Source organism: Mesoplodon bidens (genome assembly GCF_964165515.1).
Source record: "Mesoplodon bidens genome assembly, chromosome: 1".
Classification (NCBI taxonomy): domain Eukaryota; kingdom Metazoa; phylum Chordata; class Mammalia; order Artiodactyla; family Ziphiidae; genus Mesoplodon; species Mesoplodon bidens.
Genome location: NC_138176.1, coordinates 203,696,122 through 204,272,837, shown reverse-complemented (window position 1 = coordinate 204,272,837; position 576,716 = coordinate 203,696,122). Strand labels below are relative to the sequence as shown.

The 576,716-nt window shown below is 39.4% G+C and overlaps 3 protein-coding genes and 2 pseudogenes across 7 annotated transcripts; 3 read left to right on the top strand and 2 right to left on the bottom strand.

Moving 5' to 3' along the window:
- Positions 1–26,550: 26,550 nt before the first annotated feature.
- GPRIN3 (GPRIN family member 3) lies at positions 26,551–101,102 on the top strand. Its single transcript, XM_081224547.1, has 2 exons — positions 26,551–26,843; positions 90,079–101,102. Exon 2 carries the CDS (start codon positions 90,193–90,195, stop codon positions 92,539–92,541), a length of 2,349 nt encoding a protein of 782 aa, XP_081080673.1. The 5' UTR covers positions 26,551–26,843; positions 90,079–90,192; the 3' UTR covers positions 92,542–101,102.
- A 109,075-nt stretch (positions 101,103–210,177) lies between these two features.
- TIGD2 (tigger transposable element derived 2) lies at positions 210,178–213,507 on the bottom strand. Of its 2 annotated transcripts, none has more exons than XM_081244647.1 (2): positions 213,435–213,507; positions 210,178–213,017 (listed from the first exon to the last, which is right to left on the bottom strand). In XM_081244647.1, the coding sequence occupies exon 2, from the start codon at positions 212,096–212,098 to the stop codon at positions 210,521–210,523; it is 1,578 nt and encodes a 525-aa protein (XP_081100773.1). In that variant the 5' UTR covers positions 212,099–213,017; positions 213,435–213,507; the 3' UTR covers positions 210,178–210,520. The 2 variants fall into 2 exon arrangements, with proteins under 2 accessions (XP_081100773.1, XP_081100772.1); XM_081244646.1 differs by having other exon boundaries at positions 213,197–213,501.
- Positions 213,508–235,073: 21,566 nt separating this feature from the next.
- Positions 235,074–564,613, top strand: FAM13A (family with sequence similarity 13 member A). Of its 2 annotated transcripts, XM_081232918.1 has the most exons (24): positions 235,074–235,301; positions 263,008–263,197; positions 270,758–270,967; positions 293,164–293,341; positions 351,700–351,853; positions 380,256–380,330; positions 430,236–430,399; positions 480,684–480,725; positions 498,720–498,761; positions 501,528–501,707; positions 507,616–507,805; positions 518,028–518,104; positions 518,482–518,524; positions 527,713–527,860; positions 537,132–537,345; positions 537,875–538,013; positions 538,792–538,873; positions 539,712–539,932; positions 540,784–540,867; positions 548,424–548,519; positions 550,000–550,083; positions 555,884–556,080; positions 556,678–556,779; positions 559,734–564,613. In XM_081232918.1, exons 1-24 carry the CDS (start codon positions 235,275–235,277, stop codon positions 559,858–559,860), a joined length of 3,066 nt encoding a protein of 1,021 aa, XP_081089044.1. In that variant the 5' UTR covers positions 235,074–235,274; the 3' UTR covers positions 559,861–564,613. The 2 variants fall into 2 exon arrangements, with proteins under 2 accessions (XP_081089044.1, XP_081089045.1); XM_081232919.1 differs by lacking the exons at positions 235,074–235,301; positions 263,008–263,197; positions 270,758–270,967; ... (2 more) ...; positions 380,256–380,330; positions 430,236–430,399 and adding an exon at positions 463,950–464,241.
- LOC308620256 (glycine cleavage system H protein, mitochondrial-like) lies at positions 321,808–324,920 on the bottom strand (annotated as a pseudogene). Its single transcript has 3 exons — positions 324,894–324,920; positions 322,962–323,197; positions 321,808–322,350 (listed from the first exon to the last, which is right to left on the bottom strand). The product of its transcript is annotated as a glycine cleavage system H protein, mitochondrial-like (transcript).
- On the top strand, positions 493,500–495,591 carry LOC308620249 (protein BTG1-like; annotated as a pseudogene). Its single transcript has 3 exons — positions 493,500–493,535; positions 493,848–494,010; positions 494,236–495,591. The product of its transcript is annotated as a protein BTG1-like (transcript).
- Positions 564,614–576,716: the final 12,103 nt, after the last annotated feature.

Sequence of the window (576,716 nt, the reverse complement as noted above, 5' to 3'; positions counted from 1 at the left end):
ATACATCTGTATTTGTACATAAAGCATTTTCTCTCTCTTCATATATATATATATATATATATATAAATATTTAGCATGGTTAATAACCATGCCTCTCAGGGTAGGGAATCATGACTTTTAGAAATCCTGTTCCACCATGTTATTTGCACTTCATGGACCGATTAGATGTTTGGTTCTGCCTTCACCCATGCCAAAAGTGCAGGGTTAAGACACAGCAGCCAAACTGGATGTGAGTTTACAAAATGCATTTGTCCCATTTCTATTTTGATACTCACCTAAAAATCAATCATGTCCCGGCTACCACCTCGTGGTGAAGACCAGCCATAGGAAACTGAGCCAATTGGATGTCATAATATTAATACAGTTATCAATGCATATGAGTCTATAGGACCATAAAAACCAAATATAGCTTACATTTCTCTGGGATCTTGAGTAGGCATCAACCCCATTGACTCATCAGTAATGTGTGCTGTAGTGATTTCAGTTTTCAGAAAGTAAAGTGAGACACCTGGTACAATTCTACCCTTGGGTGAAGGAAGGGGAAAGATAGGATATAAAGAACCACTTTTTCTTTGAGGTTCCAGGTTTTCCTACCATTCTAACAAATAAATCAGATTTTCCATTTTGTTCAAATTTGGAAAACACCATTTACACAGAATACAAGTTAAGTTGTATTCCTTGAGTTGTGCAATTTCATGATAACTAGATAAACTTAACCAGTCTGGGGCAAACAAGATACCTTCATCAATCTACAAACAATATTCTTATGACATGAGTTTATTCATTCATTAATTCAGTTCTGATGACTGATGTAGTGGTGATGTTGAAGGCCAAATCACTGTTTAGTCTTGCCATGGTTTCACATCCATTACAGAAGACAAAATCAAGAACTATATCTTATTTTTCATTTATTTTTGGTTTCTTTTTCTTTTGTGATATGATACTGCACATTCCCAGCAGGAATCTTTATAGTTCTGCACTGAAAAATAATATTCCATCTAATTTATTGTAGCTGAGACCTGTCAAAAAGAAAGAGCAAGAGGCCAGCTGGCTGACTGGCTAATTATTTTAGGGAGGGTCTCTTGGTGATTCAGTACCTGTGTGAGGCTAACACAGGCCAGGGGTTTAGCTTTGTGGTTTGCTAAAATTAATTCTATCAGTTCATCCCAAGTGTGATCAAACTCTGGGGAAATTATTTAGACTGGAAAAACTCACAAGAGATGGGTATGCAAACCAGAGTATCAGTTTATGTGCATGGTTGACATATTTGGCAGGGTAAGTATCATTGATTAGGATAAAGCACTAAGGAAACTGAATTAGAGGTGAAGTGGTTGTTTGTGTGCTCAGCCTTAGAATAATAGGAGTTAAGAATTCTCAAAAAGTATTCCATCAGTCTAAACTAGTTGTTAAAGTAATATTTTTAAACAGCTTTATTGACATATAATTTACATGCCATACAATTCACACCCTTTTAAAGTGTACAATTGAATGTTTTTAGTGTATTCACCCCTATCTAACTTTAGAACATTTCCATCACCTCAAAAAGAAATCCCATACCCATTGCCAGTCATTCCCCATTCTCTCCTCCCCTCAGCCGTACATCCCAAGGCAACAACTAATCTACTTTCTGTCTCTATTGATTTGCATATCCTGGACATTTTATATCAGTGGCATCCTACAATATATGGTGTATTGTAGCTGGCTTCTTCACTTAGCTTGTTTTCTAGGTTTATCCATGCTGTAACGTGTATCAATACTTTGTTACTTTTTATTTCTGAATAAAATAATATTTTATGGATATACTGTAAATATAGAGTATATGTAAATATACATTTTATTTATCCCTTCATCAGTTGATGGATATTCGGGTTAATACTATTTTTTGGCTACTATGAATAATGCTGCTATGAACACTTACATACAAGTTTTTGTGTGAATAGATGTTTTAATTTCTCTTGGGTATATACTTAGGATGGAATTGCTGGGTCATAGGATAACTCTGTGTTTAACTTTTGGGGGACCTGACGAATTCTTTTCCAAAGGAGCTGCACCATATTTAATTCCCATCAGCAATTATAAGCATTCCAATTTCTCCACATCCTCACCAGCACTTGTTATTTTCTATTGTTTGTTAGTAGACATCCTAATGAGTGTGAGGTAGTTAGGATCTCATTGAGGTTTTGATTCACATTTCCCCAGTGACTAATGATAGTGAACATGTTTTCATGTGCTTATTGACCATTTTATATCTCCTTTGGAGAAACATCTGTTCAGATCCTTTGCCCACTTTTTAATTGGAGCATGTATGACTACTTCATTCATTTTATTGATGAGTAATATTATATTGTATGGATATACCACATTTTATGTATCCACTTATCAGTTGATGGACATTGTGGAATAATGTTTGTATTTTTATGGAGAATGTTGGTGATGTCAGCAGGACAGAGAACCAGAGAAATGTGTACTATGGAAATTAATTTGGTTTATAGGCCTAACTCAGAAAAAAGTAATAGTGCCTGGAAAGAACACAGCAAATTTATAACATATAGCCAACATCTTTAAGGTAGGGGGAAGGTGGAGTAGTCTTAGAAGTCTCTGCTCCCCTAAGAAGGTGGAATAGTCTTAGGCAAGGCAGCCAGTTTCTAGAGAGTGGTTATACCTGAAGCCACGTGCTAGTTGCATTCTCTTTCCAGGAGGTCTATCCAATGTAGAGCTGAACTTTACCCAATTACTGGAGAAAGTTGCACCAAGTACCATTAGCCCACTGCCCTTGGAGAAGAAGGACTGGCAAGGGATAAGCAGGGTCGGGGCCTTAAACAAGCAGGCTGAAATGCCAGCAGATGAAGTATTACTGACAAGTCAGGCAGAAGTGGGACCATATCCATATGAACCAGGAGAACATGGTGGAGAACAGAGATGAAGGTTGATCATCATTGTAGACATGGTGGCTCAGGGCCCACCTCAGTCATTTCACGTTCCATGTGGAAATTTAGTGAACTTATTTCCATACTCCACCAGCTGGAGGGTGAGAGTCTACTGCCTGTCTTTGTTAGACTGGGCTTTGGATCTGAAAACTTGAGTATATATGGCGAAAAGCCTGAGGTCTGTAGCAACATCGTACAAGAGAAAGGTAGGGACTTCCAAGCCTCTGCAATCAAAAGATATATTCAACACTAGCTCACCTACCTGTCTGTCAGTCTGTCTATCTATCAATCAGCTATCAATTTTTCTCAGAAGAAAGTAGTATCTCCTCTTTTGAACCCTTTCTTCCAGCATTGGAACAGATTTCTGAACCTTTGGTCTAATACCAAAGCAAGTCATTGATTGTGTTCAGGTGCCATAATTTATGGGAATAAAAGGACCTTTAAACACCAGAATACTCCCCAGTCTGTCAAGAGAACTCTGCTATGAGAGCCTTACTGAGGGAACAGCAGGTTTTTGTCTCTTATCTCATGCTAACCCTGGGTCAAATGCTAAATTGTGGAATGTCATGCCCTAATGCCTGTATCATATGAATTGTTATTGCTGTATTTCTCTCACCATCCCTCCCCAATACTATGTATTTATATTTACATAAGTTAAATCGTCATATGAACTTTCAACTCATGCTACACTTTTCTTTACATTAGTTGTATTCCAGTCCTTTTCCCGATGTTACACCTTGAACATGTTGAGTGAACTAATTCTGGAGATCCCTTGCTATTTTGGTCAATGGTATTTCTGATAGAGACTGGGGATACACCCTAATCTAACTGTCAATTATTTTATTCAATAGTTAACAAATATTGTTTTTTTGTATTGACTATGTGCTATGTACTACGCCAGATGCCACTCATAAACTAAGAAGAAAGTCCTGTCCTCGAAGAAATTACAGTCTAGGAGTTGAGGTAAAGAGGCAGACAAATCAATAGGCAATATAATACCAAGTGATGAACAGGTAGGTGCTTTAGGAACACAGAGGAGAAGTACTTAACCCAACCCCAGAGACTCAGATAGCCTTTTTAGAGGAAATGGCTTTACCTAAGACTTGAAAGATATATAGACATTGGCCAAAAAAGGGGGGAGAGGGGCAGATCTGGGGCAGGAAATCATGCCAGAGGGAACGACCTACAAGAAAGCACTTCAGAAAAAATCCAGGGACTTCTGGGGAAGATGGCGGAAGAGTAAGACGCGGAGATCACCTTCCTCCCCACAGATACACCAGAAATACAGCTACACGTGGAACAACTCCTACAGAACACCTACTGAACGCTGGCAGAAGACCTCAGACCTCCCAAAAGGCAAGAAACGCCCCACGTACCTGGGTAGGGCAAAGCGGAGAGATTCCCGCACAGAGGATCGGTGCCAACCGGCACTCACCAGCCTGAGAGGCTTGTCTGCTCGCCCGCCGTGGCGGGCGGCGCTGGGAGCTGAGGCTCGGGCTTCAGTCGGAGCACAGGGAGAGGACTGGGGCTGGCGGCGTGAACACAGCCTGAAGGGGCTAATGCGCCACAGCTAGCTGGGAGGGAGTCCGGGGAAAAGTCTGGACCTGCCGAAGAGGCAAGAGACTTTTTCTTCCCCCTTTGTTTCCTGTTGCGCGAGGAGAGGGGATTAAGAGCGCTGCTTAAAGGAGCTCAAGAGACGGGCACGATCCGCAGCTGAAAGCGCGGACCCCAGAGACGGGCGTGGGACGCTGGGGCTGCTACCGCCGCCGCGAGGCCTGTGTGCGAGCGCAGGTCACTGTCCACGACCCCCTTCCGGGGAGCCTGTGCAGGCCGTCACTGCTGGGGTCCCGGAATCCAGGGACGGCTTCCCCGGGAGAACGCACGGCGCGCCTCGGACTGGTGCAACGTCACGCCGGGCTCTGACGCCGCAGGCTCGCCCCGCCTACGTGCCCCTCCCCCCCCCCGCCTGAGTGAGCCAGAGTCCCCGAAGTGGCTGCTCCTTTAACCCTGTCCTGTCTGAGTGAAGAACAGACGCACTCCGGCGACCTGCACGCAGAGGCGGGGCCAATTCCAAAGCTGAGCCCTGGGAGCTGTGAGAACAAAGGAGAGAAAGGGAAATCTCTCCCAGGAGCCTCAGAAGCAGTGGATGAAAGCTCCACAATCAACTTGATGTACCCTGCATCTGTGGAATACATGAATAGATAACGAATCATCCCAAATTGAGGAGCCAGGAGTCAGTGCTGTGCCTCTGAGGTGGGAGAGCCAACTTCAGGACACTGGTCCACAAGAGACCTCCCAGCTCCACATAATATCAAACGGCGAAAATCTTCCAGAGATCTCCATCTCAACACCAGCACCCAGCTTCACTCAACGACCAGCAAGCTACAGTGCTGGACACCCTATGCCAAACAACTAGCAAGATAGGAACACGACGCCACCCATTAGCAGAGAGGCTGCCTAAAATCATAATAAGTCCACAGACACCCCAAAACACACCACCAAACGTGGACCTGCCCACCAGAAAGACAAGATCCAGCCTCATCCACCAGAACACAGGCACTAGTCCCCTCCACCAGGAAGCCTACACAACCCACTGAAACAACCTTAGCCACTGGGGACAGACACCAAAAACAACGGGAACTACGAACCTGCAGCCTGCAAAAAGGAGACCCCAAACACAGTAAGATAAGCAAAATGAGACGACAGAAAAACACACAGCAGGAGAAGGAGCAAGATAAAAACCCACCAGACCTAACAAATGAAGAGGAAATAGGCAGTATACCTGAAAAAGAATTCAGAATAATGATAGGAAAGATGATCCAAAATCTTGGAAATAGAATAGACAAAATGCAAGAAACAGTTAACAAAGACCTAGAAGAACTAAAGATGAATCAAGCAATGATTCAAAACACAATAAATGAAATGAAAAATACTCTAGATGGGATCAATAGCAGAATAACTGAGGCAGAAGAACGGATAAGTGATGTGGAAGATAAAATAGTGGAAATAACTACTGCAGAGCAGAAGAAAGAAAAAAGAGTGAAAAGAACTGAGGACAGTCTCAGAGACCTCTGGGACAACATTAAACACACCCACATTCGAATTATAGGGGTTCCAGAAGAAGAAGAGAAAAAGAAAGGGACTGAGAAAATATTTGAAGAGATTATAGTTGAAAACTTCCCTAATATGGGAAAGGAAATAGTCAGTCAAGTCCAGGAGGCACAGAGAGTCCCATACAGGATAAATCCAAGGAGAAATATGCCAAGACACATATTAATCAAACTGTCAAAAATTAAATACAAAGAAAACATTAAAAGCAGCAAGGGAAAAACAACAAATAACACACAAGGGAATCCCCATAAGGTTAACAGCTGATCTTTCAGCAGAAACTCTGCAAGCCAGAAGGGAGTGGCAGGACATATTTAAAGTGATGAAGGAGAAAAACCTGCAACCAAGATTACTCTACCAGCGAGGATCTCATTCAGATTTGATGGAGAAATTAAAATGTTTACAGACAAGCAAAAGCTGAGAGAGTTCAGCACCACCAAACCAGCTTTACAACAAATGCTAAAGGAACTCCTCCAGGCAAGAAACAAAACAGAAGGAAAAGACCTACAATAACGAACCCAAAACAGTTAAGAAAATGGGAATAGGAACATACATATTGATAATTACCTTAAATGTAAATGGACTAAATGCTCCCACCAAAAGACACAGATTGGCTGAATGGATACAAAAACAAGACCCATATATATGCTGTCTACAAGAGACCCACTTCAGACCTAGAGACACATACAGACTGAAAGTAAGGGGATGGAAAAAGATATTCCATGCAAATAGAAATCAAAAGAAAGCTGGAGTAGCAATTCTCATATCAGACAAAATAGACTTTAAAATAAAGACTACTGAGTCTTTTGCAAGGAGCCCGCGAGGGGGGTTGGCGCGCGCTAAACGGGAGAAGCACTGGTTTGAGAAAAGCATGGGTCGCAAGTACACATTGGGACCCTGCCATTAATGGAGGGGAAAAGCGGGGAGACGCCAGCAGATTCCATCCTGTAAGCTGGTAGGAAGCCTGAAGGCTTGATGGGATTCCAGTGTGATAGGAGGCAAGGACATGCTTCAGGACCCCGGAGGAAGATGGCGGAAGAGTAAGACGCGGAGATCACCTTCCTCCCCACAGATACATCAGAAATTCATCTACACGTGGAACAACTCCTACAGAACACCTACTGAACGCTGACAGAAGACCTCAGACCCCCCAAAAGGCAAGAAGCTCCCCACATACCTGGGTAGGGCAAAAGAAAAAAAGAATAAACAGAGACAATAGGATAGGGACGGGACCTGCACCAGTGGGAGGGAGCCGTGAAGGGGGGAAGGTTTCTACACACTACAAGCCCCTTCGCGGGCGGAGACTGCAGGTGGCGGAGGGGGAAAGCTTCGGAGTAGCGGAGGAGAGCACAGCAACAGGGGTGCGGAGGGCAAAGCGGAGAGATTCTGGCACAGAGGACCGGTGCCCTCAGGCACACACCAGCCCGAGAGGCTTGTCTGCTCGGCCGCCGTGGCGGGCGGGGCTGGGAGCTGAGGCTCGGGTATCGGCTTTCAGTCGGAGCGCAGGGAGAGGACTGGGGCTGGCGGCAGGAAGAGAGCCTGAAGGAGTTAGTGCACCACGGCTAGCCCGGAGGGAGTCCGGGGAAAGGGTCTGGAGCTGCTGAAGAGGCAAGAGACTTTTTTCCCTTTTGTTTCCTGGTGCGCGAGGAGAGGGCATTAAGAGGGCTGCTTGGGGAAGCGCCGGTGACAGGCACGAGCCGCGGGTAAGGCACGGACCTCGGAGACGGGCGTGGGCCGCCGCCGCCGCCGCCGCCCGCCCGCCGCGGCCCGCCGCCGCCGCCGCCGCCGCCGCCGCCGCGGGGCCTGTGTGCGAGCGCGGGTCACTGTCCGCCCCGCCTTCCGGGGGGCCTGTGCACCCCGCCACTGCTGGGGTCCCCGAGACCCGGGGACGGCTTTCCCGGGAAAGCGCACGGAGCGCCACGGGCTGCTGCAACGTCACGCCGGCCTCTGCCGCCGCAGGCCCGCCCCACACTGCGCGCCCCTCCCTCCCCTCTGCCTGAGTGAGCCAGAGCCCCCGAATCAGCGGCTCCTTTAAACCCGTCCTGTCTGAGCGAAGAACGGACGCCCTCCGGCGACCTACGCGCAGAGGCGGGGCAAGGTCCAAGGCTGAGACCCGGGAGCTGCGAGAGCAGAGGCAGGGAAATCTCTCTGTGCAGCCTCGGAGGCAGCGGATTAAAGCTCCACGGTCCATTTGATGTGCCCTGCGTCTGTGGAGTGCATGAATGGACAGCGAATCATCCCAAATTGAGGAAGTGGACTTTGAGGACAAGATTTAAGACTTTCCCCCCTTTTCCTCTTTTTACAACGAATTATTCCAAATTAAGGAGGTGGACTTAGAGAGCAAGATTTCAGACTTCTCGCCCTTTTCCTCTTTTTACAACGAATTATCCCAAATTGAGGAGGTGGACTTGGAGAGCAAGATTTTTGATTTTTCCCCCTGCTCTCTTTTTGTGAATGTGTATGTGTAATCTTCTGTGTAAGATTCTCTCTATATAGCTTTGCTTCCACCATATGTCTCAGGGTTCTATCGGTCCGTTTTTTTTTTTTTTTTTCAATAATTACTTTCTAATTTTAATAACGCTACTATATTTCATACTTTATTCTATTTTACTTTACCTGCTCTTTCTTTTTTTCCTACTCTCCCTTCCTCCCTCCCTCCCTCCGCTCCTCCTTTCCTTCTTTCTTTTTCTTTCCTCCCTCCCACCCTTCTTCTTTCCACTTTCTTTTTCTTTCCTTCCTCCCTCCCTCCTGTCTTTCTTCCTTTCCTTTCTCCCTCCCTCCCTCCTTTCTTTCCTTCTTTCTTTCCATCCTTCCTCCCTCCCTCCCTCCCTCCTTTCTTTCTTCCTTCCTTCCTTCCTTCCTTTCTTCCCTTCTTCCTTTCTTTCCCTCTCTCTTTCTTTCTTCTACTAATTCTTTCTTTCTACTTTTTCTCCCTGTTACTCTGAGCCGGGTGGATGAAAGGCTCTTGGTGCTGCAGCCAGGAGCCAGTGCTGTGCCTCTGAAGTGGGAGAGCCAACTTCAGGACACGGGTCCACAACAGACCTCCCAGCTCCACATAATATCAAGCAGCAAAAATCTCCCAGAGATCTCCATCCCAACACCAGCACCCAGCTTCAGTCAACGACCAGCAAGCTACAGTGCAGGTCACCCTATGCCAAGCAACTAGCAAGGCAGGAACACAACCCCACCCATTAGCAGAGAGGCTACCTAAAAACATAATAAGGCCATAGGCACCCCAAAACACACCACCAGACGTGGACCTGTCCACCAGAAAGACAAGATCGAGCCTCAACCACCAGAGCACAGGAATTAGTCCCCCCCACCAGGAAGCCTACACAACCTACTGAAACAACCTTAGCCACTGGGGTCAGACACCAAAAACAACGGGAACTACGAATCTGCAGCCGGCAAAAAGGAGACCCCAAACACAGTAACATAAGCAAAATGAGAAGGCAGAAAAACACACAGCAGGTGAAGGAGCAAGATAAACACCTACCAGACCTAACAAATGAAGAGGTAATAGGCAGTCTACCTGAAAAAGAATTCAGAATAATGATAGTAAAGCTGATCCAAGATTCTATTTCCATGATCCATAATCTTGGAAATAGAATAGACAACATGCAAGAAACAGTTAACAAGGACCTAGAAGAACTAAAGATGAATCAAGCATCGATTAAAAACACAATAAATGAAATGAAAAATACTCTAGATGGGATCAATAGCAGAATAACTGAGGCAGAAGAACGGATAAGTGAGGTGGAAGATAAAATAGTGGAAATAACTGATGCAGAGCAAAATAAAGAAAAAAGAATGAAAAGAACAGAGGAGAGTCTCAGAGATCTCTGGGACAACATTAAACGCACCAACATTCGAATTATAGGGGTTCCAGAAGAAGAAGAGAAAAAGAAAGGGACTGAGAAAATATTTGAAGAGATTATAGTTGAAAACTTCCCTAATTTGGGAAAGGAAATAGTTAATCAAGTCCAGGAGGCACAGAGAGTCCCATACAGAATAAATCCAAGGAGAAATACACCAAGACACATATTAATCAAACTGTCAAAAATTAAACACAAAGAAATCATATTAAAAGCAGCAAGGCAAAAACAACAAATAACACACAAGGGAATCCCCATAAGGTTAACAGCTGATCTCTCAGCAGAAACCCTACAAGCCAGAAGGGAGTGGCAGGACATAATTAAAGTGATGAAGGAGAGAAACCTGCAACCTAGATTACTCTACCCAGCAAGGATCTCATTCAGATTTGATGGAGAAATTAAAACCTTTACAGACAAGCAAAAGCTGAGAGAGTTCAGCACCACCAAACCAGCTTTACAACAAATGCTAAAGGAACTTCTCTAGGCAAGAAACACAACAGAAGGAATATACCTACAATAACGAACCCAAAGCAATTAAGGAAATGGGAATAGGAACATACATATCAATAATTACCTTAAATGTAAATGGACTAAATGCTCCCACCAAAAGACACAGAGTGGCTGAATGGATACAAAAACAAGACCCATATATATGCTGTCTACAAGAGACCCACTTCAGACCTAGAGACACATACAGATTGAAAGTAAAGGGATGGAAAAAGATATTCCATGCAAATGGAAATCAAAAGAAAGCTGGAGTAGCAATTCTTATATCAGACAAAATAGACTTTAAAATAAAGACTATTAGAAGAGACAAGGAAGGACACTACATAACGATAAAGGGATCGATCCAAGAAGAAGATATAACAATTGTAAATATTTATGCACCCAACATAGGAGCACCTCAATACATAAGGCAAATACTAACAGCCATAAAAGGGGAAATCGACAGTAACACACTCATAGTAGGGGACTTTAACACCCCACTTTCACCAATGGACAGATCATCCAAAATGAAAATAAATAAGGAAACACAAGCTTTAAATGATACATTAAACGAGATGGACTTAGTTGATATTTATAGGACATTCCATCCAAAAACAACAGAATACACATTTTTCTCAAGTGCTCATGGAACATTCTCCAGGATAGATCATATCTTGGGTCACAAATCAAGCCTCGGTAATTTTAAGAAAATTGAAATTGTATCAAGTATCTTCTCCGACCACAATGCTATGAGACTAGACATCAATTACAGGAAAAGATGTGTAAAAAATACAAACACATGGAGGCTAAACAATACACTACTCAATAACGAAGTGATCACTGAAGAAATCAAAGAGGAAATTAAAAAATACCTAGAAACAAATGACAATGGAGACACGACGACCCAAAACCTATGGGACGCAGCAAAAGCAGTTCTAAGGGGGAAGTTTATAGCAATACAATCCCACCTTAAGAAACAGGAAGCATTTCGAGTAAACAACCTGACCCTGCACCTAAAGCAATTAGAGAAAGAAGAACAAAAATACCCCAAAGCTAGCAGAAGGAAAGAAATCATAAAGATCAGATCAGAAATAAATGAAAAAGAAATGAAGGAAACGATAGCAAAGATCAACCAAACTAAAAGCTGGTTCTTTGAGAAGATAAACAAAATTGACAAACCATTAGCCAGACTCATCAAGAAAAAAAGGGAGAAGACTCAAATCAATAGAATTAGAAATGAAAAAGGAGAAGTAACAACTGACACTGCAGAAATACAAAAGATTATGAGAGATTACTATAAGCAACTCTATTCCAATAAAATGGACAACCTGGAAGAAATGGACACATTCTTAGAAATGCACAACCTGCCAAGACTGACTCAGGAAGAAATAGAAAATATGAATAGACCAATCACAAGCACTGAAATTGAAACTGTGATTAAAAATCTTCCATCAAACAAAAGCCCAGGACCAGATGGCTTCACAGGCGAATTCTATCAAACATTTAGAGAAGAGCTAACACCTATCCTTCTCAAACTCTTCCAAAATATAGCAGAGGGAGGAACACTCCCAAACTCATTCTACGAGGCCGACATCACCTTGATACCAAAACCAGGCAAGGATGTCACAAAGAAAGAAAACTACAGGCCAATATCACTGATGAACATAGATGCAAAAATCCTCAACAAAATACTAGCAAACAGAATCCAACAGCACATTAAAAGGATCATACACCATGATCAAGTGGGGTTTATCCCAGGAATGCAAGGATTCTTCAATATACGCAAATCAATCAATGTAATACACCATATTAACAAGTTGAAGGAGAAAAACCATATGATCATCTCAATAGATGCAGAGAAAGCTTTCGACAAAATTCAACACCCATTTATGATAAAAACCCTGCAGAAAGTAGGTATAGAGGGATCTTTCCTCAACATAATAAAGGCCATATATGACAAACCCACAGCCAACATTGTCCTCAATGGTGAAAAACTGAAACCATTTCCACTAAGATCAGGAACAAGACAAGGCTGCCCACTCTCACCACTCTTATTCAACATAGTTTTGGAAGTTTTAGCCACAGCAATCAGAGAAGAAAAGGAAATAAAAGGAATCCAAATTGGAAAAGAAGAAGTAAAGCTGTCACTGTTTGCAGATGACATGATACTATACATAGAGAATCCTAAAGATGCTACCGAAAAACTACTAGAGCTAATCAATGAATTTGGTAAAGTAGCAGGATATAAAATTAATGTACAGAAATCTCTGGCATTCCTATACACTAATGATGAAAAATCTGAAAATGAAATCAAGAAAACACTCCCATTTACCATCGCAACAAAAAGAATAAAATATCTAGGAATAAACCTACCTAAGGAGACAAAAGACCTGTATGCAGAAAACTATAAGACACTGATGAAAGAAATTAAAGATGATACAAATAGATGGAGAGATATACCATGCTCCTGGATTGGAAGAATCAATATTGTGAAAATGACTCTACTACCGAAAGCAATCTACAGATTCAATGCAATCCCTATCAAACTACCAATGGCATTTTTCACAGAACTAGAACAAAAAATTTCAAAATTTGTTTGGAAAAACAAAAGGCCCCGAATAGCTAAAGCAATCTTGAGAACGAAAAACGGAGCTGGAGGAATCAGGCTCCCTGACTTCAGACTATACTACAAAGCTACAGTAATTAAGACAGTCTGGTACTGGCATAAAAACAGAAAGATAGATCAGTGGATCAGGATAGAAAGCCCAGAGATAAACCCACGCACATATGGCCAACTTATCTTTGATAAAGGAGGCAGGAATGTACAGTGGAGAAAGGACAGCCTCTTCAATAAGTGGTGCTGGGAAAACTGGACAGGGACATGTAAAAGTTTGAGATTAGATCATTCCCTAGCACCATACACAAAAATAAGCTCAAAATGGATTAAAGACTTAAATGTAAGGCCAGAAACTATCAAACTCTTAGAGGAAAACATAGGTAGAACACTCTATGACATAAATCACAGCAAGATCCTTTTGGACCCACCTCCTAGAGAAATGGAAATAAAAACAAAGATAAACAAATGGGACCTAATGAAACTTCAAAGCTTTTGCACAGCAAAGGAAACCATAAAGAAGACCAAAAGACAACCCTCAGAATGGGAGAAAATATTTGCAAATGAAGCAACTGACAAAGGATTAATCTCCAAAATTTATAAACAGCTCATGCAGCTCAATAGCAAAAAAACAGACAACCCAATCCAAAAATGGGCAGAAGACTTAAATAGGCATTTCTCCAAAGAAGATATACAGACTGCCAACAAACACATGAAAGAATGCTCAACATCATTAATCATTAGAGAAATGCAAATCAAAACTACAATGAGATATCATCTCACACCAGTCAGAATGGCCATCATCAAGGAATCTAGAAACAATAAATGCTGGAGAGGGTGTGGAGAAAAGGGAACACTCTTGCACTGCTGGTGGGAATGTGAATTGGTACAGCCACTATGGAGAACGGTATGGAGGTTCCTTAAAAAACTACAAATAGAACTACCATATGACCCAGCAATCCCACTACTGGGCATATACCCTGAGAAAACCATAATTCAAAAAGAGACATGTACCAAAATGTTCATTGCAGCTCTATTCACAATAGCCCGGAGCTGGAAACAACCTAAGTGTCCATCATCGGATGAATGGATAAAGAAGATGTGGCACATATATACAATGGAATATTACTCAGCCATAAAAAGAAACGAAACTGAGCTATTTGTAATGAGGTGGATAGACCTAGAGTCTGTCATACAGAGTGAAGTTAGTCAGAAAGAGAAAGACAAATACCGTATGCTAACACATATATACGGAATTTAAAAAAAAATGTCATGAAGAACCTAGGGGCAAAACGAGAATAAAGACACAGACCTACTTGAGAATGGACTTGAGGATATGGGGAGGGGGAAGGGTAAGCTGTGACAAAGGGAAAGAGAGGCATGGACATATATACACTACCAAACGTAAGGTAGATAGATAGTGGGAAGCAGCCGCAGAGCACAGGGAGATCAGCTCGGTGCTTTGTGACCGCCTGGAGGGGTGGGATGGGGAGGGTGGGAGGGAGGGAGATGCATGAGGGAAGGGATGTGGGAACAGATGTATATGTATGACTGATTCACTTTGTTATAAAGCAGAAACTAATTAAAAAAAAAAAAAGAAATCTAGAAACAATAAATGCTGGAGAGGGTGTGGAGAAAAGGGAACACTCTTGCACTGCTGGTGGGAATGTGAATTGGTACAGCCACTATGGAGAACGGTATGGAGGTTCCTTAAAAAACTACAAATAGAACTACCATATGACCCAGCAATCCCACTACTGGGCATATACCCTGAGAAAACCATAATTCAAAAAGAGACATGTACCAAAATGTTCATTGCAGCTCTATTCACAATAGCCCGGAGCTGGAAACAACCTAAGTGTCCATCATCGGATGAATGGATAAAGAAGATGTGGCACATATATACAATGGAATATTACTCAGCCATAAAAAGAAACGAAACTGAGCTATTTGTAATGAGGTGGATAGACCTAGAGTCTGTCATACAGAGTGAAGTTAGTCAGAAAGAGAAAGACAAATACCGTATGCTAACACATATATACGGAATTTAAAAAAAAAATGTCATGAAGAACCTAGGGGCAAAACGGGAATGAAGACGCAGACCTACTTGAGAATGGACTTGAGGATATGGGGAGGGGGAAGGGTGGGCTGTGACAAGGCGAAAGAGAGGCATGGACGTGTATACACTACCAAACGTAAGGTAGATAGATAGTGGGAAGCAGCCGCAGAGCACAGGGAGATCAGCTCGGTGCTTTGTGACCGCCTGGAGGGGTGGGATGGGGAGGGTGGGAGGGAGGGAGATGCATGAGGGAAGGGATGTGGGAACAGATGTATATGTATGACTGATTCACTTTGTTATAAAGCAGAAACTAATTAAAAAAATAAATAAATAAACTTAAAAAAAATAAAATAAAATAAAATAAAATAAAGACTACTAGAAGAGACAAAGAAGGACACTACATAATGATCAAGGGATCAATCCAAGAAGAAGATATAACAATTGTAAATATTTATGCACCCAACATAGGATCACCTCAATACATAAGGCAAATACTAACAGCCACAAAAGGGGAAATCGACAGTAACACATTAATAGTAGGGGACTTTAACACCCCACTTTCACCAATGGACAGATCATCCAAAATGAAACTAAATAAGGAAACACAAGCTTTAAATGATACATTAAACAAGATGGACTTAATTGATATTTATAGGACATTCCATCCAAAAACAACAGAATACACATTTTTCTCAAGTGCTCATTGAACATTCTCCAGGATAGATCATATCTTGGGTCACAAATCAAGCCTTGGTAAATTTAAGAAAATTGAAATTGTATCAAGTATCTTTTCTGACCACAATGCTATGAGACTAGATATCAATTACAGGAAAAGATCTGTAAAAAAATACAAACACATGGAGGCTAAACAATACACTACTTAATAACGAAGTGATCACTGAAGAAATCAAAGAGGAAATTAAAAAATACCTAGAAACAAGTGACAATGGAGACACGACGACCCAAAACCTATGGGATGCAGCAAAAGCAGTTCTAAGAGGGAAGTCTGTAGCAATACAATCCCACCTTAAGAAACAGGAAACATCTCGAATAAACAACCTAACCTTGCACCTAAAGCAGTTAGAGAAAGAAGAACAAAAACACCCCAAAGTTAGCAGAAGGAAAGAAATCATAAAAATCAGATCAGAAATAAATGAAAAAGAAATGAAGGAAATGATAGCAAAGATCAATAAAACTAAAAGCTGGTTCTTTGAGAAGATAAACAAAATTGATAAACCATTTGCCAGCCTCATAAAGAAAAAAAGGGAGAAGACTCACTCAAATCAATAGAATTAGAAATGAAAAAGGAGAAGTAACAACTGACGCTGAAGAAATACAAAAGATCATGAGAGATTACTACAAGCAACTTGATGCCAATAAAATGGACAACCTGGAAGAAATGGACAAATTCTTAGAAATGCACAACCTGCCAAGACTGAATCAGGAAGAAATAGAAAATATGAACAGACCAATCACAAGCACTGAAATTGAAACTGTGATTAAAAATCTTCCAACAAACAAAAGTCCAGGACCAGATGGCTTCACAGGCGAATTCTATCAAACATTTAGAGAAGAGCTAACACCTATCCTTCTCAAACTCTTCCAAAATATAGCAGAGGGAGGAACACTCCCAAACTCATTCTACGAGGCCACCATCACTTTGATACCAAAACCAGACAAGGATGTCACAAAGAAAGAAAACTACAGGCCAATATCACTGATGAACATAGATGCAAAAATCCTCAACAAAATACTAGCAAACAGAATCCAACAGCACATTAAAAGGATCATATACCATGATCAAGTGGGGTTTATTCAAGGAATGCAAGGATTCTTCAATATACGCAAATCAATCAACGTGATTCACCATATTAACAAATTGAAGGAGAAAAACCATATGATAATCTCAATAGATGCAGAGAAAGCTTTTGACAAAATTCAACACCCATTTATGATAAAAACCCTGCAAAAAGTAGGCATAGAGGGAACTTTCCTCAACATAATCAAGGCCATATATAACAAACCCACAGCCAATATCGTCCTCAATGGTGAAAAACTGAAACCATTTCCACTAAGATCAGGAACAAGACAAGGTTGCCCTCTCTCACCACTCTTATTCAACATAGTTTTGGAAGTTTTAGCCACAGCAATCAGAGAAGAAAAGGAAATAAAAGGAATCTAAATCGGAAAAGAAGACGTAAAGCTGTCACTGTTTGCAGATGACATGATACTATACATAGAGAATCCTAAAGATGCTACCAGAAAACTACTAGAGCTAATCAGTGAATTTGGTAAAGTTGCAGGATACAAAATTAATGCACAGAAATCACTGGCATTCCTATATACTAATGATGAAAAATCTGAAAGCGAAATCAAGGAAACACTCCCATTTACCATTGCAACAAAAAGAATAAAATATCTAGGAATAAACCTACCTAAGGAGACAAAAGACCTGTATGCAGAAAATTATAAGACACTGATGAAAGAAATTAAAGATGATACAAATAAATGGAGAGATATACCATGTTCTTGGATTGGAAGAATCAACATTGTGAAAATGACTCTACTACCCAAAGCAATCTACAGATTCAATGCAATCCCTATCAAACTACCACTGTCATTTTTCACAGAACTAGAACAAAAAATTTCACAATTTGTATGGAAACACAAAAGACCCCGAATAGCCAAAGCAACCTTGAAAACAAAAAATGGAGCTGGAGGAATCAGGCTCCCTGACTTCAGACTATACTACAAAGCTACAGTAATCAAGACAGTATGGTACTGGCACAAAAACAGAAAGATAGATCAGTGGAACAGGATAGAAAGCCCAGAGATAAACCCACACACATATGGTCACCTTATCTTTGATAAAGGAGGCAGGAATGTACAGTGGAGAAAGGAGAGTCTCTTCAATAAGTGGTGCTGGGAAAACTGGACAGGGACATGTAAAAGTATGAGATTAGATCACTCCCTAACACCATACACAAAAATAAGCTCAAAATGGATTAAAGACCTAAGTGTAAGGCCAGACACCATAAAACTGTTAGAGGAAAACATAGGCAGAACACTCTATGACATAAATCACAGCAAAATCCTTTTTGACCCACCTCCTAGAGAAATGGAAATAAAGACAAAATAAAGACAAAAATAAACACATGGGGCCTAATGAAACTTAAAAGCTTTTGCACAGCAAAGGAAACCATAAACAAGACCAAAAGACATCCCTTAGAATGGGAGAAAATATTTGCAAATGAAGCAACTGACAAAGGATTAATCTCCAAAATTTATAAGCAGCTCATGCAGCTCAATAACAAAAAAACAAACAACCCAATCCAAAAATGGGCAGAAGACCTAAACAGACGTTTCTCCACAGAAGATATACAGACTGCCAACAAACACATGAAAGGATGCTCAACATCTTTGCTCATTAGAGAAATGCAAATCAAAACTACAATGAGATATCATCTCACACCAGTCAGAATGGCCATCATCAAAAAATCTAGAAACAATAAATGCTGGAGAGGGTGTGGAAAAAAAGGGAACACTCTTGCACTCCTGGTGGGAATGTGAATTGGTACAGCCACTATGGAGAACACTATGGAGGTTCCTTAAAAAACTACAAATAGAACTACCATATGACCCAGCAATCCCACTACTGGGCATATACCCTGAGAAAACCATGATTCAAAAAGAGTCATGTACCAAAATGTTCATAGCAGCCCTATTTACAATAGCCGGGAGATGGAAACAACCTAAGTGTCCATCATCGGATGAATGGATAAAGAAGATGTGGCACATATATACAATGGAATATTACTCAGCCATAAAAAGAAATGAACTTTAACTATCTGTAATGAGGTGGATGGACCTAGAGTCTGTCATACAGAGTGAAGTAAGTCAGAAAGAGAAAGACAAATACTGTATGCTGACACATATATATGGAATTTAAGAAAAAAATGTAATGAAGAACATAGGGGTAAGACAGGAATAAAGACACAGACCTACTAGAGAGTGGACTTGAGGATATGGGGAGGGGGAAGGGTAAGCTGTGACAAAGTGAAAGAGAGGCATGGACATATATACACTACCAAACGTAAGGTAGATAGCTAGTGGGGAGCAGCCGCATAGCACAGGGAGATTAGCTCGGTGGTTTGTGACCGCCTGGAGGGGTGGGATAGGGAGGGTGGGAGGGAGACGCAAGAGGGAGGGGATATGGGAACATATGTATATGTATAACTGATTAATTTTGTTGTAAAGCAGAAACTAACACACCATTGTTAAGCAATTATACTCCAATAAAGATGTACCAAAAAATAATAAAAATCCAGTATTTTACATTAAGAAACATTTAACTAGTTTGAGATACTTAAAAAAAAAAAAGAAAGCACTTCATACATTTAAGGGAAAGTATCAAGTAGTCAATCAGATTCTCTCTTGGGAAGCTTGAACGCAAGTTGTGCAGAGAAAAAGAAGAATTCAGGGAATAGTGGTGTAAACAGAGAAACAGAAAGAAAGACAGTTACAAGGTCCTTTGCAGGCTTCAGAAAAAGAAGCAACAGCAAATGGCTTCTTCTTAAGGAATAGTGTGACTAAGTCACCAGAGCTTCTTGTTGGACCATAAGCACCATTGCCCATCACTGCGTCTGCTGCTCCATTCTGAGGGACATATGATGTCTTTCTGTGCCACTGTTATAAGAGCCTATAAGAACTCTTCCCTTGCAGGAGACAAACCCACCTTGAAAATGACTGAGCAGTATAAAATTCAACAGTAGAACTTGAATTCAAGGATGGCTGAAGGTAGAGGTTTAAATGATATCACCAGAAATAGAACTCTATCTCTTTCTCTCCATCTCCCAGCCCTGCTTTCCTTTCTTTTGTCTTCATGTCTCCCTCATGCAAGCTTCTTCCAAGTGGTCCCCACTAGCAGCCTCTGTTTTCCATTTGACTAAGCAGGAGACCCCATCCTTCCCAAGAGTTCCAGCCATAGTTTGGCTCTTGCACATATCCGTGAACCGATCACTATGTCCAGGGACAGGTGGTCCTCCTATTGCTCTGTCCTAGGTCCTATATGCACCCTGGATCAAGGTCAGCTCCACCTAATCACATGGACTGAGGTGTGGTTCCTCAGTGGATACTCCTCAGTGGAAGTTTAGAAGACAGAAACAGCAGCTCTCTTCCATAAATGGGTCCCTGTGTGTCCTTTCCTCTCTGCATCTTTCAAACAAGTTCACAGTAGCTGATGTCAACTCAGCATATTTGTGTGTGTGTGTGTTTGTGTGTGTGTGTGTGTGTGTGTGTTCTCCTCATAGCCTGAAAGTTCCTGGGAAAAATAATCACTTGAAAAAATGGTCCAGTGTGAAATAGATTTTGTACGTGTGTGACATGTAAGTTTTAAATGGAAGGTGACGGTTATCCTTAAGAGCATGTGGCAAAACTGGCCAAGTACAAACCAAACACTGCCCCACTGTGGAGCCATGAAGATGGCGTCAGCACAGCCACCGTTTTCAGAGCCTAAAGTAATTCAGGACTCCTCCTTTGTCTTAAAGTTAGCTGGATGTCTTTTGTTGTAAAAGGATCATTCCATCTTCTCTGACTTTAATTGAATAGAGTAATAAACTTTAAAATGCCTAGCACAACGACTGAAGCAGTCAGTCCTTTTAAAAATTGAGCCGGCCTGAAATTCCACAAATGTTAACAATCAATAGGCAATGTGCCAAGTTTGACAGCAGAAAATAATATAATACAAAGACTTGTCCTCATGGGACTCAGAGTTTATTAAAGGAGAAGAACAAATAAAAACACAAATTCTGGTACAGTGCTTTAACCAGAGCAAAGATTGATACCGGGTGCAGACGTATCACAGAGGAAGAAGTAATTAAATATGGGGCTGGGTGGTCTGGGCAAGGGTTCCTGGAGGAGGTGATAGCTAAACTAGATTTTGCCAGAAGAGCAGGAATTTGATAAGTGGCTCTGAGGAAAGGGCGTTTCGGGAGGTGGTGAGGGGCGGGTGCAAATCAAAACAAAGTCATGGGCTGTGGGAAAATATACTCCTGTGCTTTACAAACTACTGGGGCAGGAATGGAAAATGTGAGCTCGGAGAGCAGCAAGAGAGACACTGGTGTGACAAGCAGTGATCTGCATGTCTTTTATCCAATCAGCTGAACAAGCCTATCTTAAGACTATTGCAGATGGTGAGAATCTAAACCTTTGACAATAGGGCACTGATTAAATATACAGTGGAATACTAACTATGACTAAAATGGTGCTGCAGAGGCTAGTTAGTATTAGAGGAGGGGAGGGAAGGAGGGGGAGGGGAGAAGGAAGGAAGGAAAGAAAGAAAAATGAAAGAAAGAAAGAAAGAAAAAGAAAGGAAGAAAGAAAGGGGAAAGAAAGGAAGAAAGGAAGAAAGGAAAAGAAGAACAAGAAAGGTGGGGGAGGGAGTAGGGGTGGGACCGAGAGAGAGAGAGAGAGAGAGAGAGAGAGAGAGAGAGAGAGAGAGAGAGAGAGAGACGGGAGGAAAATAGGTAAGAGCCTGACTTATATGACTGGCCCTAGTTTTCCAGAAATCCAAAGGCAGTCAGTTAACATCAAAATGGACCTTACCGTGAGTCTTCAGTATTTCTATACTGATTCTCTGTGAAAGACACTGCTAAGGGCTGATCCTAGAGCCTATGTTCCTTCTCTCTTAATAACAGAACCTTGGTTATAATTGGAGCACCAGGACAACTAGCCTAGAAAAATCAAAGCAAGCCTGTTCCTCCTGGCTAGGTGCTCACTTTCACAGCCTCCTTGGGTGATTTGGTGACTGAATTCTGGACAATGACTTGGGAATAAGAGAGCGGGTTCTGGAAAATATTTTTCTCTTCCATAAAAAGAAGAGGTTCCCTTTTCCACTGGAATTCTTTTCTTCCTATTATATAGGAGGGGAAAAAACCTTTTTCCTCTATCCCCCTAGGGTCTCTAATTGGGGCCCTGAAAATTAGACAGTCAAAATACAGATTAACAGGAGAAAAAGAAACAAAGTTTATTAATACGTATGTGCATCAGGCGTAGATGCAGAAGAAGCACAGTGATGAGTAACTCAAAGGGGTGGTTAGAACTTGGGCTTATATAGCCTCTTCACAAAAACAGTAAATTTGTATAGAGATAAAAAGACAAAGGAAAAAGGGGTTTAGGCTCTTAGGGGCAGCAAACTGTGGGAAGGCAAATATATAGGGGGAAACCTAATTAAAGATGAGTTATTTTAATAAGATTTGTTTGCAGACTTATCTCGGGGCCAGCTTTCTGTTTTCTTCATGGCCTTAAAACTGCCCGGGAGAGGGGATTTAGGGTCATCCTCCCTTCTCAGAAGTTGCTGGTTTTAGTCAGATAAAGGAAACTCCAAGAAGGCTTCTGTCTGCATCTGTTGGTTCTCATTTTCCTCCAGCTCAACATAATCCTTACGCCAAAGTGGCATAGTTTGCGGTGGCATATTTGAATCCCCTACACGGTCTTGAATGTGGTTTGTAAGGATATGATTTTTAAAGCAATGGCAGCCATTTTGTAACCATGCGGTGATAAAATCTATTTAGAGTCCAGTACTGGGCAGAATGCATGGATATTAAAAAAAAAAAATAGAAGTTATAGTCCCTGAGCCCAAAAAGTGTAATACACAGCATCAAGACACACATATGAATTAACCAGAGAACAATTACAAAACAACTTACAATATTACTCAGTGCCAACTAATGCAGGAGGGATGGCAGCCCTCCAGAATCTACCGCTGCTAACTCATCCTGCCAATGCCTCTTGCCAATCCAGCTAAAATGATGAAGCTTTTAGGAAAGATGTGACATTTAGAGAAGAGTCTCATTTTTTAAAATACAGTGCTGCCCCTGTCTAAACAGCCCTAAGAGCTTTCACTCAGAAAGGAAGTAGACTATCAAAAAAGCATTTGGCTGGACACGGGGCTTTGGTCTTGGTAAAGGAACTGAACAGCTGTGGAACGTAACAAAGTTTATTTAAACATCTGGGATTTGATTCCTGATTTATAAATTGGGGATAATGATTCATTCAACTTACCAGAGCCCTTACTAAATGGTGCGCACTGTTTTAGGTGATAGGGATTTAGCAGAGAACAAAAGACACAAAGTCCCTGCCCTCATAGACAGTAGACATACAATAAACAAATAAACACAGAATGCAGTAGGAAGTCTGATGGAAAAACATAAAGCAGGGTAAGGAGGATAGGAAGAATGATGGGTAAGTGGGGAGGGAGCTGCTATTTTATAGAGAGTGGTTGAGAACACCTCCTTGATAAGAAGCTTGCATTTCGTTCCCCATGCGATGTGAGGGGTGTATGTGTTCGTGTATTTGTGAGCATGTTGGCCTGCTTCTCTGGGGGCAGAGGGAAGGAACTCAAATAACTGAAAATATGTAAAAAGCACTTGGTGGGCTTCCCTGGTGGCGCAGTGGTTGAGAGTCCGCCTGCAGATGCAGGGGACGCGGGTTCGTGCCCCGGTCCGGGAGGATCCCACATGCCGCGGAGCGGCTGGGCCCGTGAGCCATGGCCGCTGAGCCTGCGCATCCGGAGCCTGTGCTCCACAACGGGAGAGACCACAACACTGAGAGACCCGCGTACCGCAAAAAAAAAAAAAAAAAAAAAGCACTTGGTAAATTACTCGGCACTATGTGAACATAAGGTATTATTATTGTTGTTATTATTTCAGGTTAAGTCTAAACTCTGTAACTTGACATTTAAGATCCTTCACAACACAACTTTCTAACCTACCTTTCCAGTTTTATTTCCACTCCCCTATATAAACCTAACTTCCAAATAAAGTTTTCACTTTACCTAATTCACTTGGCAATTAACCATGTACCATCTCACGTTGCTTCTCCTATTTCTTCTGTTTAAATCCTTTATTATTTTCATTTTCCATAAATTCTGTGCTCCTAATGAAATGTTAAACTTGTGCATGTCAGAGTCTTTCTATAAATTCCTTGAGGCATTCAATCATATGATTTGGCTTTGTTTCACATACTGGTTTAATGTTTATCATCACTCCGATAATTATTACTCTTTGGAATTTGGTGTTTTACTCAATTTTGTATGAGTTTTGAATTGCCTTATTCATCATAGAACAATGTACCCTTGAGAAGCAGAATTTTTAAAAAATATTCTGTATTGCTAAAGTGAGCCTATAACTGTGGTTAGGACTTCCCCTAAGGATTACCTCAGTGCCATTCAGACCAATAAGTGTCTCCTAATCTTATGTGTCCACTTCACAATCCTAGGCATCCTCATGGCTTTTTCAGGGCCTCGGGGTATTTCTTGCCAGTATACATTTGTTATTGTCTCTTGAATGACTTTCAAGTGAATATTTCCATTGAAAGAACTTCCCAGCAGTCTGAGAAATCAAGCAGAAGAGAAGGATGAGTAAAATACAGTAGAAACTATAGGATAAGCACTAAGTGAAGTTTTGGTAGATATAATGACCCTCACAAAGTGTCTACATCCTAATCCCTGGGACCTATGAATATGTTACCTTGCATTGCAAAAGAGCCTTGGCAGATGTGAATAAATTAAGGATTTTGAGCTGGGGATGCTATTCTGGGTTATCTGGGTTGAATGAACATAATCACAAGAGTCTTTATAAGAGGGATGCAGGAAGGTCAGAGTCAGAGTAGAGGACAGAAACAGAAATCTGAGTGATGTGGTCACAAGCCAAGGAATGCAGGCTGCCTCTAGAGGCTGGGAAAGAAGATGAAGGAACACATTCTCCCCTCAAAGCCTTCAGAAGGAATGCATAGCCCTAATGACCCTTTGATTTTAGCCCTGTAAAACCTATTTTCAGGCTTTGGATCTCAAAAACTATAACATAATAAATTTGTGTTGTATTAAGCCACTAAATTTGTGGTAATTTGTTACAGCAGCAGTAGGAAACTAATACAGTGGTATAATAAAAAAAAAAAGTCCTGAGCTAGGGATCTGTCACAATCTAGTCCCCATCACATGTTTATTAATTGTGTAATATCAGAAAAATCACTCTACCTCAGTTTCCTTTCCTGTAAAGTAAAATTATACCTGCCTTACAGCGTCGTTGTGAAGACAGATAAAATTATTCATGTGAGCACTGTGCAAAGTGTTTTGTGTTATACAAATGTTAGGTGTAAAACTTTGACTTAATGTTTTCTAAACAAGGGTGAGGACTGGAATGAAGACGTCCATCCTTGAATGTTACATCATAACCACCCTCAGTAACTGACGTGTCATTTTAGCAGTGGTAGAAGTGGCCACCTGGCACCCTGGTCACAAATGTCCCTGCGTTAACCAAGTTGAACATGGCTAATGGACTGCAACATTCTTTGCCCAAAAGCCAAGACACAGCCTTAGAATCCTTCTTAACCCACCTTTAGGAAGTTGCTGTCAATCACCCAGAGCTGCTGTGAAAGAAGAAACGTATTAAAATCCCTGACCTAGTGGTTTAGAAAGTTTTGTCCCTTGGCCAGCATCACAGGCACCCCCTGTGCGCTTGTTAGTAATGCAGATCCTCAGGCCCACTCTGGGCATACTGAATCGGAATCTACAATTTAATAAGATCCCCAGATGATTCCCATGGGAGAGAGGATATATTTTGCAGCGTTTTGAATCCTAACTGTGCAGGTCACTACCGTGTGACCTCAAGCAAAGTGTCTGAATCATCAAAGCCTCAATTTTCTCATCAATAAGGTGGAGAATAATACTCACCTCACTAGGTCGTTATGAGAATTACAGAGGCTGCATATAAGGCATTTCACACAGTGCCTGCCAACAAATACTGAATGAATATGGTTTCTTTTCATTGAATCATTTGCACCATCTACAGCTGCTAACCATACTACACATCCATTCAGTGTTGCTGGAGCCGCTTTGAGTGGACACTTTCCAAAGCCATCCACGCCCAGGAGAGCGCAGTGGGGCGGGGGGGACAGGAACACTAGTAACAATGCCATCTCCAAATACGCAGGTAGCGTACATGTTGCAACACACAGGAAACGTTGGGTGGTCTCCCTGCTTTCAGATCTCCGCGGCGCGTGGCTTTATGAGAAACCATCTGCTGGAGTCTAGACACAGCATGGAGTCTGGTGACCTGTGGGAGGGAGCAACAGCCAGAATCCCTGCTGCGTCGCTCTCGGCCCCAGCCCTCTACCTTAATCCTCTTCTTAACTTTCCATCTGCTGCCGGTCCGCCCGCAGGGGCTCCGCAGCCCGCCAGCCCGTGCCCGACTGCCCCCCGCCCGCCCCGTAGCAGCCGCCGCAAGCCCCTCCCCAGGGACGAGCGGGCTGGGCGGGGGCGCGGCGGGGGCGGAGCTCGGCGGCCTGCCGCCGCCGCCGCCGCTGCTGCAGCCGCCGACCCCCCCCCGCCCCTTCCTCGGAGGCTCGGGCGGCGCAGCACTGCCGGCGAGGACAGATGGCCGCATCCCGGGCCTGACGGATGAGCTGTCTGGCACGTGAACTCCCACCTCCAGTTTGGCTCAGTGCCCGGCGGCGGCGGCGGCGGCGGTGGCAGTCCCGCCGTGCCCCCCGCCGTCTCCGCCCGGCTCCTGCGCTCCGCCTCTGCTCTGCGTAGTAATTTCAGTTCCTGCTAGCACCCAGCTCGCTCCGGGAACGCGTCTGAGGAGGACCGCCGCCGCCGAGCCCGCCCGAGCCATCAGTGTGGCGCCGGGAGCCGCTGCTCGGGATATGCGACGGGAGGCCGCCGGCACAGCGCAGGCAGTGGCCCCGCCGCGCCGGGGAGAGCCGGCCGACAGCAGGTAGGCGACCGGCGGCCGCGGGGAGGAGCCGCCCCCCCCCCCCCGCCCCCGAGCCACCTCTGCCCGGCGTCCAGCCCTAGAGGACCGGAGCTCTGCGGTGTGCTCAGTACTGATGGGGAGTGGATTCGGTCCCACGTTTTTGCCAGGTGGTCCTTTTTGCCTGTTGCTCTCGTCCCCATCCCAGCCTGAGCTCCAGGAGGGGCCGTCTTGCTCGCAGGTGATGAATTTCTCGGCAAGGTCATTGCTCCCTTAGGCTCTGGCTTTGAAGGTGAAAGAGAGAAGACGCCTACTGTTCTTGTTCTTGGGAGAAGTATTTATAATCAATCAGGTCTGCACACTGTGAATATCCAGATAGGAGTGTGTGTGTGTGTGTGTGTGTGTGTGTGTGTGTGCGCGCGCGCGCGCCTGTCTGGCAATACTACACGGGCATTTTTCTCATTTTCCTACGCTTATTCCCTTTAAGGGAAACATACTATCGTTATATATAATATACATGCGTTTGTGTGCATGTGTATCCCCGCATTTACACATATACAGTTGTTCTTGAGATAGGCGGAGAGAGAAGGGCCGGCAGAGGTTGATAAAGGGAAATCATTGCAGAGACCTGTTTAGTATCTAGAGGTGAACTTTGGAACCACACTGAATAAGGGTAGAGACTAGAGGCTATAAACAGCCCTTCGGAGATGGATTTTAGAAAAGAAATCACTGAAGAACACTGTCAGCCAATACGCAGACAGATCCTGATGCCAACCAGGCAGATCTGCAAGATTCAGGCAAAATTTCAGACGCAACAATGGACAGTGAAGTGGCGGGGGGGAAGGAATTTAAACACTGGAAAGTGAATTTTGGGTGGTGGAAGGCAGCAAAGCCCCAAAAGGTTTCAAGGGCTTTTCAGGGGGGCATTGGGAGAAATCTTGGCTTGGGGTGTAGGTAGTTCAAGGTTAAGATGATGGGAAGGTCCAGAAAGCAGCACAGGTGGTGGGAAAAAGGCAATGAATGACTTGGAGGAGGAGGGGAGAAACGAAGCTCTGAAAGTCACCAAGAAGCAACCACCTTTTTTTTAAGGTATCCTCTTCTTCCTGTTCAGGCAATACCTTGGATATACTCCATGTAAATATTTTTCATAGCACATTTGTTAAAGATCCATTGGACCATGTTTTCATTTTGTTTTTGCAAAGAATCTGGGTCATGGTGGGACTGGAAGAAACTGAAGCGTTTACAGCACCAGCAAGATTTGGAGAGAGAGTTGATTAAGGCTTTAGCTTCATGAAATATTTACACATCTCTTGCGTGGGCTTTTGTTTGCTCTTCTGGTACTGCTACATATTTTACTTTGATAATGCTTTGAGTGTACTTCTCCGGAATGGGCCTATTTTCCAGTTATAAACTATTCTTTCTCTTCCATTGTGTTCACCATTGGCCTGCCCTGAGTAACAACTGTGGGAATAAAGATACATGAGTCACAGCTTAAAGAAGAAAATCTTCTCTGTTGTTATCTGGGAATGGCAGGAATTTATATTAGAGAATATTCTTTTGAAATAGGATCACGAAGATCATTTTTCAAGCTTTTTGGTGCGTTTAGTGGAGGGGATAGGTTGTTGACTCATAAACAGAAAAAAAAAGTAGTAATTGCCATGGCAAGCCTAGATGTTGTATCATCGGAATTTATTTTGGAAACAGTGCAGAGGAACTCATAGAGATCCTTGTAAAGTGTGTTTTGGTGTGGTGAGGCTTCACCTAATCACTAATTAGACTTTTATGAAAATGATGAGGGCAAAATTGCAAGTGTATATAGCTTCATATTGGAAACAGAGGACTGAGGCATGATATGAATCAGAAATGCCTCAATTGGAGGGCAGGGTGGGTTCCAACAAGCAGTTTTAAAATCTGGGTGTTTTTTTTTTTTTAAATTGCCTTAAAACACATACACTTGCCCAATACACTTAATTATTTGTCCTTTCAACATTTCCTTGGTTGTGCCCTAAATGAACTTGAAAGAATGTATTAGACACAGCTATCCTTCACTGTATGAATTTCCAGTGACAAAAGCTGCAGCCTTCAGGGAAGCACTAAAATATTGATCGTAGAATCACAAAATCATGAAAGGTTGGCCTCGGAGGGTCAGGACACACAATTCCAGTCCCAGATCACGCTCGAACATTTTCAGTGGCAGGTCTTTATGCACTCTCTTATTGATTCATTTATGCCTTCTACATATTTTTATGTCCTGAACTCGACGTGGTCCTAGATTGTGGCATAGAAGAGTCTCGGCCTGCAAGACTTGGGAGGGAGGGAGGAACAGCTAGTTAAGTGCTCTGACAGGGAGGGTACAGGGTGCTGTGGAAGCCAGGGTGTGGACCAGGAGAGGAACAAGCACAGTTCCCAGGGGCCTGAAGGATGAGGAGGTAGCCTGGTAAAGACGAGAGCGAAGGGTACTCCTGGTATAGGGACCAAAATATACCGAGGCCCAGGAAGAACAAGCAGCTCTAGGTAGTTGAAAACCTGTGAGGATCTAAAGATGGAAAGATGGCGATGGAGAAGGAAGTGGATCCATCCTCAAACCGAAGTCCAGAAGAGCTGCTAATTCATCTTGTCAGGAGACCATTTGATCCACACAAGTTAGGTAAATACATTCATATTGAGTCTCTAAGTTGTTCATATTACCCAAGTTGATCTCTTTCAACTATCTAGAAACCATATTTACCTTAATTTACAATAGCCTGATCAAAAGGGAGATATGCCCTTGAGAAAGTCAGAATTCTCTGTGCCTCAATTTCTTTATCCACAAAATGTCTACCAGCTACTGTGCATACTGCGAAAATAAAAGAGAATGAGGGAATGGAGATTGGAGCTTTATAGAAATGCAGGGAATCTTTATGACAGCATTGCTCAGGGCAAAAGAATAGAAAATAATTGTAAATTCCAAGCATTTAATTGTCCCAGATGACTCCAAAAGGCAAAAAAAGGAAAAGCCCAAAGGCCACAGATAATTATAAACTTATTTAAAGTGAAGGAAATTATATACAGCAATCCCAGAGTAATCAATAAGTGCCCTTCTAGAACTGGTCACCACCCATTGTGAAGTCAGTTTACTGGGTCTGATAGCACTTTTATTGTTGAAAGACAAAATAGAGTAAAACAGAATAGGCGAGTAAATAACTATTGTTCTTGGAACTTTTAAATAGATATCTGTGTGTATATACACATCAGACTATGATAAAACGTATATCTTATTATGCATCATTTCAGAAAGTCCAAAAGCTACTGCTTTAAGTGATACAAAGAAGAGATGCTTCCAGTTTGCAAAAACCCGAGAGTCAACTAGAGATCTACTACACAAGCATTTATGCCATATTCTGAATAGCACACTGGTCTTGAGAAAGGCAAGGCATCATAATTTACCAGTAAATTCATGGCAGTAAAGTCAGAAGAGAGGGAGATCCTTGGGGACTGAATTAGTCTAGAAAAAGTTCAAAGTGGAGGTGGAACTTGAGGTAGTTTATGAAAGATGGATGGATCTGGGTGGGCAGTGAGCAAGGGGTGGTGATACAGGAGGAGGAAGTAAAGAAGGAGGTGGCGTAATGTGAGGTTTATTTAACAGTCACTTAGAAAAGAAAGAAATGAATATTGAGTTGGGAGGGAGAGAATTACAGCAGAATTTCTGTTTAGACTAAAATATGACTCAAAAATCACTTATTTCTATAATTTATTGATTTATTTTCTATCTAAGATTTATTTCCCTAATCCTGGTACTTTAGGAAAATCTAGACAGAAGGGCCATAATATCAGTCATTAATCTCTTATTTCCTGCCATCTTTTTATTTCTTTTGCAATAATTTAATGGCTAAGGCTTGTTTCAAATGAATTTAATGGTTGAATTATTGAAGTTATGTGATACACCACATTATAGCATGATTATTTCATTTCTCAGAACACAAGTATAGTCATTGGCACAGAAGGTCAAGGGTGATCAAGTGATTGCCATAAATAGAGCAAACCCTTCTATCGTTTTCACCAAGTCTTCTTTCTTGAGTACCTTGTAGGTGTAACACCCTGTGCTAGGCACTGGCAGCTCTGTGAAGATGAATCAGACCACTTGGTACTCAGAATCCCAAAAGGAACGGCAGAAACTGCCAGATTTTCTCTTTCAGTTGCTCTATGACTTGTCCATCATTTTTGCTAAATATGTAAATATGTTTACATGCATTTTGAGAAATTAACATCGGAATGTTTTGCTATAGCTAAATAGTTATAAAATTAGAGAAAAAAGTCATTACTTGTGTTTCTGAAAATTTTTGGTGGGCTTTCCTAAGCAATAAGACAATCTTATGATATTGATATCCTCTTGAATAAAGCTGTACCTTTAAGCAGGAGAACCACTGCCAGTTAAAATAGAGACTCATGTGCGTCAATTAATTGATTTGAAAGGCAGTCAAATATGGAAATTCACTTTTTTTTTTTTTTTTTTTTTTGGTGGTACGCGGGCCTCTCACTGCTGTGGCATCTCCCGTTGCGGAGCACAGGCTCCGGATGCGCAGGCTCAGCGGCCATGGCTCACGGGCCCAGCCGCTCCGCGGCATGTGGGATCCTCCTGGACCGGGGCACGAACCCGTGTCCCCCGCATCGGCAGGGGAACTGTCAACCACTGCGCCACCAGGGAAGCCCGGGAATTCACTTTTTTATAAAGATGTCCTGGACTCCTCTTTCATCTTTCTCCACATCAGAATGTTTAGACTAGTGATAATCTAACTTTTTTGCATGAGTCAAGTCTGGAATAATAAAAACATTTAGAGGCTGCATTTGAATTGAAAAGGCATTTGTTGAATTTCATGGGGGAAGATGTATATACATATATATACATACTCTTACAATTCAGATTACTGTCTTGAATGCCGGTGAGAAAAATTTTCACAACCTCTTATCTGGGCATGTTAGAGTTGGCAATACAGTAGCAGCTTTCTAATTTTTCATGTCTGTAATTAGACTGTCAGGTTTACTTTGAAGCTAGCAGCGTAATTGAGGGCCCGAATTATTATTTTCAGTCAGTAATAACTGACCCTTAGCTGGAGGGTTAAATGCTATGACCTATGGAATCTGACTCCAAATCTGTAGGTAGGGCTTGAAATCTGTATTCAATAATGGTCCCCAAAGGATATCAATAGCCAGCCTTGGACACCCCTGTTTAGTCCTGCCTTTATATACAAGGAAGTAGACAGATTACAGGTGAGTCCCAGCCAAGTTAATAAATTGTCCTAAATCACTCTTAGAACTGGGGCAAAACAATCTAGACCTCCTCTTCCTAATTCTCCACTGATTCTCCACTAAGGGGAGGAGGAACAGGACCTGAAGTGAGGGTCTGAGGGCTCCTCAGTGGTAGGGGGAGGGAAATCAAATTACTCCTCCCAAATTGCGAGTCAGTGCAGTGATCTCTGTCTCAAGGGTCTGAAGTGGCAGAAAAATTGTGGCGATCAGCTGTGTGATCTGAGGCCAGGTGCTTTCTTGGCCTTATACACCAGATTCAATTTTAAAATGTTAATTCTTGGGTCCTAAACCCAGTGGGTACCCAAGCCATCCCTAGGAAGACTGCTTTAGTCAGTAGTCACAGCCTGTGACACTGGCAGAAGCAAGCAATCCCTGAAAAGAACTCAAGGCCAGAGAGTAAAAATCCACAAAGTCACAAGCGCCTCTAGGGACCTCAGGACTGTTGCTAATTCAGTAACAGACAACTGGACAGAGAGCTCCAGAGCTCCTTAAAAAATCTAATTGCACCTACTAATTTTCTGGAGGCATAGGAGTTGCAGAGAATCCTTTTTTTTAAAGCCTGAATTGCAAATGGTCCAACAAAGTGAGAGACCTAGTTTAGGGGGAATACTCAAGATGTTTTATGTGGACAGATTCTTGATTGTTTTTTCAGGATATTGACTTCTAAATAGACTCAAATTAAACTAACCATATTGTGTCTATGGGAGGCTCTTTCTTTATAATGTAAAACTTGGGGTAAATGAAATGCTTGAGGGAGTTAAATGTTTGTGTTCAGTATATTTTCTGAGGAATCAGAGAATCTTTTTGTTTCAATTCTTGTTGACAATTTTCTAAAATCTAATACCCTGTGCCTGTATGTCTGCCTTGATAAGGACAGTATGGCAAATATCAGGATTCAGAATTTTGCATCGCATCTGGGTATTTGTTCTGAATTACACCTGTGTAGGACAGGGCTGCTGAATATAATATAGAATTTTGAAACTGCTTTTCTTTTTTTTTCACTCTGATGTGAATGTGCCTTCTCATGATACAGTTTTTAAAAATTTGTTATTGTTCAAAAATGCAAAAGATATTTGATTCCTTGTGGGTTCCACTTTGTTGGACTTTGGTCTTTGCCTTTGCCATTACATCATTTTGGAATGCGTATTTCTTCATCTGAAATTAGTTTCTCAATCCCCTCAAAACATGGTTTAAAGCTCAATTATTTCAGCAAACTCTCCATGCTTCTTTAGACCTGTTTCTAACTACTGTTTTATACATAGCATGAATTTTTTTTTAAATTTATTTATTTGGTTGCACCAGGTCTAAGTTGAGGCAGGCAGGCTCCTCAGCCGAGGCTCCGAGGCTCCCCAGTTGCGGCATGTGAACTCCTAGCTGTGGCATGCGTGTGGGATTTAGTTCCCTGACCAGGGATCAAACCCAGGCTCCCTTCATTGGGAACACAGAGTCTTATCCGCTGCGCCACCAGGAAAGTCCCCATGGCATGAATTTTAACTTTATCCTTACTTGTGTTGTTTTCTAAGCATGCCTTTCCTTGAAACCTATAAATTATTTCTCCTTGAAATATGCAGGCAAAAATGAAGTGACTAGAATTTTAATGCTAATGAGAATTTTAACCAGAACTAAGGTTAATAAATAGATGTACATTTCCCCCTGCATCCTTGAATATGTAAAAATTGCTTATGACAAATGGGTGTGGAGGATTGGTTTTGTTTTTCATGTTGAACAAGTTCTGAAAGCAGTCAGAGAGCAGAAATCTGTCAATGTCAGGGTCAGGGGCTAAGCTCTGACTGAGTGAAAATGGCTATGCCTTCTCCTTTCACATGGGGGATGATTTCTTGTCTACATATGTAGATTCTCAGAGCAGAAGAATCCACTGCCATCAGCATCTGAGGGATCTGCTGCACTTCACTTAAACTGCCCAGACAGGTTTGAGGACGTATGCTACAGATCAGAAACTGAAAACTGGCAGTCTGTGGGCCCAGCAGGACGATCATGTTCTACTTGGCCTGAAGGTATTTCTTTTTAATTAAGCCAATATTTAAAAATCAGAAGATCTGGGCTTCCCTGGTGGCGCAGTGGTTGAGAGTCCGCCTGCCGATGCAGGAGACACGGGTTGGTGCCCCGGTCTGGGAAGATCCCACATGCCGTGGAGCGGCTGGGCCCGTGAGCCATGGCCGCTGAGCCTGCGCGTCCGTAGCCTGTGCTCCTCAACGGGAGAGGCCACAACGGTGAGAGGCCCACGTACCACAAAAAAAAAAAAAAAAAGAGACTAGTGGAAATTTTTGTTTGCTTGCTTTTTACTCTACCACGTGTTGCAAAAAGCAAAACAAACAAACAAAAAGTTTGATCAATTATTTATTCTTTAACTTGACCAATGATTACAGTTTTACATTGGATTGCTTTTTTTTTTTGCTTTTTTTTAAATTGAGGTATAGTTGATTTACAATATAGTGTTAGTTTCAGGTGTACAGTAAAGTGATTCAGTTATATATATATGTGTGTGTGTATATATATGTGTACATATATGTATATATATATTCCTTTTCAGATTCTTTTCACTTATAGGTTATTGCAAAATATTCAGTATAGTTCCCTGTGCTCTACAGTAGGTCTGTGTTGTTCAGCTTTATATATTTTTAAATGCACCATATCTTTGTTTTACGTACACATGCATAGCCTCCTGAAAGCCCAAAGCATATCTCAAGGTTTCGGTAGATGGTACATTCTGTTTGGTAGGCAGGGCAGTTGAGAATAAACTGTCAGGGATGGTATCGACTTGGATCCCAGTTTGTAGCTGTGGTCTGCATACCTGAGGAAGGGTCATCTAACGATGGTAGTTGGCTGTGCTTCCAACCCGTGGCTGCAGCTGCCCAGATCCCTGTGCAGTCTAGCTACTTGATTGTGTGGAACTGCTCTGTTCATGTGGCTGAAAATGAGGTGACTCTGTCAGGGTTGATTTATTCGTGTTGTAAATAAAAACAAATGCCCTTTGGAGACAACAAGATGGAAAACGCAGGCAGATCACTAAAGTAGGGAAAGCACTTCCCAGCTCTGACATCTCTCCTACTTTCTCAACTCCAACTGCCACTCTCCTTCCTCATGCACACTTCATGCCTGCCACCTCCACATCGTGCCTCCCACTTTGCTTCTAAAAACGTTGTCGCACCTAATTATTAAGCCCAAAGTATCAGTGCTTCAGCAGCTTCACTCCAAGAAGACAGTGCTGAGAATAGTATCAGTGGAAGCCAGCGGAGGACACGGTGCTACATCGACTCCGTGCTTTCTTGGGACAGAGTGTATTTCCTTCTAGAATAATGTCCAAATCTTTAAGTAGTAGGCATCACCTGAAGTGTATTGATAATACGTACAAAACCAGAGGTGTTCAAATTCTTTAGGGATAAAGTTATTTTTTTCTTAATGATTTTAAGTACCTTAAATTTAGTTACACTGAAACTTTTATGCTCTCTCATGAAACTATTCTCCTATTCCCCTGGTGGTTATTTTGATGTTTAAAATTGCAGTGATGGGCTTTTAAAGATCATCCCTCTGGGGTTTGTGGCTTTTGAGTGGTGAGTCCAAGTCTCAGGAAGGGATGATCAAAGTTAATCATCTGAACTGGACTGCGTTGAGGGTACATCAGTACTTCTGCTTGGTAAATCAAATAAAAGCATTCCTCAAACCGGAAGTAGGCATTTATTTAGGAGTTGAAGGATAGAATGTGAGAGAAGGCTGGCAGAAAGCCCTGATTTAAGGAGGATGGATGCTTGGATCACTTCATAAGTTGGTGTTGAGTACTTTATATCTTAGACCCTGTGCTATGTGCTAGGGATTCAAAGTTGAATAAAACATAATCTGAACTTTCAAAATAATTCCCAGACTACTGGATTAGATGAACTTATTGATAAATGTGGCTCAGCCAAGTTACAGTGGACTCTTCTCCTGGTCAGGATCTCCGGGATTTCCCCAGCAGCCTAACAACCAGGCTCCTTTCTCAGTCCCGACCAAGCAACCCCTGTACCTCCCTCTTCCTTCCTCAGGCCCTAGCAATTCAGCTCCATTTCCGTCCGTCTTCACAGCTTCACCACCTTCTCGCCACACCTGGGTTTCTTTTTTCCTAACCAGGCCGACATGAAAACTAGAAGAAGTCTTTCCCACACTGTACTTCCTTCAGGCCATCAAAAATACATAGACACATGTATTTTCAACTTCATCCTGCTAAAAACAACTAAGAAACAGAGGGTCCCAAGAGTGACTAAGATGGGGCAGATATAAGATTAAGAAATCTTCTAAGTTTCTGCTGGCGGCTAGTCTGAATACTATAGGACGTTTCCTCCCCATGAGTATACCAGAAACTCTGTGTAACTTCATCCCCTCTCTTTTCTATTCAAGAAAACATCTACAAATGCAAGCGAGATGAATGAAAGTAACATTATTATAGAAATGACTATTATCAAGATTGGCATAGCTGACATTAGAGAAAACTGCTCTAAATTATTCTTTTAATACATCATTTGTTGTCATTGGTACTTTATCATTGCTCATAAACAGTTTGTGATACACTAGTGTATTATTAGATGGTTTAAAGGTCATGGTTCTACACCATTACTTAGACTCTCAGGGATTACCTCCACCCTGGGGGGGATGATCTTGAGTCAGATCATTATTAGGTAATGTACCCATTTCAGGGTACTGAAGATACCTGGCTGTTTTCATAGTTGCTCAGTGAAATGCCCCGTGCCCTCATACTATCTTTTTTTTTCTAAGGTGGTGCTCATCACTTTACCCTGGTTTTCCTCTCCAGGGTTAGGACTCTGAAAGTTCAAATGGTAATTCATGTCTCTGCAAAGCCCTGGGGAATGGCTGCATCTCTGTGTGTTTACCCCTACTTAGCGGAGAACTTAGCCTTGCTGCCCAGATGGTAGTGGCAGAGGGAAAAGGGGGGAGGGTACCTGGATTACAGAACTAATGATGATGAGTGGGAAAGAACAGAAGACCAGCCGGACACATGAGGGAAGAGGAAGTAAAGCGGGATAAATGGGCGCAAGAGACCAAAGGACCCACTCGGGCCACTTTGCCGTCTTGGTTCTGGGGCGCGAGAGAACGGAATACATTTCCCTTGATCCATCTGCTTTCCACTGTAAGGAAACCAGACATGGGTAGATTATAGATGTGTATAATTAATGACCTCTGACTCTTTCAAAACTTCATTCTTTAGGCTCCTCTGCCAGTAGCATCTGCTAAACTCATGTCTCATTTAAACAAATCTGTGAGGTTTGTACTATTATTTTCCCCATTTTAGAGAGGAGGAAACAGATTCAGTAACTGCCCAGAGTCCCTCAGATACTAATTCATAGAGCTGTGTGAGAATCCAGAGTTGTCTACAACTTCAAGGCACTGGGCTACATACACTGCAATATATGAACATTATTAACATTAATTCTATGAGTCAAAATATGAGGAATGGGCAGGATTTTACAGACTGCTCTTTCCTATCTCAGATTTCATTTCATGTTGTTTAAAGAGCAAATGTGAAAGCTTCTAGATCAGTGATAAGTCATTCTTCCAGCAAACAGGGGGAGCTCAAGGACAAACATTTTAGGTTGAAACTTTATAAATCTTTGTATAGGTGGTAAACTTGCAAAACAAAACATTTTATCAGAATATCCAGGTGGCACATATGTCCTACAAACAACATGTCTGTTTCTTGAAAGAAAAACCAGTGTCACACAGTCACGTGCATGCACATGTGCACATACACACATATAACAAGAAAGAAAACCAGGCATGAGTCTGTGTTTAGCTTTCCCAATGGACTTTGGACCTAGAAACTATTTATAGAACTAGTGTTTCCGTGATTGATGTTTTAATCACAGACATTCATTTACTTATGAAAGTGAGTGATTCCTTATTATAGCTTGCAGCTAAGTGTTCTGGTGGCAAATTGAAGGCTGAACAAAAGGTAATCTATGTACAGGAGGCCCATTTGAGACAAATTCCTTCTTAAAACTCTATTTCTGACAAACTAATGGTGCTTGACAGGAGGATGGATATACATATATTTGTCCATTTCAAACATGAAAATCCACTAACTGTTTTCAAGTCGTGACTTCTGCCTTAGTTTTTTAAAGTAATGAGTGACTGATTTTTTTTCTAGTGAAAAAGAAAGAAAACAGAAGTCCCCTACAGGCACTAGGCTTGTCACTGGACTCTTGTCATCAATATGGAATGTCTTTACCACTTTGTGTTGTTTCAAAATACAAACTCTGTTCCAGAGGGTAACACAGTAGAATGCACTGCTTTTCAAAGTGCGGGAGATTTCCATCAGTGACCTGTGAGATGATCGTAGGTAGTATGTGGATTTACTTTGTATTGAATAGTTATGAACTTCTTTTAATATAAAAATACTTAGAATAAATTTTAAAGTATATATTTTAAAATATGCTATATGAAAAATATATCACTGTCACAACAAACCTGTGATCTTACAGGTATCATTTCTTAAGGCTAGGCTAATATTTTTAACTAGTGCACCAGTTACAGTCAATTGAATGAAAAATATTAAGTCAAAAATCATTTAGATAAGAAGTACATAAGACAGAAATCATGAGAGAGGTACACAGGTGTCACAATCTGTGAAAGTGGTACATGAAATCATGTCATTGCCCAAGACACCTCAGGTTCTCTCTAGAAATGAGAAGGTTACTCCAGGAACCCCTAAGATCAATTCTAGCTCTAATGTCCAATTATTTATTTATTATTTATTTATTTATTTATTTTTTGTGATACGCGGGCCTCTCACTGCTGTGGCCTCTCCCGTTGCGGAGCACAGGCTCCAGATGCGCAGGCTCAGCGGCCATGGCTCACAGGCCCAGCCGCTCCACGGCATGTGAGATCCTCCCGGTCCGGGGCACAAACCCGTGTCCCCTGCATCGGCAGGCGGACTCTCAACCACTGCGCCACCAGGGAAGCCCCTGTCCAATTATTTTTAACAGTCTTTATTCTTGGGCCTGTCTTCTAAATTTTGGTTCTCTTCAGCCTTTTCTGGACCTTAAAGATACCCTTCTTACCTTCCCCCTCCGTCAGCAGCAAGCATTCATGCATTCATTCATTTACGCCACATACTCCTGAAACAAACATTCTATGGAGAACTTACATACTAGGTAATGTGGGCAAACAAGAAAGCTACAGAATTCTGTATCTCTGACTTCAGTTTTGAATGAGTATACATGTCTGTTATTCCCATTGAAGTTAAAGCCCTCGAAAGCCCTGGACTTCCGCCATAATCTTTTTTTTTGTACTTCCTGAACAACTAAAAGATCTTCAGTGGAAAGTCCCTTCATTGATAAAAACACATTATCAAGGTTCACATTACAAATTTAAAACATGTGTTGTGCAAATCCTGAATGGGATTACACATGAGAATGGACCAAAAGGGCTTTCTGTATTTCATAGCTAGAGTGGTCTAATGCTTGGGATCTTTTGAACACAAAGGGAAAAAAAATAGTACTTTCTTGATTTTTGAGTACAGGGCAGTGCAGTTGGTCAGCTAGAAATTTTTACAGGTCTGAGTGAAATGAGGAATTCATCAGGTGTTTTTTTTGAATTCAGTTACGTTGAGGGAGGAATTGGGTTTCAGTGGTGTTTATTGTTTTTCTATATAATTCACCCCCAAACACATGGTTAAGGTATAACTATTATTATGACTATATTTCTTTGGGAATTTGTCCTTGAGAAACATTGCAAAAATGTTGTAAAGCCCCTGAGTGTCGTAAGTAGAAATTGTCACAAACATCTGTGTAATGTCAGTAGAGCTCTTTTATGCTTGCCAGCAATTCATAAGATTCTCCTATACTGGCAGAAAGGATATAGCTGTGGTTTCCTGCTGGAGTTTCTGTATAATAGTGAGAAAAGCATCAGAGGATGCAGTTGCTTGTGGTTGTTGGTTCATGCACTGCTGTGCTTTTCTTTCTTGTAAAAAACAGGAAGCTGAAGTTTGTTTTTTACTCAGTTCAATAGATGTTTAATAAGGAGGTATCCGTGTACCTCTCTGGGAGGATGTAAAGGTGAAAAATGCATCCCTGCCTTCAAAGACCATAAAATCTTAACATTAAGAATAAGAGGTTGAAACATTCACGGCAGTATTTATCTACTTTCAGTGCACATACATTGTGATAAAAATTAATGGCGATTGTTTTCAAAATTTTAATGTTTACGTTTTGTCATGGCAGGTATAACATTCCAAGTGTCACATTAAAACATATTTTGAAGAAACAGCTAGTTAGTGTGGGTGGTTTTTCATGCTAGTAATTGCACCAAAGTTCACATTAGTTTGTTAGTTTTTCTGTATTCTCTGGTGATGCATCAAACTTCTAATTCCCCAGCCCAGTAGTTCTGAGGGGAATTGGGCAAAAGAGTATATTCCAAGTCCCTTTCTCAAAGAGAAGGTAAAATAAAATGATATACTTAGGCTTAATAAATCAGTATGATTGCACTTGACACTATCATACATTTCAAAGAAAGAAAGAAAGCCATGCACAAAAAGAATATTTGTAACCAAGTATGTATTCTGAATAGAAAGGATTTAATGGAAGCCATATCAGTTAGGAAAGCCGAACCACGATGGTGATATGGAGTAACGGATTTATTGTACGTTTTAGACCTTGCACAGTTGTGGGAGCTTATAGAAAAGTTAATGAGCAGTGGTTGCTTTTGCATCTGGTATTGGGTCTGAGTCATCATAGGTTAGCAGAGCTGGCAGTGGAAAGAAAAGCTGGATGTGAAGTGGAGACAAGCAAGGACAGACCAGAACCTGTGTGGGACTCCTGTCTCCTCCAGCCTCAGTGACCTGGGAGAACTGTGGAAGGAGCTGGCACTCTGCACTGCAAAGCTGTTTGTGCACCTGGGCCACAAGGTGAAGATGGGGATCTGGTGGGAGGCACAGGACCAAAGCCTGGCTGCTGCCCGACTCCACCAGGGTGAACCGGAAGATCAGCGCCCAGCACCTGTTGCACCACACTGTCCTTCTGAAAGTAGAAACACTGCCGCTTCACTTCGGCCTTCCAGACCTCACCTAGGTTTCCCTTGTAACCAACTGTAACGAAGAACCATTTAGAGAAGGGAATTCTGGGAATGGATTTCCATCTGAGCTAAATTGACAGCTGGTACAAAATCATCACAGAAACTAGCCAATAGGAAGAGAAATGTCTAAGGTCAGACAGTCCCTTGTTTTTGAATTCTGCAAGAATCCTTCCTGCTAAAGGACTCAGAATCCAATCTGCTCGTGGATTAAGTTGCAGACGTTTTATTCTATTTTATACAAATTTTCTTCTATACGCAACTATAAGTTGTTGGTTTACTTACACTCAAAAACTAAAGCTTCAGAAGGAGTATTTATAAAAAAAAAGTTCCAAGATTTATGTCATTTAAGCCACTGAGCTCATCTCTTCAAAATATATATCATCTTGCAATATAAAAGTTAATGAGGGCTTCCCTGGTGGCGCAGTGGTTGAGAGTCCGCCTGCCGATGCAGGGGACACGGGTTCGTGCCCCGGTCTGGGAGGATCCCACATGCCGCGGAGCGGTTGGGCCCGTGAGCCATGGCCGTTGGGCCTGCGCGTCCGGAGCCTGTGCTCCGCAACGGGAGAGGCCACAACAGTGAGAGGCCCGCATACAGCAAAAAAAAAAAAAAAAAAAAAAAAAGTTAATGAGATTAACTCGGCACATGTCTGGGTGATATAACGATAAACGTATTTTCTGCCACAGTAGATTCCAAACTCCATTTTTAGATTTCTGTAGGTGCTACAGAAGGTTCGTATAATATCATGTTACAGAAAAGCAAAAGCTTGTTTAGAGAGAGAAGCTGCCTTCCTGATGTTTCGTTTATTTATTTTTTGCTTTTCTTTGAGACTTTTTTTTTTAACATCTTTATTGGAGTATAATTGCTTTACAATGGTGTGTTAGTTTCTGCTTTATAACAAAGTGAATCAGTTATACATATACATATGTCCCCATATCTCTTCCCTCTTGTGTCTCCCTCCCTCCCACCCTCCCTATCTTTGAGACTCTTTTGCTTGTAAGGATGTATACAGTGGTGCTATATGAAGTGGTGAGCTTATTAATGGTAGAAGGATTCAACCAGCTGCTACAGCCAGAATTCCTGCAATGACTGGGAGGTTGGCCTTCAGAGCTTCTGAGACTCATTCCACTTAGGAGATTCTTTGAGTCATTATCAGTGACTCTCAACCCCCTTTTTTTTTTTTTTTTTTGCGGTACGCGGGCCTCTCACTGTTGTGGCCTCTCCCGCTGCGGAGCACAGGCTCCGGACGCGCAGGCTCAGCGGCCATGGCTCACGGGCCCAGCCGCTCCACTGCATGTCTCAACCCCTTTATTTTTTTGGCCCCCAACTCACTTGATAAATGATGTCTACAGTTGGGTACCCCTTGTAATTCCAACTTTTTCTCTCTCACTTAAAAAACACATTAAAATGCAAGAAGCGATCTAACTCAAAAAACAAAATTATAAATAAATATCCATTATCCCTTACTTAAGTACTAGGAAGAAAAATCTTGTCTTTCATATACGCACAAGAAATCCGTCAAAAAACAGATCACAACCATATTTTGCCATGCTAACCATATTTTCTAATTTACTTCTTAGTAAAGCAAGAAAACAAAAATCTATAGTTTACACAAATAAAAATGGAAATATCCATAACAAGGAAGGAAAATGCATAGTTTTATAAAAATTCCTGTGGTATACAACAACTGATGAAATTGGGCAATACTGTCTTAATGTTTTGGATGCATTAGTTGTATTATTGTGTGTGTTGATCTAATCTGATCATAGAGATGCATTTATTGAAGAAGCATGTGGTATTGGCCTATTGTTGCACATCTCTGCACTTGGGCTAGGGTAACAGTGCAGCATGTGTACACAGGTGGCTAGGATTTACTCCTTATCCACTAATGAATCTGCAATCTAGTAGGAGAGAGAACACAGAGATTCAAGCAAAGGGAGAGGAGGAAGTGCTAAGTGTGTGCTTAATATGGAAATGGAAATATTTTGGTTCTAAAAAGATGAAGTTTTAAAATTCTGTTCCACACTATACATCTAGAATGACAAAGACAAAACAAAAAAACTTGACAATACCAAGGGTTGGCAAGAATATGAAGCAACTGGGGCTCTCGTATGCTGCTAGTAGGAATAGAAAATGGTACAGCTACTGTGGAAAATTTGGCAATTACTTATAAAGTTAAACATTCACTTACCATTTGACCTGGCAATTCCACTCCTATTTAGTTAAGTGAAATAAAAACCTATGGTAACACAAAGACCTATTTCTAGGTCATAATCAACCAAAACAGGAAATACTGAAAATATCCCTCAACTAGAGAATGAATAAACAGACAGTGGCACACCTGTACAATGGAGTACTATCCAGCAGTGGAAAGGAAAAAAACTGTTGATATACACAACACAGATGAACCTCACATGTAGTATGCCAAATGAAGAATGCAGCCCGAAACAGTTCCGTACTTTTATCGTCACACGACAATCGGGAAAAAGCAAAACCAGGAGGAGAGCACAGATAAGTGGGGGACAGTGTAACTACAGTGGAATAGTCAGTTCCCAAAGGAATTTCTTTTCAGGATGATAGGATAGTTTTATATCTTGATTGTGGTGGTGGTTATACAACTATGTATTTGTCAAAACTCATAGAACTGTATATCAGAAAAAGAAAATCTTACTGTACATAATTTTTTTTTAATTCTTAAAAAATAAATTTAGCCTTGAATCATGGTCCAAATTTTAGCATCCTCCTGCTTCTGAAATCAGAAAAGCTGGCCATATGGAGAAGATGCTAATCCTATTCTCTGTTTATTGACACAGAAAAATGTGCAGACTGAACAGATTTGTGCTCTGATGTCCAGAAATCTTGGGTTAGCTGAGATCTCAAAACTCTCTTTAAATGGATAGAGGCCCTGGATATCAGCTGACAGTTCTGTTGCTTAAAATTATGTTATGTTAACCATCCGGTGGATGTGTGTGAGAGTAGTGTGAGCTTTCTGTGTCATCTACTGTCTGTGTGTAAATGGGCTGCCCCCCCCCTTTCCCCAATCTCATATTCACAGACCCTGAAAGTAATTATTTACAATCTGATTTATTAAGGTCTTATAATATGAGAAGTGCTGCTCTACATGCTGTGAGCACTAATACCAAGCTACTTAGAATCTCTGTCAAAGGTGGTGCTTACAACCTAGGGTGAGAGATAAGACGTGACTCAATAACTATAATTTAATCAGATTATGATAAATCCTATAATAGAGGTTTTCTCACTGTATTATGGCTGTTGAGAGGAGGAAGTCATCACTTCCCGCCAGGAAGCATCAGGAAAGGTTATTTTGCGGAGAGGGTGGCGTTTGTCCTGAACTTTAAGATTCTTAGTTCCTAAGCTCTTTGAGAAATGGGTCTCTTCTATCTTGTTTACTAGTTTTCCCCCATATCTAGTCCAGTCCCTGACACACTATTGATACATCAATATTTCTGAATTAATTAATAAGAGAAAGAAAAAACAGAGACAGAGAACACTCTCCAGGGGTACATGGCCTGAGCACAGGAATGCAGGCAAATGCTTGAGAAATGCATGTTTGAGAAACTGAGACTTGTTCAGTTTGGCTGGAGTATAGGGTGCTTTGGGGAAGCAATGTTCCAAAACGGTGTTGAAATCAAACTGGAAGTGTTCTTCTGAACATTTTTCGGTACAGGAAGCCACTGAAGGATTTTGAGCTGAGAATGATATGATCAGTCTGTTTTAAAACAATGTCATTTGACAGTGATTATGAGACAGTGACTTTTAGTGATTATATAAGCTGTACTGGAGCAAAGCAGAAAGACCACACCTGAGGCACCTACACCAGCCCAAGCATGACTTGGAGAAGGCAGGGGTTGGAAGATTGCAGAAGGCAGAAGCCCTGGGATCAAGTCCTAACTCTGCTACTAAGCTATGGGACAAATCACATAAGTTTCTGAAGCCTCAATCTTTGTATTTAGGAGGTTAATGTGGAAATTATAAGAAAGAATATCTGTGGGAGCTTTGTATATTCTAAAGAGCTATATAGGGCTTCCCTGGTGACACAGTGGTTGAGAGTCTGCCTGCCGATGCAGGGGATACGGGTTCGTGGCCCGGTCCGGGAAGATCCCACATACCGCGGAGCGGCTGGGCCCATGAGCCATGGCCGCTGAGCCTGCGCGTCCAGAGCCTGTACTCCGCAACGGGAGAGGCCACAACAGTGAGAGGCCCGCATACCGCAAAAAATTTTAAAAAATAATAAATAAATAAAGAGCTATATAAATGTGAGTCTCGGCTATGGGAAAGAAAGTTGCAAATATTTCTGGCAGAGATGTGACACGAATTGGTAACTGCATGATTATGGGGGATAAGGGAGCTGAAACTGTCAAAATCACTACAGGATTTTAAGCCAGACCTGGCTGGGAGACCATTGGTGCCATTAACAGAAACAGAGCTGTCAAGAGGGAAAGTTCATTTTGGCATTGATTGACTGATGTCCAATCCTAGGTTGGATGTTAAGTTTGGGATACTGGCATGACATGCAGGTCCACAGCTATAAAATGGAGGACGGCAATGTTGGTGGAAAAAGTGGTGCCTGAAATTACAGCCATTAGGTCAGCACCATTAGATACCCTAAGTGTGAAAGAGATTTCCAAGGACAGGAAAGAAGAGGACTGAAGAGAAGAATTCCTAGTAAAACCCAGATATAGGGGTCAGAAAAGGAAAAAGTCTGATCTAAGGCTACAAAGGGACCATCCAAAAGTGGAAATGAAAGTCAACAAGGAAGAGTGTCAAGAAGAGGCGGGCATCAGCAGGGAAAACCATCTTCTAGACAGATGAATAAAATTCAGTTTTCTCATTTTGAACTTAAGAAAATAGGGCTTCCCTGGTGGCGCAGTGGTTGAGAGTCCGCCTGCAGATGCAGGGGACACGGGTTTGTGCCCCGGTCTGGGAAGATCTCGCATGCCGCGGAGCGGCTGGGCCTGTGAGCCATGGCCGCTGAGCCTGCACGTCTGGAGCCTGTGCTCCGCAACGGGAGAGGCCACAACAGTGAGAGGCCCATGTACCGCAAAAAAATAAAAATAAAAAATAATAATAATAATAATAATACTTTCTCTGCTGGCTTGTTGTGGAGAATAAATAAGAAACAGTATGTAGTGCAATATACATAATAGGCTTAAAATAGGAGCTATTATTAGCATTGCTACTGGAAATTCATTCCCGTTTTCAATATCCTTTAGGAATTTTAAAAAATGTAAACCAGGCCTTGTGAGTTTTACATATGTGTGATGTTGCTTTCTTAAAAGTAAATCATAGGCTAAATTTGCTGCATAATAACATCTCCCAACCTTTAAAGTGTAAAACCTAGTTCCACCCCGGTTTCAGAAGAGCTCCATACTGTCCTGACAAGAGCATATTGTTTTTCAGTAACTCATGAAGGTGCCCTGCATGAAAAACATTTCTCCCATCCCTGCCAAAGTTAAATCATAGCACAGGTACCCAGGGTAAGAAGAGCTTTCCCATCTGCTTCCCACTGCCCTAATGTAGAATGTATCATTTATATGGCATTAATGCAACATTTCAATCCTGAAGGTGGCAATGTAAAATAAACTTAGTTGACCCAGAAAGTCAATAGTGAAGGTAAAAAAATTAAAAGAATATTGGTTTGATGTATACACTTTTACTTTGTCTTAATGAATAAGTGATCAGGACAGCAAATAACAGTCATAAAATCTATCTGTGCCATGCCAATTATTTTTTAAATTTTTATCTAAGAGGCTGAGCATCTCTGCTTTGATTCAGGTAAAAACCAGTTTGCTTTTAAAACAGGAAAACAAAAACAAAGAAACCCCTCTCTTCCAGGATCACATCTTGCATCTCATCTCAAACCAGCCACCTTGAAAACGTACAAATGTACACAATTAAGGAAACGTAGTGAGAAAGCAGAAAAGGCTCAGGGACATCTGCAGTAACTCTGGGGAAAACTATCCAAGGCAAGGCGCAGGATGCTGTGGTCTTTCAAGATCCTTGTGGCTCTGAAATTCAATGGCACATTATTGCATGTGTTCAAATGATTAATCAAAAACTGTAGAGGGAAGGTGGCCAAGATAGCAGAGTAGGAAGACCCTGAACTCCCCTCCTCCCACAGACACACCAAACTTACAGCTACTTACAGAGCAACTATGTATGAGAACTACCTGAAGACTAACAGAAAAAAAAATTTCACAACTAAAGACACAAAGAAGAAACCACAGCAAAATGGGTAGGACAGGCAGACACACAGTGTAGTCAGAACTCACATCCCTGGACTAATGACCCACAAATGGAAGGAATATAACAATCATAGGGGTCCTTCCCAAGGAGCAAAGGGTCCAAGCCCTACAATGCGCTGAGCTTGAGGGTCCTGCACCAGGAAGACAAGCCCCCAGAACATCTGGCTTTGAAAACCAGGGGGCTTATGTTCAGGAGAGCCCAAGGGCCATAGGAAACAAGAGACTTTGCTCTTAAAGGGTGTGCCCAAAATCTCATACTCTTGAGTCCCGACACAGAAGCAGTAGTTTGAAAGGAGCCCGGGTCAGACCCACTTGCTGATCTTGGAGAGCCTCCTGGAGAAACGGGAGGCAACTGGGACTCCCCCTGGGTATGAAGATGTTGGCAGCAGCCATTTTGGGGATCTCATTCTACCGAGATAACACCAGTGCTGGCAAGCACTATTTTGGGATTCTCCCTATAACCTATTAATACTAGGGACACAGCCCTGCCTATCAGCAGGACAGTGTCAGCCCTGAGCACCATGGGGTCATGCAGACAGCTGCATAGGGACCCAACTCCACCCTCCAGCAGGCCAGCACCAACCCCATGGCCCCCTGTGCCGTGTAGCCAACTGCACAGGAAGCCTACCCCACCTACCAGTGTGCCCACAGTAGTCAGTTCTGCCATAACAGAAAGGTGCACACAGTCCACATAGGGAGCACCCCTAGAGCATATGGCTCTGGTGGCCAGAGTGGAGCAGGCTGCTGGATCCCATAGGACATCTCCTACATAAGGCCGCTTCTCCAAGATCAGTAAATATAGCCCACCTACCTAACGTAGAAATAATCACAGAGAATTGGGCGAAATGAGGAGACAGAGGAATATGTTCCAAATGAAGGAACAAGACATAACTTCAGAAAAAGAACTAAACAAGTAGAGGTAAGAAATCTACCTGATAAGTAATTCAAGGTAATGATCATAAAGATGCTAACCAATCATGGGAGAAGAATGGATGAACACAATGAAATTTCAAGGAAGAGTTACAGGGCTTCCCTGGTGGCACAGTGGTTGAGAGTCCACCTGCCGATGCAGGGGATACGGGTTCGTGCCCCAGTCCGGGAAGATCCCACATGCTGCGGAGCGGCTGGCCCCGTGAGCCATGGCCACTGAGCCTGCGTGTCCGGAGCCTGTGCTCCGCAACGGGAGAGGCCACAACAGTGAGAGGCCTGCGTACCACAAAAAAAAAAAAAAAAAAAGAAAAAAGTTACAAAATGTAAAGAACCAAACAGAGCTGAAGAATATAACAACTGAAATAAAAAATACACCAGAAGGAATCAACAGTAAATTAGATGATACAGAGGAACATATTAGCAAACCAGAAGACAGAGTAGTGGAAATCACGGAAATCAAACAGAAAAAAACAAGAAACTAGGACAGTTCAAGAGAACTGTAGTGGAAAACACGGAAACCAAACAGAAAGAAACAAAAACAAGAAGCTAGGACAGTTCAAGAGACCTCTGGGACAACATCAAGTGTACTAACATTCACATTATGGGTGCTGGTAGGAGAAGAGAGAGAGAAATGGGTGGAGAACATATTTGAAGATATAATAGCTGAAAACTTCCCCAACCTGAAAAAGGAAACAGACATCCAGGTCCAGGAAGTACAGAGTGCTAAACAGGGTCAAGCCAAAGAGGACCACAACAAGACAGTCATTAAAACAGTATGTTACTGGCATAAAAACAGACACATAGATCAGTAGAACAGAATAGAGAGCCCAGAAATGAACCCACACTTATATGGGCAATAAATCCACAACAAAGGAGGCAAGAATACACAGTGGGGAAAAGACAGCCTCTTGAATAAATTGTGTTGGGAAAACTGAATAACTACATGCAAAAGAATCAAACCAGACTACTCTCTCACACCATGCATGAAAATTCAAATTAGATTAAAGACTTAAATGTAAAACCCCAAACCATAAAATTCCTAGAAGAAAACATAGGCTAAACACTCTGACATAAATCATAGCAATATTTTTTGGATCTGTTCTCAGGGGAAACAAAAGCAAAAATAAACAAATGAGACTACATCAAACTTAAAAGCTTTTGCACAGTGAAGGAAACTATCAACAACATGAAAAGGCAGCCTACCAACTGAGAGAAATTATTTGCAAACGATATGTCTGATAAGAGGTTATTATCCAAAATATACAAAGAACTCATACAACTCAGCATCAACAAACAAACAAACACAAGTGAAAAATGGGCAGATGACTTTAATAGACATTCTCCCAAAGACAACAGTTGGCCAACAGACACGAATCATTAGGGAAATGCAAATCGAAACCACAGTGTGATCACACCTGTAAGAATGGCTATCATCAAAAAGACAACAAGTAACAAGTGTTGAGGAGGATGTGGAGAAAAGGGAGCTCTTGTGCACTGTTGGTGGGAGTGTGAATTGGTGCAGCCACTATGGAGAACAGTACGGAGGTTCCTCAAAAAATTAAAAATAGAATTTCCGTATGATCCAGCAATTTCACTTCTGGGTATTTACGCAAAGAAAATGAAACACTGATTTCAAAAGGTAAATGAACCTCAATGTTTTTTGCAGCATAGCTTACAGTATCTAAGGTAGCAACCTAAGTGTTCATCAGTACATGAATGGATAAAGAAGATGTTATATATACAGTTGACCCTTGAACAAAACGAGAGTTAGAAGGCTGACCTCCCCACCCCCGTGCTGTTGAAAATCTGCAGATAACTTTATGGTCAGCCCCTCCTTATCTTCAAGTTGTACATCTGTGAATTCAACCAAGCAGATTGTGTAGCACTTTATTTAATGAAAAAAATCTGCATGTAAGTGGACCTGAGCAGTTCAAACCAATGTTGTTCAAGAGTCAACTGAATATATAATGGAATATTAATATTAGTCAGCCATAAAAAATGAAATCTTGGCATTTTCGACAACATCGACAGATCTAGAGGGTATTTTGCTAAGTGAAAAAAGTCAGAGAAAGACAAATACCATATGATCTCACTTATATGTGGGAATCTAAAAAGCAAAACAAAACGAAATGAAAACATTCATAGATACAGAGAACAAATGGGTGGTTGCTAGAGGGGAAAGATTGGGGGGGGGAAACAGGTTAAGGAGATTAAGAGGTACAAACCTCCAGTTATAAAATAAATAAGCCACTGGATGTAATATACAGCATAAGAATATGGTCGATAATATTGTAATAACTTCGGTGACAGATGGTCATTAGACTGGTGGTGATCATTTTATAATGTATGCAAATGTCGAATCGCTGTGTAGTATACCTGAAACTAACATAATATTGTAGGTCAACTGTATGTCACTTTAAAAAATTGTGGGACCTCCCAAGGAAATTGATAACACCTTTTTGTCATCATTTGATATAAGTTGCTGTCCCAACACTGAAACCAAGGCAAATTTTCTTCTATCTTTACAGTAATCAGTAAAAATCAGTATTATCATGGAATCGGCCCATCAATCTTTCTTAACTTTAGGATTTATTATGATTTTCAAACATTTCTAAACATACACATTTCTTTCTCTACTTTCGTTCCACATTTTAGTTATTAGAGTCATGTATTTTTCACTTACTTCAAAGTATGGAACTTTGAAATAATTTCTAGAATACAGTTTCTTAACTGGCACTGAAGTCTATTCATAATAGACTTGGGCCTAGAGCCATGTTCCCCCATGAGTATCCCAACCCATACCCTGTTTATACACTACTCCCAGCTCTCCTCTTTCATATACTCTTAAGTTCCAGGCATAATGGACCACAGTAAGTCTATAATTTCCCATCTTTGAATCTTTGCTTAGGCTTTCCCTTTTTGGCCCCAAAACTCAACTTTAAAAGCCCAGCTCAGATCTTTACCATGTGCTAGGAAATAGCACACAGTCCAATTTAGTCAGTTTAAATATATAAGCCAGAGTAGACTAACTTCTAATAACATATAACCCCAAAATGTCCAGGCTTAAGGAAATAACTTTATATGTATGTACTTTAAAAAATCTTACCCAGCACTTCCAAAAAGCCTTTGAATTTCACTCTAGTGTCAATTGAACATTTGCCCTCCTGTACTCCCATAGCACTTTCCTTTACATGCCTAGTATTATAGTTGTCTTTAGGGGTATATCTTCCCTAAAATGGTCAATTGTAGAGCATATCAGCCAGCTTTTCTATATCTTTCTATATCTTTGCATAGCCCCCCAACTTAACATAATGTCCTATACATAGGAATCCCCAGTAAATGTTTATTGAATTCAGTTCAGTTTTCCATTGAGTTCAGTACTGAATTCTTCAGGAATTTGAGACGAGAGTAGTAGATTAAAAAAATAATAATTTGCTTTATAAGTATTTTTGTGGTATTACCGTTCAAAACCTTGTAAAATAAACAGTTGAGTTTTTTTTTTTAAGTGGCTTTATTGTATCTAAGGTTTTTACCGTATTTAAGGTATCTTTAATGTAATGAGATAAAGCATATATTTCCCTGTCAGTACTTGGTGATTTTTCTTCCTTGAGATTTTTGTTTTCTACTCATTATGAAAGTAAGAAAGCTCCTGGAACCAATAATAAGGGATAAAATAAAAACAGGAAATTAATGTATAAGAGGAGATGTACATAGGAAATGGAAATACATTTAAATCGGAGTCACACTTTTAAAACATGAAACAAAAAGACAAAAGAACATTAGTATTTTTTAAAGTAAGCTTTCCAAATATGAGGTAGATTCTCAGATGAAAAGAAAGTATATCCCATGTGTTAAAGACAGAATATAGGAAAGGCGAATTTGGCTGAAAAAGGAACATCAAAGCTGTTCTGAAGCCAGCCCCAGCCAGAGCATGAGGAATCAAAAAGTTGAGGGCAAGATTTTTGGGATCATCATTATACAGTGGTTATAATGAGCATCACCCACCCGATACTGTCATCTGTATAACTTTAACAAGATGATCAGCAAAAACCATACTTTTGTTGAAGCAAGTTCAGCTTTTGAAATGAACATCTTCATATTTTGCAAACTGGTGTCCTTCCTGACTTCTACTTCTTTTCATTGCTCTTGTTAAAACATTCAGAGAATATGACAACTACCCAAGCATCATGTCCTCTTTATTTTTATGTATATTTACATAAGGAAAACATATTCCTTCTAGTCAAAAAACTGAGTGTAATTGAGCAACCTCAACCAAAAGTAAAATGTCTAAAAGTTAAGGAAAAAGATATATTTTGCAAAAGGAAAAGGGAGAGAGCTGAAAAGATAAGCAACTGATGAAGTCAAACTAGAAAATGATGAATCTAAATGGAGAACTAGTATATGACTTCCTTTTCCACTGAGGATAAATTAAGCAGTTGGAGCATCAGAGTTAGGGATTTAGGCAAAGAGTGGATGTTCTAACAGGCTACTTGTTCATAGTGTTTCCCTCTCAAACACCAGTTCCTCCGCCAATTCTTGGATGCTGACTTACTTTCATTTTATGTACAGGGAATCTTTAGTAATTTCTTTCAGGAATAATTATGGAGAAAGGACATAGTAAGATTTGAGAAAAGTAAAAAGAAGTGCATTGGATGACGGAGTAGAGAACTGAGGTCTTTGCAACGCAGGCTGAGGTTGCCAATGCATTTTCTTAATTGAAATGTCAAGTTATGGACCATGATCTTTTTGTTATTCTGTGATTATGGAGTGGATGGAGTGAGAGAAGGGAGGTGGGGAACGGGCAGTGGACATGGAAGGTCGCCTGGCAGTGAGTTTACATTAGTCAGAAAGTACAGGCAATTGTACTATGACCATCACTAGTACTACTTATGCTGCTCCTAGCCAATACTGTGTGCCAAGCTCTCTTCTAAGAGCTCACAACAACCTCTATTTCCATCCCTGTGTTATAAGCCTCAGGCACGGAGGAGTTAAGTCATTTACCCAAGGCCATGCAGCTCATAAGTGGCAAGCTGGGTGTGAATCCAATCATCTGATTCTAGAAGCGCACTCTAGACAACTGTGCTAACGTAGGCTCTCACACAGAGAAATGTTTCCTGAAGGTAAGGGACACAGTAACTCCAAACTGCTAGTAGTTCTCTTCTGTGTTGCGTTCAGTCTCCTGCCTCTGCTTATGCTGTTTCCTTCCCTTGAGTGACCTCCTTCCATCCATCCTTTCCTTCACACGGCTAACTCTTCACCCTTCAGGTCTCAGCTCAGGGGCCATCCTGCTCAGCACAGCTTTCCAGAACCCTCCTCAAGGTGGGTGGGGTTCCTTTCCTCACAGACGTGTGTGGTACCCTATGAGTACATCCATAATAGCATTTACCATAGCATCCTGATAGCACCCTCCTGCCTCATCTTGACACCTTGGACCCTCCTGCTCATTTGTCCTTCACATCTAGTCAATCATGGTGCACAGGAGATTTCACCTCTTCTAGTATTTCTAGACCAATCCCTTCCCCTCTGTTCCTGTGACCACTACCCTGGTTCTCTCAGTACCTCCTGCAGTCGCCTTCTAAGAGGTCCTTCTGCCTCCAGTGTCCACACACCTGCCCCGTCGAGCCCTCTGTGACCTGGGGAAAGGCCATATGAGGCCCAGAGCAGTCTTGTTTTGTTACTCCCTTTAGCCTCCTCTCTTGACAGATGGCTGCTTTGTGCTATCGGCCTTGGATCTGGAGCTCCAGCAATGCTCAAATACAAGTTGTTCCAACCCTGTCCCAACCTCAGTCACTCCTCGCAGCAGACTGTCTCTCGCTTCTGTACATCTGTCTACATGTTGTTGTTCATGTGCACATGAAATGCCCTCTCCCCGTCACTGACAACTCCTGTTCAACTTTCTTTTTTTTTTTTAATTGAGATATAGTTGAGTTACAATATTACATTAATTTCAGGTATACAGCATAGTGATTCAGTACTTTTTACAGATTATACTCCATTACAAGTTACTACAAGGCAATGGCTATAATTCCCTGTGCCTATATAATCTATCTTTGCTGCTTATCTATTTTATACATAGTAGTTTGTATCTGTTAATCCCATACCCCTAATTTCCCCCCCTTCCCTCTCCCCAATAGTAACCACTAATTTCTTTTCTATATCTGTGAGTCTATTTCTGTTTTGCTACTTATATTCATTTGTTTTATTTTTTGGATTCCACATATAAGTGATATAATATCATACTGTATTTGTCTTTCTCTGTCTGACTTATTTCACTAAGCATAATATTCTCTAGGTCCATCCATGTTGCTGCAAATGGCAGAATTTCATTCTTTTCTACGGCTGAGCAATATTCCATTATATATTTCATATGTATATGTATATATATATATATATATATATATATATATATATATATATATATACCACATCTTCTTTATCTATTCCTCTGTTGATGGACCCTTGGGTTGCTTCCATATCTTGACTATTGTAAACAGTGCTGCTATGAACATTGTGGTGCATATATCTTTTCGAATTAGTGTTTTTGGTTTTTTTTGGATATATACCCAGAGTGGAATTACAGGATCATATGGTAGCTCTATTTTTAGTTTTTTGAGGAACTTCCATACTGTTTTCCTTAGTGACTGCACCAATTTATATCCCCACCAACAATGTACACGGGTTCCCTTTTCTCCATATCCTCACCAATATTTGTTATTTGTAGACACTTTGATGATAGCCATTCTGACAGGTGTGAGGTGATATCTCATTGTAGTTTTGATTTGCATTTCTCTAATAATTATGTATTTTGATCATCTTTTCATGTGCCTGTTAGCCATCTGCTTGTCTTATTTGGAAAAATGTCTAATTGAGGTCTTCTGCCCATTTTTTGATTGGGTTGTTTGGTTTTCTTTTTGATATTGAATTGTATGAGCTATTTATATATTTTGGATATTAACACCTTGTCAGTCATATCATTTGCAAATTTTCTCCCAGTTCTTAGGTTGTCTTTTTGTTTTGCTGATGGTTTCCTTTGCTTTGCAAAAGTTTTTAAGTCTAATTAGGTTCCATTTGTTTATTTTTGCTTTTATTTCTTTTGCCTTAGGAGACAGATCAAAAAAACTATTGCTACGATTAATGTCAAAGAGTGTTCTGCCTAATGTCACTTCTAGGAGTTTGATGGCTTATGGTCTTACATTTAGGTCTTTAACCCATTTTGAGTTTATTTTTGTATATGGTGTGAGGAAATGTTCTAATCTCATTGTTTTACTTGTAACTGTCTAGTTTTCCCAGCACCACTTGCTGAAGAGACTGCCTTTTCTCCATTGTATATTCTTGCCTCTTTTGCCCTAGATTAATTGACCATAGGTGCATGGGTTTATTTCTGGGCTCTCTATTCTGTTCCATTGGTCTATTTGTCTGTTTTTGTACCAGTACAAAAACACTGTTTTGATTACTGTACCACACTGTTTTGGTTACTGTAGCTTTGTAGTATAGTCTGAAGCCTGGGCGGGTGATACCTTCAGCTTTGTTCTTCTTTTCCAAGAGTGTTTTGGCAATTCAGGGTCTTTTGTGATTCCATATGAATTTTAGGATTATTTGTTCTAGTTCTATGAGAAATGTCATGGGTATTTTGATAGGGATTGCATTAAATCTGTATATTATTTTGAGTAATTTTAACAATATTCTTCTAGTTCAAGAGCATGCAATATCTTTCCATTTCTTTGTACCATCTTCGATTTCCTTCATCAGTGTACAGTTTTCAGAATATAGGTCTTTCACCTCCTTGGTTAAGTTTATTCCTAGGTATTTTATTCTTTTTGATGCAATTTTAAACAGGATTTTTTTTTACTTTTTCCTTCTGATAATTCATTAATGGTTTATAGAAAAGCCACAGATTTCTGTATGTTAATCTCGTATCCTGCAAGTTTTCTAAATTCATTTATAAGTTCTAATAGTTTTTGGGTGGAGACTTTAGGGTGTTCTATATAAAGTATGATGTCATCTGCAAATAGTGACAGTTTTACTTCTTCCCTTCCAATTTATCCAAATTTTATTATTATTATTATTACTTTTATTTCTTTTTATTGTCTAATTGACATGGCTAGGACTTCCAATACTATGTTAAATAGAAGTGGAGAAAGTGGACATCCTGGTCTTATTCCTCAATTTAGAGGAAAGGCTTTCACTTTTTCACCACTGAGTATGATGTTAGCTATGGTTTGTCATAAATGGCCTTAATTATGCTGAGATATGTTCCCTCTCTATCTACCATGATGAGAGTCTTTATCACGAATGGATGTTAAATTTTGTCAGATGCCTTTTCTGTTTCTATTGAGATGCACATGTGATTTTTACCCCTCCATTTGTTAATGTGGTGTATCACATTGATTGATTTGCAAATATTGAACCATCCTTGTGTCCCTGGAATAAGTCCAACTTGATCATGGTGTATGATCTCTTTTATATATTGTTGGATTCAGTTTGCTAATATTTTTTGAGGATTCCTGCTTGACTTTCAAGGCAACTTTGCTGTCACTTACACTCAGGTAAGTGACCACTACCCTGGTTCTCTCAGTACCTCCTGCAGTCGCCTTCTAAGAGGTCCTTCTGCCTCCAGTGTCCACACACCTGCCCCGTCGAGCCCTCTGTGACCTGGGGAAAGGCCATACGAGGCCCAGAGCAGTCTTGTTTTGTTACTCCCTTTAGCCTCCTCTCTTGACAGATGGCTGCTTTGTGCTATCGGCCTAGGTAGGCCCTCACTCAGTTGCACCAACAGTGTGCTCTCTTCATGCCCTGTACCTTATTCTTTCATGGAGCTCATTACTTTATATTCCAATCATCCCTTTGTGTTTCTGCGTCCCCCACTAGAGAGGAACTTCTTGAAAGTGAGGACTGGTATATACTTATCATGATATTGTCAGTGCCTGGGACATAGCAAAAGCTTGATAAATGTTTGATGAATTAATTTAATATACATGTTTAAATGTCACGTATATAAATAATATTATTTCCACCTTTTATGCCTCATGCTTTACTATTTCTCCTTCCCCCTCACTGCTCATTAAACTTGGAGCTGTCCTTGTGTGTACCATGATCTGTGTGGTTATTTACACTGTTCCCGATGCTCCTCTTGGGCTCCTGTTGAAACCTCTGGCACTGAAATTGCCTCTCTCCCCAGCAGATGCCAACCCCTATAGGCAGGGATGAAGTTTTGCTTATTTTTGTGTCTCTCTAGTACCTACCAGAGGCTCAGCACTAGTATATGTTAAACAGTGTGGAATAGCTAAAAAAGTAATATGTTTCATGTTTAGTACTTCAGACCCTGTATTTAGCTGTGTTGAGTTGGGTGAATACAAAAAATAATTACTGTGAAGGCCCTGCTTTAATATCATCTCATAGCCTTCAATTAAGCAAGAGGTTTCACAAGCAACACACTAAGGCCCTTGGCAAGCTTTGTTAATCTTAATAACAGGTGGTCTTATTAGGCCTGAACAGACATAGATGATGTTCTTATCACTTTTAGAAAAAAAATGGCCTCCATTACCATCTGAGAGTAATATAATTGCATATATGACAAATAATCAGATTAATGAATTCTTAAAGTAAACAAGTCCAGCTTGTTATATCTTTTATTAGGCGAATTTCCACAGATTTGTGAGGTCTTTGATGTAAATTCATAGTTCCCATGATAACCAAGTGGGAATAACCCACTAAGCCACTTCAGGCCATGTAGAGGTCATTTTTAATTAAAAGTGCCAACACATCTGACAAGTAAGTTCTCAGGCTAGCATCCTACACACTTTGGATTGATCCTTTCTTAATGAACTCTTATAAACCTGTGGGTTTATCCCAATGAAGGATGCACACTGCTGAAGCAAGAGAGAGACTGCAACCGCTCATGGTCAGGCTGACAAGGCACGATGTAAACTTTCCTGGCTTCCATTTATTTTATTGTTTAAAAAGGATATTTCTATTACCTAGATAATCATATAATATTTATTTTTGTTATAAACTGCTAGTCAAAGCAGTAAAAAAAAATGCAAAGCAAACAATTCATGATTTGAGATCGCATGGACATAATTCTCGTCATTGTTAGTGAATAAAATTAACTTCAATAATAGAAACAGCTCTTCCTTTATGCTGAAGTAATTTTGTTGGCAATACATTGCACATTATTGGTCTTATGTGAGATCTTATTTTTCCCATTAATTTATATCCACTCTACTTGATGATTTGTAACTTTCTATTTGAAGGAAATAAAATCACACTCCTTTTGAGGCATGTTAACTTTTACCAATATTAACTGCATGTATTTTTTCTCTTGTTAGTGCCATGCAGGATACTGGAGCTGCTATGTAGGCACCCTCTCTATACTCTCTCAGAGCTTACTGCCTAACAAAGAAAAACAAAGGAAAAAAACCCAAAAACAATGATGGACAGCATAGCAATGCATTATAATGGAGATACGCACAGATGCAATGAGAGAACAGAGGGGAGTTATCTAAAGCAGGGACTGGGAAAGGCTTAGGGTGGGAAAGTTCCAAGAAGGCTTCCCAGAGGAGGAGATGCTGAGCTGAACTGAGGTTCACAAAGGGGTAAAGAGTTAGGAACAATGTGTTAGCTTCCTAGAGCTGTTGTAACAAAATACCACAAATTGGGTGGCTTGAAACGACAGGAATTTGTTCTCTCACTGTTCTGTAAGCTAGAGTCCAAGATCAAGGTGTCAGCAGGGTTGGTTCCTTCCAGTAGCTCTGAGGGAGAATCTGTTCCATGTCCCTCTCCTAGCTTCTGGTGGTTGCCAGCAGTCCTTGGTTTGTAAATACATCACTCCAATCTCTGCTTCTATCTCCTCACGGGACATTCTCCCCTGTATTTGTGTCTTTGTCCGTATTTCCCTCTTCTTATGACACATCCTAACTTGATTCTATCTACTAAGACCCTAGTTGAGGATTAAGGTCACATTCACAGGTTCTGGGTGGACCTGAATTTTAGGGGACAGTATTCAGCTAGTACAGCAGGCATTCAAGAAATAGGAAGCAGCATGGATAAAGCCACGTGGAGACCTTGACATGTTTGAGCAACCATGGATGCTTGTCAATGGTTGGATTGAAAGGCTCCGGGAATCCTAACAAGTTATGAGGCTTAAGAGGTAACAGGAGCTTCATCACAAAGAGTTTTGTGTGCCAAGTTCAGGAATTTGAATTTCCTCATGAAATGTTTGGGTGTCACAGAAGGATTTTAATTCTAGAAGGTACATGATCATATTTTCATTTTAGAAAATCTCTCTGGCAGCAGTGTGGAGAATAGAAGAAGGTACAGATTGCAGGCAGAGAGATCATATAGGAAGTCCTTGAAATAATTCTGGTGAGAAATGATAAGCGCCTACATTACATCAGCAGCAGGGAGAATAGAGAAGAGGTGGTCCATAGAGGAGATATGTAGAAACAAGGGTCTCTGAGACATGGTGGCTAGTTAGATGTGAAGGAGGAGAAGAGAAAGACAAGAATGGCTTTGAAGTTTCTGGCTTGCATGAGGAGATGGAGGTGACATTCGCTGAGATAATTAAGGATGAGGAACATGCTTAGAGGTAAAGGTGGATGAGTTTTTGGACCTATTTGAGGCACCAATAACACTTCTAAGTGGACAGCTGCTATTTTGGCTATCAATAGGCAGTTCTGGCTTGAGATTTGAGATTCATGAACATATAAGTAATTGTGTCCCTCAAGTTGAGTGTAAAAAGTGAGAGGAGGGCTTCCCTGGTGGCGCAGTGGTTGAGAATCCGCCTGCCGATGCAGGGGACACGGGTTCGTGCCCCGGTCCAGGAAGATCCCACATGCCACGGAGTGGCTGGGCCTGTGAGCCATGGCCGCTGAGCCTGCATGTCCAGAGCCTGTGCTCCGCAACGGGAGAGGCCACACCAGTGAGAGGTCCGCGTACCACAAAAAAAAAAAAAAAAAAGTGAGAGGAGCAGAAGGTCTGGGAAGTGACAACATCTAGGAAATTAACTGAGGAAAAAAGAACCAAAGAATGCATTAAAGAGGAGATTCCTGTAGAAAAAAAGAGGAAAACCCAGGGAGAGCATACCACAGATAAGAGAGCTTCCAGAAGGACACAGTGCTCAGACTGTCAAATGCTACTGAGAAGTCAGCAAAGATAAGGAGAGGAAAGTGTTTGTTTTGGCAGAATCCAGTCATTGATGGCTTTAGCAAGGCCAGTTTCAGTGGGTGGCAGGAATGACAGAGGAAGAAACAAGACCAGAGTAGATTTGGGAAAAGGGAGGTGTGTAGAGATTGTGGACTGTCTTTTCAAGAAGTTAGACCATGAGAGAATCGAAGATCTGTTGGAGTCAATAGCTCTGTGGGGTTAGGGAAGAGGTTTCCCCTAATGATGGGAATTTAAGCATGCTGTGATCCAACTCAAGTGGGAAAATATGGGTTCTACAGGGTGGCCTTGGGGAAGAGGTGGAAGGTGGAAAAGTGTAGGGATATCTCTTACACATAAAGGAGTCTATGAGGACATGTTCTTAAGGCAGTTGAGGGGTTTCTCATACAGTTGCTACGTGGACATCTTGTTAATAGGAGTAAAAATGTCTCCTTCATTCTCCATGCAATGGGCATTGTTTGCTGGCTACCTTTCCCAAATCCATGCCCTGTCCTTTGGGAACAACGCTCCCATCTCCTCTTGGGGAATTGATTGTTCTGCTATGTTTGCAGCCTTAGAACTCTTAGACAAGATGCCCTGTCCTCCCCAGGCAAGGGTCAATTGTGCTTCTCTCCTAGGGCTTTGAATCTGGTGCCTTAACTGGTACAGGGGTTTGGGGGATGGGGGAGGGGGTGATTCGAGTTAACTTATCCCAGTGACAATTCTTTACCATACCCTGGCTTCTACCCTCTTCTACCTTGCTTCTGTAGCCTCTCCTTCAATTCTGTGGCTACCCCATATCCTTTGATAAGCTATAGTGCCAAAGACTCTGGAGCCACATGGCTTGGGTTCAAATCCAGTTTGGCCACATCCTACCTGCGTGACCTGGAGCAAGTTATCACTTAGCTTCTCTGTGCCTTGGTTTCCCTATCTGTGGGACTAGTAATGGTGCCTATATACAGGGCTCTCTGGGAATTAATGAGGGGTTTTTTTGTTGTTTTTTTTTTTTGCGGTACGTGGGCCTCTCACTGCTGTGACCTCTCCCGTTGAGGAGCACAGGCTCCGGACGCACATGCTCAGTGGCCATGGCTCACGGGCCCAGCCGCTCCGCGGCATGAGGGATCTTCCCAGACCGGGGCAGAAACCCGTGTCCCCTGCATCGGCAGGTGGACTCTCAACCACTGCGCCACCAGGGAAGCCTGGAATTAATGCGTTTAATGCTTAGAATGGTGCCTACTCAAAGTAAGCTAGGTGTTTGTTATTCTTATCCCAATAAATCCCCCTTCTCTGTAAGCTAACCAGGATCATCTGTTGCTATGTGGCACAAAAGAATATTAATGGATACCTCTTTCATTCCAAAGGCATAACATTATATTATACTGAACTTGAAAGTCACATGTAATTAATACTTTCATAGGGGTTGACCATTCACAATGGTTTAGAAAGAAAGAGAATTTGAATATGATAGTATAGTTGTGCAAATGGATGAAAGCTCTCATTTAAGTATCAAATAAAGGAGGTTAACAAGAGACATTAATGGCATGTTTGTACAGAGTTTTGGAGAACAAATATGGGTGAGTTTTAAAAAATTATTTTGAAATGTGGTAACTCCACACTGGCTATTGATAGAAATGAGATGGATATGATTGTTCCTTTCTTTCTAAATTCATAATACAGTAGAAAATGCAGTGATCCAAGAATCAGATTTGAAGGCTTATGTCACTTATGTCCCCTAAAGGTAACATTTCTCAATGAGTCTCAATTTCCTCATGAAGAAAATGCTCACTGCTGTCCGACATTGAGCTCTGGCGTAGTTTGTTACACAGCAATACTGCAGCTAAAAGTAACTGATAAGATGGGTTATAAAGCTGGGATTAGGTAAGATCCCCTTTAAGGAAAAGGGGGAAAAGGCCGAGGAATAAATCTAACAAACTCTGGCAGTTAGAGCTAAGGAGGAAAAGCTACCCAAGGTGGACTGCAGAGAAATACAGAAGAAAATGAATAAACTGCGGGTCATGGAGGCCAAGAGAGGCACACATTTCAAAGAAGAAATAGTCACGTGTTGAATGTGGCTAAGAGGTCAACTAAGATGAAGGCAGAAAGTCTTTTGGATTCATCCACATCGAGGTCACCAGTGATGGCAGTGTAAGGCTGGGTGGAATGTAGTGATGAAGGTTGGGCTTTATGAGTCAACTAATGAGCAACTAGTGACAAGAAATTATACCCAGGAGCCTCAGACACCCAAGGACAGAGGACGGAAAAAAGGAGTTTGGAATGACTAAGGCCCAGCAAGTGGCCCAGCATTGAAACATGACAATTTCCTCTCTGCAGACAAGTAATCTAAGGTCACCGTTGTGGACTGACTCTCCAAGGTCCCATGACACAAGGGGAAAAGCCAAGTTGTAGATCTGATAGGTGGAGTGATAATGGGCAGGCAGCCACGTTGAGCAACATCTGGGTCAGCACAAGAAAGCACAGTGGTTTGAAAGTAGAATGTAGTTCAGCCTGTGTTCCCTGGGGTTCCTGGTCCCTCCCTGGCATGCACAATGTGTGGACTACAGACTGCCCCTTGCAGACAGATGTTCTGCTCTTGCAGGGCTCTTGTGTCTTCCCCTGGGATCCTCTTGCCTCCCACCTAGACATAGGCCCCACAAGGGCGGGATCTGCCATTTCTCCTGAGAAGTTAGCCCACAAATAGAGGGAACACTGGCTACTCTTTTCACCGTTTGGGCTGGAATCTACAATTCCTAAGCCATTTTAAGAATTCAGCTGTAACTTCAAAAGCCACTGTGATGGAGAATGGACACTTCTGAGGTCATAACACTCCCCAACTTTAATGGTTCTAGGAGAAAAATTCTTTGTTTCAGCTGAAGGCCCTTCCCAAAATGTGTGAGAAGCTAATGAATCAGAATGAACCAGAATCAGAATGAAAAGGAAAAAAAAGACATTAAAAAAGCATTATATTTAGGTCTGCCCAAACAAGCATACTTGACCCATATCCTTTTTTTTTCTTTTTTTAAGTGATTCAGTTATACATATATACATACATATATATTCTTTTTCAGATTCCTTTCCATTTAGGCTGTTACATGATACTGAATATAGTTCCCTGTGTGATACAGTAGGAACTTGTTGTTTATCTGTCGTATATACAGTAGTATATATCTGTTAATCCCAAACTCCTAATTTATCCCTCCCTCCCCATCCCCCTTTGGTAACCATAAGTTTGTTTTCTATGTCTGTGAGTCTATTTCTGTTCTGTAAATAAGTTCATTTGTATCATCTTTTTAGATTCCACATATAAATGATATCATAGGATATTTGTCTTTGTCTGATTTATTTCACTTAGTATGATAATCTCTAGGTCCATCCATATTGTTGCAAATGGTATTATTTCATTCTTTTTTATGGCTGAGTAATATTCCATTGTGTGTGTGTGTGAGTGTGTGTGTGTGTGTATGCCACATCTTTATCCTTTCATCTCTTGATGAACACTTAGGTTGCTTCCATGTCTTGGCTGTGTACACCATGAACACTGGGGTGCACATATCTTTTCTAATATTAGAGTTTCATCTTTTCCAGGTATATGCCCAGGAGTGGGATTGCTGGATCATATGATAACTCTTTTTTTAGTTTTTTAACGAAGCTCCAGACTCTTCTCCATAGTGGCTGCACCAATTTACATTCCCAGCAACAGTGTAGGAGGGTTCCATTTTCTCTACACCCTCACCAGCATTTATTATTTGTAGACTTTTTGATGATGGCCATTCTGACTGGTATGAGGTGATACCTTAACAGTAGTCACAAAACCATGTATTTTTGACATGCATTTCTCTAATAATTAGCAATGTTAAGCACCTTTTCATGTGTCTGTTGGCCATCTGTATGTCTTCTTTGGAGAAATGTCTATTGAGGTCGTCTGCCTATTTTTTGATTGGGTTGTTTGGGTTTTTTTGTTATTGAGCTGCATGAGCTGTTTGTGTGTTTTGGAAATTAATCCCTTGTCAGTTGCATCAATTGCAAATATTTTCTTCCATTCCATAGGTTGTCTTTTTGTTTTGTTTATGGTTTCCTTTGCTGTGCAAAACCTTTTAAGTTTGATTAAGTCCCATTTGTTTACTTTTGCTTTTATTTCCATTACTCTAGGAGGCAATCCAAAAAAATATTGCTGCGATTTATGTCAAAGAATGTTCTGCCTATGTTTTTCTCTAGGAGCTTTGTAGTGTCTGGTCTTACATTATAGTATCCAGTCTTACATTTGACATGTATTATTATAACCTATCATTTTATGAATGTATCCCTCTTCTCCCCATTACGGGAATATTAAGTATATGTTCAGACTAACGCTGCAGGAGCCAAACTCTTCCTGCTGGATTCTTGGCAGGCAACCAACATACCCAGCCAACATACCCACTCTACAAATGAGAGTAGGAGAAATGATGATACCACCACCTTTGAATTCCCGTCATGTGGGTAATAGAGAAAAGGCTGGGAAACACTGCCAATATGCCTGACAATAATAATAATCTGAAACTGTTCTTTCCCTGTTTCTTTACAGATTGCAATGCACTTACATTATTTTCTAATACATTTATGTTTCTTTTCTTTTAGTTTTAGAGGCTTTGGGATGAGTGAGGGGAGGATATACTTCTCATGTGTAACAGATTACCTGTTATTTCTGTAGAGAAACATAAGAGTGATGTCTAGTTTTTCAAAAGAAACTAACCACCATTTATGTTAGCATGCCCCAAATGAAATATTTAGGTATAAATCTAACAAAATATGTACAAAATCTATGAGGAAACCTACAAGACTCTGGTGAATGAAATCAAAGAAGTAAATAAATGAAGAGATATTCCATGTTCATGGATAGGAAGAGGCAGTAATGGCAAAATGTCAGTTCTTCCCAACTTGATCTATAAGTTTAATGAAAAACCAATTGAAATCTCAGCAAGTTATTTTGTGATCTTGACAAACTGATTCTACAGTTTATGTGGAGAGGCAAAAGACCTAGAATAGCCAACACAATATTAAAAAAGAACAAAGTGGAATGACTGATGCTACCAAACTTCAAGGCTTACTATAAAGCTACAGTAATCAAGGCAGTCTGGTATTGGTGAAAGAACAAATAAACCAATGGAACACTGAAATGTCATTAGAGTCCAGATATAGGCCCACATAAATATAGTCAACTGATCATGAAGAAAAGAGCAAAGGCACTACAATGAAGCAAAGATAGTCTTTTCAGCAAATGGTACTGGAACAACTGGACATCCACATGCAAAAAAGTTAGTCTAGCTACAGATAGTTAGTCTAGGTACACTCTTCACAAAAATTAATTCAAAATGGATCATAGACCTAAATGTAAAATGCAAAACTATAAAACTCCTAGAAGTTCACATAGGAGAAAACCAAGATGACCTTGGATATAGTGGTGACCTTTTAGATACAACACTAAAGGCACAATCCATGAAGGAAAAATTGATAAACTGAACTTCATTAAAATTAAAAACTTATGCTCTATGAAAGATGATGTCAAGAGAATGAGAAGACAAACTACAGATTGGAAGAAAATATTTTCATAAGACAAACCTGAAAAAGGACTCTTAATTCAAATATGCAAAGAACTCAAAACTCAACAAGAAAACAAACAACCTGATTTTAAAATGGGCCAAAAATCTTTAACAGATACTTCACCAAAGAAGATACACAGATAGCAGATAAGCATGTGAGAAGATGCTCCACATCATATGTCATCAGAGAAATGCAAGTTAAAGCAACAACAAGATATCACTACACACCAGTTGGAATGACTAAAATCCAAAAAAATAATAACACCAAATGCTGATGAGAATGTGGAGCAACAGGAACTCTCATTCATTGCTGGTGGGAATGCAAAATGGTACAGCCCCTTTGGACAACAGTTTGGCAGTTTCTTACAAAGCTAAACATACTCTTAACATACAATCCAGCAGTTGCACTCTTTGGTATTTACCCAGATAAGCTGAAAACTGATAGTCATATAAAAACCTGGACATGGGTGCTTATAGCAGCTTTATTCATAATTACCAAATCTTGGAAACAACCAAGATGTCTTTCAGTAGATGAATGAACAAGTAAGCAATGGTTTATCTGGACAATGGAATATTATTCAATGCTAAGAAGAAAAGAAAAAGCATGGAAGAACCTTAAGTGCATATTACTAAATGAAAGAAGCCAATCTGAAACGGCTACATACTGTATAATTGCAACTATATGACATTCTGGAAAAGGCAAAACTATGGAGACAGTAAAAAGATCACTGTTTTCCAAACTATAAGACACTGATGAAAGAAATCAAGGATGACACAAACAGATGGAGAGATATACCATGTTCTTGGACTGGAAGAATCAATATTATGAAAATGACTATACTACCCAAAGCAATCTACAGATTCAGTGCAATCCCTATCAAATTACCAGTGACATTTTTTACAGAATTAGAACAAAAAAATCTTAAAATGTGTATGGAGACACAAAAGACCCTGAATAGCCAAAGCAGTCTTGAGGGGAAAAAAAACAGAGCTGGAAGAATCAGACTTCCTGACTTCAGACTATATTACAAAGCTACAGTAATCAAGATAATATGGTACTGGCACAAAAACAGAAATATAGATCAATGGAACACAATAGAAAGCCCAGAGATAAACCCACACACCTATGGTCAATTAATCTATGACAAAGGAGGCAAGGATGTACAATGGAGAAAAGACAGTCTCTTCAATAAGTGGTGCTGGGAAAACTGGGCAGCTACATGTAAAAGAATGAAATTAGAACACTCCCTAACACCTTACACAAAAATAAGCTCAAAATGGATTAGAGACCTAAATGTAAGACAGGACACTATAAAACTCTTAGAGGAAAACATAGGCAGAACACTCTATGATATAAATCACAGCAAGATCTTTTTTGATCCACCTCCTACAGTAATGGAAATAAAAACAAAAATAAACAAATGGGACCTAATGAAACTTCAAAGCTTTTGCAAAGCAAAGGAAACTACAAACAAGATGAAAAGACAGCCCTCAGAATGGGAGAAAATATTTTCAAACGAATCAACAGACAAAGGATTAATCTCCAAAATATATAAACAGCTCAAGCAGCTCAATATTAAAAAAATAAACAACCCAATCCAAAAGTGGGCAGAAGACCTAAATAGACTTTTCTCCAAAGAAGACATACAGATGGCCAAGAGGCATATGAAAGGATGCTCAACATCACAAATTATTAGAGAAATGCAAATCAAAACTACAATGAGGTATCACCTCACACCAGTTAGAATGGGCATCTTCAGAAAATCTCCAAACAACAAATGCTGGAGAGGGTGTGGTGAAAAGGGAACCCTCTTACTGTTCCTGGGAATGTAAATCGATACAGCCATTGTGCAGAACAGTATGGAGGTTCCTTAAAAAACTAAAAATAGAATTACCATATGACCCAGCAATCCCACTACTAGGCATATACCCAGAGAAAACCATAATTCAAAACATATGCACCCCAATGTTCATTCCAGCAGTATTTACAATAGCCAGGTCACGGAAGCAACCTAAATGCCCATCGACAGACAAATGGATAAAGAAGATGTGATACATATATACAATGGAATATTACTCAGCCATAAAAAGGAATAAAATTGGGTCATTTGTAGAGACGTGGATGGATCTAGAAATGGTCATACAGAGTGAAGCAAGTCAGAAAGAGAAAAACAAATATCATATATTAATGCATATATGTGGAACCTAGAAAAACGGTACAGATGAATTGGTTTGCAGGGCAGAAATAGAGACACAGATGTAGAGAACAAATGTATGGACACCAAGGGGGAAAAGTGGTGGGGGGGTGGTGGTGGTGGTGTGATGAATTGGGAGATTGGGATTGACATGTATACACTAATATGTATAAAATAGATAACTAATAAGAACCTGCTGTATAAAAAATAAATAAAATTCAAAAAAAAAAAAGAAAACACAGACATAAAAAAAATTTTTAAAAAGATCAGTGTTTTCCAGGGATTAAAAGGGCAGGGAGGGTGCTCACTCAGGCAGCACATGTACTAAAAAAGAAGGGCAAGGAGGGGAGGGATGAATAGGTGGAGCACAGAGTGAAACAGAACACTGAAACTGCTCTGTATGTTACCATAATGGTGGGAACACGTCATTATACATGTGTCCAAACTCACAGAATGTACAACACCAAGAATGAACCCTAATGTAAACTATGGACGTTGGGTGATAATGCTGTGTCCATGTCGGTTCATCAGTTGTAACAGATACACCACTCTGCTGGGGGATGTTAATAGCGGGGGCTGTGCATGTGCGGGGTTAGGGGTATATAAAAAATGTCTCTATCTTCCTATCAGTTTTGCTATAAACCTTAAACTGCTTTTTAAAAATAAAGTCTTAATTTAAAAAAAAAATTAATGGTATTTCCAGAATGACATTAGGAATTTTTAAGTTTCTTCTTTAGATTTTTTATATTCTAAAATTTACTTATAGTTATTGTTGGTGGTTGCATTAATCATATTTCTCAACTCAGTTTATGAGCACTGGTCTGTAAAGGATGCTATCTTGTTTAATTATTTAAATAATTAATTTCTCTTTATCATTTTCCCCATGGGTCACTGTGGCCTGTCATGCCATTTTTATATGTTCTTATAAAAAGGATATTGTATCAATATGTCTATTTCTATTGTATAAAAATTTTTAAAAAGAAACTAACTACTGAGGGTATCTTTTTCAGCTTGTCTTTCTACATGTATAAATAAGGAAAAGGAAAATCTAAATTCTAGGCAATAACAGAAGTGTCTAGTGCAATAGTAAGTAATGAAAGGGATCTATAATTAAGAAAGATTACATTAAAATGTGAATTAGAATATCATTAGCAAAACTGTAATAATTAAATTAAAATAAATATTCTGAAAGGGACCTAAAGATCAGTGTATATTTTAACTTATATGTGGAATCTAAAAGACAAATAAATGTAACAAAACAGAAACAAGAATAGAACAAAGTGGTGGTTGCCCTCTGAGGGGAGGGGGGTCAGGGGATGTGCAGAATAGGTGAAGGGAATTAAGAGGTACAAACTACTAGTTCTAAAATAAAAAAGTCATGGGGATGTAATGTACAGCACAGGGAATATAGTCAGTAACATTCCATAACTTTGTATGGTGTGTAAGCTATAAAAATAATTGAATCACTATGTTGTATACCTGAAACTAATGTAATATTGTAAGTCAACTATACTTGGATAAAAATTTTTTAATTAATTTTAAAGGATCAGTGTATATACAGTTGATAGAATAAATAAGAGGAGTAAAAACTGTATAAAATACAATTATACATGTTTATACCTGGTGCACAGTAGGTGATCAATAAATATTTATGAAAGAATGGCTGGTAATTCATTGTTAGTATCAAAAAATACTCTATATTATTTGCTATATGGCAGAGGGACAAGATAGCTCTGAGCTCCAAAACAGGTAATTCTGTTTTTAAGCAATAATTTCCTGGAATTCAAGTCTCTTGAGACAGTTAAGGCTCAGAGGAACTTCCCTTGAAATTAAGTCTGCCTGGCCTAGGTAAATTGTAGACATTATTTATTATGGAACTGAGGGAACTGCATGAAACTGACCCACTGTTAAGATCACTTAGGCAGATTAGGATTTTGTTTTCCTTTTTTTCTTTATGAAATGTGTTGGCAAATATTAACCAGTCTGATTAGGATCCCAGATTGCATTATGGTGACGGCATTACAGTTCGTCATTACTGGTGACGTTGACAGGGAGGCAGACAAAGGTCTATTTCATTAAGGAAGAAATAAATAACAGCGAAGGAGGGGGTTGCACAATCACTTTCCTAGGGCTCTTTGCAGGGCTGGCAGGAAATGAGTGAGGACGAGGAAGGGCTGCATTCGGCCCCTGGTCCAAGGATGGACGCAATTCTCAGCATGTCAGCAGGCGCACAGAGCTGCCAGAGCAAATCTAGTCCAACTGTTGGGGAATCCGAATCTGTTCTGAAGAAGGATCAAGAAAGCTATCCTGTTGTCTTTTATCTCTGTTTGGATTCCTTTTTTTCCGACTGATTCCAAAATACTCAAATACAACCTGAGGTCAAAGAATGTGCTAACTCCGTCTAGCATAGAGTGGCTGCTGACTGTAGGCAGGATGCTATTATTTTATTATTGATGAGAATATCTTGAAATGGGACTTCCCTGGCGGTCCAGTGGTTAAGACTTCGCCTTCCAATGCAGGGGATGTGTGTTCCATCCCTGGTCTGGGAGCTAAGATCCCACATGCCTTGGGGCCAAAAAACCAAAACATAAAACAGAAGTAATATGGTAACAAATTCAATAAAGACTTTAAAAATGGTCCACATCAAAAACACTTTAAAAAAAAAGAAGAATATCTTCAATAATACAATGTAAACATCATTGGTAAAACTTTAAAATTAGATATCTAGTATTTGTTCTATTACTCAAATCATAGGGCCAAACCTGTCTTCTGTTTGAGTTCTCTCCTCAGACAAAGGCACTGCTTTACTCTTAGGTTAGTTGCTTTCCTCCCCCTATACCCATGTGTGAGTGTACCCACTGCACGCACACACACAGACACACACAGTTTGCCTGGCCCCTTCCTGGAAAATGCAGAAGTCACCAGGACTCAGTGCTTGCCAAAGAGGCTGAAGCTCCTCTTGGCACATCTATAGCTCCTATGCCTGTCCATGACCTTCAGAAGATTTAAGCTCCAATTTGTTGTAGCTGTTAGATTAATGCTATAGTTGGGATTATCTGGGACTTGGGAACACATTTACTAAATTTGCAGATGGCATAAACTGAGATGGTGATGCAATGAATTTACCAGATATTTCTTAAGAAAAATAAATGATCTACCAAAAAGATGGGATTCCTTCCCTTTTTCTTGTCGGCAACATTTCTAAAGCTCTGCGTGTTAGATTCTGTGCTGGGCACCAGAGGCCCAAGCTGAACACATGGTTACTTCTTATTTGGCGCTCTGAGTTAAACTGTTTTTCAATCTTTGGGTCACTATAGATATCAATTTGATGGGTTTTAGTCAGCTATTTTTTTAAAATTTACTTTATTGGAGTATAGCTGATTTACAACATTGTGTTAGTTTCTGGTGTACAGCAAAGTGATTCAGTTATATGTGTATGTATATTCTTTTTCATATTCTTTTTCATTATGGTTTATTACAGGATATTGACTATAGTTCCTGTGCTATACAGTATGACCTTGTTGTTTATCCATTCTATATATAATAGTTTGCATCTAGTCAGCATTTTTAAACGGGATGGAATTGAATAGAAATATCAGAACTGTTGTTTCTAGTACCATTTTATTTTAGTGGACTAAACAATTGGATACAAATGTGTGTACTGGATTGTGAGGTATTTTTTTAAAGCTGGATTGTGTCAAAACTTGAAATAGGGCTTCCCTGGTGGCGCAGTGGTTGAGAGTCCGCCTGCTGATGCAGGGGACACGGGTTCGTGCCCCGGTCTGGGAAGATCCCACATGCTGCGGAGCGGCTGGGCCCGTGAGCCATGGCCGCCGGGCCTGCGCTTCCGGAGCCTGTGCACCGCAACGGGAGAGGCCGCAGCAGTGAGAGGCCCACGTACCGCACACACAAAAAAAGCTTGAAATCCACTGGTATAGCTAATATATTGACAGAGAAAATTTGTCGTAGCCCGAGTATTCCACTGAAGCAAAAATCCCATTAACCACAGTTCTTTTCAAACAATTAGAAACATGCCATCAGAAGAGTACCAAACAAAATCAGGGGCAATGGAAGTTTGAGTTTAATGCCCAAAGAGTGATTGAGAATGTGAGAAGAAAATGTTATTTTTATAAATCTTAAAATAGTAAGTGCTAATATAATCATGACTGCCATAATGGTATGATTGAACATAAAACTCTGAAAGGAAACTCCTTATGGGATTAGCAGAGTTCTGTGTGCTGTGGTCAGGTGTAACTCGTCCAATACCCAACACCAGCAATTGCCATTCTGTGACTGTACTGCCTTCCCCTTTCCATCCACTCCCTGCAGGCTTAAATTAAAGACCTAATTTTTACAGCCTTCCCACCAACACGTAGGCCCAGTCTCCAGGTTCTTGTTTCTTCCATCATCCCCTCTGACCAGTTAGAGTTTCAAGTCCTGGTAATTCTTCCATCAAAAGATGTATTGCATCCATGTCTTTCTCTTTCCACTTTCCTTCTCACTGCTTGTCCAGACTATTGTTTTAACCACCTGTCCACTGCCTTTACTCCACTCCCCCCAGCGTTCCCATATGCCCACGTACTGCCCACTGCCCTTTGATGCTGCCGTCCCTGTCCTGTGTGCTTCACTCCCAGTCCCAGCACTTCAATGAGCTGAAAGAATCTGAACTCTGAACCCAGAGGTATCGCTTATTAGCTATTGACTTTGGATAAGTTAATTAAATGTTATGAGCTTCAGTTTCATCAACTATAAAATGTGAATTAAATGAGTACTACCTCATAGGATTATTGTGGGTTTTAAATGAGATCATGCTTATGAAGTCTTTAGGACATAAGAACACCTAGAGCATAGTATGTGCTCAACAAAATATGTTTCCACATCATGACATATTGCTAACCTATATGATGGAGTGTACACTCTTCAAAAGAATACTCAATTTTCCTTAGTCTGACATATTGTATTCATAGTGTCAAATCCTTCTGATTCACAGACTCACCACTGTAGCTGTCCTTGAGCACTGTAGCCTCTGAAATGTTCGCCTTTTCCCTCAACTGCCACTTGCCCAATGCACTCTTATCCTTCTCTGCTGTGCCACATTCCAGCGTCTGCGTCATGCTGCATCTTGTGTTCTGTCATTCACTTGGCCCTGAGCAATATATGTGATGAGTTACTGTTTCTCCTATGTGTATCTCCATGCATGAGATTTATAGGAAGGATCCCATAGCAAACGAAAAAGTAAAAATGCCAAATATGTTATAATACGTATAAGAACAAAATGTGTTTGAAAGAGTAAGAAAGAGATGAACCATTTGTATTTCAGTGTCTACTCAGTGAGGCCTACCTTTGTCTGGCAACTTTGATAAGTTAATTTGATTCTAGTTAACTGACCTTTGTTTTCTTAGCCTCAAAGCAAATTGCGAGGAGACTGACTTAGTCACAGAGATTTGATATAGACCCCAGAGGCTATCAATGTTAAGCTGCCTTCTTCATCCCTGAGAAGCTGTACTAAGACCACCAGATAAAGGGAAGCCCTTTATCTTTTTTTCTCCCACTCCTTTTGTCCTTTTTATGGTAAATCAATTTATCATATCCCTCTCCTCACCTCCTTTATGTTTTTTCATGTCACTATGTACTCTGCTTTGGTAACTTTAAAATGGTAATTAATCAATAGGTCTCGGGTAATATTTTTCTCCCTGAATGAGAATTGAAGATACTCAGGTTGACTAAGAATAAATAAATGCTCAAGAGTTACATGCTATTGGTTGGCTAAATTAAGCTGACAGTTCTAAAAGTGTTTTAAGTGAAAGGGACATGTATTACCTTAGGTCCTCAAATATTTGATTTAAAGCTTAGTGCAATGAGAATCCTATCGCTACAGAAAAATATTCCTGTCTCTCCACAACTATTTTTGATCACCAATTATGCATCAAACCACATAGCAAAAGGTTGGATTCTTTGATAGTGCCTAATCATTGCCTTGAAAACGGGAATCCCTGTTGCTTAATCTATAGTTTTTTCAACACCTGAGTAGGCTTGAAGAACTGTGTTTTGTCCTGTATGGGAGAATATGGTTCTAAATAATGGGTATCTTAACCTTAATCCAACCAAAAGGTCATTTAGGCATAATCACTTCTTGTATTGTGCCTGCTCTGGTTAACAATTTCTGTAATAAATTTCACAGTTGAGGGATTAAGCCTTAGAAATGATTCATTATGAAAAGAGTGAGTACCAACGACACTAGCCTTTTGGAGGAGGGAGGAGAAAGACCAAGCAGATGTGTTTGTAGAGAGATGCGGTGGACATTTTAACACAGACCTACTTCCAGAAAGGTGCCCTCAAAGAAAAGTTTAGTGATATACTATTGAGGTGAACTGTTACCTTTTTAAAAACTGCTACACATTAAGCATGCTAGCCCACTGAAAAAAAGTCATTATTGCTCAGTTGAATAATTAACCAAATTTGCAGAGGAAATCCAGCAGCACCACTGCCACAGGATGGATGAGAAGCAGGTGCCACCTACAATGGCCATCTTTGAAAAACATAATTTGAACTGGAGTATGAAATATTGTCTTAAAAATCAGAAGAAATTTTTCTCTGGAGGAACTAATAACTAACGTAGAAATGTTTAGGGTTTCCTTCCAGGTGGGAATACTTTCTGTCACCCCACCTTCCTTCAACCTTAATAACGTGTATATCCAGCACCCCTCAAAGTGATATGCTTGTCCCTTTCGCCTTCCAACTGATTTGCCTTAGAATCATTCAAGAGCTTCACTGTTTTCCTTACTTCCATAGCCAGCTTCTCGAGAAAGGTGTAAATATTTAACAACTGGCTCTCTGGGAGAACAATCCCCCTCAGATTTGGAGTTTGCTGGTGATGTCACTGATTACAGACTTACTGATTACAGAGATCTGGCACACTACTGCTTGTAGGCCTAGCTAGTCCCATCTTTCACCACTTAGGTACCTTAGTAGTGGCTCCAGAATTTCTATATAAAAGGGAATTGCAGGGCCATTGTAATTGCAGGGCCATTGTAACTGCAAAGGGAGGCTGCATATTAAGTGCACTATTTTTATTGGATTATATGGGTTTGGAGTGAATTCAGGGGCATAGAGAGAGCAGTGGGCTAAAGCCCCCAACCCCCAGTTCCTGCCGTGCACCCACCTTTGGCAACAGTCACCCATTAAACGTCTTCCGGTCCAGCCTTGGTCCCTGTTCTTTAATCGTCTTGTCAACCTTCCCAACATCCTCCCAGTCACTCTGATTTGAAATCTTGGGATCATCCTTCATTCCTTCCCTCACCTTGCTTCCCGCATGCCACCTCTGCCATAGTTTTCACATCTCTTTTCTCTTACTACCAACGACATTGAGGGACCACTCCCTACCTTTTACGTGCCAGTAGCCTTGTCATTGATCTCCCTAACTGTGGATTCTTTTAGACTAGTCAGTGCAACTCGAAACCTGCTTCCTTTGTAAACTTTCTAATTGTCTCGCTGGCCTGTTGGAAAAGCTCTGGTAGCTTCCTACTGCCCACCAAAAAAAACCCAAATATGTCAACAAAGCCATGAAAGGTTTTCCAGTCTCACCTGATCTACCATTATCTGCTTTTAGCTCCCAATAGCCACTTTTATGGAACTGCATACCAGTATTGGTTGTTTTACAGATAGCATCCCATCTGACAAGTCAGGTGCATGCAGGCGTATACTAGCTGGTAAACATTTTTAGTGACACTCCTGCATATGAGTACACTATGTTTAAATTTTCAGGACAACCCATTCTTCCTTGAAAAACTAGTATATTTTCCCCATGTCTGCATCTTTCTTTTTGTGTCTGTGTCTTTCCCCTGTGTACGGTTGAAATCTTCCCTGTCATTCAAGGTCTGACTCAAATTCATGTAGCACGTTCAGACATTAACAAACAGAAAGAGGAGGTAATACGTCTTAAAACAAGAAGAGAGAAATGACTGTGGCATGTAAATGGCTTAAAGCAGAAGCCAGAGACTGGCTGGAGCCCAGGCAGGAAAGAAGGTTCAGGACTGAGCAGGAGCAGTGATAAGCAACTCCCAGGAAAGGCATGTAAATGCGGTTGAACCAGAGGTGTCAGGGCGATTGTAACCCTTCTAAGGCAGCAACATAGAAGACTACCTCAGTGGGGCAGGTTTAACCCCAGATTTCTTCCCAGGTATCTAGTGGAGTCTAATTGTATAGTAGGGACTCGCGTACAGAACTGGTTTAGACAAAGTAAAGAGCTGGTGTAATATCTGAAAACCCAGAGAGTGCATCAAGATAAAACAAGGTCTTAGAGTGCAACGTACGAGAAAAACATCCTTCCCATGTTTACACCATGAGTACTCTTAGCAATGGGAAACCCAAGATTTTAACATGCGTTATAAAATAGGAAACCTCAGGGCTATGGAGTTTGATTCGGCAGTAATCGTGTTTCTCCATTCTTACTCTTCTTTACATGTTTTGCTAAGTTTTACACAGCTCAACTAAGACTACGTTTACAGGGTTTTAAAAGTACAAAAGAATAAAGTTTTAAAAATCACCCATAAAACTACTATATATTGACTCAGCATTTTACACATTTCCTTCGAATATTTTTTTCTACATATGTATTTTCTCTACCTATTATATTAGATATAAATTTCTCGCAGCCTGGAGCATCACAACTTACTGATACAATTGATCAAAATTAGAGAAAATGAGGAATTATGAAAATGATACGTATATTCCTAAGATTTTTTTCCTTCCAACGAAAACATTTGAATTTGCATCATTCACTAGCCTTTTGATACAGGGCAGATGTTTTCTTTGAGAATAGAACCACTAGTTGGAATTTTGTAACCTCTTTCTTATGTAAACTCATAATGGACTCTCCATATTTTTCTACTTCAGTTTCGTTCAAGTGAAGCAAAGCATTTCTAATTAAGAATGTTAAGTGTTTACCATTATGATCCCCTTTTATAGCTGTCTCACCCATTCCTAGTTCAATCGCTCCTTTTTTGTAGTCACCCACCTTTGTCAAGCCTTACCAAAGCATTCAACTTAGTTTCCAGGAAACAAAAACACCTTTTCCCTCAAGTTATCCTTTTAATGCAATACAGTTGTCGTCAAATGATGGGGTGACCAGAACAAGGGTAACTGGCACAGGCAGGTTCAGGAAGAGCCACCGACTCTCGGTCTTTACAATGTAAGTGATAGAAGCAGAACCTGGCAGGACCACCAGAGAGAGGGCTACCAGCTAGAAGGTTCCATGAGTCATGAGGCTCACCAGTAAAGCCTACATTGAGAGTGGAAAGCTCTTTAGCTGGGTGGGGTTATGTAGAGAGCTTCTGCTGTATAACCCTCCAGTGAGCTTCATGGTTCACAAACACTCACCAGTCGTTTTGTTTACATCCTTAGGCTCAGGTCCCAGAAGTAGAATTATAAGTCAGCTTAGTAGGACTTCAGAAGGGACAGAGAGTGGACGTCAGAGGATCGGCCGTTTGACAATAGGCTGGTCTGGAGGGGCCTCACTGGGAAGGCGACACATGAGCAAAGACCCACAGAAGCCCTGTGCGATCCCCCCACCTGACTTCACTCCCCTGCCCTCCTACTCAGCTCCCGCTGCCACGCTGAGCTCTTCACTCTTCCCCACAAGCTCCTGCCTCTGCACTAGTTGTGCCCTCTGCACCTGGAGAGCAAAGGATGAGGCACAATGTACAAGGTGCCGTTGGTACAACAGTGAACAATCTACCACCAGAGACGAGAGACGGGACAGTCGCTTTGGGTTGATGGGATCAGAAAAGGTCTTAGGGAGATATTATCTTTCCAAAATGCTTTGCAGATTCCCTCCCCCCCTTGCTGTCTTTAATGTGCATACATCGTGAATTCATTTTTACCTCCCACTTTTTGCTCTTGGACGCAGTAGAGTGTGGGTTCAGACTCACCTGGATTTGAATTCCAACTATGCCACTTACTGAATGTGCGAGTTTGGTGAGCTGGATTTCTCTGAGCCCCAGTTTTCTCATCTGTGAAATAAAGATAATAACCCTCTTTGAAGCTTGCTGGAAGAAAAATAAGTAACATACAAGGTCTGACAGATGATGAGAGAGGATATCCCTGTTACAAGAGAAATGGATCAGATAGTGAAGGACATTTTTTAAACTGTGCCGAGGAGCATGTATCTTATTTTATAGGTAATGGGGAACCATTAAAATTGTTTTGCACAGAGAAGTGACATAGTATATGTTTGTTTTAGAAAGACAACATGAGCAGCAAGTGGAGGGTACGTTTTTCAGAACTGGCGAAATGAGACCAAGTAGTATGATATGGCACTGTTGTAAGATGTGATAAATTCAGTTAAGCCTGGTAGAGATAGAAGAGGTGGATTTGATAACTGGCAATTAAAATATGTTTTCTAAACTTTATGTCTTAACATGTAGTTGATTCTCAAAATATCGGCAAAATAAATAAATTTTTCTTAATCATTTTCATCGATGGTTTGACCCGGTTTCCCAGAGTTTGGCTTTAGGTCATCCTTGGATTTATTGTTTGAGGTATATATGATTTGAGGACCAACTGCTCAAGCTACCAAGAATAGGAAAGGAGGGAAAAAAAAGAAATCAACTGATAAAAAGGAGTCAGAGAGTCTGGGAAAAGAAACTTAAGTAAACTTTATTTTGTGGCCCAACAGACATCGCTTTAAAAAGCACTTGTCAGCTGTTGACTTTGAAAAATAATTACATCATCTAGCTTGAAGCTTGTAGATAACAAAAATGGATAAAGAAATTATGGTTTCTTTTTAACTGGTTGCATTCTGGGCTGATCTCCTTGCAGAGCAAAGAGAAGATGGAAAGAGTGTGGAAGGACAGATGGGCACAAATCCATCACCAGTGATAGAAAAGCTTCAGGGTGCAGGCATGTTCAGTTTTGCCTGGCAGGGGGGCACCAGCTTTTAAATTTTTAATTATTTTTGAATAGGTAATACATTCATATACTTTAAAATTCAAAAAGTACCAAAGGATATAGAATGAAAAGTCTTCCACCCATCCTACCCCCCAGGCAGCCAGTTACCCCCCTCTGATAGCAATTTCTTACTTATCTTTGCAGAGATATTTTATGTATATACAAGCAAAAGATATTCATTTTTCCCTTTTTAATACAGTTGGTAGCACAGGAAACATACTGCTCTGTATCTTAGGGTTTTTTCTAACTATCATTGTGTTTTTGTTTTGTTTTGTTGTTTTACTTAACAATATATTTTGGAGGCTATTCCCTATCAATACATAAAGAGTTTCGTTGTTATTAAATCAGGCTGCTTGTATATCGTTATATGGAAGTGCCATAATTTTTGTAACTAACCACTCCCTATTAATGGACATTTAGATTGCTTCTAATCTTTTGTTATTTCATGCAGTGAATAACCTTGTACATATATCAATTAGTACAGTTATTTATTTTACTCATAAGTTTACCTAAGTAGTACCTAAGGTGGAATTGTTGAGTCAAAGTGTATTTGACCTTGTATTTTTGACCAATAGTGCCAAAATGTTCTTTATAAGAGTTGTAATAATTTACATTCTCAAAAAAACATTTGCATTCTCACAGGTAGAGTATGAAGAACACTATCTTTAACTTGAGAGCAGAAAACTGTATCGTTAATTCATGTGTACCTGGAGTAAATTCAAAGGGTCTCACATCAACTTCAGGTGTTCATTCTGAAGAGGTTGCTTTCTATCCAAGGTGATAAGTTTGTCTCCTAGATCAGTGGCTCTCAACTGGGGACAGTTTGGCCTCCCAGGAGACATTTGGCAACGTCTGGAGACATTTTAGCTTGTCACCACTAGGAGGTGGAGGTGCTGCTGGGATCTAGTGGGTAGAGGCCAGGGATGCTGGGAAACATCCTACAGGCACAGGACAGTCACCTGTCTTTCCTCCTCCACAAAGAGTTATCTGGTCCAAAATGGCGGTAGTGCAGAGTAAGGACATCTGCTCTAGATCAATGTCTACATCCTGCTGGTGGTATTAAATACATCTTTTACAAAGCTGAGGATCCCTGACTCTGAGACCTAAGGTCTGTGCCAAATAAAATAACGAGTCCTCTGTGCTTCTATAGTACATTTGGCTTTTGTTTCTTCTCCAACATTTATATTGGATTGAAATTAATGATTTATAGGAACTGTGAGCTCCTCAGAAACACGAATGTATCTTATTTATATCTGTATCCTGAATATCCGGCACAAAGAAAGCACTCAGCTTATTAAATGAATGAATGGATGTAACAGTACTTTCTAGTTGTCTCAGTGTGACTTAAGGGATTATTTTATTTTTCTCTCGTTTCTTTTAATTAATTTATTATTTATTTATTTATTTTTGGCTGTGTTGGGTCTTTGTTGCTGCACACGGGCTTTCTCTAGTTGCAGTGAGCAGGGGCTACTCTTCGTTGCAGTACGCGGGCCTCTCATTGCAGTGGCTTCTCTTGTTGCAGAGCACGGGCTCTAGGCGCATGGGCTTTTGTGACACGCGGGCTCAGTAGTTGTGGCTCACGGGCTCTAGAGCGCAGGCTCAGTAGTGTGGCTCGTGGGCTCTAGAGCGCAGGCTCAGTAGTTGTGGTACACAGGCTTAGTTGCTCCGCGGCATGTGGGATCTTCCTGGACCAGGGCTCGAACCGTGTCCCCTGCATTGGCAGGCGGACTCTCAACCACTGCGCCACCAGGGAAGCCCGGCAGGAGGATTCTTAACCTCTGCGCCACCAGGGAAGCCCTATTTTATTTTTAATCAAAGGCCATTTTTTTACTCTTATTTGTTCAATTTCTCCTAATTTCAAATGTCCAGTTTTCTTTAGACTTACGCAAGTAATTTTTTCTAGCCGACAGAGGAATTGTACCAGGAAGTGTCAGCTGAATAAGAAACATGGGCCTCTCCCCTGACTTAAACTTCTGTAAACTGTGGTTTATTACCACAGCATTAGCCACTTAATTATATACTAGCTTGCTCATTTATAGCTTCTGATTGAATTTGTCCCGTCTCCTCAAATGGATTGAAATCTCCTGAAGGGCAAAAATCATAAATTGTAAGGACCTCAGTGAGGCCTTAGTACTTTACAGTCTATAAAGCAGGAGAGTGACAGGTTGTTGAATTCTCTCTCTTTTTTGTTAATCACAACTCAGACCAAGCCCAAAGAAGATCCTGACCTCGCAAAGAAACTCTTCCTTCTCAAGAGCAGAGGACCCCAGATTCTCCCAGACACTCGGGTCCTCCTTCCTTACCAACAGCAGAAGAGCCAGGTGCAGCGCCCTGAGGGATCCGTCTGCCTCCTGACTTAGCTTTCTCCCCCCGCCCCACCTTGTTCTCTAGGAGAGAAGAGCCCCGACTGACCGGTTCGTGCACAGCTCTCTTTCCACAACTGTGTCCATCACTGCAAATGCTGCCACCAGACGCTTTCCCAACTCAGCAGGACTAAAGGCCCCAGTGTGACTTGAGCTACAGACAGAAATCACTCATAAGCTTTCCTCCCACTGCCCGCTAGCAGGGGTCTCCGCGTAGCAGCCCCCTCCAGGCCCACCACACCTGGGCAGGCACGGAGCCTGAAGGACAGTGGGTGGAGCCGAGGCCTTGTTTTAATGAGAAGCCCCTGGTGTGGGTGGGGAAAGGGCGTCAGCGGACCAGCGAGGTCGGAGAGAACTAAGCAAGGGCAAGAATCCTTGTTTGTAAGGCTCAGTGGCGCTAATTAGATCCTGCAGAAAATTGGGATGCGGGGTAGCTTTGATCCTCTCTGAGTTTAAAATGCATATACAAAAAAAGTGCAAAAGTCGAACCGCTGGGTTTATTTCCAATAGCTTGTCGTTTAACTACCATTTAGCCCTGAGATCCTGTTGCTTTCTCTTTCCAATTAAAATAAGCTTGCAGTTGAAGACCTTCAAAGCTGAATTGTGAGAGAAAAGGAAAACATTCAGATTGGAATATCTGTCAGGCATACCGAGTAAATGATAAGAGACAGCTTGATGAGGGAAGGTAAAGAAATAGCAAAACTTAAATATTTTAATCATCTCTTCCCTAGAAGAGTTCAAGTTTTAAAAATACCGATTTCAAGGCCTTTTTAAAATAGCAACTTTGATATCTAGTTATGAATTACCTCCACAGGTAGGAAAGTGGAGCTGTTGAGGGGTTAATTTTTGAAGGTTACTAAAACCTGAGTCGACTTTGCTGAGAAAGAACCCAAAAGGTCACATTTCCCACGTGATCTAAAAAGAATAGAGCTCATTATTGTGTTTATTTTCAAGTTAGCTAAAACTTTCCTCTTCAAATGATAGTCTTTGGGCAGGGGTTTGGGAGAACATATAGTAAACTTATTTAAGTGTTAGAACGTGTAATTTGGACTCTCTAGAAGGAGACTGCATAGTTTCTACCTTCTTAGGTAAATGATGCCGAAATAATAATTTTTAAGTAATAATAATTCCCCATTGTGTATCTGTTATTTTCCAAGAACCATGCAGAGTATTTAACTTATTTAAGCTCTATAACAACCCTTTGAGGCAGGTAAATTCCATTTTGTGACATTTTCCAATGCCTTAGACAAAAGGATACTAACGTGCAGTCTTGGAAAGGTTTCCAGACATGGACCTCCTAAAATTATCTGCAAACATGTATGTGTGTGTGCACATGTGCGTTTCTATTGAGAGTCCATGGTTTTCATCAGCTTCTCAGAAAACTCTGTGGCCCTTAAAGCATCCAAATTGGATTAATCATTATGAAGAGCAGGAACTTCTGTGTTGCGTAGTCTACCTCTATTAGCGTGAATAGGTAAATGGTTTCAAGGCTATGTTTTCTGAGTTTTCTCTTGTTTCCCTCATTGTTTGATGATGCTTCTTGCCCAGGTCCCTGAGTTTGCCTCCAGAAAAAATGCCCGTCTCTGCCCTGTGTAAAATTGGTCAACAACTTGGACTCTGGAACCAGATGGTCTGGATTTAAATCTGGTCTCTCCCACCTACTACTTGCATGACTTTGCCTCGGTTTCCAGCTCTGCAAGGTGGAGCGCAGAGTAGGACCATGCCCCTAAAGTTGTTCTGAGGGTTAAAGAAGTTCATATAAAGAACAGCGTTTGGAATATAGAAAGCAGTAAGTGCTTGCGGTACTGTGTGCTTCTCATGTGTTGTGAATTTAGAAGCCGTCTGTTCAAATCATATTTGATGAAAAGGGAGGATATATTTGGGGTCTTCATGCTTCTTAAGGCCCTTTTTACTTCTTGGTTTTTGTCCAGCCCTGCTTACCATGGAATTCAGTGAGATAACAAGCCATGTATTTGTTTTTCTAAAACACTGTGGAACAAAAGAAGAACTGAATAGGGAAGGGATGCAGTGTGTTTCTCATAAGCCTTTATTAAAGTAGTCATTATAACTGAAAGTCCACGACACTGTTGTTAGCACCAAGCAAAGCAGCCCGCCTGGCTCTTCAGCCCTTCTGATTTGCTTTAGATGCAATTCGAAGGGAAGAGCCAATTTTTCAGCTGGTATCTTTGAAGAGTGCATTTGAGGCAGCTATTAGCGTGAGGGTATGCTTTTTTTTTAAAGAAAGAAGCAGCAACTGCTTTTCCCAGCCTGTGGGTGTTTCCTGGGATTGAATCACCTCCCCTTAATACTGAACTGGCAAGATCTGCTGGGTTCAGAATGCAAATGATCCAGGCAAACGTTCCCGATTAAAGGAGGCAAATAAAGCTGGATTAAATAGGATACCAGATGACATTTTTTTCTTTATCCTTTTCTTGAGGATTAATAGTCCCTTATGTTTCACCTCACTCTTCTCTAAGGGTCTTGGTACCATCCATCTGAAGGCTGCTGTCCGATGATGGGTGGAGACGGGGATACCAAGGTCCCTAGAACACTTTCCTAACATCACTAAAGAGATTTGATGACATCCTGGAGCGCTTGTTCTAGCAGTGCAGCCGTTGTGAAGTGGGCGAAGGTATCTGCTGCCCTCTGGATTATCACCATGACCTGCAGGGTATCAGCATCTTGCTGGTCTGGAACTGCCAAGCCTCTCTCCATTCTTTCTGTCTAATGCCCTTCCCACCGGGGCGGCTTTGGAGCAAGTCACAAAGGGCTGAGATTCCCCGCTACCTGTCTTATTAAGCAAGGGTGTCTGTTATGAAAATAGGTAGCGTGGCAGCATAGTGGAACCTACTATTTTCAGAATGAGCAGAGGTGATGTCAGCTTTCAACAAGCTGGGCTTTTCATAAAGTGACCAGTTAATGAATGCCATTGTAGTCGGTGTTAGTACCATCCAGGCTGCTGCTAAGTTGCAAACGACTTACAAAAAGAAGTTTCCCTCTCCTTTGAAGATAGATGGATGATAGGTGATAGATAGATAGATAGATAGATAGATAGATAGATAGATAGATAGATATAGATAGATGATAGATAGATAGATATACTTTTTTTCCTTTCCATTTTCTTTCAAGAGTTACAGATAACAAGGAAGCACATAGAAGGGGCCCAGGCATTACCATTCATTAGAATTCAGTTCAACTGGAATTAGATGTATTCAGCCTTCAGTAAGTTACTTAATCTCTGAAACTCAGTTTCCTTCCCTGTAAAAAGTCGTTAACGTGTACCCTGCAGGCTTGCTGCATTGCTGGAACAAGGCTTTAAATCTTTGCTTACAATTTTAAAGGCAAAAACGTCAAAGGGACCTGCTATCAAGAATCCAGTTCCCATCAGATTTAAAGACAAACTCACTTAGAGATACCATTAGCTTCTATGGGATCCATGCCCAATTCAGAAAGAACTCATAATGCTCCAGGGACTCATAAGAAATTCCATATTTGCTGATGCTGATGAGAAGACAAGGACTCCTTCCTTTACCAAACTTTAGTTAGTCTCCTCTGAGCCCACTTCTTAAATTAGGCTTCAGTCTTGGGCTTCCCTGTCTGTCCTTGCAGAGTCCAGTGTGAGCAAGAATCCTGCTAAGCCAGTTTAGAGAGAATACTCCCACCCATGGTATCTGATCATTCTCAATATCCAATCAAATTCCTCCTCCTTCACCATCCCCCAGGTGATATCTGATCACCTGACCTGCCTTCAGCAATAATCCCCCTATCCTTGATGTCTGTTCTTAATCATTTTCCATCCACTGACAAACCTCCCCAACACAAACCTACCCCTTGGTTATAAATCCCCACACGTTCTTGTGTATGTATGTGGAGTTGAGCTCAATCTTTCGGAATCTTCCTTATCATTTTAACAAGTATAAGAATAATTTTTTCTTTTAACAGAGATCAAAGCTTAAATATGAGGTTTTTTTGTTTGTTTTTTTTGCAGTACGCGGGCCTCTCACTGTCGTGACCTCCCCCGTTGCAGAGCACAGGCTCCGGACGCACAGGCCCAGCGGCCATGGCTCACGGGCCCAGCCGCTCTGCGGCTTGTGGGATCCTCCCGGACGGGGGCATGAACCCGCGTCCCCTGTATCGGCAGGCAGACTCTCAACCACTGCGCCACCAGGGAAGCCCAAATATGAGGTTTTTTTAAAGAGGCTAACAGTGCCAAACTGTCCTCAGAGGGCTGAAAATTAGGTTGGGAAGTCTACTGTGTCAGTGCACTTACAACAAAGCTCTCAACCTGAGCTGCCCACTGGAGCCGGGGTGAGTTATGTAAAGGAGTGAAGCAGGCTAGGTGAGGAATGGGCAGTCTGGAGTCAGGAGCATCCCTGCCCTCTAGAGGGACTGCCCTTATCTGCGCCACCTAGTGTTGCTACCTGGAAATGACCTTCTGAGTGTTTTTTTTTTTAAGAGAAGCAAGAGAGAAATCTGGATTTTTATGAAAGATCAATTCAATGGACAAAGAAAGAAAAGAAAGGGAAGGAAAGAGAAAAAGGGCAAGGAAAGAGAGGGGAAGAGGAAGGGGAGGGAAGGGAAGGGAAAATCACACAGGACACACACACAGACCTGCAGAAGGAATTCATTCAGTGTGTGGATCACCTGTTTGCAACCTCATTTTTAGGTGTTATTAAATCTTATCACAATGGACTCCCATTGCTTTTAAAGACTTTTACTCCTGACTCTAACCCACCAAGTAATTACATTTTTAAATGACCTATTTGTCCAACCTATTAGAGACTATAGATTTCTGCTGTTTGGCTGGAGAGGAGAGGGGCAGATGAGGGAGGGCTGCTTCTTGAGCTTTAGCAGCCTTTCCAGGGCTCCTGGAGTTGCCGTGACAATTACAATAGCAGATATGTCTTGAGAAGTGTTGATTTCCTATCTACCCTTGAATCAAGAGCTTTCGAATTACAGGTGATAGCCAAGCAATCTGGGCTTTTCTTCTTGATTCTTTTTTTTTTAATTAATTAATTTATTTATTTATTTATTTATTATTTATTTTTGGCTGCTTTGGGTCTTTGTTGCTGCACACGGGCTTTCTCTAGTTGCGGCGAGCGGGGGCTACTCTTCGTTGCGGTGCATGCGTTTCTCATTGTGGTGGCTTCTCTTGTTGCAGAGCACACAGGCTCAGGAGTTGTGGCTCACGGGCTCTAGAGCGCAGGCTCAGTAGTTGTGGCGCACGGGCTTAGTTGCTCTGCAGCATGTGGGATCTTCCCGGACCAGGGCTTGAACCCGTGTCCCCTGCATTGGCAGGCGGGTTCTTAACCACTGTACCACCAGGGAAGTCCCTCTTCTTGATTCTTGAATTGATGGGTAATTTAGCCACTATTAACAAAGCAAACAAAAGAAAACATCCTTTCAAAAATCAACCAGTACAATCAGCTCTCTGTAGGAAATGGGGGTAAACTCAGTGACTTCTGAGAGTTTAATGAAGTCCCTCATCTTTTCTAAGTCTTTCAACTTTCAGTTGCTGAACTCTGAGGTGCTCGTATCTTACAGTCCTCTTTGGCAAGCCAGGCTTCTTGGCTCCAGCCGAATAACACAGGAGAGGTTCTGTCCTCCTGGGTTTATTAGACCTTCCAGCTTTTTGTAGCAGGTGGCCAATGTATTTGTTTTTAATTGTCTACACCTGGATTACAGATACATTAAAACCTCAAAAATAAGATACAACCATGTTCTTATTTCTAAAAATAACACTCTTTTAAATTGTGTTTTCATTAATATTTCATGCCATGGGTTAAATTTTTTTATTATTTTGAAGTTTGGCAGGGCTTAATAATGGCCATTTTGGAGGGAAATGGAATCAATTAACACCTTTTTTGTGTGCAAGACCCTGCACTGTGTCCTGTGGAGTGAACAGAAAAGAATCAATAAGCTAGTTCCCTTACCTCCTGAGACTTGAAGGACTTTGGGAGAAATGAGGCATTTATACAAGTAACAGCGGTACAAAAACAGTACATAAAAAGCACAATACAAAGGACGCAGATGACCATAGCTGTAGGATTTTGAAAAGAGAGAGGGACTTTATGACCTGAAAGGCCTTAGAAGGCTTTCAGAAAGGATATGGGATTTAAGTGGGGCTTTGAAGAATGGGTAGGCTGTTTGAGGATGAGGGGCTCAGAGAGAGGACTAAAGGTATAATAAAGACAGGTGAGAAAGAGGGAGAGGAAAGATGGGCTGGCGCCACAAGAAGTGATTGAGATAGAAAACTCCAGAAAGGAAGAAATGGAGTATAAACCTGGGGACATGGTTTGAATGAGCAGAAAGCTGTCAAGACCAAGAATATTTAACCCATTAATATGAATAATGAAATTAGAAGGAAGAGCTGGTTTGGGGAAGAAGATAAGTTGGATTTATTGTTAGATGTCATATGATAGGTCAGCCAAATAACATTGAACCAAAATATAAAATTATTTATTTTCAAAATCTGGGCTCAACCAGATTTGCCTTTGCCTTACTTTGACCCTAAAGCTAAAGTTAAGATTGTGCTGTTTGATTTATTATCCAACACATGCAAAACAGTAGGATCTTTGATTTTTGGATCTGGAAGAGTCCTTAGAAATCACATAATTCATTTCACCAATGAGTTCATTTGGGGTGCAGAAAGATTAAGTGATTCCCATGAGGTCACAGAACCTATGAGTGATAGAGGTAATATTAAAACAGTCATCTACTAATTTCTGAACCATTGCTGGAGTCTGGTTTTCCTTTCTTAAAAAATGTTTATGCATAAAGACACATGAATAAATTTTCATAAATACTTTAAAAAATTCAGATATACTTTTTAAAATATACTTTTAAAATCCAAAATACTTTTGGATACCTCCATCTCCTTTTCCCTGTTTCCAAAGTCATCACACTCCCTCTATTTACCACCTAATATGTCTCATTCTGTATATTTTTAGAATTTATATAATCATACACAAACATATCTGTACACACCCACATAACCCATACATATGTAGTGTTTTAGGTCATTGTTTTACAGAAATGAAGACATATATGTTCTTCTCTGTACCTTGCTTTTCTCATTCAACCATACCTTGGGGAAATCTCTCCCAAGTGAAAAGTTATAGTCTAATTAACTGTTTATTTAAATGGTTGTATAATGCTCTACCATAGAGCTTTGTCATGATTTATTGTGCCTTTCCACCTAATCAAGGAGATCAGTTTATTTTGAATTTTTTGTCTCTACAAATAGTACTTCAATAAACATACTTGTACGTATATCTACATATGCTGGTATTTTATTTCTATGGATAGGATCACCGGGTCAAGGACATGTGTATTTTTAGTTTTAAAAGCTAAACTGCTTCCCTAAGAAAGCTGCACAATACACATTTGCACATACAATTAATGAAAATACTTCCCTTCACTAGATCTCCCCAGGCCATGGTGTTATAACATTTTTTTTAAGTTTTTGCAAGTGCAATTTGTGTAGAGTAAAATCTTATTGTTACGTTATTTGCATTTATTTGAGTACAAATGAATTTGATCATCTTTTCATAAGATTGTTGGCTATTGGATTTCCTATCTTGCAAACTGTTCCTTCATATTCTTTATCCATTTTTCCAGTGGATTATTTTGTCTCCTTGTACGTTTTTAAGAGCTTCTGCTGTATTACAGATATTTTTGCCTGTCCTCTAGGGTTGCAGACATTTTTAAACCTATCGTATCTGTTCGTCATCTTTTGCCATGCAAAAGTTTTGTCATTTTTAAGTCACCTATGCTGATGTTTTCTCTCATGGTTTTTGTATTTTCTGCCTCGCCAAAAGAAGCCTACCTACCCTGCCCCTAGATTATATTTATGATCCTACGTTTTCTTAACAGGATTATTTATTTATTTATTTATTTATTTTCTATTTTAACCTTTAATCTCTCTAAGTCCATCTAAGATTTATTTCTGGAATTGGTGTAAGATAAAGATCTAGTTTTCTTTTCTTCCCGTTGAATAGTTTGCCAGCCCCTTATATTAAATAACCCATCCTTTTGTCACCAAATTGAAATGCCTTTTTTGTCATATATTGAATCCTCATTTATATCTGGATCTATTTCTAGATATTCTATTCCACATATCTGTTTAGGCCTATTTCAATACTTATTCATTTGATTACAGTAGCTTTATAGGATTTTCTGATATCTGGTAAATCGGATTACTCAAATGAGGTAGTTATCAAGTGCATAGGTAAATACGTTAAAAATCTGTTTGCTAGACAGCAATGGGATGCAAGCAGAAACTAATATACCAAAATAATACCTGTATAATTAAAATAATTTTTCCAGAATCTTTCTTCCCAAGATCTATTTTTATATCAACAGATATGGGAAGAGAAGTTTTCATGGGCTTATGAGATCTTATACAAGTGACAATTTGGTATAGTTTCAATCCACAAATACTGTACTGTATTAATGGTACTATTTCCTTGATTCACAGATTGGTCCTTCAGAGGAATCATCTCTGAGTGCATCTTCACTGTGAGCTACGACTGCTTCCCAGTGGGAGTGCTGCTCAGGGGAGAGCTCTGAGATTTTCCTGAAGAGAAATTCCATGGGGACTGTACCTGACCCTCTGAGATCGGCTAAAACTTCCCTGATTGCAGCTTCTGGAAAAGAAGAGGACCTGGGAGAGGTTCAGGCTGCTTCACCTCAGCTTCAACCAGCCGTCCTGGGTAGGAACACCAATGGCCTTTCTGGCACTCCTGCAGAGCCAGACCTCAGTCCCAGGACAGCTGCTGAGGCCCTGATGCAGGCCAGTGGGCATGAGGCCGCACAGCCAGCCATGTCGTCTGCTGGCATTGTCAGTGAGGTGGGGAAAGCATCTCCCACGTTCAACTCTCCTGGCAATACCCAGCTGCCAGGGAGCAGGGAGCCCGCAGCGCCAGCCCCATGTTCTGCAGCAGGAAAGGATCTGATACATGTAACACTCACCATGCCAGCCAATCAGCACACCCAGCCGGCCATCCCAGGGGACCAGCCCAACTCCAGCCTCCCATCAGGACCTGAAGACACCCTGGTGAAATCACAGAGAACTGCAGATGGAGAGCAAGCTGAGAAGTCAAGTTGTCCGGTGGGAGGGATCCGTGGCAAAGATCAGGTGCCCCCTTATTTTCCTTCTCAAGAAACAATCCAGGCAGTGGTGCAACCTGCAGATACAGCAGCCAAGGCGTTCAGTCCCGCCTCCGCTCCTGTAGGCGGACCTGAAGGGGAAAGGCAGCAAGCTGTTTGTGATTCCCAGACGAGGTCCTGTAAATCTCCAGCCAGAGAAGTTAGATGTTCGGAGAACAGACCACCCTCTCCCACGACCTCAGACCCCCAGGCCGTGACTTCGGTGGCACCTCAATCATCCCACCTCCCTAGCAAAGGGTCCATGTTTCCTCCGGGTCCAGAGAAGATGCTGCCGCCAGCACAGCCTCAGGGGTCAAGGCTCAGAGAAGTGAGTACGATGACCAACCAAGCTGAAAATGAGATGAAGGAAGTTCCCCCCAGGGCTCAGCAAGATGCTGAGGTGCAGGCAGTGGCCAGTGTCGAGAGCAGATCGGTGTCCACCAGCCCCAGCATTCTCACTGCGTTCTTAAAGGAAACCCCCGCTCCAGAGCAGTTCGAACAAGAGCAGCTGCGTGTCGTCTGCCACGGCAGTGGCCACATGAGCCACACGTTGGAGCTGTCTGCAAGCACCCCAGCCCCCCGGGAGGCGGGTCAGTGCCTTGGCATCACGCCAGAGGTGCACATCCAGTCAGCTGCAGCTGTTTCTGCAGCTTTCTGGGGGGAAGGTAAATCAGTGAGCCTACCGGCTGAGGTCCTTAAAACCTCATCAATCAACGTGGCATCCAGTAATGCTCAGGCTACATGTAAAGAAGATGGCAGGTCAGTGGGAATGACCCAGGTGGGCCAAGAGCCCGCCTCTAGACAGCTTTTGGGTACTAATTCTACCTCCCTGAAAGCTAGCCTCAGTGACCAGATTTCTATCGGTGCAGGATGTCAAGCTGAAACAAGTCACGGATTAGGGAAATTTGAAACGAAGCCATCTGAGTTTGCAGCAGAAACCACCAGTGGCCACCAACCAGACCCAGACTGGAAACTCTCCAACTCTTGTGGCCCTGCCAGCAGAGCTGCCCAGTCCGGGAGCTTGGATCTCACTCATCAAGGGGACGCAAGACAGAAGAAGCTTGCATCTCCTCAGATAGTAAGAGAACAAGAATCTTCTGGCATCGATATCCTGGACCCGAGGGCAAGGGCAGAGGCCAAAACTGTATTGCTCAACCCTAAATCTCAAGAAAGTAGAGGCACCGCAGCAGCTGCCAGTCCTACACCCTCCCCAGTTAGAAGGAGCCAGGAGGGCAGCGTGGAAGAAAATAGACAGCCCAAGACAGCCACCAGCCTAAGCCTGCCGTCTGATTCCATGGGGGACTCCAGCCCCAGTTCTGGCAAGAGAACCCCTTCTCGCTCCGTCAAAGCCAGTCCCCGCCGGGCCAGCCGGGTCAGCGAGTTCCTCAAGGAGCAGAAGTTAAATGTGACGGCAGCTGCCGCCCAGGTGGGACTCACTCCAGGAGAGAAGAAGAAGCACCTGGGTGCTGACTCCAGGCTGCAGTTGAAACAGTCCAAGCGTGTCCGGGACGTGGTGTGGGACGAGCAGGGCATGACCTGGGAGGTGTACGGCGCCTCCCTGGACCCAGAGTCCCTGGGCGTTGCCATCCAGAACCATTTACAACGACAAATCAGGGAACACGAGAAGTTAATCAAAGCTCAAAGCAGCCAGAGCCGGAGATCCATCTCCTCGGATACTTCTTCAAATAAAAAGCTCAAAGGCAGGCAGCCCAGTGTTTTCCAGTCCATGTTGCAGAACTTCCGACGGCCCAACTGCTGCATTCGTCCTGCTCCTTCTTCTGTGTTAGACTGAAAAGGAACATGTACGGGAGCCCTTGGATACTTTGACGGTCTTCATAGATAGCCCCCTGTCTATGTCAAAGCTTAGTGTTTTCTGAGAGGCCAGGAAGAGAAAGCATTAACTTGAGGAAACTGCTATTAAGGATTGCAGTGTCCTTGGATTGGGGGTCCATAAATAATACATCATTTCAGTCTGAAAGAAAGAAAAGAAGCAAGCTTCACCGAAGGTTTATGACCTTAATTAAGAGGAAATAACATTCAGTGGGTTTTTTAATATGATGTTGCTTATAGAATAACATGATCATTACACATTTCATTTTGTATTGCTAACTCAATTTATCACACTGTGGTATTTCCATGAAAATCCCTGCTTTATATTAAAAATAGCAGAAACACGGTTATACTTCCTAGTCCATTGCAATGAGAATGCTGATACCACACAAAATTCAAGTAGGTGATGAGAAATGTCATGTAAAAAATGGAAACAAATTTGACTCATTCCTCGGCCAGAAGATATTAAATAAAAGCATTTAAATGCATAAAACGCCAACTATGAAGTAATATTTGTCAACATCTGCAGATAACCCTTTTTATGAACCTTGTTATACCCGTTAATAAACGTAAGAAAGTCACATTAGGAAAAAAAATCAGCACAGCCTTTGACTACGAATACTGTGCACATAAAACATGAATTTATATATACACATTTTCCTGCGCTGAAGGAGAGGGTCATCTCTGTGATCGTAACTAGATTAAATTCATATTTCCTTACCCTAGAGGAAGTACGTGCGACTGAATGCTTGAAGAGAGTCCTCAAATTATTGATAATACTAAATTTTATGTTGTTCGGGTGTTCTCCGACATTCGACTGAGAAAGTTATGGTTCTGGTAAGGAATTATAAATAGCCAATTACCAAACACTTTTTTCTGTGTTGAAAAAAAGAAAGCCTCCTGAGTAACAAAAACAACAGGTTTAACTGAGACTCCTATAAACAGGATGCAATTTTTTGTTTTGTTTTGATTTGGTTCAGTAGTTTCTCATAGAAAATGTAGTCAAATAGAAATGAACTCGCTCACTGTTTTTGTATGTAGACTAATATCGTCTAATTACTTACGTCTAATCTGTGGTAAAAAGGTAACCTCTGCAAGCCTCTTGATTTTAAGAGAAATACCATCATATCTCATCCTTCGAACCCAATAAAAGAAGCCGCCTTTACAAAAACATGTTTTGAGCTTTGGGTGGGCTTCGTCCTTGAGAACACAGGCATGTGTTTGAGCTGAGCCCTCACCTGTCTCCATAAGGGGAGCATGTCCCTGGGGCCCATGAGTGCTGTGCAGGGCACTGGGCTGGGGTGACCAACAGTGGCTTGAGTCAGGGTAGTGAGGAAGAGGGGAGTGAGCAAGGGTCCTTGAAAGGCTTCCCCTCCTGGACTTGCAGGGAGGTTGCTGGTTTCCACCTTGCTTTTAGAAAATCACTGTTAGAGGTTGGAGGGGCATTGGCTGCCTTCTCTAAACGCACTGCCCTTGATGAGCCAGAAAAGATTGTCTGGCCGTGTATTCTCTCTCCAGAGGTTCATAAATGCCATTTGTGCAGTAAATGCACAGTTTCTGTTTTGGCTTTCTTTTTTTTTTTTTAATTCTCTTTTGAAGATTCTGAATATATGGGGGTGCGTGGATCTCATACGTAAACTTTAACACCACAAGCTACACTGGACATAACCTAAATTAGTAAATAGCCATTTATTCCTTTCAAAGCCATTGGACTGTCGATGAAGGCTGTGTAAGTAGACCAGTCACAGCATTCTCAGAGCCGGAGAATGGCAATTAGAGTTGTTAGACTTGAAACTTACAATGAATTTTTTAATAAAGCACATGTTTCAGTTTCTTACCAATTGGCCTCTAGTAAGAAGGTTATCTAAAGTAGAAATTACCATCAAATTAGCAGTCAAATTATTATTAATGAATTGAGTCTAAAACTCTCTCTTTTGGCCTTAAATACCCATGTGTCGTAGTGTTCATGTCACTTCTGTAGAAGATGCCTTGGCCAGTATGTAACCTCCCTCCTGTCTCGCTCACTGGCTGTCTCCCTCACACGTGCTGTGTACACGCGGAGAACACCTTCTGTATACAGTGGCAGCTGTCAGCAGTACCCATTCCAGATGGGCGGGCCCCAGGTCACCCTCTGCTCTGAACTGGCTGGAACAGGCTGTTCCCTGCATTAAAATAGGAGGAGAAAAGGAAGAATTCAGCATCTGGTAGTAATATTTGTTTTCATGAGTTTGGAGTAACCCCATGATTTATAAATAGTAAAAGGAAACAGAGGCTGAAGAGAGTTGCAGGCATTTGTCACACATTAAAAATAAATTAATAAAATTCAATAAATTAAAACTGAATTTGGTGTTGTAGTTATGCCCCTCAAATTAAAGCTCAATGTGTGATGGAGTCACTTTAGCTGATTTTCTTTGGGACTGAAACTAACCTTTACTTCTTAATCTTTAATTTTTTACTTTCGATCTTTACCATACTCTAAAGACTGTCACAAAATGTTATAAAAGCTTTCTTCTCGCTTGCTGAATCTTATAGAAGGAACAGCTTTGAAAAACAAGTCACAGAAGTGAACAGGAGCCTATTTAAGACAGCAGTGTTTCTGCATTATGATCCCCTAAGGACCCTCAGGACAAAACCTTGATTTGAAAATGTTCTTTCACTTCGATCTGTGACACAGCGTACACATTCAGGACATCATTTGTGGTTCCTTAGTTTCATTCAACAAATGAAGTTTCAAAATAATTTTCATGGCAGACTCTTTGAACTTGCTCTTCTTTTCCTTACCTGCATGGCACACACTGGGTTGAAAGCTGGTTTTCTCCTTCATTTATTTTACTTACGTTTTGGTCCTTTTGAATGCATTTTAGTTGTTGAAATAAATGGAGGAGATATTTTATTAAGTAAATAAGATAAGATATCTTTTAAACCAGTAGCAAAAGAGAGATGAGTTTGAACATCTAAATGTTTAAAATGTGAAGATGCTTACCCCGTGAATATTAGAATTTCTAATTTAAATATTGATGTTTCTATCTTTATACGAAAAATGTGATCACTTCAACTGTCATATCTATGTATCTTCAGTACTTTTCTAATGATGTCTTTCTGGATTATTACCCGTGGTGCCACAGACCAACTACTTTACATACAGTAAAATCCTAATGAAGCTTTGTGTTTTGGATCAGTGGTATAAGTTAAACATTTTGTTAGGTCAAAGTTAACCAGAAACCTTTTTGTTTGCATCCAAAATTTATAAAAATATGTATAAAGAATATTACTGTTTTCCTACCTTGACAAGTCAGCTATATTGACTACAATTTGATGTTTGATGACGTTTAATCTATAGAATTGTCTAATATTTATTCTTTTGGATACCATTGTTCTCCATGTTATAGGTTAAATATCATAATTGAAGTAAATTGGACTGAACATGCATGTGTAACATATACCTAGAGGTTGAATTTCGGAACCAATTTCTTAATAAGAGCTTATCTTAAAGTAGACAGCAGAAGAGGAAAACAGCTTTGGGTTGCATTTCAGAGTATTAAGGTTTTATAGTTCCTAGCTTATTCTAATGTTCTTCCTGTCATCTCTTGGAGTTCCTATCATTCGGGGAATACCTGTATATATACCACATGAAGACTAGAATACGATGTGACTTTAAAATTTGTTTACAGAGGACATATATGAGTATGCTGTTAATGTAAACTGTTTGACTCTGTTGTATCCACTTCGTTACTGTTTTGCTGCCAAAATGTGAGTTGTCTTCTCTTCCTCCTACATACTGTGCAAGTGTTAAAAAATTTGTCCATTTCTAGTACCACATAATTTACCACATCCCTTGTCTACTTTTTAAGAATCAGTATAAAGAAAAACAATACATTAGGGTAAGGTTTGCATATAGGTATATGTGTTTTTACTGACAGTTGGGCACTTGTAGCCTTGTGTAGGCCTCTACCTGTCTGACTTACTAATCGTCTGCAATGCTGCCACGGAGATGGCGCCGTTTACTCTCTCCAGCTTTGTCCTAAGTGGTATTTGAGAAATGAAGCCTGTGAACTTCCCTTTGTGATAGTAATACAATGAACTCAGCAGTATCTTGGATAAATGAGCTGACCGTCTTGTCTCCACCCCTGTTTTGTCCACACCGTGAATCAGAAGTCTGCCTCAGTGTTTGCTATTTTATATTCGTATCTGAGCATTTTGTTTTCTGTTAGCAATGTTCTTTGATTCCACGTGTGGCCCCTTTGGTTGACTCTCTCCACAGGTGGGTCTGCTGCTACCACCTAGCAAATAACAGGTGATATGATGAACCTCCTGTCCATCTTTGTAACTATATCCTTCTTAAGGAAATTCTGCAACCGGCTGAGTAATTATAAATGTCATCTGTGCAGACCCATGGGCTTAACGATGTCTACAAAATTTTAGACATTTTTGCAAAAGGGAAAAAAATAGTCTAGTAAAGACTGAAACAGATTTCCTTGAACTTTATCCTACGCTTGGAAAAAACAAATTCTCCTTGGCTACAGAAATAAGCTTGATTTGCAATAGCCAAGGACATAAACGAAGATGGATGGAGGTGGAAAAATTGTCTCACAATCAGTGACATCTGCCAGAGTTCATTACAGCTGCTCTTAACTGTGAACATTCACCAGCTAAACTACTCACTAGCCACAACCAAATAACCTCTCTCAAAGCAAATCCAGTACATCTGTATATATGTATAGATTAAAAACAGCAACAACAACAACAAAAAAACCCTGAAAAATTACTGTTGGCTATTAGGTAAATCAAGGTGATAATTACAAAGGACATTGAAATAACAGCAGGCCTTGGTGAAATGACTGTGGAGGCCAGAATGGTGCAACAAAATGTTATTCCCAAGTTTGGTGTGTTTCTTTTTGTAAGACCCAGATATCTCAGTTACTCATCATGAGAATAAAGACTGTTGATAATGAAATTAAAGCCAAGCAATAATGTGCCAAAAAGAGGCAGTTATACCAGCAAGTGCATCTATCATGGGCGCACCATTATATAATTATGGTTTGCTCCATTAAGACTGACCGTAACCCACAGGGTAAAATAAGCAAAGGCATAATTTCTGCTTTCTTGCCGGAAAAACTTGTCTAGGAGCTCCATAAAAAGGTACAGCACTCGTGAGCATTAGATTTTATGGTTAACAGCTCTGTTTTAACACTAGCCAAGACCAAAGGAATCACCAAGAATCTTGCTAGCTTAAAACTCAAGACAGCTCCAACCCGAAACTTGGTTGAAATGGAGGGGTTAAATGTCTGGTAATTACTCTTCCTGGACACTAGCCTGTAGGAAAGCAATTCAGTTAACTCTGCCTAGAGGATTACCAGCCTTAGCTATGAAAAAAAAAAAAAAAAAAGGGTTCTCAAATGCAAAATAACTAAAATGAGAGTACTCATATCAAAAGGGGCCTGAAATAATGCCTTACAGAAAATGATGTTCCAGATGGGCGTTTCTAAATACTAATTCTTCATCAAGTATCCTTTTGGGTTCAAGCTCAAAATCAATTGGCTGGAATAAAGATCACATATTTTACACTTCAGAAAAAGATACTGATGATCAACCGGCATGGTGTTAAGTATGACGAGAGATACCCTAGTGACTTAAGTGTGTTAAGGAGAATTAAATGTGGGAGAAATGCCAACTTCTTTCTCAATCTCTTAAGATGTGGGTAGGTCATCGTCTTATTTCAGGGTGAAAATGATAGCTTGATTTTTAACATTGCTGCTAGCATTACTCTTTGTTCCTTTGAAAATTAAATTATTCTTCAGCAAAACTTCTGAGCGGTTAAACATTTTTTTTTCTGGTTCATATTGCTTTTGTGTTATGTAACAGAGCAAACTATGAAATGAGCAAAGGGGGCTTACCCATGTTTATCAGTATCTCTTAATGATTTCAGTTTAGACTTCTTGGCATTTATTTTAACCACATCTTTGAGTAAATTATTTTCCATAATGCTTTCTGTCATGTCTTAAGATGATGTTCGTAGATCAGGAGATTGCAGTATTACAGTCATGCTCCTCAGTCCCTACAGGGGAGGAGAGACTAATTCTTGTTTTTGAGGGCATCTGGAAATACCTTTGCCTGAGGTCGAGAAAGGTCAACAGGGCCTGAAAACTCAAGAAGGAAATATACTAACAATTACTACTACATTTCTAAACGTATTTATCTCTGCTGTACTAACGTGTGAACACTATGCTGTGCACTATTACACTGTAGCTGGTTGTGGTACGTCAGTACATTCTGTAAGTGTGTACAGTCTGTAAGTCGTTGGTTTTCTATTTTTATGTGTAGAAAAAAATAACATACTGTATCCCATTTTAAGGCCAAGCTCTGTCATGAGGGAGGCACGTGGCTGAAAGTGAATAAAACCAACAAAAGTGTGTGTGGGGGGTGTGTGTGTGTGTGTTAAGTAACAGAATTTGTCCTTTCATTTTTGAAGGTCAGAAATGGCTGTTGTTTTTTTTCTTTTAATCCTCTCCGAGAGTAGATAACATAATTATCACAAAGGTTGAAGTAGTCATCAGTTCATTGGCATGTTACTAAATATGCCAGGGCTAATTCCCCACCATTAGTCACAGGTAAGGTCAGTTCTTTGACCACTGGGTTGATTTACATTCCTCACACATCTTCTCTGTGTTAAGTGTGTGATTAGGATGTACATACTATGGGTGTGATTGTGTACATACCTTGTATGAATTATCTAAATCTTCAAAGCAGTGCAGGAAAGCAGGAAGAAGAAAGAGTTGTTCAAAAGCCTCAAAAGGGCTAATCAATGTGTATTTTCATTTTCTACACATAAAAATGTATACGTAACATAACTGTAAATAGCTTACCCACATATATATGCACACATAAATGCATTTTATTCATACTGGTATATTTAAATCAATCACGAATTAAAGCAACTAATTGAAAACTGCATCTTTTCATAATTGTTCTCTTTTACATATGTTAATATCAGATCAGATGCTCCCCATTAAATGGTGTTACTCCCTGGTAGCAGATTTGGCACCTAGGAAAGCCCAGACCCACTGAGTCGTGAAAATCTAGTTGGTATCTTACTGAGGCACAGACAGGTACTTAAGCAGCTTCAAAGATTTAATGCTCTTCTTTAAGCACCTAATTTTATATGTGGAAATGACAAACACCAGGGAAAACCAATTATGTTTCATAGACTTCATTTGTGCATTTATTAGTATTTTTATTTGCACAGGCTGATAAAAGCCCTACATTTTAGAGATGTATCCCTAGATTTCAAAAGTGTATAATCACTCGAAGTGAAGCATGATTGCAGGCATTATTCTCTTGAGATGAGCAAAACAACGTTTGACAACACCAGAGAAGTCATAGCGTAAAAACTTTATTTTTTAAAATTATAGATGATGCTGGTAGAATAACAGGATATTAGCAATTAGGATTTCCTTAAGATGGACTCAAATAAATTACTATTATTGACAACAAGTGATACTGTATGGACTGGATAACAAGATTAGAGTCATTAGCCAGAAAATGCCAACACTGGATGACGTTTGTCAATTTATCATAATTCCAATCAGTGAATCGATGTTGTTTTAGTTTCTCTCATTTATTTGAAAAGGAAGTACTCTATTAGACATCAAAAAGTCTGATCTGGTTCCTAAAACCTAATATGATTTGACCCTGATTCCTTGACACTAAAAATTATGTTGGCTGGATATTAGGTTGAAGTTATGAACAGAAATACCAGAATTGCCCATTAATAGAAAATTTTGTGTGGCAAAGTGCAAATATAACCACTTCTCAGTAGAAAGTTAATAATACCATTTAGTACATTTTCATATTTTAAAGACTGAATGTGCCATCTTCATATCTTAGATTTAAAAAAAAAAGGTTAACAACCATAAGAACACTACAATTACAACTATAGCTAGCTGTGTTTTTTAACTACTAAAAACATACTTCTTTATAAGAGCAGCATACATGAAATCTTGATGTCAATATCTACTGTTGCTTAAAAGATAAATGTATGTAATTATTGTGGAAGATATGTATTAAGTGCCAACCAGAAAAATTATAGCTGTCAATATAAGAATCATATATGTGTGTAAATACTCAAAAGAGAAAGACCAAAACTGTAGTGTGATGTTAAATCACTGAAGAAACGGTAATATTTAAAATGAAATTCCATTTATGAATGTATCAATATTAGAATCTAAAGTTATGTCTTTTCATGATATTGATATACAAAGGTCATTAAATTGTTTATTTAAGAAAGCCCCCATCCTCTGGAAGGAAATCGACCTACCAATAAAATTTCATTTGCTAGAAAACTTGGAATGTTATGATAGATCAAGATTTTGAAATTACCTACACATCCACCCTCATTTTGGATTTGATTCTTGAATAGATGAATGAATGAAATTCAAGTGATGGCTTAGTTCTACCCTCGAAAAAAATGTCAAATATGATTTTTTTGCATTTTACTTTCCATAATAAATGTAATATAGATAAAAAGTTACAGTCCTTGTTTTTTGTTATTGTTTCTGCCACTGCTGTCAAAACTGTTCTCTTAGCCCTAGATGTTTACAATCAGTTGATTTTCAGTGTGACACACTTCTGCTAGGTATCTGCAGTGGAGCTGAAAGTATTTACAATGAAAGGGTTTATTCCTTTGGTTAAAATAGAATTCCTATGGAATCAACAGTGCCTGCAGGTCGTCAGAGGCAGTGGTTTTCCCTGCTCTCAATGGCACGGTGGGGTGTGTGTGTGTGTGCACACATGTATGAACTTTTTGCTCCGTGAGAGGTGATGAGAGGTTGACATCCATGGAAATATGGGGGTGGGGGTGGGGGGGATGTTACAGCGTACATCTACTCCTGTGGAGGCATGGAAACGTATATTCAGGCTTATATTGTCTCATACCTCTGCCCATGGTCACCCAGGTGTGTTGCTGTGTGAGTTCAGCTTTTCTGCCCACTCCTGGGTAAATAAATCCGGATCCTGCAGTTTAGGTTCCTAGAAGGAGATAGAAAACCTAGCCATGGCCTCCAATCCAGTTTAATCATTAATAAAACTAATACTATATTTAGATCCCCTTTTGCCTCCTTGAATCTGTGTTCAATTCACTGAAGAACTGGACAGCTGTATAGATATAAAATTTATTAACCCCAAATCTCAGAAAATGATTTAGTGAATTTTCCATGAACTTTAAACAGTGACTGTTTCCAAACTTCCAGGGGCCATGCTCTCCCTCCAACAACTCTATATGGATAAATACACACCATTTCAGCCTAAAACAATGTCCTGAAGCTGCCATTACCTAACTCTTGCCTACTTAGACATTCATTTTGGCAAATTAAACTTCGTGCATTTCCAAAGATATAAATGCTATTCGCGGAGATGTCAGATGACGCAAGGGTCCTCAGGGGAGCTGAGATGGTTTGTCTTATGCCTCTAGCTGTTTATGTCCCAGCAGCAGGCATTCCTATCATTAGGTGCCATTTCCAGCCAACTGTTCTCACTCACCCACATCTTTAATGTTAAGTAGTAAACACAAGAACAGCCTTAGCATAATCCAGTTTCACTGGACTGATTGTGAACTCAAAATACCTCTTATTTCTTGTGAAGCGTATGCCTTTCGTAAACCATATAGGATCGCTTTCAGTCTAGCATATATTCTTAATGAACTCATGAATACCGACATTGTTTGATTTTCCTCAACACCATTCTAGACCATCAGTGAGCTAAGTTACAGAGTTCTAAATTCTTTAGACCCTTTGAATTATCTTAATGTCCTACAGCCGGTTTTTCTAAATATATCATACAGGACTAACACAGTAGAAATTCATATTATCAGGATGAAAGCTGCAAGTGCTCAAAGAGATTTCTGGTGGGAGTATTAGCTTCCAAGAGAGCATATTTTCCTACGCCTTTTTTTTTCATTCCCACTTGACACCTCTCAATCAAACTGCACAGGAACCTTGGCCTGTCATTCAAAAAGAAAAAGAAAAAAAAACTAAGCAGAACGTCATTGTCAAAGATATTCTAGGTGTTTAGAAGCAAGATAAGACTTCTTAAAATGTTGGAAAGTATTTGCTTATTATCTGTGTTCTTTTTGCCTAAAGTCAATACAAAGAGTAATGACCAAGGGCTAAATATTCTGCTGGGCACTTCCGCATATATCTCAACCCTGGGAGGTACTGTATATAAATGCACATTTTTTTCAGGCAATTTTTTTTCAGTGTTGACTTGAGGTGGAGCCTCAAAAAGATATAGTGGTAATTACCCAGGCTTAGAACTAAAGAATCCTGGGTTCAAATTTCAGCTTTAAAGCTAAATTTCTTGGCCCAGGTCCTTAATAGTTTTGAGGCTCAGTGCGTTTCACCTGTGAATTGAGGCTAACCATACATACTTTGCAAATCTGTGAGGATTAAATGCCACAGGTAAAACAAATTTTAGTTCCTTCCCCTACTCCTTTGAGCTTTGTGTTCTTTGCTTGAACGCTACCATTCTATTATAAAAAGGCTGGCATTCTGCTATTCTATTTAGTAAGCTTTTTATAAATCTAGAAAAGTACTAAGAATGGTTTTAAACATGACTATGACATACCTAAATTGTCACTTTAAGCATATTTCCCTTTTTTGTTTAAAACATAAGGATAACACTATTCAAACGTTTAGCGTTATCAGATCCTTAAGAATTAGTAAAAGATTTTAACTTTGTCACATCAAGTATGATTTTTAAAATATAAAGTTAAATGCTAATTAAAATATTACCAATTCAAAAAAGGAGGAAAGAAAGGGAAACAACTGGTAACTTTACTCGAATATTTAAAACTTAGAGATGATAAAAGATTCCATATGCAAATCAAAAGAGAAGTGATATAACTGACAAAATATTGGAATCTAGAAAAATAGGAAGAACACCTACAAATCAGTTACAAAAAGATGAATACAACAGAGAGATTTGTCAAACTGCACAAGCGAGCATCAGAAACGTATGAAAACATGCTCGACTCCACTAACAAATCTCTGTCCGCCACAGCTGCATGCTGTTGGAGGAGACAACGGGTTCAGATTCACAGGGTTTGAGTTAGGAGCTTTACATCCAAGAGTTGGAAGAGAGTACTTCACCTGCCTAAAAAAATGTGCAAGTTGGAGATCCCTGGTGAGGTGTGCGTGGGCAGAAGGGAGCCAGGGTGTGTGCGCATGCGCCCAGGAGCAGCACGTGTTTGCACGCAGGGGAGGCGGAGGTGGGTTCTCTAAAGAATCCACAGAACGCACGTGAGGGCGGGTTCGATGTAACCCTCGCGAGAGAGTGCAACGCTCGGGAAAGTATGAACTCTCCAGATCCCGTCCATTCCTGTCTCTCCCTGGTCTTCGTCCAGATTATCTGGCAGAAACAGAATCTTTAAGGGGTGGAAAGAAACAAGAATCCAAATCACAGCCCCCTTCTTCATGGGGGTCTGTGAGTCTGGCTGATAAGGAGAGAACTTTCCATTGTAAACAGAATAGTGATTATTCCATGAGACCGGGCATTTGAAATTTGCGTTGAGACTGCATTTGCAATTTGAATGACCTGTGCCTGCTGAATCAAGGAGGGCTTCCCAAACTGAAATAGACGATGTCACCAATGATGACCTTGCCACCTGACATAAAGCTTTGTCTGCACAGAAAATACTGGAAGTTCATGTGACTGAGCCCTGCTACCTGCTTGGACCATGAGAGCATCTGCATTTGCAGCTGCCGCTAGTCCAGAGGCCCCAAAGCTACCCCAGGTTTTAGAGGTCAGCAACCATATCAGACCTTCCACAGGTTTTGGAGACGGAGTCCCAGGTGATTCCTCTTCCATTTATTCAGACCCCCTGAGGCAGGCAGAATTCTCAGAAGGCCTTGGAGATTGCCGGCCTCTGATACTCACGCACCTTCCCCCAGTTATTCAATCAAGCACTGCTGTGGGGGTGATTTTGTAGATGTAATTCAGGTGCCAAGTCAACTGACCTTAAAATAGATTATCTGCGTGGGCCAGACCTAATCACGTGAGCCCTTTAAAAGATACCTTCCCCCCGCCCCCACGCTCGTCCCAGAAGTCAGAGAGACGCGTTCCATCTGGCCTGGGAGAAAGCAAGCATCCCATTTGGGTGGCGAGGAGGAGGCCACGTGGCAAGGAACTGGGATACCCTCGAGGGGCTGAGAGGAGCCGCCGTCGGATGACTGGAAGAAAACAGCGACTCAGCCTTATGACGGCAAGGAAATGGATTCTGCCAACAGCCAGTGAGCTTGGAAGGGGACTCCCAAACTCAGGTGAGAACTGCGGCACCTTGATTTCAGTCAGACAAGACTTGGAGGAGAATCCAGACACGCTGGACCTATACTTCTGACCTACAGAAATTGTTAAGATAACAAATGTGTACTGTTTTAAGTGGTTGAGACTCTGGTAACTTGTTACATAGCAATGGAAAACTAATACGGCTCTCAATTAGGGATTCGAAATTGCCAAAGATCAGTTGCTCAGTCAAGGGTTTGTTTCTTCCTTTGCTCTCCAAACCAGGAAACAGGAAGCCTTCCATGCTGAAGTATCAATTTTCCTGAAACATCTGATGGTAGCTTTAATGGGTGAGTACGTGAGTCACTTTAACACTGAAGCGAACATAGATGTTTGTGGTTACGCTGGGCATCTCCCTTCTGCTCTTACCCATCCACTCTTCACCCTTACTCATCCCGCTCTGTGCACTTGGAGGCTGACTTGGAGGGGTGGGTACCACAAGCCCCCTTGCCGTGCTTCTACCCACTGCTTTCAGCCTGTCCACTTGCTGGCTGGAGTTGGGTGGCAGGGGGAAGAGACAGTAAGGCTGGGACATTTATTTCCCGGATTGGCCCCATTTGTAGGCCTTGTGTTGGCTGTGTCACGCTCAACCAAGCCGAAACCCCTGCCAGGCAGACCTCTCCATTAGGCGGGCTCCTGGTTACTGCTCCTCCCCTTGACTTCTCAGGCCTAAGAGGGGTGTCCTGGATCCTACCCTGTCTCGAGACCCCTGGTACTGCACGACTGTTTTGTGATTGCCCTAAAACCTACCTACATCCGTGTAAATCTCTTTATGGAATTCTCCTCAATTACCCAATTTGAAAATGCCAACTCTTTCCTACCAGAATTTGACTGTTCGAGGAATCAAAGGACAGAGTGCCCATTTTTAAATGTTAAAACATGGGACTAAAGATAAATTTCTTTCTCTTTTGGCTGGCTACATCCAGCTGTGCTCCTTCACCTTCCAGTATTATTAGTTTATTATTCTCACCTCCCTTTAGGGAGAATACTCCATAAAACTGGAAAACCATTTGTTAGTGTAAATAATGTAGCTCATATGCAGGTAAGATGTTCTATACTGTATGATAAAGCGTCATTTTAGTAAAGAAGCTTCCTGGTATGAAATAGGCACTAGGTTGTTACAAGATGTCTTCAGCTCTGTGCTTCCCAGGGCTCTTAGGATAAAGGTTTAATGAAATTATGTGCCTCATCTTCCCCATTCACAAAATGGGACAATTAGTATTATTTGTCCCTTGCTCACAACTAAATTTATATATACATGATTATACTTTAGTGGTTTTTTTTCCAGACTGTTGCTGTTAATAATAATAGCTCACGTATATTGAGTGTTTACTACATACTGGTCATTATTCTAAGTTTCTTATATACATTTCTTATTACTCTTCACAATAAGTCTGTGATGTAAGTGGTAGTATTATCTTGCACATTTTACCTATGAAAGCTGAAATGCAATTTACAGATGAAATGAAATGCAGGGAGATTAAGTGCATATAGCTAGTTGGTGTTGGCACCAAGATTCAAACCCACTCAAGCTCAGTGTTATCATCTACTTACATAACTAGTTCACTAAGGCTGCCTTACTGTACACAAAATGCTGATGACGAAAAAAATGGGGATTATCAGGATGTTAGATACTACTTCAATAAAACCTACTGGTTTTCTCAGTATGACCTAACTCATTCTTCTATTAGCCCTTACAAAGTTTTATTAACTCAGGCTTCTGAAGTGTTAAGTGATGCATCCCTCATAAAGGTAACAAATCTTCTCAAACCAAGGGTGGAGTATTAAAAAAAAAAGGGGGGGGACACAATTATTTCTAGAAGAAAATGAGGGTCACTTAAATATATTTCCTCCAAGTAGTGTGGAAAATGGGAGGAAGAAAAAAACAGGTTAAGTTACCAAAATATCCATTCATACTCTATGCAAATCTCATATTCACAATCACAATGTGTAATTTTATGCCAAGACTGCAAAAAAAAATAGGAGAATTCTTACTGAAACTGTACAGAATTACTTGCCCTTTTCTGGGAAAAGGGGGAAAAAAAGATCTGGGTGTATGAAGGCATTATTCTATGTGCAATCTGAATTACAGTTACACAAATTGACTAAAAGTTATTTCTTGTCTCCTAGCAGATGAGATTGCTGTCTACCCTCACAAGTGTTTGTAATAATTAATTAAGTTAACTTTTTATGAGCTTTAGAAACGTAACTTGTGAAATATATAAAAAATCCTTGAGCACATTTTAAAATAATTAATAAAATTATTGGAAGGTATAAATTTTAAATTACATCCTCCTTTATGACAGAACCAAGGCCTGGTACAACTTCTTTTTTCCCTTGAAGGTGAAATGTTCATTTAAAGATACCAATCCTAATAGCATTGGCCAAATGTGGACTGAGACATTTAAAGTAATTACGAATTCGTAAGTGATATAATCATTTCATTTTGGGAAGATTTTTGATTTATCTTCCAAGGCTGTATATTGCAACAGAACAGAAACCATTGGCATTTTTGATGTGCCTAAAGAAAGAAAGGAAGGCAGACACAGTGTATTAATACTTCCTCTCTGGGAAAAACATTAGAAATACTAAAGAGATAAGCACAGAGACACAGATGACTTGGCAGGTAAATTCTCAATTTTAAAAAAGCAGGAACAGATCATATCTCCTTCTGAGGACTTTCCAGGGCATAATAACCAACTCTGCCCATAATTGGGGGACTTTTTCTCCACTAAGTCAAATGTCAACCAAAATCTTAACCTAAGAAACCATAATAGATTTTTTTCAAATGACATCAGAAGAGCCATTCTTTCAGTAGACATAAATTAGGCACCTGAACCAAGCACATATGTGACACGCAGGTGTTGAAAATGTGAATGACCCACACTCTAACCTTTAATAGGTTCTCAGATATATAAACCACAAAACACAACAGTATCAAAAAGGCCACAGTGGAGCTATTATCAGTTACTATGGGAGCCCAGAAGATGAAGCTCTGACCCTGTTTCTAGAGTTCAAGCTAGAAGTTAGAGGATGAAAACAGGAAAACACAGTGCCTAGAATGTCACAGTGTATATTTGCACTCCTACGTATTTATAGTATCTTGTATTATGTCACAAATTGTCATTAGACTATCACAATATTGGTAAACTTGAATGTACATTTTCACACATTCATTGATGAGATGTGGAAGTTTTAAGTGGGTAGTACCATGAAAAATAATTGAGTGAATGAACACTGAAAAGAAAAATAGTAAAATATATAGTATATAAAATCTGTATATACAACATGAGGAGATGATATATGGTGAGATACGATATATAGAAATGAACCTCCTCCTTTATCCAAAACCCCTAAATCGTGTTTGGAACCAATAGTTGAGAGAAATACACCTGACCTAAAATAGTGTTTAAGAAAATACTTTTTTTCCTATGAAACATGTCAGGCTGTTGTTTCCTTTCACTTTGACCTATTGCGTTTGTGATCTCTGAAACATGAGCATGACAAAGAATACCAGATGTCAGTGCAGGATTAAAAAAAAAGGTCTACCAGTGTTCAATGTTTATTAATACAAAACAATAAGTCACATGATATTCTTGGCTGGAGAAGTTATGTGGGTCCAAATGGGCCTGAAACAGGAGTGTCAACTGCTCATTGTGCTCAGCTTGGGGTTCTCTGATGTCATTCATCCTGAGGTGCTCAGGCTGCCCCCTAGGAGTTACAGTATGGGGGAGAGGGTGTCCTTACACAACCATCAGGAATTCAGTATGTGAGGATTTGAGGTGGAAGCAACTTAATGGCTGTGCTCCTGTGATAGAAAACACTGGTGCCTTTCAGCAGTCGGTTCAGACCACAAGGCTTCTCACTGTCCGCATCTTGCCTGGTGCTGATGACCCTCAAAATGAGATGCCGAGAAGCAACAGGAGTAAATCAGAAATTATGCCATTAATCAAAAACTCTCACACATATCCTTTCACGTTGAAAGGCAGTTATTTTCCAACCTGGAACTAAAGGGTCAGAGGTTGCCTAGTTCTATCTCATGATGCTTATCTCGCCTGTAAAGCATGTCTTAGTCACAGAGAAAGGTAAGGTTACTGTGGTCTGGGTTTTCTTTCTGTCTCTACTTCCACTCTGGGGATATTGGAGAGTCTTCAAAATGAAAACTCTCTCCGTTTAGTTTAAAAAGGTCAGGGAGACGCAAACCTCCTCTTTTCACTGTTGACTATTCAGTCTACAGATCTCAGAGCTTCTGCTCCCATTACATGAATAGGATTAAAATCTAAGTCCTCTGAGCCCACATGCTGCCTGTAGGATAAGGCGGCACCTCAAAAATGTTGGAGTTTGTAGCTGTCAACACCACTTCACCCTCGGCGCCCCCCTCCATCTGAAAACTCAACCCTGTATTCCTTCACGATAAGAGTGAGAGGCAGAAACTGCATCCTTTTTATGATTTAGCATTGGCAATCACATAGCATCACTTCTGAGATATCCATTAGTCAAGGCCCAGATTCTAGGGAGAGAACATCAACCCCATTGAGAGGAGTGTCAATCATCTGGTAAGAAAAGCATACAAGATTGAATAAACATATTGATGCGGCCATCGTTAGAGCATGTAATCTTCAATCTGTCACACCCTCCCTCCAAGGTAAGGAGGGCCCGGGCCTTAGAAATCTAATGGCCTTTCTCTCCTGCTCAAGGATAGGGAAAATAGTCTTATTCATTCTCTTACAAGAATGGACAAAATATTTCGTCTAAAAAAAATGAAAATTATATATTCATATCCAGTTGGGTGTATATTAATGTGTTTCTGCCAAATAAATCCATCAGTAGGAATCTGTAAACCAAGGTTCATGTCACGAATTGTCAAGAGGGAGATTGTGGGCTCAAGGTTCTGACTGGGTTACTGTGATCTGTACTAAGAAGTATATGTTTGGTCTTTATCCTGTTTCTAGCATAGAGCTAATATTGTTGGCGTTTCCTACGTGATGAGAGCTATAAATGTGTCTTTTGTTTATGTTACTGAGTGAGTTTTGGACCAAAACCTAAGAATGGGGGCTGGTTGCCAGGGGAGCTAATTGTGTAATTAGAAGTTTTCCTCAGGGAAGGAAGACGGGCTGGGAGTTGGATCAATCGCCAATAGCCAATGATTTAATCAATCATGCCTTTGTAATGAAACCTCCATAAAAGCCCCAGAGGATGGGAGTCAGAGAGCTTCCAGGTTGGTGAACACATGGAGTTTCAAGGAGATTGGTGCATTTGGAGAGGGCATGGGAGCTTTGTGCCCTTTCCCCATACCCTGCCCTATGCATCTGTTCCATTTGGCTATTCCCAAATTATATCCTTTTATGATAAACCAGTGATCTAGTTAAGTAAAATGTTCCTCAGAGATCTGTGAGCTGCTCTAGCAAATTAATCAAACCCAAGGAGGGGGTAATTGGAACCTCTGACCTGTAGCCAGTTGGTCAGAAACACAGGTGGCAACCTGGACTTGGTGCCTGAAGGAGGGGTGAGGTGGGGCAGTCTTGTAGGACTGAGCCCTTAAGCCCCTAACGTGTGAGAATCTGACACTATCTCCAGGTAGAGAGTGTCAGAACTGAGTTGAATTGTAGGTCACCAGCTGGAGTCCCAGAATTGTTTGGTGTTGTGGGGAAATGTGCCCCCTGACGCCCGCCTGCACACACACACACACACACACGAACTGGATGTCGAACGTTTGAATTAAAATATATTACAATTTGGAACCAAAGAGTTACTTTACTAAGTTGTAACATCAGTAACTAGTAACTTTATATCTATCGTGAAAATATGGCAAAAAAGTACACAGTTAAGAATGCAATAGGTAACGCAACATTGTGAATCAACTATACTTCAATTTACAAAAATGAATGCAGTAGGTAAAACTTTATTATAAACTACTTGGCAGTTTATTGGAAGGTGAGTCTCTTGAATTAACTTCCCTGTAGGAACAGAAAAATAGTTTGGATGATTTGGCTAAAATATACTTTGAATCCCAAATTCAAATGAAAGAAGAGAAAGAAACAACGATTAATTTAACACATTTATAGCACATATTATCTAAGACTTGGTTGTTACTAAGAACAGCATAGCATTCCATTTTCCTATTTTTAAATACAGAGTTAATTAACAGAGTTGTGGACTATGGACTTGAATAAATTATTGTAGAGGAGGAAAAATAATTTTTCCTCTGCCTTTCTGAGTTCTTAGCTTAGACCCCTTTAGTAAAAATATAGATTAACAAGAAAAAACAAGCAGAAGGTTATTAACATGTATACCTCATGGGCACATGGGAGAAACCCAGGAAAAAATTGCGCAACTCTCTGAGGTGGCTTAGAATTCAGGCTTAAATATCATCTTAATAGGGAAAGGGGAGAGGGAATGTAGGCCTTTTAGGGGAGAGTAAATGATTTTTAGGAAAGGTGAATTGTCCCGTAGAAGAATAGATTTGAGGTATGATAGTTTGTGATAGAGTTTGTCTGGGTGTCAAACAGTCTCCTCTCCTGTAATGAGACTCCTGGGGAGAGGATTTATGACAGTTGAGTTTCTTTTGGAGGATCTGTCTTTAGGTAGATAAGGAGAGTTCAGAGAAAGCCTTTCTCTGCATTTGCTGTTTTTCAAGTGCCTACAGTTCAAAATAATCAATATACTAAAGAGCATATTTTGAGGTGGTGTATTCTGCTACCTTTCATTATCAAGGATCACTAGTAAAATAATTATTTGAATATAAGTACCTGCCTTCAAGATGTTTGAAGTCCCTTAAATAAGCGGGTTTCTTTTTTCCTCATACATTTCTGAAGTCTGTTAAATACTTTAGATTTTCCACCTTCAATCTTCTATATTTTTTTCTCTTTTGCAAGAAACTTTTAGTTGAGCAACAATAGCTTCAGTCAAGCCTTTTTTTTTTTTTAAATTTATTTTTTGGCTGCACTGGGTCTTCGTTGCTGTGCGCAGGCTTTCTCTAGTTACCAGGAGCAAGGCTACTCTTTGTTGCGGTGCGCGGGCTTCTCACTGCGGTGGCTTCTCTTGTTGCGGAGCACGGGCTCTAGGCGCGCGGGCTTCAGAAGTTGTGGCACGTGGGCTCAGTAGTTGTGGCTTGCGGGCTCCAGAGCACAGGCTTAGTTTCTCCATGGCATGTGGGATCTTCCCGGACCAGGGCTCGAACCCATGTCCCCTGCATGGGCAGGTGGATTCTTAACCATTGCGCCACCAGGGAAGTCCCCTTCAGTCAAGCCTCTGTCTAAATCATATTCTGAACAGACATATGCTAAAGAGAGAACTGATCAAACTTGAGAGCAGGGAAACAAAAAGAAAATCTATGTGGATGGACCCTCAGTTCTGTGCCCTGAAGGAGAAAATGTAGCTGGATTTCCAAGGTCCTCTCTGGAATTTGAGACCTCAATAAATTTTCCCTTTCTACAGATTGGGGAAAACTTCCCCTGCAGAAGAGAGGGAGCTGTCCTACCCCATGCTTGGGACCCCAGAGTTAGCTCAGACCTGGCAGGGAAACCCAAGGAGTGAAAGCATGGATTGCCTGAGAAAAGCCAAGCTGTGACTGCCCTCTGCTGGAAACGCCTAGATGACCAGCCTCTCTGAGACTCCTCCGTAGGACCCAGACACCAGTTCCCCTTTATACTCTCCTTCCCTCCTGACAACTAAGCTCATAAATACTCTCTCTAGGCTAGTTGCTACAGCCTCTACTGTCCCTGCTCCAACTCGCCGCCATGCTGGTTCTTTCTCCTCCTGAGCTCTGTACTGTGGCTTCTTAAGTAGTGCTAAGTAAGTAGGCCTTGTATTTTTGCTTTCCCCAATTATTAACCAAGGTGACATTCTGCCACAAGCCTGAGACATTTTCCCCTTCCCGGTTCCACACAAAACACCAAAGTGTTAACCGACCAGGGTTCTTGGCCTTCCGCAATCAACAGAAATTGACTAGAGGCCAGACAAGAAATTCAGGCAAGGCTTTATTGGGGCCCCTGTAGCAGCACGGGGGAGCGAGAACAAACAGTAGGTTCCCTTGCTTGCCCACTGCCTGAGGAGGGGAAAGCTTGTTCCTTATGTGGGGTGAGGGTATGGGTGTGTCCATAGGGGTGGCTTAGGTGTTTTGCAAACCCCTTAGGTGGTGGTGTGTGCCAGGAGCATGCTCAGTACCCTGCTTTTGCTCCCGGCACCCTGTTTTGGCTCCAGGCTCTTCAAAAGTGGCAGTTGGTTGTTTTTTTTTTTTTTTTTTTTTTGGTCTCTTTGTATCTTTTGCGTCCAGAATTTACCCCAACTGCTGCATGCACACAGTTATTTTTAGTCCCATAGAGTTTCTTTGTATTTTGTTGCTTGAGGAGAGGTGTGTCTAGGTGCAAGCATTGCAGCACGGCAGCAAAGGGTCCCGGGACCCAGGTCCCAGCCTGTCTCAAAAGTACTTTATCTCTAGAGTGAAATGGACTACTAGCATATGTGACCACTTTATAATTCTCTAATTGCTCTGTATGTTTGCTGAGTTCCCTTCTTGTATGTAACACACGATTATGGGCTAGCGATATTTAAAATAACTAGGATGGACAGAGGATAAGAATAGAAAAACACTGAGTTAGAAAAAGAGAGCTGAGTTCTAATACTGACTTTATCACTCCAGGCCTCAGTTATCCCTATATGGATGGAAAAAGATGAACTATATCACTGTTCCCAATTTAAGGTCCTTAGACCCCTAGAGATTCTGGAATGTAATCAAAAGGATCTGCAAACTACAAGGGGCCTATGCATGAAGGACAACACATATGTTAGCTAAAACATCACATTTCTAAAGACTTATATAATTATTAGTAAAAATATATAATTATAATAATTATTACTTTGGTCCTAGTTTAATACGTTTGGTTGGTTAGTTTTGCTTTAATTTGTAAATCATTATCTACATAATTCAAAAATCTTGGGACCTCTCTGTGGATTTAAATGACTCAATGTTATCATTTAAGCCAAAATTTATCTGATTCATCACCCTCATCTGTATAACTATCAGGTAGCCTCCTTAATCATTTCTCCCATAGTTAGTTCTGAGAATACCTGGGAAGTTATAGATGCCCACAGATCAGTGAAATCCTATTTTTGCCCTCCTGTCAGCTAGACGGTAACTGTCCTCTGCAAATCCGAGATTGTAAACACCATCACCTTGGTTGCAGACACTGTCTACGGAGGTCTCCCAGGCCCATGAGGTTGTCTCCTTGACTTTCCAGTGCTGTGGGACCCTTGAGTTACTGACAAGCTCATGTACCCTATAGTTTCTGCTACACTTAGGCTAAGCCAGATTCAGCGCAGAATGAGGGAGAATAGCTTCTCTATATAAAGCCCAGATAGAGCCATGGACCCTAGCCAAGTTGAGAGCTAGGGAAGAGTCCACGTGCTGTCAGCCACTATCTTACAGTCTCTGAAGCCCCACCCCATCCCCTCTTCATTATCCCAGAGAGGAAAAAGGGGGAAGAATCATTCTCTTCTCCAGACTCTGTTCTCCCACACAATAGTTCATTCACTGGGACATCAGATCTTTTGGTGAACAGATTAAGTCAATGGAGGAAAAAGTAACAAAAGAAAATCTTAGTGGTGATAAAATTTAAGAACTCTGAGCTACATAATGCTTAAGCCCCCTTTCAGGACTCTCTCGATGGTACATCCCTTCTGGCATCAACTTGTCTCACCAGGAATGTGGGAGTTTTCCTTGTAGGCTTTCCTGGAATACTTCCTCCCTGTCACCATCTTCACCACTACCACCTCCCACCCATCCAATACTGGTTCTTGATTCTTTCCTCTCTTGTCCTAACAAGCCTTACATATCTTATGTAAGAAGTACAATCTTTCTTGTCGGTACTGTTTTTATTTTTACTACTCTCAGATGTCACCAAAGAACAGTTGGCGAGCTTGATATTGATACGCCATGTTGTGAAAAAGACAATATCCACACATCTGAATGCTTCGAGATAGATGCTTTAGACGTATCATCTTATTTTGTGATATCATTATATATGTGATAAATGCATTCCTCCCCATTTAGAGAATAAAGAATATGGAGTATTGTGTTCATAACCAATAAAATGGCAAAGCAAAGATGCAAAACCAAATCTGTCCTTAAAACCATACTCTTAAATCTCTGCTCAGAAAAAAGCTAAGAAAAAAAAAGGAAGCAAAAAAAGGCCTCTGCACCCAAAATAAATTTCACATAATCCACACTCTAAAGCCTATTAACTCATCTCCAAGGGAATCCCTCAGGCTCTTAATCAGAACCTAAATCAGTCACTCTAATCCTAATCACAATTCTAGATTATCTGTTTTCTACATCTGTGTCAGGTAGAAAACAACCTGTTGAAAGCAGTGAGAGTAATAAAAGATGTAATTACCAGATTCAGAGAAAAAAAAGAGACAGGAAAGTTATAAAAATTAGTCTCACAAACTGAAAAATTCCCAGGAGGATAGGACTACTTGGAGGCACATAGCTCTGCGTTCTAATATCAGATTCGTGCAATAGTGGATGTTCATAAATTCTGGGGCCTTTTTGTCACCCTTATACCCTATTTATAGTAACTCCATTAAATTTTCCAAAAGACAAGAATCAGCAGCTGCATGTTCTCATTTACACACTTCTTTAAAAAAAAACTTAAAGATAACTTTCTGCATTAAGTATTCTAGCACCACTGTTGGAAAACAATTGATTTTATCCAACATGAAAATTGGATTTTTGAGAACATTCAAGATTCTATTGATGGAGACTGCATACAATATAAATCCATTTTTGTAAAGATCAAGAAAAAGCAAAACAATGTTTTGTTTAGGGACATGTGAGAAAATTAATTTTTAAAGCCATACATTATTAAAACAATTTTTTACACAAAGGAATAATGGTCCTAAAATTTGAGATAGTGCTTTCCTTCAGGAGGAGACAAGAAAATGGAATAAACAAGTAACCCAACTCAAAAATGGACAAAAGATTTGCATACACATTTATCCAAAGAAACTATACCAATAAACAGTACCAATAAGCCAATAAGAATATGAAATATACTCAACATCATTACTCATTAGGGAAATGCATATCAAAACCACTATAAGAGGGCTTCCCTGGTGGCGCAGTGGTTAAGAATCCACCTGCCAATGCAGGGGACATGGGTTTGATCCCTGGCCCGGGAAGACCCCACATGCCACGGAGCAACTAAGCCTGTGTGCCACAACTACTGAGCTTGCACTCTAGAGCCCGCGTGCCACAACTACTGAGCCTGTGAGCCATACCTACTGAGGCCCGCGCGCCTAGAGCTCGTGCTCCGCAACAAGAGAAACCACTGCAATGAGAAGCCCGCGCACCGCAATGAAGAGTAGCACCCTCTCGCCACAACTAGAGAAAGCCCACGCACAGCAACGAAGACCCAACACAGCCAAAAATAAAAACAAACAAATAAATAAATTTATATTTAAAAAAAACATGATAAGATACCATTTCTTACCCACTAAGGTGGATATATAAAAAAGACAATAACAAATGTTGCCAAAGATGTGCAGAAACTGGCACTCACACATTGCTGGTGAGAATGTAAAATAACACAGTCATATTAGAAAACAGATTAGCAGTTTCTTTAAAAGAGTTAAACAGACTTACCACATGACCTAGCAATGCCACTCTTGCGTATCTACCCAAGAAAAATAAAAATATATGTCCACACAAAAGTGTGAATGCAAATGTTCAGAGCAGCATTGTGCACAGTAGCCAAAAACGTGGACATAGCTCAAATGTCCATCAACCGGCGAAAAGATAAAATGTAGTATATCCATAGAATGGATAACTTCAGCAACGAAAAGGAATGAAGCCCTGATACAGGCTACACCATGGATGAACCTCAAAAATGTGCTCAGTGAAAGAAGCTAGACACAAAAGGACACCTATTGTATGACTCTATTTATATGAAAAAGAATCCTAGGGCTTCCCTGGTGGCGCAGTGGTTGAGAGTCTGCCTGCCGGTGCAGGGGACATGGGTTCGTGCCCCGGTCCGGGAAGATCCCACATGCCGCGGAGCGGCTGGGCTTGTGAGCCATGGCCACTGGGCCTGCGTGTCCGGAGCCTGTGCTCCGCAATGGGAGAGGCCACAGCAAAAAAAAAAAAAAAAAAAAGAATCCTAAAAGGCAAATATATAAGGAAAGAAAGAAAATCAGTAGTTGTCTAGGGCTGGAGGTTAAAATAGGGAGTGACTAAATGGGCACAGATTTCTTTTTAGAGTGATGGAGATGTTGTAAAATTAGATTCCAGTAGATGATTGTATAACTTTGTAAATATACTAAAATTCATTGACTTGTACACTTAAAATGGGTAAATTCTATGATATATAAAAATCTCAATAAAACTTTTTTAAAAAGCATAACAGATTTCAACTTTTTCCCCTAACATTTTAATAGACTACCCACATTATTCAAAGTCCCCATGAAATTGTTCTTAATTGAAGCAACACATGACTGCTGTTCATCTTCTAGTTTGCATAACTGACAGGTGGAAAGGAGAGGCTTAATTACCCCCAAATTACTCTCATTATCATTCCTTCCAATTTAAACAACCAAAGCGTGGTTATGAGTAATGTCACTAAAAATGTGCCCGTTTGCAGTCCCGACAACAACAGGAAATATTGACGACTGGTGACCTTTGAGTCACTGTCCGTGATAACGTGGGCACAGCCAGCTTGCAGCCCTGCCTCTGCCTTGGATCAGCCAGAATATGTCCCATGTTTTACCTCAAAGTCAAAGAAAGGGAGTTGATAGTAACTTTTATTTTTTTAAAAAATGATTAACTTTTCTTGACTCACCTTTAAAATTATATAGGCAGGTGATTATCTGGAGGGCAAAATAGAAAAGTAGATGAACATGAACATGGCTGAAATGCATCAAATCCAATAAGAAAAAAAGAAAATTAACTTGGAGACATGTTTGCTGTTCCTCTGAGAAAGTATTCTTTTGGTTCTTCACATAGAACTGGGCAAGGTTCAACGTTTCCTATCATTCATGTTTCCCCAGAGACTCAGGTAAATGTTTCTGTGATGGTTGTTTTTAATGGAGACATAGTCTTTAAATTTATGTCTAGTGTATTATTGCTCTATGGGGTTTATGGTGGTTGTTTTTTTAATATGGCTGTTCTAAAAGCCTTTTAGAAGAAGACGTAGGATGAACTTAATGGCTTTGTTTATGCTTTTTTGGAGAGCAGGTTCTTTCTACCCTGCAAAATGAAAAAGTTATTTCAGGAAATACAGAATAGACTGGCATATTTTTCTCAGACCTGTGGTATGTTACAATGAGGCCAGAACCGTCAGACCAAGACAGCAAAGCCATTGAGAGTGCATTAGCACTGAAATGCACACAGCCTAATGTTCTATTACTGGTGATGCAAAAGGAAAATACGTCAGAGCAAGAAGGGAATAACAGGAATTATTTCCCTTTTTATTTATCACTATATGTTCAACCAGACAGAGCTGACTGACAGGAAGGTAAACAGCAATGGAAAATTCTCCATTTGCTAATAAAGCAATTTAGACTCCTTAAACATCATTGGTCATCTCAGAAGAAGTATCCTGGGCTTAGAATTTGTTTTCACTGTTCAGGGACTTCCCTTTTTCTGGAATATCTTCCTCTTCGATCTTCTCCTGATAAGATTCATTACATGAGCCTGGAACAAGGACATTAGTGGGAAAAATGGGGAAAATCTGAGTAAAACCTGTCATTTAGTGAATAGTATTGTATCAGTGTTAATTTACTAGTTTTGTGCATTGTGCCATGAGCATGTAAGATGTTAACCTGAAGGGAAGCTGGGTGAAGGGGACAAGGGGACACCCTGTACTATTTTTGCAACTCTTCTGTAAACCCAAATATATTTCATAATAAAACCACTAGAGAAAACAAGGACAGTTGCTAAACTTAAGCAGAGTTACGAGAGCTGGATCAGATGTCTCCCCCATTATGGCTGCTTTTATCCGTCCCCTGTGAGAAGTAAAACTTCATATTACATACTCTCATGGCCTTTTGTCTGCTTGCAGCATATATCACATTCTGACTTTTGTAACTGATGTACATATTTAATCTCCCCTGTTAAGAAAGCAGAATGGTTTAGAACCAAAAAAATATGAGTTTAAATCCTAGTTGTATCAACCTTGGGGAAATGACTTAATCTCCCTAAGTCTCAGTTTCTTTTTCTTTTTTTTTTTTTTTTACATCTTTATTGGAGTATAATTGCTTTACAATGGTGTGTTAGTTTGTTTCTGCTGTATAACAAAGTGAATCAGTTATACATATACATATGTTCTCATATCTCTTCCCTCTTGCATCTCCCTCCCTCCCACCCTTCCGATCCCACCCCTCCAGGTGGTCACAAAGCACCGAGCTGATCTCCCTGTGCTATGTGGCTGCTTCCCACTAGCTATCTACCTTACATTTGGTAGTGTATATATGTCCATGCCACTCTCTCGCTTTGTCACAGCTTACCCTTCCCCCTCCCCATATCATCAAGTCCATTCTCTAGTAGGTCTGTGTCTTTATTCCTGTCTTACCCCTAGGTTCTTCATGACATTTTTTTTCTCTTAAATTCCATATATATGTGTTAGCATACGGTATTTGTCTTTCTCTTTCTGACTTACTTCACTCTGTAGGACAGACTCTAGGTCTACCCACCTCTAAAAAAGTGAGAATAACAAGTTAACCATAGATTAGCTGACCTTATATGCGTAAAGATCTTTGGACAAAGCCTGGCACCTAGTAGATGCTCAAAATATGTATTTACGTTATTGATCCCATTACCCTTATTATTAGACTAAGTTTCTTGGTATCAGAGACTTTCTTGCTCCAGTTCACAGAGACATGAAATGTGGATGCTCAGAAATGGGTTAGTGAATTGCAGTGGTTCCAGAATATGTTTTTTCAGGTGGGCATGTATGTCAAACATTCTCATTTAATTCAGTATTCTAATAATTTAATTCTCTAAATTATTATTTCCCTCTTTACGGTGTTCTAAATTCTCAAAAGTACACATTTATATTCTATTATATCTAGCCCCACCCAATGAAGTTTCTCATGAAACTACAATAGGCGAAAAGGGTTTTTTTCCCTGTAAAGTTATTGAGTAAACCCTAAATGTTTCACTTCTCTGTTTCTCTCTCTGAAGCAAGAATTTACCTCTCACTACAGCTCAGTAGCCCGTCTCACATTCTTGGGCTTGTAAGTGCCTCTTTGAGGGGACCCTGCTCAAAATCTGCAGTGCTTGCTCTGGTTTGCTAATATCTTCGTTTCCCACATAAAGCAAACTATGTATTCTAACCCTACTCATACCTATGTGCTTTGGGACTTACCAGAAATGAATAGTGCTGGAGTAAAATAGGATGACATTTTCATTTACTTTTTATATGAATATTCCGAAGATGTTTATTAGCATAAGTTTACTTGTTTTCTCATTCAGTCTCTTTCATGAAGGGTGATTGATTATTTAGTACCTACCAGCGACCAAGCAAAATACTGAAAATACGAATTTGAAAAAACAGTTCTTACCCTAAATAAGTTCATATCCTCTAGAGAGACAAACTCATAAAAGCTCATTATAATGCATTGTGGACTGTACAATAAAACAGATGTTACAGAACATTATGGGATTATAAAAGAGCATTTCAATCTGGAGAGAAAAGGAGCATCCTGACTCCAAAGCATCATTCTCAGCCTGAGCTGCCATGGAAATCACCTGAGCAGCTTTAAAAAATACTGAATCCTGAGAGCCACTTGCCTAAATTCTGTTGTAATTGGCCTGGGGTGTTTCTTAGGGAACAAGATCTTTTCAAGCTCTACTGTTCTAAAGAATGAGAAGAAACTAGTCAGGCTGAGGACTGGGAAGGTGGGGAAGGGCATGGAGAGATGGTATGTCAAGCAGAGAGCAGCATGAGCAAAGGCACTGAGGTAGGAAAGAGCTCGGTGTTTGACAAGTGTTTCAGTTTTGTGAGAGGACAGTGTTCTTAAGAAGGTTTTCAGTGTTCTGAGTGGTGGGAAATGAGACAAGAGAGGTGATCAAGGAAGCCATGTGCTGCTTTCAGGATAACAGATTTGGGGCAAAGAAATGGCACGGTCAGATTTACATTGTAGATAGCTTCCTTTGCTAGCTGAGTAGAGGGGGGAGTTTTTAGATAGACAAGACTGGAAGCAGGGAGATGAATCAGGATGTCGAAATGAGACATGATGAAGGCCAGAATCTTGAAACAGCATTAGGAAGAGATTCCTAAAAACTGTTTAGGGAGTCATATTAACTGGCCTCAGGTATTTTTGGGGTGTGGTGAAAGAGGTGGAAGGAGAAATCTGGTGAACGGGTGGATGGAGATTAATACCTACTGAGACAGAGAAGGTGGTAATGGCAGTAGGTTTAGGAGGAAATAGGATCTGCTCAGCTTGGAACACGATACATTTGAGATGCCTGTGGAGCCTTGGGGTGGAGATATTGTACAAGGCCACCTGTGCCAGGTTTCAGGATGGATGAGAATATGGACTTGGACTCATTCAAGCTTGCTTTTGCTTTGGCTGGTTCCTGAAGCAGCAAATAAGCAATGCGAAGACAGGGATGTGAAGGGCTGACAGAGTTCCTCATTGCCTCCCTTTTGTCTTAAGGAGACACATTGCAAATGCGGTGTCTAGGCGACGTATATGAACAATTTGTCCACAGGGACAAAAGAATTACAGATCTCTGGGCTTTCCTGACTTTTATACTCTGAGTCATGTCAGCACCCAGTAACTTATGGTACCATTTGAAGCTATAGTTCTGTTATTCGACAAGCCACATTACACAGGCCTGCTATCTGGGTTCTGAGCCTTGAAACTCTTGCTCTGTTGGTACCGGGGGAAATGCCTTATCTCCCCAAGTCAGTTTGGTCACATATAACTCATAGGTTCTTTTTGTTATATCTCAATAGGCAACAATATTTGGAGGTGGGTTGATAAGGGATAAGCCTCCCTCCAACTTCAATACCAGGTTATAAGGAAAACAAGTTGCAGAGCAAATTCTGCCATAAGCACAGGCATTTATTAGTGTTCTGCTATCTAGCCTCATAACAAACCACCCTAAAACTTAGTAGACTGTGTCGATGAAAAATTAATCAGTCAGTCTAAGAAAGAAATGGAAAATTTTCTTCGAGCCATATTTGAGGATGATAACCCAGGAAGAGCATTTCAGAAAGCTCTGAGAACTGCTCTGCCCTTTAGAAATCAAGGCGCAGTTATACAAGTTTTTTGAGACAGAGGCCTGTACCTTAGATGACACATTATTGACAGTTCACATCACCCAAATCTAAGTGTCACGTGAACCCTTACGAGATCAAGAAGGAATGCCGTCTTTAAGGAGCTGTCTTGTTGATGCTAGGAGAATGCTTCTCTTTACGGTTGAGCAGGTATTTCTGCCGATGGGGAAGGATAGACAGTGTGCAGTGAGGGGAGAGAGGAGGCCGAAGTGCAGAGAAAAGTTTTGTTTAAAATTTTTCTTGTCTTGCCCTAAAATACGAATTTTATTTCACAGCTGAACTAACAATCTTGTTGTTAATCTCGCACAGTTCTGAGGTATAACTGATCTCAGCTGGGTGGTTTTTCTCCCTTGGGATCTCTCAGTTGTCATGTCTGCTGGGGCTCTGTAGGACAGGTGGATTGAACATCCATGGCGGCTACTCACGTGGCCGGTTTGGATGCTGCTTTGGTCGGGAGCTCAGCTGGGGCCAGAACACCTGTGCGTATCCTCTTTATGTGGCCTGGGTTTCCCACAGCATGGTGGCTGGAAGCAGGACCGTTAAGGGCTATAACCAGAACTGGCAGAGTCATTTTGGCTATACTCTATCACCAGTGCAGCCACAGGGCCTATCCATATTCAATGGAGTGAAGAAACTAGCTCCTATAGCTTGATGGGAGGGTGACAAGGTCACCTTGCAGAAAATCATTTAGTCTGTGAAAATACAATCTGCCACAGTTAGAAAACTGGCACAACAGTCATGCAACCTGTTCTTTAAAAATGATGAAGTCTCAGCTTTTCGTCCTTTTTGTTGCTCCAAAAATACTTTTCATAAAAAGCGTCACCCTGTGGCAAGTGTAATACTATGCCACAGATAGGGTTTGACTGCCCATTTTTAAAAAATACATGGCATCAAAGAATCTGGACGACTTGAGGCCCATGGGACACTTCAGGGATTAAGCTCAGGGCACTATCCCAAAGGTTACAGTTTACAGGGCTCATTAAATTCATGTTCTCTATGTATTTGAGGTTGGTGGAATGTCTAAAATATTTAGCACATGTATACTTCCACACTATTAATGAGATTGTGAGATCAATGCATATTTTTAAGTAATATGTGAATGTCATCACAAGGCCCTGGGGATCTGCCACATGTGTCTACATAGAGGTTTCTGAGAGTAAGTTTGTTCCTCACCCAGCATAAATGCCCAGCAGACCATTAGGTACGAAAGTCTGAGCCTTTGAAGAGACCTCAGGGTTGGAGATTTTAATTTAGGAGACATCAGATACAAATTTTTAAGCCTTTTTTTTTTTTTTTAACCTATTAAAAAAATATGAGGGTGGATGAAATCACCCAGGAAGGGTGAGTACAATGAGAAAAGTAATGATTCTTGGTCAGTTGCTGGGAATCAGCAACATGTTAGGGTCCCCAGAGGAAGACGAGCCCTCATAAGGCTCAGAGGAAGATTGTGGGTATAAGGAAAAACAGTTTAGGCAATTTCCAGAAAGAATGCAAATCAGCAATTTTAAATGCAGTGAGGAGGTCTGACAAAATCAGAATTAAAATCTCTTCACTGGCGTTGGCAACTGGAAGTCACAAATGACCTTAGCAACTGTAGTTTCAGTGAATTGTGGTCAGAAGACAGATAGCTGGGGCTTGAGGAGTGAATGCAAGACGAGGAAGCGAAGACTGACTCCTTTGAGGGTGTTTGGCTCTGAAAGAGAAGAGAGATGGACAGTATTCAAGAGTGACACAGGGTTGGGCTTCCCTGGTGGCGCAGTGGTTAAGAATCTGCCTGCCAGTGCAGGGGACACGGGTTCAAGCCCTGGTCCAGGAAGATCCCACATGCTGCGGAGCAACTAAGCCCATGCTCCATAACCACTGAGCCTGTGCTCTAGAGCCTGCGAGCCACAGCTACTGAGCCCATGCACCACAACTACTGAAGCCTGCGTGCCTAGAGCTTGTGCTCCACGACAAGAGAAGCCACCGTGATGTGAAGCCCGCACACCGCAACTAGAGAAAGCCTGCATGCACAGCAACGAAGACCCAACACAGCCAAAAATTAATTAATTAATTAACTAAGAAAATAGAGTGACACAGGGTTGAAGGACAATTTGCAGATAGGGAGAGACTGAAGCATGTTTCTATGGTGAGTAACACTGAAGATGCTGTAAAAAGAAAAGTCACTCCTGATCAAGGTTTCAGAGAAGAAACAGAATAGATGAAAGTCAGGGTTAAGGAATTACCTTAAACCTAAAAAATGGAAGGATGGATATAGATGCAATTAAGAGTGACAAAGTAAGCAACTAAGTTATAAATTTGTGTTTTGTTCATATTAAAATTTCTCCTTTCCAAGGCATTTGTGTCCCATTCCTCAGGGCATTTGCTTAGTGGAAGCAGAGAGCAGAAGTATTTTATATATATATATATATATATATATATATATATATATCACACACACACACATATATTTATTTTTTTGCTTTTGAATATAATCAATTTATTTTGTTTTTGAAAGTCTCATAATTTTAAAATTTGAAATAATCTTGTTAAGAAAACCATACAATGTGGTGAATAATAGTGGAATATAAATGTGTGGCCTCACAATGAATTTGCAACCAAGAATAGAGAACAACATATTTTTCTAATACTCATAAGTTAAACTTTCACACTTATTAAAAAATGATTCATATACATGGATGACATGAATTAGTTAGGGTTTGGTCTAAGCTGTGATAAAAAAAAGGCCCTAAAGTCGAGTGGCTTAAACCAACTGGCACACTAATCTTTCTTCTTTTTAATTGAGATATAATTGACATAGAGCATTACATTAGTTTCAGGTGTCCAACATAACGATTCAACATTTGTATATGTGAAATGATCACCACATTAAGTCTAGTTAACATCCATCATCACACATAGTCACAAATGTTTTTTCTCATGATGAGGACTTTTAAGATCTACTCTCTTAGCAACTTTTAAATATACAGTACAGTATTACTAACTGTAGTCACCATGCTGTACATTACAACCCCAGGACTTACTTATTTTATAACTGGAGGTTTGTACCTTTTGCCCCCTTCACCCATTTTGCCCACTCCCCACCCCCTGCCTCTGGCAACACCAATTTGTTCTTTGTATTTATGAGTTCCAGTTTTGTTTTGGGGCGGGGCTCTTCCACATAAGTGTGATCATATGGTATTTGTCTTTTTCTGTTTGACTTATTTCACTCCGAGTAATGCCCTCAAGGTCCACCCATGTTGTTGCAAACAGAAAGATTTCCTTCTTTTTGATGGTTAAATAACATTCCATTGTATGTATATGTGTGTGCGTATAAATATATATATCATATCTTTATCCATTCATCCATCAGTTGATGAATGAAACACTTAAGTTTTCTTCTATGTCTTGGCTACTGTAATAATGCTACAGTGAACATGAAGGTACATATATCTTTTCAAGTTAATGTTTCTGTTTTCCTCAGGTAGTTACCCAGAAATGAAATTGCTGGATCATGTAGGAGTTCTATTTTTAATTTCTGGGGGAACCTCTATACTGTTTTCCATAATGGCTGCACCAATTTATATTCCCACCAACAGCATGAGGGGTTCCCTTTTCACCACATCCTCACCAGCAAGTTATTTCTTGTCTTTTTGATAATAACCATTCTAACAGGTGCGAGGTGATCTCATTGTATTCCTGATCTGCTTGAGCTGCATTTCCCTGATGATTAGTAATGTTGAGCATCTTTTCATGTGCCTGTTTGCCATCTGTATGTCTTCTCTGGATAAATGTCTATTCAGATCTGCTACCCATTTTTTAATTGGATTTTTTAGCTATTGAGTTGTATGAGTCCTTTATATATTTTGATTATTAACCCCTTATTAGATATTTGATTTATAAATATTTTCTCCCATGTTGTAGGTTGTCTTTTCTTTTTGTTGATGGCTTCCTTTGCTGTACAAAAGCTTTTTAATTTTATGTAATCCCACTTGTTCATTTTTGCTTTTGTTGCCTTTGCTATTGGTTTCAGATTCAAAAAATTATTGTCAAGACCAGTGTCAAGGAGTGTACTGCCTATTTTCTTCTAGGAGTTTTATGGTTTCAGGTCTTATATTCAAGCCTTTATTCCATTTCAAGTTATTTTCTGTGTATGGTGTAAGATAGTGGTCCAGGTTCATTCTTTTCCATGTGGCTGTCCAGTTCTCCCAACACCATTTATTGAAGAGACTGTCCTTTCCTCATTGTATATTCTTGCCCCCTTTGTCTTAAATTAATTAACACGTGTGAGTTGGTTTTTTTTTTAGTCAAAGTGTGTATACACTTTTTATTTTAAAATTGTTATTGAAGTATAGCATACATTCAGAAAAGTACACAAATCCTAGGTTTATAACTTGATGAATTTTCCTAAAGTAAACACAACCGTGTAACCAGCACCCACATCAAGATACAGGACATTACAAGCCCCTCAAAGCCCTTCTTGTGTTTCCTTTCAGTGAGCTCCATCAAGGGTAACACTACCCTGACCTCTAACACCATAGATTAATTTTGTCTGGTTTTGAACTTAGGTGTCTGGCTCTTCCACTCAACACTACGCTTGTGAGAATCATCTATACGGTGTATGACCTGTTATTTATTCTTTTTTTTTGCTGCGTCACGTGGCATGTGGGATTTTAGTTCCCCGACCAGGGATCAAACCCGCACCCCCTGCACTGGAAGCACAGGATCTTAACCACTGGACAGCCAGGGAAGTCCTATAATTCATTCATTCTTTCTCTCTATAATATTCCATTGTGTAATACATCACAATTTATCCATATCACTCTTGAGGTACATGCATTCTTAATTTTAATGGATATCGTCTGCTCTCCGTAGTTTAGAATCCTACCATTACTAAATGGAAGTAGCTATTTCTCTACATCTTAGCTACATTAATCAAACTTTTTTCTCTTTGCCAATCATATATATTAAAAATGCTTTCATCAATTTGCTTTTCTCTTATTATGATTGAAACTGGGGATCATTTCCTGTTTAAAACTATTTGTTTTTACTTTCAGCTGTCTTTGAATGTCCTGTCCCGCTTGTCTATTGAGTTGTTTGTCCTTTCTGAATTGATTTAAAAGGACTCTCAGGTTTTTTTTTTTCTTTTTAAAGAAAATTAGCTCCTTAAATATGACGCATGGCAAATTTTTTTTCCCAGTTTATCTTTGGAGTTCCAACTTTGTTTTATGCTACTCATTGCCACGCATAGGTTTTATCTGTCTTTATGTGAATTCATCAACTTTTTTTTCTTTATGGTTTCTGGGGTTCTGCAACACTTAGGGCAACTGGAACTGTCATATGTTGCTGATGGGTATAAGCTGGTACAGTCACTCTGGAAAACTGTTTGGCAATATATACTAAAATTAAACATACACATATCCTATGACCCAGCATTTCCACTCAATTCCAACAGAAAATGAGCACTTGTGCTCCCCCCACAAACATGTACAAGAATGTTCTCAGCAGTTTTATTCATTTTACCCCCAAAAATATAAACAACAAAAATTTCTATCAACAGTAGAATAGATAAAGTGTGGCATATGTGTGAGTTTATTTCTGGGCTCTCTGTCTGTTCCATTGATCTATTTGTCTGTTTTTATGCCAGTGCAATACTGTTTTGATTATGATAACTTTGTAATATCGTTTGAAATCAGGAAGTGTGATGCCTACAGCTTTGTTTCACTTTCTCAAGATTGCTTGTCTTTTGTGGTTCCATATAAATTTTAGGATTGTTTTTTCTATTTTTTGAGAAAAATGCCATTGGAATTTTGATAGATATTGCATTGAATCTATAGATATCTTAGGGTAGTATGGACATTTTAACAATACTAATTCTTCCAATCCATGAACATCAAATGTCTTTCCATTTATTTGTGTCTTCTTCAGTTTCTTTCATCAATGTCCTATAGTTTTCAGTGTGCAGGTCTTTCACCTCCTTGGTTAAATTTATTACTAGCTGTTTTATTATTTTTGATGCAGTTGTAAATGGGATTGTTTTCTTAATTTCCCTTTCTGATAGTTCATTATTAGTGTATAAAGTCACAACAGATTTTTGTGTATTAATTTTGTATTCTTCTACTTTACTGAATTTGTTTACTTTAACATTTTGATGGAGTTTTTAAGGTTTTTCTATATATACTATCATGTCATCTGTAAATAGTAACCGTTTTACTTCTTCCTCTCCAATTTGAATGAATTTTATTTCTTTTTTTTTTTCTAATTGTTCTGACTAGGATTTCCAATACTATGTTGAATAAAAGTGGCAAGAGTAGGCATCCTTGTCTTGTACCTGATTTTAGAGGAAAAGCTTTCAGCTTTTCACAGTTGAGTCTGAAGTTGGCTGGGGGCTTCTCGTATATGGTCTTTTATTATGTTGAGATATGTTCCCTATTTACCTACTGTGTTGAGAGTTTTTATCTTAATTGGATGTTGAATTTTCTCAAATGATTTTTATGCATCTATTGAGATGATTGTATAATTTTTACTCTTCATTTTGTTAATATGGTGTATCACAGTTATCGATTTGTAAATGTTAAGTCATCCTTGCATCCCTGAAATAAATTCCACTTGAACATGGTATATGCGTTTTTTAATGTATTATTGAATTTGGTTTACTAATATTTTGATGAAGATTTTTGCATCTATGTTCATCAGGGATATTGGCCTTGTAAATGAGTTTCTTTTCTTGTGGTGTCCTTGTCTGGTCTTGGTATCAGGGTAATATTGGCCTTGTAAATGAGTTTGGAGGTGTTCCCTACTCCTTTGCTTTTTGGAAGAGTTTGAGAAGGATTGGTATTAATTCCTTCTTAAATGTTCGGTAAAATTCACCAGTGAAGTCATCTGGTCCTAGACTTTTGTTTGTTGGGAAGTTTTTGAGTACTGATTCAATCTCCTTATAAGTAATCTGTCTGTTCATATTTTCTATTTCTTCATGACTCAGTTTTGCTTGGTTGTATGTTCCTAGGAATTTATCCATTTCTTATAGATTGTCAAGCAGAAGTTTCTTGAAGACAGACTGCCCCCAAGTTTTTGTGTTTAAAAGCTGAAAGTCACTGAGAGGGTTATGCTAGTTCATCCCTTTGGGGAGTGGAGTGAGAGTTGAATAACTTTAAGAGGAGAAGCTGAAATAGTCATAGAAGAAAGGACATGGAATTCCCTTCAACTAGGAAAGCGTACAGGTTTTGACATGTCCTGCGAGAAGCAGAGACGAGTGTCTCCAGTCTCAGAAAGCATCTCAAGAGATAACCAAACTCAAAGAGGAATTAGACGTGGACCATACAGGAAGGCTGGACAGCAGGCAGAGTCGTACCCCACCTCAGAGAGAACAAGCAGAAAATAGGCACTACATAGTAGAACTGCCGGTCTTTGGGTGGGCCCACAGGTTTGGACCCTGAAGTATCAACATTATCCCATAAGAGGCGGGAGTCGAGAGGCCTTTTCCCCATGTATCAAGCCCCAGACAAGCTCCCTAGATCCCGTACAACTTCAAAACAAGGAGGAAATTGAATCTCTTACAACCCTGGTGGTGAGGACTCAAAGGTGGGCTTAATTTGTAATTTAATTCAGAAAAACAAAGGAGAAAAAATGTAAAGGATGTCAACTGAAAAAAATGCACAGCCTAAGAGTTGAGAGTTATGTTTTATTCAGCGGACAAAACTGAGGACTGCAAGCCCAGGAGACAGGACTCTCGGGTCACTCGGAGGGACTGCTCCAAAGAGGGGAGCCAGGATACATAGGAGTTTATGCAACAAAGGCCAAGTAGTCAGAACATCAAAAGAGTACTGTTAATTAACGAAAACCAGACATCTCAAGGAATTTAGCACTTTTCTATGTGTGGGAAGATGCAAAAGTCTGGGCTCACTGAAATCACTCCTTTGATAGGCACCTCAGCTATCTAGGGCCAGTATCCTGTGCTTTCTCACCCTGAGTCTCCTCAGGGTGCACAGTCACGGGTGGCTGCAGCAGTTCACTGCTAGATGGCAGGCATCCTGTTTCTATCCTGAGTTCCCTCAAGGCTCACCATTGGGGCAGCTGTAATGTGATGGCATGATGGCTGTACAACATCCTTTGTTTACTGGCAGGCAACATTTTTCATTCACAAGGGGATTTAAAACGATCCCTTCAACTCTCTTGAGTACTACCCAAAGTTGTATAGTTAAAAAGTTGGAAGGAGATTCTGTCTATAGTTTTTTTGTTTTGTTTTCTGGAAGAAATAAGGTTTTTGCTAAGATTAGCATAAGGACTGAGCAGAGAACATGTAGAAACAGGTGAATTTGGGAAGGGTTGTTGAGGTGATCAAGGAGGGCTCTGAGCCAGAACTTCCAGGAAATGCTAAAGACCTAGCTGAGAATGGAAATCTGACTTTGTGGTGGTATTAGGCAGACAAGTGGTTGTGATTGTCTCCAGCAGTACTGAGCCATTCTAGTATAGGAGAGGAAAAAATGGATTGCTGAATTTCTCTGGAGTTGAGGGCTGGCTGAAAAGGCATAGTGGGAGAAAAGTGTGCAAAGCAAATAAAGGTGTAGGTGAAAGATTGTTTCTCATGATCAACTGTGAGTTGCAGATTGGCTTGGGAAGGCAGATGGCTAAGAGAGGCTGACAGTCTGGAAGAAAAGCAGAAGTTAAGAGCCTGAAGTTCTGTTGATGTTTTTTGTTCTTTGTTTTGTTTTTTTGAAGTGGAAGAGTGGTGTTTTAGTCACTGTCATCACAGTGGTAGAGGCAGCTGTCTCTGAAAGATCTGCTCCAAAAATGACTCACAGACCAGGGCAGCTTCTGTTTTGTAACTCTGCCATCTCAGAGATCTTTACATACAACCTACAGAAAAGAAAAAGAGAGTGTGCGAACCCACATCCATCCTTAATTATCTCAGATAGGAAGTGGCACACTATATCCATTCACACTTCTGTTGACAGGGACTCAGTTTCAAATTAAATACATGGGAAAGATAGTCTTTCTTTGTCCCAAGAAAGAGAAAATTGTGTGATGAACGTATTGAGGCAGCCACAGCAGTAGGAGTGAGAACACGACGATTCCTAAGGTAAAGCAAGGCCACACAAGGACAAAATGCCCAGGAATGTTTTGAGGTTATTAGAAGAATGACGTCTGAAGAGCTAAGGGCAAGATGGTTGAATGGTTAGCTGTAGTGGATGTTGTGATGTGCCACCCAGATTCCCCCAGCTGCTGAGAGATGGCCCTCAGCTGTAAGCTCTCTTTGGAATTTCCTTGGATGAAAAGAATCAGCTCTCCAAGCTGTACTCCCCTCTTGACAGTTAATGCAAAGCCTGGCTTTCTTGCCTTCACACAGAGCAACTCTAAAGACCACGCTAGTATCAGAGTTCCCTGTGGGCTTGGAGAGGTCTTCGTTGAGACTGCGTCAGAACCCAGCTTCTCACCCTGCCCAGTGCTCCTTCCTTTTTCCCACTTCCACAAGTGGTGATACCAACAATCCCCAATAAACATCCTCTCTGCTAATCTCCATCTCAGAATCCGCTTTTTGGGAAACCTAACTTATAACAAAATCAGGTCTGCCTATAAAAGTTGCAGGGCCTGTTGTAGAATAAAACTTGTTCAAAAATTGAGGACTTCAAAATGGCAAAAGCAGAATATTTAACCAACTGTTGGGCCCTTCTAATTGTGGATCTCTGTGTGACAGCATAGATCACATGCCCTGAAGCTGGCCATACAACAGTCTACATATTCCTTGAAATTTCCAGTGGCGGAATGGGGGTGGATGGGTCAGCTAGGTCCCAAGATGTTGGATGAACAAGGGGAAGGGGTGAGAGGGTCAGGTCATTGACAGAAAAGGGATTTGGAAGACTCTAGCTAGACACCCAAGCTGCACAAAGGTTGGATTGCCAAGGTCTGGAAGCAATGGACAGTCAGCCCTTCGGCACATGAGAGCTGGAAGAACAAGTTCCTGCATAGAGAGAAGCATCCTCTGTCAAGAAGCAAACTCTAGTCAAGACAACGAGGGAGAAAGAGCACTGTAATAGTTACATGTATTTTTTAAACATGTATAGACATTATCTCAGAAGATAACTGGCTAAAACATGGTTAATTTTGTCCAGCTCCATGGTGTCTGTTTTTTGACACTGATATCAGTGTAATAATTGCAATGCCATCCTCCCAAAGACTTAACTATGAGACTGTCTACTCTAATAGCCTTAGATCTATTCATCTTATAAACCACTCTTATCCAAAAGACCTGTTAACTTTCCTTAATAAAAAGGGACTTCATTTTTTTTAACTCATTTATTTATTTATTTATTTATGTTTGGCTGTGTTTGGTCTTCGTTTCTGTGTGAGGGCTTTCTCTAGTTGTGGCAAGCGGGGGCCACTCTTCATTGCAGTGCGTGGGCCTCTCACTGTCGCAGCCTCTCTTGCTGCGGAGCACAGGCTCCAGACACGCAGGCTCAGTAGCTGTGGCTCACAGGCCTAGCTGCTCTGTGGCATGTGGGATCCTCCCAGACCGGGGCTCGAACCCGTGTCCCCTGCATTGGCAGGCAGATTCTCAACCACTGCACCACCAGGGAAGCCCAGGACTTCATTTTCATTACAGGATTGTATTCATTGTAAGGGAGTTTTTAGATATCAGTGTTTTATCAGTTCCTTCCAATATGGTTGTCCCAGCCTCATCTGTTGTTTACTTTTTAGGAAATGTACAATATATTAAAATTGCCACTTCCAAGGACTGCTGTTAAGTTAATTATGAAAACAGTCTGTATAATACTAGAGTGTTGCCTCTCTGTGTGTCTTTCATTTAAATTACAAAATTGGTACTCCCTTGAGTGCCTTTGCGTGGGCTAGACCACCAGTGCCTTTGTGAGAGAGATTAGGTGAGCAGTAAGCATGATTTTCCATCATTCTGAAGATGAAACAAAGTGATCAACAACTAAATGACTTGTCCGAGGACAATAATGACAAGAACTCCCGCAGTGCTCAGAATCTCAAATTTATAATTCTTTTAGCCAACATGTACAGCGTCTGCTTGGCAAACTTTTCCATTTCTCCTCTACCAGGGGGGAGGGGAAACAATTGACTTTCCTTTTTTCCAAAAGAAAAGATCTATTTGCTGAATATGCTACCTAAAATTGATGCGAATTTTTTATTTGATAATAAGGACAACATGGGTGAAATTTGTACACAGCAGTGCATGAGTGTCTATAGACTGCACTCTCGCTAAGCCTGGGGTCTATTTAATTTTTACATTTGGGACAAACTGACATTATGTGCCCCTCATAGGATGCTCTAAGGATGCAATACCAATTAGGTAATATTTCTGCAAAAATGATTGCAATGGACTGAATGTGACCTCCAAAATTCATATGTTGAAATCTTAACTTCAGTGTGATGGTGTTTGGAGGTGGGGCCTTTGGGCAGTGATTAAGTCATGAGGACAGAGCCCTCTGAATGGAAACAGGCCCCAGAGAGCTCCCTCATCCCTTCTGTCATGTGAGAACACAGTGAGAGAACAGCTACAAAGGAACTAGGAGGCAGTCGTAAGTAGGTCCTCATCAGATTCGAATCTGCCAGCATCTTGTTGTTGGGCTTCTAGCCTCCAAAACTATGAGAAATAAATTTCTGTCATTTATAAGCCACCCAGTCTATGGTGTTTTGTTATAGCTGCCCATATGCAATGGACTATTATACAGCCTTGAAAATGAAGGAAATCCTGTCACATGTAACAACATGGATACCCCTCAAAAACATTATGCTAAGTGTAATAATCCAATCACAATGGATAAATCCTATATAATTCCACTCATGTGAAGTATCTAAAGTAGTTAAAATCATGGAAACAGAAAGCAGAAAGGTAGTTGCCAAGGCCTGGAGGGAGGGGAAATTTATGTTTACTGAGGATAGTTTCAGTTTTGTAAGATGAAAAAGTTCTAGACAACTTTTCTGTTTTTCTGTGTCTGTCGTTACAACAGCGTGAATATACTTGATGCTACTGAAATGTACTCTTAAAAATGGTTAAGATGGTAACCAAAAAAAAGAGAAAGAGAGAAAAAAAAAGAATATCGGATGGTAGTAAGTGGTACAGAGGAAAATAAAACCAGTAGGAAGATCTAGGAAGTACCCACTGGGAGGTGGATGGAAGTTATGTGGTCCAGAGGACAGCGCTGTGGAGGAAAAGACTTGCTAGATTCAAGGCATCAGGGAAGTCCTCACTGACATTTGAGTGACATTCAACTCACATGGATAAATGAGGGGAGAGTGTTGCAAATAGAGGGAACAGCAAACAGGAGGCCCTGAGGTTGGTCAAGTCTGATTTGTTCTAGAAACATCAAGGAAGTCAGTGTGGCTGGAACAGAATGAGTGCTGGGTGAGGGGTCAGTGATGAGGTAACAGAGGGTTGAGGAGAGAGAAAGGCCCAGATCATGTAAAACCTGGAAGCCCCTTTGAGAAGTTGGCTTCATCTGAGTGACACAGGAAACCATGAGCAAAGACAGAAATAGGCAGAACAGTCCAAAGTTATTAAATAATCCAGGAGAGAAAAATGGATTTAGGGTATATTTTGAAAGAAGGACCACAGAATTATCCTGACAGGTTAGATATAAAGGGAAAGAGAGGGGTGAAGGATGGTGCTGAGGTGGATGGGACAACCATTTACCAGTATGGGAGGGAGACCAGATGTCATGCTGGAACATGTCCCTTTTGAGATAACTATTAGGCCTCCAAGGAAAGATGCCGAGGAGGTAGCTGGATATGTACATCAAGGCTTCACCATGTAGTGGTTGCCATGATCTACCCTCACATGGTCACTCCTGTCTGGTCTCAAGTGGCCATTCAGAGTCTAAATTTGGGGGTGATTTGCTCAGGTCTGTCCTCAAGAATTCACTACATATCAAATCTTATTTCTTACCCCGCGTGAAAAACAAAAACTCTCCAACATAAATCATAACTAAAACCCCAACTCTTAGTCACAACTATAATGCAAAACCAAATACTGATCAAATCTAAGAAGTCATGTCAGTCAGCTCACTAAATAAATGTATTTGGATGAGCTACACTAGAAGGAGCAGGCCCAGACCCCTGCCTGCCCCTGGAATCGAATCATTCACATAGAACACATGAAAGGAAATAGGAAGTTATACTAATACCAAACCCTGAGATGTATACAGTGGAGTTCAAAAGTCTAGTTTCTGCTCCAGCTTTTATATCGTTTCTTCAGAAAGCATGTCATATTCCTGGCATTGTCTCTCCTTATGGTGACAATGGCAGGAGGAAAATAGATTGAGTCATTTCAAAGCCATTTATTTTAAATGTCTAGCTAGGGCTTCCCTGGTGGCGCAGTGGTTGAGAGTCTGCCTGCCGATGCAGGGAACACGGGTTCGTGCCCCGGTCCGGGAAGATCCCACATGCCGCAGAGCGGCTAGGCCCGTGAGCCATGGCCGCTGAGCCTGCGCGTCCAGAGCCTGTGCTCCGCAACGGGAGAGGCCACAACAGTAAGAGGCCCGCGTACCACAAAAACAAACAAAAAAACAAAAAAAATGTCTAGCTAATAAATATTTCTCAGTTAGATGGTGGCTGTTCTGGCACATTTTAAGGACTTCCTGGGACATTTAAGAAAATATATGTTAGTCTAAGGAATTCCTGGGTAAGTCAAACTAGACTAATTTCTGGCACTAAAGTAGCTCCAAAATCTCAGAGACTTAACACAAAGAGATGTATTTCTAACCTACACACAGAGTCCCCAGTGCAGACATTCCTAGTTATCTTGCTTTCCTGGGAGGCTGTACTCCATGTGGTGACTCAGAGATCCAGACTTCTTTCATGACAGAGCCGGGTGGAGATACATGGGCAATGTGGGAATCGCTTCAAATCAATATTCTGTTGTTGTTGTTCTACCATCTCATAGTCCTTCATTTCCAGACAAATGGACAGGGAAAGACAGAGCAGAAGATGACACAGGCTGTTTGATATCAGGTGTAGAAGTTGCAACTTTCACTTACTTTGCTGTAGCCAGAGCTCAGTCACATGCTCACAAGTAGTAGCAAGAAGGGTGTGTAAATGTAGCCTTCCTGTGTACATGAAAAGAGAACAAAATGATTTGGTGAACATATAATGTCTCTGCAATAATTTCCTCCCTGGGTCTTTAATATACTTTTATTTAACTTCCCACTTAAGTCCAAAGCACGTGACTTAACAATTCTGGCCTTATTATTAAGCATCATGAAGATAGGTAGCCCAACATAAAATCTCTAACTTTCTGTTTTGGAAATTTCACAGAAAATCAGAAAGCATAGGGAACTTCCTTCCATTTCTAGCACCTACACCTTTGGCCTTAAGTCCCCCAGCTCCTCACAGAATGCCTGGGACCTGAAATGCCTGGGCCTGAAGGAATTGCAGTGTGAGTATTTTCTGCATGAGAACTGGAATTATCAGAAGGTTTCACATGGTGTGATACAGGGCCAAATGCAGAGGGGTTAACACAGCCAGACTGACACACGTCATGGGAATCCCTTCAAATCGATATTCTTTTTTTTTGAATCTATTTATGTTGAAATATTTCACAAACTGAAAATTATAGAGAATAATATAATGTCCTCTGTGTGTCCTAATATTATTGGGCTTTTAACTTTTTGATGATATGATGACTATGGAACAATATCTCTTTGGTTTTAGTTGGCACTTCTCTGATGACCAGTGAAGTTGAGCAGCTTTTCATATGTTTATTTGCTGTTTGGGTTCCCTGTGATTTGCCAATTCAATATCCTTTCTCCATAATTCTATTGTATTATGTATATCTTTTTTTTTTTTTTTTTTTTTTTTTGCGACCTCTCACTGCTGTGGCCTCTCCCGTTGCGGAGCACAGGCTCCGGACGCGCAGGCCCAGCGGCCATGGCTCATGGGCCCAGCCGCTCCACGGTACATGGGATCTTCCCGGCATGAACCCGTGTCCCCTGCATCGGCAGGCGGACTCTCAACCACTACGCCACCAGGGAAGCCCCACACCACACATTTTTTTTTTTTTTTTTTTTTTTGGTGGTACGCGGGCCTCTCACTGTTGTGGCCTCTCCCGTTGTGGAGCATAGGCTCCAGACGCGCAGGCCCAGTGGCCATGGCTCACGGGCCCAGCCACTCCGCGGCATGTGGGATCTTCCCGGACCAGGGCACGAACCCACGTCCCCTGCATCGGCAGGTGGATTCTCAACCACTGCGCCACCAGGGAAGCCCTGTATATCTTTTTAATATTCATTGGTAGTCATACTGAGGTGATACTAAACGCTACATGGAGAGCAAGTGGAGATGCACCACTGCTAAAGACTGGCCTTTCTCTTATTATTTCTAGCTATTCCACTTGGCCCCAAACTAACATAGCCCACTCAGCACAAAATAAAATATTTCGTGCTACCAGGACCACCCTTCTGAAAGGCAGCCTGGCACGTGCAACTATGCATTGCTCCTGGAGAACGTAATAGCAAAGTATTCCTTCTAATTGCATACAGAACACTCCCAGGAAGAATTCTGATAAATATCATGAATATCATTTTCTCCATTTCATTATATTTCTGGGGAAATTTCATTGCATCAGTGATAGTTCATTGTCCATTATAAGCTGGCATTCTAGTCAGAACCTTAATCCCCATTTGAGTTAAATAATCAAAGTTTGTATGAGGAAGCACAAAAATGGTGCAAGAAACAAAAAAAAAAATAAGTGAACAGAGGGATGCCATAGGCTGCCATTTTCTGGTGATCTTGCTGAGCTACCTGGTAAGTTTGTTGCATATGGGGGTCTACTGTTTGTAAACGTATTAGCAAAACCTAAATGGAAAGATCTCCTGATTCCAAATGTGCTTAAAGCAAATATGCATCAGCACCTATATTTTATTATGAGCAAACATGCATCAGGAACTTATATTTTACTAACACCATTGGAAGCCAGAGTAACCCAGATTTCTGCATCTAAAAATGCAAAATAGGCAGGTGGCACAGAATGCTTTATAAAGTAGTTGCCTCGTCCAAGGCTCCCTTTATTCTCTTTTCATAGGCGCAAACACCCATTTTATATCCGCTTTTCAGCATGAGCAGATAATCCTGTAACATATTTGCCTTCAGGCCAAAGAACTTATTTAATGAGACAGACGTCTACTGGCAGATTATTGAAAGTCACACCAGCTTAGCTATATTGCAAGAATCCTGTTTTTACAAATACAAGCTTCACTCTTGATAGGAAAAGGTTTAAGCAGATGCATAGCAGGGTCAGAAGGAAGTACTTTTTTCCTACAGGTACCATTCTGACTCAGTTGCGTAAAGACTAAAACATACCCTCTTTCCCTCAAACCATTTGCCTTTGATGGTGTCTTTGGAAAGAAGTGAGGAACATGGATGAAACCAGTGCCCTTACAGTGTCATTCTATGCCGCAGTGTTTCTTGATAAGGGGAGGAGTTGAGGAAGCTGTTTCTCTTGCAGGAGTTTCAAGTTCAAAAAGTTCTACTCAGATGTGAAGGATACCAAGGTGTAGGGGAGGAAAAAGTTTTCCTCGACCCTCCTAGGGTCCCTGGCTATGTCTGAAAATGAAACTGACAAAAACAGATTAACAGGCAAAAAGTATACACATTTATTTAATATAAGTTTTACATGATTTGGGAGCCTTCTTGAGGAAATGAAGACAAAGACAGTTCAAGCTCAGTATTTGATGCTAGCTTTGATGAGTGAACGGTCATGGAGGAGTTTGAGAGGCTAAGGCTTATGAGTAAGTATAGTAAACTGGGGAAATTTGCAAGGCCTGTTTGTTCAGATTCTTCTTGGCATCCTTTGTCTTCAAAGGTAAGGATGCTCCTTCCCTCCAGATATAGGCGAGACAGCTCTCACATGAGGATTTTATGATCTGTTTTAGGGAAGAGGGTAGGGGCAAAATCAGAGTGTCCTTCTGCTGTTTTCTCCAACTCCTTCAGCTGAAAATATTTAATATGCCAAGGTGCCATATTTTGGAGTGGCATGTCCTGAACCCCATCAAAGGGAATCCTGCAATGTAAAATGACACGTGCAAGCCACCAAGCTACTGGTCCTCCTCTTGTCTCCTACAGATCTTCCTAAGATTGAGTTTCTTTCTGCAAGGTACTATATCCTCAGCATTCTCTCTCCACTGAAGGAAGACTGCTTGGGCTCACTGAGGTGGAGCCCTGGAAACCCTGATCTGGGGCCACAGTCATGGCCTTATCAGGGCTCATGAGGACGCTTTCAGGGTGGTGTAGTTGGCCCCTCATTCTCCATGACATCATTGTGTGCTAGACCAACTCCAGATTTACAACAGCAATCAATTAGGAAATGAAATTTCTTTGGGAGGAAAAGGAATATGGAGTTAAATGTGGTTTCATATCATTGCTTTTTTAGAGTGTTATGTTGTTTTCACTTTTATCTCAGATGGGTATACACTTTGCTTCTTTAGCTTGCTTAGGTGGTCGTAACAAAGTCCTTCAGACTGGGTGGCTTAAACAACAGAAGTTATTTTCTCACAGTCCTGAAGTCTGCAAAGTCCAAGGTCAGTGGGTTGGCTAGGCTGGTTTCTTCTGAGGCCTCTGTCCTTGGCTTGTAAAGGGCTGTCTTCTGTCTCTTATCTTCACATGGTCTTCCCTCTGTACATGTCTGTGTCCAAGTCCCCTCTTCTTTTAAGGAAACCAGTTATATTGGATTAGGACCCACTTGAATGATTCCAGTTGATCTTAATTACCTCTTTAAAGGCCCTATCTCCAAATGCAGTCACATTCTGAGGTACTGGATTAGGACTTCAACAAACGAATTTGTGAGGAATACAGTTCAGCCCATAACAATTTCCAACAACTGATGTCTAAAATATTTTCATGTGTTTTAAAGCAGTGAGTTTAGATGTTCTCTCTGTTATTATACTCCTTCCTCTTACTTTTCTGACATTTTTGCCTTCCTCTTCAAATTTTTTTATTATTCTGTCAACTAAAGTTGTACTGATACCATCGCACTAGGAGATCATAACACCACCCTCCCATCATGCTAGGAGGAAACCACATATACCTCCTTATTTTTCTAACTGAAATAAATGCACTTTAAATGCCGACTGTGAGTCTTTTACCACCAACTTCCGTAAATGCATATCCGTCAATCAGAATACCATAAAAGCTCTGTTGTTTGGCATGAGGACACTGATTATCAAAATTTTCAGTAAACTAAATTAACTGAAGTTGACTCTTCCAGATTTTTTTTTTCTTCCAGGGTTTATAACTAGATGAAAGGGCAGCCATTAATCAAAAAACCCAGAAATTTATCCATTTATCTGGAAATTGTCAATTTTCTGAGAAGCCGAGCTCTAAGTATTCCTTAACTTCTTCACCCTCTGACCCCTTCTCCCCCCAAGAGAAAGTAAACAACAGTCATCTGGCTGCTTCCTATAACTGAATGCAATGATCTGAATGTTTATGTTCCCCCCAAATTCACATGTTGGAATTCTAATCCCCAAAGGGATAGTATTAGAAGGTGGTGCTTTGGGGAGGTAACTAGGAGATTGGGATTAGTGGCCTTATAAAAGAGGTCCCACGAGTCCCCCCAGCCCCTTCCACCACGTGAGGATACAGGGAAAGGATAGCCATCTCAGAACCAGGAAGAGGGCTCTCACCAGACACAGAACCTGACCACGCAGGCCCCCTGATCTTGGACTTCCAGCCTCCAGAACTGTGAGAAATAAATTTCTGTTGTTTATAAGCCACCCAGTTTGTGGTATTTTGTTATAGAAGCCGGAATGGATTAAAACAGTGAATAATCTGACAATTGTATTGCAGCTAGTCTAACTAACATAGATAACTAAACTAGACTTAGAATTGGAATGAGGCATCAGTAAAAGACAACCGCGGGAGGTGTCTTGGAAAGTGCTGGCTAACTCAGCCTTTATTATATCAAGGTAACAGACAGCTTGCCTGACAGAATGACTGATTTAAACTTCAAGCAACGGTTAAGAGGGTTGAAGACGTCCATGAAATTTTCATTTCTCCAAGAGAATACTACACTTTGTTTTCATTTTCTTTATAAAACATGATTCTTGCTGGAAAAAAGCAGTTTTCACTGTGTTTGTTGTTCTGTAGGTTGAAGACTTAGTAAGCTCAACCATTTTAAATTTCTGGGTGCTTTGTTTTGAAGGCCCATCCAAGTGCTTGTCTCAGGAAATTAGCCCCCAGATAGTTACATTCAAAGCTATTCAATACATAGGAAACGTATATAGCTCAGATTTTTGTAAGTCAGATTTCCTATTTCACTTATAATTTCAGAATATCTGTCTTTTCCTTCTAATTGATCAAAAATTGACTCTAAATATATAATCAATTATTTAAATCACTTTACCTGAAACTATTTTGTTAAGAGGTTTATGATTTTTTACATGTTAAAAGGAGCTACAGGAAAATTTTTTCTTTAAAACCCTTGGACTTCCCTGGTGGTGCAGTGGTTAAGAATCCACCTGCCAATGCAGGGGACACGGATTCGAGCCCTGGTCTGGGAAGATCCCACGTGCCACGGAGCAACTAAGCCCGTGAGCACAACTACTGAGCCTGCGTTCTAGAGCCCGCGAGCCACAACAACTGAGCCCGCGTGCCACAACTACTGAAGCCTGCACGCCTAGAGCCCGTGCTCTGCAACAAGAGAAGCCACCGCAACGAGTAGCCCACACACTGCAACGAAGAGTAGCCCCCACTCGCCACAACTAGAGAAAGCCTGCGCGCAGCAACAAAGACCCAACTCAACTGAAAATAAATAAATTTATTAAAAAAAGAAAAAAGGTTTAAATAAAATAAAATAAAACCCTTAAGTCTCATGGTATATTAAAAGAACAATATATCTTGTCAATGTGGGGTTCATTCTAGTAATGTGATAGTTCAAGATTATAAGATATATTAATATTACTTACTAGACTTTTCAAAATACCTAAAGATTCAGCAAATGAACAACTGGAATCATGCAGTGGTGAAAAGCTTTAAAGTGATTCTTAACCACAGCCTCCCAGCTGCCAGAGTCTTTATGATGGGGGTGCAGTCAGAAAGGAAAGCGACATTGTTTGAAAAAATATATATGCAGTTGATTGTTTTGGTTTGGTTTTGGGTTTTTTGCCTGTGCTGCGCAGCCTGTGGGATCTTAGTTCTCTGACCAGGGATTGAACCTGGGCCCTAGGCAGTGAGAGCACGGAGTCCTAACCACTGGACCGCCAGGGAACTCCCTATTTTCATACTCTTAAAAAAAACACCAGTGATAAAGGAGGAGAGGAAGGAAAGAAGGAAGGAAGGAACTTATAAAAGCAAAAGTTAAATATGCTTTTTAGTGTGTCAAAAGGCTGATAGAGGGCTTCCCTGGTGGCGCAGTGGTTGAGAGTCCGCCTGCCGACGCAGGGGACACGGGTTCGTGCCCCGGTCCGGGAAGATCCCACATGCCGCGGAGTGTCTGGGCCCGTGAGCCGTGGCCGCTGAGCCTGCGCGTCCGGAGCCTATGCTCCGCAAGGGGAGAGGCCACAACAGTGAGAGGCCTGCGTACTGCAAAAAAAAAAAAAAAAAAAAGGCTGATAGATATTGACTTAAATATTTTTAAATAACAAAAAAATTTTTAAACCTTCAAAACACATAAACAATGTAGAAGATAAAGAACAAACTGGGGCAAATGTTTGCAACAAATATACGTCAAAGTTTTAACATTCTGGGAACTTTACATATTTCTGACGACATGAGAACAATGGGGAAAGGACACGAATAAGGAACTCAGAAAAGTGAAACACAAGTAACAATCAGCTCTGGTTGAGATCAGACCTCTGGAGACAGAGCTTTGCCAGGTTTAACCATGTGACCTTAAGCAAGTTACTTACCTCTCTGTGCATCTATTTTCCCATTTGTTTATTAGTTCAGATTTTTCCATGCTGGACTTTGTTAAATTAAGGAGCTGTTCTATGGAAGAAAGAAGAGATTTTACTTTAACATGAAGCTTTTTGAATGTTCATTTCAGAACACTTAATAACTTTGAAACATTTGGTAAAGTGACATTTCTTGGTACTTTAATCAGGTCCAATAAAGAGACAGAAAAGTGTTCAAAAATAGTAATTTGAGCATTAATGGGGATAGAGCTCTTAAATTTTTCTTTTTGAGAATTTGGATGTTTGAACTGTTGGTAATTCCATGTTAGCAGTGCCAGAGCCACTTAATTTCACTTCTTTGTTTCTCTTTCTTGGGCACCTGGGTGAGGGTGAGAGATGAGTGCTGACAGTACAATCTTCAGAAGGGAAGAGCTAGTCAGAATCTAATGTTAATGAACTCAAGGCTGGCTGCTCACTGCTCAGAAGTCAGTGTGAGAGGCAGATGTTGGTAGGAATGGAAAAATTTGCTTTAATCAGAAAGCTGACAATCTGGGGAGAAGGCAGACTCGTGTCCCAAATCCAACGCTGAAGATTCTGTTCAGCCGTGAAAGTTTTTAAAGGGAAAATGGAGAAGTAATCTCAGTTAATCAATGAGATAGTGGTCAGATTTGTCACCATCTCCCATTGCATGAAGGCTTGTTGATTCCTTGTGATTTTTCTTTGGATGCTATATTGTTCACACAGCTTGTGAGATTACTGAAGGGAAGGTTGGGGAAAAGATCTGGTCATCTGTTAATTACTTATTCTTAATTCTTATTTCTTTGATCTGAGGAAAGAACCAACAGGTTACCCAAAGCTTCGTGTGATCAAAAGATTTGAAAGTTTTGCTTGGGCCAGAAGTTAGTTAAAATAGAGCTTTGCTAAAGTGACAAGACAAAAGGGGCCTCCTGCAGAGAGCTCTTTCCTGCAAAAGCTGCTCACACTAATGCAAAGATCTGCAAGTTAAATGAGTTGTTCTGTAGCTGAATTAGACTTGGACTTGGTTAGAACCTCTGTGGATTTATTCCACTCCCCCTAGATAGTAATTTTTGTTCCAGCATCAGGCCTCAGAGCTCAGTTTATATGGCCAGAAAGACTGGAGAAACACAGATCTTATAACTGCTTTGTCCGGAAATTTTCAGAAGAACTCTGACTCATTAACATCAGCACATGAACAGGAATCTTAGCTGACAATGAGGTGTTAGTTCCAGATATCTGACAATTCCCACTCCATATCTTAATGTACACTCTTGCTGTGCTACAACCTGGATGTTACGTCCATTCTACAATACATCAAAGCACATGAACTACTCAGATGTCGGTGGTTAATGTAGTAAAGAAAGCTTAAGAAGCTTTCCCAACAGCTAGTACTTTAGAAGGACTCAAGTAATAAGAATATTTTCTACAGAGATTAAAGATGCCATAATAGTAAATATTATTAAGTGCTTACTATTTGCCAGGCACTGTGTCGAATGCTCTATATACATGAACCTGATATAAAAAAAAAAGTTGTGTATTTTTATCATCTTTAAATCACATTAAATTATATACCAAACCCAATCCTGTCAAACTCACTAAGAAATTCAATCTCAGTTATTATTCCTTGTTGGAGTCACCTAAAAGCATGTGAGGTTTATGTGCTTTCCGGAAAATGGGGAATAGCCTCTTTGTTCTTTGGTCCCCTTTTATTGCAGCTATTATAAACTCTCATAAAGTTGCCAAACAGGCAGTCTTAGCATTTTTGTGCCAGGCCTGATTGTGGAGATATTTCAAGACTGGGAGTCTGGGTGGCTGGATCCAGCCTATGGGGAGCACCATAAAAGTACCTACCAAGACCATGTCACCTCTGGCCACGGCCATGGATCTGGGCTTAGGTTTCTCCTCCTCTTGGAACCCACAACCTCTGGGCCCTTCCAGCCTGGGAAAAAATCTCTCTCCTGCTTCTTGCTACCACTGTTTTCCCTTTCTCTAGTGTATCTCCAGCAATGAGCTAAAGTCTACACACATACAGAAAAGGCAAAAAAGTGTTTATCAACCCTCTTAAGGGTCAGTCACTGGCTGGGTCTGAAAATTGAAAGGACAAAGGCAGATTAATAGAAAAAAACATACAAATTTACTTAATATAAGTTTTACATTACACCAGAGCCTTTGTAAGGAAATGAAGTCCCAAAGAAAGAGTTAGACCTGAGTATTGTGTGCTAGGCTTGATGAAGAGTGGATAGTCATGGAGGAGTACGCTAAGCTAAGGAGGTGAGTGTAGTAGCTGAGGGAAACTTGACAAGGCCTGTTTGTCCAGGTTCTTCCTTGGCATCCCTTTGTCTTCAGACATAAAGATGTGCCTTCCCTCCGGGTACAGGAAGGGCACCTCTCACGTGAGGATTTTTTGACCTGTTTCAGAGGAGAAGGGTTGGGGAGAGTTCAGCATGGCCTACCATTTTCTCCAACTCCTTCAGCTTAACATATTCATTATGCCGAGGTGCCATATTTGGGGTAGTGTGTCCTGAGCCCCATCACCATAAAAGGAAGTTGTCTTCATACCCCATCTCACCCTCTCCACAGAAATAGAGGGATTCGATTCAGGCTACCTTGGAGAGGAAGAGGAAAGGGGAAGAGGAGAGGGAAGGAGGGGTGAGGAGGAAGAAAGGAAGGAAATAAAACAGTTACAGTCCCATTCCTGCTGATTTCTATACCATGAGGAAAATAAAATATAAATTAGTATCTTTATGCTGCATATATTATCTCATTTAAGACTCACAATAACCTTATGAGACAAGTGCGATTTTAATTCTCACTTTACAAATGAGCCAACTGAGGCTTAAACAGTTTGTGTACTGCTCTAGGATGTACAGCTGGTAAATGATAAAGCCTGAATTACAAATCAGATCCACCTGATTCTAGAACCCATTTTATTAACCACCACAAACACACCTCTTTAGCAGAAACATCATATCATTCTTTGAATTCAGCGGTGTATTTAACAACACACCCAGCTCCTAGAAGGGACTAGATAAATATTTACCAAGTAAGCTGTAGTTTCTTAACACAGTTTTATTTTCCTAAGATGTATTTGTCCTCAGTATGATTTCCAAAAAGAATGCACCCAAAATAATATTTTGTCAGAGAACAAACTGACAATATAAAATGTATATAAAACACCTTTTCCTAAAATTTGAGCACTTTTTAAACCATCGACTAAGGGTCAAAAGATTGTCCTGTAAATTCATTTTAGCTGTTAAAAAGCGTACAGAAAAAGTAATCATTTGCCAAAGGTCACTGCAAGGTTGGCCAGAATGAAATCAGAACTGAGTTCAAAGCTATATTTACCTGTGCACAATGCAATAAAGTGAGGATTTTGTTTATTCAAGGAGAGAGAAAAAGATATGGAATGGTTCCAGGTTTGTGGTAGCTGTTTCCTTTATTCCTTGTTTAATTAATAAGTACTCATCTTTTGACTTGATAATTTTATATATTAAAAAAGGTAAGGATTGAAAAGAAAAGTAGATCCCTGCTCTTTGAATTTTCTGTTCATTTGTCCTGTCTTGGGAGAATGCCAGCAAGTAACAAATTTATGCTGTTCATTGGTTGTTACTCTTTTCTATAAATCGGGTTCCTGACCTAATAGGAAAATTCCTTCTCCCTTGGCTCTACTGAGACCGCTTAAGTCCAGGTGACCCTGGAGACAGCTTATCGTTCAGCGGCTGCTTCTGACTGATGAGCAAAGACTGAAATTGTTACTGTTAGTAATTTACAAGGCATGGCCTACAAATTTCTCAGAAATTCTCAGTACATATTCCAAGAGTTGTGCGTCAAACACACCCAGAAGATCAAATTTGTTCCTGCTGACACCATACAGCACTTAAACCAAAGTGCCTAGCAACTTCTGTAGCACCTTTTTAATTTTAATCTTGCTTTTGACATTCTCAGAGATGGAAGCCAAGTACAAAATGTTAATAAGAGCTCACTTGCTTTCAAGACAACTCTTGGGCTAAAGCCTAAATGTATGCCAAGAAAGGAATTAGTAATAATCTACCCTTTGCACAAGGAGTTTAGGGGCTTTGTTGTTGTTTGTTGTGTTGGATACCTAGATTGAGAGAATACACTCTAAATTTTTTGGAATCAATACTTACCACATACTTAACTCACCAACTTAACACACCAACAGTAACACAGTTTGTAGAGCTGCCACGTTCAGTTAGTTACAGCCAGAGCTAATATTTATCTTTAATTAATCTGACGCTCTTTAACTCAGGTACTATAAAAACAAAAAAATTAGAGGAGAATGACCATTAGTTAAGAATTGCTGCATTGACCATGACCTTTATGCAACTGCTTATTATATTAATTTTAGAATATATATAGTGTGTATATATATGTATACACATATGTAACAAAGCACAAAGAATATAGTCTAATTCTGGTATTAATTTCCAATCTTGTATTGTAAGGATGGTAGAGAAATCCTTTAAGACCAAGGTTAGGAGAAAGATTCATTTATGTCTATATCTGATTCATGTATTCATCCATGTAGACATAGATCCAGATCCAGATATATAGACATAGCTGTTGGTGGTGGTTTTTGTTTTACTGTCCTGTAGTATTTTGCCCATCTTCTTCTCATGACTCTTGTTCATAGACCCTAATGCCTATTGTGGGGATATTATTTCTTTGCATCTCTCTGATTGCAGTTTCTCAAAGTTCACTTATCAACCTCACTTCCAATGGTATTTGATTTCCTTTTCCGAAATAGTCTGGTTATGACTGCTACCCAGAAATTCTCACTCTCTCTTTCTCAGCTGTGATGAAGTTATAAGTGGCCTACGTGGAGAGTATAGTAATTATCCAAACACCAAAGAATTATGCCTACTACCCAAAATCATTGGAGTCTAACTTATACTATTAAAAAGTTAGATTGGTTGAAGATCCTGGGTTTTTATTACTTAAATATTTCATATTCACTTTTGTAGGCTGAATGTGTTAACATATATTTTAATTGTTATTTAAGATTAAAAAAACAAAATTAAGAATTACTCCATTTCCTTCCATGCATACTGGGACTCCTCCATTGATAAGTTTTCTCCCAGTTCCAAGAAAATGGTAAAACTGGGGATTCATGAAATATGGTTTATATAGAGTATTAAAGAAATAAGTAGAAGAAAAATGGCAGCAGTTTGTTTTCATTCTGCTAACTAAAATCCCATTGCTAGAAATCTCACAAGCTGTTTCTAACCATATCTTATTAAACAATTCAATTCCCATTCTCCAAATATTGTACCAAGGACAGCACTAAGGGCTTGGAAAAGAAAGATGATTAAGACTCAGTTCTTTTCCTCAAGGAGATGAGATTCTAACAAAAGAGAAAACAAATAAATACTAAAAGATAATTAACTCATTTAGAAAACTTAATGCGTAAGGGAGGATTTAATAGAAATAAGGGTTATATTTTATTATGTATGATCATATTTATAAAACAAAAACAACTTAGTTTCAATGTCTTCAAAGCTTTGCTCCAACGAGGCCTGCACTGGCCACTCTGTTTAAGAACTGTAATCTACCTCACCCTTTATGCTGCCTTACTTTTTCTTCTATCCATTAGTAATTGTTACCTTCTGCCATACTATGTAATTTGGTTCTTCATATGCTTGTTGTTTATTGTCTCCTTCTGCTAAAATGCAAGCTCCACTAGGACAAGGATTTTTATTTGTTCACGGATGCATCATCACAAGAGCCTAGACACTGCCTGTATTTTGTAGGTTTTAAATAAGTGTTTGTTGAATGACTAAGTGCATGAATGCTTTGTATTTTGGATTACACTATATATATGCATATACCTATAATTCAAGTATATATAAATATATATATGATTGCTTTGTGATTTGGATTAGATGATACATCTATTATATATATGATATATTAATTGTCTAAGAGTCATCATAAACTCTTATATGATTCTATATTATAAAACCAGTTTGTTTCCTGGTTGAGATTTTCTCAGGAATTAGAAGACTGAGGAAAGCTATATCAGAAGGATAAAAATGAAATGTATGTATTTTAAGGCAATTAAAGTCCCAATTCTTCATGTATTAAATGGAATCAGGATATTAGGTTCAAATTATTGCAAATTTGACTAGATAGCAAGATTAATTTTAATGTGAATAGAGCTAGGTATCCATTGCTGCTGATAGTAATAATAATCTTATGAAATAATCAGTTAGTAGTTACAATTCTTTAGGAAGAATTTAAGATATCCACTAAAATATTGTACCTTGGAATTTCTTTCTTTATAACAAAGTTGGATTATTGAATTTTAGAGTTACTACGTAGCCTGGGATATTTGTAACTTGAGCAGGTTTTCAGAAGCCAAATGTCTAAGTTGTATATCACATATTACTCTTTAAATATACCACCAACCTGAAGAAGCTTTGTCATCTTTTTTTCCCTGAATCATCCTTTTTTGTTCTGTTTTGTTCTTATAAGAATGAGACAAAGAAATGTATTTTTAGGAATTTTTCGAACACAGTAGAAAACATAGCCTATATAAACACATAGTTTCATAAACCTGATGATTGAAAGGAGTATTTAAGAAGCATATTGGGAAATGTGAGATATCATATAGGATGTAAGAAATAAACTAGAGAAATATGAAAACCTTCAGTCTTTAAGATCATGTAACATAACCAAAGGCTTTAAAAATAACCATTCATGGGCTTCCCTGGTGGCACAGTGGTTGGGAGTCCGCCTGCCAATGCAGGGGACACGGGTTCGTGCCCTGGTCCGGGAGGATCCCACGTGCCACGGAGCAGCTGGGCCCGTGAGCCATGGCCGCTGAGCCTGCGCGTCCGGAGCCTGTGCTCCACAGCGGGAGAGGCCACAGCAGTGAGAGGCCCACGTATGGCAAAAAATAAATAAATAAATAACCATTCATACTGAGAAAAAAATTTTTGAGATAATATAAAAGTGTTTGAAGTACATGAAGATAGGATGTTAAATTAAAGATTTAACATTTGAACTCTTTCCTAGTTCTTTCTTTTTTACATAGTGTTTTGCTATTTCTATACATCACAAAATGATCACCACGAGAATCTGGTTACCATCTGTCACCATACAAAGATTTTACGATATAATTGACTGCATTCCTCATGCTGTACATTTCCTCCCCGTGACTCATTTATTTTGTAACTAGACGTTCGTACCACGGAAGCTCCTGCACCTGTTTCACTCACTTCCCTACTCCCCTTCCCTCTGGCAACCACCTGTTTGTTCTCTGTTGTTATGTTTGTTCACTTGTTTTGTTTTTGTAGATTCCACATATAAGTGAAATCCTATGGTATTTGTCTTTGGCTTATCATCTCTGAACTAAGGTTCTATAAAGAAAAGAGTAGGTTGTTTGGTTTTGGTCGGTGTAGACGGGGGTTGTGGGTTTATTTTTTTTTCCTTTGGTCAATTTGTTTTGTTTTCCTATTTGAAGGAAAATTATTTTAAAATAACTCTTGGTAAGAGAGTTAGTATGACCAAATACAGAATTATTTTAAGTTTGTCACACGTTAGTGTGCCTAAGAATCTACTATGGAGCTTGTTTCAAATGCAGATTCCCAGGCATTGCTCCCAGAGACTCTTACTAAGGATGTCTGAAGTGAGGCCTGTTTAACTTCCTAACAAACTCCCCAAATGATCCAGAGAACATGCTGAGAAATATTGGTTCAGTAAAAAAAAAAAAAATACACACATAAACCTGAGACCAAATATCATGAATTTATATCGGTTTTGTCTAGTTTAGATTAAGCAAATTATATTTTTTAATTGATATAGCCCAAATTCTCAATATTTAGTATACATACTAAACATATAATGTATATACTATTTATAAATATATAGTCCCATATTTATGTTGATTGGCATATTTCATTTATTTAATGGTTATTTAATCATTTTTATATCTGAAGTAGTGGAAAGGTCATGGGAGTCTGGGAGAGCTTGGCTCAAATCTTGGTTCTGTTGCTTAATTAACTAAATTTTGGGAAAATTACTTAATCTCTCTCATCCTTACGTTTTCTGTTTTGTATGAATAATAGTGCCTAAATCCTTGCTGAGATTAAAATAATAGAGGATGTAAAGTACTTAACTCCATATCTAATGCAGTAAAATCCTGGAAGACACTCAACTGGGCTGTGGTAGTTCTGCTTTATGAAGTGTTTCATTGAATACACCTACTCTGGCTTAGTAAGCGAGTGTGTTTGCACATACGAGAACTATTTTGCATTTTTTCAGCTTTATTGAGGTATAATTTACAGATAAATTGTAAGATAATTAAAGTGCACCCTGTGGGCAATTTGCTATACGTATACACTGTGAAAGTGTCCCCCGGCTGGTTAATCAACACATCCTTCACCTCACGTGGTTATCTTTGTGTGTGTGTGTGTCTGTGTGTGAGAACATTTAAGTTCTACACTCTTAGCACATTTCAATTATAAAATACAGTGTTATCAACTATAGTCGCCATGCTTTACATTAGATCCTCAGAGCTTATTTATCTTAGAGCCGAAAGTTTGTGCCATTTTACCAACCTCTCCCTATTTTCCCCACCCTACCATACGATCCAGCAATCCCACTACTGGGTACGTATATCCAAAGGGAATGAAAACAGGATATCAAAGAGATACCTGCACTCCCACGTTCATTGCAAAGTTATTCACAATAGCCAAGATACAGAAACAACCTAAGTGTTCTGATACCAATGGACAGATGGGTAAAGAAGTTGTGGTGTGTGCAATGGAATATTATTCAGCCATGAGAAAGGAAATCCTGCTATTTGCAACAAATGGATGGGTCTTAAAGACATTATGTTAAGTAAAATAAGCCAGACAGAGAAAGACAAATACTGCATGGTATCACTTGTATGTGGAATCTGGGGGAAAAAATCAAATTCATAGAAACAGACTAATTTATGTGTTTCAGCTGGGAAACTGCTTTGTTCTATGACTGTACCAGTCATACCTATTTGCTCTCAGATCCGTTTGCCTTCCCCCCCAGCTCTGCTCTGCCCACAGGGAGCAAACTCCTGCTAACTATTTCCCAGACTCCCTTGCCACCTGGCTTCTGCAGACTGTGAGAGGCACTAAAGGCAGATTAAAAGGTGAGAGGAGGAAAGAAAGGGATGTGACCATTCTAGCAGGATATCCCCTGGGCTCCAGCTGCTGAGGCTGCTCGCCTGGGTTCTGGTAAAACACCTCTTCCCAATGTCCCCCAACCCTTGGGTTAATAACAGCTTCTTACAGGTTGCCTCACCTTTCCCTGTGTGCTCTTTCTACTTGAATGGACTATAGTTTTTCTAGTATAAGTTGTTCTGACCTGGGGACTGAGAAGTACATTTAAAAATTTTACAGTAACTTTTTAATAGTAATTAAGTTTCCAACTTATAATATTGTGTCCTATTAAGGGGGTTTCAAAAACAAATTACTCTCATAAGGCAGAGAAAGTTTATAGAGTAAGAATTCAGGAAATGTTAGTTTCTTCTTTTTCTCCGAAACAAAAAAAAACAATGGCACAGTCACTCCACTCTCTAAAATCAAAGTTTGTTTTTCCATCACATGAGAGAGTATGTTTTTTGTTTTAATGTAGAAATAAAAAACTAGATAAAGAATTTTCTAACTTCGTATTGTATAATCTTTTAAGCATATGGGGGGGAGGGTGTTAAAAAGACATGAAATTGAATAGATAGATCATCATAATATTAATTAGATTGTGGTGATTTTTTCCAAATTGTACTCTCTGTACAATCTTGGAAATTTTAAAGTCACTTTCTGGCTTGCTGGACTTAGTTTATAGATTGTGTACTGAACCTCAGTCAGGGTTGTTATCTGCTGGGTTGTCTTACAATTGTGGCATCCAACCATTCACAGTTTGATCCTTGCACTAGCCCAATTTTAACTGAAATTGCTACTATCTAGGTTTGAGATGAAATTTCTAATATTTTAGAACATTTTGAAAAGTAACCCAACACATTCAAGAAGTGCAGTACATACTTCCCATAAAATCGTCCTGCAAATAAACCATATGGATTCCATACCAATACTTCTGATAAATTTTTCATAAATTTTCATAATTCTAAGTATCTTAAGAAAAATATCAAAAATACAGTAGGCATTTATACTACCCTAAGAGCTTAAAAACCTATGAACTTATATAACTTCATGAAAGTAGGTATTCTTATTCTCATTTTTTTTTTTTTTTTTTTTTTTTTTTTTGCGGTACGCGGGTCTCTCACCGTTGTGGCCTCTCCCGTTGCGGAGCACAGGCTCTGGATGCACAGGCTCAGCAGCCATGGCTCACGGGCCCAGCCACTCCGCGGCATGTGGGATCTTCCCAGACCGGGGCACGAACCCGTGTTCCCTGCATCTGCAGGCGGACTCTCAACCACTGCGCCACCAGGGAAGCCCCTTATTCTCATTTTTAAATGAAGAAATAGCTTAGAAAATTTCACTTGTTTGTTGCACTGTTTGTAAAAGGAGGAGTAAGGATTCAAACTCACATCTCTGAAGTGGTTCCAGAGTTCATGCTTTTTATCACTATATGGCTTCTGGCTATAGTAAGTGCCCTTAAGAAAATACTTCAGCATTGCCCAAGCCAGTGTCATCCACTACCGTCCTGGTATCACCAGGGTGTTCACTGAAGGCTGTAACAGACTGGGTTTTCTCCGAGCTCAGACCTCCTACTTGCCTTTCTTCCAACATTTTCACTATAATTTCCATTTCCCTGCAACTTATGAGGTTCAGCATCTTTACATATATTTTTTGGCCAATTGGATTTGTTCTTCTGTTAATTGTTTTATATATCCTTTGTCCATCTTTCAATTTAGTTTTTATCTTCTTCTTATTAATTTATAAGAGCTCACAGTACATTATAGAAAAACTTTTACCTGTCGTGTAAATTACAAATATATTTCCTCAACAGTTGCTATATCCTCACTGTACAAAAGTTCTTAATTATTATTATTATATAGTCAAATATGTTTGATTTTCCTATTTTGGATTTAAAATTCTTTTTCAACTTCTGCATTATGCATATAATCTCATGCATTCTCTTTTAAGATTTTTATTCTCTTAATTTTTTGCATTCAAATTTTTAATTGATCTGGTGTTTACTTCTGTATATGGTAGGAGATGTAAGTCCAATTTTACTTTCTTCCAGATGGATAAACAATTATGCTGCCATTATGCATTCACTATATATCACTGTCCCTACAGAGAAAGACACCCACCCACATACAAGCTTTTGAATGGCATTGTTCTCATAGAAAGCAGCTAGTCCATTGGGTATCGTGTAGCTAAACTTAACTCTAACACACTAGCGTTTAGAAAGGAGACAGTTGTTGATTAGGGACCTGGTTTTCTTGGCCAGCAGAATCTGGTGTTCAAGTGACTCTGTTGAGGAATATTAAGTGAAACTTCCATCTCCTTAATTTATCAACTCAATCCATTGATTTATATAAGAGCCCAGAGGCCTCCTAGAGAAACAGACTTTAACTCTGCGCTCCCAAGAGCTCAAACACTTACACAATTATGTTTGAAACAATAATGAGACACCACTATACATCTATTAGAGCATCGAAAATCCAAAACAGTAACACCACCAAATGCTGGCAAGAATGTAGAACAACAGCAACTCTCATTCATTGCCGTAGAAATGGAAAATGGTACAGCCACTTTGGAAGACAATTTGTCAAATTCTTACAAAATGAAACATACTTTTACCATATAATCCAGGAATCACACTCCTTGGTATTTACCCGAGTTGAAAATTTTTATCTACACAAAAACTTGTGCATGGATGTTTATAGCAGCTTTGTTCATAATTGCCAGAACTTGGAAGCAACCCAGACACGCTTAATGCATATCAATAAGTGAAAGAGGCAAATCTGAAAAGGCTACATGCTATATGATTGCAGCTCTATGGCATTCTAAAGGCAAAACTATGGAGACAGTAAAAAGGTCACTGGTTGCAGGGGGGTAGGAAGGAAAGAAGTGTAAATAGGTGGAGCACAGAGGATTTTTAGGGCAGCACAACTACTCCGTATGATATTATAACTGTGGATACATGTGAAAACCCAGAAAATGGGCAGCACCAAGAGAAAACCTTAATGTAAAATAAGGACTCTGAGTGATAATGATGTGGCCATTTAGAATCATCGATGATAACAAATGTACCACTCTGGTGGGAGATACTGATAGTGGGAGAGGCTGTGCATGCATGGGGACAGGGATATGTGGGAGCTCTCCGTACCTTTGCTCAGTTTTGCTGTCAACCTAAAACTGCACTAAAAACTAAATTCTACTGATTAAAAAATAGATATATATGTGTGTGAGTATATATATATATATATATATATATATATATATATGTATGTATGTATATGTATGTATTTGATTAATAGGCCAAATCAAAGGAAATATTTGAAGCTCTTGGTTTTGAAATAGAAAAACATAGACCAAATTTATGTTGCATAGGAAGAGAAGGAAATTAACACTTGTTAAAAGCTGTTTACACAGTAACTGTACTATTTTTACAACCTTTCTATAAGTCTGAAATTCAAAATAAAAAGTTTTCAAAATCTGTATGCTGGGGCTTCCCTGGTGGCGCAGGGGTTGAGAGTCCGCCTGCCGATGCAGGGGACGTGGGTTCGTGCCCTGGTCTGGGAGGATCGCACATGCCGCGGAGCGGCTGGGCCCGTGAGCCATGGCCGCCGAGCCTGCGCGTCCGGAGCCTGTGCTCCGCAACGGGAGAGGCCACAACAGTGAGAGGCCCGCGTACCGCAAAAAAAAAATAAAATCTGTATGCTGGGAAATGCACATAATAACCCTATGGTATAAATATTTTTCCCATTTACAAAGACAGATATGGAGTCCCAGGAGGTTAATTCTCACGTCTGAGGCCTCCTGGAAAATGGTTGGGCCAGAACTGCAGCTATTAGGTCTGCGGCTGAAGCTCCTGTTCTCTCCCCTAGACTAACACGGTGTCCTTAGTTCAGCATTATAGACGCAGCACTGGGGTGGGAGCCTGGGAAAGCAGTAAGGGAATTTCTGTTTTCTTGTTTGTCTTTTTTTTCATTCAGATGGCTGAGCAATAGAAAAAAAAAAAAAAGCTTCTCGAAGTATTCCTAGAACTTCATCCTCTGTTGAGCAGATATCATGAAAAGATGGTCCCTGCACCTTGAATCCCAGAAAGTACCATAGCAAGGGCATTTCATATGAGTGAAAATTAAGATGTTCTCTAAAGATAAAACAGATTTATGTTTCTTTTCAGAAACATTGAGCACAAAGATATATATGTGAAAGATACAAAATTAATATTAAAATCTTCCATTTATTTTATCTGTAAAGCAAGAGCATCTACTTTCATTTTCAATACTTTTTAACCTACTTATGCAGAATTAGGGTGTATATTAATTACAGCCTCTTTATTAAAATGTGTCCCATTTGAAGAGTGTCTTTCATGGCAACCATTAACTGTGAATACGCCTCCTTTAGTATCTCAAATGATACCTTTGGCCTAGTGCAGTAATTTTTTCCCCTGTTACCCCTAAGCTCATTCCTAGGTCTGTCAAACTTTAACGAATTCATTCAAATATTATTCTGTGAGCACTGCTGAGGGCCAAGCATGGTATGTTTCATCCTTCTTCAAATAACCACCAAGCTACTTCCTGTATCTGACAGTTTGAATGATGTCAAGCCCTCTCTGAATTTTTAGATGGTTGCTCTTAAAGCAGATACAAGAAAAGGATTCAACACAAGAGGCTCTCCCAAGATTTGTAAATGTTAAAAGGATTGGCAGTTGAGTATTTCAAGAAATCTTCATTTCAGTAGCAACTGCATAATAGAAGAGTCATGTGTCTTTGAAGGCACAATGGGTTACTCGGAGAATTCTCCAGTGGTTGGAGAGTATACATTCTCATGGGGAGGGAGGTCCCTGGGGAAATTTTGGAGCCTGTTTCAACATTTGGTATAAAAGCCAATATCGGGTATAGTGCCTTCCACCATGTGGGTGTTCAGTAATCAGAGTCAGAATCTTACAGATAAGAAGGACCTTTGAGATCAAAGTAACTAATTGTGATTGACATTATTCCCTCCTGAAAACACACTGAGAGCATATATTAGCGAAGTGACTTTTCACACATTTTTACCATCACAGTAAAATCTGCTTTGGGGCATAGAGCAGTGGTTTTCATGATACTCATGTAATTCAAAGAATAAAGCCTCATCATTTCATGGTCCATTAACTGGAAGCTATTTTGCACAAGTCCAGCGTCACTTTCTACAACTTTAGATGAATGCATTCAAATAAGTTATATCACAAAAGATACTTGACTTATTAATCCGTACTATGAATCTCCATCTCCCTGAAATCACTGTTAAAATCTCTTTTATTTCACGAATCAGTGATACTTGAATTTAATGTTCTTCACCAAAAGCCGTATATTGTACTAAAATAGACCTAACATATTGTCCTAACTCAACCATAAAACAAGATCAGATAATGAGGTATAGAGCTCTGCTGGCTTGTGTGAGTCACATATTTTCCAGTAGATGGAAAATCAAGAGCATTTCTGAAGAGGTGCAAAAGGGAAAGGGCAGGGCTTCATTATAAAAGCCCTGAGCCCAAAGACTATGTGAAATGTCACAAAATCCATTTGCTATGATATTTCATTTATTATTTTTGTAGCACAAAGGCAGCTACTTTCATCTCATGGTTTCTAATGTTATGCTGGAAAGAAGGCATACAAATCAGAGATTAAATTCACCAGCCAGGAGTTTAGAACCAGTTCCCACTGACTCCGTTAGAGGATGAAGTGTCTAAGGAGACACCATTGCTCCCACCCACAATCCTGACGGAGTTCGAATGCCTCTAAAAGACAAATACTTGCGTGAAAGAGTTTAAGCAGGAGGTGCCTAAAGTAATTACACTTTAGGCTGCTAATTTTTTTTTTTTTTTTTTTTTTTTTGCAGTACGCGGGCATCTCACTGTTGTGGCTTCTCCCGTTGCGGAGCACAGGCTCCGGACGCGCAGGCTCGGCGGCCATGGCTCATGGGCCCAGCCCCTCCGCGGCATGTGAGATCTTCCCGGACCAGGGCACGAACCCATGTCCCCTGCATCGGCAGGCGGATTCCCAACCACTGCGCCACCAGGGAAGCCCTGCTAATTTTTTTTTTTAAGTGGGTTTTTTTGTTTAGATATGTTCTGGGCTCCAGCCTCTAATTAAAAGTTGATCTGATTATTTTATTTAGCATCCCACCCCAGCTAGATTCTAAGTGTTTTTATATTAACTCATTCACACCTCCCAACGACCCAGTTTGTTAAATACTGCTATCATGATCCCCAAGTTACAAATGAAGAAATGGAGCCACTGACAATTTAAGTAATCTGCCCAAGACCACATGGCTAAGAAATGACAGAGAAGAATTTGAACCCAGGAAGTCTGGCTCCAGAGCCCACGCGCTTACCCATTATGTTATGCCGACTCTCTCAAACACTTTCCATTTTATAGATGCAACATACAGTTTATAATACATCACTTCTGTACTCACTGGGTGTCAGATGCTATGCTGAGCTCTTTATGTGATTCATGCCATTTTTTTCCTATCAATCCTATGAGATAAGACTACATTTAACTGATGAGGAAGCAGGCTCAGAGAGGCATGGTCCTTTGTTCTTCATCACACTACTAGGAGCTGACAAAGATGAGACCTATCAGGGCTTCCCTGGTGGCGCAGTGGTTGAGAGTCCGCCTGCCGATGCAGGGGACACGGGTACGTGCCCCGGTCTGGGAGGATCCCACATGCCGCAGAGCGGCTGGGCCTGTGAGCCATGGCCGCTGAGCCTGCACATCCGGAGCCTGTGCTTCGCAACAGGAGAGGCCACAACAGTGAGAAGCCCGCGTACCACACACACAAAAAAAAATGAGACCTATCCCAGGTCCGGCTGTGGCCAAAGACCACAGTATAACAACTCCACTAACGAGGTTTGCTAATCACCTTTAAGAAAGGGGCCAAAGAATCCTTTGATGAAGTATGGAGGGACAGGACAAATGCCCGAACTTTAGGCTAATTGTGCTTTTACAATGCTTTCTGTATAAATCTTGACAATGAAGTAATTCTAGGGCAGTAAGGACCTTGACACTATCTAAACCCCAGCCCCCTCCTTCTCTTGATGAGGGCCTGAGGCCCAGAGAGGCTTAAGAACTCTCTAAAAGTCACAGAGATACAAAGCCAGAACCACTGCCAGCTCAAGCTTTGTTCCAGAACTCTGTGACACTTTTTGGGCAAGGTGCATCCCAATTCATATAGCAATTTGGATTGTAAGTGGATACAGCTGTATCTATTTCTAAGCTACTTTTGTTATCGGTGTGGAGCTCAGTAAGTCTCTTTCCTTTGCTGAAATGATCCTTTTTGGCTGTATTACCATAGCTTATAGGCCACTTTATTCATGCTTGCTGAAACATTTTCAGTGACTGGGCAAAAATGTTTATGTTTATACGGTTTCCTGCCTTTTAATGTATCCTTCTGGGTTTTAAAAGAAATTCATTTGCCAGTCCTATTCATCTTTAAAGATACTGTTTTATTGAAGCAAAAAAAGATACGCTCCTTAAACAAAAGCCTATAAATCCTCCATGCTTTTAGTTGTGATTATTAATTTAACAAAAGAAAGAAAAGAGCTTTTAACTTGAGACAGTTACCTTTCTTTTTCTATTCATTGTGTGACCCAAGTTGGTTTCTGTGCCAATTCCCTGCATACCTCTCAAGTCTCTACTTCCTGCTTATATCCTTTGTGAGTCTGAGGTTGTCACCTCCTTGTTCCCAATCGTTTCTGGGCCATCTGCCATGTTCTTCCTTACCTTGACCCAGTGTTCTTGCCTTGGTGGGGAGAGTGGATGTGGGGAGCAGCCTGCTCCTTTTCTCAGCATGGAGATTTCTGGAATCCTTCAGCAGTAAACAAAGATGGAAACAGCAATGATAGCCAAGCTATGGCAACTGTAACAAGGAGAGACAGAATTCTCCCGGGTCAACTACCTGACCACTTACCTGATTTTCTTTCTTAAGGTTTAAGAATATAGACCAGTGCTTCCTTCATGGAAGTTTGGTTTATTATGACTGGAACAATAGAGTTTATGTTTATAGCGTGAAGAAGTCACAGTTTGAGCCCAGGTGATATATCACCATTTGAATCCCCAGATGTCCAAATGACAGAGAGACACCTGGAGGCGGGTGGGGAGGTGAGGTTTGGTAAAAGGGTCAGTGGATAAACAGGAGGAATGTCTCAGGGCAAAGGACTTAGTTATTAAGGCCTCCAGAAGTTTTGTGGACAGATGGTGGTGGATAGAAAAGAGAGAAAATGAAGGAGTGGTTGCTCAAGAAGGAGGTAGGGTGGGGATAGAGGGTACCATATCACTACTTGAGGCTAATGTGGTCCCATCTGCTTCTGCGTCTGGGATCTACCTAGGGAGCTCACTGCTCCCCTTGTGTCTCCTATCACTGGGCCAGTCTTAGTGAGAGGATGCTTCTCCCCCTGGGCCCCTTACCGTGCCAGGAGGAGGGGAGTTGGAGGGTATGGGAGGTTCTGTTCCCTTTGGTATTTTATAAGTAAACTTGGATTTGGATGACTCTGTCTTCAGTGTGTCTCTGACTGCCTCAAGTGGGATAGGCAGGGCCATCAATCAGGTGGCATTTGTCATTGTCACAAATTACCAGCACAGTGCCTCACAAGTGGAGCCTCGTGTTCCCTCTGCAGAGGTGTCCCTGTTTAGGAAATGTGAACTGAAGTAACCTTGCAAGATAAAGTTCTGACATACAACAGATATTTGATCCTTTTTTGCTTTTTAAAACTTCAGGGATTTTTTTTTCTCCTTCTTCACATGTTCTTGCCTATTACTAAGTAACTGAGACTTTTGAAATGTCATTGTCAGCATTTTCAGGCTATGATTTTCCTGTCTGATTAACAAAGGCCTCTTGTACTTTCTCTCCCTGCTTTCAGAAAGGTGCGTGCGCTTGACTTATTCTTGATGTTCACATGGAGCTTCCAATCTCAGCCTCCCACTGATGACTTTCTGAACTTGACCTTGGGATGGTCCAGAAGTGGAATGTGTCTATTTAGATAAGCTAGTGATAAGTTCCTTTTCTGTTGTATTGGTCCTATTGAGAGCATTCATATACAAGCTGGATAATTTCTCCTACATCCCTAATTTTTTTTTTTTTAATTTTGAAAGCAACTCTCCTTCACCCTTCAGAATTGGCATTTATTGACATTAACCAAAGGGTCTCCTTGCTTTAGTTTGGAACTAAAGCACTGGCAAAGAATAGCCGACAACTGGAATTTTGACTAAAGCTAATGTCTGGAATACTTTAGGATAATAACAGCTCACTTCCTAGCATACTTACTATTCAAAGTCAATGAGATGAAGTTTTACGTATATTATCTCATTTAATCATCACAGCACCATGAGGTGGGTATCCCATTTTACAGATGAAAAACTAAGGCTCACGCAAGTAACATGTGAGGGAATAAGATTCAAATATAGAACTGATTGCAAAGCTTTTCACTGCAGACCACATGATTCTGCCTCAAGTAGAATGTAGATAAATAAAGTTTTAGGACTATAAAAAGGGAATTCCATAGTAAAATGTGTCCTTTCCTCACACAACAATGCTCCCTTTCAAAGGAGAGAAATTAAAATGTGAATTGGCAAGATTTCCCAATTTGCTGACTAAGACGCTCCGATTAAAGAACTGTATAAAGTCGTGTTAGAAGTTCAGTCTCTTCTTGGTATTATATAGATATTCCAGAGCAGCTTCAAAAGCCATGGGAACTGAAGGCTTTTCTGTTTAACTAAATACTTCCTCTTTCTGCCTGGCTTGATTTAGCCTGTGTAGAAAATGCAGAAGCTGAAGGAAAGGCACTTGCTCCCCTTAAGCATAGTTTTTTCCTTTGCTCTTTTTCCCGTCGGTTTCTAAAAACACCTGTGTAAGTGTGTCTGGTGAGGGTGAATGTGAGCGTGCCCCTGGAATGGGAGGAGAAAGGGCAAGTAGGGTTGTACCCAGCACTGTGCTTTTCCCACGTTCCCTCAATTACACTCCACATCAACCCCATGAGTTAAGTGATTTTGTCCCTATTTTACAGCTGAAGAAACCCAGGCTCAGAGAAGGCAAGTAGCTGCTAAGTGGCAACACTGGAAACCAAACCTAGGCTTATCTGCTGTTGATCAGATAAATAAGTAAATATAAAATGTGGCTCAGAACATATGATTTTAGATCAGTATTTACACAAGATTTTCAGAATGCAAGATCTATAACATCAGGCAAGATGTCATAGACTTTTATTTATTTGACATACGGAAGCCATACTAAATTAATTTTTGGGAATTCATTACCTGGTTTTCTAATATAATGCTTTGCTGTTAAGGCTCTGGAGGCCCTTGTTTAAGCTTTAATTAAACAGCTTATTTGGGCTTCCCTGGTGGCGCAGTGGTTAGAAGTCCGCCTGCCGATGCAGGGGACGCGGGTTCGTGCCCCGGTCCAGGAAGATCCCACATGCCGCAGAGCGGCTGTGCCCGTGAGCCATGGCCGCTGAGCCTGCACGTCCGGAGCCTGTGCTCCACAACGGGAGAGGCCACAACAGTGAGAGGCCCACGTACCGCAAAAACAACAACAACAACAACAAAAAAGTTTACTTGAAACATAATATAAGACATTAAACTTGGCACAGAATATTACAAATTTAAACACCACTAAATATGTTGTTTTAAACCAGGCTGTTTGTTTCGGGGTGATGTTAACATTTGTAAACCATTTGCTGATAAAAAGAAACACCGTTTTATGTGACAACATTGAAATATGTGCAGTTGAGGTTTCCACTTTGTCTGTTTCGAGTAAATGAAGGCCACTGTTCATTCATGAGGTGCTTGATAGTTGTGAAAAAATCATTCCCATCCAAGCCTCAAGCGCACAGGGACAAAATAATTGCCAGTTTCAAGAACAAAAGAGCAGTTTGAAACTATCTGTTTGAGAGTGTACAGGTTATATCAAAGAGTGCCTACTGGACAAATTTCTAGACAAGACAAAGGCTTCAAAAGGAGACAAAGTATTTTTTTAACATCTTTATTGGAGTATAATTGCTTTACAATATTGTGTTAGTTGCTGCTGTATAACAAAGTGAATCAGCTATACGTATAATATATTCCCATATCTCTTCCCTCTTGCGTCTCCCTCCCACCCTCCCTAAATAGACATTTCTCCAAAGAAGATATACAGATTGCCAACAAACACATGAAAGGATGCTCAACATCACTAATCATTAGAGAAATGCAAATCAAAACTACAATGAGGTATCATCTCACACCAGTCAGAATGGCCATCATCAAAAAGTCTACAAACAACAAATGCTGGAGAGAGTGTGGAGAAAAGGGAACCCTCTTGCACTGTTGGTGGGAATGTAAATTGATACAGCCACTATGGAGAACAGTATGGAGGTTCCTTAAAAAACTAAAAATAGAACTACCATACCACCCAGCAATCCCACTATGGGGCATATACCCTGAGAAAACCATAATTCAAAAAGAGTCATGTACCACAGTGTTCATTGCAGCTCTATTTACAATAGCCAGGACATGGAAGCAACCTGTGTCCGTTGACAGATGAATGGATAAAGATGTGGCACATATATACAATGGACTATCACTCAGCCATAAAAATATATGAAATTGAGTTATTTGTAGTGAGGTGGATGGACCTAGAGTCTGTGATACAGAGTGAAGTAAGTCAGAAAGAGAAAAACAAATACCGTATGCTAACACATGTATGTGGAATCTAAAAAAAAATGGTTCTGATGAACCTAGGGGCAGGACAGGAATAATGACACAGATGTATAGAATGGACTTGAGGACACGGGGAAGGGGAAGGGTAAGCTGGGACGAAGTGAGAGAGTAGCATTGACATATATACACTACCAAATGTAAAATCAATGGCTAGTAGGAAGCAGCTGCATAGCACAGGGAGATCAGCTCGGCGCTTTGTGACCACCTAGAGGGGTGGGACAGGGAGCGTGGGAGGGAGATGCAAGAGGGAGGAGATATGGGGATATATGTATATGTATAACTGATTCACTTTGTTATACAGCAGAAACTAACACAACATTGTAAAGCAATTATAGTCCAAAAAAGATATTAAAAAAATTTTTAAGAACTCTCCAGAAGTGTTCTCTTAAATGAGCTATTCAAGACAGCCAATTAAGGAAAATAGGGTAAATATCTGTTACTGAAAAGACTATACATAAATAGGGAGAAATGAAAGAAGGGGGAAAAGGGTACAGAAAAAAGGATTCCTTTGTTCTTGTATAGAACTTTGGAGTGTCACAGTATGGATTTTTCTAGATGTTTGGTGAACTGAGGATATGCTGTGTAAAGGGTCTTTTTTTAAGTTGTCTCAGTGGGTGGCTTATATGAGTAGATTAGAATTCATGTAGAAAATCTTTACATGAGGCTCGCTCTCTCTCCCCTTTCACTTTGGTACAGACGAGAACAGTGGTATGCTGTTTACGTGCATAGGGACTTCACTTTCTGGTATAATTGTCTTCAGCCTAAGTTTCGAAATTGAGCTTCTGTACACATATTGAGCTTCTAGTTACACAAAAGTGCCATCGGTAGGTTGATAATAAATTGCATGAATACCTGTGATTCTTTATTCTTTCAGGATCATACAGTTAAGGAATCTATAGTCCAATTAACGTCAACAAGGAAAACTTTGTTATTGAAGTCACTTATATAGGATCACAGGTAGTTTAGTGGCAAAGAGGAACTGGAACCCACATATCCTAACACCTGACCAAACTCCATTCAAACCTTCTCTCTCCATCTATTCCTCTGTGTGAACTTACTCAAATCATTTAGCTTCTCTGAACCTGTTTCTTTATATGTGTCATTATAAATGATAAAAATATTGATCTTCTCGTATTTCAAGATGCTACATAACTTAGAGGTGTTATGTTAAATGCTTATACTGTGCCCAGCACAAATTTGGCACTCAACCAGTAACGGTAGCTAGTGTGATTTTATCGTTATTATTATTCTTAGTCTAACAAGAATAAAATGTTACTAGTTGTATAGGATTCTTATTTCAGAATCGTATTTTGAAGCAATAACTAACACTTTTCAAAGGTATGTAACAGTCCTATAAAAATGTAATGGTAGCCAGCCTCCAAAATGGTCCCCAGTGACCCCAACCTCCTGATATTCACACCCATAAGTAGTCCCCTCCTGCGTTGTACCAGGGTTGGTCTGTGTGATGCATATAATATAGCAAAAGTGATGGTGTGTATGGTAGGAGGATAGTAACTCCCAAAATATGTCTACATCCTTATCCCCACATCCTAAACCTATGAATATGTTGAATAAATTACTTTACGTGGCCAAAGGGACTTTGCAGATATGATTAAATGAAAGATCTTACAGTGAGGAGATTATCCTGAATGATCTGGGTGGGTCCAATGTAATCAGAAGGGCTCTTAAAAGATGGGAGGGGCTTCCCTGGTGGCGCAGTGGTTGAGAGTCCGCCTGCCGATGCAGGGGACACAGGTTCGTGCCCCGGTCCAGGAAGATCCCACATGCTGCGGAGCGGCTGGGCCTGTGAGCCATGGCCGCTGAGCCTGCGCGTCCGGAGCCTGTGCTCCGCAACGGGAGAGGCCACAGCAGTGAGAGGCCCGCGTACTGCAAAAAAAAAAAAAAAAAAAAAAGTTGGGAGAGAGTCAGAGTCAGAGAGACTTAAGGATGCTACACTGACAACTCAGAAGATAGAGAAAGGGCCGTGAACTATAGAATGCAGATGGCCTCTAGAAGCTGGAAAAAGGCAAGGAAATGGATTCTCCTCTAAAGTCTCTGCAAGAAACACAGGCCTGTCAACACCTTGATTTTAGCTCAGAGAAACTCATTTTGGACATCTGGTCTCTAGAACTGTAAAATAATAAATTTGCGTTGGGTAAGCCACTAAGTTTGTGGTAATTTGTCACAGCAACAACAGGAAACAAATACCATATGTCACTTCCAAGATCAGGTCATAAAAGACTGTGGCTTCTGTCTTGGGCTCTGTCTTTTGCATGGCTCACTCTGGGGGAAGCCAGTGTAATGTCATAAGGACACTAGGCAGCCTCAGGAGAGGCCCACATGGAAAGCACTGAAGTCTACCAACAAACGAGGGATCTCAGAAGCAGATTCTTCAGCCCTAGTTGAACCTCAGATGACTGCAGCCCCAGCAGACAGCTTCATGAGAGACTCTGAGTCACAACCATCCAGTTCAACTGCTTCTGTATTCCTGATCCACAGAAACTGTGAATAATAACTGTTTATTGCTTTAACCTGCTAAGTTTCAGGGTAATTTTTAGTACTGCAGGAGATAACTAATACAATCCCCTGTGTAGTTTCCTCCCGCACACAATCAGGCTGCCCTGTGTGACCAGTAGCATACTGCACAAGTGATGGTGTGAGACTTCTGAAGACAGGTCCCCAAATCTAGGGCAACTTCCTTAAACCCGTGGAGAGTCCACTCTGGGGAAAGACAGCTGCCATGTCACGAGGACGCTCACACAGCCCTTGGAGGAATCAACTCTCCTGTACCATGTGGCCCCCACGTGAGAGCCACCTTGGAAGGATATCCTCCAGCTCGAGTCAGGCTTTCAATGATTCTAGCTCTTCCGCCTTCAACTCTTTGATCTGAGGCCCCAGACATTGCAGAGCAGAGACCAGCCATGCCAACTGTGCCCTCACTGAATTCTGCACCCACAGAAACCATGAGATAATAAATGTTGTTTTAACCCACTTAGTTTTGAGTGCTTTGTTATGTAGCAATAGATAACGAGTACAAATGTATTAAATATTTACTATCTTCCCACTGCATTTTAGAAAAATACTTCTCATGTCTATAATGTAAGTGTATGAGGACCTTTTCAATATGTTGATTTAGATGTGCAAACGACTATTTTCACACTCCTTTTCCTGTGACCAGAATCTCTGTTGATATTGAGTAATGCGGGTATCAGAGAGAGTTTGTAGCAACAGACAAATGTTGCTGCATATGCAGGTACTGCTAATGTGTAGCAGGCTGGATTCTTGGAAAGAAAGTAGCTTGTGTTTTAGACACGTAGCAGCTTTATTTTTATAGTCACCACTCGTGAAGGTAGAAATCTCTAGTTTATAACTGAGCTCACTTTGCTCACACATTCCTTATGTCACTTGGACGTGAGATGTCTTGACAGTAGCTAATTAAAACAATGTAATCACTTCCAGCCTAACTCCTGGTCTCTTGGGAATTCAGTTGGTCTATTCAAACTCCAAACTTCATCTCTGGATGGCGGCCCCTCTTATTTGTTCTCCTCTTCCCTTTCCCTCATTCTCTCCAGACGAGGGGCTGGATCCAGGAAGAATTTTACGTAATGTCTTAAAATGGGGATGAGGGCGCCCAGCTGATCTGTGCATTGGCCTCTCGTCTTTACTGATCTTCTTTAAGCTGCAGCTCGACCAGCCTCATGTTGGGACGTTCTCTGTTCTCACTGCACTGGCTGCTGAGGCACCTGAGGCTGATGTAACTAGAGGAATCTGTTCTCTTTCACGGTCAGGTCATGGTCTCCCCACCTTCTTCATTGCCTCCACCTTGCTCTTGCCCTTGACCGCCGATCCCCTGAAACTTTGCCATATTATCAAGTCACCCTGGAGCCTCACAACAACATCCACTCTCTCTAAAATAGAAACCCTCGGGCAGGCACAGTGGCTCTCAATGCTCAGACCCCCCCCTCACGCATCTCAATGAGCATGGAAATTGTCTTGCTTCCCTTCTATATGCTCTGGGACTGAGGGGAACTTGGAGGATGGGGACTAATTTTCTCAGTGAGCCTGGCTTCTCCAGCTGGTCTGTCAGAGTGCTGCAGAATTTTACAATACCTTCCTGCTATGAAGACAGGAGCAACTCCTTCTCTGGCCAAGAGGAAGCCTGGAAAAACTTTTTTTTTTTTTCATATTTCAGTTGTCCTATGTAGCCGGTTAAGTATGGGAGACCTAGGGCTTCCCTGGTGGTGCAGTGGTTAAGAATCTGCCTGCTAATGCAGGGGACGTGGGTTCAAGCCCTGGTCTGGGAAGATCCCACATGCCCCAGAGCAACTAAGCCCATGCGCCACAACTACTGAGCCTGAGCTCCAGAGCCTGCGAGCCACAACTACTGAGCCCATGTGCCTAGAGCCTGTGCTTCGCAACAAGAGAAGCCACTGCAATGAGAAGCCTGCACACCGCAACAAAGAGTAGCCCCTACTCGCTGCAACTAGAGGAAGTCCGTGCACAGCAGCGAAGACCCAGTGCAGCCAAAAATAAATAAATAAAAATAAATAAATTTATTTTAAAAAATATATGGGAGACCTAATCATCAACAAGTTAATCTTCTACCTTTCAGGTAGAATTAACGTGAGCAATTTGTAACTTCATCCTATATGTATTCAGTGTGGAGCCATGCTAGATAAATGCTTTTAAATACCTTCTTGTTCATGCCTCCAAGTGTACATAGAATTTTGTTTTATTATAGTAAACATGCCTATTCATATCTTCATCAGAACAGCATGCTGTATGTGGCAGTGTGTCATCATGTACCAGACTACACAGCATATATCATCAAGTCTAGCAAGGCTGACGTGATCCTGTTTCTACCCAAAGACAGCTTTTGGGGTTGGGGGCCCAGGGGTCCTGAAAAAATTTAGCAATTCGGTCTATGAAAACAATGGAAGAAGAGAATGGAGAACATATTTCAAAGTCCCGTGCAGGTCTCCACAGACAAGATCCCACAGTGCGCTGGGCCTCCAGGGACACCCAGCTTTGAGATGTATCCCTCAGGAGTAAACTCTGAGTCAGGGAAAGCTGGCCTGGGAGACGACAATAGATTCTGATCACCAGCCCTGGGCTCATCCTATAAACCACTTTCTCTTTCCTCTTTCTTTCCCCACCTTCATTTGCCAGGATAAAGTAACAATTAAGAGCACAGCTTCTAGAGACAGACATCTTGATTCCAATTCCAACTCGGCCACTTACTAACCATGAGAACTTGGTCATGTTACTTAGCCTTTCTTTGTCTTAGTTTTCTGATCTGTGAATAAAATGAGGATGCTCGTAATAGTATCCACCCCAGTGGGCTGTGGTGGGAGATTAAATAAAATTATATATGTTAAGTCCTCAGAATGCTGGGAAACAATAATTATTAGTTATCATTACGTTCCCTCTATTTTGCCTTCCCACTTTCTATTAGTCAACGCAGCTGCCATAATAAAATACCACAGACTGGGTGGCTTAAACAACAGACATTTATTTCTCACGGTTTGGGAGGCTGGGAAGTCTAAGATCGTGGTGCCAGCAAGGTAGGTTTCATTCCGAGGCATGTTTTGTAAGCAGCTGGCCTTGTGTGTGCTCACATGACCTCTTCTTTGTGTGCACACAGGGCTTGAGAGAGAAAGAGATTGATCTCTGATATTTCTTCTTATGAAGACAATTATGATTTTATTTAACCCTTATGATTTTATTTAACCTTAATTGGTTCCTTAGAGACCTTATCTCCAAATACAGACCCACTGGGGGGGTAGGGTTTCAACATATGAATTTTGCAGGGGACACAAACATTCATATATAATACTTCCTCCCCATGCCCATACTCAATTTCTTCTTTTACCCCCAGTTCCTGTACCTAAAGTCAAAACTAGATTTACTAAATGGCTAGAAGCTCTCAGTAGACATCACACAGGCCAAAATAGCTGATACAATAGAATGCTAGGTATTTCATAGTTTCTACATTTTGTTAAAACATATCACCTGGGTTGGTCATGAGCTCATGTTTAGTTAGTAATAAAGAATAGTTTGTAATACTTACCTATTCTACAAACAATGCTGCCTAAAACACTACCCTAAAACTCAGTGGCTAAAAATAATAAGCGTTTATTGCTCATACAACTAGAATCAGGTGCAGCTCAGAGACTAAGGCTGTGTGATTCTCCTGGCCTCAACTGGCCTCTCTTGTCTGTCTGGGAGTAGACTGGCTGGGGTCTCATTTTTCTGGGCTTTATCTGGCTGGGGCAACTCAGCTTTCCAGGTGTCATTCTCATGACTCTCACATCCTTCCAGCAGGCTCTTCCAGGCACGTTCTTCCCTGAGGTGTGGACGTGAGCTCCATCCCCAGTCCTGAAAAAGGGAAAGCAAAAGGAAACACTGGAGGTATCATGGGAGAAATGAAGCATTGCAGCCAATTTTCAACCTATTCCACCCAAGAGCATTTTACCACCTCTACCTCCCTGCTCCTTTTGTTTTCACTTTAAAAAAACTCATAAGTTTAAACCAGAGAGGCTATGTGATTATAAATGGTGTATGCCGGTGGAAAAAGTTTTATGTAATTCACCGATTACCCATTGGGCACATAGAACATATTAGTGTAAATGAAACCATGGTGCCTATAGTAAGAAAAACGTCTTTCTTCATAAGGGTAGTGTCTTTTTTGGTTCTTTGAATTTTGGTGGGGTTTTTTGTTTTGTTTTGTTTTTAGGAAACATTTAGAGAAAATCCTGACAATAATTTAACTTCATTTCTTGTGTTTCTCAAACTGAGAAACTTTTTTTTAATGTGTGCAATATATCACACACACCAAAGGAGCACACCAATATACATTAGAAGGCTGAAAGTATCAAAGGCTATTTTTTGAAAATGTATTACATCCTCATAATCTCCTTGTTTACACTGAAGCATACAGATATGGCCGAGAATGAGGGGATTTGATTTGGGGACATTAAACTGTGATGTGCTGCCACCTTGTGTACTACGCCTGTAATCACCATTATTTTCCATTCTTATCTCTAGAACACTAACCAGAAAAAAACACTGCAGTGAAGGAGACATTTTGTCCTTGCAAAAGGCAGGGTTTCTTAATCCTTTTGTGCACATGGGACTCTTTGGCAACCTATGTACCCCTTTTGTAATAATGTTTTTAAGTGTATGGAATAAAATACTAGAATTAGAAACTATATTGAAATGTAGTTACCAAAAGATTTAAAATGACAAATGTGAAATAGGCTAACATGTTTGCTTCTTCATTAACACATTAAGTAACAAAATCTAGTGGCCAGTCTAATAGCTACTATGATCTCAAATTAGTAAATAGAGTAAACATATTTGAGATATTGACAACATGTGATGTGATTTGAAAATGTGTGTCACAGGCTAATGTTATTGTGGTTTGCTGCCTGTATTCATACTTGAAGGACATACTAAACTACAGCTAGAAATTATTGGAAAAAATTGTTATTTTTTCCTAAGTTGACAGACCACTTGAGTTCGAGCCACAGGCCCCTTGGGATTCAGAGACTCCAAAACAATCATTCCTGACCCTTAATATAGTTTATATTTGATCACTAAACAAGGAAATATTAGACATCAAAACTTCTAAAAATAAAGCTTCATTAAGACCCTAAAAATCTATAGAAATCTTCTTTGTATAAGGTATTTTAAAAGAATAAAACACTATTTTTCTCTCATAACTATTATTTTTCTACATCATGCTATAATGAACATTTATATGATATAGGATATGTCTACTACTTTTATAATCATGGATTAAAGTATAGGTCTACAAAATATATGCTTAGTTTTATTTGATTTCTTAAGGAACTGACTAGACTACCTGGAATCTGGTCCAGGACTTGTCTTTCATTGGTTCAGTGAACTTGTACATTTCCCTTTTGCCTCCCTTTCTTTTTCTTTGGTATCTTCCTTCCTTTTTTCTTCCCTTGTTACCTTTTCCCTGCTCCCTCCCCCTCTCCCCCTTCTCTCTTCCTCTTTCTTTCTCTCTCCCCTTTATTTTATTTTGCCTTCCACAAACTTTTAATAAGAGATGAACATGTGCTAAGAACTGTGCTAAGCAGTGTGAGTGATGATCTCAGGTACTTCACAGTTAATCATAATAAAGCATGACCCAGAGGCAGATTGACCACAGACCTAAAGAAGCTTAAGCTTCTACGTACAGCTGCTCTCCTCCATATCCACAGGGGCCGCGTCTATCGAGTTAACTAACAGCAGATGGAAAATATTCAGGAAAAAAAATTTCAGAAAGTTCCAAAAAGCACAAATTGAATTTGCCATACTCTGGCAGCTATTTACATATCATTTGCATTCTATTTACATCTATTTACATCGCATTTCTATTTCATTAGGTATTATAAGTAATCTAGAGATGATTTAAAGTATACAGGAGGATGCGTGCAGGTTATATTGCAAATACGACACCATTTTGCATAAAGGACTTGAACATCCATGGATTTGGGCATCTTCTAGGGGTCCTGGAATCCATCCCTCTCAGATACAGAAAGACGACTGTACTTCACTTTCATGGTTCCAAAGAGACTTGGTAATGATTTTACATGTTTATATAGTTTTATAAAGTTTACAAAGTGAGAAATGTAAACCACAATCAGTTAAGGCCACTGTCTCTTTCAGTTCCTACTTCCCCTCAGGTTCATTGCTTTTAGAGGGCCTAGGCATTCTGAGATCCAGCTAAGCAGAAGCTGAGTAGGGGATACATTTAGGTTGAGTTTAGTGAGATATATTTATGTGGTTCATACTAATTTTCATGCATAAGGAAGTCTCCCAACGTCATGGGTACCTGTCAATAAATACCTAAGAATTTTATCTAGGCATTTTCTCCTCCTTAGTTAATTTTGCATACTTCTGAAGAAATCTACATATAATTTGTAATTTTAGCCCTCAAGAAGAAAGTAACCAAGTCTATGTGGCTGTGAAGGTCAATATTACATAGGCCTTTCCTCACCAAGTTAAAATCATCTAAGAAGTGATACTTGTCTGGTTTTGCCCACTTGGAGCACCAGGCTCAAGTAGAATAGTCAGAATCTACTCCACTTAAGTATTTCTCTCTATAAATACCTAAAGCAGTCTTTGGTTGTTTTAACACATGAAGTTATGAAGTTATGAAGGCTCTATGAAGTTAACCAAAGATTGTTGCCTGTGACCGAAACACCATCCCCTAAGGAGATGCTGCCTTTGCAATGTGTCAGCTTGGCCGGGCTGAACTGCATTTCCTAGAACTCTGTTTCCTGTGTATCTCTAGTTAGGCCCAGGAGAGACTATTGCGTGAGATTTGGAGGATGGAGGTGAAACCACAGCCATTTTTGTAGCTCACACCCGTTGTCATTTATCTGCTTTCTTACCTCGTTGGTGGAAAGTAGCTGCTCCATCTTTCCCAGGACCCTCTTCCTTACTTCCAGCTCCTGGGCCTGGAGAGTGTTTAGCGACATGACAGAGGCTCCCAGCTTCTGCAAGACACCCATTCCCTCAACATCACACCAGAACTGACACAAGGTTCAGTCCCTCCTCCTGAGCTCCAGCTCATGCTCACGGGTCCAGCTTGATCTCACACTCCCCCACTCACCATCGATCTTCTCCTCCCGACCACCCGCCCTGTGGACTTGAAACTCCAGCACCAGACACGAGGATGATAGCTTTACGGAGACTGTTTTACCAGCTTTCACAATTGCATAAAATCCAATCCCTATAACAAATCTCTGATTGTTACAGGTATATTTCCTAATGGTTCTGCTTCTCTGATTGGACCCTGACTGATACAAAGACATATACAAATTTATAGACAACATACTACAATGGCTAAATAACTTCCAGCCTTTCTCACTGAAGGAACTGATGATTGTGTTTAACCAGCATAGTAAAGTCTCTGTTCTTATACTATCTGGACCCCTTACCCACCTCCAGGATTCCCACCTGACCTACTACGTTCATGCGGGAAGGCCATCAGAGACGGTGATGCTCAGTGCTCTCAGCCTGAGCCCGCCACTCGTTTATTCTCCTGGTCCACATTCTCTGGGGCGTTATCTGCATCCTCCCAAGCTGTGATGGTGGGAGGGACACTTACAAACCTAGAAGAGTCCCACTGAGAATGGAGCCACCCACTCTGCAGCCCTGCGACATTCTCCGTGTTATACCATTCATCGTGGCCTGGCAGCAGGAGCTTGGGAGTGTGCAGGCTTTACTGTTTAATTCCTTCATGTCTATCATACCGTGGGTTATAGCAGCTCTAGTTGTTAGCCTAGGATTTCCCAAAAAAATTATACATTAGGCCAAGTCATATCCCTAAAACCTGGTATGTGGCTCTAGAATAGTATTCAGTGGATATAGATTCCCAAGGGCAGGCTACAGAATGTTGGTGGAGTGTCCTGCCTCAGGTTCAGGGCTAGTCCCAAATTTACCTATACAGACATCAAGAAAGATTAAGCCTTTTATTTCATATTCCTATTTCACATCCTTTAAAAATAGCTTTTTAATGTAATAGCTCAACTATCATCTCCTATTTGAGGTCTTCCTCAATTCCTCCAGACAGAGCTAATATCTTCTTTGTTTAGTGTATAATCTCATTAGAGCAAAACTCACCTTATATAGTGATTGGATACTTGTCCAGCTTATCCACAAGACTGTAATCACTCAGGGTTAAAAAAAAATCACACTTCATTCACTTTTGCCTAACCTAGTGAATGAATTTTATTAAAATTTTGATAAATGAATTTTTAAGTTATTTTTGTCATCTCTAAATTTCTTGGGAAAAATAACTCATAGTTACTTTTATATGTTACCAAATATCTGGATGTATACTGATAAGCTGTCTAACAATTAAAACATTTACTACCATTTCTGACCCTCTGCAACAGTGTTATCCAGTAGAACTTTCTGCAGTGGTGGCAGAAATTTCTCTCTGCAGTTAGGAACTTGAAATGTGGTCGGCACAGCTCTAGATGTTTGATAATATGTAGACATTTCCACAAGGATAATCTATATTATGATTTTGAGTCTTTTAAAAATGCCACAAACAAAGCTCTCTCAGTTTCCTCCCTCTGAAAGTCAGTTTTCTGAACTTGAACTGACTATAGATACAGAGGGAAGATATCTCATCCAAGAACAGATATTGATAAGATAATCTTTTCCCCCCCAAAATGGTCTTGGAGTTGAATAACATCATTGATTTTTTTTTTTTTTTTTTTTTTTTTTTCTTTTTGTGGTATGTGGGCCTCTCACTGTTGTGGCCTCTCCCGTTGCGGAGCACAGGCTCCGGACGCGCAGGCCCAGAGGCCATGGCTCACGGGCCCAGCCGCTCCGCGGCATATGGGATCCTCCCAGACCGGGGCACGAACCCGTATCCCCTGCATCGGCAGGCGGACTCTCAACCACTGCGCCACCAGGGAGGAACATCATTGATTTTTGGCTGTTATTAATAACCTTCAAAATGTTTCCCATTCACTAATTATATGTTCTGTTCTATTTTTAAAGTATTTAAAATTTTTTTTTAATAATCTAATAAAATGGGATAAAAGATAAGCCTGTTAGACCAATGTTACCTATCGCATATGCTCACAGTAGTTTTTCAAGCAAGTTTATGACTGAGTACAGAGCCATTTTATGCAGTATAATATATTTTTACTGTAAAATGAACTACTACTGTTGGCTAATAATCTTCATTTTAATCTCTCCTTAAAAAACGTTTTCCTGAGATTCTAGAGCCATTCTGTTAAAAGAACTATGCATAGTTTACTAAACACATTTATACACAGCTGTCTATTAAACATAAATATTGAGTTCTGAAGTCAATGCCAGTTTTGTTTTGGGGTTAGGAAGAGGGGCATTTTTGCCCTTTTCCTCAAAAAGAGACAATAGTAAAAACAAGTCTATAAAACTTATTAATTTATTCAGTATTCCTGGATTGAATACATACAAAAAACACTCAACAGTAGTAAGAACATTTCAACTGGTAAAGTTTATAAGAGAGGACTGTAAAATGGATGGTATATCTGAAGTTTTATCACATATGTATTATGCACTTGCATTTATCAAAGAATCCAGAAGACAAGTGGCAAGTGTACATTTTAAAAAAGAGTTTACATTCAGAGATACTAATTTAAACCAAGGATCTCAAAAGAATTAGCTAACCAGCTAGCCTCACAATGACTAAATTAAAAAAAGTCACACTAACAAAGCATTTCATCTATTATTTAACTGTAGAATTTTTTAAAGTAAAATGAGATCCAGTTTTCAAAAGCATCAAGTGATACTGCAAGTGTGAAAGCAAATTAAGATCCAGAGGAATTGCAGGATAAAAAATACAGAAAATGAAATTTGTTCTTTACATAATATTCAAGATTTGTGTTCATATACTACATTTTTGAAAATCTGCTTAATGCATTTGTTTATACAGACCTGGGTTTGAATCTTAGGCCCATCACTTACTAGTATCCTTGGACAGATTCTGTGCTTCAATTTCTCCATCAGTAAAGTGTAGATAATCATCTTCATGACTTTTTATATAAGAAGCATTTAGAACTTTAAGTGCTCAATAAATATTAGTCTCAGTAAAGGCAAAGTTGGCTAATAGGAGTGCTTTTTCTGAAATTCCTCATATTCAGGTGTCTTGTCTTTAGTTATTTCTTAAGATGTAAATCTTGATAATATAATCTTCAATAATGTCTTTTAGTATCTCTCAAGTATAAGCCATAGCAAGATAAATCAGGACAGTTGTACGCCTGCAGAAAGAGAAAGGGTTATGAAATTGTAATTGAGTCAAACTAAAATTCTACTTATTGCCTTATAAGTGTCTAAGAACATATGCAAAAATAATTATAAACAGTAAATTTAACATCAGTAGCAAAAGTAACCTTTTGCTAGTGAAGCACAGAAGCAATTGTTAATATCATTATATTGCAACTTGAAGTTGCTAGTGAGATTCTCCTTAAAAATTTGAAGCTTTTTTTTTTAATCAGAAATAACAGAAAGAGGGGAAAAAGGGAATCTGTATTCTGTTCCAGAATTCTAGTAGGAGATGAATCACAGGAGGGAGAATCAGTAGTGACAGCTGGAAAAAAGAAAAGTAAGCAGACCAAATCCCTAAGGCCTGAAAGAAGAAAGGATTATATTGAAAACTGACCTCAGATGAAGAGAATGACCCAAGTGCTTAACCAGCAGGAGGGCCCATATGTTACCTAACAGCAGGGAGACGGAAAGATGCCCAGTCAGGGATTCTATCAACCTTCTGATTAGATAATGAATGCAAGTGTCATCGGAGTTAGATCTAAGTCTAAATCTTGGCGCAATCATTTGCTAAGAATGCAACATAAAGCAAGTTGTTTAAACTCTCTAAGCTTCATTTTCATTCTTGTAAAAATGAGGATAATATTTGTAGTTTCTTACAGTTTTGTTGCATTAAAAAAGACAACATCTGTAAGGTGATTAGCATGATTTCTGGCAGAAAGTAAGTTTAATAATATTTGAAGCAAATATTTGAAGATGAAGAGAGGTCCCTAAGTAACTGTAGATTAGTAGATATTAATTAAACTGTTAATTACCAGGTTGAGTCTTCGAGCTATGAATTGACTAATAGCTCTAGACAAAGTCATTTATTAAAGATGTTATGCCTTTTCTCTTTTTTTTTTTGATCTTGGTAGTTTTTCTTAGATTCTCTTTTATTTTGGTTTGTTGATCTTTCTCATGACCTCCTCACTCAGTGCTTCCGAAGTCAGCTATGATGGGATATGAGGTCGTACTAAAAATGTCTACATGCTTCCGAAACTCAGGACCAGTCTTTACTTGATGCCCCATTTAGAAATATTCCTACTGACTTAACCACCCTAAGGAAGGCTTCTGCCTTTAGAAAACAGTGTAGACTTCACATGCACTAGCTTCAACGTGTTATGGCTATCACAAGAACAGGGAAGTCCTATATACCCACATTCTACTCAACTATTAATAGCAAGTTTGTTTACAGATTCAAGATAACTGGCAAACAAGCATTCTCCCCAATAAACAGTTATCACTTCCCCTTAGTAGGCCACTAATACTACAAGCTATGAAGAGGATATAAAAAAGATCCAGAAGAATCTGATCTTTTAAATGTGATTTAACTTACGTTTAAGTCCTTAGTGATGTGATGCAGAAAAAAAGGTTATAATAAGTACAACCTCTAGACTGTGCATCAGAAGTCCGAGTTACTTAACCTCTCTTGACTTCAGTTTCCTCCTGTGAGAAGTAAAGCTGTTCAACTACCTGATCTGTTAATTCCCTGCTAAATCAATCTATCACTGTGTTGGGTACTTAAGGAGCTAAAGACAGTTTATTTAACAGGTACATTTGTCTCCCAGAATATAAAAGTAGATCATTTTAGAAGGTAGCAGTGGTAGTTTTTAAAAACAATTAATAAAGGTATCCCTTGGAAAGTATATCAGTATAAAATGAAAACAAATCTAGGCCCAATCACGTTGCTGTGACACTGTTCAGTCACTCACCAGCTTGTTTTCCACTCACTGATCAAAAATAATTGCATTAATTCATTTACACCTAGAAATTAAGGATTTATTTCTTCAAATCCATAGTTCATGACCCTTAAGAAAAAAAGTGAGGGAATGATTAATTGCAGCCTCCTCAGTGTCTAGTTAGAAAGTAGATAAATCTATATGATACCTGTATTTGTCTCCTAGGGCTGCTCTAACAAAGTTCAAAAGCTAGGTGGCTTAAAACAACAGAAGTTTATAGTCTCACTATTCTGGAGGCTAAAAATCTGATATCAAGGTGTCCCAGCACCTTGATTCTCTCTGACAGGAGAAAATCCTTCCTTGCCTCTTCCTAGCTTGTAGTGTTTTCCAACAATCCTTGGCTTTCCTTGGCTTGTAGATGTGCCACTCTAGTCACATGGCCATCTTCACATCTGCTTCCTTCTATGTGTTTGTATCCAAATTTCCCCTTTTTATAAGGACGCCAGTCATATTGGATTAGGGTCCACCCTCATGAACTCCTCTTAACCTGATTAAATTTGCAAAGACCCTATTTCCCGACAAGGTAATATCCTGAGGTACTGGGGGTTAGAACTTCAGTGCATCTTTGGAAGAGGACAGAATTCAGCCCATAACAATATATATTCCCTTGTAAAACAATTCAGTGAATACACAAGATGTAGTTTTGTTAAGGACCAGGAACTGAAAGAAATGTCACACAGGGCATTTATCACATGTATAAACAAGATACAGCTCACCAAAACTATCAGGAAATGTAGAGATACTGACTAAGATGGATTTTTACCTAGCTGACTGAGACAGTATCTTGGCAATAAAATATTGTAGGAATAAATATTCATATTCGTAATAGCTTGGATTTTTTTTAGATCTTACTAGTTTCCAGACACTGTTCTAAATGTTTGACCTGTATTAATACATTTAATTCCTTCTATAACACTACAAGGTAAGAATTATTATCAATATTATCCCCATTTTATAGTTGAGAAAATTGAGGTACAAAGAGATTAAGTAATTGATCAAAGCCACACAACTATTAAGTAGCAAAACTAGGATTTGAACTCAAGGAGTCTGGCTGCAGAAGGTTTGCTGTTAATCACTGTGAATGGTCCCCTCATTTACAGTTTAGTAGTGAAGCAAGTCTTATCACCATGAAATGACTTAAAACCAAATACAGTTGATCCTTGAACAACACAGGGGTTAGGGATGCCTACCCTCCACGCAGTCAAATATTCTGAGTATATCTTTACAGTTGGCCCTCCTGTCCATGGTTCCACACCAGTGGATTCAACTAACTGCAGATTGTGTTGTCCTGTAGTACATATTTATGAGAAAAAATCACCATATAAGTGGACCTGAGCTGTTCAAACCCATGTTGATCAAGGGTCCACTATAGTCTTTTGTGCATATCAGAGATCAAAATGTTAAATAGAAAAAGTGAAGGACCATAAAGGTTATTTTTTAAGTCTGACCAGCTTTTTATATCAAAGATATTAAAAGATCATTGTTATAAAAGGATGCTAATTAGAAATAAGGATACAAGCACCTGAGAAATGACTAATAAGCTGTTGATATGTTAAAATAAGGCTATCTAATATCCAATTTTCATAGAATCTCTGGGTATAAACTATGTTTTTCAATTAGAAAAACTTAACATGCATTTGCTTTAATGATGAAGAAATGAATTTCTCAAAAATGCTAAGTGAATTTCTTTTTTCTTTGGTGGATTTTTTTTATCCTAGAGGACACAGTCCTTTTGACCAAAAATTTCTGTCTAGTCCTCTTGATAAGATTAAATTGTTTAATTTAGGAATAAGTTTAACCAGGGAGATGAAAGACCTGTACACTGAAACCTATAGGACATTGTTGAAAGTAATTGAAGAAGACACAAAGAAATGGAAAGATATTTTGTGATCATTAATTGGAAGAATTAACATCATTAAAATGTCCATATTACCTAAAGCAATCTACAGATTCAATGCAGTTGCTCTCAAAACCTCAGTGACATTTTTTCACAGAAATAAAACAAAAATCCTAAAATTTATATGGAACCACAAAAGACCCTGAATAGTCAAAGCAATCCTGAGTGGCGGTTGGGGGGTGGGGTGGAGGGAAACAAGCTGGAGGTATCACACTCCCTGATTTCAAATTATGACTAAAAGCTATAGTAATCAAAATATCATGCCATTGGCAGAAAAACACACAGATCAATGAAACAGAACTGAGAGCCCAGAAGTAAACCCACACATATATGGACAATTAATTTTGACAAAGGAACAAAGAACATACAATAGAGAAAGGAAAGTCTCTTCAGTAAATAATGTGGGAAAACTAGACAGCCACATGCAAAAGAATGAAACCAGACCACTCTCTTACAACATACACAAAAATCAATTCAAAATGGATTAAAGATTTGAAAGTAAGACCTGAAACCATAAAACTTCTAGAAGAAGCATAGCAGCATGCCCTTTGAGAGAGACATCAGTTTATGCAATATCAACGCTCAAGACACTTGTCTTAGCAATATCTTTCTGGATATGTCTCCTCAGGCAAGGGAACAAAAGTGAAATAAACAAATGGGACTACATAAACTAAAAAAAATACTTCTGCATGGCAAAGGAAGCCATCAACAAAATGAAAAGACAACCTATCAAGTGGGAGAAGATATTTGCAAAACATATATATGAAAAGGGGTTACTATTCAAAATACATAAAGAACACAAACAACTCAACCACAGAAAAACAAACAACCTGACTTAAAAATGGGCAGAGGATCTAAATAGACGTTTTTCCAAAGAAGACCTACAGATGGCCAACAGGCACATGAAAGATATTCAACATTACTGATTATTAGGGAAATGCAAATCAAAACCACAAGGAGTCATCACCTAACACGTGTTAGAATGGTTATTATCAAAAAGACAAGGAATAACAAATGTTGATGAGGATGTGGAGAAAAGTGAACCCTCCTACACTGTTGGTGGGAATGTAAATTGGTGCAGCCACTGTGGAAAATAGTATGGAGATTTCCTGAAAAGTTAAGAATAGAGCTACCGCGTGGTCCAGCTATTCCACTTCTGGGTATTTATTCAAAGAACACAGAAACACTAATTTGAAAAGATACATGCATCCTTATGTTCATCGCAGCATTATTTACAATAGCCAAGATATGGAAACAACCTAAGTGTCCATCAACAGGTGAATGGATAAAGAAGATGTGGTATATATATACAGTAGAATACTACTTAGCCATAAAAAAAGAAGAAATCTTGCCTTTTGCAACAACATAGATAGACCTTGAGAGTATTATGCTAAGTGAAATAAGTCAGATGGAGAAATACAAATACTATATGATTTCACTCATATGTAGAATATAAATAAATAAACAAATAAATAAATAGGAAGTGAACAAACCAATCAAACAGTAACAAACACGTAGATATAGAGAACAGAGTAATGGTTACAAAGGGGAAGGGGGCTTTGGGGGAGGGCATAATATGTAAATGGGGTCACCTATATGGTGACAAATGGAAACTAAACTTCTGGTGGTGAGCACGCTGTAGTGTATAACAAAGTTGAAATATACACATGAAACTTACATAAAGTTATAAACCAATGTTACCTCAATGAAAAATTTTAACTAAATTATTTTTAAAATTTTATGTACTTTTAGCATATAGGCACAATTACACATAAACATTACCATTTATTGATTTAAATATTCCTTTTAAATGGCCTTTAAAAATGGATGTGTCATTATAACATCAATGCTTTAAACAATTATCAAATCTTAAAATTGCAATCATAACTCGGGCTTGTTTGTTTACAATTGGGCCATTATTTTAAAACTAAAAAAAAATGTTAAGATATATAAAGCCTTAGCACAGATGATCTTAGGGACAATTTTTAGCCTGTATGTTTAAAGGTTGTATCTGTGACTGGAACCGAGAGTCCCAAAGGCGTTGGATTGCACGTATTCTCCTTGTAATCAACAGTTTACGTCTAGATTCTTGGTTCTGTTTTATACATATATTGCCAAACTGCTTTGCAAAGTGCTGTGTTTTAAGACCTACTTAGATTAAATTTAATTGTACTAATCTTTTAACTTCATTGTTTATTCTCTGATAAGTGGTATATTTTCACTTTAATGCAATCTTTTTCCAGAAATGTTTTATGAGCAATTATAATCCATGCTTAAAAAGTAATATTCGTAAGTGGATGGTAGTTAAATTTCACATGCAAAAGCAATGCTATAGGTAAAAAGAAAAATCTTTGATGACTGTTGTCCTTGAAAGCACCAGGACATTACTGGCAGATACTATTTTTAAGAACTGCACTGTGTCAAAATTACCAAACTTTTCATAATATTTTTTTCTAACCGAATGCAGATAATAAGGAGTATTTTTAAAGAAGCCATATTTTAAGCCCACAAGTGCTTTCTGAATTATGCTCAGTATTAAGGAAATACTTAATACTGTACTCTGCAGATTTCCTTCAATAGTTCATTATCATTATTTTATCATTAAATTTCTGACTTTTCAAAACATGTAGATGTGTCAAGAAAGTATTATATAATGAAACTGATCATTGTAATATTACATACCCAGTTAAGCCAGTTAGTGATTATCTGAGTGAAATCGCTTTATTACTTGATACCAAATATTATTTTATTTTATAGCAGAAAAAATCTTTTTGTTTCATTAACGCTAAAGGCGTGAGGTAATCACATCAAAGGCTTATTATGCAAACCTTTATGTAGATTCAAAATGTTTTAAAATTATTTTTGCTTTTGTTCATAAAACAGTTATCTGTCAACTAGAAGTATAAAAAGGCCAGCTTATAAAAGTGTGTTCATTACATATGATAGCTGGCGTGGATATCACTTGAGGTTTTGGGTCATTTTTCTATATCTGATAGCAGATGTAGTCTGAAAATATGAATTGAAATAAATCTTAAAGTTGGACCGGAAAGGGGAGAAGGGAAGGGGAGGCTATTTTTTTAAGTGAGAAAATTAACTAATGATGCTGTTACCATCATTGGCAGATTTGGCATTTTTAGATAGTTTTAGAATAGATGGTCAGTATGTAAAAAGATTTTCATTAGTGTGGATAAATCTGATACACTATAAAGTTGAAATATAACTGGACACTTAAAAAAAAAGTAGCTCTAATAACTACTTCTTTAAGTTTCAGTCTAGAAAACAACACTGTCAGATCGGTGTGATTCTGAGTCCAGCTATATTTTGAGAAAAATTCTTACCTTGATGTTCAAAAATCTTTGTGAGTTCACTGTCACCATAATCTCCTATTTTTGATGAGTCAGTGGCAAGTCCAGAACATTCTTTTCTCCAGACCCTCCCCTTTTTGACCCTAAAATTTTGTCTGTTCCAAGAGGTACGAACTAATTGTACTTTTCAAGGCAGTTGGAGCTTAAGTATTGGTCATTAGGATCATATTCTGTTAAGTGTTTGAGTTTAAATAAACAGAGACTCCCCCCATTTCAGAGTACAGTGGTGATAAAAGTCACAAAATCCTGTCCTGCCACTGTGTGACCTGAAGAAAGTATTCAACCCCTTTAAGCCCTAGTTTACTCATCAGTAAAATTAGGGTAATAACAATATTTATGTTACTGAGTTATTGTGAGGACTAAATGAGGTAAAGAAACTGAATCCATCAAAACATAAAGTGCTTATACAATACAATTATCTCATTTTAAATGTCTTATTTCAAATTATATAAATAAAAATGCAAAGTACAATTCATTTGCATTATTAGGCATGCACTGGAAAACCAAGACAATCCTTGCTCAAACTCTTTCCCCAATTTTCATTTGATTCTAAACTCTGAAGTTGGGGCCACGGAGTAGAAAGAGTCCATGATTCCAATTCAGTCACTGTCACTTTTTAGCTCTTGGTCCTTAGCTGGCACCTACCAACTCACCATCCCCATGTCAAGACTTTTTAACCTTGCCTATATGTTCAGCTTAGAATCTCTTGTACCAAACTGTCTCTTTAAAGAGAGGTTTAAGAATCTATAGTAGAGTTAATTTTATCATCTTGTACACATTTTATTTATGCAAAGGCTTAGAAGTTAAGGGAAAAGAGCACAAGCATAAAAAATAACAAATAGTATGGGTAATTCCACTTGCCATGCCAATATACAAAATTATGTTCCCATCAGTGTATAAAATGGGACTACTACTCCTGTGCCTAAGGTCCCATGTGCCTCTCACAGTAAAAGCATCTCACCAGGCTGACTGGGATTCTAATATTTAAAAATACTTTTCTTTCCATACTATACGAGTTCAAGATTAATTTTGTCTAAATGCAACTTTCATCTTATGAACTGATATTAGAATCTGGCATCGACTTCAAGTTTAAAAATAATGATTGCCACATGTGTTTATCTTCTCTCCCAGTCCTTCAAATCTTCCTGGAATGATAGGTAAGGAATTTTTTTTTAAAGTATTAACTCACAAGGACCAAAAAAATGGTAGGGAAAACTACAGAAAACAATATATTTCAACAAATTTTCAGAAATGCAAAGTAGGTGGAGGAACAGTAATAAATTTACCAGAGTAGAAGAAGTGACCACCTGAAAATTGGCAGAAGGGATTATCCCGGACGAGAAGTGAGTGCATCTGCCTTATGCAAGCGGAAGCACCATCTACTTCAGAAGGGCATGAGGTCCAGGTCTGGAAATGGAGGAATGACCGAAAGCATCTGAAATGCTTGGACGGCCGGGGCCCCTCTCCTATCCAAGCAAGGCAGCAGCTCCCCTAGTTCCCAGCAACTTCCTATCCCTTCCTCTCCTGTGCAACAACTATTCCCTGGAGAAGATGGGTAGAGAAGCTCCAAGCTTAAGGACACCATGGAGTACTGGAGTGAGATGGCGGACATCAAGGATGGGCATTAAATGAAAGTGTACGTGCTGAACTGTGGGAACCTCAGCACCCTCGACTTTTTTTGTACATTCCTGTACTTCTTTCATAACAATAAAAATTAATTTACAAAAAGAATTTGATCTCAATGCAAGAGGCACAGTGCCTAGATAGTATAGCACTCAGATGAAAAATTGTACAAGTAAGTCATCCTTACTAGTGATGAAAATCACTCTTTATTGAGTGGTTACACTGCATCAGGTACAGTGCTAAGCACTTTACCTATATTTTTGCATTTGATTCTTCTAAGCACGTGCAATCATTCCGATTTTTGTAGATAAGGAAACTAGAGAGGTAACGTGACTTGCCAAACGTCCTATGCTTAGTCAGTGATAGAGCCAAGTTTCAAGCAGCTTGATAGCAATACAGGATATATTTTTTTAATGTTTTATAGTTCTCAGTGTATTAGTCTTTCTCCTCCTTAGTTGGCTTTATTCCTAAGTATTTTTGATGCAATTTTATTTATGTATTTATTTTTTTTACAACTTTATTGGAATATAATTGCTTCACAATGGTGTATTAGTTTCTGCTTTATAACAAAGTGAATCAGTTATACATATACATCTGTTCCCATATCCCTTCCCTCTTGCGTCTCCCTCTCTCCCACCCTCCCTATCCCACCCCTCTAGGTGGTCACAAAGCACCGAGCTGATCTCCCTGGGCTATGCGGCTGCTTCCCACTAGCTATCTAACTTACGTTTGGTAGTGTATATATGTCCATAGGATATTCTCAAATACTACACTTTGCTCTTCTCCTGTACCTGATCTTGAGTGTCAGTTATAACAATTGGGATTTTTGCCATGTTTAATACCCAGATTTTGATTTTTTTTCTCCCCTTAATCTGTGAACTCTAGTCCTATAACACCCCTGTACATAAATTTTGTCTTAATAACCTTGTAAAATTTTGTAATCCCTCTAGGACTAGAGTCTAGCTTTTTAACTCTGCCATACAGCTAGACTCTATCGGAAACTCCATAAATCACATAAAGAGGGAGGAAACAGGAAATGGCTTTTAGGATGGGCTTCTGTGTTGGCAAGAATTGGACTCAGCTACTTTGAGCTGCAAAGTGAGAGCAAAATATTTCAGCTTCAACACAAAATACAACACCCAGAGGATCAAGGAATGAAATGAGATAGAATTGAAGCCTGTCAGAAATAGGCTTGAGTACTCGTTTTTAATCTTTTTACCCTAGAGGAATTCTTGAAATAATTTTCAAGTCTCAAGGTATTCCTACATAAATATTCTTATACCTACAAATCAAAGAATGTTAATGTGATCACTAAGTTATAGATATAATAATCCAGTAACAATTGTCAATCATTGTCATAGAAAAAGAGAATGATATTTTTCTGTGAATATTGGGGATAAAATATTAATGTGTTTCTCTCTCCCCACAAAAGACACCAGCTCTAACATAAGTTGGTAGTGTAGGTAGAGAAAATTTAGTTTTCCTTTTTTATTTCCTACTTGATTTTTTAACCATATCTGGTGTGTTAGTACAATTCCTCCAAGACACCACGACAGGATTAAACATGCAAGGATTTTATGAGGGAAATACCTTTGAGAGAAAGAGACTGGGAAGACTGGTAGAGCCATTGGACCATGAAGCACGCATGACTCTGGATGAAGGAGAGGGGAAAGAAGGTTAGGTGGAAATAGTCTCCATTGCTGTGGAGTCTGAGAAAAGGTCTGCAATGCTGTCAGGGAGTCTTTGAATCAAAGGTGGCCATCAAAAGGGTCTGATGACATCAAGGTATAGGCCTGCCTCTGTGTTCCTAGTGCACTCAGTCACCGGCTGGGAGCATCAGGGCACGTGTGGCCTTTGCACCAACACAGCCATGGTGTTCAGAGCACAGCAGCTGGGGCCTGGGTCAATTGAGTTTCCTATAGCTTGGTGGTCTTCAAAGCACATTCTCATGGCCATCACACCTAAGAAGGCCCAAATCTTTATCAAAAATGTCTACTCTACAAGTAGCTAATGAGTTAAGCTATGTGGTTTCTCCCCCCTCCATTTAAAACTAATATTACTCCTTACCCAAACTTTCTTGAAAAAGAAGTTAGCTTTAGCTTACCTTTCTTGAAATTAATACCTTACTTCCCTTTTCATAAATTATTTTTTTAAAAAACATATAAAGCAAAGATAATAAATTTCTGTTAAATAGCTGGTTTATGCCCCAAAAATGTGATTTACTTTTTCTAAAGGTAGGCTTGGTTAATTTAAATAAAAGTTATAAACTGACTTAGCTAATGTTATTTACAACATGAAAATTATTGACAATATAATCAGTATAGCTACTAAACCAGAAGTCAACAGAATGTGAATAAAAGTATATCCTGAGATAGTTTTTTATACAGAACTTTGAAAAAATCAGTTCCTTCCTGAATAACATTATCAGGCCTCTAGTCCTACCAGTTATGAAATTATTATACATATATGTAGGCTTTTGAAATTTTCTTTTATATACATACTTATGCATAAAATTGTTATTTTTGAAACTAGGAATAAAGAATAAAATAAATGGAAGCTTGTGCTTGTTTTTCTAGTGCACAATTACTCAGTTCTGGATCAAACTTGAGATAAACACACATGGACTTCATTTTCAGCTAAAATGAGGTGATTTTCATCCCTGCTCATGATAATTGTCAAACAAGTCAAAGCTTGCTCACATATGTAATGAGTAGAAAACTGCAGCGAAATGTTCTCTGCTTTCCTATGAATGACAGGCTACTCTTCCCTCACGGAAACCCAGAACTTGTCTAGGGGCAGATGAGTACACCTTATCTTGACTGCATTATCAGACTGCAGCTCATAAAGCTCTACTCTTCTCTCAAAGTCAAGTTCTCAGGCTGAGCAGAAGATTCAGAGAAAGGGCCTCTCACCCTTGTGTTGAAAGAAAGAGAAAATACTGTTCCATTTGGTTTTGTGGTTCTTCCAGGTGATTTCAATAAAGCTTAAGTCTTGCTAATAACATTCTTTACTCTCAAGCCCAAGCAGCAGTGAGAAAATTTCAAGATTTCCTATTGCAGTATAATGTTTCCAAAGATTCAGATTCTTATAAATCCAACAATCTTGTCACTTGAAGTCAAACTACTTTCTTCAGGGTCTTGTGGATACTTGTCCAACTGGTTCGTGTGATGAAAATGCCCACTAAGTAGCTAGTTGCTGTAGCCTTCTTCAAAACACCTGACAAAATCTGGCCTGCTGCTTCTTGAAAATCCTCCTGTAATTCACATTTTAACTAAAACATATGTTTCAAACTCTTCCTCTGCTTAGCCACAAGATTTTTATATGTAACAGGAGGTTTATGTGATCCTCTTCCAAACGATAACACAATTTTAAAACATTCTAGAACGAGCTGATCTTTATTTAATAATCGTTTTGTACCATCATTTAGAAACTTTTTCATTTCATCTATAAGAGTTTTTGACATTAATATGTCTCTCTGAAGAAAGCACTATGTTGTAATAACTTTAGATCCAAGAAGCTCAACAAACCCAAGCACAAGAAATATGAATAAAATTATATCAAGACACATTATCATCAAACTTCTCCAAACCGGCGATAAAGATCCTAGCAACTAGAGAGAGAGGCTCGTTACATACAGAGGAACAGAGGTAACATTAGATTTCTCATCAGAAACAATTCAAGTGAAAAGGGTGTAGAGTAAAATCTTTAAAGTAGTAAAAGAAAAATCTGTCAACTTAGAATACTCTAGCTCCCAAAATATCTTTTAAAAATGAAGACAAAACACTTTTCAGACATACAAAAGCCAAACGATTTCATCAGCAACAGGCCCACGTTACAAGAAATGGTAAAGGAAGTTCTTTGGTCAGAAGGAAAATGATACCAGATAGACATATGAATCTATACAAAGAAATAAAGATTATTAGAAATTGTAACTCTGTGGTTAAACATAAGAATTTTTTCTTTTAAATTTCTTACTATTAAAATCTGTAGTTAAACAAAACTAATTACAAGGTAGCATGTGGTTTATAACATGTGAAAGTAAAATGTATTACAACAATAAGTGCAAAGGTAGAGAATGGAGAAATGGAAGTAAACTATTGAAATGTTCTTATACTATACATGAGGTGGTATAATATCATTTGAAGATATACTGTGATAAAAATATACATGAACACCCTAAAACAACTAAACTAAAAGAGAGTTATAGCTGATAAGCAACCAATAAGATAAAATAGAATCAGAAAATATCTAATCCAAAAAAGTCAGGAAAGCAGAAAATGTAAACAAAAAACAGGCTGTCTCTTATTAGAGAATAAATTGCAAGATTATATATTTAAACCTAACCATATTAATAAATACATTGAATGGAAATTATCTAAATACCCCAATTTAAAAACAGAAATGGTCAGATTGATTTCAAAAATAAGACCCAATTACATGCTGCATACAAGAAGCCCACTTCAAATATAGAGACAAATAGGTTAAAAGTGAAAGTATGGGAAAAGGTATACTATGCTAATACTAATCGAAAGAAAGTTGGAGTGGCTATATTAAAATCAGAGAAAACAAATTTAAGAGCAGAGAATAATACCAGGGATAAAAAGGTCATTTCCTATGGATAATGGGGTCAATTCATCAAGATGACATAACAATCCTAAATATTTATGTACCTAATAACAGAACTTTAATACGCATGGCACAAAAAACTGACAGAACTGAACAGATGAGTCAACAAATCTAGAATTATTGGGGGAGATTTCAGTATGTCTATTTCAATTATTGATAGAACAAGTAGACAGAAAGTCAGTAAAGGTGTAGAAAATGTGAATAAATCTATCAAACAACTTAATTGACATTTATAAAACACTCCACCTAACAGCAGAATATACATTATTTTCAAGTACACACAGAACATTTACCAAGATAGACCATATTCTAGGCCAGAAAACAAGTCTCAATAATGTTAAGATGAGTCAATTCATACAAAGTAAGTTTTTTTTTTTTTTTTTTTTTTTTTTTTCTTTTTGCGGTATGCGGGCCTCTCACTCTTGTGGCCTCTCCCGTTGCGGAGCACAGGCTCCGGATGCGCAGGCCCAGCGGCCATGGCTCACGGGCCCAGATGCTCCGCGGCATATGGGATCCTCCCAGACCGGGGCACGAACCCGTATCCCCTGCATCGGCAGGCGGACTCTCAACCACTGCGCCACCAGGGAGGCCCTAAAGTAAGTTTTTTTGAACAAAATAGAATTAAATTAGGAGTCAATAACAGAAAGATCTCTGCAAAAGCACCAAATATTTGGAAACTAAGTAATACACTCCTAGATAACTCATGGATCAAGGATAAAAATCAAAAGTGAAATTAGGAAGTATTTTGAATGGAATGAAAATTGAAAAACATCTAAATTTCTGGGATGCCACTGAAGCAGTACCTAGTGCCATCTAGCAGTGCTAAATGCTTATATTAGAAAAAGAAGCTTTCAAATCAATAATCTCAGCTTCCACACTAAGAAAATAGAAAAAGAAGAGCAAATTAAGTCCCAGCTAAGTAGAAGGAAGGAAATAATAAAGACCAAGGTGGAAATCAATGAAGTAGAAAATAGAAAAACACAGAAAATAATTGGTGAGACTAAAAGCTAGTTCTTTGAGAAGATCAATAAAATTGATAAGCCTCTAACCAGACTGATAAGACAAAAAGAAAGAAAGCACAGATTGGTGATATCAGGAATGGGAGGAGGGACATTGTTAGAGATTTTACAGATATTAAAAGGAAAATGAGAGAATATTATTAACAACTTTATGCCAGTGAATTTAACACATTAGATAAAACTTGCAAGACATAAATTACAAAGCTCAGTCAAAAAGAAATAGATAAGTTGAATGGCCGTATATCTACTTTTTAAATTAAATTTCTAGTTAAAAACCTTCCCGCAAAGAAAATCCCAGGCCCAAATGGCTTCTCCAGTGAATTCTACTGAATGTTTAAGGAAGAAATAATACCTAGTCTACACAAATTCTTCCAGAAAATTTAAAAGTAGGGACTATTTTCCAATTCATTCTGTGAGGCCAGCATTGACCTGATAAAAAAAAAACAGACACAAACATTCGAAGAAAACAAAACTACAGACCAATGTTCCTCATGAACATAGGTACAAAAATTCTAAACAAAATCTTAGCAAATCAAATACAACAGTGTATAAAAAGGATACTACATCATGACCAAATGGGGCTTATCTCAGAAATGTAAGGTTGTTTTAATATTTGAAATCTTTCAATGTAAATCATATAAACAAACTAGAAAACAAAAACCATATAATAATTTCAATAGACTCAGTAAAACCATTTGACAAAATCTAACATTCATTCCTGATTTTTAAAAAAAAGTTCTCAGCAATCTAGGAGAGAAAATTCCTCAACCTGATAAAGGGCACTTATAAAATCCTACAGTTAATATCATACCTTAATGGTAAGAGACAGTTTGCTTTCCCTTTTAGCTCAGAAATAACACAAACGTCCACTCTTACCATTTCCATTCAACATTGTACTGGAGGTTTTAGCCAGTGCAGTCAGGTAAGGAAAAGAAATAAAAGGCATTCAGATTGGAAATGAAGAAGTAAAACTGTCTCTATTCACAAATGATGTGATTGTCTATGTGGACAGTCCAAAGGAACTGACAAAAGCTAATAGTACTAAAAAATGAGTTTAGAAAGGTTTGTATGATACAAGATCAATATACAAAATCAATAGCATAACATATAAAACATTTAAGAATAAATTGACAAAAGATGTGAAAGATCTGGACACTGAAAAATATAAACACTGCAGAGTGAGATTCAAGGGGACCTAAATTAATGGAGAGATATACTGTGCTCATGAGTCAGAAGGCTCAGTATTGCTAAGATGTCAGTTCTCCACAAATTGGTCTATAGATCCAATGCAATCCAAATCAAAATCTCAGCAGTCCTTTTTTTTAGAAGTTGGCAGACTGATTCTAAAATACATATATGAAAATGCAAAGGACCTATAATAACCAAATCAATTATGAAAAATAAGAACAAATTTGGGGAACTAGGACTACCTGATTTCAAGATTTATTACAGAGATACAGTATTGGTGTCAAGATACACAAGTAATCAGTGGAATGGAACAATCAAGTTCTAAATTCTTTACATGCCTCCAATTGAATGGTCAGTCTATATCCAGTCCCCCGGATTCAGGTGGGCATATGACCTCCTCAACCTATAGAATGAAGAGGAATAACATTGCACAACTTCTGAAGGTTGGTTGGAAAAGGTCACGAAAGATCCACCTCATTCTCTTGGGATGCTTGCTCTGGGATCTAGAGGAAGCCAATCACCATGTAAGAAGTTTGACTACTTGAGACTGTCATGTTCTAAAGGTCACATGCAGACGATCCAGTTGACAGACCACCTGAGCACCTAGCCAGTGGCCAACATCAACTGTCAGCCAAGGGAGTGAGCTATTTTAGACTCCAGCCCAAATAAGCCAGATTATAACTACAACTCCAACTGATATCTAACTGCAAATGGATGAGGTAATTCATTTGAGAACTGCCCGGCTTAGCCTATCCTGAATCTTGACCCACAAAAGTGCTAAGCAAAATAAAATAATCATTTTAACCCACAAAACTTTAGGGTAACTTATTGTGAAGCAACAGTAACAGAAACAGGGAGCTTTCAGTGAAATAGCCATATGCCCACCAATTACATTATATATAGTAAATTTCTCCTTGGGATAAACCTGCTCATTTAAACAATGCTTCCTCACAGATTTTTAGGATTTCACTCTCAAATATAAATGGCTAGCCAAAGATAATAAAACAATAAAATGAGGAAAACCAGAAAAGAGAACCCCAAAAAATCAGAGACAATGTGCAGAATAAGAGGTAAGTTAATTTATAAAAAATATCCTTGGGCCTCCCTGGTGGCGCAGTGGTTGAGAGTCCGCCTGCCGATGCAGGGGATACGGGTTCGTGCCCCGGTCTGGGAGGATCCCATATGCCGCGGAGCGGCTGGGCCCGTGAGCCATGGCCGCTGGGCCTGCGCATCCGGAGCCTGTGCTCCGCAACGGGAGAGGCCACAAGAGTGAGAGGCCCGCATACCGCAAAAAGAAAAAAAAAAAAAAAAAAAAATATCCTCAGAGAGATGCACGTTAAAAAAAAAAACAAAAAAACAGAGTTCTATGAAAAAATAACAGGCTGTATTAGTTTCCTACTGCTGCTATAACAAATTATCACACACTTAATGCTGTAAAACAGCACAAATGTATTATCTCATAGTTCTGGAGGTCAGAAGTCAGAAATCAGTCTAACTGTGCTGAAGTCAAGGTGTCAGCAGGGCTGAATCTTCCTGGAGGCTCTATGTGGAGAATCCATTTCCTTGCCTTTTTCACCTTCTAAAGGCCACTGCATTCTCTGGCTCATGACCCCTTCCTTGCATCACTCCAACCTCTTGCTTTTTTCATTGCATTTCCTTCTACTGACTCTGATCCTCCTACCTTGTAGATAGATAGATAGGTAAGCAGATAGATGGATATATGGATATAGACATATAGATATATATATGTGTGTATATATATATATATATGGATATATATGTGTATATATATGGATGTATATGAATGATGTTACAGAAAAACCCGAACGAACTTTTTGGCCAACCCAATATGAGGCCCATTCAGATAACCCAGGACAATTTTCCTATCCGAAGAGCCTAAACTTAGAATCTGAAAGTCCCTTTTACCATGTAAGGTAACGTATTCACACGTTCCAGGAATTAGGATGTGGATATCTTTGAACGTGGAGACATTATTGGAAACCACCTAAAAAGTGTTGAAAATAATTGTTGGATCTGGGGACAGGGACTAAAGGATAGGAAAGGGAGGGGATTGCTGTTATAAATCTTGTAGTACTCTTTGATTTTAAAACGATGCCCAGGGCTTCCCTGGTGGCGCAGTGGTTGCGAGTCCGCCTGCCGATGCAGGGGACGCGGGTTCGTGCCCCGGTCCGGGAAGATCCCACATGCCGCGGAGCGGCTGGGCCCGTGAGCCATGGCCGCTGAGCCTGCGTGTCCGGAGCCTGTGCTCCGCAATGGGAGAGGCCCGCATACCGCAAAAAAAAAAAAAAAAAAGATACCCATTTTTACTTTGCATAAATATATGTTAATTTAATTAATTTTCATGAAAATTTTAAAACATTATACATATATATACCAAAATGTTAACTATGGTTTTCTTTACATATTTTTCTTAATTTTACCTTCATTATTATCCAAGTTTTTATAATAAGCACACTATCATTTTATAATGGGAAAAATTAACCAGTTTTAAAATATATAATTTTTAACTTTTCAAAGTGAATTCAGTTTATGATGTAAATGAATAACCCCATGTTCATATCTGTCATATAAAAGGTACTTTAAAAGCTGAGGTAGGTACTACTCCTGGAATATGTTTTTTATGTTTCTTGAGAGAAAATTAAAAAAAAAAATCATTTAGTCTTTCTAGCCAAGGATATGACTGATAGTTATCAGGCGTTAGCAATAACTACTGATACAAGATATAAACAATTATTTAGAAGTTAGAATTTTACAAGATTAGTGAAGAAGAGACACTTTATTTCAAATTAAAAGTAATTTATTTTCCTACAAAGTAAACAAAGCAAATGAAAAACCCTTCCATGAGTCCTTTTATCTCTTATGGAAAGTGTATATTTAAACAGTAACATGGATAAAAAAGGCCACTGGAGGATGAAGAAATGATTTTACTTATTTTGATTAATTTGCCACAAACACTTACTTTGTTGTTGTAGTAGTACCAGTCGGGAGCTCAAAAATTTAGGGAATTTTTTTAAGAAATCTGTTTTGGATCAGAGTTTGCCAACTGTTATTCAGTAATGGCTTTGATACATTTTATTCTGGGTCACAAAATGAAACTGCAAAGCTAGGACAGATTAGTGAATCTGATAGGAACAGCTTAGTGAATCTGATAGGACAGCTTAGTGACTCTGTCAGAAAGGATTGAATGTGTGTCGAGCACTTACAGCACCTCTCTTGACTCAAAATGGATAAAATATTTTCTCAAGAAACCTGGTCTCAGAAGCATTTATCAACCCCATTTTCACACAGAAGCTTGCATAATATTAACAACCAACTTGTTTTAGGAGGAAAAATATTATGTGGAAAGCTTTTCATCCTGAGTTTTAGCACAGCAAAAGTATATTGTATTAGATGTCTTTCTTAACATCAATATTTAATAAATGTTCACTTTATATAGAATGAGCCTAGTTACAAAATAAAAATAAGTAGTTACATAATAAAAATGAAAGAACTATAGGTGCTCACAATGTAAATGTAAAGAATATGCCATAGGGCTTCCCTGGTGGCGCAGTGGTTGAGAGTCTGCCTGCCGATGCAGGGGACACGGGTTCGTGCCCCGGTCTGGGAGGATCCCACATGCCGCCGAGTGGCTGGGCCCGTGAGCCATGGCCGCTGGGCCTGCGCGTCCGGAGCCTGTGCTCCGCAACGGGAGAGGCCACAACAGTGGGAGGCCCGCGTACCGCAAAAAAAAAAAACAACAATATGCCATACATCAGGTAACCCTTTATTAGAAGTTACAGATTTAACATAACTTTGCATGAGTTATAGTTATTATTATGTTGAAGATACAAACACTAAAATTGATCAACTCTAAGTATGTTCAGAATTTGCTGATAAATTGCCTTTATAAAGGATATCATTAGCCTTGCTTGTTAAATAGGCCTTTCCTTATCATGTACATTATTTAATATTTAGTTATGAAAAGAAGAAATATGATAATATTAATTATAACTAGTTTTGGAATCAGATTGCTCTTTGGGCCTTGAATAGGAACAAATTGAAATATAATACAAGATCTATCAAATCAGAGAATAGTAATATTTTCACATTAAATATTGAATTCAAGTTAAATTTTTTTACTCCAGTTAAAACTAAGTATTTTTGTTAAAGACTTCTTGGAATATTTACAGGATAATATTTGCACACAGCTGTGGCTTCAGATGGATTGACATCAATGTCACTCTGTCACCTGGAGAGGATATTACTGAAAAGTAAAGTTATTGCTAAACAGGAAAGCAAAATAATTATCTTTAGTCTGTTAAAGAAATAGTGGTGAAATGGACTTCTACTATTACATTTATAAGAGAGGATGAAATTCAGAGTGATTCCAGGACTCCCACAAGGTCATGTAGCTAGTTGAAGGTTAAAGCAGGTCCATAACATAGGTCTCCTGTTTCCAGGCCAGAGCTGTTTCTCTTTACATTCTTTGTGAGCATCAGTACAGGAAGATCAGGTGCTATTGGCCTTTTGAGCATTTGAATTTTTATTCTCCAGGACTCTCCCACTCTTTGCAAGACATCTAGCATTCCTATGCCAAACCTATTAAATCTTAGTAGCACCTGTGCATTCCCTCCAGCTTTATAGGTATAATTGACAAATGACATTGGGTTAAGTTTATAGCATCTGTACATTCCTAAATGCCTCTAGGAAGACAGTACTGCCTTAGTGAAGAAATATATATATATTTCAGAATTTCGTGTATTAGGAGGAAATGATAAAGAAGAAGAGTCCCAGATGTCTCATGAAATTCTTTTACTTTCATTCCTTAATTTCCGAAGTATGCAATGGCTCTTCCTGAAGCCTAGTGGAAGAGCTTCCTTCTGGTCTTTATACTCCCATTGCCAGTGTGTCCAGAAATGAACAATGAACCCCACTGGGAAGCTGTAACTAGAAATGAAACCTTTTTATTCCCCTTTGTTTTTATGCTACTTGTGCATTTTTTATACCCATTGTGGATTGGTTGAGGAACACACACAAATATGACATTATGTATCACCTATTAAATGTAAGTACACTTAATGGTTCTGGTAGACATCTTAAGTGGAAGAGTTAGAAAATTCACTTGTATGTTAGATATCCAGTCTTATCCTTTAAGTTTTAATAGTCCTCAGTGAATAAGCTAAGTCAAATAAGAAAATATTCCTTTATAGTTAAATAAGGGTATTATAAAGTAATAATCCCAGTTTGACTACATGAAATGTGTCATGTCAAATGTATATGTGTGTGTGTTTATTTAACCAAACACATACTATTTACTATGTGCCAGGCGTTGTTCTAAGCATTTTACACATATTTATTCAGGTAATCCTCATAACAATCCTAAGGTAGATCTTATTTTATCCTCATTTTATAGGTGAGGAAACAGAGGTGGAGAGTAAAATCACACAGCCAGCATACCGCAGAGTGAGAATTCCCACCCAGGCAGGCAGGACCCATAGTCATTTTCTTCACCACCTCACTATTCTGCCTCTCTGCAACCCAAAGATGACATGGGCACAGAACACTGTGAAAACCAAGTTTAGGATTCCAGCCAAGCAGAAGAAAACCCAAAGTAACCACTTGCAAATCAGATGTTGTTTTGCTGCATTTGAAACAAGTCTTCTAGACATCATTTTCTAGGAATTTCATTAAAATCTGTTTTTCCCAGGCCCTGGTTTTGTAACCTCAAATATCCAAGGGAAAAAAACAGATTAGTGAAAAGAACTATATATTTGCTTTCTCATTTGTATTAATATAAAATGGTCTCACATATGTGAATTTTATTTTTTTTATTTTTATTTTTTTTTGCGGTACACGGGCCTCTCACTGTTGTGGCCTCTCCCGTTGCGGAGCACAGGCTCTGGACGCGCAGGCTTAGCGGCCATGGCTCACGGGCCTAGCCGCTCCGCAGCATGTGGGATCTTCCCAGACCGGGGCTCGAACCCGTGTCCCCTGCATTGGCAGGCGGACTCTCAAGCACTGCGCCACCAGGGAAGCCCTGTGAATTTTAATTTTTAACAGTTAAGCTTGAACAAGAAATAATAGCAGAGTTATAATTCTTTTCTCCTTAAACAAACCTGTTCCACATTCTAGGAAAACCCTGTTTAGATGCTCCATATCCTCTTTCTGTCAACTACTGGTTTGAGCAGTCTCCACCAGGGATAGAGAATGGTGATGGAAAAAACCTTGAGCACAATTCTGGTCCCAAACAGAGAAACTTTTCTTTCACATTGAGATTTTATGTGTCTACATAGAAACTAGTTCTTCCTCCTGGGAGCCAGAATATTATCCTTGCTACACTGGAAATTATAACGATTTTATATTCGTTTACATATATATGGTTCCTCTTTAATTATAATCCATCAAAACAACATTATTTTTATTGTGGGTATATGATTGGGATTCCACTGTGAGTGATATAATAAAGCCTTAGTCTTATATTCCCAACTCCTAAAAGAGTACCTGGAATATAGGAGGTACTTAGTAATTGCTGAATAAATAAGTTATAGGAGAATGGCAAAGGGAAGGGAGAAATGTGTCTTTATCAAAATACACAAGTAAAATATGCTTGCATACTTTTCTTATGTTTGTCATTTAAATTGGCTTATATAAAAACAAAATTCTTGTTGGTGACATTAGATTTCAAATGTCTATTTTCTACTTTCTGGGACAGGAATGAGCATGAAAAGATCATATAAATCTGTGATAACTGATGAATAGTGAAAGCTTTTTTTGTTCTCTAACAGTTTATATTAAGTAACATTTTACTTCACTTCATTAAAGAAATGCTCTTTTCTTCTGAAATTTCAGGGTCAATATAAACTGACATGTTAAAGTGAGAAACCAATTCTTGGTGCTTATTGATTTTTCACTGACTGACAATATACTAGCCATTGTAGATTGAAGCCAAGTGTACATTAATAATGACCCTTGCCTTAGAAAGCAAGGGTCTTGTATGCAAGAGTAAAATAGAAACCGAACATGGAAGGGGAAAGGTGTGAGCATGGAAGATCTCAAAATGAGAGAAAATACCAAATTTTACTTCTTCAGTATTTTTTCTAGAGCCAACTTTGGCCACTACTTACCCAAACGGTCTGGTTTTCTTGTTGCCAAGCATCCATTCCTCCTCCTAAAATATCAGGGGATCGTTGCTTCAGTTTTATTTGAAAACCACTCTTAGCAATACTGTTTAGAAGGGACAGTCCCTGCCGTAAGCTTGAGAGCTCTGGGCCCTGACTGGATTAAGCCAGGCAGTGGGACTCATCCACCGTTCAGGCCTAGACACACATGTAAGCTCTCAGAGACAATAAGAGATGAGGAGACATTTGCTGGAGGTGGATTTGGTGCTAGAACATGAGTCTTGGAGCTCACCAATACCTTTCTGTGATGAGAGAAGCCAGCCTGGGGGTGAAGCTGACTTACGGGGATGCTGATCACAAAGGTGGACTCTACGAGCATGGGTAGAGTCCTTAATCAAGCTACACCTAAAGCCATGCTTCCCTCTGGACTTTCGAATCAGTACCTAATAGCCTATCACATTCCTCCTTTAAAACCAGTATGACACTTGCTTTATAAAGAGTCATAATGAATACAACATCCCAAGTCAGGCTACTTTTCAAGCAGAAGCAGGAAACGGAGAAAATGTGATGGTCATTCTCAAGTACTTTGTAAAATAAAGTGGGAGAATGATCACCCAAGTTGAGAAATATTGCTTCTAATTACATAATTATGCTGTTATTTTTTTATTTGAAAAATGCTTTGACTTGCTGTTTTATAAAGAACTGAAATGGACATATCTGATTTGTCTAAAACTTATATTGTGCTTTTTCAATATTACCTGACTTTAAACTACTTTCAAAGTATAATAGTTGGAGAGAAAAAATGTTGAATCCTTTGCCCTACAAAATCAAGACGATGAATTCTTTTCTGTTGACCTATGAACCACAACAGTGGGCTTCTTCTCCTTCCCCTTGCCCTGGCTCTCTGAGAGGCCTAGACTGTGTTTTTTTTTTAAAAAAAAAAAAGGAAAAGTAATTCATGATGACAACTGAAAGTCCTACTTTACACTTTTTAAGAGGTAGTGATGTTTCAAGGTTTGTACAGTGGAGCCTGTCACTTTTGGTTAGGTTCAAATCCAGTTCCATAGGTTGAAAATGAAATTAGAGAGGATTAGTTTAGCGTTAAAATTTTTTAAAGTGAAATTTATGATTTAGAGTGGAAAAAAATTATCTTAATGTTAATTTTCAAGGCAGTTGATTTAGAATGTGCTTCACATGTTCCCCATTTCTCTCCCACAACTTTATTTTTCTCCATTGCCGTGAAGTCCAGCACAGGGACAAGAGGCTCACTCAATACAGCCATGTGGGTTTCCCCTCCCTCCTTATCCCCTTCAATTCCCCTTTGTTTAATCCTATAGGCATGGTTGGTAAAATCAATGGCCATTGATGATTAACTCAATCTCCACCCCCTTCCTTTACCCCGAGGTTGGGAGGTGGGTCTGAAAGTTCCAAGCTTCTAATCAAAGCAACCAGTCCCACTCCTGAAGCTATCTGGGGGCCCCCCAAGAGTCATCTCTTTAGAATATCACCCTTATCACTCAGGACATTTTTTTTTTAATTAGAGAAAAAATTGAGAAGACACACAAAAGTGGAGAAGCAAAAGCGTAAACGTTTGAAGAAGTAAGACGAAAAGAGGGGGACTGGAATGCAGAGAGAGAGATGAGCAGGTCCCCATCTTTTGAGGGAGAAGCTTAGAGAAGGAGGAGGTACCCTCTATTCTTTTTTCCCCTTTCCTTCATCTTCCCACTCTCCCTCCCTTTTCTCTATCTCCCATTTTCTTTTAGTTAAAGAGAAAGAAGTAGACTTGGCATCTGGGAGTAATGAGATCCACTGATGGAGGAAGGGACTCCCTCTCTGTCCTCATCACCCTCACCGTTTTATCACCACTGAAAGGTACTAGAATTAGTCTGCACTTACCAGTCTTATTTATTTCATCTCTCATTATCTTCTGTTTAACATTTTTAAATTGTAAAATATCATGTGCCTACAGAAAATCACATAACGTATATTGCACGCTTTATTTACTACCATTAACTCTTCCATTGACTGGTACTGGATTCTGCCTTCATCCGTCAGTGACCCTGCTCTGATAAGGGTCACAGTGACTTACCTGCAATTATGATATTGATAACTATATTTTATTTTTCAAAGTTCTGTTTAGTTCCTTTTCAAATCTGCTTGATCTTTAAGTCTCCTATGTCTTGCTCATATTTTAAACCTTCTCTTTGTATAAGCTAAACTTTACTATGTTTGCATTCTATAGTAATTGCAATAAGTAGAGTCTGAGTGGGTCTGATGCTGCTTTCAGTTGTGTCTGCTGGGTCTTACGGTGCGTTGTGGGCTCTTTTTCTTTGGAACTTTATCCATGGAATTTTTTGAGGACTATGTTGAAGTTGTATTCCTTCAGAGAGGATTTGTGTTTATTCCTACCAGTCTTCTGCAAGCACAACCATCTTAAATTAAATTGTCGGCTGAATGGTCTGGGGATAGACAGTAAATTTGTATTGCAAACCTATAAGAAGTCAGGCTCGTGTTTACAAATTCTGAGGAAAGATATTTCTATTCCTCCCACCCAATGCCAGGGTCAAAATGGGGGAGTTTTCTTGCTGCCCCTCCTGTGCCACAAGTTTATTCTGATTCCTTTTCACTGAAGATGTAAGCCTTTTGTGATCCCAACTTTATGGGAGATTTTCTCCTATCTCTCTGACTTTTATTAAATAATTCTTTCCTGTAATTATTTGAGTAAACAATGCTGTCCCACTCCTTTACTGTAAAATGCTTGAGAATAAAACTTTTATCTTAATCAAGAATATAGTGCTCCATATGGTACTGATTCGTTCTGTCAACCAATATTTATTGAACATGTTTGTCCCAGGACTATTTTGTATTCTGGATACACAAAAATCGTCAGGGCATTTAAAGTCCCTGCTGTCCTGGGGCTTAAATTTGTTAGCGTACATCGTAGGTGTTCAAAAAAGTATTAGTGAAATAAATGAATTATCCAGTGATGAGTAACAGAAGAAAAAAAGAGAATTGTCAGCCACAAAAGAGGGTAAGGTTACATTTACAGAAATGTCTGCAAAAAAGGACCAAGAGAGTTAAAATTAGCTGTCTAAGGAGGCATTCTAGACCCAAATCTAGGTTGAATGTCAGATAGGGCCCAAGATGAGAATAAACTGGCTTAACTGGAACAGAAAAGTCTAGAAATAGAAAGCTAAACAATATCCCAACAAACTTGTAGTGTTCTTGAATATCTTGCTTTTTATCACAGCTCTGCTATGTGTACATATGTCATTTAAGAACACTGGCAAATAAGATGATGACAATGGCTCTGAGGGGTACCTCCTCCTTCTCCAAGCTTCTCCCTCAAAAGATGGGGACCTGCTCATCTCTCACTGCATTCCATTCCCCCTCTTTTCATCTTACTTCTCCAAACATTCACACTTTTGCTTCTCCACTTTTGTGTGTCTTCTCAATTTTTTTCTCTAATTAAAAAAAAATGTCCTGAGTGATAAGGGTGATATTCTAGAGATGACTCTTTGGGGGCCCCCAGATAGCTTCAGGAGTGAGACTGGTTGCTTTGATTAGAAGCTTGGAACTTTCAGACCCACCTCCCAACCTCGGGGTAAAGGAAGGGGGTGGAGATTGAGTTAATCATCAATGGCCATTGATCTTACCAACCATGCCTATAGGATTAAACCTCCATTAAAGCACCTAAACAACAGGATTCAGGAAGCTTGCAAGTTGGCAAAAACATCCATGTGCCAGGAGGGTGGCCCACCCAACTCTACAGGGACAGAGGCTCCTGTGCTCAGGACCTTTCTGGACCTCACCCTACATGTCACTACATCTGACCATTTGTATCCTTTATAATAAACTATAATAGTAACTGGGGGGCTGTGGGAACCCCCAGCTTTGCAGTCAAGACAGAGAGAAGTGAGGGTAACCTGGGGACCTGATACGTGACACTTACATGTGAAGTGAGGGCAGTCTTATGGAACTGAGCCCTTAAACCTGTGCGGTCTAACCCTGATAGTGTCAGAACTGTAGGACACCTAGTTGGTGTCAGCGTTGGAGAAGCTGTGTTGGAAAAGACACCGTGTATTTTGGTGTCAGGAGGGAAAAAAACCCTTCAGGCCCCTACCAAACTTGACACCAACACTTGTAATTACACTTTTAATAAACTTCATGTTGAAATCATATTAGTTTGTGCCTAGAAGATGACCTGCATTCCTCCTATTCATTCCCCCCATCCCACTGCAGACTAACCAATTGCTTCAAGGGCAAAAAGCCTTCCCGATCCTCATCAAAATTTACCTTTCTCTCTCTCATACTTTTATTTCTTTATAATGTATCTTTAATCATGGCACTTTCACAGTCTGCTTTGTGTTAGAGTAGGCAAGGGATACACAAAGAACAAGAACAAATTGTGGTAGAGGTACAGGGTATAGGGACGTTGTACAAAATACCTGACCGGTACTCCTCAAAACTGTCAGGGTCATCAAAACAAGTGCATTCTGAGAAACTGTTACAGCCAAGAGGAACCGAAGGAGATATGAAAACTAAATGTAATGTGATGAGATCCGGGAACAAAAAAAAAAGATATTAGGTTAAAACTAAGGAAATATGAATAAATTATAGAAAAACAAACAAAAACCTATTATGGTAAGTTACATGGATAGAACATATAAACAAAGAAAACATGCTATTCTTGAACAATCTAGAAACTTCTTAGCAGATTAATTCACATACAAATCATTAGAAGTGTGGCCAATAAAAAGCCACTATTTGTCTACACTTCAATAGCTCTACAATTTATTTTATATATTTAAATGAAATAAAGCAGCATGTCTTTAAAAGACATGCAGTAGTAGTTAAAAGGATTACCCTACCTTTACTCCTAAATTAGAAAAATATAAGTGTGTGTGCAAGAGCAATTAATAGTATCATGAAATAACTTCTTAGATTATCTTGTAAATATCTGATTTTTGTATATTCATATGTAACATATAATTATAAATGTATATATACTAAATGGAAATTTTTTATGTATGCCATTACTTCTAATTCTGTTTTCAAAAGAAAGGCAAGATTTACAAAAAAATTTATATTTCATAGAACCTAAAAGATATAATTATTTTATATACCATGAAGAAAGACAAAAATGCTGTCAACTATAATTGTAAGATGCTGTTGATTGCAAGAAGTATCCCAATTTCACAGGTATTAAAATGTGTATCTTTAGAATCAATCAAATACAGTAGTTTTTCTCATGGTAGAAACATTTTTAATTATACATTGTGCTAATTTAATTGGTGAGTATAATTTACAGTACTGAATATTTGTACAGTGCAGGATAAAACCCTTCATTCTCTAGTTTTTATAGAAAAGCAACTTAGGTATTTTATGTACTATAGGTTAAGTATCTTATTAATACAATGAGGAGACACAGACTCCCCCAAATACTAAAGTAAATCAGCAAATGGCCCCAAAAAGCTGATTAAGAGAAAATGGAAATACTATTCCCTATATATTGTCCAACTATAACAATAATTTTAAAAAATACAACCATACTTTGGGAGTCAGCTTTGTGTTGTGATTATTACATTGAAACAGCTTAAAATATGTTAGTTTGGATTAGATCACATTGATTATCAAGACTCCTATTGAATTCATCTTTTAAGTTACATTTTTAAAGCCAAAAAGGGGAAAAAAAAATCTGGGTTCTCTGTCATCTTAAATTAACACACTAAGACTATGTGTATAACCTCAGACATTTCTCATTAAGAAAACAGAGTATCTTTAAAACTTTATTCTGTTATATGACTTTTTTAAAAAAATTAAATGCTTCAGTGGATGAGGAAAACTGTTTTCCTTAAGTTTACTTTGCCTTTTTTTAGGTTCAAAGGTAATTATGTTTTCTTGGTAAGTAAGTTCCAGATGATCAACATATTCTGAAATATAGTAAAGAATTGGGTAACATTTTTGTTGGTTTTAGAAGAATTAGATGTGACTTGGTCATAAGTTCAGCTATTAAGGTTCCTCTTGAGAACAGAAGCACTTTTGGTAGTTACTTCATAGGTTAATGAGGCTGAGTCTTACAATTTTTCTCTTCTAATTTAAGAAAAAAAAGTTAAATGTTCCAAAACCTCACTGATTCCTTTAATATATGGAGAGTAACTCTAATCTATCATATCCCCCAGTGATTTAATTAGTTACAGTGGTATTAGCTAATAACCTCATTACAGAGTCACTATGAACATACAAAAACCCAAAGGTCTATGCTTGAAGTTCTAGGGATAGTCATAAATTACACCTAAAGTTCTATAAAGGAGCTACACTAAATATTTTCATATCCATCTTTAGGCTGACCAAAAAATGTGGAAGACAGTATGTATGCCTTACACATTTCATCATACATTTATAGCACCTTTTGTTTCTCGCTTTCCAAATTATACTAAACAAGTATGTTCTTGACATGGGTCTGCAAGCCAGGCAGGCTTGGTTCTTGGGGCAACCTAGACCAGGAGGAAGAGTGAAGAGCCAGGAACAAGGATAAGCAACGCCCGGCCCCAGGGATTTCCATGTAGAAAGGATGTCGGCCACCCCAATAACCTGTGGAGACATGGCTGGATCTACCCTCTAGCCCCGGGCCTGATCTTCTGATCAGAAGAAAATTTAAAAGATGCCCTCATGATGACTGCATCTGTTGCATGGAGCTTCACTGAAGGATTTCGTGAGCCTGATGGATTTACGATGATACTCAGCTGCCTGGGGAATAACCCTGGTGGAAGCATTCTCTGGAATTACACACACCCAGCTAAAAGTGGTTTTAAGGAAGGTTTTGGCTGAGAGCCTCGTGGATTCCTGCAGTCTGGATGCCCGTGGGGGAACGGAGGACCGCAGCTTCCTGCAAGGGCGGCCTCTGTCCTTGTCTCAGACAGGAGTGGTTGGTCTCTGCCAGCTCCCTTTGCGAACTCCTCAAACGGGTATCATACTTCACAGGATTGGTGCTGAGGATCACAAAATAGACTTTGCTTTGGGGAACGCCCAGCGTCGTGCCTGGCACATAGCAGACATCCAGCACGTGAACTGGGCGCACCCCCGCCCTCCAGGAGGGAATTTCACTACGGGACTTCCCACCTGTATCGAATAGGCAGGCCTGTGCTGGACTCCAGGTTGAAGTGGGCTCCAGACTGCAGTCCGGCCCTGGGAGGCGCGGCCTGGAGGGAGCCCCTACCCTTGGCCACGAGGCCACCCGTCTGGAGCTGAGAGAAGCAGCTTCTACTCCCTTCTTGGCCCCTAGCGACTATGTGATCTTAGGCAGATCAACTCCCTTCTCTGGGTCACTGGTAGGGAAACCGCCTAATTTCTCTTCTAAGCTGGGACACATGCGAGTAAAAAGGGCTCTGTAACACTTACTCTGAACAACCAGCGTAAATCAGGATGCTGCTGGGCGAACCAGGCCCAGTGACCCCTGGACTCATCTGTTAGATGGGGGACCGCACTGATGGCGCTGCTTCCTGGCTGGGCGCCTGTCTGCTCCTCCAGTTTCCCCTGTGTTTGCACCGGCAGTTTGCATTTCTGCCTTTAGCAAAAGAGCTCATCACCTCACAAGGATGCCCTCAGCTGCCTGGAAGAACCCATCTCTCTTTGAGCCCCGTTATCCCAGACTACAGCTAAAGCAGGCCCCACCTGTGCTTGTTTGTCTGTTTACTGATGGGCCCCTGTGATGACTGACAGCACACATGTAGTCTTAAGGGCCTGAGGGACCCAGCACTGCCCTCTTACCTGTGGCAGCGACCCCAGCCAGCATTCCCAGTGATGAGGCAGTGCCCTAGACCTCAAGGGTGCCCAGGCCTCCAGGAGGTCTGCACAGAGTCACCATGAGAGAAGGACTGTGACTCATTCTCCAGCCTAAGCCTGGAGGCCAGGGATTCTCAGTGAACAGCCATAGGGTTGCTTAATAGCTGGTGTTTATGAACACTTGTGGAGTGTGCCCGTTTAACCTGCCACCCTTTTACATGTGAAGAAACTTGAGGTTCCGAGAGGCCCGGAAAGCTGTCAAGGTTACCTAGGGAGAAAGCAGAGAAGCTGGTGTCTGTACTCCAATCCATGACCCTTCAACAACCCCGCTCCTTCTTCTTAGCCAGAGTTTCACAAAAGGTGCCAATGAGATATACGAGGTAGTTTTGGGTTACAGATTGTCAAGTTATAAAAAAAAAAAAAGTTTTATATTTACTTTAACTTGGACTAGAAAGAGACCGCAGTCAGCACACAAGACCTGTGATTTTGCTTAGGATGGAGATAAAGTATATGTTTAAATAAGAACAGGTGAACTTTGTGAAAATACTAGTAAGTAGACACAGCCCTCCTGAAGGAGGGCTATATTTGTAGGGCAGGTCCTGGCTTTGATTTTAATACGTTGGGGGGCTTTGGGCACATCACTGGAGGCAGAGTGTCTCTGAGATCATGACCTAACTAGCTGTCTCCTGCTTCATGTCAGCTGTGCCATTGAGTCCACCATGAGCTTCCTTAAATCCAGAAAATTCATGATGAAGTGACCACAGAGCTCAATCTGAAGCTAGATTGAGAACAAAGAGAGTCCTGGAACAAGAGCACCATTATAATCCTATAATTCTACTTGAATTGACTGTGCCTACTGATCTGGGCCCTGCCAAGTCTGTTATATTTACTGAGCACTCAAGGTTCTCCAGTCAACCCCCATATTACTCTCTGAAATTAAATTAAGAAATAGTAAATATTCCCACTACACAAGTTTTTTTAAAGTATACTCTCAGTTGCCAAACACTTCCCATTTGGTCTGAGTTCTGTTTGTCTTTCAAATCCTCTAAAAAAATAGGCACTTTTATAAATGGAAAATGTATTAATTTCCATTTATAAATTTATTTAAAAATAAATTTGTGGATACTTTCTGTAAGGTGCACCAAGTCAAATGAGAGCACATTATTTTCTGTGCTTCTCAAACTAGGCTACATATAAGGAGGGTGGGGTTCACCAAGATAACACGATGCATCTTCCTAGAGGATATAATTAATATAACAATACCTGGAAGAGGAAAACGATTTTTGTATTACAATTAATTATGGAATTAGAATGCACAGTTTATATCGGTCTTTAATGATAAAACAGGATTCAACCATTTCAGTGTCATGACTGAAAGAAGTCTGCGAAGTTTTTGTTAGCAGAAAGCTCTGTGAAAAATGCAAAGCAGTATTCAAATATGTCATCACCATTTCCAGGCTTCAGAATCCCTTTGCCTCCAAGAAACCAAATAGTTTCAGGACTTATCTGCACAAAGTTTCATTTCCTCAGGCCTTTCTAGTAAGTGAAATTGTGTAACCTGAGAGAGGTGTGTTAATAATAAGGTATGAATCCTTCCAAAGGAAATATTCTTAGAGGTTTTCCGAAAAGGCCTTTCTCGAACTCAAAGCCTCTGCTTTGTCAAAAGGCAGAATTCTGAGCTCTAACAGTCCTCATGAAGGTCTGCCAGAGCTCCTAAAATCTCAGGTCAGTCACAACAAAGCTCCCAGTATAAGGCTGGACCTCATTACTGTAACCAGTCTCCTGTGATATTTCTTTTGCTCTAATTTTCTACTGATCCTGTGTTACTTTAGTTTGATATTTCAAGTGTCCTCCTAACTGCTATCTTATCTGCTTTAAAGGTATTTTATTACTTCAGTAAACGAGGCCAATATCAGTAACAGATTCTATGAACAAAGCCAACATCTATGTATTTTATTAGCAGGACTGGAGCAAAGAAACTACAATTCCATTCCCATTTCCTTTTATAATTCAAACTAAGATGTCTTCAACGTGCCGGCATGCCCCACTGTGCCTAGTGGTAGATGGTCGGGAAATGATTTCTGAATTGGATTAACCTTGCAGTTTTCTTTGAAGTAAATTATTACTATATTTCAGCTGAATCTAGTCACTTGATCTCTTTTATCTCACCTCCCTCTAAAGAGTTTTCCCAGTGCAGCAACATCAGGGTTGACTGACACACTGGATCTGCTGAGCACACTTCTGAAACATCATTTCTGCAGCTCGGTAACAGGAGCTAACACTTAGAGGACGTTTGCTGAGCCAGGTCCTGTTTTAAGCCTGTATTACTTAAAATCCATATATTAACACATGTACTCCTCAAAATACTCTCAGAGGCAGGTATTATTCCTATTTTACAGATGGGTTAAGTAACTTGCCCATGGTCACACAGCAGCCTAGGCTGTTCTATAGTGCCTTTCTCATGTTCAATTTAACGTCAGTTCATGTGATGGCTCCACAAATGCAACGTATGCTTATATTCTCAGTATTAGTTCTCACAGAAAAATACGCTATTATGAAAGCAAATGATGTACTTTAAAGCTTTGAAGTGTTACCTCAAATAGCTTATTAAAGAGAAAAAACTACTTACATATCTCTACTAATAAAGGATCAAAATGACAGGTAACACAGTTTAAACCTTATTCTCTTCTAATAGCAATGATTTGGAAAATGAAATCTATTTTTCTGGAACAATGATGGCATTCTTTCCACAACTCTGAAGGAACTCTCCCTACTGCCAGATGAAATAAAAGTGAAGTGCGAGTCCTCTGCCTGGGGACGTTTTAACCTTGTTTCTTCTTACTTCATTATACAGAGACAGCCAATCTGAATTGCTGATTGTCCAAATACTATTGCTATAGAATGCCATATTTCAGGCTTCAGACTATTTTCCTTCAGTTCTCTGCTTTCACAGTGAAATACGCGTACTTCAAGTATAATCTTCGCTGAGTTCTAAAATTTTCGGCAGGTGGAAAAACGGTAGAAAGGGAAACTTACCCTCCACGTATTTCAGTTTGGAAACTGAAGTTCAGAGAAAGTCATAAAAATTCAATTTAAGAAAGATTTATTGATTGCCTAGAGTGTGCATGGTACTCTATTAGACAATGAAATTCAGGCACAGAACAGATACAGGATCCCTGGCCTCAGGTACCTTATGATCTAAATTAGTATAATACAGATTAGAAACAGACAAGATACATGTCAATGCTCACTTCCTAGAACTGACATTCAAGCACAGTAATTTAAGTAATCCAAAACAGCATCTAATCCTAAATTCATTAATAAAATGTATTTGGCCTTGAAATCCACAGCACTTCAAACAAGATAATTAAGTTCCACTGCAGATAAAGTCACAAAGATGCAAACACACTGAAACCCTTAACAGGATTATTAATGACTTTTGTTATTCTGGATCTTCTGTTTTCTTCTTATTATCGTTCGAAGCCTCCGCAACACCAGTTTATCAGACAGAAGCATGTCATCCTGTTGTTCTAGATAATCCAGTAAATTTTCGGTCCATTCAAGTGCAGCTTTGTGGCTAATATGCTTCTCTGGGTTCAGTTCTGTTTTTCTAGTCTTACTGGAAGGCTTGTGCTCGGCAGGCTTGGCCTGGTCCTCGGCACCTTCACTGTCAGTTAGCACTGGACAGTTTGAGTCATTACTCCGAGAGTCAAACCACTGATCAATATTCTCAAGGTCAACATGTTCACAGTCTTCTGTATTCTGTAAAACTGTTGCTAAGTTAGCTGCTAAAATGGCTCCTTCATCAATATTCATGCCTGAATTCTCTTCATTGCCAGGGAAAAGTTTTTTCCATGCTTTGGTTATGGTACTTGATTTTACCATGTTCCAAGCTCTTGACACTTCATAAATTGCATCTAACACTGTCAAGTTCTTCCAGAACATTTTGGGGTCAATTCCTTCATCCACGTACTTCTGGAGAAGTCCTGCTCGGTAGTATCTTTTCACTGTGGCTAGAACTCCTTGGCTCATAGGTTGAATGAGACTTGTGACATTTGGTGGTAGATATTTCACAATTATTCTGCCATCATCCGAACTCAACAGTTCTTCATTTGGATGTGCTGGGGGAAAATCCAAAAGGAGCACTGCTTTTTCTAGAAGACCCTTGGATTTCAAATGCTTCTGTACCTGTGGCACAAAGTACTTTTCAAACCACTGTCTGAAAACAGAATGTTCTATCCATGCACTTTTTTGACTGAAATAAGTGACAGGAAGGTTTGAAAGGTCAGCTCCTTTGAATGCACGAGGTTTTTTTGCTTTCCCCACAACACAAAGATTAAGTTTGTGTAAACCTGTGGCATTTGCACAACACATAATAATGATTCTCTCTCTGCTTGACCTATAACCAGAAGTACTCCGCTCAGTTTCAAGAGCTAATGTCCTTGATGGTAGGCATTTCCAGAACAATCCAGTTTGATCAGCACCATAAATTTGTTCTGGTTGTAGATCCTCTCTCTCAACGAATTCCTGAAAATTACCACAAAACTCACTGGCAGCAGTTTCATCTCCTTTCAGTTTTGTTCCTTTACCAGCAGCTTTTGGAATACCATGGCGCTGCTTAAATCGAGTCAGCCAGCCAGATGATGCATTAAAATCACCTTCCATCCCCAGGGCGTCAAAAAAGAACTTGGCTTGTTTTGCACAAATCGTTCCAGACACTGGAATCCCCTCTGTTTTCTGTTGGTTAAACCACTCTATCATAACTCTATCAAGTTCCTCATATGTTGATGACTTCATAGATTTACGTTTCGATACCCCACTTGTAGGATCTGAACTGTTGGCATAGTTTATTATCCTTTCTTTGTTTTTTTTAATATCACGCACTGTGGATTCACCAATTCCATACACCACAGAAAGTTTTTTGAAAGAGATGCCTTCCTCTAGTTTCTTAATAATGTCAAGCTTGTCCTTAATTGTCAACACCACACGCTTTCGTTTCCCCAACATTGTATCTAATATTTTAGACGATTACTAGAACAAGATATTTAACAACTTAGATTTGGACACAATGAGACTAGAAAATGGGGTTTTAAGGTCCCTTTCCTGCCCCCCTAGGACCTAGACGGACAGTGTGCTGGCCAATTTCCAGAAAAGGCCTACATGACTCTCTTCACTTTGCCGTTTTGAAACTTACAAACTTCAAACAACAAGGACTGGCTCCACTGAATCCTATCTTCTATCTTGCTTCCTCCTCCCTTAGTTTAAGATCTTTTCATGAACTGCGTTCTCAGTGGCTATGACAACCAATATTGTACCAGCAAGGTCTCCAAAACAGTCATATTACATACTTGATTCTTGCCATCCTTACGGGCGAAGCTCTATGTTAAAGGAACTAAGACTATGGTGGGAGTATTTGGGGCAACGTGCTAGGGAACAAAGAGTTGAAGACAGGGCTTGCAAACCTGATAGGAAAATACAACGGGAAAACTCGCCCCCTGACTGCTGTCCTTGTCAGGCAGTGCGTTGTATGGAATGCTACCTCCCCAGGCAAGGGCTGCTACACGTTGTGCAAGTGAGTGGTTATGGAAATTGTAAGCAAGCAGGGTAAGGCAAGCTGAACAGAAGGGAGCGGTGCAAATCAGGTGAAAGTGGACAGGCAGGAAACTGTGTACTTTAACATGACACAAACCTCCACCTCATGTGTTTGACAACTGAAAAGGAAAAAGGTGGACAAGAAGTGGTGTCACATGATTAAAGAAAGCATCAAAAAACTTCATTGGCAGAAATCAGGACTCATGGTAGAGGGTATGGGGTGGGGGAAGGCTCAGTGAAGATGTTACGATAATCCTGGTGAAAGATGATCCTCGATGGGCCAACAGAAGTAGTTCCTGTCGGGGGCTGTATAGGCACTCGTAACCTCCGAAACCTAAAGGAAGATACCAAAAACATTTTTCTTTCAATATCAGGGTCTGTGGCATTACCCACATCTATCCTGCGACTGTGTTGAGAAAATTAACGCCTCCTAGGAATGTGATGGCTAAATACGACACAGACTGCTTTCAGGCATTATCTAGAGTGTCAGGGAACGGGACCTGCATTGCCTACCTCCTGAAATTAAGAGGTCAGAGAGGAGCCGCGTTAGCGAGGGCCTCTCCCTGCACGGAGAGCTCCGGAACGCCGGACGTCTTTGCTCCGTGGGAGCCCGGATTCCTCCGTGGACGCCAGCGACCAGGATGTCACCGCCGCAGCCAGCCAGCGAGCGGGCGGGCGCTTGGCCCAGGGGAGGCCAGTCCGCGGGCCGGGGGCATCGCTCTCCGCCTGCCTTCGCGGCGGCCAAACCAACCTGAGAGCAAATGGAGTCTCCCGAGGGAGGCTGACACCGGCGGCGGCGGCGGCGGCGGCGGCGGCAGCGGCAGCAGCAGCAGCGGCAGCAGCAGCAGCAGACAGTAAGCAGCGAGCGTCGCCGCCGGAGCCGGAAGGCGGGGGATTAGGGGGCACGCGCGCGCCCCCGCAGGAACGTTGTGTCGGCGAGGGGGCGGGGCCTCCGCGGGCGAGCGCGCGGCCCGGGGGCGGGGTCTTCGGCGAGCGGGCGGGAGGGGGCGGGAGGGGGCGGGAGGGGGCGGGAGGGGGCGGGCCCAGCCGCCGCGGAGTCTCTGGGCGCCGCGTGGGTTCTGCTAAGGGCCCGGCTGCTCCAACCTGCAGACTGCTTCGCCGGCCAGCAGGGGGCGGTACAAGCTCACCTTGTCTCAGCCCTTTTCCCAGTGTCCCGGTTCCGTGGGCAAAGCTTCCTCCGTTCCCAGGTGCAATAAATATCGCACCTTCGGAGGGCTCGCGAGAAAGCTGCGCATCCTCAGGTGTCCCGAGCGGGATGCGAATGGGGCAGGGCGAGCGCACGTGGAGCGTGTTTACAAATAGCGGCCCCGGCGTCCGCGCCTCCCAGCGCCGACTCCCGGGCATCCCCAGCCCGCCCGCCGCGGCACGACGAGCCGGAGCAAGGACCGCGAGCCAAGGTAAGAGCGAGCGGACGCGGGTCCTGGCCGAAGGCAGGGAGGCTGGCTCCCCGTGGGGACTGGGGGGAGAGGAGAGGACGTGGGGCTTACAGTCTGCAACACCCATCCGAGCGAGCCCTGGACAGGTGGGGCGCAGCGGAGGGCGGTCAAACTGGATATCGGGTCTCTCCTCCCCGGTGGGTTGCTCGAGGGTGTGTGTCACGCTCTCCGTAGAAGCTGCTCTGTGCAGAGCTGCCTGTGCCCGAGTCTGTGGGAAGCTCCCTCGTGAATTTCCTGCCGCTCCTTCACTGCCTCTGCTTCTAGGTAGTAGTAAGAGAATTTCAGTTTGACAGAGGCTCCCTTGGTTTGTTTGAAACGGAGATACTGTACGTTTCTATCTTGGCTTTTTAAATGGAGGGAATGCGGGCACCTGTGTGCTAATTACCCTGCGATGAACCGTGCCTTCTCCGCGTTCCCGGACTCGCTTCCCCCGCTGGGCCCTCGGAGCCTTCCCTGGAGAAGGGAGCTCCGCCTTCCTCCTGTAGCACCTGTTTACCGAGGAAACGCTTTTCGTCTTTCCTTTATTACCCTTTCTTTTCTGTATAATTTGAAAAAATGGAGACGCCTTCAGTTAAGTTTCTCTAATTTCTGAACATAAATGTCTAACCTTTTTCGTTAACATAAAGTAGCGTAGTAATTCCTCATTTATTTGCAAAGGCCACGTTGTTGCTACAGTGTTTCAAAAGGGAACTGACCTGAGCATTCTTACTGCAGAAAAGATGTTGATTTTAAGGCTTCTAATTATCTGACTTCCTTGCCCAGACTGCTCAATTGCCTTCCTCAAAATCGTAGCTTTCCCCTGTCTGACGTGTTGGAGAATCTTTGATCTCCTAGATACACTGTGAAGTTCTAGTGGTTTTTGACAAACGTCTGCTTTTCCTGAAGGTAGATCTCCGCCCTCCCCCCTCCCCCCCCAAATCAACCACTCAGTCTTGGTTGACTCTTTTGGATAAAGTGCAACCTCATGCTAGTTTTGTATCATTTTTTAAAGATTGCCTCTTTTCTCTGGTAGTTGTAACAAGCGTGAAAACAGTTGTATCCAAGGTATGAAACGTTATTCATTCCTCAGAAGGGAAGAGAGCTGACATTTACTGACTGCCAATCAAAAGACACTGGCAGAAGTTGGCAACCTGATTTTCCCCCTACTGGGGTCACTGGTCCCATGATATTTAAATGAAATGAACTCTGCCTCTTACCTCCCTCCCCCACTATCTCTGGCGTTTAATTTTCTTCCAGACACCACCTGGATCCTTTCTGTTTCTGAATTCTCCAGCTTGCTTGTGTCTTATCACTGTTCCCTTTTCAGCACCTTGTGTGAGTTCAAATCTGGAACACAGCCCACATTCCTTGATTTCCTCAAAACACCACTTGGTAGGAGGCAGTTGTATTTAGCCGACTTTTAATAAGACTTTACCCAAGGGGCTTCCCGGGGCTTCCCTGGTGGCGCAGTGGATGAGAATCCGCCTGCCAATTCAGAGGATATGGGTTCGAGCCCTGGCCCGGGAAGATCCCACATGCCGCGGAGCAGCTAAGCCCGTGTGCTGCAACTACTGAGCCTGCGCTCTAGAGCCCACAAGCCACAGCTACTGAGCCTGCGTGCCACAACTCCTGAAGCCCGCGCGCCTAGAGCCGTGCTCCGCAACAAGAGAAGCCACTGCAGTGAGAAGCCTGCGCACCGTGGCGAGAAGTAGCCCCCGCTCATCGCAAGCAACGAAGATCCAACGCAGCCAAAAATAAATAAAATTAAATCTTAAAAAAAAAAAAAGACTTTACCCAAGACAGCTTTACACGAGATCCTTTCCTCTAACAGACTTGTTTCTTTTTATTGGGGGGAGGGGTCGCTAATTGCAGCAGATATACATTAGAGTACAAGGCGGGGGGAACTTAAAGTAGAATGTCTGTCAGCCTTGTTTTATTAAGAGCCTAGCTGGCCACAGGGAACTTCTTGCCAATTCTTTTCTTTGGGTCACAGTCTTGGCTCCATCTTGCTTTGCTGTTCTCTCCCTTCTCTCGCCAGCATTTTTCTCAAGGCCCCTTCTCTCCTTCCCTCTCAGCTGCTTGTGAAATCTTAAGATTCTTTTTCCTTTATTACGCGGAGTAATTTCGTCTACTGTTCTGTTTTCTAGTTGTCCCTTACCATTCACTGTGGTTTATTCTCTAATCAAAAGACACTTCACTCCTGTGGAATTCTGCCACCAATATTTCTTTCCTTCTACATATACACAGTCTCTCTTAATCCTTGTAATAATACTGTGAGGCTGATGTTACCTCATTTATGTACAGGGGAAAAAAGGCTAGAAAAGTGTGTGAATCTATCAAATGTAGGTTGTAGAATGGAGTTTTATTTGGCTTTAAAACAACATTCTCTGCCCACGCTATCACAATCGAAGTATTTAATTTAACTCAAAGACATGAAAAGAAGAAAGTATATCATGATTCCTTTTTTGCAAAATTTAAGTTGCCATTTATTAAAATGGAACTTTTGACATTAACCTCCCAAAAAGGCATTCTAGTTGTGAGAGCCCTTCAAGTCTGCAACTATGTTCATCAGACATAGCATTTGATTTATTGGAATGTGAGTTTTCTTAAAATTACTCCAAATCACCTGAAAATGACTTATGTTTCTCACCATTACAAGTTCTAAATTCCTTTTCTGCTGAGATAATATCAGTGCAAGTGCATTATGTGCCTCATTTTCAGTGGTATCCTTTATTCATAATAGTTTTTTAGCAGAATAGAAAACCTCTAGGTAGAGTAAATTTTTAATTTTAAAGGAACTGCTTTTTTGCTTTTGGGGTTCCATTTAGTTTATCATTGACCATCATCTACTTGGAGATTTTTGTTTGATACCTGAATTAGCTACTCCAATAAGCTTAGGATGAGGACATGATAACATTATTCCATATGTATTAAACTGATTTAATATCAAATAGTATTTCTCTGTTAATTGAAAATTTTACTGCCAATGGAAAATCAATGGTTTTCACAAAAAAGGTTTACTGTTACCTATTTTAAGGGGCATAAAATATAAAGGGGTATTTTCAGCTAAAATATAATTTTGGGGGTGTGTTTTAGGGCAAATAAGCTGTGAAACAGTTGTGATCAGTGAAATGAAAGTTTGTACTTTGAAGTCTCTTTTAGCTGTAAAGTTATTTTACTTTATATTGTAGACAAAAGCTCAAATTATTCTTTTTTAATATAAAAAATGTTCTTTTAAATGGTTAAAGGTAGGAACACTTTTCCGCTTAAATTTCTTGACACAAGTAAGAGATCAGATTACTCATTGGAAAGTCCCATTCCTTTAAAAAAAAAAAGTTAACATGATATGGAAAGATAGTGATGACTTACACTCTTGTGTCATAGTATCAGATAGATGCTCAGCAGGGGACTTTTAAACTTAATTTTGTTTTCCATGTTTCTTTGTTGGCTGGCAGTAGGTTTTCAGCTGACTGGCATTATAAGTAAAGAGGAAAGAATGAGTTCCTGGAGGGTAGAAAAGATTTAATAGGGTTGGAAGAAGGAAAATTGCTAGTGGAAATGTTAAAGAAAAGTTAGAAAAACGTGTGGATATAAATTGAAGAAACCAGTGAATTGTTGATTGTTGTCAGCAATGTGGGTGGGAAACTTGAGTGAACTTTACATACTACCCACCTTACCTTTCCAAACCTGCCCAGTTTCCAACTGTTCTCTAAAGGAGGCTGCAGTTCCATCAGGTGGGTCAAATCAGGTTTACTCAGAGCCTGCGGTGCATTACTCTCCCTGTTCCCGGCACATGCAGCTGCATGGTTTCAGGCTACTCATTCTTCTCCTTAGATTAAAAAGTCCTCTCCTTCTGCTGTTAATCTGTACATCTTTCAAGTTCTAGTTTGTCCCCAAAGCTGCATTATTCAAGGTTCCTCAGACTTTATGGGTTTGTATCTCCTGGGGTCCAACATCCACATTTTGGGGTCCACCCCAGGGATGAAGCCCAGGAATCCTTATTTTCAGCAAGCATCCCAAGTGATTCTAATATGCTAAAGGTTGAAAACTTTATACATTGACAATCATTGTGAATGAGATTCTTCTCTTAAAACATATTCTTTTGGGAGGGTTTTTCTTGTCTCTTCCCCTCCTCCCTTCTTAAATTATATATGATGTTTGAAGGAAAATATGAAATCCAGAAAAACGAAAAGGAAAACAATCATACCAACATTCAGAGATAACTACTCTTAATAGTTTGGTGTGTATCCATGTTCTTTCTTGTATCAGTGTAACTCTTATATATGTAATGTGTGTGATATATGCGTATTCCAATAGGAACATGAAGTTATACATAAAATTTTATACATGCTTTTATTAACAACTTATTATAAATCTTTTAGATGTTGTTGATTCCCATCAGCCAGACACCAGCAAGAACACACCCTTGCCAAATTAGGCTTACTACTGAAGCAAGGGTAATCCGTACCTTGGAAAACCATGGCCTGTCTCAAAAAGAAGGGTCAGGTGGAGCTTATTATAGGATTTGGATAAGGTGGTTTTTAGAGAAGTTTAAAAAAAGTGAAGGGTCTGTTCTGGGCTGCGTGCTGTCAAAAAGCAGAGGCAATTTGACTGTTAGGTATCTTAATTTTTATCCAGGAAGCTAGAGGAACAGGCTAGAGTCATCATTGGAGAAGAAGCAGTAGTCACTCCTGCTAACCAGAAGAGGGGGATGTTTGGTCATCTTTGTGATGGCACAGCATTCCGCTTCTTTCCTGGTTAAATTTTCAGTTCAGGCAGGATTAGAGAGTGATCTTGTTTTTGTCTTGTTTCACTACAGTCATGGAGAGTCCTCTTCCAATGTCTGAAATTAATTACATTCCTCAGGGTAACACCATGCCTACCTTGTTCAAAGCTTTCAACCCATACTCAAAGGGTCCAGGATCCAAAACAGTTTAAATAATAATCATTCATAAATTTAAATAATAATCATTAGCTCATTCAGCCTTGAAGCTATCCCTAATGCAACTGGCTGGTCATATTATGATGCAATTCTACCTTATGAGACTCCCTTATGCTTGAAGATGACAGATATTAACACCTGCTGCAATGCTTCTAGATTAAAAAGACCTCATGATTGTGTTTCTGAAACTCAATTGGGATCAACTGTAGAAGTTCTCATCACCCGAAAAGAAATACCACACCATTAGTGGTCATTCCACATTCCCTCTAACACTCTTTCTTCTTCCTCAGCCGGCAACCACTCATCTTTATGGATCTGCCTAGTCTTGACGCTTCATATAAATGGAATCATACAATATATGTCCATTGTGACCGTCTTCTTTCACTTAACAAAATGTTTGCAAACTTCATCCTGTTGTAGCATGCATCATACATCGTTTCCCTTTATTGCTAAATAATTGTTATATGGCTATACTATATTTTATTTATCCATCTGCTGCCGGCGAATTTCAGGTTCTTTCTTCGTCGCGAAAGAATTCGGAGACGAAGTGATTGGTAAGAACCAGATTTATTTAGAGAGAAACATAGTCCACTGACAGAGTATGGGCCATCTCAGAAGGCAAGAAACAAGAGGCCTCAAAATATGGTGTGGTAGTTTTTCTGGGCTGGTAAATTCATAGGCTAATGAGTGGGAGGATTATTCCAACTATTTTGGGGAAGGGGCGGGGATTTCCAGGAAATGGGCCACCGCCCACTTTCTGGCCTTTTATGGTTAGCTTCAGGATTGTCATGGTGATGGTGGGTGTGTCATTTAGCGTGCTAATATATTACAATGAGCGTATAATGAGGCTCAAGGTCTGTTGGAAGTCACATCTTCCACCGTCTTGGACCTAGTTGCTTCTCACTAGTTTTCGTCATGTACTATGGCCGTGTCATTCTTTTAAAGGTTGTGCCCCGCCCCCTCCCCTCCTGTTTCACATCTGTCAGTTGATGGACATTTAGGTTGTTTCCACTGCTTGACTATTATGCGTAATGCTGCTGTGAACATCCATGCACAAGTTTTTGTGTGGACATATGTGTTCATTTCCCTGAGGTATACAACAGATTGGAATTGCTGGTTCACGTGATAACTATGTATAACCTTTTGGGGAGCTACTTTCTAAAGCCCTTTACAGTCTTACAGTGTGTGAGGACCCCGTCTTATTCAGACCGCTGTAACAAAATACCACAGACTGGGTGGCTTATAAACAACAGAAATTTATTTCTCACAGTTCCGGAGGCTGGGAAGTCTAGAGCCATGGTGCCAGCAGATTCAGCGTGATGGCTGGCTAGGACCCACTTCCTGGTTGATAGATGCCTTCTTGCTGGGTCCCCACATGGTGGAAGGGGTGAGGGATCTCTGTGGGTCTCTTTTATAAGAATCTGTTCATGAAGGCTCCACCCTCATGACCTAAGCACCTCCCCAAGGCCTCTCCACCTCATGCCATCACGTCGGGCATTAGGATTTCAACATACGAATTTTGGAGGTCTGTGAACATTCAGACCACAGCGGCTCCAGGGTCTCCGCAACCTCACCCACACTTGTTATTATCTTTTTTTGTTTATAGCATCCCATTGAGTGTGAAGTGGTATCCCATTGTCGTTTGCCTTTCATTTCCCTAATGGCTCATTGGAGCATGGCTTGAGGTGCTTATTTACCATGTGCATATCTTTTTTGGAACTACATCTATTCAGATCCTTAACTCACTTTTGAATTAAGCCATAACAGAGTTACAATATTAAGTGTCAAGTGTTCCAATTTACTGTTCCTCCACTGGCTTTCCTAGAGGGAAGATATAAGAATAAGAACCTTCTGAGGAATATCTCTGTATTTAGCCCAACTGATGTTGAAAATACACTGTCACTTTACTTAAGGATTCATGTGATAAATTCTGGCTATCTTTAATGTCAGAAGAAAAGATTATGACTTCCAGAAGAAATTTGGCTTCCTTTTATCTGACAGAAGAACTAGGTATGTCCATTTCAGCACTGACTTACACAAATCTATCAGCTTTGGTTTGTGCTGAATTGCTATAGCTAACTCCTTTTGAATTCCTGGTACTTTTCTTTTTCTTATCCATTGGTTGTGTTCTTTTTTAGTCTTAATGTTTTAGTGGTAACTCTCTTTTTATATTACAGTTACCTCAACCATTGTTTTAGAAGCATGTAAACAATAAAATTAAGAGACCAGACAGGCAGTACATCTTAGCGATAAACCTTATGAGTTCTAGAAACACAGTCTCTGATTTGTACATCTGACTGCCACCCACCAGCCCTGGAATCTCCAGCTGGTTTTATAGAATCTTTCACATATCAAAAATGGGAATAAAAATCATACAGATTTTGGTTTTGTTGTAAGGATGAACTGAAATAGAAATTGCTTTGCGAAGGACCACACCCTCCTAGTAAGTAAATACTAGCTTTGATTTTATTATTTCCTTCATCTTTTGACTAGGAGGAAACACTTGCATTCTCTCAACTTTTTAAGAAAAGAGACTTTGAACGGAACTAAAAAACAATAGTGCAAAAGGCCAAATTAATTCATACAGATATAATGATATTGTAGAGTATTTGCAAGAGTGGATTGTGTACCTGTGTTTGTCATTATAAGGGGAATTCACAAACCTACCTCAGGATTATTTATTTAAAATTCTCATCTCATTAATTCAAAACAGTTGCACATTTTCTTTCCTTGCTTTAATCCTAAATCACTGCATATTACGTATACTATGTTTGGGACAGATTTTTGGCCTGATTTTAGGTATCTGAAGGGAATAGTAAACATATAAAATGTGGGTATGATGCAATTGACAGTCTTCAGATAGTCATCCTTTGGAAATATGTTTGAAGTATACCTTATTATCTTTGTCCTCCTTTATAAGGTTTGAAAACCAAAACTGGAGAGAAATTTTTTTTTTTTTTTTTTTTTTTTTTTTTTTTTTTTTCTTTTTGCGGTATGCGGGCCTCTCACTGTTGTGGCCTCTCCCGTTGCGGAGCACAGGCTCCGGACGCGCAGGCCCAGAGGCCATGGCTCACGGGCCCAGCCGCTCCGCGGCATATGGGATCCTCCCAGACCGGGGCACGAACCCGTATCCCCTGCATCGGCAGGCGGACTCTCAACCACTGCGCCACCAGGGAGGCCCGAGAGAAATTTTTAAAAATGGAGAGAGGGGAGTCTAGTCTTCCTAGTTGCATTTATTGTATCTCTCAACCTAAACCCCGTCACTGAAATTCTGAAAGATGGTGGTAGGTGATAATTATCTCTTTTCCTTGGCTTTTCATATTTTTTCCTCCTTTGCTTTGTTTCATATGTGTGTGTGTGTGTATATACACATATATCATTTTATATGTATGTATATGTGTAAGTATGTATATATTTTCCCCTACCCTTTTTGTTTATAATTAAGCTTATAGATCTCACAAATTTCTGTTTCCCCCCTCTTCCTTTTACATTGTGTTATTTTCCTTGGGGGATATAATAGTGGAACTAGCTAGCAATTTGGAAAGTCCCTATCAACAGTGTGCTGAAGTTGATGTGCAATTGCGTGATTGCTTATTTAGGAGAAATTTATGGATTCATTAAATCCATCATTTTAATGCTGACTGGACTTTTAAAGTTTCTCACTTGAATCGGTAGTTTGTTTCCAGTCGTGTTAAACAGAAACAGAGTGATTTATTTAACAACGATCTCTGTTACTACAACACAGGAATTAATTTTGCACAGACCTTGTTTGTTCTGAAGTTGTTGGAATTTTTTTTTTTGTAACCAGTAGGTGATTTTAATTTATCATTGCTACAGTCACTGAAGAGAAAGTTTTTAGTTTTATTTTTTTCTGACATATCTTTTATATGCAGTATTGGGACTTCAACCAACCAACCTCCCTCCCTCCCTCCTTCCTTTCCTAACTTGAATTTTTATTTTTATTTTTTTTGCGGTACGCGGGCCTCTCACTGGTGTGGCCTCTCCCGTCGCAGAGCACAGGCTCCGGACGCGCAGGCTCAGTGGCCATGGCTCACGGGCCCAGCCGCTCCGCAGCATGTGGGATCTTCCCGGACCGGGGCACGAACCCGTGTCCCCTGCATCGGCAGTTGGACTCTCAACCAATGCACCACCAGAGAAGCCCCTTACTTGCATTTTTTAAGTTTTTACTTTTGAGCTGAAGGATTCTCTCCCTTTTGTGTACTTTGAGACTCTCTTTGATGTGCATGACTATGAAATTGATTTCTCTCAGGCTGCAGTAGTTAATTGCTTGACCTGGGTGTTTTAGCATACTCCAGTGAAGGGGAACACACATTGTTATACATAAAATGGGGATTTAATAGCAATTCATATCTGTAAATAATCATTAAACTATTACAGCTATAGTAATGTGAGATATTGTTACTGAACAGTTAGCTGCCACATGAGTACACAAGAATCCTGTAGTAATGCACCTTCCATCTTCGCCAGCAGTCCATGATAGTCTAGCATATTATAACTCATGAATTTTAATGCTTTTACAATTATAAGTTATATCCATAAAAAATCCACTGTTTGCAATAGTACATGGCACAGGGTATTCTCTTAGTAATTATTTTATTGTTAAATAAATAAATACGTGACATCTTGAGTTTCTTTCTGTTTATACATCTTTGCAGCAGTGGTTGGGCAAGTAATTTGACTTCTGAGTTTCAAATAGTTTTTCATTATAAAATGGGAATGATGGCATTTACATCCTAGGTTTTTTCATGTTGATTGAATGAGAGATATTACAGGTAAAAATGTTTAGTAATTTTTAAAAAAAAATTTCTTCTTCTTTAATTCTCAGTTGTTATTGGTTTACTATTTATATCTGGTAGTTAGCAGTGATGTTCACAATATGTCTTTACACTTAATCTTGTCACAATTGGAAATCAGATGTGTTACAAAAAGAGGGATTTACTGATTGTAATTTAATGCATTTGTGAGAACATAGATCTCAGAGAAGCCTGGGTTTGAAACCTAGCTTTGTCCATTGTTGGCTGTGCGAATCTGAACCTTTTTTTGAGTCTCAGTCTCTCATTTGATAAACGTGAATAATACCTATACTGTGGAATTGTTGCAGTAACTAAATGAGCATTTGTGAAACACTTTGGCAATAAACAGATGTTAGTGATTATTTCGTATACACCATCACAAGTAAAAAACAACTTTTAATTCTAGTTCTGGGAATTATTCAGTTAATACGATTTTTGTTTTACTTGCTCATGACGTGTTTTTTCACTTTTCTGGATTTTTTTAAAGAATATGAAGCATGTTATTACAGTCTCTCAGTGGGTCAGGCACTGTGCCAGCCACAGGTCATATATTTAAAAACAATTTTTTTTTCATTTCTTTTTGGCTGCGTTGGGTCTTTGTTGCTGCGCTCAGGCTTTCTCTAGTTGCTGCGAGCGGGGGCTACTCTTCGTTGTGGTGTGTGGGCTTCTCATTGCGGTGGCTTCTCTTGTTGTAGAACATGGGCTCTAGGCGCACGGGCTTCAGTAGTTGTGGCTCGCGGGCTCTAGAGCGCAGGCTCAGTAGTTGTGGTGCACGGGCTTAGTTGCTCTGCGGCATGTGGGATCTTCCTGGACCAGGGCTTGAACCCGTGTCCCCTGCATTGGCAGGCGGATTCTTAACCACTGCGCCACCAGGGAAGTCCCTAAAAAATTTTTTTTAAATAAAATTTAACGAACTGGATTCTTATTATAAAAAAAAATCAAAAGTAATTGCTTCAAGAATTTTAACGTAACCTTTATTCAGAGTTAAGACTTGAAAAAGTTCAGTGCACTCTTCCTGATAGAGGTTGAAAATGAAGAACTCGGATATTAATGGCCACAAACATATGCTCCCATGAGCACTACACTCCTCCTTGTTTTTTTTGTCTTAGAGACTTTATATGCTTGCACAATATAATTACAGAATATAATTTTATATTAATTTCTTATGGAAATATAAATCTTTGTTATTTTTCCAGTTGTCTTGAAATATAAATGGCATATAAACATTGCGTAAGTTTAAAATACACATGATTTGATATAGGTAATATTGTAAAATGATCACCACAGTAAGTTTAGTTACATCATCACCTCACATAGTTATAATTTTTTTTCTTGTGATGAGAACTTTTAAGATCTACTCTCGTAGCAGCTTTCCAATATACAACAGTATTATTAACTATAGTCACCATGCTGTACATTATATCCCCAGGACTTATTTATCTTACCCCTGGAAGTTTGTACCTTTTGACCACCTGTTTCCCTCATCCTGTATTTATTATTCTTGACTCTTTTTCCTCTTTCAGATCTCTGAACCTTTTTCCCCAAAATCCCTTCAAAATTATATGCGTGCTCATACTTTTCAGTTCTTTGTCTTTGTCCTGTAATCTCTGTTTCCTGTCCTCACTTTTAAATGAGTCCCAAAGCACTTCCAGGAGCAACCCAAGATTTTTCACCACACATTTAATTCATTAATTGTGCAAATATCTATGTTATGAAGCTTATAAGGAAATTGAATATGATAATGCCCTATCCTTCAAGGAGTTCTCAATCTAGAAAGAGAGGTTTGCAAACAATAGCAATGCCATGTGTAAATATTATACTAGTGGTTTAAACCAGACATATGTGCACAAAGGAACAACTCGTCAGGCATGCTAGTGACATTGGTGCTGGACATTGAAGTGTGTGTATTAGTTCCCTAAGTGGGAAGAGGAGACAAGGACATTTCTGGCAAATACAAGATCATGAACAAAAAGGAAAATGTAAGCCTCACTTATTTTCTGGAATGACAATGTATTCGTTTCCTATTGCTGCTGTAACAAATTACCACCAATTGAGTGACTTCAAACAACATAATTTTATTTTACTGTTCAGGAGGTCAGAAGTCTGCCATCAGTTTCACTGGGTTGAGGCCAGCTTCCTTCCCTGGCTGTGGCTTCCTTCTCTCTCTCTCCAAGCCATTCGCCCTGAACCTTCAAATCTCTCTGACTACAGTTGCTGTCTCCATCATCACAGCTCCTCCAACTCTGACCCTCCTGCCTTCTTATAAGGATGCTTGTGATTAGATTGGGCCCGCCTTGAGATTAGATTTTGCAGGCTAATCTTCCCATCTCAATTTGCATCTTAATTTGCATCTGCAAAATCCTTTTGCCATGCAAGGTTACATATTCACAAGTTCTGGGCATTAGGATGTGGACACGTTTGGGTGGTTATTATCCAGCCTACCACGAGCAAGATATTAGACTTTAAGGTATATGATGGAAATAAGGCTAGTACAGAATTTGATTTTGAAAAAACTTGAAGCCACGTTAAGGAGTTTGGAATTTCATCTAGGCCTACAGTTTTTATTCTCATAAAAGGTTAAAAATATCACAACGGATGCTCACTTCAGTGTGCACGCACTCAGAATCCAAATACAATTAAATGGGTGACCACAGATCCCTCAAACCTCATCTGTGGAGCCCTTAGACCTAAAGAGAATAAGCAGGAAAGGAACACAGTCAAACCTATTTCAGAAACGAAGGGGTGTAGTTGTACCAAAGGGATGCTGATGAGGTCTGCATTTAAAATGTTTTCATTTCAAAAATGGCTGTGGGGGCTTCCCTGGTGGCACAGTGGTTGAGAGTCCGCCTGCCGATGCAGGGGACGCGGGTTCGTGCCCCGGTCCGGGAAGATCCCACGTGTCGTGAAGCGGCTGGGCCCGTGAGCCATGGCCGCTGAGCCCGCGCATCCGGAGCCTGTGCTCCGCAACGGGAGAGGCCACAACAGTGAGAGGCCCATGTACTGCAAAAAAAAAAAAAAAAAAAAGGCTGTGGGAACAGAGAGGAAATTGATTTGAAAAACTTTTATGAGGTAGAGAAAATAGGCTGTGATGATTTTCTAGGGGGGGATTAAAGAATCCAGAGGAGGCTGCAGCAGCCTTTGAGATGTTTATGAAAACGACCCTAATGTACACTTGCTACTGAAATTTTCTCCCACTTCGTGACTGATTTCTAGAGTCTACCTGAAACCAACTGTAACTTTCTGTTCAAACACGTTGCTTGCCAACTAATTAATTTCTTCTCTTAGGGTTACCATATAATACGTAGTCCCAACTAGGACAATGATTTCTAGAACCATTGTTTTAATATTTAAATCAAACTTACTTGTAAAACACTAAGATAAAAATTTTGTTCCTTTAAAGCTTCCGTTGTCAAAGGTACAATTGCTTAGGTAATACAGTTTCTTTCTTTTTTTTTTTTTTTCTGGGGGTGTCGCATGACTTGTGAGATCTTAGTTCCCCCGACCAGTGATTGAATCCGGGCCCTCGGCAGTGAAAGCGCGGAGCCCTAACCATTGGACCGCCAGGGAATTCCCAAGTAATACAGTTTCTTAAATCAAAGGTGAAAAAGAATTCAAAATCACTTTTGAAGAGTGACAAAAAGCCTCAAGTGTCTTGGGGTTCTGGATTTATGCAGCAAATTTGTCTGAAGATTGAATCAACACTGGCAGTACCTCACTACTGTTTTCCGTGTGTGGGGATGACAGAAGAAAATTCAGCATGGGAGAAGAAGACAAGAAGCCCCCCTTGGTGGACAGACATTTTTTATTGCTACTTAAGACTGTGGTGGTCCAGAAAACCCCCTGGGGGGAGTGGGTTGCGGTGGTCCACATAGGCCTCCTCGGCCCCCATCTCATGAACTGGTCCACGGGACCTTGCACTGGAGTTAGCGTAGAGGGGAGTGAAAAGATCTCCCCAGTGCAAGGCAGACTTGGTGATTCTGGGTTCTTAAGATCCTGGTGGAGAGGGTCCTTCTGATACCCTGGCAGTAGCCTTTGCTGGTACCTCGCGTAACCTCAGCTTTCCCAGAACACTGTTAAGAGTGAAGGGGGACCTTATTAATAATCACATTAGGTCAACAAGTATAAATCGAAACTTTACTCCAGGCAGACTGGAGTTTAAAGTGCCCTAGTTATTAGACACTGCTCCAGTGTCCTGGAAAACCAACGTTAGAATCATCTTGCATGCCTCTCTTACCTTGACCAGTATGGCACCTCTTTTGCCTCTTATGTAAAGTCAGTTATCCATCTTATGAGTTCTTTCTACAAAATTCATGTGATTTATCCTTCACTACATAAATTCAAGAGCTGTTCATCTCAGCTGGATTATTATTAACAGAGTCCATTTATGTATAATGAGTCTCCTTCCCATCGTAGCACCTTCTTGTTAGACTTCCAGATGAACCTGGCACTAGTTTTCTCAAGCTTTTCATTCTACTTAAGAACCTACACTGGTTCCTGATGTGCCTGGGTTTCTTTCTTTGCTGTTTAAAACCCCTTGCTTTTCCCGCTGGTATCTGTCTCCATGCACATCACACAGACCCACGTTAGATGCCTTCTCCTTCCTCTGCCGTCCTCATCAGTGACTTCTGTATGAGCTCAACACTAGCCTCCTTGCAGCTCTAGCTGCAGTCACTTCTGTCCATCCCATCCTTTCCTGTCTTCTAAGTTTAGAATTTTCTCAACGACTAAGGGCACGCATTTCAAAGTTGATTATACAGTTTAGTGTATTGTATTTTCTAATTGAAGGATTAAGACTCAAGTGCCTTCAGGGGCCATGAGGTAATTAATCATAACCTGTGAAGCTGGCAGAATGACCAGCAGTAGGTATTAAGTGTTTGTGTTGATGGCCAGCAATAGTAATTCCCGCCTAGTACAGGTACACGGCCCTTCAAATCACTCTGCCGTGAGACAAAATGGTCAAACAGTATACCTTCACAAGATGGGCACCTGATGTCCTTAATATTTTTACATATACTTCATAGTTCAAGTGATACACCATTTCCCGTACCTCTCCTTAGCCATAATTCCTAGAATATTAATAGGTACACCTTGTGCATTGTATAAGTGCTTTTGAAATTAAAAAGTTAATTATGGCTTTAGCAAGCTTGTTGGGAAAATAACTAAAACTTTTCAAAAGAAAATCCAGTATAAAATAAGTAAGCTATGAGGATATAGTGTACAGCACAGGGAATATAACCAATATTTCATAATAACTATAAATGGAGTATAACCTTTAAAATCGTGAATCACTATGTTGTACACCTGAAACTTATAGAATGTTGTAAATCAACTTTACCTCAATTTTAAAAGAAGAAAATGTAGCTATTCTCTTGTTTCCCAGGTCTGGGGGATTACCATGGATATCCAGTGCTTCCTATTGCCAAGTCAGCCCTCTTGCCCAGTTCATCGTGGGCTGGGCCCTGATTTTCTCCTGCCGTGGAGAGTGGTGTAGTGGATCTGCTTTGGCTTCCGGGGGAGGAGGGAAGGGTAGCGGGCAGTCTAGCCCCAGCCAAGGGGCGTGCCGGGAGTTAACATGGAAGCTGTAAAGAGGACTAGAAGAAGGGGCAGCAGGCAGGCTAGTGAGGAAGCAATAGAAATGCAGGTCAACCAGTGCGGCTTAAAAATGACCCATGGGGGCTTCCCTGGTGGCGCAGTGGTTGAGAGTCCACCTGCCAATGCAGGGGACACAGGTTTGTGCCCCGGTCTGGGAAGATCCCACATGCCGCAGAGCGGCTGGGCCCATGAGCCATGGCCGCCGAGCCTGCGCGTCCGGAGCCTGTGCTCCGCAATGGGAGAGGCCACAACAGTGAGAGGCCTGCGTACCGCAAAAAAAAAAAAAAAAAAAAAAAAAAAAAAGACCCATGGAATTGGGGTGTCTAAACTTTGGGTTGCATCAAAGAATGATGAGACCAATACTCAGCACCTGAAATAAAAAGACAGCTGAATTTTTGGTTATTGTGGTAAGGGAAAGCTATGGTGGGCAGGAAGTCTTTCTGAGCAGAGCAGACTGCTGTCTTATACAAGAAGGTGGAATTAGGATTGGTGGGCTTTCAGGAGGTGTTGACATCATCTGAAGGAGGGTGGTTATTCAAATAAGGTGGTTATCGACTGCTTGGCCCTAAGAGACATGTTGATTAGAGCATTCTTCATTGGCCAGAAGTGATGGGTTGTCATTTATGGGTTGGCTTGCAAAACCAGGTGGTTTACTGAGGCAAGTTGATGATTGAACAGGTTTAAGTTAGTTATTTTGGCTATTGGTTTCCATGGCTACAAAGAAATTGATCTTTTCCTAAGACTGTGGTCATTTTTTTTTTCCTGAAGTGGGATGGGAAGGTATCTAGAATTCAGAGCAGAGATGAGATCATCAGATTTAAACTGGACCTTTTTCAGGGAAATCTTCCAGAAAATACTTAAGAGAAGGTAAGAATAGGCCTGACCCCACAGAATGGGGCTGTTTTAACAAAGCAGATTCACAAACCAAAGAAAGACTTAGTTCAAACAAAGCCCATAGACTAGTCTTTCTCTGGTTATATGAGGACTCTAATGCCCAGTAATGTTACTGAATAGTCTAGAGCAAGGGTCAGTAAGCTTTATAAAGGATCAGGTGGTAAATATTTTAGGCTTTCGGGCCACGGGTTCTGTCTGTTGCAGCTACTCATCTCTTCCCTGTTACTGCCAAAGTAGCCATATGCATCATGTAAACAGATGGGTGTGACCAGACGTCATCTAGGGTAGCTGCATTTGGCACACAGGCTAGTTTGCTGACCCTGGACTAGAACAAGGAATCTTTCAGGTGCATCTACTGTGAGGGATTCAAACACCAAAGTATCGGAACTCTTCTGACTGAGAGAGAGTATATAAACGCTAAATAGTTGCTGACTGGCTGACTTCTGATATCCTGTCTGATTGGATGTCATTGTTTCTGGGCCAGGTTGGGATTCTCATTGAGAAATAGCTGGGATAGGGCAGGAGCTGGAGTAAAGACTGTGACTGAGTTTGGACCAGAAAAAGCCTCCACTGTCCCATTTCTAATGGGCCTCAGGTGGTTCATTCTAAAGTTGCCACCCACTGCCGCTCCCCACCCTGATACTTGCTGCTGCCTGCTACATGGCTAACAGTATTATATCTAAAGGTACTGCCAACTATTCTTCTGGCAACTGTTATATCTACTCCAGCTAAAGAGACTTTTTCCTTTGATAGCTCTGCCAGCTGGCATCAGAGGGCTTGGCTTTGAAGCCTTTTTAGCTTTTCTGGAGGCTAGAGGGTAAACCTGGTCCTTTTAGCTTCCTTCGTCAGGCTTCCCCAGGTCAAAGGGTGATTTTGAATGACAGTGTCTTAGGGGCCTTGACCATCCATTGTGAAGTAACCTTGGCACCTTCCTCCAGGGTGCCCAGGGATCTTCTTGAAAATAGGACATCCTTTGTCCTGCCATGGCATTTCAGCATTTCTGGAAGTAGTCATCGAATTAGCCCACCATCGTGGACTATTCAGAAAAGTGCTTTTTAAAATTCCTTGATTATCCTTTCTGGGGGAAAAGCAATAACTCATATAAGCAAATCTCTTGGCTATGGCTTGTATGTCTTAAGGTTCTTTGTAAATCAGTACTCAGGGATGTACATGTGTGACAGTTCAGAGACCTTTCTGGAATTAATTGGACTCTACTATCACTTTCATCCATTTGAGGGTCAGGAAAATATAATATTTCAGACTCCAATTATAGATATATTCCATGGAGAAACAAACTTTGTAGTGAAGAGAGTCTTCTGGTGCTTTTTGTTAAATGGCCTATTCAGGGTTTCTTTTTTGCAAGTGAAATCTAGCCATCACAGAAAAATAACTAAGGAGAAAACTTTGTTAGGTACAGTACTAATTTTACTTTATAATGGTATATAAAAAGTTATGGAGATTAGAACTAGATTTTTTTTCCTCCTCATGTCATCTTTATATAGTAATATCCAAATTAGAAATAAGATAAACATATATCTATTAGAAACAATAACAAGAGGTATAATTTTTTGGTTCTCTAACTTGATGTGACATTACTGAATGTTTTTGAAATTCATCATTAAGACTTGATTAGAAAGAAGAGCAACACGATCTTGAAAGAGATGGATAATGAAAAAAGGCTATCTTTGTTAGATATTTAAATGGATATTATAGTTATAGTTCAAATATTATGAAAGTGATATAAAACTAGGAAAAAACACTAGATAGAATATTTTAGCCTGAAAAATACCCTGGTGTGTGCATGTGTGTGTATGTATGAATTTAACATATAGTATGGATAGTGTCACAAATGGGAAATGAAAAATTTGCTCAATAAATGGGGCTGAGTCCTTTTGTTGAGTATATGAGTTAGGCTAAAGGCAAAGTTGTTTTATATACATACACATATAGTTACATATAGGACCTTCAAATATAGTAGCTTATTGGGAGATTTATTTCATCCCCGCATAAAAGTTTACTTGGTCTGGGCTTGTAGGATGCTGTACTCCTTAAGGTCATTCAGAGGTCTAGGTTCCTTCCATCTAGTTACTCCGTCATCCTCTGGGACATTGTCCCTCTTCTGCCTGGTTGAAGCTAGGTTTCCAGTGCATCCTCATTCCAGCTTGTGATGAAGGGCAAGGGGAGTAAATGTGGAGCAAGGGATTTCCTATTAAGCACACGACACAGAAAACTATTGCACCTATATTATTGGTACACATTCTGTAATGCAGATCTGGTCACATGGCCCTGTCTACCTGTGTGAAAGGTTGGGAAATGTAGTCTCCAGCTGGATAACCGTGGGCTCAGCCAACTAAGGGGGAGAAAGAGCTCTAAAGTTATCAGAAAGAGAGATTACATACTGGAGAGTGTTAACAGTCTGGGCTACAATAGTTTTATGAAAATAAAGCATCAAGTTAGATCCTCATCTTTTACTATATTTTGAATAATTCCAGATAGATATATGGTCAAACCATATGATAAGCATCGAAAGTTGTTAGCATAGCACCTGGCAAATGGTAATAAAAATAAATGCCTTTTATGGATTATATCATTTGATCTTTACAATGACCCTATAAAAGAGACTGCAACTGATAGGACTGCACTTGGTAAATGGACAAAGAAAATGGATCAAAGACAGTTCACAGAACAGAAAATACCGATGACTAATAAGCATTTTCATATCTTTAATGTTATGATGAAAAAGAAGTGGGAGTTTTAAGATGAGAAATCATTTTCACTAACTAACTTAGGAAATGTTTTACAAAATATTCAGACTTGGGTAGGGTGGGTTGTAGAATAGAAACTGCCAGAGCCAGTGTATGTCAAGAGGCTTAGCACATGTTTATATTCTGTGATCCAGAAATTACACTTTCAGGAGTCTTTACTAGGAAAAAAAATTAGAATGAGGACAAGGCATTACTTAAAATCATACATAAAATCAGAAACCATGTAAATGTCTAAAAATGGGAGAATGACTAAACGGTTATACATACAGAATGTAGTACTACACATGATTAAAATTGTTTATAATGCTAACACTATGGGATCCGGCCTCTGATGCAATGTTAAGTGAAAAAAATTAGGATTTAAAATGATCAGAAATTAGATTTAAATTATGTTTTGTAAAAAGCATAGAAAAGATCCTGGAAGTAGATATGTGAAATGTTTCTGGGTGACCTCCGTTATTCTTTTACCACATCTTGGCTTCTTTATGAGCGTCTCTACATTTACTAATCAAAAAAGTTTATTTCCTTTTTCCTCCCTCTCCCCACTGGATGATCCAGGAATGAAGGTACATACCCTGTCAGTAAGGTGTATAGCATAGCACCTGGCCCAGTGTAGGTAATACATATTGATTGGGTGATGTTGGATGATGGGCCTCGAGGTGACCTAATCTTTTTATTTTTCACCATGGACCAGCAATATTTATATAATCAGAAAAAGACAAATTTAAGTATTAGAAACAGTTTATTTTATGATTTTCTTTAGTAATCAGCCTAGTTTTCTAATGGGTGAATGAGAAGCAGAAGCGATAAAAATCTAGATTAAGGTGGAAGTAGAAAAAATTTCCTTTTTGCAATAGAGAAGATTCTGTCCGTTATCTCATGTCCATTCCCTTGGATGGCCTTGGGATTGTGTTATTCTGTCTCTTGGAAGTAGAGTCTGTGCAGTGTTATGTGTGCAGGTATAGAAATAAAACATACTCTGTCGCGTTCTGTGGCTTAATATGATCTGCTATCTTGGCTCTGCTGCGGGTAGCATTGGTTGGCTATAGTTACACAAAGAATACTAGATTTGAAGAAAAGTATTGAAATGGGAGATGGTTTCGTTTTTCCCTTTTCCTCCCACCTCCTCCCCTAAAGATATAACATTATTAATATGTTTTGTGATTGGGGGCAATTTAAGTCTTTTAAAGTTGGGTCAAGTGAAACTTCCCACGTAATATTCGTCAGCATTCTCTTAAATGTGCCAGTGAAAAAGATTTGACAGAAAAGTGGTATTAAAAAAAATAGGATAGTTTCCTTCTGGCTTGAGTGAAATGGATATTTTAGCTATCCGTTTAAATGTTTGGAAATTGTTAACTCAGATTTTCTAATGACACAGCATATGGAGTAGAAAATTCTGGAAAGTTCAGCTGGAGGCTAATTTTCCAGACAGTAAATCACATACGTAGAATTGTGGCTGTCTAGAAACATGTTTTATGTTTATCACCAGTGTATGTAAGACAATTTGAAAATAATTAGAAGCATTAAGTAACAGCTACACAAAATAGAGCATTTCATTTAGAACAGTGCTGATAGAATAAAGGTGGAAGGAAGAAAATTCTGATAGAATGTAACTGATTTTTAGGGGGGCAATAGAAGTGAAAACTGCCTCAGAAAAGTGAGAAAGATGCCTGCAGATTTAAACCTGAGTGTAAATACGTGAATTTTTCTTGGAGATGAGTAGCCACGGGAAGCAAGTGTGTTTTCGCTTTGTGCACTTAGTTGAGTCCTGTTAACGAACACCACCAGGTGATAGGCATTTTCTGAACTGAAGAAGCCTGTGTGTGGCATCTAACAAGTCAGGTTTAAGGAAAAGATGTCAGCGACTTAAGACCCAGGTCACATGACTCCGTCTGCTTGCCAGCCCTAGACGCTCTGGATCAGATTTCAACTCCAGGCAGCCCTCCCAGCCATGTGGGTTTAGCCAAATCAGAAGCAAAACCACACTTCCGAAAATGTTGGGAGCCGTTCTCTGCTCACCGTGGGGCCTCTGGATCTGGAGCTGTGTTTCACATCGGAGCATATCGACCGAATGGAATTCTAGTGTTTTGCTGTCATTTTGATGTTTTCATCCAGTCTTCATCAGATCTACTGGGTACTTCCTGCGAGATGGGAGCTGGAGCTCTCACCATCTGTGTGAGTACAGGCCGCCTCTGTCTCCGTGGACACCGCCGGGGCCCAGGAGAGGCCTCTGCCCTCCGACTTCTGAGGAGATGTCTGTGTGACTGTTTTTCCTTCCTAGGAGGTGGCGGGAGATTTGTTAACTTAAATTCCTATCTATTCAAATGGACATTAAGCAGTATTGGGGGCGGCATTCCGTATTTTTGTCCACTTTCCTTTTCCCATAAAAGGTGAAGGAAGATGCGTGCCGAGTTTATTCAGTTAAGTGAACTTGATATCCTGTAGATCACTCTTGAGCGTTTTAGACTTTCTTGTTCTGAAAGAGTTAAGTATGAGCTAAATGGCAGTTATTGGAGATACCTTGTACCTAGATTGAGAACAAATTAAAAGAATTAAAATAACCATTAATTTATTTGCTTCCCAGACTACATAGAGCATTTTTCTATTTCATATTCTTGTTTTCATTTAGTAATTTCTAGAATTTTTATTTCAGCCCGGTTGCTAAAAGTAATGGTGAAAGAGCTAAGTGGATAAATGAGTGTGAATCCTTCTGGAAACTTCTGGTTATAATACAGTGGCAGCGGTAAATAACACTGATATAAAATCCATGGGGAAATGTGTGTATTTCTAGGGCTGAAATTCGTGAATTTCAAAAGCAGTTCTGTTGGTGCTTACATGTAATCTTTTGCAGTAACTGAATATATCGTCAGTTATATAACTTACAGGATACTGTAATTAAATTTTTTATCTCAATATACAGAAAATGCATAAAGAAATCTCAAGTTGGTATTGTATTCCAAGGGGCATTTTTTTTTGTCCCTGGAGGTACTAAATGAGAAATATCTTATTCTGTATTATTAACTGCTCCCTAGTGTTTCATCACATTTAGATCAGATCCTATTTATTAAGTTTCAGAATGAGCTGTATTTTGTTGTAGCTATGATGGCATCCTAAAATATCTAGAAATATCTGGGTAATTTTTGACACATAGGCCCTGAATGGCCACCAGATGGCGCATTAGCCCCACAGGTTGAATCTTCTTAGTAAAACTGCAGGGTGACTCCCTCGTTTTCAGCTCGGAACATCTCAGCATCTTGTGTGCAAGTCTTCCCGATTCTTGTCTCTTTTCTGTTCAGCCCCGATGCTTGGGTGCTCGTAGCATCCAGGTGTGCAGCTGGTGATCTTTTTATCACTCCAAAGAGTTTCCTTCAAAATCTGATTTTTCTATGTGGAAATACTGGGTTATTTTACTTCAGACACAGGCGTGCATTCTCCCAGCTTTATAAAAGAAATACTTTAGAGCTGGAAATGTGTAAAGCAGCAGATTGATCTACTTGTCCTGAGATTTGCAGACATCTGATTGATTGGATCTTTACTACTTACGCTTGGCTTACATATATTGATCTCTACCTTGACTAAAAAGCAGACTAACCCATGTATGAAATTCAATCTTTTTCCTTAATTTATATCCAAAGCATGTACAAAATTGCATTTAATGTTGACATAAAAATCATACCATTTAAGGGATTATTCACTCCAATGGATGAGTCCTTCGCAATCACTCTTACCCTTTGCCTTCAGCTTGGCCTTTGATTGTGCCGTGTCCCAGTTTTACTATAGGAGGAAACACATTTTTAGGAATCGTAGCATAGTATTTCTGGAAAAAGAGCTATTGAAGAACAAAACACTTTATGTTTGTGGCAGAAAAGTGAGAACTAAGTCACACATAAATGAGTGCATATGGGCTCATATGCTTTTTTTAGTTTGGGACTTTTCTACTTAGACATATATGTAGTAACTGCTCAGTAACCTGCTATTGAAGATAGTCATTCTCCAGACAAAATAATCAAGTACCAGATGTTTGTAGAGTGTGTGTATGGGTGTGTGTGTTTATGGATTCTTGAAGTGGGACAGACAGGTTTAAAGATTTTCATTTCCTACTTCCATTGACTAACCAACTTTCTCTTCCTCATTCCTTTTGTTTTTTCTCTTTCCCAAATTGCTAGTGCTGTTAATAAAACTGTAATGGACTCACGCATTTACTTACATTACAAAGAAGAGGTAGGTTCTTTACTGTAACACACCTATTTTTCCTCACTTACATTACAAAGAAGAGGTAGGTTCTTTACTGTAACACACCTATTTTTCCTCAGTACATCACCCCCAGGCATAACAGAAAACTTAAACTTGCCAACTGATGTTATCTTAGTCTTTTCTCGTGGATGACTCAAGCTTACTCAGGTGAATCCTGAGTCTTTCAGATTCCCTGCCCCTCCAGCTGTTCTGTCCAAGGTGGTGTGTGGTCATTTTGAGGAGAGGTGGGCTGAGAATGGGGAGTTTGCATATTCTAGTGGATGAAGAAAGGGGAGCCTAGAGCGCTTATGTGTATGTTCTTATAGTATACTCTGAATGTTCTGCTGGGTGAGCAAGTCTGTGACTGGTAAATTTGTGGATCAGTTCTCTTGGTATTGTCGGGACCCAGCGGGCCACCTGTCCTGACTTAGCCCCAACTCTTGCTGGTGCTGGCAGCAATTCCAGGGGTATCCCAGGCTTTGTAGCCTTTGTCCCTAACTTGGGCACCTCCTGGCCTTACCCTCTGGTGCCATCAGCTACCTTACACATATCTCATAGTGTAGGCAGGTCACAGTACAGAAAGGCTCACAGACCAAATCAAGATACTCTAGTTGCAGATTTATTGAATCAGCCTCAAACACAGCATGAAGCAAGGGGGAAAAAATAGGGGTAGGTTTACCTACTTAGAAGGGTATCTTTCTTGCCTTCTCGGCCATCAACCTTCCCTGATCATGGTGCATTTCTTTTTTTTTGGGGGGGGGTGTGAACTTACTAGGTGAGCTCTTTAAAACACAGTGAATCAGACAGGTGCTCTCCTGCTTTTTTTTTTAATTAATTTATTTTTTTATATTTATTTTTGTCTGTGTTGGGTCTTCGTTTCTGTGCGAGGGCTTTCTCTAGTTGCGGCAAGCGGGGGCCACTCTTCATCGCGGTGCGCGGGCCTCTCACTATCGTGGCCTCTCTTGTTGCGGAGCACAGGCTCCAGACGCGCAGGCTCAGTAGTTGTAGCTCACGGGCCCAGTTGCTCCGCGGCATGTGAGATCTTCCCGGACCAGGGCTCGAACCTGTGTCCCCTGCATTGGCAGGCGGCTTCTCAACCACTGCACCACCAGGGAAGCCCCATGGTGCATTTCTGAAGACCAGTATTGAGCATGAGCTGGCTCAGCTGATGGAATGCAGCTGGAGCCAACACAGCTTGCTCTATCATCAGGGGCAAGTGTGCCTAGGTATAATTGTAGCTTGCTAAGACACTACTGAACAGCTATGGATTTTTATGTGCATATCTCAGGCAGAGAGCACATGGGGCCAGAATGGGTGCAATCAATGGGTGACCCATTCAAGACATGAATATTTGGTGTCTCATAAATGTTGGGTGCTTAACTTGGTTCTTCGATCTCTTTTTTTTTTTTTTTTTTTTTTTTGTGGTACGTGGGCCTCTCACTGTTGTGGCCTCTCCCGTTGCGGAGCACAGGCTCCGTACGCGCAGGCTCAGCGGCCATGGCTCACGGGCCCAGCCGCTCCGCAGCATGTGGGATCCTCCCGGACCGGGGCACAAACCCGTGTCTCCTGCATCGGCAGGCGGACTCTCAACCACTGCGCCACCAGAGAAGCCCCCATCTCTTCTTAATTATCTTTCATCTCTTCTTAATTATCTCTGTTGAATGTATCTACCAAGCTATCCTATATCCTTACATGTTGTCAATACTTAGTTGTATCTGTTCTCCTTATTGTTTCTCTTGTTATCAATTTAACTGAACCAAACTTTCTTTAATACAACAAACAATATGTAAGGTCAAGTTTCAAGGCCATCACAATTATCCTCTTTGTAGTTTCTAGTTTGATTTTTTGGTACCAGCTTCCTCCCACAAAGGCTATATTTAGGTTTCTTAAATGTCATGATGAATTTCTTAATTTTTTTAAATCCATTTTTTATTGGGGTTTTAGAAAAACATGGGCCTTGTTTGGAGCTTGGAATACCTGAGCTTAAATCCTGGTTATGTTATTTACTACACTCTGATCTTAGACATTATTGAGCAGTGTGCTGTCTTGATAGTAGATTTTAGGGAGTATTTGACCATCTGTTCAACTTCTTGCCATAATTTGTCTATCTGCCTTCTAGTAGGCAATAGTTTTGACAGAAGGGGTCATATCTTATTTGCATTACTTGCTTCTTGCTCAGGACTAGGCAATAGTAGTTGTTCAATAAATGTTTGCACAGAACAGATCAGCCATACCCTAGGTTTTGCAGTTTCACCTGCTTGTATTTTATTTTTTAAAGGTTTTTTGAAGACCCTCAAGAATCTAAAGGTATGTCTGCAAAGGCATTCTATTTTTTTGATGGTGCTTTTCATGAAAATGGCACAATTTTCCATTTAGCAAAAATTAGCAGGATAATTATAAATATTTTCTACTTTTAATCATTTAAGTTTCCAACCGAATAGCACAGGAATTCTTACTATAAAATTGCATATAGTCAAAAGACTCTGCACATCCATTCCATCTAAGCTGATGTTTAGTCTGGTCAGTGCATAGCTTTCCCTCAGGTGGGCATGTAATCTGCATGGATGAAGGTAATTAACGCTGGATGTCCCAACAGACAAATCCTGAAATCTCAGTAGCTCAAGGAGACAAAAATTAATTTGTACATTACTCAGAGTCTGATGCAGGTTATCAGAATCTCTCTTCCATCTGGTGGCTCTGGTATCCAGGCTTCCTCCATTCTGCGATCTATTTGCTAGTTTAACATATTACCGTGTATCCCCTAGGTTACATCAGGGAAAGAAAGAAATGTAGGAGGCACACATGCTATTATCTGTCTCATTCTGGAAGTGACTCATTTCTCTAGTTCATTGGTTTGAACTAGTCACGTGATCCCACATAAATGCAAAGGTAGCCGGGAAGTGTGTAAACAAACACTCTCTCTGGCCATAACCTAACTTGCTCAAATCAAACAAAGAGAAGGACATATGTTCCACGATTACAGTAGCAGTCTGTCTCCCACTCCCCTACTGAATGTAAACAAGGAATTAAATACCCCAGATGCTGCTGGCAGGCATCTCATCTATGGATCGAGAGGGAAGGCAGCCTAAAGATCTGCCTTTAGTGAATTGATCAATAAGTGGCAAAATAGTGGTGACGTTGACGAGCCATTGCATCTACCAACTTAGTCTTCCATTCCCCTGAACTCCTTTGTATTATTATAATGTGTTAATAAATGTCCTTTATTATTTTAGCTAGTTTGAGCTGAAATTTCAATTACTTGCAGTCCAAAACATCTTAACCAATATACTGCATCACGCAATGGCTTACTGTTCTGTGGTTTGGGGAAGCTTGTCATGCATTAGAATGAGGCAGGATTTGAAGGCAGGAGGCATGGCTTTGAGTCTTGGGTCAGCCAGTTCCTGGCTCTGTGACCTTGGGCAAGATGTTTAACCTCTAACTTCCTCATCTATCAAATGGGGACAATAGCAGCCTAAATTGCTTGAGATTGTTGTGAGAATCAAATCAAACACTAATGTGAAAATACATTGTAAACTATAAAGCATCATAAAACACTACCTTTGTTATATGGCCCACTACTTGCCTTAAGGTGGTTTCCTTAATACTATAAGTATCTGTTTTAAATAAAAAAAGGAACTCTAATCTGAATAGAATGTTTATATTATTGGACCAAATTTTAAACAGGATTAAGCATTTCATTTTGCCTTGTTTTCTTTTACAGTAAACCAATGATGAGGTATTAGAAGACTAGATTAATAGTCAAAGTCATGTCTATCTTCTTCACATTTGAATTGTGTTGCAAGAAGAATTTTCATCTTTGCCATAGAGAATTCAAAAATCAAACAAATCGTCCATAACACAGTAATAGATGAGTGTTTAGATGCTGAGTTGGGGGTAAAGTCACTTGTATCTAGGTTACTTATTCTAGGGTTCATTTCTTTTGAAGCATGGTTGGTTGTGTGGATGGGTTTAATGTTAATTCCTGTACGGAAGATTTTGAGGAAGTTTTAGTGACAGTGCTGGGAAGTGCAAACTAGCATGAAGTAGCATATAAAGTGAAAGAATGAGGCAACTGAGTAGGGAAGACCATGCTAAAATGATAAGTTAGATTAATTCTGATCCATATCTTAAAGCTGACTTAGGGAAACTAAATTTCAAAGACATAGAAGAAGCTTGCGTCCAGTAGTTTGTGAAACAGAGACCATAAGAAAGCATATTTGAGCTGTTCTCTGTAACCACGAATTAGCAATGGTTTATGAAGAGGTACGGCAGCAAGTCATAGCATAATTAAGTTTATATGTTATATAACTATGTAACTAACAGGCAGTTCGGAGATTTTTAAAAATTTATCATTCAAAATGAGTGGTTTATGGGAAAATAATCTATATGATATTATTTTATGACAGCTCTAAATTGTTATAGCTACTCCTTTAAGACTAAGTTTGGAGAATTTAGCATATCAGATAGTAAAATGACAGGAATTAAAACAGTTTAATAATGGCTAGCTACTTGAAGGAAAATAATTGCTGGATTTCTTCCTAACTCTTTAAAACTAGAGATGGATCAAAGATACAAATATCAAAGTAAAATCATAAAAATACTAGAAGAACACGTGTGAATTTAAAAATTAATTTTGGATCAAGGAATGCGTTTCAAAGGAGACCCAAGCTGCAGGCCCTAAAGAAAAAGATGGGTAGAGTTTTCTGACAACCAAAATGTCTGCACAACTACAAGTATCCTAAACAAGTTAAAATGCCAAAAGAAAACTAGGACAGATATTTACAACACACATGACTAAACAAGGTTAATTTTTTTAATATACAAAAAAATTCCTATAAATCAGTAAGAAAAACTACCCAATTAAAATTAGGCAAAGCTTATGAATAGAAGGTTCACACACAAATAAGAAACGTAAGTGCTAATACACAAAATTGCTCAATCTCATCCATAGTTAAATTTTGGCAAAATATAAAATTTTTTCATGCTCAGGGATGATAGAATGGGAAACAGGCACTCTCACGTGCTATCAATCAAGCTGTAAACCACGAAGCATTTTTGTAGGGCAACGTGGTAATATGTATCAAAATTTATAATTTATATAGTAACAAGTAAAATGAAAATTTATTTCACTTTCATATATAAGTCTAGTGTCAAGAGACTACTCACTTAACTCTTGGAATTAGCGTAAAAAATGCATGATTTATAAACCTGTTGATCTAGCAATCTCACCTCTAGGAACTTATCTTACAGGTGTGTGTACAATTACGTAGAAATGTTTGCAAGAATGCTTATTGCTGAAATATTTGTAATATCAAGAACTGTAAATAACCTAAACATTAGTAAATAAGATTGGTTAAGTCAATTATAGTGTCTTTATAATGTAATATTAACAGGTATATGTGCTAATATGGAAAGACCTCCGAAATAGATTAAGTAGCAAAAGCAAGTGTAAGTATACAAATAGTTACATTTGCCTTTTTCAAAAGAGTATGCATATATATGCTTAATTATGCATACAAAATTTCTGCAGGAAAATAGAAGAACTGTTGGAGCTGGGATAAGAAGACTTTTCAGTTTAAACTCCTGTATGTTGTTTGGGTTTTGATCAAGTGCATGTGTTACTTTTATTACATTTAAATTATTAAAAATAAAAGCTGCTCAAAGAGTAGGGAATGGTAGCTCTGTCTGGAAGAAACAGATTGGTTTATAATCATAAAGGCAATGAATATTAAATTTGAATGTACAGTACTTTTACAGATATATATTGAAATATATAAATTACTTGAGAAATTGTCTAATATATGAAAGGAAGTGTACTTTCCTTGTAAATTTCATAAAGCAGACCTAGAGCTGGGTAGAAGGTAATGATGCAGTGTCAAACCAGTAGAAAGAAGCATCTAAAGATTCTGTGTCTAAAAACTGAGCTGGTTGCCTTATGAGGTGGTCAGTGCCCCATCACTAAAAGTAAGAAAAGGAAAGCTGAGTGGTCATGCGTCGACTAGTCATAGGCGTTCCACGATGGAATTAGAGTTAATGAGGTGAGATACCCTAGAAGTGTTCTAGGATTCTGTGAGCCAGAATTTGTCCCAGAGTTTGTAGTTCTCAGCCAATTATACGTTTTCATTTGTTAGGCTGTTGGGAATTTAACATAAACACGCCCCTCCCCCAACCTCCCTTCATTAGGGCCTCCTGGATGATTAGCCTAAGCTGAAGGCAAGATTCCATGATTTTAAGAATACAAAACTAGGTCCCTAGGGACGGGGTGAGGGTAACTAACGTTTGAATTAGTCTCATTAGCTGTAAAAACAGGTTTTCCAAATGAAGGAATTAGAGAGTATTACTACAGCCTTGCTAAATTTTTACTCCATTTCACTGTATGAAAAATGTATGTCACTTAAAATTATACAGTGGAACTCAGTCAAATAGTGTTCATTCTAGGAAAAGTGTAGAGAGTAGAAAAGGTATGCTGGAAGTAAAACAGTTCAAAGAGAATTTTGATATAAAATTGTCTTAGCAATTAATTTACTTTTGGTCTTAATTTCCAGCAATTCTTTTAATACTGAAGAAACTAGTTTTAGTCAAAATGTATAAATAAATCATCTCATAGAAATGTTTATTTCTGTGGTTTACACTGTAAGTAAATCACGTCAGCCTGCAAGTACTTACACGCAGCATTAGTTTTAAGCACATTTGGCTTTTCTGAAGCTATACATTTTAGAATCTTTTGTTTTAACACTCTGGTTCTTCTGACTGTATTAGGTCATTGACCTTAAATGAGTCTTTCTAACTTAAAAAACGTCCTTCTGTTTCTGACTTCACATTTTGCTAAACTTGTTGAGAACCAATGGCCTTTCCAAGAGTATTTTTCAAATTTGATGACAACCTCTCTTCCATTTAAATCCTCCTTGACTCTATTAAGACTGCCGGCAATGATGAACAGAAGGCTCAACATTAGTGGCATTAAGAGCTTGTTCCCCTTTTCCCAAAATAGCCAAGGGATTCTAAGCACACAGATGTTTCTGTGCTTTCAGGTTTTTATACATTGGTATAGCCCCAGTCACTTAATAGTGAGCCACCCCAGAATTTACCTATTGCATCTAGAATTATTGAAGATGGATAAAGTGTGTAGTTGTAATGAAGAATGTGGAATGTTTCTAAAAGCAAATTAATATTCAGTGTATTCTTTCTACTGACAGTCTGGCAGGAAATTACCAAGCACTAGTTGACTTTCGGTTTTTTTAAACCAGTCTTTGAGATGTAATTTACATACCATAAAATACTCATTGAAAATGTACAATATAATTTTTAGTAAATTTACCAATTGCGCAAACAGCACTACAGTGTAGTTCTAGAACATTCTGTCACTTCAGTAAGATCCCTTGTGCCCATTTACAGTTAGTTCCCACTTGCACCACCACCCCCAACCATAGACAACCACAAATTTACTTTATATTTCTATACATTTGCCTCTTTTTTTGGACTTTTGATATAAGTGGACTCATACAATATATGCTCTATGGCGACTGGCTTCTTTACTAGCATAATATTTTTGAGGTTCATCAAAAATATGTGTCAGCTTTCATTCCTTTGTATTATAATAGAATAACATTCTTTTATATGCTATATCACATTTTGTTGATCCATTCACTAGTTGATGGACATTTGGTTGGTTTTCAATTTTGACTATTGTGAATAATGCTGCTATGAACATTCATATCCAAGTCTTTGTGTGAACTTGTATTTTCATTTCTCTTAGGTAGGTACCTAGGAGTGGAATTGCTGGATCATAGGGTAAATTTATGTTTAACATTTTTAAAAACTGCCAAACTGTTGTCCAAAATGATTGTACCACTTTACACCCCCATTATCAATGTAGGAGAGTTCCAGGTTCTCCATATCCTTGCCAGCAGATGGTCTTGTCAGACCGTTTTTTTTTTTGTTTTTTTGTTTTTAACTGTAGCCCATCTAGTGAATTTGTAGTGCTATCTCAGTTTCTGAAAGACTAATGATGTTGGGCTTATTTTCATATGCATGTTATCCATTTGTATATCATCTTTGGTTAAATGGTCATATCTTTTGCCCATTTCTTTATTGAGTTGTTTGTTCTTATTGAGTTGTAGGGGTTCTTTTTATATATTCTGGATGTAAGTTCATTTTCAGATACACGAACTGCTGGGTGTGGGGTTTTGTCCTGTCTTCTAAATCAGTTCAGCCAAAACCCAAGCTGCTGTTTTTCAGGGCTCTACCAGCCCAGCCTGGAGGGCGGAGGGATTGGAAGCAGGCCCAGGCAGCGTGCCACAAACTCACACGATTCTCAACTAAACTTCATAAGTTTTTCATCAATAAGTGTCTCTCAATGTTTTTGCCTTCAGTCAGTTTCCAAAGCTCTGGAATGGTCGTTTTGACAATTTTGTCCAATCTCTGTATTGTTTTTTAAGGGGAGGATTTGCAGACCTTTTATTCTACGTCACTGGAAGTCAGCAGTAGTTCTTTTATATAGAGAATGTAGCTTTTTATAATAACCTTTTAATTTTTCTTGGTATAATAGTGATATATGTCTAACATATAAAATTATGAAATGCAAATAAGAGGAGAAAATAAGAATCATCTAAGATTCCATAACCCAGAAACATGCACTATATTTGCTTATGTCCTATAGTTCTTTCTATGAGCATATAAAGTTATAAAAAGAGATTATACTTGACCTTAATTTCATAACATTCTTTTTTTCCCAATTAACAGTATATTGTGACTATCTTGAGTTTCCATTTGCATAAGACACAAGTCATGCACACTGTTACCTCCCCTTCTCCCCTGTTTGGAGACCTGGCTAGAGGGAGGATGAGTACAGCGTTTCTTGGGCGTTGCCAAATTGCCCTCCAGCTATGAACCACTTTACATTCCACCTCTTTTCTTCTTACCAACATTTTCTTTTAAGGAAAATTTCCATGAGTAGAAGGGATGACAAATGGTATCACATTACTGTTTTTGCCTATCTTTGATTACTAGGAACTTCACCACCTTCTGAGAAGATCTATTCCATCTTTAGCAGTGACCATTATTTCTTGTTTATTTATATGTCTTAAAATCTGTCTCCAAATAAATACCATTCACTTTCTGGTTTTGTCCTCTGAATCACATGGCAGCTTTTCTAAAATCTGGAAATGCTTTAACCCAAGTCTTCTCTTTTGAGTGTAATTGTTCCAGGTTCTTCATTGCATCCTCACATAACATGGTTATACTTTAAAATCTTTACTTTACTTTATTTTTACTTAATTCAAAATGTTAATTTAAGAAAATTTCCTTTTAAAATTTCTTTGCCAGTCCTTTCATCAGAGTCTCCTCAGTCATCTATTAATTGGTTAAAATGTGTGCGCTGGTAGTTTTCTCAAGGAAGGTTCATGTGTACAGTATTCTCTTAGCCTATTATTCAAACGGTAGCTTTTATAGTTGGAGGACAGCTTGATTGGTTATTAAGGTTGGCTCATGTTTTCTTAACTATCTTGTAAGCCTTATTCCATTGTCTTCCTATGTTAAATACTGCAGTCAGTAAATTTGAGGCCACTCATGTTTTCTTTCCTCATTATGACATACTTTTTGCCTGGCTGCCCAAAGGATTATTAGTGTATTGTTAGTCTAATTATTTCCTTAGAATGTATCTTTGTGTAGACTGTTCTGGGTATGTTGTGCCATTTCAACTTGTAGATTCAAGGCTTCTATTTAAAGAAAGTTTTTGTGAATTACATCTTTACATATTCTACTTCACTGAATATTCTACTCCAAGATATTATTTGGTTTTCTTCTTTGGGGACTTCAATAACACATATATTGGAGCTCACTTAACTGCTTTCTGTAGCTATCACCTCCTTGTGATTTTTAAAAATGTTTGATTGTGTCTATTTTTCTCATTTATGTCTTCCATGTCCCTTACTGGGCTGTCCATGGTTTCTGTTCTCCCTTGTGCTCATCAGAATTTAGTCTTCACTTCTGAAAATTTTCTGTCTTTTCCTTTCCTTCCATTGCTGATTTCTGCCAGTCTCCATTTCACTTTCTCCTTTTGACTGATTATCTCTTCCCTATATTTCTGTATTTCTGCTTTGTGGTATCCTTTCATCATTGTGATCAATTCATTAACTTTTTAAAAAGTTGGGGTAAAATATATGTAACAAAATATGTACCATTGTAACTACTTTTAGGCTTACAATTTAGTGGCATTTGTACATTCACGGTGCTGTGTGACCATTACCATTATCCATTCCCAGAACTTTTTCCTCATCTCCAACTCTGTACCCATTAAAAAATAACTCCCCATTCCCCCCTCCCTCCAGCCCCCGGAACCACTGTTCTGCCTTCTGTCTCTATGAGTTTGCCTATTCTAGGTATCTCATATAAATAGAATCATACAATTTTGGGGTTTTTTGTGTATCTGGCTTATTTTACTTTGCATAATAGTTTCAAGGTTCATCTGTGTTATTTCATGTTATGAGAATTTCATTCCTTTATGAGAAGTAGTATTATGTTGTATATGTATACCACATTTTGTTTATTCATCTGTTGATGGGCACCTGGGTTGTTTCTACTTTTTGACTACTGTGAATAAAGCTGCTATGAACATTGGTGTACAGATACCTTTTTTAGTTCCTGATTTTAGGGTACATACTCAGAAGTGTAATTGATGGATCATATGGTAATTCTATTTTTAAACTTTTTGAGGAACCACCTGTTTGCCATAGTGCTGTATCATTTTACATCATCACCAGCAATGCATAAGGGTTCCAATTTTTCCACATCCTATCCAGCACTTTCTGATTTTTTTATAATAACTATCTTAATGGGTGTGAAGTGTATCTAACTGTGGTTCTGATTTGCATATCCTTAACGACTAGTGAAATTGAGCATCTTTTTGTATGCTTATTAGTCATTTGCATATCTTCTTCGGAGAAGTGTCTATTCATTTTTGAAATGGGTTTTGTTGTTGTAGTTATTGAGTTGTAGGAGTTCTTAAACATATTCTGGATATTAAACCTATATCAGATATATGACTTGCAAATACTTTCTCCTATTCTATGGATTGTCTTTTCACTCTGTTGATAATCTCTTCTGATGCACAAACGTTTTTCATTTTAATGAAATACAGTTTATCTTTGTCATTGTGGCATGTGTTTTTGGTATCATTTCCTTCTTAACTTTTGTTAGTTATTCTTGTTAGGTTAAGTTACAGTTTTCATTTGTTTCTTGGCAGCATTTTTCTAATGAGTTATTTCAAGAAAGTCGTGGTGCTCTTTTATACTTTAAAAAAAATACTGTCTCTGTCTAGTTGCTGGCTGTGTTCCTTTTTTCTTACTCACATTTCAATGAAATGGCTTTTTGTGGTATCGGTATCAAGAGGTTCCTGTGAGGTATAGTGATGAGGGGCCAAGGTAGCTTTTCAAGTTTTACAGCCCTGGAACTCCCTGCTCTGTTGCTACCAAAGGACTGTCCTCTTAAGTGTGGCCCTTCTGGTTGCCCATCTCTCCTTCTTCTCTCAGAAGCTCACCCGGGTCAGGAATGCTCTTCTGCCTTTTCTTCAAAAACTTGCCCTCCCAGGTCATGAACTCACTATTAGGTGGTGGATTTTTCTGGTGCTTCCTGACATCTGCCTCTTGGGGTCCCTTGTAGGTACTTTTTGTACCTTCTTTCTCTCCTTCCTCTAAGCAGTTGAGCCCTGTTCAGCTCCCTGTCAAAGTGTGCTCTACCTTTAAAGTAACAAATACTTGTAGGAGATTTTAAAGAACACCCACTGCTGGGCTCCTACTCACCCTTTCCAGATCCCTCATAGCGCTGGTGTGACGTCTGCCGTAAGTGTCCTGCCCTGTCTTTACCTTTAGCAGCCATAATACACAAATTGGAGTTCATAGCTTTTCTGTCTTCTGTTGATTTACTTTTATCTTCTTAATCTGTGTGGTTTCAAAAAGAAAGGTGAGGGCTTCCCTGGTGGCGCAGTGGTTGGGGGTCCGCCTGCCGATGCAGGGGACACGGGTTCGTGCCCCGGTCCGGGAAGATCCCACATGCCATGGAGCAGCTGGGCCCGTGAGCCATGGCCGCTGAGCCTGCACGTCCAGAGCCTGTGCTCTGCAACGGGAGAGGCCACAACAGTGAGAGGCCCGCGTACGGCAAAAAAAAAAAAAAAAGTGATAAAATTCACAAGATTTTCATTGGATTTGTTTTTAATACTTTCTTTAACATTTCAATAATACCAGGTAACATAAGGACTCTTTAATAAATGTTTTCTAATCTAAGTGGTGGAAATTAGTTGAAATTATTTGTGAGATATTCAGTGATCTGAGATATTTTAAGTATATGTTTATTTGGATAGAGAAATCGGTTCTGCTTTTATGTCTTAATTAAACCTAAGTTTTCTATGCATGTCTAAAGATCCTTATATCTTAACTTTTCAGATCATAGACCCCTTAGAATATGTTTTCTCAGAGTGAATCAGCTATACATATACATATATCCCCATATCTCCTCCCTCTTGCCTCTCCCTCCCACCCTCCCTATCCCACCCCCCTAGGTGGTCACAAAGCACCGAGCTGATCTCATTGTGCTATGCGGCTGCTTCCCACTAGCTATCTATTATACATTTGGTAATGTGTATATGTCCATGCCACTCTCTCACTTCGTCCCAGCTTACCCTTCCCCCTCCCCGTGTCCTCAAGTCCATTCTCTACATCTGCATCTTTATTACTGTCTTGCCCCGAGGTTCTTCAGAACCTTTTTTTTTTTTTTGATTCCATATATATGTGTTAGCATACGGTATTTGTTTTTCTCTTTCTGCCTTACTTCACTCTGACTCTAGGTCCATCCACCTCACTACAAATAACTCAATTTTGTTTCTTTTTATGGCTAAGTAATATTCCATTGTATATATGAGCCACATCTTCTTTATCCATTCATCTGTCGATGGACACTTAGGTTGCTTCCATGTCCTGGCTATTGTAAATAGAGCTGCAGTGAACATTGTGGTATGTTTCATGTACTTTTAAGGACTCATGATCCTTGGATTTCAGGTTAAGAAACATTGTTTAGATCTACAATACACATTGATAATATATGCTCTAAAGCACAACTAGTAAGGATAACTAATAAGAAATCCAGAAAATTCTTTGGGCTTTTAAAATTCATGAGCTAGATTTGGAAAAATTGATTTATAGAAAGTTTCTGATTTTCTTGACTTAACAATACATTTAGTAAATACTTGTTGACGTTCTAACAGAGCATTATTTGAAACTGTGATTTTTTTTCATCTCATGTAAAAGAAGCCCATAGATAGGTATTCCAGGTGGATTTTGTGATGTCATCATGATGCAAGTCTCTCTCTCTTTTTTTTTTTTTTTTTTTTTTTTCTATTTTACTATCCTTAGAGCTTAGCTTCTAGCTTCTGGGTTGCTGTGTAGTCACAGGATGGCTATCAGGCATTGCAGCTGTGATCTAAGCAGAAAACAGGGGTATAGGAAAAAGACTGAGTTGGCCTCACTTTAAAGGAGTCTTTCTGGTGGTCCTGTTAACAACTTCTGTTTATATCTCATTGGCCAAACTTAGATATGTGATCATCCATATCTACAAGGATATGCTGCTTACAGAGAAGATGGGGTATATTTTAACTGGGCAGTTTGCTCCCCACCCTCTCCAACAAAAATCAGAGTTCTGTCAAGAGAGAAGAGAGAAATTACCCATCAGTAGGCAACTGTAAGCTCTGTCACAGTGTCCTTTTAAAGAATTGGTTACCACAGAGAAATTCTTATTCAGTGTTTTTCAGTATTGACTGTCTTCTGGTTGTATAGTAGATGCTTTTACATATCTTCTACGTTATCTTATTAAACTCTCATAACACTTTAAAGTAGGTAGTGTTATTGTAGCTCAACAGATGAGGATCCAGTGTTGTTGTAGATGAAAACTTGTATAAGGTCAGCAGGCTGAATGTGAGGGGGATCTGGCTGCAGTATTGTCCTCCTGGTGATACATAAGCTTGACTTAGCTCTTGTGGCTGGACAGAGAGCATGGGTCATCCTTCTTTAGGGGTGCATTTGCCCCCCTCCTAAGCTCACACTCGACCAAAGAGGCTGACATTCCCAGGGAAAATGCCCAGTGGCAAAACCGTGGTTTAAACCCAGGTACCCTAATTTCCGACAGAGTGCTTTCCCAGTGATGCAACCCTATCCAAGCTAATAGGATTGCCCACATCTCTGTGTAAGAATATCCCCACAGTTGTTATTGTTAATTTTTAAAGTGCAATTTGAAGAGAACATATTCCTTTCCCTCCTAATTCTGCTGTCAAAAACTGGTATTACTCCTTCTTAGGCATGGAATCTCTTTGAGAGGTCTCTATTTTTTCCCCCAATTTTTTATATTATTACTTTATTAAAGTATAGTTAATTTACAATATTGCATTAGATTCAGATGTATAGCATAGTGATTCAGTTTTCTTTTTGCAGATTATATTCCATTATAGGTTATTACAAGATATTGAATATAATTCCCTATGCTATACAGTAAATCCCTGTTCCTTATCTATATTAAGTATAGTAGTTGTATCTGTTAATCCCGTACTCCTAATCTGTTCCCCCCCATGCTCCCTCTCCCCTTTGGTAACCATAAGTTTGTTCTCTGTGTCTGAGTCTGTTTCTATTTTGTAAATAAGTTCACTTGTATCATTTTTTTAGATTCCATTTATAAATGTTATCACACAATATTTATATCTCTCTGACTTCTTAGTATGTTAATCTTTAGGTCCATCCATGTTGCTGCAAATGACAATATTTCATTCTTTCTGTAGCTGAGTAATATTCCATGGTGTATACATATACCACATCTTTATGTATTCATCTGTTGATGGACAATTAGGTTGCCTCCATGTCTTGGCTATTGTAAATAGTGCTGCTGTGACCATTGGAGTGCATGTATCTTTTCAAATTAGAGTTTTCATCTTTTCCGGATATATGCCCAGGAGTGGGCTTGCTGGATCATGTGGTAACTCTATTTTTAATTTTTTAAGAAACCTCCACACTGTTCTCCATAATGACTACACCAATTTATTTTCCCACCAACAATGTGGAAGGGTTTCCTTTTTTCCACACCCTCCAGCATTTATTATTTGTAGACTTTTTGATGATGGCCATTCTAACTGGTGTGAGGTGATACCTTATTGTAGTTTAGATGTGCATTTCTCTAATAATTAGCAATGTGGAACATCTTTTCATGTGCCTGTTGGCCATCTGTATGTCGTCTTTGGAGAAGTGTCTTTTTAGGTCTTCTGCCCATTTGATTGGATTTTTTTTTGATACTGAGCTGTATGAGCTGTTTGTATATTTTGGAAATTAAGCCCTTGTTGTTAATGTTTACAGATATTTTCTCACATTCTGTGGGTTGTCTTTTTGTTCATGGTTTCCATGGCTGTGCAAAACCTTTTAAGTTTAATAAGGTCACTCTCATTTATTTTTGCTTTTATTTCTTTTGCCTTGGGAAACTGATCTAAAAAAGTATTTCTGCGATTAATGTCAGAGAACATTTTGCCTATGTTCTCTTCTAGGAGTTTTATGGTGTCATGTCTTAAGTCTTTAAGCCATTTTGAATTGATTTTTGTGTATGGCATGAGGGAACATTCTAGCTTCATTGATTTACATGAGGCTATCCAGCTTTTCCAACACCACTTGCTGAAGAGACTATCTTCTGATGTTTCACTGTTAGTGTAATGAAACACAACAGATTTCTGTATATTAATCATATATCCTACTACCTTGCTGCATTATTAGTTCTAATAGTTTTTATATGGAGACTTTAGGGTTCTCAATATAGAGTATCATGTCATCTGCAAATAGTGAGTTTTATCCCTTCCCTTAGAATTTGGATACCTTTAATTTCTTTTTCTTGTCTGATTGCTGTGGCTAAGATTTCAAATAATATGTTGAATGGAAATGGCAAGAGTAGGCATCCTTGTCTTTTTCCTGAACTTAGTGGGAAGGCTTTCAGCTTTCCACCCTTGAGTATTAGGATTGGCTGTGGGTTTGTCATAAATGGCCTTTATTATGTTGAGATGTTCCCTCTGACAACTACTTGAATGTGAGATTTTATCATGAATGGGTGTTGAAATTTGCCAGATGCTTTTCCTGTGTCTGTTGAGATGATCATGTGGTTTTTGTCTTTCTTTTGTTAATGTGGTGTATCACCTTGATTTGTGTATGTTGAACCATCCTTGTGACCCTGGTATGAATCCAACTTGATCATGATGTATGATCCTTTATTGTTGGATTCAGTTTGCTAATATTTTGTTGAGGATATTTGCATCTGTATTCATCAAAGATGCTGGCCTATAATTTTCTTTTTTTATAGTGACTTTGTCTGGTTTTGGTATCAGGGTATTCATTTCTTCTTTTTTGTTTTTCCTTTTGTGATTTGGTGATTTTCTTTTGTAGTATGTTTGAGTTCCTTTCTTTTTGGTTTTTGTGAATCTCTTGTATGTTTTTGACTTGTGGTGACCATGGAGTTCAAGCATGTTGACCCATAACTATATCTACTTGCTTTAAACTGATAGTCATACAGAATCAAACACATTCTAAAAGATCTATATTATTATACTTTCCTCCCCCCTCATTTTGTGATTTTGATGTCCTATTTTACATTTTTATGCTTATACTTTTACTGTTTATTGTAGTTAAAATTGCTTTTACAATTTTTTAAATTGTCTTTTTATCTGCATACTGGCTTTAGTGTCCTTCAGTCCTTTGAAATATTTGCCTTTCCTATTGGATTTTTCCTTTCCTATAGATTCTTGCTACTTTTCTATTTAAAGAAGACCTTTCAATATTCTCTTAGTGTTGGTTTAATATTGCTGAATTCTTTTAGTTTTTGCTTGTCTGAGAAATTCTTTCTCTCCTTCCATTCTAAGTGATAATCTTGCTAGGTAGAGTATCCTAGGTTGCAGGTTTTTCCCTTTCAGGATTTTGAATATATCTTGCCACTCCCTTCTGGCCTGCAAAGTTTCTGCAGAGACATAAGCTGATAGTCTTATGGGGATTCCCTTATAAATGACTGGTTTTTTTTTCTCTTGCTGCCTTTATTATTATTTTTTAAACATCTTCCTTGGGTATAATTGCTTTACAATGTTCTGTTAGCTTCTGCTGTATAACAAAATGAATCAGCTATATGTATACCTATATCCCCATATCCTCTCCCTCTTGTGCCTCCCTCCCACCCTCCCTATCCCACCCCTCTAGGTGATCACAAAGCACTGAGCTGATCTCCCTGTGCTATGTATCTTGCTGCCTTTAGAATCCTCTCTTTATCTTTAACTTTTGTCATTTTAATTATGAGATGTCTTGGGGTGGGTCTGTTTGTGTTCATCTTGTCTGGAACCCTGTGTGCTTCCTTGTACCTGGATATCTGTTTCCTTCTTTAGGTTTAGGAAGTTTTCAGCCATTATTTCTTCAAATACATTTTCGATCCCCCTTTCTCTTTCTTCTCCTTCTGGAATCTCTATTACGTGTATGTTTGGCATGTTTTATATTATCCCATAGTTCTCGTTTGTTGCCTTCATTTTTTTTTTTTTATTCATCTTTCTGTCTGCTGTTCTGATTGGGTGATTTCCATTATTCAGTCTTCCAGGTCACATATTCATTTTTCTGCATTATTTAGTCTGCTGTTGATTGCATTTAGTTCAGTTTTTATCTCAGCAGTTGAGTTGTCTAATTTTGATTGGCTCCCCTTTATAATTTCGAGTTCCTTTTTACAGTGATCTGCATTTCTATCCATAGTCTTAATTCCTTTAGCATTTTTACTACCTCCTTTTTGAACTCAGGCTCTGGTAGACTGGAGAGGTCTGTTTCACTGTTTGTCTTTCAGAGGATTTCTCTTGTTCTTGTTCTTTTAACCTGGGAGTGGTTCCTGTGCTTTTTCATTTTACTTATTTCTCTTACTCTCTGAATTTAGGAGAAACAGTTACCCCTGTGGTCTTTTTTTTTTTTTTTTTTTTGCGGTGCGCGGGCCTCTCACTGTTGTGGCCTCTCCCGTTGCGGAACACAGGCTCTGGACGCTCAGGCTCAGCAGCCACAGCTCACGGGCCCAGCTGCTTTGCGGCATGTGGGATCCTCCCAGACTGGGGCACGAACCTGCATCCCCTGCATCGGCAGGCGGACTCTCAACCACTGCGCCACCAGGGAAGCCCCCCACTGTGGTCTTGAAGGGCTGTTTTTATGTGGAAGTATCCCTGTGCAGACTGTGTGAGTCCAGTATTTTTGGTGCAAAGGCTGTTTTTGGTACGGATGCCTGCCGTGTCTTTCCTCAGAGTGTGCTGGCTGTTGTCCCCTTGATAAGGGTGTGTTTGGTGTTGTGACCAGGGCCTGCACTGGATGTTGAGTGGGGCCTCCTCTTTGCTCTGTGGCTGTCACAGACCTGTTGGGGGCAGACTGTGCTCCCTAGTTGTTGGAGTAGAAGCCCCCAGATCCGTTGCTAAGCTGTAGTGTGAGGTGGGCGGGACTGGAGCACTCCCTCTGGGAAAGGAGCCCCTGCATATTCCTCCCCAGGTGCTGTCAGCCGGGACCTAGGGCTCTGTGACACCACCTGCCACCCGGTGTGCAGGCCCACAAAGAGCACTGCCCCTGACCGCCTCTGCTGTGGCAGCTCCGATAATCTACTTGGATGTCAGTTCTACCTCCTGTGTATGCATGCTCCCAAAGCCCACCAAAGCTGTGCCCACTGTGAGAGCACCAATAGTAGGCTCAGGGGGCGGCCCCACCTCTGCGTGTGCACACCCTCAAATTCCGCTGCTGTGGAATTACACCGAATAACCTTTACAGTAATTTCATCTAATATCCAACACATTTAAATTTCCCTCGTTGCCTCAAAGAGACAGTTGGCTAGTTTTTTTGCTTTGTTTTTTTCAGTCAGGAACCAATCAGTATTCATAGACTACATTTGAACTTTGTATAATTTCTTTAAAATCTGGAACCGATCTTTTCCTTATGACACTGAAGTTTTGAAGAGTCCAGGCCAGTTGCCTGTTAGAATGTCCCTGAGTCTGAATTTGTTTGTTTCCTTACAGTCTCTTGTAACTTGTTCTCTTAGCTCCTGTTTTACCTGTAAACTGTTAGATTTAGAGGCTAGATTAGCAGCAGCTCAAACATTTTTGGCAAGAATATAAATGATGTTTTCATGTTGCATCACATCAGGAGCACGTAATGTCAGCTCTTCGTGATCAGTGGTGATAAATTTAATCTTTTGAGTTAAGCTGAGTACACCCAGATATCAATTGTAAAGGTAATTTTTTTTCCTTTGCAAATATCATGTGATCTTTGACACTGTGAAAATCCTGTTCTCAAACAACTTTTCACCTGATGTTTTAGCATCCACTGTCAATCTTTGACAAAATTCTTTGTTAAATGATTTGTGGGCAAAAGGTGATTTTCTAATTCTGTCGTTCCTTCTGTATTTAGCTGCAGCGTGTTCTGTAAAGCAGACTTTTACTTTGGTAAGCCCATTCTTTCACTCTTCTTAGTATCACTGTTGATTCAGGGAATTTTATTTACATAATATTTTATAATCGTTTACAGTTCTTATTCCTGGTGCTCCAACTGTCCCGAACTTGGCCAGTAGGAACCCATTTAAGCTGGCCCACATGTCTTTTTGACACACCCCGTTAGTCCTTGAGCATTTCCACGCTTTCTGGAACAAGCTGACTCAGGCTCACCTTGTGCTTTCCTTGCACCCGTTTTACTTGGTGGTGGAGTGGCTTTCTATTGTACACATTCCTGCTTAGATGTATCAGTGCTAGCCCCAGCTGCAAAGAGCTTTAAGATGCACAATTCTGAATTTAACCAGTAGTATAACCTGATTGTCCTTCAAAGTACCTTAAATTCATGGTACTGAAATTTTTGGAGGATTGCCTTAAGGAAATACAAGCCGTTGAATTCAGTAATCTAAAATCGATTTTGTTTTAAGCTCTGTAAAGAAAGTGCTGCATGTAGTTTTGTCCCCTTTGGGGGCTCATAGAACCACCAGTATTAAAGGTTCTGGAAATACGATAGTCTGTCATGGTTAAGAGCTCATGCGTTAAGAGCCAGAGCACCTGGGGATTACATTCTAGCTATAAAACTTTCTTAGGCAAGTTTCTTTTTCTTTGTGCCTTACTTTTTGTGTCCAAATGGGAATAGGTAAGAGTACCTGCTAAAAAGTTAGTTTTGAAATTTAGAGATGTTAATTTTAAAGCACGTAACCACAGAGTCTGGCACAAAATCGGCACTTAATAAATGTTAGCTGTGGTAAAAACTCAAGGCTTCTGAAGCTCATCCTGTTTACTAGATTGATGAAAACCTTCTCTATGCAGGTTCTAATATCAAATATTGTTGTCACTTCTGAGCGTATCTAACTTTATTTTAAGGAGACCAAGAAGCTCAAATAATCCTATTTTCCTCAGCTACAAGAATAGGAATTTTGTTTTCTATTTAGCACATGGACTGGACTTTCCAGCATATGCTTCTTGAGTATCACTACCTCCTTCGTGGAGACAGCATTAAGCATGTGTCCTCTGGACTCAGATGGCCTGAGCGTGACTCCTGGCCACACCATATCCTTGATGGGACCTGGAGCACATTACTTGGCTGCTCTGTAAAATGAGGGTCACAAAAGTATCTTCCATCCTAGTGTCACTTTATCAGGATTTAAAGAGTGAAGCCATCTAAGGTATTCGGAAGTGTGACTGACATACTCTATAAACATTCCATAAAAGTTAGCTGTCATTATCATTCTGATATTCTCATTATCTAAAACCCTGGTTTTCTGTTTGTTCTGATTAGTCTTTTATTTTTATTTTTTTTGGAGTACTTTTATCAGGTAGGGGTGTGTGTGTGTGTGTGTGTGTGTGTGTGTGTGTGTGAGTGAGTGAGTGACAGAACAGAAATGGGTTCTGGCTAACTTAAGCCCAAAGAAACTTTACTGGAAAGTTACAGAGTGGCCCACCATGTAGAAGGAACAGCTGAAGGACCGGTGTCAGAAAGGGGCAGCTAAAGGCCCACGGCAGCTCCAGTGATGCAGGTGGCAAGAGGTACATCATGGTTAGTTAATCTAACCATCTCGTGAGAGCACTGCAGCTGGAATAAATGAGCTCCATCCATTTTTCTCAAGCTTCAGTGACAGTCCACTCAAGCTTCAGTGGCCTGCAGGACAACGGGTCTGATTGACCTGCGAGGGCACCAGAGCCCAGCTCTTGCTAAAGGCAGGGCAGCGGTTGTAAGTGGCAGCCTTATCAAGGATGTTCACAGTGACGGTGAGGTCATTCCCCCAAAGGCGGTCAGGATTTGTCACTAGAAAAAACGGCAAGTGAAGACTAAGTGGTCCCCACATCAACAAATATTCACTACTGTCCTGGTGCATGCATTTTGTGAGCTATCTTAACTTTTTTTTTTTTTTTTTTGCGGTACGCGGGCCTCTCACTGCTGTGGCCTCTCCCGTTGCGGAGCGCAGGCTCAGCGGCCATGGCTCACGGGCCCAGCCGCTCCACGGCATGTGGGATCTTCCCGGACCGGGGCACGAACCCGTGTCCCCTGCATCGGCAGGCGGACTCTCAACCACTGGGCCACCAGGGAAGCCCCTATCTTAACTATTTTTTATCACAAATAAATATAGAAAAACAAGGTCCCAGCATGCAATTATAAAAATGAATATTGACATACAATTCAGGTGACATGGGCTCTAGGCTCAACCCTTTCTCTCTGAGTTCACCACAAGTTTTGGGGTCCTGGTTTCCTTATTCCTAAGGTGATATTATAAGCACTAACCCCTACAGATTGTTCTAGCAGTAAACCCCAAGGTTCCCTGTCTGTCTTTTTTAATGTGGGAACCTATATTACTTTTAAACACACACACACACACACACACACACACACACACACACACGCACACACACACACACACACACACACACACACGAGTCCAGTTTCCAAACTCAAGTGATGTATGGCATTGTATGCAAACAAAAGTTTAAACAGTTAAGGTTGACTTAGAATACCTCAATTAGTAACTTTCTTTTTCAACTTATATTAGGTCAAGAAAGGTAAAATGTGTGTTTGGAGGGAAGCTGAAATTCCACAGATATTGACATTTATAAAGAGATAGTGATGTTAGCATTGTATAAATGAAAGTAATTTCAATTTAAATGGAATTCATCATAAATGGCTTTCCATTTCCTCAGTTATTTTATTTCTTCTGTGAGTAGGGAACTATAGAATATTTCTTATAACCTACCAGAAAGGATATTTTTTAAAATATTTGTTCTAAGCCCATCAGTGAAGAACTGATTTGGATGTCTCTAAAAATATAGCTGTTTTGGGCTTCCCTGGTGGCACAGTGGTTGAGAGTCCGCCTGCCAATGCAGGGGACCACGGGTTCGTGCCCCGGTCCAGGAAGATCCCACATGCCGCGGAGCGGCTGGGCCTGTGAGCCATGGCTGCTGAGCCTGCGCATCTGGAGCCTGTGCTCCGCAACGGGAGAGGCCACAACAGTGAGAGGCCCGCGTACCACAAAAAAAACAAAAAACAAAAAACAAACAAACAAAAAAAATATATAGCTGTTTTTTTCCATTGTGGTTGTCTTTAAACAATATTTACCTTTTTAAAAGTATTAACCTAAATTAGATTACCAATTAATCAGATGTTCCTTTATTACTATAATTACATATAAACTTGCTTTGTAGTAGGGCTCTGTACTGAGTAAACAGATAGTTTAATTTGCAATCCGTTCAAAATGTGTGAGGTTAATTACGTCTCATCCTTGAAAATATTGAGCCATAATGCCGATTGCTTATTTATGCTATTAATAAGAGACACCACATAGTGACTGTACTTGAGTAAAGGACAGAATATAAAACAGGGCTATTAGCCAAAAGAATGTCACATGTAGACAGAATTTCTAAGAAAACCTTGAATTTCTAATAAAAACCTGAGAAACTCTGATACTAACATGCAAAGTGATTTTATGTTTATCTTTCAAAAGTCATACGTATATATTTTAAGATATTGAGATACACGGAGAATACTTAGGTCGTCAGACTATCTATCAACCACAGGCCTAGACCATGGTGCCTTCTTCAACAGCAATCTTTCGTCCACGAAAACATTTGAGTACAGGAGTGGTTAAGTATCTCTCAATTGTTTTGAGAAGAAATCAGAATAATTTCCTGGAAGAATGATGATGGTGATGATTATTTTAACAATCACTACTTACTGAGTATGCCAGACACCCTCTCATTCTTCTATGTATATGAGCTCCTTCCAACCTTATATATTCCTAGGAGCTAGGGACTCCTGGTATCCCCATTTCGTAGACGGGGAAACTGGGTGTAAGTGACTTGTTCAAGGTTGCACAGCTAATGAGATCAGAATGGGATTCACAATGGAGTCTGGTTCCACAGTCCATGCTCTAAACCAGCGGTCCCCAACCTTTTTGGCACCAGGGACCAGTTTCATGGAAGACATTTTTTCCACGGGGTGGGCGGGGGGGGTGATGGTTCAGGAGGTGATGTGAGCAATGGGGAGCGGCAGATAAAGCTTCACTCGCTCACCTCCTGCTTTGTCTCCCGGTTCCTAACAGGCTTCAGGCCGGTAATGGTCCACGGCCCGGGGGTTGGGGACCCCTGCTCTAAACGACTCTGCTATATTGTGTCTGTAAGAAAATAAGAAGATAAAACATGTAGGATTTAATCTCATTGTCAGCTGTGTCTGATGCAACATTTGAGACTATTTTCAAAGTTTCATTATTAAAGGTTATTTTTTGGTTGCTTACTCACCAGATAGACCTGGTTGACTGAAATTTCCCATGTGTTCTTTTGAAAGGTATTGATAGGTTTTGTTTTGTTTTTTTTTTTTTTGCGGTACGCGGGCCTCCCACTATTGTGGCCTCTCCCGTTGCGGAGCACAGGCTCCGGACACGCAGGCTCAGCGGCCATGGCCCACTGGCCCAGCCGCTTCGTGGCATGTGGGATCCTCCCGGACCGGGGCACGAACCCGTGTCCCCCGCATCGGCAGGCGGACTCTCAACCACTGTGCCACCAGGGAAGCCCTGATAGGTTGTTAAACTTACACACACAAAAATAGTAGTGGTTACAGATTTGACTTAGTTTAGTAACTTCCTTGGTAACAGAGATGATAGTTCTAGCCCATACTACTCTGCAGTAGCTAACACTATGCCTTATTTATAATATTAATAGATAACTAAATCTATTCTATAACTTTATACATTTGCTGAATTGTCACTAGGGAAATCTGGCTTTCAAATACGACCTATTAAAAGATGCAGAGATGTCCATGAAAGTTGGCCTGATTCTACAGATTGTAAGATTCAAAATCAAATTGAAACTACAGGGAACCTACTAAAAATCACAGTTGTAGAATTATCTTCGTGTAATTGTCATGTGTCACATGTAGAATTTATCACAGTTTGTGTTATACACAAACTGCACTTTAACATTAATATAAATTTAAGGAGAGGAGCATGGACTTAGAGTATGATGAAACTCTTAACCAGTTCCATGACTTTTACCAAATTACTTCTTAACTCTTTGATCTTTCTTTCCTCATCTCTACAGTGGAGATAATGTTTCTTCTTTTAGATTGTAACAGCTACATGAGCCTACACTTATAATATTGACACTTAGGTTAGTTGCTGCATTCATTCTCAAAAAGGGTGTGTTTCCCCTAATCTGCTTCCTGTGTCCTCAAATAAAATGTTTGCTTTTTGCCATCTTTTCAGTGTTTAAAGTTACAGATACATACATTTATGTAGGACACATGCTGTTTTAAAAAAAAATCTCTCATTTAGTTTTATTAAACCATATTAAAATTTATCTTTTAAAATACTTCCTTGGGGAAAAATTTTCTATTAAAAGGAAGAAACAAATTTGTATGAACTTTTCAGCGTGGTGATAACTTGAATTGGTTGACTGTAAATTGCATAAATTGCATTTTTTATTTATAATATATACAGTCTTATTGAAATTTTTAAAATTGTGATTACCTGAAACATTGCTATTTCGGAGATTATATAGCATTTTGAACTTCAAAGAAAATTGAGTTGATTTTTATGTGCCAAAATATTCCAGAGATATCCAGATATAATCAAATCAGAGAAAGAAATGTTCATTCTACACATACATATTTTTTTTATAATCCTTCAAATTAAAGCTATCTTAAGATGACCTTGAGATAAATTTTCATCTTCAGTAACGTCTTACTATTTCAGGATCTGCATGGGGTTTCGGTGTTCTGACAAGTGTTTTATTTTCCTGTTAATGAGGTACTTATGAGTCACGCCCTGGTTACTGTAGTAATAGATCTTAGATACTGCAATGTATTGCTCCCTCTCTTAGCTACGCTTAAGTTGTGGCTTTAGGTTCCTCATTATTTTTCACTCCTTTTAACCGTCGTATCAGTGTGCACCATTCCTAACACTGAGCAACACGTGAGAGATGTTAGGGGTTTGGGTTTGAGCTGAAGTAAAAATAAGTGAAGACCACTACTCTACAGCCTCCAAACGCTTACCCTTTGATTCAGGTGATTCTGTAGTAACCGTGCAGCCTCCTGTGGTAAACATGACTGACTGCTCTTTTTTCTTCCGCTATTTTAAGCAAAGTAAAGCAGCGGTTCGGCTGAAAGAAGACATGAAAAAGATTGTGGCAGTGCCACTAAACGAGCAGAGGAATTCTACCTATACAAAGTTATTTGGAGTCAGTCTCCAAGACCTCCACCAGCAGGGGCTGACTGAGAACGGCATTCCAGCTATCGTGGAGAGCATAGTGGAGTATTTGACCTTGCATGGTAAGTCCAGTTGTGTTGCAGTTCTGTTGCTTTGTGTGAATTCCTTCATCATGCATTATTAGAATATTCCCTAAAACACCTTAATTAGAATATTGAATTATGGCATAATACACTTTGCCCTTACAAAAGGATGTTAAGGGCATTATGACTGCTTAACATTCTTTTGAAAATATTTAATTCACCTTACCATGGAGAAATCCCTTTAATTATTAAGGTTTCTAGTTTGGAATGATTGCTAGTTTTAAGTGCTAAAATACACTGTTTTAATATTAACCATGAGTTCTCTTGATTCATTAAATTCCCACTGAGAGTCAATAGTTTTTATTGTAACACAATACTTTTTGAGTATGTCTTTCAGCTTGAGGTCAGTCATGAACTTACTGAATGTCTTGATTGCCTTCAAAACTCAGTGAGAATATACCAAAAAAAAAGTATGATATATAACCTAGTATGGTGTTGGGGGGCACATTAACTTTTGGAATGATACAATCAATTGTGTAAAATAATTGCAGAGTGCCACAGTACATTGCACGATAAAAAGATAAATTACATTTCTTAGTTGCTGAGAACTATTGTGTTTTATAGCTTTATAAATTATTTTTTTTAAATAGAACTTAGAAACCTGGATAATTGGAGACAATGAGGCTTATCAAACTAGGGCAGTATCGTGGGAGAACTCCAAACCATATAATAAATATCAATAAACTTCAAGAGATTTGGTAAGAAGGTATTCAGAAGGAAGAGCTTGGAATTTTCATTTTCTGTGCTGAAACAACATTTCTATACTAAAACAAGACTCACTGCAGAGTAGAGTATAACATTTGTGGGCATTTTTAAACGTAAAACTTGAGACCTGGAAGAAGTTCTGTACTTTGCACAGTTTGCTTCCGCCCCTGAATCTTGCCGTGATTCCAAGTCCGTTCCTCCTGCTGAGAAGGTGGCTGCATGGGAAATGCCTGAGAGGCATGGTCCCGCCTTTCTTCTGTAGGAACATGTGTCTGCTTGTGACAGGGACTATACGGCAAGACAGTTCAGACCTCAGAAGGTTGTCAGGTGTTTTGTGTTAGTTGAAAAACAGCTATTTTTTCAGGTTACTTGGTATGTAGATGACAAAATGGTATTTTCTTCTGAAAACTGAAGAGCCAGGTTTGCATTCTTAACCCGTAGGCGTTATCTCCTTGTTTTTGGAGGAAGATAGCTGCAGGAGGGTGAGATTCTTAGCGAACAGCTCTGAGTTTGTTCAAATACTTTAAACAGGTTAAATACAAAGGTGTTATATGCAGCAGCAGGGCAGGAAGATGGGCCCTTGGCCTAGAAGATCCTGAAGCCAGATGTTGCCGAGTTAGAGCTTTGACAGGGCTCATTTACACACTCAGTATTGAGTAAAACTGTATCCTATTGACTTAGCTACACACGGATCTCTAGGTAATGCATTTAATATCTTAAATAGGGTTGTTCAGTATTACTCATTTGGATGCCAACGTGTGACCACCTAAAGTAATATTTTGGTTTTGGCATCATTAGTATTCTGACCTTTTATGCAACAATGATTGAATAATAGCCTTTTGAGGTTACTCTTATGTAAAATCATTTTCACTTTTAATCTTTTTAAAACTACTGCATATTAATATATTTATGTGGTTCAAAATTCAGAAGGGTATATAGTGAAAAGTCTCTCCCTCCAAACCCTGTCCCCTGACCATTCATTTCCCCTCCCAGAAACAATATTACTAATACTATTTTTTGCTATGTTCTTACAAAGATATTTGAATATATAAGCAGATATGTGTATTTTTCCCTCTTTTAACATAGCACACAGTGTACACCGTTTATGAATCCTCTTAAAAAAAAAACAAAAAACAAAAAACACTCGGTACTTCCCTGGCGGTCCAGGGGTTAAGACTCTGCCATTCTACTTTAGGGGGCATGGGTTTGATTCCTGGTCGGGTAACTAAGATCCCACATGCTGCACAGCACGGCCAAAAAAAATCACTCTACAGAATATTTTGGAGACTGTTCCATTTTACATAAAGAACTTTCCTCATTTAATTCTTTTTTTCCCCTGCACGCTATTCCACTTTGTTTGTATGTGTCACTGCTCTAACCAGTCACATCCTGATCAGCATTGAATTGTTTCCAGTCTTTTGAAGTCTACAAACAATGATCCAGTGACTGACCTTTAACATGTATCAAGCACTGTGATGTGTCTGCAGACTAACCTTTAGAAGTGGACTGCTGGGTCAAAAGATAATGTGCACTTACAGTCAACCCCAGGAGTTAAAATAAACCAGTTTTTTATAGTCACACCATCAATGTATGAAAATCTGGGAAAAATTTGAATTAGAGATTGCTTTTCTTCTGCCTCTCCTTGGCCTATCCTTAGGTGTACTTTCGTAGGGTGTGTTCAGGTTTTGCAAAACTAAATGTCTTAGTGGGCTCAGTCAGTCATTCTTAACCAGGGATGGGAAATGGTCACTAGTGGAATCTTTTCAGAATACCCATGTGATTGGCAGTACCTCAGATCTACTGAATCAGAACCTTTTTTGAAAATTTATTTATGTATTTATTTTTGGCTGCGTTGGGTCTTCGTTGCTGTGTGCAGGCTTTCTCTAGTTGTGGCGAGCAGGGGCTACTCTTTGTTGCAGTGCGCGGGCTTCTCACTGCAGTGGCTTCTCTTGTCATGGAGCACGGGCTCTAGGCATGTGGGCTCAGTAGTTGTAGCACATAGGCTCAGTAGTTGTGGCTCGTGGGCTCTAGAGCGCAGGCTCAGTAGTTGTGGTGCATGGGCTTAGTTGCTCCGCGGCATGTGGGAATCTTCCCGGACCAGGACTCGAACCCGTGTCCACTGCATTGGCAGGCGGATTCTTAACCAGTGCTCCACCAGGGAAGCCCCTGAATCAGAATCTTGATGGGGCAAACTAGCGTAGGGCACCTGCCCTGTATTTTGACAGGCTATATAGTTAATTACTCCATAGACAACCAGAAGTCCCTTTCTGTATTTGAAACTATTGATAGCATGTTAACAAACCAAAGAGCCTGTGTAAGTTTGAGAGCAAGATACTTCAATTAGTTTTATTTAACTGTTAAAGTCAAATATTTGTTGTGGACCTGTGATATAGTAGGCACTCTGTCAGGTATGGGATATGAGGTGATTGGTTGTAAAATCAACCATAGGTAGATATTGTGGTCATACTTTATTGTTTAATGTAAATGTAGGTATATAACAACTCGACATGAGGGAAACCTTTTATTATTATAAAGGAATTTTAGGACAGAAAGCATTTATAAAGGCCTATATTAAGGCCTGTTCAATAGACTTTGGCCTTTTTTCTTTAAATAAAAAAATACACATTTTTTCCATTCAAGGGAAAATCTTAGAAGTTACGAGGCATATCATCTTTATACTATTTTTTTTTTTTTTTTTTTTTTGCGGTACGCGGGCCTCTCACCGCTGTGGCCTCTCCCGTTGCGGGGCACAGGCTCTGGACGCGCAGGCTCAGTGGCCATGGCTCACAGACCCAGCCGCTCTGCAACATGTGGGATCCTCCCGGACCAGGGCACGAACCCGCGTCCCCTGCGTCGGCAGGCAGACTCTCAACCACTGCGCCACCAGGGAAGCCCTTTATACTATTTTAAAATAACTAATCTTGCTGACAGTGTTACTGGATTACCATTAAGATTCTGTGGGATATTTAAATAGTGTAGGTTTCGCCACTTACCACTAGATGTCAGAATATGCTTACATATTGTCACATGACTTTCAGGACCAGTGTGCCAATAAGAAAAATTCTGACTTCTGGCATATTTCATTTCTGTTGATGTATTCATACATTCATAGATGTGCTCATCAGACTTTGAAATAAATACTTCAGTTGTACAAGAAAGTAGTTGTCAGTGTTATATATTATTTTTGGTATTACTAAACCATTTATAAGTTGCTGTTTCGTGATGATTAACCCATATCTCATGAAATCAAGTATGACAGGATCTCAATTGTATGACAGTAACTCCATAAAGCTTTCTAAACATCTCCTCCCTCTAACGTTTCTGTTAGAGTCATTTCCTAAAAATTTAGAGTAGGAGAGATTAAAGATTATATAATCTGGTAAACCTCACATGGGTATTGTATATAGTTAAGTTCGTAAGGGACTTTTAAAAGCTATGTGGATTCTTTTTGCCAGAGTGTAATATAGCCATGTCCAGACGTAAATTTCTCCAGATTGAAAAATCACTAAGTATCCTAAGAGTTCTTTGGGGGAGAGATGTTCCTGAGGGAAGAGAGTTGTGCAAATAAATGGCATGAGGGCAGAAAAAATGGTTGAGAAGCGCTGACTTGATGACTTCCATTTACAGCTTCTCTTTCCTCTAGTAAGGTCCGGGGGGATCAGGAACTTCAAGACCAAAGCCAGTTCTTGGAGATGGGTAGCTATTTTTGAATAACTGGAAGTATATTTATTTGAGGAAAAGGTCAAAAAACCTTGTTGGAAGAGGGAACCTCAGGTCAAAGCTAGAAAAACACTGTGAAATCAGATCCAGGGGCATCTGCTGGTCCAAAAACAGGCTCTGGAGCTGGGTAAGATATAGGACTATGTCGTAAAATTCTATATCTTCAGGATCTGGGCCTTGACCAGGAATGGGATTCTCTTTTATTGGGTGCTATCTGCTTGATGCCAGTATATGTCTCTGAAGTTACAGATGCAGCTTTGTAGAGTAGAGGAAACAGAACTTGAAAGCTTTAAAAACGACTAAGCTGAATCTCTTGATAGTAACCGATATTCCTCAGTATTAAAGGGAATGGCATATCACATCAGTTATCTCTTGCTACAAAACGGATGACCCCAAAACATAGTAGATTAAAGCAGTGTTTATTGTCTCACAGTTTCTGTGGTTCAGGAATCTGAGCACAGCTTAGTTATGTCTTTTGTCTTTAGGGACTCTTTAAGTCTGCAGTCATACCAGGACGTGACTGGGGAAAGGTTCACTTCCAAGCTCATTCATGTGCTTGTTGGCAGGATTCAGATCCTTGCGGGCTGTTGACCTGAGGGTCTCGGTTACTCATTGGCTGTTGTCCAGAAACCACCCTCAGTTCCTTGCCACGTGGACCTTTTTATAAGGGAGCTCACAAAGTAGTAGCTGATTCATCACAGTGAGCAAGCACGAAGAGCCAGAGAGAGAGAGAACACAAGGAAACAAAGTAGGCATCACAGTCTTTTATGACCCAATCTCAGAAGTGAGTTTGGAACCTAATCACATTCTCTTGGTTAGAAGCAAGTCACTAGGTCCAGACCGCACTCAAGTGGGGAGAGGATTATACATGATATGGATACCAAGAGGTGGGGATCACTGGGGCCAGTTGAGAAGCTGCCTAGCACACAAACTGACTGGTGTCTCCTCTGATTACATGGTCCCCTGCCCTGGCCATACTGGTTGTTAAATATTTTTAATAGCATTTCTGGTTTCACAGATTTTTGTCAAAATTGGAGCTAAAATTCATGTCAATTTTTTTTTTTTTTTTTTGCGGTTCGCGGGCCTCTCACTGTTGTGGCCTCTCCCGTTGCGGAGCACAGGCTCCGGACGCGCAGGCTCAGCGGCCACGGCTCACGGGCCCAGCCGCTCCACGGCATGTGGGATCTTCCCGGACCGGGGCACGAACCCGTGCCCCCTGCATCGGCAGGCGGACTCTCGACCACTGCGCCACCAGGGAAGCCCCAATGTCAATTTTTGATACTCATGTTCTTCATAACCAAATAATACGTGTATATGTAGAAGAACATAAACATCTTACCAGACGACAAACTCCGTAAGGATCCTTGTGGTGTTTAAAGTTTTTCTCATGGTTTTTTTGTTTTTTTTTTTTTAAGTACCTAACATAGTGCCAGGTACTTATTAAATATTTGTTGAATTAAAGGGCTCATAAGATGTTTTATCAAATTATAAACTAAAAATGAAATTAGCTTCCTTTTCCTTTAGAAAGAGCAATGCAATTAGGAGAAAAGAGAGAGAAACCAAGGCTGATCTGAACAAACACCTCCCATCTAAATAAATCTAATAGGCTTCAATGCTTTAGGTCATTGCTAAAATTCACCATTAGGCTCTCAAAAGGAGAGTGGAGAGTTGAGTCCTTGGGTCACTCTTTTCTTAGAATGTTTCTTACACCTTTAACATCCCTCCGTGGTCTGACTCACTTGCTTTCATGGTGCTCTCTTTGAATCCAGCACACTGAGCTGGAAATCATTATCCTCTACCTTAAAGCAGCTGCCACCCGTCCCCCTCAGTTCACCTTATCCCTTACAATGCTTTCTCCTGGATTTCTAGTTTTCAAACCTTAAAGTTAGGTTTCAACCCTTCCTCTTCCCTATCTTCTTTTTGTACTAAGTTACCAAATCATCTTTATTCTCTCCTTTTCACTTCCTTCCCCCCATAATCTGTCTTACAGTTGACTGTAGTCCCCCTAAGGCAAGCTCTCTGCCTTCTCCATTCTCTGCTTCTTTGCTAGCTAGGTCTTCCTTAAACCACGATTATGTTGTGTCTCTCCCCTGCCCGCCCCCAACTCACGCACATTTAATGCCCCAATGATAAATAATGATAAAGTCTTCACTCTTTCCCTTGACATTCGTGACCCTCTACTTAGCATTTCTTCCATTTTAGTACCCTATCACTCTTTGACCTAAATACTCCATATTTTCATCGGCCTGCCTTTCTTTATACGCTCCTCTCTCTGCTTCTCAGTTCATGTATTTGTTTCTCTTTGTCAGGGATAGATCAGGGTTTTGTGGGTCTGTTGCTTAGTCCTTCTGGGGCCCTCTTTAAGAAAAAGAACACAAAACTAAGAGTACAGAATTAGGGACAGAGCAGTGGAAAGGGCCCCAATACATGAGGGGCCCTGAAGATTAAACTTCATTAGCTTCGCGGTACATCAGCCTGAGTCCCCCAGTCTCGCCTGTGCTTTAGCCAAAGATTATGCAGTGGAGCCAATGGCTCCTCCGTGAAGCCTTCTCTGCCGACTGCAGCCAACACTAATAATCACAAATCAATTGGCTAAAGGCAAGGATCTTGTCTTGCGCTACTTTACAGTCTCTGAGTCTTATAATTTGAATTTATTAATTACTAAAGAAGTAATAGTTCTTTATCAAATTATTACAAAGGTAATCACATATCGTTAAAATTTTTTACATACATGTTAGTTTTTTCTTAAATAGCTGTTCTCAAAATGCTAAGCTGCTTTCAGAGCCCAGGGTAAGTTTCTGTTATACACTGTAGAAAATTATATGAATGAAATTTCTTTATAGAATAGTACATGTTCTGTGTTTGTATGTGTCCTAACCTTATTTTTCGACGTCAGCTTTTATAACCGCCTATGATCTTTGTAGTTGGTGTGTAATAGATGGGAAGATGTATTATTCTAAGAAAACATTTTTATAGGACGTGAAAATCTTCCAGTGCTTGATAATTATTCAGAAAATTCTATACTGAGATTTATTTACGTCGCTGTTCTTTAGAGTTTGTACCTGCTTGTGAGAGACCTCTGTTATTTTCTGTGCATGTACTTTGCTGTTCCAGGACTCACCCAGGAAGGCCTTTTTCGGGTGAATGGCAACGTCAGGGTGGTGGAACAGCTTCGGTGGAAGTTTGAGAGTGGGGTGCCCGTGGAGCTCGGGAGGGACGGCGACGTCTGTGCGGCGGCCAGCCTGTTAAAGCTCTTCCTGAGGGAGCTGCCGGAGGGCGTGATCACCTCGGCACTGCAGCCTCGGTTCATTCAGCTCTTTCAGGGTCAGTACACTGAATCCTTCTAGGAGTTAAAGCAATTTTATTTTTCAGCTAACACTAAGGTTTTAAATATTAAATATTTAAATTCTAAATGTTAAAATAGGATTTTAAGTATTTGTGGTCTCTCCATAACCATCATCTTGCTATTTCACTCTAGATCTTCATCTTCTACCCTAAAATAATGCTAAACTGATGATGAAATACCATTATATTAAATGTAATTTCTAAGACTATTGGCATATGAATACGTAAATAACATAATATTGAAAAGCCCTGATGCTTTGGGACCAAAGAAATTCTTTTCTGACTAGTTAGTGACTGCCATGGAAGTATTGATACTAAGACTAAGGCATTAAATTCTATGTAGGAAATATTAATTAGTTAAATTGTGTTTGGTTAGTGACCTTTGAGACCGAAAAGTCACTGGTGGGCTTTCCTTTTCTTATAAGCAAGGCTGAGTCCTAAAACAGTAGTTGTTTTACATAACTGAGGTTAAAATTGATTTTTTAAATGTTCTTAAACATCTTTTTTTTCACTGCAGTATAGTTCATTTGCAATATTATATTAGTTTCAGGTGTGCAACATAGTGATTCAAAATGTTTATATGTTATACTCCATTTAAAGTTATTCTAAAATATGGGCTATATTCCCTGTGCTGTACAATATATCCTTGTAGCTTATTTATTTGATAAATAGTAGTTTGTACCTCTTAATCCTCTAGCCCAACCTATCTTGCCCCGTCCCTCTTCCTTTTCCTTACTGGTAACCACTAGCATGTTCTCTATATCTGTGAGTCTGTTTCTGTTTTGTTATGTGTATTCATTTGTTTTATTATTTTAGATTTCACATTTAAGTGGTAAGACAGTATTTGTCTTTCTCTGTCTGACTTATTTCACTAAGCATAATACCCTCTAGGTCCATCCATGTTGCTGCCAAGGCAAAATTTCATTCTTACTTTATGGCTGAGTACTATTCCATTGTATATGTGTGTATATATTAAATATATATACCACATATTCTAATCCATTCATCTATTGATGGACACTTAGTTTGCTTCCATATGTTGGCTATTGTAAATAATGCCACTGTGAACATTGGGGTGCATATATCTTTTCAAATTAGGGTTTTCATTTTCTTTGGATATATACCCAGGAGTGGAATTGCTGGATCATATGGTAGTTCTGTGTTTAGTTTTTTGAGAACCCTCCATACTGTTTTCCACAGTGGCTGCACCAATTTACATTCCCCCAACACTGTACAAGGGTTCCCTTTTCTCCACATCCTCACCAGCATATGTTATTTGTGTTCTTTTTGATAATGGCCATTCTGACAGGTATGAGGTGATAGCTTGTTGTGGTTTTGATTTGCACTTCTCTAATGATTAGCGATGTTGAGTAACTTTTCATATGCCTGTTTGGCCATGTGTATGTCTTTGGAAAAATGTCTCTTCAGGTCTGTGGGCCATTTTTTAATTGGTTTGTTTTCTTGATGTTGAATTATATGAGCTATTTTTATATTTTGGATATTAATCCCTTATTGGTCATATCTTTTGCAAATATTTTGTCCCACTTAATAGGTTGTCTTTTCATTTTGTCAATGGTTTCCTTTGCTGTGCTGAAGCTTTTAAGTTTAATTAGGTCCCAGTTGTTTATTTTTGCTTTTGTCTCCTTTGCTTTAGGAGACAGATCAAAACAGTACTGCTGCAATTTATGTTCGTGTTTTGCCTGTGTTTTCTTCTAGGAGTTTTATGGTTTTGGTCTTACATTTAGGTCTTTAATCAGTTTGAGTTTATTTTTTAGATGGTGTGAGAAAATGGTCTAATTTCATTCTTTTACATATAACTCTCTAGTTTTCCCAGCACCACTTCTTGAAGAAACTGTCCTTTCCCCATTATACTGTCCTTTCCCCTTGCCTCTTTTGTCATATTAATTGATAATAAGTTTGTGGGTTTGTTTCTGGGCTCTCTATTCTGTTCCATTGATCTGTATGTCTGTTTTTGTGCCAGTACCATACTATTTTGATGACTATAGCTTTGTAGTATAGTCTGACATCAGGGAGTGTGATACCTCCAACTCTGTTCTTCTTTCTCAAGATTGCTTTGGCTATTCAGGATATTTTGTGTTTCCATACAATTTAGAAGTCTTCTAGTTCTGTGAAAACACCCATTGGTATTTTGATAGGGATTGCTTTGAATCTTTAGATTGCTTTGGGTAGTATAGTCATTTTAACAATATTAATTCTTCCAATCCATGAACACTGTATATCTTTTTATCTGTTTGTGTCATCTTCAGTTTCTTTCATCAGTGTCTTACAGTTTTCCAAGTACAGGTCTTTTAACTCCTTAGTTAGATTTAGTCCTAGATATTTTATTTTTTTTGATGCATTGGTAAATGGGGTTGTTAACTTCTCTTTCTGATTGTTGTTAGTGTACAGAAATGCAACAGATTTCTGTATATTAATTTTGTGTCCTGAAACTTTACCAAATTCGTTGATGAGCTCTAGTAGTTTTTGGTGGCATCTTTAGGTTTTTCTGTGTATAGTATCAGGTCATCTGCAAATAGTGACAGTTTTACTTCTTCCTTTCCAATTTGGATTCTTTTTATTTCTTTTTCTTGACTGATTGCTGTGACTAGGACTTCCAATACTGTGCTGAATAAAAGTTGTAAAATTGTGCATCCTTGTCCTGTTCCTGATCTTAGAGGAGATGCTTTCAGCTTTTCACTGAGTGTGATGTTAGTTATGGGCTTTTTGTATACAGTCTTCATTATGTTGAGATTCATTTTCTCTATACCCACTTCGTGGAGAATTTCTATCATGAATGGATGTTGAAGTTTGTCAAAAGGTTTTTCTGCATCTATTGAGATGATCATATGATTTTTATTCAATTTGTTAATGTGGTGTATCACATTGATTGTATTATAAAGTGGTTTTAAATGAAGAATCTTCATTTTTAAAGGTACTAATTTTAGACATAATCATTATTGAGTTCTCCCTCCTAAATACAGGAAGAAAAATGATTTAGCTTTGAAAAGCCATTTCTTTCCCTGTTTTTGCCAAGTTAGGGTGAAAATGGGAAAATGTATTTATAAGAGTGTTAGATACCAGATTAAGAAGGATGTTACTTAAAGCCACATTCCTTTAAAGCAGTGATATAACTATTCACATGTAGTATACTAAAGGATGAGTAAGTGAGAAGGCCATGTTGTATTCTATTGAAAAACAGGAATAAAATATGAAAGCAAAAATTGCAGAACTATTTGTCTGTTATGGTTTTCTTCTGTGCTTTTAAGTTTTTTTTTATCAGTAAGTTACATTTTAAAGTAATTGCTACAAAAGCAAGTTGAAGATTTACAATATTGTGTGCCTATTACAAAATATTTAATATTACAAAGAATCTTTGTTACTCTTAATATTATATCTTATAATTTATAATATTATAATTATATATTATTATAACTTATAATACTATAATCATAGTATCTTATTGTACTACTACTACTTGTGAATACTTGTGAATTTTAAAAGTGTATCAAATTTCCTAGGATAGCTTTCATTTGGTAATGAGAATGCACTCTTTTATTTTTTTTTGTTAATTTTTACATTATAGTAATGTGTTATAATTCAGGTTTTCTTTGTAAATTATCATTCATGACATGTTTTCTTGGTGGCTAAAAAAGTTGATATGCATCAGAAAAAGTAAGGGATATCATTCTAATAGAAGTAAGACTGCTTATTTAGTCAGCCTTGGGGGTTGTGTGATTGTGCACAAATAACAAATTCTGAATGGGGCAGGAAAACTAATTTTTGCTTTATTGGTAGTATTCTCTCATTCCTTGAAAACCTCTGAGGTTAGATCTGAGAAGTTCAATAAAGGAAGTACTAATGAAGTACTTACAAGTTAGGTAAGCTGCTAAGTAGAGGGAATAAAGTATGTCTTAGGTGCCAGACAGTATAGCCTTTATAAAATAAAATTCTCTCTTTAATAGTCCAGGTAGAAAATATGCAAGTAGGGCTCCTGTGCTTCTGCTGGTTCACCCTGTGCACAGTACTCTCACAGTAGAGGGTACCCACTGCAACTGGTCACTCCAAAGCCAGAGGTTGAAGGCTCTTTGCAGACTCACTAAGCAGATATTACACTTGGCCTGTTATAATATTCTCATCTCTTTTCTGTTAGACAATAATATATAATAAAATTTTTTGATACAATTTCCCTAGTAAATACTACACTCTTTTTATATTTCAATCCTTATGACACCAGATTAAATAGTTTTTTTGATAGTCTATCACAAATCAATGCCAGATTTCTTTTTTTTTTTTAAATGTTGTGGGCCTTCGAATTGTATCCTGTATAAAGAGCAAGCTATTTGTAATTGAATATAACTTAAAATTTTTCAGCTCAAGCTCATCTCTTCCATACTTTAGAGGATGGAATTCTGGAGCCCCAACTTAATATATTTTTAGACATTTAAGCTAAACCACAAGTGCCACCAAGCACAGCATGGCTGCCGCCTGTGACCATACCCATGCTCTAGATCACCCTTTGATCTTATAGATCAACAGTGGCCCCCTGTGTGCATGGACATTTAGATTCTTTCCTTTTTATAAAAAATTATCAGCTTTAGATAATTATCAACCTTAGACTTTGTCTAGTATCTAAAGCTCTGAGACTGTATATATTTTTAGTTAGCAAACCAATATATCTGCATACCACATGTTATCAAAAAGTTCTATATAAAGTTGATTTCTGCCAGAGCCTTTTGCTTCTGTCAGATGCCTGCTTTAGACAATTCATCGTTAAGAGAGAGACTCTAAAGGATCTTCAGTGATTATCCTTTTCTGTTATCATGTTAAACCTATCTCTGATTGTACCAACTTGCCTTCCTTAATTTAGGTTTCCAGTATAATTGTCTCAGTGTGGCTATATTCCATGACTTCTGATATTTTATCCTTACCTTGGTGGGCCAGTAACATATCTATTTTTTATTTTAATAATTTCAGATGTGTTTGGGGAGTAAATATGAATGGCAAGCAATAAAATGATTTTAGGATAGGATTCATTTAATTTAGAATGAACTAGAAATCCCTTTACAGTATTTGAATGCTCTCTATTGAAAAATCTTCTATAATGTAAACACAAATATTTCTGTCTCATCATGGAATATTCTTGTTGTTGTTTGACTTGGATCAGTCCATCAATATTTATTTAACACCATCTACTTATACACTGGATGGTCCCAAGAAATAAAAGATTAAACTTCTTGACTTCAAGGAGTGTGCTATTTAATTGAGGAGGTAGAATGTATGTTGTACACCTTCTGTAGTCCTTCAGGTGAGCAAGTGCATTCAGCTGGTGTTCACAAGGAGAGGAGGAAGCCAGTCTGGATTATGGTAATCAGAGAATGCTTGGTGAAAAAAGTAAAACTGGGGTATCTAATATTAATCTCAATGGAGAGGAAATTCTTCTCAGTGAGGAAAGGGCATGAGTAAAGACACTGTCAGCGTAAGACAGGAATGTCTGACAGAGTTGTCCATAGCTAAAGGAAATTTGCCAAATATATAATTTAAAAAGTAGGTTGAGACTAGGTGGTAGAGGGTCTTGAACGTTAGGCTAAAGGAACTAATATTTGTCTGTAAGTAGTAAATACTTGAAGAAAGAAGCCATATGATGGAAGCAGTATTTCAGGCTGTGCTATGTAAGATGGTTGGATGGGGAGAGGCTGGGTGCAGGGGGACTATCTAGAATACTGGCAGAAATCTTGGTCCTAACGACCTGTATCTGATAAGTAATAGGCAATGGAATATTTTTTTAAATCTGGGGTATATATACATAATGTAAAATTGATCATTTTAACCATTTTAAAGTGTACAACTCAGTGACATTAAGTACATTCCCAATGTTGTACAGCTATCACCACTACCCATTACCAGAACTTTCTCATCATCCCAAACAGAAACTGCTAATAGAATTTTAAAGGAAGGTTACCAGAGACAGAGATATTAGAGAGAAAACATGAGCAGAAACATGATAGCTGATAATTAGAGGGTGAGCATAAGAAAGGAGTCAAAGATAACCCTAAGTGTTGAGTTTAGGTGACTTGAAAAACTGTGGGACGAGTAACGTGGTGGCCTGACTCTGGTGGCCATAACTTTGGTGAAGCCCACAAAAATGGGACCTGGGAAGGCCACAGCAGCAGAGGGCATTTATTAAACTTTTGTGAATGGAAATAATTAAATTAGGAAGGAAATTTCTGAGGCCAGGTTGACATAGCACTGGGGAGAGCTCCCTGCCAACTCCTGTGCTTTGACAAGGCTTGAAGCAACTAACGTTGTTTTGTCTTCAGTAATTCAAATCTTTTCTATCTGTACCTAGGGTGGGTCTTAACATTTTATTAAATGCTTCAGCCTGTTAGACTTGATCTTTTGTCCTGAAATGAAGAAGCCCAGTCTTCAACTTCCTAGGAACCTTCTGTGACTGACTAATGCTCCTTCTCTACCTTCAGATGAATTTGGGACTTAGCCCAAAGGCTCAGATGCTATTACCTTCAGGTGAATTTGGGACTTAGCCCAAAGGCTCAGATGCTTGGTAGGATGTGATGATCTCTTTGTGGGGACTTTATTGTCTGTCTCCTATCTCAGAGGTCCAGCTGTTGTTCTTGAAGAAAGAGGAGAGATCCTGATGTGGCATCTTGGTAATTGGTCTATTAATAACAATAATGGAAGTCAAGAAGGGAAGATTATGGGGCCATGATGAGGAGCTCATTTTAAGTGAATAAAATGAACATCAGTGCTTGGGAGAGGGGTAGCAAGGCTGAAGATGTGAACTTTATAGTCATCTTTGTAGACTTCATCGTGTTCATACTTAGAATCCTGAGCATCACTTATGTGTGGACAACATTGTAGCTGTAAACTGATGAGAGCAAGGGGATTTTATATACCTTTCATCATGATTTAAGTACCTTTTCTGTGCCAAGATTTTGGCTAGAGGCTTTACATATGTGTGCCTTCCAAACTCCATTACAACTACTCTTACAACTATTTCATAGGTAAGAAAAGTGAAGTTTGGGGAGGGTAAGTTACTTACCAAAGAGCAAGCAGCTAGAACGTGCAGAGCTAGGATCTGCCTCACTCCGAAGCCCAAGCTTTTTCCATCATACTGTGCCTATAAGTCAGCTCAGTCTGCCATAAAAGAATACCACAGACTGGGAGACTTAACCAACAGAAATGTATTTTCTCACAGTTCTGGAGACTGGAAGTCCAACATCAAGGTGCTGGCCAGGGTAGTTTTTGGAGCTCTCCTGAGCTTGCAAGTGGTGCCTTCTCACTGCGGCCTCCCATGGCCTTTCCTGTGTGTGTGCTCTCCTGCCTCTTCCCCTTCTTGTAAGGCCATCAGTTCTTTTGGATTAGAGCCTCAGCTATATGACCTTATGCAACCTTAATTACCTTTGTAAAAACCCCGCCTCTACATACAGTCACGTTGGGGGTTAGGGCTTCAGCCTGTGAATTTTGTAGGGATGAAATTCAGTCCATAACACTACTTTTGAAAACTTATCACAGTTTGGTATATGTATGATTGAAAATTAATTAGTAAAGTGCCTACAGTGGATGCTAACTAGGTGGTCTCTGGAATAGAAAGCATGACTACAGAATTGATGTTTTTTTCTTGGAAATCTTTAAAGATGACTAGCAGAGCTAGGAGTAAGGAATGAGTTTAAAACAAATGATAGGGGCTTCCCTGGTGGCACAGTGGTTGAGAGTCCGCCTGCCGATGCAGGGGACACAGGTTCGTGCCGCGGTCCGGGAGGATCCCACATGCCGTGGAGCGGCTGAGCCCGTGAGCCATGACCGCTGAGCCTGCGCGTCCGGAGCCTGTGCTCTGCAACGGGAGAGGCCACAACAGTGAGAGGCCCGCGTACCGCAAAAAACAGAAACAAAAACAAAAACAAATGATAAGCTGTGGGAAAAAATGTTACTGGGGTGTGTTTTCATTTTTTGTACAGATAATTTTCTGTATTTTTGTTTGTATTTTAATATTGATTCTCTTTAAGAATTTATTCCTTTTGGTGATAATAGGTGCTAGTGACTCCTCACTGCATAATACCTAGAAGATATTTTATTTATATAACCTCTTTTGATCCCAGCATCAACTCTAATGAGGTACAGATAGGATAATCTTCATTTTGAAGAAAGAAATTACAGCATATGGCTTAGAGCCTAGGCTCTGGGTCCATTCTGACTAGTTACAAATCTGTTTGCCCACTGCCCGCTGCATTGGTATGGACAGGCTACTTAACTTTTCTGTGCCTTAGTATATTAGGTATCTATTGTTACATAACAATTTTCTTAAAACTACTCTAAACATGTATTTTCTGTCATAGTTTCTGTGGGCTAGGAATTCAGGTGTGGTTTAGTTAGGCAGCACTGGTTCAGAGTCTGTCAGGGAGTTGCTTTCAAGAGTTGTCAAAGGGCTGCAATTATCTGAAGGCTTGACTGGGGCTGGGAGATCTGCTTCTAGAGTGGTTCATTCACATGGCTGGCAATTTAGAGCTGGCTCTTGGTGAGAAGCCTCAGTTCCTTTCTCTATGGGCCTCTCCTGATGGCTGCTTGAGTGTTCTCATAACATGTCGCTGGCTTCCCCCAGAGTGAGCACATCAAGAGAGATGGAGGCTATCTTTTCAATGACCTAGCCCCAGAAGTCAAATAGCATCATTTGACCCACATTCTATTCATTAGGAGCAAGTCCTTAATCTGGCCCATATTCAAGAGGAGAGGAATTAGGCGCCATCTTTTGAAGGATGAAGTGTCAGACTTTGTGGACATTGTGAAACCACCACACTTAGTTTCCCTAACTGTTGTAGTAGTTTGTTCATAGTAGTGTTTACTTCCTGAGTTTGTTGTGGATACTGAGTTTATCCATTAAAGCACTTAAAACAGTGTCAGTCATATATGTTTAATAAATGTTAAGTTAGTGCTTCTCAACTGTGGAAGCCCAGAAGAATTATCTGGGAAGCTTTGAAAAGTCCCAGAGATCATTACATGCTACGCCAATTAAATCATCATCTCTAGAGATGAGACACAGGCATCCATAGTTCTAATGTAGTCTTCCTTCCCTGTGCTTATGTCCCAGTTTATCCTCAACCCTTGCTTCCACCCCTTGGTTTCTTAGCTATATGAAGACAAACCATTTAGTGTGATTTCCCTCAAGTTTTCCACTTTTAACCTTAAAATTGATTTCTTTATCCTTTCTGTATCCTAACTTCCCTGTCTCTTAAAAAAAAAATTACAGAAGAATAAGTGCACCTACCTGCCTAATGATTAAGGAGGAGGAAGTAAAGGGACAAAATGAGTTCCAGTTTGGAGTGAAATGAAGATTTCAAAATTCTTGCCCAAGTTAATTGAAACTACTTGAACTTTTGATTGTTGGTTGAGCTGGTAAATCACACAATATGGACCATATCTTCCAGAAATTCATTTGGGAATGTTTTTGGAATGGCTACCAGTTATCAATTTTTATTTTAAACAATATTTTATATAATTTTAATGAAAGCATAAGCCTGCAAATATGGCCTGTTATATATAGTACAGGACTTTTTTTTTTTTTTTTTTTCCTTTTGCAGTACGCGGGCCTTTCACTGTTGTGGCCTCTCCCATTGCGGAGCACAGGCTCCGGACGCGCAGGCTCAGTGGCCATGGCTCACGAGCCCAGCCACTCCGTGGCATGTGGGATCTTCCCGGACCAGGGCACCAACCCGTGTCCCCTGCATCGGCAGACGGACTCTCAACCACTGCGCCACCAGGGAAGCCCCAGGACTTTTTTTATATTAAATCAGTGATTGGAAATTTTTCAATTATTAAATTGAGGTGAAGGTACTGTTTGGTATTTTATTGATCACATAGAAAAGTAGGATACTGTCCTGCCAACAGTGAGCTTACAGTTTTAGGAGGGAACTAGAACATGTACACAGAGAGCCAGGATACACAGAATAAAGTGGGGTTGACAGCGAGGAATCATTTCTAAGTCAGATGATAAGGAGGGTTTATGGAAGAAGGAATTAGTACTTGAACTGGGCTTCGGAGGGCTGGTAGAATTACCCCAGATGGTGTTCATTTTAGGAAGAAAGGATTACAGGAGCAAAGGTGTTTGGAAAACAGAGGTACGTGATTTTAGCAGTGAGCATAGAGCGTGTGTTCAGGAAGGTGGGGGGAATGGGTGGTTAATATAATACAATTGGGTTTGGTGGTTTGTCAGTAACATTATTAATCAAATACTGAAGTGGCACATTGTTAAGTGGTTTTATTACTCTCAATAAAATTCATCATCATTGCTTTTGACGTATTTTCCTTTATTTAAAGAAATATTTTTGTCAAACTAATACACGCATACGGTTTTATTAAAAAATCAAATAAAATTGAAAGATTTTTATAGAAAACCCCTACACACCCTTTGGCAGCTCTTAATTTTCTTCCCCAGAGCAAATCAGTTTTCACTTACCTAGCTGTTCTTTTGGTATTTGCTTCCATTTGATAATATAATGTTTTATCTTGATCTCTCACTTTCAGACATTATCTCATTGCCTCCACTTACGAAATATGCAGAATTAGCTATTACATTGTTACTTACTCCAGTATCGTTCTATCATAATTTTAGCTGAATTCATAATTGATTTTTACCTTGTTAAGACTATGTGAGGGTGTGTGCCTGTGTGAAGTGCATTGCCTGATGTTAATATTTGTCTTAGGTTTATAGAAAATTATGTGAATGAAAATCTGCAATTTTTTTCAAATTGCTCCAACAAATCCACCATTACCTATTTTTTTCAACACATCAAATAATTTATCAATTCTTCATTTCTGGGGCGATTCCTCTTTGGCCCTTTTGCTTCTTCTCCCCCAGTAGTAGGTGTCACCCTGAGCCTCCCACACCAGTCTTCCTGGATCTGCTGTTCCCTGCAGTCCCTTCTCGTCTATTGTGTTGGACACTCAGCAGATCCCTTCAACCTGGAAAATACTGTCTTTTGGCCTTGGAAATGTACCTGTCTTATCTTTTATTGTGCCTTTAGAGGTTTGATAATTTTCTTTTAATTCTGTTCTCTGTGAAATTTAGTCAACTTTATTTTCCAACCTTGTTTGTTTAAATTTTAGCTTTTCGATTTTAATAGCCAACATATTTATGCTCTGTTTCAAAGTACTATGTTTTATAGCATTCTATTCTTATTCTTTCTGAGATACAAATAAGGCTTTTGGTGGTATGTGCTTGTTTGTTTTGGGTTTGGTTTTCTCCCCCTTATATTTCTTTTTGTATCTCTTTACTCAAACGTATGAGGATCTTTGGCTGCTGTGATTTAGGAATAACATTTTGTATGTGGGCCGGTGGGCTTGTCTACTGGTATACCTCACTTCAGGAAGATTAGATGGTGGGGATATAGAGAAATCTAGCTGTTTCATTGGGGACCCACAGATGTCAATGTGTGGACATATTTTTCTCTTCACCCATTGAGTTCCTCTAGAGCAGGAGTGGGAGGGAGGCGGGAAGTAAGCTAATGGACCCGTTAGCTCTTGGCACATTTTCACTAATCTTTACATTTTCAACTGTGTTCCTTGCTCCAGCCCTTAGCTATCTCAGATGTCCAAGAATACACTGACATTATGAAGAGCCTAAACTTCAGCACTCCTGCCTGCCGGCACGCTTGCCTGGGTGCTCGGGGTGGCGGAAGCTCCCTGGAGCCTGACGGGCTTTCAAACAGCCTGTCTGTTTTCAGTCACTTGCATTCACTTCTGAATGGCTTTGAAATCTCATCCCCTTCTGTCTTCTCTGCTGTACTTCTTTGGCTTGCGGGCGCTTATTCTTTTTAAACATCATTTTACTGTCATTTTAGTGGGGTCTTGGGAAGAATATGTGATCAGTTCGTCTCTGTAAATGGACATTCTCCTTTGCCTCCCCCCAGCATCCTTGATTTTAAATGGGATAGAATTTTACAATAGCAGCTGTTCAAAAATATGTGAGAGTTAAGTACCTGTGAATTTTAGCTTATGAGCATTTGATAATTTAGACAGCATCTGTTTTTCTTAAGTAAACCACCCTAGTAATGCCATTTTAATCAGTACAGTGCCTAATTGTAAAGAACTCTAATTTCATACACTGACTTGTGCTTGGGCCTTGTGCTGGTTTTCTTCATTACATGAGGTATTCACCAGATAAGTTTGAGTTAAGGCTGTCTTTTATCTATTCTATTGATATATATCATAATGTCACTTGTACTGTTTGACGTTAGCTGAGTGGTTTTGCCTTGCAAATTTTAACGTACTATGCAGATGTTGGCTAGTTATAATACTAGTTCTTAAGTCATTACTCCTTGGGTAGTGTGAGCTCCAGAGGAAGCGTATGAAATATCTCCTTCCCTAGGTTCATTCCTTCTTACTGAGTTCCTTTTCTTTCAAAATTATTCAACCATCACAAATTTGTTTCTATGAAAAAGAGAATCATTATATTAAACTCCAAGTTTAAGCCCTTTCCATTTTCAGTATATGCCTTTTACGTTTTCTATAAGCAAAGTCAAATATATAAATTATGCATTTTTTCTGGGTCAAGACCTAAACTCAGAGCAGAAAGCATTGCCATTTGCATATCTGTCCCAGCTGCCAGTCAGTCAGATGTGTGAACCCTCCACTGGAATAAATGAGAAATGTGGTGCCAGGAAACCCAGGTTTCCACACATGAGTTCATACATTTTGATGATATTCCAGTTTGGTTCTGCTTCCATCCAGATCCATGTGACAGGAAAAGCCTCATTCTTGTTTATAATCCCCTATAATCTCTAAGAGTGTAGATCCTGATAACTAGATGATCGTTTGTTTGCTGAGTACACATATAAGTATTTTCCTCTTAATGACCTTTGACACTGTGGTGAAATGGTATTAGGTAGTGAGTGGGATTATGCAAATTTGGGAAGAGAGGTCATGACTGAGCAAAGTTATTCTGCATTAGAACAACTGGTCTTGAGGTACCTGTGTGAATATGTGTGTATGTAAACTTACTGAAATCTTCTATCTACCTTGTCTTTTCAACTGTGTTCTCTTTATCCTTGATTGTTGGCTTATACCTTAAATTCTTGTCATTTTAGTGAGTTATTAAGAGGAAAAGTAGATAAGCTCATTTTTTTGGTACATGGTAAATGACTGATATGTATTATTATTGAGGTGATTGTTTAAAAATATTATATGTGGATGGGTACATGTTTCTGGAAGTACATTTCACTTTTTACTATATATACTTTTTTTTTTTAAAACACATGAAAATCTATTCAACATCATTAGTCATTAGGGAAGTACAAGTTAAAACCACCATGCACTACCACTTACACATTATCAGAATGACTAAAATTAAGACTGACCATACAAGTGTTGGTGATGATATAAAGGAATTAGAGCTCTCACACACTGCTAGTATGAATGTAAAAATGGTACAGCACTTTGGAAAACAGTTTGACCGTTTCGTTCCTTTTTTTAAAATGTATCTACTTTTTAAAATTGAGGTACCTTTGATTCACAAAATTATATTAGTTTCATGTGTACCACATAGTGATTCCAAATTTTTATAGATTATACTCCAAGTTATTATAAAATATTGGCTATATTCCCTGTGCTGTGCAATATATCCTTGTAGCTTTTTTATTTTATTTTATTTTTATTGGAGTATAGCTGCTTTACACTGCTGTGTCGCTTTCTGCTGTACAGCGAAATGACTCATACATATACATATATCCCTTCTTTTTGGGATTTCCTTCCCATTTAGTAGATAAACTCATCTTTAACTGAAAGTTCTCATCTAACTTTTTCCTACACTGGATTTTAGAGCCAACAGAATTTCCTTATTTATTGAGATACAATTTACACACCATAAGGTTGACCCTTTTAAAGTGTACAATTCAGTGGTTTTTGTGTATTCATAGAGGGCAGTCATCACTACTATCTGGTTTTAGAACAGTCTTATCGCTCTGAAAAGAAACTGCAAGGCCATTAGTAGGCACTCCCCATTCCTTCCCCACTTCCCCCCTCCACTGCTACCAGCCCTAGAGAAACACTAATCTACTTTCCACCTATATAGATTTCCTATCATGGCCATTTCTTATCAATGGAATCACACAATATGTGGTCTTTTGTGACTGTCTGCTTTCACTTAGCATAAATTTCAAGGTTCATCCATGCTGGAACATACATCAGTACTTCACTCCTTTTATGGCTGGGTAATAGTCTACTGTATGACTATACTACATTGTATTTATCCACTCATCCACTGATGGACATTTGGGTTGTTTTCACCTGTTGGCTAATAGGAATAATGCTGCTATGAACATTGATGTACAAGCTCTTGTGTGGACATATGTATTAATCTCTCTTGGGTATCTACTTAGGAGTGGAATTGCTGAGTCAAATGGTGACTTTAACATTTTAAGGAACAGTTTTCCAAAGTAGTTGTACTATTTTATGTTTTCATCAACAATGAATGGAAGTTTTAATTTCTCTACATTGTTGATAGTACCTATTAATGTCTGTGTTTTTTTATTTTCATTATCCTCATAGTACAGACAGTAAAGTTTTGTAATAGCATGAAGATTATGGGCTTGAAGAGGAAAAAGAGAGACCCAGCAGCTCCAAGTCCAAGAAGATAATGTCTGTTGGGGACTTTTGGAACAAATTATTGCAAACTGAGTGAAATCCTCAGTAAATTCTGCATTTTTCATGAATGCTTTTGTGAGGAGGTCTTGTTTAGATTGAGCTGGAAGAGGGAAAGAGAGAACAGCCAACAAATGAGTTATTAAAAAAAAAAGTAAAACAACTTGTATCAGTAGAATCAACTCACATAAAATAGTGACAATTTGTGTAAAGAATATCAGTTTGAAGGGATGCCAAGTGATGAGCTTGCTAGACACCTGCATCTCTACCTGAACTGAGTTAAGCTATGTCCTGAACCCCTGCTTTGCTGAGACCATGGACATAGTCATGTTTTACACTGAGTCCGTAAACAATTTGAAGACTTAAGGGGAAGGAGAAGACATCCAGAACAGTCTTAAATAACTCTGGGCTTGATGGTTTGGTGTCCTGTAACTTAAACCAATCCAGTCCACTTACAGCTGAGCACAAGCGTCAGCTGGATCAGTAGTGGAGGGTGGATAGAATAGTAGTGGTATCATTTGCACTGAAACTACGTATTTACTGTACTTTGCTCACTTAATATAGCATTAGATTTATGGAGAAAGCCACGTTTTATTGGCTGGGTTATTGCCAATACTGTTGAAGATTAGCATCATTGTGGGAGGCTCCCCCTCCTATATGCTATGAAGGTTTTTCCCATGCTCCTGTGTACAGGCATTCCCACATTATAAACAGGTTCTTCAGCTGTTATATGCTTGTGTCTAACATTTAGCCTAGATGTGAGCTCTTAGTTTTGATATTTAGATAGACTATTTTACATGCTTGTTATATACATATATATATATATATATATATATATATATTTTTTTTTTTTTGCCGTACGCAGGCGTCTCACTGCTGTGGCCTCTCCCGTTGCGGAGCACAGGCTCCGGATGCGCAGGCCCAGCGGACATGGCTCACGGGCCCAGCCGCTCTGCGGCATGTGGGATCTTCCCGGACTGGGGCACGAACCCGTGTCCCCTGCATCGGCAGGCGGACTCTCAACCACTGCACCACCAGGGAAGCCCACTTGTTATATTTTTAATCTATGTCTTCGTCCCCACTGACAGGCATTCAGCCCTCAGTGGATGCCCACAGAAAAGGTATGCTGATCTACTACTTAGGACTCATGAAGAGTTAGTTTTTGGCTATAGGACTGAAATGTGAAGTATCACCTAACTCTTTGTTCTGCGCCCTTTGCCTTTGCTTTAACATGTGGGTTCCTTCTGGGAGTGGGAGTGTCAGTGTAGATACCAGCTAATTTGGCAATAAACACACCTCTGCATCTTGCAGAAGCTAATCAGAATAAAAAGATTTGTAGTTTCCTTAATAGCATCTAAGAATAGGCTGTAATTTATTAATTTTTATTAGTCACTTTATCATCCTGCCCTTTGAGAAATTTGCGTGAGGCTTCTGAGAACGTTGTCACGGGCAAGGGTTGCAAGAGAGCTGTAAAAATATAACCTCTCCTTTTATGTGGAAAAATACCAATTCCATTAATCATAAGATATCATTATGTATATAAACTTCTCGTCACTCTAAAGAAGCGATTCCAGCCCTGAGGAATGAAATGCGGGGGTAAGATTCAGGCTAATCCAGGGTAGCTGGCGTTTTATGATTATTTTTCCCATTCTTCTGTGAATGCGTATTTAGAAAGAAATATAGTTCGTGTTTCATTTATTCTTACATGTTGTATGAAACATTTTGTGACCTGACACTCTTGTAGGCTTTTATTAATATGCTGTTCCCCACATACTCCCCAGGACCTAAGAAGCTATAATTGATTGTAAATGAATGAAGATTCCGACCCCCGACTACTCACCAATTTTGCTTGTTTATTTGTTGACTCAAGAAACATTTCTTAAATATTTACACGTCTGAGACAGTGTGCTAGGGGCAGTGTAATAACGATGCTAGGCAAGCTTTGTTGGAGTGCACTGATCAGGTCATGCGCTCTTGAGGTCAGACTGCCGGAATCTGAGTTGCAGCTCGGTTACGTGGTAGCTGTGTGAACATGGAAGAGTTAATTAATCTCTCCCTTTCAGTCTAGTCGTCTCTAGCCGGGGGTGCCTAAGATTCCTATTGCTGCTGTGGCAGATTACCAGAAATGTAGTGGCTTAAAACATCACACGTTTACCGTCTCCTTGTTCTGTGGGAAGTGTGTGAGCTCAGCTGGTTTCTCTCCCCAGGTCTCACAAGGTCAAAACCGACGTGTCAGTCAGCCTGAGTTCTTGCTGCTTCCAGGCTCATTCGGGTTTGGGGGAGTTTTCAGTTCCGTGTGGTTGTGAGGCCGCGGCCCCTGTTTCCCTGCTGGCTTCTCCGCTTTTGGAGGCTGTCCATATTCTCAGGCTTGTGACCTTCCTCCGTCTTCAGGGTCAGCAGCAGCTCACTATTCTGTCTGGTAGATTAGCAAGTTTTCAGAAATCCTTGTGTGAGACTTAACGAGGAAATAAAAAGCTACTTCAGTGAATCTGGCGCCATGAAGCTAAATATTTTGGTTCTTTTAATGGCTGACCTTCTCACGGCCCTGAGATATATCGTAGTAGAGATTAGCATTTTGCCATTTGTTGTTTCTTTTTCTCCTTGAGGCTAAGATTGTATGTACAGTATACAGTATAACTTCGTGGCCACTGAAAAGTCAAAGCACATGACAAGCACTGGGATAAATGTCCAGATTAGAGTTAGGTGCCATCCCGTGATGTAGGTCCAGCATTGTTGATTAGGATCCTAATCTCTTTTTAATGAGAGCAAATACTTGTCACATGGTTCAGCGTTTGCTACCTAATCTGGAGCAAAAGTTCTTACGGTACAATCTTCTTCAACTGCTGAGTAGTTTACCTGTATACCACACGTACTGTGTGCTAGTTTTTTGTTTGCAGTTTAGCTTAAAAAATGGGTCAGATTCAGCCAACAATGAAAATCTTTTAAGAAACATGAATAATTTGAAGTGGCACTTTTCACTAATGGAAAAAGTTAGTTCTTGTCCTAGGAAAAGATTGATGTTAAGGAAAATGGTGACTGTTTCAATTATTAACCATTATTCCATCTGCAAAGTTTTCTTAAGCCTTTTGGATTAATAAATTATACACATCCTAATTTTTATTCCAATTTAATTCTAGAAGTAACCTCAAGTTTAAAACAGTTAAAATATTCTAATACATCCACAGAGGCGCACTTCACTCCTTCTGAGGCCTTTCTGTGGAATTTTATTGCTGAGTATCCTTCCTCTCTGACCACCAAAGGATTTCTTATCATTTAAATACTCCCTGTAGTATAATTCCTATGTAACACCCTGACCCAGCTAGTTCTGTAAATGGACTAAATTAGTCCACATTTCTTTTAGATATTTTTGATATATAGATGTCTCTTTATTCCTATAGTATTAGGTCTTACTGGGTGTCTTAAAATTGTGCCTTAAATGTGTATCGATCTATTAAAACTACTTCTTGATCACTTTTTATATGCCAGGCATTGAGGGGCTTTAAAAGATGTTTAAAACTCAATCTCCAACTCTGAAAGAGCTTACATTTGCCAGTTTGTGGATTTTTTTTTTTTTTTTACTTTAACTTCCTCCAAACATCAAATGCATTGTCAACCAGGCCTTCCTGACGATCTTATTTATAACTAGTCACCACGCCTCACCCTGGCCAGTACTCCCAGTTTCTTCTAGCCCTATTACTATATTTATTTTTTAATGTCTCATCCACGAGAATGTAAGTTCCATCAAGGCAGGGATTTCTGTTTTGTTTACTGATGTATCCCAAATGCTTAGAATTGTGCCTGACATAGAGTAGTTACTCAATAGCTACTTGTTGAATGATTGAATAAGTATTCCATACACATATTTTTCATGTGTAAAACAAACAGGACACATTGAAACTCTATCCAGAATCTGCTCACGTCTCACCATCTTACCACTGGCAACCTGGTCCAGGCCAACTGGCCTTTCTCCTCTGGGAGTGTCACAGTGGTCCTCTAACCAGAGTCTCCCAGCGTTCAGCTATGTCTCCCACAGTTGGGATTCAGTACAGCAGCCAGAGTGGTCCTTTCAAGTCTCCCCACAGCTCAAAACCCTGACATAGGGGGAGAAGAAAAACCCATGACTTATAAGACTGTAATGATCTGCCCTGTCCACCCACTGCCCTCGCTGTCCCCTGATTTCATGTCCTGCCACTCTCCCACCTTCCACCCCTTGGCCCCAGCCCCAGGACCCACTTAGGGCCCTAACACTTGTGTGTCCACTGCTTAGAATGCACTTTGGTCTTTCCTTCAGCTCTGCTCGGTTGTCACCACAGCTGAGAGGCCTTCTCGACTTTGATAAGGTAAACACAATCACTACCTCCTTAAGAGGCCTTCCCTGCCATCCCTCACTCCTGCATCGCTCTGCTTTAGTCCCCCCGACACTGCTTTATGTTTCTTCATAGCACTTCATAGCATAAATCAAAAAAATTTATTTGATTTTTGTCTGTCTCCCCCCAAGTAGAATATGCTTCATAAAAGCATGACGTTTCTTTTGTTCAGTGCTATATTCCTGGTGTTAGAGACAGTCAGACACGCAGACAGCATGTGATCAACACCACACACAGTGTGCCATAAGTATACGTTAGGAATCAATGTACCCAAGATAGAAGCATGGCTAACACTTGTTTATGATGTGAGACGTTGAGGGAGACATTGTCATAACCAATATAAATGCAAGAACATGAATGAATAGGGCACTTCTTATTATATTTAGGTACCAGCGAATCAGAAAGTAATGCAAGCAATAATAATTATTATGAATTTTGCTTCTGGAAAACATCAGAAGGCATCTCCTTAGGCACATTCACACCCACGCTCCCCCACTGAGTGCTACGCTGGGCATTCTTCCACAGTCCCCCTCTAAACGTGTGGAGCAGTTATTAATCTTACGTATAGGAAATCTCGTCTGTGGGGTTGCTGTAGTCAGACAGTAATGGTGATATTTACCCCATATTTCTGGAAACGCAGTGCACATGGCAGATTCTCAGTATTACGGTAGCACGTAATTAATCAGTATGGAAAGAGGCGAGTAGAAGTGTCACGCTAATGAAGTAAGGTCTTGACAGCACTGTCGATGTATTGGAACAAATTCAGGAGGTAAATTATGAATATTTAAGGTCCAAACGTGATGTCCTGCTGCCAGAGCCGCCCAAGTAGAAGACACACGTGTCCTCACCCAGCGAGTGAACCAGTGAATCTGTCTTCCGTCAGAGGCAACAGAAATGCTCTTGGGTAGAAGGAGATAGATAGATATTTTCCCTCATATTTATTTTTGCTTTTGGAAAACATATTTAGTGATTCTTTCATTCATGCCGTAAAGGATTTCATGGTATTTTGTTAAGTTGGAGATTCTCTGAATAGATGTCTCCCTTCCCATTTTTTGTCAGTTTTATTTCCTGGGAAATTATTCATTGTATTTCAGAATATTAGAAGTATGATCAAAGTACTGCTGCTTTTTCAAAGATGTCATAAATTCCTAACTATGTTGAATATATTTTTTTCATCTGGTGTCTTCACACATTGCCTGCCGTAGGATCTGAGGTTTCATTTCAGAGCCAGAAAGAAGGGCAGGGGTGCATTGTCAAGGCTGTTGGAAAGCTGTTGCTCGTACCCTGAAATGCTGGGAATTAATCCACAATTTTAGAATGAGAGCACACACCCATGAAAACATCCAGACTCACTTTGGATGAGTCACCATAAAAAAAAATAGGAGTACATTTTCTCTTGGTTCATATTTATGTGATATAAAGGCATGAGAAATGGGTAGTCTTCAATTCATTTTTAATCATTCCAAACTTAATTATTTCCATTTCTTATGTATTCCTGGTAGGCAAGATCATAGTCCAGTGGAAAATAAGGCCATCATATGCAACATACCACATGGCTTTATGGATTATCAGAGTATTTGGATATGATATCTTTTTTAAATGTAACAAGTTAATATGAAAAACTTCTAGAATCAAGAAATCTCTTTTGCCCTAAACATTATAGTTTATTGAGTCACATTGTTTGTGATCAGCAAGAAATAATTATCCCAATCATAAATAGAATGTTCTCCAGTATGATTCTACCAAAGATTGAAATCTACACGTTTTTGGCATTGCTATTTTTGACAGCATCACTTATTCTAATATTCATAAAGGTTAGGTTTGGATTAGGGTTCACATTAAAAGACATTTCACTAAAACCTCAGTGTGCTCATAAAACCAAATTAATGAAGGTAAAGCAAAAAGTGATTTTGTTTATGTAACAAATACTTAACACAGCACTTAGTATGTGTCAACCACTCTGTTTTCAGTACTCTACAATTGTCAACTCATTTAATCCTCATCACAACCCTACTGGATAGTTACTATTACCACTTACAAATAAGGAAACAGTTTAGTGAAGAGTCTGAGGTCACACAGGTAGTAGGTGGCTAAAGCAGGATCCTAACCCAGAAAGTGGCTCCCAAGCCTGCATCCTTATCCTGTGCTCTACAGACACTCAGTAGCAGTCTGTGACTTTCTGTGTGTTTTCTGTGTTTTCATTTCCTGTGATGGCACATTACCTATGTATCTTGTAATGCTGACTAATCAGTGTTAACAATCAGTCCTCTTCCTTTGCATCTTATTTGCCTCACTTTTCTGTTTCTTCTACTCTTGACTGGCTAAAGCAGCTGGCCTATCTAAATTAAAGAATCCATTGTGTGTTAAATATAACTGGATTAAATTTTTATTCTCTTACACATCCGTCTAAAGAATGGATTATCATTATTCCCCTTAAGTATTCGCTGTAAAAGATTTGTATTTTCCTCTGATAGAAAGTAGTATACAAAATTACTTAAGGTAGCAAATTCACTGTATTTAAATATTGACAAAACAAATCTTTGAGAACTGAGGAGAACTTTTCACATGTCTGCCTGTGAATTTTGGCACATCGTTGGATATTTTTGGCTTTATACAAGGTTATTAGGCTTTTGTATGAGGCACGTATCAAATTCTAAACTATATGATGTGGGCGATTAAAAAGCTGTGTAAAAATTAAAAGTTTCCTTCAGTTTTCTCTGTGCACAGATTCCTGATTACTAAGTTTGGTGTCACTCATGGTAATCCGGGAAGGTCTCTTGTATCAAATTTTATTCAACCAGGAGATTCTTGTTTTTAACAGACTTGAAGACAGAAGTCAAATGGAAGATTCCACTATGAATAAAAACCCAACCATTATCTTTATATGTGTCATGAAAACACAAAATTGTGAAATAGTAACCTATTTTATGCACTGAATAAAAAGCTTGTGGTTTTAAGGATGTCTTGAATAAGTTAGTTATTCTTTAAAGTCAAATGCTTGAGGATCAAAGAAAAGGCAAAAATGCCTCTTTATAATGCTGTATCTCAGTCCCTGGGAATGATTTTCTGAATTAAGTGTTATAATGTGTTGTACCTGTGTATCTTTGTTATTGTTACTGTAAAATATGCCTGAGAACATTTTTTGTTCTTTTTTCTTTCCAGATGACAGAAATGATGCTCAGGAGAGTAGCTTAAGAGCCTTAATAAAAGAGCTGCCAGACACCCACTACTGCCTCCTCAAGTACCTTTGCCAATTCTTGACAAAAGTAGCCAAGCACCATGTGCAGAACCGCATGAATGTTCACAATCTCGCCACTGTATTTGGGCCAAATTGCTTTCAGTAAGTTATTGAAGTTTTGCTGTTAATATCATCACGTATCGCCTTTTCCTTTAAAACTGCCTGAAATCGCTGCAATGTAGAAACATACTTCAGACTAAAAAGTCAACCAATTTATGTTGGAGAAGTTCCATTTTTGGTATTGGGCATTTTAGCCTTTTTTTCATCCCAATTTTGAAGAAGGAAGCTATGCCTTTTTATGAAACTAATTTGTAATGTTTCAAACAACCTCATTTAAAATTCTGGAAATGAGTTTTACTTTCATTAAAATGGACATTTAAAAAAATCTAATCTTAAACATTGATTAGAAAAAAGGGAAGGAGTTTGATATAGTAATTTTTTTAATAGTGATAAAGTTCAAATCATTGCTAATAGATGGAAAATAACAAGCAGAATATGTCAGTGAGAGAAAAATGTAACCTCAGCTACATTTACTTATTTTCTAGGAATAGACCAGAAATAAACTAGTCTCCTTGGTAGGTGCTATATTTCTAGCCACAGAACTTTGGTAAAACTTTATATTTTCCCTGTTATTCCTTAAAGCTCCTTTAATCATTGATGCATGAACTATGATCTTGTAGACCAGAGACTTTGCTTTTAACTCCCCTATTAATACCTCTGATATCAGACATGTTCCTTCTACTTATAAGGAGAGAGAAAGAAAGACCACTCACACTTTAAAGCTCTCAGAAGTTCTCAGCAAGTTTTCTTTGTGTTTTTTTTAAAATAGTATATCTGCTTATCCACTCCATTTATCTACAGACTCATTCAGCTGCCCGGAACTAGTAATATTACAGTTGTCAGAATGACTCTAAATATAAACTCTGGCTTAGATCATAGTGGCTGTGGAGAGAAATTCTACCTTGAATAACTAATCCCCCTTGTAACCTTAGAGATTTACATTTTAAATAATGGCATAAGATATGTTAGGGTCTTGTGAGTAGCTATCTCAGACATGGGTTCCACTAACATCTTATTCAGGAGCCCTGTGATAGTAAAAAGACTGTATTTGTTCTTTTTACACTTATCTGCAGAGTAAACCTTGGGTGACCTACGTGTAAGAAATAAAGGTAAGTAGAAAACTGTTCAGTAATTTTGAAACCCTAGATTCTAGAAGAGGTGAAAATGAATTTGTAAATAGAATGCTTATCTAATGACATACGGATCATACTTCATTGCTGACTTGTTGGATTGGGCTTGATCTGGAATTTCTGGTAACCTGCTTCAATTAGTCAGTCATAATATCCAGTGAGAAATGAGTTATATGGTCTTTTAATCAGTATAGCTTTTCAGATTTTTTATTGTGGTAAAATAAACATAATATAAAGTTTACCATTTTTACCATTTTGAGTATGCAGTTCAATGGCATTAAGTACATTCACATTGGTGTGATCTACTAATTGATGTGTATTCCTAAACTTTTGGATTTTGAAGTCACTATTAGGTACTTTTCTCACTGAAATAGAGTATAATAGTTATGGCAGGTAGTGTTTATTAAGAACTTACTAAGTACTGTACTCATTTATCTGATTGAGTCCAAAGAGGGAGAGATGGTTTATTTTGAACTTGAAGTTCGCCGATTTAGGACAAGAAAATAGTTACTTCAGTTCCTGTGATCACAGTTAGGTCAGTGACCACAGTTAGTCCATAACTGTTATAAAAATCATCAGTAGAAAGCCTGCCATTTAAGGACGGGTCTCTCACCATGAACCACTGAAAGACAGATGAAATACTTTTCAATAACTTAGGTGAATACAATGTATACATAATATGGTCAGTAGAGGGGGATTTTTTTCTGAAAAGGGGAAATCCTCATGAAATGTTATTTTTTTAAAGGCTATAAATTTTAGATACAGAATGATAGTGTTATGAAATATACAATAATAAAACTGGAAGGAACATACCAATAATATATGATTGGTATTCTGGATGCTGGGCTTCTTGGTGACTCTTAATTACCAGGTTTTCAACATGTACTTCCAGTTATGGGTTATTAAACTTAGATGATTGGGTAATATTATCACTGTAAAATATTCAAACAATGTAGAGGTATATAGAATAAAAATGTCATCCATTTGTTCCTCCCATTCCAACCTCTTCTCTTTAGAGGTAAAATCAGTAAAATACATACCGGTAGATACGTATCCTTCTCTTTTGGGGGGTGGGCACGCTGTGCAGCATGCGGGATCTTAGATCCCCCATGAGGGATGGAACCCGTGCCCCCTGCAGTAGAAGCACCTAGTCCTAACCACTGCACCACCAGGGAAGTGTCCCCTGATTCTTCTTTTTGAACATAGCCATAAATCTTTTTTTTTTGGCCATGCTGCGTGGCATGCAGGATCTTAGTTCCCTAACCAGGGTTTGAACCTGCCCTCTGCAGTGGAAGGGCAGAGTCCTAACCACTGGACTGAGGGAGAAGTCCCATAAATCTATTTTTAAATATAAATGGGATTAAGATATATTGTGAAGCTTGATTGTTTTTATGGTAACACTAGAACTTTTTTTTTTTTTTTTTTTTTTTGCGGTATGTGGGCCTCTCACTGTTGTGGCCTCTCCCGTTGCGGAGCACAGGCTCCGGATGCACAGGCTCAGCAGCCATGGCTCACGGGCCCAGCCGCTCCGCGGCATGTGGGATCCTCCCGGACTGGGGCACGAACCCGTGTCCCCTGCATCAGCAGGCGGACTCTCAACCACTGCGCCACCAGGGAAGCCCTACTAGAACTTTTAATGACAAAATATTTATATACCTTGTAGAAGTTCTTTAGGTCTCTTGTCCATTATAAAGATTACAAACATTTTCTCCCATTCTGTTGTTTGCCTTTCAGCTTTATTTATGGTGCTTTATAAATTGTTTTGATTTTAATTTACTTAATGTGTCAACTCTTCCTCTTTTTATCAGAATTTAGGTCTTAATATTTCTAAATAATATTAATAATGTCTTGCTTAATACTAATAATATCATAAAGGTATTACAAAACATTTTTCTTTTGTCATATTTATAGGCTTTATGATTAGGTTTTTACTTTATCTAGAATTTATTTTTTAATTAACTAGTTTATTTATCTATTTTTGGCTGCGTTGGGTCTTTGTTGCTGCGTGCGGGCGTTCTCTAGTTGCAGCGAGCGGGGGCTACTCTTCCTTGTGGTGCACGGGCTTCTCACTGCTGTGCCTTCTCTTGTTGCAGAGCACGGGCTCTAGGCACATGAGCTTCAGTACTTGTGGCATGTGGGCTCAGTAGTTGTGGCTCGCGGGCTCTAGAGCACAGGCTCAGTAGTTGTGGTGCACCGGCGTAGTTGCTCCGCGGCATGTGGGCTCTTCCCGGACCAGGGCTCAGACCCGTGTCCCCTGCATTGGCAGGCGGATTCTCAACCACTGCACCACCAGGGAGGTCCTAGAATTTATTTTTGTATCTATCACATATGGATCCAGTTTGATTTTTCTTCAAGTAGATAGCTAATTGTTACCAAATCATTCATTGAGCAGTACATCTCTTTGCTAATTTACAATGCCAACTCAGTCACATATTAACTTCCTACACATACATGAGTTTGTTTCTGGTGTTTGTATGGCTTCTTCCTGTTTTCCATATTTCTATTACATTTACCCTTTCAGAGGAATTTTAGAGTCTCCATGGTAAGTGGTATCTCATTGTGGTTTTGGTTTGCATCTCCCTGATAACTAATGACATTGAATATCTTTTCATGTGCTTATTGGCCATTTGTGTATCTTTGGAAAAATGTCCATTCAGGTCATCTGCCCATTTTTAGTTGGATTTTTTGTCTTTATTATTGAATTGTAAGAGTCTTTTCTATATTTTGGATATAAGTCCCTTATCAGATGCAGGATTTGCATATATTTTCTCCTATTCTATGAGTTGCCTTTTCATTTTCTTTATTGTGTCCTTTCAAACACAAAATTTTTAATTTTGATAAAGTCCAATATATCTAGTTTTTCTTTTGTCACTTATGCTTTTGGTGTTGTATCTAAGACGATTTTGCTTAACCCATGAAGACTTTTTTAAGAGCTTTATTGTTTTAACTCTTACACTTAAGTCTATGGAGTTAATTTGAAGTTAATTTTTGTGTGATGTAAGGAAGGAGTGCAGCTCCATTCCTTTGGGTGCAGTTGTCCTATTGCCATTTGTTGAAAAGACTGTTCTTCTCCATTGAATTGTCTTGGCACTCTTGTCAGAAATTGGTTAACCATATGGTTAGCGTTTATTTATGGACTTTCAGTTTTATTCCATTGATCTATTATATATCTATCCTCATGCGGTTACCACACTGTATTGATTCCTATGGCTTCTTAGTAAGTTTTGAAATCAGGAAATGTCCATCTTCCAACTTTGTTCTTCTTTTTCAAGATTGCCTCTTGCATTTCCATATAAATCTTCGGATCATATTGTAAATTTCTGCAAAAAAAAAAAGCCAGCTGGTATTTTGATAGGAATTCTCTTGAATATGTAGGTCAATTTTGGGAGTATTGCCAGCTTAACAATATTGAATCTTCTAATCTATGAACATGGGATGTCTTTCTACGTACTTATGTCTTCTTTAATTTCTTTTGACAATGTTTTATTGTTTCCTGAGCACAAATTTCATACTCTTTTGTCAAATCTATTCTTAAATGTGTATTCTTTTAGATGCTATTCTAAATATGTTTTCTTAATTTTATTTTCAGATTGTTCATGGCTAGTGCTAACAGTTTTAATTTGCATTTATTTTATTATAAATGAAATGGAACATCTTATATTTAAGGGCTATTTGTGTATCTTTCTCTCGATGTGTTTGTTTGTGTTTTTGCCCATTTTCCTATTAGGTCCTCAGGGTTTTTTTTTGTTTTTTTTCCCTCTTGTTGGATATTTATTTATTTTGCTCTCTTTTTTCCCCTAGTAAACACATTTAAAACTCTGATTTTCTCTCAGTCTCATTTTGTCAAATCACATTCAATATTATTGTATCTCTTCTTGTCATAGTTTGGATTGTCCAAGTTCTAAGCCCTGAGACTGAGGTTTCAAGCAGGAGTTTTATTGGGTAGTGCTCTTTGGAATCATACCTGTAAGGAATAGAGGGAAGAAGGATTAGGCAGAAGTTGAACTGCTATACAGTGGTAACAAAGGCCTCACTCAGTCCCAGCATTACTTAGAAGCTGGGATGGCTTTTCAGAGATACCCTAAATTGAGTCAAGGAAGTTGGCCCATTTACCCCATCTCCATCAGTCACTGGAAGTGAGCTGTGCCCAGGGAGGTGGTGTAATCTTAGGGGAGGGACTTGGCTATGAGCCATAAGTAGGCGACATTCTCGGCACCTGGGGTAATGAATATTTCTAGTGTGAAGGGGCATGTGAGGCCCACAAAGTCCACTATATTTGTATAATAATGTTATAATAATGTTTTATAATATTCTATGGTACAGTAATACATATTTTTCTATGAAAAATTCAGCAAACTTTGGACTGTAAGTTGTATATGGTTTTTCTAGGGAGATCCCTAATATTCTAGTTTCTAAGACAAGTACAAGTCCTCCTAAAGAATGTTATTCTTAGAGATTAGAAGCAATTGCTTTCCTAAGTTTTGATAATTATTAAAATGGGTACTGGATTTTCAGTGGTTTGGATAGCATGACATAATAAAAGAATGTTATTCTAGTCCTTGTTCTCTCATTTGATAGGTGCGACCTTCTGTGTTATTTATTTTTCTGTTAAGTTTTCTGTAAAATGGGACCTATAGAGTTTGCTTTGAAGCTTAAGTGAGACTATAAGAGAAAGCCCTGGTGCATAGTAGACAGTTGGTAAAGTGGTGTTGAAATGTGTGTACATTTAACTGAACACATTTACAATTGCATTAAGGGAAAGATCAGGTTTTATACATTTTGCCCATCATACCGCTTAATGAAGTGAGCTCCTTAGAAATGTGAGATGAGAGACATGACTTTTTTTTTTACCTCAGTTGTCTTAGTTTTCACTTTCTTCTTACGTATATTATGATCATACAGTATTGAGTATGCCTTTTAATATTTAAAGAAGATATTTTTTCTTGTCCAGTAAAACTTCTAAATACAAACCAACTTCTTCAAATTATCAGACACACATCTTGTGACCTCCCCATATTGTCTTGGCACTGTCCACCTCCCAGACGAATCTGCCACCAGGGATTGACTGTTCAGCTGCCTTGGGAATGCTGGATCCTTCTCCTTGGCTGCTGCCTTGCAGCTGGGCCAACCAGCCGCCTGCCCAGAGCTTCCCCCATCACTTTTGGACTCTGGACTAGGATCTGAATTCCTGATGGGCTGCCAGAGGGGCTGGATAAGGTAGCCTGAAAGTCTAGAACAGTTAAGTCCTTCTGAGTGAACCGTAGCAATGCAGAACAGGAGTTGGGAGGAAACCAGCTAGATCCCTTCTTTCACCCTCCCATGGAATACTGCATGCCATGGCTTCTCTCTCCTTGCAGCCCACCTGCTGAATTCCAAGCCATCAAACAGAAAAAGCATCTTTCAGACAAACTATTGCGTGTCTTGGTGTTCTTTGCAAAATAGCTATGCACACTATTCATTGTTTCACATCCCCACTTGCCTCTTTTCCTCACCCATGTTGACCTGTCCCCTCCTTCCAGAGTTATGCACCAACATCCCCATCCTTGCCACAGTCTCGGGTTTTTGTGTTTGTTTTTTGAGAATCTTCTCTAAGGCACTGTGCACCTAAGGACTCAGCAGGCTGCTCCAATACAGGAAGAAATCTATTTTCTTAAGTTATGGTGAGAGTGTTGTACTTTAAGAATTTTAAAGAATAATGTTGGCTATGCATGATTTCCTTTTTTACATGCTGACTTTGGAACCTAATTTCCTCATAAACAGCAACTTCACTGTAAACATTTTACCTCCCCAGCATTATTATAGGAGTCCTTTGAGTTTGAAGTTTCCTTTGAGAAAAAGTATTCAAAGGTGAGAATGATGTTAGAAAAAGCTAAATATTTGTATTTACTCTTACTTATTATTAATTTAAAAATCTATTTGTTAAATAGACATTGATGAAGAGACCAAAGACCCCCTAATGATGCTTTAGCTGAGGTTTTTTTTTTTTTTTGGTTGTTTAATATTCTTGACACTCTGCATTAAACTCATTGTGTAGACTCAGTTTCCATCATTTAATAATATCAATAACATCAAAATTTAATATCCAGTAATTAAAACAAATCTGCTAATTGCTACTGATAAGTAAGCCATTTTGATCAAACTCTGCTTCATCCCTTTGCTTCTTGTCTATAGATCAGGAAGTTAATCCTATGCCTTAAAACAAATGTTTCAGTGTTAATAAGGTAATCAGTAATAGAGGTATTTCTGAAGCTTAAAGAGATAAATCAATTTTAAATTTTGAATGATAAGGCCTTCCACATGTGCTTCTATCCGAAATATTACATTTTTGCTTAGAGACAGCATAAAAATGGTTTTAAAGCTGCTATTGGCCTCTTTCAAATGTTGAAAAAAATAACACAGTAAGTTAATGGTACCAAGTCACTAACTGATAACCTGTGGTTATGTGATTGTGTGTGTGTGTGCGTGTGTGTGTGTGTGTATAATTAGGTATTTGGACATCAGTTAATATTAGATGAGATCAGCTAAATTTGTAACATAAACAGGATGTGTAACCAGATAAGCCTACAATGTTGCTGTCATCTTATCTGCTAACTGCTACTAAGAAGCTTTGTTTGGTTTGTAGCCCAAATGTTACTTTTGGGAAATTGGTCATTTGGATTGAAAAATGTAGATAGTTGATCTTTTAAAAAAATTAAGCCCAAGCCCTAGTCTCACATATTTATATATATATAACCTGTTGACATATCTACTTATGAACTGCAAGTTGTTCATGTAATTTTTAGCACAATTGTATATATTATCGTCATCCTCCATAAACATGTTTTTGGCAATTAAAGAATGGGTGAGTGGAAAGTTTGGTCTTTCTCTGCTGAAACCCGGACCAGCCCTTTCCCACGGTTACTTCGTTGCCTGTACTTCTGTGTTATCGATCACCCATCACTTCTAATTGTGTTAATTGACTTTCCAGTTGCCTTTTTTCAAAATGGGTATAAGTTTATTTTTTATTACAAAAGTAACATTAATTTAAAAAGAAAAGGTTTTTTTGTATCAAAAAAACACAAGTATAAGGGTGAAAATGAAAATCATCCATAATTCTACACCCACATTCAGTCATTGTTTGTACTTCAGCTTATGTGCTTCCATATCTTTTCTCTGAATGCTCACATATATATTTATATTTGTTTGATTAAAGACGAGGTAGTAAAATATTCCTGCTTTGTAACCCTTATTTAAAAACGTAATGTCATCTACTGTGGCATTTTTCCATGCTTATAATTTTACCTCATCATTTCTAATGACCTCGGAGTGTTCTGATCTTTTGATCAATATCCTTTACTTAAGCCCTCCCTATAAATGGCATTTCACAATTTTTTTTCTCAGCAATGATAATAGGTAACATTTATTGAGTGCTTACTAAGTTCCTTGCAATGTTCTGGGTGCTTTTCATTTATTTGCCAATTATATCCTTAAAACCCTATGAGGCAAATACTATTATTGTCTGTACTTTATTCATGAAGAAACTGAAGCACAGAAAGTTAAACTTGCTGCAGGTCACATGGGTAGGAAGAGGTTAGCGTCAGGAATCTGAATCTAGACAGACTAGTTCTTCACCTCCAAGCTCTTAATCACCACTCAGTAACTGTTTCCCCTATAAATAGCATTGCAGAGACTATTATTGAACATACATTTTTCACACGTCACTGATTATTTTCTTTGGATGTACTTTTAGACGTAGACTTGACTAGTCAAAGGATATTTGTATCATCAAATTTTTTCTTCATCGAGAGGTTGTACCAGTTCATGCTGGAGCGTCCACCTCTAAATGTCTCCCCTTTCCCACACCTTCTCCAATACTGATGTTATTATTTTTCATATTTGCCAATATAATTGAATATTATTTCTTGTTAAAAAGTGTTGCTTATTTGATTATTGTGAGGTTCAAAATATTTAAAAACCTCTTTTCCCATACAGTTTTTCTTTTGTAAATTGCCTTTTTACTTTTTTCAGGCTTTCTAAGCTGGTGGGTTTTGTTTTTGTTTTTTTTTTTTGGTAATCAATTTGTAAGAGTTCCTTTTGTAGTACAACTATTAATCTACTGTTATATACAGCTTATAATTCACATTTAAACCTCATAATTCTTTTTGCCATAAAGAAGTTCAAAATTTTTATTAATCCTGTGTATCAATTTGTGTTGTTTGGGTTTGATGTTATCCATAAAAGACCTTCTGTCTCAAGGTTGTAAGAATATTTACTTATATTGTCTCAATATTTTTTCAGTTTCATATTTTCATAATTAAATCTTGCGTATATGTGAATATTAGAAAAGGTATGATACGGGAATCTAAAAGTTATTAAATATTCTCCTATATTTTATCATAGCATATTTATAATTTTAAAAATATTTAGTTACTGAATTCTAGTGAAATTTACTTTGGAATAAGATATGCTTTAAGAATGTAATTTTAAAAAATGTAATTTTTCACTGAAATAATTAGCCTGCTAATCAAACACCTAGAGAGTAATTCATACTCTGCCAAGTGATTCAAAAAGTCACTTTTGTCATTACTATATCAAATTTTTAGATATATTTTGGCCTTATCTGGGCTCTCTTCCCCTACATGAATGTATCTGCCTCTCTGGTGCTAGTATCATACCCTTTCTATTTTAATGTCATGAGTGGTATTCTTCCACTTAATTCTTCTTTTTCAGGATTTTCCTGGATAATTATGTGCATATATTCTCCCAGAACATCAGAATATTTTTCTAGATTGAAAATTTCCCATTGAGTTTTAGTTTTAATCAGGTATAGTTTGAAATATTTAATATTGAGTCATTCATTTAGTAAAATGACATATCTCCCCATTTAGTCCAATTTTTACTTACAGATTTTTTCCCTAAAATTGTAGACATTTGAAAAAAAATTTGTAAAGTTGTCAAGTATACAGTGAAAAATCATCCAGTAATCCTAGGTAATACCAGAAATACTAACTTAAAATGTTTTGTCTGTTCCTTTCAGCTTTCTTTTTTTTTTTTTTTTTTTTTTTTTTTTTGTGGTATGCGGGCCTCTCACTGTTGTGGCCTCTCCCGTTGCGGAGCGCAGGCCCAGCGGCCATGGCTCACGAACCCAGCCGCTCCGCGGCATGTGGGATCTTCCCGGACCGGGGCACGAACCCGTGTCCCCTGCATCGGCAGGCGGACTCTCAACCACTGCGCCACCAGGGAAGCCCTCAGCTTTCTTTTTATGTATATGTTCTTTTGTAAATTTTATGTTTTACATTTTATATACCTTTTTAATCCTTTTTTTTACAAAACATTAAATTATAATGTTTCCCATGTCATTTAAATCCTTTAGTTTTACATCTTTTTTGTTTGCTCATAGCCAAGATTTTTTTGTATAGAAGATGACAGACTTGTATATTAAATTCTGTGTGTATACAAAAAGTATATTCCTCAATTATTTATTTCTCAGGGTGAATCCATAAGCATAGTTGGTACTCTCATACTTTTATGGATAAAAAGCTGAAGTGTACAAAGTATCAATCTTTAGGATTACAGAAGCTAAAATAGAACTGAAATTTATTTTGGTTTTTTCCATTTGAAACTGAACTAGGCAAGAGAATAATCAATTGCTTTTCAGAGAGAAAAAAAACCACATTGGTGCAGAAAGATTTCTGCATTACCATTGTCCCTTGCTCAGATGAATAGAAGTATAGGTCGAACCATATAAAACTGCCATTTTTCTAGTTCAAAATGGCCAAATATTGCAATTACATATAATTAAATCTAATAGTAAGCTGAAATCTATTATTCCCTTTATTATCAGCTAAGAACATGAGTTTGAATCATAAGAAGTCAAATATACATATTGAAGATGATACTACAAATTCTCTATTAGCTGTTCTCTTACTTTTTTCTAGGAATAATGTGGTGTATAATTTTAGATGACCCATACATAGTGTTCCTCCCAATATTCTGTGTGAAGGTAGAGTAAAGTTTATTACTCTGGTTAATGGTAATAGTGATGCGTCAAGCCTTGATTTTTTTTTAACGTAAGCAATTAGAAAGGGTGCTTTTTGATCTTGGTTTCACTCAAGAGATGGCAGTGTACTAACCTTAGATCTGCAAATGGTTGCAAAAATAGAAATAGATTGCTTGTTTGTAGTATACAAGATAAACAACCAATAGTACTGAAAAATGTCCAGGGTAATTTACATCTTTTCTTATGTGAAATAAGGATTTACTTTTATATTGCAAGGAGCAGAGATTTTTTTTTCCCCCTAGTACTCTTAGGTCAATACATTTAAGGTCAGTGCTGATGTGAGAAAAAGGGTAAAGTAGATGGCTTGCGGGTCTTTTACCCCATCAGTGTGATGCAGTGTTTTTAAAATGTGTGAAGCCTTCTCTGGAATATACCTTGAGTCCTTGAGCAAAAAAATTTATACCTTGAGCAAAAAAATTTCTCATCCTTTTAAAAATAATACCTTGAGTCCTTCAATCTCTGTGGGAATGCAGTAAATAAGCAATAACGTCTGCCTGACCGTTAATGATCAGCTGGGAAAATATATGGCCCAGGGTAAATTCAAGGTCCTTTAAGTCAGTCAGTTATTTATTAAAGAGAAATGTTCAGCCAGAAGTCATCAACACTACTCTGTTAAATACTGATTTAAAAAATGAAATTGCATGTTTCCCTTCAAAAATACCTTCAGAGGACTTCCACATTCATGATCTTGCTTATCCCTTGTATCAGCATTAGGAAGAGAGAAGGCTGGTTGATTTTATTTCACAAAGGCTGACTTGAGGCTCCATCAGGTGGCTGGTGGCTGGGTGTCAATGATTGGCTTCAAGTTATATAACTTGTAGGCAGGAAGACTAAGAATAGGATGTCTTCTGATTCCTGGCCTGCTGGGTTTTCCACTACATCACATATTTTCTCAACTACAGAAGTTGTTATTTACTGCACCGTGCTTTATCTCAGCAGTCATGGGTTATGTGCAGGATTAATAACCTTCATTGTATTCTTTGCCTTGATGTCCATACGTGTATAGTCAGTTTTTAAATATAACTTTAAAAAACTGAAGAAAGCATTTAAAATGAATATTCTTCTCTTTGGGGGGAAAAAAACAAATGCAGACTCTAATAATTCTGCTTTCTCATTTCATACCTCTAAAAGAAAATTCAAGTGAAAGCAAGATCAAATTACTAATGTAATGGCTGCTGTCTATAAGATTTCAAGTAAAAACTAGTGCCATATGTCTTGTTCAAGAGTAATCTTAAAAATAGCTATTGACCTTTTAAACTTTTTGGCATCATCATCCAGTAATGACAAGCAGCAAATTTAGGCATACGTGCAAAAATATATAGATACACACATTGAGGCATGTTTCCTCACCGTTGACAAAATCCAGTGACAAGTTTATATTCTCAACACTACATGTGGGCGTGTATGTACACTTACGTAATAATCTCCAGAATTATCTTACACCCCCATATCTGCCTTCTACATTTGCAGTTTCTTTTATTTTCCTCTAGTCTTGGAGGAGCAGAATTCTATTCCCCCTCTGTTATTAATTAGCTTTGCGACTTGAAGCAAGTCATTTAATTTTTCTAACCTTCTATTTGCTACTAGTTGATCCGTGAATTTCTTTTCAGCATTAAGATTTTGTTGTGACTTTAGTTTTCTAGAATTTTTATTTATTTGGCAAATTTATTAATTTACCAGATTTTTTTTTTTTGGCGGTATGCGGGCCTCTCACTGTTGTGGCCTCTCCCGTTGCGGAGCACAGCCTCCAGACACGCAGGCCCAGCGGCCATGGCTCACGGGCCCAGCCGCTATGCAGCATGTGGGATCTTCCCGGACCAGGGCACAAACCCGTGTCCCCTGCATCGTCAGGCAGACTCTCAACCACTGCGCCACCAGTGAAGCCCCTGACTCAATTTTTAAACTTGAGAACTTGGAAGTTGTCAATTTTTTATCATCACATACAGTCTTTGTTAAATTTGTCATGCCTCCTCTAAATTTTCTATTAGATAACAAAAGGGGGAAAATGCAGGTAGATTTGTTCCCGAAGTATCAATAGAATGTAAATGATGGAGGACTTAGTTTTTGTTGAGTTCTATAGAATCTGTGATTGAATAATATGTTTGCTATATACACAGTTGATTGGAATGTTTTTGTGTTAGATTGGGCTCAGGTAGAAGGTCATATCACTTTGGTTTTTAAAGATTTAACTGTTACAATTAGAAAAAACTGAGATGCCCCCATTCATAATTAAAGACTAATAGAATATTTAAAGGCAGACTGATCATATGGTATCTCGTTCTCCTTAATGTGGCTAATAAGCAAAAATTTGCCCCCCTGATGAGCCTAGAGAATTACCTTGGTGGGTCATGGGAACAATTCTGTGATAAATCAAAATGAAATAAGACATGGTTCAGGTTTTATATAATTTGGTATAGAAAGACGGCATAGCCAGACTGTCTTGCTTTAAACTTGTCTTCATTACTTTCTAAGAGTAGGATCTTGGACAAATTATTTAATCTCTCATTTCTTCAGTTACAAAAGAGAGATAATAATATTAGCTATCTTATATAGTGGTTGTTAGTATATATGAATATATATATATGTAAGTGTATATATAGCTATATATCAGTATATATATTTATATAATATATATGAAGCTTAGAATAGTTCCTGGAACATATTAGTATTATATATGATTACAGTTTAGTGATTTTCTAGGAAAGCAGCTTCGCCGCAGTTTGTAAATTTCCCCATCATGGGGCTTCAACTCAGTTGACAGTATTGCGGCCACAGATTTGTCCTTAAAATAGGAAACAAGTGTATGTCTTGGAAGAAAGACGTCCAGGGACATATAAAAGGTTAGGCACTGTTATTTCCTAGATATAATTATGGTATTCATTTCTAATATAGATCAATGTAATTTCCTTGTGCATGGATTAATCTAGGGGATTAATCTTGCTTGTAGATGTACTTTTAAACATAGATGGCAAATATTCCTTGCATTTATTTCAGTGTATTGCTTTTCTAGGCCTTTTTTGTTTTCAGAGAATTTCCTAGGTTTTCTAAACTCTCTTCTTTTGACAGCCTCACACTGCATCACATCAAACATGTTAAAATGTATCCACAACCCATAACGTTATAATTTATTTTTAAAATTGATTTCTGTTGAGCTGTAATTGAATAATTAATATATTTGATCGAGTTTTCTTTTTAGATTTTGGAATCCTGAGATCTCAAACATTTTCATTGCTTTGTAAAAACTCATCAGCCATAGGCTATCTACCTTTATCCATTTAGTGGAAATAATGGCCCTGTTTCACATTTTATAAAAACCAAGATGGCTCAAGTAGCAGTTCCTCTTCAGCTCTGCCTTGACTTCACCCTTCTTTATGCTACGTGGTCAGTCGGGTACTCACTCTAGTTCTCTATGAAAACAGCTTTGCCCAAAGAAATTAAAGCCAGCAGTAGTACTTTTCTTATTAGGAGAATTCACATGCACCCTGAGATATGGCGGGGTCAGATTAAGTTAGAGGAATATACTGATAATCCTGGACATGCGAAGCCTAGTCTGCGATGTTTAGCTTGAATTTTGCCTAGCTGTACGTACAAGCTGGACGACAGGGACATTGGGTGGACTGGGAGTTTGAAGACTGGCATTTATTTTAAGTAAATATTAAAGTAGAGGAACAAAGTTATGTTTTTGCAACTTTAGCAACTTTTCTCTTGGCAATAACTTCAAAGAGCGATAAAATACCATTTTAGCTATTCAGTCATTTATGTTAATCAGTTTCACTCACTCAAAGACATAAACCTACACATAAAATGAGCAGTTTTTCTGTATCCATGGATTTTAGTTTCTTGAGTCTTTCCCTTAATTAAGCATGAAACATCGCTTCTATCATCACAATTTGATTGCAGATATGCTATCAAAAGTCTCAAATTTGGAAGCCAAATAGTAAGATTAACACAGAACTGGTTGTAGGGGAACCGCACTCAAGTCCTTGCTTTACCACTGCATGCCTAATTTCTTTAGGCAATTCACTATGTCTCATTAATAGCTCTTCTCAGATGTAAAAGAGGAAGTTGAAATATATTATTTCAAAGGTACCTTACAGCTCCAAAATTCTAGTAATTGTAACAAACTTTTCTTAATCCTTGTTCATTCAGCAAATATTTATTGAGTGCTGCTCTGTGCCAGGCACTGTTTTATGGCTAAGGAGAGGGTGATATAACAGCAAGGGACTGGATGGCTACTTTTGATTAGGGAATCAGAGATGGCCATTCTGTTGAGGTGACATTTACGCTGAGATCCGAAGTACGAGAATTCATCCCAGCAAAGAAAAAAATCACGGACAGGTTAGAAAGTACTTCAGAGCGTAAACTCCAGTGCCAGACTGACTGGATTTAGATCCAAGCTCTGCCATTTCCTGACTGTAGGGCCCTAGGACAGTTTCCTTAACTTTTCTGAGTCTGTTTCCCCATCTGTAAAATGGGCTTTATTGTGGTTTTATATATATATATATATATATATATATATATATATATATATATATATATTCTTTATAATTTTATTGAAGTATAGTTGATTTACAATGTTAATTTCTGCTGTACAGCAAAGTGATTTATATACACACACACACATTCTTTTTCATGTTCATTTCCATTATGGTTTATTACAGGATATTGAATATAGTTCTCTGTGCTACACAGTAAGACCTTGATGTTTATCCATCCTATATATACTAGTTTGCACCTGCTAATCCCATGCTACCAATCCTTCCCTCCCCACCCCCTCTCCCCCTTGCCAACCACAAGTCTGTTTTCTGTGTCTGTGAGTCTGTTTCTGTTTCATAGAATATGTTCATCTGTGTTGTATTTTATGTTCTGTATATGTGATATATGATATTTGTCTTTCTGTTTCTGACTTACTTCACTTAACATGATAATCTCTAGGTCCATCCATGTTGCTGCAAATGGCATGATTTCATTCCTTTTTATGGCTAATATCCCATTGTATACATGTACCATATCTTCTTTTTCTGAACAATTTTCTTTAACTTTATAACAGATGTAATCACGTATGTACACAGATGGAGACAGTATCAATGCGTTAAACAATCCAATATGGTTGGATTTTTTAGAGCACTTTACAGTCATTGTGCAAAGACCTGGAAGTTCACATCAGTGGAAAAAACCTAGCCTTTCTTTTTTTTTCCTTTTTTTTTCCTTTTTTTAGTTTTACTGAAGTATAGTTGATTTACAATGTTGTGTTAGTTTCAGGTGTACAGCAAAGTGATTCAGTTATACATATACATATATTCATTCTTTTTTAGATTTTTTCTCATAGAGGTTATCAGAGAATATTGAGTAGAATTTCCTCTGCTATACAGTGTGTCCTTGTTGGTTATCTATCTTATATATAGTAGTGTGTGTATATTCATCCCTAGCTCCTGATTTATCCCCTCCCTTCGCCACCACGTTTCCCCTTTGGTAACCGTGAGTTTGTTTTCCATACCTGTAAGTCTGCTTCTGTTTTATAAATAAGTTCATTTGTATCATTTTTTTAAATTAGATTCCACACGTGAATGATATCATATGATATTTGTCTTTCTCTGTCTGACTTACTTCACTTAGTATGATCATCTCTAGGTCCATCCATGTTGCTGCAAATGGCATTATTTCATTCTTTTTTATGACTGAGTGATATACTATTGTATATATGTACCACATCTCCTTTATCCATTCCTCTCTTGATGGACATTTAGGTTGCTTCCATGTCCTGGCTATTGTGAATAGTGCTGCAGTAAACATTGGGGTGTGTGTATCTTTTTGGATTATGGTTTATTCCAGATATATGCCCAGGAGTGGGATTGCTGGATCATATGTTAGCTCTATTTTTAGTTTTTTAAGGAACCTCCATACTGTTCTCCATAGTGGCTGTACCAATTTACATTCCCACCAGCAGTGTAGGAGGGTTCCCTTTTCTCCACACCCTCTCCAGCATTTATTGATTGTAGATTTTTTGATGATGGCCATTCTGACTGGTGTGAGATGATACCTCTTTGTAGTTTTGATTTGCATTTCTGTAATAATTAGTGATGATGGACATCTTTTCATGTCCTTTTTGGCCATATGTATGTCTTCTTTGGAGAAATGTCTATTTAGATATTCTTCCCATTTTTTGATTGGGTTGTTTGGTTTGTTTGCTTTTTTGACATAGGGCTGCATGAGTTATTTGTATATTTTGGAGATTAATCCCTTGTCGGTCGCTTTGTTTGCAGATATTTTCTCCCATTCTGTAGGTTGTCTTTTCATTTTGTTTATGGTTTCCTTTGCTGTGCAGAAACTTTTAATTAGGTAGGTCCCATTTGTTTATTTTTGTTTTTATTTTCATTACTATAGGAGATGGAGCAGAAAAGATACTGCTGTGATTTATGTCAAAGAGTGTTCTGCCTATGTTTTCCTCTAAGAGTTTTGCAGTGTCTGGCCTTACGTTTAGGTCTTTGATCCATTTTGAGTTTATTTTTGTGGATGGTGTTAGAGAATGTTCCAATTTCATTCTTTTACATGTAGCTGTCCAGTTTTCCCAGCACCACTTATTGAATATATGTACCATATCTTCTTTATCCATTCATCTGTCTATGGACATTTAGGTTTTTTCCATGTCTTAGCTATTGTAAATAGTGCTGCTGTGAACATTGGGATGCATGTATCTTTTCAAATTATAATTTTGTCTGGACATATGCCCAGGAGTGGGATTGCTGGATCATATGGCAACTCTATAAAATGGACTTAGTATTTACCTTATATAGAGATAGGAGGCTTAAGTGAGTTAAGACGTGTAAAATGCATATACCTAGCAAGGACTCAGTAAGTGTTACTTTTCTTCCCCCCAGGTAAACACCTAGTGCAAAGGCTCAGAGATGACGATAAGCTTGGCATGTTTGAAAAATAGAGAATAGGTCTGTGTTTCTGGAACATGGTAGGAGACGATGATGTGAAGGGAGGCTGGGCTGGATTGTGTAGAATTCCCTTAGCTAGAGTGAAGAGCTTAGACGGAGTTCTCCGCACAATGGAAAGCAGAAAGTAGTTGGGAGGTTTTAAGCCGGGGAGTGACGTTGTCTGATGCACATATTTAGAAGATGGCAGTGGGCTGCACTGGGAGAGAAGTGTGGAGGACTGTAGACCGGCCATCAGGGTGGTCCTGGGGAGGGGAGATGGTGATGTGGCCTAGGGGGGTGGTGGTGGAGGCAGAGTGCCCAGGGCACCCAAGTGGTTTGAGCACTTGAAGTCATGTGGAGGCGACCTACTGAGGGAGACAGTGAACCGGAATGGTGGACAAGGTCCAGGCCTAAATCTCGACCACTAGCCCTGCCACCTCCCGCCCCCCGTTCCATTGCTCGGTGTGCCTGGTGGTCGTTTTTACTTGTCCGGAAATCTTACTTGCCCCCTCACCCTGCCTCCCAGCCTTGTATCGACTCCCGTTGCTGCCGTCCTCCATTCAGGCACTGTATACCTCCTCCTTCCTCAGCAATCCTCATGATAAAAACCAGTGTCCAGTTCTATTACTATTGCTTTATAGTATTCTTCCAATCCTGAGTCTTCTTTAAAGTTTTTCCTACCATCGCCCTACTCAGACTCCTATCATCTTCTCTGAACAGTACAGTAACTTACCAACTGAAGTCTCTGCCTTAAGACTTTTCCCTCTCGGTTCCATATTGCATGTGAAATAGTGCATTGCACTTGTGTAGCACATTCTAATTTTAAAAGTGCTTTTATGTCTGCTACTTCATTCTCAGAAAAAACTATATGCTCTCTTCTGATGAGGAAGCTGGGGGCAGTGAGGCGCTATGACTTGTCCAAATGCTAAAACTAGTAAGTGGTTGAACAGAGATCTGGCCCAGGGTTTTTGATTCCACATCCAGTGCTCCTTCTGCTATATTCCAACGATTTATGTCTTTTCCAACACCAAGATTAATCCACTTAAGAATGCAGTTGTTGGGCTTCCCTGGTGGTGCAGTGGTTGAGAGTCCGCCTGCCGATGCAGGGGACACAGGTTCATGCCCCGGTCTGGGAAGATCCCACATGCCGCCGAGCGGCTGGGCCCGTGAGCCATGGCCACTGAGCCTGCGTGTCCGGAGCCTGTGCTCCGCAGCGGGAGAGGCCACAGCAGTGAGAGGCCCGCATACTGCAAAAAAAAAAAAAAAAAATGCAGTTGTTCTCTTGTCACTTCTTTGTTCAAAGCCTGGTATTACCTAGGAAAAATTCAACTCTGGTGGGTAAGTCTTTCCCCAGTCAGGCTTGGCTTCTGCTGCTGTGTGTCCCCCTGCACCTTCCTTGAACCCTCAGCACAGTGTACACTGCCCCATTACGTTCCCACCTCCATGTATTGTTCACACCTTTCTTCCAATCAGGATCACCCTTATTTTCCCATCCCTACCTTCTACCTGAACCATCCTGTGGGCTTATCAGGGAGCCAGGTTGTTTCCCAGCCTCCTCCAGGAAGCCTCATCTGGCCACTACTAGCCACTCCTACCCACAAGCTCTCCATCCTGTGTTAGAAAGCAATCTAGAGCCCGAAGTTAAGCCTGGGGTGGAGACCCATCTTTGCCGCTTAAAAACTATGCCATCTGGATAAGGCATGCAACTTCTCTTATCCACAATTTCCTATATTGAACATAGAAATTATGAAAATTATTACAGAGGCTTGTCGCAAGGATAAAATCTGGTGAACTAAAGTGGAAATGATGTGTCTTTAAATGCGACCAGTATCACTAGTAACTTGTAGCATTCAATTTTATGACCTCCTTGGAACATCTTTTATATTGATGACATTGTTAGTTAATTTCCTCCCAAATATTTCACGTCTCCTTAGTTAAAATATATGCTCCTTTGATGGAGGAGGCTGGTTGTACTTCTTTATGTAACCCCAAAGCCCCTGACGGTGTTATACAGATTTCTGTTGAATAAGTATAGTAATTTGAAGATGCAGAGGTGAAATAAATGCCACTTGATTCTTTGAAAAAAATTAAGGCAATTATTTAGCTCTGATATCCTGGAATTTAAATACCCATTATTCTGGATAAGGTGGAAAGGGCAGGAACATGAAGTAAGAAATATGAAAAAAAATGGGAAAAGGTGGGGACAGGATTAAAACTTCCAGAATCCCTTTGGAAATTAAGTCAGTGATTCACCTGCTGTTAAGAAAAGAACAGTGTATCCTCTCATGCACATCAGGCAGAAAAAAAAAAAGACTGAGAACAACTGCCAAGTGAATGAATAAACTCAAAACAAAATGTTTCATTTTGGAATAAGTAATTACTGTATCCTCACTTCGTCACAGCTTGATTCTAGCTCAGGGCCAAGAGAAAATTTGAAAGCTTTTTCAAAGAATCAAATTTACATTGCTTCTGACCCTAGTATTTTTATACTTGCTATGTTGGGGACACTGGTTGTCTGCCCCCTACTTCCCAATTGTTTAGAAGTGGTGTGAAGTTGAAACTTTAGAAAGGTGTGTCCTGTATGTGTGTTATATCAGATGCTGCAGGTAATTCTCACTATCAGCCCTTCTTGGCCATTGGACCCAGACAGCATCCCACCTTGAGTCAACAGACCTTTAGTCAATAGCACAGGCATAATGGCACCTCCTCTGAAAGGAATAAACAGGAAAAGTAAGTATGCAGTGGACTTCACTGTGGAAAGCAAACCCCTACACCGCCATGGACTCTGTCACTCAGCCAGTCCCCTCCATGTGGCAGCATAAAACTCTTGTAACAACTGAGTATCAACCGATGTACAGTCTCCAAAAGAATCTTCCTACCCCCCACCCCCCTGACCCACCTCCTGCCCGTAGTGGGACTAACTGACTGTTGGTTGGAGTTTGGTTTGCTCTTCCTAAAGTGACGTCGGCCCAACGCTTGTCCCACTGATGTTTCTTTCCATTATTCTTTCCCACGTTACGAGTCAGATGGAAACGTCTCTCATTTCTATAATGAGCAGAGATAAGGCGCACCACTTAGACATCGTCTCACAGAGGGCTCATGCTGTAAATTAAGATAAATGTGAAGACTTGACAGTATTCATAGCTAACCCTCTAGAATAGTGAAAATGTTAACATAGAACTTACTAATAAAAGCTCTAATAAGGGAATTTGGTACAGTCTGTCTAAACTGGAGATGGTTACATATGAAATACCGGTGGTACTGGAGAAAGTGCCTATTAAAAAAAATCACTCAAGTAGATTTTGGAAGGGAATGAGATTATTCATTTACTGACTTTTATTGAGCACAGCCTCTGTCATGGGCATGTACTGTGCATCACATATATAGTGGATGAACCGGAGAGACATGCTGCCTACCCTCAGTGAGCTTATGTTTTTGTGGAAGGAAACAGACAAAAACACTATGCAAATAAATAATAATTACAATAATAGTCCCAGGTAACAGTGTTTATTAGGTGTCAGGCACTGTTCTAACCAAATTACCAATATTCATCTAATCCTAACAACAACCCCATAAATTGGGTAATGTTATCCCAAATTTACAAATGAGGAAAGAGACACATGTAGGTTAAGTAACTTATACAATGTCCTGCAGCTAGTGATATAGAGAGCCAAGATTTAAACCTGGAAACAAGGCTCAGAGTTTGAATTCTTGACTTCTACACTGTAATTACAGAACACAACAAGGGCCCTAGAGTGAAAAACAAGGTACTGAGTTGGAGAATACTGAAGAGAAAGGATGATGATTTTCTAGTAGGTTAAAAGTTTAGATTCTACTTTAGTAACTACAGTGTTTTGTTTTGCATGTATTAGAGATAGACCTATGATGCTTAATTCAATATAACATTTCTGATTAACTTTATAAGCATTTTTTTTCTTTGTAGTTCATTGGAAGCACTAATGTGATTCCTTTTAACATAGAATACCAGAAGTCAGGATGGACTAAAAATAATGAATATTGTAACTGAATGTCAGGGATTCAACTTTAGTTGAACCTACATCCTATAATTAGTAATAAAGCAGATAATAAATTAGATGGAAAAATAAATAGCTTTTTTGTTGGGCATATGAAGATATAGCCCAACCTCTAGGCAGAAGGATCACCGATGGTCCCCCTAATGCTGTAATTCTTTGACTATTGCAGGAAAAAGGCCAGATGTGAGAGGGAACAGGGGAAAACTTCACTTTTGTCTTGTTTGGTGCCAATGCCTAGCCACAATGTCCAGCACGTAATAGACCGCCCAGTGTGTATTTGTTGAATGAATGAATATGAAGGATGAATTCTGTTTCTAATAATCTAGGTGAAGGAGGGGAGGGATGGAGCCCACACGAGTTTAATGTTTAATTATTTGAGGAAAAGCAGTTACCCAGAATTAATCTAAACTGTACTAATTATCTATTTAATTTGAATTTAATAACTAGCAGTCCAGTTTGGAAACCACTTCAAGCAGAGTGCATGTTAGTTTAGTGATTCACCATGCTTACTAGCTGGTGCTCTCTGTAAAAGAGGTTCTGGAAGAATGCAGTTGTACTAACGATGTTATCCAGACTTAAGTCCTATATCAAATGCCATTTCCCCTAGAAGACCTTTCCTAATGATAATACTTTTTAGCTCCTAAACAGACAAATCACTCCCCAGAATACATAATGCTTAACTCTTGTTCATACCTTGTGCCAGCTTGTACCAGTCTGTACATATCTTATGAAAATACTCTGTTAATTACGCCAGTTTGTACCTTTCCTATGGAAATAGTCTATTAATTATGATACATAATTTTCTTCCCCTTCACCCTATTATATAAGCTCCTTTAGGGCAGGGACTATCTTGCCTTTTATCTTGGCATTGTCTGAAGCACTTGCCACTGACAAAGAAAACAGTAAGTGCTTAGTAAATATTTGTTGGATCAAACTGAGCTGACTGTTTACATATTCATTCAAGTAAGTGTTCTGGTTGTTCTCAGTCAGCACAGCTGGAAGATATGCAAGTCCAGTCCCTCACTGCATCCTGTTGCCTAACTAGGTAGGCAGATTGCAGCTACTTTCATTTCTTGTTGACTGTTCAGGAAGTTTTTGTTTGTGTTGAATGGAAGTCAAACCTATTGAGTTTTCTGGCGAACGGGAAGTTGTTTACAGCTTCTCTTCTTCATTGGGGCTACTCTTCAATGGGACCTGCCCGAGGATTGTACTGTACACCAAACAGTTTCAACTCAGCACTCATTTATTCATTGGCTCGCCATCAGGTGACTCATCTACTGCTTGTCCCTATTAAGTAAACGTGGGTGTCTGCGTGCTTGAAATACCCTGCATGTTGGTACGATCTGTTTCAAATGATAAGTATCCTACCATCTTATCTATACATCTTAGCACCAACTAACAAGACTATTTGGTCCCTCAAACAGATAAACAAGGAGCTATGAAATATAATTATGTTTTTTAAAAGAAAACTTTTGAAAAGAAACCCTGGTCATCGTCTTATTATTCTAGGGAAATTTGCTATCACCTATGGAGGTAGAAAGGATACACTCACCCATCAACATTACCTATTCAGTAAAGACATATATTTTTTAAGGTTAAACATACTGTGTAATGAAACTTTGGTATATAATTAATTTTCAGGGAACTGATTTTAATTTAGTTGACCTAAGAGTCTACTGGTTAAATACCTTCCAAAAGAGTCACCTGAAGGAATGCCGCTTGTTACTCACAGGTAGAAGAGGCTTTCTTACCTTTCACATAGTATGTTGTTTACTTTTTCATCGAAATTATTTATGTAAAGTAGATAGTTTGATGTTTAGTAATGGCTTTTTACTAATGAAAATTGTTTTTCTAGGTGTTAACACTGAGGTGAAATTATTCTCTCATCTCTAAGAAAAAGGTTTCAAAGGAAACTGTTAAGAGTATTAGTACTCTCTCTCTGGGTGGCCAACCTGTTGCTATAGAATAAGACCAGCTTATTAAATGTTGTTTGTTTGGTCTGAGTGAGGAAATGATACTGTTATCAGATGGCTAAACTTCACAGAAGCATATACTCTCATCACTCTAAAATGTTTTTAGGTAACATTATTCCATTAAAATGATACTCTCTCCTTGTTAGGTAACTAAAATACTACCCAAAAGGGCAAAAAGAAAAAGCAGAAATTACCCAGTGACCCATTGCTCTTCACATTTTTCTGAACATCCTTCTAGAAATCTCTACACAGAAATTCAAAGGCATTTTACATCAAAGAACTATTCATGCTTGCTGTTCTGTTACTAACTGTATCATCTAGATGACAAAGATGCCATGAACATCTTTCCATGTCAGCAAACATTAATCTACACACCAGTTGTAACAGTTATTGTAGTATTCCTTTATGCTTTATAATTTGCTGTATTCTCTTTTGATGAATATTTCGGTGGTTTTCAATTTTAGAATGTTATCCACTCACACTTCAGTGGCCAGAAAGGTCCAGAAAGGCTGGTTGCCATGAGTGAATGGTGTATATCCCATAAATATTACAGTGACTTCTAGTTATGTCATAAAGTTAAAATCTACATAGTTTTTAGATGACTCTTTCATGAGTGACACATATATAGACATATGTATTTAAGTACACACACTCAAATAGCAACGACTCCTTGGTGATACGGCCCAGTAACCCCTTGTTCCCGCCACCCTGGAGCCTCCCCCAGCAGCCCACTCCTTACGCAGTTTGCATTTAAACTCCCAGTCTTGGAAACTCTGATTCCCAGTGTTCTTCCCACCTCCTTTCTTTCCCCTCTGGAAAACTGTGCAAATGCTGAATTTTTTTATTTTGGCTGCATTGGGTCTTTGTTGATGCATGCAGGCTTTCTCTAGTTGCTGCGAGTGGGGGCTACTCTTCATTGCAGTGCGCGGGCTTCTCATTGCAGTGGCTTCTCTTGTTGTGGAGCACGGGCTCTGGGCGCACAGGCTTCAGTAGTTGTGGTTCGTGGGCTTAGTTGCTCCTCCGCCTGCGGGATCTTCCTGGACCAGGGCTTGAACCCGTGTCCCCTGCACTGGCAGGCAGATACCTAACCACTGTGCCACCAGGGAAGCCCAATAATTTGTTTTGATGTCTCCCCATTCTTGGCAGATGTAGGTATTGACATTACATGTTAAATGAATGAATGAGTTTTAGGTAAAACATAACTTACTGCTCTTTTATTTTTAAAACGGGTGTTTTGTTTCAAAGTGTTCATTCCAACTATATTATTTTCTGTGTTTTGGGTTTTCTATTTCAAAACTTCTTTGGGTTATATCAGTTGCTCTAGGCTAATTCGGAGTTAAATCACCAGTTGATCACTGTGTTTATCAGAAAGCGTATTCTGAATTCTAAAACTGACCTAAAGTGAATTTTGGAATACAACTGTAAGAGGGGGGCCTCCTTAAAGAAGTTTTAATAATTAGTACAGATGTACTTTTTGTGCTACTTAACGAGGCAGTTCATCAATTTCCATAATAAGTACAGTTTTGTTCAAGTTTCTTCATAAAGTTTCTTCTCACTAGCATTTGTGTTTTTCAGTTAGTAACTGTTCCTTGTATTACAACTTGCACACTTCTGGTTTACAATATAAATTGTTACATATGTGTTCCACAATAATCCTGTAAATTTTTTCAGGAAGCAGTTTTACAAGAGACAATGCCTACACTTAGAAAGAAACCCTACATTTGGGTTGTAGGTTAAAAAGGGAATTGGGAAAGCCATGTTGAAAAAAAAAATTCAGAAAATCAGCAGTAGAGGATTAGAGATAGGTCTGGCCAGGCAACTGATTAAAGAATGTGATAATATATCAAGATGTATTAAGATGAGTATTCTACTTTTAAAATGTTCTAATAATCATGATAAGGAAGTTATTATTAAAGAAAATAAAATTAAATGTATTGGGGATACCTCTGTATGTTTCTTCCTACCTGCTACATCCTTCATTCTTCTCTCTCCATGAGAGTACTCAAGTTAGTCATCTTAATAGCTTTGTTGTGGTAGAAAAGAAATTGTTTACTGTTTTGCTCTTTTGTGTATATTGTCTTCCTTTGAAGCAGGTGATATTCAGGGAGCAGAACCAAAGGATTTTTTCTGATCATTTGCTCAGGCTGGCTTTTATCCCTCTGTTTTTCTCTCTCTGTTGTTTTATAGTTGAACTGAATCATCAGTTTTTTTATATCTTCAGGTACACTTCCACTCAGAACTAGGATAAAAAATTTTAAACTGCCTCTCTCACTCAAAAATCAAATAGGCCTTGGGATGTTGAAAATTGTGTTGTTTATTAAAAAAAAAAAAAAAAGCAAGAGAGGCAGAAAGACAATAACTGATAGTTTATTTTCCTAAAGGATTTCCTGCAGCATTTTCACTTATGTCCTGCAGAGAGGTGGGAGATTGCTCTTGTCTTGTGTAGGTATTTCCATGCATATGAATTGCCAACCACTTTGAATTTGAGATGACTGCCCCTAGAACTATGGAATGTGAGATGTGTTTTAAAGACCCCAGAATCCTTTCTTTCTTAGTGTCTAGGGTATTTGGGGAAGACATTTCCAGAGCTGTCCTGGGGCCTTCTTGCTGTGGGCCTGGCAGCTTCTACTGTGTACAGTGGGGCGTAGGAATATGGTGCTCAAGCAAGGGACTCGGATGTCTGGGTTTGGATTTGGTTTTAAACCTGCCTAGAGAAATGACTGCAGTGGAGAGAAGAATTTGCCCTCACAGTTGTCCATATGCTAATCCTGGAACCAGTGAATATGTTACTTTATATGGGGAAAGGGACTTTGCAGATATGGTTAAGGAAAAGATCTTACGATGGGAAGATTTGCTAGGTTGTCTGGGTTGGCCCAGTGCAATCACAAAGGCCCCTAGAAGAGGGAGGCAGGAGGGTCAGAGAAAGAGCTATCATGACAGAAGGAGAGGTCAGAGTAATGCAAGAAGAGGCACCCAGCTGAGGGATACAAGTGGCCTCTAGAAGCCAGAAGGGTGAGGAAGCTGATTCTGTCCTGGAGGGAACACAGCCTTGCTGACCCCTTGATTTTAGCCCAGTGAGACCCATTTTGGACTTCTGGCCTCCAGAACTGTAAGATAATAAACTGATGTTGTTTTAAGCCACTAAGTTTGTGGTAATTTGTTACAGCAGTAGGAAACTTATGTAGTGACCTTGGGTAAATTCCTTAAACTTTAAGCCTATGTTTCTCCATCTTTTTTTTTTTTTTATAATAGCTTCTTTGAGATATATTTTTGCATATTATAAAATTCCCCCATTTCAAGTGTACAATTTAGTGATGCTTGGTAACTTTTCTGAGCGGTGTAACCATCACCAAATCAGTTTTGGAACGTGTTTTTACACCTCCCGTAAGACCCCTCATGTCTACTTTACAGTTAACCCAACCTCCAGGCAGCCATTAATCTACCGTCTTTATAAATCTTCCTTTTTTTTGATATTGTGTAGAAATAGAATCATACAGTATGTGGTGTCCTGTGTCTTTTTTTTTCCCCCACTTTGACTAATATTCCTTTCTGTCTAACAGACGTTATAGCAACACCCTCCTCCTAGGATTGTTGTGAGGATTAAATCAGATTGTGAATTCAAAGTGCTTTGCATAGTGTCCAACACATAGTAAGTGTTCAATAAATGTTCTTTTTCTACTACTTCTACTACTTATTATTCTTTCTGTTGCTTTTTTGAGGTTCCTGAAAAATTCACAAAAAATATTTTGACACACAGTGCTACTGTTGCTTTTCTACTCTTATTTATGTTGTGAGTAATGTAAATCTTATTTATGTGTTAAATTGATTTTGGAGGGTGACGTCAGGACCTAAATACCATGCTTACTTCTTTTTTTTAATTAAGTGGTTGAATATTTTATTATTAAACTGTTTATTTTCCTGCAAGGCTGTTGCTTCACTGTATGAAAAGAACACCGGCAAACAAAGTATGTTGCAAAATTAAGGTAGTAATGGTCTTCATCGGACACTACACAACTAACGAACTTTTCTCCACAGCCACTTATTTCCAGCGGGAGGATCGTTGAGTATTTTGACCCAAACCAGGGATGGCTGTAAGCAAATTACAATATTATATAAGGCAGTGTTATCCTTGAGTTACATAATTTTTATAACTAGTTTTACCACAGATAATTTCAGGAATTCTGAATATTATAACTGGAGACTAGCCTAAAAATCATAGGGTGCTGTGAAAAAGATGCATAGTGTTTATCTGAAGTCATTAGGAAGTTAAGGGGTATTTTCTTCAGGAAACATGGTTGCAAGTAGTTTCTTCTGCCGAAAGTTGCTTTTAAAAAATCTATCCACCCCTAACTTAAGACAACTATGCTAGATTAAGTTGTTTCAAAGAAGTTTATTTAGGGGTTCCATTTTCACTCCTCAGTAGATGTTAAGTATTTCTCAGATGCTTCTTCACTCATTCGTTCATCTAGTTCTGAAGGGTTCCTCCGTGTCATCTTGATCAGCCAACCCTCTGCAGAACAAGATTTGTTGACGAGTCCTGGATTTTCTGCTAGAGCTTCATTAATTTCAGTTACTTCTGTTAGAGGAGAATAGAGTTCCCTAGACGCGTTCACACTTTCCAAAGCACCAGATTCCTCTTGTTTGTTCAATTCTGTCCCAACTGCAGGCAGACTACAGTAAACAACATCTCCCAAAGCTTCCTGTGCAAAATTGCTGGTGCGCACGCTTCCAGCACCGCTTTCTGTTGTTACGCGTTCGCGCTGGTCTGAATTTCCGCAGCGACAGCAGAGCGGGGCCGGTGCGCAGCCCCCAAGGCCGCCGGGCAGGGCGCATCAGACCGCGGTCCCCGCGCTCCGTGCCGCCGGCTCGCGGCGCCCTGTTCTCCGGGCCACGCTTCCTTCTCCTTTCCTTCTCCTTTCCTTATGAGAGAATATGTTCTGTATTCTAGGTGACTGATTTACAACGCGAATTTTCAGAGCACAGTTGTTTACTACTTGGGAGCTGCCTGTATTCAGATAGATTATGTGAGTGTTCTGAACTTGCCTTGAAATTAAGAGAGGTCTTTCACCTGCTGCTCTGCTGCCACCAGCATTGAAAGGAAAAAGACTAAGCAGCATCCAGTCTTCAGAAACTCTTTGTGAAAGTCACAAATCTGTGAGGGGTATTAAAGAAGCACTTTGGAGTTTCTTTAATTTTGACTGGCAGACCCGTATCCTGATGGGATTTGAATCAAGAAAATCAGAGCCAGAAAAGAAGAAAATGGGAAGAGCAAGTAACAACTGCTATGCTTGCAGCTGTGGTAGCTTTTCTTTTCTTTCTTTTTTTTTTTTTTTTCGGTACGCAGGCCTCTCACTGTGGCGGCCTCTCCCGTTGCGGAGCACAGGCTCCGGACGCGCAGGCTCCGGACGCGCAGGCTCAGCGGCCATGGCTCACGGGCCCAGCTGCTCCGTGGCATGTGGGATCTTCCCGGACCGGGGCACGAACCCGTGTCCCCTGCATCAGCAGGTGGACTCTCAACCACTGCGCCACCAGGGAAGCCCCTGTCGTAGCATCCTGAACATACTTCTGCTTTGCGGCCCCTCTTGGATAGCGGTTTAAGCCTGTTGACATTTGCTTCTTCCTGACTCTTCCCGGGATTCCACTTGTAAACTTCTTTAGGGCAGGAATCCCATCTCCCCATCTCAGAAGTGTCAGTGACTTGCCTAGCTTCCGATACTTTGGTGGATGGAGAGCTGACAGTTTCGTGCTTAGAAAAAGTATTGTAGCTCTTCTTGGACACTCGCGTTCTCCTGTGTTCCTCTGGACGGCCCCAAAGAAACAGATAAGAGGAGTAAGTTAGTTCATGATCGTGAATCAGTTTTCATTTTTGCTACTGATAAAGTATTTACCTTTTCTGAAAATCAACAAAATGCTTTGGCTGAAGTATACAGAAATACATAGTACCTCATAAGGTTTTATGTGTTGTACGAACTAAGTTGTCTTATTTTGGCTTAAGACCCACTGTGGCTTAGTTGTAGGTAGATCAGATAAATTCAGCAAGTCTTAACATTTTACTTTTTAACTTTTATGTTTATGTCATTTCCAAACATTTTGGCTCATTTTGGTTGGGTTAAGGCTGACTTCAGAATTTGTGCATTATTCTTATTCCATTCTTTCTTGTCCCGCTGTTTAAACCCTTGGTTGCTGTTTAACACTTCTCTGTAGAAAGAGGCAAGGCACAATAGCCAAGAGGTAGAAGCAACCCAAGTGACCTTCAGTGAATGAATGGATAAACAAAATGTGGTGTATACATACAAGGGAATATTCAACCTTAAAAAGGAAGGATGTTCTGTCATTTGTGACAACGTGAGTGAACTTAAAGGACATTATGCCCATGTGAAATAAGCCCACAGAAAGATAAATACTTGTACGATTACACTTATATGACGTATTTAAAATAGTCAAATTCATAGAAACAAAGTAGAATGTTGGTTGCTAGGGGCTGGGGGGACAGGAAGAGGGGAGTTGTTTAATGGCTATAGAGTTTCAGTTTTGCAAGATGAAAGTTTTGGAGATCTGTTTCACAACAATGTGGGTATACTTATACTGAACCTCTACACTTAAAAATGCTTAAGACGGTAAATTTTACGTTATGTGCCTTTACCACAATTTTAAAAAAAGAAGAGGAAGCAAGGAGTTAAAATTTGAGTTAGTCAGGTTTGCTACTTGAAGAAACTTCTGAAGTATTCAGTGGGCTAAAGGTTTCGAATAAAGCACATGTATCTACACGTAGTACAGAATAAAACAAGAATAAGATGGTCGTCATCTTTACATTTTCACCATGTTTTAGCTAGGATTCATGAGACTCTTGTCATTTAATAGCTAGACTGCTGTCAGATACCATGAAGCTGGGCATAATATTGAAACAGTTCCTTTCAAACTATTACAAAGATGATTTTGAGACCCGGAGAGGTTTTCTTACTCTTTTGATAACCAATGTTATGCACCCCTACTGGGTCCTGAAAAGGGATTGATACTGGAGTAATGAAGGATTCAAGTTTTACTTTTATTTTCAGTAACATTACAGGATGAGCTCTTGGTTAAAGACCATATGTTTCTTGGTATTTATTTCCCTGAAGGCCTTGCCAGTGTTTCTTTAGCCCATTTGGAAGCATTCCAGTTGTTCCAACCCAGGCATTATCTAGATTGAAAATGGCTGCTTTTGCCTATAACTTGCTGATTTGGGGAGTATCTCTTCCCATTGGACATGAGATGCATCATAAATGCTATTTATTCTGATGCTGACAGTAAGACCATTTGGGTATATTCTTTACACTGTATTTTATACTATACACTACAAGCATATGGTACAATTATATACAAAGAGGAAATTAATTTTTTGGTGCCATTAACACTTAATTTTTTCCCAGCTATATTGAGATATAATTGGCATATAACATTTATAAATTTAAGGTGTGCAATTTGTTGATATATTTCAATTTTGCAAAATCATTACCACCATAGCGTTAGTTAACACCTCCATCACGTCACATAATTACCATTTTTTTTGTGGTGAGAACAGATAAGATCTACTTTCTCAGCAACTTTCAAGTATACAATACAGTATTTTTAACTATAATCACCAAGCTGTCCATTAGATCCCCAGAACTTATTCACCTTATAACTGAAAGTGGAAAGTAACTTTTAATTAAATTGAAAGTGAACTGTAAAGACCAATTCTGCTTCTTGGAGTATGCAGATTTTTTAGTTCTTAGCCGTGTGTAATAGTAGCCTCTGTTGGAAATTTAAGATGATTTGGACAGACTGCCTGCCCTTAAGATACTTACAGTGTAATGGAAAGAAATACCTTCATAGCAAATTATGATACAAAACAGACACTTATACATGCTATGATAGAAGATGAAATGAATTTCGTGAGAATAAGGAAGAAGCAGTTAATTTTGTTGGAGGTGGAGAGCACAGCTTAGTTGAACCCTGGAAGATAAATAGACTTTACTAAGTGAAGAGAGGAAAGACTTTCCAGGAAAAATCATACATCATGAGTAGAAGCTCTGAGGTTGAAGATGTGTTGTTATGTCACAGGACCCGAAGGAGCAGGGGAGAAAATGATGAAAAATGATTAAAAGTGACATGAGGCATTCAAATTGCTAACATTCTGATCCAAATCACTTTCAGTGGGTGTAAAGTTTATAACCAAGCCCAGGACCAAGAGTGATAGTCCCTGCTCAGTGAGAAGTTTCTGTAGACAAGGCCCTGAAATTAATCCTTTAAATGAAAAATGAGATTTCTCCCCTCCTGCTTTAAAATGAGAATTGGTGGTAAAGTTGAGTTTCTACAAAATCCCCCATGTTTTGTTAATGTTGGTAGAACTCATGTGCATACCTGCTCTTCTGTACAGTCACTGGTGTTCTAAAGCCAACGGGAGCCTACACTCACCTCACCTCATCAGTGTACTTCTTCGGAAAAGCAGAATTACAGAAATGGAAGAGATCCAAGATACCATTCAGGACAAAACTCAGATTTTGAAAATGAGAAAGTTTCCGGAGAGGTTCAGTGCCCAGGTGACAAGTGTAATAAATGGCAGCAGCAGCTCAGGGGCACCGTTGCTCTGGCTCTCAGCCCGTGGTCCCTGCCACTTTCCAGCACAGCAGAGGAATGGGCAGAATCTGTTAGATCCTTTCTGATTGTGAGCCTTTCAGACAAACACTATCTTTGAGACACCAACACTTAATCTCTGTTAATTCTGGTAGTGGTTTGGAAAAACCCCATCTACCTTTGCCTATACCTCAGTTTTCTTCTCGCCTCTAGACTACTGACAGATTTTCTATAAGACACTTAAGGAGATATTTTGTTTTAATATAACACTGCAAATTTTTTGAAAACTCTTGGAAATGACAATAACAATATCCCGATCTTCATTTTAAGGATATCAATTTCTATCTGATATTTATCATTGTAGGTTTATTAATAGCTATCCTTAAAACAGTCAATTCGGGCTTACCTGGTGGCGCAGTGGTTGAGAGTCCGCCTACCGAGGCAGGGGACACGGGTACGTGCCCCGGTCTGGGAAGATCCCAAATGCCGTGGAGCAGCTGGGCCCGTGAGCCATGGCTGCTGAGCCTGCGCATCCAGAGCCTGTGCTCCGCAACGGGAGACGCCACAGCAGTGAGAGGACCGTGTACCGCAAAAAGAAAAAAAAAAAAAAAGTCAGTTGTTACTTTTTCACTATTGTGGTTGAAACCATACATCTAAAATAGATTGAAACATATCTAGTAATCCATTATAAATTTTTTAAAAATCAGTTATCCAACTAAATGATTGGTAACTCAGTTACCAGTTGATCATCTGGATATTTTAAAACCTCTAAATAATTGATGTAAAATTTTCTAATTTATTTAAAACATTGATTATTATATAGACATGGTTGGGTAATTGTTGATATAGTAGACTAGAACTTTCATTTAGGAAGTTTTATATTCTATTAGTGCTTTTAAGTAGAAAAGATTAACTCATCAATTGAATTAATAGTAAATGGTATTGTTTATAAAATCTGCAATATGAGAAGGAAAAAATGGAAGCTGAGATACATAATATAAATTGAATACCTGAAAACACCAATATCTTAGTTCTTAAGAAGGGAAGCATTGCCAGGGGTGTGGGTGGAAGGGCTGTAGGTACAAAAACGATTCTGGAAAATTTTGTTTCCATTGCCTCACCTCAATTCCAAGAAGCATTAGGAGCTTTATTATTATTATTATTATTTTTTTTTGATGACGGCCATTCTGACTGGTGTGAGGCGATAACCTCATTGTAATTTTGATTTGCATTTCTCTAATGAGTAGTGATGTTGAGCATCCTTTCATGTGTTTGTTGGCAATCTGTAAACCTTCTTTGAAGAAATGTCTATTTAGTCTTCTGCCCATTTTTGGATTGGGTTGTTTGTTTTTTTGATACTGAGCTACTTGAGCTGCTTGTAAATTTTGGAGATTAAACCTTTGTCAGTTGCTTCATTTGCAAATATTTTCTCCCATTCTGAGGGTTGTCTTTTTGTCTTATTTATGTTTTCCTTTGCTGTGCAAAAGCTTTTAAGTTTCATTAGGTCCCATTTGTTTATTTTTGTTTTTATTTCCATTACTCTAGGAGGTGGGTCAAAAAGGATCTTGCTGTGATGTATGTCATAGTGTTCTGCCTATGTTTTCCTCTAAGAGTTTGATAGTTTCTGGCCTTACATTTAGGTCTTTAATCCATTTTGAGTTTATTTTTGTGTATGGTGTTAGGGAGTGTTCTAATTTCATTCTTTTACATGTAGCTGTCCAGTTTTCCCAGCACCACTTCTTGAAGAGGCTGTCTTTTCTCCATTGTATATTTTTGCCTCCTTTATCAAAAATAAGTTGACCATATGTGCGTGGGTTTATCTCTGGGTTTTCTCTCCTGTTCCATTGATCTATATTTCTGTTTTTGTGCCAGCACCATACTGTCTTGATTACTGTAGCTTTGTAGTATAGTCTGAAGTCTGGGAGCCTGATTCCTCCAGTTCCTTTTTTCTTTCTCAAGGTTGCTTTGGCTATTCAGGCTCTTTTGTGTTTCCATGCAAATTGTGAAAAATTTTTTCTAAGTCTGAGGAAAATGCCATTGGTCGTTTGATAGGGATTGTATTGAATCTGTAGATTGCTTTGGGTTGTATAGTCATTTTCACAATGTTGACTCTTCCAGTCCAAGAACATGGTATATCTCTCCATCTGTTTGTATCATCCTTAATTTCTTTCATCAGTGTCTTATAGTTTTCTACATACAGGTCTTTTGTCTCCTTAGGTAAGTTTATTCCTAGGTATTTTATTATTTTTGTTGCAATGGTAAATGGGAGTGTTTCCTTAATTTCTCTTTCAGATTTTTCATCATTAGTGTGTAGGAATGCCAGAGATTTCTGTGCATTAATGTTGTATCCTGCTACTTTACCAAATTCATTGATTAGCTCTAGTAGTTTTTTGGTAGCATCTTTAGGATTCTCTATGTATAGTATCATGTCGTCTGCAAACAGTGACAGCTTTACTTCTTCTTTTCTGACTTGGATTCCATTTATATCCTTTTCTTCTCTGATTTCTGTGGCTAAAGCTTCCAAAACTATGTTGAATAGTAGTGGTGAGAGTGGGCAACTTTGCCTTGTTCCTCATCTTAGTGGAAATGCTTTCAGTTTTTTTCACCATTGAGAACGAAGGTGGCTGTAGTTTTGTCATATATGGCCTTTATTATGTTGAGGTAGGTTCCCTCCATGCCTACCTTCTGGAGAGTCTTTATCATAAATGGATGTTGAATTTTGTTGAAAGCTTTTTCTGCATCTATTGAGATTTTCATATGGATTTTATCCTTCAATTTGTTAATATGGTTGATCACATTGATTGATTTGCGTATTTTGAAGAATCCTTGCAGTCCTGGGATAAACCCCAGTTGATCATGGTGTATGATCCTTTTAATGTGCTGTTGGATTCAGTTTGCTAGTAGTTTCTTGAGGATTTTGCATCTATGTTCATCAGTGATATTGGCCTATAGTTTTCTTTCTATGTGACATCTTTGTCTGGTTTTGGTATCAGGGTGATGGTGGCCTCGTAGAATGAGTTTGGCAGTGTTCCTCTCTCTCCTATATTTTGGAAGAGTTTGAGAAGGATAGTTGTTAGCTCTTCTCTAAATGTTTGATAGAATTTGCCTGTGAAGCCATCTGGTCCTGGGCTTTTGTTTGTTGGAAGGTTTTTAATCACAGTCTCAATTTCAGTGCTTGTGATTGGTCTATTTATATTTTTTATTTCTTCTTGGTTCCATCTCGGAAGGTTGTGCTTTTCTAAGGATTTATCCATTTCTTTCAGGTTGTCCATTTTATTGGCATATAGTTGCTTGTAGTAATCTCTTATGATCCTTTGTATTTCTGCAAGGTCAGTTGTTACTTCTCCTTTTTCATTTCTAATTCTATTGATTTGAGTCTTCTCCCTTTTTTTCTTGATGAGTCTGGCTAATGGTTTATCAATTTTGTTTATCTTCTCAAAGAACCAGCTTTTAGTTTTATTGATCTTTGCTATTGTTTCCTTCATTTCTTTTTCATTTATTTCTGATCTGATCTTTATGATCTCTTTCCTTCTGCCAACTTTGGGTTTTTTGGTTCTTCTTTCTCTAATTGCTTTAGGTGTAAGGTTAGGTTTTAATTGAGATGTTTCTTATTGCTTGAGGTAGGATTGTATTGCTCTAAACTTCCCTCTTAGAACTGCTCTTGCTGCATCCCATAGGTTTTGGGTCATTGTGTTTTCATTGTCATTTGTTTCTAGGTATTTTTTGATTTCCTCTTTGATTTCTTCAGTGATCTCTTGGTTATTAAGGAGTGTATTGTTTAGCCCCCATGTGTTTATATTTTTTACAGATTTTTCCCTGTAATTGATATCTACTCTCATAGCGTTGTGGTCAGAAAAGATACTTGGTATTATCTCAATTTTCTTAAATTTACCAAGGCTTGATTTGTGACCCAAGATATGATCTATCCTGGAGAATGTTCCATGAGCACTTGAGAAGAAAGTGTATTCTGTTGTTTTTGGATGGAATGTCCTATAAATATCAATTAAGTCCATCTTGTTTAATGTATCACTTAAAGCTTGTGTTTCCTTTTTTTATTTTCATTTTGGTTGGTCTGTCCATTGGTGAAAGTGAGGTGTTAAAGTCCCCTACTATGATCATGTTACTGTCGATTTCCCCTTTTATGGCTGTTAGCATTTACCTTATGTATTGAAGTGCTCCTGTGTTGGGTGCATAAAAATTTACATTGTTATATCTTCTTCTTGGATTGTTCCCCTGATCATTATGTAGTGTCCTTCTTTGTCTCTTGTAATAGTCTTTATTTTAAAGTCCATTTTGTCTGATATGAGAATTGCTACTCCAGCTTTCTTTTGATTTCCATTTGCATGAAATATCTTTTTCCATCCCCTCACTTTCAGTCTTTATGTGTCCCTAGGTTTGAAGTGGGTCTCTTATAGACAACATATATACGGGTCTTGTTTTTGTATCCATTCAGCCAGTCTATGTCTTTTGGTTGGAGTATTTAATCCATTTACATTTAAGGTAGTTATCGATATGTTTGTTCCTATTACCGTTTTCTTAATTGTTTTGGATTTGTTATTGTAGGTCTTTTCCTTTTCTTGTGTTTCCTACCTAGAGACGTTCCTTTAGCATTTGTTATAAAGCTGGTTTGGTGGTGCTGAATTCTGTTAACTTTTGCTTGTCTGTAAAGGTTTAAATTTCTCCGTTGAATCTGAATGAGATTCTTGCTGGATAGAGTAATCTTGGTTGTAGGTTTTTCCATTTCATCACTTTAAATATGTCCTGCCACTCCCTTCTGGCTTGCAGAGTTTCTGCTGAATCATCAGCTGTTAACTTTATGGGGATTCCCTTGTATGTTATTTGTTGCTTTTCCCTTGCTGCTTTTAAAATTTTTTCTTTGTATTGAATTTTTGATAGTTTGATTAATATGTGTCTTGGAGTGTTTCTCCTTGGATTTATCCTGTATGGGACTCTCTGTGCTTCCTGGACTTGATTGACTATTTCCTTTCCCATATTAGGGAAGTTTTCAACTATAATTTATTTTTTAAACATCTTTATTGGAGTTTAATTGCTTTACAATGGTGTGTTTGTTTCTGCTTTATAACAAAGTTAATCAGTTATACATATGTTCCCATATCTCTTCCCTCTTGCGTCTCCCTCCCTCCCACCCTCCCTATCCCACCCCTATAATTTCAGATATATTCTCAGTCCCTTTCTTTTTCTCTTCTTCTGGGGCCCCTATACTTCGAATGTTGGTGTGTTTAATGTTGTCCCAGAGGTTTCTGAGACTGTCCTCAATTCTTTTCGTTGTTTTTTTCTTTATTTTGCTCTGTGGTAATTATTTCCACTATTTTATCTTCCAGGTTACTTATCCATTCTTCTGCCTCAGTTTTTCTGCTATTGATTCATTATAGAGAATTTTAAATTTCATTTATTGTGTAGTTCATCATTGTTTGTTTGCTCTTTAGTTCTTCTAGGTCCTTGTTAAATGTTTTTTGTATATTCTCCATTCTATTTCCAAGATTTTGGAACATCTTTACTATCATTACTCTGAATTCTTTTTCAGGTAGACTGCTTATTTCCTCTTCATTTGTTTGGTCTGGTGGGTTTTTGCCTTGCTCTTTCATCAGCTGTGTGTTTCTCTGTGTTCTCATTTTGTTTAACTTACTGTGTTTGGGGTCTCCTTTTCGCAGGCTGCAGGTTCATATTTCCCACTGTTTTTGGTGTCTGTCCCCAGTGGCTAAGGTTGGTTCAGTGGGTTGTGTAGGCTTCCTGGTGGAGGGGACTGGTGCCTGTGTTCTGGTGGATGAGGCTGGACCTTGCCTTTCTGTTGGGCAGGACCACGTCTGGTGGTATGTTTTGGGGTGTGTATGACTTTATGATTTTAGGCAGCCTCTCTGCTAATGGTTGGGGCTGTGTTCCTGTCTTGCTAGTTGTTTGGCATAGGGTGTCCAGCACTGTAGCTTGCTGGTCATTGAGTGGAGCTGGGTCTTAATGTTGAGATGGAGATCTCTGGGAGATTTTTGCCATTTGATATTGCATGGAGACAGGAGGTCTCTGGTTGTCCAATGTCCTGTATTCAGCTCTCCCATCTTTTTTTTTAACTGTATTTTTATTGTGCTAAAATACACATGACATAAATTTTACTGCCATAACCATTGTTAAGTGTACTGTTCAGTGGTATTAAAAACATTCACATTGTTGTGCAAACATCCATCCCCATAACTCTTTTCATCTTATAAAACTGAAACTCTATACCCAGTAAACACTAACTCCCCCCCTCCCCCCCAGCCCTTGGCAACCACCATTATACTTTCTGTCTTTATGATTTTGACCATCTTATTAAGTACCTCATGTAAGTGGAATCATACAGTATTTGTCTTTTTATGATTGGCTTATTTTACTTAATATCCTCAAGGTTCAACTATGTTGCAGCATATAGTAGAATTTCCTTCTATTTTAAGGCTGAATAATATTTCATTGTATGTATATATAGTTGAAACTTGAACAACCTGGGTTTGAACTCTGCAGATTCATTTATACAGTACCTGGATTTTTTTTTTCCAATAAATGCTATGGTATTACACCATATGAGGTTCGTTGAATCCACAAATGCAGAACCATGGGTTTGGAGGGCCAGCTCTAAAGTTACATGCAGATTGTGAACTACACAGGGATCCCTGTCTCTAACCCCTTTGATTGTTCAAGGGTCCACTGTATGACATGTTGCTTATCCGTTCATCCATCCATGGACATTTGGGTTGCTTCCACGTTTTAGCCATCGTGAATAATGCTGCTATGAACATTGGTGTACAAATATTCTTCTAAACCCTGCTTTTAATTCTTTGGGGTATATACCCAGAAGTGGAATTGGTGCATCATACGGTAATTCTATTTTTAATTTTTTGAGGAACCACCATACTGTTTCACATAGTGGCTATACCAGTTTACATTCCCAACAACAATGCACAAGTGTTCCAATTTCTCTACATCCTGACCAGCACTTATTCTTTTCTGGTTTGTTTTTTTTGATATTAGGCATTCCAGTGGGTATGAGGTGATGTCTCATTGCAGTGTTGATTTCCATTACCCTAATGATTAGTGATGTTGAGCATCATTTATGTGCTTATTGGCCATTTTTATGTCTTCTTCGGAGAAATATCTATTCAAATCCTTTGCTCTTTTTGAATCAGGTTGGTTTTTTGTTGTTGTTGAGTTTTAGGAGTTCTCTATATATTCTGGTTATTAACTCCTTATCAGATACATGATTTACAAATATTTTCTCCCACTCTGGGTGTCTTTTTATTCTGTTGATAGTGTATTTTGGTGCACAAATTTTTTAAATTTTCATTAAGTCCAGTTTGTTTGTTGTTCTTTTGTTGCCTGTGTCTCTGGGGTTATATCCAAGAAATCATTGCCAAATCCAATGTCATGAAGCTTTTGTGCTTTGTTTTCTTTCCAAAAGTTTTATTGTTTTAGATCCTTGATCCATTTTGAGTTAATTTTTATATATGGTGCTAGGTAAGGGGCCAACTTCATTCTTTTGCATGTGGATATCCAGTTTTCCCAGTACCATTTGTTGAAAAGACTGTCCATTTCCCTTTGAATTATGTTAGCATCCTTGTCAAAAAACCATTTGAGCATATATGCTAGGGTTCATTTCTAGCTCTGTGTTCTCTTCTATTGGTCTGTATGTCTGTCTTTATGCTAATACCACACTGTTTTGATTACTGTAGCCTTGCAGTAAGTTAAGTGTGAGTCTTCTATTTTTCTTCTTTTTTTTTTTTAGTTTGTTTAGGCTGTTAGGGGTCTCTTAAGATTCTGTATGAATTTTAGGATGGATTTTTCTATTTCTGTGAAAAATGCCATTGAAATTTTGATAAGTATTGCATCAAATCTGTAGGTTATTTGGGTAGTAGTCATATTTTAACAATATTAAGCCTTCCAATCCATGAACATTTGGTATGTTTTCATTTATTTATGTCTTCTTTAATTTCTTTCACCAATGTTTTGTAGTTTTCATTGTATAAGTCTTTCACCTCCTTGGTAAATTTATTCCTAAGTATTTTATTCTGTTTGATGCTATTGTAAATGGGATTTTTTTTGTAATTTCCTTTTCACATTGTTCATTGTGTATAAAAATACAATTGAGTTTTGTGTGTTGACTTTGTATCCTGCTACTTGGCTGAATTCATTTGTTATTTCTAACCGTTTTTTGTGTGATCTTTAGCATTTCCTTACATATATATTTTTTTACTGAAGTATAGTTGATTTACTGTATTGTGTTAGTTTCAGGTGTCTAGCACAGTGATTCATTATTTTTGCAGATTATATTCCATTATAGGTTATTAAAAGATAATGGGTATAATTCCCTGAGCTGTACAGTATATCCTTGTTGCTTATCTATTTTGTATACTGTTGTTTGTATCTATTAATCCCATACCCCTAATTTGTTCCTGCACCTTCTCTCTCCCCTTTGGTAACCACAAGTTTATTTTCTATATTTGTAATTCTGTTTCTATTTTGCATATACACTCATTTGTATTATTTTTTTAGATTCCACATGTAAGTGATATCATACAGTATTTGTCTTTTCTGACTTGTTTTATTATGCATAATATTCTCCAGGTTCATCCAGGTTGCTGCATATGGCAGTATGTCATTGTTTTTTTAATGGCTGCATAATATTCCATTGTGTGTGTGTGTGTATATATGTATATATGTGTGTGTGTGTGTATGTGTGAGTGTGTGTGTATTTGTTGATCATTTCAAAGAACCATCTTTTGGTTTCATTTACTTTTTTGTTTTTCTGTTCTCTAGTTCATTTATCTCTGCTCCAACGTTTATTATTTCCTTCCTTCTGCTAGCTTTGGATTTTTTAAAAATTCTTTTTCTATTTCCTTAAGTTGTAAAGTTAGGTTTTGGTTTGAGATCTTCTTTGTTTTTTAATGTGTTTATAACTATAAGCTTATTCCTTAGCTCCACTTTGCTGCATCCCATAAGTTTTGGTTTGTTGTGGTTTATTTTCATTCATCTCTAAGTATCAATATTTTCTAATTTGCCTTGACAATTTTTCTTTGATCCATTGACTGCTTAAACATGTGTTATTTAATCCCACAATTTTGTGAGTTTTCCAATTTTCTTAATGTTATTGATTTCTAACTTTGTCCCATTATGGTCAGAAAAGATACATTTTATGATATCTGTCTTTTAAAATGTGTTGTGACTTAATTTGTGGCCTAACACATGGTCTATTCAGGGAAATGTCACATGTACACTTGAGAAGAGTGGGCTTTCTGTTGTTGTTGGGTAGAATATTCTGTATATGTTGATGGATCTGTTTGATTTATTGTTTTTTAAGTCCTGTATTTCCTCATTTATCTTCCCTCTGGTTGTTTTTTCTGTTCTGTGTGGGGCATTAAACTCTTTCCAACTCCTATTGAATGGTCTGTTTCTCCCTTCAGTTCTGTCCATTTGTCTTTCACATATTTTGATGGTCTGTCATTAGATACATAAATATTTGTAATTATAATATCTTCTTCCTCTATTGAAATTTTGATTAATATATGATGACCATCTTTGTCTCTTGAAACCTTTTATTTTATTTATTTTTTTTGGGGGGGGGTACGCAGGCCTCTCACTGCTGTGGCTTCTACCGTTGCGGAGCACAGGCTCCGGACACGCAGGCTCAACGGCCATGGCTCACAGGCCCAGCCGCTCCACGGCATGTGGGATCTTCCCGGACTGGGGCACGAACCTGTGTCCCCTGCATCGTCAGGTGGACTCTCAACCACTGTGCCACCAGGGAAGCCCTCTTGAAACCTTTTTTGATTTAAAGTCTGTTATGTCTGATATTAGAATAGCCACCTCTGCTCTCTTTTGCTTACTATAAGAATGGAATATCTTTTTCCATCCTTTTACTTCTAACCTGTTTGTGTCTTTGGATCTCCAGTCTCTTGTAGATAGCGTATGGTTGGATCATGTGTTTTTATCCATTCTGCCAGCCTCTGTCTTTTGATTGGAGAGTTCAGTCCATTTACATTTAAAATAATTACTGATAAGTAGGGATTTCTGTCATTGCATTATTTGTTTTCTATATGCCTTATAGCTCTTTTCTTCTAGTGTTATTGAGATGTAATTGACATATAGCACTGTATAAGTTTAACGTATATAGCATAATGGTTTGACTTATATACATTAAGTTTAGGGTGTACAGCATAATGGTTTGACTTATATACATCATGATTACCACAGTAAGTTTAGTGAACATCCATCATCTCATATAGGTACAAAATAAAAGAAAAACAATGTTTTCCTTGTGATAAGAACTCTTAGGATTTATTCTGTTAAATATATTCTTATCAAGCATACAGCAGTGTTAATATTTCTCTTGTTATACATTACATCCCAAGTACTTATGTATCTTATATAACTGGAAGCCTTATAGCTTCTTTGTAGCTCAGTTCCTGCATTAGTATTCTCTTGTGTTAAGTTGATTTTTTTTTGTACTGAAATGTTTAAATTCCTTTCTCGTTTCCTTTTTTGTCCATTCTATGGCTATTTTCTTTGTGGTTACCATGGGGATTACATTTACTGTCCTAAAGTTTTAATACTCTAATTTGAATAAATAGCAGCTTTACTCCAGTAACATACAAAAACTTTGCTCCTTTACAGCTCCAGTTTTGGTGGAGTCTTCAGGGTTTTCTATACATGACATCATGTCATCTGCAAAGAGTGACAGTTTTACTTCATCTCTTCCAGTTGGAATGTCTTTTATTTTCTTTTCTTGCCTAATGGCTCTGGCTATGACTTCCAATACTATGTTGAATAAAAGTTTTGAGAGTGGGCATCCTTTCTTGTTCCTGTTATTAGAGGAAAATCTTTCAGCTTTTCCCCATTGAGTATGATGTTAACTGCAGGCTTGTCATATATGGCAGTGGTCCCCAACCTTTTTGGCACCAGGGACCGGTTTTGTGGAAGACAGTTTTTCCATGGACGGCGGGGTGGTGGTTCAGGCAGTAATGAGAGTGATGGGGGGTGATGGGGAGCAGCAGATGAAACTTTGCTTACTCGTCCGCCGCTCACCTCCTGCTGTGCGGCGTGGTTCCCAACAGGAACTGGGGTTTGGGGACCCCTGATATATGGCCTATATTGTGGTATGTTCCCTCTATACCCACTTTGATGTGAGCTTTTATTGTAAATAAATATTGAATTTTGTCAAATGCTTTTTCTGCATCTGTTGAAATGATCATATGATTTTATCTTTCATTCTGTTAATGACACATTATCACATTGATTTGCAGATGTTGTACCATCTTTGCATCCCTAGACTAAATCCCATAGTGTATGATCCTTTTAATGTATTGTTGAATTTGGCTTGCTAATATTTTGTTGAAGATTTTTGCATTTATGTTAATCAAGGATATTGGCCTGTAATTTGTTTTCTTGTAGTGTCCTTGTCTGGTTTTGATATTGGGGTTACTAATAATTCTTTTGAATCACTAGTCTCTTAGATTTGGAGCTACAAGTCAAAGTTATAGTACTACTGGCTTTTAAACTAATGTATTTTTTTTTGTATTTTAAGTGTATTAGTCTCTTAAATTAGGTAGAAAACAGAAAGTGTAGTTACAGACCATTGTTACAGTAACACAAGTTTTTATAATTCCCCATGTATTTACCTTTATTGAAATATTTATTTCTCCATTCAGCTTCAGTTTACTGCCTATTGTCCTTTCATTTCACTGTGCAGGATTTCCTTGAGCATTTCTTGCAGGGCAGGGGTGTCGGTCACTGACTCCCTCAGCTTTTGTTTATCTGAGAATATATTAATTTCTCCCTCACTTTTGAAGGACATTTTTGCCACAGATATAATTATTGGTTGATAGTTTCTCTCTTTTAGCATTTTGAGTATATCAGTCTGTGGCCTCCGAAGTTTCTGATGAGAAATCTGTTGATAATCTAATTGAGGATCCCTTGTATGTGATGATTCACTTCTCTCTTTTCAAAGTTTGATTATAATGTGTCTTAGTGTAGGTCTTTGAGTCAGTCCTTTGAGCTTCTTGGATATTCATACTCATCTCTTTCATCTTGAAGTTTTCATTAATTATTTCTTCAGATATTTTCTCTGCCCTTTTCTCTTTCTCTTCTCCTTCTGGGACTCTTATGATGTGTAGGTTGGTACTTGCTGGTGTCCCACAGGTTCTGTTTGCTTTTCTTAGATCTTTTTTTCTTCCTTTTCCTCAGACTCAATTTCCACTGTCCTATCTTCATGTTCACTGATTCTTTCTTCTGCCTGCTGAAATCTGTCTTTGAATCCTTCCAGTGAATTTCTCATTGCAGTTACTGTACTTTTCATCTCCAGGATTTCTTTTGGCTTCCTTTTTGGGTTTTCTTTCTCTTTATTGATACTTCCATTTTGTTCACACATTATTTTCTTGACTTTTCGACATCTTCCTTTAGTTCTTTGAGCATCTTTAAGACAGTTGTTTTAAAGGCTTTATCTAGTATATCTTCCATCAAATCTTTTTCTAGGACAGTTTCTGTTGATTTATTTTTTCCCTGAATGAGCCATATTTTCCTGTCTCTGTATGCCTTGTGATTTTTTTGTTGAACAAAAGACATGTAAATCTAATAATGTAGTAACTCTGGAAATCAGATTTTCCTCCTTGCCTGGGGTATGCTGTTTTTAATGTTTTTGTTGATTGGTTTTGGTTTTGGTTTTGGTTTTTGATTTTGATTGTTGTAGACTGTTTTTATACCAACATCAGCCTTAAGTATGAGCTTAAGGTCTTCTCAGGTCTTTTTTGAGCCTTTCCCTGGACATGCACAGTCACTTTCTAATTTTCCCCATATATGCAGTTGTTTTTGAATGTCCTAGTCTTGAATGTCTGACTACCAAAAGAGGAAAAAGGAAAAAAATCAAAGTGGCATAAAAAAGGGTGTCAGCCCTTTAAATCCCCAAGAAGTCACTTCAGCTAAGAGGGAGGGGCTTTCAACAAGGGAGGGAGATGCAGCAGCAATGGCTGCCCACCTTTTTGCACCTCAGAAGCAGCAGTCAGCGTTCAGAGCACAACTCCCCAATATTTGAAAGACAGGGTCCTTTTTGCTTATGCTGGCTCCCACAAGCTGTGTGCAAGCTGCTCAAGGAACCAGAGAATAGCTTCCTGCCACATGGCTGGGGTGGGGGATGAGTGGCTACTGTGCTAAGAGCTAAAATTGACCACAATTAATCACGGCTTACTGTCTGAGCCTTCCCTGGGTGTTACTGAGTTCCAAAATACTTAATCAGACAAATTCTGCTGGTGTAATTGTTATCTAGGTAGGGGGACAGATGTCTGGTGCTTCCTACTCCACTATCTTCACAGAATCGTCTCCTTACATTGTTTCTCATTTGTTTTGTCTTGGATACCTAAAAAGTGGTAAATTTAAAATTGACAAGCTTTTATGAATGGAAATAACCCTATGGCAGAAAGTTATAATTGCCACAGCTATTTCCAGCAGCCTGCTGCAGAATTGATGCAAAAGGTCTTAAGTGATAGGATCCACGCATTCCTTAACTGAAGTTTTATCCTTACATCTGACTAAAGAAACATACTGTAATAAAAATGATTGAGAGTTAACGTATTATATAGAATACCTTGAATCTAATTTAGTTTCAAAATAAGGCAGAAGTGTCTACTTTGTTACAACAGATAGCTGGCAACATCTCAAAAATGGTTGTTATTCTGTGGTTGAGAAAGGCATCCTTAGAGGGTGAAACTAAAGAGAAGTTATTTGCTGCAACACACCTAACATATATTGATGGAACAAACAGGATAACAACAATAGATGTTCTGGTTCAAACAAGAAGAAATTCAAGATAAAAAAAATAAAGTCACTGGCTAATGACATTTCTGATATCCAGCCCAGCAAATGTTGCAAATCTGTTGACTAGGTTTCAAAGCCTGGGAATACTTCTCCATGCTTTTCAACTTCACCCTCTTGGTTCTTGGTTCTGCCCTCTGAGTCATCCTTCATTTTTGATGAAAGGCAGCACATTTGCAGCTGAGTAGCTTTATCAGCCTGCTTCCTGCCAATAGAATTTTGGAAATCTAATGGCCTCCTTTCATTTTGTACCCTTTTTGTCCCTTTCATTCCAAGTTGTCAGTGTCTCTGCTGAAATAAATTTCTCAAAAACTTACTAGTCTTCTGTGAATTTCACTGGGATTCACTCCAGTAGAAAAAAAGACACATCCCCCCAGATCTTTCCAAGATAATCCTTTCTCTATTTCAGACTCGTTCTAAAATGGCTGATGGGCAGTGCCTTTAAGTTCCTAGAGGCTCTCTGGTTTAATTGAAAGGATCTGTGAGGCACACCCTTAATCACCTGAAAGGGACCTTTGTCTAACTGAATAGTCTGAGGTTTTGATCTTTCTGAGTTTTTTTTTTTTTTTTACATCTTTATTGGAGTATAATTGCTTTACAATGGTGTGTTAGTTTCTGCTTTATAACAAAGTGAATCAGTTATATATATACATATGTTCCCATATCTCTTCCCTCTTGTGTCTCCCTCCCACCCTCCCTATCCCACCCCTCTAGGTGGTCACAAAGCACCAAGCTGATCTCCCTGTGCTATGCGGCTGCTTCCCACTAGCTATCTGTGTTACGTTTGGTAGTGTATATTAGCAAAAGGTTATATCATCACAGTCTCAACCTTTTCTATGGAGCTTGCTTTCCTGACAGTGAATCTCTTAATTTCAGTGTCTTTTGCCATCTGTAGAGTTAACTTTTAAATCAAATCCTATTTCCTTTTTACTTAAGTTTTAACCTCAGTTTCTCCCTCTCTCTCCCCTTCCCTCCCTCTCCCTCTCTCCCTCCCTCTCTCTTCCCTCTCCTTTCCTCTGTCTCTCTCTCTCTGTCTGTCTCTGTTTCACTCTCAGCTTTTACCATAAGTGGCAAGGAGAAATCAGGTGGTACTTTCAAAATATTGCTTGGAAATTTTTTGCACTGTATATACAAGCTTGTTGCTTACACATGCTGCTTCCCACGTCATGCAGGATACAATTTCACTAAGCTTTCTGCCAACAAAGCAAGGATCTCCCTTCCGCCAGTTTTCAATAACGTGTTTCTTATTTTCTTCTGTTACTGGGCCCAGTGTGTCCATCACTTGGGGTGCTTAGCCACATGAACACACCGAGTACTTTTGATTAAAGCAGAAGCATTTATTCCTTGTGACAAGTAAGGAGACAGGGAGATAGCTCTCAAAGCCTTGTCTCCCAGCACCGCAGGATCAGGGAAGTTTAAGCTATGGGTGCATGCATATTCATGAAGGGGCAAGTGTGATATTCCATGTAGAGATGGAGTTCCAGATGGGCTTGCACAGTGTGACAACATGCTCAAACACAGTTGCAGGTTCAGAAATAGTGGCGATCCCCCACCCTTGGGGTGGAGATTTTAGCTTTAAAATGAGGCAAAGGTCACTCTAGGTTGACAAAATCCAGGTACCTTCCACTGTAGGGGAGTGTGGGTTCAATCCCTGGTTGAGGCCAAAAAGTAAAAAAAAAAAAAAAGAATGTGCTTTAGGCTGATCTGTACCTTTGGAACAGAACCTGGGAGTCATTATGACTGATTTATTATCTTTGCTGTGGTTACTTCTCCTTCCTGATAAGTCATTTGTTCCTGCATTCTTTGTTCTATTTAAAAATCGTTATTTACTGAGACCTATCCTCTGTTTCCACATGAAGACCCAGGAGGCCATAATTCATCTTTTTCTGAGTCATCGGTAAACAGAACACAAAAGAGTTCTAAGATTCACGCTCTGGGTCTCAACCTAAGTTTGTCTAGTGCGTGTTACTACTTCTCTCATTGCCTATTATTTTACTTCTGTAAGATAAGACATACTCTGGTTTGACCTCACCCCTTCCTTATTACTGCCGGGCTAGCACTTCTGAGCTCTCACCAGCCATGTCCTTTTTTTTCGGGGGTGGGGGGGCAGGAGGCACACTGCACGGCATGCAGGATCTTAGTTCCCCGACCAGGGATCGAATCCATGCCCCCTGCAGTGAAAGCGTGGATTCTTGACCACTGGACTGCCGGGGAAGTCCACCAGTGGTGTCCTTAAAATCCAGATGTCAACTAAAAATCTGTTGAAGGCATTTTAGGCTTTCTCTGTCATGCTACCCGAATTCTTCCTGTCTCCTCTCACTATCCAGTTCCAAAGACATTCCCACATTTTAGATATTTGTTAGAGCAGTAACCCACTTCCAGATACCAAACTCTGTATTAGTTTTCAATTTGTTGTGTAACAGCTCACCACAAATGTAGTGCCTTAAAACAACAAAAGGTTGCTATCTCATGCTCTCCATGGCTCAGGTGTCCAGGCACAACTTAACTGGGTCCTCTGTCTCTGGTCTTACAAAGCTGAAATCAAGGTAACAGCTGGGCTGCATTTTCATAAGGAGGCTCAAGTTTGGAACAGAATCTGCTCTCAAGCTCATGAGAGTTGTCGGTAGACTCATTTCCTTGCAGCTGCATAAGGACCCCAGCTTCTTACTGGCTGTGACCTAGAGGCCTCAGGTACACATTAGTCCCCTGCCATGTGGCAGTCTCATGGGTCCTCTCCGAACATGGCAGCTTATTTCATCAAGACCAGCAGCAGTATCCTCACTCCAGTCTGTGAGATTATGTTCCATTATATAAGACTCAGTCATGGGAGTGACATCATAGAACCTTTGCCATATTCTCTTGATCAGAGGCAAGTCACAGATTCTGCCTACCCCCGAGGTGAGTACAGGAGTGTGACTCATTCGGAGTCACCTTAGGATATGTACCCCAAAGATGGTATAGTAGGGTGAACAATGTCCCCCAGAGATACCAAGTTATAATCCTTGGAAACTGTAAATATTACCCTATTTGGTGAAAAAGGGGGACTTTACAGTTGTAATTAAGATAGAGATCTTCAGATAAAAGGATTGTCTTAGATTATTTGAGTGGGTACCAAATGCAATCACATGTATTCTTATAGGAAGGGGGCAGGAGGGGACTGGACATGTACACAGAGGAGAAGGCCATGTGAACATGGAGTAGAGAGAAGTTTAAGATGTCGGCCTTGATTGAAGATTGAAGTGATGCAGCCACAGCCAAGTAATGCTGTAGCCATAATCTCCCCCTTGAGCCTCTGTGGAGTGTATGGCCTTGCTCACTTTAATTTCTGTCTGGTAACACTGCTGTTACTCTTCTGGCCTCCAGAACTGTGATAGAATAAATTTCTGTTTCAAGCCACCCAATTTGTCACAGTTTTGTTGCATCAGCCATAGGAAATGAATACAGATGGATATTAATTGCTACATCATTGTTGCTTTTTTAATGCATTTCACTGATTACTCAGTCAGATTAAGTATCTTTTCATAAGATTCTTGACTGTCCAAGTGGTTTCTTCTGAGTTTTTCAATTTGTCTTTTGTCTCTTTTTTTAAAAAAGAAACAAAGATAAGAAAATTACTCAGTTTCTTATTGATTAGTAAAAATACTTTAGATACTCTGATTACTAATGCTATGTCAGTTGTCCGTGTTACTGAAGAGATATTTCTTTTCTTCCAATCTATAGCTTGTCTTTCTACCTTATATAGAGTGTCTTCTGCATTCAGAAGCTTTTTATACCTTTTTTTTAAATTATGGAAACTTTTAAACATACCCCAAAGAAGAGAGAATAGTATAATGCATCTTCAATGTACATAATCTTCAACAGTTCTCGGCACTTTTTCCCAGAATTATTTCTTTTCCTTCAGGTTGTGTGCCTTTTGTGCATTATCTAAGAAATCTTTAAATAAAGACTGTGTTGCTGTTATTTGTGTAACTGAGTATTTCTGTCATGGTAAAACACTCATTTTTTTTGTGATAACACTTGTTCTTTCTAGCATTTTCTTTCTTTTTCTTTAACATCTTTATTGGAGTATAATTGCTTTACAATGGTGTGTTAGTTTCTGCTTTATAACAAAGTAAATCAGCTATACATATATATATATATCCCCATATCTCCTCTATCTTGCGTCTCCCTCCCACCCACTCTATCCCACCCCTCTAGGTGGTCACAAAGCACCGAGCTGATCTCCCTGTGATATCAAATTGCTTCCCACTAGCTATCTATTTTACAGTTGGTAGTGTATATATGTCCATGCCACTCTCTCACTTCATCCCAGTTTACCCTTCCCTGTCCCTGTGTCCTCAAGTCCATTCTCTACATCTGCGTCTTTATTCCTGTCCTGCCCCTAGGTTCTTCAGAACCTTTTTTTTTCCTTAGATTCCATATATATGTGTTAGCATACGGTATTTGTTTTTCTGTTTCTGACTTACTTCACTCCGTATGACAGACCCTAGGTCCATCTACCTCACTACAAATAATTCAATTTCGTTTCTTTTTATGGCTGAGTAATATTCCATTGTATATATGTGCCACATCTTCTTTATCCATTCATCTGTCGATGGACACTTAGGTTGCTTCCATGTCCTGGCTGTTGTAAATAGAGCTGCAATGAACATTGTGGTCCATGACTCCTTTTGACTTATGGTTTTCTCACGGTATATGCCCAGTAGTGGGATTGCTGGTTCGTATGGTAGTTCTATTTTTAGTTTTTTAAGGAACCTCCATACTGTTCTCCATAGTGGCTGTATCAATTTACGTTCTCACCAACAGTGCAAGAGGCTTCCCATTTCTCCACACCCTCTCCAGCATTTATTGTTGGGAGATTTTTTGATGATGGCCATTCTGACTGGTGTGAGGTGATACCTCATTGTAGTTTTGATTTGCATTTCTCTACTCATTAACGATGTTGAGCATCATTTCATGTGTTTGTTGGCAATCTGTATATGTTCTTTGGAGAAATGTCTTTTGGCCTTCTGCCAATTTTTGGATTGGATTGTTTGGTTTTTTTGATATTGTGCTGTATGAGTTGCTTATAAATTTTGGAGATTAATCCTTTGTCAGTTGCTTCATTTGCAAATATTTTCTCCCAGTCTGAGGGTTGTCTTTTTGTCTTGTTTATGTTTTCCTTTGCTGTGCAAAAGCTTTTAAGTTTCATTAGGTCCCATTTGTTTATTTTTGTTTTTATTTCCATTACTCTGGGAGGTGGGTCAAAAAGGATCTTGCTGTGATGTATGTCAGAGTGTTCTGCCTATGTTTTCCTCTAAGAGTTTGATAGTGTCTGGCCTTACATTTAGGTCTTTAACCCATTTTGAGTTTGTTTTTTTGTATGGTGTTAGGGAGTGTTCTAATTTCATTCTTTTACATGTAGCTGTCCAGTTTTCCCAGCACCACTTATTGAAGAGGCAGTCTTTTCTCCATTGTATATTCTTGCCTCCTTAATCAAAGATGAGGTGACCATATGTGTGTGGGTTTATCTCTGGGCTTTCTCTCCTGTTCCATTGATCTATATTTCTGTTTTTGTGCCAGTACCATACTGTCTTGATGACTGTTGCTTTGTAGTATAGTCTGAAGTCTGGGAGCCTGATTGCTCCATCTCCGTTTTTCTTCCTCAAGATTGCTTTAGCTATTTGGGGTCTTTTGTGTTTCCATACAAATTGTGAAATTTTTGTTCTAGTTTTGTGAATAATAATGCCATTTGTAGTTTGATAGGGATTGCATTGAATCTGTAGATTGCTTTGGGTCATATAGACATTTTCACAATGTTGATTCTTCCAATTCAAGAACATGGTATATCTCTCCATCTGTTTGTAGCATCTTTAATTTCTTTCATCAGCGTCTTTTAGTTTTCTACATACAGGTCTTTTGTCTCCTTAGGTAGGTTTATTCCTAGGTATTTTATTCTTTTTGTTGCAGTAGTAAATGGGAGTGTTTCCTTAACTTCTCCTTCAGATTTTTTATCATTAGTGTATAAGAATGCAAGAGATTTCTGTGCATTAATGTATCCTGCTACTTTACCAAATTCATTGATTAGCTCAAGTAGTTTGCTTGTAGCATCTTTAGGATTCTCTATGTATAGTATCATGTCATCTGCAAACAGTGACAGCTTTACTTCTTCTTTTCTGATTTGGATTCCTTTTGTTTCTTTTTCTTCTCTGATCGCTGTGGCTAAAACTTCCAAAACTATGTTGAATAGTAGTGGTGAGAGTGGGCAACCTTGTCATCTTCCTGATATTAGAGGCAATGGTTTCAGTTTTTCACCATTGAGAGCAATGTTGGCTGTGGGTTTGTCATGTATGGCCTTTATTATGTTGAAGTAAGTTCCCTCTATGGCTACTTTGTGGAGTGTTTTCATCATAAATGGGTGTTGAATTTTGTCAAAAGCTTTTACTGCATCTATTGAGATGATCATATGGTTTTTCTCCTTCAGTTTGTTAATATGATTTATCACATTGATTAATTTGCGTGTATTGAAGAATTCTTGCATTCGTGGGGTAAACCCCACTTGACCATGGTATATGATCCTTGTAATGTGCTGTTGGATTCTGTTTGCTAGTATTTTGTTGAGAATTTTTGCATCTATGTTCATCAGTGATATTGGCCTGTAGTTTTCTTTCTTTGTGACATCTTTGTTTGGTTTTGGTATCAGGGTGATGGTGGCCTCGTAGAATGAGTTTGGCAGTGTTCCTCCCTCTGCTATGTTTTGGAAAAGTTTGAGAAGTATAGGTGTTAGCTCTTCTCTAAATGTTTGATAGAATTCGCCTGTGAAGCCATCTGGTCCGGGGCTTTTGTTTGTTGGAAGATTTTTAATCACGGTCTCAATTTCAGTGCTTGTGATTGGTCTGTTTACATTTTCTACATCTTCCTTGTTCAGTCTCAGAAGGTTGTACGTTTCTAAGAATTTGTCCATTTCTTCCAGGTTGTCCATTTTATTGGCATATAGTTGCTTGTAGGAATTTCTCATGATCCTTTGTATTTCTGCATTGCCAGTTGTTACTTCACCTTCTTCACTTCTAATTCTATTGATTTCAGTCTTCTCCATTTTTTCTTGATGAGTCTGGCTAAAGATTTCTCACCTTTGTTTATCTTAAAGAACCAGCTTTTAGTATTATTCATCTTTGCTGTTGTTTCCTTCATTTATTTTCGATCTGATCTTTATGATTTCTTTCTTTCTGCTAACTTTGGGGTGTTTTAGTTCTTCTTTCTCTAATTGCTTTAGGTGTAATGTTAGGTTGTTAATTTTTTTTTTTTTTTTTTTTTTTTTTTTTTTTGCGGTACGCGGGCCTCTCACTGTTGTGGCCTCTCCCGTTGCCAAGCACAGGCTCCGGACGCGCAGGCTCAGCGGCCATGGCCCACGCGCCCAGCCGCTCCGCGGCATGTGGGATCTTCCCGGACCGGGGCACGAACCCGTGTCCCCTGCATCGGCAGGCGGACTCTCAAACACTGTGCCACCAGGGAAGCCCTAGGTTGTTAATTTGAGATGTTTGTTTCTTGAGGTAGGATTGTATTGCTATAAACTTCCCTCTTAGAATTGCTTTTGCTGCATCCCCTAGGTTTTGGGTCATCACGTTTTCATTGTCATTTGTTTCTAGGTATTTTTTGATTTTCTCTGTGATTTATTCAGTGATCTCTTGGTTATTTAGTAGCGTATTGTTTAGCCTCCATGTGTTTGTATTTTTTTACAGACTTTTTCCTGTTACTGGTATCTAGTCTCATAGTGTTGTGGTCAGAAAAGATATTTGATAAGATTTCAATTTTTTAAATTTACCAAGGCTTGATTTGTGACCCAAGATATGATCTACCCTGGAGAATGTTCCATGCGCACTTGAGAAGAAAGTGTATTCTGTTGTTTCTGGTTGGAATGTCCTATAAATACCAAAGTCCATCTTGTTTAGTGTATCATTTAAAGCTTGTGTCTCCTTATTTATTTTCATTTTGGATGATCTGTCCATTGGTGAAAATGGGGTGTTAAAGTCCCCTTCTATGATTGTGTTACTGTCGATTTCCCCTTTTATGGCTGTTAGCATTTACCTTATGTATTGAGGTACTCCTATGTTGGGTGCATGACTATTTAAAATTGTTATATCATCTTCTTGGATTGATCCTTTGATCATTATGTAATGTCCTTCTTTTTCTCTTGTATAGTCTTTATTTTAAAGTCCATTTTGTCTGATATGAGAATTGCTACTCCAGCTTTCTTTTGATTTCCATTTGCATAGAATATCTTTTTTCCATCCCCTCACTTTCAGTCTGTATGTGTCCCTAGGTCTGAAGTGGGTCTCTTATAGACAGCATATATACGGGTCTTGTTTTTGTATCCATGCAGCCAGTCTGTGTCTTTTGGTTGGAGCATTTAATCCATTTACATTTAAGGTGGTTATCGATATGTTTGTTCCTGTTACCATTTTCTTAATTGTTTTGGGTTTGTCATAGTAGGCCTTTTCCTTCTCTTGTGTTTCCTACCTAGAGAAGTTCCTTTAGCATTTGTTTTAAAGCTGGTTTGGTGGTGCTGAATTCTCTTAGCTTGTGCTTGTCTGTAAAGGTTTAAATTTCTCCATCAAATCTGAATGAGATCCTTGCTGGGTAGAGTAATCTTGGTTGCAGGTTTTCCCTTTTCATCACTTTAAATGTCCTGCCACTCCCTTCTGGCTTGCAGAGTTTCTGCTGGAAGATCAGCTGTTAACCTTACGGCAATTCCCTTGTATGTTATTTATTGTTTATCCCTTGCTGCTTTTAATATTTTTTCTTCATATTAAATTTTTGATAGTTTGGTTAATATGTGTCTTGGCATGTTTCTCCTTGGATTTATCCTGTATGGGACTCTCTGCACTTCCTGGACCTGATTGACTATTTCCTTTCCCATATTAGGGAAGTTTTCAACTATAATTTCTTCAAATATTTTCTGTCCCTTTTTCTTTTCTTCTTCTGGGACCCCTATAATTTGAATGTTGGTGTGCTCAGTGTTGTCCCAGAGGTCTCTGAGACTGCCCTCAATTCTTTTCATTCTTTTTTCTTCATTCTGCTCTGCGGTAGTTATTTCCACTATTTTATCTTCCAGGGCATTTATCCGTTCTTCTGCCTCAGTTATTCTGCTATTGATTCCTTCTAGAGAATTTTTAGTTTAATTTATTGTGTTGTTCATCATTGTTTGTTTGCTCTTTAGCTCTTCTAGGCCCTTGTTAAATGTTTCTTGTATTTTCTCCATTCTATTTCCAATATTTTGCATCATCTTTACTATCATTACTCTGAATTCATTTTCAGGTAGACTGCCTGTATCCTCTTCATTTGTTTGGTCTGATGGGGTTTTACCTTGTTCCTTCATCAGCTGTGTGTTTCTCTGTGTTCTCATTTTGCTTCACTTACTGTGTTTGTGGTCTCCTTTTTGCAGGTTGCAAGCTTGTAGTTCCCGTTATTTTTGGTGTCTCCCCCCAGTGGCTAAGGTTTTTCGGTGGGTTGTGTAGGCTTCCTGGTGGAGGGGACTGGTGCCTGTGTTCTGGTGGATGAGGCTGGATCTTGTCTTTCTGGTGGGAAGGACCATGTCCGGTGGTGTGTTTTGGGGTGTCTGTGACCTTATTATGATTTTAGGCAACCTCTGTGCTAATGGGTGGGGTTAGGTTGCTGTCTTGCTTGTTGTTTGGCATAGGGTGTCTAGCATTGTAGCTTGCTGGTCGTTGAGTGGAGCTGGGTCTTAGTGTTGAGCTGGATATCTCTGGGAGAGCTTTCACTGATTGACATTACATGGGGCTGGGAGGTCTCTGGTGGACCAGTGTCCTGAACTCAGCTCTCCCAACTCAGAGGCACAGGCCTGACACCCAGCTGAAGACCCTGTCAGCCACATGGCTCAGAAGAAAAGGGAGGAAAAAGGAAAGAAAGAAAGAAAAACAATAGTTATTAAAAGAAAAATAAATATTATTAAAAATAAAAATTTTTTTAAAGTAGAAAAGGAAACAAAGAAAGTAGAGAGCCACCAAACCAAAAAACAAATCCACCAATGATAACAAGCACTAAAAACTCTACTAAAAAAAAGTAAAGAAAAAGGACAGACAGAACCCTAGGACAAATAGTAAAAGCAAAGCTATACAGACAAAATTACACAAAGAAGCATACACATACACACTCACAAAAAGAGAAATAGTTAATAATATATATATATAAAAAGAAAAAAAGGAAGAGAGCACCCAAATCAATAACCAAATCTACCAATGATAATAAACTCTAAATACTAAAGTAAGATAGACGTAAGACCAGAAACAAATTAGGTGCCAAAAGCAAACCCCAAGTCTACAGTTGCTCCCTACGTCCACCTCCTGAATTTGGGATGATTCGTTGTCTATTCAGGTATTCCACAGATGCAGGGCACATCAAGTTTATGGTGGAGATTTAATCCGCTGCTTCTAAGGCTGCTGGGAGATATTTCCCTTTCTTTGTTCGCACAGCTCCTGGGGTTCAACTTCGGATTTGACCCTTCCTCTGCATATAGGTCACTGGAGGGCGTCTGTTCTTCACTCAGACAGGACGGGGTTAAAGGAGCAGCTGCTTCAGGGGCTCTGGCTCACTTAGGCTAGGGGGAGGGAGGGGTGCGGATGCGGGGCGAGCCTGCGGTGGCAGAGGCCGGCGTGACGTTGCACCAGCCTGAGGCTTGCCGTGCGTTCCCCCGGGGAAGTTGTCCCTGGATCCCGGGACCCTGGCAGTGGCGGGCTGCACAGGCTTCCAGGAGGGGAGGTGTGGACAGTGACCTGCACTCGCACACAGGCCTCTTGGCGGCAGCAGCAGCCCCAGCGTCCCACGCCCCTCTCTGGGGTCCGCACTGTTAGTCGCGGCTCACGCCCGTCTTTGGAGCTCCTTTAAGCAGCGCTCTTAATCCCCTCTCCTCGTGCACCAGGAAACAAAGAGGGAAGAAAAAGTCTCTTGCCTCTTCGGCAGCTCCAGACTTTTTTCTGGACTCCCTCCCGGCCAGCCGTGGTGCACTAGCCCCCTTCAGGCTGTGTTCACGCCACCAACCCCAGTCCTCTCCCTGGGATCCGACCGAAGCCTGAGCCTCAGCTCCCAGCCCCACCCGCCCCGGCGGCTGAGCAGACAAGCCTCTCGGGCTGGTGAGTGCCGGTCGGCACCGATCCTCTGTGCGGAAATCTCTCCGCTTTGCCCTCCGCACCCCTGTGGCTATGCTCTCCTCTGCGGCTCCGAAGCTTCCCCCCTCCGCCACCTGCAGTCTCCGCCCACAAAGGGGCTCCTAGTGTGTGGAAACCTTTCCTCCTTCACGGCTCCCTCCCACTGGTGCAGGTCCCGTCCCTATTCTTTTGTCTCTGTTTATTCTTTTTTCTTTTGCCCTACCCAGGTACTTGGGGAGTTTCTTGCCTTTGGGGAGGTCTGAGGTCTTCTTCCAGCGTTCAGTAGGTGTTCTGTAGGAGTTATTCCACATGTAGATGTATTTCTGATGTATTTTTGGGGAGGAAGGTGATCTCCCCATCTTACTCCTCTGCACTCTTGAAGGTCTCTCTTTAGCTTTTACTTTTTTATAAATGTTACTTTATGTGTAGCAATTTCTAATATGTATAAAGCATTATCGATTGCACGCATGTTAACCTGTACCCTCTTCCTGAACAACATGTACTTTTCTTATTCAGCACAAGTTATTAATTCAGATCTTTGGAACTTGCCAGTTGTCCCAACAACATCCTGTGTCACCATAGAATTTATTTAAAATCCCATTTGTATTTATAAGAAGGCTGATCAATCATTCAGGAAAGGTCAAAGTATAAGCCTGAGTCACCTGTGCTGGCACTTGTGTTTTTACAAAGTAATTCCTCTCAATTTTTTCCCCTTATTTCTAGTGTGTCTCCTGGGCTTGAAGGCATGAAAGAGCAAGACCTCTGCAACAAGATAATGGCTAAAATATTAGAAAATTATAACACCCTGTTTGAAGTGGAGTATGTAGAAAATGATAACCAGAGGTGTGAAAACCTAGCGAGGCTTATCATAGTAAAAGTAAGTAACTTTGGTGTTTAATTTTCAGTATTGCTGTATTTTTAATGGAAGATATTTAATCATTATCTGTTATAAAAATTTCTTATGGATATACCTTCAGATTATTATTCCTACGTTGAATTCTTTTTATGAAATCTATTCTTTGTATCAAGTGTTTGTTAAACTGATATATATACTTCTAAGATTGGAGAATAATTGTGGATTGATGTTTCCTTACTGCTGTAAAATCATCTCAAAAGCACTTACATGAGCCCAGAGGTATGGTCAATTGGGTGCACCACCTCTTTATGGAAGCCTGGTGTTAATAGCAGGGATACGTGCTTAGGTCTGTGTCCAGAAGTGTTAGCTTACCAAGTAGACTGTGGATTCCTGAAGACAGTATTAATATGTCTCTTTGTCTCTCTTGTTCCTGGCACACTTCCAAGTTCAACTTGAGACTGTAAGTCCCATATATGAGGTCCTTGGTAACTGTCACCAGTAAAGGAGACTAGTTTTAAAACCTATAAAGGAATCTTGACAATACTATCTAAATCTTTTTATCATTGGCTGATAATTTATAACATATCTTTTACACAGTAGGTTAATGCACGTAGTTCTCTAAAGATTTACAACTAAGAGTCAGAGGATAAACATCCAAACCAAGTCCTTCAGGTAGGGACTAGAGGGAAGGCATCTTATTTCTTTCTCATTCATATTGAGGTAAATTTTGTTGGAACTGATATGGGAGGTTCCCTCAGGAGGTTTCCTGAGACTTATCACATTTACAGACCACACTATACTCTTGTTGATTCATATAGCACTTGGTTTGGGCACTGAAGGGCTATTTTCATTTCTTCTTCCAGTTGAGGCATGACTTTGAAGAAGAAATGAAAGGTAAGCGGTATCATGTAGCACCCAACCAAAACAGCAAAAAAAGACCGAAATGAGGTTTTCTTAACTAGGGCTCATGTGCGAATACAACACTTCGTATAGGGGATAGCTTACGTATGAGAGGAATGCATTTGACAAGAATCTTGCTAACCTGATAAAGAGAACTTTAAACTGAAATCTGAGGAAAAGGAAGAACAATGCTCAGATAAAATGAGCTACTTTGGAGAATATCAAGTGTAGCATAAAGTGGAGGTAATGTGGTAGCTGAGAAAATATCAGTGATTCACAAGAGAATATTAAAACAAAATAACTTGTATCCATTTTTCTATGAAAAATTAAAATAATTTTCTAAATAGAAAAATCTACCTTAAAATATGTTTATCTGACTCCTATAGTGCTTTGCAAAGGGTCTCTTTTTAAAATATTAAAAAGTGACTGACTTTGTTTCAGCTGTATCATGGATAAACACTTTTTAACACATACACCTTTTAACTAGGGCTGATAAGATAATATGGTAAACCTAAAATAGAATGAAAATAGATAAATATTATTTCCTAAGCAAGACAAACTTGCTGAGATACAAATAATCACTAGAATACACCAACAGGAGCTTACATGCTGTACAAATAAAGTAACACCTGTTGAGATCTTTGGAAGAGTGCCCTGCATAGAAATCCTTGAGCTACTAGGTTTAAGCATGAGAGTACAAGATACATAAACTGAAAACACTGAGGGAGTCAAATATAGATATCTTAGGTGGATGAATATGACTGCTACTCTCCTAATGCAAGTTTCAAGTCTGGCCTAGAGGCAGATAAATGTCATCATTGGAAACTCCATGTCTATACTCTGAAGCATCATTCTGTTAAAGCAGAATATTTAATGCAGTTTTTTACTGATCTTGCTGATAGTCTTACCTCTGAGATGGTAAATAATGCAACAAGGAAGCATGGTTTTCTGGACCTAATTATAACCAATAAGGATGGAATGGAAGTTATGGAAATTAATGGGATGTACCAGGGCCATTTTAAGGTCCATAACAATAAAGAATGTGCTAGCCATGGTTAGATATGTAAACCTGGACATTGTTTAGAAAGCAGATTTTTCTAAAATTCCTAAGATCTTAGAAACATTAGAGATAAGCCAGAAGGAAGCTGGATTGAAAAGGGATTGGGAGGTTCACAATGATATCATTAACATACTGAAAAATAGGAAGAATGGAAGAGCAGCTAAGAAAAACAAGGCATTCTCGTGAGCTCAGCTTTTAGAAGGATGTATACAAAAAGAGTAAACAGGCACAGAACAAGTGATAAATACACTACAGTGACAGAGACTCGAAATATCTGAGCTGAGAATAATCTGAGGCTCATAAAACGTACTGAGACAGAGAAAAGGGCTTTTAAAGGGAAAAAGTACTAAACCTATCCACTGACACACCTCTCTGTGCCCCAGTGTAGGAGCCAAAGTGTTGGATGACATTCTCATGATACCCTTGTGGGCTAAATGAAAATTGGGGACCCAGACAAATACAGATTTGGTTGCATTTGGACCAGGATGAAGAACTTTGACCAGAGTGTTGGAACATAGATTGCTGTTCAGTTCAGGGGAGGTCTCTACATTTGTTTGTGTCATTCTCAGTATTTTAATCATTGGCTTGCACTAGCACATACTTAGCACTTTTGTGAGTGAAATAAAGCTGGAAGAATAGGTCAGATACTGGATGGCTGGATATGTAGACCATTTTGGGTGTGTGTGTGTGTGTATAACCCTTTCCCTATTCTTTCTTGCTGTAAAAAAACCCCCCAAAACCCAGTTTTATTTGGGTCTGCAGCAGTGTGCTTAGGTCAGATGGGCCCCAACAGATGGATGAGTCATAAATGGTCTATAATACTATCCTCTTTAGTCCGTGATTGACTTAAAGGTCGGCTGTGACACAGTTCGGGCCAAGGAGATGTAAGGGAAAGTGTGCTGGAGGCAGAGGGCTCTGGGAAATCTTTTCATTCCTGATTACCAAAAAGAGAAGGATTTAAGAGATTAGAGCTGTGGTTGCCTCTGGGTGGAGTTCGGGGTGGCAGCAGTGGTGATGACTGATGAAGAAAGTACCCCAGGGAGCCCTCTGGGGTGATGAATATGTTCTCAATAGGGAAGTGGGTTATATGGGTGTATGCATTTGTCGAAACTCTTTCAACTGTACACCTAAAATTTATGCATTTTACTGTATGTAAATTACTATTTAAATTTTAATAAAAAAGAAAGAGAGTAGGCCTCTGGGTCAACATGCCCCTGCTCCCATCCTGCTTTCAGATGTTCTTATATGAAAGCAGAATGCAGGACACTGCCACCATCACCTTTTGCCCTTGATCAATGTACCGCTGACACACTGAGGTTGGCAGCTAAAGGAGGAAAAAGACTCAGTTCCTCATCGTTGCTCATTTGCTGAGCCAACCCTCAACACACATACCTCTGGGCTTATAGTTATGAGAGGGAAATAAATGTCATCATAAGATAAACTACTTTTAGTGCAGTAGTCTGTTTCTTGCAACAAAAACATCACGTCTGATGGAATCAGTATAATTGGAAAGTCCTCTACTTAGGTTCATGGTCAAGAGGAGACCAAAATGAATTGATAATAGTTCAATTAAAATATGCATGATTTTAGTTAACTTCTAACACAGTATGAAATGTCAGTGTGATGTGATTGCCAAAAAAACAAAAAACAAAATAAAACAAGAAACTGCAGATTGATTCACTGAGTATACTGAGTAATATTTAGAATAAAGAATGTATGTCTCCCTGCACTTGGTGTAGATCAGGCAGCATTCGTAGCATGAGATCTGATTCTGAGTACTGTGTTCACCCTCTCCTGACAATCACCACTGGTTGTCACTTATTCTCACTAAATATGTATCTGCCTGGGTGACTGTCTTTTACTTCATTTCCCATACTGCTGATGACTTCTAAATCATAACTCCTAGCCTCAACCTATCAGAAGAGCAATAGAGCCATATTTCTCACTACCCATGAAAAACCATATGGTGCCTGAAATTGCTCACGCTCACAACATCATCACCAAAACTTTGTCTACATTCTACCCGCTCCAACCTTAGTTTGCCGGCCACCGGTCTGCCAAACTGGAAGCCTTAGTTTGCCCTTTACTCCTCCTCCTTTACCATTCTGCCTTAGATATCGCTCTTGAAATGGGTGTCTTGTGTCCACCCCACCCCCCAATGCTTTAGATTAGGCCCTTATTACAGCCACACAATTTCAAACTGTTCTCCCACCTCTAGACTTACCCTCTCTCCATCTCCTTTCTACCAGTGATAGAATGATGTTCCCTCAAAACAAACCTGATCATAGCATAGTCTTGACTTAAGTAAGCAAACCGTTTGCTGTTATTGTTTTGCTCTCCCCCACTTTTGCTGACAATATACAATCAAAACTTATTTTCTTGGAATTTAGGCCCTTTATACTCTGTCCACAAGCCAAACTTTCCCCATGAAATGCTTGAATGAATTTTGAATTGTTCTTATCTTCTTGCTATTTATCTGGCCTCTCTTCCATCTCCTTTAAGGTCTCTTCCTTCTGAGTCAGAATTAAACATTATTTCCTAAGTTCATTCTTAGGCCTTAAGTCTAGAGCTCTCCCTGGCAAACCCTACGTCTATATCTAACTACCTAATGCTCACCTGTACCTGTATGTCCTGTGGTTTGTCTCATCATCTTTCCTTGCCCTTGAAGATCTGAATGCTCCATTTGAATTCTGGGACATAATGAGTGACCTGTCCATCCACACAATCACTCCAGGTTGATGTCCATCAATCACTTAAACCTGTTCATTCTGCTGCTTAAGTATCTCATAAATTTCTCCCACCCTCACTGGTGCTTCCTCATAGCCTCTCATCCAGACAGGAGAATTCTACACCTGGCCCATTATCACATGCACCTGGTGACCCAGACTGAGTCAGAAAACTCAAGGCAGGGCTCCAAAACCTGTATTTTAAAAGGCTTCCTTGGAGATTGGTTCAAGATGGTGGAGTAGAAGGACATGCTCTCACTCCCTCTTTCAAGAACACCAGAATCACAACTAACTGCTGAACAGTCATCAACAGGAAGACACTGGAACTCACCAAAAAATCCACCCCACATGCAAAGACAAAGGAGAAGCTGCAATGAAATGGTAGGAGGGGTGCTATCACAATAAAATCAAATCCCATAATCGCTGGGTGGGTGACTCACAAACTGGAGAACACCTATACCACAGAAATCCACCCACTGGAGTAAAGGTTCTGAGCCACACTTCAGGCTCCCCAACCTGGGGGTCTGACAATGGGAGGAGGAATTCCTAGGGAATCAGACTTTGAAGGCTAGCGGGATTTGATTGCAGGACTTTGGCAGGACTGGGGGAAACAAAGGCTTCACTCTTGGAGGGCACACACAAAGTAGTGTGCACATGGGGACCCAGGGGAAGCAGCAGTGACCCCATAGGAGACTGAACCACACCTACCTGCTAGTGTTGGAGGGTCTCCTGCAGAAGCAGGGTGCAGCCATGGCTCACCAAGGGACAAGGAGACTGGCAGCAGAAGTTCTGGGAAGTACACCTTGGTGTGAGCCCTCCCAGAGTCCACCATTAGCCCCACCAAAGAGCCCGGGTAGGCTCCAGTGTTGGGTTGCCTCAGGTCAAACAACCAAACAACCAACAGGGAGGGAACCCAGCCCCACCCATCAGCAGACAAGCGGATTAAAGTTTTACTGAGCTCTGCCCACCAGAACAACAGCCAGCTCTACCCACCACCATTCCCTCCCATCAGGAAACTTCCACAAGCCTCTTAGATAGCCTCATCCACCAGAGGGCAGACAGCAGAAGAAAGAAGAACTACAATCCTGCAGCCTGTGGAGCAAAAACCATATTCACAGAAAAAGAGACAAGATGAAAAGGCAGAGGGCTATGTATCAGATGAAGAAACAAGATAAAACCCTAGAAAAACAACTTAATGAAGTGGAGATAGGCAACCTTCCATAAAAAGAATTCAGAATAATGATAGTGAAGATGATCCAGGACCTCGGAAAAAGAATGGAGGCAAAGATTGAGAAGATGCAAGAAATGTTTAACAAAGACCTAGAAGAATTAAAGAACAAACAAACAGAGATGAACAATACAATAACTGAAAAAAAACTACACTGGAAGGAATCAATAGCAGAATAACTGAGGCAGAAAAATGGATAAGTGACCTGGAAGACAGAATGGTGGAATTCACTGCTGCAGAACAGAATAAAGAAAAAAGAATGAAAAGAAATGAACACAGCCTAAGAGACTTCTGGGACAACATTAAACACACCAACATTCGCATTATAGGGGTCCCAGAAGGAGAACAGAGAGAGAAAGGACCTGAGAAAATATTTGAAGAGATGATAGTCAAAAACTTCCCTAACGTGGGAAAGGAAATAGCCACCCAAGTCCCATACCGGATAAACCCAAGGAAAAACACACCAAGACACATAAGTAATCAAATTGGCAAAAAATAAAGACAAAGAAAAATTATTGAAAGCAGCAAGGGAAAAATGACAACATACAAGGGAACTCCCATAAGGTTAACACCTGATTTCTCAGCAGAAACTCTACAAGCCAGAAGGGAGTGGCATGATATACTTAAAGTGATGAAAGGGAAGAACCTACAACCAAGATTACTCTACCCAGCAAGGATCTCATTCAGATTCGATGGAGAAATCAAAAGCTTTACAGAAAAGCAAAAACTAAGAGAATTCAGCACTACCAAACCAGCTCTACAACAAATGCTAAAGGAACTTCTCTAAGTGGGAAACACAAGAGAAGAAAAGGACCTACAAAAACAAACCCAAAACAATTAAGAAAATGGTCATAGGAACATACATATCGATAATTACCTTAAACGTGAATGGATTAAATGCTCCAACCAAAAGACACAGGCTTGCTGAATGGATACAAAAATGAGACCCATATATATGCTGTCTACAAGAGACCCACTTCAGACCTAGGGACACATACAGACTGAAAGTGAGGGGATGGAAAAAGATACTCCATGCAAATGGAAATCAAAAGAAAGCTGGAGTAGCAATACTTATATCAGATAAAATAGACTTTAAAATAAAGAGTGTTACAAAAGACAAGGAAGGACACTACATAATGATCAAGGGATCAATCCAAGAAGAAGATATAACAATTATAAATATATATGCACCCAACATAGGAGGACTTCAATATATAAGGCAAATGCTAACAGCTATAAAAGAGGAAATCAGCAGTAACACAATAATAGTGGGGGACTTTAACACCTCACTTACACCAATGGACAGATCATGCAAACAGAAAATTAATAAGGAAACAAGCTTTAAATGACACAATGGACCAGATAGATTTAATTGATATTTATAGGACATTCCATCCCCAAACAGAATCTTACACTTCTCAAGTGTGCACGGAACATTCTCCAGGATAGATCACATCTTCGGTCACATATCAAGCCTCGGTAAATTTAAGAAAATTGAAATCATATCAAGCATCTTTTCTGACCACAGTGTTATGAGATTAGAAATGAATGACAGAGAAAAAAACGTAAAAAACAAAAACACATGGAGGCTAAACAATACGTTACTAAATAACCAAGAGATCACTGAAGAAATCAAAGAGGAAATCAAAAAGTACCTAGAGACAAACGACAATGAAAACACGACGATCCAAAACCTGTGGGATTCAACATACTTATTTACTTTCTAGCAAAATTCAATGGCTCCTTCTCTATCACCATGATTAAGACTTGCCATCTTTGGGCTTCCCTAGTGGCGCAGTGGTTGAGAGTCCACTTCCCGATGCAGGGGATGCAGGTTCGTGCCCCGGTCTGGGAAGATCCCACATGCCGCGGAGTGGCTGGACCCGTGAGCCATGGCTGCTGAGCCTGCGTGTCCGGAGCCTGCGCTCCACAACGGAGAGGCCACAACAGTGAGAGGCCTGTGTACCGCAAAAAAAAAAAAAAAGACACATGCACCCCAATGTTCATTGCAGCAGTATTTACAATAGCTAGGTCATGGAAGCAACCTAAGTGCCCATCAGCAGATGAATGGATAAAGAAAATGTGGTACATATGTACAATGGAATATTACTCAGCCATAAAAAGGAATGAAATTGGGTCATTTGTAGAGACGTGGATGGATCTAGAGACTGTCATACAGAGTGAAATAAGTCAGAAAGAGAAAACAAATATTGTATATTAAAGCATGTACATGGAATCTAGAAAATGGTACAGATGAAACCGTTTACCGAGCAGAAATTGAGACACAGAAGTAGAGAAAAAACGAATGGACACCAAGGGGGGAAAGCAGCAGAGGGTGGTGGGGGTGGTGGGATGAACTGGGCGATTGGGATTGACATAGATACACTGATGTGTATAAAATGGATGACTAATATGAAAAAAAAAGTTTGATAGTGGAATGGACTTGGAATCTTTGATCACCTAAGGCAGTTCCTTGGACTTTGTAGGTGTCTAAAATAATATTCAGTAATTCTTTGCCAACTGTTGATCTTAGTGAACTAAATAAGGCTTTTGTCTTAGCTTTCTTAATAAGTTATAACACAGAGAAAAGTGCATAAGTCATAAGTTTAACTATAAACTTATGACTTATGTGCATTTTGTGAACTCCCACTAGTATAAGCACTACTCAGATCAAGAAACAGAACTTTCCCAGCACCTTGGAAGCCTTCCTCATACCATTTCCTGGTCACGGCCCCTCCTTTCTGCCCCCAAAGTGACCATTATCTTCACCATAAATTTGTTTTGCCCAGTTTTGAATTTTTTAAAAAGAAGCCATACAATGTATATCATTTTATGTCAGCTTTGTTTTGCTGAATATTGCTCATGAATTTTATTTCTGTTGTTTGTAGCAATGCTCACTTATTTTTATTGTCTTCTATATTTTATTATATAAATGCAAAATATATTCTAATGATGAAAAAAAAAATTTTTTTAATAAAAGACTTCCTTGGTAATTTCAAATAATCAGCCAAATTTGGGGATTGATTGTGCCTCGGGAGAATACTACAGTAGCCTTTTTACTGGTTTCCCTGACTCTACTCTAGCCCTTGACACCATCTTCCATCTTCTACTGCCTAAGTTACTTCCTGCCATGCAAATATGAACGTACTACTTCCCATATCAAAATTCCTCAGTGGATCCTCTTCACCTATCCTTATATCTCAATCTTGGCATGACAAACAAGGCTTTCCATGATTTGAACTCACCCTACCTATTCACACTTCTTTCCCACCACTCCCGCCCATACATTTGGTGTTCTATCAGTCATTGATAGAAACCTATCACAGTATGGTTTCTATCCATTGAAATTGTAGAAACCATGTCATTTCAGGCCTAGTGCTTGTCAAGCTGGTGAACATATTGCCTGACACTGAAAATTCCTTGATTAATAATTGGACTCATTATATTACTGAAAATATGTCTATGATCATAATTTCTACATAGTATAAAAGTAATAACAATGAATGTCTTCAAATTAGTTGAATGGAACTGGTAAACATGACAATTCACTTAATACTTCATGACTTCCATATCTAAGAAAAGGTATCAGATACTTCTAAAGTGTTTAGCTGCTCTGGAAAGAGCACTGATATTAGGCTAAGAAGGCTTGTGTCTGTATCCTGGCTACTCAGCAATGTGACTGGGTAATTTATAATATCTCTGTTCCTCTTTCCTGCTATATAAAATGGTGAAAGTCCTATAGATTTGTTGTGGGATTTAAACCATTAATACTTGTGGAAGTATTTTCAAAGCCAGTTAAGTAGTATAGAAATGTAAAGCATTGCAACTTTTTGGGGGGTGGGGTGGGGTGATAATATAGGGTGAAGAGTAACTGATGAAGCCTTTGGCTTACTTTTGAAACCATCTGGTCAGAGATACTTTAGTAAATATATTAATAAGCTTAGAGCACAGAGTTAAGAATTCTAGTTCTAGAATCAGATTGGCTTAGAACTTAAAATTTGTGTGACTCTGGGCAAACTATTCAATCTCTTCAACCTTGACTTCCTCATCTGTAAAATAAGAAAAATATCTGTAACTAATTTGGTTGTTTGTTACGATTAAATGAGATAATGATGGCCAGTTTTCAATAAATTTTAGCTTTTAAATAAAGAAATTATTAGGGTCACATCACCTTTATGATATCACCTTACTTCCCTTTACCTTGAAGGGTATCAGGCTTGATAACAGAAGGAAAACAGTCAGAAGCAGAAAAATAAAGTTGCCAATCAGATGTGTTACTCATGATGGAACACCTGCTACTTCTAGACATTTTTTACTATTCAGTATTCTAGTTTTCTCAGTATAGTTAAATTAAGCATCTTTTTATCTTTGGGAAGCAAGAATCTGATTGCATCCTCAATGGACAGAAGAGTGTAATTTTAGTATTTAATGTGTCTCTCCAGATCTGCTTTTTAAAAATGAATTAATTCATAAACCATAAAACTCTTTGAAGTGGAAGTTTTATGGATGAATGGGGTATTAAGTGTCTCTGTGAAAAATGACTGGGTTTCAGCAAGTTGCTGGGGAGAGGAAGGGAGGTGTGGGGAACAGAAACCCTTCTAGGTAGAAAGAATGTTTTAGGACATGGAGGGTTCACATAGTGGTGACTGAACATTTCTGGCTGGACCATAGGAAGTAGCAGGAGAAAGCTAGATACTAGAGTTAATTTAGGATGGAGTTTAACTAAGTAGCTAAAACTTATAGGAATAGGAAAATGATGAAAGCTTTTAAGAACAGGATGGATTTGATTTAAACTATACGTTAGATTTTTACTTTATCCCTTTGGCACGAGCAGGAAGTTGATGTGACTCAGTAAAGCATATTTGTAGCAAGCTGTTAGTCTGTTTCTGCTCAGCTGACTCTGGTCAGGGCTGCAACACTGATCATGGCTTCTGTAACACACTCATCAGCCTCCCTTCCAGACAGGCGTCCTCTACCAGGAGGTCAAAGCAAAGATAAGGACAAAGGTGTACCTGCGTGCTTCCTCCTGCAGCTCCATTTCCCTGCCATTCTCTGCGTGTGAACCTCGGGCCCTGCAAGGTTTTCCCAGATTTTGCAGAGGTTTGGCCATGTCTACCACATCTAGCAACTTCAGTCATAGGAATTTTGGATAGACCTCTCAGGACTGTGACATTTGGGGAAATCTGTAGTCTGCTGGAGGTCTGAGAATGTGTATGTTGGCTATTGGGCTTTTGGTCCACATTTTGTTGAATTTGACAAGTAGTATTCACAGTTGGTTGTCTACAGTTATGGCCATTTCTTACTCAAGGTGAAGCTTTCTTTTTTCTTTTTCATTATTTTTATTGTAGGTTTCAAAGAAGAGCATAAGTGGAAGTGTCTTTATTTTGTCAAACTGGAAAGTCAAAGCTATATTTCTGAATAAATGGGTTAAGAGAATCACATCTTTCAAGTAGGCATCTAATAGCCATAGTTTAATTTCTCCAGCTTCAGAATAATTTTAGAGTTTCTCTCATAAGATGATTTAAGTCCAAACTTTAGTGAAGCTTTTCCCTTATTTGCACTCAAGAAACACTTATATACACAGTTTGGTGGCAAAAATATGGTTGAAATAATGGACCGTGAAATCTAAGCTGCTTTCATTAAATAATCATCAGGTGCCTACCATGTTCAAAGCATTGTTCTAGGAACAGGGACTACATCAGTGAGTGAGAGACAAAAGTCTCTGCCCTTTTGAAGCTTATATTCTAATGAGGATACAGTAAACAACAGGCAATAAACAAAGGATTAAGGAAATGGGTACTTTGTCAGATGGTGATATGTTCTATGGAGAGAAAGCAGGGGAGGACAGAAGTGGTGCTGGTAAATGTCATTTGCTGATTTAAATAAGATGAACAAAATGTTTCATCGACGAGGGACGTCTGAGCAGAGACTTGAAGGAGGTAAAGGAGCAAACCTGGAAGACCCTTGAGAGAGGAGCACTGCTGGTGGGGGAGAAGGGCTACACAGAGGGCTGAGATAAAAGTATAGCTGGTCTGTGTGCTGAGCAGAGTTGCGAAGGCTGGTGTGGTTGGATTACAGTGAGCAAGGGGGAAAGTGAGAAGAAAAGGGGTCACATAGACAACAAGGGACCAGATCGTGTATGCTCTTACAGGTCATTGTAAGGACCTAGATTTTTATCCTGGCAGTTTTTTATTAGTATCGATCAGAAGAGTGCCATGATAGGACTTATCTACTCCAAGGATTACTCTAACTGCTAGGCTGAGAATAGACTCTGGAGAGGGACAGGCAGAAACAGGGAGACCCACTGGGAGTTTATCACAGTAGTCACCTGAAGATACAATGGCGGCTTGGACCCAGGTGGTGGCAGTGAAGATGGTGAGAGGACCTGCAATGTAAGTTAGGATATGGAAGAGCAACACCATAGAAGGCCCTGGAGACGCCAGGTAGGCTGGCGAATGTTTGAGATGAGAGTAGGTGAGGAGGCCAGCTAGGAGAGTAGGGGGCTGTGAACAGAGAGTGGGGTGTTTGCAGTAGTCATTTTGGAGGTGGAACTGTCTGGAGGGATGATGAGGTTTAAGTTGTGTTTATAAGAATGAGTGACTGACATGGAAGAAAAAAAGAAAATCATTGGAAAAGAGATGGTTAAAGGATGACAGAGATGATGGTTTGTTCATATTGATCCTGAATTTACCCAAGAGGGTAGCAGTTACTGAGGCGTACAGGAAGGCTGTGCGTTTGGTCTACCCAGTATATCCACATTATTTATATGCTTTGGGCATAAATTGCAAGTATATATACTTAATATATAGGGTTAACGTAGAGCCTCATATGTATGTACATACACAAAATAATGTGATTAATATGTTACTAAATATCTATCTAGAAGTATCTAGATGAGTCTGTATTTCAAATAAACATTTTGTGAGACTGTCTTTACTAGACAGTGTGTTGCTATCGCTTAGCATATCTTTGGGAATTTATTTAGAAATTGTCTTCAAATATATGTCATTCCTGTGCCCTATTTTTTTATACGTTGTTGGACTGGGAAATCCTTGTACTTTAATGCTTTATTTGATTACAAAAAGAAGTCAATAATCATTTTGAGCCACAGCAGTTCACTAAGTTGGGGACTAGTGATTAAATATTAACTTTTGGTTTTAAAATTGAAATCTGGTTGTAAAATAATTATGCTGATTTTCCTGTGTGACTCACATGCAAACTCTCAAAACAGTTACTTTAAAATGTTTTGCTCAAAAGGAAAATCTTAGAACAGTGATTAGTTAAGGGACGTTCTCACTTATCAATATATGTTTTGGCAAGTCTGATTACAAAGTTTATTCCATTTCTGTAGAGTCATTTATCATATAAACTGGTGTATCACATAAACTTCCTAGAACATTTCCCATGTCCTTTTCATGCTCAAAAACATTGCATGTGTCTCCATTTTTCATTTAGAGCTATAATCTAAAAATTAATTTCAATACATTTGTTCACTTTTTTTTTTCATTTAATGCCTACTCTGTGTACAGATCTGGACTAAGTGCTGGACCTCTTCAGAAAATAAGACGTGTCTGTCCCTAAGGGAATTTGCAGTCTACAGCACACAAAATCAGTGCAGGAACAGAGGGGTGAAAAGGAGAAGGGGGAATTTATGCAGACACTGTGCTAAGTTCTTCTATTCGTATGATCTCATTTACTTCTCAAAGTAATCCTGGAAAGTAAGTGATCTTAATTCTTTCTTGCAGATGAGGAAATCTAAGGAGTAAATTATTCAAGGTCAATGGCAGTAAATGACAGCTTGGTTTTGAATTCAAAGTACTGATTACAGGCGAAGTACAGAAATAACCAAAATTGTAGTTTTAAATTGGAATATCAGTACCATGAACATTTATACAGTATTCATTCTGTATCTGTTACAGCAATTTAGTATCAGGGAAGGACTTGAATTCTGTTCTTCTGACTCTAGTCCTACATGTTGTTACTACTAGTAGTCTTTTCTATAGCCCTTCAAGAATACTCCAGGGGCTTCCCTTGTGGCGCAGTGGTTGAGAGTCCACCTGCTGATGCAGGGGACATGGGTTTGTGCCCCAGTCCGGGAAGATCCCACATGCTGCGGAGCGGCTGGGCCCGTGAGCCATGGCCGCTGAGCCTGCGCATCCGGAGCCTGTGCTCCGCAACGGGAGAGGCCACAGCAGTGAGAGGCCCGCGTACCGCAAAAAAAAAAAAAAAAGAATACTCCAAACTGGGTAGCAGTGGAGTCATAATAGAAAATAAAAAATGTTTTGGTTTTTATGTTGTTGTTTGATGTTTGTGATTTAGCTGTGTTGTCTCTTTGTGTGGGTGAACTTACATAGTAAGAATGACACTTGTACCCACCAAAATCTGTAGGTTATCATTTTGAGCACCAAGGAACTCAGAGGTGACCCTAAGTTCATCTGCTCATTTTGTCAGATCAAACCTTTCTTTGGATCGTGAGCTGTGCCTTTTAGATTGCTTCTAAGTTTGAAGGTTAAAAAATATTCAATGATGGTTAATAAAACAAAGATAAAATAGCATGATAGAATGTTGTTTGCTTGCATGACTCAAATGGGCACCTTCCCGTAGTGGAAACTGATTAGATTATCAATAAGTATAAAGCATTAGGTAATAAAAGTAGTTTTAAAACTTATTACTTACCTTGGGGTACTTTTATGGCTCCAGTTTTTAGATCATAGTCACATATTTACAATTCAGACTACTAATTTCTTCTCCCCAGACATTTTGTTTTGTAGAGTGCTTACAGATAAACATTAGAAGGTCATGTCTGCTCAGAAATCATTGGAATAGATTAGATATATATGTGCCAGGTGTTAAATTCCTTCTTTCCTATTGTGAGGAAGGTTTAACAGAAGATAGACTAAATCGCTTTTGCTTGTGAAAACATTATTATACTGTATAACCTTTAAGCTACTTACAGTGAGAAAGCAATACTTTGGGACTGACACCTCAGAAATTGCCTACTTTAAATCATTATATTGCGTATATTTGGCAAATAGGGGCACTCAGTAAATAGCAAGAGAATATTTGAGGATTTTCCAAGATTACTTGTATTTGCTTTAGAACTGAATTTCTGCTACTTTCGTCAGTTGGCCTCCTAGGGATAGAGGTTATACTTCTGTGGACCAGAAGTGCCTAGAAAGTAGTATCCCTCCAGGAGCAGCCTTTAACCAATGACTGAGGAGTATGGAGGTATAAATTCCCAACCTTACTCCTTGGGTGGAATAATTCTGGGGTGTGTATTTTATAGAGTTTCCCAGAGCTACCCCCTAGGTTGAAGCTTTAGAACCACTGAAAAAGCTCTAGTAGCTTAATAATGACACCCCTTACTAACTACCTTCTCCCTCCATTATTGTCCCATTCCCCTGCTGAACTACCCATATCAACTACCTGCCATGGATCCTTGTTGCAGGGTCTACTTCTGGTTGGGAGAGTGGAGGTCCAACTAAGACATCTCAAATTCTCTTCCCCCTAGGAAGCCCTCTCTCATTCTCCAGGTTAATCCCCATCTCCTGTGTTGTCTTAGGGTGCTCTCTCTCTCCTTCTATGAGAACAAGTCTCACCTTCTGCCTGGAAAAGTTGGTTTTTTCTCTTGTATTGCATTTTAAATTCTTCAAAGTGAAGAAAAATATCTCATATTTACATGTACGTTGGGTTTTCTCTAAAAGTTGTGGAATCACTCATACGTTCTTATGTCTTTCAAAGCACTTATTCTAGTTCCTTATATTTACTCAGAAATATCAGCTGAATTGCACCATGTATGTATAAATAAAAGTTGACTCAAATTTATTTCAGGAAAGTCATAGTAACTCTTTGGCACATTAATCATTCACATTTATAGAGCATACAATAAAAGTTTGCTTAACAGGACTCCACCTAACTAATTTGCTAGATTAATCAATTCTCTGTATTTGTTTTGAAAGCACAGTGACTGCTTTCCATTGGCAACTTTGAAGGCTTGTGGCTAACAGACTATTCTCTTACATACTTTAAAAAATATATATATCTTTATTGGAGTATAACTGCTTCACAATACTGAGCTAGTCTCTGTCGCACAACAAAGTGAATCAGCCATATGCATACATACATCCCCATATCCCCTCCCTCTTGCGTCTCCCTCTCACCCTCCCTATCCCACCCCTCTAGGTGGTCACAAAGCTCCGAGCTGATCTCCCTGTGCTATGCAGCTGCTTCCCACTAGCTATCTATTTTACATTTGGTAGTGTATATATGTCCATGTCCACTCTCTCACTTCGTCCCAGCTTAGCCTTCCCCCTCCCCGTGTCCTCAAGTCCATTCTCTGTCTGCATCTTTATTCCTGCCCTGCAACTAGGTTCATCAGTACCAACTTTTTTTGATTCCATATATATGCTTTAGCATACAGTATTTGTTTTTCTCTTTCTGACTTACTTCACTCTGTATGACAGACTCCAAGTCCATCCACCTCACTACAAATAACTCAATTTCGTTTCTTTTTATGGCTGAGTAATATTCCATTGTATATATGTGCCACATCTTTATCCATTCATCCGTTGATGGACATTTAGGTTGCTTCCATGTCTTGGCTGTAGTAAATAATGCTGCAGTGAACATTGGAGTACTTGTATCTTTTTGAATTATCTCCTGAGCAGATATATGCCCAGGAGTGGAATTGCTGGATCATATGTTAGCTGTATTTTGAGTTTTTTAAGGAACCTCCATACTGTTCTCCATAGTGGCTGTACCAATTTACATTCCCACCAACAGTGTAGGAGGGTTCCATTTTCTCCACATCCCCTTCAGCATTTGTTATTTGTAGACTTTAAAAAATTTTTTTATTTTATTTTCTGCTGCGTTGGGTCTTCATTTCTGTGTGCAGGCTTTCTCTAGTTGCCACAAGCGGGGCCTACTCTTCATTGCGGTGCACGGGCTTCTCATTGCGGTAACTTCTCTTGTTGCAGAGCACGGACTCTAGGCACGCAGGCTTCAGTAGTTTAGCACGTGGGCTCAGTAGTTGTGGTGCACGGGCTTAGTTGCTCCACAGCATGTGGGATCTTCCTGGACCAGGGATTGAACGTGTGCCCCCTACATTGGCAGTCAGATTCTTAACTACTACGCCACCAGGGAAGTCCTGTAGACTTTTTAATGACAGGCATTCTGACTAGTGTGAGATGGTACCTCATTGTAGTTTTTATTTGCATTTCTTTAATAATTAGTGATGTTGAGCATTTTTTCATTTGCCTATTGGCCATCTGTATGTCCTCTTTGGAGAAATGTCTGTTCAGGTCTTCTGCCCATTTTTTGATTGGGTTTTTTTGTTTTATTGTTGTTCAGTTGTGTGAGCTGTTTGTATATTTTGAAAATTAATCCCTTGTGAGTTGCATCATTTGCAAATATTTTCATCCAGTCTGTAGGTTGTCTTTTTTCTTTTTTTTTAAAATGGTTTCCTTTGCTGTGCAAAAGCTTATAAGTTTGATTAGGTCCCATTTGTTTATTTGTGCTTTTATTTCTATTGCCTTGGAAGACTGACCTAAGAAAATATTTTACAACTTATGTTAGAGAATGTTTTGCCTATATTCTCTTCTAAGAGTTTTATGGGGGCTTCCCTGGTGGCGCAGGGGTTGAGAGTCTGCCTGCCGATGCAGGGGACACAGGTTCGTGCCCCGGTCCAGGAAGATCTCCCATGCCATGGAGCGGTTGGGCCTGTGAGCCATGGCTGCTGAGCCTGTGCATCCAGAGCCTGTGCTCCAAAATGGGAGAGGCCACAACAGTGAGAGGCCTGCATACCGCAAAAAAAAAAAAAAAAAGAGTTTTATGGTATCATGTCTTATATCTAAGTCTTTAAGCCATTTTGAATTTATTTTTGTGTATGCTGTGAGGGTGTGTTCTAACTTCCTTGATTTGCCTGCAGCTGTCTATCTTTCCCAACACTACTTGCTAAAGAGACTGTCTTTTCCCCATTGTATATTCTTGCCTCCTTTGTCGAAGATTAATTGACTGTAGGTGTATGGGTTTATTTCTGGGCTCTGTATTCCATTCCATTGATCCATATATCTGTTTTTGTGCCAATACCATGCTGTTTTGATTACTGCAGCTTTGTAGTATTGTCTGAAGTCTGAGAGCATTATGCCTCCAGCTTTGTTCTTTTTCCTCAGGATTGCTTTGGCAATTCTGGGTCTTTTATGGTTCCATATAAATTTTAGGATTATTTGTTCTAGTTCTGTGAAAAATGTCATGGGTAATTTGATAGGGATCACATTAAATCTGTAGATTGCTTTGGGTAGCATGGCCATTTTAACAATATCACTTCTTCCAGTCCAAGAGCATGGGATATCTTTCCATTTCTTTGAATCACCTTCAGTTTCCTTTATTACTGTTTTGTAGTTCTCAGCATATGTCTTTCACCTCCTTGGTGAAGTTTATTCCTAAGTATTTTTTTATGCGATTTTAAAAAGGATTGTTTATTTACATTCCCTTTCTGATATTTCATTGTTAGTGTAAAGAAATGCAACTAATTTCTGTGTGTTAATCTTGTATCCTGCTACATTGCTGAATTCATTTATCAGTTCTAGTAGTTTTTGTGTGGAGTCTTAGGGTTATCCATTATATATTAATATAGCATCATGTCATCAGCATATAATGATAATTTTACCTCTTCCCTACCAATCTGAATACCTTTTATTTCTTCTTCTTGTTTGATTGCTGTGGCTAGGACTTCCAGTATTATGTTGAATAGAAGTGGTGAGAGTGGGCATCCTTGTCTTGTTCCAGATTTTAGCAGGAATGCTTTCAGCCTTTCACCACTGAGAATTATATTGGCTGTGGGTTTGTCATAAATAGCTTTTATTATGTTGAAATATGTTCCCTCTGTACTCACTTTCATAAGGATTTTTATCATGAATGAATGTTGAATTTTATCAAATTTTTTTCTGCATCTATTGAGATGATCCTGTGGTTTTTGTCTTTTCTTTTGTTGATGTGGTATATCACATTGATTGATTTGCATATGTTGAACTATCCTTGTGACCCTGGGATGAATCCAATTAGGTCGTGGTATATGATCTTTTTTATGTGTTGTTGGATTTGGTTTGGTAATATTTTCTTGAGAATTTTTGCATCTATATTCATCAAAGATATTGGCCTGTAATTTTCTTTTTTGGTGGTATCTTTGTCTGGTTTTGGTATCAGGGTGATGGTGGCTTCATAGAATGTCTTTAGGAGTATTCCTTCCCCTTCAATCTTTTGGAAGAGTTTGAGAAGGATCAGTATAAGTTCTTTGTATGTTTGGTTGAATTCACCTATGAAACCATCTGTTCCTGGATTATTGTTTGTAGAGAGTTTTTTTTATTACAGATTCTATTTCACTACCAGTGATCAGTCTGTTCAAGTTATCTATTTCTTCTTGATTCAGTTTTGGTGGTATGTATATTTCTAGAAACTTGTCCATTTTTTTCTAGGTTGTCGAATTTGTTGGCATATAATTGTACAGTTTCTCTTATGTTTTGTGTGTGTGTGTGTGTGTTTCTGTGGTGTCAGCTGTGATTTCTCCTCTTTCACTTATTATTTTGTTCACTTGGGTCTTTACTCTTTTCTCCTTGGTGAGCCTGGCCAGAGGTTTGTCAATTTTGTTTACTCTTTCAAAGAACCAGCTCTTGGTTTTATTCATTTTTCTATTTTTTTTATCTCTATTTTATTTCCTCTCTGATCTTTATTATTTCCTTCGTTCTGCTGTCTTTAGGTTTTCTTTGTTTTTCTTCTAGTTCTTGTAGGTGGTGGGTTAGGCTGTTTATTTGAGATTTTTCTTTTTTCTTGACGAAGTCATGTATTGCTATGAACTTCCCTCTAAGAACTGCTTTTGCTGCATCCCATAGATTTGGTATGGTTCTGTTTTCATTGTCATTTGACTCAAGGTATTTTTTAATTTCTTCTTTGATTTTATCATTGACCTATTGTTTTTTTTAGTGGCATGTTGTTTAGTCTCTATGTAATCATTTTCTTCTTGTTTCTTTTTCTGTGGTTTATTTCTAGTTTCATGTCACTGTGGTCAGAAAAGATGCTTGAAATAATTCTCTACTCCTAAATTTGTTGAGGCTTGTTTTGTGCCCTAATATGTGGTCAATCCTAGAGAATGTTCCATGTGCACATGAAAAAAAATGTTTTCTGCTTTTTTTGGATGTAATATCCTGAAAATAGCAATAAAGTCTAATTTGAACCACCATTTATTAAACACCTACTGTGTAGCAGTTAGTATTCTGTGAACTGGAGCTATAGCATTTAATTTTTTAAAAACAATCTCTGCCCTCGTGGACTTTGCCTCTTTAGGAGGGGGACACAGACAGTAAACAGTTAAGAAAATTAATATGACATTTGATGATACATTCTGTGAAGAAAATTAAAACCATGATAAGGACTTGAGATTTATGGTGTATGAGAGGAGAGAGGGAAGTTGGCATCACTATTTTCTATAGAAAATTGAGGGAAGCCCCTCTGAGATGAGTGGAGATCACAATGATGTGGTGGAGCAAGCCATATAGACATGAGGAAGAAGAGCATCCCAGGCAGAGGGACCAGCAGATAAAAAGGCCTGAGTCTGGCACTTGCTCACTCGCCTCTGACAACAGATTCAAACCCCTGTGCAAATCAGTAAAAAGTAGAGCTTCTTCAAGACTTTGAAACAAGAAAGCATGGTGGGCTAATATGCACATATATTAAGAATAGATCTGAAATCACCAGCACAACATATGGACACCTAAACCAATCTTAAACCAGTTGTTACTGTTACAGAAGTAAAGCAAGTTGAAGTAACTGGGGAGAGCTGATTCTGATGAGGTTGTTACAAAAAGCCTCTCCAAAGAGGTGACAGAGGAGCTGAAGGAAGAGAAAACTGTAATGGATTGTAATAATAAGATCAGAAGTCTAGGTTCTAATGTTTAATGATGCTTAAATCTTTAACCATCTCTTGCTGTATTCATTCTCATTCCTTTTTCTTTAATCAGAAATGACTGGTTGCCATTCTCTGTAAAACAATTTTCAACATTCTCTGTAAAGCAATTTTAAAAGGCAATTAAGGTTGTACTTGTGACTAGTATAGTTGCCGTTTATAAAGTAAAAGTAATGAGTTCAAAATATATCTGAAACTTAACTACTTCTCACCTCTTCCCTTTATATTTCCCTGGTCCAAGCCCAAGAACTACAGATTTCTTCCCAAAAGTTTACATAATGAAAATCTGTTAAATGCTATTTTAATTCAATGTGTTCCCTTTATTTATGTAAAGATAACATCGTATTACTTTTGAGTTTTAAGAAAACATCCTGTTCATTTGTTATAGTCAGCCAAATTAAGATTCATTTTGCAGATACAGTTGAATTAAAGTGGAGACTTTTATGGTATTGTAAAGAGTGGTCTGCAGTCTGCCAATGACATTTATTGGATCCTGGTTGTGTGCCAAGTAGCAGTGTGTTATGTAGCTTTTTCCTGTAGGAGGCCTTAGGCTTGGGCTGTTACACCCACTTGTAATCATATCAGCATTGCTCTCTATCATCTCTCCAACCCACTAAATTCGATCAAATCACTTGTGTGGTTTGATTCCAGCATACCAATTGCAGCTCTCTGACAACTTCTGCCTGTCATAATAACAGCTTCTTTGCCACCTACCCTCACCCATTATTATATTACCCAGGTAGTAAGAAAATGTATTATTGTCTGATTCTCAATATCATGGAGATCCATCACATTTCTTTAGTGGTTGGAAATTAATACTAAAGGCAAGGGAAATGTAAGAGTTGACATTATTTTCTTTATTCATTCAAAAAACGCTTATTAAATACCTACAGAATGCTGGGGGTACACTGAGCAAATCCCTACCCACGTGAACCTTAAAGTCTACTGGAGGTGATGTACAATAAATAAATCAAAATGTAAAACAAAACTGTGAATTACAAATTAGAATAAGTACTGTGCTTGAAGTAAAGCAGGTTAATAAGAGAAGAGAGTAATCAGGGGAGCCCCTTTAGATGAGGTTGTTAAAGAAGGCCTCTCGGAGGAGGTGACATAGGAGCTGAAGGAGGAGAATATACCAGCCATGCTAAAGAAATGGTGGAGAGGCATTCCAGGGAGAGGGAATATGAAGGATGAATACTTGAAGGCAGGAAAGTACTTGGAGTATTTGAAGGTAGAAAAGGTGGCCATTGTGTCTAAGGCATAGTAAGGGAGGGGGCAAGTGGTGTGAGATGAGGTTAGACAAGAAGACAAGTGGTAGATCATGTGAGGCTATGTAGGTTATGGTAAATAGTTTGGATTTTATTCTGGGAGTAATGATGAGACATTGCTTGAGGAATGACATCATCTGATTTACGTATACAAAGCTTGTAGAAAGCAGGATGATTGAAGTAATTTAGGTGAAAAATGATGGCTCTGACTGGGTTGGCTGTGTACATAGAGAGAAGTGAATGAATCCCAGTTTACTTTGGAGAGCGCTGACTGGACTTGATGATAGGTTTGATTGTGGGAGGTGTGGGAAAGGGAGGAATCAAGGTTGATACCTAAGACATTGGCTTGAGCAACTGGGTACCATTTGCTAATCTGGGGAAGAAACTCAAGGACTGACATAAATTATTTTGCTGATAAATCCAAAGCTCAGGTTTGGACATAAATTTAGGTGCTTCTTAGCACGGTAGAGTTGCCAAGTAAGCAGTTAGACTTAAGTAGCTTAGGAGAAATGTCAAAGATAGTGATACAGATTTGGGAGTCATTAGGATATTGGTTGTATTTAAAAGAAATGAAACTGTTCTGAGATCATTGTATCATTTGGGAAAAGAAGAATTCTCTACATCAACCCTTGAGTCACTCCAATTTCATTCAACTATTTATTCAACACATATTTATTGAGCTCCTACTATACAAGGCACTTTTCAGTGGCATTGTAGTTTTAGTCATGAGTAAGGGAGACCAATTATTTACCTTCATAGAACTTCTATTTAGTAGAGGACACACAAAACAAACCAATAACCAATAGATATGTAACTTTATTGTATAGAGAAGAAGCAGCAGCCAAGGAGATCATGTGGAGTTGGTCAACGAGGTAGGCAATTTTCCCCCCATCAGTGATGATGTGGCAGCTATTAGAAGGAATCACCTGGGTCAGATGTTGCTAACTGAGTAAGATGGAAACCAAGCTGTGACTGTTTTCAGCACTTTCTGTGGCTAGTGACCAAAAAAAAAAAAAACAAAACAAACAAAAAACACAGATTTGGGGGCACTGAAGATGAAGAAGTAGATATGGTGAAGACAGCTGTTTTGGAGGAGTGCTCTCTAAAGGAAAGCAAACAACATGGGACCACAGCTAGTGAGAGAACTAAGATTAAGGAAGTTATTTTTTTGGTTGTTGTTTTTTGTTTTTAAAGATAATTACAGAGCATGTGTGTGATTATGGGAATGATCTAGTGGAGAGGGAGTGGGAGGGGAGAATTGAAAGAGTGACATCCTTGAGAAGGTGAGAGGAGATGGGCTCAAAGGTGGTGTGGAGGGAATGGCTGATTAGGACCAGAATCTTCCATTGTAACTGGAGGGACGTAGAGTGGTTTGTACATTTGATGGTGGCGTAATGAGAAGCTTCTCTGATGCTTCTTTTTTCCAATGAAGCAAGAATGGAAGGAAACGGGTTTGAGAAGAGAGGAGGAGACATGAAATATCATCTTGGAGAGTGGAACATCATGTTACTAAAGAAGTATAGCAGGATTGCTGTGGATTAGAGAGGGTTCATCCAAGTTCATTCATTCATTTAACATGACACCGTCAACCAATTCTATAATTTTTTTCCAGCCACTTTCAGTTGCTCCATTCCCAGCACAGAGAAGGCATATAACCAGATTCATCCAAGGTTGTCCTTTTGTGAAATAAATGCAGTGATTGACGACAAGAGGCAGAAAACGAAGGGCATTAGCAAAGGAATGAAAGGTTGTGAAGTGTAAGCTGATTAAGGAGAGAATTAAAAACAGGAGGAACGCACTGTTTTTAATTGTGAAAGGTTAGGAAAGGGATATTGTTCATTGATTTGGTTTACTCATTCACCACAACCGTTGAGCTTCCACTGTGTGCCAAACGGTGTTCTAGGCCTTGTGGATGTGTCCGTGAGTGATACAGGTCTTCTCACAGAGCAGGGTGAGATGGACAGTGAAGACTTAAAACCACTAAATGTTAAAGTGAGATATTGCTGAGCGCTCTGAAGAAATAGAGCCCCAGTGGGAGGGGCAAGCAGTGGTGATTCAGATAAGGTGCTCCAGGGAGGGAGTCCTCTCTAGCAAAACTGAACGGAGACCCGGATGAAGTGTGGGCACGCAGTGTGAACAGCTGGAAGCAGTGGGCTAGGCTGAGGGAACGGCAGGTGCTTTTCTATTTTTTATTGTCATTAGTAGGTGAATGGAAAGGCCAACAAAGCAGTGACAAACAAGGTATTTTTTCCTTCCCTATTGTATTTTTAAATGGTGTTTTCGTGATACAGCGGGTTTAAGCAATTGGTTGTTGCTCAAGTCTTTAGAGTGGGCAGTCAGTGCAGTCAGAAGTCTCGTTCAAGTAGAAATGTTTATAATAAATATAAGTATACCCTATATAATATATTCATGTCTAGTTTATCATTCCATTCTCCAGTGACCAGCATTGGAATGCCACACATAATAATAGGGTTCAGTCAACCTTTGAGAGAATTTCCATGCCCACATAATACTTACAAACACAAAACATTCCCCCTTCAAACCTTTGCAGAGAAGTTCTTCTAAGGGGAGAGTTCAAACACAAACCTGAGGTCTCTTCCCTTTGCCCTGGGAATGTGGGGATTTGCTTTAAAAGTCTTTTTTAAAAAGGTAGACATAATTCATGTACCATAAAATTCACCTGTTTACCATATGCAGTTTACTGGCTTTTAGCATGTTCACCAAGTCGTACAACCATTACCATTACCTAATTCCAGAACATTTTTGTCACCCCAAAAGAAACCCCATGCAGACTGGAGCTATGAGATGTAACTATACATTCCCTCCTCCTCCCAGGCCCTGGCTACCACTAATCTACTTCCTATCATTATTTGCCCATTCTGGACATTTCATACACATGGAATCACACAATATATGTCCTTTTGTGTTTGGCTTCTTTCACTTAGTGTAATGTTTTCAGGGTTAATCTGTGTGATTAGCAGGCATTAGTACTTCATTCCTTTTTATAGCTGGACAATTTTCCATTGTGCGTATACACCATATTTTTTTTTAACTGAACAACAGTTGATGGACATTTGTGTTGTTTCCACTTTTTGGCCATTATGAATAATGCTACAGTGAGCACTTACGTAAAAGTTTTTGTGTGGACATATGTTTTTAATTCTCAGGTATATACCTACAAGCATAAATTCTCAGGTATATATCTACAAGCATATACCTACAAGCATAAATGCTACAGTGAGCACTTATGTGAAAGTTTCTGTGTGGACATATGTTTTTAATTCTCAGGTATATACCGACAAGCATAAATGGCTTTTTAAAAGCACAACTTTAAAAAGGCTTTATCTTTAAAATATTTCTCATATTATGGAGTTACCATACTATATCTGTTTTAAAACAATACATTAAGTTATTACCAGTTACTTATTTAAGGTACTAGCTGAATTACTTAATTTCCCTCCAGAAATCCGAGTAACATTGGCCCTGCAGGAAGTGTGGCCTGTGTTCTATAGCTCACTGCTATTGCATGGGTGCCAGTACTCCAGCAGCATTCGGATGGGGGCATTGGGAAGGCAACCCTCAACAGGATGTGGCTTAACTTTTTTGTCAATAAATATTGCTTCCTGAAAGAATCATAAGATCATAAAGTCTTGAAATTTAAGAGCTGGCTAGGATTCTTGGAGCTCACCTAATCCAGTCCCTTTGTTGTACAGATCTTTAAACTGAGGGAGAGGTCCAAGAGGTTAAAATGCTTGCCTGGGGCTTCCCTGGTGGCGCAGTAGTTGAGAGTCTGCCTGCCAATGCAGGGGACGCGGGTTTGTGCCCCGGTCCGGAAAGATCCCACATGCCGCGGAGCGGCTGGGCCCGTGAGCCATGGCCGCTGAGCCTGCACGTCCAGAGCCTGTGCTCCGCAACGGGAGAGGCCACAGCAGTGAGAGGCCTGCATACGGCAAAAAAAAAAAAAAAAAAAAAAAAATGCCTGCCTGGCTTCCTAGAGCTGGTTAGAGAACTAGGATGGTGCTGTGACTACTGAACTTCACTTTGACTCCACTGTCTGAATTTAAAGTCATAAAACAAAAAATAAATGTAATTTATGTAGGTGGCATTTTCAGTTAAAAGTTTACAGAAAATGCTTTCAGAGCATTTTAGGGAAAAACTATCAGCCTTATACTTATTAATTCACAGGGACACGGAGGCAAAATAGGAGTGATTCTGTCACTTTTAAAGGAAACACCACCACTTTTAGTTTATGCATAAGGAAGAAAGAATTAGAGGCATTTATAAACTCAGACAGACATAAACAAAGGTCGCCTACTCCTATTCACTTCCCTTGAGAGTCGGCCTTTTTTCTTCTCATCACATTCTAACATTTACTTACCGGTAGTTTAAAAAGAGGTATAAGGATTATACCTAATTATATTATCCAAGGGTAGCCAAGTTACGCAACGGATTATGCAGTTAATCACTTGAACCTTTTAAATGTCATGCTGGATATAGTTTATCCCTCTCACAGTGAGTCAGAAGCGGGAATGGGTTCATTCACTATTTCCAGTAAACAGCTTCCCAACAGCAGGTGGTGTGACTGGTGGGAAAGGGTAGGACTGGAATGCACACTGATTTGGACATCTCAGAAATGTACCCTTGGTCCTTACCCAGGGCTGTGCACGAGGCCACAGGCAGCTGAGAGTGTTGGCCGTGCTGCAGCTACCCCTGCCCCCACCAGCTCACGGGAGGTTCATGATCCCCTCCGAGTCTGGGAATATTGCTCCCTAGCACAAAGCAGAGGACAGGTAGCCTGTACAGCCCTGTGGTCCAGGCATGGGTCTCGGCTCTACCACTCTCTGTGTGATTTTGGGCACATCACCTCAGGATGCACACCCCTCATCTCTAAAATTAGGGGCGTGGATAGAGTAGTTGATCATTAAAAACTCTCTTGGCTTTAAAATGCTCTGGTTCTACAACCTAGCCATTTAAGCTGTCAAGTATATTGGATGAGAAGTAGTATATAAAGATGATAAGAGCTCAGGCCTTAAAGTTCTTCAGAACCATCTTTGAGTCCTGTGTGACATTAGGCAATTAACTTAACTTCTGTATGCTTTTGTTGTGTAACACTTAAAAGGGGAATGATAATACGATATAATAATAGTACCTAACTCATAGGGCTGTTGAGGGGGAAATGGCATTATGAATGCAAAGTCTTTAGCACAGTGCCTGACACAGCCTATGATTTAGTAATTATTTATTAGTAGTAAGGAGTATTGTTATTTTCTTTAGGGACATTTTATCCTGATAATAGACTGTTCCCTTTAAAAATATAAGAATGTAATTCCAGGAAATTTTAGTAATATTATAAAATGTGTAGAATACAATTTTGTTTAAAAGATGATAATTAACCCTAAAGTAAATTGGAAAAAGACTCATTATTTAGATGAGTGAATGGTAGACATGAAAGGGGAAGAAATGGGATGCAGAGGTGAAGGTTATGGAGCAGGTAAAAGAGATCTGACTTATTTTCTCCTTAGCTTTATTGTTGACTATAATCTTCCTCTTATGTATTTTCGTTCTGTGTTAATTTGGAGATAGAATCATCTATGGAAAATTGACTCAAGTTAATGGCTATTCAGAAGTGAGGCCCTACATTATTTTGTAAAAAAAACAACAAGATTGTTGTTTTTATTTACCATGTAGAAATAAATAGTAAATCTATCCAACCGCAAGTAAGCTGCCGCCTTGTAATCTCTGCTCTTATTTTTGCATGTACTGTTTTGGCGTGAACCAAGGACTTTAGAAGCTTAATAATTTTGTAAACAGATACTCGGCTATTTTTTCTCAGGATATTGATACGCAGCTGTCACTATTCGATACGTATTATGAACAATGTGAAGGAATTTGTTTATGATAAAACATTTACAGAGTCAGAACCCATTTGTAAAATACTTGGGGAAAGTTGGAAACTTCAAGTTTGGGGTTGATATCTTGGAGAATTACTATTCAATTCTCCAAAGAAGAGGTGAGTTGTCTGTGGATATGTAGACATGATAGCGTAGATGAGATTTTTAATAATCATCTCTGAATATATATGTCCTGTAGGTCCCATACCTACTCCATCACTGTCTTATGTTACTTCACTGATGTATGTGACAAAGAAGAAAGGAAACGTTTTGACTGCTCACTCCAACTTCTGATATGAACAACTCAATCCAGAAATGCTTTTCACTACCTTGTAATTTCTGGTTAGGGTAGTGTTCTTCGGTCTCTAATGTTTCTTTTATACTTCTTTTATAGGAGGCCAATTGTAAGAACATCCTTCTAACAAAAGACTTCGTAAGAGACACACAAAAGCCATCTCCAAAAACCAAGGTAGGTTATGTCTGCTCTTTAGGCTATCATGTGAAACGTTTAGAAAGACTGTTTATCTTCTTGGGTTTCCATGCTCTGTGGCTTGCATTTCCCTCAGCACCACACCTCCTTTTTTTTTGGACCTAGTGGTCTTAAATATACTTCTTTTTAGCGTATTTAATCCAAGGTTATATTCATCCAAAAATGCTCAGGACACTCTTATTATTTAACAGACAGTGATTTTTTTAATGTTTTTTTTTTACCCACTAACTTTTTAAAAACTTTATATTAGAGTAGAGTTGATTTACAATGTTTTGTTAGTTTCAGCTGTACAGCAAAGTGATTCAGTTATACATATACATATATCTATTCTTTTTCAGATTCTTTTCCCATATAGGTTATTACAGAGTATAGAGTTCCCTGTGCTATACAGTAGGTCCTGGTTGATTACCTATTTTATATATAGTAGTGTGTATATATTAACCCCAACCTCCTAATTTGTCCCTTCCACCCCACACCTTTCCCCTTTGGTAACCATAAGTTTGTTTTCTAAGTCTGTGAGTCTGTTTCTGTTTTGTAAATAAGTTCATTTGTATCATTTTTTAGATTCCACAGATAAGTGATAGCATGTGATAGTTGTCCTTCTCTGTCGGACTTACTTCACTTAAGTATGATAGTCTCTAGGTCCATCCATGTTCCTGTAAATGACCTTATTTCATTCTTTTTTATGACTAAGTAATAGTTCGTTGTATATATGTGCCACATCTTCTTTATCCACTCCTCTGTCGATGGACATTTACGTTGCTTCCATGTCTTGGCTGTAGTAAATAGTGCTGCAGTGAACATTGGGGTGCTTGTTATGTTTTTGAATTATGGTTTTCTCCAGATATATGCCCAGGAGTGGGATTGCTGGATCATATTTTTAAGAAACCTTCATACTGTTCTCCATAGTGGCTGTACCAATTTACATTCCCACCAACAGTGTAGGAGGGTTCCCTTTTCTCCACACCCTCTCCAGCATTTATTGTTTGTAGACTTTTTAGTGATGGCCATTCTGATTGCTGTGAGGTGATATCTCATTGTAGTTTTGATTAGCATTTCTCTAATAATTAGCAGTGTTGAGCCTCTTCATGTGCTTTTGGGCCATCTGTATGTCTTCTTTGTAGAAATGTCTGTTTAGGTTTTCTGCCCATTTTTTGATTGGGTTGTTTTTTTGTTTTTTTTTTAAGATTGAGCTGCATGAGCTGTTTGTATATTCTGGAGATTAATCCCTTGTTGGTTGCTTCATTTGCAAATATTTTCTCCCATCCTGAGGGTTGTCTTTTTGTTTTGTTTATGGTTTCCTTTGCTGTGCAAAAGCTTTGAAGTTTCATTAGGTCCCATTTGTTTATTTTTGTTTTTATGTTCATTACTCTAGGAGGCGGGTGCAAAAAGGTATTGCTGCGATTTATGTCAGAGTGTTATGCCTATGTTTTCCTCTAAGATTTTTATAGTATCCAGTCTTATAATTTATATGGAAACACAAAAGACCTCAAATAGCCAAAGCAATCTTGAGAAAGAAAATTGGAGCTGGAGGAATCAGGCTCCCTAACCCCAGACTATGCTATAAAGCTACAGCAATCAAAGCAGTATGGTACTGGCCTAAAGACAGACTTATAGATCAATGGAGCAGGATAGAAAGCCCAGAAATAAAACCACACACCTATGGTCAATTAATCTATGACAAAGGAGGCAAGCATATACAATGGAGAAAAGACAGTCTCTTCAGTAAGTGGTGCTGGAAAAATTGGACAGCCACATGTAAAAGAAGAAAATCAAAACATTCTCTAACACCATACACAAAAATAAGCTCAAAATGGATTAAAGACTTAAATGTAAGACTGGATACTATAAAACTCTTAGTGATATTTTTTAGTAGACAGTTTTACTTCTGCTCAATCAGAATTGTTTCCATTGTATTCCCTGTAATATAGAGGACACTCAAGTATAATGGAAGGTTACTTCTGGGGGTAAAATAAAATGTGCAACTGTAATTTTTCTTTTGCAAAATAGAAATCACTTTATTGATTTTTTCATAATTATAAAAATAACACATGGTCAGTGGAAAGTATGTAAGCAAATTTTAACAAGAAAAATAAGAACTATCATACATATGACAGAATAAAGGGTCTAATGTGTAAAATTTTGTTTTCTTTATTAAGAGAATTCCAAAATGCACATAGTTGTTTTGCTAGTGAAAAGAAAAACTCCATTAACCTAAAATATATCGTGAGAATTTATTTGATCATTTGTCCAACCAGAAGACTGATTGCATTAGTTTTAGAGCCCCTTTCCAAATCTTAAATCTTTTGAGTAGAACTTCTCCTATTTACTAGGTGTATATAATATTCCTAACTGACACTATGATATTTATATAGCTACTTTTTTTTCCCAGTTCTAAGACGAAATGTCCTCCAAACTTTCTTGTGTCCATTGTAGGCAAAATTTTAAAGGATTCTTATCTCTGGTTTTAATTGCAGGTTATTATAAAAATAATTGTGGCTTTCTTTTTAAAGTTAAACCAAGTGAAGTAATGAGTCATTACTTAATACTTAGGGTAAGATACCACAGTTTATTTTTAAAAGAAATACAAACATCTTTTTTTATAAAACTTACTCCACCTTAATTTTTTTTTGGAAAAAATTTTTAACTACTATGCATTCCTTTCCAGATTCAAACTATCTTCTGTATCTTCTTCACTGAAATATTTGTGTATACAAGCTTACAGAAAACTAATTCAAATGTATAGTAGAAATTTTGTTTACTGTGAATTAATAAAAATTCAGTGTCAAAAGTATGCTCACCAAGTAAATGCATTTAAAAATATAGGATTTGAGGAACATTTTTAGGTAACATTTGCTCATTAACTCCAGTTATATTGGAATATACCTACTTTTAGGTGAAGAGACTTAGATGAATCACTTCATAAATGAAAGATCATCTTGAAACCTGTCATAAAAACTGTTTGAAGAGATTCTATTACTATTATGAAATTAATCCCATTTGGAATATTTCAGGCATATAGAGAATCAATAATTAATGTGTATTGATTATCCTCTATCAGTCTCACTGTATGGTTCATGACCAAGCTAACTCAATAGAGAAATTGCTTCACTGGTTAATCTGTAGTTTGTAACTTTAGCTTCTCTGTGGTCTTGCACGAGCAAGTTTAAATTTACATGAGCAAACTAATCTTTGCTTAGCTCTGCTTAGTTTAGAGGTGATTAAAATCCTTGTTATTTCAAATCCCCAGAAATGAGGTAGAGCATGTGAGTTCCAAGAGATGATAAGGCACTAACTCTTTCACCAAGATTGTATCTTAAGATCTTTTTTTCCACCAGTTGATCTTTGAAAACTGAAGCTGAAAACACTTTCAAATATGGTTGGTATAAAACAGACAAACAAACAAAATGTGGTTGGTGTGTCCTTTCTAGAATGACTTAGTGAGCTGTGAGAATGATGTGTACCCTTGGTACTAATGTTACTTCATTTGGCCTCCATAGCTATCTTTCTCAGACATCTCTAGTTACAGCTGTATGTGTCTTGAACAGCTAAGCATTTCTGATCCCTGTATAGCTAGAGATGTAAAATGGTAATCCAGAAATGGCATTTGTCCACTGGCTCTGGAGATGTCTCTCTAGTCTAAGCCATCTGTCCCCATCTGTGTTCCCTCTGCTAGCTGTTTTCTCTGCTCTTAGGCAATGGGGAGAATTGTATTTCTGTCCCTTATATAGGAAAGCCTCTTCTTGATCTGAGTCTAAGCTGGAAAAAAAAAAATGATACCTCCATTACACAGTGCTATGACACTTCCTGGATGAGCAATGATCACCAGCCCTGCTAGCTCAAGGGCATGCTCATATAACCATTTCATGGCCAATAACTGGGTAGACTACATATGCAAACAAATAAATGGAATAGATGATACAGAAGGGAACATCAAGTAGGTTTTTAAAGAGGTGTAGAACATAGGCACAGCTCCTTGTAACCTACTATAATAATGATTAGAGGAGAGGAGACAGTCTTTTTCTACCTAACACAAGTGCAAATGGCTCTAAATAAGCCTCACAACCCATATTCATTGGTCACAGTATAAACCCTGAAGAAGATCCAGGAACTAAGGGAAGAAAACTCTTTCTTCTCTCTCCCCTTGGGGTATGACCTAGACTTCCCACTGAATTTGCTGTGTTCTTGTTGACCTCGGTAAAAAAAAAAAAAAAAAACCTCAGGTTCGGGCCATTGTATAAAAATGAATATCAGATTCATTCAGTGATGGAGTGAAAGTATAAAATAAAAGATAATCTCTTTCCTTCCTGACTTTTCTCAATGGATAAAACTGTACTGATAAAAATTAAAATTACAAGCACATAATAGGTTTAGTCATTGTGTTCTCCTACTGCTTTTATAGATGTTTCCTTTAGTAAACCAAGTCATATTAACTAAAAAATGTGTGATAAAAATAATGCAGTTAGCAAGTAAGCAGTTATGTAGTAGAAGCAACTGTTAAATTATTTTTCTTTTCAGAAGTTAATGATTTCAGGGGCCATGCATCATTTATGAAGGAGATTTTCTTCAATGAAACTAGTTGTCACAGTTGTATTTTCTTAAATGGTTTTTAAAATACCTATGCCTGGGCTTCCCTGGTGGCACAGTGGTAGAGAGTCCGCCTGCCAATGCAGGGGACACGGGTCGTGCCCCGGTCCGGGAAGATCCCACATGCTGCGGAGCGGCTGGGCCCGTGAGCCATGGCCACTGAGCCTGCGTGTCCGGAGCCTGTGCTCCACAACGGGAGAGGCCACAACAGTGAGAGGCCCACGTACCGAAAAAAAAAAAAAAAACAACCTATGCCTATTAGCATAGTGAACTAGAAATTTAAACTAATGTAGGGTTTTGAGAAAATTGAGTGACAGTATAATTTTATTTTCACTATGCAAATTAATAGTCGTTTAATAAGCATTAAATTTTACTAAAATTCTAAGTTATTTTAAAATCATTGTTAATGGATGTGAATATATTTATGGTACTTTAATTAATGTATACAAACATTCTAATTAGTATTCCACTTTTTCCAGTTAACATTGTTTCACTATTGTTTCCACACATCAGCCTAATTTGCGTACCTATTTCTTTAATAAAAGTAAATAATAGTAGTAGCAGTAACAGTGATGATGATGATGGTAGCTACTACTGATGAAGTTCCAGTCACTATACTACTTAATATATATATTTTCTAATAATCATAACGTTTCATATATTGTCATCCATATTTAACTATTTTGAAAATATGGAACTGCTTCTAATTATCATTAATATAAAAAGCCTTACTAGGTAAGTGTTAACAAAGAATAACTCCTGACTGTTAAACAGTATTATTTTCTTAGGTTTTATTACCTATAGTAGAATTAACAGATATGAATTGTTTTATGAATAGTGTACCCTAACATACCATCTCTCCTTCCCAGTTTGAAATTGTTTATAATTTATGCACATTATTATAGGCTAACCACGTACCTGTATCTACACACAATATATATGATAATTTTGCAGGTTTTACAACTTTATATTAATAAAGTGTACACTATATCACCTTCTGCATCTTTTTTTCCTGTTCAATATGCTCTATCAATATTCACTTTCAGTAAGAATAAAATACAGTTTAGGTATTCTGGGTTTTCTTATATTTAGGTTGTCTCCAGTATTCAGTTGATTTTCAATATTTTGCTATTACAAACCAACTTTAAGTGAATAATTTTCACATGACACCTTTTATGCACCTGTAGAGTAGGGTCATAAGTAAGTACATCTTTGTCCAGGTATTACAAATGCTCTTAAAATGTGCTAATTTACACATTCAACAGCTGTGTGTGACTGTTTCCATTTTTCACATCCTCACAAATCGTTGGTAATATCAGAGTTCTCATGGTTGTTTCCCCCAATCTAATGAGTGTGGGAAGAAGCATCTTGCTATTGCCTTAGTTTGGATTTCTCAATTGCTAGTCATCACAGAGACATTTATTTTTCACTGAATATCCAAGTGTTTCCCAGCCCCATTGCAGGTAGGTGAGGCCAGTCAACTACTTTTGGCCAGTAGGCTGTGAGCAGAAGCGAAAACTGTCATTTCAGAGGTAGAGATTCAAAACTTTTCCAGCCCTTTCTTACAGTACATTAACTGGACAGTGGAGCATGGGTCTGCAGAGCGGCCTCTCAGCTTGCATTGGATCTATGTCATGACTGAAAAACAAACCTGCTTTGTTATGCCACTGAGATTTCTGAGTTAATTTGTACCTTCCCTATAATGTAGTCTACCACGCGGGCAGCGTGTATTTCATGTGTTTGTTTTCATGTTTGTTAAACTTTGGTCATATCTGTGTTTATTACTCTGTGTATTGCTTTCTCCTACTGTTGCAAATTTTGCTATTGGGTTGTTTGCTTTTTTCTTAATGATTTGTAAGAGTTTGCTAGCTATTGTCAGATATATGTGTTCCAAATACTTTCACCCAATTTTCTGGGTTGTTTTTTTTTTCATATAGAATACAGTGTCTTTTAATGTCTTAAAGTCTTCTACTTCAGTGAAGTCTTTAGTGTTTCTGCTTTTTTACATCTTGTTTAAGAAATCCTCACCTACTTTGAGATCACTTAGAAAGTCTTTTTTATTATTTTCCAAAAGTTTTAAAGTTTGCTTTGTATATATATAGGTCTTAATCATTCAAAATTGAATTTTATGTAAAGCATAAAGTAGGAATCTCATTTTATATGTGAAAATCAGTCAACTCAGCATATTTGTTCAATAGTTCGTCTTTCCCCCACTTTTTGAAATAGCATTTCCATTATATATCAAATGTTTTTATGTCTCTTTCTGGACTGTACTGTTTGTTGCTTTTTCTGTGTGTTTATCTTATGTCATTACCACAGTATCTTAATTAGTGATATCTGGTAGAATAAGTTTCTTCAACTTTGTTTTTCTTCTTGAAAATTATCTTGGCCATTCTTGATCCTTTGGTTTTGCAGTTGAATATTATCAAGTTTCATGAGAAATTTTATTTAGAATTTAAATTGAATTGATAGATTAATTTCATGAGCGTTGGTATTTTATCCATGAACATCATGTAACTTTCAATTTACTCAGGTCCTCTTTAATGTCTTTTGATTTTTAAAAAATTATAATTTTCTCCTAGATCTCCATTTTGTAGATATTATAAATGGAGTACTTACTATGTCTTCAAACTTTGTTGCTGACGTTTAATGTTGAAACTGACTTTTACCGTTGACTTTATATCTGAAAACCTTGCCAAATTCTCATAATATTTTGTAAGCAATTCTGTTTGACTTCATTTGGAGACAGTCATATCATGTGGAAATAATGAGCATCATTTATTCCTTTTCAAGCCTTTTATCATTTAATATCTTTTTTCTTGTGCTATGTTTCAGGACTCCCAGTATAAGTTTAAATAGAAATGATGATAGCTTGCCTTCTTGAGTTGCTTCCTGATTTTAAGGGAAGTTTTCTACATTTTACTTTTACATATTATAATTGCATTTATCTTCTTTCTTTCTTTCCTTTTTTTTGGGAGGGGGCGGGTAATTCTTTCAAAATACCAAGCACATAGCAGATCTCCAATAAAACCTTGAAAATGAACACATAAATATTTGCTTCTTATTTTTTTGTTTCATATGAAGGTAGTTAGTGTCAGTATGTTTTCATGCGTTTTTTCTTCACACATACACTCATTAGGTTTATGGTGTTTACTTTAGGTCTTTGGTAGGTATGTTTTATAAATTTATATTTTGCTAAGAATTTTTATTTTGAGTGAATGTTAAACTTTAGCAAATATTCCTTTGCATCTGTTAAGATAATTGCATGGTTTTTCTCCCATTTTCTTTTATTGTGGAGAGTCATATTCATAGATTTTCTAACTTTAGACCAACAGTGCATCACTGGAATAAACCAGTTCTGAACCTGACCCTGATACCTATTTTTAAACACCTTGAAAGTTTTGGATAGTTGATATTTTGTTTAGTATTTTTGCATCTAGGTTAATAAGTTTTTTTTGTTTTGTCTACTTTTGGTATAAAGGTTGCGCTACGTTAATAAAATGAAATGAGGAGAGCCTTTTGTAATCTGTGAAACAGTTTAAGAGGAGGATTATCAGTTCCTGCAATATTTGGCAGAATGTGTCTAGATCTAGTGAAGTTTACTGATTTATTTGTTTTTAATTTTGTTTTGTTTTTTAAATTTGTTTTGGCAAGTTGATTTTTAACTACTGATTCAGTTTATTTTGTGCCTATAGTCCAATTCATGTTTTTAATTTATTTTTTATTTTATTTTATTTTATTTTTTTTGGCTGTGTTGGGTCTTTGTTGCTGCATGCAGGCTTTCTCTAGCTGCGGTGAGTGGGGGCTACTCTTCCTTGTGGTGCGTGGGCTTCTCATTGCGGAACTTTTGTTGCAGAGCATGGGTTCTAGGTGCACGGGCTTCAGTAGTTGCAGCGCACAGGCTCAGTAGTTGCAGCACACAGGCTCTAGAGCGCGCGGGCTTCAGTAGTTGTGGCATGTGGGCTCAGTAGTTGCGGCACCAAGGCTCTAGGGCATGCGGGCTTCAGTAGTTGTGACACACAGGCTCAGTAGTTGTGGCACCCGGGCTTAGTTGGTCTGCGGCATGTGGGCTCTTCTTCCTGGACCAGGGATTGAACCCGTGTCCCCTGCATTGGCAGTTGGATTCTTAACCACTGCGCCACTGGGAAAGTCCCTCATATTTTTTATTTATTCTGAATTATTAGTTTTTTATTGAAGTATAGTTGATTTACAATATTATATTACTTTCAGGTGTACAGCATAGTGATTTGATATTTTTACAGATTATACTCCATTTAAAATTATTATAAAATATTGGCTGTATTCCCTGTGCTGTACAGTATGTCCTTGTAGCATATTTATTTTATACATAGTAGCTTGTACCTCCTAATCCCCTACCCATAGCTTTCCCCTCACTGTTTCCCTCTCCCTACTGGTAACCACTGGTTTGTTCTCCATATCTGTAAGTCTGTTTCTGTTTTGTTAATTCATTTGGTTTATTTTTTAGATTCCACAAGTAAGTCATAACAGAGTATTTGTCCTTCTCTGTGTGACTTACTTCACTAAGCATAATACACTCTAGGTCCATCCATGTTGATACAAATGGCAGAATTTCATTCTTTAAGGCTGAATACTATTCCATTATCGATATATGTGTGTGTGTGTGCACGTGCATGCGCATGTGTGTGCGCGTGCACACACATCTTTATCCATTCATCTGTTGATGGACTCTTAGGTTGTTTCCATGTCTTGGCTATTGTAAATAATGCTGCTATGAACATTGGGGTGCATGTACCTTTTCAAATTAATGTTTTTATTTTCTTTGAGTATATACCCAGGAGTGGAATTCCTGGATCATATAGTAGTTCTATTTTTAGTTTTTTGATGTTATATTTTCTAGGAAATTGTCTATTTTAATTAATTAATCAGCATAAAATATTTTAATGTTTCCTCTTATTTTTAAAATCAATATTTCATCTGTAGTTATAGTCTTTTTTCATTTTTAATATTTTGGGACATTTTCTTTTTTGCTTTTGATTAGGCTTGCTAGAAAGTTGTCTATTAGTCTTTGCAGCTTTTAGTTTTACAGATTCTCTACTGTAGCTATTTCCTGTTTCATCTATCTCTGCTATTATTTCCTATTTTCTCTATATCTGTTATTCATAAGGTAGATTTTTTTTCCTAATGTCTGTCACCTTTTCCTCCATAGACGTATATTTTAATACGTTTTCCATGTGATGTGATACTGAAACTCGATAACCAGTTCTTTTAAGTGTATTTGCTCTGTTTATTGACAGCCTCTTCTGATGTGTTGAGTATCTTTATTACATTAGAGAGCTCTTTTAGAATCATGTCATTTTCTTCCTTCCTTTTTTTTTTTTTTTGGGTAATACTTTCACAATGCCAGGCACATAGTGAATGCTCAGTAAATACTTGAGAAAGAACAAATAAATCATCCAATTTTTTCTCTTAATTTATATGAAAGCAGTGAGTGTCAGTGTGTGTTTTTTGGGGGGAGGTTAAAGAGAATTTGCTCTTGTAAAAATCTAGTAAAATTTAGTACATTTTTCCTTTGGAAAGGGTTCAATAACCATTAAATACATAATTATTTCTGGAATTTAAGATTCTGGGTTTTATGTGTTTCTTTTCCTGATTTGTCTCTTTAGGTGCTGGGTGATAAAATTCTCTTTCTTTTTTGCCTCTTTCATCATCTTGGGAAATCACTTTGCAAAGCTGTCTCTTCAGTGTTAAGAAGCATAAAAATGGTAAAAGTGAATAACTTTGTTCATTTATTACTACAGTTATATCTATGACTAAATCTTTTATTTTTTACAAGCATATTCTTTCTTTAGTTTCCTAAATCACCACTAATCTATTTGAAGAGTTCCTGGAATCTCTCTAGAATTAGTGACATGTAGATTCAGTTATTTGGATAGTGTTTTCCTATGTTCTGTGATATTTTATAACATATATATATATATATATATATATATACACTATCGAGTAAAAAATAATACAGGGTTAAATAGTTATTTTAAATAATAATGCAAATATGGTATTTCTGGGTGTACCTGCCTTATCTCTTAATCCAATAACTTGGCTCATTTAACCTCTATATTTAGCCTCTTTCCAGATGCTATAAGCTGAAGTGACCCCAGGCCAAGGAATGCAAGGACCTCTATGAAGTATCTCTAGACTAGCACTGCTGTGGCACACAGGGCATAGCTGACCTAGATCCACTGGTCCTGAGTACCCAGCTTCCTAAGACTGCGTATAGAAACCTGATCCCTGACTTTCCCCAGCCAAAATCATCTCCTCTTGTATATCTGCCCTGCTTTGATAAACACCCTGAAGCTTATGCTCAGTTTGGACATTTTATCCCATCTGTCCTGCACCAGGTGCTAGGGATGCAAAGTTGAAAAGCCACTGTCTCTTACCAGAAGGAACTGGAGCCCAGACATACATAACAAGCAACAAAATTAAGACATCACATGTGCTAGACTGATTTTCTGATCTCAGACCTACCTTTGGGTTCACTGTCCTATTTTGCAAACAACCTAATCTTAGCCTGGTTGCCATGATTTCTCACTAACCCTAAAGTTCTCACTGACCTTTTTGTTCCAGTTTCCCCTGGTTTGTCCTGTTCAATAATTATGACCAGTCTAATCACGATTATTAATGTCAACTTTTGTGACAATTAGCCCCATGATATTATTGGCTTCACTCATAAACTTTATTTCTCACTCCTGTCACAGTCTGATGCAGGTGGGGTGGGATTCGTAGGTAGCAAGCCTCCAAGCAGTGATTCAGATGGCAAGCTGCTTCCATCTTTCAACTATGTCATCTAAAAAGGTGGCTTCTAATATCAGGAGTAAAAAAGAAAAAAAGTGTGTGCAAAGTTCATAGGTACTTAACTGCCTTAGCACAGAAGCAACTCTTGTCCCTTCTACTCACATTCCAGGACTCAGTAACCTTTGTGGGAGTCTGGAAATGTAGTTTTCCAGTGTGCCCAGGAAGAGGACGATGAACTAGGAATTGACGAGTACATATATTGTTGCTGCCGCAGCCTGCCCTTCTGTTTGCCAGATATATTTTTTCTCTTACCCTGCAGAAAATACACCCAGTCCTTCTGCCAGGATAAAAATCCAAAGAACCAACCAGTCATTACAACCAACTCAATCTCCAAAATATCTGGGAGACCTGTCAATGCTCCATCAGGTCTAGACGTGGTTCTTCTTGTTCTGAGAATCTATGAAATTAGAAGACAAATTGTCTGTCCCTCCCTCCACACACATCCACCCTGTATACAAATGGGACACTAAACAATCCCATTCACGCTCTAGTACACACACATACACATGCACATAAGCAGTGGAGGCGCTTTCTGCGAGGAACTCCATTGTCCTTTTTCTCTGACAGCTGCCTTCTTCACCTTTTAGAATTGCCTCTTTGTCATTATTCCCCTTGAAGTGTGTATAGCGAGTATGTCTTCTTTAAACTACAGCTTGCCTCCCATTCGTGGAAGTTTGGTGTCTCAGGGATTGTTTTACCTCTTGAACAGCAAAGACTTCTTTAGTGTGGGCTGACATTTTTTCGTAGTAGTGGCGGTGGTTTATTGATTTGTTTGCTGTCGTGTAAAGGGGGTTTACAATAAACTCCCTCAAAATGTAAAAACGTAATTAGTGTCCGACCTGTTCGCTTTCAGTCAGTGCCATGAGGCAGTTAAAATCCTCAAATCATGTTGTTTCCTCCTCTGCCTTCAGATCTCGTAAGAATTCGTCATAGGAAGAAATTAACCAGAACTCTACGGGCAAGGGATTCTGGGAACTGCAGTTTCCATGCTTTATACCCCTGCAGTACACAGCTGTCTTATAAAATCACATGAAATTATGTTTCAAATAAGCAGAATGGACCATCTGTGCTCTTAAATTGTGATTAGAGTTGGCTGTGTGGAAGAAATAGAGTTTAAGTCAAATTTTTAAAAAGAAGAATCAGAAACCGGACAGAGGAAGAATTTCAGTTAGAATGGCGTAAGCAAAGACTAGAAGGAGAAAATGAGCATTTCGTATTTTGATCAGCGTTTATAGACCAGACTAGCGTGGGTAGAAGTAGAAGATAAATTCTGAAAGATAGGCTGCAGCCAAATTGTAGGGGGGTGTGATTGTTAAATCTTGCATAAAGAGTGCCATGCTGTGTGACAAAATTTATTAAACAAAATAAACAGCAAACACACAGAAAAAAAATCAGAGAATAAAAGGAAATTAATTTTTGTGCAACAGAGAGAGGGTTTTAGAACAGCAACAAAAAAAAACCCATATATGAACAAAAAGATAATAACTATTAGAAGGTTGGGGGTTTTTTTGGCCAGGTTAGATGACTAAAGAAGGGTGACTTCAATGAACAGATCTTTGGCTTTACAGTGTTACAGAAGCAACTCTGTCTCTTAATAGCAGTGTGTCCTGAGGCACATTATGGAATATTTTGCAATCTCAGTATTCTAATTTATAAAAGATAATAACATAATAGTAATCATAGATGTCGACTGAGTACTGTTTGCTAGAGACTTTGAAAAATATTTCTAATATTACTTTATTAAATCCTCGTAACTCTATAGGAGAGAAATGACCTTTATCAGTGCATATTGCCTTGGTTACACTTATAATAAAGCAATCCCCGAATCTTAGTGGCTTAAAGCTACATTTATTTCTTGCTCATGCTAACCGTCCAATCTAGATTGACAAGGGGGCTCTGCTTACGATGGTTTCTTGAGGACCCGTTCTGACAGAGCAACCCATCTTAAATGTGGCCAGTTACAGGGCCAGAGGAAAAAGGAAGAGCTCTGTAGGATCTTGCATTGGCAATGAAATGCCCTGGCTCAGAAGTAACTTCATCACTTCTGGTCATAACTCGTTAGCCAGAAGTAATCCTATTGCCTCACCCAGCCACAGTGGAAACAGGAAATACAACCCTACAATATGCCTGGAAGAAACTTTACCAATACCTTAATTTTCCTTCTTTCTTTTTTTTTTTTAACATCTTTATTGGAGTATAATTGCTTTACAATGGTGTGTTAGTTTCTGCTGCATAACAAAGTGAATCAGCTGTACATATACATATATCCCCATATCCCCTCCCTCTTGCATCTCCCTCCCACCCTCTCTATCCCACCCCTCTAGGTGGTCACAAAGCACCCAGCTGATCTCCCTGTGCTATGCGGCTGCTTCCCACTAGCTATCTATTTTACATTTGGTAGTGTATATATGTCCATGCCACTCTCTCACTTCGTCCCAGCTTACCCTTCCCCCTCCCCGTGTCCTCAAGTGCATTCTCTGCGTCTGCATCATCCTTCTTTCTTTATAGATGAGAAAATGGAGGCTTAGAGAAGCTAGTTAATTTTCTCAAGGTTGTATGGATAATAAGTTCCAGATATATTTGATCCTAAAGCTCAAACCCTTTACCCTCATAGCGCCTCTCCCATTTCTGTGGCCCTACGTGGTGTATTGTGCGTTGAGGAGCACAGGCTCCGGACGCGCAGGCTCAGCGGCCATGGTTCATGGGCCCAGCCGCTCCGCGGCATGTGGGATCTTCCCGGACCGGGCACGAAACCACCCCCCTGCATCGGCAGGCGGACCCCCAACCATTGCGCCACCAGGGAAGCCCTCAGAGTCTTTAAGTACAGAAGCTCTGAACTGTCTTTGTAGTGACTGTGTTTTCTCTGTGATGACGGCAGCTCTTCTCAGTTACCAACATTACACGTCTTGTTCATAAAGGCAGCCGCTTGCACAGGACTTCTTATTCTTATCAACCATTCTAAACACCATTTTATATGTCAACTAAAGTTTTGGGATATCAGATTCCCTCAGGCTATCTTACCAAACTCTCAGTATAATAAGGTAAATAGGCTTTAGCGGGGTGTCCTAGGAATCCAACTCCTTACCAATAATGTGGCTATGGCTATGGAATATTACAGGTTAAGTTTCGTATCAGGCCATAAAGTTTGGACTTTTTCCTCAGTGTGATAAATGTTTGTTTATTGTTTCACACTATCATATGCAGCTGTAAAGTGTACTTGTTTGTTAAGGCCTCTCATACCCAGAATTTATAGGCATTAAATAGCTTTATAAATGCTAAAGAAGATTCTTAAAGCCATCACTAAATACTGCCTTAATTCTTAAAATCCTAAATCATTAGCTTTACCTAGTAATTTTATTGAAAACCAATACTGAGAGAATGTTTATGTTTATTTTTGTATCTGACATGTTTTTTTTTTTAATTAGTTTCTGCTTTATAACAAAGTGAATCAGTCATACATATACATCTGTTCCCACATCCCTTCCCTCATGCATCTCCCTCCCTCCCACCCTCCCTATCCCACCCCTCCAGGCGGTCACAAAGCACCGAGCTGATCTCCCTGTGCTCTGCGGCTGCTTCCCACTAGCTATCTACCTTACGTTTAATGGAATAAATTTTAAATAAGAGAACAAAATTCTAGATGTGGAATATAACTTGACTCCTTTAAATTCGTTTATTGAAGCAACTGTGCTTCCTATTTTGAGACATATGGTATGCAGAAAATAAAGTCAATTACTGTATGTCTACAAAAGAAAAAAATTCCTGGTACAGTGTCCGGATTGACTTTATCTGATGCCTATTTCCAAATTAAATAGGTTACTGCTTTTATAAACAGTCTTTTTATGGAAATAGAATTTCTCTTAAAAGTACCAAATTGCTTTAACTAAAATATATCTCTCTCCAGCAGGGAGTGGGTCAGGAAATGTTCCAAAAGAGAAAAGATTTGTCTATTCAACTAAGTAAACTTGGAATGAGCACCACCACTGGGCCCACTGGAAGGGGACTTGTTAAGGGATGGATACAGTGTAAGGAGTAAGAAGTCTAAGCTAAGATTCAAGAGAAGGCAGAGGTGAACTGAGGACTTTGAATAGGAGATTCGTACTCATAAACTTAAACCTTATTAAACCGACAGTGGGGAGCCACTGAAGATTTTGTTGCTGTTGTTAACTTTATTATAAAAGTCAAATGACATTGAAAAAAAGACAATAAAGGGAAACAGCAAAAATTCACCTCCTTCCTTTCTACCTCTATTAATATAATCACTATTAGAATTTTGATGTATAATATTATTGGCTCTTTGCCTACATGTATGTGCATGTATTTGAAAGATATACTCGTATAAACAATTTTATTTTCTCCTATTTTCCCTTAATATATTATTATAAGCATTTTCTATGTTAGTACAAGCTTGTAATAACAATGATGATCATTCTCATTATTGTACCTCAGGTTTTCAGTGATTCAGTATTATAAATACTGAGTGGTTAAACATTTTTCAGCATAAGGTTTATTTCTTAGCTAGAATTATTTCCTCAGGATAGATCGCTAAAAGTGGATTTACCAGTTCAAAAGGTATAAATATTTTTATAGCCCTTAAAACCTATTGCTACGTTAAATTTTTACTAGAGTTATAAAAATTTACACAGCCACTGGAAAATATGAGAGTGCCAATTGCATACATACTTATCAACAGTAGGTATTTAATCCTTGTCTATGAGCCAAAAGGACTAAAAATAAGACCCTGTTCTAAATTTCATACTTTGTGATATATTGCTAACGAAATTCCACATATTTCTGTATACAGGCTTACTATTATTTACATTTCCTCTTTTGTGGAGTATCTTTCAATTCAACATACTTCTCCATTTAGCTCGTGCAATCTTGGTGTTTTTCTTAAGAAGCTGTATGATTTAATTCTGTATTAAAAATACTGGCAGTAAAGGTCTGTGAGTGAAGAAGTATGGGACCAGACGTAAGTGTATATTAAGATTAATCTGCCTATTGTCTATTGAATAGATTTTAGAACAGAATCACCAGTAAGAAAAATTCTGTATTACATTATTTTTTTTGATAATGTTGCGCTGATATTGGACAGAGTTTTTTTTAATTCCCCTATTGCATTCACACTACAGAATGATAATAGTGTACTTTTCAAACTGTTTTTTCCCCTTAAATTTAAAATTTCATCATTACAGTTCATTTTCATAGCAGAAATGTTACCTGTTCTTAAAAAGGAAGCACAGAGAAGTAATTTGCTTTAGATAACAGGCTCAGGATAGAAACATACATTTAGACTGCCGAAGTCTCAGTTTAGAGTTAATCTTGGGTTTTGAAAATTGGCATGATTAGAAAGGATGTAAATATATGAATTACTGTAAGTGGTTCTAATTCATCTGGGCCCATAGTGACTTTGCTGACATATTCTGAATTTTGTGCACCTTCCAATGTTAGTCCTTTTGGCCATTTCATGCTGAGTCATATCTGTTTTGATTATTTCTTCTCTTTGTCTTACCATGAATTTAACCTATATTATTTAAGCCTGCAATATTTACTTATTTCTTCAAAATACTAATTGTCTATCATATGACAGGCATTGAACTAGAGCTAAGCACTTAGATATTAAACTTGGTACAAGGAGTTTTCAAGCCAGTGAGGAGCAGAGACTAACACTCAAATATTTAGTTGCAAATTGTATAAATTGCTAGGAAGGAAAATAGAATGCACTGGCAGCATATAACAGTGGTACTTGATTTAAACTGATGCATTCAGGAAAGAACTTGTAAAGGAGGTTACATTTCTTTTGAAACCAAAGATGAGGGAGAATAGGTGAGGAAGGGGTGGGAAGAGGGGTAGAGAATTTCCAAACATTGTAACACGTAACAAGGGCCTGAGGCAGACAGCTAAACAGAGGCCACTGGGAGGAGGCTGAAACCCAGTGAGGCTGGAAAAGGGCTTTTTAGGCTATTCAGAATTGGGGCGTTTTGCCAAAACAAAATGAGAAACTTTAAATAAGGAAAACTATAACAAAATTTCTGTTTAGAACATATAGATCTGGCTGAGATGTAGTGAATAAAGTCAGGAGAGAGCAAAAATGAAAGTAGGAAACCAATCAGGAAGCAATTGCAGTTGTCAGAGCAATAACGTGTCGAAGCCTGGCATGGGTAGAGGTGAGCAGAGGTAGGCTTTCTTGGGATCTTTATTAATGAGCTAGAACTGGGTGATGGAGGTGAGACGTGGAGGAAAAGGAAGTGTCAAAGAGGACCCTCAGGTTCCTGGTCTGGGGACCAAGCTGGTTGGAGACCATGTACCGGATGGTTTGAACTCCAGCCCTGCTGCGTGCTCTGCAAGCTCTGCGTTAGCCTCACGATCTTCCAAATGGAGATGTTAACTGAAGATCAAGATTGGATATAGGTTTGGAGCTCGAGAGAGAGGTCTGGACAGAGGTGCAAATTTAAGAATCATTAGCTTATTGATGGAATTTGGTGCATAAATGAGCTGTCATACTCTTCTCTGTATTATAATATGAGAACTAAGGAAAGGCAGGTGATTAGTGCTATGCCTGTGTTGAAGTCTTAGGGAAGTTATGTATATACCGAGCAGCCAAGATAGAACTTGTATTGTAAGAGGGTGTGCTGCAGAGGGAACGGCATGTACAAAGGGAAGGAGGGAAGGAGAGAGCATGCATGTTTATAGACTTGCAAAAATATTGGTCTTAGAGTATAGTGGGTCTTGGGAAGTGGCAGGAGATGGACATGCAGAAACAGTCTGGTGCAATTTACACAATGCCAAGGAGTTTGGATTATAGACTATAGGAAGTGGAAAGCCACTGAACAGTTTTCATCAGGGAATAAGGTCATATCACCCCTATCAACAGAGAGAGTGGATTACAAAGGTGGAGACTCATAAGGAAGCTGTAGTCCAGATGAGAACTGGGAAGGCCCTAACTACAGTGATAGGTAAGGGAGGAAAGTATATAGATGAAGGCCTCGGGACTGGGTACCTGGCAAGGAAATGGAGGAATGCCTTCCAGATCAAATCAGGTGGATGTTTCCTGCCTTCTTCAGGGTGAGAAGTTTAAAAAAAAAAAAAAAAAAGAGGAGCTTACTTGAGGGCTGGGAAGAGGATGAGTTTAGTTTGGGCCTTGCAGAGTTTGGGATATTTGGGGAAAATGTAAAGGGGTTCTTTCATAAAATGCTAAGACTAATGTAAAAATATTTTGACTGAACATTCATTATAGGCTTTGACAGGGCAGATACAAGCATAGCATCATGTGTATTGATTAGGCCTTAGCCAAAATTAACAGCTGCCTGTGGATCATTATTTTTTCAAGATTAGGAAATGGAGACAAGACAACCAGTTTGGTATTGGCATCTTAACATCCTTGGCAAAATCTATCTTACTTTCTATGTTTGGAAACTTTTGAAGTGATTCTTGGTACAATAAAATGTAACTATATTCCTTAAAATTTCAAAAAGTAGTTACAGTTTTCAAGAAAGTCTCTTATGTGTTGCCCTTTGAGACATCTTTCTTTTTTTAATTCATTTTTATTGGAGTACAGTTGCTTTACAATATTGTGTTAGTTTCTGCTGTACAGCAAAGTGAATTGGCTATACGTATACATATATCCCCTATTTTTTGGATTTCCTTCCCATTTAGATCACCGCAGAGCATTGAGTAGAGTTCCCTGTGCTTTACAGTAGGTTCTCATTAGTTATCTATTTTATACATAGTAGTATATTTAGAGACATCGGTTTTCTTTTCAGTGAACTGTTGTGGTTTGTTTTTCTCCGACATACTCATTTTATTGTTGGACACAGATTAGCAGATAGCTTACTTTGTTTTTAACATTTTGCCACATATTTACCTCTCCTTTTTGAAAGTACTTTTCAGGCATCATGTTTTGGGCATATATCTAATAAAAACAAAGGCATTGTCTCGATCCCATTATCACACTGAAGAAATTTTAACATTGATACACAATAAATAGTGTGTAATTTCTCATCCTTACTCAAATTGCTTCATTTGTACCCCAAATGTCTTTAAAGTCCAGCACCTGATCAAGGATCAGACATTGTTTTATTGTCATAATAGCATGAGATCCCTTTAATCTAGAATAGTCATCCTGTCTTTTTCTTTTTTTTTCTTTCATGATATTGGCATTTTTTGAAGACTCTTGGACAGTTGTCAGGGGACAGAACAAAGGTGGACAAACTGCAGCTCTGTGGTTAAGACACACCACCTGTTTTTGTAGATAAAGTTGTGTTGTAACATGGCCACACCCATTCATACAACAGAAAGTTGCATAGTTGCAACAGAGACTTTACAACGTGTAAAGCCTAAAATATTTACTGTCTGGACCTGTGCAGAAAAAGTTTGCCAACTCTTGTTGTGGAATGTTCCACAGTCTAGATCTAGCTGATTGTTTCTTCTTATAGATTGAGGGTAACCTTTTTGTTGTGTGCTCCCTATCGCATACCATTAGCAAGCATACGTCTACTTATTTCATTATTTGGTGATGCTAAGTGTGATCATTTGGTTGAGCTGGGGTCCTGCCAGATCTCTCCATTGTAAAATTACCTTTCTCCATGAGTAACTGAGAAGTAATCTTCGACACCAAGCGAATATCCTGTTCCCCAACACCTCTCACATAGTAATGTTGTAAGCATACATTGATGATCCTTGTCTGAATCCATTAATTTGCTCAAGATGCAAAATAGTAATTTTCGAAGTCTAGCATTCCTCCTATATGAACTGGCATTTTTCTGTAAAGAAGACTGTCCTGTTCATACCACCCCAGTCTTCTTTTTACTATCATCATGGACTCACGGATTCCATTATAATTCAATGAATTATAAGTCTTTTTAAAATCTATTCTTTGCTTAAAATGTCCCACATTGGCCAGTGGCGACTTTTCAGACTGGCTCCTGTGTACTTTTAATATGTGTTCATTAATCTTGAGCGTACATTTTACCTTTCCTGTCAGGGACCTGGAATGAGCCATTTCTCCAAGGAGCCCTGGTTCCTTTTAGCAGGGAATATGTTTTTAGAAAACAAGATCAGGTATATTAGATGTGTTTTCAATGTGATTAAAACTACATCGATTTCTGGCTTACATATTTCTCCCAGCATTTAATAGGAAAATATTAAGAAAGTAGAGAGAACTTTACAATGAACAAACACATACTTACCAACCAGATTATAGAATTATAATTTTTATAATAACATTATATAATTCTATATAATATATATTATAATATTACAAAATTATATATATTAATATATATAATAATATTATAAAATTATATAATTTTACTCCATGTACTTTATTACATATGGATCTATTTGTCCATCCTTTATCCATCTTTCATTCCATCTTATTTTTTTATATATTTTAATGTAAATTGCATATATCCATACACTTTACCTCTAAATACTTGAGCGTGCAGTTTATTAGAGTGTAATTGTTTGTAGAACACCTCCAACAGCTCAGAAAGTTCCCAGCTACCCTTCGCCACTTGAACGCCATTCCTACCATTCCAGAAGGAATAGCTTTTTTGATTTTTTTCTCTGCTTTAATTAGGTGTTCCTGTTTCAAGACTTCCATCTTTTTAAACTTAGTCATTCTGGAGAATATATAGTGGTATCTTACTTGATTTTTTTAAAATTTTATTTTATACATATTAGTGTATATATGTCAATCCCAATCTCCCAAATCATCACATGACCACCAACAATACCCCCGCTTTCCCACCTTGGTGTCCGTACGTTTGTTCTCTACATCTGTGTCTCTGTTTCTGCCCTGCAAACCGATTCATCTGTACCATTTTTCTACATTCCACATATATGTGTTAATGTATGATATTTGTTTTTCTCTTTCTGACTTACTTCACTCTGTATGAGTCTCTAGATCCATCCACGTCTCTACAAATGACCCAATTCCATTCCTTTTTATGGCTGAGTAATATTCCATTATATATTTACCACATCTTCTTTATCCATTAATCTGTCAATGAGCATTTAGGTTGCTTCCACAACCTGGCTATTGTAAATAGTGCTGCAGTGAACATTAGGGCGCATGTGTCTTTTTGAATTATGGTTTTCTCTGGGTATATGCCCAGTAGTGGGATTGCTGGGTCATATGGTAGTTCTATTTTTAGTTTTTTAAGGAACCTCCGTACTGTTCCCCATAGTGGCTGTATCAATTTAAGTTCCCACCAACAGTGCAGGAGAGTTCCCTTTTCTCCACACCCTGTCCAGCATTTGTTGTTTGGAGATTTTCTGAAGATCCCCATTCTAACTGGTGTGAGGTGATACCTCATTGTAGTTTTGATTTGCATTTCTCTAATAATTAGTGATGTTGAGCAGCTTTTCATGTGCCTCTTGGCCATCTGTATGTCTTCTTTGGAGAAATGTCTATTTAGGTCTTCTACCCATTTTTGGATTGGGTTGTTTGTTTTTTTAATATTGAGCTGCTTATATATTCTGGCGATTAATCCTTTGTCCATTGATTTGTTTGCAAATATTTTCTACCATTCTGAGGGTGGTCTTTCGTCTTGTTTGTAGTTTCCTTTGCTGTGCAAAAGCTTTAAGTTTCATTAGGTCCCATTTGTTTATTTTTGTTTTTATTTCCATTACTCTGGGAGGTGACTCAAAAAAGATCTTGCTGTGATTTATGTCAAAGAGTGTTCTTTCTATGTTTTCCTCTAAGAGTTTTATAGTGTCTGGTCTTAACATTTAGGTCTTTAATCCATTTTGAGTTTATTTTTGTGTATGGTGTTAGGGAGTGTTCTAATTTCACTCTTTTCCATGTAGCTGTTCAGTTTTCCCAGCACCACTTATTGAAGAGACTGTCTTTTCTCCATTGTATATCCTTGCCTCCTTTGTCATAGATTAGTTGACCATAGGTGCGTGGGTTTATCTCTGGGCTTTCTATCCTGTTCCATTGATCTATATTTCTGTTCTTGTGCCAGTACCATATTGTCTTGATTACTGTAGCTTTGTAGTATAGTCTGAAGTCAGGGAGCCTGATTCCTCCAGCTCTGTTTTTTCCCCTCAAGATTGCTTTGACTATTCAGGGTCTTTTGCTTCTCCACAAATTTTAAGGTTTGTTGTTCTAGTTCTGTAAAAAATGCCACTGGTAATTTGATAGGGATTGCACTGAATCTGGAAGTTGCTTTGGGTAGTATAGTCATTTTCACAATATTGATTCTTCCAGTCCAAGAACATGGTGTATCTCTCCATCTGTTGGCATCATCTTTGATTTCTTTCTTCAGTGTCTTATAGTTTTCTGAGTACAGTTTTTTTACCACCTTAGATAGTCGTATTCCTAGGTATTTTATTCTTTTTGTTACAATGCTGAATGGGATTGTTTCCTTAATTTCTCTTTCTGATCTTTTGTTGTTAGTGTATAGGAATGCAAGAGACTTCTGTGCATTAATTTTGTATCCTGTAACTTTACCAAATTCATTGATTAGCTCTAGTAGTTTTCTGGTGACATACTTAGGATTCTCTATGTAGTATCATGTCATCTGCAAACAGTGACAGTTTTACTTTTTCTTTTCCAGTTTAGATTCCTTTTATTTCTTTTTCTTCTCTGATCACCGTGGCTAGGACTTCCAAAACTATGTTGAATAATAGTGGCAAAAGTGGACATCCTTGTCTTGTTCCTGATCTTAGAGGAAATGCTTTCAGTTTTTCACCATTGAGAATGATGTTTGCTATGGGTTTGTCACATATGGCCTTTATTATGTTGAGGTAGGTTCCCCCTATGCCCAATTTCTGGAGAGTTTTTATCATAAATGGGTGTTGAATTTTGTCAAAAGCTTTTTCTGCATCTATTGAGATGATCATATGGTTTTTCTTCTTCAATTTGTTAATATGGTGTATTACATTGATTGATTTGCATATATTGAAGAATCCTTGCATCCCTGGGATAAATCCCACTTGATCATGGTGTATGATCCTTGTAATGTGTTGTTGGATTCTGTTTGTTAGTATTTTGCTGAGGATTTTTGCATGTATATTCATCAGTGATATTGTTCTATAGTTTTCTTTTTTTGTCATATCTTTGTCTGGTTTTGGTATCAGGGTGATGGTGGCCTCGTAGAATGAGTTTGGGAGCGTTCCTTCCTCTGCAATTTTTGGAAGAGTTTGAGAAGGATGGGAGTTAGCTCTTCTCTAAATGTTTGGTAGACTTCACCTGTGAAGCCATCTGATCCTGGACTTTTGTTTCTGGGAGATTTTTAATCACAGTTTCAATTTCATTACTTGTTATTGCTCTGTTCATATTTTCTATTTCTTCCTGGTTCAGTCTTGGAAGGTTATACTTTTCTAAGAATTTGTCCATTTCTTCCAGGTTGTCCATTTTATTGGCATAGAGTGCTTGTAGTGGTCTCTTATGATGCTTTGTATTTCTGCGGTATCTGTTGTAACTTCTCCTTTTTCATTTCTAATTTTATTCATTTAAGTCCTCTCCCTCTTTTTCTTTTTTTTTTTGAATTTCTGAATTTTATTTTATTTATTTTTTTATACAGCAGGTTCTTATTAGTTATCCATTTTATATATATTAGTGTGTACATGTCAATGCCGATCTCCCAATTCATCCCACCACCACCACCCCCCACCGCTTTCCCCCCTTGGCATCCATACGTTTGTTCTCTACATCTGTGTCTTAGTTTCTGCCCTGCAAATCGTTTCATCTGTACCATTTTTCTAGGTCCCACGTATATGCATTAATATACGATATTTGTTTTTCTCTTTCTGACTTACTTCACTCTATGACAGTCTCTAGATCTATCCACAATCTCCTTTTTTTTCGTGATGAGTCTGGCTAAAGATTTATCAATTTTGTTTATCTTCTCAAAGAACCAGCTTTTAGTTTTATTGATCTTTGCTATTGTATTCTTTGTTTCTATTTCATTTATTTCTGCTGTGATCTTTATGATTTCTTCTACTAACTTTGGGTTTTGTTTGTTCTTCTTTCTCTAGTTCCTTTAGGTGTAAGTTTACATTGTTTATTTGAGATTTTTCTTGTTTCTTGAGGTAGGATTGTATTGCTGTAAATTTCCCTCTTAGAACTGCTTTTGCTGCATCCCATAGGTTTTGGATTGTCGTGTTTTTGTTGTCATTTGTCTCTAGGTATTTTTTTTTATTTTTTCTTTGATTTCTTCAGTGATCTCTTGGTTATTTAGTAATGTATTGTTTAGCCTCCATGTGTTTGTGTTTCTTACATTTTTTTCCCTGCAGTTGATTTCTAATCTCATAACGTTGTGGTCCGAAAAGATGCTTGATATGATTTTAGTTTTCCTAAATTTACCAAGGCTTGATATGTGACCCAAGATGTGATCTATCCTAGAGAATATTCCATGTGCACTTGAGAAGAAAAAGTAATCTGCTGTTTTTGGATGGAATGTACTGTAAACATTAATTAAATCTACCTGGCCTGTTGTGTCATTTAAAGCTTGTGTTGCGTTATTAATTTTTTGTCTGGATGATATGTCCATTGGTGTAAGTGAGGTGTTAAAGTTCTCCACTATTATTGCGTTACTGTTGATTTCTTCTTCTATAGCTGTTAGCATTTGCCTTATATATTGAGGTGCTCCTATGTTGGGTGCATATATATTTATAATTGTTATATCTTACTCTTGGATTGATCCCTTGATTATTATGTAGTGTCTTTCCTTGTAACATTCTTTATTTTAAAGTCTATTTTATCTGATTTGAGTATGGCTACTCCAGCTTCCTTTTGATTTGCATGGAATATCTTTTTCCATCCCCTCACTTTCAGTCTGTATGTGTCCCTAGGTCTGAAGTGGGTCTCTTGTAGACAGCATATATACGGGTCTTGTTTTTGTATCTATTCAGCGAGCCTGTGTCTTTTGTTTGGAACATTTAATCCATTCACGTTTAAGGTAATTTTCGATATGTATGTTCCTATTACCATTTTCTTAATTGTTTTGGGTTTGTTTTTGTAGGTCCTTATCTTCTCTTGTGTTTCCCACTTAGAGAAGTTCTTGTAGCATTTGTTGTAGAGCTGGTTTGGTGGTGCTGTATTCACTTAGCTTTTGCTTTTCTGTAAAGCTATTGATTTCTCCATCGAATCTGAATGAGATCCTTGCTGGGTAGAGAAATCTTGGTTGTAGGTTCTTCCCTTTCATCACTTTAAATATATCATGCCACTCCCTTCTGGCTTGTAGAGTTTCTGCTGAGAAATCAGCTGTTAACCTTATGGGAGTTCCCTTGTATGTTATTTTCGTTTTTCCCTTGTTGCTTTTAATAATTTTTCTTTGTCTTTAATTTTTGTCAGTTTGATTACTGTGTGTCTTGGTGTGTTTCTCCTTGGGTTTATCCTGCCTGGGAATCTCTGTGCTTCCTGGATTTGGGTGGCTATTTCCTTTCCCATGTTAGGGAAGTTTTTGAATATAATCTCTTCAGATATTTTCTCGGGTCCTTTCTCTCTCTCTTCTTCTTCTGGGACCCCTATAGTGCGAATGTTGGTGCATTTAATATTGTCCCAGAGGTCTCTTAGGCTGTGTTCATTTCTTTTCATTCTTTTTTCTTTATTCTCTTCCGTGGTACTGAATTCCACCATTCTGTCTTCCAGGTCACTTATCCATTCTTCTACCTCAGTTATTCTGGTATTGGTTCCTTCTAGTGTAGTTTTCATTTCAGTTATTGTATTGTTCATCTCTGTTTGTTTGTTCTTTAATTCTCCTAGGTCTTTGTTAAACATTTCCTGCATCTCCTCAATCTTTGCCTCCATTCTTTTTCCGAGGTCCTGGCTCATCTTCACTATCATTATTCTGAATTCTTTTTCTGTAAGGTTGCCTATCTCCACTTCATTTTATTGTTTTTCTGGGGTTTTATCTTGTCCCTTCATCTGGTACATAGCCCTCTGCCTTTTCATTTTGTCTATCTTTCTGTGAATGTGGTTCATTCCACATGCTGCGGGATTGTAGTTCTTCTTGCTTCTGCTGTCTGCCCTCTGGTAGATGAGGCTATCTAAGAGGGTTGTCAAGGTTACAAATCTTCATCAGAGTCAGCATCATCTTCAGTGTGCTGGGGGAAAGGAAGGCAGTTGGTAATTTCAAGCTGGTCTTCTACAACAAGGCTCCAAAGCACTCCTTGAACCACCTCAATTCTCTGTCCTTCTTGGTAATGTTTGATAATCTCTAATACCACGAAGCCATCTATCTGCACTTGCTTCACAGCTGAATCTCCAGAACCCCCCTTTGCCTTTGCCTTTCCCTGCAGCGCCGGTGGTGGAGCTGGAAGAGGTGGCTGCAGCTTACTTGATTTTAATCCACATTTTTTGACGACTAATAATTTGGGGCACTTTTTTATGTGCGTGTTGGCCATTCATGTATGTGTTTATATATATATATATGTATATATATATATTTGAAGTGTCTATTCTGATCATTTGCCCAGTTTGTGTACTGGGTTTTTTGTCTTTTTATTTTTTTGTAGGAGTGCATTATATTCTGATATAAATAATTTGTCAGATATATGTTTTGTGACTATTTTCCCCTTCCTGAAGCTTAACTATTCATTTTCTTAATAGTGTTATCTTTTGATTAAAAGATTTTAATTTTGATGGTCTGATTTATTGATTATTTTCTTTTATGCTTAGTGCTGTCCCTGTCCTGTTTAAGAAACCTTTGCCTACCTCCCAGTTACAAAGATATTCTCCTGTTTTCTTCTAGAAGCTTTATAGTTTCAGCTTTTATCTGTGGGTTTACTTAGCTCTTCTTTTTGTAGCTTCTTAAGGTAAAACATTGGGACATACATTTTTTTTCTCTCCTTCACTAATACAAGCATTTTCTTAGCTGCATCACAAAAATATTTAAATAGTTTCATTATCATTCAGTTTTGAATGACCTATGGATTACTTAGAAGTACAAATATTTAATTTTCAAACATTTGGGGAGTTTCTAGATATTTTATTGATATTTCTAATTTAATTCTATTGTGATCAGAGAACATACTCTGTATAATTTCCTTCCTTTTAAATTTACTGAGACTCATTTTATGACTCACATATCATCCATCTTGGCAAATGTAGCATGTGCACTAGAAAAAGTGTGCATCTTACAATTTTTTTTTTTTTCGGTACGTGGACCTTTCACTGTTGTGGCCTCTCCCGTTGAGGAGCATAGGCTCTGGACACACAGGCTCAGCAGCCATGGCTCACAGGCCCAGCCGCTCCGTGGCATGTGGGATCTTCCCAGACGGGGGCACGAACCCGTGTCCCCTGCATCAGCAGGCAGACTCTCAACCACTGCGCCACCAGGGAAGCCCTACAATTTTTTATTACAGTGTTCTAAAATTATCAGTGAAGTCACAGTGGTTGATTGTGTTTTATATATTGTCTTCACAATCCTGATATATTTACAGGTATTTCTGTCACATTTTATCAAATTCTTAGAAAGTGGTGTTAAAATCTCCAACTAGTTAATTACCTATTTTTTCCATTAATCCTGTCAAGTTTTACTTCTTTTATTTTGATATTCTGTTTTAAAGCACATAAGCATTTGTGATTGCTGTATATTCCCAATAAACTGACCTTTTATCATAATGATATGCTCAACTCTATCATTGGTAATACTCTTTGTCTCCAAGTCTACGTCATCTTTTATTAATAAAACCTCTTCTTATGCTTACTTTTACATAAATACATCTTTTTCTGCTATTTACTTTCAAACTCTGTGTCTTTATATTTAGAGTACATGTAATATAGACAGCATAAAATCAAATTTTTATTGCCTTTTTTTTTATTCATTTGATTGATCTCTGCCTTTCAGTAAAGCAGTTATTGATATGGTTAGATTTAAGGCCTGCCATTTTATTATTTGTTTTCTGTATGTTCTTCCTTGTTTTGTTTCTGTTTCCCTGGTTTTGTTTGCTGTTATTTTTATGTGTTTTGGGGGGTTACTGAGCTTTTAAAATTTTTTCATTTTAATTTATCTGTTGGCTTTTTAGCTATAGCTCTTTGCATTATTACTTAGTTGTTATAGTTTGCATCCTTAACATTTCACCATCTACTCAGTTAATGTTTTACTACTTATGTAAAATATAAGAACCTTGTAATCTAGATCCATTTTGCTCCTTTCACTTCTTTTTCTTCTTAATTTTATTTATCTATTGATTGATTTTTGGCTGCGTTGGATCTTCATTGCTGTGTGTGGGCTTTCTCTAGCTGTGGTGAGCGGGAGCTACTCTTTGCTGCAGTATGTGGGCTTCTTATTGCTGTGGCTTCTCCTGTTGCGGAGCACGGGCTCTAGGTGTGTGGGCTTCAGTAGTTGCATCACGTGGGCTCAGTAGTTGTGTCTTGAGGGCTCTAGAGCACAGTCTCAGTAGTTGTAGTGCACAGGCTTAGTTGCTCTGAGACATGTGGAATCTTCCCGGACCAGGGATCAAACCCGTGTCCTTTGCATTGGCAGGTGGATTCTTAACCACTGCACCACCAGGGAAGTCCCTCCTTTCACTTCTTTATGCTCTTATTGTCAGATGTATTCTCTCTTTATAACTCTGTAACACAATGTTAAAATTCTTGCTTTAAAGTCATGTGTGTTTCAAATAAATAAAGAGAAGCACAATTTTTATATTTACACACGTGTATAGTTACCATTTCTGGTGCTCTTTATTCTTTCCTGAAGCTGTCAGTTTCTGTTATCATTTCTGTTCAACAGAATCTCCTTTAGCGTTTTTTTTATAGTGTGACTCTGCTGGTAATGAAATATTAGTTTTGTTTATCTAAAGATGACTTTGTTTAGCTTTCAATCCTGAAGAATATTTTTGACAAATCGAGTTCTATGTGTATGGTGGTTTGATTTTTTTTTCTTTCAGCCATTTAAAACTGTCATTCCATCGTCTTCTGGTCTCTTTTTTTTTTTTTTTTTTTCTCGTGGTAAGTTCTGAATTGTGTCATTGTTCCTGTATACATAAAATATTTGTCTCTGGCTGCTTTAAATACTCCACTTTATTAGTGGTTTTCAGCACTTTGACTGTGATGTGCTTAAATGGGTTTTCTTTACTTTTATCCTGCTTGAGATTTGCTCCAGTTTTTTTTTAATGGTAAGTTCTGTCTTTCAACAAATTTGGAAAGTTTTAAACTATTATTTCTTTTAAAGTATTTTCTTTTGTCTCAATCTCTCTTTTCTCCTTAAGGGGTTCTTAGTAGCTTTATGTTAGACCTTATATTATTGTCCTACAGATGCTGTTAAATACTTAATTTTTTTTCTGTTCTTCTGATTTGATAATACCTAATGTTTTGTCTTAAAGTTTAATGACTTCTGTTATCGCAAATCTGAGGGAAGCCTATGTTGTGAATTTTTCTCTCAGATACTGTTTTTAAAATTTATTTATAGAAATTCTATTTGGTGCTTTTATTTTATAGATTCTGTTTCCCTGTTGACATTTCCTATTTGAACATAGTGATTCTGAGCATATTTTCCTTTAAGTCCTTGAGTTTATACAGTTATACTACAGTGGAACTTATACAGTTGTAGTAGCTGATGAAAATCTCTTGTTTGCTAAATCCTCAGATTTAGATCAGACTCTCAGATCAGACTCCCTCAGTTTCCTGTTTCTTGTATATGAGAAACATTTTTCTGTGTCTTCATATGTCTAATAATTTATTTTTCTATCCTGGATCTCATTAATAGTATTTTGTAAAGTCACTTGATTTTGTTGTATTGGCTGGATGAAATCTCCAAGCTCTTAGTGTTCTCAAGCAGAAGAAGGCTGTGATGTGCTTTACAGAGAATATGTGTGTTCATAAGCATTGGTCAGGCATGAGTTATAGTGCTGTTTGCTGTGAGTTCAATGTTAATAAATCAACAGGTATATTAAATAAGGTGTCTTTAAACATAAACACATATAAAAGAAGGTTCTATATTGATTAGTTGACAAAAATGGAATCAGAGGCCCATAGGAACCAAACTCTGTATTTCCTCTGGGAGCAGTGGTTCAATATTCTCTAATTCAGTGTTCACAGCAACTTTAAAGAACGTAACTATCACAAATAATGAGAAGCAGCTATATATATCTAACTGCTTTGAGATAGTCTGTGGTATGACCATGACACATTTTAATGATCCCTTGTCTTATTTTCAACTTGTTAATTATAAAAAATGCTACAGAAACATTTTATATTAATATATTTCATCAGGATAGGTAGCCAGGAGTGAAATACTAAGGTGTCTACACATTTTTAGTAGGTCTGGATGTTGCCATATTACTCTCTAAGATAGTTGTACCAGTTGGTTTTTCTACCAACAGTATTTGGGAGTTCCAGTGCTCTATAAACTGTGAGCATGGGATATTATCAGTCTTATATGTTTACCAACATGATAGATGTGAATTAGTATCTCTCTGATTGGAATGTAAAATGTCATTTTCCTAATATCCAGTGGGATTGAGAATGTTTGCTGAATTCTGGACTATTCATAATTACATTTTAAAGGTTAATTATGTAAAAAAAAAAGTTTGGTCAAATTAATTAATTTCAAATAATTCAATATAAAATTATATGTACAATGCTGACCCTTTGATGAATGTGTGGACACTTTAAAAAAATAGAGAAGAAAGAAAAAGTTGAAAGAAATGAATGATATAGGACGTGGGTCAGCAAATTATGGCCTACAGGCCAACACTACTCCAGTACCTATTTTTCTAAATAACGTTTTATTAGAACACAGCGATGCTTGTCTTTACATGTTGTCAGTGGCTGCTTTCACATTGTTTTTCAGTGTGAAAAACCGTTTTTCACCAACAGAGTTGAATAGTTTCAGCAGGGACCATATAACCCATAAAGCCATGACTACTTTCTGGCCTTTTGCAGATAATGTTTGCCACCTCCTCACATAGAAGCATAATTGCTATAGACCAAGGTAAATACCTGAATTATTATAACTAATCACTTTTCTCATTTGCTATTACCACACCAGATACTAAAACTCAGAATTTATATGGTTGAAATTTTTTTGTATTCCTTTGGGCCTATTTTACAACTGTATTGTCATTTTAAAACTTATATAATTGCTATAAAGTATAAATTATTTATTAGCTGCAAGCAGATGAATTTATTATTTTACTTTGAAATCACATTCCATCTCATTTTTAAATTAATTATAAGAAATCACACTGGTTTCTCCTTTACTTTTCCATCTGATGAGTCACTTTTAGAGTGAATTGTTTCTCTGGCTTCTACTGACATACTGGCTAGGACAAAAATCATATTAGGCAATGTGGATTGAGGAAATACATTTTCAAAAACTTATTATAATCTTGATCATACTTCAGCTTTTACTTTGCTTCTCACTTCTGTTTTCTGAAGTCGGGGTAAGCATCTAATTAAGGAGTTTGAACATGAACCAGAGAACAAGGTCAAGTACAAATTTTCATGGTATTCTCAGATCCCATTGTGTGAATCTGAAGAAGAGAATCAATTAGGGTTTAATTTAAGATCAAGAAGTAAACAAAAAATTGGAATACATTGGAATAACAGAATTAGAGAGGGAGAATAAATCATTCATTCATTCATTCATTCATTCACCAAGTATTTATTTAGCATCTATACCAGGCAGTACATCAGACCCAATTATGTATTGATATGGCCCAAGGAACTCAATTATATGCCTAGACAGATATTTGGTTTTTCTCTCTGGGTGGCTATATATGAAAATTTTTTCTGATGTTTATCACAAGTTGCTACTTTGAAATACCCTGTGATGTTCTGCAGTCATGGAATATCTAGGGATGTTTGCACCTCTATGTATATTATTTATTTCCTCATAGGTTTTATGTCTGGAGTTTTCATAGATATCACCTTTCAGTTTGGTTACTTAGTTATAGCTATGAATGACAGAAAACAACATTTCAGTTTTTTCTATTTCTTAGAGAAATACTTTTAAAAAATCCCACAGCAATGCTCTTCAGAAAGGAAATCAGAGTTAGCACATAAACATAGGTAAATCCTTGTTAAAATATCACAAATACAAAGAAATTCTAGCAGTTATCTTGATTTAGGAACTCCTAAGGAAAGGTATGATTCAGGGGAAAGTTTAAAGAAATGTGTTTTTATAAATCAAGAAGTGTTTTAACCTCTTCCAACACCTACTTCTGCCCATCAAATAAATACTAACTTGTCTTGCAAGTGACTCTTCTTTGCAGCCTTTCCTGGTATCATTCTCCCTGATGGAAATCATCACACCTATTGGGTTCCATGTCAGTATGGCATTTTTTTGACTACTATTCTGTCTACCTTTCAGTAGAATACAAGCTCTTTGCAGAATAAGGCTGTATGGTATTCATCCTTATGTATTACAGAATCTGACATATTGCCTGGCATACACATTCAGTAAATGCTTCTTGTTTGAATAAATGATTTATTCTCCCTCTCTAATTCTGTTATCACAATTTACTCCCATTTTTTGTTTACTTCTTGATCTTAAATGCAACACTATTTGATTCTCTTTTTCATATATACACTTTGGAACCTGAGGACATCATGAAAATTTGTACTTGACCTTGTCCTCTGCTTCATGTTAAACTCTTTAATCATTTGCTTACTCTGATAACTTTAACCAGCCCTTTATTTACTCATCCTGTTAATAGGGGGCCTCACATCCCTTTATCCTCTTCTTTTCTATTTTTCTAAATGAGGGAAGAGAAAAAAGAAAAAAAAATAACATAGTTATTTATGCCCATCATGCCCCCAAGTCAGAAGTCTCTCTTTGTGACCATATTATATTACATAGAATGATAAAGACTGGTAAGTAGCCTAGCAATTCTTAAATCTACCCAGACCTCTTAAATGGGATTCTTATATACTGCTGGGCCTGGTAAACAATTGAAAACAGAGTAGCAGAGTTCAATATTTTTTAAAAACTACTACTTTTGACTAGTAGTATTCTCACGTCCCAAAAAAGTTTTCTGAGTCCTTTTTACTTAGGGCTTTCATGGGAAGTGATCTTGTCAATACCGGTTCTGCCAAGCACTCCAATTAATCAGTGGCCTTTAAACTGATAATGCTATCGCTTTCAGCAGCAAAGTAACGTGATTATTCCAGAGTTAATGTGGCTTGCATTTAAATCAGATGTATTTTCAAATTAAGAACAAAATTCAGATGGAACCAGTAAGAATACTTTTGGTTTCAAATAACAGACAAATACAATCCCAACTTACTTAAGCCAGAAAGAGAATTTATTGACTCATATACCAAAAATCTTAGAAATACTGTGAGTTCTGTCAAAGCTTTACCGTATAGCTTAATAATGTCTACTGAGGACCTGATTTCTTTCCATGTTTTTGAATTCCACAGTGTCAACTTCACATTAGAACCAACCCCTCTTATAGCCCCAAGATGGGTGCCAATGGCATCCAGGGCTATATGCTACTAACTGAGAACATGTGAGGGTCTGAGATTTTACCCTTTCTGCAAGCTGACAAGTTAATCTGCCAGTTTCATGGATGCTACTAGAAGACATGAGACTCCTAGGTGTGAGATGAAGGACACTTTCTTACTCCCAACAGTAGCAATAGCCAGCATTTTTTCATGCTGCTTACGTAAACCCCAGTTTCCACACAATGATGCAAAGAGGTTCATTGATACCTTAGCAGTCAGTTGTGCTACCAGAGAGGTATTCTGAATTTAGGGAACCTGACCCTTTTATAACAGGCAGTAAGCATGACTGCCCTTTGCTCCAGAGGGAGAAGCTATCTCTGTCTTCCAAGGCTGTAAGGAAACCAGCCTTTGCTCCAGATGCAAAACCTATCTAATCTTCCAAGACAGTTCATTATACAAATGTTTTGAAAAGATAATCCAGAATAAAGGCAGTGAGTGCTTCTGTTTAAGACATGCAGGGACGTAAGAGACCTATAGGGAATTCTCTCCTAACACTACCATGTTCACTGAAATGAGAGAACCTTTTGTCCCAGCATTCCCAGGAGAATCCCTGAGAGTCACCTTCCTGAACAAATTATTGTGGCTAGGAGATAGGAGTGTACTAACTGGCTCAGTCTAGGTCACATGATTCACCCCTGAGCCAGGAGAGGAGTCACCTTGGGAACCCCATGGCACACCAATAGAAATTGGGGACATTGGCAGAGGACAAGCAGGGATATGAGCACTGGGAAGGCAACCCAAAATTGCCCATTCCACATGCTCTGTTTACTGAATGTCAAAGTTAAGAAGTGAAAAAGGTATGAATGTAATCTCGGACATTCTAGTATCAATAAAGGTTAGTGTCTAGGGGAGTTTCAGTCCAAAACTGTGTTAGTATCACTGTAGTCTTTCTTCCGCCACCACTGTAGCCAGAGTATTATAAAACACTTTGTTCACCACTGAATACTGAATGAAAGTGAGACTCTTTAGCACAGTACACATGCCTTTAACAGTGTGATTCCAACCCAGTCCTTCAGCCTCAGCCCTTGCCCCCATCTCTCTAGTCCCTCTGTGCCCAGTCATGTCAGCTTTCTTATTTTGTACCTTTCTTCCTGTTCTTATTATCTTGTGAAAGCCCTTCCCTCCTCACCTCTATCTGCCTCAGGCAGAATTAACTGTGTGCCCTGTATATATTCACAAATAGCATTGCATACATGATACATTCTTTACCTAACACTTACAGTTTTTTCTAGCATTTATCACAGTTCGTATGTATATATTTATGTAGTTAGGTGATGAACAGTTGTCTTCCCTACTGTATCGCATGCACCACGGTGCAGAAATCAGGTCCGATTTATTCTCCCTCATGCCTTTTAGGTGGTGAATGCTCAGTAAATGTCTGTTGCTATTGAATGTTTTTTAAAATATAAGAGGCAAGGTGGCATAAAGTTAAAACTGCTGGCTCCTTCGTGAGATTGCCAGAAATTCAAATCCTAGATTCGTCACTTACCAGCTAGGTGATCTTGGGCTAGTTTAAGTTCTCTGTGTCTCTGTTCTCACATTGATAAAATGAGAATCATAGTACCTATTTCATAGGGTTGTTTTTAATTGAAAATGAGAAAATATACATGCAGTGCTTAAATATTATGCCTACTGTTCAGTAAACACCCAACAGTTGCTGCAGGAGGTAGGAGTCTGTGTGTCTGTCTCCTTACTAGACTCTCCACTTCTTTAAGACGGCAGCCTGCATCACTAATGATGCCAGGACTTAGCCTGAGGCCCAGCATGTCATAATTGTTCAATAAATGTTCATTGAATTACATTGTTGTCAAATTTGAAGAATGCTAAGATTAAATCACTAGATTAATTTGGTAATAATGACATGTTGTCCCAACTTCTGTAGTCCTTTATTATGTTTGTTAATTGTTAAAATTAATAGCTCTCATTTCTATCATTTATTATATCCTTATTCTATTCCCGGCGCTAATGGAACATGAATTACCTCATTTAATTTCCATCACGTCTTATGAGGTGTAGGTTTTTAATTATACAGATTAGACAGTGCAGCTTTAGAGAAGTTAGAAGACTTGCCCAAAATCGTGCAGCCAGCAATAGAAAGAAATACGTAGAGTTCAAATTCAGTTTCTTCCCCAGAAGTGAGTATGTTATAAAATACTCACTTATATTTATGACAATGAAAATGGCTTTTACTCTATTTTTTTAAATTAATTTCTTTATTTTTGACTGCGTTGAGTCTTCATTGCTGCATGCAGGCTTTCTCTAGTTGTGGTGAGCGGGGGCTACTCTTCATTGCGGTATGCGGGCTTCTCTTGTTGCGGAGCACGGGCTGTAGGTGTGGGCTTCAGTAGTTGTAGCACATGGGCTCAGTAGTTGTGGCTTGTGGGCTCTAGAGCGCAGGCTCAGTAGTTGTGGTGCACGGGCTTAGTTGCTCCACGGCATGTGGGATCTTCCTTGATCAGGGCTGGAACCCGTGTCCCCTGCATTGGCAGGTGGATTCTTAACCACTGAGCCACCAGGGAAGCCCGAAAATGGCTTTTACTCTATTGAGAATGGGTATTGTACCAAAACCAAACAACCTAGTAATGCCTCATAGTTTGTTACATTGAGCAGTGCCCTAATGGAGACTTCCTCCAAAATGAAAGACACCCCCACTGACTCTAGATCTTGTAATTCCCAGGTGGCTTTGTGGACGAGGGTTTGTTAGTTTCAGAGTTTGGCAAAAGGGGTGCAAAACATTCCATCAGCTTTCCTTGTTTATGGTAAGAACTATGTTAAAAGAAAACTTGGACTACAAATAGCATTTTTTTTATCCCTTTAATCATTTTTTGGCAGTCATGGTCACAACACACACTGACAAACAGATGCAGACTGAAATGTGCTGCCCTGCTCACCAAAACAGCACCTTCAGAAAGAGCCTTAAATGCAGTATTTCTTCACTGTTTTTGATTTGTTTTGTTTTGTTTTTTGTTTTTGGCCACACTGTGTAGCATGTGGGATCTTAGTTCCCTGTTTTGATGTGGGAGGTGCTTTTCCCTCCCCTGAAAAATGTACCTTTACCTACGGATTTATCTTAGAAACACAAACAGATCACTAGATAATAGTGGTGGTTACTGTTCACAGACATGGAAGAAAGAATGGTACTAGAAGTTTTCCAGAGGAAGAAGCTCAACTATTTCTGGACAGTATGAGAAATCTTACAACGAGGAATCCTGCAAATATTGGGTTGGCCAAAACGTTCGTTCGTGTTTTTCCATAACATCCTATGGAAAACCCAAACGAACTTTTTGGCCAACCCAATACTTATCTTTCCCTGAGGAGTTAACTCTCATCTTTTGGAGAAACCTAGGCTGCGTTACACTCCCCCCCCCCCATATTTGTGCTTAGAAGATTAAGATAATATTTTTTAAAACTCACCCATGACATTATCAAAGGATGTTTTCATGTTTGATAAACACTTTGATGAACTCATTTGATTAGTTCTCAGAAAAGGGAATATAACTACTTTCTGAAAATATTATTTTTTTCCATTTAAATATAAAGAACTGGTAGGGAAAAACTGACTGTAGTCTTATATAATTTATAAGTAAACCATCTCTCTTGATTCATCGGCTATATTTTGGGGAAGGAGCATAACCAACAAAGTAATTCCTAAATATGTTTTCAAAAAGGAAATATTATATTAAACATTTATTAATCACCTCTTATATGTCAAAGAGTTATAGGCAGGGGAGACAACAATGAGAAAGACATATACTTGGGCATCACTCAAGCTAATGAGGCTGACGGCAGGTAAACAAACATTTACAACACAGGAATAAAGAAGCTAATATCTGCTACCTTAAAATCTCAACCCTGTCTAAAACCAACATGCTACTTACTCCTTGCCTACCCCAGCAGCTGAATGGAGCTGGAGAAACCCACAACACTACACTGATACCTCACTTTAGTTTTTTGTTGAAATATAGTTGACATATAACACTGTTATTAGTTTTAGGTGTACAACACAATCATTTGAGAGGTATGCAGTTTGACACTTGATCAGCACAAGTTTGAACTACTCAGGTTCACTTATACGTAGATTTTTTTCAGTAAATACATACTACAGTACTACATGGATCAAATCGCTAATGTAGAACCACAGATATGGAGGGCCCACAGTAAAGTTAAACTCGAATTTTCATCAGCATCCCTAACCTCTGCATTATTCAGGGGTCATCTGTATATGTTGTGAGATGATTACCACAATAAGTTTAATTAACATCCAATCATCAGTTACAATTTTTTTAAATTTCTTATGATGAAAACTTTTTAAATCTACTTTTTAGCAACATTCAAACATACAACACAGTATTATTAACAATTGTCACCATGTTGTACGTTACATCCTCAGGACTTACTTATGGTATACCTGGAAGTTTGTATCTTTCGACCACCTCCATCAATTTTACCTACTTCACCCACCTCCTACCCCTGCCTCTGACAACCACCAGTCTGTTCTCTATATCTGTGGGTTCACTTTTTTTTTTAGATTCCACATGTAAATGAGATCATACAGTATTTGTCTTTCTCTGTCTGATCGATTTCACTTAGCATAATGCTCTCAAGGTCCATCCATGTTGGTGCAAATGGCAGGATTTCCTTTTCTATGGCTGAATAGCTTTCAGTGTGTGTGTGTGTGTGTGTATCACATTTTATTTCTGCATTTATTTGTCTTTGGACACTTAGATTGTTTCCATGTCTTAACTATTGTAAATAATGCTACAATGAACATGGGTTTGCAGATATCTTTTTGAGATAGTGATTTCATTCTCCTTGGATAAGTACTCAGCAGTGGAATTGCTGGATCATATAGTAATTCTATTTTTAATTTTTTGAGGAACCTCCATACTGTTTTCCATAGTGGTTGCACCAATTTACATTCCCACCAACAGTGCACAAGGGTTCCCTTTTCTCCAAATCCTTGGCAACACTTATTTCTTGTTTTTTGATGATAGCCATTCTAACAGATGTGAGATGATATCTCAGTTGTGATTTTGATTTGTATTTCCCTGATGGTTATTCATGTTGAACACCTTTTCATGTACCTGTTGACCATCTTTGGAAAAATGCAGATCCTCTGCCCATTTTCTATTTGGACTTTTTTTCTGTTGAGTTCTTTATATATTTTGGATATTAATGCTTTATCAGATACATGATTTGCAAATATTTTTCCTATTCAGTAGGTTACTTTTTTATTTTGTTGGTTTCCTGTGCTGTTCAGAAGCTTTTTAGCTTGATATAGTCCTAGTTGTCTATTTTTGCTTTTGTTGCCTTTGCTTTTGATGTCAAATCCAAAACCATTTTCAAGACTGATGTTAAGGTGCTTAACACCTTAAGGTGTTTTCTTCTGGGAGTTTTATGGTTTCAGGTCTTACATTCAACTCTTTGATCTGTTTTGAATTCATTTTTGTGTATGGTGTAAGGTAGTGGTCCAGTTTCTTTCTTTTCCATGTGGCTGTTTGGTTTTCCCAACACCACTTATTGAAGATATTTTTCTTTTCCCATTTTATATTCTTGTCTCCTTTGTTGTAAGTTAATTGACTAGATATGCATGGGTTTATTTCTGAGCTCTCTATTCTGTTCCATTGATCTCTGAGTCTGTTTTTATGCCAATACCATACTGTTTTGTTTACTACAGTTTTGTAATGTAGTTTGAGATCAGGAAATGTGGTGCCTCCAGCTTTGTTCTTCTTTCTCAAGATTGCTTTGGCTATTTTGGAGTCTTTTGTGTTTTCATAAATATTTTAGGGCTATTTGTTCTATTTCTGTGGAAAATGCCAGTGAAATTTTGATAATAATTACACTGAATCTATAGATTGCTTTGGGTAGTATGGAAATTTTAACAATATTAATTCTTCCTATCCATGAGCAAGAAATATCTTTCCATTTATTTGTTTCTTCTTCAGTTCCTTTCATTACTGTCTTATAATTTCCAGTGTACAGATCTTTCACTTCCTTGGTTAAATTTATTCCTAGATACTTTATTCTTTTGATGAAGTTATAAATTGAATTGTTTTCTTAATTTCTCTGATAGTCTATTATTAGTTATAGAAACACAACAGATTTTTGTATATTGATTATGTACCCTGCAACTTTACTGAATCCATTTATTCTAGTAGTTTTTTTGGTGGTGTCTTCAGGGTTTTCTATACACAAGATCATGTCATTTGCAAACAGAGACAATTTTACTCTTCCTTTCTGATTTGGATACTTTTAACTTTTTTTCTTGTCTAATTGCTCTGGCTAGGACTTCCAGCCCTGTGTTGAATAAAAGTCACAAAGGTGGGCATCATTGTCTTATTCCTGATCTCAGAGGAAAAACTTTCAGCTTTTCACTGTTGAATATGGTGTTAGCTGTGGGCTTGTCATATATAGTCTTTATTATGTTGAAGTGCATTCTCTCTATACCCATTTTGTTGAGAGTTTTTGTCATGAATATATGTTGAATTTTTGACAAATGCTTTTTCTTTATTGAGAATTTTATATGATTTTTGTCCTTCATTTTGTTAATATAGTGTATCACATTGATTGATTTGCTGATGTTGAACCATCACTGCATCCATGGAATAAATCCCATTTGATCGTGGTGTATGATCCTTTTAATGTATTGTTGAATTTAATGTATTGTTGCTAATACTTTGTTGAGAATTTTTACATGTATGTTCATTAAGGATATTGGCCTGTAATTTTCTTTTCTTGTAGTGTTCTTGTCTGATTTTGGTATCAGGGTTTGCTGTCCTTGTAAAATGAACTTGGAAGTGTTGGCTCCTCTTTTATTCTTTGTAAGAGTTTAAGAAGGTTTGGTATTAATTCTTTAAATGTTTAGTAGAATTCACCAGTGAAACCATCTGGTCCTGGACTTTTGTTTGAATCAGTAATCAAAATCCTCTGAACAGTCTCTTTACTAGTAACTGGTCTCTTCAGACTTTCTGTTTCTTCATGATTCAATCTTGGTAGATTGTATGTTTCTAGGAATTTACCTATTTCTTCTAGGTTGTCCAGTTTGTTGGCATATGACTTTTCCTGGTAGTCTCTTATGACCATTTGTATTTCTGTGGTATCAGTTGTAACATGTCCTCTTTCACTTCTGTTTATTTGAATCCTCTTTCTTTTTTTCTTTGTGAGTCTAGCTAAAAGTTTGTCTGTTTTGCTTATCTTTTCCAAAATCTACCTCTTAGTTTCATTGATCTTTGCAGTTATCTTTTTAGTCTCTGGTTTAATTCTACCCTGATCCTTCTTATTTCCTTCCGTCTGCTAACTTTGGTCTTGATGTCTCACTTTAAATGTGTGACTACCATCCTCAAATGGTCCCTCATTTTGCTGGCAGTCCTACTGCTCTCCCCAGTGTTTTCACTCTTTCCTCTCTGTTAAACTGTTTCATACCATTTCCTTGGTCCTTAACCTCCAACATCCCCCTTTGCAACCTTCATGACATGGTTTCCGTTTGACTAAGAACATCCAGAGAGACTGTCCACCTGTCCTCACATTCATCCAGTGTCTGCCCCTGCACCGTGTTCTCTCCTTTCCAGTCACAGGAGATGTGCTGTGTTTGCTCCTCTCCCAGAGAAGCCTTCCACTGTGGACAAGATCCCACTTTCCCTAACTTCCCTGGCAGCTGTGCGTCACCATGCGACTAAATTTTGACCAACAGAAGTAAGCAGTTGGATTTCCCTTTAAGAGTGAGGCATGCCCTTCCTTCACCTTCCCTCCATCCCACAGTGTTTGCAACACAAACCAAAGTTCCTGCCCTCGTGTAACTTACATCTGGTTAGGGGGAAAAGACAACAAATAAATACACATAAGTAGATATACAGTATGTTTGATGGTATTGGGTGCAATGGAAATAAATAAAGCAGGGTCAAGCAAATGGGGAGTGGGGCATAAGGGAGAATTTTGCTATTTATTCTGTAGTGACAGAGAAGGCTTCACTGATAAGACAGCATTTGAGCAAAATCTTACATCAGTTTGGATTAGGTGTTCTTGCATATAAATAAACCTCAAACAACATTGGCTTAAACAAGATAGAAATATATTTCCTTCAAATGAACAAAACCTGTAAGTCAGGCCAGGACTGGTAATGAGGCTCTACGAGGTCACCACAGACCCAGGACGCTTCAGCTTACAGCTCCCCGTGGCCGCAGTGCAGGCCTCCCAGCCTAGGTGTTGCCATCTGCTTTCCTTCCAGGCCACAGGAGGTGTGTTGCTGCCCTGCACTACCATTCATTGTTAGCTTGCCTTGGATTTTACAGTTTATTACTTTACTTCTCACCTTCACTTTGGTCAGGAGAAGGGGATTTTAATAGCCAAGTTTCCCACTCTGTGTACAACTCTGGACAAATCGTGTCAGTTCTCTGGGCCTCTGGATTTCATTTCTGAGCTGAAGGGATTGGAGTAGACCTCTCGTCAACTCTAAAACTGAGTGGTTCTAAAATAATCATTTAATTTCTGAATTTTCCACCTAATTTTTCTTGCATAACCATGACCAGCTGTGATCAAGCAATTCAGTTATTTAATGTTAAATTTATTTTTTCACCTTAACACTAATTTTTAAAAGCCTCAAAGAGAAATTATTTACTTGACAAATTTTTAAACTCTGAATCAGCAGCACACATTATTCTAAGGATTTTTTAAAAATTCACCTGCCCAGGATGCAACTCAGATATATTCCCTGGGAATGGGAAGTGAGGTGATGGGATGAATTTTAAATCTCCAAAGGATGTTCCAGTGTGCACCCCTGGGTAAGAAGCACTGCTTCATGGCATTCCAGCTAGTGTCAGTAGTGTCCCTTTGGAACAAGCTTCCAGAGAACATCTTGTTTTGAGGCCCCATCACCCTGTGTAATCCTGTCCTCTTAAGTTAGCAAGAACTTTTGAGGCCAAAGGATTGCATTTGGGATTGGATGGCAAACATTCCCATTGATTGATCATTGGTTTTGATCATCAGAGATAAATGATCAAAATTTTCAAAGCAAATTTTTATATTATTAATAGAATGAAAATCTGTAGAAATCTTATATTTAATTTCTAAACTGCTCAGTTTACACAGTTACTTTTGGCCTGAATTGTTTTCTGATGAAAGACCTGAAGTCAGGAACTTGAACAAGTGACTTTGTAAAATAGCAGATGGAACTGTGTTGATGTTAATAAGAGGCCTCACCTCACTGCCATGTACAGATTTATCTATGAGCAGCTTCTAAAAGGTGAGACTTACTTGAGCCTAAGTCCCAGGACAGATGGCTCTACCATGGGGCCACTTAGTCCAAGTAAATGTATTGACAGGTTCCAGCCCCTGATCTTGCATTAATAATCCCTATGCTCTGTAAATTCAGATTCTTCCCATGTCTGTGCCATGGCTATTTTTTTAAACTGACTTAGAGATTTTGAAACTGAATATAGACGAAACTTTTAGAATAAGAATAATGCTTACACAATGGAATTAATGTGCTTCATGGCGTCAGTATTTCTGAAAGGAAGGTAGATACTATCAGTTTGTTCGGTTATTCATTTGTTCATTTATTCATTATAGGAACATTTAAAGGTCCCCTACTATTTTGCTAGGTACAGCTCTAGGAGGCAGGGCTACAGCAGTTAACAAAACAGACAAAAATTTCTGCTGTGATGGCATTTAGCTTTTGCAGAGGAGTGAGGCGGTGAGAAGAAAAGAGTTGAGGAAAGTCAAATGCTAAGAGGTTTGTTCCTTGCTTGAGCCACACTGTGGAACCATAATTAATCTGATCTATTATATTTCAAGATAAACTTTTGTTGTTGTTGTGAAATTTTTGTCTTTTCACCTGTGAGTAATTTTTCTAACAAACTTAGTTAAAATGATTTTATGCTAAGTACAGATCCACTCTAAAATTTAGATCAAGATGAGATTTTAATTAGTTATAACTAATTTCCTAAAGCATGTTAAGAACTTGCTCAAAAAAAAAAAAAAAACCACTGGGACATTAATTAGCTAGCACTGTAGCTGGCACATAATAGATTGACCAAGTTATTTATGAGGAGAATTGATTGCTGCCATTTAGTAAACAAGCCTCGCTTTTGAAAAGCAAAATTTAAAGATTTTGAGGGCTTCCCTGGTGGAGCAGTGGTTGAGAGTCCGCCTGCCAATGCAGGGAACACGGGTTCATGCCCCGGTCCCGGAAGATCCCACATGCCGCAGAGCGGCTGGGCCCATGAGCCGTGGCCGCTGAGCCTGCGTGTCCGGAGCCTGTGCTCCGTAACGGGAGAGGCCACAGCAGTGAGAGGCCCGCGTACCAAAAAAAAAAAAAAAAAAAAAAATTTAAAGATTTTTGAGCAAAAACAAAGGCCTTTTTAAAATTTTTCTTATTTCAATTTTTTCTAATTTAGAGAGGTTTTTTTTCTAATTTTTTAAGCTAGAAATGCCTGTCTTCTTTAAAAAAAAAATCAGAGCTTAACATCTGTTTTCTGGTACTTAGTTATCTCACCATTTCTTTTTATGAAGATGCTGAGTTTAATGAGCATGAAGAAAAAGCAAGAGGCTTTGTCCTCTTCCATACAAATGACAAATGGAAGACAGAAAAGGTCAAGGATATTGAGGAGGTCTAGTGAACTTTATTTAGAAAGTCTAAATGTTAAAAATTAACTTTTCTGCTTTCATCCTGCTATCACAATTTTCCTTCATCATTGAGCCTTGAATATAATTTTCTGCCCTGTTCTAATCTTCTCCCAAAGTACCTGATGATGAAAAGAACAGACTTACAGTTTTTGTCATTTCAAAATGCAAGCACGGCACCTGGCCAGTGGTTAGCGTGACTCCTAAGACCAAAACATTAAAGTTTGTTTTGCTTAAACTTTTAAAAATTATGTATTAACAATACTATTTCCTAATAGTATGCTAAATTACTGTTATAAATTTTCCTGCAGTTGATTCACATGCACATCACTTTTCCAGGAAGAAACTTATAATAATCAGGAAACATTCACCTACACAAAGGAAAGGGAGCTACGAATTTCAGAGAGATTGGTCCCCGTCCAGGAAACTGAGTCCCTCCTGCTTCTGACTCACCTGCCATTCCTCTATTTCAGTCCTGCAGGGCACACAGCTCCTACCCAACACTTGCCCATGGGACAGAGGACACTGTTGTGCCCTCGCAGTGACAGATTTATATGGACAAATATTAAGGCACACCTTATTTTCTTTATGTCTTATTTTCTTACGTCTTTTATTTTTAGTCAGATCATTGTATCAGGGTAAATCAGAGTCTGGTATCATAAGCATGTTTTTCAAGTGCTGGATTCTTTGTTCAGTTTTTAAAGATGAGACCTTGTTAAAACCTTTATAGTGTTGACTGTGGCAGAATTTGATTTTTGGCCTTTGAAATTTATTCATGTATGTTTTATTTTTGATTTATTTTTAATTTTTTAAATTGAAGTACAGTTGATTTACGATGTTGTGTTAGTTTCAGGTGTACAGCAAAGTGATTCAGATATAAACATATATATAATGTATATATATTCTTTTTCAGATTCTTTTCCCTTATAGGTTATTACAAAATATTGAGTTCCCTGTTTCATACAGTAGGTCTTTTTTGGTTATCTATTTTATATATAGTAGTGTGTGTACGTTAACCCCGAAGTCCTAATTTATCCCTACATTTCCCCTTTGGTAACCATGAGTTTGTTTCACATATATTTCAAGTATGGTGATGTTCCAAACATTATTGAAGATATATGCATATATATATATATGTGTGTGTGTCTAACTATGTCTGTACATTTATATTTGCTAACTGAGCTCATTCTATATTATATATCATAAAATTATTTCACACTCCTGTTAAAAGCTTTGTAGATATTTTAATGGCTGAATATTCTTTCATCATATACATGTGCCATAATTACCTTATAGTAATTTAGCTATTTAAAATAGTTACATTTGGGGCCTATTATAAATAAAAATACAATGAACACATTTCCCATATAGTTTCCTCATACTCAATTTCTTCCCCCTAAAATTATATTGCTAGAATGGTTCAGTGGATGCCAGAGAGATAAATTTAAAGAAAGTTTTAATTACTAATGTCCCCCCAAAAAAGAAGAAAATGGGTTGCATTATGGGATATAATGTGACTTTTATCCCAGACTGCCTTTTCTTCTTGCAATTCTAACGTTTAACATATGACCAACTATAGAGTAGTGGTAATCACAGGTGTTGTGGCCTGGCTCCTTGGGGTGTAACTGTGTCTCTGCCACTTCCTCACTGGACAGACAACTCGAACTATGCCTCAGTTTCCTCAGCTGTGAAATGCTAATAATAGTAGTCCCTGCCTCTTCAGGTTGTTGTAAGAATTAAATGGGTTAATTTATGTAAATCTCTGGGAACCGTGCTAGCACCGAGAAGATGCTCACTCACTAAATGTTTGTTCATAACAGTAACAGCCACAGCATCCAAGAGAATATTTCCTAATTTTACATTTTCAAAGATTATTCTTTTGTTTCTCTTCCTCTGGCATCTCAAATACTGAAGTATCTCAGATTACTTCTTAGACTCTTCCATACCTGCAAATACATGCATGGAATGTGCTTTAAGACTCCTAGGATTGCTAGTATTTGAGTTGTACACATAAATCACACAGCATGTTCACAGATCCTTATCTCAAACAGCCAATGGCAGAATTCTTAGCAAAATGCTTGTCACAGATGGTTGGGGGGCTTTTATAGTTTTCACCTTCAAGTCCAAAAGTTATCATGAAGATCACTAAAATAAAGGAGCAAAGTGTGATGTGAACTCCTGCATATCTCCAGTAGAAAGAGGAAGCTGCCTACCCCAGTCAGTATCCCAAACCCTTGGCCGTCTTCCTACCATAGCCACACGTTATGAGGCTGCAGATGGGTCTCTCTAAGGACATTTGCTCCATTTGTTACAGTAAGGTTTTTATTTTTATTACAGTAAATTCTTACCCCACAGAGCTTGGCTGAACCTCATGGAGTCACTAGCAACTCTTGTGTAGACAAGGCAGGCCTGCTGGGCCTTCTTGGCCCATTCCTGCTAAACTCAGAGCTGATGTTGGCCTGTTATATGTTTACATGCCAATGACAAAAAGGGAGGATGCAACCAGGAGAAAAGTGTGTATGAAGAGAGGAGCTGCCTCCATACAGATTCCTTCTCCCCATTCCCTTTAAAGCAAGGTTTCTCAGCGTCAGCTGTACTGACAGTTAGACCAGATAACTCTCTCTCATGGCAGGCTGTCCTATGCATTATAGAATGTGTAGTCACATCTCTGGCCTCTACCCACTAGATTCTAATATGACATACCCTCACCCCTGTTCATGGCAACCGAAAATGTCTCTAGACAAAACTGGCTCTAGGTGAGAACCCCTGCTCTAAGGCCACAGTGTCATAACATGTCTCTTGGTGCCCTTGGCTTTGGCCAACTGGTGTCATATTCCTCAGAGAGTTCTGTGATGAAAGGGGCCTTGAACACCATCTCAAAGTCCACCACTGAACTGTATGCAATGCAAAATAGACACCTGGAAGCACAGAAATAAAACCACTCCTCTACCAACATTATAACGCCAAGGCTTAAACTCTGTTCCTAAAAAGCTCAATTCCAGCTAAAGTAAAGAAAGTGATCTCTTCCTTTTTCTCAAAGTTAATACATTTGTACTAAAATTAATTACATCAGTAAAACGGCAGGTTTTAAAATGTTATCACTCTATTAATTTTTCCTGTAGTCATCATCTCTATAGTGAAAATGTATAGTCTTCAAGGTACATCTTCAAGAAGATATCATTAATCACCTTTAAAAATTGTGCATCCCTTTTAAAAATGTGTATATATTCCATAGTTCTAGTCATCTTAGACTTATTGAGCCACTTCTTTTCTAACAATTTTGTTCTCATAAACCTCATGCAGTGTTTTCATGTTCTGTGCTCAAGCTCAGTTCTTTGCACTCCTTTGGTATAAATAATGAGTTTATATTTTGAAGTTAATGGTTAATGACAATCATGTCTGTTATTTCTATAGAAATTAAATCATTGGGAAATACACTTAGATAAATGTAGCTGATATAGTTGCTGGTATGTGAATTCTATTATGGCGTTATGGAGTCTATTTTAATATAAACTGGTAAGATGGAATAAGCTGCATATTACCTTTTTTACCTTAGAATATTTTTTTACATAAATTGTTGAATCAAATTTAGAATCCAAATTATCACTGAACCTAAAATGTCATGTCATTATTTTAACACCATGAAATATTGCCAAACAACTGTTCTTAGTTTTCTCTCAATATTAAAACAAATATAAGTGTAGATGTGAGGGGTTTTTTAGCTAACTAATTGGAAATCGTACTGCTTTTTCAGTGGTTTTTATTGATTTTTCATGTCTATTTTTATGAAAAATCACATGCAAAAGGAGCCCCTTTATGAAATATGTAATAGCATATGTTTACACTTTTCATGTTGTGTTGCTGTTTATCTGAGTATTTCTTTTAGAAGTATTCTTGGCAAATATAGCTATGAGCTATAGTTATTTCATAATTTTAAAAAATTTTCCCTTTGATTTTCATGAGCTTACAAATGCTCTACAGAGAAATGCAACTGAACAATTAATTGGCAGTCATCAGATTTGGGCAAATTTTACATAACAACAATATTAATAAAAGCTAGCTTTTATTTAGTGTTTATTTTGTGTTAGATGTAACTTTGCTAAATTAGTTTCATGTAATCCTCATAGTGGTATGAATTTATTAAATATTTATGTCCATAATTGTCTGTGTTACTCTTTTTAATTGTCCATTATCCTAGCCTCTTGGTCAATCAGTGTCTTGGGAATATCTTGTAGTTGAAGAGTGTTTGTCTGACAATAAGTATTTATTAATGGGTTCAAAACTTTGCTAGACTTCTTGGTAAAAATGTTACAAATAATATAAAGAAGAAGAAAAGAAGGGCGAGGTAGGAGGAGCGATCTGGTTGAGGCCACGTGACCTAGAAACTTGAGATAACTAAGATTACAGTATCAGATGACATGCAATCAAGTGTAGATTGTGTGGTGGTGAGTTACAGGAATTCAGAGTTGGGAAAGGTTATTTAGACCTGAGGGTAGTTAGTGAAGCTCTGTGGGCAGTGGATTCTTATCTCAACCTCAAAGGAGTTTAGGATTTGGTTTGGTTGGTGACTGGCCAGTGTTGATACACATGACATTGTAGATGAAAGGACAAGCAAGAGAAAAGTCCTAGAGATGAGAAAAAGCTTCCAGTGTAATGAATACTTTTGATCCAAGGGTTTGAAACTTTCCTGAAATTCTGACATGATTTTTACACATTTTTAGGAAAAGAATATTGGTTGTATTCTCATTTTTTCTGACCTAAAATAAGAGAGCATGAAGGTATTTTCTCATATCAGAGAGACCTCAGATATGAAAAGTCAGTACACCCAGTATTCATTTGGTACTTGGGCTGCCCATGATTCCAGAGATAGAAGAAAAGTTAAAAAGTTGTGTTTTTCCTATTTATTTCCTTAATTCAAAATTTATTACACCATACGTTGCCCTACAACAGAGGATTACAATAGAAACTTGCCAACTGGTGTGTATTTTGCTTGTTGATAGTAAATATTTCCAGACACCTTTCTCACATTGGCATTCTCTATTTCAGTGGTTCTCAGCCTTTTTTTTTTTTTTTCTGCCTCTTTCTGACTATTTCTTCTCTCCTTCTAGGTTGCAGTCTGATATACTCTCATAATCTCTCATTACATAGAATAATTATTCTAAGGAGAGGTTAGGCCTGGGGAAGATTTGTATGAGAATCCAGGAGAGGGGTATGGGCCATAATGGTTTGAAAGTTCCCCTCAGAAATATTGGTATCTCCCCTTCACTGTGCCCTTTGCTATATAAGAATTTTTATATGCATTTTCAGTTTTATACCTCAGTTGATATTTTTCTGGAGTGTGATTAATACATTAGATTATTAATAAATTCAAATAAATTATCTTCAATAACTTAATTAGAAAGACTTTTTTAAATTCTTCTCTTTTTTATTTTATTTTTTAGATCCCCAAATCTAGGAGTGAGGGATCTATTCAGGCCCACAGGGTACCGCAACCAGAGTTGTCTGATGGCGTTCCTCTGGTCAGCCTGCAGCTAAGTCAGAGAAATTCCTGCTGGGATGACATGAATTCAGCAGAGGATGCTAATGCTGCCAACTTGCTATCCAGGTTAGCATGTTTCCTTTGTTTACACATCATGTATTGCATTATCTGTGCTGATATACAGGCCCGCATATGCAGGTATGTTTGCACGTATCCACCACCGGGGTCATCGGGATACAGGTCAGTAAAACTATTTAAAACTTACTGTAACTTTTGAAAAATTTCTGACTAGTAATTCTTATCACAGAAGCATTCTTATCACATAAGCATTCCTGGTTTGTTATATTTTATTTTATGGATTAAAACAAATTATTTAGTCAGTCGGACTGTGCTAGGCTCACATTAAAAGTTGGTAGAGTTATTTTTTAGATGCCTTTTCATAGTATGTTCAGTGGTCAATATTATTTGCAATTAAAGTGGACATCACAGTTGTTACTAGAACCAACTCTCACTCACAAATTTTGAATGTTGCCCTTTAACCTTTAGGTTGCACGTTAAACCTGAAAGCAAACTTCTTTGGTATACTTGAGGAAGAAGGCATACAATTTTCTTAAAATAGGTAAAGTGGAGTCTGAATCTTATTTACTCCTCACATATAGAATTTTTCCTTTTAAAGGTTTTTCATCTTTTATTGTAACTGACAACCTATTTCTATAATTTAAAAAATGTCATTACAAGTATAAGGCGGCTCGAAAGAATGGAAAGATTTTTAAGACATTGTATAAATAATACAGTTAAAGAGCTTGCCACTTTGGATTTCCTTATAGAAAATATGGAGTTCGAGCTGGATTTTTAGAATGAAGATAATTTAAATATGAAGAAAAAGAAGTCAAGGCTCTTGTAGATGGGCCCAGTTAGGAGGCAAGAGTAGGTACAGTGTATTGGGGACACACCAAACAGAAGTCATGTGAGCAATCAGTGGGGAAAAAGGCTGGGAAGGTGGGTTGAGGCCAAGCCATTGAGGACCTCGAACGCCAGCCTGCAGTTATTTCTTGTTCAGTCTTGCCCCTCACTGAACAGATGTTCAGCACTTGACCTCTGCTTCCAGGAAGTGCTTTAGGACAGAGAATGCAGCAGTGAACAAAGCCAACAAGACCCTGGAGTTCATGGACCTTATGTTCCAGTGAGGGAGACACACAGGGAAAAAAAAAAAAAAAAGCCCGTGAAGACCATTTCAGCTCATTAATAAGTGGGGGAGTTAAGAAACAAGTAGGTCAATGTAATAGACTGACCCAAAGACCATTTTAGTTTGCTTAGGCAGGAGAAGCCTGAATTGACAAGGTGGGAGAGAAGAGAGCGTGCGAATATCAAGGCAAGAGCATTTCTATGCAAAAGAACTGAGGTAGGGAAGCTTAGCTTCCTGCTACAGGTAACAGGAAACCAGGGAAAGTTCCAGCTGGGTAGGGTTAGGTGATGGGAGCCATGGTAAGTTGGTATGTTGGAAAAGGAATCTTCCATCAGCATGCAGGCTTGATTGGAAGAGGAGAGCTTTGGAGGCTGGTACAGTGTTGGTTCCTTCAACAGTTATAAATTTTCACTGAGATCTAGTTGTGTGGCATTTACTTGCTGGGTGCTGGGAATTCAGAGAACGAGAGACATATGCCTTGCACTTGGGGAGACAGAGGATAAGTGAGTAAAAATTCCATAATTATCATTAAATAGACATTCGCTAAGTGCCTGTTACGTACCAGGCACTGTGAAATGGGCTGGTGATAAAGTCACACCTAAGATTCGAGTGCCTCTCTTAAGGCGCTTCGGAAACCGTCCGCAGGTTGCCGTGTGAGAGCAGAGGAAGGGCACAGACCAGGGCGGGTACCTGGAGTTCAGAAGTTTCAGAAAGAGGGTGATTTTTGAACTGAGGCTAGTGAGATTCATGGAGGTACTGGGCAGGGAAACCAAGAGAAGGGTGCTTCTGGAAGAAAAAAGTGCAGGTACAAGGACACGGAGGGCAGTGAGGACAGCTTGCAGGAGAGCTGTGAGTGCGGCGGGGAGACAGGACATCTGGATTTTGGAACTGAGACTGGCAGAGGGGCTAAAGGTGGGGTAAGAGACGAAGATGAATAGGTCAGAGCGTGAGCAACTGTACCCCATATTAAGGAGCTTGGATTTTTCTCTTAGCAGTGGCAGAGGGTGATTACAGGAATATAAGCAGGAAAACGATAGAAACAGACTTGCATTTTATAAATTCCTGTGTGTTTCTGAGACACAAATCAAGAAGTGAGATTATGGAGAGAAGGCACAGCTAACATTGCTCTGGCCTCTGTTTGTCCCTCTGGTTAGCATAGCTCCAGTTAAAACAAATACATACTAGTATTTTAAAATTTCTCCTGTACCTTCCAATTTTTTTTTTAAAGTACGGTCTTAAAGAACTAACTTCTTCCCGCTGGGCAACCGTAAAGATTTAGATAGGACAACACCTCCCTGTCAAACTTTACTACCCACCATCGTGCAGAAGCTCATTCAGTCTCTTGTCTCTGTCCATAAATCTGAGAGTCTGTGCAGAGATTTTTACTTTTTTAATTTTATATACCTCTTAATAGATTGTGTGACAACTTATCAAAAGACAAATGGAGATCATTAAAATGAATTTAACTAAAAATAACTTTTAAATCCTTTATATGTCTTTGAAGTAGCAGAACAGGTATTGTGCCAATTTTTATTTCAAAAATGAACTTACGAAGATGTTTTCATTGGCGGTTGCTTTCTAAAACAAGTTATTGGTTAGTTCATAAATTTGAGCTAGAGAAAAAGAAGTGTGCCTGTGTTTGGTACACACACTCAACTTTCTCTAAATCTTTTCTTAGGGAAGTTTCCATTTTTCTCTTTAACAGTTTATTGGTTGCCCCAGTCTTAACCACAGAGGTTGGCAGTGTTGTATTAAGTATTTTGCTATGTCCTTGTTCTCTAACTACAGTATTTACTTTGGCTTACCAACACTTTTCCAAGGAATTGTCAAGAAGCATTCATCTGAGCTTTTCATAGTATTGATTTATTTTTTAGTTGCTCCTATTAAAAGAAAAAAAAAGCAATTCAGCAAAATCTATTCTTGTTTGACCTATGATCTGGTAAGTTTGATTTACTTTACACAACAAAAAATAAAGCCATTCTCTTTGCACTTAATAAAATCATTGCAACACATTTATACATAACAGTTTGATTTTCAGCGGAGCCACCATATCAGTTAACAACAAAGATAAAACCAAGAAAGAACCTTTGGTATTGAAATGTCCAGAATGATGAAGTGTCCTATGATTTTACAACAACAGGTTTGATTTCTAGGGCTCTGAGAAGTGATTTTGGCTAACAGTGTGTTCTTGATAACTTGGAATTATTAGAGTTGAGACCTTGTTCGGTGTTTTTTCCCAGGTTGGCTGACTTTGATCTTTTTTCTTCTTAGTTTCAAATCTTAAACATAGTCCCATTGCTTCTTGAGATGTAATAGAAATGTGAATTTTTATCAGCAAGTGTTCACTGTTTTTCGGCTCTCCAGATAGTGGCAGTAGAAATAAAAGCATAAAGGGGTAACACATTTTAAAATGAGCATTCAAAGAGGAGCTCAGTACCATGTACTGCTTACTGGCTGACTTCTATCTTGGAACATTATTTATTTATATGAATAACTTTTTTCTGTGTTTCTGTAATTGTCTAAAATTGGCATGGAGGATGCAATCATATAAACAACCATTTTTCTAGTCTTCATGGAATCTTTCTCTCATAATTAAAATGGCTTCATGAGAAAAGCTTAGGAATAACTATCTCTTGGTTTTGTTAGAGCTCAGTGGAGCTGTTTTATGCTGGATTCGCAGGCAAGGACACAAGTGCTTAGTGAGAGGTTCCCTTCATTCAATAAAGGCATTTAGCTAATCCATTTATATCATCTAAATCTGACATCGGCAATTTCTAAAATATGGTCAGGAATTCTTTTTTGTCATCCAGCTGTTGGCATTACCAAAACTCACAGTAGACTGAAAGGCATGACTCCTAATCTGACATGCTGACTTGAAAAGAGTAAAGGCCCATCCTTCTCCGCCGTGTAACTACGGTGCACAAGTTTGGTGGGTTAGAGGCACGCGCAGAGATGAGGATGTTGTTGGACAGATGCATCCCTTAGGCAAGGCTGGAACATTCCAGTCCCTCTACCTACACATGATCATCTCATCTTGCTTCTTTTAAAAATATTGAGGAAAATATGTGTTTTGTCATTTACACAAGAACTAAACTCTAGGTGTTAACTTGGTTAGTCAACAGGCCACTTAAAAATCTTCCTGGAAGGGAAAGTTACACATCCATCCTAAAAAAGGAAAAGGAAAAGATCTGTATGTAAAGTTGAAGATGTTAAAATGATTTGAAGCTTCAAGGATAGCTATATTATTACCTATTTCAACATGTGAAATAGATAAATGATTATTTTTTCATGTTACTGGCACGATACTATATTATTACTTTCAGAATTTAATTTTAGAACTTAAAGAAGAGGATTAATATTTTTAGTCTTTTAGATGTTAAACAATATTTATTGTAATGTTTTATTTGAAAGGTTATGCATTTCCTTAAATGTGTGATTTTCTTAAAGGCCAAAGGAAAATTTCTAGTTTTGTTCTATGAAGTCAGAGTGAAGACTCAAGAAAAACTGTACGTTGTATGCTTCCATTTATATGAAATGTCCAGAAAAGACAAATTTCTAGAAACAGAAAGTAGAGTTATGATTGTCAGGGGGTGGGGAGCCAGGAGGGGACTGTATATGTATAGGAGATTAACTGTACATGCCTGGAGGGACCTTATTTAGGGGAATGAAAATATTCTAAACTGATTTATCGTGATAGTTACACCACTTGGTAAAGTTACTAAAAATCACTGAACTGTGTACCTGAAAATGTGGATTTTATGATATGTAAAATACACCTCAATAACACTGTTTAAAAAAATACAAATACAAAAAAAGTTGGAGTAAGGAGCAGTGGATATGCTTTACCAAGAAAGTCACTTAAGCGCAAATTGCCGAGATACCACTATTGTTATAAGTAAATGCTCTCCGCAGAGAATTGTGTTTGCTACATTTTAAGAGAATTTGTTCCTTTGTACTTTTCATTGACTATGACAGCATGGTGGCAGGAATAAAGGTCAGGTCCTCTTGAAATGCAATTCATAAGGAGAGAAAGGTAGAGAGGGAAAAAGCTCTTTATTTTTTCATCCCTGGAATGATTCCAGGTTGTAGTTTACTGTGCTATAATCAAAAGTTATTGAAGTGATCAGTATTTCAGGGAGACATAGAAACAGAAAGGAAAAGCTCCAACATCTTGGGAGTTCCACAAAGAAAATCATAGGTCCATTGTTCATAAAGCAGAAAAGTTACCCAGTATACTACTGTCAACAGAAGTTCATGGTCTCCTTTCCTGTAGGTGAGTGTCCTATAGACACATTGACAATGAAAATAAGTTTTGTACTTGGCTCTTACATAAAGAGATAAAGCAAATAAGAGTGATTAAAATGCTTTCATGTTCTGTAATAGGAATAAATAGCTACCAGTATGCCAATCATTTACCTAAAATAATATGAAGAATATAGAATTAAAATATATTTGCTTATGTTACAGAGGTGTTCTTAATATGATAGATAAATGAGGGAAACTACAATAAATCTCTTTTCAATGTGTATTAAAAACAAATCGTTCCCTGGGATAGCATATTCTGCCTGAAAGCATTGTTGTATTCTGAAAGTTTTGTCTATTTATTCCATTTTTCAATCCTTTTGAATTACGTGAGGAATACATTCTTCTTAGAAAAATTTCAAATACCCCTGATAAGACTAAAGTTCCCCTTGACTCTCTTGCTCTACCATTCAAATTCCCTCCCCTCTCCTCCAGGAGATAACTGTTATTATGGGTTTAATTATATATTCTTCCAGACTTCTTTCAGTGTATTTACACTGAAAGTATGGCTTGCCTACTTTTCCACTTTTTAGAAGACAATTTTCATGATACTGAATGTATTGTGACACTTCACGTGTTCCTGAAATTTTCCAGTTTCCTGTATCATTTTCTCCTACTGTGTCGTTCCTTCCCTTTCCTTCCCTCTTTGGTATTCAGTGGTCTCCAAGTCTCCTTCCTTGACTGCCTACTCCCTCCTCTGTCTGTTATCTCTTCCACAGCTCATCTAGTCACAGAATGATAATATTCAAATCAGTATCTTGGACCTAACTCAGTTCTAAGTTTCCAGGGCCTGCAGCTGTCTCTACTTCAGCCTTTACCACAAACTCGCTGTGCCCAAACAGAACTCATGTTCTCATCTTTCCCTCCAACTTTGCTATGTGTTGCATTCTCTCAGCCACTAGACTCAAACCTTTTATATAATAAGTCACCAAATATTGTCAGTATTTCCTTTTCAGTATCTCCGACATCCTTTTCCCCATTTTCTCCCCCATGATCTCAACTGTAATTTAGGTCTCCATCACCTTGTGGTTAGATAATTACTACATCTTCTGCACTCCTCTAACCTACTGGATTTATTTTTTTCGTACAAGTTGGTCCTATGCCTCTGTTTTCAACTCTTAACTCTATACAGTGACTTCTGGATCTATATCTCCCATTCAGAATCCTGCATTGTATGTCACTTTTTTTTTAATGTTGAGCCTTCTTTTAGTTTATTTATTTTATTTTATTTATTTATTTATTTTTGGCTGTGTTGGGTCTTCGTTTCTGTGCAAGGGCTTTCTCTAGTTGTGGCAAGTGGGGGCCACTCTTCATTGCGGTGCGTGGGCCTCTCACTGTCGCGGCATCTCTTGTTGCGGAGCACAGGCTCCAGACGCGCAGGCTCAGTAGTCGTGGCTCACGGGCCCAGCTGCTCCACGGCACATGGGATCTTCCCAGACCAGGGCTTGAACCTGTATCCCCTGCATTAGCAGGCAGGTTCTCAACCACTGCGCCACCTGGGAAGCCCCAACATTGTATGTCACTCTTAACTAGCAGACGTGTCAACCTTATCCATAAGATACCACAGACCCTTCCCTTGCCCCTACCCCATCCATAGCCAGCCAATCCCAGAATGCTCTTTGACAGTCTCACTGTCTATATTTGCCTCATTACTACCCTACTCCTTAACCACCTCTGCAAATGCAAATGCAGATCATACTCCTTCTCAGAACTATTTAGTGGCTTACATGTGCCCAGCCTACAAGAAAATCCTTTCTCTGTTCTCTACCTGTCTTTCCAGCCCCTTCTCTCTCCTCTGTGGCTGCCTTTTTCTCATACTTACAGCCACCATATAACCCATACTTTCCATGACTATCTTGGTTTCAGATGTATCCTCTTCAAGATTAAATCATGTGTCAGACTTTGTCTTGATATTTGCTTAAAAAAATTTACAGCAAGATGACAGAATAGGAGGTCCCCCACGCATATTCCCCCCACAGCAACAATAACTTGGCAGCCATCCATAGACAAAAGTGCCTTTGTGGGAGCTTTGGGATCCAAATAAGAGGTTGCAAAACTCCAGCATAGCCCAAGACTAAGGAAGGTCATTTTGAGAAAACCTACCCTCACCCAGGTGGCGGGCTCACAAACCATGGTTCCATGATTGTGGCTACAGGCCTGGGAAAAGGCCCATTCCCCTGTGGACTCAGCTGTAGCCCCCTTTGGCCTTGGTTCCGCCACCAGTACCACACAAGGGACCAGGGAGGAAACACGCCCACCCATGCCTTGGGTAACAGGTCCATGACCTCAGTCCCAACTGTAGACCTGAAGCAGCCTGTGACCTGGCTCCAGCCACTCTCAGCCTTAATCTGGAAATAATCCCTCCCACTCAGGGATCCAGCAAGAGAGACACTTGTCCATTTCCCCAAAGGCAGGCCTGCCAACCTCGGTCTGACTGAGGATTCTGAAGTAGCACTGTGACTCGCCCCAGCTCCTACCAGCTGTGCTCCAAGACTAGTCCTGCCTACCCAGTGACCTGGCAGCAGACATGCTTCTCCAAGCCCCCAGAGGCAGGCCTGTTTAACTTGGTCTGACTGTGGATTCTGAAGCAGCACTATGACCTAGCTAGTACCAGCCCCACTCAGCCATAGGCCAGGAGCAGTCCTACCCACCTAGGAACCTGGCAAGAGGCACATCCTAACTTGAAGATAGGTCATTTAGCATTAGCTGGAGGAACAAAAAAATAAAATGAAAGAGTGACAAAATCGTGCAAGACCTAGGGGACACCATTAAGCAAATGAATGTACACAACTTAGAAGTTCAAGCAGGAGAGAGAGAAAGGAGAAGAAAACTTATTTAAAAAATTAATGGCTGAAAACTTCCTGAATCTTAAAAGGGATATGAACATCCAGGTGAAGCTCAAAGGACCCCAAGCAAGATTACTCTGAGACATGTTATACAGATTATCAAAAGTCAAAGACCAAGAGAGACTCCTGAAAGCAGCAAGAGAAAAAACAATTCATCACAGACAAGGGAACCCTCATGAGGCTATAAGTGGATTTTTTGGCATGACCCTTGTGGGCCAGGAGGAAATGGGTTGATATATTCAAAGTGTGAAAGAAAAAACTGCCAACCAGGAATACTATATCTGACAAAGCTGTCCTTCAGAAATGAAGGGGAGATGAATACATTCCCAGACAAACAAAAGCTCAGGGAATTCATCACCACAAGACCTGCCTTACAAGAAAGGCCTAAGAGCGTTATTCAAATTGAAAGAAAAGGAAGCTAAGTAACCACATGAAAACGTACTATCTGGACTCCCCTGGTGGCGCAGTGGTTAAGAATCCACCTGCCAATGCAGGGGACACAGGTTCAAGCCCTGGTCTGGGAAGATCCCACATGCCATGGAGCAACTAAGCCCGTGTGCCACAACTACTGAGCCTGTGCTCTAGAGCCCACAAACCACAACTGCTGAAGCCCGCATGCCTAGAGCCTATGCTCCACAACAAGAGAAGCCACCGCAATGAGAAGCCCACGCACCACAATGAAGAGTAGCCCCTGCTCACTGCAACTAGAGAAAGCCCGCACACAGCAATGAAAACCCAGTGCATCCCCCAAAATCAATTAATTAATTAATTAATAATTTAAAAATACTACCCAAAGAGATCCACAGATTCAGTGTAATTCCTATCAAAATTTCAGTGGTATTTTTCACAAATTAAAAAAAAACAATCCTGAATTTTATATGGAACCACAAAAGACCCCAAATAGCGAAAGCAATCTTGAGAAAGAAAACAAAGCAGGAGGCATCATAGTTCTGATTTCAAACTATGTTACAAAGGAATAGTAATCAAAACGGTATGCTATTGGTATGAAAACAGACATATCAATGGAGCAGAATAGACAACCTAGAAATAAACTTACGCATATACAGTCAACTAATCTTTGACAAGGGTGCTAAGAATACACAGTGGAGAAAGGATAGGCTCTTCAATAAATGGTGTTAGGAAAACTGGATGTCTACATGCCAAAGAATGAAACTGGACCTGTATCTTACACCACACTTGAAAATTAGCTCAAAATGGATTAAACATCTAAATGTAAAACCTGAAACTGTAGAACTGCTAGAAGAAAACATTGGGGAAAAGCTCCTTGATGTTGGTTTTGACAGTGATTTTTTTGATACAACGCTAAAAGCACAGGCCACACAAAAAACAGCAGGTGGGACTACATCAAACTAAAAAGCTTCTGCTCAGTCAAGGAAACCACCAACAAAATGAAAAGGCAAACTATGGAATGGCAGAAAATATCAATATTTCAATCTATATACCTGAGAAAGGGTTAATATCCAAAATATATAAGGAACTCATATAACTCAATAGCAAAAAAAAAAAAATCCAATTAACCCAATTAAACTGGGCAAAGGACTTGAATAGACATTTTTTCAAAGAAGTCATAGGAATGGTCAGCAGGTATATGAAAAAGTGCTCAGCATCGCTAATCATCAAGGAAATGTAAAACAGAACCACAAGGAGCTATTGCCTCACACCTGTTAGGATGACTGTCATCAAGAAGACAAGAGATAGCAAGCATTGATGAGGATGTGGAGGAAAAGGAACACTTGTGTGTTGTTCGTAGGTATGTAAGTTGGTATAACCACATGGAAAAGAGTGTGGTGCTTCCTCAAAAAAGTAAAAAATAGAATTAACATGTAATCTAGCAATCCCACTTCTGGGTATGTATCTGAAGGAAATGAAATTGGTATCTCAAAGAGATATCTGCACTCCCATGTTCATTGTAGCATTATTTATAATAGCCAATATATGGAACCACCTAAGTGTCTGTCAGTGGATAAATAGATAAAGTCAACATGGTATAAATAATATGCCATTATGTGTGTGTGTATATACATTGCTTGTATATTTCTTGTGTGTGTGTGTATATATATAGTATATGTGTACACACATACACACACACAGACGAGGGAAATTCTGCCACTTGAGACAACTTGGATGAACCTGACAGACGTTATGCTAAGTGAAATAAGTGAAATAAGACAGAGCAAGACAAATACTGTATGATCTCACTTATACGTGGAATCTAAAAAAGTTGAACTCATAAAAGCAGAGTAGAACAGTGGTTGCCAGGGACTTGAGGTGTTGGGAAAAGGAGAGATGTTGGTCAAAGGGTAAAAATATTCAGTTATAAGATGAGTAAGTTCTGGGGATCTAATGTTTTGCATGATGACTATAATTAACAATACTGTGTTGTATACTTGAAATTTGCTAAGACAGTCAGCCTTAATTGGTCTCACCAGAAAAACAAAATTGCAGCTGTGAGGGGACGGATGTGTTAATTTGCCTGATTGTGGTAATCATTTTACAATGTATACACATATCAAATCATCACATTTTATACCTTAAATATATGCAATTTGTATTTGTCAATTATATCTCAGTAATGCTAGAAAAAATTAAATAACCCTACGTGTAACGTTTTTGTTTACACCACAGTTTTGTCAGGTGACCCTGTGAAAGGATTTTCAGATCTGAAAAGTAATCTTGGATGAAGAAACTATGATTCTGCAAAGGTTATTCATGTCACAGATATTTTCTGAGTTAGGTAAATTATCTAAGATTACATAGTTAATTGGCAGGCTGAGATTAATATATGTGTTCTGATTATTTTACAATTATTTCATGCCTTCTACCTTGATTTACTTCACCCTTTCATGTCTTTATACTTCTCTCTTCAACCTGACTGTGACTTCCTGAACTAGAGGGACTGCATCTTATGTGGTTTTTTTGCATCCATGACAGTACCTAGTACGTATATACTTAGCTGCTCCTACCATAGTCGTTATTCTTGTCATATTATTACACATGCTCAATTTGAATTTAAATTCTACTCTCGTCCTCTTAGCTGACTTAAACCTCTCTGACGTTGAGGTCTGATTCTAAAATGGTAGAATATTATGTGTGAAGTCTGTTTCTTGTGGTCCTTGGAAAGTGTTCCTTGGGTATTTTGCACTGGCCACCCTTGAAAATGCCACAGAATTCCAGGCAGCTGTGCCCTCTCATCATCCCCACTTAATCTCTGTGCCATCTCCCCACGGGGACTCTGGCCCTGATGTTGCATTTCTATCAGTAATGTGCTGCTTATTTATGTAGGAGAAGTTCATTGTTTTATGTGGCTCATAACATCTCTGCCCTTGTAGCAGAAATCGTGTCTTGTGATGTTTGCCAAATGGCACTTCATATTTTAGTCACATTACAGCAGTAGGTCTCATAAGATTCAGACTTCCAATGATATTAATAATGAATCAATATTCAACAATATTAACTGTACCCATTGTCTTTCAAGATATCTAATCTGTTAACTCTGGCAATCAACTATGACTTTCTTCATTTCTGAAGTCAAGCCAGCAACAGAAAGCAGCCATAATTATCCTGTGTTTGTACTTCATACAGGGCACTCCAGTTACTTCCTGAACATCTGTTTGTTCCCCATAGTGTCCCACTCTCTGCTACTTGGAAAAAGTTTTCAGAACTTTTAACTGACTAGTGAAGCTGAAATGAAATTAGGACTCTTAGCTACAAGATTCATAACCATATCATGTATAGTATAATTTGAAAAATTACCAAATATAAATGTGCTGCTGACTCTTCAAGGTTTCCTCCAATAAGTCCCACATGAGGAAAGGAAAGTTTAAAACCACCTTGTGAAAAGCATAGTGGTAAGTCTCACCACACAGTTCACCTACAGAGCTGTTATTTTCTGAGGTACTTAACGCTCCCTGGCCTCCGTAACAAAGATTAATAGAAAAATAGGTTTGAAAAAGTCCCCAGGGTCCCAGCCTGGGTTAGAAAAAATATCTAATTCCATTTCTACAGATAGTTTTCTAATCTATTCTTAACCACCACTAGCTCCCATGATAAATATTCCAGGGTCATCTTAGATAAACTATTTCATATATGTTGAATAACTATTAAACATATTTTCTAGTGTTTAATTTCAGTCTCCCTTTATTCCTATAATTTAAAGTGAAAGTCCCTGATATTTCTCCAATTATTTTGATTATCAAAAAACAATTTACCTATTCACCAAAGTCTGCCACTCAATACAATTGCTCTCTTCAAATTTTGGCATTTCACTGGAATGCAAAGTTCAATTTAAAATTTTTTTCTAAACTCCATTTATAGTATGAGCAGTTGGTAAGGGAAGGTAAGTAATGGTAAAGAAATTTATTATCATGTTTGCAGATCTTTTTTTTTTACACAAATTTAAGGAGTTATTTTTTATTATTAACTTGGAAGTATTTTTGATACCAGTTTTTTTTTTAATATTTACTTATTTGGTTGCACCAGGTCTTAGTAGCAGCAGGGGGGGCTCCTTAGTTGTGGCTCGCCAGCTCCTTAGTTGCAGCACATGGGCTCCTTAGTTGTGGCATGCAAACTCTTAGTTGCAGCATGCATCTGGGATCTAGTTCCCTGACCAGGGATTGAAACCGGGCCCACTGCGTTGGAAGCGCAGAGTCTTATACACTGCGCCACCAGGGAACTCCCTGCAGATCATTTCTAGTAACATATAAATCACCAGAGTATATCTGGACTACTGTGGTCTTAACTGAATTTATTTTAGTAATTCAAAGTCAACAGATTCTTATTGGGCACATTCTTTGTACTGCACATTTTGCACTGGGTCCTGAGAAGTCAAACAGAACTAAGGCACCATCTCTAACCTTTAGGGGTCTCCTAGTCCATTAAGTGAGGCAAACTTATATATAAAAATTGCAGGTTTTATTTTTTATTTATTTATTTTTTTGTCACTGTAACATTTTTTTTAACATCTTTATTGGAGTATAATTGCTTTACAATGGTGTGTTAGTTTCTGCTTTTTTTTTTTTTGGCAGTATGTGGGCCTCTCACTGTTGTGGCCTCTCCCGTTGTGGAGCACAGGCTCCGGACGCGCAGGCTCGGCAGCCATGGCTCACGGGCCTAGCCGCTCCGTGGCATGTGGGATCTTCCCAGACCGGGACATGAACCCGTGTCCCCTGCATCGGCAGGCAGACTCTCAACCACTGTGCCACCACGGAAGCCCTAGTTTCTGCTTTATAACAAAGTGAATCAGTTATACATAAGTTCCTATGTCTCTTCCCTCTTGTGTCTCCCTCCCTCCCACGCTCCCTATCCCACCCCTCTAGGTGGTCACAAAGCACCAAGCTGATCTCCCTGTGCTATGCAGCTGCTTCCCACTAGCTAGCTATTTTACGTTTGGTAGTGTATATATGTCCATGCCACTCTTTCACTTTGTCACAGCTTACCCTTCCCCCTCCCCATATCCTCAAGTCCATTCTCTAGTAGATCTGTGTCTTTATTCCCGTCTGGCCCCTAGATTCTTCACGACCATTTTTTTTTAGATTCCATATATATGTGTTAGCATACGGTATTTGTTTTTCTCTTTCTGACTTACTTCACTCTGTATGACAGACTCTGGGTCCATCCACCTCACTACAAATAACTCAATTTCATTTCTTTTTATGGCTGAGTAATATTCCATTGTATATATCTGCCACTTCTTCTTTAAACATTCGTCTGTCGATGGACACTTAGGTTGCTTCCACGTCCTGCCTATTGTAAATAGAGCTGCAATGAACATTGTGGTGCGTGACTCTCTTTGAATTATGGTTTTCTCAGGGTATATGCCCAGTAGTGGGATTGCTAGGTCGTATGGTAGTTCTAGTTTTAGTTTTTTAAGGAACCTCCATACTGTTCTCCATAGTGGCTGTATCAGTTTACATTCCCACCAACAAGAGGGAATGCAAGAGGGTTCCCTTTTCTCCACACCCTCTCCAGCATTTATTGTTTGTAGATTTTTGGATGATGGCCATTCTGACTGGTATGAGATGATATCTCATTGTAATTTTGATTTGCATTTCTCTAATTATTAATGATGTTGAGCATTCTTTCATGTGTTTGTTGGCAATCTGTATATCTTCTTTGGAGAAATGTCTATTTAGGTCTTCTGCCCATTTTTGGATTGGGTTGTTTGTTTTTTTGATATTGAGCTGCATGAGCTGCTTGTAAATTTTGGATATTAATCCTTTGTCAGTTGCTTCATTTGCAAATATTTTCTTCCATTCTGAGGGTTGTCCTTTCGTCTTGTTTATGGTTTCCTTTGCTGTGCAAAAGCTTTTAAGTTTCATTAGGTCCCATTTGTTTATTTTTGTTTTTATTTCCATTTTTATAGGAGGTGGGTCAAAAAGGATCTTGCTGTGATTTATGTCATAAAGTGTTCTGCCTATGTTTTCCTCTAAGAGTTTGATAGTGTCTGGCCTTACATTTCGGTCTTTAATCCATTTTGAGTTTATTTTTGTGTATGGTGTTAGGGAGTGTTCTAATTTCTTTTACATGTACCGGTCCAGTTTTCCCAGCACCACTTATTGAAGAGGCTGTCCTTTCTCCTTTATTAAAGACAAGGTGACCATATGTGTGTGGGTTTATCTATGGGCTTTGTATCCTGTTCCATTGATCTATATTTCTGTTTTTGTGCCAGTACCATACTGTCTTGATTACTGTAGCTTTCTAGTATAGTCTGAAGTCAGGGAGCCTGATTCCTCCAGCTCCGTTTTTCTTCCTCAAGATTGCATTGGCTATTCGGGTCTTTTGCATTTCCATACAAATTGTGAAATTTTTTGTTCTAGTTCTGTGAAAAATGCCAGTGGTAGTTTGATAGGGATTACACTGTATCTGTAGATTGCTTTGGGTAGTAGAGTCATTTTCACAGTGTTGATTCTTCCAATCCAAGAACATGGTATATCTCTCCATCTGTTTGTATCATCTTTAATTTCTTTCATCAGTGTCTTATAATTTTCTGGATACAGTTATTTTGTCTCCTTAGGTAGGTTTATTCCTAGATATTTTATTCTTTTGGTTGCAGTGGTAAATGGGAGTATTTTCTTAATTTCACTTTCAGATTTATCAGCATTCGTGTATAGGAATGCTAGAGATTTCTGTGCATTAATTTTGTATCCTGCTACTTTACCAAATCCATTGATTAGCTCTAGTAGTTTTCTGGTAGCATCTTTAGGATTCTCTATGTATAGTATCATGTCATCTGCAAACAGTGACAGTTTTACTTCTTCTTTTCCAATTTAGATTCCTTTTATTTCTTTTTCTTTTCTGATTGCTGTGGCTAAAACTTCCAAAACTGTGTTCAGTAATAGTGGTGAGAGTGGGCAACCTTGTCTTGTTCCTGATCTTAGTGTAAATGGTTTCAGGTTTTTACCATTGAGGACAGTGTTGGCTGTGGGTTTGTCACATATGGACTTTATTATGTTGAGGAACGTTCCCTCTGTGCCTACTTTCTGGAGTGTTGAATTTTGTTGAAAGCTTTATTTGCATCTATTGAGATGATCATATGGTTTTTCTCCTTCTGTTTGTTAATATGGTGTATCACATTGATTGATTTGCATATATTGAAGAATTCTTGCATTCCTGGGATAAACCCCACTTGATCATGGTATATGATCCTTTTACTGTGCTGTTGGATTCTGTTTGCTAGTATTTTGTTGAGGATTTTTGCATCTATGTTCATCAGTGATATTGGCCTGCAGTTTTCTTTCTTTGTGACATCTTTGTCGGGTTTTGGTATGAGGGTGATGGTGGGCTCATATAATGATTTTTGAAGTGTTCCTCCCTCTGCTATATTTTGGAAGAGTTTGAGAAGGATAGGTGTTAGCTCTTCTCTAAATGTTTGGTAGAATTCGTCTGTGAAGCCATCTGGTCCTGGGCTTTTGTTTGTTGGAAGATTTTTAATCACAGTTTCAATTTCAGTGCTTGTGATTGGTCTGTTCATATTTTCTATTTCTTCCTGGTTCAGTCTCAGAAGGTTGTGCATTTCTAAGAATTTGTCCATTTCTTTCAGGTTGTCCATTTTATTGGTATAGAGTTGCTTGTAGTAATCTCTCATGATCTTTTGTGTTTCTGCAGTGTCAGTTGTTACTTCTCCTTTTTCATTTCTAATTCTATTGATTTGAGTCTTTTCCCTTTTTTTCTTGATGAGTCTAGCTAATGGTTTATCGATTTTGTTTATCTTCTCAAAGAACCAGCTTTTAGTTTTATTGATCTTTGCTATTGTTTCCTTCATTTCTTTTTCATTTATTTCTGCTCTCATCTTTATGATTTCTTTCCTTCTACTAACTTTGCGTTTTGTTTTTCTTCTTTCTCTAGTTCCTTTAGGTGTAAGGTTAGATTATTTGAGACTTCTCTTGTTTCTTGAGGTAGGCTTTTATTGCTATAAACTTCCCTGTTAGAACTGCTTTTGCTGCATTCCATAGGTTTTTGGTCATCGTGTTTTCATTGTCATTTGTTTCTAGGTATTTTTTTATTTCCTCTTTGATTTCTTCGGTGATCTCTTGGTTATTAAGTAGTGTATTGTTTAGCCTCCACGTGCTTGTATTTTTTACAGATTTTTTTTCCTGTAATTGATATCTAGTCTCATAGCGTTGTGGTCAGAAAAGATACTTGATACGATTTCAGTTTTCTTAAATTTACCAAGGCTTGATTTGTGACCCAAGATATGATCTATCCTGGAGAATGTTCCATGAGCACTTGAGAAGAATGTGTATTCTGTTGTTTTTGGATGAAATGTCCTATAAATATCAATTAAGTACATCTTGTTTAATGTGTCATTTAAAGCTTGTGTTTCCTTATGTATTTCCATTTTGGATGATCTGTCCATGGTGAAAGTGGGGTGTTAAAGTCCCAGTATAATTGTGTTACTGTCGATTTCCCCTTTTATGGCTGTTAGTATTTGCCTTATGTATTGAGGTGCTCCTATGTTGGGTGCATAAATATTTACAATTGTTATACCTTCTTCTTTAATCAATCCCTTGATAATTATGTAGTGTCCTTCTTTGTCTCTTCTAATAGTCTTTATTTTAAAGTCTATTTTGTCCGATATGAGAATTGCTACTCCAGCTTTCTTTTGATTTCCGTGTGCATGGAATATCTTTTTCCAACCCCTCAGTTCCAGTCTGTATGTGTCCCTAGGTCTGAAGTGGGTCTCTTGTAGACAGCATATGTATGGGTCTTGTTTTTGTATCCATTCAGCCAGTCTGTGTCTTTTGTTTGGAGCATTTAATCCATTTACATTTAAGGTAATTATCAATATGTATCTTCCTGTTACCATTTTCTTAATTGTTTTTGGTTTGTTATTGTAGGTCTTTTCCTTCTCTTGTGTTTCCTGCCTAGAGAAGTTCCTTTAGCATTTGTTGTAAAGCTGGTTTGGTGGTGCTGAATTCTCTTAGCTTTTGCTTGTCTGTAAAGGTTTTAATGTCTCCACTGAATCTGAATGAGATCCTTGCTGGGTGGAGTAATCTTGGTGTTAGGTTTTTCTCCTTCATCTCTTTAAATATGTCCTGCCACTTCCTTCTGGCATGCAGAGTTTCTGCTGAAAGATCAGCTGTTAACCTTATGGGGATTCCCTTGTGTGTTATTTGTTGTTTTCCTCTTGCTGCTTTTAATATTTTTTCTTTGTATTTAATTTTTGATAGTTTGATTAATATGTGTCTTGGTGTGTTTCTCCTTGGATTTATCCTTTATGGTACTCTCTGTCTTTCCTGGACTTGATTGACTATTTCCTTTCACATATTAGGGAAGTTTTCAACTATAATCTCTTCAAATATTTTCTCAGTCCCTTTCTTTTTCTCTTCCTCTGGGACCCCTATAATTCAAATGTTGGTACGTTTAATATTGAACCAGTGGTCTCTGAGACTGGCCTCAATTCTTTGCATTCTTTTTCCTTTATTCTGCTCTGTGGTAGTTACTTCCACTATTTTATCTTCCAGGTCACTTATCCGTTCTTCTGCCTCAGTTATTCTGCTATTGATTCCTTCTGGAGAATTTTTAATTTCATTTATTGTGTTGTTCATCATTGCTTGTTTCATCTTTAGTTCTTGTAGGTCCTTGTTAAACGTTTCTTGTATTTTCTCCATTCTGTTTCCAAGATTTTGGATCATCTTTACTATCATTGCTCTGAATTCTTTTTCAGGTAGACTGCCTATTTCCTCTTCATTTGTTTGGTCTGCTGGGTTTTTACCTTGGTTCTTCATCAGCTGTGTGTTTCTCTGTCTTCTCATTTTGCTTAACATACTGTGTTTGGGATCCCCTTTTCGCAGGCTGCATGTTTGTAGTTCCCATTGTTTTTGGTGTCTGCGCCCAGTGGCTAAGGTTGGTTCAGTGGGTTGTGTAGGCTGCCTGGTGGAGGGGACTAGTGCCTGTGTTCTGGTGGATGAGGCTGGATCTTGTCGTTCTGGTGGGCAGGTCTTCCTCTGGTGGTGTGTTTTGGGGTGTCTGTGACCTTACTATGATTTTAGGCAGCCTCTCTGCTAATGGGTGGGGTTGTGTTCCTGTCTTGCTAATTTGTGGCATAGGGTGTCCAGCACTGTAGCTTGCTGGTCATTGAGTGAAGCTGGGTCTTGGTGTTGAGATGGAGATCTCTGGGCGATTTCCGCTGTTTGATATTACGTGGAGCTGGGAGGTCTCTTGTGGACCAGTGTCCTGAACTTGGCTCTCCCACCTCAGAGGCACAGCCGTGACGCCTGGCTGTAGCATCAAGAGCCTTTCATCCACACAGCTCAGAATACAAGGGAGAAAAAATAGAACAAAAGAAAGAAAGAAGATAAAATAAAATAAAGTAAAATAATATAAAATAAAGTTATTAAAATAAAAAATAATTATTCAGAAAAATATTTTAAAAAGTAAAAAAAAAAAAAAATGTACAGAACCCTAGGACAAATGGTAAAAGCAAAGCTATACAGACAAAATCTCACACAGAAGCATACACATACACACTCACAAAGAGAGAAAAAGGGAAAAAATATATATATCTTTGCTCCCAAAGTCCACCTCCTCAATTTGGTATGAGTTGTTGTCTATTCAGGTATTCCACAGATGCAGGGTACCTCAGGTTGATTATGGAGATTTAATCCGTTGCTCCTGAGACTGCTGGGAGAGATTTCTCTTTTTCTTCTTTGTTCGCACAGCTCCCGGGGTTCAGCTTTGGATTTGGACCCGCCTCTGCGTGTAGGTCTCCTGAGGGCATCTGTTCTTCACTCAAACAGATGGGGTTAAAGGAGCAGCTGATTCGGGGGCTCTGGCTCACTCAGGCCGGGGCGAGGGAGGGGTATGGAGATGGGGCGAGCCTGCTGCGGCAGAGGCTGGCGTGATGTTGCACCAGCCTGAGGCGCACCATGCATTCTCCCGGGGACGTTGTCCCTGGATCCCGGGACCCTGGCAGTGGTGGGCTGCATAGGCTCCCCGGAAGGGGAGGTGTGGACAGTGACCTGTGCTTGCACACAGGCTTCTTGGTGGCGGCAGCAGCAGCCTTAGCATCTCATGCCCGTCTCTGGGGTCCGCGCTGTTAGCTCGCGCCTGTCTCTGGAGCTCCTTTAAGCGGCGCTCTTAATCCCCTCTCCTCGCGCACCAGGAAACAAAGAGGCAAGAAAAAGTCTCTCGCCTCTTTGGCAGCTCCAGACTTTTCCCCAGACTCCCTCCCGGCCAGCCGTGGTGCACTAACCCCTTCAGGCTGTGTTCACGCCGCCAACCCCAGTCCTCTCCCTGCGCTCTAACCGAAGCCTGAGCCTCAGCTCCCAGCCCCGCCCACCCGGGCGGGTGAGCAGACAAGCCTCTCGGGCTGGTGAGTGCCGGTCGGCACCGATCCTCTGTGCGGGAATCTCTCCGCTTTGCCCTCCGCACCCCTGTTGCTGCGTTCTCCTCCGTGTCACCGAAGCTTCCCCCTCCGCCACCCGCAGTCTCCTTCTGCGAAGGGGCTCCTAGTGTGTGGAAACCTTTCCTCCTTCACGGCTCCCTCCCACGGGCGCATGTCCCATCCCTATTCTTTTGTCTCTGTTTATTCTTTTTTCTTTTGCCCGACCCAGGTACGTGGGGAGTTTCTTGCCTTTTGGGGGGTCTGAGGTCTTCTGCCAGCGTTCAGTAGGTGTTCTGTAGGAGCTGTTCCACGTGTAGATGTATTTCTGATGTATTTGTTGAGAGGAAGATGATCTCTGCGTCTTACTCTTCTGCCATCTTGTAGCTCCTCCTGCTGAAGGTTTTAAAGTGATGTAATAGATGTGCTGTAAAAGCAAAGAGGACTTCTCATTGAATAAATTTCAAGTCATTGAAGGCCTTTAAAAATCTGGCTCATCCTACATTCTTGACTTACTCTTCCACAGATCTTTATTGTATACCAAGGCTACATTGCAACGACATTATTCAAATATCCCAGTGGTTTCACGTCTGTATCTTTGCTAACGTGTGCCCTTTATCTGGAGTGTCCTTGTTCCACTTTGTCCGTGATCAATTTTCATCTCCTCTAGGAAGCTTCCACTAACTCTTGCCATTTCATATAATTGGAATCACAGAATATGTGTCCTTTTGGATCTACCTTCTTTCACTTCATGTATCAGTATTTCATTCCTTTTCATGACTGAATAATGTCCCATTGTATGTATACACCACATTTTTTTATTCATCAGTTGATGGACATTTGGGTTGTTTTTACTTCTGGACTATTACAAATAATGCTAGTATGGATATTTGTGTGCAAGTCTTTCTATGGACATGTTTTCAGTTCTCTTGGGTATACGTCTAAGGGTGGAATTTCTGAATCATAAGGTAACTCTATATTTGACTTTTTAAAGAACTGATAAGCTGCTTCTCAAAGTGGCTGCTTCATTTTGCATTCCCACCAGAAATGTATGATGTTTCCAGTTTCTCCACATCCTTACCAACACCTGTTATTGTCTTTTTTATTATAATCATCCTGCTGGGTATAGAAGAATGGTATTTCATTGTGGTTTTGATTTGTATTTCCCTAATGAGTAATGATATTGAGCATCTTTTCATGTGTTTGTTAGTCATTTGTATATCTTCTTTGGAGAAATGTCCATTCAAATCCTTTGTCCATTTTCAAAAATTGGATTGTTTGTCATTTTACTGTTGAGTTGGAAGAGTTCTTTATATGTTCTGGATACTAACCCTTTTCAGATATATGATTTTCAAATATTTTCTCATTCTGTGGGTTGTCTTTTCACTTTTTTGATAGTGTCATTTGAAGCACAAAAGTTTCTCATTTTTATGAAGTCCAATTAATGTTTTTTCTTTTGCTTATGATTTTGATGTCCTATCTAAGAAACCATTGCCTAATCCAAGGTCATGAAGATTTGCGTCTATGTTTTCTTCTAACAGTTTTACAGTTTTGCCTTTGTATTTAGGTATTTCATCCATTTTGAATAAATTTTTATATATGGTGTGAGGAACAGGTCCAACTTCATTCTTTTGCACGTGGATATTCATTTGTCCCAGCACCATGTGCTGAAAAGATTATTCCTTTCCCATTAAACTGTCTTTTTGGTTTCCTTGTCAAACATCTGAGTCTGATGTTAGAATAACAAAAACAAAGCTAAACCTACTAGCTCTTTTCTTCTCTCACCACCTTTGTTTTCTAAAAACATGAACTTCAGTTTAGTAGAGAAATAAGCATTTCTTAGATTTATAAAATATTACAGCACAATCCAAAGATTTTATCCTATTTCACACAGTGATCAGGAAAGCCTATTAGCCTCCTACCTCCCAGATCTACCAGTGTATCCATGCCTGTACCCTTACACTCTGCCTTCTCTCCTGTCTCAATGGATGAACCAAATTTGTACCTCTGTGGGGTCAACCCTTGTGCTGGTACTCTGAACCCCATTCTCTCTCACTCACTCAAGGACTAAGTTAAAATAATCACTTCCTTCCCCTATGACATCAATTTTGCCCTCACAGATTCTTCCCATCAGCATAGAAACATTTTATGATAGCTCTCAATATTTTTTAATCCCCCCTAGGAACAATATCCCTCTTCTCTTTTAGAGCTCTGGTAAAGGATTATATGTACTTGCTGTCTTTATAGGCTTTCTTCCCATTCTTTCTTCACCCCACACACCACTGAAATTGTTCTTGTCAAGGACAGCAGCAGTCTCCATCTTGCCAAATCCAAAGGTCAGTCTACTGTTCTCATCTTACTCTTATCTCTCAGCAAGATTTGACCCAACTAATGACTCTGTTTTGAAGCACTTTCTTCACTTGGCTTCTGTAATACTACACTCTCCTGGTTTTCCTCTTGTCTTATTGGACACCCTTTATTAGTCCTATTTGCAAAATCTGTCTACTTTTCCAAGACCTTTCAAAGTTAGAGCACCACAAGGCTCAGTCCTATGACCTCATCTCAAGCCATGCTCATCTTGCGTGCTTTCATCCAGGTCCACAGTTTTGAATACCATCTTTATTCCTATGACCTCCAAAATTATACCTCCAGCTCCAGCCTCTCTGTTATATTAGAAATTATTATATCCAGTTGGTAGGACAAGCTACTTAACTTTGGGGTGCCCCCCAAGGCAAAGTGAAAATGTGGAACCCTCTGTTAAAAATTACTGAGAATTTCAAGATGACAACAGCAGAGCATTAAACCAAATATGGGGCTTTCTGAGTGTGGGCCCTGTGAAACTGCATATTTCATATACCTATGAGACCAGCCCTGCCTATTGGCTACCTGACGAGTATACTTGGATATTTAATGAGCATATCACACTCAATCTATATAAAACAAAACTCCTAATTTACACTTCTGCCTAAAAAAAGACAATCCCATTTCTACTCAGGTTTTCCCCATCTCAATAATTTGTACCATTCACCCAGTTAGTCAGGCCAAAAATCTGTGATTCCTCCACTTTTCTCAGCCAGTCCATAAGCAAGTCCTATTGGCTCTGCCTTCAAAATATATGCTCAAACATCTGGAATCTAAATTTCCACAGTCTCAAATCATCATCTCACAGATAATTTTTCATTACAGAGAGGAAAGGTTCTTTTACAATGGAGAAATCTCACAGCCACTACTTGAACCAAATGATTAAACTTATCATCATGGATAAAAAATGATAAGATAAGCATAAAAGTATTTCTGAGGATTAGAAATGTCACAGAAATATATTACTGATTATTAAATGAAAATTAATGTTATAAAACAGTGTGTTGTAACAGTATGTTATACTGCATAGTCCTATATTTTTTATTGTGGTAAAATATACATAACATAAAATTTACCATTGCAGCCATTTTTAAGTTTATGGTTCAGTGGCATTAAGTACCTTCACCTTGTCCCATCTTTATACATAATTATATATATTATATATAAATAGAGAAAAATGGAAGAACATAGACTCGTATTAAATACCAGTTATGTAAATGATGGGATTGTGCTTGACTTTTACATTCTTTTTCTCTGTATTTTCTAAATTTTCTGTGTGAGCATAGATTGCATAGTTTGCAGTAAGAAAAATGGTTTTTTCTGTCTTTTAATTAAAGGATGACATATGTTTCAAGGAAGACATAGTAATTTTCAGATTTTAGAGAAATCATATAGAGTGACAACTGAACTGCTTTTGGACTTGACAATTATGGTTTCATTCATTCAAGAGCATAAAATCCCCTGAGTAGGGCAATCGGAAAGGGCAGCATATGAGTAGCCCAGAAAGGCTGAGTTTTTTTGTTTGTTTTAATTTATTTATTTAATTTATTTATTTTTGGATGCACTGGGTCTTCATTGCTGTGCACAGGCTTTCTCTAGTTGCGGCGAGCTGGGGCTACTCTTTGTTGTGGTGTGTGGGCTTCTCATCACAGTGGCTTCTCTTGTTGCAGAGCACAGGCTCTAGGCACGTGGGCTTCAGTAGTTGTAGCACGCAGGCTCAGTAGTTGTGGCGCACGGGCTTAGCTGCTCCGTGGCATGTGGGATCTTCCCGGACCAGGGCTCGAACCCATGTCGCCTGCATTGGCAGGCAGATTTTTAACCACTGCGCCACCAGGGAAGCCCAGAAAGCCTGAGTTTTGTTTGGATGAGTGGGTATGGGCTCAGGAGGGGGATTCCAGGCTAGGAGAAATGCCTGAACAGGAAAAAAGTGGACAGCAGAGCCTGACAGTGGGCAAGCACAGCTCAGCCTGCCTGGACCTCCAGTTCATGTGAAGGAGAGAGTGATAATATGTGTGGATATGGAGGAGTAGAAGGGCCCTGTCTGTGTGTGTAGAATTTGAATTTTACTTTGTTAAGCTATGAAGAGCAATCAGAGCTTTCTGATATTATTGAAGCAGTGTTTTGGGAAGATCACTTCTGTACAGTTTGGATTTGTGGTGGGAAAGACCAGAGACCAAACCTAATATGAAACCTATCATCTAGAGGTTGAGTAATAAAAATTTTAACTAGGGGGCGGGGTGAAGGAAATGCAAAAGAATAGGTGGTGGTAGTGAACTCACTGAGGATAAGAGAGGCAATATTATCTCATTTAAGCTTCTCTTAGTAACAGAGTATCCATTCAGTTATCTCTTGGTTTGGCGAAACTCAGTACCATCTATCTGTTTTACATAGAGTGATTTGAAGTCTAGGCTGACGTTATTTCCAGCGGTACGCATACTTGTCCAAAAATATTTCACTAGGTTGTTTCCAGACTCTTCAAATTGGGTTGACTTACATTTCAGTGTTGTCTTCCTGAAGCAGCATTTTGGAAACTTATTATGGAATTATAACTCACTGTTCAATGTATTTTTTCACCTATTTAAATAATGAATTAACTGCATTGCCTATTTGGAAGGGACCATTGCTTTTATTAGCTTTACGTATTAATTTATTTATACGTCTAGTTTATTTCCTAATTTATTTGAAATTTCTTTGTCCAACTTGTATATCTCCTCACTAAAATTCAATGAGGAGAAAGTTTTCAGATTCATTTATGAATTCTAATATCTACACATGAATTGCACTAGAGAAAGAAGATGTAACACATATGCAGTTATTTAATGCAGTGAGTCCAACTCTCTGAAACATTGAATTTAAAATGGTTTTTTAAATCAAATCATTTAAAATGCTCTAGAGATGTTGACACTTTAAGGCACCATTACTCTGATTTTTTTAATTTTATTTTTTTATTGAGCTATAGTTGATTTACAGTGTTATATAGTTCAGGTGTAAAACATAGCAGTTCAAACTTTTTATAGATTATACTCCATTTAAAGTTATTGTAAAATAGTGACTATGTTCCCTGTGCTGTATAATAATATATCCTTATAGCTTATTTTATACATAGCAGTTTGTACCTCTTAATCCCCTACCCCTATCATGCCCTTCCCCCTTCCCTCTGCCCACAGGTAACCACTAATTTGTTCTATGTCTGTGATTCTGTTTCTGTTTTGTTATATTAATTTGTTTGCTTTATTTGTGTGATTTTTTTAATGTGACCTATTTTTGCTGATACAAATAATCACTTTCCTCTCACTTTCCTTCTTAATATATTTCCGCTTATTCATTTATTAAGTTGCTTGAGAGCAAAGCATGCCACTTTAAAGTAAATTAATTTTATCAGCCAGTGTATTGCCATTGAGAGATTTTGTGCTCATGCTAAGTATTTCGTATCTCAGAAATTTGAAGAGTTTATTTTATGTTTGAGGGATACAGAGTCAGCTGTGATTACCAGTCAGTTACCATCTCACACTAACCAGTTTTGACATTTCTCTAAGGAAGCCCCGCTGAAGCCTGCTTCTCCCCTGCCAGGAAATACCATTTAACAGGGTGAAGGGTCACTGGGACAGTCTAAGGCAGCTGATCTCAGGTGTGGTAGCAGCTGTTGTGTGGGACATGACTTATTTTGTGAGAACAGAAACACTATTATCTGGGCTCCTGAGGGAGATTTGGAGAAAGTCATGCCCAGGGAGTCCCATTCCAGGAAAATGTGCTCAAGCATTTATTTATTGGCAGTGATCACTAACTGAGATTCCATCTGGCAAAAATGTGGATTTTTCACTGTCCCAGAAAGTTGGAGAACAATTATGTAAGTTGTTCCAAAGAATTTATTTTTAACCATTTTTTATGAAGAACTTGCAGTCCCTCTGTTGTTAGAAGAAATTCACTTTTTTAAGAAAAAATAGAGCTTCTGTATGAATTTCTATATAACTGTATTTATGTGCCATAAATTACAGCTAATTGTCCTTTTTATTAATTTTTATACAGTTTTAATGATCACACTCCATTTACAATTTTTATAAAATATTGGCCGTATCCCCCATGAGTATGTACTGTAATTACTTGTCTTTTGATTTGAAATCATTACTCAGTCTTTCTGGCGAAGGTTTTGACTCATATTGGGAACACTGGAATCAGTTAGTGAAATCAAGGAGTCAGTGGGGTGGAAAGGGGAACCCTGAGTAGTGGTGCCTCTCCAGCTCTGGAGGACTTTCAGCCTTGCCTCACTGTTTGCAGCCTTCTCCTCTGCCCCTAACAGCGGCTCTGCAGGATTTTAGAACCTGAGTAAGTGAACCCTGTGTGCCATTGTAGGCTCGGCAAAGGCCAATCAGATACGTCTTAATGAAATAACCGCATACACCGTTTTAAAAGCAAGATCCATCATTAGAATTAAAGAGGTGTGTCTCTGGAAAAACAATTATACAATTTCTATCCCCATGGGATTTTTTCCAGTAGTCTTCTAATATACACTAAATAAGTCTAATAAATAAGTGAGGAAACATGTTAATTATGTTGATTTTATTAGTTATTTTTATTTGGGCCTTAAGTAAAGCAAGCATCTTCATTTCTGCTGTGACTGAAGAAAAATAGTTTACCTAACTAGAAATTCCGTATTCCTATTAGCATGAACCTATTTTAAATGTTACTGTTTTGCTTTCTAAAATAAATCTTTAATGAGGTTTTATAATAATTCTTTGAGTTAAGAAATACTGTAGGTTTGTGGTTTTTTTACATAAAAACAACTGACCAGGGCTTCCCTGGTGGCGCAGTGGTTGAGAGTCTGCCTGCCAATGCAGGGGACACAGGTTCGTGCCCCGGTCCGGGAGGATCCCACATGCCACTGAGCGGCTGGGCCCGTGAGCCATGGCCGCTGAGCCTGCGTGTCCGGAGCCTGTGTTCCGCAGCGGGAGAGGCCACAACAGAGAGAGGCCTGCGTACCGCAAAAAAAAAAAAGAAAAATCAACTGACGGCCTACCTGTCAGTTCCAGTGTTCTTAGAGGAATACAATTAATACAATTGAAAACTTGATTTTCCATCTTTTCTATTTTTTTCTCTTTCCTTCAACACCCCATGGCAACCACTTCCTTCCCCCGCTGCAACTATAGCTGGCTTCTACCGTTACACAGCACACACACTACACACAACACACAACACACATGCACTCTCTGACTGTTGGCTCAGAGTAGCAAAAGAGGTTTGTTCTGGTCCACTGTATGTCTTTGGTTCAGACAGCCATTATTAGACTGTATAGACCTTATTTAATATATATGCAATCATCAAAATGTAAAACTCAGACCAAAAGAAAGGATTCTTTATTTCCTATAGCCAGTTGATAATGTGTGTTATCGATGGGTGAGTATAATACTTTATCATCTTTAAAAGCTTTCGTATGGTGGAAATGCTGTGGTATTCAGATGCTGGCTTCATGTCATCCACTTATTAGCTGTGTGCTCAAGTTAGTTCTTCATTTCCACATCTATGAAAATGAACACAGCATAACTTCTCAATAAGTGCTGGTTGCCTTACATATACCGCCCTTGCAGTTCCTTCTCCCACCGACTCTTTTTTTGTTGTTTTTTATTTTATTTTTTTTGCGGTACACGGGCCTCTCACTGCTGTGGCCTCTCCCGTTGCGGAGCACAGGCTCTGGACGTGCAGGCTTAGCGGCCATGGCTCACGGGCCCAGCCGCTCCGCGGCATGTGGGATCTTCCTGGACCGGGGCAGGAACCCGTGTCCCCTGCATTGGCAGGCGGACTCAACCACTGCGCCACCAGGGAAGCCCCGCCCGACTCTTTTATTTTTGACATTTGCTGCTGTCAGTGATGATGATGTCCGCTGATGAGCCCTGAAATTCACTAGTGTTCTAACCCAGATTGCCAGAGAGCAAGTTTAGTCAGGATCCTTTGCAGCAGTACCAGGATATCTAAATTATATGTGCCCCGAAAATCCTGGCTTTGTGATTATGAAAATCCTGTCAGATTTATTCATTACCATTTATGAATGCTATGCGAGCATCTTGTGGAAGGTTTTGTTTCTTGGTGCAATTTATAAAGATTGATAAAAAAATATGAGGAAGAAACCTTGCCTGAGAAGCACCTCCTTACCAAACTTGTAAGCAAGAAATTATTGCAACATATTTTTTCTTAGGAAACAAATCGATCTGATGTTAAAACAATATATGAAAACAAATTAATGTGGCCAAGAAACGTTCTTGGTTCTTTGGTTGCTTCAAATTGATGTTGAAATTAAAACAAATGAAGCCACATCATTTTTGGAGCAGTTGTTGCTCTTGATAGCACAAGTGCAAACTCATGTTGCCAGACACTTGGAATCTGCTGAAGAAGTTATGTAAGAAAATTAGAAGTCTGCAAGCCAGCTGAAGTGTAGAAAAGGAAATAAACAAACTAGGAGAAATTGGATAATGTAAAATGCTTAAAAGATTTTGAAAGTTTTGGATAGAATCTTACTTTTTGCGTCTCTGTGGTTGCACATCAACGTATAACCCCAATAGTTTATTTCTTTAGTCAATTATTGGTTATCATTATCCTTCATTTGAAACTCCAAGAGGTGTCTACTTTATCTTTAGTGTAGGCCTACAATGGGAAATATTAAAATGTGGGTAGAAATATTGCTTGATAAGTTAAAATCTAATTACAGGAACTATGCTTCAGTCTCTGGTGAAGAGTGATTGATGTATCAATTCATTCAATCAGCACTTACTGAGTGTCTGTTCTGTGTAATGGCTGCAGGAAAAATACAATTCTTGTCCTGGAGAACTTACATTCTAATAGGGAGATAATATTTATTTAGATTCAAATAATAATAAAATAGTGTGCTGGGGAAAAAAAGATAAATATCATGAGAGCTGCAAAGGGCTATCTGAGTTAAAAGGGGCAAGAGATTTGTTCCATCTGGCCTAAGCCTGAGTATACATAGAATTTTGCCAGGAGAAGATGGGATGGGAAAATACTGCAGACAAAAGGTAAATGTTTGGGGTAGAAAAGTTCAGAGCAGATTTGAAAAAAGTGTCCAGGTACATCTGGAGTGGCTTCCTTAGGAGGTATAAGCAGCTGAACTGGAGAGGGATACTGGGGTTCATTTAAGAGGTAGCTGAGAGCTACTGAAGCTTTTGAGAAGAGGAGTGAGTGACCAGATCACAACCACAGCAGAAAATTCACTCCTATAGTGAAATGTATTCACTGGGGATAGAGTGAATAGAGGCAGAAAGATCGTTTTGAAGGTTATCATGATACTGCAGATGACCAAGGCCTACTGATTAAAGAGACGTTACAGGACAATCAACAGATTTGGTTAAGGCGAGGAAAGGGAGGAGTAAAGGTGACTCATGCTTTGAATCTGATTCATAAAGAGAATAATGACATCATTAACAAGAGGGGCCAGGAGAGGAGATGTTTAAGAATCAGATAATACGAGGCTTTGAAAATGTTGATTAGGGCGATAATACTAATAATTATTGAGCACTTACTTGCCAGGAACTATCCTATGTGTTTTACATGCATGATTTCATTGATTACTCAGAGCCATTTCAGAGCTTTTAAACAGCTTGCCCCAGTTTACACTGCCTGTCTGGCAGAATCAGAGACCAATCCCTAGGAGCGTAATTCCAGAGCGCAGTTTATTAAGCCCTGATAGAATGCCTGTATTGAAAGATATGGGGCTGGAAGGTGAGGCAGGAAGGACGTAAGACAAGAGGAAAGACAGATGAACTAAAAGGAGGATGGAGTGACTGGGGACACTTGGAGAATTCCCAGGAAAGCTCACAGAGAGCCAGAGACTTTTGGAAAACCGAAGGTGGGTGTTTCTGAAAAGTTGAGAGTAAAAAGGCATCTAAGACAAAGCATTTAGATTTAGTGACCAAAAGAGCATTGGTGGCCTTAAAAGCAGTTTCAGAAACGTGGTGGAGTCTGAAGTCCATGGGCATGGGGCGGAGGAGTCATTTCTGAAGCAGTGGGAGCAGCAGAGGTGGGCTTTGGGGAGCCTGTCAGGGGGAAGGAGAGGGAAATGGCGCTGCGTCACCAGAGGGTAGGACTGCCGAGGAAAAGCTTTCAAGGCTGGGGGACACTTATCCGGGTGCCTGTTGGAAGGGGGCAGATTTAAGATGGAGGAGAGGTGAGACTTCTTCCTGAGGAAAGATAAAATGACGAGATCCAATACATGGAGAAGAAATTTGCGTCCTATGAGTGGGGACATGTTCCCCTAGGCTAGGAAGAAGTCAAAAAGAAGGAGGCAAGGTGTGTGTGTGTGTTTGGAGGGGGCCGGGGGGCGGTGGTGGTACTTCAACCCCTAATGCAAAGACGATCGAAGGCACTCACTCATATCTGATGATCTTGACTTTCTTAGTAAATTTAGGAGGCAAGGTAATTAGTGACCGAGAGAGAGATTCCGATTTGTGCCATTGGAGAAGGTCAGCAATAGTTTCTGTGGGAAAGTAGTCAAAAATCAGTCAAAGACAACTACAAGTTTGCCCCAGAGTACTGAGGTTCATGCCAAGGTTAAACAACAGGAAATTTTAATCTACCCTGTTGCCAGGGTTCTGTGACGTCCTTTTGCAGTGTTTTAGCAGCCTGGCAGTAGGGTATGCAGCGGGCAGGACGCATACAGGGTGAAGAAGCAGGGATGTTAGTGAACCTGTTTTTAGAAGTAACTAAATGCTGAGGAAAGCCAGGAACGGGCCTTTTTTAAAGCTGCACCTTAGTTGGTCTGGGTGCAGGTTGTCCACGGCAGACATGGACGGTCGGAGCTGAGTAGCTGAGGAGGAGGAATGGGGGAGGCAGGGGCAGGGCGGTTATGAGGGATGCACATCCCCGGGGGCTCGTGCGGAGGACATGCAGGCAGGGTATCAGAGTCTGAGAAGCTGGAGCCAGCAGGGTTCAGGGAGCGGTGCTCTGCTGGCTGACGGTGAAGAACTGACGTGAGGATGTGGGACGTAGAGTGATAAAGCTATTCCAGTGATCGAGGACTCTGGCAGGGGGTGTAGTTGAGAGGAGGAGCTGCGGTCCAGGTACAAATTCAAAAATGATCATCAAGTCATGCCCCTCAAATCGACCAAAAACCAGAAAAAGGAGGAATTGTCATAAATAAATAATAGAGACTTGAAGGGGCAGCTAATTACTGAGTTCTAGTGTTAGGCGATTTTCAGAAATGACCACTGACATCTAACTAGTAATATGGCATGTTAGAGGGACGTTGATAGCAAGACTTAAATTATCAGGAAATGTATGTGGAATCAGATTTTAAATTTGAAAGCCCCTGTTCATCAGTATTTTACCTCTAGTATGTATTGAATGTAAATTATAGTTTGGTTTAACATATTTCTGAAATGCTGGGTCCTGTATTGTTGAACTCATATGTCTGTTTTAGCCATGTAGTATTGATGTGTTTATAAAATTAGAAAAGACAAAATATTATTTCTGTCATTTGAATTTTAACTATTTCTAAAAATACTTGTGAAATATTTTAAAAACTCATGTAGAACAGAGTAAGCACTATGCTATATAGCAGAGTTCTGAAGCAGACCTGAGAAATTCTGAATCCAGTTTCTGTTCTGCCACTAACTTCCCATGTGAATTTGAACAAATTACTTAACTTTCTAGTACCAAGTTTACTCCTCAATAAAATAGATATTATGATATATAATAGTGATTTCCTAACTCAACAAGTTAATTGAAGTGTTAAGCAAGATGTAAAGTTGCATTTTTGAAAGATAAAAAACTTAAGCAAATATATAGAATTAAGTTACTGTTACTGGAAAATCCAATTAGTATTTCTAAATCTAGAATCAAAACAAAGAATATATTGACAGCTTCAATTAAAGTAAGTTCTGGACTTAACTTCCATTATTTTAAAAGGCTGATTTTAGTTACTGATATTCTATCATAATGTCTGAATATAAGTTTCAGGATGACTAATCCATGTTCATAAATATGATAGAGGATTTAGTCAGTGAGATATTTTTATTAGCAGGTATAGCAAAGGAGAGCAGACGCTTACAAAAGACTTCGTTTTCTAAGTTCAGAATTATGAGTGATCTGTAAGAAATCTGGGAAAAAATACAGGGGAGAAGGATACTTTTTTGGTGGTACCAGCCCCCTCTGTTTCTGAACGGCATGGACTCTAGCTTTCTGCCCTTTCTTCTACTAAAAGCTGTGCTCTGGGCTTTGTTGTAACTCTTCGGCACATCCTATGATATGAAAGAAATCTTTTTAAGATATATTTTTACTATTCTTGTTGCAATGTTTGAAACCTATGAATGAACCATTATGTTCCTAAAATAACACGTTAGTATTCCACACTGAAGGGGAAACTAAGGGAGAGCTGGATAATTAACAGGCATTCAGCAGAGCTTATGAGAAATTGATTTGGTGTTACTTGTAAAAAAAAAAAAGATCGATAAATAAATAACCAACCAACCAAAAAAATGCTGGTGGTGTTCTTAGAGGAAAATGACTCTTTAAATAAACACATTCGATTTTACAAGGATAAACAGAAATAATCAGTTGAAATACTTCCGTGGGAATAGCCGTTTTGATCCCTTGAGACAGTGGGCAGTCTTAGGACGTGTATTCTCCCCAGAAATGAGAGCTATGTGCCTTGGGAGATGTCACCAGTGACTAGTAACCACCGCAATGTAAACAGACATCAGCAGGAAATAAATATGGGTAGGGCAGGAGTCTAGAAGAATGCCTGTGTGCCTTCTAGAAAAGTGTCACGCCTTCCAATGCTAGTGGTTTGGTTTTTTTTTTTTTTTTTTTAAGGAAGAAAGGAGACTGAACATAGCTCATGCCTTCTGTCACAGAAACGTTTCGTTTCGGAGGCAGTGTCCTTCCTTGACAAATTGATTTCCTTGTTGGCAGTCTCTGTAACGTTGAGAAGTTAAGGGACCCTTTGCTCTTGGCTGCAGTTATTGGTTGCTTTCCCCAGACGGACAAGCCCGTCTGTGGAAGGGCTCAGAGGAGAGTTTCGAGTTACCAGAATTAGGCAAGCCCGCCGAGGAGCCGCAGCAGCAGCAAAAGCAGCAGCGCCTTTAAGCCCTGCAGCAGCTGGTCCTCTGATTGGCTGGCTGGTTCAGCTGCTTCCCTGGAACAAAGGTCAGAGTGGACTGCGGTGGAAATGTGGAGAGGCAGCGATCGAAGAGCACTGTAGCTCCGCTCGGAGAAGTTTGGAGGCTGAGAACAGCAGGACGCTGGCTGACTGCAGAGCAAGTTGCTTCTCCAGCGGTGAGCTGCAGCCTCACGCCCCCAGCCCAGCTCAGCCACTGCACCCTGGCCCCCGCCCCGTACAGACGCCCTGCTGGGCGCGGAAGAGACAGTTGTGAGGGTCCCTTGCAAATTTCCAGACAAGGATGGCTTGTGAAATCATGCCCCTGCAAAGGTAGTATGCTTTTCTATTTGGTTTTGTTCTTCTCTTCTGTATTTTCTGAATGTTTCAAAACCGTGTAACTTTGCCAATCCTTGGCATCTTTCAGTAGTACGCTGCAAACTGTGTAGAGTTCCTTGGGCGCAATGTGCTTCCACAAGACCAGAGAAATGTAGCTATTTGATCGCTTCTTTTGCTGACACTTATGCCCAGCATGTCATCTTCTTCACTTGATGAGTCTGTTCAGTTATTGCCTTCCTTGAATGAAAGTAAATATAAGAAAACAGCTTTGACATCTGAAGAAAAACAGAAAGTGAAGAATATATCGAGCAGGTTTAAAATAAAACTGAGTCAGCTTCTTAGCAATGTTGTGAAGCCGCGGTGAGCTCTAAGCTCATTTTGAAGGATGTCGACAGGCGAAAGACCTTTTAAAAATGCATCTTAGGAGCCCTCTCTGCTGGAGTTCAGATCTAGGCAAGGATTTTCTATCAATAAGTACTTAATAATACATGGACATAAACGTTAAGGTTATTATTTCCCCATGAATAATTCCAGATAGGTTTATTACACAGATGACATCTTTAAACAAAAAAACTGCTCTGTAAGAATGATTAAGCGCAAGGCTCTGTTCTGTTCATTAATGATTGTAATATGGATTGTGGAGGGTGAGGTGGAAGAGTTATTATACCAATGCAGAAAAAGGTAAATTTAAACAAAGGGCTTGTTAAAAAGAACACTGCTGTTGAACTAATACGTGAGTAAGGTGTCCCGGAATGTTGAAGCTGGAAGTCACCTCCGCGGTGATGGAGTCCAGCCCTCCAGTTTCACAGCAGGAAAACTGAGGCTTGAAGGAAGTCTGAGTTGCCCAAGATCGTGTTTTAGGATTTTTAGAATTACTTTTGCCAATCATATTATCCTATTTAAGCTGCACCTGCTCTACATGCAGTGGCATTTGATTCCATGTAAATGCTTCCTTTAAGGAAACTGTTAGTGGAAGTGATTTTAAAAGTCAAATGGTGAATTGTGGTCTATCTATAAGATTGAAAAAAAGAACCAGACAAAAAAATGAATTTTATTTTTAAAAACCATGCCACCAATATTTTACTGGATGTTCATGTTTTAACATGAAAATAAGGTATACAAAAATTGAGTGTTCATTTGGAAAATGGTTCCTGCAGATGGACCCTGTGAGATAAAACGGTGTAGTTGTTTTCCTGTCACTGTAAGGACAAGTGCACTGTAATGGGAACTTGATGGGGGTGTCCCTTGAATTCCTTTTCTAAAATTGATAACCCAACCCAAGGGAGCACAGAGTGATTTATGGATAGATCTGAAATTTGTCTATATTAATTCAGTGGAAATGTCCACATGCTTGAAACTTGCAAGAGACTAAAAACTAATGTACACTTTTTGGAGTCTTGATTTGGTTTCTAACTTTAAAGTTGGGACCTTGTTTTTTCTTATAATGGTGTCAGTTCTTAAGTGTCTTAAGCAAGTTCTTTCTAGATAAGCATATTGGCTATTACTGAACTCTGTAATAAGCTGCTCCGTGATATAATCACTGTTAAGAAGCAAACAGATCTTTATTCAGCTAAAATATCGTTTAGAGAGTTAACTTGATGAAAGCTAAAATAGAAGCAGCGTAATTTCCTCCAAAATTATTTTGCACTGTTAGTCCTTACTAATAAACCTACGTAAGAGGAATAATTTGAATTTGCATTCAAGACTGCTGATCAGTGCATTCACCGTCTCCCTGTTTCTGAGAGTTTAATTTGATTGATTACCCTGCGATCCTCACTTCCAGCCTGTGTCTGCCTGTGATTATGTACCTCGTGAAGGCAAGGAACCGGTAGGTTTGTGGTGTTCACTTCGTTATGGATCTCTTGTGAATTTAAATGCTAATGCAGATCACTTTCCTGTACCTATGTCTGATGGCTTCTTCCAAGCCCAATTCAACATTTTAGGCTAAGGATTTCTGTGACCCTCTAGTAAAGATGACTGTTGCTAACTGCCCGCGCTGTTATCCCACCCGGAACAGGGAAGTTGCAGAGCCTCGTGGCGCACATGCCGGCTGATGGGATGAGTGCTTTGCTCCCTTCTCTTTAAGAGCACCGAGGGGCTAGAAAATGAATGAAAAGAGGATGAGGGAAAGAATAGCTTTAAATATCAGTTAGAGAAACTCATGTTCACTCATGTTTGTATTGAGCAGAGAGGCCAGTGCCTCTCATTCTTTAGGTGCATGAGAATTACCTAGGGACCTTATTTTAAAAAATCAGCTTCTTCCTGCTGCCTTCCTTCCCTAGACTTACTGAAACTGAATCTGGGTGTGACAGGGAAAGTATCAACATTTTAACAAGCTTCCTGAAAGCAAATCTGGTACAAATGGTCCACACAGAGAAACACTGATCTGAACTCTGGTTAATGAGTATAGCTTGTATAAAGCCATTGACAGCAGGTGTTCAGATGTAAGATGCTAACACTGTACTACTCAACATCCCCAAGTAACATATTTAATATCAGGACCTTATGTGAGGTGTCTTTGTCATAATTGATGCTTTCATTTACTAGATGGTCGGTGTTACCTATTAGAACAAAACATACTTACAGTGTTTTTTAATATTTTCTTTATGAGCAAACACTACACTGTACTGCCAGTAAATTAAGACACAACTCTGCTTCAGAGGGGTCACATGCTAGTGAGGATGCAGACACATTACCAGACAGTTACACTTACATTACTGTGGTGAATCCAGTCATGGAGGGTATAATTAGCATAATAATAGAGATGCACCTGTGTGGATAATATTACCCTATGTAACTTCATATAAGCATATGATCTTATTAGATGGCACGTTTGCATCTCAGTGTCTACTTAGCTTATAATTCCCATGAGTGACTTTTTAGCCTTTCTTAGCATGTTGTGAAAGTATGTAGAAGATAATCTGTTATTGCTTATCTGTAACTAAGATGAGACTAACAGATGAGGTCAAAGGCTAAGAATGAAATAAATACCTGCGTTCACTTTAATGTATTTTGCTATCTGTTTACAACTTAATGTAATCTGCAGACTTTCCAGGGTGGGAGTAACTCTGCAGAAACTCATGATCTGTAGAAAAACTGCAGAGGCTGACTGTTGAAAATGTGACCCTCTATAGAGTGAAGGACTCAGTTCTTAAAGTTCACTTCAAATGGCTTAAATTAATAATGGATCTTATATGTCTTTTGAGATGGTTAACTTATCCCAAGTATTTTTAGAAATACTAAAATATTTGCACCGTATAGCATTATATGGGTATTCTTGCCAACTGAAAAAGTTATTCCAAAGAAATAAAATAATATCATAATTAAGTAGAGAAACTATATCAAGAATTGAAATAAAAGTTTTTTTCTCAGGTATTAAATTTACCTTCTGTCACTAAAGAGATAGTATGTTTTATCAGACTCTAGGCTTTACATAGACCTCAGACTCTTTGCATGATTCATATTCCATTGGGTTTTTTTTTTCCTTAGAGATTATGGATCTGTAGGTAAGGATCTCCATTTTATGTATAGAAAGACTTCAGTAGGCTAAGAAATAGTCTTCACTCACTCTTATGTCTATGACAAAACTCTCAACTTCACAGCAGAATTCTGATTTGCTAACATAACTTTCAAATAGTCACTAACTCACCTTATACCCACAAAGACTAAGTGATGGAGGATGACGTTAAGAGCACTCGTGATTAATCTAGATTCCTTTGGTTTTAGTGCATTGACATCTGTTTTCACGTGTTTAGCATCCCTTTTTTGCCTTGGTTTATTTATCCAAATGGGAAACTGAGATGAACAATGTCCGTGTAACTCTCTTTTTCGTTACTTTACCTAGCAAATTATGATATTCAACATACATTACTGAATATTCATTTTACGATGGGGAAACACACCATACTTCTAAATCGCAACGGCTCTTTAAGAAGGTTTATAGCAACAGGATTAGTTAACATGTATCAGTGATCCAGCATGGGAACATTGCACTGAATCTTCTTATCAGCAGAATTCATCTGGTCTTTCTGAGCACTGGTTTTTAGAATGTCCTTTAGCAAACAAGTAAACACTGGGAACGTGGGGATGATGTGGGATTTAACCAGGGAACAACCCAGGCAGTGATGGTCCTGCGTGTGAGTCTCCTGGGTGGTGTTAGAGAGCCCCCTACTGCTTGTCGTGGTGACTCCTTCAGTTAATTTATCCCTTAAACCCGTGTTATTCCCAACTCGTTGGCACTTTGATAGCACTCCCTACACTCCCCGCCCTCCCCCGCCTCCACAAACACAGTCTACAAGGGAGTTAAAAGCTGCCTCGCCTCAAGTCTGGGTTAACCCTTCTGGGGTTGACTGTCTGCACTTAGACTGCATCACCAGCGTGGTCTGTATTTGGCGGTAACAAGAATCACTGAGAACGAGACAGACCTCTGTAGGCTCTACTCTCACGTGATGGTTGCGGTACCTCTGGAGTTTAAATATTTGCTAATTACTCCAGATAAAGAAGATAGTATGAAGTAAGGTGAGGATATTCTTAAATTATACAGAGATCACCCTGTCTAAGCCACTGAAAAAAGGAGAGGCGTTAGAGTCAGCCCTGAACAGTGGGGAAAGCGATGGAAAGAGAGTAAACTTGCCATCAAGAAATGTATCCAGACGCTGACAGCTAATTAGCCATGTGAATTTGGGCAGGTCATTTTCCTCACCTATAAAATGGGATGATCATACCTACCACACTTACTTAGAGGAGAAATTTTGTAGTTAAAGAATAGTATAGTTCTTTGTAAATGATAACTAGTCACATGTAAAGAGTAGTAACATATTGCTTTTCTTTTGATTTTGTTACCACTACACTTGCATTATCTTTCAATTCCTTGAAGCAAGAGTGCTTTACACTTAAGGTGATGCTCTACCATTGCATTGTATTGGATGAATAGTAGAAAGTGACCTAAAGCATGATTTGTGGGAAGTGCCACTGCAAATACCATAGAATCAAATTTCTTGAAACTCTCAAAACTTTTTACCCCGTTTTTCCTGTAATACTTATATATTTATGTGATGATAGAATGAACTGCCAAAAAACAGTTCGTACTATATGAAACCTTTTTAAAGCGCTATTTATTCTTCCCTTAACAAGAACCAGAAATAACTTTTTTAGTAATAGCTTTATTGACATAATTTACATACCGTGCACTTCACCTACTTAAAGTATAAAATTCAATAGTTGTTAGTATATTCACAAGGTTATGCAACCATCACTAACAGTCAATTTTAGAATACTTTTGTCACCCAAAAAGAAACCCTGTGCTCTTTAGCTCTCAATCCCTACTGTGGGCTGAATGTTTGTGCCCCTCAAAATTCATATGCTGAAGCTTTAATCCCCAGTGTGATGGTATTTGGAGGTGGGACCTTTGGGAGGTAAGTAGGTTTGGATGAGGCCATGGAGGTGGAGCTCCCAAGATAGGATTCGTGCCCTTACAAGGAGATGAAGGGACCAGAGCACAGTCTCCCCACCCACCCCCATCCATGGAGGTACAGCAAGAGGGTGGAAGTCTGCAAGCCAGGGAGAGCTCTCACCAGAACCTGCCACGCTGGCACCCTGATCTCAGACTTCCAATCTTTGGAACTGTGAGAAGTAAATATTTCTGTTGTTGAAGCCACCCAACCTGTGGTATCTTGTTATAGCAGCCCAAACTGACCAAAGCTGCCCTCAAGCCCCTATCCCAGCTCTAGGCAACCACTAATCTACTTTCTGTCTCTATAGACTTGCCTTTTCTAGATACTACATTATAACAGATCATCAAGAAGCCAGATGTGGAAACTGATTTTATTTCTTGCGTAAGAAAGATATATTGATGGGAAATAGTGGGGACGAGGGTAGTAAAAAGAAATAGTAGGAAGCCCTAGAAGTTGATTTTTTAAAGTAAGTGACCCCAGTAAAAGAAATAAAAATACTGGGTGAGGGGAGAGGGAAGGGACACAGGATACATTCTATGAAAACCTTTTAAGGTTTGGCGTCAGGAAAGCATGGTATCTTCTCATCAAATATAAGAATAAAAATCAGAACACTTGAACTTCATAGAAATAAAAATGAAGAATTGAACTGCTTTTCTCAGATCACATTGACTGGAACCAAAACACTAGAAAAAGTTAAGTGGGGTTCAGGAGAAGCTTAAGATGATACCTCAGTATTTTTGCTGCCAGCAAAATGACGATGGGAAGAAATGTAACTTCGCTGCCTCGGTTAAAATAGCCCCTGAAACTAAAATTAGGAACCAAAAGCCAACCAGAGGAGCCCATTGATAAACTATGGTGTGTTTTTGTAAGGGACTCTCCTTCATTTTCAACTCCTTGACTTGGTGAAAACTCAAGTGCCTGCCTCTGTGTGCGTGTGTGCGTGTGTGTCTGTCTGTGTCTCTCTCAGTTCCTCTAGTGCCCTCGCCTGGCACACCCCTGCAGTGCTTCCTGACGCCTTCACACATCCTCTGCCTTTGTTGGAGAACTTTTCTCCTGTCCATTATCTTTTTCCAGTGTGACCCGCACAGTTCACTCCCCGTGTCACTTACGTCCCCTAAGCTCCCCCAACCTGCGGGTCTGCACCGAGCTTCTGACTTCAAGGTCTGGAGCCTGGCTTCCACAGACCCGAGATTCAGGATGTGAATCTCAGCCCCGCCTGGCTCCGTGACCTTCCACCAGTTGCTTAACCTTTCTAAAACTTACTTTTCTTCTCTGAAAAATCTGGTGAGTAATACCTTCCTCCAAAGATGTCACTAAGGATTGAGTGAGATCACGTACGTGAAGCTCTCAGCCCAAAGCCTGGCTTATTAGGGAGAGTTCTCGGTACGTGGTAGCTCTGGATCCCTTTTTTTATGAAAATGGTCAAATGTCAAGTTTCTGTTTCTCGGCTGGCCTATAAATTCTGGGAAGGTTGAGCCCATATCTTAATAGCCTGTGTATCTCCAGCCCCTCTCATAGGCTCTGATAAGTAGTCGACACTCAAAAAAGGCCGAATGAGCACTGGCCCGTGGCTTTGGAAGCTCACAGAGCTCAAGCCTGGGTGGACATCAACCTTCGTACACTCGCCGGTCACTCGTCCTCCTGCAAACCAGTGTAAAATCATGGCAGTGTAGATACAAGCCCTTGACTCATCTTTCTGTGCAGGGCCCTCCTCTGGCAGGGGGAGAGTTCACTGGCTGGAAGGTGACAGGCGAATTCACATTGCTTTCTGCACAGCTTTGTCTGCCTCAAGAAATCCGCATTCAGAGTGAACGACTGGGGAAATTATATACCTGCCATTCAGAATGTTATAATAAAGGTAATAATTGAAAGAAGTTAGTATAAAAAACAATTTCCTGTTTCCTTCTTCCCTTCTGCACGTATCCCCCTATTCTTTTGCTTTTGTTTCAGTATCTAAAGATTAGAAAGCATTTTAACTGATTTGCTGATGTTCTAAAAGTATTCTCTTATCCACTAGTATCAACCCCCTCAAAAAGAAAGTTACATTGTTTTTTGTTTTTACATTCTAAGCTACTGCCTCCCTAAGGCGATATCGCTATGTCTGTAATAATGATAAACATCAGTTTGCTGAACAAGAATCTCAAAAACAAATCAGAGCGTCCAGCTGCATTGAAAATAGTTTTGTGACTAAACCAAAAATTTCTTTAAGCTCCACCCAAACCTTTGGGTTTGCAATGAAGTAAAAAAATTTTTCTTTTCCTGCTCTCAAGCCAGAACAAACAGATAGAGTATGTGGCAAGGCCATATTCAAACATTGCCTTGCCTGGACGAATCCTTTGCTGGGCTCACTGTACCCGACAGAAAGTACAGGGTTTATATCACTGGCACAATGGCAGAGCTTCCCCTCTGTGCAGTGGGAGATAATTAATTTTCTTTTCTAAATAAGGGCGGGAGAAAACCCATGGCATGGTTGCACTTCCATTCAGTTTGGAATCGCAGGGAAGAAGATAACTTAAACTAATCAACACACAACTCTCTGAGAATGCTTCCAGCTAGCAAAATTAATTTTACGAATTATAAACAGTGTATGTTTTAAAAATAGGTCATCACACGGTAGTGTCAGCACTCAGCATGGTCTTGATGATGCTGATTTTATTCCACAGCCACTGACTGAGCCCCCGGAATGCACCTTGCTAGGTGCTGGTGGGACAAAGATAAAGACAAAGCCAGGAGGTGAGGCAAGCATCCGAACTCAGGAATTGCGGCATCGTGTGCTAAGCACTGGCTTATGGCTGTGAGCAGTGTCCAGGAGCCTGGAGGGAGAAGCCGCTCCCCTCTCCAGGGTGATGGAGATGGCATCCCAGATTAGATGACATTTGAGCTGAGAGATGAAGTATTTACCAGGCAGAGAGAGGTGGCGGAAACATTTAAGATAGAGGGAACAGCACGTACAGACAGAGTTATGAAAGTACAGTGAGAGGTCGGCAGAGGCTCACTGCCCTGAGGTTGGGAGGACTCTTGTGCGCCAGGTTCAGACATCTGGATCTTACCCCAAAGACAGAGGGGAAGCAGGGAGGCTTTTAGGTTAGGGGGATAAATCTGGTGGGAGTATTAAGGGTAAACTGCTCTGGATGGCAGGGAAAAAGAGTACTGCCCCTCTGAAAGACTACGGCAGTGCAAATGGAAAGGAAAGATCAGATTCAGAAGACTTGTCTCTTTCTGAGATGAAATCAACACAGTCTGGTGATTGACCACGTGCGGAGGTAAGGGATAAACTTTTCTTTTTAAGGAGAGCAGTTGGCCTATTAATACAACTTAAATATTGTAACAGGCATGAGGATTCTGTCCTGTGACTTCTAAACACATCTCCAGCCAGGATCCCCTGTAAAGTGGAATGTGAGGCTCTTGGCTGTGTCAGCCAGTCCACAGGTAGTCATAGTTTCCTGTTGACCTTCTCACTGTAGGGAAAGATGCAAAAGAGGTAGGTGAAGCAATCCCACCCCTCCCTGCTTAAAAACTTTAATCCCCTTCCCTGACAAGCACACACCCTCACCACCCCCCTCCAACTCCCTAGAGATTGAGAGGTGATCATCAGAAGGGCATCCATGGGTAGAACTAGCTGGGTAGAGGGATTGAATTAGAATGAGATGCTCCCCAGTTCCCTCAAAGTATAATAGTTCTTTGACTTGAAGAGACCAAAATATAGGTGATAAAGAATGCTGTGGTCACAAAGGAGGAATCAAAAAAAACAAAAAACAAAAAAAAACAGGGGTCCCTGAGTCTCCTTGACACCATCCTGTGATATAAGCAGGAAAAGAATATTTAAAAGAGGCTTGGATAGAGACACAGATGTACAGAACAAAAGTATGGACACCATGGGGGGAAAGCAGGGATGGGGGTGGTGGTGGGATGAATTGGGAGATTGGGATTGACATGTATACACTGATGTGTATAAAATGGATGACTAATAAGAACCTGCTGTATAAAAAATAAAATTCAAAATTCAAAAAATATATAAATAAATAAAATGAAATAAAATTCAAAAAAAAAAAGAGAGAGAGAGAGAGAGAGACCTGGAAATCCTCTGTCAGCTCCACCACGGTCATCTAGAACGACATTCTCACACCCATTGCTGGGCATATCTGGACCCGCTTCCTCCCTGATTTTCTGTGCCATCCAGGCTCTACAAAATCTGTACTTCTTTGGCCCAGAGCTGATTCTGGCCGTGGGACAGAGAAGAAAAGTGTTTGTTCTCTGTCCTATGAGAACATAGATCTTAATTCAGCAACATTCACTGAGTATTAATTACACATCAAGCAAGGGAGATGTGTTTTTAGCATAGCATTTTTCACCTGTGGGTCATGACCTATTGGTGGTCATAAAACCAATTGAGCAGGTTGTGACCAGTGTTTTATATAAAGCGAAGTATAACAAAATAGAAAATATCCAAAGTAAGAATAATTTTATGAAATATGTCCCTTTTATGTGTCTGTGTACTATCATGATGTAAAATGTGTTTCTAACTGGATCGTGGCCAAAGTTTTTCAAAACACTGACTCTGGACTGCTTACTGAGGATAGTTTATTTGAACGGGAGGTTAGTACAGGCCTGGAGATCGAATCCTCATGTCAGTGTGGGAAATTCTAGTCTTAGCATCCCTACAGATGAATTTCCAGAGCACAACCTTTACATAAGATGGAGACACTTTCGTCAGGTTCTTAATTCCGGATTTGGGAAGGAAACATTTTTTTAGTAGATATATTAGTTTCCTAGCACAGCTGTGACGAAGTACTACAAACAGGGTAGCCCAGAAAACCAGCAATTTCTTGTCTCACAGTTCTGGAGGCCAGAAGTCCCAAATTTACATGTTGACTAGGGCTGTGCTCCCTCTAAAGAACCTGGGGAATGAGTTGTCCCCTGCCTCTCTCCTCGCTTCCTGGAGTTCTTGGCTTGTGGCAACACAATTCCAATCTTCACGACGTGTGCTCCCTGTGTGCACATATCCTGTTGATAAGGGCGCTGGTCATATTGAATTAGGGCCCACTACAGTAACTTCACTTTAACTTGGTCACCTCTATAAAGACTGTATTTGCAAATAAGATCATATCCTGAGTTTCTGGGGGTTAGGGCTTCAGCATGTCTTTTTGCAGGGACACAACTCATCCCCTAACAATATATTTCAAATTTCTACTAAGCAATCAAGAAAATGGTAGAAATATTTTCCTGTCTTATTGGGGGGAAAGCTGTAAATGTTTGGAAGTCTTCTGATTGGTTTTGCTTCCGAAGTGTAATACCTCTTCATGTTAGCTAAAATTTCTAGTCCTGTGAACATGAACAGTTCAGCTCTTTGCATTTACCCTTTGGTCAGGAAAACATATTTGCTCTTGAACTTCAGTGGTTTGTTTTCATTTCTACTGGCAGCTAGGTGTTGCATTCTTAGTTACAACATACAAATAATAAAACTGGAAACAAAGTTGCTTGGGTTTATAGTAAAGAAGTACACATACATCTACAAAAATGCCCCTTGAAATTACAGGGGCAAACCCTTAGCTACGAAACGATCTGCTTTCCAAAACTGATTTGTTTTCCAAAAGGAACAGGGAGATTGTTTTCTACCGTGTTCCTGAATGGAGCTGAACCAAAAATCTGAACAGCAGAATGCCAGCTGCTACATCACACCCCAAATGGAGGGTTATAAATGCTATAAATGGAGGGTTATGAATGTTAATGCCTGAGACTGTGGATAAATCAAAAGGCTCCAGTATGGCACTTTATATTTTGCAGAGGAAGGAAAGAAAGAAAATGTGCTAATTCCACTCACCTCATTGTCCTCCAAGAAAATTCATCTGTGAAAATTCTTCCACTTAGTACATTCTGTTGCAACGTGAGGGAAAAACCTGAATTCCAGAGAAAATGTTTACTTAATACTTTAAATTTTGTCCTTTCACTTGGCCCTCCCTTTCTCTCTCCTCTTGGCTGTTTGTGGTTTTTTGTTGTTGTTTGTTTGTTTTTAAGCCCCAGTAGACGGTTTTTCTAGTTTTTTCAATGAATGGAACCTAATCCTTAGCCTTTACCTATTTTGCTGTACTTTTCAGTACCCACGGAACACTTACAAACTATTTCTCCTAGCTCAGATCACTTGAAAATGTAAAGTATGTAGCTCAATATGCAGATTATGTTAATTTGGGGGTAGCCAGCCACATTAACCAATTAGAAAGTTGGACTAATTGGAACATTTATCAGGACAGTTCAAAAGGGAATTGAATGGAATGGTGGTTTGATCCAGTAACTGAGTGTCCGTTCTGAATACCTCAGTCTGGGAATTCTCCCAACAGTATTTGGCTTTTCTTAGACACAGAAAACGCCATGCTTTTCACAATTTCGGTTAGCTTGCTGTGTAATTAAATTGATAGGGATTGCATTCTGTGGCTTCAGTTTAGAAATGAGTGCAGCTCAGGAAGAGATTGTAAGTCTAGGTGTCATCCATTCATGTGCCTTTGTGTTCAACCAATGTTGAACCACATAAAAAGGTAAGTTAGTATAGCACAGGGAACGATACTCAGTATTCTGTAATAACCTATATGGGAAGAGAATCTGAAAAAGAATGAATATATATATATGTGTAACTGAATTACTTTGCCGTAGGCCTGAAGCTAACACAACATTGTAAATCAATTAAACGCCAACATAAAATAAAAATTAAGTTAAAAAAAAAGATAAGTTGGGCCCCCACTAAAACCCTCCTGTCTGTTATTGCCCTTCTCAGTTGTAGCTTCTTAGATTTGGACTGTTACTTGGGTCTACTTGATAAATGTTATTCCCACAGGTAGCTGTTTTGAGAGACTATAACACCCCATGTCTGAGGACATTAAGCACCCAGTGACCTGACATACATGAGGTGATTGCCCAAATCTCTCAATGTATTTAAATTAAAAAAAAAAAAAAGGCAAACTAATTAGGTGCTTAAACTTGGCTATTATTCTGAGTCAGCAAACAGGAAATAACTAAAACATTGGGTTTATACTAGTAACCAAGGAGGAAACTGAATGAATTCCAGGTTGTTACAGTTTGTCATTGGCTTCATTTCATGACACACACTCCCCTTTTCATTCACAGTACATGTGCTTATTTTAAAAAATTGAAAGTAAATCTGAATTAATTCTCAATTTAAAATTTAGGAAAAAAATTACAACTCGGTTAATATCATTGGACATGTCTGAGATTGATGTAAAGCTAGGAACAGGCATAAATATCTCTATAAATAGGTGTTTGGGGACATGTAAAAATAGTCCAATATTCATTCTGCACAGAGGTAGAAATGGTGATATTTTCAAATGTTTTGCATTCCAGTGTGTAAATTTTATGGAAAAGTTTATTTTCTCTGTTCTGTTTGGAAGAATTGTCCTTGGCCATTTTTCCTTCAAATTGCCTTTAAAGTCAATGCATAAAATTGATTTTTAGAATTAATTGACTTAATCAATTTGAAATCAATGCTTTAGTTGTTTCATAATTTATACTGTTGTCAATTACGTTACTAAACCCCAGGCAAGGGTACTTTTATGAAAGGGAAAAAAGAAATCAGCTAATTGTCAAAATTAATTATTTATCCTCATTTTCTTTTCAAATTATATTGTCCTTCTTGGATACTGGGCATGGATTGCTGCTACTGACTAAGCAAATCTACTACTGAGTCTGTTTCGTTTCATTTAAATAACAGTGCTTACATTTTCTTTTTTGGAACACATAACTGCTCAGAATTCAGGGACATATCCAAATTAAGAATTTCTGATTTTGTCTTTCATTGACAAATTTACCTTATACAAATGCAGCCTGAAAAATACTTGCTCATGATTAAAAACTTGTGTTTCTATCGAGACATTCTTGACATAGTGCCAATACGTGTTAATAAATTAATCACCTTGTACGCACTATCAGGCATAATGCATTGTGAATGGACTTTGACTAAGGTCGGTATAGAGTTGCTATAATCAGAAGCATGACATGGAGCTTATAAATTATAAAGTCCACCAGATCTTGTGCCAGAGTGAGGACATTCGCTCCATAATATTTTGATAAGTTAGAACTGAAGGCAAGGCAGTAAACAACAAAAGTGTGTTTGTTGTCTACACATCACTAGCTGTGTGACCTGGCTAAGTTGGGTGCCCGCTCTGAGCCTGCTGTTCTCAAGGGAGGGGCAAGTACCAGGGAGGGTTTTTGTGAGGATTTACATGAGATAATTAATGTCAAGCACCTGATAGAACCTGGCTGATGAATAAGTGTCTGAGGGAGAGAAGGTGCAAAGAAAGAAAAGATTGATTTTGATTGCCTCTGTTGGCTACAAGGAAATTCTCAGGCACACACAAAAAGTGTTAGCCAAAGCACATGAACAGCTGTGTTCAGAACTCTGTACCATTAAATCACCTCCCAAAGCACTCCTGAATTCTAAGAAAACCAACCATATTGCTCATTGAATGTTCACTAAAGTACCCTTGTTGATTTTCATGATAATTTGTTACATGTCAGAGTTAAGGATCTGTTCTGGGCAAAAAAGTATTTAGTACAGTGCTCACTTTATAACACTTGTGTGGCCAAAATCTTGGCTCCCCATACAACGATGCCGAAACGAGATACAGAGACCGTTTTGGAGGAGAAAGAAAGGGTGGGTTTATTCTTTGCCAGGCAAAGAGGGGAACACAGCAGGCTAGCACCTCAAGAACTGTGCCCCCCTCCCTGGGGAATAGGGAGAGGTCTTATAGTCAGGGCTTGTGGTCCAGGGGTATGCAATTAGGTTCAAGGCAGTAACCGTCCTGCATTCTTCTTTCTTCTGCAGAGTTTCAAAAGGGTGGGGTTGCTGACAGGATTAGGGTGTGTGCAGGGTCTCAGGTGGTCAGTCTGCTAATCCTGATGAGTTTCTCTGGGCCCTTCAATGTCGCCTCAGGTGGTTTCCTGGCTGCCCCTCCCTTGATTTGCAACTGTTGGAATCTGCCCTTTGGAACTCAGGGAAGGTCATGGAGGCTGGAGTCTTGCCTACAAGAAATGGGGAACAAAAAGGCCTCTGTGCCTGGGAGCCCCATAGGCCCCGCTGGGTTTCACATGGAGGCAATGTTCCCATAATAGTAAAATCATTCTAGGTTTTTTGTTGCAGCCTTTTTTGCACAGTGTTGGTCACACTTAGTACTTTTTGACACTGAACGCTTGATTAGGAAACAAACCCAATTCTAACATGTTTATAATTTGTTCAGTGTTTTCAAGGACTATTTTGAAGTCAAATGTGTAAGCCCCTTGTATCAGTCTGGCTTAAAGTAGTCACTACTGTAATAGCGCTGCTCTACGTGGTTTCTTCCCAAGACACCTGGACATTTCCCAGGTGTTAGTGCCTGTAACTTGTCAAGCTTTGCCTTCAGCCCATTAACGTTAGAGTCAGGAATAAAGCTGATCTATCACTTACCTTTCACTTAGGAAGAATTGGCACAATCAGTTACAAACAAAATCTTTGGCAAGATAAACACTAGAATAGTTAAGCGATATTGACATTGGAAACCAAAATCATGAGAGAGTGAGAAATAGTATGCCATATTTTATGTGCCATCTTGCAACTAAAATGTTAAGACCTTTTCAACTTCCAGGACGTGTGTGTGTGTGTGTGTGTGTGTTTACACTATAACTTGTATTAAGATTTTTGGTAATTGCCAGGATAATATTACCAACTGAAGCAAATTTTTCTCTTTTCATCAATGATGCTTGTGGTATACCACAGGGGTACAAGAAGAAAATATTAGCGCTTCTTAATCTTTCTGATACTTCACATTTCTACTTTTATCTGTTTAATGATGCACATAATTAACATAAATAGATACTTAGTCATATATTAAGGTGAGTAGCTGCTTAAAAGCAAATTTTTATATGAGTGTGTAATCAAAAATTTTAAAGACCACTCCAGTAGACCCTGAAGGGAAGAGACTCATTCATTGATTCGAGGTCATTTATCAGAAGAAAAAAACATGTAGAAGAAAGGAAAAATATTTTACTATAGTATATATTCTATATTTTAATTAAATATTTTAATATTAAGCTTCATATTGCTTCAGTGCTGTTTGAGGAACTTAAACTATTTTTTTTTGGCTGCGTTGCGTCTTCATTGCTGCGCACAAGCTTTCTCTAGTTGTGGCAAGCGGGGGCTACTCTTCATTTTGGTGTGCGGGCTTCTCATTGCGGTAGTTTCTCTTGTTGTGGAGCACAGGCTTCAGTAGTTGCGGCATGTGGGCTCAGTAGCTGTGGCTCAGGGGCTCTAAAGCGCAGGCTCAGTAGTTGTGGCACACAGGCTTCGTTGCTTCGCGGCATGTGGGATCTTCCTGGACCGGGTATCGATCCCATGTCCCCTGCATTGGCAGGCGGATTCTTAAGCACTGCGCTACCAGGGAAGTCCCTTAAACTCATTTTTATAGTTTCATTTGTGTCCTTTCATGTTATTCACCCTCATTGATACTGTGCGTAACTATAGAAGACAAAGAGCATGAGTGTTGTTTACTGATGCCCATGCATTTCATTGCTAGGGCAGCACACACTTAACAGGAGTATTTTGTTGGCTGCGTCTTACTTTCATCATCATGTTAATGAGTTGTAATTAGCTTTATTGAGACAATTGAGTATATAATCATTTTAAGGGTTTATGTGTAATATATGAATACTTGGATTGGGCTTGTAGAATAGGGTAGTAAAAAACTTCCTCTTCAAAGGGTGATGTGAATTACTTTTGCCTTCGGCTAATCTTGAAAGAAACCTCTCTTGATGGTCTCCCTTGAAGAAGTAATTGACCTTGGCTAGGTCCAAGGTAGGGTATATTTTACTAACCCTACTCCATTGTGAGATTAGCTCTAATGTGTCAAAAGAAAAATTGTGATAGGTGGAACAGAGTTTTAGTAAACTTGAGATGTTATGATATTAACAGGAATTAAATTAATTCAAGTTTTATTTTCCTTTCAGTTCACAGGAAGATGAAAGACCTATGTCACCTTTCTATTTGAGGTACTTATTTGATTTTTATTGGTCTGTTACAGGGAATTGGGGAGGGTTAAGGCTTCTTTGGGTTTATTTGCCCACTTTAATTCTTTTCAATAGAATATTCTGTGCTGTGGCCAGACTAAGCTTATTGGAATCCTTCACCATAATGTTCATGCTATATTTTTCTCTTTTGTTTAAGAAATCTTAGAACAAATTTTAATGTAGTTGAAAAGACTAAAATAAGATATTTGGTTTTAAATTCAAAGATGTCAAGCTAGCCATTTGAATTTCAAAATCTGCCTAATGATTAGGCTGTAACCTAAATTTTAAAATCTCTGTTCTACACATACATGCAGGTGGGGCGGGTTCTGAGCCTAAGGCTCACTTGCTGAAGGAGTCTTAGGTTACGTTAGGTCATTTTCTAGATAGTAGTGAAGTGTGAAACTAATATTCAGCAAGTTCTTAGAGTTCAGGATTATTTTCTAAAGTTTATAAAGCCAGAATGACAACTCTTAAAACAGGCAAGTTTACATCAAAGTAGATGTTAGATGAGATCACTTCCCTCCAGACTAAGAAGTTGTATTGATGTGATTTTCAGTGAACCATCCCACTTAGGTATCAGTAATAACCTAGAAACCAGGCTTTTCTTACTTGCTGCATTTCTTTCCTCACTACCTATCCACTTCAGAGGCTTACAAACTATATTTGAAAGTAATATGACCATATAAATTCAAGTTTAAGTTGCTGAAGGTTTTTTTTGTTTTTCTTTTAACCTTTCCTCCATTTTGAATTCTACTTTTTAAAAAGCAGTGTCGGGTGTGGAGAAAAGGGAACCCTCCTGCACTTTTGGTGGGAATGTAAATTGATACAGCCACTATGGACAACAGTATGGAGGTTCCTTAAAAAACTAAAAATAGAACTACCATATGAACCAGCAATCCCACTACTGGGCATATACCCTGAGAAAACCATAATTCAAAAAGAGTCATGGACCACAATGTTCATTGCAGCTCTATTTACAATAGCCAGGACATGGAAGCAACCTAAGTGTCCATCGACTGATGAATGGATAAAGAAGATGTGGCACATATATGCAATGGAATATTGCTCAGCCATAAAAAGAAACAAAATTGAGTTATTTGTAGTGAGGTGGATGGACCTAGAGTCTGTCATACAGAGTGAAGTAAGTCAGAAAGAGAAAAACAAATACTGTATGCTAACATATATATGGAATCCAAAAAAAAAAAAAAAGGGCTTCCCTGGTGGCACAGTGGTTGAGAGTCCGCCTGCCGATGCAGGGGACACGGGTTCGTGCCCCGATCTGGGAAGATCCCACATGCCGCGGAGCAGCTAGGCCCGTGAGCCATGGCCGCTGAGCCTGCGCGTCCGGAGCCCGTGCTCCGCGATGGAAGAGGCCACGACAGTGAGAGACCTGCGTACCGCAAAAAAAAAAAAAAAAAAAAAAAAGGTCATGAAGAACCTAGGGGCAGGATGGGAATAAAGACACAGACCTACTAGAGAATGGACTTGAGGACACAGGGAGGGGGAAGGGTAAGCTGGGACGAAGTGAGAGAGTGGCATGGACATATATACACTACCAATTGTAAAATAGATAGCTGGTGGAAGCAGCCGCATAGCACAGGGAGATCAGCTGGGTGCTTTGTGACCACCTAGAGGGGTGGGATAGGGAGGGTGGGAGGGAGATGCAAGAGGGAGGAGACATGGGGACATATGTATATGTATAGCTGATTCACTTTGTTATGCAGCAGAAACTAACACACCATTGTAAAGCAATTATACTCCAATAAAGATGTTAAAAAAAAAAAAAAGCAGTGTCAGGGTATCACATAAATATTTTGTTTGTTTTTGAGTCTGATTTGTTGCAATAGTCTCAGTGTTAGATTTAGACCTTAATTCAACCACCACAGTTCCGAAATGTGTCATAGGGCGTCAGGCTTGGCCAAGTAACTGGTTTGCAGTCGTGCTCTGCCCTTTAGCTACTTGAAGCTTGTTGTGTAATCACTTTGTGGCAAAGCAGGGAACATCTGAGGTTTCAGTCTGAGACATGGTGGTCCATTTGATTCGTCCTGGTTTCCTGCCAACCAGATCAGCACATTCTGGTTCATAGGCTATCTTGACTGTGCAATTACTGTAAACCCATGAGGATGTTCTTGCTGGGTACACAGTGATGCTAGTATTCATTATGTAAATACACACAGTAATATCAAACAAATGATTATCATATATTAATGGAAATTAAGTTTTACACAGTACAGAAGACTCCAGCACCAGATCATGACAACTAATGAAAACTATTCTCTGAATGTCTTAGTTTTATTACTCTGGGTAGCATCAATCTATGTTTTACATAGTATTGAATTTTTTTTTTTTTTACTACTGTTTTAAAAAGCAGATGGGGAAAATGGACTTATAAGTTGTAAGTCCTCAAATACACATAATTGTGTTTTAGAGTGTAAATTTTGTAATTATCTAGAGTAATTCTGTCATCTTGAAAAAAGAAATGCTGTACTTCCAAAATGAAAGCAAAAAAATGTAAAGAAAATTCGTATATTTACTGAACTCTCAATAGAAGCTATTTGACCTTTCAGTGTTAAGAGTCATAAAAACTAAAATATGATCAAAGTAGGGGAGAAAATGAATGTGCATACTAACCCACATTTACAGTAGTGGTAAATTTGCAGAAAAAGGAAAAGTTACCAGCAGGCACTCTTTTCCTGTGAGGGGAATTTAAACTAAGTGGAGAGATTTCATAAAGGCAACACTCATAATTATTTGGCCTGAAATTAAAAATTTCAAAAGTAGTTTCTTTTTCTGAATAACATTACATGATAATCTTAAAAATTATGTAAGAATTAAGTTGGTACAAGTTAATTTAGCTTTTTTTCTTACCCACTTGACATGAAATAGGGAGAATCTATTGATAACACATGAACTGTTTTTTTTTTTTTAATTATTTGCATGGCTGGTTTGAGATTGACTTTTCTTGAGTTAATCTAGCGTACAGAATTCAAGTAGAAAGAGGAAAACATGATCGTTAATTATGACTAAGTTCTAGATTTGGGGACTAGAAACAGAAACATGTCCACTGATAATTTAATTTATAAATCAGTACATTTTTTTTTGCACTACCTCTAGTAAGAGCAAATGAGTGCTTCAACATTTTAAATAAATGTTTGTAATGTCCTTGTCTTCTATTCCTTTCCCTCCAACTTTATTACAATTCCTTTGCTGCAGTGTTAGAAAAGGGGAGTCATTACATGACTAATGAATTCCATAATGATTTATTAACATGATGAAGAACTAAATTGGCTCTTTTAAATCCAAAATAATTTTTTCTGTGCCTTTGAAAAGTAAAAAATGATTGGTAGTGGCAAAATGGTATCTTCCCTGGCTAAGGATATTGAATACTAAATATTATGTATTGACAGTGTTCATTGGGCAGGTTTTTCAGGGGAGGAAAGGCCCAGTCAAGAGATGAGACACATCCGAGGTGGGTGTTCACCAGAAGTAGATTCAGCCACAAGCAGCCAGGCGGAGGGGATGGGGTATTGAACGGAGGGGTATTCCGTTTTGTGGTTTATTCTGAGAGATCCGACATAAGGTAGAATGGCACATCTCAGTGGCTGCAAGTTTGGGAGTGGGCAGTCTTCAGGTAGACCAAATCAAAACAGAGAGAACATGAGGGCAAAGCAGGCCTCCCATTTCAGAGGAAGGAGAATAGCTGCTCTATAAAGGAACTCAGATACAGTAGATCAGACAGGCATCCAGCAATTGGAGTGGAGACAAGGTGCATTATTTATAACAGCAAGAGAGGGTCTGTGTCTGGAGTAGAGATGCAGAGCATACCGAGAGGCTGCAGTGCACTAGTGGAGGTTCCAGGACCTTCCTGTGGCTGGGGGTAGGGAGGTCGGTCACAGGAACAGAGACCGAGAGGAGCCATTTCAGTCATTACCTTGCTCCACCGTTCACCCTGTAGAATTGCGGTTTCTGTGATTGCTATTCTAACATCTACAGCTGAACCACGTGTTAGTCTACTGTACGGTTCCACTGCCTTCAGGCCTTTCTGTAGTAAGGTAGGCCTCTTATAAATAGACATGCACTCAGATGTTCTCATTCTAGATGAATAGTTTTCTGTGATAAGAACTCTGTCTTCTTTAATTCCAGTACTTCTCCAACCTAACCTAATTCACCGTAGAGCCATTTGTCCTTTTTTGCAAAGGAAAGAAATAGTAGCTACAAATCTACACCTGCCACCATCCCATGTGGCAAGTTTATTGCAGCTACAGTAGCTCAAACAGTAGGTGTCATTGTTTCCCAGATGCTCATTAGAGATCACCCGCCCTGTTGAAGTGATTAAGGGAATGAAAGGGAAGGACCGGTTATACCAAACCCTTAGTGAGATTGCCGCAAATAAACACGAACCTGCGTGCTAAGGGTGCAGAACATGCTTGGCAAAGATGCCCACACCCTGGCCTCTTTCCTAGTCTAGGTTGGAATCCCAGAAAAGGAGCCCCTACCTCAATTGCTCAGATTAGTGTGAAAGCAGCTTACAGTAGGTGTTCTTCTGTGCCACATGCAGCCTGTTGTCTGAATTCTTTTGGTGACGTCCAGTCAGATCTGGTTGGGATCTGTTGCTAGTTCTACTTCTATTTATCGAAGTCTTCAGTGTTGCCAAGCCCAGGTTTTGATTTCTGTGGTTATTTCCACTGGGAGTAGGGTTCTTGATCTCCACTTTCTATTCCTCCTCATCTCTACCTGCTCCCATCTCCCCACACTATCTTCACCTTCCGTACGGCCAGGGTCAGGTCCCGTCCTCATCCTATCCCATCTAACTTTGACCCATGAATTCCTTCTTTATGAATACCTAAATTTTACATATACCTAGCACCCATCTTTGCCTGTGCTTTATGAAAATCCTGAGTATATGCTTCAGGGCCTGCATACCTATAACCAGTTTTCTTCACTGGGCTCTAAACAACTCACCTGGCCTCTGAGTAGTGTCTCATTCCTAACACTTGTCTTCTAGTGTCTGCACTGATCCTCTTGTTTTCCCCTTCTCATTTTGTGCTTCACTGAAACCTTGAAATTAAGTCTTTATCAATTTCAGCCCAAGTTTTAATACTCATCATGCAAATTGAAGCTAAATTGCTATTTTAGCAGATTTGGAATCGCTTAGGGTCAGTTTCAGTATTTCATATGTTTTCTTTTCTTTTTTTTTTAATTGGAGTATAATTGCTTTACAATATTGTGTGAGTTTCTGCTGTACGATGAAGTGAATCAGCTATATGTATACCTATGTCCCCTCCCTCTTAGACCTCCCTCCCACCCCCTCGTATGTTTTCTAATTTTCCTGAATCAGGAACATCAATTAGATTGATTTCTAAATTAGCTGTTTGGCACACAAACTCATTCTTTAGGATTTTATTAACTTTGTATTCTTAGACTCCAGGAAGCATCAATTTTATGAAAGTCTTTTAACTGCAGGATTTATGTTGAAGAAAAAATTTAGCTTTGGATAAATTCAGATTTAAATAGATACCAGGTGGGATCCGGAAATTATATCATACCACTCTTATCTTGATATGTAGAAAACTTATTTCTAACTCATCTTTAGATAGCTTTTTGGGGATTACCTTTCCAAACAACTTGTGCTAGAATTTCTGTTTGTTATTTGGCGGGGGGTAGTATTATTAAATTTTTAATAGTTTACTTTTCTCCTTAAGCATAATGTATGTTTTCTAAATTATCACTTTGAGGTAAAAAGCTCTTATTATCAGATGGGATAGTTTGGAGAAGTATATCATACCACACACTGTGTTTGTTTATAAGCCTGTTTCAGGCTACTAACTAAAAAGTAGAACAAATAAGCAGGCGTTTTATTTAATTATCTACTTGATTTTTTTTTCCCAAGATGATAAAGTCAGCTAGATATTTTGGGTGTCTTTAGACACAGATAACTATATATGTAAATAGTTTTTACCTTGTCCTTTTTGACTACAACGGTATTTCTTAACTGAGGAGGTACATCACCTCTGCTTATGGAGCTCTTTTTTCTTTTTTTCTTGGTGGTAATATATAAATAAAATAAAATTTGCCATTTAAACAGCTTTAAATTATTTTTCAATTGCAATAAAATACACATAATATAAAATTTACCACCTTAAACATTTTTAAGTACATTTCCACTAGTAATGCACAAGAGTCCTGTTTTTCTACATACTTGTCAACATTTGTTATTCTTCTGGTTTTTGATAATACTTTCTTAGTGGTATGAAGTATGTGGAGCTCATTAAAGGTGCCTGGGTCTCACTGGCCAAGATTCTGAGTCTCAAGTGGGCTGGGTGTCCATATTTTCAAAAAGTGTCACAGAACAGTCTCTTCAACAAGTAGTGCTGGGAAAACCGGATATCCACATGCAGAAGCATGAAGTTGAACCCTTACCTAATGAACCCTTACCTAACACCATATACAAAAATTAACTCAAAATAGATCAAAGATCTACATATAAGAGCTAAAACTACAAAATTCTTAGAAGAAAACATTGGGCAAAAGCTCCATGAGATTGGATTTGGCGATGATTTCCTAGGTGTGACACCAAAGGCACAGGAAACAAAAGGAAAAAATAGATAAATTGGACTTCTTTAAATTTTTAAACATTTTGTGATCAAAAAAATAACATTATCAAGAGAAGAAAAAGGCAACTCACAAAATGGGGGGGGATATTTGCAAATCATATATCTGATAAGGGATTAATATCTAGAACAGATAGAGAACTCCTAAAACTCAACAAAAAACAAATACAACACAATTAAAAAATGGGCAAAAGACTTGAATTGGCATTTCTCCAGAGAACATATACAAATGGCCAATAAGCACATGAAAAGATGCTCCACATCACTAGTCATCAGGGATATACAAATCAAAACTACGATGAGACACTACCTCATACCCAGTAGGATGGCTACTATGATAATAATAATAACAAGTATTGGTAAAGATGACAAGAAATTGAATCACTTGTGCATTCCTGGTTGAAATGTAAAACGTTGCAGCTTCTAACAAAATTAGTAAAGGTGGTTCCTCAAAACATTAAACTTAGAATTACCGTATGATCCAGGAGTTCCATTTCTAGGTATATACTCAAAAGAATTGAAAGTAGGGTCCCAAAGAGATGTTTGTGCACCCATGGTCATAATAGCATTATTCACAATAGCCAAAAGATGGAAGCAACCCAAATGTTCATCAGTGGATGAATGGATAAACAAAATGCAGACTATACAGTGGAGTATTATTCCACCTTTAAAAAGGAAAGAACTTTCGGGGCTTCCCTGGTGGCGCAGTGGTTGGTCTCCCTGCCTCCCTATAGACTTCTGTTTATAAGAACTTAAGATTTTAATAAAATGTAAACCTCTAGGTTAAAAGCAGACTAGCTTTGTCTGATATAACTACTCCCAGCTTCCCATTTAAATTCTAATGATGATATAAAAGACAAAAACTAGAGACAAGTTTATAACAATGATGAAGAAAACTGTAGGGGCTTCCCTGGTGGCGCAGTGGTTAAGAGTCCGCCTACCAATGCAGGGAACACATGTTCGAGCCCTGGGCCAGGAAGATCCCACGGTTGCAACTAAGTCCGTGTGCCACAACTACTGAGGCTGCGCTCTAGAGCCTGAGAGCCACAACTATTGAGCCTGTATGCCACAACTGCTGAAGCCCACATGCCTAGAGCCCATGCTTCACAACAAGAGAAGCCACCTCCATGAGAAGCCCGTGCACTGCAACGAAGAGTAGCCCCCGCTCGCCGCCAACTAGAGAAAAGCCTGTGCGCAGCAACAAAGACCCAACACAGCCAAAAGTAAATAAATAAATAAATTTATTTTTAAAAAAAGAAGAAGAAAACTGTAAGTCATCAATGGAGATGAACTGACAAACATTTTCACCTTGCAGGCTTCATGTTTCACCATCTAAACAACATAGTGACCACAAAGAGAGAAGGAAGGCAAAAAAAACTGACTTGGATTCCTTCCAGTGTCTACTGCACTGACCAGAAAAGCAAGTGACATTCCCCCAACTGAGCAGAAACTTATTTTCTGAACCATCCAGAGCTGAGTTGTGTATTCTTTTTCACCTCCCATTTAGAGACTAGAACATTAAGTACCCAAAACAATGGAGAGGAGGAGGTATCCCCCTGGGATGCTCAGTTACCTGAGGGATAAAGGCAGGAAGATTATTGGATTTAATGCATGCTTTCAAGTGTACACCGCACAAAGACAAACTACAAATTTGTGTCTGATTCTCCAGCTTAATCATAAATTGGACTAAACAGCAAGTCCACTCAAGTATGCATGTAGATTGTTCAAGGGCAGAATCGTATCCTGGCTTTTAAAGTCTAAATCCAAGAGGAGGCATCTGCCTGTGGCCAAGCGACAATGAAATAAACTCAGAACAATATACCCAGCCAGGTGCTTGATAATGGCTCTGCCTGAATTGTTTGTTCCCCCTTATGAACCCCTAAACACAAATAACTATTTGGGACCTATAAAGAGAAATTACAAGCTAGGGGAAAGGATGACTTGCTCTGAGGACTCAGAGTAGAAACAGATTTCAGAAAACTGTGTTTTGTATGATTCACAGGAAAACTTGAGAAGTAATATGTGCTAATCTTCTCCAAAAATGCTCAAGGACATAACCAACCTCTTTGAAATATGAGTAGGAACCTGTAAGGAGAGAATAAGTTGAGAATTAAAAGGCTAGAGACACACAAGAACAGCTGAAATGAGAGAAAGAGAAGCATAGAAACGTATTTGCAGAGATTTTTAAAACTTTGGAAAGCAGTAAAGAGCAGAAAGTATTTAAAATAAATCAAGTACATGATGAGAGAGAAACTTGAGAAGCTCTTCCAAAATAAAAAGGGTAAAGAAAAAGCTGAGAGAGAAATAATGTTAGATATGAAAGTCAGAGATCAGAAAGCCAACCCGAAAATTATGATTCTAAGGAGGAAACCATACTAATAGAAATAGAAGTAGAAATCAGTGTTAATATATACCCAGCTAAATGAGAGGTGAATCCCCCCAAATATTTTTTTAATTAAGAAGTAGAAACCTGATTATAATTATTACTGGAGGGCCAAAGAAAGTAATGAAATTCTAAATTTCTTATCTTACATGGAAGGTAGGAGAGTAGAAGCAGGCATCAAGCGTTTCAGGGGTTTTTTTTGGTGGTTTGTTTTTTGGGTTTTTGTTTCAGTTTTAATAGTTACAGATGTATGGGTTGGAGAGGCAACAACTAGTAGAATTGTGCATAGGATTCGTACATCCCAAATCACCTCAGAAGATAAGAGCAAAGACAGAAATCAAAGGAAAAGGAAGCTCCAAAATTATAAAACATAAAGCAAAAACATAAAACTAGAAAAAATGTATCAGCTATGACAGTAAGTGTAAATGGATTAAATTCTTTGATAAAAGCTAAAAATACTTTTTTAAAATGACTGCTTGAACTATGTTTTGCTCAAGAGAGCTATGCCTAAACAAAACAGCACAGAAAGGTTAATAATATAGGATTTATCTCTGATAAATATGAACAGAAAGAAAGCAGAGATAGCAATATCAATACCAGAACAACTAGAGTTTAAAGCCAAATCCATTAAACAGGACAAACCTAGACTTACTTTATTGGGTAAAATCCATACTAAAAATATAAAGGTTAAAATAATAAGTATGTATAAACTAGCACTGTATCAAATCATATAAATTTAAACCCTTAAGTTAACAAGGATAAACATACAAACACATTTGATGTATAGAACTTATATATACCACAATATGTCTATAGCAAAAAAAATTTATAAAATAAATAGCGCTGAGAATTTAATAAAATTAATAAGATTTAAAATATAGGAACATCACATACACTAAACTTTACAACCTACAAATAGGGCTTAAGCATCCCTGCTACTTTCTAAAAGATTACTCAGCTATCTCTAAAAGTTCTTGAAGAGTAGAAATATTAAGTCATGTCTTCTAACCACAGTGTAATTAATAACAAAAAATTTCCAGTCAACCAACGAAAACTCTCCTAAAGGGAGGAAGAAATTCAAATAGAAAATAAAAACAGACTATTTGGAAGAAAAAGAGGAAAAGTACATATCAAAATTTGTGGAATGAGATCTAAGTTCTTTTTAAGAGGTAACTTCACCTTCTTAAAAAGATCGAAGGTAAATGAGCCACACATTCAGAATAAGAAGTTATAAAAAGGAAGAAAAGCAACTTCTTGGAAACCCGAAAGAATTTAGTAATAATAAAAGAAAACATAAAAATAGCAGAACTTTGGGCTTCCCTGGTGGCGCAGTGGTTGAGAGTCCGCCTGCTGATGCAGGGGACATGGGTTCGTTCCCTGGTCTGGGAAGATCCCACATGCCACAGAGCGGCTGGGCCCGTAAGCCATGGCCACTGAGCCTGCGCGTCCGGAGCCTGTGCTCCGCAACGGGAGAGGCCACAGCAGTGAGAGGCCCGTGTACCGCAAAAAAAAAAAAAAAAAAAAAATAGCAGAACTCATGTTTGAATCAAGGAACTCATTCTTTGCGAGTAAAAATGAAAATAATAAAAAAGAAAACCTCTGGTAAACTTAAAAACAAAAAAAAGGACAATACTGATAATCAGAAGTGAAGTTTGCTGTGAGGGGTATAGTAGTTTTTAAAAGGTTATAGAATACTTCATGCAATTTTATGCTAATAAACATGAAAACCTAGATGAAATAAAAGGTTTTCTGGAAAGCATAAACTTTGAGAAGAAATTTCCATGTGAATGCAAAAAGTACTTTTAATAATCTGTTCTAATTCTAAGAAAAGAAATAGATGTGTAGCCAAAGATTTATGTGAATAGCAGCATTATTTGAGAATAAGGATTATGTTTTTATTAAGGACATATCTGAAGCCAGATTACATGAGATGGAATCAGAGCTGTGTAAACTTGAGTGAGATACTAAACCTCTCGGAACCTCAATTTCCTCATCTATAAATGGGTGTAGTATATATAGTCACCTCTCCATTTCATTTCTTAATTTTGCTTTATAAAGACCTTAGTCTAAAAACTGAAATAAACCTCTGAATTTCTTTTTATGCAAAACATTCTAAATATGTGAAACTGATAACTCCCATAATTAGGGCCCGAAAGAAGCTGTACAAAATGTATTTTGACGTTTTGATGGGCTCAGTTTAATTTGTTAGAAAATATTTAATACAGTATCAAGATATAGGAATGGAGCTTCCCTGGTGGCGCAGTGGTTGAGAGTCCACCTGCCGATGCAGGGGACACTGGTTCGTGCCCTGGTCCAGGAAGATCCCACATGCCGCGGAGTGGCTAGGCCTGTGAGCCGTGGCCGCTGAGCCTGCGCGTCCGGAGCCTGTGCTCCGCAACGGGAGAGGCCACAACAGTGAGAGGCCCGTGTACCGCAAAACAAACAATCAAACAAAAAAAGATATAGGAATGAAGAATAATTCGTTTCTTCAAATCAGTCCTAATACTTAAAGGAATAGTATGTGTGAGTTTCGATAAAAATATGTGGGGATAAATATTTTTTGTCAAAATCTAAATACCTATAAATGCTCCCTAAGATTTCTGCATGTGATAATCATAACTAAAAGTTAAAGCAAAGTGAATAACTATTGAGAACTGAGTGTATTTATTTTATGGCACTGTAGAGAATTGAACTAAAATCATGAAAATGTTTTAATTTACAAATTCATTATACAGTTACAAGGAAATAGTGGTATAATCATCTTATAATGTTGACACTGTGTATCAACTTTTAGTATTTTAAGATGATACTAAAAATACTGTATTCTGTTAAACAGACAAATTAAGGGTTTCATTCTGGTTTGATGATTAGTTACTGGATCCTCATCCTGAGGCTTAAACAAACATCACATAATTGTCTTTTAAATTCTTACTCATTAAAAAAATTGAATGTAAATATTATCTTCTAGAGAAAAAGGATAATTCTTTTAGACCTAATGGTTCCTACTAAAACAATATTTTACGGGCAGCATTTTATACACCACTGAAAAGAGAATATACTGAAGTAAGAGGACAGTAAAAAGAGAACACATCCTTCTTCAAGATGTCTGGTTTCAGTAGATTTGAAAGATTTCTTTATTTCAAATCAAGTGATCTAATAAGAGAATCACTTGTCAAAAGGCATTTTATGCACCTTATCACATGCAAATTTTATAGACTAACATAGATGAGCATAATCACTTTATGGAAATGTTTTGCTAATAGAAATAAAGACTAAATATATGTAACTATATCATAGAATATATTTCAGAGTAGGCTTAGAATCTGTTTTGAATGACTGTACCAGGAGAACATTCATTTGCATCATCACTTAAGTAGGCTTGGGTAATGAAATTGACCATAATGCTGAGTCTGCTTATTTATTTTAGTTTTGAATACTTGCTTTATCAACATTAGGAAATGAATTCTTCCATATTCAGGTGTTTACACTGCATAAGTAAGAGATTTTCTTAGCAAATCAGTCAAGTGCTCTGAAAAAAATTCATTATTCTTAGCTCTCTGCAGGGGATAGAAAACAAGCTACGTGTAGATGAAGAAAATCATTATCTTTCACTTTAGCTTATTTGCTTATTGTCTTTTTGTTAGTGTCTTAACATTACCTCCATAAGCTGATTATAGCAATGGAAGCAGGCCCTATTTCTGACATTAAATATTCTTAGAAATCTTGTTATTGATGAATTGTTAAGCACATCCCACAGGAACTATGGAGGTGATTGGATACCTGACCAAAGCCGTTTTGGTATCTGATAAACCCTATGACTGACACTGTCATAAAACTAAATATGCAGTTAGTTATAACCTTTTGTAATGATTTAAACTTTAGGGCAATAAACTTGAAACTGAGATAGTCATAAACTTTTAGAGCTAAAAGAAAATCACAGAGATCATCAACCAAGGCTTTCATTTTCTGTATGAAGAAACCAACCCAAAGCAGCCAAGCTAACCAACCATCTGACTGTGATTGCAGCTAATTAACTGCAGAGCCAAGACCAGAACTTCACTTTTCTGATTCCCAACGCAAAACATCCCCTTTTCAGAATACTTTCTTTAGGCCCCTCAGAGCTGGAAATGCAACTGTTGGGAGCTTCGGAGGCTGCAGAGCCGTAGGCGGCGGTGGCCTGGGAGGTCCGGGCGCTGTGACCAGGCCGCGGTCGCTCGTCTCTTCCTCTCTCTGGCCACCTCCTGTCTCAAAAATAACTTTTTGGGCTTCCCTGGTGGCGCAGTGGTTGAGAGTCCGCCTGCCGATGCAGGGGACACGGGTTCGTGCCCCGGTCTGGGAAGATCCCACATGCCGCAGAGCGGCTAGGCCCGTGAGCCATGGCTGCTGAGCCTGCGCATCCGGAGCCTGTGCTCTGCAAGGGGAGAGGCCACAACAGTGAGAGGCCCGCCTACCGCAAAAAAAAAAAAAAAAAAAAAAAAATAACTTTTTTACTCTAAAGAAAGGAGAAAAAGCGTAGCCATCCGCCCCTCCCTCTCTCTCAGCCCTCTGACCTGTGAGGGAGCCCGGGCCGACCCCGCGCATCCCTTCTACACCCGGGCCAACACTGTGATAGGCGAGATGGCCGCCAACAAGACGTTCATCTCCAAGTTCCTCCGCATCAAGGGGCTCACGAGCGAGCGACAGCTGCAGTCCTTCCGCCAGAGCCTGCAGGAGTTGCTGGCAGAACATTAGAAACATCCCTGGTTCCCAGAAAAGCCCTGCAAGGGATCGGGTTACCGTTGTATTCGCATCAGCCATAAAATGGATCCTCGCATTGGACAGGCAGCACAGGGGATTGGACTGAGCGGTCAGGAGCTGTTCAGACTTCTCCCAAGTGAACTCACACTCTGGGTTGACCCTTACGAAGTGTCCTACAGAATTAGAGAGGTTGGCTCCATTTGTGTGCTGTACGAAGCCTCACGAGCAGGAGATAGCAGCCAAAACAGTACCAACATACAAACGGTAGACAGCAGAATCAGCTGGAAGGAGGAACTTCTCTTGGACAGAACAAGCCCTTCCAAACACTACAATACGATGACTATATCAGGTTAAGATATAGTCAATGGATGGATCATCTTATAATGGATGGATAAATTTGATACTTGCTTTGGGTGGGCGCCTCTTGGGGGATGGATTATGGAATTTAAACCATGTCACAGCTGTGAAGATCTGGCACAAGATAGAGTGGTAAAAACATTTTTAAGTGACAGTGCCATAGTTTGGACAGTACCTTTCAATGATTTAATAGCCTGTGAGTCCAAGTAAATGATCACCTTATTTGCAAGGGAGAGAAGTCCTAGGGTGATTTCAGTTTCTCCCAGACATGATGCCTACATTTTTACATCAGTCCCTTTAACACAAATCTGTATTTCAAAGAACCTTTCTCTGCAGTAGAACTTGCAGAGAAAATTTGCACTATGACACTTAAAGTTGTCATCCTTTTTGGCAGCTCAACAGGGAAGCTCAACATTTTAAACATGTAGTACTGGAAATTTTATGACAAGACTTTTACCTAGCTCTTAAATATGTATAAATGTACCTAAGACAAACTAGTAAGTATGACCTGAGGAAATGGTCAGACCTTGTATTGTGTTTTTGGCCTTGAAAGTAGCAAGTGACCAGAATCTGCAGTGGCAACAGGCTTTGAAAAAGACTCTTAAAAAGACACTATCTCAAGTGTGGTGTTAGCACCAGCCAGCTCTCTGTACATTTGCTAGCTTGTAGTTTTCTAAGACTAAGTATACTTCTTATTTTTAGAAAGTGGAGGTGTGGTTTGTAACTTTTCTTGTACTTAATTGGGTAAAAGTCTTTTCCATAAACCACCATCTATTTTGTGAACCTTCTTAGTCATAGTTTGTTTGGTAAATTATGAACTGGTGTGAATTTGTACAGCCCATGTGTATTGATTGTGGCAGAGTTGTACAGATTTCTGTATTTTGGATGAGAGATTTTTCTTCTCTCTATAATAGTTTCTTGGCATTTAAAAAAAAAGAATACTTCCTTTAGAAAAATTCTATTTTAAAAGCATGGAAGTATGGACACATGAAGTAATACCAAAAATTCCAAAGGCCTATTACAAAAACACAAAAATATAAATTTATCATAAATTTGACCTAAGATAAATGTATTAACAAAAATCAATATGGTTTAATTACTTAGTCTTATTATTGATTTATTCATTTATTTTGCATTCTGAGAAAGGCTCTTTAAGACTGATTCAGATGGCTCAGGTCATTTTTCTTTAAGCTCTGAGGGAAATGTTGATGTATTGCCTTTTATTCATTCCAATTAGCATATGTTTTCCAAATCATACCTTCATAACTTAGAATCTTTAAAAACAGCAATTGTGATATCTAAGTCACTGAAGTCTAAAAGAATTTTAGTTGCAGGGATTTGGAACCTTGCTAATCAGTGGTCCTCCACAAATCAACAGCATCAGAACCACTGGGGAATGTGTTAGAAATACAAAATCTCAACTTCCCCTTTCCTAGACCTAGACCTACTGTATCAGAATCTGTGTGTGAACAAGATCCCGGGTGATTGTGATGCACATTAGAGTTTGAGAAGCACTTACTCAGAGAGTTAGGAATCTCAGAACCTGGTCCCATTTGTTGTCATTTCCGCGCCTCTTTCTTCCTCGCCTTTTTTCATCTTCTCCTCCCTACCCCACCCCCTACCCCAAAAGGAACATAAAAATATCAGTGTGTGCTTTAATAAGCAAAAGGAAGTTCAGGTCAAAAGTGTATAGAAGGGAGGAAAGGAAGTATATCCCTTCATTCTGAGATGGCATGGCTGACTGATTGGCTGATTATATTTATATGTCTTTGTCATGTTTTTAGTATCTAGCAGATCTGTATTTTCCCGCCTGTATGTTCTCCCGGAGTCATTATTCAAATTGGCCCCTGCCCCCAAAACCAAGGTTGTGTAACTGCGTGAGACATGGAGTACCTGAGTTAATTATACAGTGTTGAATTTACAGAGGGTGAGCCACAAGCATCAAAAGCAGGGACTGCCTGTTCCAGCTAAGGACAGAGAACAGCAAAGGATTTATTGTTGGTTATGTAACCTGGGAACCTCTATGAATAGCAGGTATTGTGAGGCAGACATGGTTGTAATTAAAAGCAAAGTTAAATACCTAAGTCCAGGCCTCCGTATAGGAAGATGACTCTAGTGAGTGTTTCTTCTAGTGAGTGATGGATTCAAAAAGTCGAGTGTAGCGATTAGGAGCTTAGACTCTAAGCTCAAACTTTCTTGGTTCCAATCTCAGCCCATCTGCTTCTTGGCTCTAGGACTGTGAGTTACTTAACCTCTCTAACCTCTTCATTTGAAAATAGGGAAAAGAAAACAAGGGTACCTACTTCATGGACTTATTGTAAACAGTAAATGAGAAAAGCTATGTAAACAATACTAAGCACAATGTCTGAAACACAGCACTCAGTAAGCATTCGGGTTTATTTATTTGTTCATTCATTTATTAATGAGGATTCTTCTCATACGTTTCTCGTGTGAACAACAGCACTCTTTTATGCAGTTTTTCTGGGACTTGGCTGTGGTTTGTGACCATGACAAAGAGCTACAGCTTTCGCTAAAGGAATTCTCTGGGGTTAAAGAGTGAGTGTCTGTCGATCACCTCTGGGATGATGAGTGCTGTGCTGGGTATGGTGCTGGTGGTATTCGTAAGTATTGTCATGAAAGAAAAGGAGAAATATTACACAATCCCTTGAAGCACATAGGTTCTAAATGGAAAGGGATGAGATACACATATACATGTACATGGAAGAACCACGTACTTCAGATGATTCCAAAGCAACAGATGATTGCAAAGCAACACATTCCAAAGCAGATGATTGCAAAGCAACACATTCACATGCTGAAAATTCTGTAGTATAAATGAGGATGCTTGGAGTGATTGAAAGGCAACCGTCCGTATTGGTCATGAACAGCTTTTATTTTCTTCAGGTGTCTTCTACAAAGAAGAAGGTAAAAATGGGAGAACTGTTAGATCTATTAGGCAAAACTGTAGTTTGACACGCACTGAAGATTTTTTTTTAATCTCATTTTCAACATAGGTACTTCTCAATCTTGATTTAGAAGCCAATTAAGCACTACAGGGCAGAATGTAAGAAAGTACTCACACTGATATGGTTAAAACAGATGCCAGCCTCGACCCACACTGTGCTTATATGAAAGTAGAATGGGGGGCAAAAGGGTGAAGTTCTGAAGCATGCTAATCAGATAGTGTTCTCTCATTTCACCATTCCGTTTTATATGGACTACTTTTTTTTTTTTTTTTACTGACTACTTTTTAATACTTTCAAAGGAATTCAGGCTTTGGAGAAAATGGGAAACAGAGGAAGTTTATAAAAGCTCAGTAAAAGGGTTATAAATTAGGTGTTAAGATGAAACATTATAGAGCTTGAGGTATTTTCCATCTTGAGGAACTTAGGCAGACAATGTGGCTCAGATAGAGTCGTGTAGCAAACAGTGTTTGTACCTTGTTCTCTGTCCCCTACGGCCCCCGCTCCATGTTCAGAGCAGTTTTAGGAAGATGCTTCTGTCTGCAGACAGCAGGGATGGGGCAGTTGGTAGCAGGAAAGCCGTGGGCAGCAATCGTATTAACATTTGGGGAAAATTCAAAGACCCAGACTAGGGCCATGGCAAAAGTCTGAGAGGCAGAGATGGTTTTCAGGGGTCACCTTTGAAACTATCCGTCATGGACATCTTAACATGGAGAAAAGAAGCTGTTTGGGAATATGCACCCAGCGCCATCTCTAATCTAGAGACAGGTGAAAATCAGCATCCGTCAGTGGATAATTAAATGTCATGTGAGGGTCATTCAGGGCCTGGCTAATACTTTCAGCCCGGGGTGCCCTCACACGTTGGATTTGCACTCTCTGGTCCTCTGTCTAACCTGCCTTCCTTTCTTTTGCTTCTTTTCTACAGTGCCCACGTATCCCAAGTCAGCAATGTGTCGGCAACGGGAGAGTAAGTGATCCGGATTTTGGGCTTTTTTCCCCTCCTCTCATGTATTAAACAGTAAAAAAAAAAAAAAAAAAAAAGCTTTTCTAATGGTGTATAGCATTGGAAGATTAATATAATAAGTAACCAATGATGATTTTTCAAACCACCCAGAGGAGAAGACCAAATAAGAAGTGTTCCTATTTGAGCTTCTGTGTTGGTGTGTGACTGCAGACCCCTCAGCCGTGTGAACATATGAGACTTTCTGTTTATTTTAGTCAAAATCGTGTCAGTTAGTTAGTACGTGCAAAGCAGTCTGTGTGCTTTGGGAGGTGTCTTGCCATTAAAGGTGGAAATATGAACCGTGTATTTTACTTCTTCCTTTGTTCGTTTGAATCAGCCTCCATTGATGGAGTGCCTGCTATATGCCAAGCATAGTGTTAGGTGTCTCATGTCAAATAAGCCTTGAGCTCTGCCTTTGGGGCCTTTACAGTCTGATAGGACACAGAAAAGGAGACAAGTTAGTGATGGCAGCAAGTCCTTTTTCCACAGGGCAGGGGCAGTGCTCTGTTAATTATGTCTATCACATGTCTTTTTCCTCCTAAGATGACCAACCGCACTTAGACTAAAATCTAAACTGCAGCTATCTACCCCTGCCTGTTCGTTTTGCTTCACCCATAGGACATTGCTGGCACCTGGGTGGGCCTTTTGGAGCATCTTCCCTGAGCAAGGATCAGGCGGATGAGAAGGGGCGGATGTGTGATAAGGAAGAAGAGAAAAGCATTAGAATAGGGACACTAATTGGTATGAATGTGGCTCTAATAGGATGAGTTGGGTTTTTTTTTTTCCCTTCCTTGTCATGTGAGTAAGCACTCAGAGGGCAGGTTTGACGTCTTTTATCTTTGAGAATTATAAAGAGATTCCAGAATTATACCAAGACTGATGTGTTCTTGTCTGTTTCCTAATGACCTTTACTTCTTATATGTCTCGTATAACATTTGGAAAAGGTGTGGCTTTGGTATGTATGTATATATTAATTTATTCACTTTCCTATGTACCACTATGAGGTAATCTCAAATTGTTGGGATGTAGAGTTCTAGATATTAAAGTTCTAATGCCTAGTCATTCCGTACTTGCTCGTTGTTGTAAAATAGTTTTAATGAAATTACTATATGAGTCTATTATAAAACCACATTTGGAAAATCTTAAGTTCTTAAATTTTCAAAACCCATTTTATTTAACTGAATGTGTTTCTCAATCTGACCATTTTTAAAACATATATGTGGGGCTTCCCTGGTGGCGCAGTGGTTGAGAGTCCGCCTGCCCATGCAGGGGACGCGGGTTCGTGCCCTGCTCCGGGAAGATCCCACATGCCGCAGAGTGGCTGGACCCGTGAGCCACGGCCGCTGAGCCTGCACGTCCAGAGCCTGTGCTCCGCAACGGGCGAGGCCACAACAGTGAGAGGCCTGCGTACCGCAAACAAACAAACAAATAAATAAATAAATAAAATATATTTGTGGCTTTTAAAATTTTTAACAGCTTTTTTGAGGTGTATATACAAAAAAACTATACACATACTTAATGTATTGTATACTTAATGTATACAATTTGATGAGTTTGGATGTGATCCTTTTTTCAAGTGAAGGAAAACATGCTTTGAGGAGTGTCAGTTTAGAATTTTTCATGCCTGCTTATTCAGAATTAAATAATGAAGTGATAAAAATGGGTTTAGACACATTGAACGATTATATAGCTTTAAAAATGATACCTCATCTGTCTTATGATGCACTCTTTTTAGCCCCTGAGCTTCCCTGTTTTCTTCAGGTTGAACAAAGTAAATCTATCCTTCCATCTCCAGTAATATACATTGGGGTGTTGGCATGAATACAGCTTCAATCATATATATTACAATTGAATTGAATAGAGGTTCAGAAAGATTTTACCATTCTGTTATGAGGAGTAATTGCTCTGGTCAGGTGTTCTTTTTTAATAGCATTATTGCCTATATAATTTTATCTTAAAGGGATTCCAAAGACATAATAGGCCTCATAAAATCATTTGTGCCTGTTTGCTTTGTAAATCATACTGTCTTCCTCTGCAGAACTGGTGTAAATCTGGAAGAAACTCACCTTTGTAAGAATAGGTCCATTATTCTATGAGGAAAACAATCTTTCCTCCTTCTGCCTTATATTCAATGATCTTTACTTCCTGAATGCCTCCTGTAATTGTTGCTAGACCTGCTGTGAGTGTTTCAGGAATCCTCGACTCACAGAGATGGAAAACACAGTTATCACATTGGTGGAATTGGTTCTGTGTAGCTTTGTTTTTAATACACAGTGCAAATATTTGGGGACTAATGCCTCTTACTGTCTTTGCTCATGAAGCTGTAGTAGATGTTCCATGGAAAATGCTGATATTTCCAATATTACGGGCACTTTTTTTTATTGAAGTATAGTTGATTTACAATGTTGTGTTAAGTTCTGCTGTAGAGCAAAGTGATTCCGTTATACATATATATATATATATACACATTCTTATTTCATATTCTTTTCCATTATGGCTTATCATAGGCTACTGAATATAGTTCCCTGTGCTCTACAGTAGGACCTTCTTGTTTCTCCATTCCATGTATCAAAGCTTACATCTGCTGACCCCAGCCTCCCACTCCATCCCTGCCCCAGCCTCTTCCCCCTTGGCCACCACCAGTGTGTTTTCTATGTACGGGGACATATTTTTAAACGCTGTTATTGATAAGTTTCATTGCTTGATTGACTCTGCATTCTTTTTTACCAGACTCTTAGAAAGAACCATCCGGTCAGCTGTAGAACAACATCTTTTGGACGTTAATAGCTCTGGAGGCCAAAGTTCAGAGGACTCAGAATCTGGAACATCATCAGCATCTTTCTCCACATCCACCAAACAGCGACGACGCCAGTCCAAGGAGCAGGATGAAGTTCGACATGGCAGCGACATGTGAGTTGGCATTGGTACTTCTTGTTTGCATTTGCTCTTCTTCTTTTAAAAATATACACCTGGGGGCTTCCCTGGGGGCGCAGTGGTTGAGAGTCCACCTGCCAGTGCAGGGGACACGGGTTCGAGCCCTGGTCTGGGAAGATCCCACATGCCACGGAGCAACTAGGCCCGTGAGCCACAACTACTGAGCCTGAACGTTTGGAGCCTGTGCTCCGCAACAAGAGAGACCGCGACAGTGAGAGGCCCGTGCACCGTGATGAAGAGTGGCCTCTACTCGCCGCAACTAGAGAAAGCCCTTGCACAGAAACGAAGAGCCAACACAGACAAAAATAAAGTAAATAGATAAAAATTTAAAAAAAAAAAAAAATATATATATATATATATACACCCAAATTATTGATTGTGTTAATAGACACTCTCATTTCAGTACTCAGGTTAAAATTTTAAGTTTTCATTTTGACCCTTCTAAACTTGGCTGGCATTTAGAGATTCATAAGTGATTGAATAAATATTTCCTTTTCATCTAGATGTTTTGCATGTTATGGGAAGCCACCTCTGATTTAATACATTTCATGGCTTCCTCATGAATATCTTGTCAATATTTAGAGAGATCCTAAACCACTGGAGGAGAAAATTGCCACATGCCTGTCCAGAGGTGGTTTTTTCCCTTGTTAGACAACATTCAGTTGGCTATTAGACTTGCTTATGAGCCAGCAGATTTTCCTACTATTTTGACCTGATTAAATACCAGAATATTACTGTAAATGCTCTGCCAGTTGATGATGTTTTAGTAGAAGAAAGGTTGAGCTTAAGTCTAACAGAAGAGGAAATGCTTGAGTTCTTTATTGTTATAATGACTAATTATAAGGCATTCTCTCAGCATGAATTTCAAGAAGAGTATTACAACAAATTTTATTCTCCATTAAGATTTGATAAAATACAAATGAGTAATTACCATTCATCTTACTGAATAATCATGATTTAAATTGTCAAGGAAAATAAATTTATATAGAATAGACTATAGTCCCATATTTTTCCTGAAGGTTTTATCTACTGTAGCATTTAGTCTCTATAAAGTTATTATTTTGAAATTCTTATTAAATGATAAAGACTAAACCAAGCCCTACTTTGCCTCGTTCCTTTTCACCTGGACTCATAATCTACATCAAAACGTTGATGGAAAAAAAAGCAACTTCTCTTTGCTTAAAGAAAATACAAAAGGTAAATAGTATAAATAAATTCCATGCTGCACATTATAAAGATGTTTAAGAGCTATATTAACAAATGTAATTTTAGAAATTAAAAAGTATCAGTAATATTACCCACTGACTTTTCAAGTGGTATAAGCAGCACGTTTTAAAAAATATTTGTCTTAGAGCTGGTGGATAGGAGGGGGTGCTGTAATATTTCCTTTAGAAAATAGGGAAATTATAATATGGGACATATTTACATTTAAAATTAGCTACTGACTAAGCTTTATAGAAAGTGTTTACGTATATAATTAGTCTGTGTCACCTATATTGTGTTATACAGCAAGTACCAATTATTCATCTAACACTGTTCTTAGCCTCTGCCTCACTTTTTGCCACACAGTATGTAGCAACACTGCATTTTAAAAATCCTTAGTGTGTCATGACATTGTGCTTTCCACCCTCGTTGTTTGGACAGAGGGATAGCAAGCAGAGGCTGGAAGCGGTAGTGAGCATGGTAGAACAAAGCTGGACAGTGGTCCAGGTGGTAGTGGGTAACTGGGGTGGGCCGGGGAGGAGCACGGTAGTGTAAGGTCAAAAGTGAACAGGGGGGCTTCCCTGGTGGCGCAGTGGTTGAGAGTCTGCCTGCTGATGCGGGGGACACGGGTTCGTGACCCGGTCTGGGAGAATCCCACATGCCGCGGAGCGGCTGGGCCCGTGAGCCATGGCCGCTGAGCCTGCACGTCCGGAGCCTGTGCTCTGCAACGGGAGAGGCCACAGCAGTGAGGGGCCCACGTACCGCAAAAAAAAAAAAAAAACAGTGAACAGGGGCTACACAGATAAACCCACACACCTGTGGTCACCTAATCTCTGACAAAGACTATACAATAGTCTGGCAAGACTATACAATGGAGAAAAGACAACCTCTTCAATAAGTGGGGCTGGGAAAACTCGACAGCTACATGTAAAAGAATGAAATTAGAACACTCCCTAACACCATACACAAAAATAAACTCAAAATGGATTAAAGACCTAAATGTAAAGCCAGATATTGTAAAACTCTTAGAGGAAAATATAGGCAAAACACTCTCTGACATAAATCACAGCAAAGTCTTTTTCCATCCACTGCCTGGAGTAATGAAAACAAAAATAAACAAATGGGACCTAATGAAACTTAAAAGCTTTTGCACAGCAAAGGAAACCATAAACAAGATGAAAAGACAACCCTCAGAATGGGAGAAAATATTTTCAAATGAAGCAACTGACAAAGGATTAATCTCCAAAATATACAAACAGCTTATGAAGCTCAATATCAAAAAAACAACCCAATCAAAAAAATGGGTGGAAGACCTAAATAGATATTTCTCCAAAGAAGACATACAAATGGCCAAGAGACACATAAAAAGCTGCTCAACATCACTAATTATTAGAGAAATGCAAATCAAAACTACAATGAGGTATCACCTCACACCGGTCAGAATGGCCATCATCAAAAATTCTACAAACAGTAAGTGCTGGAGGGGGTGTGGAGAAAAGGGAACCCTCTTGCACTGCTGGTGGGAGCATAAATTGATACAGCCACTATGGAGAACAGTATGGAGGTTCCTTAAAAAGCTAAAAATAGGGCTTCCCTGGTGGCACAGTGGTTGAGAGTCTGCCTGCTGATGCAGGGGACATGGGTTCGTGCCCTGGTCCGGGATGATCCCACATGCCGCGGGGATGATCCCACATGCTGCGGAGCGGCTGGGCCCGTGAGCCATGGCCACTGAGCCTGCGCGTCCGGAGCCTGTGCTCTGCAACAGGAGAGGCCACAACAGTGAGAGGCCCACGTACCGCAAAAAAAAAAAAAAAAAAAAAGCTAAAAATAGAACTACCATATGACCCAGCAATCCCACTACTGGGCATATACAGAGAGAAAACCATAGTTCAAAAAGTCACATGTACCCCAGTGTTCATTGAAGCACTGTTTACAATAGCCAGGACATGGAAGCAACCTAAATGTTCATCAACAGAGGAATGGATAAAGAAGATGTGGTACATATATACAATGGAATATTACTCAGCCATTAAAAGGAACAAAACTGGGTACTTTGTTTTTTTTTTTTTTTTTTTTTTTTCTTTTTGCGGTATGCGGGCCTCTCACTCTTGTGGCCTCTCCCGTTGCGGAGCACAGGCTCCGGATGCGCAGGCCCAGCGGCCATGGCTCACGGGCCCAGCCGCTCCGCGGCATATGGGATCCTCCCAGACCGGGGCACGAACCCGTATCCCCTGCATCGGCAGGCGGACTCTCAACCACTGCGCCACCAGGGAGGCCCAAAACTGGGTACTTTGTAGAGACAGGGATGGACCTAGAGACTGTCATACAGAGTGAAGTAAGTCAGAAAGAGAAAAACAAACATCATACACTAACACGTATATGTGAGATCTTAAAAAATGATATAGATAGTCTTATTTGCAAAGCAGAAATAGAGATACAGACATAGAGAGCAGATGTATGGATACCAAGGGGGAAGAGGGAGGTGGGATGAATTGGGAGATGGGGATTGACATATATACAATATTGATACTATGTATAAAATAGATAACTAATGAGAACCTACTGTAGAGCACAGGAACCTGTACTCAATGCTCTGTGGTGACCTGAATGGGAAGGAAATCCAAAAAAGAGGGGATATATGTATATATATAGCTGATTCACTTTGCTGTACAGTAGAACCATTGTAAAGCAGCTATACTCCAATAAAAACTTTTTTTTAAAAAGTGAACAAGGGCTAGACAGGGAGAGAAATATGAAACACAGAGTAACCACTCCTGCAGAACGTTAATTACCTCCTCAGAGGCCCTGTCTCTAAATACAGTCACGTTGGTGGTAGGGCTTCAACATATGAATTTGGGGGGAATACAATTTAGTCCATGACATCTTTCAAATCTAAAAACTCCTCCATTAAAAAATTACAATTGGATTTATACCCCAGGAGTTAGGGAAAATATGAAGAGAAAGAAGAAGACAAATTTAAATAGTAAAACAAATGATTGTGAATTTGAGACCGGATATGAATTTAAATTGCAGAATAAATATTTAATGTTATCTTTCACTTGGGGATATGATTGAACTGAAAATATGGTCAGGAAAATATAGTAAAATATGGTCATCTATTTTTACTCTTTGGAGCTCATTTATTTCAAGATAACAGCTTTGGGTGTTTAGGGAGATACCTTTATATATTTTTCTTAAATTGAAGTATAGTTGATTTACAATGTTGTATTAATTTCTGCTGTACAGCAAAGTGACTCAGTTACACACATATATATATTCTTTTTTGCATTCTTTTCCATTATGGTTTATATGAAGATATTGAATATAGTTCCCAGTGCTATACAGTAGGACCTTGTTGTTTATCCATTCTATGTGTATTAGTTTGCATCTACTAACCCCAAACTCCCAGTCCATCCCTCACCTCCCCCTGTCTCCCTTGGCAACCGCAAGTCTGTTCTCTATGTCTGTGAGTCTGTTTCTGTTTTGTAGGTAGGTTCATTAGTGCCATATTTTAGATTCCATATATAAGTGATATCATATGGTATTTGTCTTTCTCTTTCTAACTTACTTCACTTAGTATGAAAACCTCTAGCTTCAGGGAGATACCTTTAAGGTCACACCATGAGGGAGTGTATAAAGTCTCATTCATTTGTACCTGACCAAGCCATGATGCTGCACTGATGATTTAATTTGTTCTGTGATGTAGTAAAGGGTAAACATTTTGGTAAGTAATTTAATTTTGTGAAAACCTCTTAAAAGGGAATGTTAGGGCTTCCCTGGTGGCGCAGTAGTTGAGAGTCCGCCTGCCGATGCAGGGGACACGGATTCATGCCCCGGTCCGGGAAGATCCCACATGCCGTGGAGCGGCTGGGCCCGTGAGCCATGGCCACTGAGCCTGCGCGTCTGGAGCCTGTGCTCCGCAACGGGAGAGGCCACAGCAGTGCGAGGCCTGCGTACCGGAAAAAAAAGGGAATGTTAAAATACTTAAGGAAAACTATTTCAAGAGCATTAAATGAATTAACTTCTATAATTAAAATGTCTAAAACTAAGTCATGAAGGAACTCTAGTTATAAGCTTACATCCAGAAACTTGTACTGGAAAATAATGAATCCCTATTTCAGTTAAAATGCTTTGTATTCCATAGTTTTTATTATACTATTTCTACCAAGATTATCTAATGCAGTCAGATTTAGGTATTAATGCATTTCTACTGTGCTAAAATGTCTTTCGCAGTTGGGAGAATCAGTGTTCCATTCTGGAGAAGAAGACAGATTTCCTTTTCAGATTTTTCTTCATACATTATATTACTTTATAAGATGTGTGTGTGTGTGTGTGTGTGTGTGTATTTATATAAAACCTATGAATTATGTGAAATGTCTTTGTAAGTTTGCACTATTCTCCTGATTTGAATACAGATTACTTTTGGTACAAATACAAAAGGTGTTCATTGGTAGAAACATAGCCCTTGCCAATTTGCCTCTGGGAATGATTTCTCTTTTAATGTGATATATTTGGCACCAAGTGGTCTCAGGAGTAGCACTCTGCTCAGATTTTGATCAAAGATGCAACCTGGAATTTCTAAGCACTCTTCTGACTTTCTGTGTGATGCAGTGGCAATGTCATTTAAATGTCCCTTTTACCTTTTAAAGTAAAATTAAGCTAAATCTTTTTTCAATTCAAGGGGACTTATCAACAAAGAAAATATTCCTTCTGGGCTCAACAACCTTGATGAATGTATTTTGAATGTTCATCATGAAGTGGAAAAATTACATGAAAATACTTCTGGTTATATTGGAGAAAGGGGCAAACCGAAACGTCAGAAATCCAGTTCCAGACTTTCTGAGCTCGGTGAACACCAAGATAGTCTTGTGGTAAGTGCATACTTCCGTACAATTTTTACTTGTGGCCAGTTAGGGAATATCACACCTCTTTTCCTTGCTTTGTAAAAAATATCAATGTGGAGTTTCACAGAATTATAGAGCATGAGTTCTGAAAAAGACCTTAAGAGCTACTAAGTATACACATGTCTTTCTTTTTGATAAATATAAGAATCAAGTCCAAGGTAGATTACATTTTGCCAAAGGAACAAGGGGCAACACATGCCTCGGTTTCCATGTTATTGAAATAGGTCTGAGTTTCCTCTCATTCTTTTGAGCATTTTTAAATTTTATTTTTGGAATAAAATTGTCAAAGCAGTTTTCCTTATACTCCCCCATTTTATTTGTTCCTGTCTATATGAATATGTAAAAAAAATTAATGATTGAACTTAAAGTGAGGTGAAAGAAGAATACATACAGGAAGAGGATCAACTGTCTTTGTGTTCAGAAATTTAATTTCAAAGCTGTACACTATAAATAGTTTTTTTCCTCTATTCCTCAGAAACAAAACAATTAATCTCCTACATGGTTACCTCAGACCTGAACTCTGGATCGTTAATTTGATACATAAGTTATTGCAGGTGGTTTTAGTCAATAACTAAATATTTATGCAGTTTAACTATAAATATATGTCATCCTTTTTTGTGTATGCTTCAGTTTCTCTGAAAAGTGAGAACAAAAGTCTGTCTTCTAATTCCCTATAGTTTGAAGAAATTTAACCCAAAAAAAACCTAAAGATGAATTTTATAATATAACATGAACTAGCGTCCCTAATAAAAATCGGTAATAGGTAATACCCATTCTTAAAATGTGTAAAGCCTCTGTTCTGCTTTATCTCTGAGCAGTTTTTACCTCCATGCTGGGTTTTCTGTAAATTTAGCAAAACTTATGGGCCACTCATTTTCCCATTGTCAATTTCTGCATGTGCTCAGAGAAGATTCCCTATTTTATTCCCTAAATAAAATATGCATAAATACAAATCTGGGGGAAACATGTTTATTCCATTTTCTTCCAAATGTCTTGGTACGCTGTTTCTAGAAATAAATTGATCAGCTAGAATGGACAGAGACAGTCATCCACCTCAGACCCGTGTCTGACACAGTTCTCCCAATACGGAATGTAAGCTTTGGAGCCATTGCACATTAAATGGTTTTTAACACTAACTTAATTCTTATTTGGGGGAAAAGTAACATTTTTAATAAACTAAATGATACTAACTCCATTAGCTCTTTATTTGGCCCATGATTTGTTTATCTGCTGAAGAGAATTACAGTGACTAAAAGTCTGACACTTGGCTTCTCAGAGAAGAATGTGCTTCTCTGAATCCCTTTTAAAATGAACTTAACTCATCAATATTTTTTTCCACCAGGAATAGTATCTTAATTAGCTAGGTGGTAATAGCTAATAAAAGTGGGAAAGTACATTTATTCCTTAGAATATGTGTGTGATTGCTAAAACTGTGGACATCGTCTTTGTTTAAAAACAGTTAGAGGAGAGAGCCTAATTCCATTTTGGTCTTTTTTCTGTGAAAGGGTTTGTCTCCACCTTAGCTGCCAGTTTCTGCATTCCAGGATTATGCAGGTCACATGTTAACATAAGTGAGCTAGGTGGACCGTGTCTTTGTTGCAATGAATAATTTAAAACCCTGCCAACACAACTGAGACAGAAGCAAAACTTCCTCATCTGTGAAGTGAGGGTATTCTCAAAGATCTTTTCTGACTCTCATATTCCATTAATTTTAAATCTCATCTTCACAGGTCACCACAAAGCAAAGAGCCAGGGCACATAACAATGACTAGGATTTAGACTAGTTTTGAAGGTGCAGTTGTGCATCTTAACTTCCTACTTACTTTTAACCTTCTATTTTTACTTTACCCCACTCTCCTCCAAAACCTTCTCCCACTTCAAGTTCTTTATACACTGACTAAACTTTTGTTTCTGTAGCTGGAAAAACATACATAATTATATGCCTTCTGTGTGCCAGGAAATATTTCAGAATCTAGGGATACAGCTGTGAGACAAACAAGCAAAAATCACTGCCCTCACGGAGCCTACATTCCAGTAGGGGAAACAGACAAAATCAAGATAAAAAAAAGTAAACCATACAATATATTAGATAGTGATAACTATTAAGCAAGAAATAAAGCAAGAAATGAGGATAGGAATTGTGAGAGGGCAGGGGATACAATTTTAAAGAGAGTGGTCAGAGGAGACTCCCAAGAATTTGACACTTGAGTGTAAAGACCTAGAGGAAGTAAGGAAACAAGCCATACTCTCACAGCAGGTTGCAGAGACCCCGAGACAGTCACTCATCTGGAATGTTCAAGAAACCACAAAGATACTGTTAGTGTTAGAAGAGAATGAGGAAAGTGAAAGAGGTAGTTGGAGGGGCCAGAGAACAGATTAAGTAGGGCCTCCTAGATTATTGTTAAGGACTCTGCCTTTACTCCAGGTGAGATGAGAACCCATGTGAGGGTTCCAGGTAGACCAGTGATGTGACTTACTGAAATTTGGTTTGACTGCTGTGTTGTAAGTAGACAGTAAGCAGGCAAGGGCAAGAAGCAGGAAAACCCGTTAGGAAACTCTTGCAATAATCTAGGTTTGCGCTGATGATGGTGTGAACGAAGGTGATACCAGAGCCAGCACGTGTTGCCTTGCAGGCTGCCCAGTGCAGTACTCTAGGGGGCATTGCTCATATTGACTAACATGTGCATGGGTCCTCCTGGAGTCGTGTATTGCAGTAGTCACGAGGTGATAGGTGGATTCTGGATCTATTTCTGAACATAGAATTGACAGGATTTCCTGACATTACATAACTGTGGGGTGTGAAAGTAACAGAGGAGTCAAAGATGCCTCCGAGGTTTTTGGCAACTAGAAGATTTGTGTGGCCAGTTTACCGAGATGGAGAAGACAGAAGTTTGGGTGATGACGTCGTGGTTCAGTGTTGGACATGTTAAGGTTAAGCTGCCCGTCAAATATCTAAGAGGAGACAGCAGGAAAGCAGCTGGATTTCTGCGAGTTTAGGGAGGGTATCCTGGCTAGAGGTGCATCGTGGGAGCCAGCAGCAGATAGAGGCGATCTGAAGTCAGTGTACTGGATGAGATGAGCGAGGGAGCGAGGATGGACAGAAAGGGGAAGTGGCCGCAGGGACCGTGAGCCCTGAGGCATACAGTCGTGTAAAGGATGGGGAGATGACGAGGTCCCAGGAGAGGAGACTCAAGAAGGAGACCCCAGGGGCTTCCCTGGTGGCGCAGTGGTCGAGAGTCCGCCTGCCGATGCAGGGGGCACGGGTTCGTGCCCTGGTCCGGGAAGATCCCACATGCCGCGGAGCGGCTGGGCCCGTGAGCCATGGCCGCTGAGCCTGCGCGTCCGGAGCCTGTGCTCCGCAACGGGAGAGGCCACAACAGTGAGAGGCCCGCGTACCGAAAAAAAAAAAAAAAAAATTTGAAGAATCTGCATTTCCAGTTCTTTCCACACTTGCTCTTCAACCCCTGTAATCTGAATTCTACCCCTCTAAAGACCTCTCTAAGAAACCACTTTCTCTGTGTCACTGGGTGGACATGTGGTTGGAACTGGTCTTTTAAGACCGCTGTGCTGTTGTCCGCTTGGTCCTTGACCTCCCGAAGTCCTTGTGGTGCTTGATACTCTTATTTTCTCAGAACTCTTCCTCCCTTGGCCTCCAGGATGTTGACCTCTCTTTGTCCTCTTACCTCAATGACTGTATTCTTCTTTACTGTGTCCTCTACTGGCTGATCTTCAGCAAAACATGCTTAGATGTAAATGTTATGCAGATAATTGCCTTATATCTCTTTTCCATCAGTACCTCGCATGAGAGCTTCTCTAATTCCATGCTGTCCGATGTCACCTCTCTACAGATGACTTAGAAATCGACATTTAGGCGATGCTTTCTGCAGCTCACCTTAGATAGTCCTCCCAAGTCAACACGTGAAGATCAAACTCATCTTCTTTTCCTCATTGGTCTCTTTTCACTCAGTATACCAATCTGATTTCATCAGATCATCATCTTCTTAGTCATTTTTGAAGTCCTTTCCTTTTCCTTACTCCCAGTCTTTCTTCCAACTTTTCAGTCATACGTCAGATTTCGTGGACTGCTTTAAAAATATGTCCCCCTTTTCCCCTTGTATTGCCATCACATAGCTGAGGCCCTTTTTTAACTCTTCTGGAATATCAGGACAGCCACCCAGCCTATTTTCACTCCTCCACTCTCCCCTCTGTCCCCCTCCCAACCATTTTATCTGTTGTTGAGGAACAATAATTTACTTAATGCAGAAAGTTTCAGCTCATGTTTTTAATGCAGTATAACTCAGCAAGAACTCCTGTCCAAAACTACATGACAGTGATTCTCTGAGTGGTGTCAATATAATGTAAAAAACCCCGCCATTTGAACCACTGATTTAAAAGTTGTCATTCCTTCCATCATACAACCATTAACTATATGACAAGCACTGTTTTAGGCACTAAAGACAAAATGGTGACCAAAACAGACACACTGTCTGCCATCCTGAAGTTTATATTCTCGAAGGATGAGGCAGATAAGAAACAAGTCAACATATAGTCAGATGGCAGCACATGCTGTGGAGAGAAGTGAAGCAGGATAAATAAGATGGGAAATGGATGGGAGGTTACGGGTTGCCATTGCATGGGTTGAGTCCTCAGATCAGGCCACACTGAGAACGGTGCTTGTGCGGGAACCTGGACGAGGTGAGAAAGTGAGCCATCAGGATATCTGGGGAGAGACCATCCAGGTGGAGGGAGAACAGCCCTAGCCTTTTGAGGATGCGCACGAGGCTCCCATGGTTGGAGCAGAAGTGAGGAAGGAGTGTTGCAGGAGATGACGTCAGAGGCGTAGCAAGGGGCCCGATCCCTTAAGGCTTTGTAGCCGTCTTTAGATCTTGAGCATTTACCTTGAGTGAGATGAGGAACCGTTCAAAGATTAAAGAGAAAAAAAGTCATTTTCTGAAGTACCTTTGGAAAGGGTCCCTCTGGCAGCTGTATGGCCCAAGGGTGCTGAGGGCTATTCAGATAGCACCCATCTTAAAAATGAAGATAATATTAACAGGGTAACAAACTACAGTTGGAGCAGTAACCAAAATACATCAGTCACAGTGGCAAGGACCGGTGTCTGTCCAGTTCCCCATCCACCATTGTACGCCAGTGCCCAGCATAGCTCAGTGCTCACAAAAAATGAGTTAAAAAAAAAGGGAGTGAATGAATGGTTGCCGTATAGCTTAGAGTAACTTGGGTAACAAAAAGACCCAAAATGCAACGCCTTGAACACCGTAAAAGTTCTTTCTCCCATGACAATCTAAAGCAGTTTAGGGCTCAGGAGAAGAGTTAGAACACTTGCTACACGCGATGTTTCAGGGACCCAGGCCAACTGCCTCTCTGCCGTCTTCAGCAAGTAGCTTCCAGGGCACTCGTGGTTTTCTTCTCCATTCCAGCTCACAAGGGGAGAGAATACGTGAGTGTCAAGGCATGAACCTGGTGAGGCAGGTTATTAGCCAGGCCTGGAAAACACACATACCACTTCTCACAGCCTGTCGGAGAGAAGTCAGTCACGTGGCCCCGTCTACCTGCCAGAGGGGCTGTGGATGCGCTGTCGCTGGGCATGTGGCTCCTGCATTGCTGTGCAAGAAAGGTGGAACGGACTTGGGTGGACAGCTAGCCAGCTCTTCCATAGGTGTCCTCTTACAGTACCAGGAATTCTTTTTGAATATGGATTAATTTATGCAGTTTTAAGCATAATAAAACATAAAACAGAAGGATAGAAAAAGAAATTCAAATTTGCCATTGATCCTTTGTTAATGAGAATATATCACATACCTTCTCTCAGAGCTCAAGGTTAGAATAATGAACTTGTTTTGACTAACAGTGTTCCATGCAGCCTTCAGACTGAGCTGTTTGTATACTGAGAGAAGGCATTTTTTTGAGTGTCCTCTCTCAAGGCTTTGTCAGCATTTTATAGTTTTAGAAGACAAATTTGTTTTTGCTCCAAGTGTTTTCAAGTGCTTCAGTGGTCAAACAAGTTTTGAGCCGAGCTGTCAATGCCAAAACAGAGATGGGCCAGGGGAAAAAATTGTAAGTAAATCCCACAGTCTAAAGCTAATTTTTTCAAAGCTTTTGCTCTTTATAGATTTGAGGTCATTTTTATAATTGAGGAGAGTGGTTCTTAAAATTCAGTTTCTTCTGACACCCAGAAATGGTCCAAGTAAATTATATCATAGAAAATCTGTATGTTTTGAAAGTCACTGGTAGGCCTTCTATGAGGCAGAACTAGGCTTTATCTGTCTTTTATTAATGCAATTCTAAGAGCAATTTTATCAAATTCTACATAAAGACGTAATCTGTTCTTTACTATTTCTTAAAATTACCTATTACCTTTAAAAGATCCTAACTTTAGAAGATTAATTAAAATTAAGTTAATGCAATAAGGCATTATTTTTAATAAGAATTATATTACTTCAAGTTTAATAAATGAAAACATCAATGAACTACTCTTTTACCACACCTGGAGAAGTGTTTGGGACATAAAACAGTTTAAAACCTTCAAAAGGCATGGAGTCGGTGTTTCTCTTAAGATCAACACTGTTAACAACTACAGAGCGTTTGAAAGTCCAGTAGCATACTTCTCTTACAATGGAAGCTTTCTACATTTCAGCCAGTATTTTGACCTGTACGTTCCATTTTCCCCTTCCCCCCATCTCAATGAAGTGGGGAAATGGCTGATGTATTTCTTAACCTTCCCTCCCTAAACCCTTAGGCAAAGGATGCAAGTTAGAATCTATAAAATGCTTTGCACCCATGGTCATAGGTACTTTTGTTACTCTACTCTTGGATCTTCACTGCCTTTATTATTTTCCTTCTGAAAAAATTAGGGTAGGTTGCCAGTTGTAACACATTCTTCACAGATTCCTGTTTCCCAAAGGTATAGGGGCAACCCAACTACCTTAGCAAAGGAACACGGTGTACTTGCATGCTGCTTTGGTGAAAGCAGACTATGAATATTCACTAGCCTCAGTCATGTGGAGGACAACTTGAAAACTGGAATTATTTTAAAGCTTTAGAGAGGAATACTGAACAATATTGAAAGTCACCCTTTGTCACTTACATGCATTAAAAACTCAGGCCCTTGGAGAGTTGTAAAACACACAGATCAAACATTTTTTAAAAAGTGGGGGGCGGGGGGCGGGCGAGAGAGTTGAAGTTACTTTACTACTTGTTTTAACCCTGGAAATCAGCTAAAATTTCTCACATTTCACACCTGCTTTTCGCAGAGCTTTTTATTGTAAAACATAGCTATCTTTTTGTCTATAATTCTCAAAACCTATATTGCTTAAATCTCGGTTCTTTCTGTTTTGGAAAAAAATCAGTCTTGTAACATTTTTCTAACTGAAGTATCTTTAAATTTATATAATAATATTATGGTTTATTTTTTTCTTCTTTCTTTCCGAATATTTTTTAGCCTCAGCCTGAAGGTTTTTATTTCTGCTGAAATAGTCATTTGTTTTCACTGTCATTATAAATGTATTTCATTGACAGTGTTTTTTTTTGTTTTTTTTTGTTTTTTTTTGCGGTACGCGGGCCTCTCACTGCTGTGGCCTCCCCCGCTGCAGAGCACAGGCTCCGTACGCGCAGGCCCAGCGGCCATGGCTCACGGGCCCAGCAGCTCCGCGGCATGTGGGATCCTCCCAGACCGGGGCACGAACCCGTATCCCCTGCATCGGCAGGCGGACTCTCAACCACTGCGCCACCAGGGAGGCCCGACAGTGTTTTAAAGTGATCTGAAGGTACAGGGTTGTGCTTCCCCTAGGAATTCATGTTTCACAGCATCAGGAAAACCTAATGCTATTGCACTAGACCCTACACTAAAGATTTCGATAATCTATTGAAGATTACCAGTGAGAACAAAGATTCTTTGTCATAGATAAATCCCTCTTTATCAGGAAGATCACATGCAGGTAAAAAGAGCAACTATGCTTTGGCTTAATGAGAGCCATGTTAGAGAGGCCTCTTCTAACTCAAACTCTGGAGGTATAAAAATGTAAGTATAGGGCTTCCCTGGTGGCGCAGTGGTTGAGAGTCCACCTGCCGGTGCAGGGGACACGGGTTCGTGCCCCGGCCTGGGAAGATCCCACGTACCGCGGAGCGGCTGGACCCGTGAGCCATGGCCACAGGCTCCGCAACGGGAGAGGCCACAACAACGAGAGGCCCGCGTACCGCAAAAAAAAAAAAAAAAAAAAAATGTAAGTATAATTGAATGTGGTTATAATTTTTTTTTAATTTCTCAGATCCATTCTAAAATTATCTAACTGTAAATTATCTAAACATGTAAATTGGTGTGCAATAATGGCAGACACAATCACTGTCTTACTAGTTCCTAGAACATCATCTTAACTGTGGGCAAATAGCAGCAAAATATTTCCTTGGAGATTTCACGGTTTTAGAAGTCATAATAACATCAACAGCAACGGCTACTATTCATTAAAAGTACAAGGTATTATTTTAATGCTTTACATGTATTATCTCATTTAATCCTTATGACCACCCTATGTTAAGTATTGTTGCCATCCCCCTTTTCCAGATGAGGAAACTGAGAGTCAGGCAGGGTCTTAGAGGTGGTAAATGGTGGAGCTAAGATTCCAACCGAAACATTCTGGCTCCAAAGCCACCATTATAGCTGTTATGGTATGCTGTCTCCCTTTGTTTTGATTCTTGATGGAGCCTACGGTTTTTGTTTGTTTTTTGTGGCTGCGTTGGGTCTTTGTTGCTATGTGCGGGCTTCCTCTAGTTGCGGCGAGCAGGGGCTACTCTCCGTTGCGGTGCGCGGGCTTCTCATTGCGATGGCTTCTCTTGTTGCAGAGCACGGGCTCTAGGCACACAGGCTTCAGTAGCTGTGGTGCGCAGGCTCAGTAGTTGTGGCTCGCGGGCTCTACAGCACAGGCTCAGTAGTTGTGGCGCATGGGTTTAGTTGCTCCGCAGCATGTGGGATCTTCCTGGACCAGGGATCGAACCCGTGTCCCCTGCATTGGCAGGCGGATTCTTAACCACTGCACCACCAGGGAAGTCCCGAGCCTAGGGTTTTAAACTTTAAGAATTCCAGACAGGTTGGCCACACCACCATATATGGAAAATATTTATCCATTTACCAAGCCAAAGATTAGTTATCCACTCTAATTATATGCTTATTTTGTGAAGATTTTTGTAGATGTCAATTTCATGGGATCATTGTGAACCTTAATCAGATATACTTTCCAATGGGCTTTTCATAAGGAGAGATTATAAACATGTAGGTGAATACATGTTGCTTCACTATGTGTTCTTTATTTTGATAACACAGAATACATGGATTGTGCTTAATGGGCTTTTGATGCCGATATGAATCTTTGAGTTCCATGAAATTCGTTTCCAAATCTCCAAGGCAGCTCTGTATTTGGGTCTACCGAATGTAAACGAGCTCTTGTTTGCATATTTGTAATCTTCCTGCATGGGGACGGCTTACTTTGTGCTCAGTCACCTGAGTTGTATTTAGAAACTGTTGGCCGTTTTTACAGAGGCAGTCAGAAAACCTTACAAATATACCTCCTGATAAGCATTAAGCCCTCTTGGTCAGCCTGAAATACACGCTATTTGAAGTAAGTTTCGTGTTTATATTTTCTGTCCATCTTGGCTAATATAAAGATTAACATTAAATATCACAGAAAGAAAGGTTCTCAAGTTAACTCTATGTCTTTTTATGGATATTTTATAGCTTAGATATAAGCTACATATTACCCCAGATCATATTGTCAATATACACTGTAAAGATGTTAAATAGACAATGAATGCTACATTGGTTTCTGATTACATTAGAGGTCAGATTCCTCAAGTCTAGTTCTAATGCCACCCTGGTATTCTGAGAGTCTGGGTTTTGTTTATGTTTAGCTATAAAATGTGGATAATAATTAACAATGTTATAGGCCACAATGACCATTTCTATGCTGCTATCAGATATCTTTGTTAATGGAATGGTAAAGTTCAGCATATAATTTTATGCCAGCAGTGTCTAATAAACTGTCATAACTTTAAAGATAGGACTCTGATGACTAGAAGTAATATCTGCTTGTTATCCGATGTTTCTATTTTAAACAAAGGAAGGTCTGTTGTTGCATACGTCTTACCATTCCTACTGGGCAACAAATGGTTCGTTTTATTACAGAATATGGAAAGTCTCAATCCCACACCATCTCATGAAAGGATTGGACCTGATGATGTTGAACTGATGTCCGATGGAAGGTAATTTTAGAGTTTTCTCCTTACACTGTTTATAAGAATGTAAATAGACTTTTTTTTTTCATTTAGTGCAATGTGCATTGTAAGAACTAAAAAGAGTAGAATTAAAGGACTATATGTTTACCAACAGTATTTTATAGCGAGGAAAATGTTTAAATGGAAAAATCTACCATGGTGCTGTTAAAGGCAGATAACCGTATTCCTGTTTTGCGTTGTTTCTAGTTTTGTTTCATTTTGATTCATTTTTTTGTTTTGTTTTTGAATTTCATAAGAATTTTATTTAGAGCTACTGAGCTTCTAAAATAAATGAAATCATAATTTCAATGAATGAAAAGCACTGTTATAAAACTTTATGACATTTTATGATATTTTGTTTGTAGCAAAGAAAATGAAAAGGACTGCAGACAGACCCAGCATTATGAGGTGAGTAGCTAACAAGTAAGATTTTGACTGTGACAGGTCTGTTCCTACATTCTTGAGAGTTAGTGTGAAGTATTATTAGCTTATCAATAAGGGATGATGACATTCAGTGCCGGGATTGTGATGGGTGAGAAAGACAAATGAGAAATCATAAGAACTCCACTCTTTTGCTTTTTAAATTCTTTCATTTTGCTTATGAAGATAAACTTTAACAGCATGGAGATTTCTCCTTAGGTTTTCCATAAAATAAGACAAAACAAATACCAAAGCTACTAGTTTTATTTTCCAGGATTTCATGCAGTTTTTAAGTGATTAAAATAAATCGTGAATTTTAGTGGATTTGTCAAAGAGATGATCTCATTCATTTTCAAATTAACATAAAATCAGTTCAAGTTATTAAATCCAATTCACTGTCTGAGTTTTGTGTCTTGTTTTAAGTAGACAACAGAGAAAAAATATCTAACTCCCTTCTGTGGTCTATATCTTAACGTTCCGGTGACTTTCCTGGCTTCCCTGTTGTCCTCTGGGGGCATTGCCTTGCTGACCCAAGTATTTGGTTTCCTTTGCTCCCGACGCTGGCTTCCATTCAGTGTGCTGAGCCTCATTTTTCATTCATGCATGTGTATGTAATCCAGTACTTCCAAATGCTTCCAACTGCGCCTTCAATCTTATTATCAGCTTTCTTTTTGGCAAGAATTAAAGCGTTTCTCAACCCGTTCTTGGGTTCTGACTCTTGATATATTAATTATACATAGAACTTCCCCTCTAACCCAGTGATTGTTCATCTTTTTTGGACACTAACCTAACTCACTGATGGGTTTATTCAGTAATATATATTGAGTCCTACTATGTGCAGGTAATGTGCCAGGAGCTGGGATTTAATGACAGCTGCAGTTCCTACCTCCGTAAAGTTTTCCAGCCTAGCAAAGTAAGAATTCAAAAGCTATGGACCCCCTTCTTAGAAAAATGCCCACTCATGTAGAATTTGGCATAAAATTGCTAGAAATGAATGGCCACCTGACACCCCGCCTCCGCAGTGTCCTAGATGCCTCGTATCTCCTCTGTGCAGTTTATCACGTGCACTCCTTCATTAACCCAGCCAGACGAAGGGAAGAGAGGCTGCTGCCTTTTGACTTGACAGCTTCTGAGCCACTGCTTTTGTCTCTTATTTCCAACTCCTTTATGCTTCCTTCCTTGAGACCCAGGCAACAAGCAGACCTTCTTTCCTTGTCTCTAGTCACCTTTCTTCAGAGCACAGCGTCCCCGTGATAGTGTTGTTTTAGTTTCCTTCTGTTTCCTCCTTCCTCTGCTCACAGCAAGCACCTACTCATCATGCCACTGAACCTTATTTTAAAGAAAATGGCTTTACCAGCCTCCTAGAGAGGTCTTCTCAACTACTCCCTTTTAAGCCTCTTACCCTTTAGGAGATAAAAGGGTAGATAGCAGCCTTTGTGGATGAACTACGTAACTAACTCAGAAATTCCAAGTGGCACCCAAACAAAATGCGTGCTGAACTCCATTTACCTTGGTGTTTTTGTGGACGGCTCCCACAGCAGAGGATGCATCACGGGGAAGGAATCTCAAGGCTTTCTTCCATGGGCCAGGATCTATTCTTAACTTGTGTCACGCATGTGCATTTACCAATCAGCACCTAGCCCACTGTTGGCACTCCTGAAGCACTCACTAGTAATCATCACTGTAATCATGGTAATTTCAGCTAGGAGATAAAATTAGGCAGTGAGTTAAAATCCAGACTAAGCTCTCTGTGTCATCTTTCTTTCACAACTGCACCGAAGGAGGGAAAAAAGACATCACTCCACAAGATTAGGATTGTGTTTCTACTTGTGACGGCATGTGTCTCCTTCACTCAAAGAAATATATTTTATTACTAATGAAGGACTGTGAAAAGATGTCTTCCATTTTTAAACCTCTTTCCCTTGTTTACAGTCTATCATAATTTCCTACTTGTTAATATATGGAGCACTTTCTAGAACTTATACAACCCGAATAGTTAATCTGGTTTTCTGATAATATCGCACTAATTCCTAAATTTCAGAGATGGAAAGGAAGTCTGGAGGTTGGTTACCCCTAGTAGAATTCTGTCTGTTATTTTTTTCAAGTCTCCTATAGCATCCGATTGAGATGCTGAAATTTACATGCCCACTGTGAATGGATACGATAATGTTTCCAATTTCATTTTCCATTAAGGCAGATTTTGTCCTCATTAATATTGCCCTTGAAGTTTTTCCTTATAAACGCCCAGACTCATATACGATAACACAGCAGATGACAGCTATTGGAGAAAGGTGCTTGGTCTTTCTTCTTTCACTGGTGTTTTCATCAGAATGAGGAACACTAACCTTCAGCTTCACAGGTGCTCCTCCGAGGGATACACAGGCAGAGAGGGGCTGGCTTAGAGTCTGCTGCTCAAAGGCAAATGCAGGAACAGCTGTGACTTTATTTTTTAAATAATCATTCTGCAGCCCTAAGTGTGTTTTTGTTTGAAGGCACATATTGAAAAGTACACATGGGCCTGTACTTTGTTGCATGTCTTTTTACTTTCTTTTAATTATACAACTCATCTTATCCAAAAAACAGAGTCTGCTGAGGTCTCGGATGGTCAGTGAGAGTTATCCATTTCTATGTCATCTGAATTTCTTAATGTGGTTTGCATTAAAATTTGTTCAGTGACACATTGGCGATGGGGAAAAATGTTAGAGTCACTTCAAAATGTCAAAAATTTAAGTATGATCTCTTCAGCTGAGTTTTGGAAAGGCTGACATTTTAATAAAATACCGTTTGGGCTGGATGAAATAGGATAACATGTGCAAGAGCTTAAGCCCCCTGTTCCCTGAGCATGTGGAGTTCAAAGACTTGTTTGTTTTTAAACTCATTTGACAACTGGAAGTATCCAGGAGAGAGCTTGTCCTTAAAACTAGCAATTTCTAGATTCTGAAATATAACACTGAAAAATTTTCAGAGTTCAGTTTACAGTGGAGTGTATACTTTATGCTTCAATTTGATTCCTTTCAATAAGTTATTTTCTATTGTGGAAATATTTTAGGCTTCCGTATAAAATCCAGAATAGTAAAATTATAACCTTGTACTTAATCTTTTTGTGAAAAAAGCAAAACATGTAAAAATTATTAAGTACATGGATGGGTATTACAGTACCTGGAAGAGGTCATTGTAGTCAGAAGTTTAAGGTTAATGAAGTGTTAAATTCTTTCAAGATATTTTTACATTCTTTATGCTTTCTAAGCCTACTGCTTAAAAGAGCTTAGAAGCATACCTTTGATAACAAACAGGACATTCATAATAAACAAAAGACTATTTCCCTTTTTCTTATCCTGCTTCAAAAAAAAAAAAGTGAGGAGAGAAGATAAGACTTTCTAATCAAGCGTAAGAATTAATATTAATTGTCACAAGAGCTTACGTGCAGGCTTTTATTTGCCCTGAGAAGGGTTTGAGGTACATTCTGAAATATCCCTATCAACAAGTGGTTATGAAATGGATGACTCTGTTATTTCAGCTTCACCGTATATCATGGAAGCTTTGGGATTTGTTACTGGCTTTAATATCAGAACCAGAAAAAATTTAAAAGCTCTATTTGTGTAGATCCATTTCCAATTCCATCCAGTCTTGAAAGGCTCCAGAAGCTTCATGATTCAGATGAATTGGGGGAATTTGTTATGTTCATTTTCCTTTATTGTCAAGCCAAACAGTAAATGTTTATACTTCCATGTGGCCCTTCTGTTAACTCTGTGTGGTTCCTTCCTGTGCACACTGCTTTGTGCAGGGCACTGATGTTGCCCTGCCCCGCTCTGGGGAGCTAGTAGTTACACTGCTTTTCCAAATCCTGTGTAGGGAGGGAGAAGGGGTCGAACAAAACTTCACCAGCGATTTGATGCCAGGGAAAGAGCAGGATCAATAAAGTCAGGATAGAAAAAGCCGGGCCCAGCCAGACAGGGACAAGTCTTAACAGGGATCAGGCGGATGGACCAGTAGTTAATGGTTCCTTTACCTGAATGTGAAATGTCACGTGCGGCCCCAGGCAAAATGAGCTCTCTCTTATTTGCTCCCTAGCACCCTGTGTTTTTCTTCTGTAACATGCATGTGACTTGGCACTTATGTGATCAGTGCATCCCTGCCACACCAAATCCCCTATCTTGTTAATCCCTTTAATTCCAGTACCTAGTACATGTTCAATAAACACTTGCCCAATGAATGAATGGGAAGGGGAGGTAGCGTATAAATGGAATTAGCATTTCTTCTACAGTTATTACGGGCTAGCTGTTTTTTTGGTTTTGTTTTGTTTTGTTTTTCCGGGCTAGCTGTTTTTTGTTTTTTGTTTTTTCCGGTACGTGGGCCTCTCACTGCTGTGGCCTCTCCCGTTGCGGAGCACAGGCTCTGGACGCACAGGCCCAGTGGCCATGGCTCACGGGCCCAGCCGCTCCGCGGCACGCAGGATCCTCCCGGACCGGGGCACGAACCCATGTCCCCTGCGTCGGCAGGCGGACTCCCATCCACTGCGCCACCAGGGAAGCCCCATGGGCTAGCTGTTTTTATGCTACATGTTTTGCACTTAATCGTCACAACTTTATGAAGTTTTGTTCCTGTATGAGAGAAATAGAATCTCAAGTACAAAGAAGTTTACTCATTGAAGATCTTGTAACTGGTCACCTGTATTTGAACTCCAGTCTCTTACTCTAAAACCCATATCTCACGTACCATATTGTCTCTCCGAAGAGCCAGTCCCTCAGTTTATTTCATGACATGAATATTTAGCATGTTGCCGTATGGTACCACATTTTGGACAAGGGTTTAGCGTGTGACATCACAGCACAAGGATCTCTGAGTTGATAAGTGTGAAATGAATGTATTTACCCTGATTTAACTGAAGATACAATTTGTGTAAACAACAAAAGTTGAAACCAAAAATATTTTGGTATTTAAGAATGTCCTTGACATTTTAACAGTAATGATCTAGTAGGAGAAACAGACAAGCAAGTAGACAGGCACGATACTCTACAGTAAGCACTGTTAGAGAGTGGGAAACAACCTGGTGAGGTGCCTCACCCAGACGAGCCTCACAGACTTTTGAAGGAAGGGTAGGTTTTTGCTAGTGTATTGCTATAGAGCCTGTGTAGCCTCCGAGCAGTATCCTTAGCTCCATATGCCTGCAAACCCTGGGACCACACCAGCAGCCCACCCTTCAAGCACAGGCAAGGTGACTGTGTCTGGTTCAGAGATCAGCGGGGCCAGAAACTGGAAATCAGGCCTCCAGATGCAGCAGGCAAGTGAATGAGCAGCCTCGGGGACTGCTCAGAGCACAGCAGCGCAGGACCACGTGTGTGGATGTGCTGGTGAGTGATCCCTGTGTGGCTGTGCGAGCTCTTGTGGGTTTATGTAGGACGCATCCTTCCCTTGCTGTGCAGATCAGCCAGGGGGTCCACAAGCTCATGGAAGTTAATATAGGTCTGCAGTGTGAATGATAATCCCGTTATAGATGGCACAGTGCACGTTCTAAACACGCATAAATGGTGGCCCTGACTGGCCTCTGCTTGACTCCAGATACAGTGACCTCTTTGCTGTTCCTCAACATGTACAAGATGACCATGCCTCAGGGTCTTTGCACTTGCTTTCCTTCTTCCTGGAATGCTCTTCCCACAGAAGAGCATCTCCTTTGTGTCTCTGCTCACACGTCACCTTATTGGAAAGACCGTCCCTGGCCACCCAAGAAAATAGGAGGCCATGGCCCATACCTCCATCCTCCTCCTTACCCTGCTTTGTTTTCTCCATGTCCATAGCACTACCTGAATTTTTATTTCTTTATTAACTGTCCTCTTCTTTAAGATTTATTAGGACAGAGACTTTCCTTGGGCCACTGAAATTTCTCCAACATCTAAAAAACTGTCAAGCCCATGGAAGGCCCTCAAAAATTATTTCTTAGATGAATGAGCAAATAAACTTTCTCTTTGTATCTCTAGCACCTGACATATAATAGACAGCCCTGTTACATGTATAGAATATGTGATATATAGTCTTATAATTGAATAAACTAGTACAATTTTGACCTGATTCTCTTTGTTAGAATAATAGCGTCCTATCAAGGTTGTCTATCCCAACATCCTACCCAGGGTGGTAATCGCTCCCTCTCCTGCATTTCTAACTCCCAGACTTTACTTGAGCACCGTGGAGGGCAGCTCACCAGTTCACAAGGTGGTCTGCTGTGGCCTCACAGCAAAATCGAATTTCCCGAGCTCCACTGAGCATAGTGGAGCCTGTTCCGCTGAACGCCAGCCCCCTTGCTGTGAGAGCTTGCATGTCTCACACAGAGCCCGGCACAGGGTGGGTGCACCAACCCACTGTTGTTGGAGGAGAGAGGAAACCCATACGTTCTGGAGGAAAAAACTAAGGAAGAATTTTCTAATTTTAATTTTCTTACTTTGCGGTTGGTGCTAATTTGGATGTGGCAGTCATGAAAAGTACACGTTTTAAATTAGCTTGTGTGTTTGTGGAACTGGGGGATTTTATACACGTCGTGTCAGGCGCTGCAGGACTCTTGAGTGCCCTGAGGGGACACAGGTGCGGGGGGGGGGGGGGGCAGAGCCAGTGACTGGGGTAGCAGGGGGTGCCGGCGGCCTGTGAGCCCGGCCTGAGGCCTGTGGGTCTTCCCAGCAGCGTGCATTCCCGTGCCTGAGGCATCAGCCTGGAAAACGCACATTTCTCCATGATGAGTCAGTTTTTTAAAAGCCTTCAGTGGCTTTCCATGATCTACCACAGGATAAAATCCAAACTTAGCCCAGTATGCAGGGCCTCTGGCAGCCCAGCCTCTGCTCATCCGACCCCCTTGTCCTGTGTGCTGAGGACCGGCTCCCGAGCCTCTCGTCTCCTGTGGTCACTGTCCCCCACTCCTGGCCGCCTCTGCGCTTCCTCCTCCTCTCTGTATGAAGTGCCCTCCACCCCAGCCCCTCTGGCCTACGCAGCCCCCAAACGCGGTTGTTGATCCGTGATGGGAACCCAAGTGGCTGTCTTCTCTAATCATTTTTCATAATGCGTCTAAGACTGCCCCGCCCTGTCGTAGCATGTTGCACCTTAAATTGCAGTTTATATACCTCATCTCCCACTCCTCTCCTGAGCATTCTGAGATGTAGCAATATTTTACTCATCTTCCTATGGTGCCCAATAATAATAAAAAGAGAGATCGCTTCCATTTGTGTGCTCCAGGCACCATGCTGGAGGCCTTTCATACCTTCTCTCAGATCTTCAAAGGAACCTTGCCAGGTTCATGTTTTCAGTGCCGTTTTATAGATTAGGAAATGGAGGCTCAGAGGAGTGAAATGGCTCAGCTAGGGCACCGAGCTACTGTCAGTCACACTTCAATCCCAGGTCTGCCCGGAGGGAAAATTCATGTCTGCTCCTCTGCTGGTCTGTGGCTTCAAAGATGTTCCTTGTGAAGAAAGTGCTATACTTACAACATGGAATCACATTTCTTATATTCTTCCCTTTTATATGTCTCTAAGTGTTGTAACAATTATTAGAGATCTTTATTGAGAAAATGTTTATTTGCTGTATGAGGTTCTAACACACACACACACACACACACACACACACACACACGATAGGTGACTAACTGATGCTGTACCTTTTAAAAAGCTGAGCACCTGATTGGGTCATTCAACTCTGTCTACTTAGCATTCAGCTCAGGGAACAAATGATTTTTGTGACATAAATGCATAATCTGTGTGTTTTTTTCCCTACAATAGACAAGCAGAATTTTTAAAGTGTCTTAAAGCCCCAGATTTACTTAGCATTTCCATCTGACTTCAGTAGCTTATCATGAACTGATTGGTGATATTTCATTTTATCCTAAATGTGAAGAGAATGCTTCATTTCATGGAAATATAGTAGTAAAACCCTATCTATTCCCCTGGTGATATCAAAGTAGGATAAATAGCTATTAAAAGGGGGTGGAAGTCTTAGTACTGCTTTATTTTAATCATAAGAATATTTCTCATACACAGAATCATTTATGATTTCCAGATGTTTTTGTTTTTTTATTTAATGATGGTATATTTGCTAAAATAAATTTCCAGTTATTCTCACAGAAAATCTTTTGTACAGATCTGTGCTACTTGAGAAATGTGTTTTGAGGCAACACTTTTATTTATAATTTTATGAGAGAGGAGAGTATGGCAGTGGTTGGGTTTACCCGATGCCAAAAGACAAGGTAAAAAAGACTAAGTTTCAATGCAGTTTTTTAAACATAAAATCACTTAGTTAAAATAGCAGCCTTTGGGGGAAGAGTTTTCCCATCCCCCAGACATCCTAGCCTGGTGTGCGTGCCACCAATAAACAAAACCAAGAAAACAAGCCACAGTTGCATATTTGTAAGATATAAATTATGCATCACTGACTTGCCAGCTCTTGCCTTTTTACTTAAAAAAAAAAAAAAAAAGTCGTGCTCCCTGTGTAATTTTGGCTCATTTCCAGAGTGTGTATTCCTTACTGCTTAGCTGCTAGCTGCGATACCAGACCCTCTTGCTGTCTGAATTTGCGCAACAGTGCATACCCAGAGCTCCTCCATAAATAGTCTGTTCTCCCCACACTCGAGGCAAAAACAACCACAGGAAATCTGGGAATGTGCAGCTAGCCCCGCTTAATTGATCTAAGCCTGCAGGGCCAGCAGGAGAGCACACGTGTACACAGCCTCTGCTCCTGGCCCTGCAGCACTGTTTACCTAAGGGGCAAAGAAGTCTGCGTGCAGGAGACACCATGTTGCTGCTACAGCCTTGGCAACAGCACTAGCTGAGTTTTGGGTTTTTGTTTACAGTCTGGAGAGCCATGCTCCTTTAAGGAAACACAAACTCCTTTTCCCTCCTTCCTGGCCCCAGTCAGTAATCATCCAGACTGTCAGCTGCCAGCAGTTATCAGGAAGAACAGCCCTCGGAAAACATCTTGTCTTTCTTCCAGAAGCAAAGTTAAAGGAGCGCAGATGGCTGGTCGCTTTTTGCATGCAAGTGGCCAGCTAGCATCCAGGGGGCATCAAGCTATGATTTTGGTTTGCGTGCCGGAGACATCAGCAGCTGTGGCTTGGGAGGTTTCATCCAGCAGGAGTGGAATTGCTGCGGACGTTTGGGGGTTTTGATGAGCAGTAGAGATCTGGGGACGTTGTGCTGTTATTGCAGGACCCCACCATGAAGATCCAGGAGCATCCCAGCCTACCTGACAGCAAGCTGCAGAGGACTCCAAATGCTGATGACCAGCAAGAGAGCTTTGTCTCCGGAGCGCCTGAGCTGGACCTGACTGCACTGTGTGATGAGACGAGCTGGGAAGGTAAGGTCGTCTGGATGATTTAATATTGGAAAAGTGTATGTAAATTAGCAGAAAGGAGAAGCATGTTGGATGTGTGGGTGAGAGCGGGAGCTATGTGTGCAGAAGTAAACCACATTTCTAAATGACTGAAAATCCTTCCCCTGACATAGGAATGTGTCACGTTCAGTGTTGCCAAGAGTAACTGCAATCTATGAAAGAAAATGTGCTTATCCTTTATTATAGTGTCACCTTGCAGTCCTTTTTTTTCTTTTTTTCCCTCATTTTGACTCTCCAGGGGTGCTGATGTGTGAGTGCCTTTTTCCCTCTAGGAGTACAAGCTGAGTAATAGGGAACCGGTGTGCATTTAGGGTTTGCTGTCAGTGTAACTGCTTCCCCCTGCTACATGCCCACCATCCACCTCCTTCATTAAGTCTCTTCCCCATTTTTCAAGATTATTTTGATCTGCTTTGAGTCTATGTTTGTTTCTATGGATAGAATTTTTAAATCCAGGTTAGCAAACATAAGGAATTTGCTTATCAAGAAAGCACGGAATAAAAGTGCTTCTTCTTGAAAGCCTGTAATCCATGGCTTTAGATTGGTTTTTCTACAGATTTTCGACAAAAATGTGAGAAATGTACTTCTGCGGAAGGAGAGGGTGTCCTCGTCTCGTCAGAACTGTGTTGCAGGGAGGATCCTGCAGCCGTTCTCTCCAGCTGCTGTTCTTCCATTTTCCATGTGTCTGCATCCAAACATATCAGTGTGTGTCCAAAATAAGTGCCCATCTGCCTCTAGGCCGTCTGTGTGTTTGAAGGCTACAGAGAGGGAGAAATTGTGCTCCTGAGTTCAGAACAGCAGCCTGATTTAACACAATGACTTAGCAGAGAATGACAACTATTAAAAAAATCAGTCTTTTTCCAAAGCACCTGAGTTTCTTGTCTTCTGCCCACCCCTTCTTAACCAAAAAGTATATTCATTATGTTAATGGTCTTAGACGGAGGGCCAAAAGATGATCTAAAAAGATCACAAGGTGAAAAATAGTAGCACCCGTGATGCTCCTTGCATCGGGCTTTAGTGAAACAAAATCAGACTGTTTTTTGATTCTAATTTTCCCTCTTTGCAATCTAAGAAACATGTTCCAGTTCTTTTTGTTGTTGTGTTGTTTTGTTTTCCCCATGTAATTAAGCAGTGGATCTGAGATTTTGTCAGATCTTCCCAGCTCATAATATGTCCACTGGGGGAAGAATTCAGGGTTTTTTGTTTTGTTTTTAAGTGATACATTCCTGGCTAGTGTTTGTTGTTGTTCTTTTGTGTACTTTGAAATAATCAGGTGTGCTTTTAATTCATACATTAAAAACAACCTTACCACCCCACCAAAAAAAGTCCCATGGTAGCCACTGTCACCCAGATAAAACAAAAACAGTAGCCAAAATAAATGCTATATTTGGGTTTCAAGAACATGGTCTCCTCATATCATTAACATACAGCTCTAGATAAAAACTAGGATTTGGGGGCAGAATTCAAGTTGGCCATATTATCTTGATGATTTATTGAGGAAAGGGGAAGGTAGATTCTTCCTCCTCCTACTGAAGTGGACTCAGGTGTTGGATTATTTTTACTTTGGTTAATCATAAATTCATAGTCTCTTCCAGCACACTTAAAGAGGCTAAATATAAATCTCTCCAGAGTGGGTGAAAGCTAACTTATTGTTTCCTTAAAACCATCTCATCACTTAATGTAAAGAACTTTCTGCCAGATAAAAAATAAGATGAAGGGACCAATATTTTATTATATTTTGTATTGGAAAACGATGAAATTGTTAAAGCTTATGGTGAGAAAGCAATACATTTTACTGTGCTTGGGAATGTGAATTGTGTTATCCATGGAATTTATGAAATGAGTGGCTTTAACTTTTTTTTTTTTTTTTGCCGATTACTGCATTTGGCATTGAACTTGCATATCTCAGAAATCTACGTGGATTCATTTCAGGGCTGTTTAGATCATTTGGTTACTGCTTTCAGTATATTGATATATATATTTATGTATTTTAAATGTCCACTTTACATTATAGCAGTAATACAGCTGTACGTATAGTCAAAGGAATTTTTGCATAAAGCGTGGCTAAGATGACAGCCGTCAGTTCAGTCACTAAAATATCACCTTTTTCTGTAGCTTCAGTAAGAAACAAAATGGTGGCTTTCCAGTAAGGAATTAACTTTGCGCTAATTTAAACTGTGAATGTGAAACCAGTGCAACAAAATATGTAAACAAAAGGAGTAGTTACCGAAACCGTATGAGCCAGTGTCCATCTATAGGTCTCCGTCACTAGTCTCCAGACCACCATGTAGTGTAACGCCCTCTTTTCGGTTTGCTTATTCTCCATCCCCAAGCCATAGTTCGTTCTCATGCACAGGATATCAGGTGAGACAGTACTTAACGATCAGCCTGCTGGTACTGCTCTCTGCCGTGTATGCTCCCACATGGAAATGATGTTCTCTGGCTTCTGGGGCGTATGGTATCAGGGAACTAAAAAGAAAAATGAAGCTGATAATAGGTTCCATAGGCTACATAGAGTGGGACCCTCTCAAAGTGAATGTAGGATCAGGGTCTAGTTGTGCTTGTTGACAGGTAATTAATACACGCTTGATCTTTGTTTTTTCTCTACGTGTAGCTGTGTATTAGGGCACATTATTTGATCTGTCCACATGACAGCAACATCATCCTCGCTATTACTAGGGTTTCCACTCTCCAAAATTAAATGAGTACACAAATCAAATGAACTAGTCTTCGTGATTTAAAGTCCCTGAAAGTTACATAATTAGGATGTTCCTAATCGGCCAATTCATGTTGATTTGGGGATACCCCTTGTGGAAGTACTGAGATGTAAACACTCGGTTACTCTAGTAGATTTGTCCTGGTGAAATCAGCTTTTAAAGAACATTTTTTAAAGGACATAAAATACTTCAGATATCTTATTCATCACTTACTGCTTATCAAAATTAACTGTAGAAAGGAAATTCTCTAAAAAAAATGATAGAGAAGCAAGGGATCTTAAAGATCTTACAGTTGAGCCCTTCCATTATACAGCTAAGAAAGCTGAGGCCAAAAGAGGCAAAATGATGATTCAAGATCACTGAGTCTCCTGACTTCCACCCGGATGCCTCTTTCTAAGCAATGCCAGTTCAGTATCGCGGCAGGCAGTGGACCATGAGGTTAAGAGGCAGACACATCCAGAGTTCAAATCATGGCTCTACCACTTAACCGGCTTTGTGGACAAGGTAGTCAGCATGTCTCAGTTTTGGCCTCAGCTTCCCCATCTTGTAACAGGTGACACAGTACATGATAACGTATAGTAACTATAGTAGTATCTACTTAGTATGTTTTTGCAGGATTAAATGAGCTAACATATGCAGAATATTCAGCACAGTCACTTGATGGGCACTGAGTGAGTGTTCGCTGATGTTTTTTTGTTTGTTTTAACTTTTTTTTTTTTTTTTTTTGCGGTACGTGGGCCTCTCACTGTTGTGGCCTCTCCCGTTGCAGAGCACAGGCTCCAGACGCACAGGCTCAGTGGCCGTGGCTCACGGGCTCAGCCGCTCCACAGCATGTGGGATCTTCCCAGACCGGGGCACGAACCTGTGTCCCCTGCATTGGCAGGCGGACTCTCAACCACTACGCCACCAGGGAAGCCCCATAACTTTTTATTTTCTATTGGAATATAGCCGATTAACAATGTTGTGATAGTTTCAGGTGCACAGCATGGGGACTCAGCCATACGTGTACATGTATCCACTCTCCCCCAAACTCCCCTCCCAGCCAGGCTGCCACATAACATTGAGCAGGGTTCCCTGTGCTATACCGTAGGTCCTTGTTGGTTATTCATTTTAAATACAGCAGTGTGTACATGTCAATCCCAAACTCCCTAACTATCCCTTCCTCCCATCCTTCCCCCCAGTAACCATAAGTTTGTTCTCTAAGTCTGTGAGTCTGTTTCATAAATAAGTTCATTTGTATTATTTCTTTTTAGATTCCGTTTTAGATTCCTCATATAAGGGATGTCATACGATGTTTCTCTTTCTCTCTCTGACCTACTTCACTCAGTAGGGCAAACATGCACCCCAATGTTCATTGCAGCTCTAGTTACAATAGCCAAGACATGGAGGCAACCTAAATGTCCATCGACAGAGGAATGGATAAAGAAGATGTGGTACATATATATATATATATAATGGAATATTACTCGGCCATTAAAAAGAATAAAATAATGCCATTTGCAGAACATGGATGGACCTAGTTGATGTCATTTTGGATTGATGGCTACTAAGTTTCCCTCTAACTCTGATAGTTTGGGAAACTATTGGAACAATTTAATAGGGCAGCCATTGTTCTAAGATTAAATTTTGGAATTCTAAGGAAAATTTTATGAAAGGATTCCCCCAGTGAAGACCCCTCACCAGTGGGGCTTCCATGTTTCTGTATCTGGGATGTGCAGGGACCTCCAGGGCTGCTGAGTAGCCTCCTGGGAAGACAGTGCGACATCATGACAAGTAGGAATGACTCTAAGTAGCATACACATAGGTGGTAACGAGACACGGAAAACATCAGCTCCCTTAATTCTGTGCAGATTTCTTAGAGATAAATCATCAGTAGTCAGTTTTCTTTGTGTAGTAAATGGATCCAGCCAGCTAAGCAGAGAGATCAGCTGTGATGTCCCAGTGATCACATATATGTGTCCCAGTGATCACGTTAGCATTAGTCAGAGTTGTATTCCCTCTTCCTGCAGTGAATCTCCTTTATTTCCATGTGTGCTGTAGTGTCTGAACTGGAACTCCCCCAGGATCTCTTCTTTTTTATTACTTAGGTAGCAAGCATACAGCTTTTATCTCTGTTATTTCTGACCTGCTGTGATGTCAGCTAACCTGGGCGGATTAATTTTTAATAGACGTGCCATACTTAAGTCCAGAGTTCTTTGTGACCAGACACATGGCTAAGATCAAAACCACCGTATCCAGGGAATTCTGGTCCAGATATGAAAACGCTTTTGTTTTATGTGGTCCTTTAAGATGAAAATCCAGTTTGAAGCCTCCACTCTTTTCTGTTTTCCTTTGAATAATTGTCTTGCAATATCCTTGTCTGTTTCATTGCTCTAGAATTACTGCTTAAAATATAAAATATTTCCCAAGCCCTCAGCTGGGAATGGTCAGTGAACACAGTCTCAGACTCGCTCTCTAAGCAGGTAGGTAATGCACAGGACATACTGTCACGGACTGCAGGGTTGTCCTCAGTTTGTTCTTGTTATTCTATTTGAGTGCCAACTATGAAAACATGAGATAGCCTTGTAGTCTTAGATCACTTCAAACTAAAACAGAAGAATAGTTGGTCTTACTGATTCTTTAGTTATATTGAACTATGTATTACATGTAATTATATAACACTTTTGAGTAGGAGCCTTAAATTATAAGACTGTATAGAATTAAAGAAGGAGAGAAAAAGGAGAGAGAAATCATTTAAGCATTTCATATTGCATAGGTGAGAAACTTCTGTTCTATCTGCAGCTAATGATGAAACATGTCTTTTTATTTTGTTAAGGTTGAAATTCTTTTTTTTTAACATCTTTATTGGAGTATAATTGCTTTACAATGGTGTGCTAGTTTCTGCTGTATAACAAAGTGAATCAGCTATACGTATACATATATCTCCATATCCCCTCCCTCTTGCGTCTCCCTCCCACCCTCCCTATCCCACCGCTCTAGGTGGTCACAAAGCATTGAGCTGATTTCGCTGTGCTATGCGGCTGCTTCCCGCTAGCTAGCTATTTTACATTTGGTAGTATATATCCCACTAGCTATTTTACATTTGGTAGTATATATAAGTCCATGCCACTCTCTCACTTTGTCCCAGCTTATAAGGTTGAAATTCTTAATGGTCTTATATTTCTCATTTTTAAATAAGTGAATTTCCTAGACATTATCATACCAAGTGAACTAAGTCAGACAGAGAAAGACAAATGTCATATGATACCACTAATATGTGATATCTAGAAAAATGATACAAATGAACTTATTTACAAAACAGAAATAGACTCACAGACATAGAAAACAACCTTATGGTTACCAAAGGGGAAAGGGGATGGGGAGGGATAAATTAGGAGTTTGGGATTAACAGATACAAACTACTGTATATAAAATAGGTAAACAATTGTAAAGCAGTTATATTCCTATAAAGATGTTAAAAAATAATAATAATAATAAATGAATAAATAAAATAGATAAACAACTAGGACCTTCTGTATAGCACAGGAAACTATATTCACTATCTTATAATAACCTGTAATGGAAAAGAATCTGAAAAAGAATATACATGTGTGTATGTGTGTATGTGTATATATATATGTATACATATATATCTGAATCACCTTGCTGTACACCTGAAATTAACACAACACTGTAAACCAACTATACTTCAATCATAAAATAAACAGAATCATACAGTAAAAAGTAAAAATTTAAAAAGTGAATTCAAGAAACAATGTCACCCATAAGCTAGAATTTCTTTAGCCATGTACTTTATATATACCACTGGTGACACTAGGAAAATGACACATTTTGTCTTCTTGTCAGTGAAGCGATGGGTCAAGACTGGAGCCCCAGAAGACAGCTGTGTTAACAAAAAGGCAGGCTGAGGGATGGCCCCATGTTAGTCACAAACCATCAAACAAGCACGTGATTAGTATTTTGTAGTTAACTCAGGATCACTGTATATTTTTTACCGGAGACATGTTTGGTTAATGATCACAAACACATACTGTTTTTGCAAAAATTTTGGTGCACAGAGACCACAGAGTTCAAGCTCAAAGCAAAGATTAGTTGTAATATTTTTTAAGAGTTATATCTGCTAGATTCAGACAGATTAAAGGGCTTCAGGACCTAAAGTAACACCTTTTCAAGCTGAGTTTTGATGAGGAGAAACGTCAAAGTAGACAGCACGCCCATGCCAACATCAACATCAGACTTTGTGTAGCCGATGCCCTCTGTCCTCACCAACCACCGAGCCCTTCCCCCCGGGGTTTTGCTCCTTTGCCACTTGGCAGTGAGGTGATGGCCTGCTGCTTTACTGTTCAAGTCATCTTAACCCTTTCCCTGTCCTGGTTCCACTGATTTTTTAGTCCTTATAGAAAATGACTCCTGTCTTAGGAAATATCATGAAATAGACGATGTCATCCACTCAGTTTAATAGTTCCATTTTCTGCAGCTTTCTACTACATTTTTGTTATTTTTCTAGGAATTGCTTTCCACCCACCTTCTCCTTCCCTCATACCCCCTCACCTCTCAGTCCATTTTCACTCTTCCCTGTTGGCATTTCCAGAGCTGCTCGTATCTGAGCTCTGCCACTTAGGGGGGGCCAGCCAACAGCGTCAGTACAAACAATGAAACAACTCCTGTTCGTCTCCGGCTTTAGCCATGTCGATCTACCAGCATATTCTCTGCCACTCTTTAAGACTCCATAGGCAAGACTCTGTCTTTAACATGCTTTCATTTTTCAACGTATTTATAGTATCGTCTGTGTTACCAGATAACTTGGTTGTCTTTAAATTTTGAGAACCTGTGGGTCTCATTCCACATGAGGTTCACTCTTTTAAATTAATCTGCCTAACTCTCCTACTGTACTGTGGGGTTTAAAATTTTTTTTTAAGACAGTCAGCCTTGTCCTTGAAGCACCTGGCACATTCTGAATTGAAGCACTATCCTGGAGGGTAGGAGACTGAGTTTCTAGACCCAACTCTTTGTCATTGATTAGGTATTTGCTCTGGAATTCTTTGGGTTTCAGTGTCCTTATCTGTAATCTGTTGGATTGAATCAGTAGTTCTCAAACCTGACTGCATTTTGGAAGACTTGGGAAGCTTTCTAGAGAGTGTGTGTTTGCATGTGTTTGTGTGTGTGTGTCTCACACATATGTGGACCCTCACCTAAAAATTCTGCCTCATTGTTGGGTGGTGTGAGGACCTGTACGTTAGGAGTTATTTATATTTCTCTCTGTGACCCTGTTTGAAAAGTCACCAGGTTAGATGATATATGAAGTTTCAACCAGCTTTAATGTTCTGTGATTACAGTATGATCTTTTGAAGTAAAATACTGAGTAAGCACTTGTTTAAGATAATTTTGTAGATTTTAGAAATACTTTGCTAGCTGAAGGAGCAATTGTTCCATGATTCAAACTGTGGGAATCCCAGAATTTAAGATCTTGGCCAAATTCCAGCCTGTGTAAATCACAATATCCACAAGTGTATTTAAAGCATAATCTTTTTTTGTTTTTTTAATGAAGGAGAGTATTACAAATGAAATACCCTACATCATCTGAGATCTATCCTTAAAATATGTCAGATAGGATTTTTTTAATGAGGAAAGAAATACATTGAGGTGGTGGGTCTTGCAGTGAAAGGAAATAAATATCATCCTATTCCCTCCCAAAATGACAAATCAGGATTTTGTGCTAAGTCTGTTTTTTTTTCCAAGGTTGTCTAAAATAATTCATACTGATTTGTCCTTTGTAAGGCATTCTTTTTTTCTTTTTTGACGAATTTTATGCATGTATCTTACTTTAACTGTAGTCTTAAGTAGCCTCTAAAGTTTCAAGTACAGAGCATATATTTTAAACATGCTAAATCCTAACATGCTAAGCAGAAGCACACAAAACGGCTTATTGAATGACCTCAGCGGAGGGCGTAAACTCCTAAACCGACGGGGTCTCACAAGGTTAATGTGATTCCTTAGTGGTTTCAGTGAGGGATGTCCAGCCATGATGCCAAACCCCTCCCTCCCAGGCACATGTGAGTTTCTCTTCCATAACACCCTCAGATGGAGAAGTTATCATCAGTGATCTGTGGGGGAAGTTGGAAGCACACACTGTTCCTCAGGGCAGCCTTAGCACATTCTCTTTTGAAGGCAAGTGAGGATGGAGACAGAGGGTAGATGATGGCTGTCAGTTAGACTTGCTGATTCCGGTCAGGGCATAGTGTCCCGAGTTACAGCCTTCCATCTAAAATGTGAAACTGGGAATTCCCCGGTGGTCCAGTGGTTAGAACTCTGCGCTTCCACTGCAGGGGGCACGGGTTCTATCTCTGGTTGGGGAACTAAGAACCTGTAAGCCGTGCAGCGCAGCCAAACAAAAAAAATAAACAAATAAATAAAATGTGAAACCCTCCAGTGCCTCCCAAATTCAGTTCCTCCTGATGGCATTCAGTAAACAAGTGTGCTCTAAAGAACAATTTGGCCCTCTTACCCTTGTTCTTTTCCAGAGCCCACCCCTGCTTTCTCCTCGTGGCAGCAGGAGAGTGTGCACGCTGACGAAGCACGCCTCTCCCCGCAGGCAGGGCGCCTGATTCGGCAGCTCCTGGACGAGGACAGCGACCCCATGCTCTCTCCCCGCTTCTACGCTTACGGGCAGAGCAGGCAGTACCTGGACGACACGGAAGTGCCTCCTTCTCCCCCCAATTCCCATCCTTTCATGAGGTATGTTTCTTTATGTTGCAGATGCGCAAAGGTACCATCCCTGTAACATTAGAAGACCTAGGCGTGTTGCTGATGGCTAGTAATTTTTTTTAATTAAGTCGTAAGTATGTGGAGGAACACGTTTGAAATTCTCCATCCTAGCACACACGCTCTGTTGTAATTTTTCACTTGACCTGTGGCCCAACTACAGCATCATCAGCTGAATCACCATCAGCACCTCCTTTCCAGAGCTCTCTCTTATTTAACTGTGAGGCCCACTGTGCACATGTCAGTCCTAGCTTTGCCAAGTGTAAAGGTGAGCTAGAGAAGAGTGGACCTGTTGAAAAGGCACGACATGCAGAGCTCAAGGTCACAAAATGAGTTAGCAGTCAGCTTTCTTTTATTCGAGAGGATAAACACGGTTTGGACCGTCCCCCCCCACCCCCCCCGACCCCTGCCTTCCCCATGCCTCATCCCTCGTCCCCAGAGCCCCTCCCAGCAGACGGTGACTGTTCCCAGGGAAGCTGACCCCTCACTGTGTCCCTCACAGGCGACGCAGCTCCTCTCTGGGCTCCTATGACGATGAGCAAGAGGACCTGACACCTGCCCAGCTCACGCGAAGGATTCAGAGCCTTAAAAAGAAGATCCGGAAGTTTGAAGACAGATTTGAAGAAGAGCGGAAGTACAAGGTGAGTGCATCCTCACCGGCTTCTCTCTGTCCCCCGCCTCCCTTGACGTGATGTATCTGAGCATCAACAACTCAGAGAAGTGATAAAGGTGAAGGGAAATTTCTAGGGAATCTCAAAACAAAAAGGCAATAAACACTGGGGTAATAAACCCTGATAAACCCCAGACATGTATCGGCATTTTCCTTGCACAGGTGTATCCTTACAAAGGAATTGAATGCTTTCCTCAACATCTTGCAAATGGATCAGTGAACAGGGATGGGAAAAACATCATTAAATGACGTAGTTTGTTTGCCTAAAACGTAATTCAAGCTTATCTTCTAAAATTTTATTAGTACTGACCTCATTCTACTCTCAGCTCTATCCTTAGTATTTCTCACAAGAGTGGCAAAAAAAGGCATTTTTCGTGGTGGTTGTAGTGTAAAATATCATATACCCCTCTGCTTTCTGTCCTGTTAGCCTGACAGGTCGACCCCTACAAATAAAGGAAAAGAGGCCATGGGCCTCACAGGAGTCCATGATCATAAAAATCCAGAATTTTGCCTCTGAGGAATTCTTTGAAAGCATCAAACATAACCAGATAGTATTAAAAAATAAATAAACAACCAGATAGAAAGAAGGATAACGGAATCCCACTGTGAAGTAGCTCTGATTAATCACGGTTCACTTATTATTCCAGTAGAACTCAACTTTTCCTTCCTGTTTAAAACAAACTGATGATCAAACTCTTCTTTTTCCTGCCCCAATTCCAAAACATTTACTCAAGATTTCCTTTTCTCAGCCTTCCCACAGCGACAAAGCAGCCAATCCAGAGGTTCTGAAATGGACAAATGACCTTGCCAAATTCCGGAAGCAACTTAAAGGTAGGTGAAGTTCTAGACCTATGGTGTGGTTTCCAGAGAACCAGCCAGGTGCAGAAGCTTGATCTCACCACGTGCTGAGGGCCACTCACTGCTAAAATATTCCAGGAAAGACAAGTTTCTTGGAGCTGCTTCCCAGGGCTCTAAGTATTCAGGGCACACTTTCTCCATGTCTTCCCATGGCCTCAATCATGGGGCAACCCAGATCAGCTAAGACGCAAATTCGGCAGCGTTTTTTTTTTACTTCCCTAAATCACTAATATAAGGATGATGGTTTCAACTCGAAGCACCTGTTTAATCCAAGGCTTTATTTGCTATGGAATTAAGACATAGAACACAGATGGATATGAAAAGGATTTGGTCCCTGTCCCTCAAAGCGGCGCTTGCTGTCTTTTAGGACACAGAGTCATATACACAATAGAATAGAATACAAAGTGAAAATAATTCCAAAATGAGGTATATACGTCATACAGAAAAAGTTGGCCATCACTTGGGCGCTAGATCTGCAAATACCTGTAAACGCTAAGGGAATCAGTGTAGGAAGACATCCGCCTCATTCTGAGAACAGCAAACAGGTTGGTGTGGCTAACGCATGGCTGTTAAAGAACTAAAACTTTCTCAGGAATTAGGGTTAGGAAATCATACCAGATAATCCAGGAAGACATTATCATTTTTCTTGGGTTTAACACAATAACCCAGGGATTTCGACTAATATTATAATTAGATACTTTCTTGGAGAAAAATAGACAAGGCTAAGCAGTCGTTAACAGCATAGAAAAACAATCTGGGTTCAGCAGACGTCAATTCCCATACATCTCCACCCCCAAATCTTTTCTCCTAGAGTCAAAACTGAAGATATCGGAAGAGGACCTAAGCCCCAGGATGCGGCAGCGAAGCAATACTCTCCCCAAGAGTTTTGGCTCCCAACTTGAGAAAGAAGATGAGAAAAAGCAAGAGCTGGTAGATAAAGCCTTAAAACCTAGCGTCGAAGCCACACTGGAATCCATCCAAAGGAAGCTCCAGGAGAAGCGGGTGGAAACCAGCCGTCCTGAGGACATTAAGGTGTGATTCTGTGCAGGCCCCGAGCCGACTGCTAACCCTAAAGCACTCCAGTCAGTGTGGTAGGATGGCAGGGCATGTCCCAGGGTCCCAATGGGAAGGGTGATAGAGCGACACCTTTTTTTTTTTTTTGCGGTACGCGGGCCCTTCACTGTTGTGGCCTCTCCCGTTGTGGAGCACAGGCTCCGGACGCGCAGGCTCAGCGGCCATGGCTCATGGGCCCAGCCGCACCGCGGCACGTGGGATCCTCCCGGACCGGGGCACAAACCCGTGTCCCCTGCATCGGCTGGCGGATTCTCAACCACTGCGCCACCAGGGAAGCCCGCGACACCTTTTTAAACCTTCCACACTCTGAGACGTCCAGAGAAGCAGCAGATAAAACAAACTCAGAGTGTTTTAACTGCAGGTACTTTGGGTTTGGACTACAGCCTGAAAGCAGGAAACCCTGTTGTACAGATTGCAGAATGGACTTGTTTCAGTTAATAGACAGCGTGGTGACTCTCTGAGGATTAGAGACAAGCCTTTGGGAATGTGTGTCCTGTAACTGTAGTCATTGCCGGAGCCGATAAGCTAAGCCCCATGTGCCTTGCAGCCTTGCTTACCTCAATCCGACGTGCCTTTGCCCACTGCATGGGAGATAGGAGTAGTCATAGGTGACGATTCTGCTGTGCTGTCTGTGTTTCCAATAAGACACCAGGAATAGCTAATTCCTAGCTTTGGATGGAGCTAGGGAGAGCTGTTGTATAAACATTCTTTTTGACCTCACCGTGGGAAATCTGTTTAACTAAATAAAGAAGTCGGGACATTCACAAATGTTTTCCCCTTTCTCATTTTCTATCCTTGTGTTTATACAGGATATGACCAAAGACCAGATTGCTAATGAGAAAGTGGCCCTGCAGAAAGCTCTGTTATATTATGAAAGCATTCATGGACGGCCGGTACGTGAGTGCACGGAATTTGCTGATTGGGGTAAATTACCTGGCTTTAGAAGTGGATCTTCTATGTTCAGTATTTTGCAGATGAGGTTCCCTGATGTCTGGATTACTCTGTATTTTCCCCAGAAGTAAGCTTCCAGAAGGCTAAAGCAATGATACGAGTTCCACTATCTAGGAGGTGCTAAATTTAATAAAGCTCCAAAGAAAAATTAGTTTGCAACTAAAATGTAGTCACTAGTGTCCTGCTTCGAGGGGAAAATGGTGGAGGGGGATATAAATCGGTGCACAGAGCCCTAGAGGGGGGAGACGTGCCTGCCCCTCTTTCTGCCCCCATAAAGCTGTCATCGCCGGCTCTAGGCATTCTTAGCCATCAAAGGAAGGTGCTCAACTAGAATGATCTGCCCTAAAATTCAGTTTCTCTGCAATGCCGTTTGCAACCTGTGTAGAGAAGTTCCAGCTGCCATCCAGAACCAAAAGTGTGAGGAATCCAAACTATGTCTTTGGAAGCATTTGAGGCAATTTGTTTTTCAGCAAGAGTGTTTATTGAATGTTTGTTGTTAGTCCTGGGGGAGCGAGCAGCATGACAGGCCTCTGCTCTGTTCCTAAGGGAACTCGTAATCAGATCGCCTAGTCAGTGACTCTTAGTAACCTTCTGTTAAGAATGTTGTCAAGAACCCAGCAAGACACGTTCTTACGAGCAGGTGTAAGGAAGCATGAAGTTTATGTTCACAGATGGATTTTTATACCACCAAAGTGCATAGATCTCTTTTCCAGTCTCAGCCATAGCTTTGTAATGGAGAGAGTCTTTTTTTCATCAAAAATATGCTCTTTTAGATAAAGAAACTTGGAGAATAATGCACTAGACTCTCAGATCTGTGAGGGCAGGGATTCTGGGTTTTGTTTACCTAATGGTGGACCTGGTCCTCAGCAACTAGCACAAGACCTGATGCAGAGCACGTGCCCAATAAACCATCTGTTGAATGATCCTCCGTGGTATTTTGGTTCTGAATTTATTAGGTTTAAATTAAAAACAAAAAACAAACAAAAAAAAAACTGGAGCTGATGATGATTGATTTTGCTGGCCTGTCCCTGCAGTGGAAAAATACTGGTGCTCTGGGATAATGGTCATGTTTCAAGCCAAGTTTTGTTTTGGATTTTTTAAAGGCGTTGAACCAAGTAGTAAGTGCTCTGGAGCTCTACTACGTTGTGAAACTTGGTCCTTCTCTTCTGGGGTATTCAGAACTTGTAGAGATGGAACTAAACTTCTTCTAACAGAGAGAAACCCCTTCTCCACTAACGGGCTGTCCTCACGGCCACCAGGCAGGCCTCCATGAGGGAGGTGGGACTTAGGTATCTTCCATCTTTCCATTGTGTGGATTCAGGTTATGACATTGACAGACTCCTTGAAAGACTTCCTTGCCTGAGGCCCGAGATCTCTCAGCTGAATCCTAGTCTTTACCTTACTGTCAGTGCAGGGGTTTGTGTGCCATGGTCCTTGTTGCTCTGAGTTGGGCACAGAGTCTCTCATTCCGCCTGGACTGTGGCAGCATGCAGGCGGTAGGATCCGCAGACCTAGATTCAAACCTCCGCCCTGCTGACTCCGGCTCCGTGACTCGGCTGCTTAGGTAACTGTCAGAGCCTCAGTGTTTTGTCTTCATAATAGATGTCTGTGACAGGTTGCCATGGAGATGAAATGACATTACACACACACACACACACACACACACACACACACACATTTACCTGTAGGCTGTCTGGCATTGAGCAAATAGGGCAGAGTGGCTTTGGGGAGAGGTGGGTGGGATTCCTCAGTAAATGATAGGTTGCACTTCTGGTACAATTATATGTTCTGCCTTCTGCTGTCTACTTCTTATTAAATGATTGAATCAGGAGAAATGCACATTTTTTAGCACTCTTATCTTTAGGAGTATGAACTATTAGTTCGTGGTCCTTTCTTTCATCATTCTTTTAGATGAAAGAGGAACACTTCTAGGATCTGGATTCTAGCATCTCACAGGGCAGGGGACAAATGCTCTAGGAAGTTCAAGGGTCATTTATTCCTGTTCCTGAGTCGGGCTTTCTGCCTGTCTCTGGAACATGATACTCCAGCCTCCTCAGGAAAAGCAGAGTTCACTTGATATCTGGCCAGTCTGAAAATCAAAGAGTGAACTTTTCATTCTTAGATCTGTGATGTTGCCACGGACCCTGGACTTATACATACGAAACATACATATACTTCCAGAGCTAAACCGTCATTCCAAACCCCGAGTTTTTTAGAAAAGCAGATGCTTAGAGCCTGATGGTTTTTTGCTGAGTCTACAGATTCTCATATAAAAGGACACTAACAGAATCACAGGCCACATGCGCTGCTTCTGTACATGTTTTAACAAGGCCGTTTGCTCTAACGGGACACCCTCCAGACAGACCTACACATGTAAGGAAAACAAAAACACGCTCATTTACACACTGGCACGTAATTCCCTATGAATTATTCTTGAAGTGTGTCCTTTTCAACATTTGAGGGTCTCATCAGAAGACCACGTCACAGAAGCCCAGTAGACAGCTGCAGCTCCCTGTGTTACCTCCTTTACAGACCCCGATGATGGTGGAGGGGAGAGAGTGGGTGGCTTGCTCACAGCTTCTGGGTTCTCATTGATATATTTTAATCTTTTGTTTAAAAAACCGGGGAACTAACAGGACCCTAAACGCACCATGTTCAAATTTAAATGCAAATTCTAAAGCCACATATAAATACTATCATTTGTTTATCTGCTGTTTGGGATTATTTGATCTGATCTTTGCCCAGTCAGCCTAGCATTGTTACCTGATGGTAAAGAAGAGAGGGTCACCGTTTTCTGAATCAATGGGCCAAGAATGTGGCCGTTATAAGAACGCATCTCATTTGTCTTCTCCCACTAGCGGTTTTATGACTCAGAGACACCCCTCCAGACACAGATTCAGACGATTTTTTGTTTTACTAAGGAGATTTGATATATTTTTCTGAGACTTATAGAGCAACCAAATAGGGTAGTAAGAGACCAGTAGGTGAAGATTTCTTTCCATCAAAAGCCAAGATTGAGTGGAAGGTGCTGCCTTCACCCATTAGATCTTCATAGCTAGATGTTCATGCTGTCTTGATTTGGATGTAAACGTGTATCTTAGTCTTAACCCTACTTCCACACATTGAAAGCCACTCAGAGCTGCCCCTTAAATGAAAATTTAAATAAAGGCTTGAAGCAAGAAGAGGGAAGGTATGTTGAAAAGACAATATACTATAAGCTTGGCCTAAAGTCATTTTTAAGCAATTATGGATCATGACGATTTTCTAATTTGAATTCTGCAGTTTACCAGTCGAGAAACCGAGACTCAACCTCGCTGGCTCATTCAAAGGGCTATTCTTGGTTAGGAGTGGAATCCCTGAGCAGCTGATGACTCGAGAATAAGAGATGTCAAACTTCCGAACAGTTTGCCCATGGTCCAACTTAATATCAGTGGCCCTTTTTTTAACAGGTTAACCAAGGTGCTGCTTTGTTTTTCTAACTCTTGGTTAGATTTTGGCTCTGCTCACAAATCCAGCACTGATAATTACGTAAGACATGGCTTTACGAAGGGTGAAAGTTGTATTGACTTTTGGAATCTCCAAGCCTTTGGCTTCAGACATTTATCATGGAAATGATCCTGGTGTAAATCAAGTAGTAGTCTTTCCACCACCTCAGACCTAAAGATCATGGATATTTTTGGTGTTTAGATAATTCCATCAAATGCCAACATTAACTTTGGTAAAATCATGCTGAGTTTTGAGTCTCCATAGTCAAAAACTGGATTTTATCAGATCTCTCACAGGTGATTAGTTCTGAGGGTCATTCATTTTTAAAATGAGCAAGTCATAGAAAATCTAAATATCCGCATTACAAGCCAAATATAAGCCAGCTATCCTCTTCATCTACTCTAACTAGAAAATTTGGTTTTCGAACAAAGAGTTAGAAAGGAAATTGATTCTGTCACATTTGCCATGTCTCGCTGATTTTAGCATTAAGTCTCCTTCCAAAATCCAAAGTCTCCTTTTATAATCCAAAGATGTTTCTACAGTTGACCCTTGAATAATTTGGGAGTTAGGCATTGTTCAACCCTCAGCATAGTCGAAAATCTGAGTATAACTTAGAGCCGGCCCTCTGTATCCATGGTTCCACCATATCTGAGGTTCCGAATCCATGGATGCAACCATGTAGTAGATCGTGTAGTAATGTAGTATTTACTATTGAAAAAAATCCACGTGTAAGTGGACCCGTGTAGTTCAAACCCATTTTGTTCTACGGTCAGATGTAGTAATAGGACGCTAGTCTGCAATGGGGAAATGCTGGCTCCTTATTACTTTTATTTTTCGCACATCTTTTGGTCACTAAACATCTGTTGTTTATCTTACATAATATTTCACCACATGTCATGGGTTGAAAATTAGGATGTACCTTAATCTCATCTGCAATACATTTAATGAATACATCTTGTAGTAAAAAAAAAAAATTATTTCATGTGTCCCAGTACTAAATTTTGTCATTTTTCATGTGAGGTTGTACAAGTCATTTATTTCTATTCCTCACACTTCTTTGTAGCTACTGTTGAGCTTCTGTTGAAGTATAACATGAATACAGAAAAGAGCCTAAATTATAAATATATATGTTGATGAATTTTCACAAAATAGACAAATCCACGTAACCAACATCCTGATCAAGAAATAAAATGTGGCCTGCCCTCTGGAAGCCCTTCTCATGTCCCCTTCCAGTCAATACCATGACCTTCCACCCCACCAACAAAAGCCATTCTCTTGACTTCTAACGTTATACCTTTGATTTGCTTATTTTTGAACTTTGTATAATTAGAACTTTACAGTATGTATTCTTAGGTGTCTGGCTTGTTTTCCTTGGCTTTATTTTTGTGAGGTTAATCCGTGATGTTGCATATAGTTGTGTCCATTCATGTTCATGGCTGTGTAGTATCCAATTTCGGAACTTATTTGTTCTACTCTCGGGCAGATGGATGGTTTCCAGTTTGGGGTTCTTATAAATAGTGCTGTTATGAACATTCTTATGAATGTCTTTTGTTGAACTTAAGACCACACTTGTTTGGTGTGTCCTTAAGAGTGGAATTGATGAGTCATATGTTTAGCTTTAGGAGATACTGCCAGATAGTTTTCCAAAGTGTTCCACCCTTGCCAGCACTGAGAGAGAGTTCCAGTTTCTCAGCGTTCATTCCGACACTTGACACGGTCTGTCTTTCGTGTCAGCCATTGTGGTAGGTATGTAGTAGTGATGCCTGTGGTTTTACCCTCAATCTTTTTTTTTTTTTCTTCAAGAAATGGCTGGATTTTATTTATTTATTTATTTTTGCTGTGTTGGGTCTTCGTTTCTGTGCAAGGGCTTTTCTCTGGTTGTGGCAAGCAGGGGCCACTCTTCATCGTGGTGCGCGGGCCTCTCACTATCGCAGCCTCTCTTGTTGCGGAGCACAGGCTCCAGATGCGCAATCTCAGTAGTTGTGGCTCATGGGCCTAGTTGCTCCACGGCATGTGGGATCCTCCCGGACCAGGGCTCGAACCTGTGTCCCCTGCATTAGCAGGCAGATTCTCAACCACTGCGCCACCAGGGAAGCCCCCCTCACTCTTTTTTTGTATGAAATAATTCCTGTGTTCCCTTCCAGTTCTGACAGTCATCTTTTATGAAATACCAAATTTAAACCTCCTTCTAATATGGTAGATAGTAAAAGCAAGAAAATGCCGCCCCTTGATAGTTTGGTAACAGGAAGAGATAGAAAGAAGTGATTATTGTTATTGCTGATGACAGAAGATAAATCCTCAAGATGTCTTTGCATAATGGCAGTATTCTATCAAGTTTATCCAAAGTTCACTTATTGTTGATCACTTTGAGAAAGGCAAATAAAAAAGGCAACAAAGGATAATCAATTCATGCATAATCTAGACCTGTCTTCAAAGTTGAAGGCCCAAAAGGCCCATAAGAGAAATGGTCAAAGTGAATACTATTTGCCTTTCCTTACCTCTGTAACCCTTGCCTTATGTGTACAGTAGAAATAAAATGCAGAAGACCAACAGCAAACTTGAAACAAAGATACTTCATCTCTTACTCCATTTAAGTAAACAAATGCATATTTATGAACTTGGCATACTTACTTATATTTGAAATATTCATTCACTCATTTTACAGATATTTATGGAATACTTTTATCATGTCAGGCACTGAAATAGTTACCAGGGGTACAAAAACACAAACTCCTGGTGTCAAGGGGCTTATAGTCTAAAGAGAAGACAGACGTGTCAACAAATAGTTACTGTAGAGTATAAAAATATATCATCCATTAGGACTGCTATAATACCGTAGACTGGATGGCTTATAAAAGATAGAAGTTTACAGTCCTGAAGGCTGGAAGTCCAGGATTAAGGTGCTGGTGTTTGGTGAGGGCCCACTTCCCAGTTCATAGACAGCTATCTTTTCACTGACCTCACATGGCAGGAGGAGTGAGGGATCTCTCTGGGGTCTCTTTTATTAGGGCACTAATCCCATTCATGAGGGCTCCATCCTTATGACCTAATAGCCTCCCAAAGGCCCCACTTCCAAATACCGTCACATCGGGGAATCCTTTTCAACGTATGCATTTGGATTGGGGACGGGGGAGTGAGTGGACACGAACGTTCTGTCTATAGCAAAGCATGTGTGAATTACAAGGTACGCACAGGTTGTGGTAGGTGACATGCAGGGGAGAATGAGCAGGTCTCCCGGAATGGGGCATGTCGGAAGAAGGCTGCACAGGAGTGGGAGATGGCTCTTGATCTGGAATTTGCCCAACCAAAGAGCAGTGAGGAGGCCATTCCAGGACAGAGGGAACTAGACAAGGAGGTATGACACAACCTAGTTTCTCTCTGGAGCTTGAGTTAGGAGGAGGAGGAGGAGGAGAAGCAGCAGGTAATGCAGGGCTTCAAATACTATGCCAGGTATTTGAGCTTGATTTCTCCCCACTTCCTGTAGAGTCAGTCCTGTAAACATTTTTGAGCCCTGTGCCAGATTTTAGGGCCACAGAGATGAATCAATCCATGTATTCTATGGGCATATGTTCCTTGAATGCCTACTGTTTGCCAGAATTTGTCCCTAAAAACACAACAGTTCCAGGGGGAAGAAAGACATATTTTTTTAAATGATTACAGACCTGCATGGTAAGTAGTATAATAGAAATACATGCTTTCTTCTTCCCTGGACCTAGAAAATAATCATCTGGGAACTCTCAACCTTCAAGAGTTTTACATAGGGAACTAATAATTAATAGTGATCATAGTTTTGATTGAAGAAAAGCAGTACTGCTGAGGGAGTGATTGCCAATGATCTGCACCTGAAGTAGATATTTTAAATATTCACTGATTCATGTTATCAGTTTAATAAATTTTGTAAGACTGGTGAGTCTTCAGTTGCATCACCTGTACTTTCTCTCGGCCCAGAGCGTGCTCGGCCAGCCTGGCCACCAGGAGCAGGCTTCTCAGCTCTTCTGTTCTTGCATTTCAGGTGAGCAAGAATGAACGGCAGGTTATGAAACCGCTGTACGACAGGTACCGCCTGGTCAAACAGATCCTGTCCCGAGCCAGCACCATCCCCATCATTGTGAGTACACCACGGCCTGGTTGTTGATTACCTGGCTGAATGGGCCCTGGCTATATTATTCGGACCCTAACTTGCCTTCTCATGAAAGAATAGTCTTTCATAGTTGAACCTGCCATTAATATCCATGGCCCCTAAGCTTGAGGGATGAATAATTTATCAAAGACTTCTGAGGCTACGTTTGCCAAAAATGAGCAAATCTGAGGCCGACAGAAATTTTTTTTCCCTCTTGGGGATATGCCTTGGCCGTATGCATCCATCTGACACATGCCGAGCCAGCTTTCCCACGCTTTCCTCAGAGACGGAGCAGCGAGAGGACGGGGCTGTGCCCTCCGCAGGGCCCCGCTACAAAGAGTCTTAGCGGCCTCTGTTAATAGTCTTCTCTCCACCTCCAAGAGATGGATCAGCCCTGCTGGAATCAAATCCAGGGAGAGAGCTTCTAAGGCAGTCAGGAGAGGGACCCTCCTCTTTTTGGAGGATGTAGGAAAGCGTGAGGTGGAAGAAAAGGAAGGACAGCTAACAACTGTGAACTGTGCTCAGTGGCCACCGCCCTTGGACTCCGCTGCTTTTGGCCTCTGAACTGGGACTTTGTCAGGAGTAGGGAACAGCGACTGGCCCTCAGCTCGAGGAAACCCTTTCGGGCGCTGGCCAGCCTGCACCCCCCCCTCCCCGATCCCAGCCGCGCTGCGAGGGCAGGGTTTCTGCCCTGTCCATCTCGTGGGGACCCTTTGCCTCTGTTTCAGCGCCCACCTCGGGGGTCCTGAGGGTTCCTCTGCTGGCCTGTAGGCTTTGTAGTAAGCAGGCGCGGCCTCGCTTTTCTGTTGTTGCTGAAATGCCTGTTCTTCTCAGCTGCGGCTCTCCTGTTCCTCCTTTAAATCTCCTTGTTTATTTCTAGGCCCAGGATACAGTCTCTGTATGTCTTTTAACAGTATATTTGTTCATATTTAATGGGACAGGGTCCAGAGACCTCAGGCAGGTGTGTTTGAAGAAGGCTACCTTTCTAGACGTTTTCTACAAAATACATCAGTAAACTAACCAACAAAAGGATTAAATCTAAGAAGTCCTTTTTATTCCCCAGTCAGGGGTCCTTAGTGTCCCTAAGTGGGGTGACTGTATAGCCTCTGTTGATAGCCTTTGCATCGCTTGATGAGCTTACGTTATCATTAGCTGTTCTGGAAGTTATGGTGACTAGGAGGAAAGGCGGGAGGCAGGTGCTTCTCCTCAGGTTTTTTCTGCGTGTTTGGTTAACATACTCGTGTGCCGTCCTCGCTTTCATTGTGGCCTCTGTGGGTGGGGGTCGGGGAGAGCTCCGAAGTGAAGCAGCAACTTGGACAAGAACTTCAGTTGTGTCTGGTTTTCCTGGGACTTCTTGGCGGGGAGGGGTTCGAGTCTGTAGTTAAAAGGCAGAAGTAGATACTTGTGAGGCAGAAGGGGATGGGGAAAGAAGTTCTCCGTGTAACCTGCCTATTAACGCCTGTCGCAGGGTTCCCCTTCCAGCAAGCGGAGAAGCCCTTTGCTGCAGCCAATTATCGAGGGCGAAACTGCTTCCTTCTTCAAGGAGATAAAGGTGAAGACCCCCAGCTGCTAACCGCTTGCTACATCCGCAGCAGTTCCTCTCCCTCCTTCCTTCTCTCCCTCTCTCCCTCTCTCCCTCTCTCCCTCCTGTGGATGGAAAGCCGCTGTGATCGGGCCCTTTGGTGATGGCTTCCTGCAGCCTTCCCTAAAAATCAGTAGCTGCCACATAGCACAGGGAGATCAGCTCGGTGCTTTGTGACCCCCTAGAGGGGTGGGATAGGGAGGGTGGGAGGGAGGGAGACGCAAGAGGGAGGAGATATGGGGAGATATGTACATGTATAGCTGATTCATTTGTTATACAGCAGAAACTAGTACACCATTGTAAAGCAATTATACTCCAGTAAAGATGTTAAAAATAAATAAATAAAATAGAACTAAATAAATATAGAAAAAAATCGGTAGCTGCTTCTAACCAACTTTAAGCAGTCCTCTTTTATTTATGTTATAGACCAGCTGATCTCCTTAGTTTCATTTCATTCCCTCGCTGTTGTGTTTTGTTTTGTTTTGTTTGTTGTTGTTTGGTTGGTTTTTATTTTGCTTGCAGGGATTTTTGTTTTGTTTTCAAAATGTTTTTTGTTTTGTTTCTTTCCCCCTATTTGAGGAATGGATTTTCTGTACTCCAAAATTTTGTTAAATTAACTCATTGGTAACTTAAAAGAAAAATCTAATTTACTAAGTTTATAGCAAAACCAAAATTAACGAAGGCAGTGTACGTAGCACACACAAAAAATTATCATTTTATAGACACATATCTTAGTTGTCTTTGACAGATATGTGGGTACAGTTTCATCTACTCTCCTTTCCTCTTGCCTTCCCCCTGGCACATTTAGTCCCTGGTGCTAATTTTATAATCTGTTCTTGATCTGTGAATGTAGTGCTGTGACCAGCAGTCACTAGAACATGCACTCTAATTTTTTCCACCAGTAGTAATCATGGATTTTGTACAGATAAACCTTGTCCTCAGTGGCTACTTTTGCTGAAATGGGAGGAACCATCTGTGCCCATAGATCTGTAGGGACCTAACTAGCCTAGACTAGGATTAGCCTCTTTCATATTTTTGTTTCTGGACAACTGAACACCCTGACTGCCTTGTACAGGGCTCTAGAAATGAAAAGTCAAAGTCAATCTTTTAAAAAAATCGATGACTGTTATTTAGCAGTTAAGTCAGAAGCAGGAGTAAAACCCAAGTGGAAGTGAGTGTTGAGAGTTTCACTCGTCATATTTCTGTGGCAACCCCAAGCCTGGGGTATCATTTATTTACTGTAGTTAGGAACGATTATTTCAAAATATGGGGGGCCTCGTTCCCACGGAGGGACACCAGTTGAGAACTGCTCCATTTTCTTGCCTGATTCTCTCCACTGTAACTGAGGTAAGGAAACGGAAGCTACAAAGCCGTCTCTTCTCTTCACTCTCTTCCTTTTCTTACCTCCCAAGGGTCTTAACTGCTTCATAGACCTCACTTTAAGGTGTTAGGCAGTGATTGTGCTCACTATTCATATTGTTTAAATAGAACTTGTTTTATAAAAATGCTGTAGATGTGAAATTTAGGCAAGTATGCTACATTGTATCTTCAAAATTAGAGCTATTTTCTTCCAATAAGACTCGATGTTGATGAAAGAAGACAAATTTTATCTAGCTGGTAATTTCACACAAGAATTAAAACACCGTAATTGAAGAAATCTGGGCAAGTGTGTGCATGAAAATTAGCATATTTCTCTTAGAAGCGTGAGCTAAAACTATTCCTAGATAAAAATGTGTTCTTTAACACATCCGAAATATGACACTTGATAATTGCCTCGTGAAGCGAATGGAAGATACAGGAAGGATGCTCTTTTTAAAAGTTGTTCCTCCAGATCTTATCCTTTAGCTCAGTTTATTTTTTTCACAATTATGTTTTGGCCATTGCTCTTCTACTGGCCCTCACAATGATCAAAATTTCAGATAATTTTGCAATTATTACAATGCTCTCATAAATGGTGTTGTCTTTTAGTTCATTTTGTCCCAGTTGGCCAGGTTTATCAGCATGTATTTGGACTGTATTAATTCTCAGAAATTCGGTTATAATTTAGAATTTGGTGTGTGTGCAGATAAGAAGATTGTATCTAAATGGTTTCTTTGAAAACCATCCCTGATTTTTAATGCTTATGGGAAGACACCAGCTGTGTGTGAAAGAGAGCCAGCTCAATTTCTGAAGCCCTAGAACTTCCAGCCCCCAAAATGCTACAGATCATCTAGTCAGTTCTCTGACCCAACATAAGAGTTTCCGCTAAAACTTCTCTGACAAAATAGAGACATCGTCCCTAAGAAGTTATTCCATCCTCAAACTTGAGATGTCTACAGCAATGAAGAGAGTAAGGTCGCTTGTTACATGGGCTAAGCATCAACAAGAGCTAAAAATTTGGGCTTCCCTGGTGGCGCAGTGGTTGAGAGTCCGCCTGCCGATGCAGGGGACACGGGTTTGTGCCCCGTTCTGGGAAGATCCCACATGCCACGGAGCGGCTGGGCCCGTGAGCCATGGCCGCTGAGCCTGTGCGTCCGGAGCCTATGCTCCGCAACGGGAGAGGCCGGAGCAGTGAGAGGCCCACGTACCGCAAAAAAAAAAAAAAAAAAAAAAAAAGAGCTAAAAATTTATATTATTAGTTGTATAGCTTATCATTTGAAAAACTATCTAAAACAATATCGTAATTATATAATTTTAGAATGTATAAGTTTAATAACTAAAATATAATTAATGAAATAATAAATTATAGTATTCATAGTTATGATTGTATGACTTTCTACTTACAGGCCTAGTTTTGCCTCTGGAGCAGCATGGACTAAGCATACTGCTTTCTCCTTGAGGGCACTTTGCATATTTACAGTCACCTGCCCTGCCCACTGCCACCCACGCCCTGTGAACATTTTTTCTCCAGGTTCCTCTTACTGTTTCTCATGTGATATGGGCTCTGGACTGTCCAGCAGTGGCTCTGCACTCTACACCAGTCTCTCTATATCCCTCTTAAAAACTGATACCCAGAACTGAACGTTATTCTAGATGTGGTTTAACCAGCCCGACAGTGGACCAAGGACTAGTCCTGACCTTGATCTAGATGACTAAGGGCCTTCAGTTCTCGAAGTCTGTGCCTACATGACTGTCAATGTGCTGTAAGTTCCTCTTAGTCTTTCTAAGGCAGGATGTCTCAACCTCAGCACTACAGACATCTGGGCCAGATAATTCTTTGTTGTGGAGGACTGGCCTCCACCCACTGGGTGCAAGTAGTGCACTATGACCATCCCTCCCCAGTGTGACGACCAAAAATGCCTTCAGACATTGCCAAAGTTCCCCTAGGGGGCAAACCTGCCCCCAGTTGAGAACCATGGCTTGTCGCCCTGCCTAACTGTTGATTTATGCAACCCCCAGCTTCCTTTTCCAAGGATTGCTTAGTGTCTGTGTCCACTTTTTTTTTTCTAATCTAATTATAGGATGTTGAATTTTTCCAGTTTGTTACTTTTCATACTTCTAGCCTTATGAAATAGATTACATCTAGACTTTATATTCCAGCACACCCAGATTTCCCTACCCACACTGTGTTATCTACACATTTTGTGAATATCTTTGGCACCTTATTCAAGTGACTGCTAAATATTGAGTAAGGATGGGTCAGGTAAAGAGCCTGCTAGAGGCTTCCCTGCAGATTCACATCAGCACTGCAGCAGCACTCTGCATAAATGTTCACAGCCAGCTTTCCTTTCACAAATCAGCCTACCTCATTCTTTATTGAAATCCAGACATTATGCCAGTCCTATCAAAAAAGAAGAAAGTGGTTTTTCTGATTTGTGTACAGGGAGCCAGTGCTAGTCACTGTTGATCACTGATTCTTTTTCAGTTGCTCATATGTTATCTGGATATTGATTCCTTCTAGAATCTACTCAGTATCCACAACAACCTGATGGTCTTACAATTTGAAGATCTGTTTTGCTGTTTCTTTTTCCCTATGTTTTTCAAAGCTTACTGAGAATAGCTTTGTTTAGCTTCATCTTCAAATGCACTGAGTTCTCAGAATGTGCAAGACACGGTCTCCCATTTTGAAGTTCTCTCAGGACCTTGGGATATAATGGATAAGGCTTAGACCCCTAACTTCATTTCTTTCTATCTCGGGCTTTACTACGCTCTTAACAGTAATTTGTATTTCTCTTTTAAAGCTGAATTACTGGACTAAGAGACATTTATTGAACACCTAATATAGGCAGGCATTGGCTGAGCTCTGGGAACAGCAGTGAGCAGAGAGCCCTAAATCCCTCCCTCCGTGGAGTTTATAGTCAGGTGGTCCCACCTGGTCTCCTCATCCAGGAAGGGGAGGTGGGCAGAGGCTGAGCAGCACCGCCCCTGTGCCCGGTGTACCTGCTCAGGTACTCAACATGCATTAGCTCAATTCTTACGTAAATGATGTAGATGGGACTTGCCACTTCATCTTATAAAAAAGAGAAACTTTTAAACTATTGATTTAAAAGCCACTTTTACTCTGTGAATTTAAACATGGTTTTAATTTTTAAAAAATTAATAATGAAGCTTTTACTTCCATGGATCAAGAAAAGAGATTGAAGATCTGAAGTCACAGCAAAAAGAATCTGGAAAGGTCCCCTAGTTTTTTGCCAACTTTACCTTCATGCCTTTGTAACAGGAGTTTCATTGTAGTTATGTAATAGTCCTTTTGTTTTGCCTATTTGTTTGCTTCTTTATTCACATTATTTCTCTTCAGAGGCACCATGATAAACATACCAAACTTTATGGTAAGAAAATCCACCACAGACAGTTTGAATCCTGTACTTTTCCTGTGAGTGGTGGTTCCTCCCGCCTCCTGAGAGACATTGGCTGCACTGGCCCTGAAGCCACTTGGTTGAACTAACAACTGATGTTATAATCCTGTTGTTCGTGTAGCTGAACGCCTAACCGATTTTTTAATTTCTCAAGATATTAGGATATTCTTTTCTGGTCTGACTGTACATTTTGGCAGTAAATTACTTCTTTTAAAATCTTTCTTTCAGACTCTGATATCATTTCTTAGAATCACATAGCTTTAAATTGGCACTAAGACATTCTCTTAGGAAAAATAAGTTGACCTAATTTTTCTAATTGCATTTTTATCAAGACAGAGAATATCACACTTTTCTTAGAATCTTGAATGCTGAAAAATACAGCTGTGGTCCTTGGAAACTCTTTGAAAAAACATAAGTTTCATGATTCTGATCATGGAAAGATAAATGTTTTGATCTTCTCAAAAGTTTCCTAAAATTTTGTGCATCAAGCAACCACAAATATTTCATAATCTCAACTTTTAAATAGGAAGGCTGTATTGTTGAATTTCTGAACAATCTTCATAGCTTAAAAAAATTCTGAGACACGTAACTAATAGAATCTTTAAAGCACTGATTTCTGGTGGTGGATTCTTTTTAGGTATTGTCACAGAGCTGAGAATGTTTAGATTCATTTGCTTCTTTTGATTTAGGGTATAAATTATGATGATTGTTCCTTCCTACCCTCGGCCTTGACAACTGTTAATTGTGCTGTATACTAATTTTTTTTTACAGCTTTTTTCCCTATTGAGTAGCTGTGTTTAGTGTTTGTCTTATTTACTGTGTACATGTAGATATTCAATAATATATCCATCATGTACACGTGTGTTGCTAAATGTAGCTATATGGAAGAAGCTATATGGGGTCTGCATAATTAAGTGATCGTGAAGTGATACCTGTAATGAAAGAGGGCCCGAAAAAGTGACCCAGTTTTTATTGGGGTTGCTGTGTATCTCCAGGAAGAAGAGGAGGGTTCAGAAGACGATAGCAGCACAAAGCCAGAGTTCACCGTCACCCTGAAAACCGATTTCAATGCACGTTGCTTTCTGGACCAATTTGAAGATGACACTGATGGCTTTATTTCCCCAATGGATGATAAAATACCATCAAAATGCAGCCAGGATACCGGACTTTCAAATCTCCACGCTGCTTCAATGTATGTTGTTTTGGTGGTGGTATTGGAATGTTGTGATGAAAATAATTTTCTGAAATATTACTTTAGCCTTTGTACTTAAATTGGCTGACAAAACGTAAGTGACTTGCCTAGGGTGCATCTATGTGGATAAAACAGGGTTTGCTTGTTTGTTTAACTTCTGGCTCAGTGTTTTTATATGCTTCATCCCGTGTTATCTGAGGGAGCATCTGAGATCTTGCTTAAACAATCGCAAGGTCTCTGTAATGGCATTGTGTGGTTCTGTGCGCCACAGCTCGCCATTTAATACATACCGAGCACAGATGTCATCTCTTTCTTTCTAAGCAAAATATGACAAAGCGCCATGGGAGTTCACAAGCCTGAGGAATTCATAAGTAGCAGGAGCCTCACAGGAGCCCCAGAAGCCATACCTATCGTCAGTGTGCTTTGGCTTCCAGGGGATGGAAAACATCCATTTCTGGTGACCCTTAGCTCCTTCCACAGTTCCTGCATTTATATGCTTTTCCCTTTCTCCACAGCTCCTATCGAGTTGCACATTCCTTACGTTTATAAGTATTCAGATTTAACTCAATTTTCTTGAAATACTTCTGCCCCTCTTAGACCAGAACTCTTGGAACACCTTCAGGAAATGAGAGAAGAAAAGAAAAGGATTCGAAAGAAACTTCGTGATTTTGAAGACAATTTTTTCAGACAAAATGGAAGGTAAGTGCATGTGTTGTCCTTCCCCTCTCCCTCCTCACACACAGCCCTCTTTTTTCTGTGTCACATCTGTGCAAAGCCTCCCATTTGGGAGCCACCCTCCAGCTTTCCTGTAACCTGGCCCTTGGTTTTGTGCCCAGGGCCCCTTTGAGGTTTACTGGAAATGGTGAGGTTTGTGTGGCCCTTCAGGAAGAAGTGCTCCTTGGATGATATCCAAGACCGATACAGAGTCAGCTAACATTTACAGAACTCACGTGTCACATCAAATTCTAATCTAAAATGAGCAGCTTAAAGCTAAGTTTCTAGTGGACAGCACTGCTTTTGATTTCTGTTTTTGTTTTTTAATCTTAATAAACTTGAAGGAGAAATAAGGAAAGGGGTACTCTAGGCCTTGCGGGTTTGTAGGCTCATTTTAAAAGCAGAGTCGTCAAGTCAAATGAGAAATACACAGAAACAAGAAGCCCTCCTGACTGATAGAGTGCCTTTCACCAGTGAGTTTTTTTTTTTAAATACATTTTATCACCTAACATTCTTTTTATTTTTTTTTATAAATTTTATTTATTTTTGGCTGCGTTGGTTCTTTGTTGCTGCGTGAGAGCTTCTCATTGCGGTGGCTTCTCTTGTTGCGGAGCACGGGCTCTAGGCACGTGGGCTTCAGTAGTTGTGGCTCACAGGCTTCAGTAGTTGTGGCTCGCAGGCTCAATAGTTGTGGCGCACAGGCTTAGCTGCTCTGCGGCATGTGGGATCTTCCCGGACCAGGGCTCAAACCCATGTCCCCTGCATTGGCAGGCAGATTCTTAACCACTACGCCACCAGGGAAGCCCCTACCAGTGAGTTTTAAGACATACTGTAATCATCATCACAGAGCGCTATGCTGAGGGATAGTCTTTCCTGTTAGCAAGTGACCGCGCACAGAATGTCCAACTCAAGTCACAGCATGAGACCAGGTTAGAGCAGGGAATAGAGCTCCATCTTTCACGTTGGAGTTACGTTTTATCATTTTAAAATGTTTTATTTTAATCCAAATTATTTAAACAGTGTAAATACAGTTTCTCTTGAAATCTCCTTTTATACTTCTCAAAAGTATTGGGAAATAAAAGTACCATAAAAATTAACTTAGGCATTAAAAATGTACTATATTTCAGTTTATTTCAATTATTATATAAACTTATTTTGGAGATCTCTGATTTGGATCTGTCCTATAATGACTTTCTCAAGATTTATGAATTTTTATACCAAATATTTGTTTATCTTTCTGCATGAATTGTAGGATATTTAGAAAATATAGATAAAAGAAATAATACCCAAAATGATAATAATACCCAAACACAAACCAAAGGATTAATGTTTTGATGTGTTTCATTCCAGTCTTCTTTCCAAACATATTTTTGGTTTGCTCATTTTTTCCCCATTTGTTTATAGTCACATTATGCACAGATATCCTATAATGACGTAACCTTCACACGTTTTAAGAAAATACAATTGATGAGAATCAATAATCATCATACAAGTTTAGAACTGTCAGGGACTTCAGATTTCACAAAATCTGGTTCCATCACTTCGTACGTGAGGCAAGTGAAGACCCTCAAAGGCACGTCTGGGGCCAGGGTCAGATGCCCCCTTCCCTTCCCTGCCCTCTCCTGGGAGCATCCAGGGTCCTTTCCTTGAGCAGGCAGAGCAGGAATAAAATCAGTTCATTGAGCGAAATTAAATGAGCCCCAAGCTATCCCATTTCCCATTTTTGCTCTTTAATAAGAAGTAAAGGAAGCCTGGTATTTGAGTGTCTGACATGTGCGTTTCCAAGTGAGATGAGAAGCAGGGCAGTGCCGGTTGAGGATGCGGGTAACAGCAGCATTTCGTCAGGTTCTCCTGCGGGTTGTATTAGATCATGGATTCAGAGTACTTAGCACAGTGCTCAGCCTATAATCAGCTCTCAAGTATAATACTTGTGCACATAAAAAGTATACATATAAAATTACTCAGAGGGCCTCCCTGGTGGCACAGTGGTTGAGAGTCCGCCTGCCGATGCAGGGGACACGGGTTCATGCCCCGGTCCGGGAAGATCCCACATGCCGCGGAGCAGCTGGGCCCGTGAGCCATGGCGGCTGAGCCTGCACGTCCGGAGCCTATGCTCCGCAAGGGGAGAGACCACAACAGTGGGAGGCCCACGTACCGCAAAAAAAAAAAAAAAAAAAAAAAAAAAAATTACTCAGAGGGGCTTCCCTGGTGGCGCAGTGGTTGAGAGTCCGCCTGCCAATGCAGGGGACACGGGTTCTTGCCCCGGTCCGGGAGGATCCCACATGCCGCGGAGCGGCTGGACCCGTGAGCCATGGCCGCTGAGCCTGCGCGTCCAGAGCCTGTGTTCCGCAATGGGAGAGGCCACAACAGTGGGAGGCCCGCGTACCGCAAAAAAAAAAAAAAAAAAAAAAAAAAAATTACTCAGAAACTATAAAGGTTTATTAATATTCTGTGATCCAATTGCTGAATTCCAAGACTAATTTTTATAGTAAGTAGGAGTATTAACTATTTTTTTAAACCCTGTAAATTATGGGTATACCAATTACTAATCAGAAATTTAATGGTTCATTAGGTGAAGTATATAAAAGTGAGAAAGCATTAAGTGTAAGTAAAGGACTTCAGTGTACGGAGGCTTGTAGTATGAATTCATACGTAGCAACAGCAGACAGAAAGTTTCTACATTTCTTAGTCTTTCCTGTCGTTCTTCAAGACGCCAGATTAACTCTGAAACTCAGTTGCATGGTGCCTTCTGGGGACACTGTCTTTCACTGCTTGTCTAAACCCAGCTCCAGTCTTGATACCAAGTCATGCTTGGCAGCACTGATTCTGTGGGGTGCTAAACTGCAAATTTCCACGTGACGATCATTCACCTGACGAGCAGTGTCCTCTAGAAGAGACAGTGAATGATCATCAGCCCCTTTTCCCTTTGTTTCCATCAGAAACGTCCAGAAGGAAGACCGCACTCCTATGGCTGAAGAATACAACGGATATAAGCACATCAAGGCCAAACTGAGGCTCTTGGAGGTGCTTATCAGCAAGAGGGACACGGATTCCAAGTCCGTGTGAGGAGGCAGCCCTGTCCGAGCCAAGGGGGCTGGGGATGCAGGGTGAACGTGCCCCCCACCTCGCCTGGCAGAGAGCAGCTCTGCAGAAACTGGAAGGCAGCCTGGGAGCTGGACCTACAAAGAGAGTAGCCCTTCTGCCTCCAGGCCACTGGGATCATCTCCAGTTTCCACTGCCTGCCTTGGAAACCGCCTGGATGGAAGGAGCCCACCGGCCCCCATGTGGGAGTTGTGGAAGGGAAAGTCGAGACCTCTGTGCACCCGAGCGCTCACAGACACACACAGACGCTGTAGTGGAAGCTTCGCTGACACTGGCAGCGACGAATCACTACATTGAGACACACTCACCTACAGAGGATACACGCTGTTCTTCTCTGGATAACTGAGAAACAGCCTGTTCTCTGTGGGACTGTGAGAAAAACAAGCTCAGGACTTCACTCTGTAGAGCGAACGTGCTGTGCACATCCAGTGCAGGTGCCCAAGAGAGCACGGGCTCTCTTTGGACCCAGTCAAGTGAGAACCTGCATTGGAGCCCTATTTGCTGCCTCAACCATCCTCGTGACCTTTCCACAGAGCTGCGCCTTTCCCCACTCGTGTGAATCGCTTCCCCTTTAGCTCTCAGGTGGATGGAAGCTGCGTCTGCCGTGCAGTCCTCTATTTGACCGTGTGTTTCTTCACGACGTTCTCAGCTGATAGAGAACTGTGATCCCTGACTAGGGCTGGACCATCTGCAGAGGACAGAGGGGATAGAGAAGTAGCTAATATTTGTGCTGATTTTTAAATTAGGCAGCGGTGAAGAGCCTGGAGAATCCTTTCCTGAACGTTGACTGCACTTATTAGCCTCAGATTTTAACATCAAACACTAAGCGAGGCCAGCAGCCTATTTGGGGGTTGGTTTTGTTTTGGCTCTAGCCAAACACAAGGGTCTTGCTTAATTCTTAGCTTAAGTGTAGAAGATCGTGAGAGAGAAGGAGCCTGTATTCTAAGCCTCCTGAGTACTTACCAGAGTTTAATTTTTTTTCTTTTTTTTTAAGTAAACCTGCACTAAAAATCTCCTGAAGGGTAAGTATAGCCCTGAGAGCTCAGCCTAAGGCAGAATCTAAATCACACTATTTTCAAGATCATGTATAAAGAGAAAAAAATAATGGTGTATAGCCAATTATGATTATAATTTTTTCAAAGACGGTGTCACAGAACTGTCTATATTAGACATTGTGGAGGGACCAGGGAATTTAAGACACCAAATCATTCATCTCTCCAGTGTGCTGATGTCATCTTGTGATTTGTTGTTACTTTTTGACTTTCTGTGTTTGCGCTGAGGGAAGTGGGTCCTGGTTCCACCTGCCCATCCTGGCCCACGTTTCTGCTCTGTGAGGTTGAGCACAGGTGTCTGCCCACCGGCCGCTGGTTGCCAAGAGAAGGTGTTTCAGCAGGCTCTGCCTTTGGAAGACGATGTTGCGGGATGAACAGGACAGCAAAGGGTACCATTTTGTTTTCTTTAATAATAATAACAAGGAGAAAACTCCTTCCTGATCAGTTGTCAGTTTCCAAAACGGGTTCTTGAGAAACTGTCTGGTCAGATTGGATTTGTAGCAGCATTTTCCATTGTTGAAGCGAAGTAGCAGCTCTCTGTCGGTTGAAAAACGTTTAAGTCAGGAGTAGGGGAAAGAGAATACCTTTAAATTTGCTCTTAAAAATAATCATCCAAGGGCTTCCCTGGTGGCGCAGTGGTTGAGAGTCTGCTTGCCAATACAGGGGACACGGGTTCGTGTCCCGGTCTGGGAAGATCCCACATGCCACGGAGCAGCTGGGCCCGTGAGCCATGGCCACTGAGCCTGCATGTCCGGAGCCTGTGCTCCACAACGGGAGAGGCCACAGTAGTGAGAGGCCCACGTACTGCAAAAAATAAAAAAAATAAAAAAAAAAAAAAAATAAAATAAAAATAAAAAAAAAATAATCATCCAAAAGCATGAGCTATATGTTGAAAGTGCCCTGGTTGAATCCACATACTTAAAGACGGTACATAATCCTGCAATATAGATATAGCTTGGTATTCTTTGCTCTACTGTTTACATTGCAGATTGCTATAATTTCAAGGAGTTATATTATAAATAAAATGATGCACTTTAGCACGTTTTCTATTTTTGAAATCTGAACATGAATCATTCACATGACCAAAAATTGTATTTTTTAAAAGAAATACATGTCTAGTTTGTCCTTTTTAAGTAATTATTCTCTTACATAAGCTATAATATAAATCACATCATTACCAGTTAACTTTCAAAGCACATCTGTCTAAGAGTATTGCTTTGAAAATACTAATATGCTATAGAACTTTAAAAGAGAAAAAGCTATATAAATGAGAAGCTACTAAGTGTTTTGAAATCTATTGTTTCTGCCAAAGGTAAATTAAGTACAAGATTTATTCAGGAATCCCCATTCAAATTTGTATGATTGAATAAAAGAAGACACCAAGTTATAGTAAAATGTGTATGGAATGTCATGTTTTCCTTTGTAATTTATAATAATATACTTCCTAGAATTCTGCCCCAATTAAGGGAGGAAAGCCCTGATTACAGGAGATTCTATCTGAAGACAGGTTAGTACGTAGGTTCTGGCTCTGCCAGAAATGCTGAGGTAAATTTGTTTCCATAGCAACCATTTTTGCAGCCCAGAGTCTCAAGGCCCTAGAGGCAGTGTCTTAATTGGCTTAACACAGAATACTCTGGACTGCGGTTTTTCCTTTGCTCTGTCAGGAATATGTGTGTGTGTTTATGAGCACATGCCAACAAGATAAATGTCAAGGGTTATTTAATAACAATGATAAGTAAAAGTAAAGCATGAATAAACTTGGCTGTGTGATTGTAAGAATCAGAGATAGCAGAGGCTTGTAATTTTCCCAAGCATTTGCTTTTTATTGTTTCAGTCTGGAGCAAACCTTGAAATAGATATTTATATTAAGTATGTTATCATTACTGCATTTCATCTTTGAAGCGTTGAGTTTGTATTTTACTTTTTAGACAGGTATGTGCAAGGTTGAGGATAAGGGCCTGCTGAGAAGTTTTTCAGGACAGCCAGAGTTTGTCTTGGTGCTGGTAGAAGAAAGTCTGCACAACCTCAGTGATCTCCGATTCAGGGAAAAGTCCCATGAAAGACCACATCACATTTCAGACTGGAGAACTATGTTTTTTTAATTGCTAGCTATAATTTATTGTGAGCTAATAAGTAGATTTCTTTGCTTTGGTTGCTAGTTTGAAGTCAAAAGATTATTATTCATTGGCAAGGCAGGGATCAGCAATGCCTCTATATGTAACATCAGTGTGACTTTTGCTTTCTCTCATCCTGATGCAACACTTGCGTGGTGGCAGAAGAGCCTGTTGTAGGGTGTGCCTGCTCCCAGGTGTGTCATTTCTAGCCCAGGACAAGTGCCTCAGGGTTGTGCTTGTGTCATAAACATGGCACTGAGATGCACTGAGGCCAGCAATCCTGGCGCCTCCTAAGGGCTGAGCTTAGAACTAATGTGGTTGAGCTTAGAATTCCTCATAAGGTGACTGTTAAGTTTATTCTCAGAATCAAAGGGCAGCCATGAGGCCAGTTAAGTTGGTTCTTTCTGGGACTGCCTAGTTCTCAGTAGACAGAATTGAGCCCTGTATCCAGAACTGATCACAGATTTATAAGGAAAATCAAAGTTTAAAGTTTGTTGATGAATTTTTTAAGAGATTCTTAATCTGATCATGAAGATGCCATCTTTCTTAAGGGTATATTTCTTAAGGCTGTATACCTCACTACCTTTGATGGTATATTTATAGCTGAACGCCCTAATCTCTTTTAACTGCCTTGTGAAAATCTGGTTGTAGTCTAAATTGGTTTTGCTTTCAAGACAGGTCTTCCTGACACACTGCATCCTGGGAGGTTTTCTCCCAAGGTGGGGAGTGGTAGTTTCTGCGCCAAGATCAGCACCTCTGTGGTATTCTTTCATAGTATCCATTTGGTTAAACCAATAGGGAGGGATAAAACTGGGCTAAAACGTTAAAGCCGTGTTTCCTCAGAAGGCCATGGGTTTAGCAGAAGCCAGAGTGTGCTTTGTTTTTCTTTGATTCATTCCCTTCCATTATATTTTTCCCCATGTGACCCTCAAAATCTACTGAAGAGTACATTTTGTCAAAAGATAGGCTAAACATGTCTTCCGATCTGTAGGTACTGAACTTGTGCGTGCTGCTACTTCTTCACAGGGCGGCTGACACTGCAAGCTCCAAAAGATGGTGATCTACGTGTCAGCCACTGCACTGTGGCATCAGCCACTTTCCAGAGTAGAGATCGCGCCCTTGGGGCATCCACACTCTTCCACCATGATCCTTCATAACAGATGTATGTGGATAAGCTGAGGTCAATTACAGGTACACACAGATGTGTATTAAAATGAAATCTGTACATCTACAACTTCATATTGCTATGGAAGTGCAGGTATGTCTCTAGAGGATCTCATTTTGTCGGGAATCCAGCCAGTCGTGGCCATGTGTGCAGCTTGAGAAATCGATTCGGCAGATCTGGCTCTCAATCTGAAAGCACCTATACAGTCATGAAAATCTCCAAGAGTGGATGCAATTTTAGTAAATAACATGGGCCCAGAACAATGTTTACATGACATGTAAGCAGAAAGTATTTGAAATTACAGTTGTTCCTTTTTTAAAATGTAAACTGAATGAAAATATGTTATGTACATTTTTGTACATGACTGTATTTTGTATGAACATAAATAAAATATTTTTAATTGTGAATGTTCTGAATTTTTTGACAGCATCAGGGACGTGTGACTGAACCCTCTGTGGGGTCTGACCTTTCCCTATGTAAGGAATCACGCTGCTCCCCTGAGCTCCTCAGAAGCCTCCTGAGGATTAAGAATTGTTATTCTGTCTCCAGGGAGGGCACTGAAAGGTGAAGCAAACAGGGTACAAGCTAGACATGCCCATGATGGTCGGTAGGAAAACAGGCTTGTGCTCTCTGCTCAGCTGCCTTTGAAGCAATTCATGGAAGGGGCTGGAGGGGTGCAGAAAGAAAGGCATTAAGAAAAACAACTTTAAGTACATTTCCAAAGTCTCGGAGGCCATCACAGGCAAATATGTCAACCACTCACTACTCTGAAGCTAATGAGGCCACCAGAAAACTGTGACACGGAAGAAAAGGCACGTTGCAGTCGTGTGAGGTGAGCAGCTCGTGGCCGGTGGAGGTTAGGCCCACAGGTGTTCTTTAAGCTGCATGTGTTACAGACGTCTGACTGAAGTGACTCAAGTACACATTCAAAATATACTAAACCTGAAAATTAAAAAAAAAAAAAATTTAAGGCTTGGAGCAAGAACCTTGTCCCAGTACTGACACCAGGATTTGAACTAAGATCTGTCTGACTTCGGAGCATGAAGACGCAGCACTGCTGACGGCACAATGGCCTGGCGTTCTGTCAGAACTGAAGCTTGGGCTTCCCTGGTGGTGCAGTGGTTAAGGATCCGCCTGCCAATGCAGGGGACACGGGTTCGAGCCCTGGTCCAGGGAGATCCCACATGCCGCGGAGCAACTAAGCCTGTGCGCCATGGCCGCTGAGCCTGCGATCTGGAGCCGCGAGCCACAACTACTGAGCCCGCGTGCTGCAGCTCCTGAGGCCCACGCGCCTAGAGCCCGTGCTCCGCAACGGGAGGCGCCACTGCAGTGAGAAGCCCACGCGCCACAGGGAAGAGTAGCCCCCGCTTGCAGTAACTGGAGAAAAGCCCACGTGCAGCGAAGAGGACCCAACACAGCCAAAAATAAAATAAATGGGATAAATAAATTTTTTAAAAAACACTGAAGCTTGCCTGAGTAACTTACTTTTTGAAACACTGGGTCCAAAGTAATAAAACTGAGTCAGAAGTGGCAAGCAGTATATAGCGACCCTTCATTTTCTTAAGTCCTATTTTGCTGTCGCCCCTCTGAGGGACCAGAAAGTGATGCTGGCCCAAGTACACCAGCTTCTACAGCCTGTTTAAAAGCCTGATGGTCCTCCAGACGGCCTCCCCCGACTCCCCTGGAAATGTTTTTGCTCCTCCTCTATCAGTTTGCAGCACTGTGGACGAACTGAATGGGAATTTCAGAACAGGGACCGACTGGGGGAGGTTGGGAGAGAAGCACAGTCCTCGTCACTGCTTCCAATGGCCTCATTATTACCCCCTCTAGAAATGGATTCTGAATCTTGTAAGACAAAATGTATCAGGGTTATCCCTAAGCTGGGTCCGCTTATCAAGGCTATAAATACACAGTTGAATTTCATATTCAATAAAAGCTGAAAGTAGAAATTCCCAAATGCATTTTCAGAATGCTGGCTGGCAGGCCGGCAAGTGGGCTTTGGCAGGAACTGGGCTTGTTGACAGCTTGCTTCTCACTGCTCCCCTCCATCAACAAGGCTTGTACTACAGGGTGGATCCGAGTTGTGCAGCATCTTCCGGGGAACGCGGCCCAGTGCAAAACGCAGCAAGAACCAAATCCGAGACCTCTGGGGTTCCATGTCTCAGCTGAGCCTTTGTGTGTATAAATTATATGTTACTGTGAATTCTGAAACTCATATCTTCCACACGTTTGAATCTTCCTTTAATTTCTCAAAAGCAATTCAAAGATGCTGGGAAATCCTTGTCATGCTTCTGGTTCTACAGCGTTGAGTACTTCTTGGTAAGATATTTTGAAATATTGTTATTTTTCTGTAACTGTTGCTTTTTTTAACTGAAGTATAGTTGATTTATAATGTTTTAGGTGTATAGCAAAGTAATTCAGTTATATATATATATATATTTTTTCAGATTCTTTTCCATTATAGGTTATTACAAGATATTGAATATAGTTCCCTGTGTAGATAGTAGGTCCTTATTTATCTATTTTAGTTTTTTCTTAATTTTTTTTATAAATTTATTTATTTATTTTTGGCTGTGTTGGGTCTTCGTTGCTGCGCGTGGGCTTTCGCTAGTTGTGGCGAGCGGGGACTACTCTTCGTTGCCGTGTGCGGGCTTCTCATTGCGGTGGCTTCTCGTTGCAGAGCACGGGCTCTAGGCATGCAGGTTTCAGTAGTTGTGGCACATGTGCTCAGTAGCTGTGGCTCGCGGGCTCTAGAGCGCAGGCTCAGTAGTTGCGGCACACGGCCTTAGTTGCTCCGCGACATGTGGGATCTTCCCGGACCAGGGCTTGAACCCGTGTCTCCTGCATTGGCAGGCAGATTTGTAAACACTGCGCCACCAGGGAAGTCCTATCTATTTTACTTTTTTTTTTTTAAGTTTATTTATTTATTTATTTTTGGCTGTGTTGGGTCTTCGTTTCTGTGCATGGGCTTTCTCTAGTTGTGGCGAGCGGGGGCCACTCTTCATCGCGGTGCGCGGGCCTCTCACTGTCGCGGCCTCTCTTGTGGTGGAGCACAAGCTCCAGATGCGCAGGCTCAGTAGTTGTGGCTCACGGGCCTAGTTGCTCCGTGGCATGTGGGATCTTCCCAGACCAGGGCTTGAACCCGTGTCACCTGCATTGGCAGGCAGATTCTCAACCACTGCGCCACCAGGGAAGCCCCCTATTTTACTTTTGAAGAACTTAAAATTACTGGACGAGATTAGACAAAGGGGAGGGAACACAGGGAGAGAGTGAATGATCTATTTCTCTCTGGTAGCAGAGGGCAGTGCTTCTCAAACTGAAATACTGGCCAGGGGTCTTGTAGAACAGTCGCCTTGGGGGGGCCTGACAATCTGCATTTTTCGGACAAGCTTCCAGGTGCTGCAATGCTGCCGGTCCAAAGACCTCACTTGAAGTAGAGGGTGCAGACAGCATCCTGGGTATCTGCGGAAATGAGCATCTCTGATCAGTTCCAAATCCTGGGTTGACAGAGACGGTACCCGACAATCCCAGTGGAGGCCAAATGCTGCTCGATGCTTAAGGTCCAGACTGCAGACAGATGGCTCCACTCTGTGACCTGTGCACATTCCTTACCCTCCCTGTCTCCGTTTCTTTATCTAAAAAGTGGAAATAATCAGAGTACGTCCCTTATCGGGGTTATTATGGGAATTTACTTGGATGAACATAAAGTGAGCACACAATACATCTGCAGTAAAGGATGGTGGCGGGCTGTTATCATCAAACATTGAGACAAAGATTCCTGCTCTGCTGAAATCCAAACAAGACATTTTGAATCACTGCAAAAAAGGAATTGTATTCCCCACCACCACCCTTCTCCTCGACCTCTGGTCCCTTGTTTGTATTAGTCAGAAACAGAGGGCGCCTCCAGCACTTTAAGCACAAATCAGCACTAACCGGTGAGAAAGATTTTATGGGAGCACTGACCCCATTCTCTTGGCAGGGAAAGTAAAATTCTGACTCTTCTCAAGCAATCTGCATCAAAATGTGTGTGCAGCTTTCTCCGTGAGACCTTTGCTTGCTAAATCCCTTCCCTCACGGGAGCAGGGCAAACTCCTCTAAGTCTGTTTCTCCCTAGGGCATTTTGGGAGGTCCATATCTGCTCAGACATGTCAAAGGAATTAACTGATCGGAGACAGATGTGGGATTGCCTGCATTCTGTGCAGGGAAGGAACAGAATAACCTTTGAACTGATTTCTAGGCACCTGGTATCCTGAAATTTCTGTCTCAGGCTGTATTTTTTTTTTTTTTTTTTTTTTTGCGTTACGCGGGCCTCTCACTGTTGTGGCCTCTCCCGTTGCGGAGCACAGGCTCCGGATGCGCAGGCTCAGCGGCCATGGCTCACGGGCCCAGCCGCTCTGCAGCATGTGGGATCCTCCCGGACCGGGGCACGAACCCGTGTCCCCTGCATCGGCAGGCGGACTCTCAACCACTGCGCCACCAGGGAAGCCCTCAGGCTGTATTTTTAAACAACTAAAAATGAAGCATACCCCAGGGAGAAGAGCTGCTCTGATTTCAGCAAGCCCCTCATTAGCATCCTATGTTTCACCAAGCCTGTGGACAAGGCTGAGACCGGGAGAGGGCCTGGGGTCATCCTCCACTCCCTCATCAGCGCCAGGGGGGCCAAGTCGGGGTGCCACTGCTCAGGCCAGCAACAGAGCAAGCTTCGGGTTCAAATGACCTTCCACTCTCATGGAATGGGGCCCTGCCCCCCATAAATTCAGCAACTCCTGGTCTCTTCTCCGAACAATGTGCCAAACTTGAACTTGAGAGCCCTTGAGTCTGCTACACCAGCATCTGAGCTCCTGGGAGAGCCCAGGCACAAAAGGTCAGGAGACACGTTTTTAACAACAAGAAGCCTTTGGCAGTGGCAGGCTGGTCCCTCTGGGACCACGAGCCAGTACCTAGTTGGCACTTGCTATTGACCTTTGCTCTCAAGAGCCCCAGGCCTCTTATAACACTGTAGGCATTGGGATTATTTCCATATCTGCTCTTTGCCTTTCTTTTTCTCCTAATCCTAAAAAAAAGGTGACCGTGAAACTGATCTGGTTTAGAGTTTCCCTTCACCTGAGGAGTGTATGTGTGTGAGTTTTAGATCTTATTTAATTTCTCAGGAAGCTCAACACCAATGGGAAATGAATCAATAATAACCAGAGATTGTATCCAGTTCCCCCAGGGTTAGGCCCAGGAGAATCAGCTTTTAAAAGATCTGAAGACCATATGATTGTGCACCCTGCCAAGCATCCAGCCACTCTTGGAAGAAAAAAAAAAAAATGCTGACATCTGAACTAATTTTCTCCATGCCACACATAACTCAGGAGTACACACTCCATTACTTTTAGAAGGAAATAAAACACTAAAGCCTGGATCAGCTAATCCGTGGGAGAGGCTGTTATCAATATAGATGCAAAGAATCTGCCCACAATGGGGTGGACACTTCCTCCAACACCTATTGTGTTGCATATCCCTGTTTCTCACTCCACAAGGGAGGTTAACCAACCCCTCCTTCCCTGGGTTGGAAAGGCATGGTGGTAGCTTCTGTGTCACATCCAACTGGAGAATTTCCTTGATCTAACCTGCAGGAGAGTTTTCACCTATTCTGAAGACATGAGGACCTACTGTCTTCCTTATCACAAGCTCCTCCTCAGCTTTGTGAGATACTGTTCCCCAAGATAAGTCTGCAGGTGGAGGCTGCCAGTGCGCCTATCAGTGCTCCACAAAGGCATCTCTTAAAAATGAAGACATTCAGAAACCAGAAGACTCGTAACTCAAGCAACCCCAGCTAAGTAGTACGAAGGCTATTTGGGCCTCATGTTCTTAGATATTCTAGAGACTTAACAAATGTTTTAAAATATGCTTGGCTCCATTTTTAAGAGCCAAAGAAAACCGGAGACAACCAACACTTTCATTTCTTTTTGAGAGGAAATGATAAAATTCTGCATATTAGCCTTGATTTTATATACTTCCTCTTCTATGCTTGACCCTAACACAAAACATTCTATTCATTGGGCTGCACCTCAAATCTGTTTTGACGTTCTGTTGTATGCCCGCCTTCATTCCACCTTTCTCTCCCTCATCCAGTTAACAGTGATTTGGCTGTTTTTTCCTTTATCTTTTCCGGTTTTAGTGAGATATGATTGACATATGTAACATTGTGTAAGTCTAAGGTGTACAACATGTTGATTTGAACCACTAATATATTGTAAAGCAATTACCATCATAGCATTAGCTAACACCTCCATCATATTACATAATTATCATTCTTTTTTGTAGTTAGAACATTTAAGATCTACTCTCTTAGCAACATTCAAGTATATAGTACAGTGTTATTAACTATAATCACCATGCTGTTAATTAGATACCCAGAATGTATTCATCTCATAACTGGAAGTTTGTATCCTTTGACCAACATCTCCCCATTTTCCCCACTCCCCAGCCCCTGATAACTACCATTCTACTCTGTTTCTATGAGTTAGGCTTTTTAGATTTCACATATAAGTGAGATCATACAGTATTGGTCTTTCTCTGACTTAATTAGCATAATACTTTCAAGGTCCATCCATGTTGTCACAAATAGCAAGATTTCCTTCTTTCTTATGAATAATATTCCATGGTATATATACACCACAGTTTCTTTATCCATTCATCCTTTGACAGACCCATTGTTTCCATATCTTGGCTATTGTAAATAATGCTTCAATGAACATGGGGGTGCAGACATCTCTTCAAGATCCTGTTTATAATTCCTTTGGATATGTACCCAGAAGTGGGATTGCTGGATCGTACGATAGTTCTTTTTTTATTTTTTTACGGAATCTTCATGATGTTTTCCATAGTGGCTATACCAATTTACATTCCTACCAACAATGCACAAGGGTTCCCTTTTCTCCACATCTTCACCAACACTTGTCTTTGTGATAATAGCCATTTTAACAGGTGTGAGATGAATATCTCCTTGTGGTTTTGATTTGCATTTCCCTGATGTTTAGTGATGCTGAGTACCTCTTCATGTACCTGTTGGCCATTTGTATGTCTTATTTGAAAACGTATTTATTGAGTTCTCCTGCCCATTTTAAAATCAAATTGTTTGGTTATTTTTGCTATTGAGTTGTATGAGTTATTTACATATTTTGGATATTAACTCCTTATCAGATATATGGTTTGCAAATATTTTCTTCCATTCCATAGTTTGCATTTTTATTTGTTGGTTGTTTCTTTTGCTGTGCAGAAGCTATTTTAGTTCGATATAATCCCACTTATCAAGTTTTGTCTTTGTTGTTAAAGCTTTTGGTGTTAAATCCAAAAATCATTGTGAAGAACAATGTCAGGAAGCCTTTTCCCTGTGTTTTCTTCTAGGAGTTTTAGTTTCAGGTCCTGTGTTTAAGTCTTTATCTTGAGTTAATTTTTGTGAATAGTGTAAGGTAGGGGTCCAGTTTCATTCTGCATTTGACTACCCAGTTTTACCAACATCATACATTCATTCATTCATGTATTTATTTTTTTTAACGTCATTTATTGAAGAGGCTATTCTTTCCCCATTGAGTATTCTTGGCTTCCTGTCAAATATCAGTTAACCATATATGCAAAGGTTTATTTCTAGGCTCTTAATTCTGTTCCATTGGTCTATTCTTTTTTATGCCAGTACCATACTATGTTAATTGCTATAGCTTTGTAGTATAGCTTGAAATAGTTATTACTATAGCTATAGTAGTGTAGTTTGAAACAGGAAGTGTGATGCCTCCAATTCATACTTTTTTCTAATGATTGCCTTGGCTATTTGGGATTTTTTGTGGTTCCATACAGATTTTAAAATTATTTGTTCTATTTCTGTGAAAAATGCCATTGGGATTTTGATAGGGATCACATTGAATCTATAGATGGCTTTGGGTAGTATGGACATCTTAACAGTATTAACTCTTCTGATTCATGAACATAGGATCTCTTTCCATTTCTTTGTGTCTTCAATTTTTTTTTTTTGGCCAAAGTCTTGTAGTTTACAGTGTACAGATCTTTCACCTACTTGGTTAAATTTATTCCTAAATATTATATTGTTTTTGATGTTGTTATTAAAGGGATTGTTTTTTTTTCTTTTTCAGATATTTCATTGTTAGTATATAGAAACACAACTGATTCCTGTATGTTGATTTTGTGTCCTATATTACTGAATTCCTTGATTGGTTCTAGCTTTTCTTGGTGCAGTCATTAGAATTTTTTATATATAAGATCATATCATCTGCAAACAATGACAGTTTTACTTCTTCCTTTCTGATTTAGATGTCTTTTTTTCCTTGCCTGATTTCTCTGGTTAGGCTTTCCAGTACTGTGTTGAGTAGGAGGAGTGAGAATGGTCACCCTTAACTGGTTCCTGATCTTAAAGGAAGAGCTTTCAACTTTTGAACATTGAGTATAATGTTAGCTGTGGACTTATCATATGTTATATTGAGGTATGTTCCTTCTGTTCCCAATTTGTTGAGAGTTTTTTATCATGAAAGGATGTTGTCGTTTGTCAAATGCTTTTTTTGCATCTATTGAAAGGATCATATGAGATTATCTTTCCTTCTATTAATGAGATGTATCACATTTATTGATTTGCATACATTGAATCATTCTTGCATTCCAGGAATAAATCCTGCTTGACCATGGTGTATGACTGTTTTAATGTGCTATTGAATTCAGTTTGCAAATATTGAGAATTTTTGCATTTATATTCATCAGGGATATTGGTCTGTAGTTATCTTTCCTTATAGTGTCCTTATCTGGCTTTGGTACCAAGGTTATGCTACCCTCATAAAATGAGTTTTGGAGTGTTCCCTGTTTGAGAAGGATTGACATTAATTCTTCTTTAAATGTTTGGTAGAATTCACTGGTGAAACCATCTGGTCTATGGTTTTCTTATTGGGGGGGGTTTGATTATTGATTCAATCTCCTTCCTCATTACTAGTTTGGATTTTCTATTTTTTTCATGATTCAGCCTTGGTAGGTTGTATGTTTCTAAGTTTTGGGGTTTTTTAATGGACATTTGAAGTTTTTTTTAAGATTCTTTTTGATGTGGACCATTTTTTAAAGTCTTTATTGAATTTGTTACAATGTTGCTTCTGTTTTATGGTTTGTTGTTTTATTTTGGCCACAAGGCATGTGGGATCTTAGCTCCCCAACCAGGGATCGGACCCACAGCCCCTGCATTGAAGGCAAAGTCTTAACCATTGGACACCAGGGAAGTCCCATGAAGTTTTTTGTTTTGGGTTTTTTTTTCACACACATCCTGAGCTTTATTGGGTATTAGTGAGCATAATTTCAAAAACATACTTTTTAAGTATGGTTATGAGAACATTAAGTTTTAAAGAACTTAAGCAATTCTTATAAATTATATAATCTGCTCATCTTATGGCCAAATTTTCTCTAAATGATTCAGTTGATTTTTCTTTTTATACCTCTGACTTCTGCATCTCATTTTTTAAAAAATTTTATTGGAGTATAGTTGATTTACAATATTGTGTTAGTTTCAGATGTACAGCAAAGTGAATCAGTTATACATATACATATATCCATTCTTTTTTTAGATCTTTTTCCTATATAGGTCATTACAGAGTACTGAGTATTGAGTAGAGTTCCCTTGGCTATACAGTAGGTTCTTATTAGTTATCTATTTTATATATAGTAGTGTGTATATGTCAATCCCAATCTCCCAATTTATCCCTCCCCCCTCTTATCCCCTGATAACCATAAGTTTGTTTTCTACATCTGTGACTCTTACTTCTGTTTTGTAAATAAGTTCATTTGTACCCTTTTTTTTAGATTCCACATATAAGCAATATCATATATTTGTCTTTCTATGTCTTACTTCACTCACTATGACAGTCTCTAGGTCCATCCATGTTGCTGTAAATGGCATTATTTTGTTCTTTTTTATGGCTGAGTAATGTCCCATTGTATATATGTACCACATCTTCTTTATCCATTCCTCTGTCAATGGACATTTAGGTTGCTTCCATGTCCTGGCTATTGTAAATAGTGCTGCAGTGAACATTGGGGTGCATTTATCTTTTCGAATTATGGTTTTCTCTGGGTATATGCCTAGGAGTGGGATTGCTGGGTCATATGGTAGTTGTAGTTTGAGTTTTTTAAGGAATCTCCATACTGTTCTCCATAGTGGCTGTACCAATTTACATTGCCATCAGCAGTGTAGGAGGGTTCCCTTTTCTCCACACCCTCTCCAGCATTTATTGATTGTAGATTATTTGATGGTGGCCATTCTGTGTGAGGTGACACCTCATTGTAGTTTTGATTTGCATTTCTCTGATTATTAGTGATGAGCATCTTTTCATGTTCATCTGTATGTCTTCTTTGGAGAAATGTCTGTTTAGATCTTCTGCCCATTATTTGACTGATTATTTGGTTTTTTGATATTGAGCTTCATGAGCTGCTTGTATATTTTGGAGATTAATCCCTTGTCAGTTGCTTTGTTTCCAAATATTTTCTCCCATTCTGAGGTTTTTTTTTTTATGGTTTCCTTTGCTTTGCAAAAGCTTTTAAGTTTAATTAGATCCTATTTGTTTTTATTTTCATTGCTCTAGGAGGTGGATCAAAAAAGATCTTGTGCAATTTATGTCAAAGAGTGTTCTGTGTTCTCTAAGGGTTTTAGTGTCCTGTTTCTACGTATTCATCAGTTTCTGCTAGGTTATCTGTGTGTGATTGTTCGTAATAGTCTCTTATGATCCTTTGTATTTCTGTGGTATGAATTGCAATGTCTCCTCTTTCATTTATAATGTTATCTATTTGAGTCTTCTCTTTTTTTCCTTTTTTAATAAATTTATTTTATTTATTTATTTTTGGCTGAGTTGGGTCTTCGTTGCTGCATGCAGGCTTTCTCTAGTTGCGGTGAGTGGGGGCTACTCTTCATTGCAGTGTGTAGGCTTTGCATTGCGGTGGCTCCTCTTGTTGCGAAGCATGGGATCTAGGCACGCGGGCTCACAGGCTTAGTTGCTCCACGGCATGTGGGATCTTCCCAGACCAGGGATTGAACCCGTGTCCCCTGCATTGGCAGGTGGATTCTCAACCACTGCACCAACAGGGAAGCCCTTCTCTCTTTTTTTTTCTTAATCTAGCTAAGTTTGTCAATTTTATCTTTAAAAAACCAGCTCTTAATTTCATTGATCTTTTCTGTAATTTTTTGGTTTCTATTTCATTTATTTATATTATCCCCTTCCTTCTGCTAACTTTGGGCTTAGTTTCTTCTTTTTCTACTTCCTTAAGGGGTAAAATTAGGTTGTTTGAGATCTTTTTTCTTAATGTAGACATTTCTATCAACTTCTCTTAAAACTGCTCTTGATGCATCCCACAGGTTTTGGTATGAAATGTTTTAATTTTTGTTTGATTCAAGGTGTTTTTTTATTTTCCTTTTGATTTCCTCTGTGACCCATTGTTTGTTCAGGAGTGTGTTGATTTCCACATGTGAAATTTTCAGCTTTCTTCTTGTTATTGATTTCTAGTTTCATACCACTGTGGTTGGAAAAGATACTTGGTATGATTTCAATCTTAAATTTGCTAAGACTTGTTTTGTGACCTATGATATGACCTATTGTGGAGAATGTTCCATGTGCATTTGAGAAGAATGTGTTTTGTTTCTTTTGGATGGAATGTTCTGTATATATCTGTTTAACTAATTTGGTCTAAAGTATGGTTCAAGTCCAATGTATCTTTATTGATTTTCTGTCTGGATGATCTATCCTTTGTTAAAAGTGGGATACTGAAGTCGTTAACTATTATTGTCAACTATTTCTCCTTTCAGATCTGTTAGTATTTTGTTAATATATTTATCTCCAATATTAGGTGATTATATATTTAGAACTGTTATATCTTCTTGATAAATTGACCTCTTTGTCATTATATGATCTTCTTTGTCTCTTGTTACCACTTTTGGCTTAAAGCCTAGTTTGTCAGATGTAAGTATAGCTATCCCTGCTCTCTTGTGGTTTTCACTCACATGAGTATCTTTTCCCACACCTTCATTTTGAGCTTGTGTGTGTCCTTAAAGCTGAAGTGAGTCTCTTGTAGGCAGCATATAGTTGAGTTTTGGTTTTTTATCCATCCAGCCACTCTTTGTCTTTTGAGAATTCAGTACATTTATATTTAAAGAAATTATTGATAGGTAAAGACCTACTAATGCCATCTTTTTGTTTTCTGGCTGTCTTGTAGTCCCTTTGTTACTTTCTTCCTCTCTTTCTGCCTACCTTTGTGAGATGAATTTCCATAGTGATTATGCTTTAGTTTCCTCTTTATCTTTTGTGAACCTACTGTAGGCTTTTGCTTTATTACCATAAGGCTTACATAAAACAACTTATAATAGTCTGTTTTAGGCTGATAATTTAATGTTGATTGCATACAAAACCTCTACCCTTTTACTTTCCCTCTTTTATGTTTTTGATGTCACAATTTATATTTTACATTATGTAT

Bases quoted from the DNA above. Each gene is read 5' to 3' on its own strand.
- FAM13A (XM_081232918.1), top strand. From the start codon at position 235,275: ATGGGAGCTGGAGCTCTCACCATCTGT. The intron at 538,874-539,711 runs GTAGGTGAAGTT...CTTTTCTCCTAG, and splicing joins ATTCCGGAAGCAACTTAAAG to AGTCAAAACTGAAGATATCG. The intron at 556,081-556,677 runs GTATGTTGTTTT...TGCCCCTCTTAG, and splicing joins AATCTCCACGCTGCTTCAAT to ACCAGAACTCTTGGAACACC.
- TIGD2 (XM_081244647.1), bottom strand. From the start codon at position 212,098: ATGTTGGGGAAACGAAAGCGTGTGGTGTTGACAATTAAGGACAAGCTT.
- GPRIN3 (XM_081224547.1), top strand. From the start codon at position 90,193: ATGGGGACTGTACCTGACCCTCTGAGATCGGCTAAAACTTCCCTGATT.